The sequence below is a fragment of the Carettochelys insculpta genome, chromosome 25 (assembly GCF_033958435.1).
Source record: "Carettochelys insculpta isolate YL-2023 chromosome 25, ASM3395843v1, whole genome shotgun sequence".
Lineage (NCBI taxonomy): Eukaryota > Metazoa > Chordata > Testudines > Carettochelyidae > Carettochelys > Carettochelys insculpta.
This window is the reverse complement of record NC_134161.1, coordinates 15596982-16089808: the sequence shown is the minus strand read 5'-3', so window position 1 is coordinate 16089808 and position 492827 is coordinate 15596982. Positions and strand designations below refer to the sequence as shown.

Here is a 492827-nt window from a genome sequence, read left to right as displayed (position 1 = left end):
TAGGAGCAACATGCCAAGATTCCTCCTGCACACATGCATGTGTGCGTGTACGCGCGCGCACACACACACACACACGCGCACGCACGTGCGCGCGCGCGCACACACACACGGTTGCCAGGTACCAGCTGGCTGGGACAAGCAACGAGTCTTCCTTAGCAGCACCAGAGACTGCAATCAGTTGGGAGACTTCCCATGCTCGACCCAAGATCTAGCCCGTCCCTGACAGGCGTTTGTTTAAGTTCATCTTAAAACCCTCCAGCCACAGAGATTCCACAGCCTTGCTAGGTGCTTACCCCCGTACCCACCATGTGACGGACCAGGGGTTTTCGTCACCTTGTTACCCTGTCGCACAGTAACCCTGGGGTGTGCCTCAGTTTCCCAGGGCACTGCACCGATAGCAAATGGTGAGGGGAATTCCACGTTGTGGTGGCCTCTCACATGTACACAATGGCCAAGCCCTTCCTAGCCTGAGCCCGGGAGAGGGTATGACCAGGTGACACCTTTTGCCCTCCAAGGCCAGAGGAGGCTGTTGGCTGGGGCCAGGCTGCAGGGAGTGGGGCACTCTGGGTTGACTCAGGGTCCAGGACAAGAGCCAGGCCTACATCAGGGCACCCTCTCCCCGCGAAGGATTGTACTGATGACTGCTGGGTTTTGTGCTGACAATGGGCTCCATGCTGTGTCCCTGGTGAGTCGTAACCCCCTGTTCTCCCTGCTGGGTGCGGCTGGGGCGCAGAGCCCTGTGATTCTCCCACCCTTCGGTGGCACCTGACAAGGAAGAAGTTTTTCTGAAGCCTTTTTTTGATGCCTTTTAAGCCCATTGCTGCTTATTCTGTCCTCGAAGGTTAAAGAGCCTCGCAGGCTGGAGCTGGGCCCTGCGGCTTGGGCTCCCCTCCTCAGCACCCAGCCTGCAGCAGGGTGGGTGCCCCAAGCCCCACAGGCTGGACCAGGCAAACCAGGGCCGGGGGGTGGGGGCAGAAAGCGGCTCCACACAGCACCGCTGCTGTTCCCCCAGCTAGGGAAATGGGAGCCCAGAGGCTTCATCCCACTGCTCTGATTGGCTGACATTCTGGTCAATCAGAGCAACGGAGGCCAGTGCCTGGGAGCAGGTGCTGTGCAGGTAAGCTGCATACCCTGTCACCCAGGCCCTGCACCCCCAGACAGCTCCTACACCCCCTCCTGCCCAAACCTCTGCCCCCTTCCTCCCAGATATCTCACCTGCACCTTTAGCCCTCCCTTCCAGACTCTGCACCCCAAATCTTCTTGCACCTTTCCTCCCCTCAGGCCCCCAGCCCTCCCTCCTGATCAGACCCCCACACCCTCTCCCACCCAGACCTCCTCACCCACACCCTCTTCCTGCACCCCCCTCCCACCAGATCACCCCCACCCTCCTGCTTATTCCTTCCCACTCAGACCCCCCAATTCCCAGCCTGCTCCTGCACCCTCCCTCCTGCCCAGACCCCACACTACAAGCCCAGTTCCTGGAAGCCCCCTCCCACACTGAACCTCTCATTCCCCTCACACACCAGCCCAAGCCTCAAGGGGCCCACAGAAGGTATGAACCATCCCCCCGCCCCCAGGCTCTGGGGCTGGAGTGCATGGGGCACAAGGGGACTGTCTCTTTTTTGTTGTTTTTCAGTTGGGGAGAATACATCATTCCCAAGCTCCCATCGTCACTCTTCGAATACACAGTTCATCTGCTGAGAGACAAAGGTTTTGTGGATCAGATTCACCCCTATGGCCAATGTGACCACTATTAACTAGCTGGCCTCCGGAATCTCAAAGTGGGGGGCCACCCAAAGGCTGCAGGTGCGTGCGAGCAGCATCCTGCACTTCTTGTTGATTGTACAGGAATGCTGGAGGGCGGGTATCTACTTCAGCAGGGATCATGGTTTGGAAGTTGACCACTGTTGATTTAGTTAGACCTCCTCCTAACACAGGCCCCAGAATTGCACCATTAATGCCTGCAGTGGAGGGCCTTGTTCTTCTCTTCTTCACCAATCGCAATGAATTGTCATTGAATGGGAGACTTTAGAAAGACCTTACAAGCTGCATTTGAAAATTACTCCTTTCCCTGTTTTTTTGTGGGTATGTGTAGCAGGAGAGAATGGAATCTAATCTTTTCTGGCCCTCCCTAGGAAGGAAATCCCAGATATCTGAGAGCTTAAAACTGAGTCACTAGCAGATTATTCCAAAGCCTGAGGCTACATGAAATGTTTATTCATAGACATGTTTTTGATGAGTGACACCTGTTGTCAGAACCACACACATTTCTGCTGCAGGCTTTGCTGTAAAATTGTTGTTCCATCACATGAATTTTGTTTATTTTTTTTCAATTGCCTCTGTGCAGACATTCAAGTCAGCGTGTAGGTCTGTCTTCACCCTTCAGTTGCTGAGGAAGGGCCCTGTGTGAGCCCACGGGGAAACCAGGCACCTCTTTCTGATGAGCACAGCTTGCCAGCAGCTGGCTTGCATCTTTTAACGGGCCCCAGCCGCAAAAGGGAGAACTGTGAAAGCCCTGCTTAGCAACATCATTTGCAGCACATTTGATCACTCTACACTGCAAATGATTAAGCTTTGCCCACAGAGGGGACAGGAGGTCAGAACCAGGGGCTGGGCCTGGATCAGTCACAAGATAGGCATTGGTTATGTGTGAAGCTTGTTCATGGCACCTGGAGATGACATCAAGTTTCATGAAAGGAATTGTCCCCAGGGACAGGATTGGGCTACAATGGCAGATTGACATTGGACATGTCTTAAAACAGGGGCAGATGTGGCACCTCTTGCACCATCAGGAGCAGACTCTCCACAGATGGGGGGAACATTGGACAGGACTGGAAGCCAAACCTGGCTGGCTGGTTGGTATTGTGGTGCCAGTTATTATACCCCCAGTTTTGTTAATTCATCAATAGGTCATGAAGCGTGTCACTGCAGGAGAAATCCCCCTGGGAAGCTGGCACAGAAAGCATTCTTCATTCTTAGCACTTAGGCCGTTAGAAATCAGTCCCTGCCTTGAGCTATAGGTAAGGAGCCTCACCTGGACCTTGTTACTTTGAATATTCACAAATCTACAGGAAAGGAGCTGCTCCTATCTCTGTATGGTACTTATATGGCCCCCATGAGCGTAGCACGTGAGCACCTCACTGTTCCCTTGTGAGGTAGGACAGAGCTACTATTCTCATTGCAATGACAAAGGGCAGACACAGATTCTCAAAGCTATTTAAGTGTCTAAGTCCCATTGGTCTCCACACCTGTGTCAACCTGGGCTGGTGTGGACTTGCCCAAGCTCATGCAGGGACAGCTGTGTTGGAGCAGAGAACTGTATCCTGGTCTCCTACTGCTGGCTCATCGCACCTCACCGAGACCTCCAAGAGAACTGGTCCATAGGCGAGCAGGATGGGAGCTCTCAAGCGCAGATGGGAAGGCCCCTTAGCAAATGCCTTTTTGCATTCACCTTGGCTTTGGACAAGGCTTTGCTCCAGTTTCTCCATCTGTACAATGAGGGTACACTCCCTCATTGCTCTTAATGGACTAGGGGGAGGCTGGGAAGTGCCTGGAGATCAGCAGAGCCGCTAGTGAACGTTGGCCTCCTTGTGCCTGGCTTGCCGGCAGACCCTGTCCCTCCTGCTGCTTGGCCCCTCCAGGGGTGCCCTGCAAGCTGCTCAGCGCAGAGCCTGGGTGCTTACTTTAGAGGTGCCATATCTGACGGTGGGAAAAAGAGGACACCCCGAAAGGGGGCTGGGCTCGCTGAACCCGAGGTCCCTTCAGCCCTAGGGCTGGATGAGAGGGGCTGTCCCTGGCTCATAGCTGCCCACTCAGGCGGTATTAATGTAGGACAGGGACGCTCCCTCGCAGGGGGCCCTCTCTTAGCTGGTGACCCTAGTTGCGGGGCGGGCACATGGCTGTGTGGGTCTCCGGCAGACGGGGGTCGTGCGGGGGTGGGGGTAGATGCTTTCTCCTGGGGAGCTGCCCGCTGGCGGGGGGGGCCGGTGCGTGGGCTGCCTCCGGGGGCCCAGGGGGACAAAGGGAGCCGGTTCGTGCCCGGGCCAGCCCCTCCCCCGGAGAACGCCGGCGTGAATGGAGCCCTTGGGAACGGGATCCCGCGATGAATGGGGCCGTTCCGGGCGCCGCCCTTTCCCGCCGCGCCCATTGTTCATTCATGCGGCGGCGGGAGCGCGCGTGCGGGGAGCCCCCGGGATCCCCCCTAGCGGGACCCCTCCCGCTAACACACCGCCGGCCGAGGCGGCTCTATGCGCACGCGTGGCCGGCCCGCCCCCTCCCCGGCCCCCGCCTGCCCGCCCGCCCCCTCCCGGCTCCGGCCAACTTCAGCTAGGGCCGGCGTTGTGCATCCTTCCCCCCGCCGCGGCGCGGCCTCCTGCAGCCCCACCCGGGCGGGCGGCGGATCCGAGCCCTGGGCCCCGGATGGCTGCCTGATGGTGGGTGAGTGAGTGAGTGGAGCAGACCGGGGGGGTCTCTGCACCCGCAGCCCGCCGCAGCTTTGCGGGGGGAAGGGCCAGTTGCAGGGCTCCGGCTGCAGGGCGGGGTGTAACTGACGTGTGGCCCAGGAGCCCCGCGGCTCGTGTTTACTCCTGAGCGGAAAATAACCCTAACGCGGTGTTCAGGGTTGCAGTCGGAAGGCGCCCCCTCGACCGGGCTGCGGGTCCGCGGGCTGCCTCACCTGTGAGGCGCCGCCTCTGGGGCCGGAGATGTCCTGGATGTCTTTGAACTCGGGTCGTTCCCCGCTTTTCCGATGTTTAAGCTAGAAGGAGCCTGCGAGCAACATCCCAGGCCTCTTGGATGGGCTCTTTTGTGGTAGCTGGACTTTGGGGTAGGGTGGGGGGAGCAGAGAGAGAAAATAAACAGCCCCCGCTAAACTTCAGGCTTGGAAAAAATGAGTGGGAAAGGGGGGCGCATTGGCACGAGCTTAATGCGTGCACAACTGGCTTCTTGTGAGCGAGAGAGCTTAATGTGTCATGGGGGAGCCGGTAGCAGGCATGTGGGAACAAATACACGATTGTTGCAGATATCGGAGTAAGTGGGACTTCAGTGCCGAAAGGAAATAACAGGGATGGGCCATTTCTCCACAACAAATGTGCAAAATCCAAATGTCTGTGATGAAGTGAACCGAGGTTTGTTCTTCATTAGAGTCAGGTGCTCAGAAAAGAGGATCTGGCTGGATTAGAATATTGGCAGTCGATTAATATGATTATTTAAGCAGGTCTTGCATGGCTTTTTCTCAATCAGTGTTGATTAGGGGAAAGGTGAGGTTATTCTGGGTGCCTCTGAAGGTGACCTGAAAACGAGGTCTGTGTAGCTTGAAGTGTTCTCTCACCACCAGATCTTCAGTAGAAGACATCACTTTGTCTACCTTATCTTTCTAAATGTATCATAGCTTTTAAGTACATCGCTAGTAGGAGCACTTGGATATTTAGACAGGGGCTTTGCAGATTTGTTTGAAAACAAATAACCCCTCTGCTTTGTGAGGTGCACCTGCAGTTTTGGCTTTGCTTTTGAGCTTCCCCCTGTTTACCTGTTGCTTTGATAGAAGCTGTCTCTGCTGAGCTGTTCAGTTCATCTACATGTTCACCACGGCAGGAACCATTAAAATCCATTGCAGATTCAGAAATCTTGGGCGGTGGATGTAGAAGAAGAAAGTATCCACAGTTGTCCCTTGGGGCCTGGCACATTAGAGATCAGCCCTTGTGGCACAAGGCTTGTGAAGTTTTTGGGTGGACTAGATTAGGCATCGACATACATATGCATGTAGAATTTTATGCAAGGATTAAACCTTGCATAATGGGAACTGGTGACAGGGAATGAATCTCTTGATGATTTCCTGTTCTGTTCATTCTCCCTGGGTCACCAGGCAGTGGCCACTGTCGGAGGACAGGATACTGGGCTAGATGGACCTTTGGTGTGTCTCTGTACAGTTGTTCTTGTGGATGTGTATTAGGCTTCTCTTACACCCTCAATACCAGCCCAGCACTTCAGCTTGCTGATTTGTTGGAGATGCTGGTGTTGGGTGTGTTCTAATATCACAGTAGCAAATGCTGCACATGACTGATTTGTAAATGAAAGCAACTTACTTTACAAACCCCAAACCTTCCCCGAACTTCCTCTGATTGCGACTCCTGAGATGTTTCTTTCCTTAATAAGCCACTATGTTTCTACGTCACCTTTTTGCTTAACACCAAGGCATAAGGCTCCCTTCCCCTGTGGGGAACCTGGGGCAGTGATAAGTGACTTGTGTGAGGCCAAACAGCAAAGCAGTACCAGCTGGGAATGGAACTCGGGTATCTGCTGAGTCTGCACCTGGGAGGATGAGGCCATGGTGGACAAGGTGGAGATAAAGAGAAATGAGAAGTATGCCACCTCCTTGTGAGGTTGGTACCATCCCAGTTCTGGGCCTGTGCTGGGCAAGGTTCTCTGTTTCTAATTTGATCTGGTGACTCTACTTTGTGATGTGGGCAACCCCCACATGGGGCTGATCAATTGTCACTGTTGGGCAATACTGGCCTCCCATCAAAGGCATGTATGTCTTCTGGCATGGGCCGGGAAGGCTTCCATTCAGGCTGTGCAATATGGTTTGTTCCTTCTTAGCAGGTGGTGTGGCCTTGCTGAGACCGGCTTGACCTGCTGTTGTGGCTGACAGGCAAGCAGCCTTTGCTGTTCCAGAAGCTTTTCCTCTAATGCAGGAGTGAGCAAACTTTTCATGTTGGGCCCCACTTTTTGTTAGTGCTCCCCCCACCCCACCCAGTCTAATGCACTCCAAACCGATGGAAATGGCAGTGGTGCTCATACAGTGATTGAGGAGGGACAACTGAAAGAACTGGGCTTGCTTAGTTTAGAAAAGAGAAGGGGCCATGATAGCAGTTTTCAAGCACCTAAAAGAGTGTTACAGGGAGGAGGGAGAAAAAATTGTTCTCCTTGGCCCCTGAGGACAGGACAAGGAGCAATGGGCTTAAACTGCAGTAAGGGATGTTTAGGATGGATATTTGGAAAAACTTCTTGACTGTCAGGGTGGTGAAGCACTGGAATAAATTGTCTAGGGAGGTTGTGGAATCTCCATCAGTGGGTGTATTTAAGAGCAGGTTAGATAGACACCTATCAGGGATGATCTAGATGGTGCTTGGTCCTGCCATGAGGGCCAGGGACTGGGCTCAATGGCCTCTCCAGGTCCTTTCCAGTTCTTGTGTTCTGTGATTCTATGATGCTGGTAGAAATTGGGAGAAACTTACAGGTGAAGTGGTGTAAAATGGATCTAGACCTCGGCTCAGAGCGTGTTCCAGACAGACGTAAGGGTGGTGTTTGCCTGAGTAAAGCTGCCCCTGGAGGTGAGGGAGGATAGGTGTCTTTCTGTCCAGTTTTTTGTTCATCAGAAGTATGAGCTTGTCTTGTATGTTCCTCTTACTCCTGATTGCGCTGATGGAAACTGCTGCATTCGTTCATTTCTGTCTAGCTTTAGCCCTGGTTTTAATGTCTCTTTCAGTGTTTTGTTTTGCTTTCTGCTCTGGGCTCACGGATGCAGCTTTTGCTTGGTGCAGCACGGCTGGCATTCACTGGGCGTTGGATCTGTGATTCCTTTGCCACCAGCAGCACTTCCACCCAAGCCCTCGGCAGCCTGGCCCCTGGAGTGTCACCTCTGCCCCTGCAGCATCTCTGTACTCCCCGTGGGGTTTGCAGCCCCCCGCAGCTCTGGCCCTGGCTCTTGCAGCTGTGTGGTGGAGGGGTGCTCTCCCCTTCCCCCTGCCCCACCGGTGGCGGTTGCCAAGCAGCCATGGACCCTCTGCAGCCCAGGCCCAGGGAGGGATGGGGAGCGGTGAATGCAGCAGCCTCACCTCAGGTCCCCAGTGTTGTTAATGCCGGTTATTTGACAGTACCCGTTGACTGAACACCAGTTAAAAAGAGTTCACTGCACAGCGTCTGCCAGCAGAGACTGTCTGTGATAAGTGGCTTGATCTTGGCTAGATGCCTGTCTGCCAGGGACTGCCTGAGAACTGCCCAGCTCATGTCAGGGAGGCTGCTGCTCCTCTGGGAGGCGGGAAGCATCAGAGGGGTCGCTGTATTAGTCTGTATCCGCACAAACAGTGAGAAGTCCTGTGGCAGCTTATAGGCTAACCGACTTTTGGGAGCATAAGCTTTCGTGGGCAAAGACCCGCTTCATCAGAGGACTGTCAGGAGATCTGCCCTAGGGTGCCTTGAAATTACGTCAGTGTAAGAGCATAAGTCTGTGGAATGTGACGTTATTAATGGCTATAGAACTGTGAGCGAACGCACACGCACACAGAGTAACATAGTTCAACATGTCTAATGAGCTGGATGATCCTGGGGCCCAGCAGCTGATTGGTCTGTGCCCCCTTTATGAAATTTCATGCCCCTGTGAGGAGTCTGCCCCTACTTTGCATGCCCCTGCCTTACCCACAGGAGAGCCTTGCCCTCTGGAATAAATGTGGTGTCATTCGTTAGAGTTTGTGAGCTTTCTGGAGAGACTCAGTAAAAGGTGCTAGAGGAGGACAAGTTGTTTATTTAAGTTTCTTGGCCGAAGTCCCAGGAGGCAGAGTCAGGAATGAAACCCAGGAGGCGCTTTCGCTCGCTGCTACTTTCTGGGCAATTGTGTTTTAAATGAGCTCTGTTAATGACCACTGCTTCACTGCTTGCCAGTTTAACGTGTTACAGTCCTGGAGATGGTTTTGAAAGGAGAAATCCATTTACTTTGGAATTTTTCTCCTAACCTTCTCTTTCCAGGCTAGCCAATTACAATGCATTGCATGCCTACCATTTAAGTCACAGTTGTACGATTAAAGCATCATGCATTCTCCTGAGTGGTTTGGAATCTGCTGTCAAAAGGTTAAACACTTTTATTTCCCCTTCACAAAGCTAACTCCTGTATTTTTCCTCTGGTAAAATATGTTCCCACGAGGGCCTTTGAAGGTGTAAGGGTAAAACCCTGTAAGGGTTTTCAATGATTAAGGGTATAATGTCTCAAAAACGTTTGCTGTTTTTCTTCCCTTTCCTGACAGGCTCTGACTCCTAGGTGAACTGAGCATGGCGTAAAATGCCCCTCGGCCAAGGACTGTACTCTTCTTGGCTGAGGTGTGGAAGCTGGGGGATTTGTTGAATGTCTACTTGCCATGTTAGGCCCTTGCCTGGGGGACAGGACCTGTCTGCTCTACAGATTTGTGGTAGATGAGCTACGTGGTCAAGGTACCCAGTTTGATTTTAGTAAAATAATGCAGATCATGGACTCACTGCACCTCTTCTGCTGTCACAAGGACATACGCGCCAGGCTGCCTAAGCATGGATTGTATTCCAGCTAAATCCGGGCTGCCCTGCGTAGAGCTCCTGTGGGATGTGCACTGGGGAATGATCTACTGCACAGATGTCAGAGAGAGGAGGACCTGCTAAACCATTTTTGCCTTGCGGGTGGGATTCGTATCTGTCACCTGTGTGCTGAAGGCCACCAGGGAGCAGCTTAGCTGTCCTGCTGCAGAACCTTTGTTGTTAAAATGGGGTTTTCTTCTTCACTGACGTTTTGGGGAAAAAGCTGTACTGGGAGACGGAAAATTTGTTTGTAGAAGCTGCTTCAGTGTCTCTTGAGCATTGTAGTTTGGGTGCCCCATTCTCCTCTGTTGGCTTTCCCTGGCTGCGCTACATCTGCTTGGACAGAAAGTGGTCCTTCTTGGCAAGCCACCACAGTGCGTCAGGGGAGCCCATGGTGAGCCACCTCACGGGGAAGGCGGTCAAACTGGGAACAAGAATGGGAGCATGAGGCACCTGAGCTATAAGGCCCTCCACTGGCCCGTGCACCAGGGCAACTTCTTGTTTCTGGTTGGGTGGTGGATGGAGAGCTGAGCTTTGCCTGCATGAAGAACTTTGGGAAAAATTTCTTTGAGTCAAAAACTCTGTTTGCCTTCAGAAACCTGTTGTCCTGGAGAGCTTTTCATCTGGTCCTAGCGTGAGCTGTGTTGTGGTGGAGGCACGCGGTGTTTAGAGCCAGCCAGGCCAGTAACGAATCACAACCTTGGTCGTAGCCTGAACAAGGCCTATCTTGGTGCAGTGGTGTCTGACCACCCAGTCACTTGATAATCAACCCTGAAAAATGGCTCAAGGGAAACTTAATAGCAGATGCTGTAGTCAGGCCTTATATGGAATTCGGCACTGAACATTTGCAACTCCCTGAAGCATCCTAAAATTAAAACCGTTGTCTAGCATTTATAACTCCGTTTATTGGAGTATAACGAGTGCAATATATAAGCTCTTAAATTCAAACAAACTAGTTCTTCTGGCCCAATATTCTTTGCTTAGTACTGCCTGAATGGTACAATATAACAAAACCTAGAGTGCTGTGCAGCAGCTATGAGAAGCAGCCAGGTCCATTGGTAAACTGTGTAAATAAGAAAAGATCTGTGATGTTGCCCCCCGCCAAAAGAGATGACACTTGAAAATATAAGCAATGATAAAATCACTCCCAGATACCCAGTCTGGTGTGCTTGGTGGTTTTCTCTTTGCTTTGTCTGCAATCTGCCTGTGGCAGGGCTTGCTTTCACATGTCAGGATTTTGCCACACTATAAAACAGTGCAAAGGAGTCTGGTCTGACTTGAGGCATTACTTTGTCTTTCTAAATTCTTGTGCACCTGTTCCATGCCCCAGTTTCCCCATCAGAAAAATACGGATAATGCTACTGACCTCCTTGGAAATGCAGTTTGGATATCTAAGGATGAGAGGCTGTAAAAGAACTTGAGATTGGCATTAATATTACTGGCTAGGTCGAAGCGATCCTCACTACAGACTTGGAGAATGAGTGGAGTTCTGCCCTATATCCTTGATGGGTCAAATCTTGTTCCTGCTGCGCTCCAAGACGAACCTCCCCATTTTGGTTGCTCAGAACCTGATTCAGGCCCTAACGCACTGGTGGGGTATAACTCATAAACCTGAATTCCTCCCAGGAGCAGGAGTCCTGAGCTCTTGCCTGGCAATATGGCGTTTTCTCCTTTATCAGGCTGCTTCCTCCCCTTTGAGCCCAGTCTTCCACCCCCAGTCTAACTGTCAGAAAAGTGGCTCCATCTTCCTACTTCCTGTGCATCTGTATCTTGCTTCTTGAAATGAGTAACAAGTGGAAGATGTTCCCCTACTAGCCCTGTGAAATTGATACAGCTACCAGAGGGGAGGGTGAATTCTCTTCTCCCTTGCGCACCAGCTAATGAATTGGCAACACAGCTCTCGTTGTACTGTCTTCATGGCCCACTGGGTTTCCTAGTCTGCTGAAATTTTTATGCTGTGTAGCCAGTTTTTGGTAGTCAGAGTCCTTAGAACTAAAAGTATAGCTCTCTGAAGAAAGCTGCCATTTTGTGTTCGATTCAGTGCAGACTGTTCAGGGAGGAGATGCACACACTCTGTGCTCTCTGAGATCTTCTTTTTTCTCTCTTTATTATTCTAAACAAAAAGGCAATACAGCTGTGTGACTGTAGCCTATTGAGCTCTATGTACGTGAGATGTGTTTAAGCTCATGATGACCACAGAGAGTCACAGAATAACTTCCCCTTCCCCTGTCATATACACAAACTCCCTTTCTGAAAGCCAGAATGGCTTCCCACTACATTTTTACCAGTGAGCTGAGTGCAGGAATTAGTTGTTCCTCTGGTTATCTGAGCAGATCACTCTGTTGTGTGACACCATCAGAGGTGAACATTTTAATCTATACACAAATTCTGAATTTATTCTAGGGGAAGCATTGCACAGGGGATGGAACCCAAGGGCTGGGAGACTGGATATCCTGGCTCTGCCACTGACTAGTTCTATGGACTTGGGGAAACTGAGGCATTTCGGGCCAGTAGCAGAATCTACATCTGTAAAATGGGGGCAGAGCTTTGTTTAATGAAATTTTACTGTTTGAAAACTTATTTCATTTTAGGGCGTTCCCTTCATTTTACAGTTGGGCAAATCACTGACTTTCCTCATGCCTCAGTTTCCCCAGGGTCACACAGGAGGTTGGTGATAGACTAGGAATAGAATCTGGGATTCCTCATGCTGACCACAGCTGTCAGTGGTCTGCAGTACACTCTCTCTCTCTAGTGACAACGCCTTTCCTGGGGCCTTTCTGCTCTTGTCCTTTCTGGTTACGGCGTGAGCGAGCCCGGTATGACATTGTGCTGGAGGGTCGGTCAGAGCCGCTGAGTCTGTAGGAGGGTCTTTGTGCCGACGGGCTGAACGGAGTCTCCTGATGCATTCTGCACCTGTGAGCAGAGTGTTTCTGCTGCTCATGGAGCAGTGGAGAGAGGAATACGTGTCAGTTTGGGTTTAGACTTAGGTCACAGTGTGGTTGGAGGATTAGTTAGGTGATACCTGTAAAGCTCAGCACAACGGAGATGTGGTCTCATTGTTTACCCTACACAGCTGCTCCTAATCCTTGGCATTTAATATCTGGTTTAGACTGTCAACACCCTGGGCCAGAACAGGGCCTTCCTACCGGTTTGTGAGATGTCAGCTACACCTGTGGAGCTAGACACGTTCAGTAAGCCATCAGTCAGTTCAGCCGGATCCTTCAAGATGCAGCATATCCTTGGCTGCCCCTAATACCCACTGGCTAGGGGGATGCTCAGCACCCATGAATCAGCACCAGGTCTCTGCCAAACCTTGCTGCAAGGCAGTGCCACTGGTGAATTCCTTGCTTCCAGATCTCACTGCAGGTGTGTTGGGGAAGCAGTGTAAGAAGCAGCAGTGAAACCTGAGAGGAATCTGTAGATTGGCCTATGAGAGGTTTTGTGAGCCTCCGCCTGAGAGCCTTGTCCCTGGCCATGGGACCATTATGCAGGGGTGTCGCCAGAGCCTTCCAAGTTGCAGCAAGGTTCAAGATCAAAGCCACAATAATGAAAATGAAATGCCGGGAAGAGCCAGCCCCTCCTTTAAGCTTCCTGAGTCACTAGATTATCTCCATCTTCTGGAGCAGTTTTTCTGATAGCAGGGACCTGCTTGCTCTCTTCCTAGACTGTCGGGGAGCTCTCAGGACCCAGCCCCTGGACGGATCCTTCAGAAAAACTGATGCAGAGGGTGATCCCTCCCACACAGAATGGTGGGAACCGTGTCCTCAGTTGGACCAGGGATTAATAGATGTGTGTCTTGCGTGGGAAAGATCCTGGGACATGTGTGGCATTCTCTTAAAGAGACAGGCACCCCACACAGCTTGCACCTAGCAGCCTGAGGGTTGTGGTTTGGGGTGGGCGGGTCCTCGCATCTCGAGGGTAAGAATTCAATTAGTTTGTCTGGTGCAGCTGAGCCCCCTGACATAGGGAGAACTGGCCTGGGCCTCCTGTTCCTCTTGACTCTGGGGTGTGGGGGGCTCTGGAAGGGAGGCCGGCCAGGCTAAGTTTGTGGCTGTTAAAAAGCAGATGGAGAAGAGGCAGGCATCTCCCCCCTCCCTCCCCTGGAGTCCAGAGATGGACCCTTCATTAGCTGATTTGTGAGCATGTCTGAGCTGGGCTGGCTGCACACTGGGACTCTGCAAAGCACGGCCTGGAAGAGAGGCAGGAAGGGGAGGGTGGGGTGCAGCAAGAGGGGCATGAGGTGGGGTCCTAGATCCTCCCTCACAAGGGGGGGAGAGGTTGGGCTGCTGGAGGGGGAGGGGGGAGTAGGTCATTTGGGACAGTCCTTGTTTAGGACTTGAACGTGCCAGTTGTGAAACACCTCCTGCAGGCTGCTGGCTGGGGGACACAACCAGGGACAAAATCAGATCCTTAGTCCCTGGCCCTTTGCAACATGGAGCCTGGGTCAGCTGATATGTCCCCCCTGCCCACATTGTCTGGGAGGGGTGAGCTGCCAGCCCTCCTGGATTGTCCTGGAGTATCTGGGGATTAAAGATAAATCTTTAATTAAAGATCGGCAACTGCAGAAACCTCCAGGAATAGCTCCCACCACAACTGGCAATTCCAACAGGGAGCTTATTTCTTCAGCTGCTGTGGTCCTCTGTGTGTTCCTGCCGGGGGAGAAGAGAGGATGCCTGGTAACTGCGCAAAGCCAGTGCTGGCCCCTGAGGTTGGTCTGACAGGCTGATTGTCCCAGACTGGGGCTGGCCTGCTGCAAATTATGTGCCTTAAACTCAAGCCAGTGAAGAGAGCCAAAGAAGCAATTGTCTGCTTCCTGCAGTCGGGTGCTCCCAGCCATTCCTCAGCCTCACTGGCAGCTCTGACTACCTCTCCATTCTTCCCAGGGTTGTGTAATGCTGTGATTGTGTAACAGTTTGTGTTCTCTCCTGTGACTGGAGAAACATGCACCTCTTTTTTTTCTCTGATCTGGAGCGTGTGATTCCTACCTCCAGGTTTTTCTGGTGGCTCTATGAGCCCTTTGAGACTCAGATTAACATTTGGGGGACATCATTTTCTACAGCTTCTGGAGCTAGGAGTGGAGTTTGGCAAGTCTCAGTCTCGTTCATGAGGGAGAGAAGGATCTTAAGCCACCACAGGCTGAACCCCTCTAGTCCGGCACTCCCTCAGCCAGGAACATCTGTAATCTGGCATGATTTTAGTTGGCCGAATGTTTGCTTGTGGCTGGGGCCAGGTTTCCCGTGGTCCCATAAAGTTTGTTTCCAGCCACCAGTCCTGGTTCTCAGTGTTCTGGGCTATTATTTAGTTGTAATTTACCCCTCAATGTCTTCTAAGAGCCCAGTGAGCAGTGGAAGTGTTGGTAATGTGCTAGACAGTACTGACCTCCTGTCCTCTGGCAAATTCTCTCTTTCGACACCAGTCAGGTCCCGAGTGTGCTGGAACACAAGGGTCCAGCCTATAGTGTGCTTGAGCAGACTTACTGGCTAAGCTCTTTTTGCTGCTTTCAGTTGGTCCCCATGCACCATCAGGCGGCACTGTTCTCTCTGCAAAATTAGCTGCATTTGACCCTTGTTCCAGCAAAGGATGTTACACACCTGGCAGATGGAGAAGTGTCATGTAGAGCTGGTGTTTAAAAAATGCCCTATCCTGTCCATCTCCTGCAGTCTTGAGCAGTGTGTGGTGGGAGATGGACTATGTGTAGTGGAAGGACAGCCATATGACATTGCTTACAGGTGGCCTATCTAGCCTGACTGCTGTTGACTAGCTACCTTTCAGAGATAATTGGCTTTTGGTAACTGGTTATAGGTCCCTTCCCAGCCACTTTGTGTCCATTCATTCTCTGCCAAAGTGATGTCCCCTCTGTCCAGTATACATAGCAGAGGGGCATTGCTGGCATATGATGGCATATATAACATTGGTGGAGGTACAAGAGTATGAGTCCCCATCCTGTAACTGCCGTAGTTAGGTCCGGTGATGGTGTCTCCAGAATAAATACCTGGACAAAGTTGGCAGCGGGGTTTGTTGCAAGGAGAAGTTCCAGGATTAGATTTAGGTTTTGTTTTGTTTTGTTGTGCAGGTAATTCTGCTAAGGATCTAATTACAGGATGTTGTAAGCAACTTTTCCAAGTCTCCTAGGTGTTTTGTTTTTTCTGTCTCCAAAGGAGACTCTGAAATGCTTGAATTATTTGCTTTCAGCCAGATTTCCTAGGTGCTTTCTTAAGTGCTACTTTTTCTACCAGAACAGAGAGTTTTAAGGTGGCGACAGCTTGAACCCAAAGTTCTTGGACTACTATTTTGTATTTGCACAGCATCTTCCACCCAGCAGGATCTCAGCGGGGTGTTGTCTCTGAAATGCTGAGTGAGAACTGGAGGGGAAGGGTTGTTACAAAACTAACTTGCCAATGCTGAGGTCTTTGTCACTTTCAAACTCTCACCTGCTGCCAGCTCAAGTCACATCCGGTGTTCTTACTCAGGGGTGAGCAAACCTTTTATGTCAGGCTGCAGATTTTGTCCCTGTGATTAGCAGGACTCTGCAACCTGGCTAGTGTAATCCGAGCCGATGGAAATGTCGTCTGTATTGAACTTCATCCTTTTTACCTCAGACCATTTCTCCAGATCACATTGAATTGGGACCCTGTCCTCCAAAGCACTTGCAACCCCCTCCCAGCTTGGCCGCCTCTGCAGACTTGTAAGTGTACTCTCTATGCCATTATCCAGACCGTTGATGAAGATAAGATGGAGTGGACAACCCCTGGTTTACAAGGGCAGCGCTCTAACCACTGACCTATTCTCCCTCCCTTTAGCTGGCATATCTACCACGAAGCCCAAGTTAAAAAACCCAGCTCACGGACAGCTGAATAACACTTCAGAATGACCAGCTGTTGTTGCAAACTAGTTCACCCTGACTGAGTCCTGAGCTGGAAGATGGCTGGTGGAAAACTAACCAACCAACCGCTCCTAAGAATCCTGTCTCCCACTCTGAAGAGAGTAGGTCATTGTTATCCAGCATCTCCCATTGGCTGTTCAGGGCTGTCGGGAAGGATTTGCTTGGCCCTTGTTGTTGTTCAGTATTCTGTGTTGTTCAGGTATGCTTGGAACAAGTCTTTGATCCATCCATGTTGTCTGGGTAAAGTCACATCAACACACAATACACCAGTTTCACGTGATGTGTATAAACCAATGCAAATTGCTGTGCAGAGACTTTTAATTTTATTTATACCTGCATTATGCTGGTTAGTTTGTCGATAGAGTGTCTGCTCAGGGCTATCTACTGGATTACATAGAGATTTGCCTAGGGTCGGTGTTCATAGGTATGTTGCTAGCAGTGTTGAATTAGTACTGAAAGAAGGATCAGGTTAAATCAATTGTTTTACTTTCATAACGGATGCAGCAAACCCAGAACTCCGAGGCTAAACTGCCAAGACTAGAGGTGCCGAGGCTCAGTCCTGGCAAGCCCTGGCACAAATTGAGCATTGGTTGTTAGCAATATTCCCTCTCATCCTGTCCGTCTGTATGCAAATTTTTTTCATCCATGTGTGGAATAAACTTTTTTCTGTGCACTGAGACATATACATTGTGCACCACCTATGCAAAGCTGAATCTGTCCTCAGCAGCTGTACAAATACACAACTTACAGCAGACGTGTGCAAAGTGAGGGGAGTGTGCAAAATTTCATTACAAGAGCCCAGCACAATAAGCCTCCCCTCCCCCCCACCCCCCGTGGCCTCTGCTGGCTCCCCCTTTCTCGTCCCTACAGCCTCCACCATCGCTAGGGGAGCGTGGTGCATCAGTTCTGGGAAACTGCCGCTAGCTTCAGGGGCATTAGGCAGACTGGGGTGGGGGGGATGGACTTGCAGGTGCAAAAAGTGTGGGCCCAAGGTAAAAAGCGTGCTTACCCCTGCTCTGGTTGTCCCGTGGACTACGATGGCTTGGTGCATGGCTCCTTCAAGAGCAATCCTCATGTTTCCATTGCTACACAGATGTGTCCTAGATTTACTGTGCTGTTCTCTTGGCTCATGTGAAACCTGAGTGCACTGGGCCGGTCTCCTAAGCTTGTTTTGGCTGTGTCGGAGGCTGGGTTGCTACTGGCCTCCTGCTTCCACTCAGGTGACGTTAGTCGCATGAATGTGCCATTTCTCCATGTGAATTGAGTCTTCCTAATTAGCCCGTCCCTGTCTCTGGCAAGAAGGGCAGTTTTTTGCTAGCGTGTTAAATTAAGCATCCCTTCTCGACACACTTCACTCCTTGTTTAGCTCTGCCTTCGGGCTTTTGTGCCACACACCGATGGGTTGTCAAGAGCACAGTGGCTTGAGGCATGTGTCTGAGGCTCAGTGCGCAGCTTTACGAAGTGACTGGTGACAGCTCCAAGGGCTGACAGCTGTTGTTTGGCCCAAGAGCAGGTCGCGCACTGGCAGGGCAGGCTTTTGCCATGCTGCCCTGCAAATGGGCCTGCTCCCTGCTGGAACAGACTTACCCGGTCAGGGAAGGGGTCTGCAGAGCCTGAGCGACCTTAGCTTGCCTTTTGGTAGCAGTCGTAATACGGATGCACCCACCAGGGACTGGACTGGGGGTGGGCGTCACTTACTCTACCTGCCACATGACGGCCCCAGTTGATCAGATGTAACATGCTCATTCCAATGGTCCATAGACAGATGAGGAAGTGCCCTTGGCTGACATTATTGGGGCCTTTCGGTCTATCTAGTGCCACTCGCTAAAGATTAACTCTGAAAACACACGTGCACCCAGAACGTTACCCTGAAACTCACCCTCCAACTGCCTAGGATGGGCAGGTGCCGTGTCCGAGCTGTTGCAACCCACTGTCGCTTGTTCTGTTGCCAGTCTTGCCTAGTACAGGTGTCTCTGGCCTTGCAGCTTGGTTTCCAATGGAGAAGAAGTGAGTTATGTGGAGTGTATGGATGTGTATAGGTGTCTCAGCTGGCATGGTCAGAATTAGATGCTCCAGAGAAAGGTACAAGAAATCGGGTGATGGGCAATTAATATCCTCTGGGTTGTATAACGGAACAGTCCTACTATGCTGTTGGCCTCAGTAGTATCTTGTGGCAGAGTCTAACAATTTTGCAGTGGTTAAGCACCAGCCGAATGAATGTTAGGAAGATCATGGGGTACATAGTCCCTGTAGTGCATTCAGAAGGTAACTTGAGTGCGAAAGAGCAATGAAAGAAGAGCACTTTTGTTCAATGTAAGAAACTGAAAATTGAGCAGCCTTTGAGGGCCAGGGCTCCCGCTCTTCATGTAACTGTGAAGATATGGAAAACCATCCAGCTTCCCAACACTAAATGTTAATTTATCAAACCCAATGCTAAGGGAGGTTAGAGAGGCTATCAAAATAAAAACTCAATAGTAATGGGGTATTTCATCTCTCTCTCTAATGATTGGGTTCACGTCACCTCAGGACTGGATGCAGAGAGAGAATTTCTTGACACTGTTCTAGTTAGTGCCCTTGCAAGGCGGAGGGCTGGCAAAATCCTGGCCTGTGCCTAGAATGGCAAGAGGGAGAGACGGCCACCCACAGGTTAGGGGTGACTGGGGTGGGGGTGGAACAAGCCTGCCCACTCCACTCTGCCTTGGCCCAGGGCCCTATTAGTGGCAGAGCAGTCTGCCACTGGGCCCAGGAGGCATCCACACTGCAACACGCTGACCCAGCTATCCCTGCGCCCCTTCCAGAATTCCCCTTTGGATCATACCTTGCTGGGTAACTGGCCAAGTCTCTCAGGGTTTGGGAGGAGTGGGGTCTCTGTCTCTGCTGGTAGCTCATTCTCTGTGGGTCTAGCTGTGGGCCCAGCAGTTACACATCTGGGTGGGAAGTTTTGGGACACCCAAAACTCCAAAGCAACGAAGGGTCCTGTGGCACCTTATAGACTAACAGAAAAGGTGCCACAGGACCCTTCGTTGCTCTACAGATCCAGACTAACACGGCTACCCCTCTGATCCAAAACTCCAAGTTTGTCAATGTCAGAATGTCTGTTTGAACTGAAATGTTGTGGTTTGAATCTCCCCTTGGACGTGAAATGTTTTATTTTGTTTCAAAATGCTAACTTGAAAAACTTGATCAAAACTTGATGTGTTTTCTTATGGACAATTTGAGTGAAATAATTTTCTGTGAATTATATTTATTCTGCATGCTGGGCATTGCTTAGCAAGACTCCCTGCTCTGCATCAGAGGGGGCTGCGTTTCTGTGGGGGTAGATGTCCCTACTCTAAAGTGCTTCTGAAATCCTTTGGGAGAAAAAGTGCTCGAAAAATGTAAGTTATATTGAGCTCCTGAGGCAGTTCACATTTCGCTTTGTGGAAAACTCCTACTGGCTAATCAAGGCTGCCTTCCCCCTGGTGCTAGAGGGTTACACAATCAGAAAAGTTTCCCTTTGCATTTTGCCTGCTGCTACAGTGGTTGGGTTCTGGCTGAGGAACCGGGAATTGCTAGGCCTACTGCTTGGTCTCCTGAGAGCTTTTGGGGGAAATCTCCTGTCCTTGCTGTAGCATCAGTGCAGCCCCACTTTGGAGAAGGACAGGTGGAGGGAGCGCTGGAGCAGATAGTCACAGATCACTGGCATCCCAGCCCTTCTGGACTTAGAGCTGCTGGGAGCAGCGTGCAGTGATACAGCGTGATTCTGCTAAAGGGGATGTGGCTTCCAGAGTGGTTTTCTCTCCAGATTTGGCTGCGCTCAGTTTACAAGCGGACGACTTTCCATTATCAGCCCTGAGGAGCCCTCAGGGACCCTCGTGTGACCCTCTTCTTGTTCCCGTCTTCTGTGGATGGCTGTGAGTCTGGTGCTGCTCTCCTTGCCATCTGCGAGTGGTGGGTCGTGACTCTTCTGATGATGCTCAAGACGACCTCATTCTCGCAGCCCAGATCTGAGGGTGCGTTTCGCCACAAGTGTAATTTTTAGCTTAAGCTGACCTATTGGCACGGATGAGCTAAAGATAGCGTGAAGACAGGCTAGCTGCTCTGAGTGCAATCCTGTATGACGCCCCTCTCACCCAAGCACTGCCCTCCCGTATCCATGCTGCTGTAGCTACCCGGCTTACTGACATGCTCGGAGCTAAGCGCCTGAGCTGGACACTAACGGCAGCTCCAGGGCAGAGGCTTTGTCTCCTCTGCCAGGCTAATTGGAACAGGGAAGTTACGTCACTTCAGTGCCTAGTGCACACAGGGGCACCAGTGACAACTTAAAGGGCCTGTAGTTCTGACCGCTGCTGTTGCCGCTGTAGCAGCAGTAGTGGCTGGGAACTGTGGGCCCTTGCAGATCAGCGGGCCCTAGGGCAGCTGCCCCCTCACCCCTCCTCGGCAAACAGCTCTAGTGGAGATGCCTGCAGCTGGCAGAGGCAGAAGAGGGCTTGTGTCTGCATGTCAGAGCAGCTTTCCCAGTGCAATAAGCTATGGAAGGAACAGAGTTAAAAACAGTAGAGGAGTTCAAGAACCTTGGCAGTGTGATAGCCAGTGATGGCTCCGCTGACAAAGAAATCAACGCCAGAATCTGCCAGGCCAGCTGGGCACTAGGACGTCTGAGAGCACGAATGATGAATCAGCACAAATCCACCAGTCCACTAAACTGAAAGTGTACAAGTCTGTAGTCCTGACCAGTCTCCTGTATGGCTGTGAAACCTGGACCTTGTACAGAAAACATATAAAACAGCTGGAGCACTTCCACACATGCAGCCTGAGGTCCATACTGCACATTCGATGGCAGGACAGAATTATGAACCTGGAAGTCCTGGACAGAGCAGGAACCACGAGCATCGAAGCCATGATTCTGAAAGCCCAGCTTCGCTGGACAGGGCACATCATATGAATGGAGGAGTAGAGAATCCCTAAGCAACTACTCTACTGTGAACTCTCCCAGGGCAAAAGGAATCGAGGTCGGCCTCGCAGGAGGTATAAAGAGTGTGTGAAGGCCAACATTGCTCATGCTGGCTTAGAACCAGATCAGCTAGAGCAGCATGCAAAAGACTGAACAGGCTGGCATGCTCTCATATGACACGCGTATGACAACTTTAAAGAGCAGCGACTCGTGTGCCTCATTGATGCTCGTGAGAGGAAGAAAGCAACAGCAGCAGCCACACCAACAGAGCCAGGACGTTTCCCTTGCCCCCACTGTGAACGCCCATGCCGTTCAAAGCCTGGACTCCTCAGCCACATGAGCTTGCACAGGCTCATTGGTTGTGGACTCGCAAGATGTCATAGTCGGACACGACGGACTACCTACAAGCTGTGGTGGCGTTGGCCACCTGCAGGACCTTTGCTAATATAAATATCCCTGTCCCCTCTCCAGCATTATCACAGCGGAAGTGTGAAGGCCTATCTTTGTAGTCAGATAAGGCCCTGTCAATAAGCTGCTCTCTCCCTCTGTTAACATTATTTAACATCTTTGTGAGGGGTGTGAGTAGATCTGAACTCTATCTGCTTAGTCTGTGTTCTGAAGACTCTTTAGGGCTGCAGCTCTGTGTGCTCACAGGGACCACTTGGGTTCAGCAGTCTGCTGTCTGGGATTGGCACCAGTCAGCTGAATTCGAATTAGAGTAAAATATTTCTCCTGTCTGCTTCCTTAAGACTAAGGATCTGAAAAGTGCTTCATAACCATGAGCAAATTAAGCCACTGCATAGATGAGTGTGGAAGGCAAATATCTTTTCTTAGAAAAAAGCAGTTTAAAGACTAACCAAATAAGTTACTAGGTGGTGAGCTTTCGTGGGACAGACCCACTTCTTCAGACCACAGCCAGACCAGAACAGACTCGATATTTAAGGCCCTGAGAACCAAAAACAGTAATCAAGGTGGACAAATCAGAAAAAAAAATGATCAAGGTGAGCAAATCGGAGAGTAGAGAGGCAGAAGGGGAGCAGGGGGTGTCAAGAATTAGATTAAGCCAAGTATGCAAACGAGCCCCTACAGTGACCCAGAAAATTCCAATCTCGGTTCAAACCACTTGAAGTCTTCTTTCGCTGCCTCTGTCTCAAGGAATTCTTCCAGCACACCTATGAACAACAGTCTGACTCTCTCGACACCCCCCCCCCCCCCAACAACAAAAGAAGAAGAATTCTATGTGGATTTCCCCCAATGGTCGGTTGTGGTGAAAGTCTGGATTTCTACGTACAGTGCTTCTGCAGCCGTGCTCATGCTGACATTATATGCAAGCAATGCCAAATGGGACACAATCTCAACTATGCTGAACACTATGCTGTCCTAAGTCTCAAAAACAACTCGGACATTATAATCAAACCAGCTGACGAAGGGGGTGCTGTTGTCATCATGAATAAGTCAGGCTACGAGCAGGAGGCAGCCAGACAACTCTCCAACACCACATTTTACAGACCTCTCTCCTCTGATTCCACTTTGGAATTCCAAAGGAAATTACAACAACTACTCAAGGAACTCCCTGCTGCTGCTCGGGACCTCATTCACTCAGACACACCATCTGAGCCCCAGCCTGGATTATTCTATTTACTTCCCAAAATCCACAAACCTGGGAAGCCCGGACGCCCTATCATTTCGGGTATTGGCACCCTTACCACTGGACTATCCAGTTACGCGGACTCCCTCCTCAAACCCTATACCAACAACACTCCCAGCTATCTCCGAGATACTACTGACTTCCTGAGGAAATCACAAAACATTGGAAAAGTTCCTGAAAACACCATCCTTGCCACAATGGATGTAGAGGCTCTGTACATTAATATTCCACATGAAGATGGATTACAAACTATCAGGAATACCATCCGTGATGTCACCACAGCCAATCTGGTGTCTGATCTCTGTAACTTTTGTTCTCACCCACAATTATTTCTGATTTGGGAACAATTTATACCTCCGGATTAGTGGAACTGCTATGGGCACCCGCATGGCCCCACAACTTGCTAGTATATTTATGGCTGACCTGGAACAACGATTCTTCAGCTCTCGTCCCCTATTACCTCTCTTCTACTTAAGATACATTGATGACATCTTTATGATTTGGACCCATGGTATAGAGACTCTAGAAGAATTCCACAGAGACTTTAACAATCTACACCTCAGCATCAACTTATACCTCGATTACAACATGCAAGAGATGCATTTCCTGGACACTGCAGTACAAACCAAGGATGGCCTGATTGGTACCACACTGTACCGGAAACCCACTGATCGCTATACTTACTTACACCCTTCTATCTTCCATCCTGCACGCATAACTAGATCCGTTGTTTACAGTCAAGCCCTGAAGTACAATCGCATTTGCTCTGATCCTTCTGACAGAGAATGAAAACTACAAGGTCTTTACCAAATATTCATAAACCTCAATTACCCACCAGGAGAAATAAAATAACAAATCGACAGGGTCAGACGAATACCCAGAGACCAGCTACTCCAAGATAGGCCCAAAAAAGCCAAGAACAGAACACCACTGGTCATCAACTACAGCTCCCAACTCAAACCACTGCAACGAATTATTAAAGATCTACAACCTATCCTGAATCAGGATGCCACCCTCTAGAAGGCCCTAGGTGACAGGCCTGTTCTCTCCTACAGACAATCTCCTAACCTTGAGGATTCTCACCAACAGCCTCAGTCTATACCGCAGGAACGCCAATCCTGGGACTCTTTCCTTGCAACAAAGCCCACTGCCAGCTTTGTCCACATATCTATTCTGGCGATACCATCACTGGACCTAACCAGGTTATTCACAGAATCACGGGCACATTCTCCTGTTCCTCAACTAACAACATATATGCCCTCATGTGCCAACAATGCCCAGATGCTTTGTATATTGGACAGACTTCAAACTCTCTCAGACGAAGAGTTAATGGGCACAAAACAGACATAAAAACACTCCTGATCCACAAACCTGTTAGTCAGCATTTTAATGGAGTGGGCCATTCTGTTAATGACTTAAGAGTCTGCGTGTTACTGAAGAGAAATTTTCACAACACCCTTCAAAGAGAGGCTGCTGAACTCTCTTTCATATTTGAATTCAACACAATTAACACGAGGTTTGAACTGAGATTGGAATTTTCTGGGTCACTATAGGGGCTTGTTTGCATACTTGGCTTAATCTAATTCTTGACCCCCCCGCCCTTCTGCCCCTCTGCTCTCTGATTTGCTCACCTTGATCATTTTTTTTTTCCTGATTTGTCCACCTTGATTACTGTTTTTGGTTCTCTGTGCCTTAAATATGGAGTCTGTTCTGGTCTGGCTATGGTCTGAAGAAGTGGGTCTGTCCCACGAAAGCTCATCTAATAAATTATTTTGTTAGCCTTTAAAGCGCTACTTGACCTGCTTTTTTGTTTTGATAGTATATAGACTAGCAAGGCTTTCTCTCTGTTACTGTCTTTTCTTAGAGGTGATAGAGGAAACTTAGGCACTGAGGGAGCTGTGGCCTGTTTTAAGGATGCCTCCAATCTGTTGGCTTGCTCTGCCTGTCTCTCCCAAGTCACACTACTGCTCCTGTCACCATTTCACATGCTGACCTCCCAAGTGGCCTGTGCTAGCATGTTGGCAGACTTACTGTGGTGACATGAAGGAAGCATGCTGTGAAATTGATTTCATTGTGAGAGTGCTCATGCATGTAATCAGCAGGAGCGGTGACCCTCTGTCTCTCCTTCCACAGAAATGAGATTAAGCAATTTAACAGCCGGTGCCAAGATTTGTTTGGTGACTAAGAGGAGCCTGGAGATTGCAACGCAAGATCTCCATCTGTTAATGCCTTGAGCTCCTGTATTTGTTTTATAGAGGTAGGGATGGGTGTTCCCCGGCACCCTGGGGTTCCCTTGGCTACAGGGGATGGACTACCAGCCTGAAATGCCTGCTGTCAGCAGTCTGGGGTCTCCTCCAGAGGGGACATCCGTGCCAGGCCCGGTGGTTACCAGCTGGGTTTTGTTATGCAGGGAATGATAAATCCCCTGTCTGCTCCTTGTCGGAGGGGTGGTGCAGCCTGGCAGAAAACATCGCCTTTCCTCTCGGCCAGCTTTATTTTGCTGGTCTGCAGAAAAGGCCACCAAATCTTAGTTTGTCTGGGGCCTGGGCTACAATTCTCTCCCTTCCTGAGAGCCACATTTCCCATCCTCAGGCCCAGGTAGGGGCTGCTGAGCTGCTCACCAAACAGCTGTTGATTGTGGCGGTGGTAAGGAGAGTGGTAAGCCAGGCTCACTTCAGACAGTCTCACGCCCTGCGTTGGTGTGCCTGCAGCCAGTTTTTCCGGCTCAGGTCCACAGTCCCATCTCTCCCTGGAGAAGTGGCTACTTGATGGTTACTGCTCGAGAGAATTGGGCTTTGATCCAGCCGATGGGCAGTGGGTGATCCCCCGGCTTGGGGGAGGTCAGCACTCCCAGACCCACTCCTTCTGCCCCAGCCTCCCCCAGTGCGGCCACTGGCCTCTGCCCAGCCGCCCCCCAAAACAGGTCCACTGGCCCCCAGCTTGGAGCTCTGGGGAGCAGGCGGGCAGCTCAGCATCAGTCTTCTTCTGGCCCTGGAGCTCTGGGCTGTTGGCAGGTGGCACAGTGTCAACCTCCCTAGGCCCCCTTCCCAGCTGAGCCCCCAGTGACAGTGCTGGTAGGAGCGGGGGTCTGGTGCAGCCCACACCCTGTCTGCTCCAGCCTCTGTCACCATGAGATCAGGCTTGGGGAAGGAGGCTGGAGGCCTCTGGTGGAGTCTGGGCAGCATCCAATCAGGCAATTTGGGAAGGTGCTGCTGTCTCCTGCCTACGCTATCTGCCACCCATGAGCCAGCCGACGACTGAGGGGAGGCAAGACGCCACCGGGGACTATACGTATCATATCTCAGAACTGCAAGGGACCTCGAGAGGTCAGCGAGTCCAGTCCCCTGCCCTCACGACAGGACCAAGCACTAGGTTCTTCGGCGCGAGGCTGGGCTGTTTCTCTGCCTGCAGAGAGTGCCCAGGGTAGAGTCTCTGGATGGCCCCTGGCCAGTCGTGAGCCGGGCATGGTGCAGTTTGACCCGTTGCTCTAAATGGCTGGAGGCGCCAGGTTGTGAAGGGCGCTGCTGGTGGATGTTGCCCACCTCCCAGTTTACCAGGTCTGTCTGTCTCCCTTGGCTCAGTGCCATGGCTGCCAGCAGTGGCTGGTTTGTCTCTGCGGCTTTGTTCGGGTGCCCTGGGCCTGCAGAGGGGATGGTGGGGCCTGAGCTGGAGGTCGAATTCTGGCTTTGTTTCCTATTGCCCATCCATGGCCCCAGCCCCGCACTGCTCTTGGGAGAGGGTTACGTGCTCAGCACACCCAGGACCTGCTCCCTCGGCTGAGGGGAGGGAGTCTGGCGCACAGCGTTCGCTGGGGGTGGCGTCTCTGTGCTCTAAACCTGGTCACTCTGCATTTTTCCCATTCTGTGGTTTTGTTTCCTCCCTCGGCCTGCCCTGCGGAGGGGCAGGGGAGAGGAAGGACTATGCCATGGCGGCACTAGAGACCTGCAGCACATGCCCCTTGCTCCTCTGCAGGTTTCCCTTCCCGCTGAGAGCACACAGGCAGCTGAGGGAGAGCCCAGTTGTGGGGGCATTTAACGCCCAGCTGGGGAAAGCCCTGGCCAAGGTCCAGTCCAGTAAAGAACCATCCAGTCGTGGCTCCTAGGGTGGAGGCTGTCTGCCCGAGTAGGTCTCTGCTCGGTCTCCGGGCTGCCTGGCAGAACTGACCTGTCCCAGCTGGAGCATGGGAACCTGCTCTGCCCCCAGGCAGCCAGAGGGAAGAACCACCTGCTCTGCTGCAGGGGCTCTGCGGGGAGCAGCGCCTGTAGCCAGTGGTGAGTGACCCTTTGTTTGCCTGGTCGCTGAGAGGTGCTAGCAATCAGGCTCGTGTTGCTCCAGTGTCTGTCCCCTCACACACTTTATGGCAAGATGCTGCCAAGTGCTGGAACCCCAAACACCTCATCTTCCTTCCTGCCATCCTGCAGTGCTTCGGCCTACAGCCTCTTTGCTGGCCATGTCGTTTCATCAACGATGGTTTCATGCAGTGGATTGATAGTGGCTCGGGGCAAAGGGGGCAAACTTCTGCTTGTAGGGAACCCAAATGTAAGATAGAATTGGAACTGTGCGTTTCTTATCTCAGAAGAATTTCCACCCCCACCAGTGGTGCATGCTTTTTTCACTACAAATGTTTCTTACCTGGTTTCCTGTGTACTCCCTTCTTCCACATCTCCAGTTTTATTCTTTGTTTTCACAAGGAATTGGTCCATTTTAAACCTCTTCAGTTGTAATCACAAAAATCTAAATGAAAATTGTACTTATGGCAATTTTATCACATACTTCAGATAACCAAGCATAATATTCCAGAGCCAGACACCCCCAGTCCCCTGCTCTAATCCAATCCCATTCCCATTCCCCCTCCCCTCCTGCAGAGCCAGGCACCCCCAGCCGCCCGCCCCCCCCGCCACTGTAATCCAGTGCTGGTGACTCACTGGAGCTGCCACTGCCACCGTCAGTGCTGCCACACACATTTCCCTCCAAGTGCTGGGGCGGGACATGTGCACACAGTGGTGGGTTGGGTGCAGGCATCCCCTGGACTTCTGGCATGTAACCCAGGATCGTGCACCTGCCAGTGGAATGGGGAGGACTCCTCAGGCAAGCTCGGTGGCCAGGCCTTGTCGGGGGGTGTGGTAGAGAGCCACAGAGGAGGCAGTGGTGGTAGAGTCTGGAGCTGCAAGTGACTTCTTACAGTGCGGCATGCTGTAAGGTTGCTGAGCCCTGCCCAGTCCTCTTCTGCAGAACAGCTGCTTAGCCAGTCTGTCCCCAGCCTGTAGCAGTGTTTGGGGGTCTTCGTCCTAAGTGATGGAATCTGCACTTGTCCTTGTTGAACCTCATCACATTTCTCTTGGCTCAATCCTCCAATATATCTAGGTCTCCCTGGACCCTATCCCTACCCTCCAATGTACCAGCCTCTGCCTCTAGCTTAGTGTCATTTGCAAACTTATTGAGGGTGCAGTCCATCCCCTCAACCAAGTCATTAATACAGATGTTGAACAAACCTGGCCCTAGAACCGACCTTCGGGGGACTCTGCTTCATAAAAATCCCTCACCAGACATTGAGCCATTGATCACAGCCCATTGGGCCCAAAGAGCCAACCAGCTTTCTATCCACCCAGCGGTCCATTTATCCAATCCAAACTTCTTTAACTTGCTGTCAAGAATAATGTGAAGAAAGAAGCAACAAACAAAAAAAAAAAAAACCCCAAACCAAACAAAAAACCAAATCATTGAGTATTTCAGCTTTTTTCATATCAGAAGTCACTAGGTCACTCCCTGACCCAGTAACAGCCCCATGTCTTCCTTGACCACCTTGTTATTGCTGACATGCCTGTGGAAGCCTTTCTTGTTGCATTTCACAGGCATTGCTAGCTGCCACTCCGTTTGCCCTTTGGCTTTCCTAATTGCACTCCTGTATGTTAGAGCAATGCATTTATGCTTTTTCCTAGTCATCTGTCCAAGTTTCCACTTCTTGTAAGCTTCTGGTTTGTGTTTAAGCTCCCCAGAGATTTTCTTGGTAAGCCAGGCAGGTCACCTACCATATTTACTATTGTTACTGCATGTTGGGATGGGTTGTTCCTGCACCTTGAATAAGGCTTCTTTAAAACACAGCCAGCCAGGTCTCCTGGACTCCTTTTCCCCTCATGTTAGCATCCCAGGGGCCTCTACCCATCAGTTCCCTGAGGGAGTCAAAGTCTGCTTTTCTGAAGTCTGGGGTTTATATTCTGCTGCTCTCCTTTGGTTAGGATCCTGAACTCAACCATCTCATGATCACTGCTGCTCAGATTGCCACCCACATTTCCTCCTCCTACCAATTCCTCCCTGTTTGTGAGCAGCAGGTACAGCTGAGCATGGCCCCTGGTTGGTTCCATCAGCTCTTGCACCAGGAAGTTCTCCCCAACATTCTCCAGAAACTTCCTGGATTATCTGTGCACAGGTTGAACCTTCTAATCTGGAACTCTTTTGTCTACCAACATCGGTAATCTGGCATGATTTTAGTTAGCTGGACAACCACTTATCGTGGGTTTGGCCAACTTTCCTGTGGCCCCATAAAGTTTGTTTCCAGCCACCAGTCCTGTCTCTGTGTTCTGTGCTGTTGTTTAACTGTAATTTACCCTGAATGTCTTCCTACAGCCCAGTAAGCAGTGGAAGTGCTGGTAATGTGCTAGACAATATTGACCTCCCATCGTCCGTCATATTCTTTCAACTGGCAGTGGTCAGGCCTCAAGGGTGCCAGGTGACTGGTTCAACCTGTACTGCTGTACAAGGAAATGAGTGATACCACAATAAGCAAATGAGCAGGTGGGTGAGTATGGGGGTTAAGTGACTTTCCTGTTCTTGTGTGTCAGCTACAAAAGCCTTGTCTATGTTATAATTATTACATTGAGGAAGCTGCTCGTGCCACGGGAGAGGTTCTCCAGTTGATGTAGGTACTCCACCTCCCTGAGAGGTGTAGCTAGGTCCATGGGAAAACTCCTTTGCTGTCTAAACCGGGGGTGAGGCTGGCTTAACTGCATCGCTTGGGGATGTGAAAAATCCACACCCATGAATGAAGTAGTTCTACTGAGCTAATTTCCTCTGTTTTCATTACTAGGCAGGGCGGAATATATTAACCTAACACTTTCTCTAATAATGATGGTGATACCTAGCCCTTATCCATGGATCTCAGAGGGTTTTACAAAGGAAGAAAACATTATTGTTGCTGAAATACAAAGGGGGAAATTGAGGCACAAGGTGGTGAAGAGACCTGGGCAGGATCACCCAGCAAGACAGTAGACCTGAAAGTCGATCCTAGATACACAAGCTATGACAATTGCGTAGCTGGAATCAATGTATCTAGGATCGACTTATCTGGACATCCTCACAAAGGATGGTCAGCTGGAGAAACTTTCCCGTTAACCTCCCTTTACGCCTCATGAGAATAAGGAGTACAGTGGTCAACAGTTGAGCCCTGATAGATAGATTTCGTGCATCCCTACTAGGTGTGCAAAATCACGCCCTGAAAGATCAACCCTGACTTCAGAGAATCTCCCAGTACTGTGTCCACTAGGCAACATAGCTATTTGTGTCAAACTTTGAGAGGAGTTTTGGCTGTCTTGCTTAGTTTTTGTATGTAATAAAAATACATGTAAGAAGGTTTCCATTGCACAGTCGACCTCTGAAAAGTCACATACCAGAATTAAGGTTGTTGGGGCTGCTTTAACTTGGTTCCCTCCTGTGCTTTGATTCCATGATTGCGCACTGTTTTATTCCTCCCACAGGTCCTCTGTATCCTTAGCTGCACAGGAGGGACAGTGCTTGCTGACTGGGTATCTATTTGTATTTCTTTTTATCCTCTTTCACTTAGTGGCCCTTTGCATTATTTACTGTCTACCTTCCAAACACTGCCTTGAACACAGAATTAATAATGTTCCCACCGTCTTTTTTCTGGAGCTCTCCTTAATGAATTGAAGCCAACTGAATGTCTGTGAGGAACGATCTTCACAATATCCTGGCAAGGGGGAGTGATGTATTCACTGCAAGCCACACTGAAGCCAACGTTGTCCATTGTCATCTAATCTTGGGTGCCCCATGTGAGACCCAGACCCTTTGCCCAGCTCACGCTGGGCTCCCAGCTGAAGAGCACCACACAGTGGTCTATGGAACTTGAGTTCCTGATACTTGCACAGCATCGCTCAGGATTTGTACAGCAGGTACAGGGATAGAATCCAGTTGTCCACGCGTGAGTCACTTTCCTTTGCCATGTGACTGTCCTTTTTCTCTCCTTCCACCTCTCCCCTGCCTAGTCTCATTCATTACACACCTTCAACAAAGGAGGCAAAGGGCCCTGTTGGCAACTGCCTACTTCACTGCACAGTCTTGGTTCATTCCCAGGGCAGAGCCATCATATGCACTGAATGAGGCAGGTGTCCTGTGCGAAAATGGTCTGTGATCATACAGCTAATGGACAGCTTCACTTCTGATCTTTCCTCTCCTTTTGAGCACTTGGCTTTGCAACCCCAAATGTGTTCTTTGAATGTAGGTTTTTGACACTAATATAAGTATATCGATTGTCTTGTAAGAACAGCTGTCAGGGGCACATATCAGCTCTTCTCACCTGCCCCTCAGGGGAGCCGTCATGGACAGAACTGTTTCTCAGAGGCATTTGTGCAGAGTGGGAGCTGAAGGAGCAGCTGAGGTGGCTTTGTGGAACAACTCAGGTGGGTGTTCTGGGAGGGCTGGTGTAGGAGAGTGCGCAAAGTTTTGTGTGAGAGGTGATGAAATGGGTGGCAGGAGGAGAAGGGGGCCAGGTTGTGACAAAAGTTGAAGGTCAGGCAAAGAGCCTGTGAAAGAGGACTGGAGGAAGTGGGTGGGGGACGTTAGGGTGGGGATGAAGTGGTTGGAACCATGGCAAGGGAGACATTAGCAGCTGCCTTTTTTTAAGGCAAAGTAACATTAACATACAACATTGTACATGACTTATTCAGGATTGGGAATATTAATTGAAAGAACCCAGCTGAGATTTAACTTGCTGGCTGGGGAGCATTCCCCCCTGCATACACAGAAACAGATAACCAAACTTCTAAATATGTATTTACAGGTCAAACTTTTCATTTTGAGATCTGGCTCTCGACCTTTTCCCCATATTTAACACAAGGGCAAGCTGGGATAAAATGGAACTTGGGTTCCTGATACTTGCACAGCATCGCTCAGGATTTGTACAGCAGGTACAGGGATAGAATCCATATATTACATGTGTCTTTGTTGTTGGCTGGGGTGAGGGCTCCTTTTTGGGTCAGGGGCCACTGACCCGCAGAAAAATCAGTTGGGGACCGCACAGATGAGAAGCAAAAAGGCCTCACTGATGTAGCCCCACACCCAACTGAGAAGCAGGAAAAAAAAAACCAAACACACACACCTCACTCATCCTCAAGTAGGGCCCTGTGCATCTGTAGGTATCTGTGGTAGCTGCACCACCAGATGCAAGTGTGTCTAACCACAGTTCATTTTTGTGGATACAGATGTGGCCACAGATACAAATTTTGTGCTGTGCAGGGCTTTGCCCTCAAGCATCAGCCCCATGGAGGAGAGGGGACAGGACAAGGCTCTGGGTTTACCTCCAGGGCTAGATGAACTCTTCTTGGGGCCTGGTGCTAGTAAATTTTGGGGGGCTCAGGGGTGGAGCCAAAAGTGGGGGGTTCTGCGTCTGCTGGGGATTGGGCTAGGAGTAGGCATGCGGGGTCTGGGTGGGAGATAGAGACAGGACTGGGCTGAGTAGGGCGTCTGGGCAAGAGGGAGGGTGCGGGAGCAGGCAGGGGGTAAGGGTGTGGGATCTGGGCAGAAAACGGAGTAGGAGTGGGGTCTTCAGCTAGATCTCAACGAACAATTTACTGGGCTGCTCAACAGCTTTGCCTCTTTCAAGAAATGGGTGGTTTTTCCGATAAGTATCTTTCATAATCCTTCGGCTGACAGTTATCACTCACACATGTATTCCCTGGTAGAGTCCCATTGCCATAATGGCACAAAGTGTGATTGCTCAGGTATGGCTACACTCCCGGGAAGATCGAGCTGCTCAAGGTCCGTCTTCTGGAGTTCAATTTCGCATGCATGTGTGAAATCAAACTACCTGGGGTCGTGATCAGCCCCTGTATGCTTCGATATCACAAGGAGTAAGGGAGGTCGATGGGAGAGTTTCACCCATCAGTCTCCCTCGGTATAGACGGCCAGGTAAGTTGATTGCAGATAAGTCAATATTAACTACACAATTGCCATAGCTAGAATTGTGTGTATGCAGTTGACTTACGTGCTTAGTATAGACCAAGCCTCAGAGATCGATGGCACTGCTTAGCATGTTTGCGATTGTAGTTGGCTTGTTCACAGCTCCTTGATCTCTGTTGTTACTCTCTTGTTCCTAGATGGAGCCTGCAGAGTAACTGAGCATGCCATTTAGACATGGTCGCCTGGTTTATTGTCTTGATGGTTATTAATTTTGTGCTAAATCCTAGCATTTGCACTGTCAGCAGCAAGGCAATGTGGCAGGTTTTCTTTCATTTTGTTTGTGGCTGTCTAGTGAAGACTAGCATGCCCAGATTTTTGCCTGTTGAGCCCATGAGAGATTACAGTCCCAGTAAGCAAGCTCCTTAGGATGCAATTACTGAGTTTTACAATTGTAGGGAAAATCTTCAGCCAACCTTTTAACGTATCACATCACTGGTTTTGGTCTGGGCTTTAAAAGAAAACTGACTCAGGGAAGCAGAAGAGGTAAAAATAGTACAAAACAAAGACTGCAACAGCTCCATCCTCTGTGTCTTTAAGCAGAAGTTCCTTGCCTGTTAGGGAGGGACCCCAACAGACTGCTAGCACTGAAGCACAGGTGGCCAACCTGCAGCTCTTTGCTCAATGAAATGAGGCTCCTGCTTGGAGCTGTGTGCCAAGACTGCTCACCAGTGCTCTATGCACGTGCCCCAGTGCCTGGAGGGAGCAGCGCATGGCTCCAGTGAGACCAGGAAGGGTGCGGGGGGTTGGGGGGCATTGAGTTATGTGTTATATATTTATCTTTATCTGTCCATCCACCCATCCAGATAGCTAGATAAATACACACGTATAAATAAACGTAAATACGGGGCTCTTTGCACTTGATCCACAGCTATTTTGGCTCTTAGTCTGCCACTGGTTGGCCGTCCCTGCTCTGAAGTATGAACACAACTGCTGTATAAAAGAGGATGAGCCTGTTGGTCAAACATGGATGTTCCTAAAAGCCCCCACTGGCGATTAACCAGCATGAGACCAAAGGAGCCTTTCTGCTTGGCAGGGGGTGACTGAGCCCATTGCTTGCCTTACTTGCAAAGAACCATGCCAGTGTTCTCTGCCTTCCAGATGTCCCCGGCCCAGCCTGTTTCACTGGCAGCCCAATGGCACCGATGTGACAGGCTGCTTCTGTGCGACACCCAGAAGGAAGTGGCGAGCAGAAGCGTGCCATTCCCGCCTGCACAGCTTTACTGGGATGGACTTGTTCCAAACTCGGTATTGTTTCTTAATTATGGTGTTTCCCAGTGCACTCTTGCTAAAGAGCACGGCTGTTCTCCGAGGTGTTTGATCATGCCTGGTTTTTCTTTTTTCATGACTTAGGGCTTTCCAGCAGGAACTTTTAAACACTAATGAGTCATTGACCTGCAGAGAGGTGATGTAACTATAGGTAAAAACTCCCAAAAACCTGCTTTATCTCCTCCGGCAACATTTGTTGTCCAGCAGAATCGGGTTTCTTGCAGATCCAGAGAGTCCTGGGGCTGGGAGGAGGAGGGGCCAGTCAGACCAATGGCAGGAGCCCGGGAGCTCAGGGCAGGGCTGCCACATCTGGTCTGGCTGCAAGGGGGACGGGGGACCCAGCAGCAGGGAGCAGTGGCCCAGGCTGGTAAGCTGGCAGCTCATCGCCGGGGCTGTGTGGGAAGCCATGGCCCCAGGAAGTGCGGCTGATGAGGGGTGGCTGGGGCCAGGAGCTAGCTTGAGGAGAGAGGGGGTCAGGAAGCCATGGGCGGGGAGCCAGAATTGACCACCCCAGTCCAGCAAACTCCCTGGTCTGGGACCACGCAGGGCCGCACCAGGAAGCTTGAACCTGTAGAATGAACCTTCCGAGGCCAGGTCCCGCCATACCCGTGCTGCTGCTCTCTGCAGCCCAGAACGGGCGCCCCCCTGCCCGCCCAGCAGGGAGAGGGACTGCTTTGCAGAGGCAGAGGGCTGCCAACTTGCCTGGATGCCATTGGCTGCAGTGGCATCCAGCGTGTCCGGTCCCGGAGAGCTGACAGGTCTCCCAGGAGCAGGGCAGGGAGGCAGCTGGGTGGCAGCTGGTGGTGTGAGCATGCACCGGAAGACTCGGGGTGAGCAGGGGTGGGGGAAGGGGAGCTGCGCTGCTGGCTGCAAAGAAGTGGTGCTTTGAAGGGGAACCGCCTCTGCTCTCCTGTCGCCAGCTGCGCCTCCTGCTGCTCCTTAATCCTCTGGGCCGCACGCGTGCTGCTTGCTGCCTGCTGGTGAGTGGGGACGGTGCGCAGCCTGGGGTGGGAGAGGGGGTGTGGGGCTGGTGCTCCACATGGCTGTGTGTTTAATGCCCCGCCTGTAGCATCAGTGTGCGCTCCCTGTTCTTCTTCCAATTTCATCCCAGCCTCCCCTGGCATCCCTGCAATCTGACCTGAAATTCTCCGGGCAGGACTGGAAGCTGTTGCTCTGCTTAGCCCAGGGGTCAGCAACCTTTCCCAGGTGGAGGGCTGAAATTTGACCGTTTGACCTCCATGTACGGTCCGAGGGCCCCTGAGACTTTAAACAAAGTCTCTACTTGCAACAGCTTTGTTAATAAATACGTGGCAATGCAGAGTGTTGCCGTTTAGATGGTGGTTGGTAACGTTCTTTATCCCGTTCAGGCTTTCCAAGAATCTCCTTTTAGTCTTTCAGAAAGTTCTCACTTGTGAATTCATTTTCCAGACCTTTCATCTGTCCCTAATTTAATTATAGTCTCGGCTTGGCTTTTTTAAAATTACTCTGTGCTGCCAGGTCTATTATCCTTCCCCCACAGGGCAGACCCGTGCCTCTTGAAGGGGGAGAATGGAGCAATTCCATACCACTTTGTTAGAGGATTTCAGAGCACTTTCCAAATATGTGACTAAAGCTTTCACCCCTCCCCAGCTGGTAGATGCAAAATGTTTCCATTTTCACTGGTGGGGAAAGGAGGGCATTGAGATCGTTTCTCACCTAGGCTGCAGAAGCTGAAGTGCTCCTGCTGGCTCTTCTGGTTGAACAGGTTCATAGCCAGGGCAGAGTGGACTGAGAAGTGCTTGCATGATAAAGAACTGAGCAGCATTGCTTCAGTGATGGGGACACATTCCAGGGTGGATGGTTGAGGGGCACTGAGGAGGGAAGGGGAATTCCTTTGGGAAGGCAGCCACGGCTGTCCTTTCTAGTGGGTGGAAAGCGGGTGCAGCTTGGTGCACTGAGAGAGGCTGGGAAGCAGGTTAAGGAGATGGGGGAAGTTATTCCTTCTCCCTCTCACGTGCTGACAGGTGCTAGTGGAGGGGAGTTCCAGCTTCCACGTGTGGGGACTACTCCCTGGACCTGGCCTTCTGCTGCTTGGCTGTGGGGACGCATACTCAGGTAAGCTGTGCAAGTCCATGGCACGAGCACAAGAGCCTTCTCCTGCTGCTCACTGGCAGTGTCTCTTGTTAGCCTGCAGGGGTTCGTGCTAAGGGGGTGGGGGTGACACCTTATTTGACATTTGTGTGATGAGTCGGTCACAGGTCAGCAGCAAGGATGGAATTCTGGTCATTCCACAGGCAAACCAGGCTGGTACCTGAGCTAACTCCGCTAGCTGGTAGCCCCGGGAGGCTTGTAGTCTGTGGCGTGCATCAACAGCCGGAGGAAATCATGGCATACTAACCATGACACCCTTGAACATGCTGTTGGACATGCTCAGGAATAATCCTCGCGGCAGGTGAAGAGCAATAACCCTGATGTTCCCTCTTCTTCCTTGCCTCCAAATTTCAAAAGCGTCCAGCTGCACCCTGGGCTGTGCTCTCCTCATGCTCAGTGCATGCGTTCAGGTACAGAGTACCTGTGCTTCCAGGAGAGCATCCTTGGCGGCATTTGCCTTGGAACAGTGAGGAGAAACCCACCCAGTTCTCAGTCTCTGTCTGCCTTGGTGGGTTAAGTGCACATACCATCTGTGCACTAATCTGGGCTTAGGTCGGGCTTAAGGTGTGAAACTGACAGGACAGGGAGACCCTTGTTCTTCTTCGAGTGGTCCCTGTGGGTGCTCCACAATAGGTGTCGGGCTTGCCCGGCGCCGCAGATCGGAAATCTTCCAAGAGTTTCTCCTGGATCGCACATGCACCGGCGCGCGCCGCTCCCCTGCGCGCCCTCGGCCACGTGCGCGATCCGGTCCCCGCCAGTTCCTTCTCAACCGCTATCGGCTGCAGACGGAATCCGCTCAGGCTAAGGCCAGAGTCAGATTACTTAGTGGTTTTTTTCCACGTGTAATTTGTTGTTTTTCAGTTATTAAACGAAAAAAAAAAAAAAAGAGAGAAAGCAAAGACAAAGAGAATACCAGCCAAAAAAAAAAAAAACAGAGCGGACATGAAAGGCCATTAGGCCTCCCACTGCCGCAGGCCAGTGATCACTCTTTGGGGTGGAAAGGCACGGATTAAGTGCTAAGTACCCTCTTAACAATAAAGGACTCACCACAATGGCCTCTTCAGGTTTTACACAGCGTGAGTCATGCTGTGAAGCTATGCGGGCCTCTGTGGGGCATAGCGAAGGCATCCGACGCCTGCGGGAATTGCAGGCTACCCGGCCGCATTCTCACTGTGCTCTGACCCCGCCCCCTCAGTGCAGAAACGGAGGGAACTCTCCCTGGCTCGATCCTTGCCGTGCATCTGCAGCGAGCAGGACGAGCGGAGCACACAGCTACCAGCCCTCTTCCCTCCCTGGCTCGATCCTTGCCGTGCATCTGCAGCGAGCAGGACGAGCGGAGTGCACAGCTACTGGCCGCATACTCAGGCGGCAGCACCGGCACAGACCCCCGCGGCACCAGCAGTGCAGGGGTGCCAGGCACAGAGCCTGCAGGCACCGGAGGGGGATACCCGTGCAGCACCGCAGCTGATGGTGCCGAGCGCGGTGCTAACAGTGGGGCTGAGATTCCCGGCAGGGGAGGGGGCGGTGCCGGCCCCGCAGCGGAGGGGCCAAGGCACCATCAAAAACCCGGCACCGCAGTCCATTTCTGGACAGGGCTGCGCTGCTGTTAGCACCAAGCCATCCCCCTGTGATACACATGCCGCACCGAAGGCCTGCGTCTCCACCGGCCCATCAGGGGAAAAAGAAACAAAAAAAAAAAAAAAAAGCCTTCTCCGTTGCTCCAACCGATGTCACCATGGCTTGGGCCACCTTCACCATTTTCTGGGATTGGATCCCCCTGGAGTACTGTCACAAGCCAGTTTCACCTCTATCGGTGTCGCCGCGGAGGTCTCGCTCTCCCAGACATCGGGGGTACACACCCCGTGAGTGGTCCAGGTCTCCATCTCCGGACCCTTGCCATGCTGCCATGGTCGTCCCTATCAGGCTGGACACAGACAAACCACAGGCCTGCACCCAGGGGCAGGTCCCCACCCCCGGCCGCTCAATACCCCCGTGGGCACTCCCGATTGGGGACGGAAACACAGTTGTCTCAAGGGGAGTTAATTTTAGAACCCCGAGACTTTCCTTCACAATCCTCCAGCGAGCAAGTGTGTCATCACCCGCGGGAACCCGAGGGTTCAAGGGAGGTTTACCTTAGGGGTTCCTCCCCAGACGAGGCCATGGCCCCCGGGGATGTCTCTCCCCGGGATGACCTTAAACAGTTTCAGGAGCTGTTTTAAAGGGTGGCTTTCACGCATGACATTTAAATGGCACAGGTGCAGGAGAAACATCACAAACTCCTGAAAAATCTGAGACCCCTGGCTTCATCCAAAATTGCTATTCCGCTGGACGAAGCCATTCTGGAGTCAGCCATTACTATATGGCAGACTCCGGCCTCTGTTCCGCCTACGAATGGGAGAGCGGATAAGAAATACTTTGTCCTGGCAGAGGGCATGAAGTTCCTCTTCAGTCACCCACAACAAATTCTTTGGTGGTCGGGTCGTCCCAGCAGAGGTCAAAGGCTTCTCAGTGCAAATCGGGGGATCAGATAAAGATGCTAAGAAGCTAGAGCTGTTTGGCAGGAAGGTATATTCCTCTCCTATCCTGCTATTGAGAGTGGCAAATTATGGGCACACCTAGCAAACCATAATTTTGATAATGACTCCAGGCTTACTCCCCTCATGGATTCACTCCCGGAAGACAAAAAGCCGGTGTTAAAGGCGATTGTTCAAGAGGGCTACGCGGCATCGCAGACGGGAGTCCAGATTGCCCTGGATGTGGCGGACACGGTGGCACGCTCAACGGCTACAGCAGTGGTCATGCATAGAGAATCCTGGCCCTAGACGTCGGGTATCTCGAGGGACCTACAGGCGAAGATCGTGGACCTTCCCTTTGATACACAAAAGCTGTTTTGCAGACTCAACCGACTCGGTCCCTCACTCCAGTAAGGACTCGAGAGCTACACTTAGAAGTTCGGGCATTTATACTCCCCCGTACAGGAGGGAAAAATTTTATCCTCAGCAAAGACGCTACGCTTACAACCACAGCGTGCTCAATATCAACGGGGCTATGGCCACGGGCGCTATCAATAGCGGCAACAGTACAGAACCCCTAGGCGACGTTCTCAACAAAGCCGTACGCCTTCGGGTCAGGCCTCAAAGGCAACAAGTTTGATGGGTATGTCGGGGGCTGCACTATCAATACCCTCGCTCAATGCCACTCTCATCTCATGTTCCATCATCGCCTCAGACCGTTCCACTCCCAATGGCAAAAGATCACCACAGACATATGGGTGCTGGAGATCATAGCCACGGTTGCGCGATCCCCTCCCAGTCGCTTCTACTGACGGAGCCTCCCACCAGGCCTCACCTCAGGGGCGCTGCCACGAGGCGAGGCTCAAGCAGAAGGTGACCCATCTTATGTTCATAAGGGCGGTGGAAAGAGTGCCGGAATAATTCCAGGGGAAGGTTTTTATTCACGCAACTTCCTATTGGAGAAGAAAACGGGACACTGGAGGCCCATCTTAGATCTTCGGGGCCTCAACCGTTACTTGCGCAAGCAACAGTTTCGGATGATCACAGTTGCCTTGATACTCACGGCACTGGACGATGGAGACTGGGTTGCAGCGCTCGACTTACGAGATGCTTACTTTCATATAACAATCCACCCGGCACACAGACGCTTCCTCCGCTTCACGGTCGGCCAGGAGCGCTTCCAGCACAGGGTTCTTCCGTTCAGCCTCTCCTTGGCCCCCAGAGTCTTACCAAAACCCTGGCAGTGGTGTCAGTCTACCTGCACAGACAGGGGGTGTTTATTTTTCCCATATCTGGGCGACTGCCTGCTAAAAGGGACCTCGAAGGCAGAGGTCTCACGCATGATACGCGTCACAGCGGACACGTTTCTTCGCTGGGCCTAGTCATCAACCTCGCAAAGTCAAAGTCCGAACCCACACAACATATAGAGTTCATAGGGGCACGCATAAACTCTATCACAGCAAGGGTGTACCTACCCGACGCCCGCTTCCACGCAATCAGTTCGCTGGTGCAAGTCATTACATACAGCCCCACGGTGCCGATCTTACCGTGCCTACAGCTGCTGGGCCATATGGCGGCAGCGACGTTTGTGGTACAGAATGCCAGGTTGCACGTGTCAAGCCCGTAGCATTGGCTGGCGAGCGTTTACAAACCGGCATCCCACACTGTCCACAGGGTGGTGTCGCCCACAACAGAGGTGCGCAGATCCCTGGCGTGGTGGGAAAACCCCGAGAATCTGCTAGTGGGGGTGCCTTTTCACCAACCACAAATTTCTATTTTTCTTACTACCGACGCCTCCCACGTGGGATGGGGAGCGCACAACGGCAACAAGGTAACGCAAGGGCTATGGTCCCCTGCGGAACAGACACTGCACATATCCATACTGGAGCTCAGAGCAGTGTTCAACGCCTGCAAACATTTTCGAGATTACCTGCATGGCAAAGTAGTCGGGATTCAATATCGACACTACCTCCACTATGGTCTACATCAATCGATAAGGAGGAGCACGATCCCGTGCCCTATGTGCGGAAGCACTCCAATTGTGGAATCGCTGCATCGCCAACACCATAACGTTGAAAGCCTCGTACTTGCCGGGCACGCACAACGTGAATGCAAACCAGCTGAGCAGGCGCTTCGCACTCACGCACGAATGGCAGATCCGCTCCGATCTGCTACAGTGCATTTTTCGTACATGGGGGTTTCCCCAGATCGATCTGTTTGCCACCCAGTACAAAAAAAAAGTGTCCCCAGCACTGCTCCAGAGCAGGAGTGGGGCAGGGGTCCCTGGGGGACGCATTCATGTTTTTCATGGAAGGGCTCCCTACTTTACACGTTTCCCCCGCAGTGCTTATCCACAAGGTCTTGCACAAAGCCAGAAGGGAGACAGCTCGCATGATACTCATAGTCCCGCTTGGGATCGGCAGCAATGGTTTCCCTTGCTTCTGCGCATGTCGGACCGTCCACCGCTCCCTCTACCGGTGGCGCCGGACTTACTCTCGCGGGCTCAAGGGTCCATAGTGCACCCGCACCCTTAAGGTCTGCACCTACAAGCATGGCTAATCCATGGCTCAGCTCCTTAGAGAGCACATGTACGGAGGGAGTACAACAAGTCCTGGAATGTAGCCGAAGGACCTCCACCAGGAGGACTTACAAGCACAAATGGACTCGTTTCACAGCCTGGTGTTCCTCCAAGCAGTTAGCTCCCCTTGACGTTCCTATACCTGTAATATTAGAATACTTATTGGACCTCGAGAGGTGGGCTTTCTCTATCCTCACTAAAGGTCCACCTCGCCGCTATATCAGCCTTTTTGGCATACAGAGGAAGGGCCCATGGTATTCGCCCATCCTATCGTTACCAGGTTCTTGAAGGGGCTGGTAAACCTGTACCCCCCCTCGGAAACCGCTTCCACCATCGTGGAATTTGGGCTTGGTGCTCAGCACGCTATCGGGTCCACCTTTTGAACCATTAGCCACAGTTCCCATATGTCTCCTTACGATAAAAACAACCTTGCTCCTTGCAACTATGTCAGCCAGCAGGGTGAGCGAGCTCGCGGCAGTGATGGCAACGCCGCACTGCACAGTATTCTCAAAGGAGGCGGTAACCTTAAGGCTGCACCCAGCCTTTGTTCCAAAAAAAGTCTCTCCGGAGTCCAATCTTAACAAGCCAATAGTTTTACCCAAAGCCTCACAGCTCCGACAAGGAGGCATGCCTGCATCTCCTAAATGTGAGGAGGGCGTTGGCCTTCTACACAGACAGAACTAAGTCCTTCTGGAAAACGGACAGGCTTCTAGTCTCTCTCGCTCCTGGGTCAAAAGGAGAAGGTCTCTCTTCCCGGAGAATCTCAAAGCACATTGTGCCCTGTATAACAATGTGCTTCGAACTTCGAAAGACTCCTTTGCTGGCCCCACCCAGGGCTCACTCCACCAGGGCGGTGGCGGTGTCAACAGCCTTCTTCAAGGGCATCGCATTAACAGACATCTGTAGAGCGGCGACCTGGTCATCCTACGACACCTTCGCCGAGCATTATGCCCTGCCTCGGGTATTCTGAGAGGATACCCGTCTGTCGACAGCAGTCCTCTCGGGCAAGCTGCACATAAACTGATTACCCACCTCCTTACTTGGGTTACTGCTGGGTAGTCACCTATTGTGGAGCACCCACGGGGACCACTCGAAGAAGAAAGAGAAGTTACTCACCTGTAGTAACGATGGTTCTTCGAGATGTGTCCCTGTGGGTGCTCCACCACCCGCCCATCCTCCCCACTTCGAATCTCTGTCTAGTGTTTTTCAGGAGCATCCGAGGCGGTTGGTCAAGGAACTGGCGGGGACCGGACCGTGCACGCGGCCGGGGGCGCACAGGGGGGGCGGCGCGCGCCGGCGCATGCGCGATCCAGGAGAAACTGCTGGAAGACTTCCGATCTGCGGTGCCGGGTGAGCCCGACACCTATTGTGGAGCACCCACGGGGACACATCTTGAAGAACCATTGTTACTACAGGTGAGTAACTTCTCTTTATATATAGCAGCATGTCACTCTTCTGTAGCAAGTCTTGGCTAGTTACTGGTGTTACGGCTGCCGCAGTGCTAGAATCTGCAACTCTATACGCTATAAAATCAGCCTCTCTTCTTGGGAGCCCTGATCTCAGATTCTGCTTCAACCAGGCCAATTCATGCTCTGTGGTCTTTATTCCAGTCAGACTTTCTTCCAGGAAGTTCCTATTGGTGTTTCAGAGAGTTGTTACTTGTGTATTTATTTTCCAGGCTTTTGATCGCTCGTTAATGTTGTTATCCTCTCAGCTGCCTCAATTGTATTTTATTTTATTAGGAGTATCATCCTAATGTCTTCCACATGGCAAACTTGTGCATTCAAATGGGAAAGAAATCCCAAACATTCCCCTTTAGATCACCTTTCGCTTACAGGATCTCAAAGCACTTTGTAAATTTCTAGTTACGTCTCTGTCCTCTCCAGCTAGCAGATGAGTGATGTTCCCATTTTAATTGCTGGGGAAATCGAGGCATTATGTTTGAGCTGCTGGCCGCAAGGCAGTGGCAGAGCCAGGATAGACACAAAATGCTCTGCTCATTTGTCTCTTGTATGCTGTAGATGCCACTGCCTCCGAAAGGAGGACTCCAGATTGTAATCCCTTGATCGCTTCCACTTTCATTGTTGGATTAAATTCTCTGACAGTTCTGTTTTGTTTTTAATCAAAGTCTGGGGAAACACTTGGAATCTAAAGGACCTTCATTTCCTGTCTAGATTGTAACAGTAGTGAGATGGGTTGAATTTTAAGTCTATAATATCCTACTGACTGTCACCTTTAACGAGTTCACCATCGGTGATGACCAGCAGCAGTGTTAATTCCTTGTTGCTTCCTCTTGTGCACCCACTGCAACGTACTCTCTCTTCCTTGTCCTTTTTGGTATTTTGCAGCTTTCCAGAGCTGAATTGCTGAATGACAATGCTTGCTTTCAGTGCTCAGGAAAAACTCCAGAGCAGCTTTGGGGTTAAATGTATCTCCATGTCTAGGTCTTTACTCAAGTGGGCCCTGATTTAGCAAAGCACTTAAGTAAGTGGCTGCTTAAATTCCATTGATTGTGATGAATGCTGAAGTGCTGGTTTGAATGAGAGCCCTGGGTATTTGTACTGATTAGCTGCATGAGGAAATGGTCATGTCCCTGAGTAAGAGTTTTCTTAGCTGTGTAACTTGTTGAACAATGCCACTATTTTACCCCGGCTCAGACAACTAGGAATGTGAAATTCCAATGAAAGTATTGCAGATAAGAAGAATCCCTCCTGCAGTGCTTGCAACACAAACTCTGTGGAGGGCCCTGCTAGTGTATGAGAACTCTCCAGTGTGAAACTCACTTAAACGATAGGGCTGGGAGCAGAAGGGCAGCCAAACAGCTGGGTTTTGTGGTGTGCGTGTAACAAGTAAATGACAGAGACAGCAAAATAAAGCTAGCCTTGGAAATTCTTGTTTCGCATATGAATAGATCTTCTGAAGGGATCCTAAACGCAGAGTGATTATAAGTAAATAAAAAGCATTGATGATCTAATAGCTACCGTAGGGGACCGCCGAAGCAGCACTCATGTTTGTGTGGCCCTGCTTTGCTACAGAGTTTCAGTACAGACTGAACCTCTCTAGTCCAGCACCCTTGGGACCTGATGAAGAAATTTGCCGGACCATGGGAGTCCGTGTTGCCCAGGAGCATTAATAACAGTCTTGCTGCATATTGGGCTCTTAGAAGATATTCAAGGCTCAGAAATTAGAGCTAAATAGCAGCACAGAACACGCTGAGAGCCAGGACTGGTGGCTGTAAACAAATTTTATGGGATCACGGGAAACTTGGACACACCCATGATAAGTGCACGTCTGGCTGACTAAAATCATGCTGGATTATGGATGTTGGCAGCTGAGAGAGTACCGGATTAGAGAGGTTCAACCTGTACTTTTTATCATCATCTGTAGGAGCCCTATTATAGACCCTTTTTATACTGTGTGCTGTACAGACACAAAGGTCTTGGGCAAGTTCCTTGATACAGTTTCTCCATCAGTAAATACCAAGAACTACTCCAGAAGGCTATTGAAGGTTACTTGTCTGTGAAGAGTTTGGGGTGTTGCACGAGAGCCCCCAAATAAATCTCGGTGCTGCTGGTTTGTTGCCCTGGGTAGCCTACCTGTTGTTCTGGTTTCTGTTTGTATGAGGCTGATGTGTGGGAGGGATGATTAATGTTGTCTGGTGCTGGGGGTGGTGTGCATGGTGCTGAGCTGCGCTCTGATCTGTTGAAAAGTCTAATTAAGGGTCATTGTTTGACTCCAGTAGCTTTGGTTATGGCCTTGACGCTGCCTGTTCAAAGGCTGCTGATGAGAGCCCATTAGCAGAGGCTCAGTGTGCTGCTTCCCCTGGCTTTTTGTCACTTGCATCCGTGCATGTTCATCTGCCCATGGCAGGGGCTGGCACCCTCTTGCTCACTGTGTCACTTGGGGCATGGGCGCTTGGGATGCAGAGCCTCGGGCATGGGCCCTTTTTGTAGGGGTTTTTGTCCCCCCCCTTTTCCGAGGTCACTGCAGTCTGAAGGGGAACTGTTTCTGTAGGGCCCTGTGGGGCTTTGATTGTGCCTATGGCCTGTGAGGTGGTGGGGGCATGGGGGGTGCTAGCGTTGCAGTTCCTAGGTCCCTCATTAAAGCCGCCTGTGGAAAAGGCCTGGAAGGGTTTTGCGGGCCTTGGAGGGTGTGCATAGCCATAGACAGCTGGGGCAAGGGAGAGGCCAACCTTTGGCTCTTCTGCTCTGTCTAGTAATTTCTGTCTGCTCTTTCCAGATGTGCAGACTCCTCAGGAGCCCTGCTCCCAGCACTGGGTACATCAGGGGATGGTGAACTGATTGGAGAGCCCACTGCCCCCAGCCTAGAGAGGGCAGCATGCAACACGTGACAGCATCTGATCACCATGCCTGATGTCCGAGGGCCACATCGTCTTGCTGGTGCCTGATCTGTGTAACTCTGGAAGCAGGGATGGTAGGTCTCTGACATGGACCTTCCACCGACAAAGTGTGGGAGGGAGAGCCAATCCTACGGCAGCTGGGTGGCAGAGCACGGGTAGAGAATACATCTCCTGACTCCCAGTCCAGTGCCCTCTGCTGCCTGGTCAAGCCACGACCACCCGGTGGCAATGCTGTTCTCCCAGTCGGGGAGATGCTGGGCTGTCTCTCACACCATATGGCAGCGCTCTCTGACGCAAAGCTTTCTCTGCTGCCTCTTGCGTCCTGTGGAGCTGAGAGCAGAGCTGTTGGGAGAACATTTACTTGGGGCCCCACTGCTGTCAGCTGAGCACCAGGTCTTGGTCTCCTCCGCCTGTGTGACGGCATTAACCACACGCGCTAATCTGCTGAGCTCAGGGAACCAGCTGCCCAGGGCAGCCCAGCTCTTGGAAAGCCAGCGGGAACAAAGACTTTCTTCTGTGTCTGAGCCAGTCAGCAGATGGCAGGAATTAGGAGTGAGACAGCCACAGTTTGGCTGGGAAATCCTTGCGGCAGTGGCAGCGGCAGCGGCAGCTCAGGCTACGCAGCGGTGGGAGGAGTGTGGAGGGGGCTGTAGCTGGGGCAGAGGGCCAGAGGCATTCTGCAAGCCTCCTGAACCAGCCCACGCTGATCTAGCATCCACAAGTGCTGCACAGAGGCTGTCCCGACCCCCCAGGGTGTCATGGCGGGGTGGAGCTGATTGCTCGGATCGTGTGTCCTGCACTCGTCTGTGCGCTCTGGCCCTGCCCCCCCCGCCCCAGGCTACATCCAGGTACTGCTGAGCCAAGGAGAACCACAGCCCTGGCTGCTCTGGGCGTCTGGTGTGAGATGGGATCCAGCAGGGCCTGTGTGATCTCCCATGGCAATTGCAGCCTGATGATTTTGCAGGTTAGGACCCACGTGGCATAGTTGGATGGGCAGACAGACCTGTGGACAGGGATGCACTGAGGGGAGAGAGGTGTTGAGGGCCCGATGGGAGGTGCATAGGCTGGTGTAACCCGCAGACCTCTGGGCGTGGTTCACTATCCTGGCTTAGAGAAGGAAGGAGTCCCCTCTACAGCCTTAGCTGAGAGCCAGCTGGCTTTTAGCTCACGCTGTAGAGGCTCCGGCAGCAAGGTCCCAGGTTCCAGTCTGCTTGTGGGCAGCCACACCAGCAAAGGAAGGCGGTGGGGTGACAGGGCTGCCTGGTGCTGTGTCGCTGCTGGGGACGCCTGCTAGCCTGCACAGCAGGAAGCGCTAGCCTCCAGCCCACTGACCTGGCCTCGTGTTCCCTGTCTGCAGAGTGCTGGGCCCGGTCTGGCGGCGGTGGGCGGTGACGAGATGTTGGACCCTCGCGGTTCTGTTCCTGCTGCTCCCCCTGTGGTTTCTGGGCAGGACGCTGGCCTGGCACTCGGGGTGACCTGTGGCAGACCAGCACCAGTTCTGGGTGCACATCATGCCAGCTTCTCACCAGCCTGCCCCGGGGACTGAACCCCGCTGGTGGGCGGGAGCACTCTGGCAGGGAGTGCGGAGCATCCACTGCCATGGTCAGTGAGGGGCTGGCTCTGTGTGGGGGCGTGTGTGTGTGTGGGGGCGGGGGGTTTGATATGGTGCTTGCCCTCCACCAGTGGGAGTGCAGCTACCTGTGCTGAGTGCCCGTCAGTCTCCAGCAAGGTGGGCACTAGCCGAGTGCTGGTACCAGCGAGGGGAAAGAGGACCTGTGTCCCTTCCCTGATGTCCAGTAAAGCCCCGTTTACACAGCAAGAGCCTGTCCCTGAGTGAGCAGGAGTCTTTCTGCAGTCTCCTGCCCCCTTCCCCTGGCACTGAGCAAGCAGGTGCCTGTCTGTCTCTGCAGCTTCGTTCAGAGCCAGTCGTGGTCTGCTCCTGGCAGCTCTGGGCCAGGAGAGTTGCGAGGGAATCCCTCGGCCTGCTTGATGCCCATTGTGCTCCCTTCCTGGCTCTGCTATCTCCTTGTCTGCGGTTCTGTGCATGAAGGGATTCACAGCGAGTATGTCCGCCCTGATTCCGCACTACCCCTTGGGGCTCCTGCTTCTGCAGGGACTTGTGTGCTCAGACACGTGGCAGGGCTTTTCTCCTTGCCCCTGCCGGGCCGACCTGTCCTAAGGAGGTAGCTGAAGAGAAACCTAGGAGGGCATGGCATTGCCCATGTGTTATTGCTACGGGCCTGGAGGTTCCCGTTGTGAGGAGGTCTGGTAAAAGGGGAAAGGGTCAGGGCCTGGCAGCGATGCAGGGAGCGCGCAGGTCCCTTTGGGCACAGACTTGCTGAGGCTGCTGGGTGGGCAGTGGAGTTGTGCAGTCAGAGGGGTTGTGCACTGGTGGCCCTTTGCTCACTGCTGAGCTCTTGGCCTCTCTCCTAGAGCTCTTTTCCCCTGTCCAGGAGCCTGGGTGTCTCTGGTCTGCAGCAGGAAGCTGATCCTCCCTCCCTGCAGCCAGCCAGGGACAGCCAGGTGTGCTGGCTGTGGCTCACCGAACTGTCCTTTTGCTGGGATTCCCAGAGAGGCCTCAGAAATGCACCAGGGGCGCCTCATGGAGCAGGCCCCAGGCCTCAGACCTGCAGCTCTTGCTGCTCCAGATGTTTCCAGCTTCTCCTGCTCAGGGTTGTGTAAGTCAGCTTGAATCCTTTCCTGCTGGAGGGTGGAGCTGTGGGGCCCACCCTCCAGCTGGGTCTTTCAACCTCTGGCTGGGGGACGTCAGACTTTTGGCAGGAGGGGTGGGCAGGGCAGCTGGGGACAGCCACACTGCCTGTCCAAGATTGTCCCTCTTTGGAAAAAGCTGGTCCAGGAAGTCTGGCTGCACTGGGCAGGGCTGGGATGGGACATGAGCTCCAGGACTGGCTGGGGAAGGAGAACACATTGATCTGTGCAGGAAAAGTACCTGGTTTTCACTGAGCTGCCCAGAGGAAGCGTTGCCTGGTGCTGATGCGGCACGAGGGAGAGGGGATTTTGGGGGATGGATTGGGCAGTGATCCTGGGAGGGGAGGCTGGAATGGGTCCAAAATAACAGGAGAAGGTGCCTGTGCTTTGCGGTTGGGTTGTGTCTGAAGGGAGCGGTGGGACAAAGGGCTTTCTCTTGTGGTGGCTGGGATTTGTCCTGTGCCAAGATGAATGCTCTGCTCTGAATGAAAGCACAGCAGTGCAGACAGAATTCAGTAGTCTTGTGTTCCATAGGGTTCTCCGTGGCTCAGAGAATGGACTTTGCAGCCTGTCTGTCTGTCTGCGTTGATCCAAAACACAGGCGGGGCTTTCTCCTTCCCATTCGGACTCTTTTTTCCTTTGCAGCCCACCGAAGGCTGTGTCAGGCCAGGGGAGATGCCCACAACAGGAGCAGAGTAGGACAGCCATGAGCACGCTTTGCTGGGAGTAGGGCTGTAGTGACCACCACAAAGACAAGTGTGGTGCTGTGCCCTTTGGCAGCCTGGTGTAAGAACAGCCAGACTGGATCTGACTGAAGGTCCATCTCGCACAGGCTCCTGTCTTCTGACAGTGGTGAATGCCAGGTGCCTCAGAGAGGGTGAACAGAATAGGGAATCGTCAAGTGATCCCTTCCCTGTTAGACCCCATTCCTAGCCATCCTGGCTAATAGCCACTGACGGACCTAACCTCCATGAATGTATCTAGTATCTGCCATGGGCTGTCTGGGGGTAGGTTCAGCTGCCGAGCAGTCCGGGTGTTGAGCAAAGCCACCATCCACTGCTTCTAGGATACAGTGGCTGGAAACCAACTTTATGGGGCTGTGGGAAACTTGGCCACACCCGTGATAAGTGGTTATCTAGCTAACTAAAGTCATGCCAGACTATGAATGTTGCCAGATGAGAGAGTTCTGGATTAGAAAGGTTCAGCCTGTAGGACCTTGGTTGCCACTTAACCATGGTCACCAGCAAGTTCTGATTTCCTCCACAGAGCACCATGAAGAGATCTCAGCTTTCAGCTCCTCAAACTCCCATCCTAGCCAGTTGCCTAGAGGGACTGCAGCCAATCAAGGGAACCTACCTACACTGTGTCCAGCCATGGCCAAGTTCTGGATGTCTCCCATTGTGTGTTGGTGGATGGAGCTATTTCCTCCTTCATGTACATTGTAATGAAATGAGCTATTGAAAGAAATGAGAACAACAAGTCCTGTGGCACCTTGTAGACTAACAGATATTTTGGAGCATAAGCTTTCGTGGGCAAAGACCCGCTTCATCAGAAAGGAGTTCGCTGTTTACGGCAGTGTTTGGGACATTGGTCCATTAATAACCCTTCCCTTCGCTTTTCTGATAACCACTTGGCTGCTGATGCAGTGCTTGCTATGAGACAGAAGATTGCAAACAGTCCTTTCAGCATTCTTGTTGCTGCAGTTACAGGGCATGGGTGCCAGAGCATGCACTGGCCTCTAAAAGAAACTTCAGCCCAGCTCCGGAAGGCACAGAGCCAACGTGTGGTACGTGGGTGCACTGATGTCACTAGAGCAGTTGAGGAATTTTTTTTTTCTTTCAAGGAGAATGCGGTTCTGCAAAATTTACGTTTTCTGCAGGAGGGAAAAATATCTATTTTGCCCATATAATTTGTGTCTTTAAAATGGAGTTTTTTGGGTCAGTTAATGGCAAATTAACAATGTCAGCTTGGGCTGCCGGGTACCTCTGTGTTCCCCATTCTTCAAGGTGCATGGAGTCCTGTCTGGACTGTGGTGCACCATGGGCTCCCTGGGAATGAACCGGAGAGGTGCATCAATGGAGTGAGTGCAGTGCACTGTGCCAGGTGTAATCTGGCAGGGTTCTCAGCCAGGTTCTGCAACTGCCTCTGTGTGTGGTCTTCAGCAAGGGTTTGTGCCTCCACTTGCCTACCTGCATCGGGTGGTGCACCTGCTGCAGATGCAGGAGTTTAAGTGTTGAGTAGATTTCTACTCTACAAAGAAGTTCAACAGCCCTAGATGGTCCAGCAAGGCCTAGCCTCCCCTTGTACTCCTGCTACAATGCTTCCCACAGGTTTGTGCTCCAGAGCACAGTTTCTCTCTTGGGGCAGTGGTGGCCCCATGCAAAATGCTGCCAGGATCATGTACACCCAAGGCTCTAGAGAGCAGCCACGCTGCAAAATTAAGTGGCTTTAGCAGCCCATTTGGCTGGCTTGGGGGAATGTGTAGCCTCATTAAGGAAGCGCCTGGCTTTAAATCAAAGCACTGGGTCATGAGACCCTTCAGGGCCAGTGATGGCTCTTACTACACATTGTAGATTAATGAGCATGTTTACACTTCATATTTCTAACTTCACATACAAGATATTCTGTGTAGAAACAGAACATCCAATTTCAGCACATCAGAACTCAAAAATGATGTGTCACATGACTCGTTTTGCCTAAAGCTTCTTCAAGTTATGTATATTCATAAGTCAGTTTTCATAAAGCAGGGAGAGGCTGTGACAATACCTAAGGAGCTAACGGCCATTAAATAATGAGGAGATGGTTCCTTGTTACGGAGACTGAGAGCTGAAAGAGGCCTGTACATGATTCTCATTCACAATAAGGCCCTTTACCTTTCTCTGGTAATTTTAAAATAGTTCGTGTGTGGGTGGAAACAACAGGGCAGACTTACACCCTTACGCTCTGGTGGAGCACAGGTCATCTACGCATCTCCCCGACTTCACTCTGTCTTGGGACAAAACTTCTTGCTGACCCCAGGAGCGCCCCAGTTATTGTTCAGTCTCAGTAATCTTCTGCACGTTGACCGAGGTCTTCCTCGTGGGTCCCATTGGCAAGCTTAACAGACTGTGCTGGATAATGGGTTTCTGAGTGTGGTTTTGCATATTTTAAGAGCATTCAGGGCGTCCTAGGTGTGTTCAGAAGCTTACGTCCCATTCTGGGATGCGCGCATATGTTTAGATTTGTCACCTACATATATATAACCTGGGCTGTGGGATGATCCAGTCTGGACCTCAAGGTTGAACATCTGCGGAAGTGATACACCTTGCCCTGGATTTGCTTTGGGTTGGCCTTGTAGATAAGAAGGGAGCTTACCAGGTCTGAGAGAACTAGTTTTTGTGATGTCAGTTTGACTCACTGACAGTACGACTAGTCTTGCTTCTCGGCACGCTAAGGCTGCAGCGGAGAGGGCTCACGTGCTGTCAGAACAAGTATGTTGATTTTACTGAGACACGTCTGAGAACCCCTTTCATCGGTGTTGGAATTTTCCATAGCACAAAGTCTGACAAACCAACCAGTGAGTGGAAACTTTTTTTTGGGTGTGTGCTACAACCTTTTGACCCTCTTGTGTAGAACCCAGTTGATCATAAACATATTTCACTGGGTCACTTTTGGTGCTGATGTATAAATTTGCTGCTTTTCTTTTAATTTGAGCAAAGAATTTTTCCCCCAAAAGGGAAAACGTGAAGCCTCTGGTGTTTTCTCTGCCCCATGGTGGTCTTACGTGCCCCTGTCACTTTGGTAGGTGTGTATTGTTTCCACGAGCCCAGTGAAGTTGGACAGGCTCCTTATCTGGGTGTATGGAGGAGGAATACAGATTAGGAGCTCTTGGGTGCTGAGTTCTTCTGAAAAAACCTGTCCCGCAGCTGTAGGTTCTGAGCACTTAGAAATCGGTGACTCCCCCGCGCTTCCACAAGGGCTAGCTGAGTGGGCTGTGAAATCAGCCCTGTCCAAACCCTCAGCCACAGACCCCTTTTCCCAGGTGTATACCCCTCCTTGTGGTGAACAGCATGTGTGTAATGCTGGCCCCAGCTCTCCTTCCACCACAGATTCCCTGCAGGATCCAGGAACTTGCTGTCTGAGCACACAATGAGCTCATTCTTGTTTAGGGGCCTGCTTGGCAAATCTCCTTCCTGCATGACCAATCCCAGGATCCTGCCCGGCAGGTAAATCTGATACTTGATGGCCTTCAGATAAAGGAAGGGCCCAGCTGGAAACCTGTTACCAAGGAGCTGGCATGTTGCCTTTGTAACTGGAACAAGTATAATGGGGGTTTAGCATTTCACTCCCTCTCTAGGCTGGGTTCTCTGACTCCTATACAAGCTGGGCGCCTGAACGTCTTTGTGGCTCTGCCATGGGGAAGTTTGGCCGTCAAGTGAGGCTTTCTTCTTGGCAAAGTAACAAACCTGCCAGTGTTCTAAGCTCCCTTGGGAGGGGAGTGGCTGCCCCTTGGCAGCTGACTCTGATCAGCTCCAAATCCGTCTGAATCGAGCCTGCACCTGGAGTGCTCGCCATGGCCGCGCTGCCAGCTCAGAGCCAAAGGGAAGGCAGCCAAGCTCTCGGGGACTTGATGTTAGGCTTCCTCAGGAATGTAGAAAGAGGTTCCCACAGAGCTCTGCCCTTCTACATCACTAATCCCCACAGCCCCCTCTGCCGTCCTACTTCTCTGCTCTTTGGTACAGTCCTGACTCCTGTCCTGAGCTCCCCTCAGCTTGGCCAAAGCCCCTCCGTCGTGCCCTGCAACATGCCTGCTCATCCCCCCCGCAACCCGAGCTCTGCTAAGTGCATCAGTCCAGCCATGTGGTGTCCATGCCAGGTGAGACAGAGCTTACCTGCTTCGTCCCATTTTGTCCTGTACAGATGCGCCGCCCGGGGACTCCCGTACCTCCTCCATTGCTGGCCATTTTAAAATCCCCATCACAGGCTTGGCTAGAAACTTGTAGAAATTGTTTGGGGGGCATTTCCCGGCCCCTGCTGTCTGGGAGGTTGGACTAGATCAGAGATGCCCAACCCAGGGCCTGCAAGGGAAAGGTGAGGGTCTGTGAAAAAAGAAAAGATAAATAAAAATGATCCTAGAAAATAAGTTTTAAATGAATTACAAAGGTACAGTCAATTATTGTGTTTTAATCCCTCCCCATAATGTTACTAATGGCTGTCCAGGAATCTCTGGTGTAATTTTTCTTTTTTTCATTAACTGAAGTGTGCACAGTGGTTAGAATTCGCTTGGGGCGGGGAGTGGGGGTCCCACGAATGGTTTGGGGCATCCCGACTGGTGAAAAGGTTGGGAACCACTGGACTAGATTGTCGCAATGGTCCCTGATGGCCCTGGCATCTTAGAATCTGTTTAAAACGCTGTTGAATGTTTAACGATAGCTGTTGATGCTCATTCTTGTTCAGCAGCCTCCCCTGGCAGATCCCAACTCTTAGGTCTGCAGGGCTGAAACCAGCAGTTCCTTCTTGCCTGTCCCTGAACACGTTAAATACTGAACTTCCTCTCTTTGCCACTCTAGTGTGTTTCGATTCCCCCCTCCCCCCACTTGGACCGTGGGGGAGAGAAATCCTCTCCAGCTTCAGGTTTTAATTCTTCCCCCTGCTCCTTCTGCCCTGTAGCAGCTTTGCAAATAGTTTTCAAAAATCCCAAGCCTTGTTACAGGATGGGGACCGACTAGCTAAGCCGCAGTACAGCAGAAAAGGACCCGGGGATTACAGTGGCTGAGAGAATGGGTATGAGTCAACAGTGTGTCCTTGTAGCCAAGAATGCTAACGACATGTTGGGCTGCATTCGGAGGAGCATTTCCAGCAGATCTAGAGAAGTTGTTATCCCCTTTTATTTGGCACTGGTGAGGCCACATCTGGAGCATTGTGTCCAGTTCTGGGCCCCCCCAGTATAGAAAGGATGTGGACGTGTTGAAGAAGGTCCAGGGAAGGGAACCAAAATAATTAGGGGGCGGGAGCACATGACCTATGAGGAGAGGCTGTGGGATTTGGGCTCATTTAGTTTGCAGAACAGAAGTGAGAAGCAATTTAATAGCAGCCTCCAACCTCATGAAAGGGGCTCTAGAGAAGCTGGCGAGAGGCTGTTCTCAGTGGTGACAGATGGCAGAACGAGGAGCACTGGTCTGAAGTTGCAGTGGGGGAGGTCTAGGTAGGGTATTAGGGAAAGCTCTTTCACTGGGAGGATGTCAGCAGCAGCATCCAGGACTTAGCCGCCAGGGAACCCAGCGCTCGCTGGACCGTGCTGCCATTAGCAAGTGTTGGGCCTGTCTCAGCAGAAGGCTGCTGCTGTGCTGAAAGTGTTGGGGTGAGGGCAGTGTGTGGCTGAAGGGGTAGATGGGCTCTGGTGGGAGCAGTTCTGTCTTGCTCAACCTCAGAGGGCACCAGAGTCTTGCCTGAGAGAAACCTGATTAATGTGACATGCACAGTTCTTGTTCTTTCTAGGCTGTGTCCCATCTGCTTCTGGTGTCCATGCACTGGTCTCAGGATGGCTCGTTTAGGGTATTCCCCTCCCACCTGGGTTCTAGGCAAAAGTGAACTTCTGGGAAGATCTCTGTGCCCTGCAAGAGTCGCCGTACTCAGTCAGTAATGCAGGTGTGACCCTGGGGTCGTTAGCTCTGGGTGTTATGGACTTCCTGAGCTGCCAGCCCCTCTGGCACGGCCTCTGTGCTCCTCAGGGCAAGCCTGCAGGGCCTGCAGGTGCACCATGTGTACTTCCTTGTGGTTTTGAGGGAGAACCTGCCCTACACTGGTATGCACTGCTAATGGCCTTGGTCTCCAGAGTTGAAAGCCCTTGGGTGGGCAGCCAACCAGGCTCTTGTGACACCACTGACGTTGAATTAACAGGACCTTTACACATTGGGTGTAGTCTGGAATTTCCACTTATTGTTGTCTAACTGTATTGGCCTTGCGATCAGTGTTAAGAATCTCTTCTGCAGCCCACAGTCACAAGAAGAGCTTTTCCCCTTGAAAAGGTAAATGTGCTTTATTCAAGCGATCATCTGAAATTAACCAGAATTGATGCAGAGTAAAATGTGCCAGCACTGAGCTGCCTTTACATTTGTGTTATATTCTCTGGAGAACGCTTACCTATTTGTCTTGCCAATGAATATTTTTGCATTTCTTTTTTCACTTGTCTGCTAGAAATGCATGAAACCAAAGGCTTTAGAACAGGGGTTTTCAACCGGGGGTGCAGATACCCCTGGAGGTAGGTACTGAGGTTCTCAGGTACATCAACTCATCTAGATATTTGCCCTGTTTTACAACTGGCTCTATAGAAAGCACTAGCAGGGACAAAAAGAATAATTGTGTCATACCATGTCTTGTTCACACTGCTCTATGTACTATCCACTGAAATGCAAACACAGCATTTGTATTCCAATTGATTTATTTTATAACAATGTGGTAAAAAGGAGAAAGTCAGCAATTTGTCAGTAACCGTGTGCTATGGCACTTAAGTCTTTCCAGGTCTGATTTTTGAAAGCAAGTAGATTTTCAGTGAGGGGAAACTTGTGGGTATGGAAAACAAATCAGATTCCTGGAAGGGGTGCTGACCTCTGCTTTTGAAGATACAGTAATGCCTCCTCCAGAGACAGAGGGGACCCCAGTTTTGTGCTTGCCATGTCTGAAGTAGAAATGCACAAGTGGGAGATTTCTCTTTGGACAGCGATTTTAATTCATGCTTTACAGTAGTGTTTTCCAACCTGAGGCCTGTGGAAAAAAATAAAAGATAAATAAAAATAATCATAGAAAATGTTTTAAATAAATTGCAAAGTTAAAATTAATAATTTTTGAATTAACTGTCCTCCAAAAATGCTATGAATTGCTGTCTGAAAGTCTGTGTTGTGTTTTTCCTTTTTCATTTAATGACGTGTACATAGCAGCTAGAATTGGCTTTGATGGGGGGCTGCAAATGGTTGGAGGGGTTATTGGGGTCCGTGACGATTTGGAGGGTGACTGGAGGTCCACATTAATGAACAAATTGGGAACCACTGCTGTCCAGCATATGCTGCCAGTGCAGTCTGTCTTTCCTGGGTGCGTGCGTGCGTGCAAGCGGGCGAGCGAGAACACTGGTGATTTCTGCCAGCACAGGACAGATTCGTGCTGTTTCTAAGTGCTGGCTCCTTGCAGCTTGCCAAGTCAGCGTGGCTGGTGCTGGGCAGTAGCAATGGGGGCACTGATGAGGTCTGAGCTGGATCTCCGAAGGGAAATCCACTAGGCTAAGCTGATTTCTTTTCTGTGCATCGCGCTGTGCAGGTGCAGCCAGCAGAGAGGCCAGGCCACATTCCACATGCAGCAACTCTTGTACCCTGTCCTGAATTCCCACCAAGGCTGTGCATGTAGCAACTGGAGCAGCATTAACCAGAAGGAGAACGGTGCTTTGGGGCTCTAGTGCCCTCCAGTGGTGTGTCTCAGAATGTGCCAGTGAGTTCTTAGCCAGTGTATGTCATTGCTGGTAACAGCTTTGTGCCTCAGTTTCCCTAAGTGGGCTGCCCAAGGGCACAACATGAGTCTGTGCAGATCGAGGCCTAGGACCCGGAGTTCTGACTCCAGAGCTCTGTTTGACCGTTACACGACTGTGTATGGTGCATGGAGCTCTGGGCTAGTGCACAACAGGCGCAAGCTGCCCTTTGTCAGACGGTAGTTACTCCCGATCCCCCAGCCCAAGGATGGGTTTCAGCTGCTGGGAGACAAGCCCTGCAAGCAGTGGTGGCAGGAAGTGGGCGTGCAGACAGGCTGCAATGGCGGGAGAGCATTAAGTCATCTTCCAGTGCGTAGGGGAGCTAGCTCGGCACCCATGTGAATAGCTTTCCCCCTTTTGGGAGTAATTTGGCACTCAGAGAGCAATCTTTGCTTCAGCTGAGCTGTTAGCGGTCAGCTCTGTGCAGTTATGTACTTGCTAACAGGCCACTGGCAGGACTGAGACCTGCCTGGTGCTGGTGTTGAACAGCTGTCGTATAACGGAATCTTGTAACTTCAGGACTCCAGATGCGTAACCTGCTGGGGGATTGTTTCCCCTGCAGCCCAGTCCAAGAAGTTTTCACAGCTCTGCTCCCAAGGGGAAGGAGGAGGATGGTGGTCTCGTGTGTGCATCCACAGGGAATGTACTGATGGGCTGTATTTATTAATTTCCCACTAGGGTTGTGATTGGAGCCTCACAGAAATCTTATGAGGCTTCCAGAGCAGCTGTAACTCAGCACGCCGGTGGGTCACAATGGGATCTTTCATTGCACCGTGGTCATGAGATATTGCGTAAGAGGACATGCAAGAGAGAGACAGTTTTGAATGCAAAAATTAGCTCCCCTTCGTTTTGTGTGTTCCTCCCAAGGTAAGCAGAGTTCAGCTGGGTCAGTGCTGCAGTGGGATCCTTGAAGAAATGTCTCTAGCCTTCTAGGACGAGCTTGTTGGTGCATGCTACGTGTTTTTTTGCGTCTGAGGCTGGACTGCATGCCAGGAATCGGTGGCATGGGCATGTGCGTGCTGTTCTGTACTGACAGATTGGTAAAATCAAAGGCTGGAGCTAGATTCTGGGAGACTCGAAGGAACAGCTAATGCAGTGTACCAAATCTCCTCAGGGCAGTTACGTGTGCCATTGTGGTGGGGAATAAAAGGCTTTACCTCTTTGACTATGTTGGCTTCACGGCGGTGTAATGCACATCTGTGATTCCTGCCGAGAAAGCCGTTCGGCGGCATGATGATGTGTCCTTCCCCACCGACTGTGAGACAGCATTCTTCACTGCCCAGTGAAACGCAGATGTGCCCAGGAGGGCCCTGTCAACTGGCTGGCTGCTCGTAGCTGCGACCTACAGCAATTTAGAGGGGCATGGCTTCTTGGGCAGGGCTGCAGCTGAGGAGGGCTTGGGTTCTATTCCTGTGCTGGCTGTGAATGGCTGTCACCTTGGCCGCGTTGCTGCTTGTTTGTCTCTAATGTGCAGTCATGCTTGTGCCTCAGGGGCTGTGAGATCTGAGGACGAAAATGTGATTGCAGGTTGCACCTCTCTCGTCCGGCAACATCTGTAATTCGGCATGATTTCAGTGAGCTGGACGTCCGCTCATCGTTGGTGTGGCCAACTTTCCCACAGTCCCATAAAGTTTATTTCCAGCTACCAGCCCTGGCTCTGTGTTCTGTGCTGCTATTTAGCTGTAATTTACCCCTAAATGTAATTTACCCCTAAATTTACCCAAAAGAGCCCAGTAAGCGGTGGAAGTGTTGGTAATCGTACTAGACAATATTGACCTCCTGTGGTTCGGCAAATTCTCTTGTTCGGCGCCAATCAAGTTCTGAGGGTGCCGGATGAGGGAGCTTCAGCCTGTAGTACTGATTCGACCTCATCTTCCTTGTCCTTCACACTTTGCAGCAGCGGAGGGGTCTGGAGTCCTGTCACGTAGCCTACTGCCTCCAGTGTTAGAGAATCCCAGGGCTATGGGGATGAGGCCACAGACTGCATTTTCCTCCCTGGTGCGTGCAGGCTGGCTGTCTTTCTTTGTGCATGACCAGGTTAAGGGCCTCCTTGCCTTTAGCAGATGCTCCTGCGTCAGGGGCTGGATAGAGAAAGTGCGTCTTGTTCCTGGAGTGATGGGCTACAATGCATGCATGCTGCAGCTGAAGGGAACTAGTGTCTGGGCTAACCTGTGATCAGAGTTTATGGAGCAGCATCCAGACGTGAGGGCTTGAATCCTGCTGAGTTCTTTTGCATGGATAAAAAGCAGAGCCCAGTTGGAGTGGAGCTCTCCTCCTCTGCCTGGTTACGGCACCCTGACGCTGTACAAATAACAAGCCGTCCTGGGGCACCTTAGAGACTAGCCAATGTATTATTAGGTCATGAGCTTGTGTGGGTAAAACCCACTTCCTCGGATAAAGAAAAGACAGAATGGAAAAAACCAGGGTTAAAAACCAGGGAAGTGTCTCGTCGCTGCATATGCTGTTAGGTAACGTCACCCATCCTGCACCGAGGACTTGAGCCAAACCTGCCCTGGGCTGCTCTGAGGAAACCGCTGGCATCTGTTTCCTCTGGTTCATCTTTGTCTGCGTGAAGCTGTGGCTGGGTGGGGGGAACGTGTGCCATTCGCTGAAGAGTGTGGAGAGGGGGCCAGCTGAGCGTGCTTTGCACACTTAGTTTGTCTAGAATCCTTGCAGACAGTGCTCTGTCGATAGGCACCTTGTGTGCATTGCACCTCTGAGGTGTTTGCTGTTGAGGCCTGGATGAATGCAAGTTTCCCTGGAGGGCTCACGGATGATCTCACCTCTCTGGTCACCTCCTTATTACAGGTATCTTATTTTTTTGGCTGTTTGGTGCTTGTGAGAAATGAAGTGGGTTTCTCTAGCCTAGTGGCTCAAGTCCATGTCCTCCTTCTCCTCCTTTCGCTCCAGTCCTGGCAGGAAGACTGGCAGGCTTGAGTTGTGTGTTCCAAACCCCTCCGGAAGGGGTTCCTCCTGGGCTGGATTGAGCCATGATCTAGCAGGGCCCTGAGGTGAGGGGAAAGCTCTCTGCCTTTCATATCGCCCTCTCTCCATCCGCAAGGCAATTAACCCCCAGTGATGTCACTCTGAAACATTCCAGCAGCACTAAATAAGCTTCTCTGTCAGGTGACATGCTGCTGTGGCTGAGCAGGTGGAGAGGAGCTAAACTGTGTGCTAATGGCTAGCAGACTTGATACTGAAGTCCAAACCTGTGAAGAGCTTCAAAAGGATCTCTCAAAACTAGGTGACTGGGTGACTAGATGGCAGATGAATTTTCATGTTGATAAATACAAAGTAATGCACATTGGAAGACATAATTCAAACTCTCTATATGTAAAATGATGGGGACTAAGTTAGCGCTTGCTGCTCCAGAGCGAGATCTTGGAGTCGTGGGTAGTTCTCTGAAAACATCCACTCAGTGTGCAGAAGCAGTCAAAAAAGCAAACAGAGTGTTGGGAATCATTCAGAAAGGGATAGACACTAACAGAGAGAATATCTTATTGCCTCCCGATAAATGGAGGGTGACAAATATCAGAGGGGTCGCCGCGTTAGTCTGTATCTGCAGAAACAGCAAGAAGTCCTGTGGCACCGTACAGACTAACAGATTTTTTGGCACAGAAGCTTTTGTGGGCAAAGAGCCATAAATCCAGGATGTGCTCACGTGTTGAATACTGTGTGCGAATGTGGTTGTCTCATCTCAAAATGAGGGGAGATTAATACGATTGGACTTTCCACCTTGGAAAAGAGGAGACTAAGGAGGAATATGATTAAGGTCTATGGGATCATGAGGGGTGAGGAGAAAGTGAGTAAAGAGCTATTTACTCCTTCCCAGAACACAAGAACTCTCAGTAACCAAATGAAATGAATGGGCAGCAGGTTGAAAACAAAGGAAAAGAAGTATCTCTTCACGTAGTGCACAGTCCACCTGTGGAACTCCATGCCAGAGGAGGTTATGAAAGCCAAGGGTATAACAGGGATAAAAAAAGAGCTAAATAGATTGGAGGAGGTTAGGTCCATCAGTGGCTATTAGCCAGGATGGGTAGGAATGGTGTCCTTAGCCTCTGTTTGTCACAGGCTGGGAATGCACAACAGGGAATGAATTTGTTGTGTTCTTTCTCTCTGAGACATCTGGCATAGGACGCTGGGCTACATGGACCTTTGGTCTGACCCAGTCTGGCCATTCTTATGGGCAGGGGGCCCAGTTAACAAGATCATGCTTTCTTTGACCTGCTAAACAATGGGGCAGGTGATGGTGACATGAGAGCTCTTATTCTGATTGTGACCATAGCAAAGGTGCTGGACTGTTGAATATGGGCAGCTTGCTGAGCAACTAGAGGAGTGCTGCCTGGTAGGGTGCCTAAATGGCCGGTTACTAAGGGCTGTTGGTTTGCGAGGAAGTGCTTTGCTGCCAGAATTTGATATTGGGACAGGATTCACCATTCTTGTCTAGTGCCTTTGAAGGCTGTCTCTCTCTCGCCCTGTGTTTGTGGCCCTCTTCGAGGTCAGAGCACAGCACAGCAGTCGCCTGGCTTGTTGGTGTTAGAATGGAAGCTGTCAGGAGGCACAGCAGGAGGGGTGGCTATAGCTGTAGCAGATTAATAGATGCAAATGTCCTCTTGAGAAGACTTGGCTAAACCAGGGGTGCACAAAGCGGGGGGTGGGCCAGCTCGGGGGAGGGTGAAATTTCGATTGGCTGCCAGGTCTCGGGCTCGTCCGGCTCATGAAGAAGGTTGAGCTGTGTTGCTGTTTTTATGTCAGTGTAGTCACGTTTCTACACGGAGTAATAACGGCTTTATGTTCTACAGACTTATTTTCTTACGTGTGCCAGAGGGTTTTTTTTAATGAACATAATCGAAATTTGTCTGTTTGGATTGTGCTAGAGGTTGGGGAGGGGCTGCTAATTGCAGGGATGAAAAGTGGGGCCCAGTGTGAAAAGTTTGCCCACCACTGGGGTTTGCCTGGGCTGGGCTTCTTCTGGGTGTCCTACATCAGCCTGCTGTGCACAGGTGGCTGTGCTGCATCTTGGCAGCAGCACATACGGCTCTGAGTTTGAGTCCCCTGCTGATCTCAGATAGCTGCTTCTGTGTGTGCTTGGGAGCTGGCACCGGTAGCATCTGCCAGGGTGACGTAACCAGCCCTGCCTGGGGGCTCTGATGGGTTGCCCCTAGTTGCACAATACGAGTTCATGGTAGTGGAAGAGGTGGAGGGGTTGCACCTGCAGAGCAGCCTGTGTGTGGTGAGATGCAGGGGGGATTCATGTCTTATAAGTCCCCTCCCCGGCACTGTGGGGTTAGTGGCCCTGAATACAAGAAGAAGTTAAGTGATGCAGAATTCCCTGTATACCACTGCACTAAGTACGCCGCCTGTCTCTTGTCTTCCTTTCCTAGGGGACGAAGGAGTGGGACTGCAGAGCCCCACCCTGCAGAGCTGCTGCCATCTTGGCTTTGGAATGACAGGACGGATGTAAGTAGCCACCACCCCCAGCTGTTCCTTTTCTTCTTTAGCTTTTCTCCAGAGGAAAGGAGGGTGGAGCGGGGCCGACGTTGCTGTGGGCAGCATGAGAATGAAGCACTGAGTGGCAGGGCAGTAATTCCATAAGGGACCCTGCCCCTTCTTAGCACGATGGGAAGGGCCAGGAGGATTCATGACCCCTGATGGTAGTTCATGAACTGCTTGGGTTGAGAGACCCGGCCCTGGGGACTAGCCAGGAGAGAAGAGTGAGGGGTGATTTGATAGCAGCCTTCAATATCCTGAAGGGGGGCTCTAAAGAGGATGGGGAGAGGCTGTTGTCAGTAGTGAGGGATGGCAGAACAAGGAGCAATGGTCTGAAGTTACAGAGGCGGGGAGGTGCACGTTGGATATTAGGAAAAACTATCCCCCCAGGAGGGAGGTGAAGCGCTGGGATGTGTTACTGAGAGAGGTGGTGGAATCTCCATCCCTGGAGGCTTTAGGTCCTGGCTTGACAAAGCCCTGGCTGGAATGACTTAGTTGGAGCTGATAACATGTGGGACATCTTCATGTCACCCTCCTGTTTGAGAGTCCGTTGATGGCTGATCAGCCAGCCTGATTTCTGGAGCCTCAGGTCTCATCACCGAAGAGGCAAGTGCTGGTAGCTGTTGGAGGGGCGCGGGGCAGTTTTTACTGCTCTTTTCTTCTCTGCCTCTCCTCATCTGCACTGCAGCAGGACCTGTAAAATTGTGCCACACCCCCCGCCTACAGATTACCGCTCTTCCACGGGGAAGAGGGGCTTCCAGAAGGGGCGTTTCCTTCTGGAAGATCCCTGCAGGCTGCATGTCTTTATGTGGACTTTGGAGACCAAAAGAAATTCTTTTTCTTCATGTGCCCATATGCTAATGCGGTGTGGGAAATTTACATCCGCGCCTCATTAGCATGTACCGGACGGCTCGTTACCATGCTGCTTCCAGAAGAAGAGGCACATGTAGGCGCAGCCAATCTGTTTTGGGAGGCACGGATCAGACATCTGAGCCACGTGGCCAGTCCAGTGAAGTTGTTGGTGAATGATAATGGCTTCAATGCTGGTCATGTGTGACTCTTCCTGGATGCTAGTGTTTGTGCGCCTGTCCTCCCAAGAGATACTTAGGATTTCCTGGCTCCCTCCTCCCCACAGTACCAGACCAAGGATCCCACATCTCCACCTACACCCACCAGAGCTGGCAAATTGCAGGAAAACGTCGGACAGTTTCTACCATTTTGCGAGCTTTAAAACTCAACATTTCTAATGCTCTAACATCTGAGCAGTTTCTCTGCATGCTTGGAAATCTGCCTCCTGGGGATGCAGAGTAGCACTAGGGGTACAAATTTTGCATCGTTTGATCAAGGGGTCCCTGAGTTACGGGTGGCTCCCCAAACTTGTTCCCTTCTGTTAAACAGAGTGAGGTATGGCTGAATCACAGACAGATTTCATTGAGCTAGATGCTGTGACCTCTCCCCCACCTGTTAACATAACTAAGGATAGGTCAATCACAGCCCCATGCAAAAAAAGGGGTTTTGTAACAGAGGCCTGTTTGCGAGTGGTGGGGGCTGGCAGTTTGATGTTGATAAGAATGTAATCTGTCTTGGCGGTGGGGAGGTGGCAGTAGGCGTGTGAATGACTCTTGGGCAGGGACCAGTACTAGGAGTCGGAGGAGTGGAGAAATTAGAGGCAGAGTGGAGTCGGGTAGAGACTCGTGGGCTGGGAGATGAGAGGGAATGGATGGGAGTTGGGGGGAGAAAGGTTTGGGGTGCAGGTAAGGGAGACATGGCACCACCCAGCTCTTCCAGTGTACCCTGTACTCTGCTGTTCCTCCAGGGTCCAGCACACCAGCTACACCCCCAGCCGGCTTGCAGTGGCTAGCGCTCGCAGGCACAGAGACACGGTGCTATGAGAATTCCTCTCCGAGGGAACAAGTCCTATCCTTCCCGTCCTCCAGTTCTTTAACCCACCCGAGTGCGCCTTCCCAATCACAGCAGCAGCAGGCGGGGTATGACGGACAATCCCAGCCAGGGTAGCCTCAGGGGAGCAAAGCATTTCAAATTTAAAAATGAAGACCTGCCTACAGCCAATGTTCCCCCTAATCTTTTCCATCTGTGTGTGGAATATTTTTTTCTGTGCACTGAGGCATGTGCAAATGTGCACCACCAGGAGAAAGAAGCCCGAGCTGTGGGGCCTCTGCTGATCAGCTGGGTGGCATCGGATCTCTCCTGAGTGGCCATACAAGCACCCAGCTTACAGGGAACCCTGCCTACGGCCAGGTGGGGCTTGAGAGAGGCTGGGTTCACTTGCCTTTCTATCCGCTGAGAGCAAAGTAGTATCAAACCTGGATTCCCATGAGCTGATTGCAGATTCTGCTGCAAGGAAGTCCAGGAAGGTGGATTTCAGCATGTAAGCAGTGTGACTCTGACCATGATCAGTGAGGTTTTTTTAATTATATGAACTTAATTATAAAAAAGAGCTATGCTACACCAACACTATAATTATACAGCTGGGAGTTATCAATGTTTAACCTGCAGGTGCCCTTGAAGTTCACTGTAACCAGATTTCATGTGTATAAAAGATGCCGCATATATGTGACTTGCCATGAGCACTGCATCCCCACCAGGGATGGCCCTGCTTCAACCCATGATACAGCTGTAGGGGCTGGGGTGGAGAACCCTACAGCTATACGGGCTGGAGGAAGCCTGTAATACAGACCCTCCAGCACTGCAACATGGGACCTACCCCAGCAACTCCCATCAAGGTTTGCACTTGTCACCATTAGGGTATAAGCCAACCCAGTGCAGACAGAACTTTCCTGTGTAGATCAGGTGTTTTGCAGGGGCAGGGCGAGTCAGCCACTGATCCATCTGGCTGCTAGCCGATCTCTAGAGCAGGGGTCAGCAACCTTTCCCCGGTGCAGTGCCGACATTTGACCTTGTGACCTCTGTCCTGTCTGAGTGCCCGTGATACTTTTTTAAAGTCCCTCAGGCTGTGTCTACACTTGCATTCCTCTTTCGAAAGAATACGCAAATGAGGTGCAGACTTACATATCTGGTGCCTCATTTGCGTATTCTTTCGAAAGAAGAAAAGCAGTGTAGATGTGGCTCTTTCAAAAGTAAACCCCATCTCGGGAAGAAGGGTCCTTTCGAAGATGGGGTATACTTTTGAAAGAGCCACGTCTGCACTGCTTTTATTCTTTCAAAAAAAGCTCTTCTGAAAGAAGATATGCAGTGGAGGCACCAGGTATGTAAATCTGTGCCTCATTTGCATTTTTGATTTCCTCGTTTGCATGCTTCTTTTGAAAGAGGAATGCAAGTGTAGACACAGCCTAATAGTCCTTCTTACAACAGCTTCACTCATAAATACATTGGGATGCGGAGGTTTCCCGTTTGGATGGTGGTTGGTGGCATTAGCTGGTCTCTTGTTAATCCTCGGGCGGCGTGGCTTTGAGCAAGCTCCCGGCTGCGTGGGGGAGGAGGGGCGGGAGTGAGCTCCTGCCTTGGGCGACGACGACAATCTGCTTGTGTGCTGCTCTTGGCACCCGTGCTGGGGGTTGCGGACCCCTGCTCTAGTGCAAAGAGACCCCTGATTTGCATGTCTCTAGTGAGAAGGAAGGCAAAAAATTAGCTGCAAAGGCGAGGTCCATTCCAGTTTGTAGTGGGAGGATTATTGTGCCAGAGGCAACCAGTGATTTCAGGAGGTGATGATGAGGCTACAGGACCCAGTAAGCCTTTAGCTAAAGAATTTCTTGTCAGACATAGTAGAGACTGAGGGCTTTCTGAGCACTGTCGTTCTGTTAATGACACACTCCCAGGGCTCTTGCCTGACTTTTCCTTCTCCCTGAGATGTCAGGAAGTCTGCATTATGACTCTGATGCTTTTGCCAGCCCTTTTCTTTGCAGTGGGTGGATTTTAGAGGTGCAAATGTGTTTGTTTCCTGGTGACAGCTGAACAGAAACCTGGCCTATTTTTACACACTCCCGCTGCGTTTAACTGTGCAGGCTGGAGCTCTGCTGGGTGTCTCGGCTCTCTGCAGGCAGGCCAAACTGCATGGATGTGAAATGCACCATGTCTGTGGTGGTGCAGTGGTGGTACCTGACACCTGCTCCTCTACCACAGTGTGGTTGGTTTAAAGGACGTTCTCTCTCTCTCTGTGTTTTGGGGAAGCTTGCCTGGGTTTGACAGTGGGTGTGATGCACCAAGAACTGTGAGCAGTGAGTGGAATTTAATGGCTGTCTGGCCGGAGATTAGCTGAGTACGCCACTGTCTCTTTAAAAGCAAATGAATGTGTGAGCTGTGTATATTGGGCTTGAACAGGAGAGATGTTCTCCATCAAGTGTCCCGGCATTTATCTCTGGTGTGGAACGCTGCTAAGGAATACTGTACAATAACTCTCTCTCTCATATATACACGCGCGCACACACACCACATTTTGGACCTGCTCCTATGTGTGGGAAAGCACGTACTGCTTGGGGTTCACTGGGGTTTATTTTCCCATGTTACCATGGCTAGCCCTGAATCTAGGGTGGCCATATTTCCCAAGCCCAAATGTGGGGCACCCTGTTCGGGGAGTGGCTCCCTGGCTGTGGCCCCACAGAGGATATCCCTGGCTGCCCCACACCTTGGGATGCTGGGAATGGGGCAGCAATGGTGCTGGTGCTCCTCCTGAGCTGTGGGGAGCTGGGAACCACATGGGAGCCACACCCCAACATACTGCTATGGCAGGGCCCCCTGCTGGCTCTCTCTTCAGCCAGCAGCTATGCCTGTGCTGGTCGGGGGAGAGGGGGAAGGAAGGTCAGCTCAGCTCAGCAGGGGGCCTGAATACAGGGCAATTAGCCCCTTTATTCAAATAAATAGGGATGCCTTACTGGCATCTGAAATTCAGGGCTGCCCTGGCTAAAAGAGGGCGGGTGGTCACCCTACCTGAATCCTTCCTCGTGCCCTAGAGCTAAAGCTACTCCTTGGGTCTGCTTGTCCTCTGTCTGCTGGGTGTCCACCTAAGTGCTCATTTCTTGGATGGGGTATCTGGGAGAGAATAGCAGTTCCTGCTAGACCTACTACATTTCCCCCCACGCTGTGGCTCCGTCAGCCAAGGGCGGCTGCAGTGAGTGTTGCGAGGTCTCTTTTGTCAGGAGCTTTTACATTTGTTCTCTGCCATCCCATCCCCAGGCCCTTATGTGTACGCTGGTCCCTGTGCAGAGGATTCTTGTGCAGATGTGTGTAATCGTGCTTTGCTATTGGCCTCTCTCCTCCCCTGCTTATTGATTTTTTTTAAATAGCATGTACAAGCCAGGCGGCCCGGGAGACAAAACAGCACAACCTTTTCGTCTTTCACGTGCTACAGACTCAATCAACCTGGCATGAGCGCAGCAAGCGGGAGCTGTGTTTGCATGAACGGAGTCTCTTGTCCTGTGTGTACTAGTAAAGCTATGCCCTGCTCTGAGTGGTCCTTTTCGGTACTGATGTTTACCTGGCAGCAGGACCCGAGTGGCTCCCAGATTGCACAGGCCTCTTCCTGTCGGGTGTATGCCCTTGTCAGGGCTGATCCCCACTCAGACACTCCGACCCTGACCCTGCGGGTAATCGCACCATCACCAAGTGAAAAAGTCCCCTGTGAAACCCAGGAAGACACACTCAGGTATCTTCCTATGAGGTAACCACAAGCTTCACCCCTCCTTTACGAGAGACTTGGAAACAAAGAGAATAAATCAAGCTATAATCCTGATATCTGACCTTTTGGTCTAGGCAGGCCTTTGCACAGACATTTAAAAAAGTCAGTTATTGACAAAACAAAAGATGAAAAAATACCGAGAAAGTAAATAAGTGTACTTGGTTGCTGGGTATAGTAAAAGCAACTCAAAACATCAAGGTTAGGACACAGAGAATTACTTCTCTGGGATTCAGCTCAGAGGTTAGAGAGTACAGGGGAAAAGTCATCAGCCTGAGAAATTCCACACCAAACTCAAAATAAAAAGAACCTGATAGCGTCTAACCAAACATTTCCTTTCTGCTGACACATCCATGTGCTGAATGTGAGGTGGCCAGGATATTTACCGGATTTATTCATCCTGCTTAAGGTTAAGCATCTTGTCTGTGTGTCTCTGCTCCAGCCCAGAACAAAGGCAAAGACACTGTCTCAGCAGGCAATTGTTTTAATTCAAAAGAATCCCTCTTTGTCCCCATTGGCTCACCTGGCTGTTTCACACAGAGACAATCCCATTTCTCCCCACCCCCCTGGCCTTGGGTTTAACTCTTTACAGGCATTTACAGGACTCCTAGATGGTTCAGATGGTAAGCATTCTTGCTTTCCTTGCATGAGAGTGGAGGGGAATCATACTGTTGGAGATACCGGGCCTCATTTCCATTTGCTCTGTGGCCTTCTGCACTTGAAGCCAGCCTCTCAGATGAATTTGCTGGCCACCTTCGGACTTTCTCCATCTTCCTTCCAGCTCCATCACAGACCCAGGGCACTAACTGGCTATCCACTGGTCTCATCTGCTGAAGGAAAGGAAAGGAATTGTATTGCTTTCCAAGACGGCTGGTATCGAATTCACTTGTTTCTCCACAGATGTGCCATTTCCGGTAGCAGAGCCAGTGTTGCTGTCCTTGAATAACTGGGTCACGTTGGCGTGAAAAGTGGATTTGGCCCTTCAGGGTGAGCTAAGCAGGATGGAGCTTTGTGTCTTTGGACAAGGACTGTGCGTCCCTGTGTCCTGAGGGGAGTTGGAATCAGGTGTAAACTACAACTGCTTTGAATGTTTAGAAGAGCGAATAGTCCTGGCAATGTTCAGCCATGCGTTTGTTTCACATAATCAATTCCCTGAAAATTAGCTGTTTATCTTAAATTGGCTCTTTGATCACACTTGTGCTCTGATTGTTTTTGGCTTGTGCGGTTTCCACTTTGGCAGGCAGAATCTACTCTGGGATCAGGGATCCCTCTAATATTTTCCATTCAGGGGTGGAATAAGTTGCGTTATGTGCACTGAGACATGTAGGGGTATGCCCCACCAATAGAAACACATGCTGCTGCCGGCACTGTGCACTCTGCTAATCAGCTGGGGGGCACCTGACTCTCTCCTGGGTGTCTGTCCAAGCACTCAGCATGCAGGGAACGCTGCCTTTGATTGTGGCATTTCCTGGTTTCTGGAGGAGTCCCCTCTCCTGCTGGGTACATCTTGCTCTTGGGCAGTCTGGCTTATGCTAAGTGTAAGATTCTCCTGTGCCCCATTACTCTGTGTCAGGGCTATTTACTGCTTTGGAGCCTGGGGTGTCACTTCTTGTTTCTGTCTGCAATTGAGAGATTAAACAACAAAACCATTTGATTCTTGTCCCAGAGACAAACTGCTAGGTGTGGTTTTGCTGGAGGAGTGCCATCAGAAAGAACTACTAGGCTGGGCTAATAGGAAACAACATGCTGCGATTAAGGACACACCATTAAATTAGTCTGGCTTGTCTTGGGAAAGCTGGGAGATGTGGGAGGGTGTGGCTGAAAAGCAGAAACCTATTGCAGGGAAATCGCTTTCACCTACACCTGTAGCATTCCGTCTCGTCTGCAGAAAATCCGTTGTTTTGACATTGCAAGATGGTAGCTGACATTTCCCTGCTCCCGGCTGTCTCATTTCGACTGATGGAGACTGACAAAAATTGCAGCAAGAGCAGTGAGAAATGATTGTAATTTCTAGCTGCGTATGTTCCTAGTCCTTCCCACAACCAAGCCTTCGTGTGTCCTTTAGGCAACATCAGTGGGACCTGCAAGCGTCCAGATTACTAAACAGCTGCCTAAAAGTTTATTTACATGGCTCACTTTAGACCTTTGGCGGTTGGAAAGGCTTTGCTTGTGGGGGTGGCTAATATACAAATCCGTAGCTAGGATATATTGGCAGAGAGAGGTGCTGCGTTACACCAGCTGGACTGTGAGGAGCTTGTCAGAATTCAGTTTTTATTTGGTATGATATTGACGGATAATACTGATTTTTATTTTAAGCATCTGTTTTTATCAATTTTAAAAGCAAGTATTTGAGATGTACAAAATTATGTTTTTTAAATATTTTTATTGATTTTTAAACTTTCCCATTTGTGGGGAATTAGGACATATCAGACAATGGAAGGGTCAGGTAATAATTAGTTAATAACGGATGCTGAGGTTCAAAAAGTTAAAGCTTTATAACCATTCACACGCAAACTATTAACATCACCTGTCAAAATTTTAGCTGTAAGTCAATTCTAATAAATTCTCAAGCAGCATCTTTCTTTCCTTCACTTCTCTTTAAATTTCTCTTACAACTGATGGAAATATTGATTCACTTGGGCTTTGTGTGTATGGTGAAATCGTTTGCTGATAAAAAGAAATTCATACCCCCTCCTGCCTACCTATGAAGTTTATCGGCATATTTTTAGGTTGTATGATTATATAACTTTTGATTTTTTGCTATGCCCCTGAAACGAGCAGTAAAGTTTGTATCAGGATGTAGAAAAGCACCAGTGTGTGTTCTGTCTCTGTCATAGCTAAGCAGTATTTAAGAATTAAGTCACATGCTCTCAGGCAGGACTGCAGTGATACAAGGGCACTTACTAGGACTTCACTAGAACATTGGTGGAAAAGGGTACGCTACCCTTTTGTTTAGATTTATTTAACAAGTACCTGACTGAGTTATGTACACCCAGGCATGTACTGGCAGGCACTGCCTATGGAATAACGTGCTGCCGGCTGTGGGTGCTCTGCTAATTGGTGGAGTGGCACTTGGCTCTCTCTTGGGCAGCCTCCCAAGCGCAAAGCTTACAATGAACACTGCTCTAAAGGTCTTTTCCAATTTCTTGCAGTTGGGGAACACTCTGTGGATGCCTCCCACTACCCACTTAATGAAAAATATCAGGGGTGGCTTCCCTGAAGAGCGGCCCTGACACTAAAGTTAACTTGAGAGAATGTCCTAGAGTGAAGGCAATCAACATCTGGGGTATTGTGTCCAGTTCTGGGGCTCCAATATAGGTGGAATGTCAACAAATTGGAGAGGGTCTAGCAGAGGGCAATGGAAATGATGAGGGGGCTGGAGCACCTGACCTACGTGAAGAGGCTGAGGGATTTGGGCATATTTAGCCTGCTGAAGAGAAGAGTGAGGGGCGATTTGATAGCAGCCTTCAACTACCTGAAGAGGGGCTCTAAAGAGGATGGAGAGAGGCTGTTCTCGGTAGTGATGGATGGCAGAACAAGGAGGAATGGTTTCAAGTTGGGGTGGAGGAGGTGTAGGTTGGATATTAGGAAAAACGATTCCCCCGGTGGGTGGTGAAGCACTGGAATGCGTTACCTAGAGAGGAGATGGAATCTCTATCCATAGAGGTTTTTAATTCCTGGCTTGACAAAGTCCTGTCTGGAATGATTCAGTTGGGGTTGGTTTTGCTTTAGGCAGGGGGCTGGACTAGATGACCTCCTGAGGTCTCTTCCAGGCCTAGGAGCCTATGATTATAAGGTTGGCTTGTCTGAAACTTCTGCCTTTCCTTCATGATTACTGTAGACTTTACTTGAATTGTCAGTAACACTCATGGTCAACAGAACTGCAAGATTCCACTGAAATCTGTGAGGCAACACGTGAGTGGGATATTACTTAATGTGAACAAGGGTGGCAGAATCACGCCCTTTATGTGAATGTCTGTGTATGGAGGGGTTGGTCCATCAGAGCTCACTTTCACCTTATTCTGCATAATGGTGAAAGTTAGTGCAAGGTAAGGTGTAGCTTTGGGAGCCCCAGGCCTCTTGGGTAGTCTGGTAACATTTCTGGTTCTGCCACAAACTCATTGTATATGATCTTTTAACACACACCCAACTCCAAGCCCCATCCTCAGTGAAGGTGACCTCATGAAACAAAAGGAGGCAAAGAGAACAGTGGCTGAGCTTCTGTTACATTGTGGATGTATGATTGTCGTGGCTCAGGTAGGAATCCTTCAGTGACAAAGCTCTAAATCCATATTGGAAATTGTTTGCTGAGCATTAGCAACAACATCCATTGTGCACTTAAACTTTGTGCACTCTTGTAGCTCCTCAGATCAAGCCCTAGCAGTTCCTCCTTAGCTCGCTGACCAACCTGGGAGGACAGGACCTTTTGACGCAGCTCATCGGAGGAAGGTCGAGCAGAACTGGGAGTACAGGCAAAAGCTTGAAAGAATCCCCATCAGCTAATGCATGGGAAATGGACAGGTAAGTGAAGGCAGAATTAATTCCTTCCCTTGATTTTTTTACTCATGAAGAACAGCTGGAATTCTAAGCAGATCAGGACTCAGACTAAGATCAGGTTATTCAGCTCCAATGTCAAATCAGTCCTACTGTATGAAGCAGAAACTTGGAGAACAACAAAGAGGACTGTCAAAAAAAAATCCAGTTGTTTATCAATAACTGCCTCCATAAAAGCCTCTGGATCCACTGGCCACACACCATCAACAACCAAGACCTGTGACAACTGACTCACCAACTACCTGCTGAAGAAGAAATCAGGAAGAGAAGATGGTGATGGATTGGACATACCCTTAAGAAAACCAATCACCAAAGGCAAGTTGGAATCTATAAGAAAAAGGGGGTGCCCAAGAAATGCCCAGCATGGAGACCTTAAGGCAGACACTAAAAAGACAGGATACACCTGGTCAGAACTGGAAAAGACTGCCCAGGCTAGGGGATGCTGGTGAATGATGTCAATGGCCTATGCTTCAAGATGTAGGAGTGGAAGGGGCTTACTACCTACTGCTACTTGATTTAAAAATTGTTGTCTTTTGCCACAGATGACACTTAAGGGGCAGTGGATGCAAACTACAGCAGAGCAGATGGAGGGTGTCTACACCACATGGTTGTGTTGCGGCATGGCTAAAGTCAGGCAGTGTAAACATTGTTGGCACTTATGCTGATTTAAAAAACAATTCTGACCAGTGGTGTTTGCCTAGTGAGCAGGAGAGCAGTCTGCCAACAAAGCTCTGTTTATACTCGTACTTGCCAAGGCAAAGCTTTCATTTGGCGTGCAAGGGACCAAGCACCTGTGAATAACAGAAGCTGTGTTCCTCAAATGCCAATGTAGACAGAGCTTTAGATTAAACCTAGAGAAAAACTGCCTCACTCTAAGCACAGTAGGACAAAGGAGGCTGGAGAGCCCAGATGCAACAAATCCCACAGCTTGGCAGGCTAGACAAGGTGACCCTTTCTGGCCCTTCCAGCCCTGTGACCATTTCCACAGGACAACTGCGTCTTACTCTGTCTGGCTCTCTGGAGGGTCTGAGCAGTGTTTTTAAGAGCCCTTGTCAGCATGTTGTGGTGGGAGGGGAAATTTGAGGAAGGCTTTAATCAGAGCCACCGTCACACCGGACTGTGCTTTGCCATCCCCCGGCCAACTGCCCCTTTTTGTGATAACTGCCTGCTTGGTTGCCTTGGGTGTGGTGTGCTGAGCCGGTGGGATTCTTCCTGGAGATTGTGGCAGGAGGAACAGCTATTTTCATGCTGTTCTTACCCTGACAGGCACAGAAGGGATTTTTGTTGACAGCTTTGATACTGGAACGGCCCTCTCCTATGGGGCCGTGCTGGGCTGTCACTGGAGGGCAGGGACTCGCTCGGGTGCTCATCTTCCTGGCTGCTGCAGTCTTCCCTGAGGTGCATCTCGGCCCTCATTCCTACAGTATCTGAGTACCTCAGTCCTTGACTGCAGGGTGGTCCTCGTGCCCCTGTGTTCTGATCCTCATTGTACAGATGGGGGAAGCGTAGCCCAAGACAGACTAAGGCTATAGCTATGAGACAGATTTCCGCAGGCAGGGCGGGATGAGGGGTGAGCCCTGATTCCCTAGAACCTAGCAGCGCCAGTTTGGCTTGCTTTGTTGGGGGGGGCGGGGCGGGGGAGGGGGAGGGTTTGTCTTGCTACTGGATCAAGTATCTCTGTCACCCAGTTACCTGTAGTCGTTGCGTTGAGTAGCAATGGATAGTCAGATTGCTGTAAACATCTATTGCCCTATAACTGTGGTGTCCAACATGCCAGCCACTAGTCACAAATAGCTATTTGAGTGGTTGAGTGTGGCTAGTTGGCTTGAACAATAACTCTATTTTCAGAATATTATGGCTAGTTCACTATACTAATGCTAATGCTAATATGCTTATGCTTATGCTAATGCTTATGCTATGCTATACTATACTATACTGGCTACTGCTGCAGAACTGGTTTGAGTCCACAATCCTATAGAATGTCTCTCCTCTGCTCTTGCTTTGCTGCCTTGTGGTGTATTATTTTAATTTTAAAAAGCTGACTGCCTGGGAGTATAAGATGGTCTCTGCCAGGTTCTTGCATGCTGCCGCAGGCTGGGTTGCTGTGAGTGCTGATTGTCACACTATCTCATTGTCCCCTGGTTCCCACCTCTGAGCTGTACTTTTCGAGATTCCTACAAAGAAACTTGAAATTGATGAGGCTCATGATGTGCTGAGACCACTGCTCATGCACTGCCCAGTAGTGCCTCCTGGTTTTGTTGTTCTCTCCCATGTGTTTAGTTCCAGCTTGCTTTACACTTAGACTGTAAGTTTCCTGGGACAGGGACTGTCTTTTTGTTCTCTGTTTGTACATCAACTAGTTTAGGAGGTCTCTGGCCCATATGTAGGGCTTCAGTAATATAACTTTTAAACAATAATGTTAGCCTCTTTTATCAAAGTGTTACCCAAAAATTCAATGTCTGGTTGGCTATAGGTTGTTCCAGCGGTAGAAGAAATTGTTGAGGGCCAAGTAGTTCTTTGATGCAGTTTTGGTGATTTCCAAAGAATCACATCCTGGTCTCCTGATCCCAGTAGGAAACACACAGCAGGGGAGAACTCCTTTGTTCTCTATTAAGAGCTTTCTTCCACTCAGAACAGTGCCCAACGTGCTTTTTCTCTTAACTTTCTTCTAGGGCCACATTATCAGCCTTCAGGTATTCTGTCTGCCTGGCTTGGTCTTGCTTCTTCAGCTCACCCTATCTCTCTCTCTCTCTGGCAGTCTCACAGAATTTGACCACACCTTCCACCCATTTAATTCTAACTCTCAAGTGAACTCATATATGCCTTTGTCTTAGGAGAGAGACTGAGTACACGTCTCCTACCTCTGTTTAAATGAGGCACAGCAGTCACACCTGGCGCTATAAATGTGGTTTAACCCAACCCTCAACCATAACAGCTCCAAAGCATTGGCTTACTGTTCCCTTGAGCTCGGTTTGTCTCTTTCATCATGTATTAAAATTGTAAGTGGTTTGGGGGCAGTGACATCTTTTTTCCTTATATGCATTCATTATATTTTCCTTTTATATGCATGATATTTAATTATGTGCTTTAATAGTGTCTAGTGGGTCTGATCCCTGATGGAGCTGTTCTAGGCTACAATAATGCAAAATTAATAATCCTCAGAGAAATTTAGCTAATACAGATGCATTTACCATATGCCCTGCTTCCCAAGCTCTTGGCAGGTGCCTAATGTGATCTCATAATAAAGAGATATGATGAGGAAAAAAAACGTGGTCACTGGTGAACAGGGAGGAAGGAATGCATGGTTTGAGGACCATGGAGCAGTAATGTTAAAGGTTGGCGTGTGATGTCTCTTGTGTGTCTGAGTACTCTTAATGGAATGACACAGGACACTACAAGGAGACGTTTGTTTCCTGTTACCGTGGAAAATCAATCCCTTGAAATTTCACAACTGAAAACAGAAGTTGACCCATTTCACCCCCAAGGGAGAAATGAGCGAAACAGATGTGGCAGATGAGGTAAAACCCAACAAGGAGCACCTCTTGGTGTTAGTAATAATGAAAAAGCACTCCTTGGCTGCAGTGATTTTATCTAGATTGCTTCCATGTCCTTTGTTGATTGCAGCCTTCAGGTAATTGATTTATATACCTGCAATAGTAGAATTCTGTGCAGTTGCCAACTGGGTTTAGATCATTAAATATGTTTTACTCTGTGGTTTGTATTAAAACCTTTTGTGTAATTGCAGGCTGAATGATCTGAAACAGTGGATGGTGAGCAATATGTGTTACTACAGGTTCGTTCTTTTCTTTTGTCACAAACTCCCTTTGGAAGGAGGTATCAGAGGGATAGTTGTGTTAGTCTGTATCCGCAAAAACAACAAGCAGTCCTGTGGCACCTTACAGACTAAGGGATTTTTTGAAGCATAAGCTTTTGTGGGCAAAGACCAGCTTCCTCAGGTGCATGTCGTCGTGGCCCACGAAAGCTTATGCTGCAAATCCTCTGGAGTCTGATGTAGTGGGTCTAGTAAAGATGTCCAAAATTGACTGTAGATTGTTCTCTTGTCGACTCCAATACCCCGTCTCCCAGAATGAGACGTGTAAGGAGAGTCAACACCCCCCCGCCCCACGCAGTGGACAAACCACTGTAACTCGATTTTAGGATATGGCTATGCTACAAAATGAGGTTGAATTTGTTAAGGTTGACTTTCTAGCACCTGATTTTTGTAAAATTCAAGGTGTATGTCCACACTGGGACATGAAGTTGATGGAGTGCGCCTCTATTAGCCTTGCCAGCTTTGACTTTGTCATCAGTGCACTGTGGGTACCTATCGCACAGACCCTGCTGGCAGTTGCATTGTGGGTTTCTGTCCCAGTGTCTGACATTACAAAAACATGCCACAAGTGGTTGTGGGTGGATGTTGTCAGGCTCCCACAGCGCACTTGTCTCCTCTCCCTCCCGTTGGAAAGCCATGGCAAAAAATGCTTTTGCATCCTTTTTCGTATCTGTACAGATGCCATTGCAAGACTAGCCTGGAACCTCTGCAGCTTAAAACTGTTTTGGCAATTATTATGAGCACCTCATGAATTGTGCTGTGGCATATGCAGAGTTTAGAGTCTTGCAACATAAGAAGTCCCCTGGCACCTTAAAGACTGATATATATTTTGTAGTGTAAGCGTTTGTGGGCAAAGACCTGCTTTGTTAGCTACATGAGTGTGGGGGGGTTCCAGAGGAGGGTTTAAATATATGGGCTTATGAAAAGGAGGGAGTCTCAGTCACGGGGAGGGCCAGAGTTGACAAGGTCTGTTTAGTCACGGAGGATGTGGCCCATTATTAGCAGTTAATGTGGAGTTGTGAACATCAGGAGAGGAGAAATCAGGTCAGTTCAGTCAGGGAAGATGTGGCCCATTATCAGTACCTAATGCGGAGGTGTGAACATCAAGAGCAGAGAAACTGCATTTGTAACTGGCCAGCACTCCCAGTCTCAGTTCAATCCTTGGTCGATGGTGTCAAATTTGCAAATGAATTCTAGCTCTTTGGAGCCTGTTTTTGAAGATTGTTGTTGTTGTAGGATTGCTACATTTAAATCTGTTAGCCGTATGTTTAAACTATCCTCTGGAACTCCCCACTCATGCATCTGATGAAGCGGGTCTTTGCCCATGAAAGCTTGTGCCCCAAAATATCTGTTTAGTCTATAAGGTGCTACAGGACTTCTTGTTGTTTTTGAAGATACAGGCTACCTTGGCTACCCCTCTGATACTTGTCTTCTAACAGTGGCTGGTGCCATTTGCTGCAGAGGGAATGAACAGAACAGAGCAATCATTAGGTGATCCATGCTCTGAGCCTTCCATTCCCAACTGCAGGCACCACAGCAGGTCACATCTCTGCCCAGCCTCCTATCTCTTTTTGAACTCAGTTATGTTTTTGGTCTTCACAACGTCCCCTGGCAACAAGTTCCATGGGTTGCTGATGTGTTGTGGGTCTTTAGGTTTGTTTTCATCTAGCTACCGATTCATTTTAATTGTGTGACCCCTGGTTTGAGTGTTATGGGAAGGGAAATTAACACTCCCCTACTCATTCCTCCACACCATTAGTGATGTTATAGATTTCTATCGTACCTTCTTAGTCATCTCTTTTGCAAGTTGAACAGCCCCAGTCTTATGAATCTCTCCTCATACGGAAGCTGTTCCACCCCTCACCTCTGCATCATGTTGCTTGCTCTTTCCTGTACCTTTTCCAATATCTCTTTGAGATACGGTGGTTGGAACTGCAGCAGGCATTCAAGGTTTGGGCGTACCATGTATTTATACTCTGACATGATGCCAATAAGGTAGTAAATATCTGTCCCTTTTCTGATGCTTCCTCGTTTTCTGTTAGCTGTTTTGTCTCCTCCCTCCTATTGGGTGGATGTCTTCATAGAATTATCCATGATGATTCCAAGACCTCTTTCTTGAGGCTAATTTAGTCCCCAGTGTTTTGTATGCATGAACTGGTATTGTGCTTTCCAGAGTGCATTACTTTCACATACCAAATTCAATTTCATCTGCCACTCTGCCTCCCAGTCACCCAGTTTTGTGAGATCTCTTTGGAACTCTTCACAGTGTTCTTTGGAGTAATTTTGTATTCTCTGCAGCTGTTGTGACTCTTTTGTTATCTCCTTTTCCTGATAATTTATGAGTAGGTTGAAGAGCACAGATCCCACTACAGAATTTTGGGGGAACCCTACTGTTCACCATTTTTCCATTGTGAAGACCTTTCTATTTATTCATTTTTATCTTTTAACTAGTTACTGGGCTATAAGAGGGATTTTCACTCCTATCCCTTGACAGCAAACTTTCCTTCAGAGCCCTTGGTAAGGGACCTTGTCAAATGCTTTCTGGGAGTCCAAGTACACTATGTCTTCTGGATTACATAACTATTGACACCCACAGAGAATTGTAATAGATTGGTGAGGGATGATTTCCCTTTACAAAAGCCATGTTGACTCTTCCCCAACATATGTTCATCTGCATATATGTTAATTCTGTTCATTACTATGGTTTAATCCAATTTGCCTGGTACTGAAATTTGCTTACCAGCCTCTCACTTCCAGGATCACCTCTGGAACCTCTTCTAAAAAATGGCATTACATAGCAATTCTCCAGTCCGGTTAGTAGGTCTGCAATTTCATATTGGAGTTTCTTCCACGCTCTTCAGTAAATACCACCCGGTTCTGATGACTTGTTTCTGTTTACCAGTTTGTTCCAAACCTTACCTCAGTCTGGGGGAGTTTCTCAGATGTGTCGCTTAATGAGAATGGCACAGGCATGGGACTCTCCCTCACTTCCTCTGCAGCAAAGACTGACACCCAGAAGTTGCTTAGTTTCTCAGCAGTGGCCTTGTCTCCAAGTGCTCCTTACGCATCTTGATTGTTCAGTGTGTTCCACTGATTGTCTGGCAGCCTTGCTGCTTCTGAGGCAGGCACTTTTTTTGTGGTGGTGGTTTGTTTTTTGTGCCTTTTCTTCTAATTGCATTGCAAAGTCTTTTTTGTCCTCCTGTGTAATAATACCTTTACATTTGACTTGCCAGAGTTGCTATTTTCTGTTTTCCTCACCAGGATTTGCCTTCCAATTTTTAAAAGATTCCTTTTTGTCTCTGTCTCCTAGAGCTCTGGAGAAGTACTGTTCCCCCAGCAGCCCATCATGCAATGAACCCAGCAGATTCTGGGGCAGAGTCTTGCTTGGCAAGCAGGTTTCTGATGGAACCCTGCCTAGGACTGGACAGACACTCACTTAACCTGGCCCATTCTTGCAAGCCATGTGGAGATCAACACATAGGCATTTGCCAATAAAAAAAGTTGAGGAAAGAAGCTCAGATGTGGGCCTTCTGACAGACAGTAAAGCTGGGCCAGCAGGGATGTGAGTGTTTGCTTGTTACTCTTTGCAGCTGACAAACACAAAACAACCCAAGAGGGAGGAGCAGGTGTATCCTGTGCACACACCCCCATGAAGCTGGTAAGGGCTTCCTCTTGTCTTTTGTTACTTCTCCTGTGTTTTTGTCAAGGGTCTGGGCAGCCCTGCTGGTGATCGGGTTGCAAAAGGCTCAAGAAAGTACCCAGGGAAGGAGGCTTTCCAGGTGAGACACTCTCTGGACTTCCAGGTGAGGCCCACACTAGATGTGACTGTTGCGTTAATGCTGTCTGGTAGCTCTTCCCTGCTATGGCTGGGGCCTTGGGCAGTGGTCGTTTGGCATTTGTTTGCCAGTACTTACGTTCACTTTGTGAAGGAATGAGCCCCAGAGCTGCGTGGATATGAAATGAATTTGTTCCCTCCTGTAATGAGTCATGGCGTAGGCCAGCAGCTCAGAAGGGAATTGCTCTTACCAGGTTCTACACGACTAAAGGTGAGTTTTGTTTGGCTTTCACTGGCCAAGATGGTGACCGTTGAGTTGAGGGTGAAATGAGGATTGTGTGACCATAGAGTGGTGAAGGACGGGTGAATGCACGGCTGCTCATTCCCATTGCCCTGGAAGAGCATCAGACTGCTCAGGAGAGTGAGACCGCTTGAGGCTTGTCTGGGCAACGGCTAAGGACCAGCAAGGCAAATGGGTGGAGCCAAGGTCATTTTAGAAGAATGTCCTGGCCCAGTTTGCTGGCTCCCTTCCCTGCTGCTCCGGAGGCCTGTCTGTCTTCGCAGCAGCCTAAAGATTTCTCGGAAACATGTCTTAGTTAAGGAATTGTTCAGGAACTGAAGTCATACACCAGGTGACTGAGCTGCTGAAAGTCACTCAGCTTGCACACACCTGCTCTGATAGATGTAAATGTACTGTACGTGGGTGGGGAGGGCGTTCTCATTATATTTCCTTAATTAACCACAAGGTGATCATTAGGAAGGTGGTTTCAAACCTTTCCCCTGAGATCTTCCATCAGGGCTGTCGGCTGATGGGTTGGAGGGTCGCTTATTCTGGAGCAAAGGTATTTGGGAGCTCAGGCTGCTGTGGGAACAGAAGTCTTTAGATAATACACAGCACCAGCCAAGGGCTCAGGGCAGAAAGGCAAATCTCGAGCCCTTTGGGGCAGGCAGTTGCCTCCTTCCAAGTGGATCAAAAGAATCTGATTTTTTTCCAAGTATGCAGGATATTATGTACATATCCAAGTAGGCTGGATATTTGGAAAAACTAGGCTGGATATAAGGAACAACTATTTCACCAGAAGGTTGATGAAGCACTGGAATGTGTTGCCTAGAGAGGAGGTGGAATCTCCATCCCTGGAGGTTTTTAAGTCCTGGCTTGACAAAGCCCTGGCTGGGATGATTTAGTTGGGGTTGATCTTGCTTTGGGCGGGGGGCTGGACTCGATGACCTCCTGAGGTCCCTTTCAGCCCTAGGATTCTGTGATTCTATGAATCTGACCTGATGTGCACTGCTGCTGCTTTGATACCTGCCTCTTGTGTCTAATCTACTTGGCTTCTTCCTCATGAGTCAGCCTTGCAGCTGTCCTCTTGGTTCAGGAGCTGCAAAGCACATCTGGTGCTTGGTGCAGCCCAAGAAGCTGTCAGTCTGGGTGGTCACTTTTTGTTACTTTATGTGCCTGCTTGTGCAGAATTTGTTTTGAAAAAAGGGGAATTGAAAATTAAGGTTATTACTAGGCATAGCCCATCCTGCAAAGTTAGGGAAAGGAACAGATGTTCACATCTAATTCATTTTGAGAACAACATGGAGAGAACAATGGGGAAAACTTTCTCCTGTGCAGTCTGAACTTTCAACTTTTCTCGCGTTTAACTCAGAACTTAATGAGTCACCTCTGTTTCGCTGTACTGTACATTGGGGATTCCAGGGGAAGTGAAGCAAAGTTGTTAGTCTCCATCTACAGTACCCTGTGGAATAATATGCAGCTGCATGAACATAATGTTGTGTGAATATGGATTAGAAGCGCATATGTATAGTTAGGCCTTTTTAAAGTACTGTGAAAGTGCTTAACTGTTGCCCCACAGCGTTTTCATGGTGTTTAACATTTGTGAACATACCTGCTTTTTTGGAAATAGAAGCTGATACGAGAGACAGCTGAAGCCCGATTTCTGAAGCTTTCATACATTTAATTCATATGAACAAAACATGTTCGCGGAAACAGAAATTCTAGTGGTTTAGATTTCTTTTCCCTTGCAGAACGGCACATATAATGTAACCACTTACCTTGTCATAGGAATCTTTAAAGTCTCTCTTTGAATAGACTTATGCTCCTAATTCACTGAGGCTCTTTTGAATACCTGAGCGTACGACTAGGTGCCATATATGGTCAGCATCTGCCACTGTGTGGGTATGTGTGATTACTAATACCCAATCTCAACGGCTTGCATCACTGTCATGCAGGCAACACTAATGCAGTTGCTTCTGTGGCCAGTAGGCAGGACTTCTGGTGCCAGGCAGGGTGGAGGGTGACCAGATGTTCTGCCTGGTAGGGACCACTCAAAGCGTGTTTCTTTCTCCTGCTAGGTGACCTGCAGTGGCCGCGATGAGAACAACAGACACCCGGTGGTGCCTTACCTGCTGATAAAAATGATCAACAAGTCCCGTAAGTCCTTGTCACTTGGTGTTCTTTCCCTGACGTGGGTTTTGCAGGGTCATAGTCGTGGGCCTATCATAGAATCATAGAACACTAGGACCGGAAGGGGCCTCGAGAGGCCATCGAGTCCAGTCCCCTGCCCCGACGGCAGGACCGACCACTATCTACACCATCCCTGATAGACATCTATCTAATCTGTTCTTAAATATCTCCAGCGAGGGAGATTCCACAACCTCCCTTGGCAACTTATTCCAGTACTTGACCACCCTGACAGTTAGGAACTTTTTCCTAATGTCCAACCTAAACTTCCCTTGCTGCAGTTTAAGTCCATTGCCTCTTGTTCTCTCCTCAGAGGCCAAGAAGAACAAGTTTTCTCCCTCCTCCTTATGACACCCTTTAAGATATCTGAAAACCGCTGTCATGTCCCCCCTCAATCTTCTTTTTTCCAAGCTAAACAAGCCCAATTCTTTCAGCCTTTCTTCATAAGTCATGTTCTCCAGACCTTTTATCATTCTAGTTGCTCTTCTCTGGACCTTCTCTAATTTCTCCACATCTTTCTTGAATTGGGGTGCCCAGAACCGGACACAATATTCTAGCTGAGGCCTAACCAGCACAGAGTAGAGCGGTAGAATGATTTCTCGTGTCTTGTTCACAACATACCTGCTAATGCATCCCAGAATCATGTTTGCTATTTTTGCAACAGCATCACACTGTTGACTCATATTTAACTTGTGATCTACTAGAACCCCTAGATCCCTTTCTGCTGTACTCCTTCCTAGACAGTCTTTTCCCATTCTGTATGTGTGAAACAGATTATTCCTTCCTAAGTGCAGCACCTTACATTTGTCTTTATTAGACTTCATCCTGTTTACTTCAGACCATTTCTCTAATTTATCATCGTCCCTACAGTGTGTTTTTTTTTAATTTAGCCTGTCCCAGACCTTTGAAAGACCACCCCCCCGCCAGAGACTGAACTTACAACTCTGGGTTTACAAGGTCAATGCTGTAACCACCAAAACTTGTAAGCTTGTAAGGTCCCTGGCTGTGAACCAGAGCCCCTTTCCTGTGCCGTGTGCCTCGCCTGTCTGGAGCACCACCTGTGTTGTTCCTTAACTTTAGGGAGTTGTTCCTCTGTCTGTTCGGAGTGCTTCCCGTAGGTCTGTGCTGCTGCTGCAGAGTGTGATTCCGGAGTCGCGTAGCTGTACCCCAGCTAGCTTTCATCTTGCTGCTGGGGCCCCAGAGTCAGGGAGCCACACAGCACATGCTTTGGCTGAAGCTAACCGCTGGACCAATCACCCGGGTTGGGCTTCTACAGGCCAAGCTGAAGGATGTCTAGTCGAGATGAATCACACCTTGTGGTTACGCTACAAACGGACCCTTGCTGGGGGGCATTCTACAAAACCTCAGATTGTCTCTCTGAAACCCAATTTCCTTCCTTCGTTTACATCCGCAACTAAAACCTAAGAACAGCCATGCTCAGTCAGACCAAAGGCCCATGTAGCCCAGGATCCTGTCTTTTGACAATGGCCAGTGCTAGGGGCTTCAGAGGGAATTAAGAAACCCAGCAGTCACTGAGTGATGATACTTATTTCTACATTATCCCTGGGCATTAATATTCCCAATTGTTCCCAGAAACACGGACATGGAACACTAATTCTAGTTTCCTGCTGGGCGTAGGTGCAGTAGCTGAAATGAATTTCCTTCCCTTACATGGCAGTTGTGCAGTGGCAGCTCTGTGTTCCTAGCATTGCAGCTCGCTTTCTCTCTCTCCCCCAGGTGTAGGATGGAAGGTGTCTGCAGTGCTGGTGTTAGTTCTGGTGGTGGCGTGGTACTACTCTATATCCCGGGAGGAAAAGTACATACACCTGTGAGTGTATTTCTTTACGTCTTAGTGGGAGCAAGAGAATTTCTTTTCCACCCTCTCCAGATGCTTTGGGGCTGTCTTGTTCTGAGACTAAGACATGGTGCATGGAAAGGACATGCTCTGAGTCCCAGGAACAGCATGGAGATGGGGGCTGCAGTAGCGAAATGACTCTGCCTCTGGCCAGGTAAGAGGAACGCCCATCTAGCCTTGCTCACCTGGTGGAATTCACCTTATTAATTCATCCTCCAGGATAAACACAATTCTAACATGGCAGCACAACTGGCGAAGCAAGGGCCATCTTGTTGTAATGACAATGCCTTGGGAGTCCCCTCCAGCATAAAATGACTTTTAGTGGCGGGGATCAGTGCTCCTCCAAGGTGAAGTTGGAATGATCCTAGGGCTTAGATTGTGGTGTGTGAGCATCTGAGCTTTGTCTTATCACCATAGCCAATACCTGGAGAAATCCTTGTGCAGTGTTAAATGGGTGTTAGCAGGTCAAGTTGGACAAGAGGGGAACCTGAGTTTAGTTAGCGGGATGTAAGAACTTTTTCCTCATTGATAACACACCTGAGGGGGTAAAGGAGAAGCACAGAGGAGAAGCAGCTGAAAAAGTTTTTGGCAGTGTGCTTTGGTGCTCGTGCCTAGAGCAGAAGGCATGATGTCTCCAGTCTCTGCATGCCACCCGCTTTCTAGGGTGGGACTTAGGAGCTCAGGTTTTGAGCATATGATAGTTGATAGAAATCAGGGCGTTGTTACCCACTAAGCATTTGCTTAGACTTTGTCTACCTAGGCAGGTAAGTCAATTGCACGTGCGCAGTTCTAGCTGTGGCTATTGCGTAGCTGGAATCAACTCACCTGCAGTTAACTTAAATGGCCGCCTTCACTGTGGCAGGTTGACGAGAGAGTTCCTCCCGTCAATCTCCCTTACTCCTTGCGATAATGAGGAGTACAGGGGTTCGACTGCTGACCTGAGATAGTTGGAGTTCACGCATCTCCACTAGGCATGCGAAATCAAACTCCGGAAGATGGCTCTTGACTGGGTTGAGCTCGTGGTAAGGATGGAGAAGCCCTTAGAAATTCCCTCAGGCTCTGCTGCAGCTCCTCTGGCAGCTTGTCACTAAGATGAGCTGCAATAAGCTTTGCTGGTGGCACATGGCCTGACGGTGACCTGGGCCGAAAGCCCTCACGCTCTGGCAGTGACAGACTTTGCTCCTGCTTGGCCTGGAAAGGAAAGCGCATTGTGCGAGAAGGGCTCGGGCTGGGCAAGTCACCATTTGTGCTGTTTGCCTTACAGCTTTTCTCTCCCTGCGCAAGATGACAGCGTGCTGTGTCTCCGAGGAGAGGTGGAAAAGAAAGCCACGCTGCTCATGGGAAAGTGAGTAACCCTCCCAAGCAGGCATTGCTCCTTTGCAGGGCGGCTCTTGGCTCCCCAGTGGTGGGTGGCCTGTGGGAGCTGGGGCGGGGACGCTAGCCCTGCAGACACTGGGGTGAGGAAAAGGGCAGAGAGGAGATGCCGGTTCGGTTCAGGTTTGTATGTCCCTCTGTCTAATCCTGCTCTGTGTCCCTTGCAGTTACACACGGGATCATCCGCTGTTCTTACAGCTAAACCATTACTTCTGGGCGAAGAACCCCTCGCTGTATGAGCTGCCGTACGGTACTAAGGGAAGTGGTAAGCAGACCTGATTGCTCTGCTTTGTGGCACCCAGCTCTGAGCTGGGTTGACTGCAGCATGGCGCACAATAAAGAAAATGGGTTCTCCTTCACTCCTGCTTCTTCTGTCTATCCAGCTGCCGCCGCCTCCTTACTCGCAGTCTACCCAGCGTGGCTTTTCTTCTCTCAGGCAGCCTCTTGGATCTCCCTAGACTTGCTCAGGGTTTGCATAGTTCTTTTGAGACCATATGGCCAGGGGAAAGATAATTTCTCATCAGCTGACCCCCATTTTCTTTTAGGGTATGTCTACACTACAGAGTGATTCCAGAATAGCTTATTCCTGAGTTATCATTCCAAAATAGGCAGTTCTGGGATAACACGTCCACGCTACAGGAAGGCCCCCAGATAAGCAACGCTTATTCTGAAATAAGCTCTGTTGTGTGTGGACACACTATTGCAGATTAGAGCCCCTGGAAGCACTTCTTCCAAGAGCTCTAACCCAAAATACTATGTCTGCAGAGCAGCTTTATTTCGAAATAAGCCATTCAGAATAGCTTGTTTTGAAATAGCCTCTATTCCCTGTCTACACAGCTCCTATTTCAAAATACCTGCTTTGAAATAGGTGCTATTCCTTGTGGAATGAGGCTTTTCAGTTTCAAAATGCGATTTGCTCTGGATGCTTGCAAAGTTATTTTTAAATACGAGCCATTATTTTGAAGCAATTTTGCTGTAGACACACCCCTGGGGAATTACCCCAAAAAACAGATGAATTCTTACAAAGGCATTTGTGATTGTTTGTGAGAGAAACTTTCAGTCACTTGGGTGTTAACAAATGGTTTTCATCACTTATTTGTTGCCCATGATATGTCAGAGTTAGACGATATTGTTTCTACCCCCTTAACTGGATTACAGAGCCTCTTTTTTAAAAAGGATACTAAAGAATATTGTATCTAGACTAAAAATAGTAAGACGACGCCTATTGCAAGCTGTAGGAGCCTTAACATTGTTCATAACACAGCAGAGACCCGGCATCCTTAATAACAGTGGCTGCTTTTGGTGGTTTGTATACCCCACTGGTTACGATGTACAGCCTACCCCCTTCTGTGCCCAAGCAACACCGATGTGGATCTGGTATCCTCCAGCTACTGCTGCTGGCAGATGGCAGCTCTCCTCCAGCAGGGACAGATAGGAACATAGAAATGTTGGTCTGGAAGGGACCTCAATAGATCATCAAGTCCAGTGCCCTGTGTCATGGCAGGACCACGTAAAGCTAACGGGCTTGTCAAAGGGTATTCCACCACCTTCCTGGGCACCTATTCCAGAGCATAACCGGTCTTGGAATAGAAACTTTTCCTGTTACCTAAACTAAACCTCCTCAGCTGCTGTTTAAGCCCAGTCCCACTTCTCCAAGCCATGCTAGCCATTCCTTATTAACCCCTAGGTGCTAAGAAACTGATTTTTAATACATCCTTACTGTACTTCTCAGCTATTGAAGTTCATCTGTCTGGTCTTTCCCCACCTTTGATATTTGCAGGAATGGCACCCATCCCACTTAACTTAATTTACATCTTCCTCTCATCCTATTAATGACAGGTGGCTCCCCACCTTTTTTTTTTCCTCTTCCTTCCCCCGCCCCCCTCGCCAGCTATATAAACTCTGGATTCTTGTTTCCTACTCAAATCTGATGAAGTGGGTCTTACCCACAAAAACCCATTACCTAATAAATAAATGTGTCCATCTTTAAGTGACTTGCCTGAGATCACTACAAATATTGCTCTGTGACTTGGTCTTAATAGAGATAGCAGTTACTTTAGGCATTACAAAGACAGCTTCCCTGTCTTCAATATTCATAGTGATCCCAGGCAAGTCACTTAATAGACATGTGCAGTAAGTAATTTTCTTTGCCCTTGTCCCCATCCTTGGACCTACGTAGCTGATTTTCAGTTTTCATTTATTTTTTTTCTCTCTCTGTTCTATTTTCATTGTGCCAGTTTATTTTCATCAAAATTTCCAGCTCTGAAGAAGTGGGTCTGTCCCACAAAAGCACATCACCTAATAAATCATTTAGTTAGTCTTTAAAGTGTTACAAGTCTGCTTGCTTGTTTTGTGAAGACACAGACGAACATGGCGACCCCTTTGTGACCAGTCAGCATTTAGACAAGTCAGAGCATCGAGTTAGTTTTAACAGACCCTCATCACACTCTTGTACAATATTTATCTTAAGTGTGAGTTCAACCTCAGGAACAGGTGAACTATTGCAACATTGCCCGAATTAGGCACAACTAAAACAGAGCTGTGCGCTGCAGGGTGGCTGTCGGTGCCTCGAGGAGGGAGCGGAGGCGGGGATGTGACAGTGTCCGTCCATCGGGGAAGACCTGAGTGGAGTGCAGAGCAGCCCTGCTGCTTGCACTGCCCCCTCTCGCTAACCGGTCTCCAGAGCCCCGCCGTTGGCGCCTGGCAAAGGAGATTGGTGGTGGAATGTGCCCAGGCCTTTGGCCAGAGGGAGGGTGAGGTGGAGAAGGGGAAGCTCCCCTGGAGGCAGCCCGCACTGGCTGGTACATGGGGTAGCCTGGGGGCTTAGGCCTGAGATGGGTATCTCGTTGATCCAGGGGGCGGGGGACTGCCTCCACTAACTGCCCCCTCGCCTTTCTTTGCAGAAGACACTCTCCTGCGGGTGCTAGCAATCACCAGCTACTCAGTGCCCAGGAGCCTCCAGAGGTAACTCCCGTGCCTTGCACCTGCGGTTGTTGCCAGGTGGCGGATCATCACAGAGCTGTGTGGCAGGGCACTGGGCTGAGAGCACTGGAGACTCACATCCACCCCCTACCCACCAGCCAGCTGCAGGGCCCAGTGGCAGGGCTAGTTCTGCCTCTGCCACCCCAGCTGTTAGATGTCTAATACCAGTGTGCCCTTGTGCACAGCCCATCCGGCCCGTGGCTTCTCTGCTGGGCCAGTTAGGAGCATCAGTGGGTGGTAGGATTTGGTGCCTGGGGCCTGGATTGAGCGCCCAGAGTCACTTCATGTCGCTCAGCAGCCTTCAGCCAGCATTTGGAACCTGTTTGTTGCCGGGTGCCACAGCAGCACAAGAGGCGACTTGGGTATACGTGCCACACCTTGTTAGGGCGTCCTTCACCAGAGGGTCTGCAGCTGGCTTGGTGGAGGCCAGCAGTGAACGAAGGAAGCAGTAACTTAAACGGCAAGTGATGGTCTGTAGAGCTGTGTACGGGGACCCTGGTTCCAGCCTCAATCTCTGGGCTGAGCAGAACCCCAGAGTGCTGAGGAGCCAGTGTGCACCCCGCTAATGCTACACGCCTGTGGCTTCTGCAGGCGAGGCCGGCAGTGGTGACTGCGGCAGACTGCACAGCAAGAATTCCACGTCAGGAAAACTGGGGTGGGGTTTTTCTTAGAGGGGTGCTACAAACAGTTCATGGCAAAAGCAGAGAGAGAGATCCCATAAGAGCTGTCTAAGCACGCAACCTAGTGGTTAGCGCCCATCCCTGGGATATGGGTGATGCAGGTTCAGTCCTTGTCTCTGCACCCCTGCAAGTGGGGATTTGAACCTGAGCCTTTCCTCTCCCACATGTTTCTGGGGGTCCTGAGGTGAATGTGGCTTTGACTGCGAATTGCATCTTGGCTGGGCTGAGACACCTGCCCAGTGGTGTTTTCATTAGAGTTCAGACACTTCCAAAAGAAGCTGGGTTTTGACACAAATGTGGTATGTGAGCAAGCCCCTGCCCCGTTCTAGCAGAGACGTGCTTCAAAGGTGGACTCCAGGCGTCTGCAGGAGGTGGTGACTGCTGGAGGCACTCTGGGAGGGGCTGGCCTGGTGACTGTCATCTGCATCCATCAGTCAGGCCTGGAGCTGGCAGGGGATCGGGTGCCGTTCAGGTCTGGTTCTCGTTCGCGTTGCAGATGGTTTGGATCCAATCCATGTTCTGGTCCCTTTCCCACAAACTTGCATTTGTACAAACCCCTGATACTTGTCAGACTGAGGAACTGGTTGAGAATCCGAAGCCTAGAACCCTTAGGGCTGGAAGAGACCTCCTCCAGCGCCCCTTTCTCCTTCCATTCCCTTGGTGTGCCGAGGTGGGGGGCTCTCCCCCAGCAGTGTCCCATGTAAGCCCATTCTCAGCTGCTTGTCTGCCCTGTAAGCAGTGAGAGCAGCGCATGGGCTGGATGTGGTCAGGCCCAGCACAGGCCAGTTCCCCTGGCTCTTCCCATCTGCATTGCCCCTGCTTTGCCTCCTTAGGCCCTTCCACAACTGTGCTGATGCCCCCCAGACCAGTCCTGCAGCCCCCCTGCGATTCTGCTCCTTGGCCCTGCTGCTGAGTGCATGCCAGGCTGCCAGCAGCTTGGTGAGGTGCACCGATGCGCAAGGTGACTTGCCTGGGGGAGCTGCCCCCTGCCTGCAGCCTCTGGCAGGCCTGTGTTCCCGAGCCCTTGGCCGACTTGCTGTCTGTGACACGCTCCAGGACGTGAGGTCACGGTGCTGCAGCCCCAGCCAGCAGCTGGGCTCTTTCTTTGCACTCAAGCGAGGTAAATTGCTGGCCTCGGTCTGGGGCCATATGGCAGTGGAGCCGTTGGTTTTTGGCAGGCGGGTGAGGAGCTGCAGCATCAGGCAGCTGGGGCTTGGTGAGCGGCTGCTGTGCCCGCGAGTCTCTCTCGCGGCCGAGCACTGGCGCGCTCTCCAGGCTCTGTTTGTTTGCCTGAGCTAGTCGAGATAGACTGTGCGAGGCAAGGGCCAGAGCTACAGGGCCAGCAGAGCAGAGCTCCAAGCACTGACCCCAGACCTCTTAGAATCAGGTGTGAGACTCTGATCTTGGGAGACCCAGTGAAACTTCAGTGCAGGGCTGGACGATGTAACCAGACCTTTCCTCCTGTTGCTGTCATCTCCAGCAGCTGGGCTAGGGGCAGAGGCTGCTGGCCCTAGGTGAGAAGTAAAGAGGTTATGGAGCATCCCCCAGAGGCAGTTGCTGGGCCACTTCAAGGCCTGTCCCTGGCACAGTGAGGTGCTGTGCTCTGTGCAGAATGGGTTTGTGATTTCAGTTTGGCTCCTAGTGGGCGGTGGCAGGGCAAGGGACAAGGGCCCTACAGATGAGGCCAAGGGGAAGCATCGGGAATTCACACCTGCATCTCCCCGGGATGCACTGGTGGAAATGCAGTGCTTGCAGAGACACGCCGCTTAAAGCAGAAGGGTGTGTGCATGTCTTGTCTGACCACCTGCACCACAAAGCCACAGAATTCCATGCCAAACTTCACCCTAGTGCAGCAAGAGTCCGACCCTGGAGGGTGCCCAGGAGTTCAAGCTGGTTTCATTGCATCTAAACATGTATAAAGAACTAAACTGTTCAGTGTCCGGGGGGGAGAATCCCCCGGAGGTGAAAGGGATGACGAGAGCGTTGGGTTGAGGTTGTCTTTTCTTTTGCAGCATGAAGTGCCGGAGATGTGCCGTGGTGGGGAACGGACACCGGCTCCGGAACAGCTCCTTGGGGGAAGCAATCGACAAGTACGATGTGGTGATCCGGTAAGATGCTTCCTCCCCCCTGGAATGATCAGATCTCTTTGGACCCAGCGGAGTGTGTTTGCAGGTCCCTGGGGACAGCTGAGGGAAACGTTCCGGGATCCAGGAGAGCTCAGTGGGAGGGAGGAAAACGGACTGCATTGAATGGATGCAGCGTGCAAGCCTTGTATCTTTCTTGTTGCTTTTGATTTTGCTGGAGAGCGTGTGGAAGGGGGCGGAGTCGAGCAGCAGGGTTAGTGTGGATCAGAGCTGGCCAAGACGTTTCGCCATGGGATTGAATTCTGAACCAGAATAAGTTTCTTTTCTAGACTCGCTGGTGAGCTAGAAATCCTGCAGAAAAAAAAATGTGTTCATGTTTTAGAAATGTGGCATTCCCCAGAGGTTCATATCCCTTTCACTGCCACTGGTAGCCCCTGGCCTGGGAGTCTGAGAGATCTGGCATCCCTGGCCCTGGAACTGTTCTTTGAGCCCCAGACCCTGGAAATCTGGGGTCCCCGGGGTGGGGGGGGTGGGGCTGGGGCAGATGACTTATGAGGAGAGGCTGCAGCAACTGAGCCTATTTAGACTCCAGAAGAGAAGAACGAGGGGGTGATTTGATAACAGCCTTGAACTATGGAAGGGGGTTCCAAAGAGGCTGTTCTCAGTAGTAACAGATGCAGAACAAGGAGCAATGACCTCAAGTTGCAGTGGGAAAGGTCTAGGTTGGATGTTAGGAAAAGCTGTTTCACTGAGAGGTTGGTGAAGCGCTGGAATGGGTGACCTAGGGATGGTGGGATTCCATGACCTGCCCTTTGCTCCCTCTGACTCTCCTAGGGTGAGGCGTGTGTGCAGGGGGCAGGTTTGGTTCAGAGCCCACGTTGCTCAGGGCTTGTTAGAGAAGGCCGGATGCAAGCAGTGTGCCCGGCACTCAGAGGAGCTGCTGGGGAAGTGTGTCTCCAGTCCCCTGGGAATGGGGCCAGATGCCTATGGGACAGGTTGTGAGACCAGCCAAACAGGTGTGAAACACCCCCTGCCTCACCTTGTGCTCCCCCACCCCCTGCAGGCTGAACAGCGCACCAGTTCATGGGTACGAGACCGACGTGGGCTCCAAGACCACCATGCGCCTGTTCTACCCGGAGTCTGCACACTTCAGCCCCAGAAAGGAGAACAACCCCGATACTCTGCTGGTGCTGGTGCCCTTTAAATCAGTGGATTTCCTATGGCTGGAGTCCATCCTCCATGACAAGAAGCGAGTAAGTGCTGCAGGGCGAGCCGTGGGCTACGGCTCAGCCCTGTCTCCCTATCGCTGCCGACCCCTCCGCACCAGGCGTGTAGCCCTGGGGAGCGAGGAACAGCCCGGATGCTCTTGTTGCCCTTTTCCAGGTGCGCAAGGGGTTCTGGAAGCAGCCCCCTTTAATCTGGGACGCCAGCCCCGAGCAAGTCCGAATTCTGAACCCTTACTTCATGGAAATCACTGCTGCTAAACTGCTTAATCTTCCCATGAAGCAACCGCGGAAGGTTAAACAGGTAAGGCAGCCCATGCTCTGGGCAGGGGAGGGGCACCCACTTGTGCTGTGGGTCGAAATCCGAGGGCAGTCCCAGGCAGAGCTCACTAGCGGGTCATGGCGCCCAGTCCGCTGCACTGCCTGCCATCGTACCTCACCGATTTCCTGAGCAGCCCAGGGCTGGCCAACATGGCTTGGACTATTACTGCCCTTTCCGAGAAAGGGAGGGACCAAGGCACAGGGGGCTTGGGTGATTCTTACGGTGTTTGCTGATAAAATGGTAGGTGGGCTATGCTCCCCAAGGGGAGAGATGCTGGCAAGCCGCTCGCCTCCATTTTGCTGCATCCGTCAGACTATCTTCACACTGCTTTTTTGGGGGGAAGTTGGGATGTGGTTGTGGCTGGAGTCTAAACCAGAGGAGCTGCTCATTCCGGGGGAGAAAGTAGCAGATTGTCTCTGCTCAAGGAGGAGCAGCTCTCTGCACAGAATCCTGTTTGGCCTCTTTTAGTGTCTGTGTCCACTCACCTGGTTTTGAGTTACCAGTTTCTTCTGTCGGGTTTTTGACCCGAGAGGTATTTGGCAGGTGGCCTTTTTCGCGTGCCTCTGTACCTCAAGATACAGCTGAATAGCATCTCCTTGTTGTTCAGTACTTGTGAGAAGCTAGACAGGCCTGTAATGTTTGGAGGAAGTTACGAAGGGCTGCAGCAAATTTCAGTGTGGAATTTTCTTTTCCTTATCTGGTGTGGTGCTATAATACCTTAGCATTTTGCATCTTCACTACACTTGGGAATTACTGTCTAACAAATGCTGCCACCAACCTGCAAGAAATTGGATGGTGTCCTCATTTATTGCTTGAGAAACTGAGGAGCAGAGGGTCAAACTGTTTGGCCAGTGTCAGAGACCTGCCCAGAGTTTGTGCCTTTGTAGGAAAATCTCCAATCTTGATAAATTCTCCCTGGCTCTGGAACCAGCTAGTAGGAAGAGTTGTAGTCACTAAAACGGGAGAAAATTTTTAGGCTGTAACTTTTTGTCACTAAAAAAGGCAAATGGAGTGACCCAAGTGGGTCAGTTTTGCCAAACCTGTTCCATAGTCAGGAGGTGAGGAACCCTGGAAGATCCAGAACTCACCGTGTTTTTGCTGTGACATTTTCTGACTGAAATACTTGATTCTTTTTCTGTTTGAAGTGATTTTTTTCTTGTGACATTTCCTTTAACTTTAGTTTTTTAAAAACGTTTCCAAATTGAACCATTTTCAGTTGACCCCAACCTGTTTTTGGTGTTTAGCACAATCACTGTCTGTCTGGCTGTAATGACCACACATGCTGAGCCCTTCCAGAGAGCTTTTCTGAACTGAACCCAGGACGTATGTTTGTCTATCGCCCTGATCCCCTCCATCTCTCTCGCCCTCTAGAAACCGACGACAGGATTATTAGCCATCACTTTGGCGTTGCACTTCTGTGACCTGGTCCACATTGCAGGCTTTGGGTACCCCGATTCTGCCAATAAGAAGCAGACTATACATTACTACGAGCAAATCACGCTGAAGTCAATGGCTGTAAGTGACTGCGCTGCTTCCCCTCTGGTGGAGATCACGTTTTGCTGCACCTTTCCCATGTGAATCTCTGGGCGTTGCAGATGTCATCAGAAGGGGCTACGTTATGGACAGATTAGCGCCAAGCTGCCTGGCTTAGTTACACTGCCTCTGTGTGAGCTGTGGGCACACAGAGGTTGGGTGCCGTGCTGTGTGACAGGGATGGGCTGGGAGAACTCTTCCTTTGGCACTTGGGGTGTTCCCCAGAGAGAGTACCCAGGCAGAAGCCCAGTCTATATGATGATAGCGTTTAGGAGCAGCAAGCCAAGGGTCCAGTCAGTGGAACAGTTAGATTCTAGGACAAGGACCATCTGTGCCTGTGCAGCAGCTGGCACACCAGGGCCAGGCCTGGAACTCGTAGGTGTCAGTGACGCTGGTCCATCTCTGGGGAGAGGGTGTTACTGTAGCTCTGGTCCAGCCCCCTGCGCTCATGGCCAGACTAAGTATTATCTGACCATCCTGGGCAGGTGTTTGTCCAACCTGCTCTACAAAGCCTCCAGTGCTGGAGATGCGACAGCCTTCCCAGCCAGCACTGGGCCAGCCCAAAGCAGCTGGGGGCCTGCAACTGGGTAACCAGAATGCTTCCGAGGGTCATGTGACACTCCTGCCCCCCAGGGCTGCCATCCCAGTGCCACGGAGGTTTGTCCCACTGCCACACTGACAGAAATCAGGGGGGCCTGGCTCTCGGAGGTGCAGGATGTGGTTGTGCCGGGGTGAAGCAGGTTCTGTTCTACAGCAGGTTTACAGCTTCGGTCAGCAGCTCGCGGCACCACTACTGGGTATAAATCGTTCCGGCCCCCTGGTGGTTCACGAGCCAGGTCAGAGCTCCACTCTCACGCATTTGGACCAAACTTGAGGCACCACAGTCCCAGAGGCTGCAATGCCTGGAGCAGAGAGCCATGCCCAGCCCGTCCTACAGCACAGGAGCTGCCACTGCCTGGGGAGTGGCAGGCAGGACCCCAACCCCTTTCCTCTGGGGGGCAGGACCTGACCGACACCCTCCCAGGCCACCGCTGCAGACTGGTCACTGGCTCATGGCGCATCATAAACATTTACACGCGGGGCCTGTGCCCGGAAGGCTGAGAACCAGCGGTCTAAGGCACAATTGTGATGTGAAGCCAGGCCACAACTCGGCAGTGTGCCGCTGGCCGTGCCAAGCCTACGCAGGGCAGCGAGCACAAGTCGTTCTGCACTCAAACACACATTATGAAAACAGGTCTGTGCAAAAGCCTCTCGGCAGGTGCCTCCACCCAAAGCCGCTGGCTGTGTAGAGTGCAAACTTGCCTCCCTCCTTTGGCTCGCCAAGCACCGCCGTTAGCAATGACCTGCTCCCTGTAAAACATCTCCCCACACTGGGCTGCTGTGAGGGCTTCTCCTTCAGGGCTGCTCAGCCCACCCCCTAGATCCTTCATTCCCAGAGAGCTCCCTTATTACCCTCTCTAGATAGGAGTTATCTGCCTCAGGGCGTCAGCCAAACCCACACCCCCCCAGCCTCTGCAAGCGCTACCAGCCTGGCTGAACGTGTGCGATTGTCAGTTTTGTGGCAAAGATTTCGCCTGCCCAGAGGAGAATTTAGTCTGTGAGCAGCAAAGTAGACAAAGGAGTCATCAGTGGCCTGTTTGGCTGGTGAGTCAATGCAAAATGGACAATCCACTTCCTTGCTGCCCAAGCTTCTGAGCTTTCTGATCCACTCGGTGGCTAAGGAGAATCACAGAAGATTAGGGCAGGAAGAGTTCTCCGGAGGTCCTCTAGTCGAATCCCTGCTCCAAGCAGGGCTGACCCCAGCTCAGTCTAAGTGCTACTGAACCCATTTTCCCAGTGAGGTCAGTGAGGCTGGGTGGCTTATGCCGTGGATTTCTGAGTCGCTGCTTTGGAGCTGTAGGCATTATGTCTGTTAAAACAGCATGGCACATCTGAGCATCATGAACAGGAGCTTTGGGAGGGTGGAGACGGCATTTCCCGTCGAGCTAGGCTTGGGTTAGGCGGGCCGTCGCCCTGGCATCGGGCCTAATGAGCTCGCTCTCTCTCTCTCTCTTCTGTCTTGCAGACTTCGGAGCACAACGTCTCACAGGAGGCGTTAGCAATAAAAAAGATGCTCGACTTAGGCATCATCAAGAACCTGACCTACTTCTGATGGGACATGGACTGAAATTCCTCATGGTTGCCTTGGTGTCTGCCGGGGCTGCCTGGTGCCCAGCGCATCCTGATGCCCACTGGCCTGGTGATGCCTCTACTTTGCTGCAGGGCCCTGACTGGGCTGAGAGCTGGGGACAGCGCCAGCCCTGCAGGAGGCAGGCAGGGGAGAGGGCAGCGGCATTCCCCCGCCCAGGCTGGCTTGGCAGGACCGAGCATCTGAAATCCTTGGTGGTGCGGTGGCTGGATCCCTTTACTGCCCAGCTGGCACTGACTTGCCGGCAGCTCCAAGGGGGACGCTGTGGGCGGAGGGTGCCCCCTGGTGGCCGTTGCTGTCCCTTCTGCTCCCCGGGGGGCCCTTTGCTGACTGTTGAACTCCACCCGGTCCGGCTGAAGGATGGGCTGCTTCTCACTGGATGGGTTTGCCCTTGGACTCCCAGCCTGGGGCGGCGGGAGCTGGCTGTGGGGCGTGGTACCTGGGAATGCTGCTGAAGGCTGAAGTCTTTCGAAAAAAGCAGGGGCAAAGAGGGGAACTCCTGCACTATTTAGCTAGGGGGTGAGGAGGGGGAGTTATCCCAGATCTGCCCCCAGGCCAGCGAGCAGGAGCAGCTAGCGAACAATGCGGCGTGGGAATGTTAAATTATTCCTCCCTGAGAGACGGCCAGTGCCTCCCCACTTCCTCAGGCAGCAAGGGGGAGGGTGACCTGGCTGCAGAGGACGACGGCTCCCCCAGCACGGGGAGCTGAGCGTGGGCTTGGAGGAGGAATGGGGGTGCTCTAGAAAGGGCTGTCCTGGGGACACCTCTTCTTGGGGCGAGATGGGTCCGGGAGTGGCCGCCTCTGGGCTGCACTTTCTGATCGGAAGGAGCAACAAAGGGGGTCGCCTTTCCCTTTCCTGAGCTGTGCCTCAGGTTTCCCTCCCCCCTCAACTCTGAGCGTGTCCTGGAGGGGAAGGGGCTGGGGCTCAGCCACAGAAAGGTACGGCTGCAAGCCGCAGGTCCATGCCCCAGCCCTGCTGCATCTGCTCAGCCCCCTACTGGGTCCCTTTACCACACCCTCACCCACTGGAGCCCCTGAGGCCTCCCCTGCTCTGCAGCTGGAGGAGTCTCAGCCAAGCTGCCCTGGGCGGCTGGTCAGCATATGCTTCTGCCCCGGCCTGAACTGAGCCCTCTCCGGCTTCAGGGAGAGAGGGAGCCTCAGCCCTGAGGTGGAGCGGAGCCTCCTGGGGCTGTCACACCCGCTGCCCAGGGGGACCACCCAGATCGCCAAACTGCTCCCAGCCAGCGTGCCTGGGCCTAGAATCAGCCGGCTGCGGGGGGAGGCCAGTCTCTATTGCCTGCCCGCACTGTCTACTCGGCTACACTTGCCAGCACTCAGCCTCTGGCCCACACTCCCTGGCAGCTGCCCTTTAGGCCCGGAAGTGGGGCCATCCCTTGCTGCTAAAGCCCTGCCTTCCTTGTGGTGGTGGAGGGGAAAGTCCCTCTCCAAGGTACTGATCCCAAGGGGCGCAGAGCAGAAAGGGCTCCCTGCTCGTTATTTTACACACACATTTAACGTGATGATTTATCTCCGCAGTGCTGGTGTCGTGCAGCATGAGCGTAATGCTGTGAGCTGCGGTGGGGCGCGGGGAAGGGCAGTTCTGCTCCCCCGTGCCTGGAACTGGGCCGACGGGGAGCAAATGTTGGGGATACTCTGTGCTAACCTCACTCCAGTGTGGGCAGGCACTCAGCCCCCTGAGGGCGCTGGCTGTGGCCTCAGCATGTCGGTGGGGCTCTGACTTGATCACAAAGCATCTCCCTACACTGATGGGTTCCCCCCGGTGTGGCAAGTGCTGGATAGGGGCTCAGAGCCTCTCCCCCACGGCCCCTTCTCCGGGTACGTGACACGGCTGGGGATGCATGGCTTTGGAACCAGAGCTCGGCCAGGCCACCCCACCTAGGGAGCAGCGCACCCAAGGCCTCTTGCAAATGGGCCTCATGCCCAGTGGCTGGCCTGTGCTGATGGCTGTCTGTCACCCAGGCCACGAGCTATGCTAGCCCTTGCTGTCTGCTCCACTTGGCCCTGAAAGAGCTGGGCAAGAAGCTTGGCTCGGCGCAGTTTGCTCCCGCTCCCCCAGCCTGGCTCCCACTCATGGTGCTCGGGCCGCCGGTGTGTGGCCAAGTCAGAGCTAAATGTCAAGAGGGGCCAAGGTAGCTAAACCCCAACCCCCATGCCACAAACTAGCAGCCCCCCATGTCTGGCCCGGGCTGTGATGCAAGTGGCTCCTTGGGACCATGGCTGCTTCAGCAGCTCAATCTGGGGGCACTCAGAGGGGGGTCCCTCATCCCTGCTGGAGAGTGTGTGTGAAAGATCCCCCAATTCCTGCTGTGGGAGGAGCCCTGCTTCCTGCTGGAGGGGGTGTGGCTGGGAGGGTGTGACCTGTCCCCGCAGGAGGAGTGTGTTCACACCCGCTGCAGGCACAGGAAGCCCCCACTGAGTTCCATGGCAGCCCCCACTGGGGTCTGGTGGAGCTGTTCCTGAACTCCAGCAAGATGGGGCAGCACATGTGGCCAAACCTGCCCCCCGGCGGTGGATCACTGAACTATTACCTGTGCAATGTGTGTCACCTCTAAATGCCACCCTGCTCACTGGTCTTTGGAGCATTCATTAGACCAGAATCCATCTCCTCTGAAGCTGCCTGATGGGTTTCACCATCCTCCTACTGAAAAGGCTTTCTCAAAAAGTTTTTTATAAAAGAATTCTTGCTCCAAAGATGGTAAAAAGGTAAATCTGCCAGATGTACTGATTGTTCCTCCCAGTCCAGATTGTATGTGTTGTAAACCTAGATGGCAGATTTCAAAAGAAAAAGCTGGGGTGAAGAGTGAAAGGTGTGCAGTGGTACGGAGACAGCAAAGAACGTCACTTGTGGATAAAATAGTTTTAAAAAAAGCATTTTGTGGCTGTTTCATTTGTCTTGTAAACTGTGCCTGTGAGCGTGAGAGAGACAGTGGTGTCCGTGCGAGATGCCAACTCATCTGCCTTGCAGTTCTTCAGACATCAACTTTCCAGTCTGGACACATTTAGCACTGCCTGCTGGGTAATAGGAACAGCAGACGCCAGTGGGGCTTAGGAAATCATCAAACCAGTGGGTATTAAAACCAAGGCTTTGTCAATTTCAAAATCCAAATTAAAAAGGACAAACGACGCAACATATGAAGGACAGTAGAGACATATACCAAGCTTCTAATCCTCAGAATGTTTTGCAACTATCAGGTGGCCCCATGGGAGACACGTATTATCTCTCATTGAATACTAAGGCAAACTGAGGCAGAGCAATATGCCAAGCTGGTTGGGAGAATGGCAAAATAGTCATCACTTTTCCCCATAGAGCAAATATAATATTCATGAATCCCACCAGGCTGCCCCCCCCTTTAACAAATTAATGTAAAATTCAAACTACGGGGGCGTTTCCCCTGGGCAGAGTGTTTCATTTAAAAGCCATCACTGTGAATTAGTGCATCATTTTAGCAACCCCCACCCCCCAGAACAATGCAGCAAAGCACCACAAATTCACAACCAGGCTGAGCAACTGGACCCTGTGTGCCTTTCATTGAACTAAGGGTTCGACCAAAGCAATCGCCCCACCCCACAATGAGGGCAGCAGGCAATTGGCCTCCAACCTGCCCCTTCCCAGCCAGACTCTCGGAAGCAGCTGGTGGTGTCATAAGAGGCGGTGGGCTAGACAGACCCTCGAGCTGACGCAGCAAGGCCTGTCTCTTGGCTACTCTGGGCTCACTGCGTGGCGATCAGCAACCTGTGTTGCCCCGGGCTCACGTTCAGCTCAATGTGCTCTGGGACACGTGTCTGACAGGCTTGTGGGGCAAGAAAGCCGCTTGTGGGAGGGTTCCTGTCACTCTCTGGGGTGTGGGGGTAGCTCTTGGCATCTGTGCAGCAGCGTAGTGATGCAGGTTGCCCTAGAGGGATGCGCTGGCTGCCAGCTCACCTCTCACCCATCTGCAGTCTTAGTTTGACCCACTCTCCTCCTCCTCCCAGCGTGGTGGGGGCATTGCTGGTGCAGCTCCATGCCTGTGTATGGGGCTAGCATGGCAGGAGGCTGCAGCTGGTCCTCCCATCAGAGCACTCTGCAGTCTGAGCCAATTCCTGGAGTCACCCCCAGCCCCCTGTATCCCCTGGGGTGAGGTCAAACCTGACCCAACCTCTGAACTTAGTGTGACTGAAGCGTCTCCACCTTCAGTCGTGATGCTTCCCTCGGGCTGGGCAGAGCAGCTCCCTGGAGATCTTTCTCCCCAGCAAGTCCTGCCTAGGTGCTGGGCAGAGCCAGCCCTGCTCACAATCAGCATGGCTGGAGGGCAACAGGCAGGCAGCTGTGGTCTATGGCACCCTCCTCTCTAGGGACCTGGCAGGGACCATGGGGGCTATCCCGGGGGGAGGGGGCAGGGGCTGGCTTGTAGTCCCTGACTTGGGGGGGGGCAGGGGTGGGGGGGGTGGGATAAGGACTGAGGCCTGATTCTGCCTCACTCACATCTCCTGGCTGCAGTTCCTGGCTGTGGCAGGGGGCTGGGCTAAGGCTCCCTTCGGCTGGTCAGGGCGAGGCTGCCGCTATGCCATCCGTAGCACACTGCCTCAGTTAGGGCCACTTGCTGCTCACCCTGGTGTCTGACCAACAGCGTGAGGTACTCAGCTGGCCCCTCCCCACAATGCCCCAGCACTGCACAGGCTTGAATGTGTTTACCCCCCACCCCCACAGCCGCCTAGGGAATCAAGGCAGCACTACCTGCCCCATTGTACAGAGGGGAAAATGAGGCATGGGGCAGCCCAGTGATTTGCCCCAAGACACCTGCGTGAGCTGTGCCTCTTCTTGCGTGGGCCCTGGCGCCATGTCAGCCTGACACAACACACGGGGCGGCCCACAGGGTCGCTAGCCCCCCTCCAGCATTCTGCCAGGGGTCACACCAGCATGTGGCAGGAGGGATGGGCAGGAGCTGCTCCCCGGTGCAGCAGAGGCGGCTGCGGGTGGGAAGGATCACACGGCCTGTGTCTTTGCAGAGCACGTCCCCCTCTCCCATTCCCTCCACCCCAGTGGCTGGAAGCAACTCAGTCCTTCCTGGCTGCACAGTGTCAGACGGCAGCTAATAGCTTCAGCTGCTGCTGGCCACCGACATACCCAGCTACCGCCTGTGCCTCTGGCTGCAGCAAGGATCAGCAGGGCTAAAGGGCCAAGGCTGCACTGTGCACCAGGGTCACTGACTCTGTGTGTGTGTGTGTGTGTACACGCGCGCGTCAGCAAACCTGGCCAGAGTGGAGGGTGCTGAGGAGCCAGGGTCTGCCCAGCCCAGCACAGTGGTGGGAGGGAGGCTGGCTGGGATCAGGCGGTGTAGAGGAGATGCGGGGGGGGGGGGGGGGGGAACAGGGAGACGCCAGTGACAGGGGGTATATGGGGGGTTGCTGGATGAGCATCCAGCCAGGGCCAACTGGACATGGGATGTGGGGTGGGCACTTGAAGGCCAAGAGCTGGCACAGAGCTGGGGCAGAGCTGATGGACCAGTGTGGGAGTAGCCAGCCCCATGTGTGTTACAGCATCACTCTATCCCCAGCCTCACAGCCGCCCCAGCGTCAGCCACTCACCCACCCACTGCTGGTGGGAGAGCAGCACCTGTGTGTGGCGGGGCGGGGGGGGGGGGGCGCATAACATAAGGGACAATTTACTTGTTTTTTAAGAAAAAGTTGGGACACCTGCAGGAGGGTTTACAAATGGGGAGGCCACATCTGGTCACCTTAGCGGTACAGTGAGGTGCCCGTGCTTGGGTGAGGCTGCAGGTAGTGACAGCTCCCAGCCTGCAGGCCTGTGGGTGACATCTTTTGGTGGCCCTGAGCAGTCCCTTTACAGCCTGCGCTGTGCGGTGCCTGGCTGCTCCTGCAGCCCAAACAACCCCCCAGCGTAAAAGCTGCGGTAGCTCCAGGGACCCTTGAGCCTGGCTCGCTGCTGCAGCATGGGCCCAGTGCCTTTCTGGAGTTGGGGGATTGGAGCCGATGGGGTTCCTGGGTGAGCTGCTGCCTCCAACCAGGCCGCAGGTCCCAGCCGCTGAGCGCTGTGCCAGGAGGCGCCGGTTCTTTAGGGTCCTGACGAACTTAAGGTTTAATGAAACAAACAAGCGCTCAAAAGGCAGCTCCCCAAGCAAATTGGTTAATTTGCAGCCAGTTTAATTGCTCATCACTGTTGCTTGTTACATATTAATGAACAGATGGTTGGAAAAGCTCCTGCTATAGACGGCAGCCTTGGCAATGTACTGGCAGGCAGCTGGGCCGCTGAGCAAATCATTAACTGCTCGCGAGGGGCAGTCGGCTGCCAAGTATTTGCATATTAATCAAACTTCATGAATTATGGGGGGCAGGAGAAGAGCTGGGCTGCCCCCCAGGTCACAGCAGTGTGAATGGGAAAGTGGGGGGGACGGCAGTGCCAGCACAGGGCCGGCAGGGGGCAGCAATGGCCTTTCTTGGAAGCGTGCGCCGTGCGGCATGGCTCCCTTTGCCAGGGTCTCCACCTGGAAAAGCAGATCTCCTGCTGGGCATGTTACACCCCAGCTGGAGGCTCGTCCCCTGCTGCAGGAGGGCAGCCTAAGCCCCTGCAAAGCTGTGCCAGGAGGCGCCTGCATTGCCTGCTGGTGGCTGCTTATTTTGCAACCATGGGCTGGCCAATACCTACCTGCCAGCAGCTGGGCTCGGCTCTGCCAGGGTCTCCACCCCCATGGTCTCCTGATGCTGGGCTGGCCTGGCCCCTGGACTAGGCACACCCCTTTCCCAGGGCAGGCCTGGGACCACGATCAGGCTTGTGATCTCCCTTCTGAGTCGGCCCTTTCCCACAACCCCAGTTGATTTCAACCCTCTGGCAGGACAGATGGGGAGCAGGGGTGGGAGCTGAGCCTCGGAATGGTGTTGACCCTCAGGAGGAGGGGGCAGCAGAGCTGGCAGCCTACATAGGCCCTGGGCAATGTGTGCGAGGCCCCTGGCTCCATGCTCCAGGAAGGGGCTGTCTGGAGCACGTCCCCGTCAGGCCCTAGCGCTGACGAGAGTACAGGGGCTGGTGCTCTGCCAGCAACATCAGGGCCCTAGGGCTCCAGCTGTGGCAGGAGCCCTGGGCTCTTTTGAATTATTGGGCCCCGGGGCGCCTGTCCCCTTTGCCCCCCACCGCCACTGGCAGGCCTGGGAGGGGGAGGCGGTGATGTGGAGGGGCGAACTCGAAGGGAGGGTTGTCATTAGGAAAGCGGCTTAAGATGGAAGGTTGTCTTGGGAGCAAAATCCCCTGGGGAGTCCATGGAATGGACGGGGTGGGGGGCATTGCTGGAGGTGCTCTGACTGGACAATCTGCTGCCAACGACCCAGCACTGATCTCGGCGCTGGGCAAGACGGGCCGGGACTCGTCCCCGTCTCCCAGTTGCTTGGTCGGGCTGAGCTCTCAGGAGCCTTTCTCTTCCCCAGCCTGTGAGTGGGCAGCCCCAGCCAGCCTTGGAAAGGCTTGTGCCTCTGGATGGGGTGGAGCTGGTTCAGCGCAATGGCCCAGGTCAATGAGAGGATGGGAGAGAGAGGCAGGACAGGCAAAGCCAGTCTGGCAGGTCCTTGGGCTGAGAGGCTGCTGGGTTGGCTCCTTGCGCCGCAAGGTTTGACACTGGGCAGTGTCTGAAAACCCTTCTGCCATCGTCCCCCTGGCCTCAGCATGTGTGGAGCACCAGGACAAGGGGCACAATGCTTCCGGGACCACAAGATCAGTGGCTTATACCCCCAGCATAAGACTAGGAGAGCTGCCACGTTGGGTGAGACCAAAGGTCCATCTAACGCAAGAACCTGTCTGCTGATGGTGGCTGGTGCTAGATGCCGCAGAGGGAATGAACAGACGAGGGCAATTATTGAGTGATTCATTCCTACTCATCCAGTGCCAGGTTCTGGCAGAGCAGAGGGCTGTGTCCCTGGTTAATGGATCTAAGCGCCATGAACATGTCTAGTTCTCTTCTGAACCCCATTCTAGTTCTGAACATCACAACAGCCTCTAGGAAGGAGTTCCACAGTTGCCTGTGCAAGAGGTCAAGCAATAATCCCTTTGCTTGTTTATAATATGCTGCCTGGTCATTTCATTTGTCACCGCCCCCCCGCCCACCCCCCAAGTTCTTGTGGCATGAGAAGAGGTAAATAACACTTCCTTCTTCACATGCGCCACACCAGTCATGATTTTATTGACCTATATCATATCCCTTCGTAGTCGTCTCGTTTCCAAACGGCACAGCCCCAGACATTTTCAGCTCTCCTCAGCAAAGGCCGGCCCATGTGCCTCATCACTTTTGATTCCCTTCTCTGTCCTTTTCCCAATTTTTTTCTGAGCGGGGGCAACCAGAGCTGCATGCAGTAGTCAAGGTGTGGGCATACCTTGGATTTATACAGGGACTTTAGGGTGCGTTCTGTCTCATCTATCTGTTTCCTCATGCTGCCGACCATCATTAGCCTTTTTGACTACTGCAGTGCATTGAGTGGATGTTTTCAGAGACCCGTGAACTCCGGTGCTTTTTCTTGAGTGGAAACTGTTAATTTGAACCCACCCTTTCAGATGTAGAGTTGTATGTCTTCCAGTACACAGATTTGCATTGATCAACATTGCATGTCACTTCCCATTTTGTTGCCCGTTTTGTGAGAGCCCTTTGAATGCTTCATAGGCAGCTTTGGACAGCCATATCGTCACTGTGTACTCCTTTTCCCAGCTCATTTATGACTATGTTGAACAGTGCTGGTCCCAGTGCAGCGCTTGGGAACCCTACTATTTGCATTGTGAAGACTGACCTACCCTTTGTCTCCTATCTTTTAACTAGCTGTTGATCCATAAACGAGCCTTCCCTCTCATCCCATAGCAGCGTCAGAGCCTCTGGTGAGGCACCGTGTCAAAAGCTTTTTGGTCCATCTACATTATAGCCACTGGATCCCCTTGTCCACAAAATGTTTGACCCTCTCAAAGAACTCCAGTAGATTGGGTGGCGTGATTTCCCTTTACTGAACTCAGGTTCACTCCTCCCTAGCACACTATTATCTCTGGTCTTAACAATTCTGTTCTTGACTCTAATTTCAACCAATTTGCCTGGTACTGAAGTCAGGCTAACTGTTTTATTGGCCTGTAATTGCTGGACTCATGGCTGGAGCCTAGTTTTTTTTGAAACTCATTGTTACATGAGCTACATGCACCCATCTGGTACAAGGGCTAATTTGAGTAATAGGTTACATACCACAGGTGGTAGCTCCGCATGTTCATTGCTGAGTTCTGTCAAACCCTTGGGCGAACCCCTCTGCTCCTGGTGACGTGTACCAGTTTCATTTCGTACTTGGCTGCAAAATGTGTGCCTGGTGCACTTCAGTCTGGGAGCCAGTCCTTGATCTGCCACCTAAACAGACTCCCTCACAGCCTCTGCCATGAAGCCCAATGCCAAGGAGTTAGTGAGTTCTCCACAGTGTCCTGGCCAGCTTTGCGTGATTTGTGGCTCCGTCGTCCAGGGGCACCACTGGTGATTTGGCAACTGCCTGCTCCTGAGGAACATCATTTGCACATTGCCCTGCACATACTTTTGGTCTCTGGCCTAATGAATGTCGGGGGAAGGGTGGGGGTGGAGACTAGGGGTTCCTGGCTCTGGGGGCGGGGTCCATTGTTAGAACAGGGGGGGGCCTGACTTGGGGGTATATGGAGAAAGAGGTAGACCAGGGTAGGCACTGGCAGCTGGTTACTTCTGGCAGCAGGCAGTGTTCCACCCCTGCACAGAACCCTCCCACTGTGGTACTGGAAAACTGTTATGCTGTACTTGCTACAGGAGATGAGTCGCCCAGTGCAGAAGAGGAGAAGCCTCGTACCCCCGAGGCTGAGGTGTCCCCTGCCACCACTGCAAGAAGGAAACGCAGAGTAGTGGTGGTCGGAGACTCTCTTTTGAGGGGGACGGAGGCACCCATCTGTCGCCCTGACATTTCGGCTCGGGAGGTGTGCTGCCTGCCTGGGGCCCGTATCCGAGATGTTACAGAGGCCTTGTCGAGGATTGTCCGGCCCTCAGACTACTATCCCATGCTTCTCATGCATGTGGGCACTAATGATACTGTGAGGTGTAATGCTGAGAAGATCAAGAGTGACTACAGGGCTCTGGGGGAACGAGTGAAGGGGTTTGGGGCGCAGGTGGTATTCTCTTCAATCCTTCCTGTTGCGGGTAGGGGCCTGGGCAGAGACAGGTGCATCCTAGGGGTGAATGCCTGGCTGCGTGGATGGTGTCGCCGGGAAGGCTTCGGTTTCTTCGACCACGGGATGCTATTTCAGGAAGGACTGCTAGGCAGAGATGGCGTTCACCTTTCGAGGAGGGGAAAGACCGTATTCGGACACAGACTTGCTAACCTGGTGAGGAGGGCTTTAAACTAGGTTTGCCGGGGACAGGGGAGCAAAGCCCGCAGGTAAGTGGAGAACATGGAAACCTGGGAGACGGGTCGGAAGTAGGAGGGAGCATGGGCAACAATGTCAGAGTAAAAAGAGGGCCAGGAAAAAACTGGGGGGAAAGTTTAAATCAATATCTAAGATGCCTATATACCAATGCAAGAAGTATGGGTAATAAGCAGGAAGAACTGGAAGTGCTAATAAATAAATACAACTATGATATCATTGGCATCACAGAAACTTGGTGGGATAATACACATGATTGGAATGTTGGTATTGAAGGCTACAGCCTGGTTAGGAAAGATAGACAGGGAAAAAAGCGGGGAGGTGTTGCCTTATTTATAAAAAATGTACACACTTGGACTGAGGTGGAGACAGACATAGGAGATGGACGTGTTAAGAGTCTGTGGATTAGTTTAAGAGGGGTAAAAAACAAGGGTGATGTCCTGTTAGGAGTCTACTACAGGCCACCTAACGAGGTGGATGATGTTTTTTTTAAACAACTAACAAAATCATCCAGAGCCCAGGATTTGGTGGTGATGGGGGACTTTAACTATCCAGATATATGCTGGGACACTAATACAGCGGGGCACAGACTATCCAATAAGTTCTTAGACTGCATTGGAGACAATTTTTTATTCCAAAAAGTTGAAAAAGCCATCAGGGGAGAAACTGTTCTGGATTTGATTTTAACAAATAAGGAGGACTTGGTCGAGAATTTGAATGTGGGAGGCTGCTTGGGTGAAAGTGATCACGAGATCATAGAATTCACAATTTTAAGGACTGGTAGGAGGGAAAACAGCAAACCAGAGATGATGGATTTCAGGAAGGCAGATTTTGGTAAACTCAGAGAGCTGGTAGGTAAGATCCCATGGGAGGAAAAACTGAGGGGAAAAACAACTGAGGAGAGTTGGCAGTTTTTCAAAGAGACATCATTAAGGGCCCAAAAACAAGCTATTCCCCTATGTAGGCAAGAGAGTAAATATGGGCAAAGACCGCCTTGGCTTAACAAGGAGATCCTGCATGATCTCAAACTAAAAAAGGAATCCTATAAAAAATGGAAACTGGGACAAATTACAAAGAATGAACAGAGGCAAATAACACAGGAATGCAGGAGTAAAATTAGAAAGGCTAAGGCACAAAATGAGCTCCAACTAGCTACAGGCATAAAGGGTAACAAGAAGGCCTTTTACAAATATATTAGAAACAAGAGGAAGACCAAGGACAGGGTAGGGCCATTGCTCAGTGAGGAGGAAGAAACAGTAACGGGGAACTTGGAAATGGCAGAGATGCTTAATGACTTCTTTGTTTCGGTCTTCACAGAGAAGTCTGAAGGAATGCCTGACATAATGAATGCTGGTGGAAAAGGGGTAGAGTTAGTTTTTGAAATAAAAAAAGAACAAGTTAAAAATCATTTGGAAAAATTAGATGTCTGCAAGTCACCAGGGCCTGATGAAATGCATCCTAGAATCCTCAAGGAGCTGATAGAAGAGGGAGCTGAGCCGTTAGCTCTCATTTTTGGAAAGTCATGGGAGACAGGAGAGATTCCAGAAGACTGGAAGAGGGCAAATATAGTGCCCATCTACAAAAAGGGGAATAAGAACAACCCAGGAAATTACAGGCCAGTAAGCTTAACTTCTGTGCCAGGAAAGGTAATGGAGCAGGTAGTTAAGGGAGTCATCTGCAAGCACTTGGAAGGTAGTAAAGTGATAGGGAACAGCCAGCATGGTTTTGTAAAAAACAAATAATGTCAAACCAACCTGACAGCTTTTTTTGACATGATAACGAGACTCGTAGATAAGGGAGAAGCAGTGGATGTGGTATACCTAGACTTTAGTAAAGCATTTGATACGGTCTCACATAATATTCTTATCGACAAACTAGGCAAGTCCAACTTATATGGGGCTGCAATAAGGTGGGTGCATAACTGGCTGGCTAATTGTACCCAGCGCGTAGTTGTTAATGGTGCTCAATCCTGCTGGAAAAGCATAACAAGTGGGGTTCCACAGGGGTCTGTTTTGGGACCAGTTCTGTTCAATATCTTCATTAATGATTTGGATATTGGCATAGAAAGTACGCTTATTAAGTTTGCAGATGGTACCAAGCTGGGAGGGGTTGCAACTACCTTGGAGGATAGGGTCATAATTCAGAATGATCTAGATAAATTGGAGAAATGGTCTGAAGTAAACAGGATGAAGTCTAATAAAGATAAATGTAAGGTGCTGCACTTAGGAAGGAATAATCTGTTTCACACATACAGAATGGGAAAAGACTGTCTAGGAAGGAGTACAGCAGAAAGGGATCTAGGGGTTCTAGTAGATCACAAGTTAAATATGAGTCAACAGTGTGATGCTGTTGCAAAAATAGCAAACATGATTCTGGGATGCATTAGCAGGTATGTTGTGAACAAGACACGAGAAATCATTCTACCGCTCTACTCTGTGCTGGTTAGGCCTCAGCTGGAATATTGTGTCCAGTTCTGGTCACCCCAATTCAAGAAAGATGTGGAGAAATTAGAGAAGGTCCAGAGAAGAGCAACTAGAATGATAAAAGGTCTGGAGAACATGACTTATGAAGAAAGGCTGAAAGAATTGGGCTTGTTTAGCTTGGCAAAAAGAAGATTGAGGGGGGACATGATAGCAGTTTTCAGATATCTTAAAGGGTGTCATAAGGAGGAGGGAGAAAACTTGTTCTTCTTGGTCTCTGAGGAGAGAACAAGAGGCAATGGACTTAAGCTGCAGCAAGGGAAGTTTAGGTTGGACATTAGGAAAAAGTTCCTAACTGTCAGGGTGATCAAGTACTGGAATAAGTTGCCAAGGGAGGTTGTGGAATCTCCCTCGCTGGAGATATTTAAGAACAGATTAGATAGATGTCTATCAGGGATGGTGTAGATAGTGGTCGGTCCTGCCGTCGGGGCAGGGGACTGGACTCGATGGCCTCTTGAGGCCCCTTCCAGTCCTAGTGTTCTGTGATTCTATGGCTCTGGTGGAAGGCATTTATTGAGGGCTGGGGGACGGGGTGTCAGGTTCTGCGAGTGCCTGGCTCTGGGGCAGGTGGAGGCCATTGTTAGAGCAGTGGGCAGAATGGGGTGCCTGACTCGGGGGGGGTGGTATATGGCTCTGGGGGAGGCAGTTATGTAGAGCTGCTCGGAGGTGCACTGCTCTGGGGGATGCCTAGCTCTGGGGGGAGGGCAGTTATTTAGAAGGGGGCATGGGTCTCTGGCTCTGGGGGCCGGGGGGCCACAATTAAAGCATGGGGGGGACTAAAGGGAGTGCCTGGCTCTGGGGGTGTCTGGCTGAGGGGGAGGACATATATTTAAAGTGGGGGGAGCTGGGGTGCTTGCCTCTGGGGGAAGGAGAGAAGGGCATTGTTAGAGCCTCAGGGTGCCTGACTTTTGGGGGTCTGGCTCTAGGGGGGAGGCATTTATTTAGTATGGGGGGGTAGGGGTGCTCTGCTATGTGGCAGGGGAGGGCATTGTTAGAGCATCGGAGGCCTGGGGGTGCCTGACTGTCGGAGGGTGTCTGGCTCTATGGAAGGGCATATATTTAGAATGGGGGTGGGAGTACCTGAGTTGGGCCGAGGGGCATTGTAAGAGCATCAGGTGGGAATGGGGGGGTGTCTGGCTCTGAGGGAGGGCATTGGCAAAGGATGCGGGGGCTAAAGGGGATGCCTGGCTCATGGCGGGGGAGGGGGGAGGGGTGCCTGAATCTGAGTGAGGGCATTTATTTAGAATGGGGTGGAGGGGCGAGAGGTGTTTGGTTTTTGTTTTGTTTTTTTGGAGGGGGGGGGGTGCGTTTAGAGCCTGGGCTATGAAGGGTGCAGGACTCTTGGGGGGGGTACCTGGCTCTGGGGAGGGCATTTTTGGGGGGGGGCATTTATTGGGGGGGGCTGGGGTGCCTGGCTGGGGGGGAGGGCATTGCTGGGGGCGGGAGGGAATGAGGGCACCTGACTCAGAGGATATGTGCCTTTGGGGGGAAGGCATTTCTTTAGCGGGGGGGGGGTATGCCAGGCTCAGTGGGTGCCTAGTTCTGGGAGAGGGCATTGAGCATTGGGAGGGCAAATGGGGGGGGGTGCCTGGTTTGGGGGGGTATTGTTACTATATGATGGGGGTGCCTGGCTCTTGGGCACAGCCTTTATTTAGCATGGGGGGGATGGGTGCCTGGCTCCAGGGGGCATTGTTAGTGCATAGTGGGGGCTGGGGGGTTGCTAAGACTCAGGGGGTCTCTGGCTGGGGGGGGCATTTATTTAGAGCGGGGTAGGGCTAGGGCTGCCTGGCCATGGCCTGGCAGGGTGTCTGGTTTGGGGGGACATTTATGTAGACTGGTGGGAGCTGGGGTGCCTGGCTCGGGGGGTGGCATTTATTTAAAGTGGGGGAGGGCTGTGGGTGTCTGGCTCTGGAGGTGCCTGGCTCTGGCTGTGGAGTGGGAGGGCATTGTTGGAACATGGGGAGGGGGATGGAGTGCCTGTCTCTGGGGAGGGCATTTATTTAGAGCAGGCTGGGGGGGGGGCGCTGGCTGAGGGGTGCTGTGCTCTGCGGCGCATGGGAGGACATTGTTAGCACATGTTGGAGGGGGGTGGGGGGGGCGCGGCTGGGGAATCCTGCTAAGCACGAGTGGTGAGCGTGATGAGCACTGCATGCACGTGCGCGTATGTGTGTGTATGTGCACATGTGTGCGTGTGTGCGTTTGTGTGTGCGCATGTGCGTGCAGCTGGTGAGGATTGTGGTGTGGTGCTGTGTGGTGTTGTCTGGTTTTTGAGCTGCTGGGGCCATCTGGGGGTGTATTTTCCAGCTGTTCCCTTTCACCATCCAGCAACACTGGGCAAGCCCAGAGGCTCAGCTACGCATAAGGGGACCACAGTGCCTCGGGGCAAACATGGACCATTGGCTTGCAGGGATGGGGAGGGGCTGCTGTCCCATTGCGGGGGGGGGGCTGTGCCTCAGCGATGGGGGCAGCTGCCCACAGTGAGTCACCAGGGTTGGGGCTCCACAGCTGCCTGAGGAGGGGCGTTGGGGCGGGGGGCCTCCACCAGGGAATGACAAGGCTGCCCTGTGGCAACACTCATCGGCAGTGGGGGCTGTGTCTGTGGGGTGCCAGGGCATGGGGCAGCTGCCCCACAGAGGAGTGCCTTGGCAGTGGGCGGGGGGCTGTCCCCTCGAGACACTGGGTGCTGGGAAACAGGAGCCCCACCACATACAGGACAAAAAGTCGGGATGCCTGCGAGACAGCTTAACTAAGGGGCTGGCCTGGGAGGGATGGGCACCCTAGCTCAGCACACCAGCCGTCAGCGCTTTGCAAGCTACCACACCAAACACACTGGCACCAGCCACCCTGCGTCCCCAGGGCTCCCAAGCGGCAGCACCCGCCAGGGATGTGCCTGGCCACGTGGGCTGTCCAGGGAAATGGCTCAGCAATTCCATGACTGACCCAGCCTGTAGCTGAGCGGCCGTGACTGTGGTGGGCTGCTGCCGTGCTTTGGCCAGCATCAGTACTACAGCCATCGCGTTCCCCTGGCAAACGTCCTGCAGCCACATGTGTTGCATGAATCCCACCAGGCCAGCCCTGCCCCGCGCTCAGCCATACCCCAGGAAAAATGCAGGCTGCTAGCTGGTGCCACAACTGATCTTTGCTAAGTGACGGGCCCTGTTTGGTGTGTTGGCAGGGCCCCCTGCCCCAGGCACGAGCTGGTGGAGGTTGCGGGGGGGGGGGGGGTCCCCTGAGGACTGGGGTTGTGCCATCTCTGGTGGATGACAAGGCAGAACGCTGGACTGGTGTGTGACTGATCCAGGCCAACAAGGACCCAGGAGCAGGAGCCTGGTTTTACAGTGTTAGAGGCTCTTCTCCTCCTCCAGGCCTCCCTACAGCCTTTGCTGAAACTGTGGCCCATTCTCATCTGCCTTTGGCTCACGCCGCCACCCCCCCACCCCCAAGAGGCAGCTGGGCCTTTACCAGCTGTGCCGCCCCCCCAACCTTGAAAGCTCCCTTAGCGCACAGACAAGGGCAGGCTGTGGAAGCACCTTGACCAGAGGGTTTCAAGGCCAGCCAGTGCCCTGGGAGGGTTGAGCCAACAGAAGGCCTGCAGCTGGGCAGGGCACAGCCTAGCTGACCCTTGTGGTCCCCATGAACTGGGTGTGTGGTACTGAGGCGGTGCCTGGGAAGCCTTGTCTCAGTGGGCTGGCTGATGGTAGAGCTGGTGGCCATGCTGAGCAGATGGCCAGGGGGACCACGGTGTGGGGTGGGGTGGGAGCGGGTAGGTGGGAGAAGTGGAGGCCGTTGCAGTGCTCTTAGAAGGAGTCAGGGGTGTAAGGACCCTGCCTCCGCCAGTGAGAAGAATGTGCGTGTCCCCAGTGGTCCCAGAGAGCTGCTGGCTGGGGAGCTGCCAAGAGCCCAGACACACAACAACAGCTGCCAGAAGGCTTGGTCTGCCACAATGACCTCGCACTTGTCTGGGTTGGCAGTGGTGCGCAGCCCCCACTGCCTGCCCTGGTGCTGTTCACGCTGCTTTTGCCGTCGAGGGGTTAGGCTGGCATGGAACTGTACTGCTGAGGGCTAACCAGGACTCACCACCGCAGGGGGCTGGTCACGCTAACCTCACTAGTGCAAATCCACCAGGGAGGTGTGAAATGTTCCAGTTACCACAGGCGAGTGGATTACGGAGGCTCTAGCCCAGCACGTGGCCTGTCAGGTGATGGCCCCGGTCCACTGCAGGCTGGAGGTGCAGTTCCCAGCTCGAGGAGCCTCATCTGCATTAGCTACATGCGAGCAAGCGTACCAGCCAGAGCATAGCCGGGGGCGGGGGGGGGGGCGCAGGAGGGGCTAGCTGTGGCCTCCCGCAGCACTGTGGTGGCCGAGCTCTGTTCGTACACTGCCTAGCATGGGTATTTCCACCTCCAGCTTGGCAGGTGATTGTTCTCATCTGGCACAACCATCTCCCCCCGCCCCCAGCTAGAGCCCCATTTCATGGGGAAAAGGTGTGCGTGCCCGGTGGGGGGCGGGGGGGGCGTTACTACTTCTAGCAGGGTGTCGTAGTTGGAGAAATGGGCTGGAGACCCCCAGACCACCAGCCACCTAATGTTCCCATGGGAAGTCAGTCGCTGTGCCACATTCCATAGCAGGGGGCAGCAGTGCAGAGAGGGTGCAGTGACCCCTTACTTCTGGGAGCTGTTCACTCCAGGAACACTCCTGCCTTCTTGATGCCGGATGGGACCGGCACATAAAGCCACATTCACTCCTGCCTATGGGTCTAAAGCAGGACTATGAAGCCAGGGGAGTTACTCTGGTGGTACACTGGGGTAGTGGAAAGCAGACACAAGGGCAACATTTTTCCATGCTGCCTAAGTGACTTAGGTGCTTAAATTTTAGGTACAGAAGTAAATGAAGCTCTTACTGGCAAATTTTTGAAGGTAATTCAGAGTCCAAAGATTCAGCCAGACCACCAAATGTTTCTGAATAGCTGACAAGGCCCCCTAAGTCCCACTGACTTTCCATAACACACAGGTTCTAAAGTGAGTTAGGGGCTTTGTCCAACTGTACCCTTAGGCTGTTCACAGGGCTGACATATAGGGACAAATAGCTGGTGAAAGGTGAGAAGTTTAACAAGGGAGCTCGTTGTTCAGATGACGTGTGGGTTTCTCACTTGGAACCCATTTTAGTGCAGACAGAGAGCGTTTAGGAGGACAGGGCTGGGCTCAGTCTGGGCCCGGGCGGTGCCCTGGCCATGGGGCTCCTAGACACTGCCATAATACTCATGGCTTAATAGAGTCAGTGGGGCTGCCCCACTCATAACAACATTCTGCCGTTATTCCCTATGGAAGCAAGGCAGCACCCCTGACACGTCTGCCATAGCAAGAGGCTGCCTACCTTTCAGCTGCGCCACCTTCTCCCCCCAGGACTTTACCCGACATCAATGTGCATCCAGAACTCGGGTAGGCTTGAATTTCCTCCCACTCGCCATCCCTTTCGGCCATGGCGCTCGGGTCTGCATAGAAGCTGCTATGTGTTTGTACAGCACCTAGCACTACGGGGCCAAAGCCCAGCAATAGGAAAGTTAAATGAGAACCAGGGGCCACGCCCTCACCCTAGAGCTAAATCAAACTCGCGCTCTGGCCAAATGGCATGAGATTTTCACGCTGACTGCCAGCTTTACCGAGGGAATGACCGTCCCAGATCTGACCCAGCCAGGCTCACCACGGCTGCCCCAAGGAGACACCCATTTTGAAAGCACAGAAGCAGGGTGACATTCCCTCCCAGAATGGACATGTTTATTTCATAGTTTCCAAATAACCCGAAAGGGACCAGATGCAGATGAGCGTGTTACATCTCTTATATTAATCTTCCGGTTGTGCTATTGGGGAAATACACAAGCAGCAGTAAGAGATTGCTCTGTGCTGACCCATGGGGGGGAGGATCCCCTCTGGGACTGTCACACCTGACTCAGATAAAGCCAGTCCCCCCTCGGGCTGTGTCCGACAACAATGCCTGGCTTGCGGAAGAGTCCCTAAGTGTGTGGGGAGCCGCTGGGAGGTGCCCCCTTGCGCTGGGTCACTCCCAAGACACACTATAATATGATGGACACTGAACACCAAGTGAAAGCGAAAACCCGACTGGACGGTGTCCGCGTGCCTGTGTTACACCCAGGCCGGGTCCGTTTCTGCTGCGCTGGCTCACAGGCAGTCACGCCTTCTCGGGGTCAGAAAGCGCAGCTCCACGGCACGGGATTGTGAGCAGCGGGATGGGTGTGGGACATGTGCTTCCGTGGGGCAGGGGGGAGGGGCGGCTGTGGAAACACAGTGGAAGTCGGAGGAAGGATGCTGGATGAAGGCCCCTGAGCCGACTCCTGCGTTGGTTTCCCAGAGGGAAAGAAGCCCCAGAGCGGAGGGCCTGCTGAGGTCTTGGGGGGAACCAATGGGGTATAGCAGGTGTGGTCCTGTCCGTGGGCATGGGGAGGCCTCTGTGCTGTTTGCCCCCAGGACAGTGGGAAGCTACTGCCATGGCCTGACAGGCGCAGCAGGTGCTTGAGAAGTGATGTAGGTGCTGGAAGGCTCACGTGAGGCAGGGAAGGGAGCAGATGGCTCTCACCCCCCACAAGAACCACACTCCAGGCTCAAGGCAGGTGTCTCTCTCTTCTGAAGGGGGCACTGAGGAGAACACCCTGGAAGAGGCTTCCAGTTCCTGGTCGCCAAGGTCACAGCAAGGCCTTCCCTGTCCCCGCCCCACAGCCCTCGTCCCCAGATCCAGCCTCCTTCATGAAAGAACCAGGTTTGTGCTTGAATTGGTTTGGTCTCGGCTGCTGCAGTCTCTCCCCCACAGCGGCCCCACGGCTAGGCAGGAGAGTGCAAGTCTTCGTGGAGGATGAAGCTGCCAATGACACCCCACCCTCCTCCAGGTGCCCCCTGGAGCCAGGGGTGTAGTTTTATTATGGACAAAAGTGCTTTGGAAAATATACTCACTAGGGACAGAATAAAGCTTGGGCCAAGATTGCTTCAGCAGCTCCCAGGCGCTGGGGATCTGCAGCGTCCGATGCCTCAGCCCCCAGCCGTCCGCCACCCCGTCCCGCCAGGCCCCAGCCCCTCACACGTGCGTCTGCATTCTCCTCTGCAGAGGCCGGCTGGGGTCCGAGTTCTGGGAGGAGGACTGGGAGTGATGGGACGAGGAGGCTGAGGCCTTGCTGGCCTTGTCGAACTGGACGTAGCCGTCCTGCTTGCCGCTGCTGCTGACGCTGCTGTCACACTGTGTGTCGAGGAAGGAGCTGCTGTCACTCATGGAGCCCCGCTGGAACTCCCGCTCGCACAGCTCGATGGAGCTGCTGCCCATGCCCAGCACGAAGCGCTGGCTGTAGTCGTAGAGCCGGTTCTGCCCGCTCAGCGTGGTGTAGATGTTGGTGAAGGACATTCCTGTGGGCACCCGCTGCTTGTTGGCAGGCCGCAGGTCTGGCTGGCAGCCCGAGAGCGAGATGGTGGGGGTGGAGTGGTGGTCCTTGAAGGTGTTCACACTGTAGTAGCCATTGGTGGGGTCCTTGAGAGAGAGAGAGAGGGGGAGAGAGAAATTATTGTGTGACACGGTGGCCCTTCGTGGGGGTTCAGGTCAGGCCTGACGTGCTCTCCGCACCTAAATATAACCCAGAAAGGCACATGCAACATAGCACTGGAAAACTAATAATCTGCTGCTCCTTAATAGTCTTGTGTGCTGTCTGGACAGAGGTGTGGCTACAAGCTAGAATCACATCCTTAAAACGTGCTTGGCAAACAAGCTGTTTGCAGTAATAACGAAGGAATGGATGTTTGATTGGCTGACCAGCTTGGCTGCTGAGCACAGACAACAAATAGCTCAGTGGTTAGAGCACTGGCCTTGTAAACACAAGGTTGTAAGTGCAATCCATGGGATGGTGATAGGTCCTGCTGGGAGGGCTGGGGACTAGTCTCGATGACCTCTGGAAGTCCCTTCCAGTTCTATCAGGCGACCTTTATAATAGAGGTAAACAAAGCCAGCAAATAAGGCACTTAGCCTATTAACAATAAGCAGGGGGTCTCCCCCTTCAGGGATAAGTGACTGAATCGGCTGATTGCAGGCAGTATGACTGCACTGGACTAGAGTATTGAGCGAGGCCTTTTAAAATACTGTAACACAACAGTGAGTCTGATCAGTGGCTCTCAACCTTTATAACTGACTGTCCCCTTTCAGGAGTCGGATTTGTCAGGCCTACCCCCAACTGTCCCCTCATTTAACAACTACTTGCTTAGAAAAAATCAGATATAAAAAGACAAATGTCACAGACCCCTGTTACGGCGAAATTGCTGACTCTTTCCTTTTTACCATATACCTCAGCTGGACTATAAACAATGTACTTACCTTTCAGTGCATATTCCGTACAGCTCTATAAGCACACCAGCCTTGGCATGACATTGTAATTTATACTGACTTTGCTAGTGCTTTTTATGATGCCTGTTGTAAAACTGGGTACTGTGCAAATGAGCTGACGTACCCCCCAGGAGAGAGAGAGAGAGAGAGAGAGAGAGAGAGAGAGAGAGAGTGTGTGTACACACACACACACACACACACACACACACACACACACAGAGTTGAGACCAGGGATTGAGATCACTGGGAGGTGACTAGATTAACACAATGTGAGGCACTATACACAAGCTTTGATATTATACTTTCGGTCTGTGACCAAACGCAGGAGAACCAGGTGTTCTCCCAGACAGGAGGGAAGGCAGCTATGTGTCTGTCTTCAAGGTAAATTAAGCAGTGTGGAATCAAGCAATTTATACAGATTGCATCTCCCTGATCTGCAGCCTCTTGGCAGGCCCCTCCGGCTACTCCAGAACCTGCAATCTGTTTTGACAGTGCCACCATCTGTCTGAGCCCTGGCAAACTCATGGCACACCAGCCAGGGACAGCTGGAAGATACCGCTGACCTGGCTCAGTGTAGGGCAGGGAGATGGAGGCAAGAAGTTGCAGCTGACCTGGCCTTGAAGCCTGGCCCCAAATCCATGCAGGTTTGGCTCCTGCTGTTGTGTGACACAATGGTCTTTCCTGAAAGCTCTGCCTGGCTTTTTGCTGCCTCTGTCGTTACCAAGCCATGCTCCCCTTTGGCAGGCGGCTAGACAGAGTGCAGGGAACTGACACGGGCTGAGACAGCCGTGCGCTGGAGAGATGAAGATTTCTCCTCTGTTGCTATGGAAACAGCTCGGCTACATATGATACCCAAGTTAGTTATTTCCCCACTCTCAGAAGACAAGGGCAATAAGCCCCTTCCCCTGAGTGTGTGGACCGGCGTGCCGGAGGAGAGCTCCAGCCAGGCCAAGGGGGTGACAGAATGTGGCGGCCAGGCCAAGCGCTGGGCTTTGAAAGGCCCAAGCTGGTTCCCAGAGGTGTTGTGTCCCTGTGGCTGTAGGAGCCTCTTTGCCTCCAGGAAAGACCAGTATGGGAGGGGGAAGGAGGAACCAGGGAGCGTTATTCCCTTGCACGCCCCCCCAAGAAGCAGTGGGGCCACTGTGCTATGCCTGGGCCTGCTCTGGGGGATGCCGGAATACTTTCCCCTAAGCTCAGCGCACACCGTATCTCTACCTGACACGTCTCTGGCTGCTCCTCCCCACCGGCTAGCCTCTCCTTTGCACTGAGGTGCCTTTAGGCCGCTCTGCCACTGAGCTTGAACACCTGTTGTAAGTCCGCTTCCTGCTGCTGGAGTGGTGCATAGGGAGGCACCTCCAGGTAACTAGGAATGAGCCCCAATGGCCATGCCTCCTGGTCTGGGTCTCTGAGTGTCTCTCTACCTCCTGTGCAAAAGGCCTGGGGGGAAGGGAGGAGGGAGCCCTTGCCCCAGTGTGGTGTGACTCCAGGAGGGCAATGGGAGTAATCTATCTTCTCGCCCCTGGGCAGTTTGTCCTAGCCTGAAGCTGCTGCTGGGGCGAGTTGTTGCCTCTGTTTGGGCGGCCGAGTCAGGTGGCAGGTGAGGTAGGGAGAAAACTCTTCTACTGGTGTTTTCCTGAGGAGAATGGCTGCGACGCCTTCTGCAGAGCACCCGCGGGGGCCAGGGGTGTCCATGCTGGGAGGGAAGGAGTGCTGACATGCAGCAGCTGGGCATGGCTGCAGGCGGATGGTAAGGCCTGGGCATCGTGCTCCCTTCCAACGAGGGCTTGTGCCCAGGCCCACTTGGGCCGGCACTGAGCTTCCCCTGCCAACACAGCCGCTGCCTCACGGGGTGGGAGGTGGGGGCTGGCTCATGTCCGGCCAGCGTGGAGCACACTGAGAAGACGGGCTACCGGAGCACAGTGGCAGCTGTACAGCTGCGCCAGTCGCACTCCTGTTTACAGGCCATTGCCCCAGCTTACAGGGCCAGCTTTGCAAGCGCTCTGCCCCACAGCTAGGGCCAGCTTTCCAAAGCAGAGCTGCTTGCCCTGGGGCGAGCTCTTCGGGAGACCTGAAGGCAGAGGTTTGTTGTGCACAGCCTTTGGCGTGTGCAGACAGACTTGTGCAAAACAGGTGTGTGATACTGCAGCACCTGCCTCCCTGTCCCACTGCAGTCGCTCCCTGGGAGCTGGGCTCTGGGCTGTAGTGTCTCACAGCTGCTGCCTGAGGCGGCGTCACCTAGTGGGCCGGCAATCAGCAACTCTCTGTGCTATTTCTAGCTGTGTCGGGGCCTTGTTTCCTGTCTGTCTTGTCCGTGAGCTTGTCCGGGCTGGAATGGTCTCTGCCGAGGGGGCAGGGCAGCACCTAGCCCAACAGGGCACAGCGCTCATTTGGCATGTCGAAGGACGATTGTAAGGGGTGAGTGCCTGGGGCTGCCCCTCACCTTCAGGTTCTGGAACTCCTTCTCCTCCTCCTTCAGCACCTCCAGCTGCTTGAGGACAGAATCCTGCTGGAACTCCCCTCTGTCCATCTGCAAAGCAAGACCAAGTCCCAGTGAACTCTGCGCTGGGGGCCTGAGTCAGGGCAGCAACCAGATGGCTGGTTGCCCTCCTGCCCACCACTGGATCAAACCTCCCCTGCACCGTGCATGGTCCCGTCTCTCACCCCACGGCTGGTAGGGAGCTCCCCCAGCAGCTGCAGGCCCTCCAGCCACCATTCTTGCTGTACTACCAACGGGGAGCTTGCCTGGCTCAGCCCCTCCCTGGGAAGACACCCATCTAGGCAATTGCTGCCACCGTCCAGCCGGTCTCACCCGGTTGGGTTGGGAAGAGCTGATCCTTCGGTCAAAGTCTCCCAGCGGGGCAAGGACTAGATCCTGACCCTTGGGAGGCCACACTGGCTTCCAGCCTCTTCTGCAGGGGAGGCAGGAGAGTGTCACCCCCGTTACAAGCAGGGAGCTGAGGCACTGGCTCAATGACGTCCCTGTCTGAAGCAGGAACTGAACCCAGGTGTTTGGAGCCAATCCAGCCCTGCTCCATGAGCACATCCCCTGCTCATTGTGGGCTGTAGTGACCCCGATTCCATGCTGCAGAGGGGCCGAGGGCGTCCGCCTTGCAGTGCCATATGCATCAGATCTGCTCGCTGACTTGGGAGAGCAGCACCGTTTGCGGAGAGAGCTGGTGGGACGGTTATACCCTCTTCAGGCTCCTGACAAGCCCGTCTCAGGCACAGGGCAGGTCTAATTCCAGCCTGAATGGGTAGGGCCCGCACACACAAAGGCAGGCGGATTACTACTGACACCAGAACAGCACCGTTGGGTGTCATTAATGGTGGTTCATTAGCCACCTAGCCAGAAAGGTTCTGATTCCATCATGGATGCAGTGACTTTACCAGATCTCTGTGGCTTCAGTCTGCTGCAGTGGTGGGGCTGGAACACCTGTTAGCCCCTGTCCAGAGCAGTGGCCTGCACTGTGTCAGCCCCACAACAGGACCCCTGCCAGGGCTGGAGCAGTGGCTGGTAGTCAGCCCTGGGAGGGCTCCAGCTGTCTTAGGAGCGTCTTACTAAATGAAGGACAGCTGCCATGAACTTCTGTTTATTGCTTGCGACCTGTCCCTGGCTTTCCCCAAAAACACCCACCACAAAAATCCCAACCTGTCACAAGCCTTCATGACTCAGCCTCACCGTTGCTTCAGGCACGGGGGACGGAAGAATTCTCATGACTTTGAACCTCATTAACACTCAAGAGTGGGGTAAACAGCAAACGCCTTTTGCGGAGACCCCTGCAGGCTGATCTTAGAGAGGCGACGTCAGCACCACAGCCTTATTTCGAAATAATCCGTTCTGGAACTGCTTACTTCGAAATAGCACAGTGGGACACAAAATGCGCTTCAAAGTAGCATCCCATTAGTTTGACATAGGATGTCTGGACACATAATACCTATTTGGAAATAGGGCCATTGGACACAAGTATGACTTATTTCGATGCAGCGCTAGTCCACGTCTTAGTGGTGCCTATTTCGAACTCATTTATTTCAAAACAGGTGTTATTTCTCCTGCCATAAGGTTTACAAAATTCAAAATAATGCACCCACCATTTTGAATTTATTTCAAAATTGCATGTACTTCACGTAGATGTTCACAAAATTCTTTCGAAATAATGGCCGTTATTCCAAAATAACTTTGCTGTGTAGCTGTAGCCAAAGTGAGAGAGGTTATGTAGCTGATGCGCCAAGTTATCAGGCAGAGCTTAGGCCCCCGATAGAGCAGACGATTCTGTGAGCTCAAGAAAGGCCACGAAAGAAGCCTCTAAACCAATGTTTTTTAAACTTTTTGAGCCCTCAGAACACCAAACAATAATATTTTTTATGCTTAGCGACACATGAACATTTTCTTCAAAAAAAAACAAAACAGAATACCCAAACAGCAACGCATACAGCCAAAACAGAAGGAAGGAATTCATGCAGGGAGCCTGAAAATGAAGAAGTAACATTGTAGCTGCTTCTAATAACAGACAATATATACATGCACTGCAGGCCATTGCTAGTTGTGAGTAGTTTACAGAACACCAGTGAAACACTGCTCTAAACAGCCCAGGGAGCTCGGCTTTTGATGGGGCGACATGGCTCCTTGCATGCCGCAGTCCAGATCAATGTCAGTCAGATTGCAGTGGTTGACTGCCCTGTCCAGCAAAGCAGCCCAGGTCTGCAGGTCTAAGGGGATCCTGCCAGACTGATGGGCCTGGAATTTGCTCTGCTCCTGTCGGCCCCAGCACTCTGCTTAAGATAGCCCTTCAAAGAAAACAGCCTTCACGCCAACCATTTTGAATGGAGCAAAAGCCCTTGGATCCCCAGTGCTAACACAGCTGTCTGTCTCGCCCGGCAGTAACGAACCATTGGGGTGGCCCTGATGGCGGCACAGAGACGAGTGATTTCTTCAAGGTCAAGTGGCAGGGCAGTGGCAGGGCAGTGGCAGCCAGCGCCTCTCGTGTAAGTTAGCGTCTCCAGGAGTAAGCCATGCTGCTTTCCATGGGTGCCAGGCAAGTGGCGCTCTCCTGGGCACTTTTCCCACCCAGGAACTAAGGGTTAAGCTACTGAGAGAGGCAGGTGGCTGGCTTTGCGCTGACAAAGCTAGGAACTCAGTGTACCACCTCCCTCATCTGAATAGTTCTGCCAACATCGGTTCCGAATCCCAGGTCGGTTCTGGTATTTTCTTAGTGCTGTAATTAACTCCAGAGCCTGCGATTGCTCCGACTCCGGCTCCTCTCAAAGGTTGGAATCCCAGAGGTTTAACCGAACCTGCCTGTGACTGACTTTCCACAGTACCACCAGGGAAGGAAGGTAGATGGGACAGCTCATTAATTTTTAAACCTCCCTTTTGGTGGTTTGAAGATGTCCTCCCGACACCCCTCCCTGCAGACAGGTATCTTTCTGAGCCAGGCAGCTTCATGAGGAATCAGAGTCTATTCTCCCAGCCTCATTAGGTTTTCTTTGAAGGCTGGCTGGGGCAAGGTATGCATTAATTAGAATATGGCTTTAATTACCCTTCTCTCAGCAAGGTGGGTCTGCATAATTATCAGCCAATTTCTCGGCTGCCTTTTATCTTCCCAGATATTGATTTGGGCTCTACAGTCTTCACATTTTCTCTCTGCTGCAGTAGCCCAGACCTGTTGGAATTACTGCCACTCAGTGCCTAATCTAATCTCAATTCTAAATCTACACTAAAGTGCTGATTATTACCTGACTTCTTCTTCTTCTTCTTCTTCTGCTGGTAAGTGGTAGTGGAAATTTACCCTCCAGCACTTTTTGCTGATCTCTGAAAAGCCTTTGATATAGCCATTTAATGCAATAAATTCAGGTACCTAGGTTTTGCTGAAAAAAAAAAGCCTGTAACAGCCATTGATTTACCAGGGTAAATACATGTGTCACCAAGCATTAAATTCAGGGCAGATAAAATACCAAAAGGCGGAATGCTTTCTCTGTTGGCTGCATGTCAGCTTTAGGGCCATCTTAAATTCTAATGTTAAATTGAAGGGCTGTTGAGGTGCCCATGCAGCGTGTTAGTGTGTACAGCTTTATAAACCTGCTCAAAATAGTTCCCGTTTTAATTTGGCGTCAGAAAGTGCAGGGTTTATTTTTCTTTAATGCATGGGCCTCAGCCATTCTCCTGCAGTGCTTGTAACCAAAGACCGTGCTCCTGTCGGGGACAGAAAGAGCAATGAAACGGAACCAGTCGGGTGACACTGGCCTAGCTGCAAAAAGCAAACAAATGGCTCCAGGGGTGAAGTGTAAATGAGCTTTTTTTAAAAAACAACAACCTTTCCCGAGCGAAGAGGCTGACATGGCATTAGCAGCACAGCTTTGGGACTTCTTTTCACTAAAGGGCAGAGCTTCTTACACTGGTTCCTGCACTGTTGCAATTCACTTGTAGTCATGTGTAGTACAGGTTGAACTGCTCTCGTCCAGCACCCTCAGGTCCTGACTGGTGCTGGACGATGGGAGGTCAATATTGCCTAGCAGCATTACCAACACTTCCACTGCTCACTGGGCTCTGAGAAGGCATTTGGGGATAAATAACAGCATAGAACACTGAGAGCCAGGTCCGGTGGCTGGAAACAAACTTTCTGGGATCGCTGGACTACGGAGCATTCTGGATTAGAGAGGTTCACCCTGTAGTAGCGCAGTGACTGTTTGAAGAGCACATAAGAGGCTCTCTAACAATACTCGTTATGGCTGAATTTCATTAGTTCATGCAGCAGGGGAAGAGAAGCGCCTGGGAGTGGCTCTTGCGTGTAGAAGGAAGGTAATAATGCAGCTGACCACATGGTTCCTCATTCCACGCGGCGCCCCGTCATTCTGAGACCTCTCTTCTAACAGAGTGACCCCTTGGAGCTCCTATTATGGAGTAGGTCCCACCGTGTCAGACACTGTACAACCCCAGAGCAAAAACACGGGCCTGTCCCAAAGCTGTACTTCGTGAACACTGATTGGTTAAGCCGCGCCACCCTGGTAGGAGTGGGTAGATAGTATCACCGGGGGTAAACCAAGGTACAGAGGAGCTGAGTGCCTTCCTCAGGTCACTCTGCGTTCATGACAGGGTGGGAGATACAGCCACCCTATTGCCCTGTCCCCTCACTTCCTTCTGATAACACAGTCCCCTTAGTCTTCTTCCAGGGGCTGACGCGGTCCCAGGGCACAAGTCCTAACAGCGATTCTGTTCCACATCCCCAGATTAATTACAAAGAGCAGCAGCTCTTCCCTCCAGTGTGGTAATGTCCTCTTGTTCACAGCAGTGACACCCCAGTGCTGGTAGGGGGCAGTGCACACCCGTTAGCTGAGAGCTGTGAGTGTGCGAGACACAGTGCGAGAGCCCAGTGACAGAGAAGAGCGTAAGAGCCAGAAAGAAGCAGTTCATAAAGCAAATTCGCATCAGTTAATTTATAATTCCTGAATTAAGCCATTCATTAGCGTGACCTTTATTAAGGTTTACGCTGTGGCTCAGTTTAGTACAATCTCACGTCATCATTCACAGCTGGGGGAAATTCATTTGCCTTCCTTCTTCTCTTTAACATCCGACAGTAAATACATGGTTCAGCAATTTCTGATGGGACCCTGATGCCAAGGGATGCTCTGACCCCCTCCCCCCGCAGCCTGGGCTAGAATCACAGATGGGCTAGCTCTAAAGTGAGCAGATGAATTTTCTGTGCTGACAAAAGGTGCTGAATTGAGAGCTCTGGACCCAGAAGTCCTCCATGTGGCCACCAAGCAAACCTGGGGTGGGCAGGGTTGGGGTGTGCTGGCCTGCCAAAGAATGCCTGGCTCATGAGACAGGCCTCCTTCCCTGGATACCTAGACCCTTCCTGGGCAGGGCTGGCACATGTCAGGGAACACGGGAGGGAGGCTTGCCAGGCTGTGCTTTGATGGCAGGAATCAATGACGCTCATCCCCAGGGAGACCTCTTTTAACAGAACCATCCCTGTTCCTTTTCCATCCGCTACAGCACATACTGGAGGACAGAGGATGAGAGAGCTGCAGCGCCGTCAGGAACAGTACCAAGGCTGCTGCGTGCATCTCAACCACCACCCAGGGCTCTGCTATATAAAGAACAATGTAATGAGACGGCACTTACACAGGTGTCAATATCTGGAGCAGGGACGGGAGTCAATTTCACTCCTATGCCCCATGGGATTCCTGCATGTAGGGGCATGGGGTGTGACAAAGGGCAACGAGCGGGAGAGCTGTACAGACTCAGGAGCCAGGAATACCTCAATTCCTGTCTTAGCTTCGGCAATGGGGCCTGGCTGATTTACCAGCTTTTCCTCAGTTTTCCCACCTGAACAATGGTGATCACAGTGCTCACCAACCTGCTTGGCCCAAATGTGCTGGAAGGAGTGAGGCTTATAAAACACTTGGATGTAGTTTGGATTAGTGACAAGAGCACATGACTGAAGGTGCTGTTTTGGGCCTGGCTCTGCCACTGACTAGCTGTGTGACCCTGGCTGAGTCATGTGTCCTTCTCTGTATCCCTGTTTGTCCATCTGTCAGTGAGGGGCTAACACTTCCTATTCTGGGGGGGGGGCGGGGGGGAGTTCACAGACCGACACTTAGAAAGCCCCTGGGATCCTCGGATGAAAGGATCTATCTGAACACAAAGTGGAGCTAGTCTATGAGGCTGGGGAGCACTCGCTTACTTGACTTACTGCGTTGTCAAGGAGAGACTAAATGTGGTCCAGGGACAGAAATATCTGCACTAAGTGCTGGCAAAAGGCATCAGCGGCACCACGCATATTGAAGAAATGTCATGAAAAGCACAGGAAGGAATACCACTGGAGCTGTGCTCATGGGCAGCAGCCTTCCCCTGGCCCGCTAAGGCACCAGCCTCAGCCCAGGTGCATCTCCACTGTGTCTGTGGTGTTATTTCCACTGCGTCTGTGGTGTTACTTCTTGTGAGCACTTAGGTGCAGAGATGTTGTGCTGAATGCAGGTGCACCCAGGGCAGTGGCAACTGGGTTTCCATCATATACATCCAAGAGCGGGCGGAACTCAGGCCTGGCTTGTGCTCCGAGATAGCCCAGAGACATAGCAGGCAAGCTCTTTTCCCCAAAGAGTTACTTGCCAGCTGTGAATTTGAATGATTTGCTCCAGCAATTTTAGCAATCCCCTGGTCCCTTCCATCGCGAAGAGAGGGGACTCAAGCGCACCAGGCTCCCACACCAACCACTGGAGTGTGCAGGCTGGGTGGGGGTGGCAGCGGCCATGCCATGGGCATGTGGATTGCTGCTCTAGCTTACCCGGGGGGGTGACAATGGTAGAGATCAGACACTGAAATCTACATTTTGGAGTGAGTATCATAGACATATAGGGCTGGGAAGGGCCTCAAGGGATCATCTAGTCCAGTCCCCAGTTCTCCTGGCAGGACTACGTATCATCTGCTTTATTCTGGGCCTTGGTCCACCTAGCCATGAATGACAAGATCTTCTCTGCACTCAGACAGCCAATGTGAGAGCTGAGCGCCGCAGTGTCTCCAGAACCAGAAGTTGAGGCCTGGTGAGGCACCCAGGCCGCTGCCAGGAGGTGGGGGGCACAAAGGGGGCAGTTGCCCCTGGGCCTGGCACTGCAAAAGGGCCCAAAGTTCCAGTTTCCAATGCTGCTACTTTGGCAGTGGCAGCTGGTGCCCCAAACCCCTTTGAATGGGCAGGGAGCTGGCGGGAGGGCAGTGCCACAGTCCAGGCAGCACTGTGCTCCAGCTTTCCACCAGCATCAGGCTCCAGGCCGCCATAGGGACTCCAGCACCAAGACGCTTTTGTCCTTTGGGAGTGCTGGTGTCAGGCAGATGGCCAGCGGTAGAGCTGCCTGCAGACTTATCGCCAGGCTTGCCAAGTTCCAGGGCACAGCTGGACCCTGGGAACACACAGACAATCCTCGTTCTGCCTGGCAGGGCCGTCTGCCAGCAGCCCTTGTCTGTTGGCCTCTTTGGCGGCACAGGGAGCTGTCCAGGGTACCAGCACAGCTTGTGCTCCCTCAGCCAAGGGAACCAGTGGCAGCTGGAGGCTGTTGTCAGTTTCCCTGCTCCAGCTGGGAGCCCTCTGCTGTGAATTGGCTGGACAGTAATTTCCAGCTCTTGCCTGGACCAGGCCTAGCACTTTGGGGTGTGGGAGGCCTTGGCTAGGCGCACTGTGGGACAGGTTCTGGACTGGCTGCTGCTGGAAGCCGAACACTCAGCAAACTGGTGGATGGCAGATGCAGCATTGCCCCTGAGGCAGTCACTGAGAGGAGCCAGAGTCAGACCAAACTGAGCCCGGGCACAGGCAGTGGTAAGGGGAAAAAGTACAAAGAGCCGTCACCGCCCATTGGTCCCTGTGCTGGTGGTAGCACAGGCACTGCTCCGGGATGGGGCAGGACAGGGAGATACTCGTTAGCGTGCTGGTTGGGTTAATGCCTGGTGAGCGCTCACCCCAGGAGCTGGCCACTGGCACCCATTTGCAGAGCGCCATCATTCCCAGCTCTGCAGCACCTACCAAACCCAGACGCCGGGCGGTGGATTTTCTCATTTGCTGAGGGGTTCTCTGTTAATTAGCTCTTTACACCTGTCATGCACAAACTGCGGTACAGGGCATTTTATAGGCTGCCCAGTCAAGCGCTCAGAAGTCAGCCATGTCCCTCCTTTGCCTCCCCTGCTTCCAGTCCCAGTCTGTCCCCAGCCCAACTCTCTGGCTGCACCTCCAGCTGCATTCACCCCTCTCCAGGCTCTTTATCCCAACTGGCTCCCCCAGTTTTTACCCCAGGGCCAGCTCTCGTCTCTGCCTCCAAATCAGGCAGCATTCTGAGCTCCACAGGAGGCATCCCTGAACCCACAGGTGGAACAGGCAGCCCATGCTCAGGCTTGGTGTCTGGGCCCAGCCTGTAGCACCTGGAGCTGCTGGTGCATGGAAGGCTCTTCTCAATGCCAGGATGGAGCATGCACGGTGCAAATGGAAACACCAGTGATTTTTAGCTCTGATGCACTAGCAAGTACCTATGGTGCATGTCCCAGCTGCAGTAATTCAAAAACTTGTAACATGGGTGGATCTTCAGAGAGGTCAAACAGCCATCCCTGAAACCAAGACCCCCTCCCTCCTGCCAAATTTCAGGTCCCTGCTCCAAAATCTGAGAGTTTGTTAGAATTCTTTACTCTGGGCCAAACAACCCAAGGCTTGGGGAAGGTCAGACCAAATGACAGCATCTGGCAGAGCTGCACCCCCCTGAAAATAGCATCTCATAATGGGCAGTGCCAGCAACGTTAGTGTTCTCATGCTGGGAGTGCCCTGTTATGTGACTTGCCCAACATCATCCATATAGTGTGGGTTGGAACAGGGAGATGACTCCAGGATCTTCCTGTCTCTTTCCTAGCCTGCCAGAGTGGGGCCAGCTCTTGGATTGCAGCCTGATCCCTGGGCAACGTAATCCTTTGCATGCTGGAGGAGTCCCTCATTTAACGCTGCAAAACGAAGCAGCTTCCATCTGGGGTGGTGAATGCGGCCAACCGGATATTAAATTCTTGGGTTTCATTATTGAAGACAATATGTTTTTAAAAGAGCTGTCCCTCCAGACTGCTGTGTCAGGTCCCTAGCCGATAGGAAGTGACGAATTTGTCCAGATTGGCACATTTGAAGTTGCACACCTGCTGAGACCTGAGATATATTTTTCCTGGAATTTAATTATAATGTTTCCTGCTTGTAATATAATCGGATGACACTTCTTGGCGGCTTTAAACTTGTGCAGGTCATAACCTAACAGAGCTGGCTGGCTGTTGGTTAATAGATTCCAAAGGCTGACACTTGGTTTGGTTCCCTGACGAGGGCTCACTTTGGGCCTGGCAGTGGTAAAAACAAATAAACAAGCAGACAAAAACCCCCAGTGGAGATTTTCAAAGCTGGCCAGAGATTTATCTGGACAGTTGGGTGGATAACAAGGACACTCAATGGTAGAGTAGGAAATAATAAAACCAAGTCTTGGACAGGGTATAAAACCCCCACATTGGCCCTCAAACCAGTTCCTCACTCTTATGGGAAGATTCACATTGGGAAGTGGGTGGGGCGGAGGTGGGACACAAGTTTATTCTGCATCCTTGTACTACATGGCTTGTGGTGTTTTCTATGCTAATTGCAGGAACCTGAGAAAAACATCCAGATCAGACAAATTAAGTCCAACAACAGGTGATTTTTTTAAAAAAAAGACGAGCACTTTTCTTCTGTTGTGGAAACAGGAAACAAAGTTCTTTCTGTAAACAGTTAACTATGCTTTGGGCCAGAGAAAGAGCCAGGCTCACTCTGTAACCCCAGGGTTAGGACTCTCATCAGATGTGAGAGGCCCAAGCTGCATTCCCGCTGCTAGTGGCTACTGAATTTATACCTGGTGAAACTGCTCCAATGAGCATAAGTGAGGGAGGTCAGCTGCAGTCGGGGGGAGGTCTAGGTTGGATTAGCCTGCTAAACCCAGGGCTGTGCGTTCAGTCCTTGAGGAGGCCATTTAGGGATGTGGGGCAAATATATTTAAAAAGAAAGAATTAAAAGGGACGTTGCTTTGCCTTGCCATGAGGGCAGGGGACTGGACTCAATGACCTCCTGAGGTCCCTTCCAGCTCTATGAGATGTATATCTCCATATTATAGGAGCAACTATTTCCCCAGGCGGGTGGTGAAGCACTGGAATGCATTACCTAGAGAGGTGGTGGAATCTCCATCCCTAGAGGTTTTTAAGTCTCAGCTTGACAAAGCCTGGCTGGGCTGATTTAATTAGGGTTGCTCCTGCTTTGGGCAGGGGGCTGGACTTGATGACCTTCTGAGGTCTCCTCCAACCCCAGGATTCTATGAGGCTAATCCCAGAGTCCCCATGCCTAGTGGTTAGGGTGTGTTTTCTAGAGACATTACATGTGAGTTCAAATTCCTCCTCTAAATGTGGTAGAACAGGGACATGAACCTGGATCTCCCACACCTCAGTGTAGCATGATGATCACGTGGCTAAAGTCTCAAAGAGGGCAGCCAATGTCTCTCTATTTGTGGAGCTCAGAAGAAAGTCCGCAGCTGAGATGTTCAAGTTAAGCTGGGTGAGGTATACAGTTACTCCCCTTTGAGGCTACTGGCAGCTCCTACCTCAGCACACTGGCTTTTGTGGATTTCATTCCTGGGTGCTAAAGTTTCCCCAGGCATTGTACAGGGAGTCTGGGTGCCTGACTTGTGGTGCGGATTTGTTTGGGCAACCACCTTAACTGGGTGCTCCTCTGAGCCTGAGTCATCTTGTGGATCTGTCCCTGTGTATTGGTTAACACAGAACCGTGGGCTAGAAGGGACAGTCAGGGTCATCTAGGCTAACTGCCTGCCAAGGTTTCTTGTGTCTAAACCACCTCAGAGAGAAGACTGTCTAGCCAGCCTACTCCTGAAAACCTCCACGGTTCCACAGTCCCCCAGGCATCTGTTCCCTTGTCCTATTGTGCTTACAGGGTGGAATTTTCCCTCTGAGGTTTAAGCTAAATCTGCTGTGCTGTGGTTTGAACCCATTGCCTCTTCTGTCCTCCATAGCTAGAGAGAGCAATTTTTACCCATCCTTTTTATGGCAGCTTTTCAAGTACCTAAACACCACTGTCAAGTTCCCCTAATCGCCCCTCTTCCAAACTAAACAACCCCTAGTTCCTCCAGCCTTTGTCCATCGTTGTTGCTTACCTGTGGACGTTTGCCAGTTTCTCTGCATCCTTTCCATACATGCGTGACCAAAACTTGACACTATACTCCAGCTGAGGCCTAATTAGTACCAAGTAGAGAGGTACGATCACCTCCCATGACTTCAGTGCTATGGCTCGGTTAATGCAAATTAAAATTGCATTGCTCTGCCTTGCTGACTCATGCTGGAGTTGTGATCCCCACAGCCCTCACATCCTCCTCAGCCAGTCATCCTGCATGTTGTACTTCTGCATTTGTTTTTAATCCCCTTAGTGGAGCACCTTTTACATTTGTCTTTGTTGAGTGTCATTTTGCTGTTGGTAGCCAAATTCTCTAATTCACCAAGACACCACTGAATTTAAGCTCTAACCCCCAAAATATTGCCCTTCGCCCACCACCAGCTTTGTGCCATCGGCAAGTCTGATCGGTGTCAGCCACAGCTTTCTTGGTGACAGAAAGGACAATCTCCAAGAGGGAAGAACGGCCGGTATCTGAGATGTGCTGAGCACTGACGAAGCCTGGGCTGGACAAGAGGGGCTGCTGCAATGTAAAATTGCCAAGCAAAGCTGGTAAGGCGAAGTCACAGTGTCACAGAGAGCAGCAGGGCTCCTGGATCACCCCCTGCCTGTTTGGGTCAGGGATCGAGGGGAAAGCGCTCAGCTTGTCCCCCAGCCAGAGGGAGAGGAACGCAGCCACAAGGTGTGCACTTTGCCTCACTCTCTGATAGGAAGGGAAAGGGCAAAGCAGCATTAAGCATCTGCTATGAATTGGGGTGGTGGGAGCTTCAGTCCCCTGTCCTCCCTACCAGGCCCTGGGGGACTTGAGGCTGGGGCACTCCTGGACTGGTGTGTGTGGAGGGTGCCCTGGCTAGCCCCTTCCATCTGCCAGCTGCCTAATACAGCAGCCTGCAGGAAGCTCCAGAGCTGGGCTGGGTGTCTGCCTCCTCCTGCCCCCTTTGGTGGGCCACCCTGTGGAGAGACCCTCTCCACCCACCCACCCCAGAGACCAGCCCTAGTCCAAGTGATGCTATTCAAATGCTCCAAACTTATGACGGCAGGTGCAGCCCCTAGCTGCTAATTCATAATTCTGTCCACAAAACAACCCCCTGTGCCCACACGAGTGGCCCCTCTAGCAACATACGCTCGTAGCTAAAGGCTCCTTTGCCCCCTCAGCGGTTTCGCTGGCTGCCGATTCCCTGCCTGGCTAGCACTTGCCAGGATTATGTTTTTCCTTTGCCTGCAAGTTGGTACCATTTGTTATTCTCCAGCTGTCTGTGACGGCCACAGCTTTTCCTTGGTGTTTCACAACCAATTACTCATGTGTCTGTAAGTTCATTGCCGTCTGAAGAGATACTTCATGCTGCTGGTCTGAGCTGCACACGTGCATTTCGTCTAAGCCCTGCCTCCCCTACTTTGTTCGAGGAGCCATTTTCCAGTGTTGCCTACAACATGCCAGGCCCTGGCAGGCAGAGAGCCCCAAGGTGAAGACAGGCACCACAGGAAGGCTGGCAGAGCAGGATGCATAAGTGTGAAAAACATGCCCATGAATAAGGTAATTTTTACTAGGGGTGCCATTTTGGGAGGGGAGAGGGCAGCAGCTGCCTCTTGTTCTGGTTCCCATTTCCCTGGCTGTCAGGCAGCAAGGGGGAAGTAGGCAGATTTTGCAAATTGCTTCTCTGCACCTGCCCCTCACTGCCCAGGAGTGAGAGCCAGGCACACCAGCTGTGTACTGTCCCCTCGCTCCCTGACAGTCAGGGGAATGGTAAGAAAAGTCAGCAGCGTTCTGGTATGCCAGGCTGCTGGCCCCCCAACCTCCTGAAATGGTGGCCTTGATTTTTACCCTTTGAGGGCAGAGTCCCCAAGAACACTACTACTGTCAGTACTGTCACACATGGTCAAGTGCCCTGGCACCGGGGAAGGACTGGAACAATTTGTGTAAACATGTAACACCCACACTCTCTGTTTTCCTATCCCTATTTACCTTAACCTGCACTATGGTTTAGTTCAAAACAGCCCCTCTTCCCTGTCCACACAGCCCCTCTTTGGAAATAGCTCGCTACTCCTTGTGGAATGAGGATTACAAAATTTGAAATAAGGCATCCACTGTTCTGTAGTTATTTGGAAATGGCGGTTGAGTTGTGTAGCAGCTGGCAACGCTATTTTGAAACAGCGGCCATTATTCCGAAATAATTTTGCTGTGTAGATGCACTTCTAGAGGACTCCACAGCACATCCACACAACTCGCTCCTCCAAGCCCATCCCTTTCTCCCCTCTGCCACCCACAATTACCTCACTAGGTCTGAGCACAGTGGTTGCTTTTCCTCCTATTCCCACCTCATTGCAGCTTGAGCCCCTGCCAGTGGGATGTCATGGCTGCTCCTTAGCCAGGATGAATCTTATCTGTCATTCCACTGACAAACTCGGAGTCTCTCGATACGCACCTCGTTAGCAGCTGGAGACTGGCCAGGCAATTGCCTGAGTTTGGAGCTGCTAGCAGCCAGCTGTTGTAAAGTATATGGGCAGCAAGGAATTCTCACAGTTGAATGAGGGGCTTTTCCCCTGCTGCTCCCATTGGCTGAGATTCTGGCCAATGGAAGCAGTGGGGGGCCATGCCTGGCAGTGGTATGGGATGTGGAGCCATGTGTGCCCCCTGGGGAGCAGCACAGATAAGCGTCTCAGCCTCCTCCTGCGACCCTCTCCTGCCCAGACCCAACACCTCCATCCCCAGCCGCTTCCTGCACCCAACCTCCCACCCAGACCCACAGCCTCAGTCTGATCCTGTACCCCTCTTGCTCTGACCCCGCACCCCCAGCCTGCTCCAGAGCCTGTACCTTCTTACCTCAGTTGTCCCTCTGCCAATAAGCCTGGAGCGTGACGGGGTTGAGGTGTTCAGTTGGGGGCCACACCAGTGAGGGCTGTTGGGCTTTTTTGGCTTCTTGGTTTTCTGTGGCTCAGCCTGGTTTTTGTGGGGGCCAGTGGCCCCTGACCCCAAAGGTTCCTCACCCCAGCCTTAACATCTGGGTCCACTGCTCCACACCCAAATCTTCCAGTGCAGCTTGTACTTCCCAGTGGTGCGACTAGGGCAGTGTGCTCCGGTGTACCACACCAGTGAGCTATTGTAGCCAGGAGTGCGTGCCAGAAAGCCACAGGAGGAGCAGGACATGGGGCCGTGTGGCTAGCGAGAGGCCTCCAGCACGGCTATATTGCTCCCAGCCCTTCCACACAGCTGTGTGCCCGTGTCCTGTCTGGAAATGGTTCAGCTGCTATGCTGGGGGCAGGGATGGGGTGGTGCAGCCGCAGCAGAGGAACTGCCAGTGTGGAGCCATTCAGCAGTCACACGTTCTGCTCCTTTGGCTGCGGCGGTTCCCAGGAGAGCCCCCGACACCTCTGCCAATGTAGGAAGGACCATGGAGGTGGGTGGGGTCACGTGAGGGGTCATGTGGTGAAGTAACACACCCCCTCCCCTTCAGCTGGTGCAGCGTACGGGTAAGAAATGAATTCTGTTTGCACCCCTGGTATTTAATGTGTTTATCTAGCTCCTGGGCTTCTGCACAGGGCAAAGTGTGCTAGCCTCTCGAAGAATCAAGGCCTGCCCATGATGCCCCATTCAGTGAGTGGCTGGGCTAGCACACCAACAGCACCACGAGCATGGTCGGATCTCCGCACACAGCCAGCTTCCTGACTGATTTACAGCTTCCTGGTTGCACTTCCGAACAGTCTCCAATCGATTCTGCCCATCTTGCAAAGGTCTCTCAAGCCGGTGCTGCTGCTGGCAATTCACAGCCTTCTGGGCAGGGGAGGGAATGCACAGGGACAAGCTGGGCTGGGACTTCAAAGTGGTAATCCCTATCCCACCAAACATGCAGCAAGCTGGCTGTTGGTGCCCGGCCGCCCCGCTCCAGTCTCTATGCTTTTAGGGGTGGGTGGGTTCTGGGTCAATATACTTCAGTTATGGCCCCTCTTGGGCAAGAAAGGGAGAGTCATGTCTCTGTAATCAACCCAACACTTTTTGTCTTCCTCAGCTGGACCAAAGGTGCCCAGTCCCACTTCTGATGCCCAGGACATTCATCACACATCACTGAGGCTAGTTTTGACCCAGTGACTTAGGGTGCAAACAAAGCCCATGGCAAAGAGTCTCTGAGACCAGGGCTACTGCCTTGGGCCATCCCTGCTTAGGGTGGAGGTCAGGCTCTGAAACCCGGCTCCCCAGCACCAGCTCTTTTTTTACAGGTCAGACAAACCCTTAGAGGTCAGAGCCCCACCCTTGGTTGAGCCACCCTGTCCACTGGACTAAGATGTGGGCTGTATTAACCCTCACTGGTAAAAGGCCAGCTTCTCCTGGAGGCCAGAGAGTCTTCATTGACCCTGAAAACCCATATTCATGTCCCCAGAATGACAGCACCTCCAGCTTCTTAGCATCATGGAATCCTAGGACTGGAAGGGACCTCAAGAGGCCATCAAGTCCAGGTAGCATCTAGACCATCACCAACAGATACTCACCTAACCTGCTCTTAAATATCTCCCTCGGCAATTTATTCCAGTGTTTAACTGCCCTGACCGTTAGGAAGCTTTTGCTAGTGTTCAACCCGGATCTCCCTTGCTGTGATTTAAGCCCATTGCTTCTTGTCCTGCCCTCAGAGGCCAAGGAGAACAATTTTTCTCCCCCGCCCTTGTAACACCCTTTTTGGTGCTTGAAAACTGCAGTCATGGTGGGGCATTGGGTCCCAATTGTCTGTGAGAGAAGTGTGCCACCTCCTGACTCACCCATGCCACTTCCTGTACTTCTCCCAGGAAATCAGATGGCTCAGCCATAAGAGGTGATACCATGAGGCTACTGCAAGTGCAGGTCATGACGTGGCACCTGGCATGCGGTGTGGTAGGACACTTGCAAAATTAACAAGCTCTACCTGTAAATGACTGCATGCAAATACACTGCTTGTGCACATATAAATCTCCAGGGCTTTTTTTCAGCCTAGCTCAGTTGTTCCCCGCTAATTACTTTATTATTATATATTGTTCAACCTACTGTGCTTCCATTTGCAGTTTGCAGCAATTTCCCTGTCGAGGTAGCAAACTTTCCTTGCAATTAGCCCCGTGGGCTGCTGAGCTGCTCTAATAAACCTCTCCTGGCTCTTCCTCTTCATTAGCAAAGTTGCACTCGAGGAGTTTTTATGGCAGTGAAACTTACAACTCTGAACTGGGTGTGAGATTTTGGCAGAGCAGCCATTGCCTGCAGCAGGCACAAATGCACTGACATGCATGTGCCTGCCCTCGTTATTGTCAAAGGTTACATAGAGTAACACATGAAAGGGAAAGGGAAATAGATCCTTACCATGAGCTGCTTGATAGTCGAGTGTTCCTCCGTCTCTCTGCCCGAGGCAGGCTCCTTATGTACAATCTCCACGCGGATATCGTTCTTGGCTGAAACCACACCTTTCAGATCTAAGCCAGGAGCACGCAAGAGAGAAGATGTTACTTGCATGCTGCTATGACAGCTGACCAGCACTCCCCATGTGACTATTGATAACAACTGTCAACATTAATAGCTCTCCAAGAAAGAAACTGACTGTCTCAGGGAAAAGTTCTTTGTTTGCATTGGCAACTGGGGAACCTTAGTGTGTTTTGCAAACATTATTTGAGGTCTGCCACACTTGACAAGGTACATAAATATTATGCAAAGTTTGATTAGTACAGGTTGCACCTTCCTGGTCTGGTGCCCTTGGGATCTCAGTGGTCCTGAACGAGGGATTTTGCAGGAACACAGGAGGTTAACACTCTGCCACCCCACGCTCTGGCCGCAACTGCTGGGCTTCCAGCTGTGGCTCCCCAGGCTCTCCAGCCACAGCTCACTGCTGAAGCTGACTCCGCGGTCCTGGCCCTGAGCTGCTGCGGGTGCTCAAGTCCTGGAACTAAATGGGATTGCTGGAGGCTGCCACCTTCGGCCCTGCCCCCTCCAAGGCTGCTGGGAGGGGGGGCACTATCTCCAGCCCTGCTGCCCCCTGTGGGGCTGCCAGGAGGGTGGCTTGACTTGCCCTCCTTCCCTGCTCACTAGTCTAGGAACAGGGATGTTGTCAGACCACAGAATGCTGGATTTAGGAGGTGCAACCTGTATCCTACTGAAATGCAGCCACCTCTGAGGAAGAGCACAGCAGTTATTTAACTGTGCATGGATTCTTGACAACAGGAAATGAAAAATTATAGTGTGTCCAGTTGAATGTAATCCTTTAGATCAAATGGTGGAGGCCTGTAGCCTAGAATTAGCAGCTCAGTTTTGGGGGGAGGGGTGTATGCGTGTGGGGGGCGAGAGGGACGTGATATCACAGTACCAGCTTTGAAATGCTGGAAGGTTCACACTGGTAAGTCTGAAAGCGGTAGAGCATGTGGGAGTTAGGCAGTCTGTGGGTGCTTCCATGTTGACTTGAAGGATCAAAATGTGACATCTACAATACCAACAGGATGCAGAATGTAAATGGGTCGCAAAGGGCCCTGATGCTTTCCAGGCTGTGAATGTACTGGTGGAACATGGGCAGGGAGCTAAAGTAATCTCTAGAGGTCACAAAGGGACAAGCCCCTGTTTTTTCTTTTCTCCTGGCCAGTGCTAGAGTGGGCATTAAAACAGACATTCCGGTGATACTTCTGGCACGTCCTCCTTTCCCTGGAGTTGTGTGTTTGGACAAAGGCTCTTAAGTCAACAAGTACCATAACTCTTTTTATAGTGTTAATAGAGTTTACGATGATATTAACCACTAGGGTGTCACAGGAAGCCATAAAATACTTCAGGCGATACACTTTTATTAGCATCGATTCAGCGGCTTATCCCTTGGGTGTTATAACCTCCTCAGGTGTTATAACCTCCGTGGGCATTGTAACCTCCTTGGGTGTTGTAACCCTGATAAACTTTCTGCTCTCTGATGGACACTGTCTCCTCTGCTTCTATTTACCCACTATAGACACATGGACTTTCATTGTCTCTGCCTGCAGAGCGAGCTGGTCAGAGAAGCAAACATTGCTTTGTCCAGGCAGAATGGTTTACCAGCCCTCACTGGCAGGCATAGGTGAAACACACATTAGTCATAACTCCAGCCTACATCCATAATTCTTCATAAAACCATATTACACATACCCTGTAAGAAAATTAACGCTCACCACTTTATGTGATGTGTAATGAGTATATCAGGCCTGACTAGCGTTGAGAGTAGTGACCACAAACGGGTCTCTGCATCCCAGAAATTTAAGAAATTAGTTAAAGTGGTCTCTAAACCAGTAGGTGTACCACTGGAAGCCTAGGGAGGGCCCAGGGGACTGGAGAAAGGGGCTGTGTTTGCCTATCTTCAGAAACAGGGAGTGGGGGCAGACCAGGAGAGCCATAGACCAGTTAGCTTAATTTTACTACCTGGAAAGATATGGAATAAATTATTAAATCATGAGCTTGTTCAGACCTGAAGGGTAAGAGGTTGCATGGAGCAGCCAACATGCATTTAGTCAGAACCCAACTTACCAAAACAACTTATTTCCCTTCTGTGACAGCATACTCATTCGAGGGGATGGGGGATGTGATAGTTCTAGATTTTAAGAAGGCTACAGACACTGTCCCCAAACTAGGGAAATTGGACCTAGATGAAACTATGACACACTGGGTGCAAAACTCATGCAGTAGTTATCATGAGCAAACTGTGTTACCAATTGTTTGCTGTTAAGTTGGGAGGATATCAAGTGAGGTCTCAGCAGGGTCTTAGGTCTGGTAATACTCAATACGTTAACAACTTGGGGTGACGGAGTGGAGAAAAACTTACAAACTTGGCTGACACAGAATTGGGAGAGGTTGCAAACACCCTGAAGGTCCAGATTGGAAATTAGAATTATTCTGCTAAATGAAACCATCCACCTGAAATCAGTGGCTGGGTCTACATTAGAGAGTTTTGTCGACAAAACCCACAGAGCATCCACATTCCCAAGACGTTTTGTCAACAGCCTTATCCCACTTCCCCATGAAGCAGAACGCTGCTGTTGATGCAGGTCCATTGACAGAAAGCCGGTCTGGATGTTCCGGGGGCCTTCTGTCTGGGACAGTGGACAGCCCTGTCTGCTGTGCTTCTGGTTGGCCGTTTTGTTGAGAGCGCGGCCGGGCAGTCCATCCGCGCTCTGTCGAGAGAGCAGATCGACCTTTTGATCCGCTTTGCAGTCTGGACACAATCTGTCGACAGAAGTTTTGTCAGAAGATCGCTCTAGTGTAGACATTGCCAGTGAGATGACAGTCAATAAAGCCAAGTGCAAAGTACTTTATGTAGGAAGACAAAATCAAACACGCATAAGAACATAAGACTGGCCATTACTGGGTCAGACCACAGGTCCATCTAGCCCAGCATCTCGTCTGCCCACAGTGGCCAATGCCAGGTGCCCCAGAGGGGGTGGACCAAAGACAATGATCAAGGTGACTTGTCTCCTGTCATCCATCTCCAGCCTCTGACAAACAGAGGCCAGGGACACCATTCCGACTCCCTGGCTCATAGCCTTTTATGGACCTAACCTCCATGAATTTATGTAGCTCTTCTTTGAACTTTCTTATAGTCCTAGCCTTCACAGCCTCCTCTGGCAAGGAGTTCCACAGGTCGACTGTGAGCTGTGCGAAAAAGAACTTTCTTTGATGAGTTTTAAGCCAGCTACCCATTACTTTCATTTGGTGTCTTCTAGTTCTTATATTTTTCTTACACTTTTCTTTATTCACCTTTTCCACACTGCTCATGATTTTATATACCTCTATCATAACCCCCCTCAGCCTTCTCTGTTCTAGACTGAAAAGTCTTTTTAACCTCTCATCGGATGGGATCTGTTCCAACCCCCAATCATCTCAGCTGCCCTTTTCTGACCCTTTTCTAATGCCAAAATATATATTTCTGAGGTGAGGAGACACAGCTGTATGCAGTGTTCAAGATGTGGGTGTACCATAGTTTTATAAAGGGGCAGTTAGATATTCTTTGTCTAATTTTCTATCCCTTTTTTAATTATTCCTAACATCCCATTTGCTTTTTTGACGGCTGCTGCGCAGTGAGGATGTTTTCAGAGAACCATCTATGATAACCCCAAGATCTCTTTCCTGATTACCTGATGTAGCTCAGTTAGCCCCCATCACACTGAATGTGTACTTGGGGTTATTTTTTCCAAAGCGCATGACTTTACACTTATCCACATTAAATTTCATCTGCCACTTTGCTGCCCAGTCACAGCTACAAAAGGAGGAATAAGCGGTCAGTGTGGAGCACACACTGAATCTGAGTCAACAGCGAGATGCTGTGGTGAAAACGGCGAACAGCATTCTAGTGCTCATGAATAGGACTTCCATATGCAAGTCTCAGGAAGTCACAGTCACGCTGTATTGAGCACTGGCGAGGTCTCAGCTGGAGAACTGCGTCTAGTCTGGCCATCATGCCGAGGAAGAGGTACAGTAAGCTGTACATTAGATGTGTATTTATGCACTGCCTTTTTGACATAACACTGTTTTGCTCTAGTGACACTTTTTCTGCATTGCGCTCATGGGAGGGAGTTTGGGTTAGGGAGGGTGCTCAGGTTAGGGGCTGGGATAGGGCTTGGGGTGCCAGATTTGGGGGAGGCACTCACCTTAGGTGGCTCCTCATGCTGCCTCTCCCTGCAGACACTGTCTCTGCAGTCAGCACTCGTGGGGAGGGACACGGGCCGTGCACAGAGTCACCTAGCCACAACTCCACCAGGCACAGCAAGCCTGGGGAGCAGCCTGAGATGAGCACCCCTGGATCTGGCACCCCAACCACTTGCTCTGAGCACCCTCCCATGCCCAGACCCAGACCTACTCTTGTGCCCCAAACACGTACCGCTTTGTCACGTCTGGAACGAGTTACTAGGGAGGTTAGGTTGTGTAATCCCTCTCTCTGGTGGTTTTTGAGATCCTGGCAGAGATGGTCTAGGCTCTGTCTCAGTGGAGGAGGCTTCTCTGATGACCTCTGACAGCCACTTCCAGCCCGACCTTTCCTGGGGAAGCAAACTTTCTGAAACAGGCCAGTTCCTCCATTTTTCTTCCCTGTTGGTCAATTCCACCACAACAGAACAACCTCGGCTGACAGGCGCGGGAGAGAAATCTTGGGACCACACAACAAATGCAACAACCCTCGGCACTGTCTTGGTAAGGTTTTCACTAGCAGAAGGGCATTTACATCCGTTTGGCTAAGCTCTCCCTTCCGAGACTGCCAAAAGGCAGCTCACCATGAGCACCGCCTTGCTTGCTGGCAGCTGTGACCCACTTTATACGGCGCATGCAACAGTTCTCAGATGTTTTGGCCACTGTGGAATGGGGCAGAATTTGAACCTATAATGGGGCAGGATTTGAACCTATAGCTGAAAGGCTCCTCAGCCCTTCCTGCCACCAATGAGTCACTCTGTCATTCTAATGATGGACTTTCCCTTACCCTCACTTGAGAATCTAACCCTCTGAATCCAGCCTCCACCCTGCTCAGGCTGGTTCACAGGTAAGTCCTTAAAAGCAGCAGCTCGGAGCATTCGAAGCCTTGGGAAGCCAGAAAAATGATTTTACTGTTTTTTTTTTGGGTTGTGGTTTCCTGTAGCTTCCTTTTTGCTGTCGTAGAGGAAGGATAATATTGCTCCTGCCGAAGCCACAGAGTTCAATCACAAGGAAAAGCCAACTACTACCCCACAGAGCCCTTTCTTGGGGGATTTCCCTTACATAACTTGTGGCCTGCTCTGGTCATCAGAGACACCACACCAGATGTGTATTAAATGAAGAGCCGCCCCCGGGTAGCTCTCCACTTCCTGGACCTGTAATTTGTTTGTGATGCATTTTCCTGCTTCAGTGTAAAGCAGTAACCAGAATTGCCTGCCCCAGTCCCTGCTCTCCAGGTCATGAAGGCGTCAGGTCTTTCCCGCTCTCTGGAGAGCAAAAGAGATCTGACAAGCAGATTTCAAGAGCATCTCGGCTCCGCAACAGGGCAATGCTGACGCAGTTGCTGGGTCTCCTAGCACCTTCCGTGGGAAGCAGCATACTCTGCTTTTGTTTTAATGATTCCACCAACGGGCCCTCTGAGAGTCTCCTAGTCTGCACTCAGAAAGGAGGTTGCTGCAGCTATGTCACTCAGGGATGTGAAAAATCAACAGGAGAAACCTTCCGCCAACCTACTTACCACCTTGTGGGGAGGCGGGGTGCCTAAGCCAACAGGAAACCCCCTCCAGTCACTGTAGCGAGTGTCTACAGTGAAGTACTACAGAGACACCAGTGTGTCATGGGGAGCAGGCGGAGTCCCCCTTTGGGGACACTCCACCCCTTCTGTCCACCTTCCTTTGGTGACCAGAGCCCTGAGAACACCCGGCTAGAGGCGGGCCGAGCCATCTGACGTCCCACACCTTCCCCGTTCCCACTGCACCTGCCAGACCCCAGTTTGCCCAGAGAAAAGCGGCGCTCAGACTCTCCTCTGGAAGCTTTTGTTATGTGCCATGCAGGTTCTGGGGCAGCTGGGGATGACGTACTTGCTACTCAGCTTCCTGGGTTCCTCAGTAATCTCCCTGCAGTCCAGGGAAATTACTAATGAACCCAGGAAACTGAATATCGCACACCAGCTGCTCTGGAACCTGCATGGGGCACAATAAATCTGCAACCTGGGGTCCAGTGTTTGCCGCAGTGCCAGGGAGCTGAGTCTGGCCTGGCCTGTTATACCCATTGCCCATGCACTGCATCATTTCAAGCCCTTATTGTTAGGAGATTACTGTTGCTATTCAGCCTGAACCTGTGTGTCCAGCCCCTGGTATCTTTGCAAATTTCATCCCATTGTCTGTAGCTCTAACCCCTCGGATCACCCTTCGTCCACTCCCATCTTTCTGTGCTTCCTTTCCAGCTACTTACGAATGGTTATAGAATATACCACCTACGCAGAGATACAGCCCCACAGAGGCAAATGCCCTCAACCAGGCATCTGCAAAGAACACAGAAGATTTGGTTAAATGGCTATGGCTCACTCGCAGAGCAGTTTTGCCCTGTAAAAATGACATATGACGCAGAGGGGAATTCCACTAGTGTCGCTTACTGACTCCAGTCCAGCTGTGCCCTGTTTACAGGCTTAAGTGTTGCCAGCCCCACCAATTGTCCCTGGGATCTGAAAGTCATGTTGGGCTTCACCAGCACTAAAGATTCTGCAGGCCAACTTCTACCTGCAGTGACCGCCATGAGACCCTAGACCAGGGGTCAGCAACCTTTCCAAGGTGGGGTGCTGAAATTTGACTTTTCAATCTCTGCGTAAGGTCCAAGTGCCAGTGATACTTTTTTAAAGTCACTAACAGTCCTACTTACAACAGCTTCATTCATACACACATGAAGCTGCAGAGCTTTAGGTGGTGGTTGGGAGCACTAACTGGTCTTTTGTAAAGTCACAGGCTTTAAGAAAGCTCCCGACTGCATGCGGGTAGAGGGGGCTGAGCTCCTGCCTCATGTTTTGGCTTCTGTTCACTTGAAACCATCTCTGCCTTTATTTCTGACACTTGGCATCACTAAACCTATGTCCTGCTGTGAATGAACCTTCATCTAAACCAGGGCTGGGCAACCATTTTTGAGGGGGGACACTCCAAGATTTCAGTAAGTGGTCAAGGGCCGCACTGTTCTAGAGGGAGTGCAGGGCCTGGGACGGAGGTTGGGTGAAGAAGAGGGGTCAGGCTAGGGGGCTGGGATGCAGGAGAGAGCGAGGGACCTGAGAGGGCGTTTGGATGAAGGAGGGATTGTCAGCTGGACAGTGGGTTGGGGTGTGGGGTTGGGGAGGTAGTATGGCTGCAGCAGAGGACTCTGGCCTTGGGGAGGGGCACAGGAAGGTGTGCAGGGCCTTGGAGAGAGCTGGAACATGGGGAAGGAGGGTGCAGAGGGTCTGTGTGGTGACCTGGGCGGGAGGGAGGGCTTGGGTGCCAGAGGCAGGATTTGGCTGGCAGGCGCTTACGTAGCTGACCCTCTTCAACACCCTGATCCTCCCAGGGGCAGGCCTTTCTCCCCATTAAACAGACAGGGCGCTGAGACACAGAGGCGATGGCCCACGTCTCCAGCAATGCCACCAAGCGAATAGGCGAAAGGCACCTACCGCCTCTGAGGATGTGGGGAACAGCAAAGCTATTCCTCTGGTGAAGGTCATGGGGAATCTTTGAGAGCCGAGCCGACCAGAGAGCCATACAGCGACAACCTCTGAATTCTGCCCCAGAGAGAGCAGGCAGTGGCATGCAAGCTGTTGTTCCAGCTGCCCTAGCCTTTGAGTCACTGACACTTGCACTCTCTGGCTTGGCTCCTTGCTCCAAGTCTGGGCTTCTCTGAGCTCTCATCCTTGCGTTAGGGTTAGGGTGTGCGTCCTATAAAGAACCCAGCACCATCTGGTTACATCAGACAGGAAGTCTATAATAAGCCAGATGCGCTGCCCGCCTCTGAGAGAGACAGTGCGCGCATGTCTGTCTAACAGCAATGGGCAAAACAGGGCTGATTCTGTTTGATCACTGGCATCATAACAAGGGTTTGGCTCATTTTCTCCCAGGTGGCTTGGATCACGTGGTGTCACTGAACAACATGAGCAACACTGAACGGGCTTGTGTCTGGTCAGCTGGTCCATCAGACATGCTTACCAAAATGCAGGAGGAATGATTGTCCAAGACTTAATTTGCTCTAGCTGTAAAGAGCTGCTAATGGGGCTTGGAAGAGTTCAAAACTAGACACCGTTATTGCTCTTAATACTCCATGCGTTTCTGTTGTATGAGGCCAGCCATTTGGTACCCAAATCCAGGAGGAGTCGGGGCTCTTTGATTCCTTTGCAAACAATCCAAAAGGAAAACCATTTGTGCTTTGTTGGCAAATAAACAAAGAGCTTGTGAACAGCTTTGGCTTGGTTGTTTCTACTGCAGAGCCCCTCTCGCTGGGAGTGCTGCTGAAGACTGCTTGTTCTCTAACGCTGTCTTAGATGCTCAAAGCAATCGCGCTCCATTCCCTCATGATCCTTTTCCATTTAGCCAACAATCATACTTTAATTTCTCTGTGCTTTTTTAATGAGGCAACATGAGCTCGACCTGTTTACCCGCTCCTTCCTTTACCTGCGCCTTTCATGTTGTTTTAATTTATATTCCCACAGCAGCAGAGCTTATCACACCCCAGGCCCTCCCAAAACACTAGAGACTGGCATTTCTTATTACGAGCTTGCATATTTTATACTGATAAAGGGAACTAAATATAACATTTGGAACACGTGTTGCACGAGCTCCTAGTTCAAAGGCCGAAACAGCTTCAATATTTTGTCCTGGTTGTATGGCATAATTTTACCATAAGGTCCAGTGGTTAGAAAGGAGCTGTGCATGCTGGGGCTCTGGCATTCCATTCCCGTCTCTGCCACTGATTTGTTGAACAATGTCTCAGTTTCCCTGGCACTACAGGTTGAACCTCTCTAATCCGACACCCTTGGGACCTGACAGGTGCCACATGAGAGAATCTGCTGGACCACAGGAAGTCATATTAGGGGCATTACCAACACTTCCACTGCTTACTGGGCTCTTAGATGGCATGTAGGGGTAAATTACAGCGAAATAACAGCACAGAACACTGAGACCAGAACTGGTGGCTGGAAACAAACTTTATGGGGCCACGGGAAACTTGGCCACACCTATGATAAGTGGTCGTCCAGCTTACTAAAATCATGCTGGTTTACGGCGTTTGCTGGACAAGAGAGTTCCAGATTAGAGAGGTTCAACCTTTACTGCAAAGGGGTTGTCTCACTTAACAAATGACTCTCAGAGCAACTCTGTAGTTAAAATCAACACAAGGGAGATTAGAATTTGGCCCGTTTGGCTTTTAAAATGCACTCAGATCCTCTCCTGGCAGGTGCCCAAGTGTTCAACTTTCTGTGGTCACGTGACACGCTGCCTTGGTGTCAGGCTGGTGAGTGCAAAATGGAATTCCTTTGAGAACTCTCCTGCTTGCCACCTACGCAGCATCAGCCTTCCCTCCACCTGTGCTTTAATCTCTCCTGCTACCACAGCCCTGGGAGATATTGCAGGCGTGTCCCCCGCAGTGCAGACCAGCCGTGGGTCCCCAAATTCCAGCAGCTTGCAGAGCCCTTGCTGGACAAAGGCACCACCAGTGTTGGGCCGTGTCCGGACTGGCCAGCTGCTAGGGCCCTGTGGGCTGGGATGCCACCACCTCTGCATGGCATCGCCACAAGAGAAGGGTGTAGCACAGCCTGTGAGCTCAGGGGGCCAGCCTGCTATGAACCTGCTCCAGACTCACCTCAGAACAGAGGGTCCCAGAGATTTCATTACCACCCATTAGTTATTCGGCTTGGCTGGTCTCCGACAGGTCAGCTGGCACACAGCCTGCTGACAAACACCTGGCTGGGCTGTGGATCTGCACTTCCCTTTCCGCCTAAGACCCAGGCAGGGGGCAGCACCTGGAAGCTCCTGCTGCTACCCCCTGTGCTCTCATCTCACTGCTCTGCGTATACAGACACAGGTGACCTCGGTTTCTGCGGCTAGCAGTGCTTAAACCGAGCGCAAGGGAAGGCACTTACTTCTCTGTGAGCGCGCGCAGCAGAAGGCGACAATGGTGGCCATCAGCACCAGGAACGCCACGCCAGCCCCCACAGCGACGCCTATGATCACGGCCATCGGCACCGACTCTGCAAGAGGAGCAAGGGAGCAAATGAAGTGCAGAAGGGTTTGAGAGTCACCTTCCCTTGCCCTCTGGCTTACCTGTCTTGGCTGCCACTACCTTCCTCCTGTGAGCATCAGTCTGGGCCCTGGCTTCTTAGCCTCCTGCCCAGCCCCACTCCAGGGCCATGCTGGCCTTTGGGTGATGCCCAGTTCACACAAATTAGCTTGACTCTAACTGGACTGTCCTTGACAGGACACACAGAGTATGGCTTGTTCGCTGGCACCCGGGGAGCCCTGCTGCCCGGCCCTGAATGGGTAAGAGGTTGGATTCCAAAGATTCCCCTGAAATGTACAGGCCAAAGACTTGGAGGCAGGAAAACTCAAGCCTCAAGGAGGAGCAAGTAGAAGTTAAAGCACTTAGGAGTCCTAGCCCCAGCTCTGCCACTGACTCCTGACAAAACCTCGCACAAGGCCTGTCTGCTCTCGGTGACTCAGTTTCCCTGTCTATCAGCTGAGGGATAACACTTATCTACCTCCAAAAAGTGACACAGCTTAATGAATGAACTAAAGGGCTCAGGCTGAAAACTGCTGGAGATGGGCAGAGTAGTCACATGCTTGAGAAAGACAGATGGAATTGGAGTTGGCCACGAAAAAGATCATAGGGCCAGGCTGGGTGATACGCAGGAGAGAACTGGAACGACAATACTGGGCCATACAAAGGTAACAGCTCAGCTGCCTAGGTGTGTGCTGGAGAAGGTGGGGTAAAGTACCCATCATCCACAGCCTGCACCCAGATGCTCCCATTCCTGCTGTCTTCCCCTGCTTCTTTCACCAGGCACCTTCCGGAGAGCCCTGGAGGCATGGGCAGAAATTCCATACAAGTCCAAGGAAGGAGTGCAGAGGGAGGGGAAGGGGCAAGACCGTGAGTACTGGGCAAGAGAGAGGATAAACGCACATTCTCATGCGGGGCCTGCGTTCCTGAGCAGGGCCTGAACTAGCTGAGGGTGCAAGTTGGGCTCCAGCAGCATTGGCGGAGGGGTGTTGGGAAGCCAAGACTGAAGAGTGGGGAGCTGCTGCTCAAGCTGAAGGGGCCTCAGCTGGGCTCCGGACTGGGACAGCGGGTGGGCTGGGCGATCAGGAAGAGGGATTTCTGTTCGCACATCTTTAGGCCCATGATGAATTTGTTGTTTAGCTCCCCGTGGGGATTTTCAGCCTACAGAGCTGAGTTTTGGAAGTAACACCAGAACATGCGTCTTGCAACTGACTAAAAATCACTTATAGGCTGAAAATATTTTACTTTGGCCCCAACACTGTTGTGATCCCATCAAATCATAGAATCAAAGAATGTGAGGGCTGGAAGGGATCTCAGGAGGTCACTGAGTCCAGCCCCCTGCCCAAAGCAGAACCAACCCCAACTAAATCATCCCAGCCAGGACTATGCCAAGTAGGGACTCAAAAACCTCTAGGGATGGAGATCCCAATTCCTCTCTAGGTAACACATTCCAGTGCTTCACCACCCTAGTGGGGAAAGAGTTTTCCTAATATCCAACCTGGACTTCTCCCACTACTTAACAAGATCCTCACCCCACCACTTCCACTGCGCAGCCTGTGTTAACATCCTGAGTCTGTAACATACCGATGTCTAGTCGTCTACCCTTAATGCCGCCCAGGCCTGAGCCAAACCCAACTGAAGGCAGAGGCAAGACCCCCACTGACTTCAAAGGGCTTTTGGGTAAGAGCTTGTCCAAAGAATGGGTAAATGACACATTGCAGAGCCCATGGCCTTGCAGCGAGAGTAACTTCCCTAGGCTCTGTGTCCTGCGGCACCATTCAAGCTCCCTCCTCAGTGACTATTACTAGGGCTGCTCCAGTCTGTTCTGGAGATCCCACTCTACCTTCATAGTAAAGACGCTGTGCGTGCTGCTATCTTAAAGGGCTTTGCTCCATTGTCGACACTAGCTCCTCGGTACTGCCAAGGACCTCAGAAGGCAGCAGAGGCACTACGATGAGGAAGGCAGCTCGGAAATTATCACAAGAAACAACCAAGCTGGTATCAGATTTATGGTCATCTCTGTCTGCTAGTTTGAGAGCCCAGAAAAGCTGTGGGTTCAGCTCCCCCTGCTCCACGCACCTCTAAGCTAGGGGAGGGCTGGCTCCAATGCTGGCACCCTGCGAAAGGCTGATGACTTGAGACAGGCATTCAAACCCCACGGATGGCGTCCTTGGGGTCTCTGTGTTGTGCCGGCAGTGACGGGCAACAGGCACCGACATCTGGTGACTGGGGAAAAGCAGGGCCATGTTTCCACACGCATCCATTGTAAGAAGCTCCTGGCAGCTGGAGACCCAGTTCCCAGGAGTGCCCATTCTTCTAGGGACTCACAGAGCACCTCCTACTGGGTAGCTGGGCTGCTGTCCTTCACCTTGCTGCAGCCCAGGAAGGCAGGACTGTGCTGTCATCCCCACCCCTACAGATAGGTGCTGGTGCTCAGGGATGCTAAGGAACTTACCCAAGGAGACAAGAAGTCTGCAGCCAAGCAGGGCCTTTTCACCCCACCTCCCCCCGATTGGCTGGCCCAGGGGCACTTGGGAGCAGGTGACATTAAGACTAACCCTTCCTACTCTGTGTAGCTGCTCCCAGGACATGCCCAAGCTGCCTGTACTAGCACAGACACAGTCCCCTTTGCTAACTCCCCAGGAGACAATTCAGCTCTGGGGCAGTGAGCTGGGTTCTCGTCTGCCGTGGGCGTTACCAGCTGAATGCTCGGCTCCCCTCCCCCTGCGGGGCTGGAGCTCCTTGCGGCTGAGGTGAGGAGCGGTTCGGGAAACTAGACAGATCAGCCCGTTTGCTCTGGAATCATGGAGAGAGGATGAATATATGAACTGCCAGGGCGCCCCCGGGTCGCCTCCTTCTCGCTGTGTTTGAGACTTGTGCTCATGCCCTCTTGGGGGCTTTTCCCAGTCACTGGATCATGGTGATGATCACCCACTGGAAATTCCTAGTGCTCCCCATGTAAACCAGCTGCTGCGTCGAGGCGGAGGCTTTGTGGCACTTGCAGGTGACGTTAGGGTTTGGACTCACAAAGCACCTTCCCTAATTTAAACCTGGCACTTTCTTTGCCACCGAAGCAAGGCAAGCTGCAGTGAAGGGGAGGGCTGAGCTCTGTGTCAGGGCCGGCCAACCCTCTGCAAGCTCAGGCTGGTGACATGAGTTATAGGAGACAGAGCAGCATGATAAGTTTAGCCAGGGTAGCCCCATCTGCAGCAGCATCACGGCATTCACTGTGATGTCAAGGCCACACCCTCACTGCTGCTGCATACGTCCATGCCAGGCAATGCAGCTGCCTGGGCACATATCCCCGTGGGTCATAGGGCCACCACTCGCTGGGGGCTCCTCTTTGCAGTGTGTTGCCTGCCCAGTGTGTTTCTATGGCAGTTTGCTTGCCAGTGGCCCTGTTCTACCGCCTCAAGCGCATGAGACGAGGGAGCCTGGAGGAACAGCATGCAGGATGCTGAGGAGGGCCATACTGATAGGCCACTGCAGCCCTGGGATCTGCCCTATAGCTCAGGGCGGCTTCACCCCATGGCAATGACAGAGGCGTGCGGATGTCCGAACAGGGAGCATGGCAAGGGGAATGCTGATATCCTTAGGGTCTAGTCCCCCCACCCCAAATCCTTTGCTCAAGCCAGATCTACACTACGGTCCAGCTTTGGCAGAACTCCATTGCTCACTGTGACAGCAACCCTAAGGACCTGTGTAGATGGCACTGTCAGTGTGGCCGTTGCACCCATCAACACAGCTCCGCCTCCCATGTAGGGGCATCAACTCAGCTGACAGGAGCAGCTCTCCCATCAGTGTGGGGTGTCTTCACAAAAGTGCAACAGTTGCACCAGTGCAGCCTTTTAAGTGTAGACCTGCCCTCAGGTTTGTCCAATGGCTCAGTGGCTGAACTTTCAGGCTCACAGCATTTGAGGAGGCTCAGAGTGAGGCAAAAAGATCTCGGCACAGCCCTAGCTCACCTTGAATTTCTGACCCTGGCACAGACTGGAAGCTAATCCCCATAGACCTGCCTTCGCAAGAAGTGGAGGGATTGGTCAGGGAAAATAAGCAGCTTGCTAGATTCAGACGTGTTTGGCTCCTGCAGGTCTGCCTTGGAAAAGAATCATTTTCTAGGGAGTCTAGAGAACAAATGCCCCATGCTTTGCTCTGTTGTGCAAATGGAGATTGTTAATGGTGTTGGACACAGTTCTGGAGGTTATGAAACCAGAACTGACCACTGTGATCCCCTCCCCCTCCTCTTTTGAGTAACAGAGGCCAGAGAACTTCCCAGAGTTAACACCTCTTTAGACTAGAGCTGGTCATTTAAGGAAGACACCCAGGCTTGATGCCAACATTGATTTGCACATTGAGGGCCTGAGATCCAACAACAGACCTTTCTAGAAACACAGGGGAGGTGACTTCAGCCAAGAGTGAGCATCTGCCTAGAGTGTCAGAGGGGTCACCTCTGATCATGGTGAAAGGTCAAATTCAAAAGTTCAGAGGCTGGGCAAAGAACTTACAGCAACTTTAGCAGGGAAATGATCTTTCAAATGGTACATGGTGCAACCTGCAGTTAGTGGTGGCCAAGGAGGGGACCAGACCCCAGTCTCCATCTGTTCAGAACCTTTGCACACTTTTGTATATTTTACTCTCCTCCCTGAAAAAGTAAAGAGGGCAGAAGGGGACGTCCAGGTGGGGTTGTCCTGTCTCACCGAGGTATATCACCTTGTGTTTACTGGCTGCTGCAGGCATCTGTGGTAGTTGTCAGGCCACAGTAGATTGACGGTTCCCTCCAACTTCCAGCTTAGGCTGACCTTGGTAGGACCATGGTGGTGCATAATACAAGAGGCCATCCAGGGCAGCCAAGGAACTAGGGGACTCAGGTGTACTATGCACCATGAACAGTGGTTTCCATAGATGGCTCCTGCATGACTTTGGGCACTAAGGCAGTAGGACCACAAATGTTATGGAAAGTCCCATGAGAAAAAACCTAGCAGTCGTTGACCCCACCAACATCTCTAAGGTGAATGAGTACTGGGCTATTTCAAGAAGACCCATATGGGGCCATTCCTTTTTTGGGTTATTTGGGGCAAGTTATGCCCTGGGTGGCAAATCCAACCCTGGTTTTGAAGTCCAGCGACAGCGAGCATGGTTAATATAATCACTATGAGAATCCCATGAGACAGGAGGGGTGGATAGATTGAAGAAGATATAATAGGATGTATGTAGAGACACATCAGATGAGGGAAAGGACCTCACGGCATGATGGTCTTCAAATCCCCCCTGAGCAGCAATGTCAGAGACTGAGCTGTTCTTGTTCAAGGTCCAGAGATTCCTGGTCATCCAGCCCCTTCTTTCAGACAGCGACTGCCACCTCCGGATCTGGAGTCACTTTGGGTCCGGCGTGTGTCTGTGGCCATCCACAGAGAGTGACTGAGAGTGCAACATGCCCACTTCTGTTTCCGGGTGCATGAAGTAACGAGAAGTAGGCCAGTCCTCATGCCTGCTTCAAGCCAGTGTTCGTATCCAGGCATTCATTGCAGGCCTGATCTGGAGTGAACAAATGAGTTGGTGTAGATGGTTGCTTATGAGAATCCCCGGCCTTCTCCATGTAAAGAAGGGTGGTTTCACTGCAAACCCAGAGGCTTGGCTGTACTCGTTTTCCAACTCCAAAGCATCGGCTTCTGCAACAAGATGTTTGTTCGCCCAGCCTCCATGTGGGACGGGAACATTCTTTTTTGTTGTGGCTGCAACAGTCAGAGTATAAGACTGAGCAACTCAGTGAATAATGCAGGGACAATCTTGGCCAGGAGTAGTATCTTAGAGGAGCATGGGTGTCCTGTTGTTGGCTCCATAAGAGAGTCAGAGCTCAACGGCTTAACACTCAGCTGGTTCTCAAAGGTGTTTTCCCTGTTTGCTTTCACCCTCAGTAGAGCTGGTGGGGGGATTTAGCCTGTGTGTGGATTATCTGCAAACAGACTTTTTCTTCACCTCTTCAGGGGTTGCCTGAAATGAGCCAGTGCCTGGCTTCTGACAATGCATTTCAGCCCCCTGGCTTGCTCAAAAGGTGTCTGCTTTGAGTGTTGATTCGCAACTATGTAATTTGCAGGTCGAGCTGCAAGGCAGGTCACTTTGTTCACATGGCACTGTTCCTGTTCCTTGCCTGGATGACTGCCAAACCTACAAAGAGCTTCCCAAGGACTGTGTAAATGTCTCCAGCCTGACACCTCACGCAGGTGCACATTCATGAGAGCACCCGGGACACTTCTGGCAGACACATTTGCCTATAAAACCTTGCTCAGAGCTCACTCAAGGACTACAAAGCGGTTGCAAGGAGCAACCACGAGTGCATATTTACTGTCACTCTATACCACAGAATTTTATCGGAGATCATCTCAGAGGCTTTGGGTGAGTACATGCTAAGAGCTGGTCATCAACAAGACCACCCTGCCTGGACAACCCCTTCTGCCTTCTTCACTTCTGCAGGGAGGAGTGTGAAATAGGCAAGGGTGTTCTTCTGAACAGGTGGAGACTTGGGCTTGGTCCCCTACAAGACCAGTAGTGGTAAAGTCCAGGACTAGCAACTTTACTGAATGTTTCCAGGCTGGCTCATTGAATGCAGCCATCCCCTTGCATGCATCAGTGATATAGGGCCCTTCAGCACCACTGCACAGTCCTCTACCATTCAAGCTGAAACAGAAGAACTCCTTTTGTCAGTAGCAGTAGTAGGCTGCCATCTTCTTGTGGACTGGCCACAAGAGACAGACATGATACTCTCTGCCAGGAGAGAACACTCCCCAGTCCTGTATCCCAGCACACATCAGAATTTGGTGAACAACTTCCCTGCCAGTGGTTTTAACATCCTGCCCAACAACGTTGAACAGGACCTGCCCTGGAGAACACCCAGCCTTGCCACACCTTCAGCAGAAGCTTACCGTGACTTGGGTGAGTTATTTTTACTCCCAGACTATCGAGTCTTCCAGACATGGAGCCAAGAGACAAATACCTTTCTTAACTCTCATCGGCCTATGGCATAGCTAAGATGCCCATTGGTTCAATGCCAATGCCAGCAAATCTCCCCACTTCGCTGAAGACTGCCTTCTGAGTCAAGGGTTCCAGATTGCTCCCAGTACAGCCACTGGTGGGACTCTACCCACTCCTATCTCTCCAGGGTAGGGTAGTTACTTTAACTGATTGTAGCTGGCTTAATGGGTAGGCAGCTCTGTTTTCCTGTCCCCCAGCCCTGCTCCCTTGTTTCCAGTGAGACCCTATATATGGTTACTAAAGCCGCCACTTTCTCTATTTCCACTTTCTTAGCATTCTGCTCCCTGACCCCTCTGCCTGCTGGTGGCCAGCACACAGATAACCTACTGCCCAGGCCTCTGTAGGTCACCAGATCGGCAAGGCACACAGCCTGCATTTTGCTGCCCCAAATATGCCTCCTGCAGCCTCGTGTTCTGTGTGCAGCTGTTTCACCTAAAGTGCCTTCCCCATGGGCAAACTCTTTCTGTGTTACGACAAATACGCCTCCCTGAAGCCAGTCTTTTCATATTGCACCCAACTGCCCTTGAATGGATCCTGTCGATACCACTGGTGTCTTGCCATGCTCTGTGTCCACCTTTGCATCTTCATTGATGAGGCTCAAGCCTTTGTTCAGATGGACAGTGGCCACCAGAGCTGGTGGGTGGGGTGGTATCAGCAACAATGCATGGGAAGGGAATTAGAAACAGGAGGGGTTACAGGATGAGCCAGGGACATCCAGGAAGACTCAGAAGAGATGTTTGGTCACCTACTTCTTTCAGCAACCTGAATGGGAACATCCTGCGCTAGGCACAGCTAATGCAGAGGATGAAAACTCATCTTGAAGAGCAGACATCCCAGGGCTTCTTCAATGACTTGTTCCTCCTAGAGAAACAAGGAATGCCAGGGGAGTGGAGAGATGGGAGCCCAGAGATATGGTTAGTGCTGGCTAGCTCAGCATCAAGGGAGCAGGGAGTGAGATCGAGAAGCGAGAGAGGGGCTCGTAATGAAGGGGGGTGGTCCTAGCGCGGTAATGTGGCCAACAGCTGATGGAGCAGCAGACAGGGAATGCGAAAAGCTGGCTCCTGGGAGAGCCAGAGCTGGAGGCTCTCCTGGGATGGAAGACACAGTCACTGACAATGAAAAGGCACAATGAGATGGTCAGATGGCCTGGGATGGTCATGGGTGGGCCAGCAGACACCACTGAAGAGAGCTAACAGAGCCCAGTGCTGTAATTTGCTGACTCTGGGAGAGCAGCGTCTAAGCTCATCAGCTCCAGTCCTGCGTGAACCTTAAGCCTGGCTCTACGGAGTGTGCCTGGCTGGGGGGAGAGGAGAAACACAGCTTGGGACAAAGTCAACACCTCCCGCAACTCTTTGCCCTGCTTCCTCCCCCCCAGTACCGACAGTACCTCACTCCCTCCAACTAAGGTGAAGGCTGGGAGTTCCCTGTCTTTCTCGAAATTCACTGGTTTGCCTCTTGCGTTTCCCCCATAACAATGCTTAGCATTTATACAGTGTTTCGTCTGTAAATCTTACAGCACTTTACAAAAGCATCTAAGTATTAACAGACAGGGAAACCAAGGCACCACAGGCAGAGCTGGGACTAGAACCCAGGGCTCCTGACTCCTAATCTGTGCCTGGTTTACTGAGGCACATGGCCTCTGAAAGAGCTCTCCCTGCCCTCAGGCTGTCTGTCTCAGGAAGAGAAACCTATGAGGAGGCTGCCGAATGCCCAGGTGTGAGAACACAGCTGGGGGCAAGTCACATATTCACCTTCAGCTCATGATTCCATACCTGCTTCCATACCAGCTCCTGACTTCATTTCCGTACCTGTTTGAAAATAAAGCAAGCGTCTACAGCCTTGCCGAGCCCAAGTGCGCCCGTCAGTATCCCCGAGCGTTCAGCTCTGCTGCCTTGGGGCACACTGGAGCACGGAAGGTCCCTTGGAATAGGTTTCCTCTGCCACCCTAGTTGGAGGTTGCACTGCATGAGGACTGGGAGCTACCAGCTGGCACTGCATTGCAGACTGCTGCCTAGGTATCACTTCTGCAGAGCGCAGAGACACCGCATGGATTCTGCACCACTGTCTGGTAGGGACAACCCCTAGGATTCACCTCTGCTTTTCTGTCCATTCAGCCATTGAAATCACCTCCTGGGCTGGGATCTAACACCATGGCCATGTCACCGGCTAGGACCTCTCCATCCCCAGCAGGCATCAGTGCCCTGGTGAGACCCAACGAAAGCATCCTGCATGGCAGCCCCCACCCATGGGAGTCCAGCTCCCCACCATACAGTGCTGTGGAACCCTCACCCATTACCATGAAGAGCTGCCCACTGGGACCCAGTGTGCTGATTCACAGAGGCTGTGACTGGCAGGGGGCTGGAAAATACAAGACCTGTTTGCATCGGAAGGAGCACGAGGTCAGTTTAGAGGGACTCGTTTAGCTCTGATTTTATCTGGGTGACAGCCTTGCCCATATAAATCAGAGCCGAATGAGCGATCCACCTGCCTGCCTGGGCATTCAATAGGATGTCTAGAGCTGGAGTCTCTCCAGGAGCAAGGCACTGTCGGTAAGGGTAGAGCCCCAGCATGGAAGCCCCGCACTGCCCCAGAATTACTCAGAATGCTGCTTCACTCTTTCTAGCAGCTGCCCTTCCCTCCCACTCTGGCTGCACTAGGTTCCATCCCTCTAACCCTCCCAGGCCAGCCCAGGGGCACTTTGCTTGAAGCTCCAAACCTCATGCTGGCCTGGCTGGGTCTGCATCCTGCTTCGCGGTGTGGGCACAGAACAATGAGCTACAACGGCAGACCCAGAACTGCTGTCGCTCGCAACACATGGACCCCGCCAGAACTGCTGACCAGCTTTCATCAGCTGGTTCTTTCGCCACAACAAATTTGTGCTTTGGAGGCTTCTTTTACGTGGCTGGTTCTGGGATCGCGTAGCCTCCTCCAGCCAGTGCTGCAGTGCGCAGGGGAGCTGGGGTGTCTGAGCAGTGCTCATGCCAATTAACTCCCAAAGCCCTTTACTCAACACTTCTGCATCACACGAGAGGCTGCAACACTGAGCCAGTGCCCCTTGACTTCAGTGAGTGGGACAGGCACTTACAGACTCGGACTCAGAGTGAGCCACACCAAAAGCCACTGACACCTCCCAGCTCCCACGCTGGGCAGCCGGCATCAGCTCTGCGGAGCATTTCTCATCTCCTGGGGATCGGGGCTGCCTACAACATTCCAGTCTCCCAGCAATCAGCACACCCCTCCTCCCAGTCTTCTGGAGCAGTCGACTGCTAGTTCCCACCACCCAAGAGACCCTCCTGGTTTCTAAGTTCCATCTGTGGCTCCCACCTTGTTCCTTCAGCCGGATGATCTCTGTGTCCGAGCCAAAGCTGTTCCAGGCAGTGCAGTTGTAAATGGTCTGGAAGTCTGCTCGGACAATGTTGCTGATGGTCAGCGTTGAGATGACACCTTCCTCTGTGCTGACCGTCTCCACTGTGTAGCGCCCTGAGGTCCCTGACTCCAGTACATTCTCCTTCCAGGACCAGGCCTGCAAATCAACAAGAGGGGTTAGTTTGGTTCTTTGGGGGACTGATTGTTTTAGAAGGGCCTTGACTTGGCACTGAGTGTGCACGCCTCAGTAACTGTGGGCATGGGCAGTCACCCGCAGATGTCTAATGTGCAAAAGAGAGAGAGAGAGAGAGACCATGGGATGCAGGTAGAGGTGGAAAAAGTACCAAAAAAGTTACTTGAGTAAAAGTGAAGCTACTTGGGGGGGGGGTGTGTACTTAAGTACGAGTCACCAGTGTCCCTCTGGAAAACTACTTGAGTAAAAGCACAAACACACACGCGTGTCACATCTTTATTGTGCGCAAGTACCCAAACATGAAAGCAGCTGCGTTTTTACTCCAGTAACTTTTTTGGGTACTTCTCCACCTCTGAGTGCAGGGCTCAGCCAGAGCCTTTTCCATATGCAGCCATTAGCTTTTTCATCCTCTGGTTGCAGAACATGCTGTTGTTTGGCTTTGCAAACCTTGTGAATTTCCCAGCAAGTCAAAGTGCAGAGTCATTGCCTGGGGCTCTGGAGCGGTTTGCTTATTACCAAGGTGATTAAATGCCACCAGGATTTCTCCTTTAATGAACTCACCCAGGGTTAGAGTGTGGCCCACAAGCCTCACCTCTTCATCTAGCACAGGGACAGGGAGGGGCAGCTGCGGCAGTAGGGAGCTGGGGAAGGGCCTACTCACGATTCTGTCTGGCGGAGGGGTGCTGCGGATGAAACACTTGATCTGTCCCTTCTCCCCATGCAGGGCGTGCTGCGTCTGTGTGCTGGAAATGATGGGGGGCCCTGCAAGAGAGAAGGAGGCGTGAAACCCTGCTGACTGCCCCCTACCTCCTTCTGTGTCCGAGGACCCCCAGCAGGAAGTAGCCTGTAATGCTAGGGAACAGCCAACAGCCCTACATCCCCTCCAGGGAGGGGGTGATCAGAGAGGCCGTGTTCCACAGCTGCCTTTTCCTGAGAGATCTGAGACTGGACCTTCAGAGGTGCAGGGCAGACTGAAGCTCTGCTTTCAGGCCAGCCTGCTCCCTTTCAGCTGGGCTCACAGACATGACAGGGAGCTGCATGAGGACTGTGCTGCCTTTGCTGGGCGGGGTGACACAGAGCCTGGGGAGCTGCGCTGCGGCTCCCCAGCTCTCCGAGCCCACAGTGGAGTCTCGGACACAAACCAAAGGTCCCTCACGTGCCCTGTCAGCCGTTCCCACTTGCAAGGTGCTGACCTGTACTTCCCCTTGGGTCTGAATTCTCTCCAGTCTCACGCACCCTGTGGGCGGCCAGCAGAGGTAGCTCTTGCCCAATGCAAGAGGCACCCTGTCTCTTGCCAGCCCCATAGGTGAAAGCCCCCCAGGCTGTTCCGAGTCCCTTATTATTTCTCCCTCTCAGACAGGCGTCCCCACTGCTCGCACCTGCCTGGAATAAAGCCCTGAGGTGGGGTCGCTCAGAGACTGCAGCTGGTGCCTTGCCTGAGCAGCTGGATTCATTAGGGGCCAAGTACGCTAACTCCTCCCTGTCAGCTTGCGTGGTAGAGACGGAAGGAGCCACATGCGGGGAAAGCTGCTAGTGCCGTGGGCGAGGGGTGTGAGCGCCATGGGCGAGGGGTGTCAGACTGCCCATATGTGGCACTCTGTGCCTGCCTCACAAGCCTCTAGCAAGCGTCCCCCTCACACTGAGTGACTGTGCCACATGTGCCGTTCGGGTCCCAGGCACTGAGGAGCAGACGCTATCCCCAGGACAGGCCTCCTGTGCCATGTGACAGCACAGGGCTCACTGACAAAGGGCTTTAGGTGCCAAGCGGTGCGTTCAGAATGTCCAAGCAGGTTACGAGCCCAACTCCCATGGTCAGGCTGGTCAATGGGAATTAGGCACATGCCCTGCTTTGGAAACCCACTAGAGGCCTCTTGGCACCTTTAGGCACCTGAACACCTCTGTAAATCCGGCCCCTAGTCTAGGGCCGATCAGGCTCCTGCCTAGGCCTCTGTTACAGAGACTTTTACCTCAGGGTCTAGATCCTGCCTGAATGTGTTAGTTGAAAGCCACTTGACTGGGATACGTTCCCCACCACTAAAGGGAGGGAGAGCAGGCAGGGCCTGGTGCTGAGGGCGGCAGACCAGGCCTATGCTATCAGGACTGGGGTGGCATAGCTACGACACAGCAGCTCTCCTGGCCTAACCCCAGAGCCTACAGCACAGTCATTTCACGTCACCTGCCTCAGGTGCCAGGCGCCAGGTCAATGGAAGAATGTATCTACGCCAGGGGTTAGGTCGGCACACCAAGCACATGGGAACCCAGCAGTGCTTGGTCTGCGGGCTGGCATGAGGCTGTGGGAAGCTAACCTTCCTGCCACTCTCACCGCGCACCCATGGCAGGGCAGGGGAAGCTGATGCAAATGAGGGAAGCGCTAAGCAGTTCTGCTCTGGAGCCGGCACTGCATAATTAAGTTTCCGCGGAGGAGATATTTGTTGCGGATCAGAAAGGAGGGGGCTTGCCCTTTGGTGGCGTGTGGTTTGCCTTTGAGCGTTTAGCCTGCAGGGTGGGAGAGGTCAGGGCACTAGCTCGGCCACCCGCATTGACGAAGGCACCTGGTGGAGCTGGGAATGAATGGGGAAGGAGGAGGAATGAGTCCAGGGGACCAGAAAGAAAGAGCTGGCATCACAATTACTGTTTATTAGCCCCTAATTAAAATAGATTTACATTTCTGTGAGCAGCTGCGGGCAGAAGGGAAAATGGCAACAAGCCAGGATCCAGGCATGGTCATGCGTCAGGGTGAAGGCAATTAGCTCCTGCGATGAAGGGATGAGGCAGAGGGACTGTGGCTGGCAGGCTGCAGGCTGCCTCCAAACCAAATGTTCTGCACACTTGCTTCTTGCTCAGCTGAGCTGGAACATGCTCTGAAAGCCCCTGGCATGGCAGGGCCATTCTGCCATGCACAGCAAGCTGGGCAAAATGGACTGGCAGAGGCATGAGCGGCAGGTCACACTTTGAGCTCCTACTGGAATTCCGCGCTTTGTTTTGCATTCACATCTGTGGATTATACTGGAAGATGTCTCCCCCCCCAAAACACACACACACAGATGCACAGATTCATACATGTAATATACATAAGCATCCTTTCATGTCTACTCACACAACACAAATAACCGTGTACATTCACACTTCTTCATGCATAACCACACATGCGTAAGCCTGCTCAACCCATGCAGAAAAGGCACCTACACTCATACATATTTGCAGACATATACACACATGCACATACATCCTTATTCTCCCTCTGTCTCTCTCAGACGTTCACCACACAGAAATCTGCGCGCCCACAACATGCTTTTAAACATGTTGCATTCAGGGAAGAAAAGTCTCTGTGTGGATTTGGAATTTCAGAAGCAAGTGCTTTGGCTGAATTACCATGATTTTAGGAGGTAACAAATGAGTTTACAGGAAGGAAGCATTGTTGAAAAGGAGACTTGGAAGCAAATGCTGCAGAATGTTTGCAGAAGGCAGACTTTCAATTGCAAAAGTTGGAAAGTTCCTGCAGGATTTAACAAAAAATGCTCAATTTTATAGAACAGTGAATTGTACCCCATTATTGAATGTTACGGAAGTTTAAAAAAGCCATTTAGAAAGATGCTGTTTCACTATAGTCTTCAACAGCAATTTCGATAGAACCTTACAGATTTCACTCTTGTTATATTCTGTCAGAGGTTTCCACAAGAGTTGCACTGAAAGCATATTGTGAGAGTTACACACAACCAGAGAACAGGAATGTATCGTGTGACTCTGTTGTTCAATTAAAACAGCTTGCCTGTTCAAGACTCATAACAAATTGCATGCAAGCAAGCCCCAGCCTAAGAATTATTCACAGAAATTATTTGATGAATAAATCTGAATACAGAATACATGGGAGAAAGCCGAGATTTGTTGATGGCTAATTCCCAAGCAGAGGTGAAAGTCACAGAGTGATTCATAAGAGAAAATAGAAAACATAATTTTGCAACACTTGCCAGAAAAGTAATTTTCACTGACATCTGCCCAGGTCTAGTTCTAAATTATTCTCCCAGCACTGCTCTTACACAAGCAGCCCCTTGCATTCACCTATGTACCTATGCAGTTGCACCTATGTACACATTCACACTCACTCTCAAGGTACGGTGACCAGACAACAAGTGTGAAAAATCAGGACAGGGGATGGGGTGCAAAAGGTGCCTATCTGAGACAAAGCCCCAAATATTGGGACTGTTCCTATAAAATTGGGACATCAGGGCCATGTCAAGACCAGAGGAATTTGTTGGCAGAAGTTTTTGTTGGAAGATATCTTCCCATAAAACTTCTGTCGACAGATTGCGCCCAGACCACAGGGCGTACCCAAAAAGCAATCTGTTTGGTTGACAGAGAGTGGCTGGACTGCCCGGCCACTCTATTGGTAAAATGGCCAGGCAGAAGCACAGCAGATAGGGCTGCCTGGTGTCCTGGAGGCCTTTTTTGTCAACACAAGGCCCCCTGAAATGTCCAGACTGGCATTTTGTCACAGATCTCTGTCGACAGCAGTGTTCTTCCTTGTGACGAGTGGAATATGGTTATCTACAAATGTGCTGTGTTCTGTCAACTTACTGCCAACAGAATGCCCTTGGGAATCTGGATGCTCCGTTGGTTTTGTCAACAAAACAGCTGTTTTGCCGACAAATCCCTCTTGTCTAGACATAGTCCCGGTCATCCTACCCTAAGGACCCGTGCTTTCGAAGGCTACCCTAAGGACCCGTGCTTTCGAAGGCTACCCTAAGGACCCATGCTTTCGAAGGCTACCCTAAGGACCCGTGCTTTCGAAGATACATACTCACTGCTTATAAGCAGGCAAAGGGTAATCTTTTCTCTGCACTCACCTGAGCCTCTGCCACAAGCATAGGTGAACATTTTCTAAAACAGTGACTAGTGGTTTGGGATCTCTCCATTTTTACACATCAAGCAACATCCACCCTAGGGGTCGAGGCTCCTGAAAAGTGTCTGGAGTTGGGTACGCAAACATCACTGGTCACTTTTGAAGAAATTTGTCATTCATCTCTTCCAGTTTCCCCATGAATAAAAGGGTGAAAAAATAGGCTGGCATAGGGGCTGTGAGGATAAATTCCTCAGCCTCCGTTAGGTGCTCACACTCTATAGGAATGTTAATACATCAGCTCGATGTGATTAGAACACAAAGAAACCCGGGTTTATTCAGAAATTATGACTCTGAGGGACCCAGTGATAATAGGGCTTTGTCACTTCTAAGCAGAACACAGCTTTATCCAAATGGAGCAGCCATCTCTAACAGAGACTTTGGTTGAAAAAGAAAGGCTGTGAGTGGCAATGTTTGTAAAGATCTCTATCATATTGTGTTGCTGGTATAGTGTAGAGGGTTTCTATAGCAGCTGGCTGATACCAGGCGCTGGCTTACTGCCTTTCTATACTGTGTCAGGGAGAAAAGGTCCTGCATAAGGCCCAGGCCTGCACACTGAGTGCAATTTGACTCATGAAGAATGCCATTTTGGTGCCTCCCCAGCAGGACAGAGTGGAGATGCTCTGGCCTTGGCTGCAGCATGTGAGAGTTTGACAGTCATGTCAGCGTGTTCCTGGACGTGCTCTGTGGGCATTGATCTCCAGGCTTGTGCAGCTGTCATATTCCATGAGCTATCATCCACACACACGCATTCACAAAAAAACAAACCCAAGTTTAACAGGGGCGAGGAGAGGTCATTTCAGCCTCTGAAAGAAGGGGGGGGTGGGATTTTCAGTGGGACTTCTAAAAATGTCCCCTACTGGAGGTACGCAAAGAGCTTCTGAGGCTCCCTTCCACACACGGCATGAGCGGAGAGCATGCAGCACCTCTGAAAATCAGGTCCCAGGCATCTTCAGTTTGGATCCAACGCAGGGAGACAGCTAACTCAGGGGCCACTTTTGCCCAACATAATGCGATGAGTGGAACTGGAGACAGAGGCTCAGCTCTGAGGGATGCAGCTGGATGCAGCAGCGAGGCTTTTGAAATGCAAGGGCTCGACAGCTTTGCTCATGGAGCCTCAGCACGTCACACTGGGCACCCGGCATAGCCTCCTTCCTGCAGCACCGGTTGCCTGCCTAATTCACTCCTTGCCCATGAGACCCCCAAGGTCAACCAGCAGCTGCAAGAATAGAGCCCAGATTTTCAGGCTGGACTTCCAGTACAAGATTTAGCCTGCCCACGCAGGCCTGCAGTTGACTGCTAGTTCCAAGTTCTGGGAGCACTTCAAGGCTGGGTGAGTCCAAAGAAAGAAAAAGGCCTAAGCTGAGAAAAACGGTGGTAATAAATAATAAATAATAAATAATAATAATAATAATAATGGTCATTTTCCCCATGGAGAGTGACACATAAAAGGCACCAATGCCAGCAGCTTTGGACACGCTTATTGCTTCAGAAGTTTGGAGCCAGAGGCTTAAGCATCGTGCTAACAGCTTATGACTAAAGAATGAGCATGCACAGAAATTACAGGGTGAAGCTGGAACCTCTTCTCACCCGAGACTGGAGTCTGAGCTCCAGCCGGCAGCGGCTGCTCATGAAGGCTGCCAATCTCCTGGCTTGGGATTCAGCGCTAAGTGTTAGACAGCCCACAGGCAGTAAAAGGCTTTAAATGGGGTTGCTATGGATATAAATGGTGGCGCTATCGGTTGCGGTTATTTTTAGCATTGCCGTGCCAATTTACTTGTGCAGCCCCAGAGGCTCACACAAAGGGAAGGCAGATTGCTGACGCTGAAGCCTTGAAGGAATCAAAGGAAGGTCCAAACTTCCCTGGGGCACCTGAGTCAATATCAGCATTTCCTTTGAGGTCTTTGCAGCAGGAAAATGTCTTGGTGGGGGGAGATTTCACTTTAACTCCTTAAGCTCAGCAGAAATGCGAGACAATGAACAAACAGCAGGTCCTAGTCTAGTTGGTGGGACTGCTCACCGGCAATGTTCCTGCTAACATTTTCCCGCCCCTTCCATGCGTTGAATGAAATGTATGGGCACTGAGGTGTGCGTGAATGTGTTCCACAGCTGAACCAAAAACCTAGCTGCGGAGCTCTGCTGATCAGCTGGGCGGCATTTGACTCATGCTGGCGAGGCCGCACCAGCACCCAGCTTACAGGGAATGCTGGTCACCAGGATGCTCAGCAATAAGCACAAGGCTCATTCTGGTGCAGTAAGGCTGGTCGACAGACCATTTGGTCCACCTGTGCTACTACACAGGCCCATTACCAGAATACTGAGCGCCTGGCCATTGTTAACGAGCTTCTCCTCACGACTTGCCCACAAGATGGGGAGTGCTAACACTCCTGCTTCACCAATGGAAAACTCAGGCAAAGAAAGATCCGATTCTGCACCCTTTGAGGTCAGAAGCAATCCACTCCCCCTTGGCTTGAATAGTGCCAGAGTACAAGGGGAGTTTGCCAAGGTCAGACAGGAAGTCTGTGGCAGTGCAGGGAATCGAGTTGGCAGTTTCCAAACCACTGGAACCATCAGCCTCCATCAGCTGCTCCATTGTCAATACGGTTGTGTTGACTGAGGAATAACCATGCATTACAGCCAACAGAGAGCGCCCACCAGGTCCCTCTGCTATGTCGAGCATCCCAGATGTACTTTGCAAGAAACTGAGGCACAGAGTGATGCCCCTGCCCCAAGGCCACCAATCAATCAGTACAGCATGATTCAGAGAAATTCTGGCTCCTGTTTCCACCACCAGTCTCTCAGCATGCAACCTAAGGAGACCTTGAACCCAGGCCTCTGCAATGAAAAAGCAGAGAAACTACAAAGGGTACATTTATACAGCAGCTTTATTCCGAAAAAGCCTATTTTGAAATAACGCTGCTACACACAAAACTGCATTTCGAAATAGCGCTGAGCGATTGTGAAACACAGTGTCTACACAGGGATCCTATTTCAAAATAGAGTCATTGGAAGCATTGTGGCTAACTTTGAAATACGTGTTATTCTCTGTCTACACAGCCCTTTTTTCAAAATGGGTGCTATTCTTCGTAGGCTGTGGCTACACTAGCCCCCACCTTTCAGAAGGGGCATGGTAATGAGCCCCTTTGGCAGATGCTAATGAGGTGCTGTCATGAATATGCAGTGCCTCATTAGCATAATGGCAGCCACGGGCATTTCGGAAGTGCCGCTTTTGAAACACCCACCTACTGTGTAGACGGGGGCATTTCGAAAGGACCCCTGAACTTCAAAAGCCCCTTCTTCCCAAAACTTCAAAAGGCCCCAATCTACATGGGCGGCGTGTGTTTCGACAGCGGCACTTTCAAAACACACGCGTCTGCCATTATGCTAATGAGGTGCTGCATACTCAAGGTAGCGCCTCATTAGCATCTGCCGAAGTGGCTCATTATTATGCCCTTTCCGAAAGGCAGGGGCTTGTGTAGCCATGGCCTCAGAATGAGGGTTACCAATTCTGAAATAAGTCAACTGCTATTCAGAATTTATTTTGAACCAGCAGTTGCGTCGTGTAGACACTAAGATAGTTTTATTTTGAAATAACAGTCGTTATTTCAAAATAACTTTGCTGTGTAAACCTACCCAAAGTGAGTTTTCAAGTTATAACGCAGCCCCTCTTCCAATCACTGGCGCTCTAGTGTCCATCCAGCCATTCCAGGCTTACAGGGTTTTTGTGGTTCTGCCCCAGAGTGCCTGGGATAGAGAGGGGAACCCTCAGAACCTCAGGTGCTGTGTCCTGCTGCTCCCCAGCGTGAGCTGAGGTGAAACAGGCTTCAAGTTTTGCCACATGGCCAGACGTGGAGGTTTTTGTTCTGGGGGCTCAGCCAGCTCAGACTGGCTGATGAATCAATTGCTCCCCGGCTGCTCCACAAGGAGATTTCGTCTCCTGTTTACGCCACAGGGCAGTCACAGAACCTTGCGTTAATATTGCTATCTGGTGCCTGCAGCGTAACAAAGAGAAGAAGCGATCTAGACAGACAGGGAGGCTTGGTCAGGTTGCCAGACAGTCGCCCCTGCTGCAGATTGGTTTGTGCTGTATCTCGCCTTCCAGGCGATTGCTCATTTATCCTTATTATTACTATGGCAAGGGCCCATTCCCTGATAAGGCTGCCCCATCAGGAGGCAGGAGGTGTGCTCTGTCGGGGGCTGGGAGCACAAATTGTTGTCAGAGCTGTGAATTGTTTTTCCGAGAGGGAAGATTTATTACATGTGCTTCCTCCCGGGGAGGCGCAGGTTTGTTCTGAGTAGCTTGGACATTGCCCCTGTTCCCGGCCATTCATACGGCTGCCCCCACTCAGCAAAGCATATTATTCTTTATTGCCTGGGTCACCGTAGCACCTGAGGCGCCCTCCCGTGTCAGGTTCTGTACGAACACGGAGCAGAACCATGGCCCCGGCCCAAAGAGCGGCTCTCCATCTCCAGCACCGCTTGGTCTGTGCCGACTAGGCTGAATATGGTGGCATCAGATGATGCCCACTAGCCCGTTCCAGCAGGGTTGGCTTAACCACATGGGAGCCAGCTGAGCTAGAGCTTAGCAGGGTGTCAGCAGCACTTTGGCCCAAGTTTAAAGTTGAGCACATGGCTAACATGTCTCGGCAGAACAACGCCTTCCTAAGTTGGGGCCACTGAGCTTTACAATTAGAGGCTCCATTTTGGAACACCACTGGGGGGCAGGTGGGCTTTCCATTTTACAGATGGGGAAACTGATGTGTGGAGTGACTGGGGACCTACCCCAGGCCACCCAACCAGCCCTGACTTGGGCTCCATGATTAGAGTTTTCCCACATTGCTGTACTGTCTTCTAACTTGTTTTTAACACAGACAGGTCACAGCCATTACTCTCTCTAATCTTTTCCAGTAATCTGGGGATTTTTCTGTCTGGGGTAGAATAAATTCTATACGTGCACTGAGGCATGTGCACCACCAGTATACAACCTAGCTGTGGGCACTCTGCTCATCAGCTGGACAGCATGAATCTCCCCTGTGCAGCCGCACAAGCGCCCAGCTTCCAGGGAACACTGGCCATAGCCCATTAAGAGGCAAGCGCAGGCAAAGCCAACCTGATTACAGCCAGGAAAGGAGGAAAGAGGAGACGTGTGTGGTGGCAGCACAGCCATTAATTGTGGTCAGACAGCTCAAGGGACGTTTGGATGGGACTAGTTGCAGCTGATTCATTACGGCACTGCAAATTCCTGGCATCCTTTTAGCCTCCACACCTTTTGCTCTGCTAAATGCTGCAATCTGCATAATTCCACCTCCCGTTAGCACAGACACTGAACCCTGTCTTTGGTCTGTGACTCTGGCTTCTGGGGGAGGCCATGCTGGTCTCCAAACTCAATGAACTGCTGAGCAGGCCGGGGCCCCAGGAAAGCGACAGAGGGAGGAGGTGTAGGAAGGTGGATAATACAAAGGCAGGGTGCATAGCAGGGATCCCCATCACCCCTCAAAGAGATGTTTAGCAGACATGGGAGCAGTTTAGCAGACATGGGAGCCAGGAGACCTGGACTGGCCATTGACTGCTGGATAACTTCCCCTCCCTGTGCCTTTCCCCATATGAAGAATGAGAAAATAAGCCTGACTTCCTGAAAGAGAGCTCTAAAGAGGATGGCGAGAAGGTGTTCTCAGTGGTGACATACGGCAGAACAAGGAGCAATGGTCTCAAGTTACAGAGGAGGAGGTGTAGGTTGGATATTAGGAAAAACTATTTCCCCCAGGAGGGTGGTGAAGCACTGGAATGTGTTACCTAGAGAGGTGGTGGAAGCTCCATCTGTAGAGGTGTTTATGTCCTGGCTTGACAAAGCCCTGGCTGGGATGATTTAGTTGGGGTTGATCCTGCTTTGGGAAGGGGGATGCACTCAATGACCTCCTGAGATCCCTTCCAGCCCCAGGGTTCTGTGATTCCTTTGCAAAGCGCTTTGAGGGCTTCATGTTCATTATTATTGTGAGAGCTCCTAGAAGCCCCATATCCCCTCAGCCAACAAAGAGACCAGGCGAGATCCACAAAGCAGGTTATGTGTCTTAACTCCCATTTGAGACAGCTAAGTCCGTAAGTCAGACCCTCAAAACACCTACTCAGCTGCTGCCTCCATACCCCAGATGCTGAGATTTCCACCCCTCCCACCTGCCCAACCTTCCCTGAACATCTGCCGGTGCTCAAATCTGCCAAGCTTCTGCGCACACCCCAGCAGGAGCCCCACATATTCAGGCTGCATTGGCCTTCACAGAACTCCCTCTCAGCTGCTGAGAGTCCTGGGAGCAGCACATGGAGATACCCTCCCTCTGCCCCTGTGGCCACAGGGATGTGCCAGCAGCCATTTGGAGTGAGTGTCAAGATGTCACTCTGGCCCTGCTGCACTGCTGAGGGTGACAGCAAAGGTACCCGGGCATTTTAAACCCCCTCTCAAGTCCATGCTTCACCACCACTGAATTCCCATTATAGCTGTTGCTGCATTTTGAAAGGTCAGCGACTGGACAAGCACCACTGACTGCTCTGGGCTGGAAAAAGAACCAGGTTTCTTGCGTGATAGCCTCTTAAAAAATCATTTGAGCTCAGAGCACATGTCAAGGCTGGGGGTTATCTTGCTTGGACTGGATCAACCCATCACTAGTCCAGAAATCAACGTTTCCATAATGTCATCAATCAATTTCCCCCTATAAGGAACAACCAACACAGGGTCCATAAGAAGTGGAGCAAAGGGAACATGTATGACTAGGAACTCTGCAGGCCCATCTCAGGGCTGGGGTCTGCCCTCAGAGTGAATGGACTGACCAAACCCACACACCATAAGGAGTTAACAGAGACAAACCAGAGAAGGTCTCTCATCACTTCCAGGCAGAATGAGGAGAAAGAGATGTCATGTACCGTTGACAGTCAGAGACACTTCCCGTTCACCAGCGCCCACCCGTGGAACCACGGCTCGGCAGACATATTTCCCAGCATCCTCCTGGCGGACGCTTCTCAATGTTAATGTGTTCTCATTGCTCAGGACCTGAAAGGGAAGAAAAGCCTGTTTTAAACAAGGGCAGTGCAAAGTTATCCAGAAACATGAACATGTTCTGAAAAATGGAGATATATTTACATTCCCGTGCTCAGGGACCAGACCCCATACTACAGGTTTGCTACAAATGTAACTCTATTCATTAGAGCTGGGTGGGAAATGGCTCTCTCACCTGTGCATTTAAAAGCTCAAAATTTGTTCTTAGCCTAAAACAGGACAAAATGTTGAAGTCTCCAAAAACTCTTCATGAACCAAAGCACCACATTTTTCTTCACTTCAAGTCAATCATAACGTTTCCTGTTGATGTATACCTTTTCTCTTCTTCTCCATTTAATCAGTGTAAATTTTGAAATAAAAAAGCCATTTCCCGACTGAAAAGCTCAAATTTTTTGTTCAGAAAATGTCAAAACCAATGTTTTGAAAATTTTGAAACCCTCTTTTCAAAAACGTTTTGTCAGGAGCTTTGTTGAAATTGAACCTGTTTCACAGCTTTGGTTTCAAAGTGCTGCAATATTTCAATGAACAAATATTTTGTTGAAGGTTTTGGATCAGCACTCATGCTAACATGGTACCCTCTAGTGACTGGACCAGACACAGACAAGTCCCCGACTGTGCTACTGCGTCTCCAAAAAGAGACCAGTTATTGGCTCTGTTGAAGAATAAATCTAAAAAGCATGGTAGTTTTCAAAAGTCTTCAAGATCAAAGGCTTGGTGTTGCATACAAATAATAACCAGTTGGAAAAAAAAAAAAGAGAGAAGAGACAAATAACCCAAGCACACACAATTTATTAATGGTTTTGGAAATATTTTCCGATTTTCCAAAATGTGAATTTTTTCGAATTTTAAAATGTCAAAGTTTGAACTAGCTCTGGAGTTGGTGAAGACACAGAGGGGGAAATTTTGCATATATTTTGTTTAATCCATTCTTCTTTTTAGCCTATAATTTAATCATTCAAAACTTTTCACCATTTTCATTGAAGCTTCATCTGAAACATTTCCATTCATTTGAAGAATATCAAACTCTAGGAAAAATGTGCAAAGAGCTAATCACCCAATAATTAGTCTGAGATACAGAAAGTTTTCCAGCCCACCCACCCAACCGCAACAAGCGGGCCCTGTAAAACACAGACTGACAGAGGAATCCAAAAGCTTGGCAATGCTGACTAGAAAGATGCCACGTGTGAACTTTGGGGAGAACTAGAGGGAGTACATTCCTGCGTGGCAGGCCCTTGACTATGAATAGCCAAGCTTCCATCCCCTTGAGATGAAAGTAGCCTGTTACCGTCAAGTCAGAGTTTTTCAGCTCGTGCTTTTAGATCTTGCACTCAGATGTTCCAGCCCATGAATGACCTGGGGGCGGGCACCACCACTTAAAGATAACTTCGCTGATCTAGCTGAGGCCTGTTCATACACACTTACCCTGCTGTTTTCTTGCTGGCAGTGGCTGACCGACAGGCACGTGTGACTAGGCAGGTACAGCCTCAGGGAGCTCCCTCAAAGGCCGTGCCTTCTAATGGTGGACTGACTGCACTGGAGTTCCAAGAAGAGCCACCAGATATAATGGATGGCTTAGCTGGAGAAGGCCTGTGTCAGAGTCATGCCAGCAGGAGGACTTCATGCCACCCCTGTATGCTTGGCCAGCGGCAAGGAGGCACACAATGCAAGCAGCACCACTCCTCAATGCCTGTCCAAATTGGAGCGGGTGGGAGCAGCACGTATGGCACAGGTAGGCACTGAGAATCTGCTCCCTCCATGCTTGGCCGGAAACACTGCTGGAGGCGGAAATGCTATTGCATGAACTGCACTCTTGGGAAGAGGCATCCCACGTTTGGAGAGGGAGCTGTTCCCCAGGGCATGTGGTTTGTATTCTCAGTGTGATCTGTAACTTCTCTTAGTGCCAATGCAAGCGAGGGCAGTGGGCAGAGGAGAGAGCAGACCCCCGTGTGAGCTGTGCATGCTTTGCTGCTCAAGCGCATAACCTTTGGCTAGGGAGGGGCAATAGTAAAGTGGCAGCTCGCCAGCGTTAGTCTGCATGTATTGGGCGACCACAGCTCTCACTGGCTGTGGATCACGGTTTGAGGCCAATGGGAGCTACAGGAAGCAGTGCCCTGGTCTGTGACATTTTCTGCTACTCCCAGTGGTCATGAACGGCAATCTGTGGCCAATAAGAGCTGCAATTGTCTGATACCTGAGAAGGTGCAGATAAAGAGAGTGGTGGGAGCCTGCCAGGGACTAAGCCTGGTGGCCCAGATCTAGCCTGTAGGACAGTATTTGTCTGTCCCTGCCTTCGCATATGATCCTGAACGTAACATCATAGGGACCGTTAAATACTCTGGAAGGGAAGGGAAGGGAAGGGAAGGGAAATGAGTACATAGCTGCATTTGCAGAGATGCAGTCACAGAGCTTCTCACCCAAGGATTTCCAAGCCCTGACTCAGCCTCAGTTAGGCATGAGGGATTTTATCCCTGTTTTGCAAGTTGTGGAACTGAAATGCTGCAGGAGAACAATGACAATGGCAAAGCTGGGAAACAACCCAGGAGCCTTGATTCTCAGGCCCTGGTCAAAGCATTATCTCATACTCTCTCCCTAACTAGAGAGGGCTGTGCTCTCAGGTGTTGGGGCTGCCAATGAGCCACCCACAGGTTGAATATCTCTAATTCGGCGGTCTCTCATCCAGCACATCCGTAATCCATTATGATTTTAGTTCGCTGGGTGATCACTTACCATGGGTGTGGCCAAGATCCCTATGGTCCCATAAAGCTTTTTTCCAGCCACCAGTCCTGGCTCTCAGTGTTCTGTGCTGTTATTCAGCTGTAATTTACCCCTAAATATCTTCTAAGAGTCCAGTAAGCAGTGGAAGTGTTGGTAATGTGCTAGAAAATATTGACCTCCTGTGGTCTGGAAAATTCTCTCATCTGGCACTGGTCTGATCTCAACGGTGCCGGATTAGAGAGGTTCAACCTGCAGTCCAAACCACAGGGTCAGTGGGAGAGCAGAAGTGTGTGCTATCAGCTTTGCGCAAGCTGTCATTGTGAGATCATCTTTCCTAGCAACTTAGGGTTTGCATCAGTGTGGCTTCTTTGACCCTTTCCCAGCAACGTGTTGCAATCAGGAAGGCCTGACACACTGCCCTACTGCCCTGTCAGTGCAATTAGCATCTTCATTAAGGCTTGAAAAGTGCTGAAACAAAGTGGTCTGAAGTAGGCAGTCAGCAAAATCCAGCGCCGGCAGCATTGAGAAATGTGATGAGTCTAGACCCAATTGTGGCTTTTGGAGTCAAGTATTTCTAATTACCTGTGGTGGCTGCTTGTGCCAGTGGTTAATTTCCCACCTGTACCATTGTATCTGTCAGTCGGAGGGCTGCCAAGCGGGACGGGTGACACTTTCCTTGGGAGCTGGGTGGGACCGTTGCACAGGGGCTGGAGGGGGCAGCGCTGATCCTGCACACCTCTCGGCAGCCTGTGTTGGCTTCTTCGGGCTGTTCTGGGCTGTGTTTGCCTCACGGGCATACCCAGCATGTCGGTTATGGCCACTGCTGTGGGCTGCACTTGCAGCCAGTTGCTCCAGTTGTTCTGGGGGCTTACACTGGTGCTCAGCAGACCCCTGAATGCCCCTAGCAGCAGTTACACATGCAGTGAAGGGTGTCACCACAGATGGCTGTGCTGGGGGGAGCTGCCCAGATCAGACTGGACTAAAACTCCCCTGCTGCCTGTCTCACAGATCCTCTTTGACAAATCCATCTGCCCATCCTGCTCCTGTCCAAACCCACCAGCTCCTCCAAGCTTGCCCTGTGAACTCCTCTATCCAGCTTTCCCCTCTCCACAGAACAGAAGAACTGGATGGGACGTCAGGAGGTCACTGAGCCCCTTCCCCTCTCCTGTCCTCTCCCTCCAGCACCTGTCCCCCAGCGCTCTGGGAGAAACTGTGGATCTCCTTCCTTCTGGTCCGCAGGCGCTGGGAGCCCAAGGGGAGATTCCCTCACCGACCTTGGCCTTGCTGCAGGTGAGCAGCCCTTCCCCTGCTGCACCTGCCGCTGGCTTGTTCCGTGTGGCTGAGTGGCTGTACTGGCGGTGGGGTGGGATGGGGAGAGACGGCTGCTGCTCTCCTCTCCTGCCTCCTACAGGGCTGGGAGTTTGCACATGTGGGCAAGAGACACTGTTGCTCCTCTGACTGAAGTCGGGGGTCGGGGTGGGGGGATGCTACCTCATCCCAGCTCTCCCCCATTTGCCCCCCATGGTCGTAAGTCAAGCTGTAGGAAAAGATGTTTGACTGGAAACTCTGGAGTCCTCCATCCACGCATGCTGGAGAGGGGCAGGGCAGTCGCTTAGACACAGGAGCAGGAGCAGGGGCCGCTGCCGCTGAGCCCAGTTCCCATCCTGTGGGCAGGGCTGAGGGCAACGCTACCACTGGTTCCCATTCTGCAGCAGCCTGACATGCTCCTGCTTTGGCCACTGCCGGTCCTGGCAGAGGCCTGTAGCTCGGTGGGTATCTGGGTTCTGCCTGTAGACAAACATTTTGTACCCATGCAGACCTCTGCCTGTGTGACCACCACATAAAACATGACTAACAATGGTAATTTGAGCTGGATGCCATAGTGATCACTTCTGAAAAATGGCTTTTAAGTTGGAAGAAGAAGCCTTACCACCCCTCTGGTCTGGGTCAGCTGGGAGTGGAATTCAGGCAGCACGGTAAGCTTTTTGCACAGAGGCAGATCCTGACCTGTAGACCTTCGCAGGACAAAGCAAGTCTAGATGGAGTCAGGACTTCAGTGTTTGATCCTTGATCTTAAAGCTTTCTATCCTTGATTTTGAGAAATTCAGACATCCCAAGGTCAGAAGGGACCATTGTGATCGCTTACTACTCCCTGCATAACATAGGCCAAAGCACGGCCCCAGAATATTTCCTGTTTCCACTAGAGCAGACCTTTTAGGGAAGAAACTTCTAATTCTAGTGCAAAAATTGCTAGAGATGGCAAATCCAGCACAGCCCTTGGTGTCTTGCTGGAGGGATTGAGTGGAGGAGTCCTCAGAACTACATGGAGATGGAGACAGATCATGTGCGCCACAGGTTGCTTCACTGACATTTTGCAGAGCATGCACCTCACTCTTCACACTGCTCAGGAAGAACATGTGGGAAAGCAGCCAGAGAGCTGCAAGGACATGTATTCAGACTAGGGTTTACCATATAAAAAAGGAGTGTATCTGTATCCATCTCTACCAGCTCACATTGCATTAAAGTGTTATAGTATGTATAGTACATGAATACAATGTGAGCTCATAGAGATGGATACAGCTACACTCCCTCTTGGGGGTGTCCCCTTTTTGAAAGCTCAAGTATGGTAACCCTAATTCAGACACATGTAAACAACCCCCTTCCAAACCACCTGCTCCATGTCACACACAGAGATAAGGGAAAGACTGAACCATCTGTAACAGGTGTTAATGCACGGCCGGAGGCTGCTCAGATACCCTGGGGACGAGGGCAGTATAAAGGCCTTCAGTAAAAGCTTTCTTAGTCATGCCGTTCGTGGCAGGGAGAGGCTGGCTACTCATATCTTCTGGTTAACGAAGAATTTGGGGCCTGGGAGGGAGCTGTGGGCAGAGTTAGGGGGCTGGGGTATTGGAGAGGGCATGTGCTGGGGATGAGGGGTTCAGAGTGCAGAAGTTGTGCAGGGTTTGGGCTTAGGGAAGGGTTCTGGGTGCTGTATCCAGGCACTCACCTCAGGGGCTCCCTGCAAGTGGAGACATGTCTCTGCTGCTCCAAGGTGAAGGCCCGGCTAGGTGGCTCTGAACGCTGTCTCACTCACAGGCACCACCCTCAGAGCTCCCATTGGTGCAGGTCCCAGAGAGGTCAGTGGGAACAACCTGTGGGACTGGGCTATTGTGGGTCTGTCCCGCCTGATGAGCACCCACCACTCTCCCTGACATTGGGCTCCTCACCTTAGAACTGTGGTTTGTCATTTGTAGGCACCGATCTCGGCTGGGACCCCAGGGCTGGAGCTGGCACTTGGCAAGGGACAGTCCATCCCCCAAAGAGGTTATGAGGGAAACAGGCTCTGGGAGGGATGTGATTTGCTCAGGGTGGTGCACTAGGTGAGTGGCAGAGACGGGCACAGCCCCCAGCCTTCCTGAATCCCAGTCCGAGGACATGTCCACATGGTGAGCCTGACCCCCTGGGGCTCACCCCAGATTTGTAACGCTGTGCAGCATGTCCCAGGTGAGTGAGATTCTTACCACGCCAGAGCCCCGCTTCATCCAGACAATGGTCAGCGAAGGGTTCCCAGTCCAGGCGCAGCTGAACACGGCGTCTGACCCCAGGTCGACAAGGAGGGACTGCGGTTCCGTTGCCATCCTGGGGCCAACTGTGCACAGGAGACAAAGAAAGGGGACTGTGTGGTGAAACAGATGGTCAGCACCATCCCCAGCCTGGTCGGTGACAGGCCAAAGGTCCAATCAGTCAGAAGCTCCTGGGCCAGAGGGTGAGGCAGGCCCTGAGCTCCATCATCTCTCCCCTCCTTGGAGCATGCTCTGTTTTCATAGGCTGTACATAATTTGAGAGGTCCCTGGTCAGCCCTGTGCAGAAGGAGGATCAAGGAAAACTAGACTGCCCTATGCAACCTGTTCTTAAAACTCTCCAGTGATAGAGATTCCACAACCTGCCTTGGAAGCCTGTTTCAGACTTTACTTACAGGTATAACTAGAAAGTTTTCCCTTGTATCTCACCTAATCTTCTTTGCTGCACCTTAAGCTGCTTTCTTCTTTTCCCACCTTCAGCAGACCCGAGGAACAGCTGATCCCTGTCCTCTGTATAATGGCCCTTAAAGCTGAAGACTGTCTGCCCCTCACTCTTTTCTCAAACATACCCACAGGTTTTCACCTCTACTCATAGAACAGGTTTTCCAATCCCCTGGATCGTTTCTCTTGCTCTGCTTTGGATTCCCTCCAATTTATTCACATAGTACGTAACGTGTGGCACCCAGAACTGGACACAGCACTCCAGCTGAGGCTTGACCAGTGCTGAACAGAGGAAGAACATTACCTCCTATGTCTCACATACAGCCACCTTGAATAGTAACAGAGAGGAAGCTGTGCTAGTCTATACACTATCAAAACAAAAAGCAGTCAAGTAGCACTTTAAAGACTAGCAAAATAGTTTATTAGGTGAGCTTTTGTGGGACAGACCCACTTCTTGACTTGGAGTCTGTTCTGGTCTGGCTATGGTCTGAAGAAGTGGGTCTGTCCCACGAAAGCTCACCTAATAAACTATTTTGCTAGTCTTTAAAGTGCTACTTGACTGCTTTTTGTTTTGATACAGCCACCTTGTTAATAGTATGAGCCTTTTTACAACTGTATCGCATCGGGGACTGACATTCAGTTCATGAGTTCCCAGCCCCTTTCCAGCAATACTGCCACCTCCACAGTTACTCCCTATTTTGCAGCTGTACATTTGCTTTTTCCTTCCTAAGTCAAGCACTCTGGGGCTGCAGTTACATGTCTTTATTGTATTTCCTCTTGTTGATTTCAGACCAGCTCTCCAATTTGCCATTATCATTTTGAATTCTCATCCTGTCCTCCAGAATGCTTGCCCTACCTCCCAGCTTGGTGTCATCTGCATGTTTTATAAGCATGCTCTCCACCCAATTAACCAAGTCATTTAGGAAAATATTAAATAGTTCTGGACTCACAACTGATCCCTGTGGGACCTCTCTAGGTTCACACTGCTGGTTTGGCAGCACAACTATTTTCAACCCAGTTTGCATGCATATTATTGTAATTTCATCTCCTAGACCACACTTCCCTAGTTTGCTTATAAGAAGCAAAGCTTTAGTAAAATGAAGTGTCCTCTTCATCTTATACTTTTTATACTTTATATATTTTATCCATTTTATACTCATTTTATGAAGCATAAAAATAAAATCTACTGCTTCCCTGCTATTCAGCAGGCCAGTGACCCTGTCAAAGAATGAAGTTAGGTTAGTTTGGCATGATTAGTTCTTGACCAATCCATGCTGGCTATTCCTTATAACCCTATTGTCCTCAAGGTACTTAGGAACTCATTGGTAATAATTTGTCTTATACTTTGTCTTCACTAGATACCTCATGATGGCACAGCTGTACAGATGCACCCACTCCACTGTGAGTTCTCTTGTGTAGCTGCTCTATGCCAATGGGAAAGAGCTCTCTCATCAACCTAATTAAACCAGCCCCAAAGAGAAGCTCTCCTGCCAACACACTGAGGTGCATGTTATCAGTTATACTGGTGACATTTATGCCACTCCGGGGTGTGTTTTTTCCACATTCCTGAGTGAGGTAAGTTTGCCGACATAAATGCTCATGCAGCTGTGGCTTCAGTGGCCTTCAGATATCAAAATTAAGCTAATTGGGTTAAAATTCCCAGATTCCTCTTTGTTACCCTGCTTAAAGACAGGCACCGTATGTGCCCTTCTCTAGGCTTCTCCTGGAGCTCTCAAAAGTCATTGCTAGTAGTTCCAAGACTGCTTCAGGTAGCTCCTTAAGCAACTAGGATGAATTTCATCATATCTTGTGGGCTTCCAAGTATGTAACTTACCTAAATATTCTTTAACTTCTTTTGTTATTTCAGCTCACGTTCCTTCCCCTTGTTAACTTCAATTGTGTCGAGCGTCTGCTCACCGTTCACTTTTAAGTGAAGACTCACAAAATAGGCGTTAAACACTGCAGCTTTCTCGATGTCATTGGTTGTTAACTGTTTCCCCTCTAAGGATAGGACCTGCACTTTCTTTTGTTTTTTGTTTGCTCCTATTGTATTTAAAGCACCTCCTCTTATTACCTTTCATGTTCCTTGCTTGGTGTAACTCATTTTATGTTTTAAGCTTTCTGATTTTGTCTCCTTGGCTGTGTCTACCAGACAGCCTAAACTCAAAATAGGCTATTTTGGCATTTGGCAATGTCTAAACAGCACCAATGTCAAAATAATATGCTATTCCGAGGCATCTCGCACTCCTCCTGCAACGGGGTGTACAAAGACACCAAAAGAGTGCACCTGTTTTTTTGGAAAAATATTTCAGAACAATGGGCAGGTTTCAAAGCCACAGAGCTCTGTAGACACAGGCTTGTGTTCATGTTATTCTTTTCTATTTGGCATGAACAAATTTGCCCACATTTCCCTTTCATAGGACGCTACAGAGCTCTTCAGCCAGCCGTATTGTCCTCTTCCTGTTCTTCCTATTGTGGCGGAGTTTGCAGTTGTGTTTTTTATTACTGTCACCTCAAAAAACTTCCCAAATTCCTTTTCCCCTCAGATCTTTCTTCCTATGATTCGCTCAAGATCCCAGTGAGCTTTAATCCACCTCTGAATGGCACAGGTGAGCTGCTCAGAGGTGCATGACATCTGCTTGGTGCACTGGGAGAGGAGGATGAGCATAGGGAGCTAGGAACCAGCAGCTGCTGTACCTTGTGCTAGTAAGAACAGATCCTAGAGGTTGTTCAGCTGGCCCAGGGCTGAAGAAGCATAGCGCATTCCAGCCACAGCCTTTCCTGCCTGCCAATAAGCTCCTTACACCAAGAGGTGCACCAGCAGACCATGTAGCTAGCTGTGCCACTGGGTGTTGTATTGTGTTGATGATGAGGGCTGCAGCCAACTGGCATCTCTCTGACAAATCAGGAGAGCCAGGACTAGAAAACTGGTTCTCTCGCTCTAGAAAAAGTGGCGTCTGCCAGTACTTCATGTAACAGCAGCCACTGGGTCCATTCATTTAGATGTAAGGAAATAATGTGTACTGCCAACAATTCAGTGCAGTGTTAACAAACCCCTTACTAGTGAAATCACCCAGGAAGCCCTCTTTTCTCTGACCCCAGGCTGCAGTTGCCAAGGGCTTCTAGCACACGGGGATTTCCAATTCGTTACTTTTAGGAGCTGGTTGCAAAATTAACCAATGGGTGTGTGTAGAAGAGGTGATTCTAAGCTGTTCCTTTGGGAGTGCTCTGTGTTCCTGAGGATGTAGAAGCACAGGGGAACTTACAGTAGACATCCACCGTCCTGCTGATGTTGGTACTGCCCAAAGCATTGGTCACCTCACAGGATACTGGCTCAAAGAAGAAAGTGTGGTCCACAATGGTTTCGTAGGAGTCACCCGATGCTTCCTTTATAAGTTGGCCTTTTTTTGCCCACCTGTGGAATAAAACATAGTAGGGCTGTCTTATTCTGGAAGATTTCATAGACATACATGGGTGAGGTGAGATCTTTCATTTAACCAACATCTGTTGGTGAGAGAGACAAGCTTTGGAGTCACACAGAGCTCTTGCCCAGGCCTCCTGAGTTCCGTGTAGCTCATAAGCTTGTCTATTTCAGCCACAGAAGCTAGTTCAATAAAAGGTCTTACCTCACTCACCTTGTCTCTCATATTAAGAGACCAACATGGCAACAAGAACCCTGCAAACAACACTGGAAAATCTCACCAATAACAATTCTTCTCTCCAAGTCACGCTGTCACAAGATTCCCAAACCTGGTACCAAAGCATGCTTCTCTAAGCACTTAAATGCACCTGTCCCAAAGACAGCAGCAGTGGTAAAATAACATTATGCAGCAATTTAGTAGAGGAAGGTTTGAAAAATTCTGTATCCCGTATCTAATTTGAATGGCTGAAGGGATTTTAGGTAGGAGAATATGCTGTACTTTTTGTGGTAAGAGCCTGTGGAATGACACCAGGGTTGGAACTGGGATTCTAATTTCCTGAGTCAGGCTATCAGGGCTAACACACATATATGTCCACGGAAGCCTGAATGCTCACAAATGGCCAGGAGATTGGTTGCATTCAGTGGCACAGGAATAACTTTTAGGGTGACAGTGCTGAGCTGTGCCCCTGCCTTACCCTGTTTGTGTCCCTCACTTTCCTAGGCTGGTGCCACAGCTGGTAGTGGCTGCAGAGCTCTGGGTACAGAGCCCAGGGATGGGGCCCCATGGCCTGCAGTGGAGACACTGGGACCTTGGGGCCAACAGCAGAGCCTGCAGGACCAGTAGCCAGGACCATGTGGAGCTGGTGGCATTGCAGTGCCTCCTGCATCCCCACTTCCATGTGTATGGCTGTATTTAGGTGTGAAGGATTTGATCTCTTCTCAGTAAATGCTGGTGAACATACATTGTGCCTCACGCACACAAAAAATGGAGAAATATTTCCATCGATAATAATCCAAATGTACAGCTAGGCAAACTCGAAACGTGCTGTGTGAGAATCTAGAGGAGTTTTATTTGAGACTGTTTGTTTTGAACATGTTGACATGTGTGATTAACAGTTGTGTTTTAATAGCTATAAAGCTTTAACTTTTTGAACCTTAATGTCTACTGCTAAATAATTAGTTGCATCTTTACTGTTCTTGATCACAATGGACTGGATCGTGAGCAGGACAACACATGGCCATCAGCAGGGCATTCAGTGGACACTTCTCAAACAGCTAGAGGACATTGATTTTCCCGACAATGTCGCCCTTCTTTCACAACAACATGAAAGCGTGCAAGAAAAGGTTGCAACGGTAGACAAAACTGCCTCAGTGACTGGACTGAGCATGAACAAGGGAAAGACCAAGACCACAAGGATCAACCAGACCAGCAACAGCACCATCACACTGGGAGGGGAGGACCTGGAAGACGTGGAGCAGTTCACCTGCTTGGGGTGTATTACGGGCAGAGACGGAGGAACAGATAAGGATATCAGTGCCAGGATAGGGAAAGCAACAGCTGCATTCAAGACTCTCCACCCCCTATGGAGTTCACAAATAATATCTGCACAGACAAAACTGCAGATTGTCAACACAAATGTGAAGACTGTGCTCTTGTATGGATGCGAGACCTGATGTACCAAAAAATCTTCAAATCACAAGCTACTGACATTCATAAACAGATGCCTGAGGTACATCCTTCACATCAAACAGCAAGACTTGGTCACAGATGAGGAGCTTTGGAACAGAGCAAGACAAGAACCACTTCATGTCCAAATCAAGAACACACTCTCAGAAAACCATCATCCAGCATAGTCTGTCAAGCTCTCTTCTAGAGTCATGGAAGAGTTGAACATAGATAGAGCCATAGAACACTAGGACTGGAAGGGACCTCAAGAGATCATTGAGTCCAGTCCCCTTTTCTCATGGCAGGACCAAGCACTGTCTAGACCATCCCCAATCCACGTCTACCTAACCTGCTCTTTAATATCTCCATTGAGGGAGATTCCACAGCCTACCTAGGCAGTTCATTCCAAGGTTTAACCACCCTGACAGGAAGTTTTTCATAATGTCCAACCTAAACCTCCCTTGCTGCAGTTTAAGCCCATTGCTTCTTGGCCTATCCTCACAGGCCAAGTAGAACAATTTTTCTCCCTTCCCCTTGTAACACTCTTTTAGGTAGTTGTAAACAGCTATGATGTCCCTTCTCAGTCTTCTCTTTTCTAAACTAAACAAGCCCAGTTCTTTCAGTCTTCCCTCCTATCTCATGTTCTCTAGACCTTTAATCATTCTTGTTGCTCTTCTCTGGGCCTTCTGCAATTTCTCCACATCTTTCTTGAAATGTGGTGCCCAAAACTGGACACAATACTCCAACTGAGGCCTAATCAGCGCAGCATGGAAAAATAACTTCTTGTGTCTTACTTAACAACATTCCTATTAAGTCCTGTTAATGTAATCCCAGAATCATGTTTGCTTTTTTTGCAACAGTGTCACACTGTTGATGCATATTGAGTTTGTGGTCCACTATGACCCCCAGATCCCTTTCTGCAGTACTCCGTCCTAGGGATTTGCTTCCCATTTTGTATGTGTGAGACTGATTGTTCTTCCCTCTGTGTTGCAGAGCAGGACTGGGGGCACTGGAAGAGGTTTCATGCCAGAGCTGGCACAGCAAAGGCTGTTATGTAGGTCAGAAGCAAAATGCACTGGCGGGGCTGGGGTGGGGGATGTTTGTGCACTGCCTGCCAATCAATGCCGTCCGACTCAATATCAAAAACACTACTCCCTCCCCCATTAGCTCCCCTGCCTTTTTTTAATCAAAGGGAGCATTTTCCCTTGAAGGCAGTTGAAATAACACCCCACTGGAAAGCCAAGCTGGCATTTGCAACGCTGCAACCTACAAATTGTCTTTGAGGACAAGCTGTCAACTCAGCACTTGAACGAAGCTGCTGTTTGCCAAACAATGAGCGAGTGTGACCTAATAGGGCACCATCTGGCAATCTGCCACTGGTGGGGGGTATGGGAGGGGGACTGTTGGGAAAGTGAGTGGGGGAAGGGGGCAGGGGAGCCTGCCAGGGTGGTGAAACTCCAGCAGCTTGTCAGCGGAAGGGAAAGTAAGAAATAGCCAGCACGAAAAAGTGAAACCAAAGGTGATGAGATCCTCCCCGTGAGTCTCAACTCTCATTATCTCAGGGAGACCCACGTTGGATCCCTTCCGACACGTAGGCAGGATCAAGAATAGCTGTCCATGGTGAGGACAAAAGATGCCTTTTCCCAGAGTCCTAACCAAAAGCCAGGAGCACTGGCACGGCCCTAGGGGGTCACGGATGGGTTCCATCTGTGTGCGTGTGGGCAGGGCCCGGAGATGGCATTGTGACAGGCCCTGCTTCAGCTATGGTTGGGAAAGGGACCTTGTATATAGAGAAGGAAGCCGAGTCCCATTTGAACGATAAACAGTAACAATTACTAGCAATATTACCTTCAGTGCCAGGAAGAGTGATGGAGCACATAATTAAGGAATCTATCTGCAAACATCTGGAAGATAAGATGCTAGGTAACAGTGAGCATGGACTTGTCAAGAACAAATCACGTCAAACCAGCCTGACAGCTTTATTTGATAGGATGACAAACCTTATGGATAAAGAGGAAGCAGTGGATGTGGTCTACCTAGACTTTTGTAAAGCATTTAATATAGTATTGCAGGACCTTGTCATCAGTAAATTAGGGAAATGCAACCTTGAAGGGGCTACTATCAGGTGGGTGTGTAACTGCTTGAATAACCATTAGAGTGGTTATTAATAGTTCACAGTCATGCTGAAAGGGAATAACAAGTGGGGTTCCACAGGGAATGGCTTGGGGGATAGTTCTGTTCAATATCTTCATCAATGATTTAGAGAACGGCATAAAGAGTGTGCTTAATAAATTTGCAGATGATACCAAGCTGGGAGGGGCGGCAACTGCTTTGGAGGACAGGGTCAGAATTCAAAATGATCTGGAGAAACGGTCTGAGGTAAATAGGGAGGCAGTTCAGGAAGGAGAAATGCTAAGTGCTCCACTTGGGGAGTTTCACACATACAGAACGGGAAGCGACTCCCTGGGCAGGAGTACTGCAGAAAGGGATCTAGGGGTCATGGGGGACCCCAAGCTGAGTATGAGCCAACCGTGTGACAGTGTCACAAAAAAGGCAAACATGGTTCTGTGATGCACTAACAGGTGTATTGTGAGCAAGACACGAGAAGTAATTCTTGCACCCTGTGCTGATTAGGCTTCAGCTGGAGAACTGTGTCCAGTTCTGGGCCCCACATTTCAAGAAAGATGTGGAGAAACTGGAGCAGTGTGCCGCTGCTGAGGAGCCAGCCCTTGTTTGAGAGCCTTGGCAACTGGGCCGGGCTCCACTGCCAAGAGCAGCACCCCAGGGCTCTGCACCTGGGGACCCACAGCCAACGCTTAAAGCCTGCCCAAGCCAAGACCCTCTAGGACCCAGCACCTGAGTGCAGCCTAGCATTTCAGTCCATGGGGTGACGGGTGGAGTGCTGGCCAGAGATGGCAGTGCACCATCTGAATGCTCACAAGGGCCTGAATCCTCAAGTTCTGTCTCAGGCAGAGCCCTCTGGAGCCGCCGGTGGCTGTGCCCACAATTCCAGTAGAAGCGAGTGGGAGCCACCGGGTATCTCGCCAGCACAGCTCCTGAGATGAATTTCTGAAAGCTACAGCCCTGAAGGAGCTCGGTTCCAGGACCCTCCCCAGGAAACTTGGCCACATCTACGGTAAGTGGTCACCAGGCTAACTAAAATCATGTCAGATTACAGAAGTTGTTGGCTGAGAGAGTTCTGGATTAGAGAGGTTCAACATGTATTAAGCAATCAATATCCATCCAGGGAGTCTCCAATGTCTTAATGGGGCAATATCCTTCAACTACTAATGTCTGTCCCATCCAGGGCTACACATCCGGGGGCGTAACCCTGAAGACAAGATGTCTGATGCAAGGTGACGTTAGATGACAACCATGAGAGCGTGAACGCACAGAGTTCATGCAATCCGGGTGGAATTCACAAAGTTCACATGGCTGGATCCTGGAGCATCACATCAGCCTCACTGGCCACTCGCTCAGCAGAGAAGGGGTCGCGGGGACTTCACTTCAGTGGGGGCCTCTATTGGCTGGGGAAGAAGATGTTTTGGCAGAACTTCTGCAGGAGCATCCTCTGACCACCTGGGAAGGTTAAGTGAATCAGGGTGGATGACCTGGGGAGTTTCACACACTATCTGATGACACAAGCATTCTGCAAGAGATATTAGCACTACAGATGTGAGCCTATTTGTATGCACTGACTTGTTCCCTTACCTCATTTATCTTCATGTCTCTAACAGATGCTGACTGGCCACTTGAGTTTCTCTGCCCTGCTGGGTTAGGGGTTTTTCTGATCAACTTCCCCCCTCCCTACTTCACTAATTAATCAAGGGACTTTGCTTTGATTTCTGTGGCTGTGTGTAGGGTGTTAATGAGCCAGGTCCCTCATCTCTTGAGGATGAAATCAGCTCCTTGCTAGATAAGGAAGAAGGATTCCAGCACTTTGCCTTGCGAGAGCTCACCATCTTCCTCAATGTTGCAATGTGCTGGATAATAGTTAATTAATTAACACAGGTCACCATTATCCTTGGGGCTCTGCAAATGGGGAAACTGCAGCTGGAAAAGACTAGTGACTTGCCAAAAATCAGACAGCAAATCACTGCCAGCACTGGGACTAGAACCTATAACCTCAGCTTCTTATCCCCTGAGCTACATCTGTTTGAGGCCAGCTAGGTGTTCAGAGGAGTCCCACTCAGGGGTCCCTGCCTCCCCTTTCTCCAGGTGTTGCTCATCTCTCTCTTCCCATTCTTGTCCAAGCTACTGGAGACCACATCCATTCTTGTTGCCTTGATTCCTTTTTCATTCTCCTGGACTTTCTGCCTGCTCTTTCCGAGGTCACTAAAGTCATTGTCCTCTTTAGCCTCTGTGTCACGTTCAGAATAGTGAGTTACCTCATCCTCCCCGAGACTCCACCTCCTCGCTAGCTATATCCCTGTGCAGGGCAGCATCTGCACCTGCTCTTCAGTGGTCTCTGGTCCATGTCCCATGGGACACGATATTTTCTGTCTTGCGCAGGGGAAATGGCAGAGATGCGTGGGGGAAGTGGCAAGACACGTATCCAGTGATGCACATTCTGGTGGGTAAAGCTGAGGCAGATCCTTGCAACCCACTCAACAAGCTAAGCTGCTCTGGAAAGCTTACCACTTATTTTCATGCCAGATGGGAGCTGAGCTCTTCTGCTAATCTGCTCTACAGCTTCCTTCTATCCTGCTGTCCTCTTACACACTCATCCTGCTTTTCCTCTGTTACACACTCCTCCCCACCTGGCCTCCAACCTGGGGAAGGAGGTAATAGGTGAACAGCTGGAAGCCACACAATGAGATCCCTAGATTAATTAATTCCTCTCCATGTAATTATGAAGCTGAAGTGGCTGAATGCCTAATTGTGCAAGAAGTCCCAGGTTTGATTATGAAGTTAGATGAAAATGTTTCATGAGGATGGAGTTACCAGCAGGCACGGAAGTTCATTGCTATGTGAAATTGAATGATCTGGGGTCAGCAGTCAAACCCTGTATTTGATATCGTGAGAAATAAGGGAGGTCAACGGGACAGTTTTTCATGTCAACCTCCCTCTGCATGGACAGCCAGGCAAGCTGATTGCAGATAAGTCAATTCTAGAAACATAGCTAGAATTGCATATCTGAAATGAACTTAACTCCCTAGTTTAGACCAAGTCTCAGTCCTTCACCTATTTTTGTCCCTGGCCACTCCAGAGCTGGAATTTTTCCTTGGTTACCAAGCAGTGATGTTCCTCTACATGTGGCATTATCCATTTCCCAAGCTTTCAAATCAGGTTGCGTGGGGGGCAGGAAAGAAACAGAGAGCTAGGAGATACAAAGCATTTGCAGACAGATGCACCTTAGACTTGCCCTGCTATAAATAAAAGGGGGAGAGCAACAAGCCTGAGTTACAGGATACTGATGTTGCAGTAGTAAAGCTAAAGAAGTCCACACCGAGCTGCCCAGCTCAAAGATCACCTTGCAGTTCAGAGTCCCAGAAAGAGATGTCACTTGTCCCAGCCTGGCCTTCCTGTTCGCCCAAATTCCTCCTCCACCCCCCCACAGATCTGTGTGTGGGACCCTTACCCAGGCAGAGCCTCAGGGAGATCAATCTACTTCTCGATCAACTGGCTTGATACTGCTGCCCATCACTGCAGTGGCCAAGGACCTTTTATGTGAAACCAGCAGCAACAGTCTCCAGTGGACTGCTCACCTGGATCAGCTTGTGGGACTGAGGCCTTAGTCCCCACCCAAACCCCAGCTCAGGCAGACTCACATTCTTTTCCTGCCCCCAGACACGTACTTCCTTGGCACATGTTCTTGGATTCCGCTGAGGCCAGCCTTTGTTGGCATGGTCTTCCCAGCATTACACCATATCTGTCCGCACATGTCATGTCGATCACCCATTTCCTGGACGTTCTCCTGCAGCTACACAAGAACTTATTCTGGGGACATCCTTGACCTTGGAGTTTTCACAAGCACAGCATGTCTTGGGGCTGCAGACCACACAAGTCCAGGCCATTTCAGCTAAGCATCTGAGCTATATGGCACATGTGAACAAAAGTGAGTCACCAAACTTCTTGAGGTTGTTCCATCTCTGATCTCCTGCCCCACATTCATTTTGGGCTCCTTGTGTCATCAATACTGCTCAATTCCTTTTAACTCTTCTGCTTGCTTAACAGTGTCCCCTGCAGAGCAGTCAGAATAATTCTTCCCTTGTCTGCTGAATGCTGTCTCTCTCTTGCTATAACTACTGGTTCATCATGGTCCATAAAGAACAACATCTACTGGGACTCCCTCTGCAGCTGTCTTCTTAGGGCTCTTCTTTCTCCAGAAACTGCTCCAAGAGAGGCTGGTGCATATCTGGGACATCTTCTCTGATGTTAATTTACCAAAGCTTTCTACCTATAGGACTATAAGAGAGTTCAAAGAAGAGCTAGATAAATTCATGGAGGTTGGGTCCATAAAAGGTTATTAGCCGGGGGTAGGAATGGTGTCCTGTCCCTGGCCTCTGTTTGTCAGAGTCTGGAGATGGATGGCATAAGACAAGTCGCTTGATCCTTGTCTTCGGTGCACCCCCTCTGGGGCACCTGGCACTGGCTGTCAGCAGACGGGATGCTGGGCTAGATGGACCTTTGGTTTGACCCAGGAATGGCCATTCTTATGTACCTAGCTTGCTGTGTTCTGGTGATGTAAGTCCTTATCTCCCTCCCATTTGTCCTGCTGTTCAAAGCCCTCAAATCCTCACCACAGCAGCACGCACACAGACTCAGACACACACACACAATATCAATGTTGGGAAACTGGAAATATTCTGTACTTTTGCCTTCCATGTTTCTGTTCTATTCTGGTTCTTTTCAGGCCCTCATCACCAGACCATCTCACAAACATTGATGGATTTTTAACCAGATGAAATTCAATGCTGGCAAATATAAAGTAATGCACAATGGAAAACATAATTCCAACTACACATATAAAATAATTGGGTCTAAATGAGCTGTTACCACTCAAGAATGGGCAACATTGTGGATAGTTCTCTGAAAGCATCTGCTCAATGTGCAGCAGCAGTCAAAAAAGCAAACAGAATTTTTGGCATCATTAAGAAAGGGATAGATAAGACAGAAAATATCATATCACCTCTCTATAAATCCATGGCATGCCTGCTTCTTGAATATTGCCTGCAGATGTGGTCACCTCATCTCAAGAAAGATATATTGGAATTGCAGGAGGTTCAGAAAAGGGCAAGAAAAATGATTAGGGGTGTGTGAAACAGCTTCCACATGAGGAGAGATTAATAAGATGGGGAATTTTCAGATAGGAAAAGAGATGACTACGAGGGATATGACTGAGGTCTACATAAGCATGACTGGTGCGGAGAAAGTAGATAAGGAATTGGCATTTATTCCATCCCATAACACAAGAACTAGGGGTCACCAAAGGAAATTCATAGGCAGCAGGTTTAAAATAAAAAAAAGGAAGTATTTATTTACACACTGCAGGGACAACCCATGGAACTCCTCACTAGAGGATGTTGTGAAGGCCAAGACTGTAACAGGATCCACATAAAGCCAGATAAATTCCTATAGGATAGTTCCATTAATAGAAGTTAGCCAGATGGACAGGGATGATGTTCACAGACTATTTCCCAGAAGCTTGGAATGGGCAATGGGGGATAGATCACTTGATGACCTCCTGTTCTGTTGATTTTCTCTGGAGCATCTGGCATCGGGTACTGTTGGAAGTCAGGATCCCGGACGGATGGACCATTAGTCTGACCTAGCATGGCTGTTCTTAGGTTCTATGTTCTTACATCACTGCTGTGAGGGAGTCAAATATTTTCCCGACTTATTAGGTGCAGGCGGAAGCACAGGTCAATGAAGTCAATTTGCTCATGTTCCTACAGAAAGTCTGCCACCAAATCCAATCTCTTGCAGCCTTGTTTAGTGTCTCCTTCCGTCTTCTTCCCACCTTTTCTCCAGCCATTTTCACCAGAGATGAGAGGTGGGTTTCTTTCACTCAGATTAAAACCAAACCGTTATCCTCCTGTAACCACCCACAAGCGGACTTGGACCCCTGGGGCCTTTGGAGCTATGCACAGGGGCCGCTACGCTTTGAACTAAAAGCCAGCTGGCACTCATCTAAGGCTGTAGAGAAGACTCATTCCTTCATGGGACTGTGAACCACACGTAGGTGCGCAGAAACAATGTGAAGTCTAGTGGCACCTTATAGACTAACAGATTTATGGGACCATCAGCTTTTGCGGGCCAAGACCCACTTTGCCAGATGCAGTAGAAGATGCAGTAGGTGTGCATCTTACACCACGTAACGACCCCTTCTTTTTGCTAGAGCAAAAAGCTGCTTTCATTGGCAAGAACAGAAAGGAGGCATTCATTTACACCAGGCCTAACCCCAAACCCACCACAATCAATTCCTGTGCGCTGGACTCTCAATTTGCCTCCTTGTCTCTTTGACAAAAGGTAAAATTTATGTTTTGCCTCTGGGGAAATTGTGAAAACTAATGCTAAATTAATCCCAAACGTGTGAACACTCATGGGCATCACATGTTTTGTATCAAGACACAGAAACACATTCTTTTAGCTATGTCTGTCCATCTTCCAGATACAATCTTCTTTTCAGAGATTGTCTATAATTCTTCCATTCCCAGGCTTTGGTCCTGAATGACACATTATCAGTCATGTTAGCCATCTCCCCTGGGAGTCTACTCCACTGCCACAACTCCACAACTGCTCTTAGGAACTTCTCATTATTTCCTCCCTTGGCTTCAGGCCATTACTTCTTGTCCGACCATCTTCAGCGATTACAGACAGTCCCTACCTTTCATTTCTAGTGGTATGTTGAAGATGTTTATAGATTGCGATCACATCACCCGGGGTATTTTCTGAACTATATAAATTTACCTCCCTTAGTCTCTCCTCATATGATTTATCCCTTAATCTGTGTGTTGTGTCTGCTGCTAGTTCTCCTATATGCTTCTGAAATCAGGCAACATTCCAGGTTCTGCCGCAACAGGGGCACTCGTCTCTCTGATTTTGTGCGCACAGTGCAGAGGTTGGGAGGGGGAGTGGGTTGTACTCCTGTAAGGGACAGAACAGGAGGAATGGGCCACCCATGCCCAGAACCGGCACAGGAACCTGTCCTGTGTACGGTGGCCGGTAACATCCAGAGCTCTGTCCCCATCTGACTCCTCTCTTCCTGGTGTGTCAGTGCATGGTGCCCTGGCTTACCCTTCCCTTTGGGAGACAGTGCATATGCAACCCCTCGCAGGTGGGCTCAAACCTGGGATCTTTGGAGGCTCCTGCCCTGATCCCCACCGCCTGAGCTGAATGCCAGCTGGCTCTCAGCTAAGGTTGCGGAGGAGACTCATCTTTCTCTGTGTGAGTGGTCTAGGTGCCACTACCTGGGTCAGTGAACCACACCCAATAGGTCTGAGGGTTACATGTAGCCTTAAGGTCCTGTCATACTCGCAGCTAGTGGCAGCACTCCCCCATGCCTTCCATCATGTCTGGGGCTAGGAGGCAGGGTCTCTTCCTTTGTAACACAGAGCTCAGCAAAATTCTCTCATGCCTCACGCAGACAGACACGCCCTCTCCACATGCAAACATCTGCCTGGTTCTGAAGCATGGGTCCCTCCCCCCGTTTTCTTTTAGCTTTTACATCCCACTGCAAACACAATGCTAATTTCCTATCTGCCACTCTCCTCTCTGGGAATCATTGCTTTACAAGCATTTCCCTCTCTCTACTACCTCTGCTTTGGTTTACGTTTCCCCAGACGTACATTCTTCCCCTTCCAGGTTAAATTTCATTTTGTTATTTTCCTACCCATAGTTCGAACCCTCGGTGCCTCCACAGTTATTTCCTCTGTCCTCCCAGGGGCATGTCACCTCTCCCAATTCAGTATCTTCTGCAGATTTAATTGGCGTGCATGATGGCACAAAACAGGTCCCAGACAGGAAACAGTTTTTCAGTTCAAAGCTTCAAAAGGGTTATTACAGACAGCGAGGAGAAAACAATGATTAAAAAAATATGAAAAATGCCTTGGCCGGGTCCTTTTAAGTACTAAATGCTTATAAATAAGGAGAAGAAAAAAGAACTCTTACAAGCTGATATTCTCCAGAGGAGCTGCATTTTTCTGGGTGAGCTGATTGCTTTCCAGCTGAAAGTGCAAATAAACAACGCCTCCACTCCCTCCGTTCTGGGAGATGTTGGCTTGCGAATAAAGACTTTTTAAAACATGTCACTGCTGTTTCTGCAGCCTGGCCTGATATTTAAAGGGAATGGAACATGACATCCCAAAGCCCTGAACTCTGGGCTCACAGGGAGAGTGCCTCTCAAATCCAGCACGAGGCATTTTTGCTTGATCTCGTGCTAAGATCTTTGGACACCCAAGAGGTCTGCATGAACAGAACTGGCACAGCCTGGCCAGAAACAATGGACACCTGTCAATAAAATAGAAACTAATAGAACCTGTCAGTGTGCCTCAAGCTTAGGGTGACCGGATGTGCCAATTTGACTGGGGCAATCCCTAAGTTCTAACCCTCCACCTTCTATATTCAGGGCTTTGTCTTACCACCCCGCACTGATTTTTCACATTGGCTCTCTGGCCATCCTGACCTGGAATGCAGAGTAGAAGGGGAACCTGATCTCCATCACCCAACAAGACCTCAGCCTCTCCAGCCATAAAGGGAGCAATCAACATGATTACTGTGCTGGTTTTCTTGTTGTCGAGGGTCAGTGCCCACAGTGAGAGCCAACAAGTGATTTCAACAAGTGAGCCCCCAAACAGCTGCTGAAAGGTTCCAGCTGTGGGCTAGGAGAATCTTCAGCAGGACTCAAACCGGGGTGCTAAAGGCAAGCATGTGCTATGACCAAGTGCCCAGGGCACAGCCACGAGACGTACTAGGGCCGGTGCTCAGTGGGAACATCTGTGCAGTGCAGTGACAAATGCATAGAGGGAAAATGTGGGATGGAATCCGGGATCTTCTCCTCCCAAGGCACACGTGCAATCCCGTGTGCTGGGCTTTACCCTCCCCTAGCAGAGAGCAGTGAAACAAACATCAGCCCTCCCCCCGATTGGTGTGCGATGCCGCACTGTCCTGGCAGCACTGAACTCTGCCGAGAGTTTGCATCTGCCACAGGGTGGCAGGACTTCTGCAGTCCCTAGTGACACTTTACTGCTAACAGTGGGCAGGGGAGCAACTGGGCTTGTGGACTGGTGGAAAACAACCTGCTGTGTCCGTCTGTCTGCCTGGACAAGGTTCTGTCATGTTCCCTTCCCCACACTGGCCAGGGAGGGAAACGTGGTAGAACCTTGCTTGGACAGACAGACGGACGCAGCAGGCTGTTTTCCAATCCCTACCTGTGCTACTGAACCTCAGCTTCTGTCCAACTTCCTCCCAGTTCCTCCTCCAGGGGGCGGTCCCTAAATGAAGATGAGTTCTAACGAGTACAGTTCTGTAATTGCTCCTTCCAGAGGCACCTACTCCATCAGCTACTAGCAGGCAAGTGCATCAATTACATTGATTTCAGTTTCTCATCACCAATAGTCACACAGAGGTAGCCCTGTGAGTCTGTCTCTTCACAGAACAAACCAGCAGTCCTGCAGCACTTTGAAGGCCAACCAAATAACTGACTAGGCCATGAGCTTTCGCGGGGCAGACCCACCTCTTTCCAGAAATCATTTTGTTAGTCTTTAAAGTGCTGCAGGATGGCTTGTTTGTTTGGTCACCAACACTGCACCGCAGATGAATGCCAAACCAGTCCAGGCTTGTCTCTTGGACTGACTGACATTGCTTAAGCTGCATCTGAAGTCACTTTAAAGCTGTCTCCTTGCGCAGGCTGAAAAGGTTAGTTCTGGAGTGTGAGGCTGGGCAGACTCAGCAATAATTGATCAATGTACAATTTCTGAAACCAGAATAAAGGGCAGCCTTCACTCCTGTAAGCATACAAAGACTAAAATCGCTTTGGGCCTCATTCGAAGCTCAGATTTTAAGGCCACAGAATCTCACCACCAACTCCAGTAACAGACTCCTAACCTCTGGCTGAGTTACTGACAGATTCAAAGCCTGGTTTGAAGACTTCATGTTTCAGAGTATGCACCATTTACTCTACCTCAAACCACCAAGAGACCTATGCCCTACACGGCAAAGGATTTTAGAGGCACTCACCTATGCCCACCCCTCCCCTGCCCCCTGCTTCCCGACCTGGGGAAAATTCCATCCCAACCACCAGCGGGGTGGTCAGTAGACCTTAGCATGTGGGCAAAGCCCACCAGTCAGAAATGGAAGAACGAATTCCACGTAATAATCCAGAGCCTTCTCAATCTAGTGATCCCTCTCCAGCAGCCTGAGATTCTGCTTAGCAGCAGCTGTGGATGGGCCATGTGCCACTCTAGGCAACCTCATCAGACCTCCCCCTCCAGGAATTTATGAAGATTAGTCTCAAAACAAAAGGGAGTCAGTTGGAAATTTGCTAATGTAGAGACAGTCAGTGTGCGCTTACCATCACTTGCCTGAGCCAGGACTGCAGCAGAGGACTGGGTTCTAGCCTCAGCTCTTCCCTCTCTCACTCTGGGTGACATTCGCCAGTGTTCACCCAGATAGCTCAGCTGGGGCAACGTCACAGAATGCCTCTCTGCCTCAGTGTACTCTTCCATAAAATGGGGCAACAGGGCTTCCAAGCTTGGACGATTTACACTTGTGAGGCACTGCAGCCATTGGGTGAGAGGGGAGCCTTTATTAACACTAATTACCTTTATTGGAAGAATGCCCATCAGCTGCATAGTGCAACATGCTATGTATACACACTATTGCTGTCCTACGCTCTCAGCGTACACCTAGGCTACAAGGAAGATCGACGTGGTCAGGGTTGATCTGCCAGAATTTGATTCCGTGCGCTGGTAGAGAGGTGCAAAAATCAAACTATCAGGAGTCAGCAGTCGACCCCTGTGCCCTCAATATCGCAAGGAGTAAGGAAGGTCAAAGGGAGAGTTGCTCCCATCAACCTCCCTCTGTGAGGACAGCCAGGTAAGTCAATGGCAGATATGTCGATTCTAGCTACGCAACCGCTGTAGTTAGAATTGCACATCTACAATCGACTTTAATGTCTAGAGTAGACCAAGCTTCACAGGCACATTTGCTGGGTGATGGCTGGGTAGCTCGACCAGTCCTGCGAGGACTGAAGCAGAAACATCCAGAGCTAACCACAGACATGGCTAGACCTTGAGATAACCCTCCACAGCTTGGGGGCTGCAGCTCAAACCCTCCGTGGCTCAGGTGCACCTGTAACACACATGCACCAGCAGACAGTATGCTTCCTGCGCATAAAGATTGCTCCTTCCAAGCCTTTGAATCCCCCAGAAGATCCTGTCCCAGATGAGCAGCACGTACATCGCCGCTGCCCCTTTTGATCAATGTACCCAAGACAAAGAGCCCGCCAGAGTGGCCGCTCTGATGGTGCATTTTCCAGCAAAGTGCAATGCACTGAGACTCGGAATTAACAATTCAGAATGAACCCAGTTGCTTGGTGCATAAACTGTGTTTACTGACGAGGACTTAAAACAAATAAATATTTTGCCTGGCCCCATTTTAATTGCCTAATGAAAGTACAGCGACCACCCCCATATACCTTAAATAAATGCACGACTGAGGAAATGAATTAATTAGCCTCTAATTCCTGGGAATGGCTGTTGATTGCTACAAATTGCAAGCAGAATGGATTTGTTGGTTTATTACCAGCAATAATTTCAATTACTAGCATTAGGGAGCGAGAGCCCTTCCTCCCCCATGAAGAGGTGAGTGCTTGGTCTAAACATCATAGCTCATGTTCAAGAGGACTCCAACATGGGACAGCTTGTGCCACAGTGTAGCCCTCCAACACTGCGGGGGAAAGGGGACGAGAGGTGCAAAGAGACATCGGCACTGTGACGTCTGAAGACTTGGTGGAATTCACAGCTCTGAGGCAGATGTTCATCCTCCCAGCGTGCTGCCCGGGGAGAGTCATGCAAGGGATCTTCTGGAGCCACAAAGCAGAGCAGCGAGCCACGGCTGCTAACCGGGAGCGAGGTGCAGAGACAAGGCACGGTGCTGAGCGCTCAGAGCCACAAGGTTCCTTGCCTCCGAATTCCCTGTTTCCCAGCTTTTGGGGACAGACTGATGGGTCAGAGGGAGAGATGCATTTGTGGCTCTAGCTCTAACGCTTTATGCCGACAGTAACAGGAAGCTATCATCCTCTGTGTCCATACTCCTGGGAGGGAGACAGGGCCCACACTTGCTCACTTTACAAGCCTGTGGTGCAGGCCTGGCTTCTAAAAGGCCTAAGCTTGCTAGATAGAGGGGCAGGATCTCAGCCACATGGAAGAGTTCAACCCTGCAGCCTCCCGAGGGTCCCCCAAGGACCATGCAGTTATATCACTGTGGTCTTCCATTTTTGGCTTCAGAAATCTCACCAGGCAAGAAATAGAGACGGGCTGGATTTGAAGCAGCCTCACAACCCCATGCCTGCAGCTCAGCTCTTTGAACTAAAGGCCTAACATTATTAATCATCCAGAGCAGAACTCTCTATCGGCAATGACCTGAACCACAGGGTATGGGCTGTGTTTGGAGCCCAGCACTGAAAGGCACTGATCCCTCTCATTTGAGCAAAAGGAGCAACTTCAGTGCTTCGCAGTGTTAGGCAGCTATCTTCTGTGTGGACTGGACACTAGAGGGGGACCTAACACACATACTACAAGAGTGTTACATTGGGCACTGCAGGGCAAGACCGTGTCTGCTGCTGGCTGCAACGAGAAGTGATCAGTTACCAGAGACTGTGAATTGGGTCTAAATGGTAATAATGATCACCCAAATACTTCAATACAGAAGTAAATCCCTCATCAACCGCACATCCCCACCTGTCACTACCCCCCTCCCACACACACAATAGTACCCATGCAGGGAGTCATCAAAAACCTGCGCAACAACATGGCAGATGAAATTCAGTGTTGATCAATGCAAAGCCATGCACACTGAAAAACATAATCCTAACTACATCTAAGATGATGGGGGCTAAATGAGCTGTTACACTCAAGAGAGATCTTGGAGTCATTGTGAATAATCTCTGAAAACATCCAGTCAATGTGCAGAAGCAGTAAAAACAAACAAACAAACAAAAATAAATGAAAACACACCCCAAAAACAAAAGCAAACGAAACAAAACAACCCCCAGAGCCAAACAAGGTTGGGAATCATCAATAAAGGGACTGAGAATATCTTGTTGCCTCTTTATAAATCCCTGGCAGGCCCACCCCTTGAATACTGTGTGCAGAGGTGGTCGCCTCTTGGCTTTGGAAGAAGTTCAGAAAAAGGCAACTGAACGATGAGGGGTAGGGCACAGCTGCCATGTGATGAGAGATTAACAAGACTGGGACTTTCAGCTCGGAAAAGAAATGACTAAGGGGAGATACGACAGAACTGTAAAATCAGGACTAGTGTGGAGAAAATAAATAAGAGTCACCCAGTCCTTCCCAGAACACAAGAACTAGGGTCACCAAATAAATGAACAGGCAGCAGGTTTAAAACAAAAGGAAGTTTTTCTTCATGCAATGCACAGTTAACCTGTGGAACTCCTTGACAGAGGATATTATGAAGGCCAAGGCTATAAACAGGGCTAAATAAAGAGCTAGATACATTCTTGGAGGTTAGGTTCATCAATGGCTATTAGCCAGGATGGGTAGGAATGGTGTCAGAAGCTGGGAGTGAATGACAGGGTATGGATGAAGGTTCCCCACAGACCAGGACACAGCAACTCACAGTGGCACTAGAGTCTGCCAGAACAGCAGATGAGACACTCGTAAGCTTAGCTCCACTTCTGAAGTGATCAACAGCCCCCACAACAAATCTTTTGAGACCCATGGAGTCTGCACACGCCGATCGCCTCACACGGTGTGCTAAATGTCCCAACAGCTACGCGAGTGAAACCAGATTGCCCTCTCCAACAAACTCACCCAGGAAAATGACAAAATACCAAAGCCACCACGTCACCTGGGGTGAACGCTTTTTCCAAAGGTCTAGATCTGACCTCTCAGCCCTCCTCCTCTAAGGGAACCTGCACGACGCTTTAAAAAGATGAGCTGAAATTAATTTCTCTGCTCGACGCTAAAAATCACAGACTGGACACAGACACTGGATTGATGGCTTATTTTGCACCCATCTGTAACACAGTGATTCTTGACCGGGGTACATGTGTCACATAAACAACAGATCCTCATCAGGAGCATCAAGGGCTGAGATGAGCTAACCGGGATTCCGACCTGGAGTTCGGCTGTATCCTTAGTTGGTATTCTCAGGTGCCCTGGTCCTCAGCTCACCTCTTCACTCAGTGTGCAGTGGGTGCAACACGCTTCCCCAGTAGACGTTTTCACTCACGCACTCACTTTGCACTTGGGCAAATGTCAACACCAGTGGGGGATCAGCCCCAGTGAGGAGAGGGCAGCAGAGTATTCTGGCAGCTAGTTGAGGGATAGTTTGCCTGCTTGTCGGGACTGCCCTGGCAGAGGACGTCACTGGCTGCAAACACAGTGCAGCCAAAGGAGAGGTCTGGGACATGGCTTGGGTGCCAGCTTTCTGCCCACCCAGGGCGGTATGGCCAGGGGGTGTTTCATGTGAGATTCACAAAGCTACTGCTGCATTGGAGCTGGAATTGTCAGCTCACTAGCCCCTTTCTCCTCCAATCGCTCCTCCCTTCCACGCCTGTGCTCGGAGCCTCACTTACCCAATGCCTGTGACAGCAGGCTCCCGGAGAGCTAAGCCAGGTGGGTACGCTCTTGCTGGGTGCCTCCGGTGAGTGACAGGTTATCGGAGACGACTGATGAGGCGTCTGGGGCCAGGAGCGTGCTGCACTTCCCCGAGTAGATCTGGGCTGATGCATTGTCCAAATTATTTCTTTATTAAGTGTAAATTTCCATAATGGTGATGTATTGTGTTACTCCTCCTGCCTGGCTCCCTCCTAATGAAGACGTGTGGGCCCCGCAAAGCCCTCAATGGTTCCTTAGCCATATGTTAGACTTGTTCCCTCAGTGCTGGCACAGACGGGCTCATTCATCAGCTGGAAGAGGTGTTAAGTCATCTCCAGGCCAGCTAAATTACATGGCTGGGCCTTCCAGATTGGCTCATCGGAGCATTAATCAAGTTCAGGAAGGTGAGACCCAGCGCAAAGCAAGCGCCACTTGAATGAGGACTCTGGTGGGCACAGAAGTACCGAGAAGGAGATTCAGTGGGCGAGGGGCAGGGGCTTTCAGAGCTTAGTTTTTGTGAATAGAGCGGAGCAGCATTGTAGCTGCATTTACCTGCTTGCAGTCGGTGTGGCTCAGTAGAGACACTTCTGGCCTCTGATAGAAGGATTTGGATGGATGTCGGTGGATCTTGTCCTCCCTGTCTTCAGTCTGGGCTGGGGGTTCAGAAGTGCTCAGCCCTGGCTGAACTTTACCCTCAGTGAAGCCAATGAAGCAATGGCCCTACTCAGCCGCCACTGAAATCGTTACTCAGCTCTGTTCCCATTCAGGTCAATGCTGACACCTCTGTAGACATCAGTGGGAGCAGGCAGGCCAACGTTAAGGACTTTTCTGAGTCCTGCATTTTCTGTAGGATGGCAGAAGCATGGCAGGGGCTTGTGAAGGACCTACCTGGCTGCCCCACTGTGGGACATCCACTAAGCTCCTCCTCCGAAGACAAATTGATGGGAGTTAAAGGAGGCAATTTTGCGCTACTCAAAGGGCAGCTTGTGCCCAGGTCTCAGAGGTTTAGGTGGCCTAAATAACAAACACTTAGTTCTGTCATGAGTGCAGGCAACAGTAATAAAGGGCCTCTTGGGGCCCCTTCCAGTCCTACAATTCTAAGATTTTATGTGGCTGCTTACAGAGCTGCATTGCATATGGGTTCTGGTTCTTCCCAGCTACTGTTTTTCACATCCCAGTCTTAATTTCCTCCATGCATCATCCAGCCCAGTTAATCAATACAGGAACATCTCAATAATGAGAGGTTTTAATGAACTCATGGGAATAGAGGTTTTGATGATTACTTACAAGGCTGCTGTGTGCCAGTGTACTGCCAACAGGCACAATCGAAGCTGGGACCTCTGGAGCTTAGTTCATGAGCCTCCAGCATGTGAGCTAAAACCCAGCTGGCTCTCAGCTAGGCCTATAGAGGAGACTCATTCTCTCTCTCTCTGCAAGTGGTTTAGGCATCACTACAGGGGACAGCAAACCACACCCAGTAGGTGTGTGGGTTAAACTGGGAAGGTGTCTACAGCCATGAATCCATCCGGTCTGTCACTGTTATCATCCTCCCCTTTTCCACCCATGGTTGGTTGTCATACTTATTGCTTTTTGCTTTTAATTAGCCTGTTAATTCTGCCAGGCAGGCATTGTGTCTTCCCATATGTTTGTACAGGATCAACCTCTCTAACCCAGGACCCTCAGGCCTTGACCGGTGCTGGACAAGAGACTTTGCCAGACCACAGGAGGTCATATTGTGTAGCAGCAGTACCAAACACTTCCACTGCTTACTGGGCTCTTAGGAGACATTTAGGTCTTAGAAGACATTTAGCTAAATAACAGCACAGAACACTGACAGCCAGGACTGGTGGCTGGAAACAAACTTTATGGTATCCTGGGAAACTTGGCCAGACCCCTGGTAACTGGTTGTCCAGCTAACCAAAGTCATGCTGGATTACAGATATTGCCAGATGAGAAAGTTCTGGATTAGAGAGGTTCAACCTGTATAATGCCTTGCAGGATGGTGACCTCTTCCTAATCCTATTATGGAGGACACATGACTGAAAAATTCCCCAACGACTGATACCACAGTGTCATTAAGATTCTCTTTCCTTCTACGCCCAGCACTGGTGAGTGGAAGATCTCCAGGGAAAGCCCTCTGCTAAGTTCAGAGGCAGACTTTTGTTGTGGATGAATTCCTAATGAATGAAAACACACAAGGCCTGAAGCTAGAGTTGCCAATTTTGGTTGGACATATTCCTGGAGGTTTCATGGCATGACACTTTCTTTAATGAAAAATTAATTCCTAGACACCCCAGGACAATCCTGGAGGGTTGGCAACCCTACCAAAGCTTTCTACCTGCTGCACGTTTCCTCACACAGACATCTTGCCATCTCATAAGCAACTCTTTGGTAATGCAGCCGCTTCACTTCCTCACATCTCTTCTTTTATAAGAATGGTTGGCAAGAAATGTCTCTAAATGAGCACCGTGAGAGTGTCTGGTCCAATTTTGCAAAGATGCTGAGGTCCCACTAACTCCTAGGACAGTTGTGGGTGCTCAGGAGCTCTGAAATCCAGGCCATTTGTCTCCCTCTGTGCACCTCTTGTACACTGATCAGCCTAGGAATCTTGCTGAGGTTTTCAAGCCAACTGAGGTTCTGCATTCTGCCAGAGTCTAGTGAACCAGCTGCATCCCAGGGCTGATTAGCAATTAGCACCTTTGATAAAGGGCCACACAGATCTATTTCTGAGGTTTAATTAAGAACCGGTAGGAGTGAAGCTCCTCAGCTTTCAGCACTTTGCTGGGGAAATGCTATCTTGCTTGTTAGCACCAGCTGTGGGGAATTTTTGCACTTATTTTATAACTTCACAGTCTACAATCTGGAGTAATTGGATTATTATTGTCAATGGCTAGAACCGGAATCTCACATCCTGATTCAACAGTTCAAAGAAAACTGACTCCATGGAGACCTAGGGCGTGTTTTCACTTCCCCAAACTTAGGCTTTTACGCTGAAATCACCAGCTCTAGAGAGCTCTCATGCTGTAAAGCCTCAGTGGAGACAAGGCCCTCTTGTTTTTATCCTGACGTAGCTAGTCAAAGAGAATCCCATAGACTCATAGGGTTGGAAGAGACCTTAGGCAATCGAGTCCAACCCCCTGCTGAAAGGAGGACCAACCCCAACTAAATCATCCCAGCCAGGCTTTGGCAAGCCAGGATTTAGAGACCTCTAGGGAAGGAGATTCTACCACCTGCCCAGGTAACCCATTCCAGTGCTTCACCTCTCTGCTAATGAAATAGTTTTTTTTCTTAATATTCAACCTCCACTGTAACTTGAGACCATTGCTCCTTGTTCTGCCACCTACCATCACTGAGAACAGACTTTCTCCATTCTCTTTGGAACCTCTCTTCAGGAAGTTGAAGGCTGCTATCAAATCCCCTCTCACTCTTCTCTGTAAATTAAGCAAGCCCAACCCCCTCAGCCTCTCCTCATAAGTCATGAGCTACAGCCCCCCTAATCACCTTCCACTGGACTCTTTCCAGTGCACCTACATCCGTCCCGTAATGGGTGGGGGCAGAACTGGACACAATACTTCACATGCCACCTCTCCAGTGCTGAATAAAAGGGAATAATCACTTCCCTAGATCTGCTGGCAGTGCTCCTACTGATGCACCCCAGTGCGCCCTTAGCCTTCCTGGCTACAAGGGCACACTGTTGGCTCATCTCCAGCTTCTCATTCACCATTATCCCCAGGTCCTTTTCTGCAGAACCACTGTCACTTCCTAGTACGTGGGATTCCTCCAAGGACTCTGCATTTGTCCTTGTTGAACCTCATTGGACTTTTCACCTAATCCTCCAATTTGTCTTGCTCTCCCTTTACCCTATCCCTACTCTCTCGCGTTTCAACCTCTTCCCCTGGTTCAGTGTCATCCACAAGTCTGCTGAGGGTGGAATCCATCCCCTCACCAGGTCACTGATAAGGATGTTGAACAAAACTGCCCCCAGAATAGACCCTTGGGACACTCCGCTTGATACTGGCCACCAGCCAGGCATAGAGCTGAAGACCACTACTCATTTGAGCCCAGCGATCCAGACAGCTTTTTATCCGCCTTGCAGTCCATTAACCCAAGCCATACGTCTTTAAACATGCTGGCAAGAACGTTTAAAGATATCAAAAGCTTTGCTAAAAGTCCAGGTGTATTACTTCCAGTCCCTTCCCCAGATTTGGAGGGGAGAGAACCAGCCTGATCTTGATGCTGTACTACTTATGCCTTCTCAACATTACAAGCCACAGGCTCACTTCCATTGTGAAGCACTTTGAGAGCTCAGGATGAGAGGTGCGAGCACATAACTGGCTTTGGGTTCTCCCTCATGGCTGTTCAGAGGATGCATCTGCAGCTGTTCTCATTAACGCCAGCAGAGCTTGTATTTAATCACCTATTCTATTTTTGTGTCGCATGTTGGCAGAATCCACACAAGCCAGCGCTGGGTCTTAGCTGTAATCCATAGCTCCGGGAGCAGTCATGGGGTTCTGTGGTCCAATGGAGCCTGCTGCAGCTCATCCCTGCATCCTTTTGCAACAACAAGGCTGGGGCAAGGGACAGAGAATGTTGCAAATTACGATGCAGGCCCAGGGGGACGCCACATGTTGGGCCTGAGACCCGTTGGTAAAATTGCAAAGGGGAGCTCAGAGGCGCTGCTCCCTCTGACTGCATTCACACAGGTGGAGCTGCATGCTAGGAAGTTTGCCTTGCAGCTGGCTGGAGCCAGCCCTGTCATTCAATCTTTCCAAGTTCCCTGCAGTGGAAAACAAAGAAAAATGCCAATATTTCCAAAGTTTCTGGAGGTGGGAGAATTGCAGACACGTCTGGGGTTTGATGGGCTGCTGCGCAACTTGCCAGCTCCCTCCAGTGCTCGATTGTTTTTAAACATGCTCAGGCTCTGATGATAATAATAATAATAATAGCTCCTTGCTGTACAGAAGAGTCCTCTGTCTTGATTTCCCATGCAATCTGCACTTGATAATTCCTCCTCCCATGAGTCCAGGAGAGCGTGCCTGGGCCTGATTGCTCATCAGCTGGCAAAGTCTTAAAGGGGCAAATGCATAAGGTGCATCAGCCCTGACTCATTTCCGCACCATCCTCTTAGCGCTTGCAGGCTTGTGTGTGTGTGTGTGTGTGTGTGTGTGTGTGTGTGTGTGTGTGTGTGTGCGTGCGTGCATGTGCGCGCACGCGTGCACGCACATGCGTGTTGGAGGATGGCGACGGTGGGGTTGGGGGGGGAAGACTGCGAGCTATGAAGTAGAGCTGGTGGACAATTTCCTGATGGAAACATTGGTTTGTTCACGATTGGCTGAACCCAGAGCATTCTCTGTAAACATCAGGTTCAGCAAACTTTCAATGATCCACAAGGAGGATGTAATGGAAACCCACCGAGTTTCTTGCCAGGTCACCAAGCAGGCTGCTGAGCATCCTGGAGTTCACTGGCACATGGCTCTGGGCCAGCCCCACCAGTTCTGGGGAAGCATATTCATGATCCAATGTTTCCAAGTCAAACATCTGACAGAACTTCAAGTTCATAGAAATGCAACAAATTTCTGCAAACTGGAATGTCTGAGTTTCAGCAAGCTACATTCTCCAACTCTCCCACTGTAATTTGGAGCAGTGTAGCATCAGCTGTGGCTTAAACATGCAGTCCCCCAAGGGGCCCTCTGAGTTCTGACAGAGCACAAATGTCCTCTGCTCTGTTACTGGCATGTGTGTGTGGGGTGAGACAGCTTGTGTAGGAGACATTTCCTAGATGTGGTTGGGAAGTGATACTCTCCCTTGTGAAAAACTTCAAAGACAATGAAAAAAACCCATCGTTGACTTTGATTTTTTTTTGCCCCATGAAACAAGATCTTTTTGTTTGGTAGAAACATACATTGCATCACATGGTTATTTTTATTAAAAATGTTTTGATGGGAATTTTCAATCCATGTGCTACTTTACACCAGTTGTGAGCCACTAGGCCAGCAGATGTTTTCAGCAGGCCAGATAGGACCAAGAACTGCTGCTTTGCATCATCTGTGTGGCTGGAACAGAGAGAAAGAAGCTGGTCTGGTGTGTGTACATTTTTGTAGAGGCAACGTCCTACTAACTCACTAGAGAGGGCACCTTGCCACCTTAAACTGTGGTCCAGCACATCTCACAAGCTATACATCCAGTTAGATGGGAGACTTCCAAGGACAACTCCACTACAGCAACTCCATTTAGACCACAAATTCAGTGTGAAACAGTGCAAACATGTACAAGAAGCTGAGAGTCTCTGATGGTTTCAGGGACAAGCCACGAGTCCTGCTGGGTTTGCTCCAAACTGTGCACCTAGCACAAAAGGCAAAGGGCCCATGAGATCCCTGGCATGGCTCTGAGGACAGGGCTGCCTTTAGATCACCCCTCTGCCTACTGTGACTACATTTGCTGGCATCAGTACAACAGAGGGAGCAGCAACACCAGACAAAGCTGTGAATCTGAAACAGTCTCACCTTTTAGGATGCACTTTCCCACGAGAGCTGTCTGGGAAATGATTTTAGATTCACATATTCATAGATTTCCCGTGGGGGGGCCCCCCCCCATGAAAAGCCGCGATGAAAATGACACCTTTTTCATTTTCATTAAACATTAGCGTCCGACGGTTTTTTTACTGCTTGGGGGGTTGTAATGATGTTACGTACGGAGCAGCCCATCCCAACTAAAAACTGTTTCTTGAACCAACCCGTCATTTGCCGTGGTCCAGCGACTGCGTCTCTTAAAACCTGGTTTGTGCTATCACCCTGCCTTGGGGTGAATTTCAACCACAGACAACTATGTTGCAGGCCTTTTCACTGCACAGAACAGGGAAGTAGGCCCCGAGATGGGATTTCATTCTTCCTGCCTGCGTCATATCACCTTAACATGTCATACAACAGACTTCTTTAATAGGGCTCATTTTTTGCTAAGCAGAGTGCATAATCCAATTTAATTACATGGTGCATATGTTTTAAAATCCTGTAAGAGGATTACTCCTTAGTTAGTTTGCCCCACCCACTACTCCTACCCCTAACTGAATTTGTTTAGTCTGATTTATTGTGACTGGCACGTAAGTCGACTAATTTGTCTAAGATGTTTATTCTAGTGCTTAGTGTGTAGTTAAGTGACCTTCCCTGGGCTGGATATCTGCTTCAGTGCACTTAAAGGGATTAAAGCAGATGGGAGGCTCTCAGGTGCCTTTGGAGAGCAGAAGTAGCCTTAGGCCATGTCTACATTACCCAGAAGATAGATCCACTGAGGGTCGATCTTCTGGGGTTCGATTGTGTGTCTCTGGTAGTGAGTTGTGAAATCGACCAATCGGGGTCACATCAACTCCCGTATTCCTTGCTGTCATGAGGAAGGTCCTGTCAACCTCCCTCAGTGAGGATGGCCAAGTAAGTCGATTTTAGCTGTTGATTCTAATTACATAATTACTGTAGCTAGAATTGCATATATGCAATCAACTTATTTTCCTAGTGTAGACCTGGCCTCAGTGTTTTCAGCTGCTTCCCTCCTCCATTTCCAGAAACCTAAGAACTGACCTAGTGGTTCAATCCCACAATTTGTATCCCCCAGTATCCTGCCTCCAACAATGGGCACTGCACCAGTTTTATAGGTGCATAGATTCCAAGGCCAAACGGGAGCACTGGGATCATCTAGTCTGATCTCTTGTACAGCGCAGGCTGGAAACCTGCCCCACAAGAATTCCTGGAGCAGAGCTTTAAGGAAATCATCCAACCTTGACCTGAAACTTGCCAGGAGGTGGAAAACCTATCATGACAGTCACTAAATTATCCCATGGCTAATTACTCTCACCATGCGAAATGTAGGTCTTAGTTCCAGTCTCAATTTGCCTAGCTTCAACCTCTTGTTGCTGGATTGCATTAGACCATTCTCAGCTCGACTGAAGGGCCCCTAATTAAATCATTGTTCCGAATGTGGATACTTCTAGACTGTGATCAAGTTGCCTCTTAGCCTTCCCTTTGCTGAGCTAAACAGACGCAGTTCTCCGAACGCATCTCAGTAAGACAGACTCTTCTGAGCCCTCTGCAACTGATCAACATCCCTCTGGAATTATGGGCACAGGATTCCAGCAGAGGTCACACCAGTGCCAAAACACAGAAGCAAATAACTTCTCTCTTGGTGCTCCCCGTATGCGTATCTTACGATCGCATTAGCTGTCTTTGCCACAGCGTCAGACAGGGAGCAACTGATAGTAGTATATAACTGATATCTACCTACATCAAAGTATGTAACTACTTTAAATCAGCACCGGAGTGCCACATGGCACGCTCTAGGAAGCTCTCCATGCAGGCTGGGGGTGGGAAGGAGCAGCGCAGTGTGCTGTGGATGGTGCTCAGGGCCGGCCACCCCTTCTGGGAGTATGGCACCAGCCCCCTTGCAGCTCACCTAAGGGCCCAGCACGGCAGTCGGCCCCCCTGCATTTAGCTCTTTTAAAGCACATGTTGCTTGCTTGCACCCAGTTTAGTAAGCGATCCAAACCGCTCTCAAGTCAGTGGTCTGTCCTATTCATTTATTTACCACTGCTCCAGTTTTTGTGCTCGCCGCAAACTTTAGCGGTGATGCTTTTAGATGAAAAATCACAGGGCCAAGAACCAACCCCTGCAGGACCCCCCGAAAAACACACTTACACAATACAATCCCCTGCACATGGTTACATGGTGAGACCTACCAGTTAGCCAGATTTTAATCCAGTCCATATGGGTCATCATTCCTGCCTTCTGATTTGTATTCATTACTATCAGCTTTCCCTACTTCCCTCTGCAATATATTAATTTAATAGTTATTTTCAATCTAGATTTCCAATCTAAAAAGATTTTTCTCAACCAGAGCATACTTCTTCCTGGACTGCAGCATTTGGGGCATGTATTTTTTCTGATTAAACCCTCCCTCTCAGATGATTCAGCTCATAATCGCTTACAGCTTTGTGAAATTGGCCCAGCTTAAGCACTACCTGGATATTTACCTTCCGACCTATCTGGTGTGCACTTAATTTCGTTTGCACATTACAAATGTGAGGAGCGCATGATCACTCATAAGCTAAGCTACCATTAATTTTTAGTTCTACGATTGGTTCCTCATTAGTGTCAGATAAGTTCAAATAACGCATCGCCCACGTTGGCTGCAACACTTTTTGAGCTAGGAAATTTACATTGATATGGTTGAAAACAGAAAGAACTTGGGGAGGGGGGTCACATTAAATATTAAGGGCACACACATAAATTCTTTATAAAGGGTTAACAAATGAGCAATAGAGCTTACAACCCATAAACAATCTGTTATAGAAGATCATAAGAACATTAGAAAGCATCTGAGATAGTTACAAGCCAAGCAAACTAAGTAAAAGACCTGTTGGACTCTCCAACAATCTATAACAATTGATTAACAATTTATTACAGCATCTATTAATCATTTATTAACACTTTATAAAATATTTATGAATTGATCTTTACAGAGAAGTACGATGGGAATTGGAAATGAAGAATACCAAAGTTTTATTTTATTTCTCTTATTCAGCTTGCCTGACTAACACAGACCCTGGGGTTCTCTGTGGCTCTCTGGCTCCCAGCTACAGGTGGGGCTGCTGTTGATAAGGAATAGTATCTTTGCTGAGCCCCTTAACCCTCCATTATGTCCTCCATTTGTGTTGCCTGAACTTTGGCTAGTCGCCACTTGGATGAGACACAGCTTCTTCTTTGGCAGAACATCAGTCAAGCCCTTCAAGAACAGGAATTTATCAGTGTAATTTTGCCTAGATCACGTATCAGAGAGGTAGCCATGTTAGTCTGTTTCTTTGAGAACAACAAGAAGTCCTGTGGCACCTTATAGACTAACAGATATTTTGGAGCGTAAGCTTTCGTGGGCAAAGACCTGCTTCATCAGATGCATGAGTGGTGCAGCGGGGCGGGTGTGTGGTTTCAGAGGGGTATTTAAAGAGTGGGGTCCCAGTAAAAGGGAGGGCCAGAGCTGACAAGGTCTATTCAGTCAAGGTGGAAAAGGCCCATTATTAGTTGTATGTATGAAGGGAGGAAAAAACAGGCCAGATAAGACAGGGGGTGGGGGAGGAAATATGGCCCATTGTCAGTCTAATGTGGAGATGTTAACACCTAGGGCAGAGAAGCTCCTTTTGTAAGGTGCGAGACACTCCCAGTCTCCCTTTCATCCTTGTTTAATCCTTCCATTAAGCAAGGATTAAACAGAGACTGGGAGTGGCTCGCACCTTACAAAAGGAGCTTCTCTGCCCTAGGTGTTAACATCTCCACATTACACTGACAATGGGCCATATTCCCTCCCGGGCCTCCATCTGACCTGTTTTTCCTCTCTTCGTATATACTACTTATAATGGGCCTTTTCCACCATGACCGAACAGACCTTGTCAGCTCTGGCTCTCCCTTTTACTGGGACCCCACTCTTTAAATACCCCTCCGAAACCACCCCCCCACCACCACCACTCATGCATCTGATGAAGCGGGTCTTTGCTCACAAAAGCTTATGTTCCAGAGTATCTGTTAGTCTATAAGGTGTCACAGGACTTCTTGTTGCCTAGATCAAGTTACTGAAGCTATGGTTCTCAGAGGCTATGTCTACACGTGCACGCTACATCGAAATAGCTTATTTCGATGTAGCGACATCAAAATAAGCTATTTCGATGAATAATGTCTACACGTCCTCCAGGGCTGGCAACGTCGACGTTCAACTTCGACGTTGGGCAGCACCACATCGAAATAGGTGCTGCGAGGGAACGTCTACACACCAAAGTAGCACACATCGAAATAAGGGTGCCAGGAACAGCTGCAGACAGGGTCACAGGGCGGACTCAACAGCAAGCCGCTCCCTTAAAGGGCCCCTCCCAGACACAGTTGCACTAAACAACACAAGATCCACAGAGCCGACAACTGGTTGCAGACCCTGTGCATGCAGCATAGATCCCCAGCTGCCGCAGCAGCAGCCAGAAGCCCTGGGCTAAGGGCTGCTGCACACGGTGACCATAGAGCCCCGCAGGGGCTGGAGAGAGAGAGAGAGAGTCTCTCCACCCCTCAGCTGATGGCCGCCATGGCAGACCCCGCTATTTCGATGTTGCGGGACGCGGATCGGCTACATGTGCCCTACTTCGACATTCAACTTCGAAGTAGGGCGCTATTCCCATCCCCTCATGGGGTTAGCGACTTCGACGTCTCGCCGCCTAACGTCGATTTCAACTTCGAAATAGCGCCCAACACGTGTAGCCGTGACGGGCGCTATTTCGCAGTTGGCGCCGCTACTTCGAAGTAGCGTGCACGTGTAGACACGGCCAGAATGTTACAAAGCCCTCTTCCCAGCAGGGAAAACTGGCCACTACTAATTATCAGGGAATCTGCTTTAAGCTAATGCCAAGAGCAGAGATTTATGAGTAACCCAAGATGTCATCCTGTTTGTTGAGTAGGTAGCAACTTTGGGGAGTCCTGGCAGCTCATGGGCTGTAGGTATGAACTTATTTCAAACAATAGCTTCCCTAGCACAAAATGAATGTGTGTGCATGTGGAGGAAAATATAAGTTCACTGCCTGCTGTTTTCACTGAAAAATCCTCAGTAAATTTTAAACCATTGCACTTAAAATATCAACATCTCCCTTTTCACAGACATGTCCCAGTGCTGCCTTCTGGCATTGCATCCTTGCAAACCAGCTTGCATGGGATGCGTGGCACGTCCCTTCCTTCTGTAACAGAGAGATAGCTGTGCTAGTCTACAGAATATCAAAACCAAAAAGCAGTCCCGTAGCACTTTAAAGACTAACAAAATAATTTATTAGGAGATGAGCTTTCGTGGGACAGACCCACTTCCTCATATAGGCACACCAGAACAGACTCAATATTTAAGGCACAGAGAACCAAAAATAGTATTCCTTCCTTCTGTATTTGCAGCCTTGGAAACGGCCTGCAGCTGGGCCCTTTCTTCTAAAGGGTGTTGCTAATAATCAGCAGGTCATTTCCAATATTTATAGCCCATTAAACTCAATGGGAAGGGATCAGTTCTGGCTAATTGTCTCTAGCACCCCACATACTGACAGCTGTCAGATAAACATTCAGTGGCAGCTACTGTATTTCTTGTTTTTGTAGGGGAGCCTGATGCTTTGCAGCAGAATGCAGTGCCCATGCCCAGATGTCCTTGTAATCCAAGGCCAAAATCTTGAGTTTATGGCTTGCTTTTCTGACTGGTCATGAATTCTCTAGGAGTTTGTCTGAGTACTAATGAGGTTGGAAGGCAGTTGAGTTTCGGTGTGCTCAGAATCTGTCCCACTGACTTTTCAAGGATCAGGGCAGCAGGGCCAAAACCCTGTTGCATGTAAATTGACGTAGTGGAGTTATGCTGTTTATACTAACTGAACATCTGGCTCAGTACATTCTTCTTTCTTTGTCAAAGACGCATCCCCAAGGGAAGCTACCTCCTGCCCCGGCTCCTGACATCCTTTAAATCCCAGCTGGTGCAGCGATGCCCTGGCTGTTTGCAAACCACAGGGCCATCTGCCTCTTTCCATTTTTTCCCCCAGATTCGTTATTTACAAAGAGCTCCCAGGCTGACCCCAACAGACAAACCAGTTACAATGCATCTGGACGATATTTGCCCAGGCAGAGACCGGCAGCCACAAGTCAACAGCGGGCATATGGCAAACTGAACCCAGCCTTCTGCCTTTGGCCAACACCAGTCACACGCAGAGAGAAAATTATCATTCCTCATGTGTTCTGCCTTGCACCCAGGCCATGTGAACTCTGAATTCTGCTCAGAGCACTTGCTCTGTAGAACTCTGCAGCAGTCTGCAGCGTCGCAGGAATTCCTTCAGCTTACATGGCACCCTGCCTGGAGAGGTGGGCTGGAGCACAGTTGTGCAGAAACTTGTTGAGAAGCATGGACAAGATCAATGTTTGGTTTTAATTTTTTGCTTTATCAATTTAAATGTTCTTAGGTGCAGGAAATTATGTATGTGTAGGAGGAACGGTCTACACTAGAAAATTAGACCGGCCGAGCTGCACTGCTCAGGGACGTAAAAAAATCCACACCCCTGGCTGAGTAGTTAAGCTAACCTTAGTCCTTGTGTAGGTCAATGAAAGAATTCTTCTGTTGAAACAGCCCTCAGGGAGGTGGATCTGCTACAGTGACCTCCCTGCGCTGAAGTGTAGGTAAAGCCCCGGACGACGAGGGGTTAAGACAGTAATTATTTAATGATAGCAGAGGACGAGATTCCAAAATAAAGCGCTATAGCCACTGAAGTACAAATCCTCTACATCACATGCCAAAACGTGCAAAGTAAATACCCTCCAATCAAGTAGCAAGCTGAATTTTTCTTACTTTGTTTTCTGCAAATTTCCACCAACACTGATTGAAATATTTTGTGCGTCTGGTAATGCCGACATTTACTGACAGCAACTGACCCTCCCAAGCCAACTCACAGCTCTGTGATGCATGTTTTGCATCTGGCTGGGTCTGGGGAGAGGCTCACTAATAATATCTTCTCCCTGGTCACTCTGATCCTCAGATATCTCCCTCTCCTCCTCCTTCCTCCATGCTCCCAGACAGCGACCCCCTCCCATGGGCAGAAAAAAGACTGGCATTGAAGCCATACCAAATCAATGTCATTTCAGCTCAGCAGCTGTAAGAGGATTAATTATTTATATGGCAGTAACAAAAAGCTTAGCATATTTTGCACTGTCTGAAATGACTTCAATGCAACCTGGTTCGTTCTTTTGTACAAAACAGGCAGAGGCGTCTCAGAGAGCGGGAAGCAGGAAGTCATTCAGAAATGACACACAAAAATGGACTGAATGAGCAAAAGAGAGAAAAGTGTATCAAGTGCAGGGTTTTACACAGCAGCCCAGGATGATGGTATCTGGACACCTGCCATGTGAAATCTGTGGCCACTTCACTCCTTCCCACTTTGCTTGGCAAATCAGTCCCTATTTTTTCCATCTCTTGTACCTCCACTCTGACCCGCAGCACCAGATCGCAGGACGCTGCTAATCCTCTACTGCCTAGATTTTGAGACATCACCCTGGCACTTCCACAGGGGCAGTACCCACACCTGGACTGTGCAGTGGAAAGGTGAAGGCCGTAGCAGTGATATGGCAAGGGGAGGCGTGCAAATAGCTATGGTGTCAGCGATGGCTGGAGGTCAATCAGTCCATGTTACCATGGACTCACTGTCTGTCCTGAGAATTACAGGGTGGCCCTGGTTTGAAGGTGCTGTTCCTGCATGACAATGCCTCCCAAATGCCCTAGGGATGCTGTGGAGCAACCCCAGTGATCACTGCATCATGATGGTGTTGTGACTGCAGCGTTCAGCCCTCTTGGTGCAACTGTTGTGATGTTATGGCTTTGTCTCACAGCAGGAACTTCCAGGCAAATGAGGTTTGACCTCACACTTAGGATGAGCACTTGCTACTCCTAGGAATAATTCCACTGAGCTTGATGGGAGAGAGCACTTGCAGTTCTACGGGCCCCACATGATTCTGCTATTTCACACGGACTCATCCTGCACATCTTCACAGACTCCCAGCAAGCAGGGCGGGAGAGAACAGCTATTAACAATGCAGATGCTGTACCCTTCTGTTGAGTACGTTCTTGTGCCAGGGCTGCAGATGGCCTTGGACTTGTTTCGGAAGGTGCTCTTTAAGATAGTTCCTACAAACCCCAAGTGCTCTCTCAGGTGCTGGAGAAGCACAACTGAAGAGACGGATCCCGCTCTGAAGAAGACGACTGTAAAAAGACAGGACGGATGAAAGGTGAATTTGCACAGAGTGAGGCAGCAAGTCAGTGGCCAAGCTAAGAATAGAACCCAGGCGTCCTGGGGGTCCACGCAGAGCGCGAGCCAATGCATCTCACTGCTTCTTCTACTGACACCAGTGGAAGTTTGTGCAGAACTCTGGACTCAAACTGCTCTGAAATTTGGGGATGGTGCCTGGCCCTGATGTGTCGGCATATGCCAGCAGGACAGATGAAAGAGCCAAATGTCACACTCTGCATGTACGAAGGTACAAGGCTGCCTCCTGCAGAGACAGGCAGGCGAGAGGAGTGGAAGCTGTCAATGGTGGGTGCTTTTTCTGTTCCATTTTCCATTTAGCCACAGCAGCTCTAATTCTGTAGATCTAAGGACGCCCCGTGAGACTGTGAGGAAGTGATATAGAAGAAAGATGAGGGGGGGAAAAAAGCCGGTAATCTTGTAAAAGTCAGTTTTGAAAAATCAATTTGCTTGTGTGACAAGATTTGCTTAAGGCTCTTCCTTCTGTGAAATGAGCCCATCATCCTTCGGGAGCACATGAAGGAAGTGGCAAGTGCGGCTTGGAATAATTTAGATTAAAGGCTGCTAAATTAGGCTTTAGAACCCCCATGGCCTCCTTCATACAGAAAGAAAAACCATAAAGACGATGGAGAGCTCTTCCCTTCAACCACCTACCGAGGACAGATGAGGACTGCCTCGACCATGTGATGTGTCCCTTTCCCAAAGGAGATGGTGACTGAAGGGCCTGAGAGCAGAAAGGACCATTATCCTCCTCCAGGCTGGTCTTCTACAGAGCACAGACCAGAGGACCCCCCCGCCAATCTCTACACCCAGCCTGTAACCTGGGATGAGCTAGGGCCGGTCTTTCAGGGAGCTAGGAGACAACTCAGGGGGGTGGCAACTGAGAACTGGTGGAGGGCCGCCCCTTTGTTGCTGGTGCCACACTAGAGGTGGGGGGCTAAGGGGAAGCCTGTTGCCCCTTCCACATGGGGATCGCAAAGTGCTGCCCAAATAACGGGGAGATCTCTGGCCGCATGAGGCCCATGCAGCACTTGAAGCAGGGCTTACATGGTGCCTGTGCCTTGCACTGCTCCCCTGCATGGGGAGGGAGGGAATTTTGCCCACGAACAAATTAAACCTGGAAACCACTCGTGAGAGTCATTCCCTTCAACCCACACTTCAGGGTGCAAGGAGCCTGGCTCTGGAGGAGGGATGGGGGATTGGGTTACAGTGGGGAGCTGGGGGTGGGCATTGAGCCATGTATTATCTATCTATAAATATAGAAGTGACCTTTGCACTCTCTTCATGGCTCTTAGCCCAGCACTGGTTGGCCACTCCCCGCACTAGGCTCCCAAGTGGGTGTGGGAGCAGAGGCGGGAACGGTGCCTAGGACTGCGGCTTGCGCAGCACAGAGTGCGCGTGGTGGACGCTGTGGGTTTGGGGCTCACAGAAAGGCAGGAGGGGCACTGGCATGGCAGCCGCAAGGCTGTTTGCCCCATTACTCTGATTGTTCCCCACACACTGGTTGGGGCAAGGACTCCGGGTGCAGCTGGGCTCTGCTGCTGTGTCCGGCGTGCTCCGTGCCTCCCAGCTGCGGGAGGGACTCCGGCGTGCTCTTGGCTCATTTGACAGCAGGTTCGTTTTGTGCAGCTAATCAGTTCTGCAGCAGGAAATGATGATCACAAGAAGAAAGTGCTCTGCCTGCTTCAGTCTCTCCCCGGGAACCAGACTGGCTCTCCTGTACGCTCTCTCCTAATTAGCTTGAGCCACCTCTGAATGCCTCCTGCACGCTTGTTCCCATTACCCTGACAAGCTGGGCCAGGGGAGACGAGTCCCTGACACTCATCTCCAAGCACCGCTCTTCCAGTTCCTACCTCCCATTCGGCAGCTGGAGGCTGAGGCGCTGGCCTTTCCCAGGCGCAGCCTGTCCTTGGTTCCCAGCGTGGCAAAAAGCCTCACTGCTTTTGCTTATTTTTAATAGCTCATCTCAACCTCACTCCTGCCACCCACTCACTATTCCAGGGAACTGGCAGATGGGGCTTACACAGTACAAAGAAATCAGAAGAATTCTGTGCCACTTCTTTTTCATTTTCCCAGCTCTCATTTTCACTTCAGAGCAAAGGTCCAGTTGCCTGGCATGAAGCTACGAAGACAAGCCTGGGCTGGGAAATAGCAAGGCAGCCATCGAAACGATGCCATGCCTGTAACTGGAGACAGAGTCATCATCATCAATAACCGTGGGCTCAGCGCCCGGTGGTGTCTGATGCTTCTCTCTCACTATTTGCTTCCATCTTTCCCTGTCCAGGGTGGAGTGGCTTAGTTTCTGTAGACTGGCTCTACACCAACCTACTATGTCAGCTACCCACTCTGTGTGGGGTCTGCCTCTCCTAATCCAACCGGTCACTATGCCCAATGCCAGGGTCTTGATTTTTCTCTCGTTGTTCATTCTGCAAATATGCCCATATAGTTGTAGCTTCCATTTTATGACCTTCTGCAGCAGGTTCTCTTTTGGTTGTACCTTCCTATACAAATTTCTCATTGGTGACCTTCTGCATTCATCCTATTCTCAGGATCTTTCTATAACAACTCCTTTCTAACGCCAATATTCTTCTTTTTGAATCTTTCGTTATCACCCATGTCTCACATCCCTACAACATGCTGCTGATTACACACATTTTCAAGACATTCATCTTTGTTCTTAAGCTAATTGCTTTGCTTTTCCAGATCTTATCCATCACCTTCAAACTCTCTCTTGCTTTCGCTATTCTAGTCGCTATTTCCTTCTTACAGTCTGGATCATACGTTATGTTGCTCCCCAGATATGTGAGCTTCTCTACATTTTCTAGTTCAATACCAGAGACGCTGATCTTCCTTCCTGTTTCCTCATCTCCAAATACCATTGTTTTTGTTTTACCGATGTTCATAATCGGTCCATGCTGCCTCCCTTCTTTGTTTAACACCTGCACCATTTTCGCTAGCTCAGAGTGGTTTACATTTATTTTAACTCCTGCTTTAGGCCTGTGTCAATAAATTAGATTTCTTCTGAGGCTGCTGGGAAACGCCTGGGGGTTGCTTCTCTGTTACTGGCTCTCTTGGTGGCTGGCCAGCAACGTGGCAGGAAAGGCGACAGCCATGCAGGCGAAGTGCCAGAAATGGTATCTGAGCATCATGGCACCACGTGGAAGGCAGACTTAGGTCTGGCATACACTAGGCAGGTATGCAACTCTAGGTATGGCAATTGAGTAGTTAGAATCAATTTACATGGCCATCCTCACCGTGGGAGGCCCAAGGGCAACCTTCCTGATAGCAACACATGAAATTGACCTATCGTGTGTGTGAACTCAAACCCTGAGCGGGGTTGATCTTCTGGGTATCGCGGACATGGCCTTAGCCTCCCGCGGCAGTGGAGCCAGATGGGACCACTGCCGTCCTGGGGGACTGGGAAGGAAGTCAGGCTGGGGTTCGGAGGGGCGAGGTCTAAGCTCTAGCATGCAGGTGGAAGCTGGAGAAGCTGTGCTGGTTCACACTGGGGTCTCGCTCTGGCTGCCCCTCAGGAAAGGCACAGCAAAAGCGGCTGAACACCACCCCTCTGCCTGAGCGCTGTCCCTTCAGACTGCTGGGGAGGAGGGACTTGTGCTCCTGCCGTGTGTCACTCCAGGGAAACCCAGCAGACAATGCTCAGCGCTGGCTTTCTGGGTACTTCTGAGCAATATGTCAGCTAGTTTTTTCCATCTCTAGGCAGAAAAAAAAATTTTATGTGCACCGGGGCATGTGTGGATGCCCACCACCAGTAGAAACACATGCAGCCGGCTGGAGAGGCAGCATGCACTCGGCTAATCAGCTGGGCAATATTGGAATCTCTCCTGGGTAGCCATCCAATCACCCAGCTTCCAGAGAACACCACTGCTGGGCAACACCACATGGGGCATGTGATGCCACCACACACAGGGTGTGACTCCCCTCCCTGCACAGCCACTTCCAGGAACATCCTGCTCTACACACCACCCAGGCGAGGCAAAGGGCCCAGGGCAGACGCTAGCAAACATCTGTGAAAGAGGACTGGAGACAGACAGTCAGAGACAATCCACCCGCATGCCCCAAAGCTTCTGCTTCTCTGCCCAGGCCTTTCTCCTGATGTAACAGGGTTGAGTCTGGTTTACCCAGGTGCCCCCACTCGCTGCTCTGGCAATGTAAAAAGCTCTTCAAGTGATGTAAGCTACAAGTGCAGTAGGGAGGCAGCAGGGCCTAGTGGCTGGTCACTTAGGAGACCTGGTGCTGTGCAACCCTGGACAAGGGGCTATGCCTCAGTTCTCCCATCTGTAAAATGGGGCATGCAATGACCTCACTTTCTAAAATATTTTATGGCTCTAACTGAAAATAACCTGGCAGCCGCTCTTTCCTCTGAGCAATGCCCATGCCAGGGCATTTTCTAACTTCTCACCTGGAGCGGTAGCTAAGGAATTTCCAATCTGGGCCTCCCTGACTAGCTGGCTGGGTACACACGTCCAAACTCCCTGGCCAAGTTGGGCACAGCAGGGAAAACTTCTGAGGAGCTGTGGAGGAAGGGAAACCGGCAGCCTTTCCCTTTGGAATTGCTCCCCTCGCTCCATTCTCTTGGGGGTGGCTGTGAAGCCCTCCTCTACCTCACTGGTGCCAGCACGCTGTACTTCGGGCGTTCAGCACGATGTACTTCGGGCGTTCAGCACGATGGAGGTGCTGGGCTCTCTGCCTCCGCGTATGGCTCTGCTGCCGTTGGAGGGTGGGAGACCTGAGCTAGTGTGGCTAAGCAGAGTAGTGAAGATCCAGCAGCACCAGTGGGGGCCTGGCTCCATGTCCCAGAAGCAGGAGGGGCAGGGCTAATGGCAGTCAGCCCTTAGTGGTGCTGGACTGCAGCGCCACCCCTCACCGCAGAAGCATGGAGCGGCACCAAGGGTCCAGAGCTCAGGCCAGCATCTCTGCTGAAGTAGCTGTGGGGCAGCTGGAGCCCCAGGCCCCAACAGAATGAGGGGGGGGGGGGGGGCTATGCAGCTGCCCACCTCCCCCCTCCGTTGGCAGGCCTGAGCAGCTCAGAAGCTGGTGACGTACACGTATTCAGCAGCCTTGTGTCATCCGAGAGCAGAGATGCCCTCAGCCTTGCCCTCTTCAAAAGAAACGAGCTACCGCTACATCCAGGGGGTCCAGCTTCCCGCTTATGCTGGCGTGAACCAGGAATAACTCCTGCAACAGCACTGATAGCACCCAGCACGTGCCGCCTGCCAAGCCTTCTCCACATAGAGCTGCACAACAGGCCTGTACGCAGGCACTTCTGGGGGGGGGGGGGGGGGGCAGGGGTGGGGGTCTGCTTTCTTGTAAATGTGGACCACAATTTTTTTGAATATAAAGGAGCTCAAAATAGTCATGCAGGTCTTGGGCTGCTCCTGTTTTCCCAGCAGGGAAACCCTCCAGGGGAAGGGTCAGGGGAGCCCAGGCCTGCCCACTACTCTGGGCTCCAGCCCAGGGACCCTGGGAGAGAGGCAGCTGGTGGGGCTTTTACCTCTTCCCTAATGCAGCAACCTTTCCCTGGGCCACTTCACCCACCACTTCCCTCTGGCTCCTTTCCCCCATACCTTGCTCTGCTCCACTTTCAAACCTCCAGCCTTTTCTCCTTGTGCACCTCTCAGCTCCTCCCCTGTAGTGCCTGGGGAGAAGCCTTTTACAGGGAGTCTGGAGGCCTTAACTGGTCACAGCTGCTTGATTAGGCTCTGTTGCTAGCTGACTCCTAACAAGCCTCAGTTGCTTAACCAGTCTGCAGGCCTGTACCCTCTGTAAGCCTTGGAGGAGAACAAAAGGGTATTCAGCCAACTCCCAAAATATTTGCCCTCCAGCAGGCTCTTGCTGTATGCAGCCTGTGATCTGCCACAATACTGTATACAGTAATAAAGGTTTTACAGAAATTACCTTCTGGGATCTTGCTGTAATATCATAAGTGAAAAACATTATTCTCTTGTCCCCCTCTCTTTCCTGTTGCTAGCAGCCAAAGGCATGCTGCAAAATTTAGTCCTTTCCCTGTTCCAGGCCCAGCACTCTAGGCCGGGAGCTCGCCAAGGAACGACAGCTCCTGGGGTGTGTTTTGATTTCCCCCCATCATGCCCTGCACAGCACAGCACGGAGGAAGGGAGAGAAACTGGACATAGGGGGTGGAGAGGTCATCCCCTAAATGGCCTCTTTAAGGACTGAACTCACAACCCTGGGTTTACAAGGCCAGTGCTCAGGGCCCTCAGACTACATCAGTTAGACAGGGTAGCTCCGGGACTGGAATCTGCAGCCCTGGCAGTGGTAGCTGGTGCTGCCTTCCCCTCATTTCCACATGGCTAGGTTTGGATATTTTCTCTTTGTGTCTCATGCAGATGCCCTGATCTGCAGAGCCAGCTGTTCTGGTGATTACATTTTAATGTCTCAAGCTGCGAGTTTGCATTTCGGCTACACGCTCAAATGTGTTAGCAGTTAAATAGGTACAACCAGCTTTGAAATTAACACACAACTAAGACAAATGGGTGTGTGTGTGTGTAGTTTATAGCTCTCCCGGTGCTGTTGCCTCAGCCTTGTTTGCTCCATGATCCAGACCTCTGATAGCCCCTTTTCAACACTGACACAGATATGATCGTTATTAAATAAGAGCCTAGTAGAACAGGTCCCTCTTAACCGGCAGAGCCTGGTGGGGAAACAAACAAAAAAACCCTGTGTGCATTAAGCAATGGTCCCAGCAATCAGAGGAATGGGGCAACACAAATGTTTTCTCCTGATTCTAGTCCCTGCTACCCTCATGAACAGAAGCCAAATGCCCCCAGTCTGGGACTTAGCCACAATAAACATCAATCACAAACAACATGACCCCAGCTATAGCCTGAGGAAGAGCTCAGTGTAAGTGTGAAGCTTCTCTCACATGAACAGAAGTTGGTCCAGTAAATCACCTCACCCACCTTGTCTCTCATGTACCACACCAAAGCCATTCACCCAGCCAGAACTCATAAATAGCCTTACAATAAGAAGATAAGCACTGCTCCAAAATTGACCTCTAATATTGGCTGCCCAAGATGACACCTTTGGGACTGGCTTTCAGAGATGCCGAGCACCTGCCTTTGCACCAAAGTCATTGGCAGAGCCGTGTCATTGGTAGGGCTCTCAGGAAGTCATCGAGTCCAACCCCCTGCCCAAAGCAGGACCAACCCCAACTAAGTCATCCCAGCCAGGGATTTGTCAAGCTGGAACTTAAAAACCTCTAGGGATGGAGATGGCTCCACCTCTCTCGGCAATACATTCCAGTACTTCACCACCCTCCTAGTGAAATAGTTTTCCCTAATATTCATCCTAGATTTCTCCCACTGTAACTGCAGACCCTTGCTCCTTGTTCTGCCATCCCTCACTGCTGAGAACAGCCTCTCTCCATCCTCTTTAGAACACCCTGCAGGTATTTGAAGGCTGCTATCAAATCCCATCTGACTCTTATCTTCTGTAGACTAAATAAGCCTAAATCCCTCAGCCTCTCCTCACAAGTCATGTGCTACAGCCCCCTCATCATTTTTGTTGCCTCCCGCTGGACTCTCTCCATGTTCCACATTCCTTCTGTAGTGGAGGCCCAGAATTGGATGCAATACTGCAGACGTGACCTCACCAGTCCCACATAATTTTTTGAAAACTGGGACCCAAAAGCTGGCTATCCAGAGGATTTCCTGAGACCCCAGAGCTGCCACTGACTTCGTCTGAGGTTCCTGGGCTTTTCACGTGATGAAGGTCAGGCAAAACATACCCAGAAATGACATCTGGTTACAATGTGTCCAGCCGCTCACACATGAGCACCTGTATCACAGCAGGACAAATGGGCTAACTAATGGATACAGGAAAGGAGGAGAAACTCTGGTGAGGAACAACAGTCCAGCTCCAAACAATGGTTTTTATTTTAAATGAACAGTGTAAGAGAAGCATTAAATCAACAACAAACTACTCGGCGGTTAGCAATGCCGCTGGCTGGGGAGTCTACAAGGGCTGAATCCAGGAGCTCTAGCTTGAGTGCAAGGAACCATTAGAGCCACTAACTTAGAGGCCATGACAGACTCATAAACCTCCTACTTTGTCTCACCACTGAAGGGGAAGACCAAAATGCTCTGTAATAGTGTGAACTAAACCACAGCTATTTAGCCTGGTAGAGAGAATTTTAGGGAGATGGAGGTCAGGGTTACACCCACATTCTCCCAGTTCTCTCCCCTTTTTTCTGCTTAGAAACTCAGCTGCATGTAGTGGGAATATGGAGAGCGTCTCCCAAGTAGCTTGTTTGGCAGAGCTTCTCCCCAACAGATTCTTCAGAGGTGCCCATCCCAACCCACCTGAGAGGAAAGCACTGTTTAGTGAGAACATCCCTGAGATGAAGATGTCTTCGGTGCCCTTTGCTTTGGAATGCTTTGTCCCAGACAACTTCCTTCAGAGGCAGCTGGGGCATGTCTGCCAGTTCCCCCTCCTCAGACAAAGCAGCAGAGGTGGCCTCCCTGCACCGTGCCTGTTCCTTTTGCTAACAACCACAAGTGTGTCTTTTTGGATTTTCCACTGAGGACGCTGGAAGAGGAGGGAAGCAGGGATGCTGTCCCCTGCCACAGGCATATTCAAGCTCCACAAACTTGAAAGGACACCTCTTAAGAAGAGGCTGAGTTTTTATTAATATTTGATGCGCCAACCGTTTTGTTGGTTCAGAGAGAAGACAGTGTTTTCTAGCCAGTGTCCTGCAAGAAGGCGCTACACAGAATGGAGCTTCCAAAGCAAACAAGCAACGGGAACCCCTTGCCGTCCTCGCTGCTAGCTGTGAAGTGCAACAACTCAAGGACACAGGATGTCGTGGGGCATTGTGTGGATGAAGAGAGGGCTTTGTGTCTATGGCCCATTCCTCAGTGGTTCAGTCTGGTTGTCCTCTTGGACGCCATCTGAGTCTGGTGAGACCCATCAGTGGAGTTTTCTTGTTGGAGACAAACCCAGCTGGTGGATTGTGTGGGAGTAGCTCTGCTGTCTCCCTGATGGGCAGTTGCATGACGTGAAAGGAAAACTTATTCTTTGCCAGCTGAGGAAGCTGGGTTCCAACTCAGGGAGGGTTCCGCCTGAGCTCACCCCACTGAGGGTCCTGTGGTGCTGCATTTGGCAATTTTTATCAGACTCCAGGGAATGTGCCAGGCCCTAGCAGTCATGGATGGGCTGCAGCCTTATGGCTTAGGCTTTGATTGGACAAACTAAGCGAGGCTGGTAGAGAAGACCTTCAAAGACCCTAGGTGCTGCAGGGAGTGATGCTAATGATACATTAGGGACATCCATCCCTGTGAGCCAGTAATGAACTAGTGCCTTGCTAGTTGCTGAAGGCAGAAGAGGGAGAATTGTCTAATGGGCTCATGTCCTGTCCCCAGTGGCCATCAAAGAACCCTTTCTGCTTTCTGGGTCCTTCCAGTTTTGGTTATGTCATTCTGCTGACCTAACTTCCTGCTGTAGTTTCAATGGGATTGTCTTCATCACTTCTTGTCCTAAATTGTTATCTAGTGTTGCAGTGTGCTCCTGGGAAATTGCTGCTCCCCAGTGATGAGCCAGATGCTTGTCAGCAGCCAGTGAAATCTCTCTCCAGCCAGTGCCTTCTGCTCTGAGATGCTAAGCACCCAGAACTCTGGCTGAAATAGGTGGGTGGAGAGGGTGACACTTGTTCCCCACCGGAGACAGAGAGAATGTCATTTGAAAGGGCTCAGGTAGCTTGGAGGAAGAACAGCACTATGTCAGTGTGCGAGAGCAAGATGTTTATTATTGCTCTGTCGGTACCAACTCCCCAAACCTTCACAAAAATCTCAATAATCATACCAAGCCAAAAGGCTGAGGGACTCTGCCTCTTGCAATATTAAACCTGCCCATTTCACTCTGCCACTTAAAAGATTCTCTTTCTTACCACAAGTGATAAATAACAACAACAAAAAAACACTCTCAGACACACCACTGACATCAAAAGCCAAGCGAAGATTGGTAAACAGAAAGATCTGAAGAGTGCAAAGAGGCAGCTCATTTGAGAGTCAGTTCACGTAGCTCTGACTTCTGTTGCTTCCCATTAATTTTACCCGCTCTCACAGGTGGTGGAACAACAGCAGCAGCTAATTACTCTCCCTCTTCTCTTGTTTGCTTGGAGCAAAAGACACTAGCTATGTTCCAAGCCCTCCCCTGCCTCGCAATCCCCGAACTGTCCATGGAGGTAATGCGGCATGTGGGGAGAATACTGGAGGATGCATCCATGTGCTTCCTGCATGGATTGACCAGAATAACCATTCCTCAGGGCTTCTCCATGCTGATCCTCCTGCAGCTTCTCACCATTGAATCCAGACTGCTTCCACCCTGCGTCCTCCTGGGACTTTATCCTAAAATATGTCAGCTTAGAAGGAAGCCATGGGACTCAATGCTGGAGGCAAAGGGAAGAGAACTAGAAGGCCCCATGCCACCAAAGCAATGCAGCCCATTGGGCCATAATACTTTCAACTTCCCAATTCATCTTCCTCAGGGATGAGCGGAAAGACTCCTGTGGATTTCGGTGGGAGCTGGGTTGTTCCTGAAATGGCGCAGTGCTAACGCTGGTGGAAGGCTGATTGTGCATTAGCTGGTTATTCACGGGCACCCAAAGGAGTCATGGCTTGGGCGCCATCTGAAAAAAGGATGCCTTGGAGAATGAGCGGGGGTGGGGAAGACAGTGAAATTAGGGGCAGTGGGTCTGGGAGGGAGTTGGAAGTGGAGTCACAATTTGTTGGGACTGTGAGAGTCAGTCAGAACCCCAGCTCCCTGCAGCTCATTCTATCTCGCTGTGGGTCTTTCATGACTCCTCCCAAATCTTACATGTCCCCTTCAGGCCAGGTCTATTCTTCCTTGGGGAGACTGAATTACACAGACCACAAGGCCATGGGGACTCTGAGATTTCACTCAAGCACTTATTTCATATTCCTCCATTTTCCGATGCCACCTTGGGCTCCGTCTGCTTCCCCAGGCTTTGCGTATGTTCTGCTTCTTAATATGGTTTCTCTTCAGGGGTGGCAGCAAGGTTCAGAAGCTGGTTTGTTTGTACTTTCCAGGCTCACAGCTGTGAGTGCATGAACTGCTCTGATGAAATCTGCTTATTTTTGTAATAAGAAAATATCACTCTCTCTCTCCTCTTACTGAGAACCCTGAGGATCATGTGACTCATCCCCATTTGAATGCCTGCAGATGATGTCTAGAACTGTGCAAAGGGGAATTCTGAGATTTGGATGAGATAGAAAGTCAAAGTCCTGATCAGTAATGATCCCACAATGCCATCAACCCCAGGATTCAGGTCATAGCCCAATTTGGGTAAGTACTTCTTGCTTGCCTACCTTTCCCTGTATATCAAAGGATGTAGTTTTATTCTTCATATCCTGTCCTACCTTTCTGTGTCCTGCGTTGACAGCTGCCATGTTCCACTACAAAGATAGCTGCATTTCAGCAGTGGGGAGAACAGACCCTTTTGCATAGTGAGTCAAGTACTTTTGGATTCTTCAGCACAAAACCAAAAGGCCCTAAATCAATCATAGCTGGGAGATGCAGGGAAATCCTGGAATGGTGGCAAAATCTCCTCAGCTTGTTATTGTGGTCAGAAAAAAGCATTAAGTGATGTCAAACAATGAAGGGAGCTTTGGAAACTCAAATGAAGTGAGCACATCTTTCAGGCTCATTTAAAAAAATAACAAAAACAGTTTTCTTGGGAAAAACATAACACAGGAAATGAGCAATTCTTAGTGAAAGTCCATCATGCAATCACAGTGTGTGTGTGAGAGAGAGAGAAAGGGTGGGTCCACATAGCACAGTTATTTCAGAATAATGGCTGCTAATGGCCAGGCAATACCAGAGCCTGGGACCATTGGGAGATGATGTAAATTAGAGCAGCTCCCAGGCTGCTCTAACATGAACCAGTGGGAAATTGAATTTAGCCCAGCACAGCCTGTCCTTGGGCCACTTGGATGCTAAGGCATCATGAAGCCATTTCAGCACCTCCTTGTTAGCCACAGTAACCTGGAGCATAAGTAAAGGTTAGATTGAGCAGCCTTGACCGCTGGGGTTATAGCAGGTGGTGGCAGGTTTTGTCACTCATCTAAGGTGGGTTGTTTTCCTTTGACTGTGCAAGTGAATCCGTCATGGTATAACAGGTACTGGGAAAGTTTGCCAAAACTTTTTTATTACCACACATATGAAAACAGCAATTTGTATCTTTGATATTAACTGACTTCTCAAATTAATAACTCTTCTTTGTCACTAGGAATGCAATTATTGCTTTATGCCATGGATGGCCAGATTTCCAGCCAGCAGAAATAGCTTCTATCAGTGCACTCAATTGTGCTAAGTAAGCCGTAAAAGTCTTACAGGAGGTAGGTCATGATAACCTGTCCATGGACGTGGTGCTCTGTTAATACGAACTGGTTTGGTTAGAAAAGTACAAAGATTGTGCGGCTGTGTGTAACGCACCCAGTGAGGAGTGAGGAGCGGCTGATTACAGCTATGAGTATGAAAACCACGGCCATGCTTCAGGAGGGCCCGTGGGAGAAGTGACAGTGGTTCTCAACATTTTTGTCATTTGTGGACACTTTAAAATCAATTGTCTATATCACAGTTGAATTCTCTACAGAAGCTTGCAGATTCACAGACCATAGGTTGAGAACTAGGGTTGTGGTGGGTAAGGCAATGGAATGGAATTGGGAGACCTGGGTTTTGCTCCTTGTCCTGCTGGGTGACTTTGTCACCTCCTCTCTGTGTGGCTCTGCTTCTACACCCACCCAATGTGTACTGAGGCCAGATCTACACAAACGGGGAAGGTTGAATTAGGACACAGAACTCCAGCTACGTTAATTACATCTGGAGTCGACATACCTTAATTTGAGCTTCTGCGCTCTCTCCGCTGTAGGAGCTCAATGGGAGCAACTGCTCTTGTCGACTTGCCTTGCTCCTCACAAGTAGCAGAGTTCTGGTGCTGATGGAACACCCTGTGAGTTCAACTTAGCACAGCCCTACCAGACGAGCTCAATCGAACTCCGGAAGATCGACCACAGCAATGTTGATCTTCCCTGTGGTGAAGACATATCCTCAGATGGTAAACTCTGGGTAAACTCTATTTCCTAGCAGAACAGAGCACTTCTCTCAAGTCAGATCTATACTAGACCTTTAAGTCGATTGTAGATATGCAATTCCAGGTATGACAACTGCATAGCTGGGATCAACGTATCTACTACGATTGACTTACCTGGCTGTCCTCACTGAGCGAGGTCGACAGGGGAAACTCTCCCATCGACTTCCCTTACTCCTCTCCAGATTGAGGCATACAGGGGCTGATCATTGACTCCTGATAGTTTGATTCTGTGAGTCCCCACAAGGTGCACGAAATCAAACCCCAAAAGATCAATCCTGGGTGGTGCAGATGTACCCTCAGTCTGAGTGATTCACAGATTATGAGGGAACCCGGTGGATCATATAGCCTCGCCTGAGGCCTCCTGGAAAAGGAGCCCAAGGACCTCCCTGAATTAACACTTCGCTTCAATTAGAGCATATTTGTCAGAAAAAAATCCAGTCTTGATTTAAAAGTGGCCAGGGCTGAGGAATCCTCCAGAACCCCAGGTAATTTGTTCCACTGGTTAATTTCCCCCATTGAAAGTCTCTGCCTTATTTCCTCTCTGAACTTGTCCAGCTTCAACTTCCAGCCACTGGACCATGTTAGACTTTTGTCGGGCAGACTCAGACTGCTTTCCAGATAGGTATCTGTAACCTGTAAACAAATCTCGCTATAACCTTCCTCTGGCCAACTAAATGGGTCAAGTTCCTGCAGCCGCTCACTGTTGGCAAGTTTTATAACCCTTGAATCATCCCCCTGGCTCTTCTCTAAACCTCCTCCAATTTATCAATGTCTTTCTTTAACTGTAGAGCCCAGACCCAGCTGCCATGCTTCTGTACTACAAATAAATAGTGCTCCTAGAGCAGCAGGTTGTCCAGGTGGTTAGAGCAGCAGCCTAGACTGTCAGTTCAAGCCATTCTTTGCCCCAAATATGGCCAGAAACAAAGGCAATACAGTAAAGTCTGGTGTCAAACACAAACCACTAAATATAAAGGGACGGCAGCATACTGTTATGTTCAGAGTACAAACAACTTCCATTTCTGAGGCGTCTGTAACTCTGAGGTTCTACCTTGTACACTGGGAAAACTCTGTACTGTAACTAGTCAGTGGCTAATTAATTCCCACACCACTGCGAGTGGCAGGCAGGGAAGCACAATCCTACAAAAGAGGCAAGTGGAATGACTTGTTTGGTATCACCCTGGTGAGGCTGGGTTAGCACTCAGAACCCCTGATCGCCCAACTGGTGCAGGTACCACAAGTTTTGCTGCCCCACACTGGCCATTTCAATCGGTGCCTTTGGGATACAGCGTTAATTCTTGGCAGGGGTAAGGGGTAACGTGTGGGACACCAGTCAAGTGACTGCTTCCCCAAACTCAGAGAGGCCAGGACCACCCCTCTCCATCCCAGGCTCTGCCTCTCCCTGCCCTTGCTCCATTCCCACCCGGCCTCTCGGGCTGGGAGTCGGGTGCTGGCAGTGGAGGGGTGGGGTCTAGGCCCCTCTCATTCATGGGCAACGATGGGGGAAGCAGACCAACATGGCCCCAGCATGCTCTGCTGCCTGGGTTGCTTTGCTCCAGTTCCCTCTGGTGATGGTGCGGGAGGTCCCGCCCCCTTCGCGGAGCAATGCGCCGGGGAGCAGATTGAATTGAGGCCTTGGTGCACTGGATCCCCTGCTGCTGCCAATATGTGCTGGGGGGCTTGGCCCCTGCCGTGGCTGCCAGGCCTCCACTAATCTCTGGGCCACCCAGAGACTTTGGCTGGCCCCTTACCTCTCCTTCCCAGTCACTGCCCCCGGTTCTGCTTACATCTCTTTCAGAGTTGCTGTTGCAGGCTGGCTGCATATTCAGGCAAACAGCACTGCACCCCTATGCATTCAGTCATATGATGAGCCTTTTCTACCCACTAGGCATTTTTACCTTTATTACTCAAAATCTTATGTTCCGGTGCATAGATAGACTCCTTGCAAGAAACAGCCCGTGCTGCTGAACCAGTCTGACCCTGAGATTTGCAAACATTAATTCATTTGCCACTAACAGCCACCCTAGAAAGAGGATATTATTTCTGAGGCACAGATTCAGTGACTTTCCCAATGTCAATGGCAAATTCAAGACTGGAACATACAGGTCCTGGGTCCCAGTCATTCTAGCCAGGAATCTGTGACCTTTTCTGGACTGTGAAGCTACACTCTGCAACTTGCTACATCTGGCTAATCCTCCTCACATTAGGAGCGGGGCAGTTGTGGGTTGTGCTGGCAGAGAAATTTATGATAACATTATTATTGTACCAAAAAAAAAAAAAAGCCAATTTGTCTAAAACTGGTCATGGAACAGGATCAGATCTGACAAATCTCCTGAAATGAACATTTTGTGGAAAAGTTTGGAAACTCATTTCAACATTTTTGGTTGGTTGAACTGAAATGACTAATTCTAAATTTTAGTACATATACATTTTAAAAAGGTTTTAACACAGCAAAATGATCAAAACAAAAGGTTTCACCTGACCTGAAACCTTTTCTTCAGGTTTTTGGTTTGTGAAAATATTTGAGATTTTTGATTTTTTGTCCCAATTTAGGACGTAAAAATAAATATTGCAATCTCAATTTTTTTTTCAGCAGAGGAAAATCTTCCTCTGCCCAGCTCCAGTCTTGAGTAACCCCATGACCCTGTTCTTGACCCCCCACCCCAGTTTGAGCCCCCCGCCCCCACAATAGTGGCTCTCAACTTTTCCATGCTACTATACCCAGTTCAGGAGTCTGATTTGTCTTGCTTACCTCCAAGTTTCATCAAACTTAAAAAACTACTTGCTTACAAAGTCAGACATCAAAATATAACAGCGTCACAGTATGCTATGACTGAAAAAATTGCTTATTTTCTAATTTTTACCATATAATTATAAATCAATTGGAATGTAATTATTGCACTTGCTTTTCAGTGTATAACACAGAAAGCAGTATAAACAAGTAATTGTATGGAATTTTAGTTTAGCTTTCAGTTCTTTTTACATAGCCTGTTGTAAAACTGGGCAAATACCTAGCTCAGTCGTCGTACCCCCAAAAGACCACTGCATATCCCCAAGAATGTGTGTGCCCCACGTGAGAACCACTGCTCTATGCTATGGGACTGCCAGTGACCCTGTGCTTCACCTTACACTGTTCAGATGAGAAAGCCGCTGCCAGGTGTACAGGGGTACAATCGTTAGGAGAAGCACAGAAATGCTAATGCAGTTTTATCTGTCAAAATGTACAAGACCGTGTAAAAATACAACCCCCAAACTCGCCCATCACAGACTGGTTTTTATTCAGCATGCGTTTTTCAAGTTATGTCCTCAAACAAAGGGCTCTGCCACTGCGCTGTCAGAGCTCTAGCCCCTCTAAAGCACCAGGGAACCTCTGCCCAAGGAGTTGGTGTGGATAGTAACCATCTGGGGCGGAGGCAGAGATGGAGTCTGTTATGACAGGGCTGAGCAAACCTTTTATGTCGGGCCAGACTTTTTGTCCCTGAAATTGGCAGGCCCCTCCCCTCCCAAACCTTTCTAAAGTAATCCAAACCAATGGAAATTTCGGTTACGTTCCTTTTTGGCACGTGTAAGAAAATAAGCCCGTGAAATGTGAGACCTTATCTAATTGGTACAGAAGTGTGAACACACAGACATGAAAACAGTAACATAGTTCAACTCTTTTAATGAGCTGGAGACCCAGCAGCCAATCATACTGCGCCGCCTTACGAAATTTGGTGCTTCTCGCAAGGCGGCCCGCCCCCGGTTTGCTCACCCCTGTGTTAAGATATAAACAAGGAGAAGTCTGTTCTACCCGCAGCAAATCCACTGCACGGCTAGTGCAGCTGGGGCAAAGCCCAGCCTGGAGATGACAGCAGAAACTCTCCCATCCATACGAGCAGGTGCCAGTCTGTAGCACCCATGGTAATAAACACACCAAATACAGCAACAGCTTCAAAACTACTGGCTGTGCTCAAGCCACTACAGGGAGCTGGTCCATGTGGCTGGGCAGTAGATTGCACATGAACATAACTCCAGCACAGGGTGCAGTGTTAAACATCCACCACAGTGAACAGAAGCCAGATGCTTGCAGGCAGTCTTACCTGTACTGGGTGGCCGCTGGGTTAGCCTTGGCAGAGCAGTGAAACTTCACCGTGTTGTCCTCAAGGACTGGCTGGGGCTCTACAGACAGGTTGACAAGAGGAGGGTCTGCAAGGAGACATTGACATCCATCAGGTGTTGTGTGGATAACTGTATTTCACTGCTGCAGAATGCACAGTGCCACGATAGCCAGGCCTTCTGTGGGAGGGGGTGAACCTCATCTGGCAGGCACATGATGCAAGTGATCGATTTAACTCTTTCCCGTCGGAAGCCACGCGCTCTTTGGGACACAGCAGAGACTGGGGAGCTGGAGCTCATGGGCTGTTCCCCCCACTTCTACTTATTTGCTGCACAAGTCTCAGGGTCTCTCCCAAATCTATGCAGGAGTTTACACACACAGCGTGGCTCATGGGGTTTCCTTCCTTTGCTCCAAGAGAGAGAAGGGTCTTGTCAGCTCTGGCCCTCCCTCTCACTGGGACCTCACTCTTTAAATACCCCTCTGAAACCACGCCCCCCCTGCACTCATGCATCTGATGAAGCGGGTCTTTGCCCACAAAAGCTTATGCTCCAAAATATCTGTTAGTCTATAAGGAGCCACAAGACTTCTTGTTGTTCTCCTACTAGTTAGATGGCTCTCCTCTGACAGTGACCTCACTTTGCACATCTTTAGCACCTTTCCTCCCCAAGGCACCAGAAGCACTTTCCAAACCACAGTCCTATGCTGCCTGGTACCCAGTAACATTCCCGTGCGAGGTGGGAGCTCTTCAGTCTGCCACAATCTAATGCACACACACGCTCAAACATCGACATTTCACATAAAAAATCAAGGGAGGTTTGTGACTCCCATTTACGGGAATAAACTTTCTTGCTTTGAAATATTCCTGTCTCATACTGCACTTTGAAATGATGATTTTTTGTGCATCTATTACTTTGAAAGTGGCATTTACTCTCTTTCATGAGCCTAATCATCCCTGCCAAGTCCTATCTGCTGCCACGGACCTTTCTGCTCTTCAGACTGATGCTCACTGTATTTTGCCTTTTACACCATACACATCAAAAAACTTCCTGCCCAAGAGAAGTCAGAAGAATGAAAGAAAGTTAGTTTCACCAAGGGTTTGGACAGGTCTACGGCTGTGAAGACTATCCAGAGTTATCATAATTCATGAGGGATATAAAACCGTAAACTTCAGGTTTTAATCTAATCTCTAACTGTCAGAGACCAGGAAGAAGGGGATCCCGTAACGCGTGAGGTCTTTTGGGCGATGAGTTTGACAGCTGCCCCTCCTTAATGCTAACTGGCAGAGTGGCAGAACTAGAGGTGGTGGGCTGGGGTGTCAGTCCCTAAAGAAGTAGCAGGAGGTGGGAGCTGAGTCCCATTGCTTGGAGCTCCCCAGCTTGCGATCCAAAGAGATAAGATACATTCCTTGCTTGCAAAGAGAAAAGGAGAAAGCCCCTTTAGAGGGGTGCAGAAGGGGGTTGATTTGCATGGTGTGTTCTGCAGCAGGCTGCTGTGCTGATAGTGCTTTGTGCTGCCATCTGGAACGGTACCTGCTTGCAAGGCCGCCAGGCCGCCTGCACTCTTTGCTGAGCAACATGGAGATGACAAGAACTCACATGGAAAATTAATGACACCATGTGGGACTAAAATAAATCAGGCCACATTTGAGCCACCAAAAAAGGAATGAATGAAAAACGCAGACTGGTGTGTCTCAAAACAGTGCCACTGCAGGACCCTACTTGGCTGAGCTCAATGAGGAGCAAAACAAGGGAGCAGCAGAGTGAGCTTGGCAGGGCTCACAGCCATGGGCGGTCATGCAGAGACAGGCTGTCTCAGGGGACCAGAGTGGAGGAAGACAGAAGAATAAGTACCTGGAGAGCAAAGCAGGAGGCTGAGCTATCTCCTCCTTTGCCAGGCTCCTACCTCCTTGGAGTGGGCAGCACTTACGCTGCCAGCTCCCTGCTTGGTTCTGAGCCCAGCCACCTGCCTTCCTGATGGGAAGCGATGACGGGAAATTACAGGTATTTTCAATTTACCCTAATCTCATTTAAAAATGTGCAATTCAAATGACAATAAAGGCAGCGCAGTGGGGAATATAAATGAGATGTGCTAACACAACAGCCCAGAGATATATAGCGCACTCCTAATTCATTTGCAGGCGTCCTGACACTTCCCCATTGTTATACAACAACAGCTAATCACCTTCCTTTGTTAAGTATGAATCACACTTCTCTTTAGTAGCTTCCCCATTGTTTGATGGTTTAGTAGCTATGTTTAGGATTTATAGAGGAGCCTTTTTATATTAAAAGGAGCAGGGCTTCCTTCTGCACTTAAAAAATGGAGATAAATAGAAGAAGGAGAAAATGAATTAAAAAGCTTTTGATCTTTCCAGTCACAAATGGGACTGGGCTCTCCAATGCTCTGGTAACGTTCCCCAGATTCCCCAAGACACAGAGACACAATCACAAGTGTGTTTTTAAAAAGACATTTGCATAAATGATAACTCATCATAATGTAATTCTGCTCAGTTACAATTATAATTCCTTCCTGGCTGCTTGTCATTCATTCGAATGATTGAACTGACTCCCCCCAGCTGGCAGCCAACAGGGAGGAGCGTATAACCACAGGGACACACACATTCATACTGCAGAGTCTCGCTTGCTGAATGTTATTCGTCACAATCAGGATGAAGAGGACTGCCCTGGGCCCAATTCGGCAAAGCAAATTTCTAGTGCTGAGCCCGAGTACCTCGTGGGCTTCAGCGACTTAGGGTGTGTGTCCCTGCAGAGCTAGCCAGGGTTCTTTCCCAGGGGTCGTCCCTGGCTCCCTTCCTGTCCACACACAAAGCCTTCCCACCCGGGAGATGGCAGTGCTCCAAACCCAGGCCAGCCGCCTGCTGAGGGCTTTTGGCTCAAGCACAGGTGCTGCTTCCTCTCGGAGAGCACAGCCTCCTTCCCTTGCACGCCTGGTCCTCCACGTACCCCCTTGTGCCCAACGGACGGACACATTCTCTCACAATCCCATGGGAAATAACCTGAGCTGCTCAGCTGAGGGCAGCGCTAAGAACCACGGGATATGTCCGCAGATGCCCCTGTGAGGCACAGGGGGAGGGCAGCACCAATGAGGAGGCAGTTGCTCACGTAGGGCTTTGATCCCACTTGGGCTGGGCTCACCTAGGCGCCAATCACCAGGAAAACGCTGCAGTGCAGGCAGACCCTTGAAGTTGGACACATGCTGAAGGACTTTGCTGGATGGCCATAGGCTCCAGTACTCTGCTGGGGAGGGGCGATCAAAGCTGACAAAAGCAGGGCATGCTCAGAGCTGGGCGCAGGGGAGAAGATCGCTCTGCTGCCCTTGGGTACCCACGGAGCTGGGCCAATGCAAGCAGCAGGACAGACTTTCACGTTCTTGTCCCTGGGTCCTGTAGCTCCGCCTAGTGGGCAGAGGGAGGGGCCTTAGTAGAAAGCCTGCCCACTTCCCAGAATCCAAATAGCGCCCCCGCTGGCCAGTACCCAGTGAGGTGCAATCAAACAGAAGGGTGTCAGAGTTCTCCTCAGTGACATGCAACTGGCCCACCTGCAGCAGAAGACTGGTGTGCGACCTTGCTCTGAGCAGCCAAGCCAGGGCAGGGACGCTCTGGCTACGTCTACACGTGCAGCCAACATCGAAATAGTCTATTTCGATGAATAACGTCTACACGTCCTCCAGGGCCAGCAACGTCGATGTTCAACTTCGACGTTGCTCAGCCCAACATCGAAATAGGCGCTGCGAGGGAACGTCTACACGCCACAGTAGCACACATCGAAATAAGGGAGCCAGGCACAGCTGCAGACAGGGTCACAGGGCGGACTCAACAGCCAGCCGCTCCCTTAAAGGGCCCCTCCCAGACACACTTGCACTAAACAGCACAAGATACACAGAGCCGACAACGAGTTGCAGACCCTGTGCATGCAGCATGAATCCCCCGCTGCAGCAGCAGCAGCCAGAAGCCCTGGGCTAAGGGCTGCTGCACACGGTGACCATAGAGCCCTGCACGGGCTGGACAGACAGCATCTCTCAACCCCCCAGCTGATGGCCGCCATGGAGGACCCCACAATTTCGACGTTGCGGGACGCGGATCGTCTACACGGTCCCTACTTCGACGTTGAACGTCGAAGTAGGGCGCTATTCCGATCCCCTCATGAGGTTAGCGACTTCGACGTCTCGCCGCCTAACGTCGAAGTTAACTTCGAAATAGCGCCCGACGCGTGTAGCCGCGACGGGCGCTATTTCGAAGTTAGTGCCGCTACTTCGAAGTAGCGTGCACGTGTAGACACAGCCTCTCAGTCCCATCTGTCTGTGGAGTACGGACGGAGGTTCCCAGCTCTCCATAGGAAGAAGGAATCTGTGCTGTGCCTCAGCATAGGCTGAGGAGCAAAGGAAACCATGATGATTCCCTAGGGGCTAGGCGGTTTCACCAGAAAGCACGGTGCAGCTCCTAGTCCATCCCACTGCAGCACGGGCCTCTTCACGTGTTTTGCTGGGGGCGAGGCCCCTCCATGGCTGCAGGGGTGGCAGCATCATTTGAAAGAGAGGTGCCTCTAACACCGGCACCGAGCGGAGGGGAGGGTGAGTAGCCAGCAGCTCTTCTGCCCATCCAGGGGAGAAGCCACCACGCTGCATGGGAGATGCCAGCACAGGCAGTACCTGCTCGCTCTGTTACAGCACCCTGCAATGCTGCAGCGTACGTGGGGAAGCAGCAATAAGCAGCAAAATGGGAGCAGAGACGAAGCTAAGGCACGGAGTGGGCTCTTGCACGAGTGTCCATGAAACCCTTTCCAGCCCCACCATGAAAGGTGGCTCACAGCTATTAATCTTCTCCACTCCCGTTGCCACCTTGAAGCCCACCGTCATCCCACCTAGAGCAACTCTGCTCTCTGCCCACTCTCACCTAGAGAGGCAGGCAGCCCAGGTGCTACTATGGGAACACTTGACCTTGGCCGAGTCACTTAGCCTCCCTTGCACCAGGTCCCCCATTATGCTACGGGGAACGGAGCCCAAGCCTGCCTCGCAGGCATGTTGCTACTATACATATGGTATCAAGTCATCTGATATTGTGGTACCAGGGCCCGTGCTGCTCCTGCTTAGAATCCGACATGCTGACCATACTGTCACTGACTTCCCCTGGATTCCTATTCCCTGTACCCTCCATCTTGCTTAAAGGAAAGCACAGTCCTCCAGCCCTTAAAGACATGCAAAGGAGTAACCACACATGGTGTGCAGAGGACGCGGTTGGACTTCCACGGACGTGTCAGGAGAAGCAGCAAGTCGGCCTGTCTCCCATCCTGGCACACACGATGTGATTTTCCACACAGCCACTGGGCTCTGGCAGTATAAATAGTTTATGGCATATCAAACTATTCAACATGATTTTAATCCCGCTGGTGATGTTCTGCGCAAAACTCACAGGAGGCTGCCTGTGATGTGGCTGGTGGAATGGCAATCACATGGAACAGCTGTTCCAGCTGGAGTCACTTAGTGTCTCCATTACAAGCCCTGGTGGGGTTTTGGCTGGACTGTATTTTGGTTTTTTGGACAGGAGAAGGGGGATTATGACTCAGCTATTTTAGAGCAGATTGGGCTAAAATTTAGCAGGCACATCCTGGGTCCAGATGTGTTTTATTTATAGCAAACTTTCTCTCCCCTCAGACAGAGGAGGCATTTTGCCCACATCAAGTAATGGGTGAGCAGCTTTGTTAGGGCGTCAACAGTTTTCAATGCCCTTTTATGTGAACAAATACTCAGTTGCTTTTCTATTAAGTGCTTTGTCGGGAGGTTGGTTCATGGAATGGAATCGGTCCTTGGAGTGCTTCATGCTAAAGGCCTCATCTTTCAAACTAGGAGAGTAGTACAGGGCAGCTGTACCAAAGCTAACCGTCCATGCGGCATTTGCAGTGACAATGGAACTAGGCAGACCCCAGGCCTGACCCTCTGGGGGAGGCACAGGCTGAGGAAGGCCTGGGTGTCAGTAGAATTGCTGTAACTTTGTCTCAGAGGAGGGACACTGGCAATGCTAAAGTCCTGTGTGCTGTGGGAGGTGCTCTCCACTTGCTATAACCTGCATGGAGCGGTTAGGAGTGGGGTGGGGGATCTGCAGCTCTGGGGATGGATTGGTTCTATCCACTGTGTCAGGGATGTGCAGCTGGGAGAGGTGCTTGGCCACCTGCAAGCAGGCTCTGAGCCCCCATGCTGCCACCCATCTCTCTCTACGCCAACCATGACAGCACGGCGCCTTCTGAAGCTGTGATGCCAGTGGTGGGCTCTAGCAGGCAGAGGGGAAAGTCAGGGTATTAATGCCCTGGCACTTTCGGGGGAAGCAGGAAGGCTGCTGCGCTCTCACCTCAAGCCCCATAGGCCTCCAATGCAGGCTTTTGTGGGGTCCCTGGGGAACGTTCCAGCACTGGAGACAGAACAACCCCTCCCCACTGCTCTGGCAAGTGGTATCCAGTTGTCAGCACCTCCACCCACGGAGTGTTTAGGTTTTAACGCTGTGAGCACTGCCTGTTTTTAAAAGCAATTCTGACCGGACTAGCAGCCCTCCAATCTGTGACGAGTGGTTACTGTGGAGTAATACTGGTCTATTACACAAACAAGAAAGCAGTTCTATGCAGGCCATTTCCTGGGTGCACAAGCTAGCCCCCTTAAGAGAAAGACAAGGGCCAGTGGCTCCAGTCTTCCTGCCTTCTTCAGATGCTAGGACTTGGCATAGTCTGCTTTCTCCTAGGTCTCCTCTCGCCATTCAGGTGTCAGGAAGCACGGACAGATATGTAAAGCCGGGTGGACAATGGACTTTCCAGGGTGTCGGAAATTCCAATTTTTAAATATTTTTCAATTCCGAAACCATAATGCAAGCAAAGCAAATACAAAATTCACCATGAAGGAGAATTTCAGAGGAAAAAATAATCTCCCCGAGATCTAAATGTTTTGTTACAATTTTGTTGTCTTAGAACATAATTTTATATTATTGGCTGCAGGAACAGCATCACCAGGAGAGCTTTGGCTTTCTCAACCACAGGATGCTGCTCCGAGGAGGGCTGCTGAGCAGAGATGGGGACTGGCAATGACGCAAGAGGAAAAGCATCTTTTGATGCATCAAGGCTGACTTGACAAAACAGGTCTCAAATTATTCAGGGGCAGGAGATGCAAGTTCCCGGGTGAGTCCCAAACATGGAATTTGGGGGGACCATGGAGTATCACAGCAGGGACAAAGGAGAGACAGGTACTAAAGAGCAGAAATCTAAGATACATTGTAGATGTCTGAATGTTCCTGAGTAATAATCACCATTGTGACATAAATGACATCACAGAGATGAGGTGGGATAACCCACATGACTAAAAAATTGATACCAAAGGGTACAGCTTGCTCAGGAAGGACAGAAAGAGAGAAAGCAGGACGAGATGTTGTCTTGAGCAGCAAAGATGTCCATACTTTGGTCAAGATAGAAGTTGGTGTGATACCTCTTGAGGGTCTCAGGGTAAAGATAAAAGGGGAAAAATAAGGGTGATGTCATGGAGCGGTCTGTGTAGACCATCTAACCAGGAAGAAGAGATGTATGAGGCTGCTTTTAAACAACTAAAAAAATCACTGAAAGCACAGGACTTGATGATATGGGGGACTTCGGTTACCCAGATATCTGCTGGGAAAATAATACAGCAGGGCTCAGCTTATCCAAAAAAGTTACTGGAATACACTGCAGACAGCCTTTTATTAGAGAAGCTGGAGAAAATGACTATGGGGGAGGCTGTTCTAGTATTGATTCTGACACACAGGGAGGAACTGGTTGAGAATTTGAAGGAGGAAGGCAGTGTGGGTGAATGCGATCTTGAAATGATAGAGTTCATTATTCTAAGGAATGGCAGGAAGGAAAACAGCAGCATAAAAGCAATGGACTTAAAGTAGGCAGACTTCAGCAAACTCAGAGGCTTGGTCTACACTAGGCAGGTAAGTTGATTGTAGATATGCAATTCAATTGTAGCTATGGCAATGGCGTATTTAGAACTGACTTATGTGCAATCAACATACCTGGCCCTCTTCACAGAGGGAGGTCAATGGGAGAAACTCTCGAATCAATTTCCCTTACTCCTCACAATATTGATGAGCACCGGGGTCAACTGCCAACCCCAGATAGTTCGATTTTGCATGTCTTCTACCAGGTGCACCAAATCGAACTCCAGAGGATTGACCCTGCCCGAGTCAATGTTCCAAGTAATGTAGACAGGGCCAGAGAAAGACCCAGGTCAGAGCCCATGGGAAGCAAGTCTAAGGATCGGTCTACACAGCAAAGTTATTTTGAAATAACAGCTGTTTTTCTGTGGGGTAGGAGGCTGAAATCTTTCTGAGGCAGGGCACAACCTTTTCAAAGGTACAGGTCAATGCCCTTTATATCAGACAGAAGGGATCAGCTTCTGGATCTACTCTGGTGCTTCAGCGCAGTACTCACAGTAGGGCAGAAGATTCTACCTTGCTCATTGTGCCATGCATGCCTGGGTCTCAGAGCACTGGTTAAAAGAGCTACAGGCTGCTTCCCGTCACATGAAAGCCCCTTTAGGTTGCTAGGGCTGCCCAGGGGCTCAGCTGGGAAGCTGCACATCTCACCCACATTAAAGAGCCTTTACAATGGTGGTGTGTGTGTAAAAGAGCCTTGCTGGGTTTTAGAATTAGGCCCGCAATGCAAACTGCGTAGGAAATCTGATTTCCCAGTCCTTGCAAATCAAGTCCAAGATTCCCAGCAACACTCTTCTACAGCGTGGGCCATCTCCAAGCCCGTTCCATCTCTCAGGCCCTGGACATTTTGCTGCTGGAGCAGATAAAGTGATCCAAGCATTCTTCGTTTCTGTAACGGGGCCTGGGAATGTTGCTTTCTGGCTTCTTGTTTTGCTCAAAATGCCAGCAGAGGGGAATAAAAAAAGATTCTGTCAGAGACGCCTGGAAAGCTTCAGCCTGGGAGACGAAAGGGTTGGAACACTGGGTATGATTGAGAACAAGGAGTTAAATGGAAACACTTACACTACTTTAGCTGTCCCTAGCACACCAGCTGCAGTGCAGACATCCACACACATCAGATAAAACTGACCAAGAACACCATCCACATCCTTGTTCTGTGCACAGGGGGAGTTCACACTCACAGAGACTCGTCCAAAACCTTATGCGCCAGGTCTCCACCCATGTTAACCTTAGGGGTTGTCTATACTATGGAGAGGATCGAACTGTTTAGGGTCAATTTTCTGGAGTTCGATTTTGTGCATCTAGTAGACGTGTGAAATCGAACTATCTGGGGTGGGCAGTTGACCCCTGTACTCCTCAATATTGCAAGGAGTAAGGGAGGTTGATGGGAGAGGTTCTACCATCAATCTCCCTCCGCATGGATGGCCACATAAGTTGATTTCAGATAAGTCACAAAATCATGGAATCCCAGGGCTGGACGGGACCTTAGGAGGTCATCTAGCTAGAACTGCATCTCTGCAATGGACTTACCTGCCTAGTGTGGACCAAGCCTCTGGGCTTGATTCTGTACTGACACGGACTGGGGAGCACTCCAAGAAGGGGTGGGGCCTCTGGTGGAAGGGACAGGGACAGGGACGGGGCAGCCAGCTCTCAGCGCTGCCCGGCGCATGCCACACAGGGCTCTGGCAATGATTTAATGGGCCTGTCAGTGGGCTTGCCCACACCCTGGGCAAAGTCACTGACAGTCAGGGCCAAAAGGTGTGTGCAGTGCTACAGTTCTAACTGGGCAGCAGTCCACATCCCTGCCGCACAAGCACCACGCTGGTGAGGACGCTGTACATGGCTGCACAGCTCGCTGGCCGGAGAGAAGGAAAAGGGAGCTTGCAGGAGGTTGTACACATGCAGGTAGCTTGACAGCTAGATGGGTGCAAACGATGTCACAGGCCCTGCTATGTTTGAGTGGCCAGTGGTGGATGCAGGTCACCAGAGGTAGGTTCCTGATCCCAATTGACCCTGGTAGACACGGGAGCCAGTGGAGTCACTGGCACAGCGGAGTGTGGAGCTGCCATTCCCCACCCATCTCACCCCCGCGTTGACGGATGGCCCATGCTCCCTCCACCTCTTACACCACGCAGGCACTGGTGTCGGAGGATGTTATGCTGTCTCCATCACCTACATAGAGACAATTCCCCAGGGGGTTCTCCAGCCAATTTAAGTTCAGTGAAAAGTGAATCTAGCCAGGTGGAAAATCCCTCTCACCGAGTGCCAGACAGCGCATGCTGAAGGGATGCAGGCGGGTCGGAGTACGTTCTGTCCTCCGGGGTAACATTCATCCCAGTGCAGCCTGATTAATCCATCTTGCTGTTGTTATACCCCTCCATCTTCCATCCAGCGCTGTTAAATTGATGTCCTCATTAGAACCCATTAAAAGCAGCATTCTTTTAATAGCTCGATGGGATATTATTATGATTACTTTCGCAGCAGGATGTATTTAACGGTTTGGAGTGAAAATTGGCCTTTATTGGGTCTCTCCCTTTTGAAATGGATTCCACCATGCTCAGGCATTGAGCTCACAGTTCAGCCTAATGATGTCGCTGGCTTTCTGTTGTTATTATTGTGTGCATGTGTTGTGTGTACATGTGTGGCTGTTGTAGCCGATTGGTATCTGTGCAATAACCCAAGCTGTTGCCTCCTCTGCTCTTACTGATTCTGTCAGGACATACTACAGAGTGACCCAAGAACTTGTTAATTTCACGGCAGAAAAGCTTAAAGGGAGAGTTTGCCGCTGCACTTGACTTTGCTTAGCTAGTTTTAATTGGACTCTGGAAAGCAGCTGGCAGCCTAATGTTTAACACTCTGCATTTGCACATTGTTGCGAAAATTAATGGCAAAAATTGTATGTGCAGATGAAGCGGGGCTGGGGGAGATGTCAACCTGATTCTGACAGCAGCAGATATTGAAAGAGAATTAGGGTAGGTGCTTTGCGGATAGCTGGATTCTCCCAGACAGAAATCTTTTCTTAGGGGTCTGTATAAAGTCTGGCCAGTCTTGCGCCTGTCTGCATCAGCTTGACTTTTAAACTAGCCATATTAGACTGGGAGTCTGGGACCAAGTGAGACTGGGATATCTTTGCAAGCCTTCTAAAAGCTGTACATGGGTGGATCACAAACACAGCAACAGAAGCTCTTTGTTGTGGGCTAGGTCACTCCATGGTGGGAACAGGTATTAAATGTATTTAAAAAAGCTATCCCAGACCTGAATTTTAAATTTCTTCCAGATTCTAAGCCACAAGAGGCCACTCTGACCATCTAGTCTCATCTGTATCACACAAGCCAGACAACTCCCCCAAAATAATTCCCGGAACAGATCTTTTAGGAAAATCTCAACGTTTGTCAGCGATGAAGAATCTGTCATGAATCCTGGTAAGCTGTCCCACGGCTGATTCTCCTCACCATTAAATATTTACACCTTATTTCCAGCTTGAATTTATTTAGCTTCAACTTCCAGCCACTGGACCATTCTTTGCTAGACTGACGAGCCCATTATTAAACACTAGTTCCCCATGTTGGCACTTACAGACTGTAATCAAGTCGAGCCTTACCCTTCTCTTTGTTAAGTAAGTAGACTCGAGGAGCTCAACCTATCACAGTAAGCCAGGTTTTCTAATCCTGTAAAAGCAAAAGAAATGATGGACCTGACGCTTCTCTGACACCTTTTAAAATCCAATTACAAAGCTCTCAGTCAGCGGTTTGAATCCAGAACATGCAGTGCCACTGGAGAATGAACCTACTTCTGTCACCTGTGCTTTATATGCAATGGGCTGATGGTCTTACACAGGTGCCCTGTCAACAGAACCACCTCATAACTGGCCTGCTTGCTTAGGGTGACCATATCTCTCTATCCCAAATATAGGACAGAGAAATACAGGGGGACGAGGGGTGCAGCTCCTCCTGGCTTAACTGAGGCACAGGGAGCTGGGAACTGGGCAGCAGCTACGCGGGGGGCGGGGGGTGGCCAGCTCCCTGCACCTCGGAGAGCTTCCCTGAGCCTCATTAAGCCAGGAAGGAGGCAACAGCCACTGGAGCTCCTCCCAGTTCCCCCTAGGCGTTGGGAGCCACACAGGTGAGCTCCTGGCTCTCCAAATTTTGGGGAGCTGGGAGCCAGGCAGCCACACCTGTCTGGCTCCTGGCTTCCCCTGTGGGTCCCACTCCTGGCTTTCCTGAGCCATGGGGAGCTGAGAACAGGGTGGCATCCAGGCTTGTGCATGGCAGGAGCAGGGCAGCAGCCAATCCCACTGCAAATATGGGGCAATTAGCCCCATTTCGAAAATAAACTGGGATACCTTCCTGGTGCCCGCAATACGGGGCTGTCGCACCAGAAGCAGGACAGATGGTTACCCTATGCTTGCTGCAGCACCACTAGCACAGACTATGGAGGGTGCAAACATGGAACCCTGGATACTCCCACAGTGAGGGATAGCTGAGCAGTTTGGGTCAAATCAGAATCTTGGCTCTGAGGCTGAACCTCAGCCAATCAAGGTACTTCCTCCCCTCTCCTCGACAAATGGTAGTTTTCTCACTGCTTCTGCAGTTGTTAGTTCTCTGGAAATCTTAGGCTTGGTCTGCACTAGGCATGTAAGTCAACTGCAGATTGCAACTCTAGATACATTGCTAGAATTGACTTCTGTGAAATCAACTTACTTGACCGTCCTCACTGAGGAAGATCAACAGGAAAGTTTCTCCCATCAACCTCCCTTACTCCCTGCAATAGATACGGGCCAACTGCTGACCCATCGTTGGTCAACTTCACGCATCCATCCATTCTAGGTGTGCAAAATTGAACCCGGGAAGCTTGACCTGGAGCTCTAAGGTATGAGTGGGTCAATCTTCCAGGTAATGTAGATATGGCCTTAGAACCTGCAAAGTGCTTTTCTGGTGGTATCTGGCCTGGGATCCCTGCTTTCAAGGGACAGCCCGTCTCCTTTGCAGCCCCAAGGGTTTTCAAGAGACTGGCGAAGTTCTGAGGAGATGTCCCAGCCTCTGAGTGCTATGTCAGAGGAGCACTCTGCAAACTGGAAGCAAACTCCAGCCTCAGAGCCTGCTCCAGACTGGACCTTTGTGCTTAGGGACCAGTGAACCAGGAACCAGTGAACCCCAGGGCAGCAGGGCCTTAGAAGCCCACACAGCTGGCTTGGCCAGTCGCACACTCACGCTGTATGTCGATGGTGACGGCCGTCTCTTTCCCACTGGGAATGGCTTTGTTGGTGGCCCGGCAGATGATGCTCTGTCCGTTCTCGATGTCAGAAGGGGCGATGAAAAGGGTGCTCACGATGCTCTCCCTCTTGCCGTCCCGGAGGAGTGTCTGCAGGGGAAGAACCAGGGATGGAAGTCGGTCACTGCTGAAAGGGGCATTATGTTCTTTACTCTTAGCTGTCTTTGCTATGTTAGAGCTTAGGGACCATCTAAGCCTGAGGCTTGGTTGCTGTAATCACAGGACAGAGTGGTGGACAGCCCCTGTACAAAGACCTTAGAACCTGAATGATAGGGGTTGTTGGGGTTTGCAAAGGAGCTGATGGGAGTTAGGTGCCCAGCTGCCAATTAACTTTCATGGGACTCCCAAGGGCTCCTTTGAACCCATCAGCGCCTTGCAGCTGAGGATGACCACTCTGGTGAGATTCATCTCACTCATCATCCCAGGCAGGAAGACATTTCTAGTGGCCACTGAGCGGACTGTGTAGCCATCTGGGGAGTTTCACAACCAGTGGCTTGCTTCTTGCACCGTGGGTCATTTTACACACTGGTACCAAGAAAGTGTGAAATGCTGCCATGCCAATCCAGTAGCATTTCACGCTTACCTTGCACAATAGGAAATGGGCACATATGCTGCTGGGACGTGCGGGATCAGACCCCGAACGCTACAAGGCCCTGTAAGTTTCCTAGAGAAGCTGAATAAAGTCACCAACTTCTGCAAACAATTGCACTATGCAAACGGCACTTCTGCTCCAGTGAAGGAAAGAGGACGGCGGCATGACCTAGTACTGGAGCAGAAGCTGAGCTCCAGCACCCAGATCCATCCCACGCACAGCATCACTCCAGTCAGAATCAGGCCAAGGACTCCTGGGTTCTATTTTTGGATCTCCATGGACTCCCTCCGTAGACTTTGGAGAACCAGCCCTGTGTGACTCCATCTCTGAATTTCACCAGTGGGAGTCACAGCACGCCCCCAGCCATGCAGAGAACTAATGCTTCCTTTAATTAATTATTACTTATTGAGGTTGTTTTCCCTCTGAACCTCTAATGTAGGCTAATCAGAGAGGTGATGCATGCCAGGAGAGAGAACATTAAAAAGCCATTAACAAGTGGCACTGTGAGCTCTACGGTGGACGATGCATTTGGGAAGCGTTCCAGGCACCCACAGCTGTGACCTTCCATGCCATGCCCTGGAGACAAGCCATGACCATTCTGATTTTCTAGTGTTACGCACCCACTTTGCACTGGTATAAACAGTGCCCTGAGCTGCAAGGCACAGGAAGAGCAAGCCCTGTGTCTAGTACTAAGCTCCTTCTGCTTTCTCTGCTCCTGGCATTCCTTTGGCACTCAGTGAGGAGTGATAATGTACAGCCCTCATGCGGCGGACGCCCAAGAAGGAGATGAAGCCATCAGAGCTGCTGCTGAGACAGCAGATGATAATGTAGGTATCCACGTGATACCCCATCCCAGACTCTGCCTTTGCTGGCTGGTGGCCAGGGAGCAAAGCCTTTGTGAAAGGAGGTTCTGAACTTGGGATGGTGAGTTGAATCTCCTGCTTGGGGGGGGGATCCGATTTGGGTTGGCTGCTGTTGGAGAGCCAGGAATGTTCAAAAACCAGGTGTCAGATCTCCAGAAAATCACGAGATTGGTGTAAAAATCAGGAGTTGTTGTAAAAAAATATAGACCATTCAGCTCTTGTATTTGTCTGCTGGGTTCTGTACACCATACACTCACGTCACGGTTTCAAGCCTCTCTCTGCAACTGGGGAACCTAGAAGCCTGAGGTCAGGAGCTGGGGCTTTAAGAAAAACCCCCAATATTGCAAGACTTAAAATAAAATCAAGAGCTGAGGCATTGCTGTAGGGTTGTGGGCACCACCCCTCCCCATCTGGGATGGAAAGAGTCTTGTGTGATGCCCCCCAACTGGGACAGCATTCTTCCTCCAAGCCCGTCCATGCCAACTGCTTAAGATGCACTGGGAGGCTCGGCATCTCAGCTGAGACTGGGCCTCACTTCTCATGCAGCAGGACTGCTTGGGCCATGGGATTAATACCAACACAAGCACAGATTGCTTTGAGAAGCCGTGTCTACACGTGCACGCTACTTCGAAGTAGCGGCACTAACTTCGAAATAGCGCCCGTCACGGCTACACGCGCCGGGCGCTATTTCGAAGTTAACTTCGACGTTAGGCGGCGAGACGTTGAAGTCGCTAACCCCATGAGGGGATAGGAATAGCGCCCTACTTCGACGTTCAACGTCGAAGTAGGGACCGTGTAGTCGTTGCATGTCCCGCAACTTCGAAATAGCGGGGTCCGCCATGGCGACCATCAGCTGAGGGGTTGAGAGACGCTCTCTCTCCAGCCCCTGCAGGGCTCTATGGTCACCGTGGGCAGCAGCCCTTAGCCCAGGGCTTCTGGCTGCTGCTGCGGCAGCTGGGGATCCATGATGCAGGCACAGGGTCTGCAACCAGTTGTCAGCTCTGTGTGTCTTGTGTTGTTTAGTGCAACTGTGTCTGGGAGGGGCCCTTTAAGGGAGCGGCTTGCTGTTGAGTCCGCCCTGTGACCCTGTCTGCAGCTGTGCCTGGCACCCTTATTTCGATGTGTGCTACTTTGGCGTGTAGACGTTCCCTCGCAGCACCTATTTCGATGTGGTGCCGCGCAATGTCGAAGTTGAACATTGACGTTGCCAGCCCTGGAGGACGTGTAGACGTTACTCATCGAAATTGCCTATTTCGATGTTGCTACATCGAAATAAGCTATTTCGATGTAGGCTTCACGTGTAGACGTAGCCAGAAAGGGCTGGTATTCCTAGTGCTGGGAGTGACCCAGCCCCCGGAAGAGAAGCAAGTTTGGAGAGACTGCAGTTAGTTACAAACGATTAAATATGAATGGCCTAGATTTTAATTAATTTCACCCCAACAGGCACAGAGAGAAGTCAGTTCTTTCAGGTTTTAATTAGCACCAGCTGCCACAGGGCACCCTGGGAAGCAGGGGCAGGAAGGCAGCTGTGGGTTTGGTTTAGGGGTTGTTGCTCGGTGTGTGTGGCTTGTTGCAAGAGGCAGACTGAGGCAGTGCTAATTGGGGAGTCATACTATAGTGGAGGCTGGACAAGCAGGGTGTGTAGGAGGTCTTGGGGTCATGCCTTTGGTTTTGCTCAGAGGCTCATGCTGGTGGCTGTGTTGCTCAGAAGCCTGCTTGTGCCTGGCTTGCTGCCAGCAGGGGAAGTTAAACTGCAATACAGCAGGCATCCTTCTGTGACACTGCAGGCAACTCTGATGGTGGCTAGGAACAGAAAGGTCACGACGCCTATGCTGCCCTCTTCTGTAGCCGCCAGAAAGCCTGTGGGGCCAGGCTGGCTCATCTGGGGGGAGCTTTGGGGGCGAGATAGAGGTATTGAAAAAAATCTGCAAATTCAGGTTGAATTTGGCAAATTGTTTTGGACAAAAACAATTTTTCCCCCCAAGGAAAAGTCATAACAGTTCATCTCAACCACTTTGAAACAAACTCCTCTGGCTTTCCATTTAAAAATGTAGCTATTTTTATTTTTCACATTGGATTTGCTGCAACCAACCAAAAAGACATTGGTGTCTGCCTACTCCCTCAACAAGATGGGGGAAGACTACACGAAGGTCATCGGCCAGTCAGCCTGCAGCTCCTCTTTCCATAGAAAAGATAGCCAGACTGTGGGATCTTCTCATGACCTCATCTTTTATAAAACTGCGAACACCCTCTTGTAGATTTAAAATCATTGACGGGATTCCTTGATTCCAGAACTGACTTTGGCTGACTCTAATGGCCATGCAAATTCCAAGTAGAAGTGGCCTCCAGAAACCTTGAAGATGAGATCTGTTCTGACTTGATATTTGGAACAGCATTAGTGTCATTTCCCAAGCTTTCTGCCTTACAGCTCTGGCCACTGCAAAATTAAAAAAAAAACAACAAAACCTTTACCCTAGGGATTTCACCAACAGTTCATTCCTGGATGGTCATCTGATGCAATTAGACTGCGCTAGGGGTTTAAATCCACCAAGAATTATCAGGTTATTGAGAAAGGAGAAAACTTGTAGATCAAATCAGGCAAGAGTGATGGAAACAAACAGATCACAGATTATCGTTCACACATTCCAGTCTCAAAGCCTAGTGAACTATTACAGGACTGAGGGGAGATTCCAGTGGGAGCAAGAGACTGCTCAGCTATAACAAGCTCTATTGCTTCCCAACTGGTGGCCAACCACAGAGCTTGAAGTCAAGGCGAAGTCTGCGGCTGTGCAGTTGAAACAGTGGCTGCTTTGAGACGGCAAGTTCTGAGCATGGGCGTGAGCATGACGACTTCTTTTGCTGATCAAGAGCATCATGACTCCAAGGAGGACCCCACTGAAATCAATGGACGGGGCCCAAAACCCAGCCTTGGACTTCCACTCACTCACACCACTTGCGTGCGAGAGCTTTCTCCTAGAGAACCTGCACGAGAAAGTTCAACTGGAAGTAAGTTTTGCCCAGGGAGATAAAAGGACTTTAAAAAACATGCTTATAATGGCATAACCCCACTCTTTTGTAGGCTTAATGATGGAGCCATTCCTGCAGCTTCACAATGAAGTGAAGGTAGAAATAAAGAGTAAAAGCATTTGGCTGTGGCAGAAGAGATACATATAGGTATAGGCTGCACTGTAACCTGGGTGGTGAGTCCTGAATGAATCAGGAATAAATTTAGCGGCACCTTTCGAGCAAAGAGGCAAGATAAGATCCACAGGAAGCCAATTTGGCTCCAGAAGGAGCTTTTAGTGATCTAAAAGCCATGAGGGTTACACACAGTGAATGGAAGGAGGAGTGTGTCACCATGGAGGTAAACATGGGAACAATATGAATGTACTGGACAAAAGCCAGGAAAGCCAAGACAAAGAATGGGTTACAGCTGCACACCAAGGGGTGTGAGAGATACACGGAGGGGCTCTACATGTGTCAGACAAAAGGGAAGCTCAAAGATAGTGCGGGCCCATTACTCAGTGGGGTGGTGAGCTGGGAATGGAAGACAACAGGATCACAGCCCGGCTCGGTGCCTACTTTGCCCCAGTCCTCTCACAAAAAATAACGAGAGGAGACAACTACTGAAATTACCACAGACAGTAAAGGGGAAGGGCAGCAGGTTGGGATAAGGAAAGCACACATCAGAGATCTCTTGGCCCATTTGAATGAATTCAGGCCAGCAGGGCTGGATGCTATTTGCCCAAGGTACTGAATGAATGAATGAATGAATGGGTGAAATCTCAGAGCTCCTGGCTATAACATTTACAAACTCATGGCTGGAAGAGGAGTTCCCTGAAGACTGGAGAAGAGCTAACAACATACTCCTGTGGGAATTCTGTGCTCAATATTAAAAATTCTGCATGCAATATATTAAAATTCTGCATATTCTATTTATTAAAAGAGCGCCAGGTAATCATGCCAGTTTCAATTGTTTTGATTATTCATTTCAAAAGATCTGTCAGCAAGTACATCTGTAACACTGCCAAAAAAAAAAGATTCTGGTAATTTTCTGGACAAATAGATTCTGTCCTAGGCACAGCGGTACAAGACTTGCAGTAATTCATTTCAATTGCAACACCGAACTGTATTCCTGCACCCTTCCAAAGCAGTGCAAAGGCTCAGGGGAGTCAGGGGAACACAGGACCTGAGGGAGAGGGAAGGAGCCTGGCAGGCTGCTGGTGAGGGTGGGACAAGCATGGAACAGTTTTTAGCTGGGGGAAAGGCAGGACCGTTATGGAAGCAGAGACCCTTCCCTGTGCAGATCCTGATGGCTCATTGTCTTCTCCCATTCGGCCAGGCACATCTGCCCTGTGCCTGCACCTCCCAAACTCCTGTGTTGCTGTATCACCCTGCCCTGTCACCATGTGGCCATGCACCCCCACCTCCATTCACCATGGCTCTTTGTTGTCACCCCCTGCAGCTCCTGAGTCCACAGCCCAGTTTACTCCCACACTAGTCATTCTGAACCCCAGCCTATAATCCCCTTCCCCTGCCGCCCTGTGACACCAGCCCATCTCTCCTGGTCTGACTCCATAAGCTGGGTGCTGTGATGAAGCCTGAGAGAAGTCTTTGCTACTGCATATGGGCAGGGGGCTGGACTCAATGACCTCCCGAGGTGCCTTCCAGCCCTGGGAGTCTATGAATCCCCTCCTGCCTGAAAGTGCTGCAGTTCCACCTTTTGCCTACCAGAGACCGCTGTGGCACCCGACCCGCCTGCTGTGTTCGTGCCGTTGGCAGCTCTGATGCCACAATGGCCTGTGGCATTTGAGAGGCTGAACAGCAGCAATTCTCAGGCAGAATGTAGTATCTGCAGAAAAACAAAACACGGTTCTGAGGGCCACACGTCGGTGGCAGGTACAAGAGACAAGGGGAGGCAATGTTCAACTTCTCCCCTCTTCCTACTCCTATTCTGTCCATCCCCGAAGGCGGTTGCAGCTTGCAGACTGGTGACCCTTCCCCAGAAGTGGACCTGTTAATTTAAAAGTAAAAAGCCTTCCAGCTTGCCAGATCTGTTAGCATAATTCTGTACCTGCGAAAAAGCCAGTCAGTGGTAATGAAACCATTGAACAGGCATGTGCCAATCCTAGTTACTGACACAAACAGTTGTGCATTAGTCTGTCTACAGGACCTTCGTTTAAAATTTACTTTAAATATATCATTAGTTTGTGGCTGGAGATTATAAAATCACATCTCTACAAAAATCTTTGCATAGATCTTCAGCTGCACAATCTGAGTATTTGGCTTTTGCCTTAAATGTTTGTCTCTTCATAAGTATAGCTTTCTAAATAAATTCTTCAAAAGATCACCTTTATCTAAGACACACATTTTAATTTTAATTACTATAGCACAGAAAACGGCTTCCAAAGTGTTCCTGACAGTTCTATTCATGCCTACTCTCTTTCCACTCCGTTGTTGAAGAAAGCCCTTAAAACAACATTCTTTTGCTTCCAGTTAGCTGGACAAATTAGTTTCTCTTTTTGACTATTTGATGAACAAGTTTTAAGAGAACCTTCCATCAAAATCTGTATCTTACTAAGCTATAAAATCCTTTCTTATGCCTAAAGTCTTTGGAAACATTTTAGTACAGACTTACAGTGAAATTGATATGGAAATCACACAAAAGAAATTAGTGTTCTCTTTTTCTAAAAGCAATGAACTTTGTTATGAACACACTAAGCAGCTCTAATTAATTTAAAATAACGTCTTTGTTTCAGTGAGTTTAAATATGTGGTGTAATCGGGAATGATTACTTTATGAAGAGTATATTTAAAACATAAAATCAGCTTAGCCATACTAATTAAGAAAATCTAAAACAGAGAAGAGCTGCTTCATGTGTTCCATATAATATTTAAGATTGCATTTGTCATGACAACTGACTTGCCCTTACTACAAATTTTTTGCAGTTAAGTCTCTGGCAAATTGCAGGGTGTATAAAAAAAACTTGGGTCATTTTTAATTCCCATATTCAGTGCTTTTAATGAAATAGCTTGTGCATGTCCAATCTTCACAATCTGGCACGCACTGGAAAACATGCTCCATTAGAAAGAAATCTTAGAAGAGCGCCTTTTTTTTTCCCCAAATGTCATTTGCTACATTTGTGTTCAGGAATTGGGTGGGTGAGCAGACAGAAGAGGGAGACAGTGCAGAGGCAGTGGGGTAGTGAGGAGGGGTCTGGGTCTGGGCAGAGCAGGGCTGGTGTATGAATGGGATCACAGGCTGGGAAGTTGCCTTCCCAAACAGCAGCTTTATCCCACTAACCCTTGGGAGACATGAATTCTGAGCATTCACAGTGGTGCAGAATTCCACCCAGGAGTAATAATGCCCATCTTTGAAAAAGGGGAAAAGGAGTAGCTGGGGAAATATAGACCAGCCTGCCTGACATGGAAGCTTGGGAAGCTACTAGATCAATATATAAAACATGCAATCTGCAAATACCTGGAAGATGAAGCAGTTAACATGGATTTAGCAAGAACATATCATATCAGAACAGCTTGATTTCCTTCTTTGATGGGATAACTGGTTTAGTAGATATGAGGGAATGTGGCAACCATAATATACCCAGACTTCAGCAAGGCTTTTGACACAGTCCTGAATGACTTTCTGATAACTAAGCTGAAAAAATGTAGGCCCAACAGAGCTACTATTATGTGAATACATAGTTGGTTAAACAATTTAAAAACAAAGAGTAACTATTAATGGAATGATGTTGGACTAGAAGGAGGTCTCAGGTGGGATTCCATGGGGATCTGTTCTGGATCTGGAGTTGTTTAAGATCTTTATTAAGTATCTGGATGTAGGAATAGAGAGCATGCCAAGCAAGTCTAGAGATGACACACAGCTGGAGAGAGCTAAACTCAGAGGGATCTTGCTAAACTGCATAACTGGGCTATAGACAATAAGATGAAATTCAACAGAGATAAAGGTAAGGTGCTGCATTCAGGGAAGAGAAACTAAATGCACAGTACAGAATGGGGGAAAACTACCTTGGCAGTAGCTTTGCTGGGAAGGATCTGGGAATTGTGGTGAATCACAACCTCAGCATGAGTCAGGAATGTGGTGGTGTTGCAAAAAGAAGAAATCCAATTTTAAGTCGCATTAACAGATGTATAGAGCATGCAAGTCATGGGAGGTGACAGTATTACTCTGCTCGGTGCGGGTTGGGCCTCAGCTGGGGTACTGTATCCAGTTTTGGTAAGCAATATATACAGAAAGTATGTAGAGAAACTGAAAAGGATCCAGAGGTGAGTGACAAAGATAATCAGAGGGATGGAATGTGAGACATATGAGGCTGAATTAACTATTTATTTTGGAAGGAGGAAATTAAGGGGTGGGGTGATAATGGTCATCAGATACTTGAACATGTGCCATTAAAAACACGGAGAAAAGTTGTTCTCTTTTGCCACAGAGGGTAGGACAAAGGGCAATGAGTTCAAATTACAGGCTAATGGATTTAGATGACACTGTGGGAAAAAATGCCTACTTGTAAGAACAGGAGAATGGAGAAGATGCCTAGGGAGGTCAGGGACTGAGGTTTTCAAAACAAGGCTGGATGGCCATCTGCCTCGAGTAGTTTAAACATGACAAATCCTGCAGTGCTTGGCAAGGGTTAGACTAGATGACTCTTGTGGTCCCTTCTTACCCTGTAATTCTATATTAGTGCAGTACAAGATGTACAAGTGCATGAGCTGTGTTTCAGAACCACCTTGCGCTATCACTGAGCACTTTCCTACATCTTCGGATCATTTTAAGTAGTGTAACATAGGTGCCAACTTCTCCTCCAGACTGGGAGTTCTTGAACTCCCCACCCCCAAACCCAGGCCCTGCTCCTACTTCACGTCTTCCCCCAAGCCCTCGCCTCTTCCACCAAGTCCTTAACCCTTACCTGCCTGCTCCCCAAAGAGCACCCCATGCTCACACCTCCTCCACCCTCCCAGCACTTCTGGAATGCTTCAGATCAGCTGTTCCCAGCACTCTGAAAGGGCTGGGAAGGAGGGGAGGGGCAGGCTCTTTGGGGAGGAGGAAGAGAAGAGTCATTGGAGGGGATCTTGGTTGTCACTGGGTGCTCCACACCCACTAATTTTTCTCCATGGATGTTTCAGCCCCGGAGCACCCACAGACTCCGTGCCTCTGAACAGACCCCATACGTCACCCTATCTCAGGAACCTGGGGCTAGGTGCCAAAAACTACCCAGAGGCACAAAGGACAGAACGGAAACTAGAACTCCACCCATTCCTCTTGGTTCCCCGAGTTGCATTCAGCCACCAGGATCCACCTTCTCTGTTTCATTTCTTATGGTAGGTCTACACAGCAAAATTATTTTGAAATAACAGCCATTATTTCAATATGGCCAGGCTAGTGTTTACAGGATGCAACCACTATTTCGATATAAATTCAAAATAGCGGTTGGCTTATTTTGAAATTGATAAACCTCATTCTACAAGGAATAGTGCCGGTTTTGAAATAGCTGCTAAGACAGGGAATAGAGCCTATTTTGGAATAAGTCATAGTGCATCCAATGGCTCTATTTCAAAATAGGCTCTGTGTGTGTAGACACTGTGTTTCAAAACAGCTGAATGCTATTTCAAGATGCAGTTTTGTGTGGCAACGTTATTGCAAAATAAGGTCTTCTGGAGTAAGGCTGCTGTGTAGACACACCCTTAGAAAAATCTTGTCACTCCAAAGCTGCGTCTACACGTGCACGCTACTTCGAAGTAGCGGCAGTAACTTCGAAATAGCGCCCGTCACGTCTACACGTGTTGGGCGCTATATCGAAGTTGAAATCGACGTTAGGCGGCGAGACGTCGAAGTCGCTAACCCCATGAGGGGATGGGAATAGCGCCCTACTTCAACGTTCAACATCGAAGTAGGGACGTGTAGACGATCCGCGTCCCGCAACATCGAAATAGCGGGGTCCTCCATGGCGGCCATCAGCTGGGGGGTTGAGAGATACTCTCTCTCCAGCCCTTGCGGGGCTCTGTGGTCACCATGGGCAGCAGCCCTTAGCCCAGGGCTTCTGGCTGCTGCTGCTGCAGCTGGGGGTCCGTGCTGCATATACAGGGTCTGCAACTAGTTGTTGGCTCTGTGTATCTTGCACTGTTTAATGAAAGTGTGTCTGGGAGGGGCCCTTTAAGGGAGCGACTTGCTGTTGAGTCCGCCCCGTGACCCTGTCTGCAGCTGTGCCTGGCTCCCTTATTTCGATGTGTGCTACTTTGGCGTGTAGACGTTCCCTCGCTGTGCCTATTTCGATGTTGGGCTGAGCAACGTCGAAGTTGAACATCGACGTTGCCAGCCCTGGAGGACGTGTAGACGTTATTCATCGAAATAGCCTATTTCGATGTCGCAACATCGAAATAAGCTATTTCGAAGTTGGGTGCACGTGTAGACGTAGCCCAAGCCTGCAGTAATTCCAACACAACAGCTCATCCCATGGCTTACAGAGCCACCAGAATAATTGGGATGGAAATGGCTAAGGCAGGACCATTTTGTTCTCTGCTTGCCAAAGATTGCTGCTGAACTTGTCCAATTTGATGTGCTCTTCAGGAAGGGAGAAAATGCTCTGCTCTGGACCCAAATAATATCATTGTGGGGGCCTGCTCTGGTCCAGGGCTGCGCCAGCGAGAGCTTGGATTGAATTCAATGTGTGGCACCTTTGCACTGGTGCACCTGCATTTCCCCAAGGACAATTCAGCGTGAACTCAAAGGGAATTAGGTTACCATATACCTTTGAGTATTGGACCACTGTGTTTTTAGACACGCTGTGAGGAGCACATTGGACTCTGCTGACAGGCAGAGTGCTGGAACTGTCCAGGCTGGAAGTAGCCAGAGTTTTAAATTCAGAGCTGAGACCACACACAGCTGTAACTCACATCTTCTCACACTCTTCTGGCAGCTGCTATTGTGACCCTACTTAACCCTGCTGGCCCCCTGGATGGCCAGGTGCATTGACTCCAACAGGCCATATCATGTAAGTGGGGTAATCACTCACTGAAGGGCTCGGAGAAGCTTTGAGTCCCCTCCGAATTTGCCTTTCCAGTTCCCCAGTACCCTCTGCTGTCCCAGCAGCCCAGGGCATAGAAACCGAGCAGCACAGAGAAGTGTGGGGCCTGAGCACAGTGCCCCTGAATCAATGGGTTTATGCCAGCTGACAGCTGGCTCCAGATGCATAGGAAGAGCTACAGTTCTGCTGCAACGGGAGCTGGTCAAAGGACAGCTCCACGAGGCGAGCAGCCACATTCCTGGCTTTGTCCCAGACTCCAGCCCCACTGACCTTGGAGTAGGTGGCTCCGTTTATCACTTCTCCATTCCGCATCCAGATGATGGAGGCTGCTGGTTTGGCATTGTCAGCATGGCAGGTGAGGTTCAGGGGATCCCCAGCTCTCAGGCTAATCACTGGGCCCCCAGTAATTACTGGGTCATCTGGAGGAACTGCAGAGAAACAGATGAGAGAAAGAATGTAGTTTACAAGTGTAAGCCAAGCTAGGGCTGTGCCTGCAGTGGTACTCTGCAGGGCACGTAGTGACAATGGCAACTCTGGACCATGTGCTCAGGTATACCCAGGCAAACCCATGGCACTTGGCTTCAGTCGGGCTGTGACTGATGGCAGAATCCAACCTTAGCACCGTCCAACTTTCATTTTGTTTTGTTGCTTGCGTATTAGCTGTGCCCCAAAGTTAAAACACAGCAGCACAAGCAAGTTGATAGTGAGGAGACAAGGGACACATTCTCAGCAGAGATTTGGAATGAGCTGAAAAACTGTTTGAACGGTGAGCTGCAGGAAAGCGTGAGCTAGCAGAGAAGGCTGTCACACAAAACAGGGGCCAGAAGGAAAGAGGCTGGGATGAGAGCAGCACAGAAAAGAGGGAAACCCAGGTTAAACAAGAAAGGATGACAAAGGTCTGTGATGTTGCTTGGATATGTCCATGACCTTATGCTGCAAAACAAAAGAGCAGCATATGCCCTTTCAGCCTAACAGGGAGTGAAAGGTTATGGAAAGCAATGAGAAAGCACTAGGTTCCCAGGGAGAGCACTGTGTGAACCCCTTCTGTGATAGCATCAACTCTGAAAACACAGGGGCTGCTAACCTCCACATGCAGGAAGAGTCCTTTGTAAAGGCAGCACTCAGCAGCCACCACTTCCAGAACTGGACAAACCATGCTCAGGTGACCTCTAAACACACGAATGTGAGTTTAGCACAACCTAGAAAGAACAAGACAGGAAACCCAAAGGACTGACCCCTGAAAACTCAGCACTGCGCTGGCAAATATGGAACTTTTTTCTCCTTCACTTACCTTTAAAGGCCTGATTAATCCCCAGCCTGCAGTGGGTGGGGGATTTTTGCAGAACACCAGATGCTGTGAAGATCTGGGGCTTGGTAAGTTATGTGGCAACAGTTGCTATCTGGTTTTTATATAAATAAATATTTCAACTTCTCAGAGAGTCGAATCCTGGAAGCTTGAGGTCTCAGCTGTGTGTACTGTCAAACCATTGCAAGAAATGGTTAAAATGTCAAACATTAAAGCTTTATGGAAATTCACCCACTTCAATTTTGGAGTAACAATGGTGTGATCTCAGGGCCGCGATGGCTATTTACACCTGCCATTTGTTGGCGAGATCACAGTGGGTCTGGGGTAACGACAGAAGTTTAAGCAGTGGCGAGGGGGTCTGTGTTGAAACTTTATTAAAAACTGTGACTGAAATGGCTCGAAATGCTGGAACCAGCACCAACATGTTTCTCCCATTTATTTATTTATAATGTTGCAGGCGCCACTCACCTCGTGAGATACACACCGCTCATTTTGTGAGGGCCCCAGGGAGAGAATTGTCATGCAGTCTAGAGCACTCCATACCCAGTGAGATGAGAGAAGCAATGCGAGGCGCTCGCTCTAATAGACCAGGCAAGAGCAGCCAGCAGACACAATTTCAGTCTGTTTTATGCTCTGACAAGGAGAAGTGACTTCTTATAATCAAACTATGGGCCAAATTCATCCCTGGCTGCAAAGTCACTGGAGTCAGTGGAGACACACCAGAACCTCATCTGACCCACTTTGGTCTGGTTTGGTGTGACGAGGGACAAAAGCCTCAGCTGATAGGATATGAATCAATGTTACCCTGGCAAAGTCAACAAAGAACCCGTTGAGGATCAGGGGTTTATACCAGCTGCCTGAGACTGTGCCCACAGTGCTAGCTTCACTCCTCACCTTTCTGAGTATTTATACTTCTCTCGACACCACGGATCCATGGGTCTGATATGGAGTGGAATGTGAGCACAGTGAAACACATGGTGAGTGGTCAGAACTGGTGTTTTGGGTCAGTCCATTAGTGGGACGGAGGGAGATCAGGAAAATTCACCTTGGCACTCTGATTTCAAAAAACCCAATGACCAGGAGGGCTGGGATAGAGCAGAGGGTGGGATATAAACTGCTTCCAGCAGAAGAGGGTGTTTTATCTGCAGCACGTGGTTGGCCTCCATTAACCTAATATCTTGCAGTCTTCAAGGTATTTCTCTTCTCCTGACGTGTGAGACACGGAAATGCTGTTTATTCTACTTTACAGAAGAGAAACTAGGCACATAAGTGACTTGATTAATATCACACAGGAAGTTTGCCACACAGCAAGAACAGGGTCCCAAGATCTAAGCCGCTGCTTTAACTCTTGGGTCATCCGTCTGCTCTGGAAATTAACATTCTGCATTGAGGTGGGGGCCGCTGGGGGGGCACATAAAGCCATTTATATTGACTCCTCCTCAGCTAGAAACTTCCTAGATAACCTCTGTGCAAACTGCTAGACATTATGGTCCCAATCTGGCAGTGGCATGAGCGGGTGTAATTCCCACAGATGTCAATGAGGGGCACACCCATTTGTGTCAGGGGTGAGGTGGGACCTGAGTCCACCTAACAGCTTTCCCCTCTGTGCAGAGAGTTGCTAGGAGAGAAGGATTATTGTGTAAGCAGCTGGAGCTCTTACAGCATAGCTGGACTAGTCAAAACATTTGCATCATGCTGCAATGAATTTGAGGAGGGGAACTGGATGCAGGCAGCCATGAGCAGCTACCAATCACGTGGAAAGGCAGAGATGTTGTATTCATAGTTTCTCTGTAGCTTCAATGTGGAGAAGCTACTGCAGCCTCTTCTCCTCTCGTGACGTAGGGTTGCCAGGTCCCTCGCAGCTGGAAGGAGATGCCCCCATTCTGCAGTCGTTTAAAGGTGTTTTCGAGCATCTCCCTCCAAGGAAAGATATGGCTGCGGGTGCGGAGGAGACACTGCAGAGCTCAGCCTTCCTTTGAAACCGCCATCACTCAAGCTGTCACAGCCTGACAGGCTGCTACAAGGGACACCTCTCATTAGAGACCCCAGCTAGCTCTGTCTCACACCCAGCTGGGATTCAGCCTTTTCTGGAGCTGGGAACCCTTCCCGGGCAGAGACACGGAGTGACGGAAGCTGGGCAGAGGCAGGCTGAGGGCAGCCAGAGGCTCTTCTTACCCGCTGGCTGCAGTGACACCAGCGTCGCGGAACTCAGCCCAGCTCATGGTGAACACGGTTCTGCCTCTCCAGACAACACTGGCACTAACTGGAGATGGGGCTGTTCCTACTCTGAATGGCACGCAGCTGGTCCTCAGACAGACCCCAGCGATGGGAGCAGTTAGAGACAGCTGGACGGGGCAGGAGCCATACAGGGACTTGGGCAAAGTTACGCTGGGTGTCACAGTGCCTGACCTGAGAGACAGGGAACTGCAGGAATAATTCCCTCTCCGCTCACTGGGCCAGGGGGAGTGAGGGAGAGAGCAGCGTCGGGGTCGGCCCAACCTGCTCTCCGATCCAATGACAATCACTGGGCCATGAGAGCGAGAATGGGCTAGAGCGACCCTGTGGACCACTTGTTCCCCCCTCGGGAGGTGGGAAGCCTGGGCCCACTCCGCGGCTCCAGCCACCCCTGTATTTATCCACAGTGGAACAGCTTCTGCAGGAGCAACTGAGGGAACCCCACTCCGTCCCACAGCCCAGTGCTCAGCGCCTCTGCCTGAGAGGTGGGAGACCCTGGGCCACCCACAGCCCAGGCGAGTGCTCTAGCCACTTGGCTGGGTGTCATGAGAGGAAGGCACTGCCCCCTCCTCCTCCAGCCAGATGTCCAATGGGAGCTGATCCACCAGGTGTGCTTGGAGGCTGCCCATTGGGCTGGGCGTCCTCTGAAACACAGGTGGCCAAAGGCCAGTCTTCCCCAGCTGGGGCTTAGCTGGCAGACAGGCATCTAAGCTGGAGCTACAGCAGGCAGAAGGGTGGATGGCTGAACACAAGCAGTGAGGGAATGTTTGCAGTGGAAAGGTGGGTGCCAAGGGAGTTTGGGCACCTGAAGGGTTAGCCATAGGAGTTCTGTGGAACTCCTCCCCTGTACAGGTCATGGGCTGCCCACTATCTAGCTTCATGTCTGAAGAGCTTTTCTGTGGCTCCCATTATTCTGAAAAAATCTGGGCTGGGAAAGTGATAGCGCAGGCGTTTTTAAGCAGGGAGGTTCTCCCTAGTCTGCTCTCAAGCAGAAGAAAACTCTTCTTCCCCACACAGAAAACCTGCAGGGCAAGATGGAGGACCTGTCACATGCAGGCTACGTCTACACGTGCACGCTACATCGAAATAGGCTATTTCGATGAATAACGTCTACACATCCTCCAGGGCCGGCAACGTCGACGTTCAACATCGATGTTGCGCAGCACCACATCGAAATAGGCGCTGCGAGGGAACGTCTACACGCCACAGTAGCACACATCGAAATAAGGGTGCCAGGCACAGCTGCAGACAGGGTCACAGGGCGGACTCAACAGCCAGCCGCTCCCTTAAAGGGCCCCTCCCAGACACAGTTGCACTGAACAACACAAGATCCACAGAGCCGACAACTGGTTGCAGACCCTGTGCATGCAGCATGGATCCCCAGCTGCAGCAGCAGCAGCCAGAAGCCCTGGGCTAAGGGCTGCTGCCCACGGTGACCATAGAGCCCCGCAGGGGCTGGAGAGAGAGCGTCTCTCAACCCCTCAGCTGATGGCCGCCATGGAGGACCCCGCAATTTCGATGTTGCGGGATGCACAACGACTACACGGTCCCTACTTCGACGTTCAACGTCGAAGTAGGGTGCTATTCCTATCCCCTCATGGGGTTAGCGGCTTCGACGTCTCGCCGCTTAACGTCGATGTTAACATCGAAATAGCGCCCAACATGTGTAGCCGTGACGAGCGCTATTTCGAAGTTAGTGCCGCTACTTCGAAGTAGCATGCACGTGTAGACACGGCTACAGACACTTAAAATTCCCCATTGATTATAGAATCACAGAATCTTGGAGCTGGAACGGACCTCAGCAGGTCATTGAGTCCAGCCCCCTGCCTAAAGCAGGATCAGGACTGATATCTGTACACAGCCAATCCTGGGAAATTGAAAGTAAATTGGAAACTTTTTAGTAGCCATTGTTCTAATAATATTCTTTCCTTTTGGTCCACCCTTTCTCTGCATGGACTGCAGCAAGGACCTAGGTCATTGGGGGAAAAAACACACTCAGCTAAGCAGGGAATTGCTTTTCTCCCACATACTATCCTGTAAGTGCCTTGTTTTCTATTGTTCTTACCTATTGTTCTGCTCCTGCTTCAGTCTATTGGATTAGCCCTGAGTCAGAGAGAGCTGATAAAGAGGTATGCAGCACAGTGAAAGAAAGAGACCAGGAAAGACAATGGTTCCTGATTACATCTTCCCAAATAAGTAGTTATCCTCCCCTGGTTATTCATGTAGCCGTGAATTATTGATTGGCTCCGGGCTCATTAACCAGGAGATCTGGCTGGGGAGGGGTGGACCTGATGAATAGAAATCAGCCGTGGCTCTCAACATCTGTAACTTTTATGAAATGAGGATGGACTCATTACTTTGCCATTCAAACTCCAGCGCAAAAAAGAGAGCGAGAAGCCTTTAAGACAGAGCCGTGATCCATTATTCATCTACTGCGCTCCCAAGATTTGGTTATTATAAGACATCACTATAGAATTTGGTCTCCTAATTTTTAATCGCGGAGAGGGTGGGCACATGAGCCTTTTGTGATTAACTCAGAGATAAAAATAGAAGCTGTTGTGAGAGGGAGGGCAGCGAAGGGAACAGGATTAACTACTAAGAGCCTGAGAAAATTAAAAACAAAAATTAAAACAAGGCTCATCACAGGGTGACTGTGGGACTCGTGGCTGACTGAGCAGGAATACACTGCTTCAGCTGTAAGGTGGGTGTTTATGTTTACACGAGCACTCGCATGCATCCACAGACATACATATGCACAAATACACAAGCCTGGGGCACAACTGTGCACACGCACAAGTATGTGCTCCTGCATACAAAGACGCACACACACCTCCAAACCCATATGCACTCAGAAACACACAGTCACGGCCAGCCACTGAATAGCATCAAGCTCCGGCAAAGACACGCTTGCATGGTGCAGGAAGCATGGCCTTTGTGGACTTTAGGAATTTAAAAAGCCCAGCCCTGTGGGGCCTTGTCCTTTACTCCAGAGGTTAGCCTCACCTCTGCCCCCAGGCTGCAGTTACATTGAGCTGATTCTCATGCTAGCACTCATCTAGCTGCAGTGACATTCAGTCAGGTGTATCCCCACATGCTGCCAGCACACATCCTGAATAGGTCCTTAGAGCCTGTAGGTCTTGCTCAGTGTTATCCCCTTTTGGTGCACAGGTGGCAACTGTGCAGACAGACATCATGACTACTGCTGCTCTGGGTAGCTTGAAGGCTGGGTTGGGCATACCTCAGTGTGAACTATTACCCTGGGGAACAATATGCCGCTGCCTGAAAGGGGCATGGCAACTTGTGAAAGCAGCCAAGGGCCACCCTGGTGTCTGTAGAGCCAGGGAGAAGTAAGAAGGTGCACTGGAGAGGCACATTTTAAGACCCATCTGAAGCAATGCACAGTGTACCCCTGTGGGACATGCTTCTGCAACATCATAAATTAACTGACTAGAGTGAGAAGTTTTCCTGTGCAGACCCCAGCCCTGCAAACTCTCCCACATGTGAGTAGCCAGTGGCATTACAGGCATGCATGCAGTCATTTACACGTACAAATATTTGCCAGATCAGGACTGAATTACTAGCCCACACGCAACAGGGCTGGCTGCCACCCAAGCACCTGCTAGTGGCCCAGGGCGCATCTTCACCAAACTCTGCAGACCCCCTTTCAGTCACAGGCCGCCTTTGGGGGCTGGCTTCGTATTAAATTAACAAAGTTCTCAGGCAAACACAAACAATCTTTTGCCCAGTTTCAACCAGACGTAATCCCTCCTACCTGAGGAACTATTCAGGGTCAGGGTGGCTGAGTGCTCTAAGCATCTGTGTTCTGGTTACAGTCACTTAGGACAAGAAGCAATGGGCTTAAATTGCAGCAGGGAAGGTTTAGGATGGACATTAGGAAAAATTTCCTAACCATCGGGGTGATTGAGCACTGGAATAAATTGCCTAGGGAGGTTGTGGAATCTCCATCACTGGAGATATTTAAGAACAGGCTACCTAAAGATCTATCAGGGATGGTCTCGATGGTGCTTGGTCCTGCTGTGAGGGCGGGGAACAGGACTCGATGACCTCGAGGTCCCTTCCAGTTCTAGTGTTGTATCCTATGATTCCTTTCTCCTATAGGTCCATTCCCTTCACTGCCCCAGCCCCCAGCTTCCTGCTGTCGTCTGGGATCACCTTAGTCAACGCAGGTGCAGCTAACCCTCTGCTCCAGGCTCTCCCCTCCTGTGTGGTGACACCCATCAGAGTGTTTGAACACAGGGCTGCCGGGAAGACCAGCTTTTGGACAAGGCATAAAACAGATATCCCTGAACAGCCTTGGCCACTAAATAGCCAGTCAGCTATACGCTGCTGCTGCAATCAGAGATGGCCTTAATTATTATCAATATTTCTCTGAATAGCAGAGTCCCCTGGGGAGAAGCCAGCTCCTGAAAGTGGAGAGAGAAAAACAGCCACTACTTCCCTCTAATTAATTCTGATTGCTTTTTTTTTTTGCATCACATTATTTATCAATTTGTGCAACATGCCTTTTCTTTTGAAAAAAAGTATTAATGGAATCATCCCAGATGCTCATTAATGGGAAATGGCCGCATGGCTGCTGGAGTGGAAATGTACACATCCATCAGCCTCTGTGGATTTCAAGGAGTAAACATCTATATCTAAAGAGATGAAGTGAGACGTTGAACAAACAGCTCCAAAGGCCCTGTTGACATGGAGAGGGCTGAAGATGTGCCCCCAGGGCCAAGATTCCTTGGTGGGTGGGGTGGTTCTGGAGCACCAGTGAGGGGTGGTCCGTATCATGAGACTTATGAATTCAGAGTGTTTTAAATGTGTGGAAATCACTTTTAGCACAATGACAACAGCACCTAGAAAACTCAACGGAAATCAGAGTCCTGGCGTACTGGGTGATGTACAGACACTGATAAGAGACAGCTCCTGGCCCATAGAGCTTGGGTCCCAGACCTTCAAAGTGTCTAAGCAGCCAAGAGGTGGAGGGGGAAACAGAGGCACTGCCCTCCAGACCCACCGCGCAATGAATCTTGCCTCTGGTCCCACTAGACAACACTGCATATATCTCAGAGCGGAAGAAACCTTGGGAGGTCATAAAGTCCAGTCCTCTGCCGTCACAGCAGGACCAAGCACCAACCCTCTCAGATGTTTTGTTTTAAGTCTAACCTGCCCCTGAACCCTGAAAGACCCCTCCAGGGCTGAGCTCACCACCCTTGGTTTACCAGGCCAATGCTCTAGCCAGTGAGCTATCCCTCCCCCGAACAGTCTAGTCTGCCTCTGGCACCACCCAGTTGGTCTCCGGCTACACAATGAAAACTCCACAAGCCCCAGTGCAACTCTGCTCTTTAGCACAAATGATTCTCTGGCCAAAAAAATGCCTGGGGAAAGGGGCTGCCAAGTCTTGTTTACACACCGCAGTGCCGGTGCACTGAGGGAACAGACACCTTTGAATGGGGTGCTCGTCACACACCAGGAGCAGGGGAAAGCAAACAGTCCAGGCCAGAGTCCTGTACAATCCATATACTGGCAACTGCTCAGCTAAACTCTCCTGAAAACTTTATGAGCAACACACAGACCAGGATGGGTCAGTAAACTAGGGCTGTGCTTCGCTTGTCAGGTCCTCGTGGCAGGAACCATCCCCGTGTGGGGTAGCTGTACTGTGCCAGCATCATGGGTCCTGGTCCACGCCAGGGCTCCCACGTGCTACCACAACAGAGAGTGCAATAACAACATTCCCCTGTGGCACAACACCTTACTGATTCATTGCTCTGGCCCTGCTTGTGCAGGGCATATGAACTTTCCCTCCCGCGCCTTAGCCATTGCCAGTGAGACAGACCCAGGTCCTGTCTCCAAGGGGGTCAGTCCCAGCTGCTTCAGAGGAAGCGCGCAAACCCACACAATGCTAGCTGAAGGAACGCTAGCTTGGAATGAAGCCTGCCAGCTCAGCCTGCTCTCCCCATGCATTGTTAGGCAGAGGGTCAGGGTTTGGGCACTCTGCTGTGGCCCCAGCAGTGTGCTTGTGTAGCCATGCCGCACACCACTTGCTTGTCAATGAGGAAACTCTGTCTCCCTGAGACAAGTCACGTTTATGTGGACACTCTAGAGCCCTGGATCTGCATGACTCTCTTCACATTCCCACTGTCCTCGATCTGCTTGTTGCTTGGTGTGTGAAAGTCTTTGTCAGGCAGGGTACATCTACGCTACCCGGTAGATCGACCTGGTCAGGGTTGACCTTCCGGGGTTTGGTTTCGTGCACCCAGTGGAGAATGCATCAAATGGAACTATCAGGGGTCCTCAATCTTACAAGGAATAAGGGTGGCCAGCGGGAAAGTGAGGACAGCCAGATAAGTCAATCATAGATACATCGATTCCAGCTATGCAATTCCCTCGCTGGAATTGCACATCTATGATCGACTTTAAGGACTAGTGCAGACCCACCCACAGTCTCTGCAAAGAACATTCTCCCACATGAACCTATCTAATCTTCTCTATGTACCTCCTGGTGCATTTTTGGACCATGTTTGTCTGAGGTCAAATTACCTTAGAGGAGCTGAGATTTTAAACCGCCGGCTACACTGTCTCCTCCTCCTCTCGCTTGGAAGATGCTGTCTAGCTTGGAAGGAAGCAGCCACTTGTTTTCTGCTTGGATCAAGTGTAAACATGACCCATTGGGGTGAATTCAACAATAAGCTCAGGGTTAATGACAACGTTAATGGAACAAAGAATTAATTAGCTACTGTACCTTCTTTTCTGTGATGCACACATATGCACAGCATGGGGTTGGCACATTCTATTCACTGCCTAGCAATTGAACAGGTCTGACTTTGCTTTGAGGCTAATAGCTGTTACTGCCATTAGCATAATGGGAGGCTAGACAAGAGCATTAAAGGAGGAGGGTGGGGTGCACATGTAGAGCCATTCCTGGAAATCACAACTCCAGCATCCAGAGGTTATGGTTACGGGTGGCCTAAAGAAACCGAAGTCCTTGAGCTGAATTCTGAAATCTTCCAAACAGTGCAAAATTGGGAAAGTGGAGCACAAACAGGGACCTGCCAGAGACAGGATCAGCGTGTCTGCCATCAGTGCCAACAGGAGACAGTGCCCTTTGGACTCCACCCGGCAGAGCTGATCTCCATCGATTTTGAGGCTCGGGTTTGAAACTCGCAGCCCCAGCATTCAAAACGCAAGCATTAGAACACCTGAAGGGATGAGAATGTAAAAACGTGGCACTTGGGATTCTGTTGGACATCAGTGGTTTTTGTGCCTTTCAGGTTCCTGGCTCCCAGCATGTCTCCGGAACGGCAACAAACAGATGCTTCCTTTTCTCTGCAGCAAAATCTGAGATTCTAGTGTGGCATCAGTGTCCAAATGATGTCAGGGCCAAGAGCTTTATGAACAGTGCAAAGTTCTGCAAGGCGCACAGTAAAACTGAGAGAGTTCGCAGTGATTTCCTGGCTGTGGCTAACAATGGGTGGCATTTCTACAGAACCTTTTGTCTGAATATGGCAATAGTCAGACAGTCCCACCCCGCCCCACCTCTGTGGAAGATATTTTGTTCATATTGTAGGTGAGGAATCCAGGACAACAGGGAGGGTGGATGTATCACCAGAGGCCTGCCGTTACACCCCCCCTCCCAATTTCCAGGGCTCTGCTCATGTCAGATGGCAGGTTTGGTGCTGTACGGGGGAAATTTTGCTCATTAGGCAGGTCTGCTCCAGGATCTGGCTCTGTGTCTGCAGACACCGTACGAAGCAGCAGATGCTCTGCAGATGCTCACGACAGAGGTGTCGTAAGGTCAAGTGATCCCATGCATGTGCTGAAGTTAACCCTCCTTAGCTCAGCAGGAAGAGACCCATCACACCAACGTATCAGAATGGCCCACAGAAAACAGAGAGGAAGCCCCTTTTCCACAGCTCCCGCTCTCCCGGCTTTCATCGGACTGTCTCCTTTGCACCCACACAACATTCTGTCCTTCTTCAAGCAGCTCCTGTCCCACGGGGCTGGTTAGCCTCAGCTCCCCGCCTGTGGCACTGCAACCTGGCCCTGGGCAAATAGGCTTACTGTGCCACTCATGCAAATTTGATCTGACTGCCCGCGCATCAGGCAGTGCGGAGTGGAGCCCAGCCAGCCTCGTGGGACAGAAGCTGCAGGAGCTGGTGATGCAGAGAGAACGAGGGGTAGGCTTGAGTTGCTTGAAATGTTGGAAAGTGTGCCCCCCTCTCAAGCACAGGCTCCTACAGCTCGCGATAGAGGAGAAAGGTCAATGAGCCCTGGAAGGCCTGATACCTCACTAGGTAGTCTCTGTTCCTGCCAGCAGAGGGCAGCAGCACACAGGTGATAGCTGCACCTGGGTCCAGTAGCAGCCCAGGCCAGTGAGCGGCAGCTCAAACACGCCAGGCTGATTTGCATCTGCAGCCCCTCCTGGTGAACCATCGTTTGGGTGCAGCTCTTCAGAATTCAGAAGATGAACTTAAGCAGCCCCCTCCGCCCTGCCCCAATGTGTAATGGGGATGGTAGCAAACGCCAGCCCACCCATTGGCTGCTGTGATTTCCAGGCAAGCGCTGACACCACTTAACTCTCTGTGGCTGCAACCACTTCCAGGCGGACTCAAACCCGAGACCTCTGGAGCTTCTCAGTTTGAGGTAAAAGCCAGCTGGCTCTCAGCTCAGGCTGCACAGGAGATTCCTTCCCTCTCTCTGTAAGTGGTCTAGGTGCCACTAATGGGACAGTGATCCCCACCAAGGTCTATGTGACTTTGCATTGCAAACTGCTCCCAGCCCTCCCCAAGCAAGTGTCAGCCTCACTGCTGCACAGGGGAGCACCACGTGACACCTGCCTTGCAGGTCATCCATTTGGAAGATCTGCATGATTATAAAACAATGTATTATTCTGCTCCCAGCTCTCCATGGAGCAACCGGTCCTGGCCTTTGTGCCAAATCCCCTGGCAATGCCACCTTATGTAAATGAAAACCTGGGCTTGCCAAAGAATTAGACCAGCTGTATTGCCTTTGTCCTGTTTCTTAATGCCAAGGGCTACATGGGGACAGCTCTGAGTTTTATATACTTAGCAATATGGTGAAGTACGAAAGGACAACAGGTTATTTTGCAGAACATAAGTAGTATGGGAGCATTCTATGTTTCCATGGAAAGTCCCTGGGATTCCTGTGGAACTGCACAAGAGCCGCATGATCCTTGCAGCCTACATAGTAATAACAGGTAAAAAAGTTGGATTGTCACTTGGGTCTCTTGTTGATAAGTAGTGCAGACCATGGGCTTGTCAGTCAAAGCATTTTTGCTGAATAAGGGCTGCAGTACTGGATCTAACCCAGCCCCCTGTCATCACAGGGCATTCCCATTGCCAGAAACATCTGAGTCTCCTCTGCATGAAGAGACATTGCAGCTGGATGCTCCACAGACTGCTGCAACTTCCCCCAAAGGAACGGGTTGAGGTTGGACACAGCCTGAGATGCGCAGGGCAGCTGCTGATGCCCTCGGAAAGCCATTCAGCTGCTGTCGATGGGAGAAGAAACAGACATGAGCAAACAGAACAGCCTGGGGGAAAGATGCTAAAAAATAAATCACAAAGAACGAGGAGCAAGCAGAAAAAATAGCGCTGGCAGTTTACATCATGCATCTCTTTCTTAGCCCTCTTTGCAGTTTTTCTGTGTCGGAGCCTGAGTGTGTGCGCGCGTGTAGGTGGGTAAATAAGAGTGATGTCTCACTCGCATCACTAGAGGGAGCAAGGAAAGGCTGCAGAGCCCAAAGAAACGGCTCACAGAGATGCTGCTGGAAAGAGAATTCTTTCCTGCCTGCCTGTCGGAAAAGGGCCAGCACCAGAGCAACGCAGAACCTGCCATGGAAATCTCCTTTCACCTATACATCTGGCTGGAGAGAGAGAGAGAGAGAGAGAGAGGGAGAAGAGCTGGTTTGGTACTGATACCACCCCCCTCCGCCGCTCCCCAAAAATGTGAATAAAAACTACATTTTTTATCCTTCTCAAAAGATTTCTTCCCTTTATTGTTTTAATCACAAAACTAGACTGAAGCCACCTGATTTTTGGGTGGGGGGTAGGTGTTTGTTCTTGTTTTATGAACATTTCCGTTGAATTGAAAAGCCAGTTATTACTGCAACACAGATTTAGGAAAAAATAAGAAAAAAGGTCCAGTGTTCCCAAAGATAGATGGCACACGTGTGGGTAGCAACCCAACGAGTTCTTACTTGGAATATTACCCCTGCAAACAAAAAGAACAAGAAACTCAACCCCAGAACATTTCTGGGGCTGCCAGATACCGGCTCAGTCAAGTCCTGAGCTGATCTCTGCTGGGTGAAGCAGTAAAAAGAGTTACCCCAACCTGTCTTAAGTCCTGCGAGAGCCTTCTGAAGGAGTCCTGTGTTTGTAGCATGAAGCTTTGTGCCTGGCCAGGTTCGGTTTTGTTTGCGAATGAGGTGCCCTCGGACTGGGTCTCTAAACTTCAGGCCATCGGCAACTATCTGACTCTGGGCAACTGTAACTGACGGCTCCAGTTTGGGCTGTCAAGAAGCGAAGGAAGGTCAGGTGAGAACGAAGCAGATCTGGCAGGGATGGAGAGGGAGCGAACGAGACTTAGCCGTGGGTTTGGTCCCTCTGTGTACGTAGGCCGTTCAGGCCTACTGACGGGGCTGGGGGTAATGCTATGGGGGGCGGTTGCCCCAGGCCTGGCTTCTCAAAGGGTCAGGAGCAGCTGGAGCCCTGGGCCGCTTTGAAGTGCCAGGGCAGCACTGCTGTAGCTACGCAGAGCAGTGAGGGTGAGGGGAGCAGCGTGCAGGCAGTGCTGAGAGCTGACTGCTCTGGGCCCTACCTCTTCAGCTCTTGGCTCCACCCCTTCTGGGGTGCTGAGCTGTCCCCCACCAACCTTGCCCCGGGACCCGCAGTGCCTGTTGGTGCCCCTGATTCAGTCCTGTTACCACAGCCACTGACATGAATGACAACCACCCTGCGAAGTAAGGAAGCATTAACAGCCCCATTTTACAGAGGAGAAACTGAGGCACTCAGAAATTAGGGGTAGCCCAAGGTCACACAGGGAGACCGTGACAGACTGGGAGTTGAATGGAAGTCCAGCTCCATGCCTTGACTGCAGGATCACATATCTCTCAGAGCTGCACTGTTCTGACTGTTGAGCCACGACCCATGAACCTTTGTGTGCACCTGCCCCAGGGGAGCGGGATTCACATCACACTGATGTGTTCAGGGCTGTGAGACAGAAACAGCATGGCATTCACACCCAGCGCTGGCCTCTTACAGTGCCAGTATAGGTGTAGCAGTCTGCCCCCAGTCTCCAGAATAGGCTTGGTTTCAAGGGAGCCCTCTGGTTTGATGCTGACAGAAGACAATGTGGCATACTAATATTAGGCAGGCTGGCAGCTATCAGTCATTACAGGCTGCATGCATTCAGCTGTCTCTGGACAGAATCCCTGATGCATTCATCAGAAATCCTGTCTCTCCTCAGCTACAGGAGCGCTAGGGGGCTTGAATGCTGACTTACAGCTTGGGCCCATCCAGGCTCCACATGGTTAGACTTCAGCCAATAGCCGAGCAGGGAAAAATGCCCCTGTGGCTGGTGAAGTGATCAACACCTGGAGCCACCCACTCTCAGAGTGGGTGAGCTGGGGGGAACAATTTGGGATAGCAGCACTATCTGTCTAATCCAGGATGACAGCCCCTCCGGTAAGCAGGGCTCCTGGGTGCAGACTGACAGATCAGAGAGTGCAAAAGGAAAAGAAAAATGGAATTCATTATTTTTTCCATATGTCAAACATTTTCAAACTGTTCAAAACCGAGAAAAGAAAACGGGGGAAAGGGGGATCTTATTTTTCACTGCAACAAAGAGGAAGATCTCAGCTGAGTCCTGCTTTCCAGGCCACTGCTTGGGGGACTGGCTTTTAGATCTCCTCTCTGGCTGGCAGGCCGGGAGTGCATCTGCATATTCTAATGAGACTCAAAGGACAAAGAGCCCCATCTCTGCCACTTTGCCCATCCCTCCCGGCTCACATACTGTAGCTTCAAGGTCTCATTTGCAGCATGACAGGATGCAGTTAATTAGCGTTCGCACTTACAGAATGAAATAATGTGGGAAATAAAGGCACACATGCAATCAGGTTTTCATGCACTTAGGGCAGAGTTGATGTCACTGCTGTGGGGCTTGGCTTGATAGACCAATGATCAGTCTCCTGTTTGCCCTGCAGGGAGCTGCTGCCTCTCTCAGGCCCTGGTTGCTACACAGGCATGAGGCAGAAGCAGTAGTGTGGTTTAGTGCACAGGGTGGGCTTAGCAGACAGCTAGAATTAAGCTCCAAAACTGATTCGTATATTGTTGCATTGAATGACTTGTCCAAGTCATTCACGCTCGGTGCCTCAGTTTCCCTATCTGTCAAAGGATGGTGATGACTGTCACATGCCTTCATAAAGGGCTTGGTGGGCTGCAGATTGGAATTTCATTGGTGTCTGCAAGGTGCCTTGATACTACAGCACAGAGGCCACCTAACTACAGAGGTTAGACAGAAGTGTCACTGATCTGACAAAACCCAGGATCTACAGATTCTTAAGTGCCATTTACTAACCCTTTAGAAGCAACTACTTCCATATGCCCACACACACAGAGTGCCTGTACAGCAGGTACTGCACCTCGTGAGAGACAGGGGATTGGGCCAGATTCTGGCCTAGTGTCACTTATATTCCTGATGGGGCTTCCCATGATAAACTCCCCCTGTAAGAGAGGGGGCAGAGATCTCCTGGCTGGAGATGAACTTCACCATGATCCTGGCCATGCTTCATTTAAAGTCAGTTGGCAAGACTCTTCCCTCCTCTGTGGACACCGTTGTAAGGAGGGAACACATGGATCCTTGAGCAGCTGCTAGGGCCAAGGTGCCTGGAAACACTTTCCCTTGTACCTCCTGAAAAGATGGAGGAAGAGGCAGGATGGAAGCTCCCACTGCACAATGCAGCACTGACTAACCATCTGTCTTCATGCACCGGCACATGTCCAGTGGAGCTGCCTCGCTCTGCCCCACCTCCCTGGCTACTCCCTCCAAGCCCACAGGAAGAGGCACTGGCAGGGGAAAAGGGCCACCAGTGCTTTTGCAGTGTTATGCTTGCTGAGCCTCTACGTATCCTCTGGCCTCATTCTGCAGAGTTGCTTCTACTTCATTTTGCAGAGCAGAAGGCAACCAAATGGCTCTAAATGTGCAGATATCCTTCCGGTGTTATTGTCCCAGTTCCATGCCCTGCATGCAACCTGTGCTGATGCATTGACACAGTACTGTACTTGATTCATTGGCTCTCGCTCTCTCTCTCTCTCTCTCCAGTGTCCCCTTCTCCTTCTCTGGAATTTGTGGCCAGCTGACCTGGCATGAGAGTGGGAGAAAGGGCCCCAGCATGCACTGGGTACTCTGTAACTTTCTGAGACTGAGAAATTACAGGCATACTGTGTCAAGCCCAGACTTTAATTCCCAGGTAAGTTTCTCCTATTCGGAGTCTGGAAGGATTGATTTTTTCAAAAGGTGAAAGGAGGTTTTTCTCTTTCTCTCCTCTCTTTCTTAAAGGCCAAACCTTTACCTGAAAAACAAGCATAGGAACTGCATGCTCGCCTCTAAATCACCCTCATCCCACTGGAGCAGCTAGTTATTATTGATCTTCTCTCTCAGCTCCATCCTGGAAAAGTCAGAGAATCGGGACCTGGCTGTAGGGACTCAGAAGAGGCAGAGGGCCCTGGGAAGAGGCTTGTTCAAGCCAGGCTGGGGAATGATTCACCAGTTCAGTGCTCATGGTAAGAATTTGGGCTCTTTGTCCCCAAAGAAAACTCAATTTTCTAAAAATTAATCTTTATAAAAGATTATGTGATGAATCATCTCTCATTGACCCATACTCCGAGCTTCCCCCACCTTCCCCAGTTTCTCCTGCTCCAGGGCAATTTAGTGGGGTCACCCACTTGCGAGCACCCGTCTGTGGCCAAGGGTCACCTGGAGAGATTCTGTGGCTAGGATATGACTAGCTCTGTCCACAGTGCTGTCAGCTCTTGGGTCAGGCTTGTGGGTCAGTCTTCGGCCACTGGGCCTGAGCCTTGCCCAGGCCTAAGTTCAGCTTGCACTCGGAGCTGTCCAAAGTGCTGCTGGTCTCCCAGACCGTATGGAGATCTGCCTGGGTCGAGCACCTGACAGGAATTGCCAGACCTTAGCCCAGCAGCTTCTTTTATATTGGACTGCTGGGCCTTGATTGGCTGCAGCTGAGACAGACACTCCCTCCTGCTTGGAGGACCTCTTGTCTGCTCCTCTCACTAGGGTGGGGTGTGGCAAGGCCTTTGTAGGAGGAGTCAGGCTTAGTCCACCCCATCATTGACACCTAAAATGAAAGTACATGGCAAGCTTTGGAGGTTAAGTCTTCTACTGCGGTTCTGGCATGCCCCACACATTCATGGGGGAACAGCCCCAGTAGAGGCTGGTAGATTCCCATCCCTCAAGGAGGCTGTTTTTCATGGGTGGTAAAGCATTCAGGTTTTTGTCCAGGAATGGGACTGGGCTGCAACCCTAGCATTCCTTGCTCACTATAGATATATGCAGTGAGCCAGTCAAAATACTCACGGAACGTTGAGGAAGTTTCCAATCTGAGCTTTAGAGCTCGGCTTCACCTCTATGTCCAGAAGAATCACAGTAGCATTGGTCTGAAGTCCCATGGATTTATGCAGCTGCTTTCAATATGGCCTCTGCCGTGCAAAGTGCCCTTGTCTTTCAGTAATTTCAGGGCAATCAAACAGCAGTAGATGAGAAAGTTCAGCACCCAGCACCAGCCAGCCCCTGGTGTCTGTAGATGTGATAGGCTTGTGCCATAATATCTGGAATCAGAGCAGGACAGCTGTGCAATTGTGGGGCATTTGGGTTAGGGTTTGTGTGCGGCTCAGTGTTACTTTACAGCCACTGGATGCTGGATATATAAACTTCAGATCTGCCGTGAGGTAATGAGGTGAGGTAATATCTTTTGCTGAACCAAATTCTGTTGGTGAGAGAGACATGATTCTGAGATACACAGAGCTCTTCTGGTTTGGAAGGTGTTGGGGTATCACAGCTAAATACACAGTGAAACTGGTTGTTTAGCATAAGTAGTTAACAGATATTCTAAGGGCACATTCAAGATGAAGTTGCCCATTAAGAACATTGCAGTCATAGGACAAAAAGGGGGTTAGTGGTTACAGATTGTAGTAATAAACCCATGTCTTTATTAAGACCATGATTTTTAGTGTCTAGCAAAGTTATGAATTTAAACTCCCAGGCTCATCTTTTGAAGGTGTTGCGTGGGTTTCCTTTGAGGATGAGGACTGAGGGGGTCAGATATTGAATGATTATTTTATGAAAAATGTTCTCTGAATACTCTTCACAGAACCTGAAGAAGAGCTCAGTGTAGTCTCTTTCATCTACAAAAGTTGATCCAACAAAATATATTATCTCCTCCACCTTAGCTCTCTAAAATGAAAATGTGTCACTTTGTGATTATCTACTAGCTGCACTGAGAAAATGCGCACAAGGCAGGTTGGAAGGGAAATGCATTGATCTTGACTCCAGCTGCGCCCTCACCGGTTAATATGCGATGACAATAACATGCAGGCCCCCCCGCTGGGGTTAGCTACTATCTGGGCACAGTGGCACCTTATAGACTAGCAGAAAAGTTTAGAGCATGAGCTTTCGTGAGTTAACTCACAAAAGCTCATGCTCTAAACTTTTCTGTTAGTCTATAAGGTGCCACAGGACCCTTCGTTGCTGCTACAGATCCAGACTAACACGGCTACCCCTCTGATATCTGGGCACAGTGCAAGTACTTGGAAACACAGGTCTACGCTAGACTTTGGAGTTGCTTATAGATACATGACTCTAGCTACCACAGTTGTGCAGCTAGAATTGACTTACCTACGATCAACTCACCTGGCCATCCTCACAGAGGCATGTCAATAGGAGAAACTCTCCCATCAACCTCCCTTCCTCCTCTCGATATTGAGGAGTACAGGGGTCAACTGCTGACCTCAGAGAGTTCAATTTCATGGGTCCCTACTGGGCGTGTGAAACTGAAGCCCAGAAGATGGACACCTGACTGAGGAGCACAGACACACATTGAGAGATGGGAAGAGGGACAGGGTGTGAGTGCAAAAGCAATAAAGCGAACAAGAGAGATAAAGCAACCCCAGGAGAGACAGTGGTTGCGCTAATTGCAGATGCTGAGCAGCACACAATCTCTCAGCAGATCACTGCCAGACAGACCCTGATGCTCACAGAAGAAAATAGGATGTTGTGGTTTCCTATCAACCTCTGATAAATAGATTCTGAAAGGTGCTTTCTTTACAAGTGCTTTACAGCTCAGCAACTGGTAATAGTAAAATATCAAGATGCTAAAGGTGCTCCTAGTCTCACTGAGGCAAGATCTATAATTCATTAACCACAGGAGTTCCTCTGCCAGCCGAAGGAGATGACATTTCTATTGGCTGCAATTACACTTCGAGTGGTTTGAATGTACATGCCTGTTCCACAGGCTTTGCCCATCTGGCCACTCTCAGGTGCCAGCTGACTGTGGTTAGCATCTTCTCTGCAAAACTTTCGCTCACCAAAGGACTACCTAGGGCAGGTCAAAATTTTTCAGCTGAACCTGGTTTTTGTTATGTAATTGGTTTTGACCAAACTAAAGTTTTACTGAAATCTGTTTGTTTACTGTGGAAAAACCTTGGATTTCTAATATAAAATCCAGACAACTAAGCACCAAAATATTTTGTTTTGGAAACAGCAAGTCTAAGAATTCCCTTGATGCAACATCTCTCCTCTGAAAGAAGGGAGACCATGATGCATAATGGGAGATGTAGTCTGACTAGGCTGCATGGGCACATTGAGAAGAACAGAAACTTGAGGCAGCCAAACTACAATTCCCTTGAGGCACCAAGAGGCATTTCAGAATCAAAATCATTCAATTTTCACCTGAAATTTTTCAGTATTCACATTGAAATTTTTCATTAACAGATCCCTTTTGACTGGCTGCAGCACTATCTCCCTGAATCCTGTGCTCCAAAGCAACATCTCCCAAAATCACATCACCTGCTGGAACATAGGGATTGTCTGGCCCTGTAAGAGCACTGCTTGTTCTGCTGTACCAGCTTTCACAAACCGTGCCCCCTCCACAACTGTAAAATGAACTGCTCTCTCTCCTGTCACACCCACAAGCTCTGGGGGTGGGATATTCTGAAGTGCTAGGGATTCGATCACCAGCTCCTCTCCAGCCCTGGACCACATACGAGGGAGGCTGCAGGGCCTGGACATTAAGGTTTCACAGGAAGCAGAACGAGCTTGAATATGATGCTATTTGTGCCTCCCGTTTATTGGCTTTCAGGTCCCTGTGGGAAGTCATTTTGGAGGCCAAAACACGGCCAGAGCTGATCTTTTCACACCATTCCCAGCACTGAGAAACAGAAAGTGCATGAGAAGAGCAGCTCTGAATTAGTATGGTCTACCACTGGTTCCCTAAGGCATGAAAACTTGAACAGAGAAATAAAGACAAATACACGATCCCCAGCCCCTTGCCTGAGTCCTTACAGCCTGGAGGTGACACATCTGGAATGCTGAGATGCTCAGGGAGCCTGTGGCAGCCAGGTTTGCTCTGAACATTTCCTCATCATCCCCAAGTGTCTTCAGGGCATTTTCCACTGCGGCAGAACACAATAATGGACCACTGTGGGTGCTGCCTGGGGAATCCACAGGTAGTTCATTTGTTCTGCCAGTGACATGGTGAATGAGGGCTGGTGGTTAGTGGTGAGGGATGCTAGCTGGAACCTTCAGATTCCTTGGAAATTCCCACCAAGGCCTCTGTTTTCAGAAGCATCCTTTGAAGCACCTTGAGCCCGCTGCTCAGAGGTGCCTGCAAACCAGTTGGACTTGGTGGAGGCCGCAGGTGCTCAGTGGCTTACAGTGGGCATCCAAAACTGAAGACACTAACAATCAGGGGCTACCCCAGACAGAGAGCTATGAGACATGTGGGACTCCGAGGTTACGTCAACACTGCAGAGGTATTTCGAAATAACAGCCATTATTTTAAAATAACTTTGCTAGCACCTAGATGATGCACACGCTATTTCTAAATAACATGGAAAAAGCAGGTGTGTTATTTTGAAATTGGTAACCCTCAGTGCAGGAGGAATGATGCCTATTTCAAAATTTCTATTTTGAAATAGGTGTTAAGACACAGAACAGTGCAATTTTGAAATAAGCCATAACGGGCTCCAGTGGAACTATTTTGAAATAGCGCTATGTGTGTGGAAATGCTAATTCAAAATAGCTGGTTAGTTAAATTTCAATAACATGATTGGGTAAGGTACACCTGAAAATATTACTATACACATTGGGGGCAGACAGGAAGTAGGTGGAAAAAATAAGAGAATGAGGGTTAAAAAAGAAACGAAAGAGGATTCATGCTTTGTGGAAGCTAACCCCAATAAACATCACATTGTTTGCATCTCTGGGGTTTGGGCTCCGCTGTTCTCTGTTCATGTGCGAAGGACCAGGGAACTGGGAAGGTGAAATGTGCCCTCTGACAGCCTGGAAAAAGAATGAGCACACAGGAGAAAGTGCCAGCAGGACAACGCAGATGCACCAGAATGTAATCAACCCTGGTTGACCTTCAGGTATAAAAACACCTGACTCCTCATCCAGTGCAGTTCTTAAAGAACTCCATGGTAGGTCTCTGTACTATCCAACATGTCCCATGGTGTCATGGCCTGCATTCTTACTCCCTACCATTCCATGGCAGGAGACAGTAAGGAAAACCACAGCTTCACATACACTGACCCAGGAGAGCCACAGCTGGTGTACATATAGTCACAAGGGTCTACAGTCATGCACGCAAGCAGAAGAAACTATTTGCTGCCTTTCCAATTGTAAAGCTCCTTTCCCTTAACCTATATTAGAGGTTTGTATTGTGTTGCCTGTTGGTTTTGCGCATTGTTTCTCTGCACTGTTTTTCCTGTTCCATAGATTTCTACATTTTGAAAATAAAATTATCTTTATTACTTCACTACACATACTACAGAATGAACAACATCGCTCAAAGCATGCAGTCGTTGTAAATATATAGCACTACGGAACTGAGACGGTCAGGAAAACACCTGCTCATATATATAAATGTACAGCAAGTACTGCGCAATTCGTATCTTCACCAAAACAGCTATATTTATAAATGTACGGAAAGCACCACATAGAACTTCAGCAATGCAGATCTGGAAGGGACCTTCAGAAGTCATTGAGTCCTCCCCACTGTGTTGAGGCAGGACCAAGCAAATATTCTATCTAGACCATCTCTGACAGGTTTTTGCCCAACCTGTTCTTAAAAATCTCCAGTGATGGAGATTCCACAACCTCCCTGGAAGCCTATTCCACTGTTTAAGTGACATTACAGTTAATTCCCACCCCCCCATATCTAACCTAAGTCACCCATGTGGCAGATTAAGCCCCTGTATCTTGTTCTACCTTCGACAGACACAGGCTACGTCTACACGTGAAGCCTACATCGAAGTAGCCTATTTCGATGTGGCGACATCGAAATAGGCTATTTCAATGAATAACGTCTACACATCCTCCAGGGCTGGCAACGTCGATGTTCAACATCGACGTTGCGCAGCACCACATCGAAATAGGCGCAGCGAGGGAACGTCTACACGCCACAGTAGCACACATCGAAATAAGGGTGCCAGGCACAGCTGCAGACAGGGTCACAGGGCGGACTCAACAGCCAGCCGCTCCCTTAAAGGGCCCCTCCCAGACACACTTGCACTAAACAGCACAAGATACACAGAGCCGACAACGAGTTGCAGACCCTGTGCATGCAGCATGAATCCCCCGCTGCAGCAGCAGCAGCCAGAAGCCCTGGGCTAAGGGCTGCTGCACACGGTGACCATAGAGCCCCGCACAGGCTGGAGAGGCAGCGTCTCTCAACCCGCCAGCTGATGGCTGCCATGGAAGACCCCACAATTTCGACGTTGCGGGACGCGGATCGTCTACACGGTCCCTACTTCGACGTTGAACGTCGAAGTAGGGCGCTATTCCGATCCCCTCATGAGGTTAGCGAGTTCGACGTCTCGCTGCCTAACGTCGAAGTTAACTTCGAAATAGCGCCCAACGCGTGTAGCCGCGACGGGCGCTATTTCGAAGTTAGTGCCGCTACTTCGAAGTAGCGTGCACGTGTAGACACAGCTACAGAGAACAACTGATCCTCTTTCTAACAGCCCTTAATACACTGAAGACTGTTATCAAGTCCTTCCTGGAACTCCTTTTCTCAAGGCTAAAACATTCACAGATTTTTCTAACCTTTCCTGAGAAGTCAGGTTTTTCTATCCCCTTTATCAGTTTTGTTACACTCACCTGTATTTTCTCCAATTGGTCCACATTTTTCCTCAAATATGGCACCTAGAATGGGACACAGTACTGCAACTGAGGCCTCAACTTAGGAGAGCAGAACAAGCGTCTTACCTCTGACACTCCTGCTAAAGCATCCCCATTGCATCATGTTATTGACACAGGTTCAATTTATGATCTTCTATAACCTCCAGATCCTTTCCAGCAGCACTACCAGGTACCCAGCTAGTTAATTAATTGGTTATTAATTGTGCATTTGATTCTTTTATTAATTGTGCATTTGATTCTTCCTTCCTAAATAACATATTTTGGGGTTAGGGATGCATCCCTGACCATCTTAGCAAAGAGCCTTTGATGGACCTATCCTCCATGAAACTATCTAGTTCTTTTTCAAACCCACGTATACTTTTGGCTTTGCAACTTCCCCCAACAACGAATTCCACAGGTTGATTGTGCTTTGTGTGAAGAGGTCCTTTCTTTTATTTGCTTTAACCTACTGCCTATGGATCTTCTCCGGTGATGCCCGGCTTTTCCATTATGTGAAGGGGTAAACAAAATTTCCCTATCCACTTTCTCTACAGCATTCATGATTTTACGGACATCTAGCGTATCTGCCTTTACTCATCTCTTTATTAAGCTGAAAAATCTGAGTCTTTCCTCATGTGGCAGCTGTTCCATGCCCTTAATAATGTTTGTTGCTCTCCTCTGTGCTTTTTCTTATTCTCATATAGCTTTTTTTGAGATGGAGTGGTCATAACTGCATGCAGTATTCCAGGTGTGGGTGTAGTATGACATTGTATAGAGGCCTTGTGATACTTTCTCTCTCATTAGCTATCCATTTTCAAATGCTTACTAACAGTTTGTTAGATTTTTGACTGCCAATGCACATTGAGAAGATGTTTCCAGAGAAGTATCCTGATGATTTCAAGATCTTTCTTGAGTCGTTACAGATAATATAGGCTCCAGCATTCTGTATGTATTTGGGGGAATTATGTTTTCCAACGTGCATTGCTTTGCATTCATCAACACTGAATTTCATGTGCCATTTTCGCACCCAGTCACCCTGTTTTGTGAGATCCCTTTGTAGCTTTTCACAGGTAACTTTGGACTTCACCATCTTGAACAACTTCTATTATCTGCAAATTTTGCCACCTTGCCGTTTGCCCCCTTTTCCAGATAATTTATGACTAAACAGCACTGATACTGGTTCTGATCTCTGGGGGACCCTGATAATTACTTTTCTCCACTGTGAAAACTGGCCATTTATTCCTATCTTTTAACCAGACACTATCCATGACAGGACCTCCCCTCTTATCCCCTGACAGCTTACTTTGCTTAAGAGCCTTTGGTGATGGAACTTGTCAAAGGCCTTCCAAAAGTTCAGGTACATTATATGCATTGGCTCACTTTTGTCCGCCAGCTTGACTCCTTCAAAGACTTAGGTGGTGGTGAGGCATGATTTCCCTTTGCAAAAGCCATGTGGACTCTTCCCCAACACGTTGTGTAGATCTGTGTGTCTGATCATTTTTTCCTTACAGCAGGTTCACACAACTTGCCTGGTACTGAAAGTGGGTCTGCCAGACTGTAATTGCTAACACTGCCTCTTGTGTCTTTTGTGAAATTTGGCATTGCCATGACCACCAGTGGGGGATGAGGAGGGGCAAAGAGGACAACTGTGCCGGGTGTGCATAGGTGGGATGTGTGTTTGTCAGGTGGGCCAAATGCCCTAGGCCCTGCCCCTCCCACCCTTGGCCACACCTCTTCTGCAACATGGACCTGGGTCCCTCTCCTACCTTGTCCCGGGGCTTGCAGTACCTCTCGGTGCCTCTGAGCATTAGCTATTTATCAGTCATCTGGTACAGAGACTGATTTAGATGATAGGTTCCATATTACAGTTAGCTGTTCTGCAATGCCACATGTGAATTCCTTCAGGATGTTTAGGGGAATGCCATCTGGTCCTGATGACTCATTCCTATTTAATGTATCAATTTAATCCAAAAGCTCCCCAATGGAAATCTGAATCTGGGTTAGTTTTTTCAGATCTGCCACCTAAAAAGCATGGCTCAGATGTGGGACTCTCCCTGAGTTGTGCAGCGAAGATGGATGCATCAAATTAATTTCACTTCTCCCTAACTGCCTTGCTTTCCCTGAGCACTCCTTTAACATTTCAATCATCCAGTGGCCCCACTGAATATTCGGCAGGTTTCTGAGATGTTTAGGTTTTTTTGTGTGCTATTAATTTTTGTGTGTTTTGCAAGTTGCTCTGCAAATTCTGCCTTCTTACTTGCAGAGTTTATGCTCCTTTCTATTTTCCTCAGTAAGCTTTAACTTCCAATTTTTAAAGTATGTCTTTTTGCCTCTAAGCCCTTCTTTTATTCTTTTCTTTAGCCATGGAAGCATTTTTTGGTCCTCTTAACTTTTTAAATTTAATTTAATTAACACCTCTATTACAGCATTTTTTAAAAGTGTCTATGCAACTGCAGGCACTTCACTTTCATGGATGTTCCTTTTAATTTCTATGTAACAAGTCTCTTTGTTTTTCGGAGTTCTCCTTTTTGAAGTTAAATGCTACCCTGGTGGGTTTCTTTGGTATCTTCTCCCACTACAAGATGTTAAAGTTTATTACATTATCATAGAATCCTAGGGCTGCAAGGAACCCAAGGAGGTGATCGAGTCCAGCCCCTTGCTTAAAGCAGAATCAACCCAAACATAATCATCCCAGCCAGGATTTTGTCAAGCCTGGACTTACAAACCTCTAAGGATGGAAATTCCACCACCTCTCTAGGTAACACATTGCAGTGCTTCACCACCCTCCCGGGGAAATAGTTTGTCCTACTATCCAACCTACACCTCCCCTTCTGTAACTTGAGACCATCGCTCCTTGTTCTGCCATCTGTCACTACTGAAAACAGCCTCTCTACATCTTCTCTGGAGTGTCCCTTCAGGAAGCTGAAGGCTGCTATCAAATCACCCCTAACTTTTCTCTTCTGCAAACTAAATAAACCCAGATCCCTCAGCCTCTCCTCATAGGTCTTGTGCTCCAATCTCCTAATCATTTTGTTGCCCTCCGCTGGACCTGCTCCAGTATATCCACATCCTTTCCATACTGGGGTGGAGGGGACTCAGAACTGGACACAATACTCCAGATGTGGCCTCACCAATGCTGAAAAAAGGGGAATAATAACTTCTCTAGATCCTCTGGAAATGTACCTCCTAATGCTCCCCAATATGCCATTAGCCTTCTTGGCTACAAGGGCACACTGTTGACTCATATCCAGCCTCTCATCCACTTTAATCCCCAGGTCCTTTTCTGCTGCACTGCTCCTCAGCCAGTCAGTATTAGGGTCACTATTACCAGGCAGTTCAGCTATGTTCACTTCTTGGACCAGCCCCCATGTGTCACTTCTTGCTCGGTCAAGAACTGCATCTTTCCTTCTAGGTTCCTGGAAAGCTGCTCCAAGAAACACTCATTAGTGCTGTCTTGAGGTGACATGAGCCCAGTCAATATGGGGGATAGTTGATATCTCTCCGTTATTATTGGATTTTCTATTTTTGCAGCCTCTTTAATCTCCTTGAGCATTTCACAGTCACGGTCACCACCCTGGTCTGAGGGCCAACAGCACGTTCCTATTGCTGTACTCTTATTATTCAAGTATGGGATTTCTGTCATATGGTTTGAGTCCCTTACGAATTTTACTATATTTGATTCCATGCTCTCTTTCACATGGAGTGCTATTTCCCTAAAAGGGTATCCTGCTCTGTCAATCTGATAGCAATGATCCTATTATATTATCCTATAATGATGCTTATTATATCAATAGCCTCATTTAATACCAGACACTAGACTCATCCATCTTAGTATTTAGACTTCTTGTATTTGCCCACAAGCACTTAGAAAATTTGTCAATATTTAGTTCTCTGCCTTCACATGATGTAACTGACTGGGACTCATGTGACTCTCTCTCTCTTCAGTTTCTACCTGTATTGTACCAACTTCTATCTTCTCCTCTTTACCAGGATATATACCATCCCCTGCTAATAAATCCTCCTCCAAGGGATACGTCCATCTAAACTCTGTGCATCTTTGCACCTGTTGACTTTCCCGCACTTAGTTTAAATACTCCCAACAGAACAGCCATACTCAATCATTCCAAAGGTCCAACTGGTGCAGAATTCTGCACGAATATTGGCCAATGCCAGGTGTCCCAGAGGAACGAACAGAACAGATTCTCATCAAGTGATCCCCTCACACCCCGTCACCCATGCCCAGTTTCTGACAAACAAGAGGTTCGGACTTCCCCTACCCCACCTTTTTAATTCCACTAGTTCTGGTTTGGTTTAGGTGAAGTCCATCCTTCTTACAAAGGCTCTTCCTTTCCTAAAAAGTTCCCCACTTCCTAATAATCCTAATGATCATTCTGACACCATCATCTTATCCACCCATTGAGACCTTGCAGCTCTTTCTGTCTTGTTCCAAAGTGCCCTGAGGTTATATTTACACTAGAAAATAAAATCATATTTATTAGTTGACTTTTTACCACTAGATTTTATAAAGTCAATGGTGAGTGCCCACACATGTTCAGTTTTGAAGGAGGAGCATTTGAGAGCATGCTACCGTGGAGGTCCTGGACTTTAATCTCTTGCTTGGTAGCCTCAGTTTGGCCTCCAGGACCACTCTCCTACTTTTCCCTAAGTCATTTGTTCCTACCTATACCACAACAATCAGCTCCTTCCCAGTAATGCACATACATTTGTCTAGATGTCTATGAGACCTGCAACTTTTGCTCTTTTAATGCAATTCACCATGCGGGTCTCCTGGTCAGAACAAACTCAACTATTTAAATTTCTAATAGTAGAATCTCCCCTTATTATTGCCCCTCTCTTCCTAATAACTGGGGTTCCTTCCTCTGTTGGAGTAGCTTCAGTGCAAGAGGAAAATCATGACATCATTTAGAAGGAGGGTCCCAACTGTGGGATTCTTTCTCTCTGCTCCAGCTATGCACTTATCCTTATTGAATTTAGACCAATTCTTCAATTTGTCAAGATCATTTTGAATTCCAATCCTCTCCTCCAAAGTGATGAAACCCAACCCAATTTTGTTTCATCTGCAAATTTTATAAGTATGCTCTCCACTCTATTAGCCAAGGCATTACTGAAAACATTGGTCAAGGACTGAGCTCTGTGGGACTCGATTAAATGCACCTCCCACTTTGACAACAAACCACTGATAATCACTTGTTGAGTATGCTCTTTAAACCAGTTGTGTACCCATGTTGTAGTAATTTCATCTAGATCAAATTTCCCTAGTTTGCTTACAAGAAGGCCATGTGGGACTGAGTCAAAAGCCCTCAGAAATCTGTCCTTCTAGTAACCAGTTTGACCCCCCACTGGTTTGGTACGTCCTTCAGGTCTGCAAATACAGGTGAAATGGGTTCCAGTATTTGCAGCACTCATGAGAACAGTGCAGAATTCTGTGGGCTCTATACTTCTGTTGGGTGCATGGGTTTGTCAGATTTTTGAAAAAAGGTGAAGAAATTATGGGCTATGGGCAGCATTGTGGGAACAAGAAAGTTGCATTGTGGGAACTTAACTGCCCAAATCTGTGAGAGAGTCCATTCTATCTAACAAGACACTGTGAAAATTTCCCAAAGGCATTATCCTGGATGCTGGTTCACGATACACTGAAACATAGACATTGACTTCCCCTGTAGCTGGAGTGGCGGAGCTCAACCCCCTCTCATCTTGGCTGAGGTCCCACCTCCATTCCACTTTTTCCCCCGAGCTCCATCCCTTCTCTGCCATGTCCCTTTCATTCCTTCCCCCAATCACTGTCTCCACTCAGAGACAATCGATACCTGCTCCCCCTCCTCCTTCCTGGAGCTTCCTTGAATGCTGCAAATCAGTTGCTTGCTGCACTTGGGAAGCACTGAAAAGGTGCGCGGGAGGAGTTGGTCAGTGGGGCCACCAGCAGGAGGTGTGGGGGGAAGGCAGCAGAGGCAAGGACACCATTTATGGGAGGCTAGGGAGTCTGTATCCCCCTTAAAGTCTGAACCCTCAAATTACATACGCGAGGTCTGCTTAAAATGCACGCCCTAGCTCCAGGAGCAGCTCTTAACTGCAATAGAGTTTGTGCTACTCCCCACCTTGTCTTTGGGGCAGGGAGTTTGTTTATAAATAGAGGGAGACAGGTCATTAAGATAAGAAAAGGCTGGTCATTCCAGTCACCAAAGACTGTTGGATGATCATGAAAACATTGACAAGTGCTCCACTTAAAAATGCAGAAAGAAGAGTAGGAATTAATAGTGGTGTGCTCCAGCGGTCTGCATTTCGACCACTGATGTGCAATTTACTCAAAAATGTTCTTGGAAAAGGGGTCAGCAGCGAGGTGGCAAACTTTGCAGATGACAAAAATTACTCAAAGTAGTTACATGCAAAGCTGACTGCGAAGAGTCACAAAGGGACCTCACAAAACTGAGTGACTGGGCAACACAAGGGCAGACTGAATTCAGGGCTGATAAAGGCAAAGTAATGCACAAGGAAAAATATAATCTTACCTGTACGTGTAAAAATGATGGGGTGTAAAATAGCTGTTATCATTCAAGAGAGAGAGATCTTGGAATCATTGTGGGTAGCTCCCTAAAAACATCTGATCAACATGCACTGGTAAATCTAAAAAGCTAATAGGATATTGGGAATGATTAGAAAAGGAATAAGAAATAAGAGACAAAATATTATAATCGACATTATATAAAGTCATGGCGTCCCCACATCTGGAATACTGCATGCAGATCTGGTCGCCCCAGCTTAAAAAAAAAAAGATATATTGGATTTGGAAAAGGCACAGAAAGGGCAACAGAATTCTTAGGGGTAAGGAACAGCTTCCATATGAGGACAGATTAACAAGTCTGGGACTTTTCAGCTTGGAAAAGAAATGACTACAGGGTGATGGGATATATTAAGGGTCTAGAAAATCATGAATGGATGTGGAAAAATAGAATAAAGAAATGTTATTCACTCCTTCACTAACATAACACGAGAAGCTCAGTAAACAAAATTGATAGGCAGCAAACTTAAAACAGACAAAATAAATTATTTTTTCTTGGTCAAGGTGTGGAACTCTTTGCCAGCAGATGATGGAAACATCCAAACTACAACAGGATTCCAATAAGAACAAAATAAGGTTTACTAGCCAGGCTGGTGTCCTTAGCTTCTGTTTGTTGGGAACGGGCAACTAGGGATGGATCATGATGATTGCCTCTTCTCTTCATTCCTTCTGAAGCACCTGACTTTGGCCTCTGTTCAAGACAGGATATTGGGCTAGATTGACCAGTGGTTTGACGCAGTCTGACCATTCTGATATTCTTATGCAGAGCCCAAATGTAGCTGCTCTTGATGTAACCTACTAGGTCCCACTCCCCTCCCCAAGCTGAGATAGAGACCAGGAGTCCTGACAAGAGCTCTCTCTCTTTCTGCAGAGTTGGAATAAAAATAAGAACATATATTGACATTTTCGGATAACCAGTGTCCACAAGCGACATGCCACAAGATGTCACAATATGTTTGTATCAGAGCTGAGTTAGCTAGGATTTATTTAATTTCATTGCTTTTATATAGGAATTAGATTGGAGACAGTGCTCCTGTCAGCTAATTGCTGTTTTGTGCAAAAAACTACTTTCGAAGGCCTTAGTAGCCCCTGAAAAGAGATGCTGTGTGAGTATGTGGAGGGCGTTCCCCCACCTCCATTTGCTCCTTGACTTAGACTGAGCATGCTCAGTAATGCTGCTGAAGCCGCTGTCCTCAGTCTGTACCCCTATGCTCTTATTCTCCCCTATCCACATCACAGTCATGACCTTCACATTTGTCTGAAATGGAGCCTGTGGGCAGATCAAGGCAACAGCCGAACACACACCTGTCCAGGTGACACACTGCTAACGTTAGCAGCTGTATGTTGACGTAACTTAGGTAAACCACAGGGGTTTACCCTGTTAGCCTCCGAGTCACACTCATTCTCAGCCTACTTCTTTGGAAAGTTTTCTCCCTTCTCTCTCTTTCAAAGGCTTGGCGGATAAGATAGCACTGCAGCGTGACTCTCATAGTCTGCCAATCGTGGCTGAGCTATGCTGGCTAATTATTTTTATTCTTAGCAAGCCGTACAGCACGCAGGAGGTGCAGAAAATGGAACATTTTCCTTCTGCCTCTCGCGTGGGCTAATGATGCCTGTAAATTACAGCTGCATGTCAGGGGATCAGCATCACTAATGAGGCTGTATGTCAGAGACACTATGATTTCTGATGGGAGGTACAAATTTTAGTATTCTTCCTGTTCCTTCCAGGCCCCCTGCCCCGCTTGGGGATTTGGGAATATTTTCCCAGTGAATTATCATTTCCGCCACCCCATTATTTTCATGCCAAGGAAAATGAAGTAGCGGCTGGGTGGCAAGTGGGACGTGAGAAAGGAACAGAGCTCTTGAACGGATGTTGGAGGCATGGCCCGACTGTCCCTGAAAGCAGTAGCGTATTGATTGCAGCAGAGGTCTGGCAAGAAGATTAGGGAACGGTCTAGATGGTTTGGAGCAGAAGGGAAAGCTGTGAAAGCAGCGAAGACGGTTTACGACCTCATACTCTGTGCTCCCCAGCTGGAGCAGCAATGGTTCAGAGGTCTGGTGATGGACTATAGAACCTTCCCCTTGCTGCCAACTCAAACCTGGCCCAGTCGGGTTGGCAGCATTTACTTCTGATGACCATTCAGTGGCCTGTGTGAAACCATGTTCTTTTGGATCTGTGTCTACTATGTAACCCAGGCTAAGACAGGCTGCTTTAATGGCCAGACCTTGTCTAGAGACTGATGAGTTGACTACCTTCTCTGAATTAATAGATGTGCTCCTTTAGTCTAAATTGAAGAGGTACTAAATCTGTGAACCTTGCTGCTTGGTCTAACCATGAGAAGGACAGAGACACCATGGGAGTGTGGCTTGCAATGTTGGGCTCATCCCCCTGAGAGATGAGCACCTTCTCAAACAATGTAAATCCAACTAATACACTTGGAATGGAGTGATTGCTGCAAAGAGGCTGGAGAGCCATTCCAGGGATGCAATGAGAAAGCCATCCCTGCCTTGTCCAACTCTCGTAAACGAAACATCGCAGTGCCATTTCTGAATATCTGCCATCCACTGAGAGAGGGTCGGGCCGGAGAGCCAGAAGAGAGTGTTAGAAGGGAGGTATATTAGCCCTAGATTAAATAGCTTCCTTTTCCCAGAGTAAACTAACAAGGACTAATACGGAGCCACCAGGAACTACCTAGAATCAGTTAGGGCAATCAGTTAAGGTATGTGGAGTCAATTAGGAGGTCTCCAGAATCAAGGGACACAAACTAACCGAGACACCTGGAGCCAGTGAAAAACCAGTTGAGACTGGTGAAAAGGGGCTCCCCTTCTCTCAGCTGTCCACGTGTGAGCAGCTGGGGAGACAAGGTACTGAAACAGGCATGAGCAGGTTCCAGGAGGCAGAGCCTGTGGGTAAGACAGCTGCTGGGGAGGGCAGGGGGAAGTGGCCCAATGAATCACATCGCTGATGATGGCAACATGGGAGGCAGCTGCTGTCACAGGGTTCCTGGGCTAGAACCCAGAGCAGAGGGTGGGCCTGGGTCCCCCACCAACTCCCTATCCAGCACAGGAGAAAGATTAGTTTTGGTGAAGGGGTCTGTCCTGCCCTGAATCACTTGAAGGGTCAGCAGAGACTATGGAATTCAGTTTCCTCTCCTTTCGACGTCCTGGCCAATGATGAGAGTGGCTGAGAAAAAGGCAAGCTGGTGCCCTAGAGAAAGTATCTAATCTGACAGCTGCTGTGAGCCTCTGAGGTGAGCTCTCCACTTCAATGTGCAGCGGCCACCCAGGCAGCGTGTGTGTGGGGTGGGGTGAGGTGGGGGGGTGGTTCACCACACCACTCAGAGCAAAGGATGTCCTTAGTGTTTTTTTAAATCTATTCAAATGAATAAGGTAAGAGAATTGAAGTTGGTTCACTGTTGCGTTACAGGCAAAAATGAAGCTAAATCTGCCAGACACATTACTGATTGCTAAATTGTTCACTTGTTCAATAATTAGTCCTTCCTGCTCAAACTGAAACATTTTAAAATTTTTAGGCAGTTCAAAAAATTACATCATAGAAACAGACCCATAAACTGCTCAGGGCCTTTTTCTCCATCACCTTCCAACTTCCCAGACCCAGGCAGGATTATCTGCAGAAATATTTACATTTACTTTCTCTGAGCTAGTTTTAAAGTAAAGGCGCCTCTACCACTCCCCTTAGGAGACCATCCCACAGCCTGCCTGCAATGCTTGCTCCACTGGTGAACCTCCAAGCACTTTAGAAACACCGAGTCACTAGCTCTGTTCTGGGTTTACCAGAAAAGAAAAGGCAGTCACAAAGAGGTGGAGGAACTCATCCAAGGTGACCCCCCGACCGTTAACAGCAACACTGGGAAGAGCATATAGGATCCTGGACTTGCAATCCCACCCTCTGTGCATTGCAGCCATGTAAGATCTCCACATTAGGAAATTCTTCCCAATACTCATCATCCAGTTCCCTTTGCTTAGTCTTGTACTATTACTCCACATTTCCTCTTCCCTCTGACTTTTTACACACTTTGGCGCTCTGCCAGTGGTTCTCCCAGTCCCGGATACTTGGAAGCTCACTTTCAGGAAGGGAGGAGCTCAGGAGGAGGACAGCTAGACTGGTCATGTGTTCAGAGCCAGGCTGTCAGCCATGCTGAGGACTTCAGAGCAGTGCAGTAACCTGGTTTCACCTACACTCAGCTGCTCACTGCTGAAACTCTCTCAGTATTCCAGAGAAGCTGGAGAGACTGGGGCAATATTCCACCCCAGGGCCATCTCCTACACTCTACTGCAGCCGTGCATGTGTTCGACAGCATTTGCCTCAGCACAGCTGGATGCAAAATGCAATTTGCATTAGGTTAAAATCTTAAGTAAACTGAAATCAAAGGAACAGCTGCTGCTTTTTCATTAAGCTCCTGCAGACCAGAGGTGTGTGGCTGGGTGAGGAAGGGTGATGGACGGGAAAGGGCTGGGGAAAGGAGAGCTGGATTACAGCTGCATGAGACTTCAACACAACCTTGCTGGTTCTCCCTTTGTTTGCTAGCCATTGTGACTGGAAGCTGGGAACTCCCAGAGCTTGGCACTGTGGCTCTACAGAAGCAGCCTGATGTTGGGCTCTTGTCAATGAGCAGCAATCAGTCTGACCAGCCTCTCTGAGCTGGGTTCTGCTTTCCAGGACCCAAGGTGTGGGTAAGCGCCAGGGCTATCGGTGCGTTTTGCTTACTTCTCAAGAGCACTGGGGTAGCCAGCCTTTTCCTTACTATGGAAGGCTCGGCCAGGAAAGCCCAGCTCTCATCTTTGGTTGTCAGGCCTACAGCCATCTATCTAGGTTATACTCCACCTTCTAAGCAATTCATCCTAGATATCATAGGACCTCTCTGATCAGTGGCATGTGTTCCCCCAGGGCCCAGAGACCGTGGCAGAGCAAAACCGTCTGGTTTTCATTCAGGGCCCCATCACTCTGCAGTGAGCCTCCTGCAGCTGGGACTCTCATGGTCCTTAGGAAGCAGCATATCCAGGGAACCCAAATTCTGCTTCTCTCTGCTGAAGTTGTGCTGAGATGACTCCTTTGGCTGAGTTTGCAGGAGCTACCCTCAGTTTGTCTCGGTGTCCCCTTGCCGCGCCAGTAAAAGCTGGAGTATAGCAGCTTTAGACTGTCTCAGTTGGAGGAAACATCTATCACTAGGCCACTGGGTCATGCACATGGCCAGGCCGAGATGTTATGCACAGGAGTGTGGTGTAAATTCTCAGACAGTCAGGTGAAGAGATTGCACAGCGGCAGCTTTTGCAACAAGTATTGCTTTTCTGACAGCCTTAGATCCTGAATTCAGTGGCTAAGCTGCTGTCTTAGTTTCCATTTGAAACACAAAGGAAATTTCTGACCTTCAGGGCTGTGCAGAAAAGCTTGAGAAAGTGACCTCATAAAACTTCAACACTGGTAGAAAAATGGTAAGAACCTTAAAGCTGCTATTTCGCCTGAGTAATACAGGAGGCCAGACAAAATGACAACGGTGGTCCTTTCTGGCCTCAGAATCAATGGATTATTTTAGTAAATGTCATGATATTTAAAACAATTTCATGGTTTTGGTGGCCTGACTCATGATTTTTGTTGGCAGTGTCATAGCTGTGCTGGTCCCAGGGTATTACAGAGACAAGGTGGGTGAGGTAATGCCTGTTATTGGATCAACTTTTCTTGGCCCAATTACCTCATGATTTTTTAACACTTCAGGCTGCCATTTTCACTGTTAGACATCTTTTCACTGAGCTCATTATCGCTGTGTCTCATAAGCTGCTGCTCTAAACTGCTCTGAGCTGGAAGCTGGAAAGCCAGCGCAAAGATTCGTACTGGATATATGTGGGCGGTCATCTTAGAATTCTTTGTGCTTCCCTCCAATTGTTTATACAAGCCTCCATCTTCCAGTCAGGGACCAGGAACAACGCAAGACCTGGGTCTCTCACTGGGTGAAGGGCCTATGAGTTATTTAAGTCCCAAGTCTTAAGAAACACAGATGTTAAGACAGCCAGGGAATAAAGTGAATTTCACTCTAGACGGTTAGGTCGTGAATGAGCCCTACGCTGAACAATTCCACGCATGCCCAGAACTAGAGTCTGTTCCTGGACAGGCTGCACATAGGAAAACACAGCAGAGTCACTGTGGAGAATTTGTCCTGCTCTTCCCTGGTGCTCTCTCTCTACTTACAAATGGCATATCTAGGCAGACATGCTGCATATTAGCTGAGGGCTGTACTGTACATATGCAACCACAGATTCATTACATCAGCTCACCCTTGTCCCCACTTCCTGTCATCTCTGTCACTGGATGATTCACAATAAGCAGGTTATTCTGACACCACTGCCTGAGCTGCAGCTTTATTCATATATAGTTAGGTCTAGGGCGGGTAAAAGAACAACTCAGTGAGTCAAACAAATAACTGGGAAAAATCATGCCTCCAGGGAGGAAAATTCCTAGAAAAAGTCTTCTAGGCTTTTACTTTTTTCACCACACACACACACACTCTCTCTCTCTTACTTCCTTTAAGCAATCTTCTTCAACCTGCCAAAGCCCCAAAACAATATGGAAGCTGTCACAAAACAGATTTCCTGTAAAGGGAAATCATGCCTTACTAATCTGCTAGAATTCTTTGAGGCGGTCCACAAGCATGTGGACATGGGGGATAGGGTGTACTTAGATTTCCAGAAAGCGTTTGACAAGGTCCCTCACCAACGGCTCCTAAGTACAGTAAGTTGTCATAGGATAAGAGGGAAGGTCTTCTCATGGACTGATAACCACTTAAAAGAGCAAAGGGTAGGAACAAATGGCAAGTTTTCAGAATGGAGAGTGGTAACTACTGGTGTCTCCCAATGGTTTGTACTGGGACTAATCCTGTTCAACCTATTTACAAATGATCTGGAGAAAGGGGTAAGCCATGCAAGTAGTAGTAGTAGTAGTAGTAGTAGTAGTAGTAAACAGCCTCTTCCACTCCTACCTCTTGGAGCACAGGCCATTGACAACCATTCGCCAGCACCCCCTGTTCTTCAACCATCCCAGTTCTGCTGAAGAACTTTCCTGGCACGGACAGAAGTGTGACTCCTCTATAATTCTTGCAGATACTTAAGCTGCCATTCTTTGGGATCTTGATGAGGTAGCCTTCCTTCCAGCCTGCTGGTATATCCTCTTCTTCCCAGATCTTCACAAACAGGGGAAACCCACCTCGTCACACTTTTCTTCACCTCCCTGTTGACTTTTGCATATTCTTCCTGTGCCACTGCCTTTGCTGCTCTGGTGCGGTTGGTGTTAACTGCCTTTTTTTTTGAGTTTCCTCTCTTGTATCTTGAGTATTGTTTCTGCTGAGATCCATTCCTTTTGTTGGGGTTTTTGTGGTCTGACTACTTCTTGGCAGGATGCTGTTATTGTTTCCTTCACTTTTTGCCACCAAGTGTGTAGATCTGTGTCTTCATTGTACAGATCTTGTAGAAACTGGAACTTGCTGGTTAACATAAATTGATACTGTTCCTGCGTCTTTATATCTTTGAAGAGGCTGATGTTGTACCTTTGTCTTCTGGTTGCTGTTTCTGGCATGTTCTTGAGCTTCAGCTTCAGTTTGGAAAGCAGTAGATGGTGGCCCAATGCTACATTGGCTCCTCTCTTCTCTCGTACACCAGGTAGTGATCTTCTCAATGTTTTTGATACACTAAGGTGGTCGATCTGGTTCTCTGTAAAGTGATCTGGAGAGACCCATGTTGCTTTGTGAATTCTTCTGTGAGGGAACACACTGCCTCCAAGGACAAGGATATTAAGGGCACAGATATCTGCAAGCCTTATTCCACTTTCGTTCATCTCTCCCAATCCATGAAGGCCCATCACCTCTTCATAGCCGGTGTTGTCCACTCCAATTTTAGTATTGAAGTCTCCTATCACGATGTTCACTTCTCTGCCATGCAGCTTGTCAAGTGCATTGTGCAGTCTATCGTAGAAGTCATCTTTTGGTTCTTCACTGTGATAATTTGATGGTGCGTAGCAGTGGATGATATTCATCTTGATCTTCTTTTTAGTTCTGAATGAGGCTGTTATCACTCTTGGTCCATGGGCTCCCCATCCAATCAATGCCTTCTGCACTTCTTTTGAAAACTTAAGTGCCACGCCTTCTGTGTGTGGAGCATTGTCGGCTTCATGCCCTGAGTGCAGTAGCATCTCTCCTGTTGGCAGTCTCAGTTGTCCTGACTATAGCCATCTGGTCTCACTGAGACCAAGCACTGAAAGCTTATAGCGTCGCATTTCTGCAGCCACTTGTGCCGTCTTTCCTGTTTCATACATAGTTCTGATGTGCCATGTTCCGATGATGAGGGTTTTGCTGGTTGATAAAAGGGTGGTCGGCATTGCAGCTTCCTTTCAGCTTTCATTACAGCACGTCATACTCCCTCGAGATGAGGGCCCTTGTTCTCCCAGGAGCGGAATCTGCTGAACTGTCATCAATGTTTCCATAGCTGGGATTGTTTTACAGGGTGGGGGTGCTAGTCCTATGCCCAACCCTCCTCCTCTCTCTTCCAGGCTTGGGACTGGCCATAGCAGAGTTCCCATAAACAATAAACAGCAAGGTGGCAAACAGTAAAGTGAACAGTGAGGTGGCAAAATTTGCAGATGATACTAAACTGCTCAAGATACTTAAGAACAAAGCAGACAGCGAAGAGTTTCAAAAAGATCTCACAAAGCTAAGTAATTGGGCAACAAAATGGCAAATGAAATTTAATGTTGAAAAATGTAAAGTAATGCACATTGGAAAAAATAATCCCAACTATACATACAAAAATGACGGGGACTAATTTAGCTATAAGCCCTCAAGAGAGATCTTGAAGTAGCTGATGATAGTTCTCTGAAAACGCCCACTCAATGCTCAGCAGCCGTCAAAAAAGGCAAAGAGAATGTTAGAATCATTAAAAAAGGGGTAGAGAACTAGACAGAGATTATCCTATATTAGATAAATTTATTAAATTTTAAATTACATTAATATTAAATAAGACCGTGTATTGTTTCTATATAAATCTCCAGTACACCCACATCTTGAATACCATGTACAGATGTGGTCACCTCATCTCAAAAAAGATATTGGCATTGGAAAGGTTCTGAAAAAGAACAACAAAAATGATTAGGGGTTGGAAACAGATGCCATGTAAAAAGAGATTAAAAAGATTGTGACTTTTCAATTTAAAAAAGAGGGGACTAAGTACGGTATGATAGAGGTCTATAAAATCATGACTGCTGTGGAAAAAGAGAACAAGAAAAAGTTATTTACTTGTTCTCATAACCTAAGAACTAGGGGGCACCAAATGAAATTAATGGGTAGCAGGTTTAAAAACAAACAAAAGGAATTTTTTTCTTCATGAAGCATATGGCAGGCCTGCAAAATGCCTGGCCAGAGGATGTTATGAAGACCAGAACTTTAACATCACTCAAAAAAGAACTAGATAAATTCATGGTGGATGGGTCCATCAACGGCTATTAGCTGGGATGAGTGAGAATGGAATCTGGAAATGGGTAACAGAAGAGGGATCACTTGATGATTACTTGTTCTATTCACTCCTTCTAGGGCATCTGGCACTGGTCACTGTTGGAAGACAGGATACTGTCTAGATGGACCTCTGCTCTGACCCGTTATGGCTATTTTTACGTTCTTATACGAGGGATGACAATGAGGCCAAATGAGGGTCACAACAAAATTATTCCCAAAGGAACCTTAAAAATCCCCAGGACTCATTCCTTTAGTGTAAATGGCTCTTTTGGTGGCATCAGCGTCATTCCTCATTATTGCTGATGGGGATAATTGTCAACAGTGAAAGTGAGGAGACACTGGAACTGAGAGTAGTGATGTCCCTGGACCTGAGTGATATTAAAGATAGGTGTATTCTTCTCAAACCTGTGCAGGATTATTTTGTCATCTTGGATGTCATCTCTGGAGCTGGCCCATTGGTGCGGATGAATGGCTTGTTCAGAGTGTCACTTCTATCTAGCCTTATGAACTGATCTACCTAGCACCTAGATTCTACAGTGACTGGTGCCATAGGAAGATGACATGTGACACCTTCCATTTTGGCCAGCACACCAGGGACGTAAGTATGAGTCTCAACCAGTGGTCCCCAAAAGCTGAGTGCTTGGGCAGCTGCCCAGGAGCGATTCAGGAGCTGCACAGCTGATTAACAAAGTGCCCACAGAATCCACATGTGACAACCTGTGTTTCTACTGGTGGTGCACATCCACATATGTATTGGTGCACATAGCAAAATTTATTCCACACATTGATGGAAAAAATAGAAGGACCCCGGTCTCTACAGCTTGCATGTGCACAGCGGAGACTGAGCTCCTCCGCGGATCAGAAACCGGGGGCAATGTTAACACAAACTGACGAATATTTTACACGTGAAAACAGCTTAATCTCCAAATGCCTCGAGTGGTGGTAGAATCTTCATCATTGGAGATATTTAAGACAGGTTAGATAAATATCTAACAGGGACGAGCTAGACGGCGCTTGGTCCTGCCGTGCGGGCCGGGGACTGGACTTGATGTCTCCTGGAGGTCCCTTCCTGTTCTAGTGTTCTATGATTCTGTGATTCTATGTTCATGTCCAAACTCAACCCAGGATGGGTTTTGGAATTATTGGTTACTCAACAGCAAAACATTCCCCTCAGCCTACACTTCCTTCACCACTCCTGCCTTCTTCAGTCCCAAAGCACCTCCTGCATCACAGCTCTGTGGCATCTCCCTACTTTCCTTGCCATCTACTTTGCTTCCAGGTTGCACTGAGTCTCAGCTCTCAGGGTCATATCAGCATCCCTCTCTACACCCACAGAGAGTCTCTGCTCAGAATGGGCAGAAATCCCTTGACTGTGAGTTGCCCCCTCCGTACAAGTCACGAGTTGGCTAAGAATGATTTCTTTCCTCTGTCCACTCAGCTCCTTACTGGGAAAGGCCCAGCACAACCATTGGGCACTCAGCATCTCCTCCATTCTGGCTGTCAACCCATTCTGTAGGGAAACAGCTAAATGTCAGTGAAATCTGTTGGAGGCTGGGCACTGGGTGCATCATAAAGAGACCAGGATTAACACACTGATATCTCTGCCCTTTTGTTCTCTACTCACCCTGCCTTGCTGAGCCATACACCTTATAGAGCAATGCAGAAAGCAATTAAGACTGATCATGTGCCATGAAGGCCTGCTGGGGACCCTAACTGGGAGCAGAGCGTTGAGCAATATGGAGAGTTCCGAGCAATGGCAGCAGAAACAGGAAAGCATGATGAAAACATGTGACTCGTTGCAGTGGCAAAAGGATCATGCTGTCTCCAAATTGTGCTTATTTCCTCTAGCTCCGTTAACTCTTTAATGCTGGCCAAGTGCAATGTGCTAATGCAAGAGCTGGCTGAAACATGAGAAACTGGCTTAATGAAAATATTGGACGCTACTACTGTTAACAGACTCCACAATGGCCCTGTTTCCCACCCACTTTCCACTCATTTTCAAAATGATCAGAATTGTTTGAGAACTTCAGATTGAAACAGCTTTCGTTCACTAAGGATATGTCGGCATTACACAGACTGACCCGCTCATGGGCGAGCTTCCAAGGTTTAGTTTCATGTGTTTGGTAGGGAAGCGCAAGACTGGACTATCTGGGGACATAAGTCAAACCCGGTACTACCCAATATCAGAAGGAGTAAGGGAGGTCGACGGGAGAATAGATAAGATGATTCTAGCTACACAATTGCTGTAGCTAGAATTGCGTATCTACAGTTGACTTCAATGCCTAGTGTAGACCTGGCCTAAGAGTTACATTTATAGATAGAAAACTGATTTGATAAATGTAAAATCCTGACTAAGAATTCTATAAAATAATCAATGAAAAAGATGGCCAAACCAGAACACAGTGACAATTTGACATTGATTTTTAAGAGACTACTTGAGCGGTGAGCTACTACTCAGTGTGAGTAAAGACAGAACAACTTGGCTTTATCTAAGTGCAGTGTATTTCTACTATTACTCAACGTCAGTTTCAATATGTCCTTTTTCCACACCTGATCTATTTGTCTCTGAGGGGCAGCTTGGTACATGCCAGGGCCTGGTTCTGGAATTGCCAGCTGCCTTCACGAACTGGTACGCAGGATAAGCCATTTTGTTGGAAGATGATTAACTTCTTTTCAGTGTTGGGATTTTGGCCCCCTAGTCTTTTAAGTTATGCCACATTAGTCAGACAAAAGCTGCACAAGGGAGAAGGGAATGATAGACAGTCAGTCAGTCAGTCAGTCAATCAGATAGGAAGCCAGCTAGCTAGCTAGATGAGCTCCTATGGCAGCTGACAGAAGGATGTGTGTAGCAACAGACAATTAGATGCAGCCAGGGAAAAGAGAAGTCAAGGGATCCCCTCTAAAGGTGAAAGGGAAAAAAGGAGGGGAGAACAAATTAGGAAAGAAAATATCAGCAAGGAAGAGTGGGGAATACAAAATGCAAAAGGCAAGAAGGATTAAAGGCAGACACTCAAGAAGAGGTTTCCCTGATTCAGGCAACTCAGCTAGCATGGGAATCTGGCTACTTCTAGCTACACAAGTGGGACAAATTCTACAATTCTGAGGGGCGGGGAGGGAGACACCTTCCTCTGCAAGTCCTGGGGCACTCTGGTGTGGCTGTGAAAGGCTGGCAGATGTAATCGTATGAGGAAAGGAAAGCTGCCAACCAGGATTGGCAGCCCTCTTGGAGACCTGACTTATTAATTGGTCCTACCCAGGGTCTGTTTAATTGCACCATGAAGCCACTGCTAGCTCCATGCCAGCCCCAAGCCTGGATGAAGGAGGAGGGTTGGTCAGATGTGTGTCGATGCACTGACTGTCAAACAACAATACAAATGAAATCTGATGCCAGTACAACTAAACGTTAAAAGATGCTGGCTTGGACGCCACCCAGATAAACAAGGTCCGCGATACCAATTGAGCAATCGGGGTTGGGTCGATAAGTTGGCCACTGAAAGAAAATTACAGCTAACACATATGCTATCCATTGGAACATGGAACATCTGAACACTGTGGGCAACTGCAAAATTAGAGCTGCTTCAGAAGGAGATGGAGAAATGCCAATGTGATATACTTGGATTGGCAGAGATGCGTTGGATGGGATCAGGAGAGATATGTGGTTGCAAAGTCATTTGGTCAGGAAACGAAGTGAAGCAGGAGTTGGATTCCTTCTTAGCAAAACAGCTAGAAGAGCATTATTAGGGTACAAACCAGTGAGAGCAAGAAAGATGGCAGTGAGATTCGAAGCAAAGCCCTTCAACATCTCAGTCATTCAGGTGTATGCACCCACGTCGGACAGTATGGAGGAAGAGATTGAGCTAGTCTATAAAGACTTGACAAAGACAGTGGAGGAGATACCAAAGAAAGGAGGATGAGGAGGAGGAGATTGGAATGCGAAGGTTGGAACAGATAATGAAGGTTGGGAGAGTGTCATGGGAAGGTTTGGATATGGAGAAAGAAATGAACGAGGTGAGAAACTGCTAGAGTTTGCTACAGCGCATGAGATGGTGATCTGCAACATGAGATTCCAACAAAAGGACTGTAGGAAGTGGACGTGGCAATCAAATGATGAGAAGTCCAAGAACATGATAGATATGATTTTGATAAGAAGAAGATGGATAACATCAGTGCTGAACTTTCCAAGGAGCAGATATACAGACCACAGTCTAGTGATTGCAAACATCAAGATAAAACTCAAAAGAAAATGTAAGGACACAGCTTAAGAAAAGAAGAGATGTGGTGAAGCCATGTGAGGTAGAAACAGGGAATGCATACAGAGCAGTGCTCGAAGAGAAGATTAAGAATATCGTCACAGAGAAAGACTTAGATAAGACAGACGCAGGGATAGCCATCGCTATAGAAGAAGCAATTGAGCAGACTGTTCCAGAATAAGAAAAGATCAATAAGTGGATTACCCAAGAGACACTGAAGTTGGTTCAAGAGAAGAGAGCTTTGAAGATCATAAGAGATGTTTCTGAGATGGCAGAACAGCAATATAGGATGAAATGCAATAAGGTAAGGAAAGCAGCCAGAAAGGATAAGGAGAAATGGTTAGAGGAGCAATGAAGATAGAGAGAGGTATTATGGTGAAGGTAAGACCAGGGAGGTGTATAAAACAATTAGGAATATTAATAGGAAATGGCAACCGAAGCAGATGGCAATCAAAGATGAGAATGAAGAAGTGCTCATGAACAGGGAGAAGATTGTGCAGCGATGGATGAGATATTGCACTGATCTATACAAAGCACAGTTAGATCTGAGTGTCTCAGCAAGACTGACTGAAGCATTGAAAGAGAACTTCCCCGAGCATTGAGAGCGAGACTGATATTTCGAAGGAGGAAGTAGAAAAAGCAGTGAAAAGACTAAAGAACAAGAGCTCTGGAAATGATAAGGTAGTGGGAGAGATGATCAAATACAGCATAGAAAACATGATTCAGGAAATACACCGACTATGTAATATAGCATGGAAAGAAGGGAAGGTGCCTAAGGAATGGACAAGATCTGTGCTAGTGATAATACCCAAGACAGGGAGTACATTGGCGTGCAAGAACTACAGAACAATTGCCCTAATGAGTCATCTAGGCAAGGTACTGCTGATGATACTGACTGAGAGATTAAGATCGCAGCTAGAAGAACATACAGCAGACAAGCAAGCACGGTTCAGAAAACATAGAAGTATCATTCAGCAGATATTGGCACTAAGACTGATAGCAGAGAAAGCTCGACAAAAGAACAAGAACGTACACACTTGCTTCGTCGATTTTCAAAAGGCATTTGGCAGTATAGATCAGAAAGTGACTTGGGCGGTGTTGGAGTCATACGGAGTGGATATCAGACTGATAGAGTTGTTGAAGGATATCAATGACAATGCGGAGGCAGCGGTGAGAACATACGGGGAATTGGGAAGTTGTTTTAAAACAAGTAGAGGTACGAGACAAGGAGATCCAATAACGCCAAGTATCTTCATTGCACATCTGGAGAGAGTGATGGACAAGATCCAGGACGAGGTAGAAGGGATATCTGTGCACAGGAAAAGAACTAACAGCTTGAGGTTCACGGATGACATAGTTATCTCTGAGGAAGATGAGGGGAAGCTAGCGAAAATGGGGCAGGTGTTAAATGAAGAAGGGAGGTGGTACGGACTGATTATGAACATCGATAAAACAAAAACAATGGTATTTGGAGATAAGGAAACAGGAAGGAAGATCAGTGTCTCTGGTATTGAACTAGAAAATGTAGAGAAGTTCACACATGTGGAGAGCAACATAACGTATGATCCAGACTGTAAGAAGGAAATAGCGACTAAAGTAGCGAAAGCAAGAGAGAGTTTGAAGGCGATGGATAAGATCTGGAAAAGCAAAGCAATTAGCGTAAGAATGAAGCTGAGTGTCTTGAAAATGCCTGTATTCAGCAGCAGCATGTTGTAGGGATGTGAGACATGGGTGATAAAGAAAGATTTGAAAAGAAGAATATTGGCATTCGAAAGGAGTTGTTATAGAAAGATTCTGGGAATAGGATGGAAGCAGAAGGTCACCAATGAGGAATTATATAGGAAAATACAGACGAAAGAGAACCTGCTGCAGAAGGTTATAAAGCGGAAGCTACAACTATTTGGACATATTTGCAGAATGCATGACAAATGAAAAATCAAGACCCTGGTACTCGGCATAATGGACGGTTCGAATGGGAGAGGCAGACTCCCCAGAGAATGGATAGATGATGTAGTAGATTGGTGCGGAGCTCGTCTACAGAAACTAAGCCACTCTGCACTGGACAGGGAAAGATGGAAGGAAACAGAGAGAGAGAAGCATCAGACACCAACGGGTGCTGAGCCCACGGTTATTGATGATGATGAGGGTCTGTTTGCTAAGAAGGAAACCGGGATGTGGGATACAGGGCATGGTGCCTTAGGTCACCTCACTGTTACACTGACCCTTTTGATGTCACCATAAGTATATTTATTCCAAGAGGTTCATACCCGTAGCAGGGATTCAGTCAGGCATTTGGTATGGGTCGTTATTAAACCACTTAGCTGTTCCTTTGTATAGGTTCCACTCTAATTCACTCAGAGTTACAAAGAGTGTAATTCTTGCCCCACTGAAGCCAATACAGAGATTTGTCATGGACTTCAGTGGGGCCAGTGCATACAGCTGACTGCGTGTAACAACAGCAGCTTCACAGAACCCTGTCCAGACTTTCGCTCTGGGATGCTCAGCCCTTAAAGGCACAGTCCCCAGTATCAACTTCAACTTGGCAGTGGTAGTGGGGTCTGTGCCTTTAAGGAGTCAATATCTCAGAGGAAGGGAGAGCCTGGATGGAGTACTCTGACTCTCAGCCCTAAATGGTACAGTCCTGATAACCCAAGTTCTGCTAACGTTAGACTCATGTAAGTCCAACCTGACTATTGTGGAATCACTTAAAGCACCAGTTCAGAAGACCTGGACAAAAGAATACTCTATATTTTCCATCCGAGATATTTACATTAACAAAACAAAACAAACACAAAAAACAAATCAAAACAAAAGAAACAAACAAAAAACCCAAACAAAAAAACAAAACAAGAAAAGTTCCCACATTTTCTCGGAATTTTTGTACTTTGATTAAGCAGAAACTTTAAGTGTGGAGGCTTTTATTTATTCTTTTCTCCCCCTCCATTTCTATAATCCACCCTTTTTCCCTCCACTGGAAAGATGAACTGAAAAGTTTTTAAAATAAAGTTTACAAATGTTCATCCAAAAGAAAAAACATAATTTTTTGACCAAAATGAACATTTTCCGCACAAATTTCATTTAAGTCAAAAAGTTTTTCCCCTCAGCTCCAAAAACGTCTGGGCAAAAAATGGCGTACAAGACAGCCAGATAAAAGCCATTACCTGTTCACCTGGCATAAAGTATTGGTGACGTCTAGTGGCCGTTTAGTCCAGTCCGATAGGATGACTGCCACCAACCCTGGATGCCATAGAACCTTGTTCAGTAGTTTGGAAGTAAAAACTGTTTTGTTAGTTTGCTCTCCAGGCACTCTGGATACTAAATGCAGGGTGGCTGAGGAAGTGTGGACTTCAGCAAAACAAACTTAAAAGACTGTGTGTCAAACTGCATGTTTGTCTAGTTGACACATCGTGTAGTGAGCTGCTTGTAGAGCTACTAATAAACCCCAGATCTCACTGCCAGTATGCTCTCACTGTTAGACAGTACCTCCTTCCCTTAAATCTCTTTGCAAAACATTGCATCAGATACCTAAAAAGCCCCTTCTCTCCTTGGAAGGTGATGTTCTCTGAGCATCAAGAAGTGGAAGCTGGTATGGATATGAGAGACTTCTCCATTGTACCTCCTCAACTCAATTCCAGATCCAGAGTGGGAAATTTCTTCCTGGCCCTGCACTAGTGACCAATTTGTACCCGGACTCATGAAGATTGAGGGCCATTCTGAGTGCTATCCTAAATTGCTGTGTTTGTAGGTATTATTGGGTGAAATTGCCCTTGTGCGGTGTGCAAACACAGGACCCCTGCACTTAGTGGTAGGTAGGAATTAAATGTTGCATGAGCCTCAAGCTTGCCCTTTGCACAGGGATAAACTGCAGCTGGAGGCTTTGAGAGGCTAATTAAAGCTGAGGATCAACAGAATGACGGGGTTTATGAAGGCTCGGGACAGAATGAGGGTGTACATGTTGGCTATTGTCCTATAGTTTTGTGACTCTGGACCTTGACAACTAGGGAGTGAGCTGAGGAAAGCCAGTGAGAGAGCTGACTAGAAGTGAAAGGTGAATGTTGATTCATCTAGCTAAACAGAGGTGAATCAAACCATTTCTTCCACAGCTCCTGTCCAGCAATCCAAAGCAACACCAGAAAGTATTCAGAATAAACCCAAGACAATGCCATCAGAGAAAAGACAGAGAAATAGGTGGGGGAAAATGCTATTCATAATTTACTCTAGTTAATTTTTGCCTAATTGGATCACAACTTTCTTCTGTAAATATCAGCTCTTCTTTAATAAGTCACAATTTTCCACAGAGGCTGCAACTGCAATATAATCACCAAGTGTATCATAAAAGACTTTTGCTGTTAATTGTTAGGAGGAACCAGAACTATTGTGTGTGTCAGGTACAGGATGGCAAAGAGAGATAATTATAATCAAATGTAATTAGTAATTATAAACCAATCTCGCCTAGAAATTGTTTTTAGTCAAATATTCCCATAGTTCTTCTAATCGCCTTTTCCTGCCATTGCCATGAGTGGGCTACATTGTGTACTGGGGCCATGATGCATCTCATTAAGGGGCCTGTGTTGCCCAGGCTACAGCTCGCTTCTTTAAGTATCACTCATACAAGTCTGAGTTACTACTGCTATGTTTGCAGGCTTCAGTTGCACTCAAGGCCTGATACTAAAGCCCTGAAGATAATGGAACTACTTCTGCTGACTTCAGTGGGCTTTGGCTTGGATTTATACCAATCTGTAAGGCAGCGTGACACAAGGGAGACCCTCCCAACACAAGCTGAGTAAGAGCTGTGTGGAGTAGAGCAGGGATGTCAAACCATGTCCAGGGTTGGGTGGAGGAGGGCATGGTGGGCTTTGTGGGAAAAGGTCAAGAATCACTGAGCATCCTCGCTAAGGGATCTTCTGCTGCGCTTGAAATTCTCAGGGTATGTCTTCACTGTGCAGAAGATCCACCCAGTCAGGGCCAATCTTCCAGAGTTCAATTTGCATGCATAGTAGGGATACAGGAAATCAAATTATCTGGGGTCAGCAGTCGACCCCTGTACCCCTCAATATCGTGAGGCGTAAGGGAGGCTGACAGAAGGGTCTCTCCCATCGACCTCTGTAATGGGGTCCACCCACTCTTGAGCACCACTCTGCAGCCAAGGATACCGTGTAAGGAGTTTTTTGTTGTCTTTTGGATTCAGAGGGTGGGATCTGACTAGCTCTGTCCAGGGTGCTGTCAGCTTGTGGCCAGTCTCTGGCCATGGGGCCTGGGTCTTGCCCAGGTGTAAGTTCCATTTACGCTCAGCGCTGTCCAAAGAGGGGCTGGTCTCCCAGGCAGTAGAGGGATCTGCCTGGGTGGAGCTCCTGAAAGGAGCTGCCTGGCCTTAGCCCAGCATCATTTTTTATATCATCCTGCTTGGTTCCGAGGCTGCCATAGAGACAGCCACTCAGTCCTGCTGGGAGGACCTCTCTTCTGCACCTCTCACTGGGACGGGGTGCAGCAAGGCCCCTGACATCCTGTTGGGCTCTGGGGCTTAATCCACCTCATCAACCTCCCTCTGGGAGACTCAAGCTACATAACTGCTGCAGTTGGAATTGTGTTGCTACAATCGATTTTAATGACAAGTCTAGACCTGGCCTCAGTGATGGCAGTGGAAGCTCAGGCCAGAATAGGGACTTAAATGTTAAGGCATCTGGAAGAAGGAATTTGGACAGATGGCTCAGTCTTCATTGCTCATGTAAGCCTGATATCTTAGTTGGACAGGGCAGGTCAGCTGGCCTATTGCTCTGCACAGACTTTCTTTAGCTGGTTAGCTTCAGAGACAGCGCAAGATATTGACAAATACAGGAGAGTTCAGACAAGAGCGAGCAAATATTATCAGAGGGCTGCAGAAATTGACTGATGGGGAAAGATGAAGAACAGCCAAACACAGCTAGCTTGGCTAAGGGAGGTTTAGGAGCACGAGATAGTATCTGCAGACAGCTGAAGGATGGCAGCACCACAGCAGATGGACTGATTAGCATCGAAGAGAGGGTCAGACAAAGTGAGGAATGGGCTATCATTAAGAAAAGGAGAGAATTTAAGAGGAGCATCTGGGAAAACTGGCTGACTGAGATGGATCATGCCACGGAATCATCTCTCCAGAGAAATGGTGCAGTCCTGATCCCTGACCAGGATAGGGATATGATGGAATAATCTGGCCCATCCTCCAGCTGGTACATGCTGTCTAAAAGCTCTGTTCCCTCCCTGATTTCTAGGATCTGCCTCACTAGGTCTATAGAGCTTTCAGCTGGATAGCCCCATCATCTTCTTTCATCTAAACTTCCGCTGTCTCTTATTACATTCACATTACTTCCCTGAAGAGAGCTCCCACGAGGCTCACAGGGGTATCACAGACACCTCTTAGTTGGCTACTGTCTAGCCAGGCAGTTGGTGCAGGTCATAGTATCATCCTGCACAGGGAGCATCAGTAGAGGGTGGATCGGGAGATGGATGGAGAGGGTATAAAGAGGAGCAGAACGAATGAGCACAGGGAAAGTGGGAGGGAATACTCTGTTAGAGAGAAGGGAGGAGTCATGAAGCCAAGGCTGCTGCCAACTTCATGTATCTTCATCATGGCCCACAGGGCAGTTTGGCATGGCCTCAGCTCCAATGATGGCCAAAGCATGCACAGGGTGGCAGGAGTGAAAAGGCTCATGAACTGGAAGAATGGAAAGTGACTGTCTAAGCAGGAGTACTGCAGCAGGGGATCTAGGGGACATGGTGGACCACAAGGTAAAGATGAGTCAACAGTGTGACACTGTTGCAAAAAAAGCAAACATGATTCTGGGATGCATTAACAGGAGTGTTGTGATCAGGACATGAGAAGTCATTCTTTCACTCTGCTCTCCAATGATTAGGCCTCAGTTGGAGTAATGTGTCCAGTTTTGGTCATCAAATTTCAAGGAAGATATGGAGAAATTGGAGAAGGTCCAGAGAAGAGCAACAAGAATATTGAAAGGGTGTTACAAGGAGGTGAGAGAAAAATTGTTCTTCTTGGCCTCTGAAGATAAGACAAGAAGCAAAGGGCTTAAACTGCAGTAAGGGAGGTTTAGATTGGAAATTAGGAAAACATCCTAGCTGTTAGGGTGATTAAACACTGGGATAAATTGCCTGGGGAGGTTGTGCAATCTCCAGCACTGGAGATATTTAAGAGCAGGTTAGACACACACCTACCAGGGATGGTCTAGATGGTGCTTGGCCCTGCTGTGAGGGCAGGGGACTGGACTCGATGACCTTTCAAGGCCCCTTCCAGTTCTAGTATTCCATGATCCTATGATTCACTGGGAGGGAGCAGGGAGATGGCTGTACTGTGGAGTGCAGTAGAGGGGAGGGTGACTAGCCACAAACTCAGATGATAACTGCTTTGAAAAATGTACAACTGGAGCATTTCACCTACCAAAGTACTCACCTCAGGGGGGGTGTGTGTGTGTGTGTGTGTGTGCGCGCGCGCATGCATGCGCGGGCGGGGGAAGGTAAATAAACAGCTGTTTATCAGCACCGGGCAACACCATTCAACAGTTTAGGAACAGGAAGCGAAGTAGCTCGGTGAGACATTTCTAATGGATAAAAGCAATTAGTTGCTGTGGATTATGCCCAGAGTGTGGGTTTCACATGAGGGCTGTTTTGGAAAGTCAAATATGGTCTTTGGAGAACACAAGGGGTCAGGAGCAGCATTGCCTGTAAGCTGAGCACATGGGTGGCTGCCCAGGAGAGAGTCTAATAAAGCCCAGCTGATTAGCGGAGAACCCACAGCTGCCCACAGCCGGCACTGTGTGTTTTGACTGGTGGGTGCACATGCCTTGATGCATAATAAAATTTATTCTGCACATGGATAGAAAACTTAGAGGGAACTTTGGTCAGCACCTCAACTTGTATTACTGATTTGAAAGATGCCGCCTCTAGCAGTGTAGCACCCATTCATGCCTGGCTGCTGCCTACTCAGGAAGAGCACCCTTGACTGACACAACACCATTGCTCTCTGCAGCATTGTGGAGGTCTTCTATCCAAGTAGGAACCTAGCCTTGTGTGACCATCTACCTGTCTTGTGACAGGAACTAAGCAGCAGTATCTGATGGCACAGAAGCAGGATCATTTCAGTCCTGATCCATCAGCTGATGGGAATAAGGGGACTTCGACGTAGGCAGGGTCCTTTCAAAAAGGAGCCCCATCTGGACGAGATGCACGGCGGCGAGGCGTGTCAATTTCGAAGTGTCGCGGCCGCCCGCATGCTAATGAAGCGCTGAATATGCATTTCAGCGCTTCATTAGTAAACTTTGAAATGGCCATTTGCGTGGCCATTTTGAAGTTTGGGGCTTGTGTAGACACGGCCTTTGTCCCCCCTGTGGCAGTGAGACTCTGTATAAAGTCTTAGGAGTCTGCTGCGGCCAACCAACAGGGTCAAAGTCTTTCATCTCGAGCAATAAAGACCGGATTCTTTTTCTCAGAAGTCCAGGGTCAGTTTTCAGAGAGTAGCATATCCCTTTATAACTGGAGAGAGAGGTTTAACTGCACAGGCCACTCAGTGAAATAGGGTCTGCATACAAACAAGCAAGCTGAGGTCCTTCAAATTCATTCAGATGTGGCCGAGGTTTAAACACTTTCTCAAGGTGAAACCATTCCCTGTACATTATCACTGCAACTCCCCGCTCTCCGAGAAGGGCCTCCATCGCTTAGAGGCAGCCATCTTTAACACCCTCCAGTCTGAGGCTCCACCAAGGTAAAATGATTCAATTAAACCCTGGTTCACACAGAGTGCTAAAAACCAGGGGAGAAAAATAAAATCCTCTTGAGGACAATTTTCTTCTATAGATTTTTACGACCAGCGAATGGAGAATCACTTTCTGGTTTTTGTGCTGTCTCTCCAGTCAATAAATAAGAGGGAAATAAAGGATTTTAGAGAAAATAGAATGCAGTCAAAAGGTAAATTGTGGTCTTAAAAGCCCCTAAGAGACTGTCGCTGACTTTGAAATGTTTCCTAGTCTGAGCCTATTTCTTCCTGACGACATGGTTTCCGTTTCCCAATTTGCATCTCTGGGAGGTAATCTTTAAAAATGATTTCCCCCCAGCTGCATTTCATTGGTGGAGAAACTAAACAGGCTGTTGCCTTACAGTAATAACATCAACATTTCAGCCACCTTTACCTTAATTATTTCTCTGTCTTGCCAATGGAACCAGTTACACAAGATTTATTTTGGGGAGATGAAAAGACTCAGGTTTGTGTGTGCATGTGGAAGATAATCTGGAAAAACTGATTTCCTTCTCGTTATGTGTCACCAGCACTAAAAAATAAAAAAGGTTCAGGACATTTAAGTAATAATAATGTCAGCATTTCACTTGGCTCTTCCTTAATTAATTCTCTTTCATAGCTTAGCCACCTAAGCCTGTTTAAATAAGATTTCAGCCTGGATAAGGAGCAGTGGCCTCTATTTCCAGAAGCAGATAATCAGCTTTTGCCAACGTAACAGAGGAGAATATGAGAAGATATCTACTCTGGATGTGCCCACAGCATCTCAGCAGCTGGCCTGGGACTTCAGAACTTGTGAAGTTTTGCAAAATACTAACGAACAAGAAAACAAAACAATTTAAAAAAATTGGCAGCGCAATTTGTGTCCAAAGCAATTAGACAAATGCTGTGCGCAGTAGCATTTGGCCCAGGTCTTCTCATTTCACTGCCAACAAGTACTGCGAATGGGAAATTGGGACTTTGCCTTATTTTTTCAAATACATACTACAGCAGCAGCAAGAGACCCCCAGCCGGGCCCTGGGCTCCATTGTGTTTGGCAGCTGATTCCTTTTTTGACTTACGCAATGCGGGATATGAGAGAGAGGAAGCGGGTGAGGTAATAGCTGTCACTGGACCAACTTCTGTTGGTGAGAGAGAGACAAGCTCTGGAGCTACACTGAGCTCTTCTTCAGGCCAGGGAAAGGTCGTCTAAGCATCCCAGCTAAGTGCCAGGTGGAACAGATTGCTTAGCATAAGGAGCAAGCATATTTTTACGGGGCCATTCTCTGCTTTAAGAGATATTACCTCACCCACTCGGTCTCTCTAACACCCTAGGTCTGAGATAGCTACAGCACCACTGCATACATTGCTAAGGCAGTCCTAAACCAATTTACATCTGTCCACAAGAGAGGGTTCCAATCATTTAATTCATTGGATTTCCAAAAGTGACGCAACAACTATGCGCAGAAACCCAAAGGCAGATGGTGTGAGTGTGAGACAGACACACAGCATGTGCGAGTGACAGAGATTTGCACTGCTCCTTTGAGTATGCTGAGTATGGTTAGACGCAGGAGCAGCTGCCAGCAAAATCCCTCCATCCTGAGCCCTGTCATTTCCCTGTCCCCCGCTTTGTGGTGGGAGGAAGGGGACACCCTGACATCAGGACCAGCCCCTCTCCCTCCCCTGCTCTGCACGTGGGGCTCCCAGAGGGCAGCTCCAAGGCAGAGGACTGGAGACGCATGGCAGTGGGGGGGTTGGAGAGCTGACCTGCTGGCATTTGATAGCCTCTGGGCCAAACCAGTCAGGATCACCTGACAGAGGTGCCAGGATCTACCGGCAGATTCCCATTCACTAGGTGGTGACCTCTCTGGCCTAGCAGTGTGAGTCCCACCAGGGCTGAGGTGTGCATCTAGTACTGAGCTGCTGGCCAGCCACTGTCAAGACTGAAGTGGCTGAGTGCAAGCCCAGATGCTAGAACATAGGTCTCTTGGGGACTGGGGTACCAATGGGTTAGGTGACACCAGATTAGGTGGCAGTGAGCAAAGGCATTGTGAATTCCAGTGGCCTCTACGCGTGGGATTTACTCCCCTGGAGCAGCAGCTAGGCACCTAAAATCCCTCTTGGGCATCCCACCTTGGCCTGTTTCTCTTTCCCTTGGAGGCAATGAAACTGCTAGTGCAGTCAGCAGAAGGGCCCTGCAGCACCACTCAGTGCTCTTGGGTTTGACCACAGACCCATTTCCAAAGGCCAGGATGGGCTGCAGAATTCCAGTCCCACCTTCCTCACAGGTGACTGAAGCAGAAGGAGGAGGTTTGAATTTTGGGGTGCGGTTAGTGATCTGTTAAAGATAAGTCGTCATTTGTAGCATTGATAACCAGGCGCAGATGTTGACAGAGGCCAGGCATGCCTTGATCTGGGGCCCTGGTTGCTGCCCCAATGCCTGTTGAGCCCCTGCCAAGCAGCATGCTCTCAGCTGCCCACACACGGCACGCATGCCTGCGTATGGGAACCCTGCTTGTGTACAAACATTTGCAAACACCTATGTCAATTTGTGAACAAGCGACAGGTTTTCAGAAGCCAGCTGGGCTGGGGGCTGACTTCTGTATTTGTTCCTTTTTTGCTTCCAAGTGTTCCCCGTTAAAAACACAAATCAATTCAGCCAGAATAACGCACCAAGCCCACAACGGATGAGAGTAAAACAAAGGGATAACGAGGTGCAATGGGATGGAAAATGGATCTGTTTCAGCTGGAGACGCTGGCGTGAGTTGGGGCAGAAAAGTAGTGCAGCTGCTACTGGACTGGCAGGTGCCTTGCAACCCTGACTTGTGTAGTACAATGCAGTCTATAGACATATTTTAAAAGCAAATGGGGAAGTGGTTCTTCTCTCTCTCTCTCAATGGATGTGTGGGATAGAGTATTTGTGCAATAATATTTTCCTCCTTTGTTTGGCAACAGGATGAACCATGATGGTATTTAGGCACCTAACTCCAGTTTTGTGGGCCCACTGCGATCCACAAAACTCCCTCCTGGCTCTTGACGAATCCCACACCCTCAGCCAAACTCACTTGGTTACATCTGTGCTGTAACACTCCCCTCAGGGTCTATGTTTCTGCCTCTGGATGTGTGCACACCTGCCTCTCTCTAGGCACCGGGATGCATCTCTCTTGCCCCCGCGTGAGTCGCAAGCCAGGAAAGACAGCCACTCAGCTATCTAAGTCACGTCTGGGGATCGATCTGGCAGGTGTGCTCAGAGGCTTCCTTCTGGATTGGTCCCTCTGGTGAGTCCACCTAAAATAGCTGGAGGGGATAAGGCAAACCTCACTCTTAACTCAGCAGTTATGTTGCCTACCCCAGCTGTGTGAGACCCGAAGGCGTGCCCTGGTGTGGCGCACAGGTAAAAGACTGTCCTGGGGATCTAGTAATTGGCAGCACAGCCACTGCCAACCCACCAGCCCCAGGGATCTGGCAGGTGGGAAGAATTGTCCCTGCTGCCCTGGGGAAGCCGGTGACCGGGCTGCATGGTGACCACACTCCCAGCCTCAAGCTCCCCATCTAGACCCCAACACTCTTCCCTTGCCTTTTACTCATTCAGGATGGCAGGAGAAATCCCTCCTCCCTCCCTCCCTGATGTGACAAGGTGTAGGAGGATAATGGCAATGTGTTTCAAGGCATTGTCTGGAACGTGTGTGATGGGGCGAGGGGTACATGAACCTGTGTGTGAAGGAAGATGATGCGGTTGCGTGTGTTAGGAGGAGACACGTGTAGTTGTGTGAAGGGAGACAAGTGTGCATGCTGGCTCATGTGCCCATGGCATAACTGCTCATATTCTTGTGCATAAGGAGATTTGGGGGCAGAGCTCTCCTGAGAGCGTGAAAAAGGGGAAACCAAGGCACACGGTTTGCCTCCCCAGATAACACTTCTCCTGATGGCTGCAGAGGAGACGCAGTCTGCCTAGGTGCCACTACGTGAGACAGTGAACCACACCCCTGAGCATGCGGATTACAGCACTCAACTCAGTCACCCCTCTGGTGTCTCTGCCTTCCGCCCAGGCCTGTTAGCTGTACAGCCTGAGGAGAGCTAACAAGAGGAGCCAGCTGTGACTGTTAAGAATGGTGCTGGACTCTTCAGTCAGAGCCAGCCTGGCAAGTCCTTTCACTTGCTGGTGCCACTTCAGCTCTCGCTTTCCAAGGCCTCCCCCGCTTGCTTCAGAACAAGTCTGGTTGTGCTGGGGCTGCCTGTGTAAGAACAGCCTCCTGCAAGCCTAATCATCTAAAGTGGCTCTTTGAATAACAGTTCTCAGGGACGGTAGTTTCCTGTAATTTCCAAAAGGAAACAAATCCATGCAGACTGCAATTTTGTGCCTATGAATTTTGAATGACTATCGTTAAGTGCCTTCAGGGAAGACTCCATTTCCTTCGCTCTTCCTTCCTCGCCCCTCTTCTCAAGCCTGGCAGATCCCAGTTGGGCGGGGGGAGAGAGAGAAAAAGGCATTGACCAATTCAGGGCCCAGCAAGAAACATCATTCTGCCAGGTCAGTTGGACACTGGATTTAGAATAGGATGTGATGGGCCACTACACATGGCCACTGGTAAGTGGTCAAGGGCCACGCTTTTCTATCAGGGGATATGGGGTCTGGGATGGAAGTTGGGTGCAGAAGGGAGCTGGGGGTAGGGGATGGGGAACAGGAGAGAGTGTGGGGTCTGAGAGGTAGTTCGGGTGAAAGAGAGGGTTCTGACCTGGGCTAGGACAGGTGGGGGTATAGTCCATGACGGGCTATGGGTGTAGGAAAGGATTCTGGCCTGGGGGAGGAAGAAAGGAGTGGGTGCAGGTTCTGGGAGGGAGGTGTGACCTGGGGCTGGGGGGAGGAGGGTAGTGATCTAGGGCAGGAGAACCCATGGTCTGCAGGTGGTGCCAGCTTTGTGGTGCAGTGCCTGGTCATTTCAGCACCTGTGCAGAGTGCCCCAAACATGCACCTCCTGGGGGTACCAGAATGGGACTGCAAAGGCAGGATTAGTGGGCTTAGCAAGGAGAAAGTGCTTGTTGGATCGACACGTCCCACTGGGGAGCCTGTTGAAATTGGAGCAGGATAAGAAGAAGCCATAGGAGCCATGGCTCCATCTCACCAGGCTGGGCCATGAAGTTCAGTGTGCTGCCCTTGGCTCTGCTCAGTACTCAGCATGCCACAGAAATGCGATGAAACTAACCTGACCCAAAATGCATCGCCCCCGCTGTGCAATGCTGGTGGGGAGAGGGCTGGAAGCCAGGCCTGAAGACCTCCTTCATGGGCTTTGTCCTACAGGGCATTTAGGTCCTGATCCCACATGCCTTTTAGGGACCTCACCATTGACCCTTAAGTTGGCTTTCTGGTGATGGATCTATGCTGTGGAGCTGTCTCTTTTGCCATCCAGCTTATTCCCTCCCTCCTCCTAAATAACACAAGCTAAAGGACTTCCATCATCCAATGTTGTTTTTCTGTAACTACTTCCCCCTTACACTTAACACCTTCCTTTCAACTCCCTCCCCCACCCCACGCTGTGTGGTTTTACCACCATGCAGTTATCTTCAAGACAGTGTTATTTTTAAAGTGTTTTTACCGTCTGATTTTATGACAAAAATTACCGTACAACACCCAAAGTGCCCCAGCAGCGAGGAGAAAAAGGTACTTTATAAATGCAGTTATGATGTACCCTTGAACATCTTGCTATCTGGCTTGAGAGGTGGCTGCTATTCTGCAGCGGTTGCTACACAATACAGTATATTTTTATCTATAGATATACAAAGCACTTTGTGATCCTGCTGGATAAAAGGCGCTATGTAAATTTAAATCGTTATCATTATCATTAAATACCTTCTGCATCTTTATAATCTACGAGTTGGAATGAAATGCAAGTGGGGCAGCTGGTATCCAGTATTTAGTCGCTGAACCAAATTAAGGAGGTGGGATTTGTTCTTTTCTTTTTTTTTTAAGCAAGTAAATGTAACAGCATAAACTACTTTATTTTCCCTCTGAAATTTTTTTCTGCTGCTGTGGATTTGAATGCTATTCTGTGCCCACCATCAGAAGTCCTGGCAGAGCTCCCTGAGGGCAAATTAAGCTGGTAGATACAAGAAGCATGTACATATGATACCAGGGTAGCTGAATGCTTCACAACAACCAACATAAGAACATAGGAATGGACATACAGGGTCAGACCAAAGGTCCACCTAGCCCAGTTTCCTGTCTTCTGACAGTGGCCGCTACCAGGTGCTCCAGAGGGAGTGAACAGAACAGAACAGAACAGTCATTGAGTGATCCCTCGGTCACCCATTTTCCAGCTTCTGACAAACAGAGGCTAGGGACACCGTTCCTACCCATCCTGGCTCATAGTGGTTGATGGACACAACTCCCATGAATTTATCGATATATCCTATATATAGAATGCTTCCGCCAACGTGCACAGGCAGAAATTGTGGAGAGACAGCATCGTTTGCCTCACAACCTCAGTCGTGTGGAACGCAATGCCATCCACAGCTTCAGAAACAACCCTGACATTATAATTAAACAGGCAGATAAAGGAGGAGCTACTGTCATCATGAACAGGTCTGATGACCAGAAGGAGTCTTCCAGACAACTCTCCAATACCAAATTTTACAGGCTACTTTCCTCAGATCCCACTGAGAAATACACTAAGAAACTACACCATCTGCTCAGGACACTTCCTACACAAGCACAAGAACAGATTTATACCATCACACCTCTAGAGCCCCGTCCGGGGCTATTCTACCTACTACCCAAGATCCACAAACCTGGAAATCCTGGACGCCCCATCATCTCGGGCATTGGCACTCTTACTGAAGGACTGTCTGGTTATGTGGACTCTCTCCACAGACCCTATGCCACCAGCACTCCCAGCTATCTCCGAGACACCACTGACTTCCTGAGAAAACTGCAATGCATTGATGACCTACCAGAGAACACTATCCTAGCCACCATGGATGTAGAGGCTCTCTATACCAACATCCCACACAAAGATGGAATAAATGCTGTCCGGAACAGTATCCCCGATGATGCTACAGCACATCTGATGGCTGAGCTCTGTAACTTTATCCTCACACACAACTATGTCAGATTTGGCGACGATATATACCTTCAAATCAGCGGCACAGCTATGGGTACACGCATGGCCCCTCAATATGCCAATATTTTCATGGCTGACCTGGAACAGCACTTCCTTAGCTCTCGTCCACTAACACCTCATCTCTACTTATGCTACGTTGATGACATCTTCATCATCTGGACCCATGGGAAGGAGACTCTGGAGGAATTCCACCGGCACTTCAACAACTTTCACCCCAACATCAACCTCAGCCTGGAACAGTCCACACAGGAGATCCACCTCCTGGACACCACGGTGCTACTACACGATGGCCACATCCATACCACCCTGTACCGTAAACCCACTGACCGCTACGCCTACCTTCATGCCTCCAGCTTCCATCCCAGACACACCACACGATCCATTGTCTACAGCCAAGCACTAAGATATAACTGCATTTGCTCCAACCCCTCCAACAGAGACAAACACCTACAGGATCTCTACCAAGCATTCTTGAAACTGCAATACCCACCTGAGGAAGTGAAAAAACAGATCAACAGAGCCAGACGTGTGCCACAAAGCCTCTTACTACAGGACAAGCCCAAGAGAGAAACCAACAGAACACCACTAGCCATCACCTACAGTCCTCAGCTAAAACCTCTACAGCGCATCATCAGGGATTTACAACCCACCCTGGACAATGATCCCCCACTTTCACAGGCCTTGGGAGGCCGACCAGTCCTTGCCCACAGACAACCTGCCAACCTGAAGCAAATCCTAACCAGCAACTATACACCGCACCACAGTCACTCTAACTCAGGGACCCATCCATGCAACAAACCTTGTTGCCAGCTCTGCCCACATATCTACACCAGCAACACCATTACAGGACCTAACCAGATCAGCCACACCATCGTGGGTTCATTCAGCTGCACATCTGCCAATATAATTTATGCCATCATGTGCCAGCAATGCCCCTCTGCTATATACATCGGACAAACTGGACAGTCTCTACGTAAAAGAATAAATACACACAAATCAGACATCAGAAATGGCAATATACAAAAACCCGTAGGAGAGCACTTCAATCTCCCAGACCACACAGTAGCAGACTTAAAAGTAGCTATCCTACAGCAAAGAAATTTCAGGACCAGACTCCAAAGAGAAATTTCTGAGCTACAATTCATCTGCAAATTCGATGCCCTCAGCTCAGGTTTAAACAAAGACTGCGAATAGCTGGCTAAATACAGAAGCAGCTTCCCCTCCCTTGGTGTTCACACCTCCAGATCAACTGCTGGTAGTAAGCCTCACCCTTGCTGACTGAGCTAACCTTGTTATCCCCACCCTTGCTCTGGCTTATTTATACCTGGCCCTGCAGATTTCCAAGACCAGCATCTGATGAAGTGATTCTGTGCTCACGAAAGCTCATGCTCAAAACTTTTCTGTTAGTCTATAAGGTGCCACAGGACCCTTCGTTGCTGTTACAGATCCAGACTAACACGGCTACCCCTCCAATACATTAATTTATCTAGTTCTTTTTCTAACCCCTGTTAAAGTCCTGGTCTTCTCGACCTCCTCTGGCAAGGAGTTCCCCAGGCTGACCATGCCCTGTGTGAAGAAAAACTTCCTTTGGTTAGTTTTAAACCTGTTGCCCATTGATTTCATTTGGTGACCCCTAGTTCTTATGCTAGCGGAACAAGTAAATAACTTTTCCTTACTCACTTTCCCCACACCAATCATAATTTTATAGATTTCTATCATATCCCCTTAGTCTCCCCTTTTCTAACGTGAAAAGTCCCAGTCTTTTTAATCTCTCATCACATGACACCAGTTCCAAACCCCTCATCACTGTTGCCTTTTTCTGAACCTTTTCTAGTGCCAAGATACCTTCTTTTAGATGAGGCAACCACCACTGTATACAGTGTTCAAGATGTAGGCGTACCATGGACTTATCCAGAGGCAATACGATGTTCTTGGTCTTATTCTCTACCCCCTTTTTAAAGACTCCTAACATTTCGTTTGCTTTTCTGATTGCTGCTGCACATTGAGTGACCCTGCGAGGGGGAAGTGCTGTTATCCCCACAGAAGCTAAGTCACTTGGCCAAAGTCACCCAAGAAGCCTGTAGAAGAGCAGGGAATGAAACCCAGCTCTTCCAAGCAGGGGATGCTGAGTGTACAAAATGCATGGCCAAGCTTCCAGCTTTTCCTTTTCACATGCAAACCTTGTTTAACTGGTAAATCTGATTCCCCCTTTTAACCTGCAGGCAGGTGGCTTTTGCCAGCACAGGCTTTACTGTTCGCAGTGCTTGACGTTGGCATTTTGTCTCCAGTGAGGCCCAAACTGCAGGCCACAACACACCAAGCGTGAGGCTTTTGCTTGGGATGCTGCTTCCCTGTCCAGTGTATGGCTCAATCGGAGCCATAGAAATATCAACCTGCTCTCAAGTCACCACCTGGGAGCCCATTGCATTGACCAGCTGCAAACAGAATTAACCTCATGGGAAGCTGAACCTTTCCAGCCACCAAGCCAGGACAAGCATGCAGAAGCTGGTGAGTGGAAGAATCAGAGGACTGGCGCCTTTTACCAGAGTCACTCTGTCCAATCCAGAGTAGCTTCTAGAAGGCACTGTTAGCCTCAGCTGCTGGTGCAGTAGCCTGTGTGAAATGAGTTAGGTTTGGAAATCCCACTCAGTTTGTTGCACACCTTAGTCCCTTGTGCGCAGATTAAACAGGGTCTCTCCTGGCTGCATGTCCCAAATGCCCCCTTTAGATCCACCCACCTGAGCCTGGTAAACTGGCAACTAAACCTGATGAGTTTCATGCAGCTCCACACACCTGTCAGCAAACCTAAACTGTGCCAGCTAATGCTTCTGATCCCAGGTAGCAACTGCCTGGCATTCCCATGGAACCTGGATAGCCAGGAAGTGACACACAAACAGCTCAACCTCAGAGCTCCGGCTGCTGGGGACAGCCCAGGAGGTTCAGAGCAGCTCAAAACTTTCTAACTAACCATATTCTATTTCTCTTCACTCATAGGAGGGTCCCTGCAGGTCCTTGGGGTATGCTCCAGCAGAGGGTAACAGAACATGTCTCTTCAATCTGCATTGCTGTTAACATGAGCAGCAGACCCTGCCTGGCCCTGCTAAACAGTGGCAACATTTACTTAAACAAAACAACCCTCTTCCTTTCTCTTCCCCCAGACTCTGGGAAGATGCAGCCTCCTGTTGTCCCAGGGGAGGTCTTCCATTTAGCTGCATTTGCCTTTCTCATTTCATGCTGTAATGGAGATTCATTGCAGCTTTTAAATCCATAATTTGCCATGAATCACTTGTCTTTTTCTCTCTCTGCGGAGGTCAGAGTTGAGTGTGCTAAGGAAGTCTGATTTTTCTATAGGAAATATTCTGGCTTTCCAGTTCAAAACCATTCATTTCGAAATTCAAGCTAATTAATTTTTTTTTTTTTAAATTTTAAACAGAGGAAAAAGATCTATTACAGGAGTGGGTGAGTGCAGTCCTATAGCCTGCAACGCACCAGTCAGACGCAGGTCTTACAGGCTATATGGTAGCAATCAAAACAAAACAGTTCCAAATAAGCGAAACGAAACATCTGGGTTTTTCAGGTTGGAAACATTCTGGAGGTTTCAAAGTTCTCGTCCCATTTCAAACAGAGAATAATGTCAGGCTCTCACAAATAGTTGCATGATGACTTAAAATGTTTCCTGCTCTGTTCTACTGCCCACCTCAACTTTTGCAGACTGGAGAGTCTGAGCCTGCTTCTGGGGGCCAGCTTGTTCCCATGGACACAGCAATGGCTTGGGAGGCAATCTGTTCCTTGCGCTGCTGGTGGTGAATTATTTCCCTCCTTGGCTCCCCTTCACCCTTGGTTTGTCAGGTATATAAAGCTTGCACACTCTGAGAGCAGCTGCTTTGATTAGTTGTGTGCGTGCACAGTATCTTGCACAAAGGGGTCTTAACTTCCCTTGGACCTTCGTTGTAGTGTTGCCAACTTCATATATTTAAAATGAGACACTCCAGCAGAGCCTCCCCCCCACTCTCTCTCTCCCTGAGGCCCCCAAAGCCCCACCCCACTCATTCTTCTTTCCCCCATCCTCTCCCCTCAGCCTGGGAAAGGAAGGACTTGCCTGCAGAGCTGTAGCCACACAACACTGGCAGAAGGCAGCCCTGGGAGAGGTACTCAGTAGGGATTGACTCAGTATCTCCCCGCCTGCAGTAACCAGGCTGTGGGTGGCCGGTCAGTAGATCTGACTGGCCACACCCCTCTTTGACCAGACTTTCTGGTTAAAGGCCAGCTAGCTGGCCACCCTACTTCTGGGTTACGTGTACACCTCCCATGGCAGCGAGCCCTTCCAACCCCGGTCAGGAGCCTTGGGTGTGTGGAACTTACACTAATACTCTGAAAACAGCCGTGACTGAGGCTGGACCTCAGATCCTGAAGGGGGTCCCCTTTAATGAGGAGTGGGCTTCAGAGCCCATACTCCAGTGGAAGCCCAACTTCAGACCTCTATCAGCCTAGGCTGGGAGGCTCTGTGCTCCAGGCCGTGTACCTTGATCCCTAGGTGCTACTTATTACTAAGTAGGGCAGGCCTGCATAGAAAAGATTAGCCAGTACAGCTGTACCAGAAACCTCTCCTAGGCTAGTTGTAGCTTGACTGGGCAAAAGAATGTATTTGCTGGTACAGGGTGAACTACTGTAATCCAGCACCCCCGGGACCTGACCAGTGCCGGGCGAGAGAATTCACCGGATCATGGGAAGTCAATATTGTCTAGTACATTACCAACACTTCCATCGCTTACCGGGCTCTGAGAAGACATTTGGGGTAAATTACAACTGAATAACAGCACAGAACATGGAGAGCCAGGACTGGTGGCTGGAAACAAACTTTACAGGACCACAGGAAAGTTGGCCAAACCCATGATAAGTGGCTGTCCAGCTAACTAAAATCAGGCTGGATTATGGATGTTGCCAGACAAGAGAGTTCTGGATTAAAGAGGTTCAACCTGTATATCTTATATTGGTTCCCTGAGTGAAGTAAATTATATAGGTATGACTTCACCTCTAGTAAGGTGTTTGCTGTATAAAGAAATGGAAAAAAAAAACACATTCCTAAATGACATCACTACACAGCTGGAAGTCTGGAATTCAGAGCTGGCTTCAGGCATAGGCAAGCAGGTTTTAATATGCACATGTGCACACACACCAAGAGTGAATCTGATTCTCTACTGCCTTGTACCTGGAGTTGCCATTTAGACTCTGCAATATGTTTCCAGATCAGAACAGTCATGTTCCACTTGCATGCCGCCCCGACTTTGCACAGAGTGCCGGGCAGTAGGGAGATCTGAGCAGTGAATCTTATCCCTCCAGGCCTAACTTGTGAAAGCTCTTGGAGTCTGAGACTCTCTTGAGATTTGTGCTTTGTATAATGCAGATTCCAGGTGACATCAAGGACAATGACTACAGAACGCTGTAGCAGCTTTTGCATGGGTAGGAACGCAAAGGAACCAGGGCTGACCTGCACTGGCAGAGCCATGGCTGGAGGAGTGACGAGTGCGACAGAATTAGGAGGCGATAACTCAGGGGCACTGCTGGAGGTGGGTGCGTATGTGGAGCTCCGGACTGGACTAGCAAGCAGATTACAAGTCAGAACAGCTCTGAATGGGAGCCCAGGGCTATGGGGCCCACTGAGGGACACTGGAAGGGCTGGCAGCGCAGCGTCTGCCCAAAGCTCACCCTCACTGTGTCGGACTGAAACGAGTTTGCTGTTAGTTTCATAGACACTAGATTCACCCCCCCGCCCCCGCCAGAAGGCCAAGAGCTGAGATGAGGAACAAGGCAGCCCTGCAAAGAGGCTTCCAGCGAGAAAACCTCTGAGCGATGGCTTCCCCTAGTGCCTTTCCTTCCCTTCTGCTTTTCTCCTTCCACAGCTGCTCCTGCCCCTTTCAGGCCTTTGTTTCACTTCCCATGAGGTGAGATCAATAGGAAGGCAGGGGCTGTCGCTCAGCTGAGGTCATGCTTCAAGGGCTTCATTCTTTTCTGTCCCTGACACGAGACGAGGGAGTCAATACTTCTGTCAGGTCACTAACAACCCGCCCGATTCTTAACAGTGACTGATTCCCAGCTATGGCCTCCAGAGAGCTCAGGGATGTGTACGTGCTATGCCTTAAGCCACAGCAAAAAGGGGAGGGTCACCCGGGGGGAGCATGTACAGGTGGCAATATGGAAGGAATTTGGGGATTTCCACAGACAGCTAGAAGCTCCCCCTGCCTTGCCTCTTGCTTGTCTGTGCAAGATGGTAAATGAGTCTCTTGCTAAAGCTGTATGAAATTGGAAGTGCGGGAGACTTCCTGTATGTTTGCAATTGTTCCCCCATCTGAGCCATCAGCGCTCTCCCTTCTAACCATGCAGCACAGCTGGGCCCAGGCTTTTGGAAGGGCCAGCATTGGTCATAGGTATTAAAAAAGTCCCCATTGAAGATTTGCCAATCCCCTTGACAGCCAAGTGGATAATAGGGGACCAGGGTTCCTGCCGCCACTCACAGGTAGTGCATCTGCCTCTGGTGCATGAATCCTGATCTAATTGCCCCCCCCCCCCGACCCCCACCACAGAAGGCACTCAACTCCTCCCATTCAACAAGGGCCAGCAAGGCTGTGTCTAGATCCATACTCTCCGCACAGGGTGATGCAAGCTAATTGTAACGCTACTGCATTGTTTCATGACAGCTCCACAGCCATCACGGCCAGGAATAATTCCTCAGCAGCCCTTGAGTGATACCAGGGTGTACATGGGAGCTCAAGGCCCGTCACTGGGCAGATGGGTGAATAGGAGGTACTGAAGAGGCTGATGAGATACAAGCTGTCGCTCCCACTGTGCCATAAGGCATTATTTAAATAAGAACCAGAAACAGACTGTTTTCTCCTTCTCACTCTTGGCCATCAGTCGATAATGAGTAGAGCGTCTTCATGTCACCCTCCTATTTGTATGTCATCACATGACTCCAGGGGCTGGGGCTTTAAATGTCCAGTACCACAAGACTTGCAATGAAACCACAGGAGTTGACAACAATGTCTCTGAGTTCCAGGACTCCAGCAGTTTGGCACCTATGTATTTTCCAGCCCCAGTGCATTCAAGATATCAACCTCTGGTGGTGTAGCTCTTGGCAGGCTAAGCTGCTGAGTGCATGCTAGTTACGGCCCTGGCAGCCTTGCAGGGAATTTATTATTTTTAAAATATGCTCAGTAAAGATCGTGGGATCCATATTTTTCAGTTGAGAGTCACAATGTGGCAGATTAACTGTGGCTGTTGCACTCAGTCAGATGAGGATGATCTTTGTCCCCCATCATGGTGCTGTAGGAAGCAACCCGTCAGCTGGTCGGTAGCTGTAATGGCTCCAGAGTTCCCTGCCTCATGCTGGAGAACCCCAGAGGGGCTTTTCCAAGTAAGTGCTTTTTGCATTCTCATGCCAACCGGACACACCCTGCCAGTTGCTGCTGCCTCTACGCTCTGCAACTGCCCATGCAGTAGGTAAAACGGTGCAGGAGCAGACCCAGCAATGAAAGGCGGGTTTTTAATATTAAGCAAAAAGAGCAGGAGCAGCAGCAGCGCTGGAAAATGGCCAGTCTTTGCTGTTTAGTCCTTGCACCTTTTACATCCTGCCGTTCCCGTTTACTTGCTGCACGCTCCTTGAGTAAAGTGTTATTACACAGTAATGAATTTGGCAGGGAACAGGGCCACCGGATAAATGAAACACGGCACTTCGTACTTGGACTGTGTAGCTGGCTAAGATGCACTTAATAGGGAAATAAGTAAATCAATTCCATCTCTCTCCTCCGAAGGAAGAAAAGCAGAGCCCATGCATTGCTGGCTCCACTTCTCAGCCTAGTCTCAGGAGCAAGCCTCTGAAGCATAGCGCCATAGGACTGGAAGCGTCCTCAAGAGGTCACCTTGCACCAGTGCCCTGCACTCTTAGCAGGACCAAGCACCTCCTCGAGCAGGGGCAGGCAAGGTACAGCCTGCCAACTCTGGATCTGTCAGGGCCCTTGGACAGGCTCCCTGCCTGCTGCAGCCCCAGGCTGCTAAAGCATCTGGCTGCTGGGCCTCTATGTGCTCTGTGGCACTTGTGGGGGTGGGAGGGAGAGACCTCATGTGCTGCCCCCACTGCCAGCATAATCCTCACTGCTCCCGTGAGTGGGAAACTGGCCAATGGGAGTGCTGGGGATGGTGTGGGTGTGGGTGTGGGTGGGTGTGGGGCGGGGGAGCGCACAAAGTCTGTCACCCTCCCCCCCACCCCCCCGCAAAGCTCATATAACACCCTGCCCCTTCCCACACTGCAACTCCCAGGTCACTGCCCAAATCCTCTGCACACACACACACACACACACACACACCCCACCTCCGTCCCTCTGACACACACACACACACACACACACACACACACACACACACACACACACACACACACAGAGGGCAGGCAAACTGGCCATGTGCATCACACGGCGTTCAGGAAATGACTGGATATTCCTCCGCTACTGCTGGGTGGATTGGTGGGAAGAGTTCTGCTTCTGGGGCAGCCCACTGTGTAATTTCTAAGGACACCCTCGGCCCCGTGGGTGGCCCCCTACAAGGGGCCCCGATGCTGGAAGAAAAGGGCGGGTATCCCAGGCAATTCCCTGAGGAAGGAAACAGAGCCCATGAGTGCTGGGATTCGGCACGCCCATCTGACCCAGTGTCCTGCCTCTGCTGCTGGCTACCTTGTTGTAGCCCTCATGTGTTTGGAGCCCTGCTTCACTCCCCGGCCCTCCCTTTGCCACTGAGGGCCTCAGGAGAGCACCAGGCAGGGAGACTGCTGCCTTGGTCTAGGCACTCCCTGGAACAGATGTTTTGCTCGCCTGTGATGCCCCAGTGAGAGGTCATCTGCAGGCTGGCTGCTGTACGCTGGCTGTTTGCAGGCCCTCAGAATGACGCCTGGTGTTTGGGATCTCCAGCCATCATACAAGCGGTGCCAATTCCTGTCCCCTCCAGGCTAGAGAAAGAAGGGGCAGGCTGCGTCGCAGAAGTAGCTGAACGCAGGATATCAGCCCTAGATTCTATTCCTGTTTGGTGCCCGTCCTGCCCCAATGGGCTGTGTGTATGTAGTGCGCGTGCAGGTTGTAAGGACTAGGAAGGGGCAGGAGATCTGTATTTGCAGATGGCAGTAGGGGAGGAGAGAGGCGCAAGGGGACTGTGATGCTCATTTGGAGGAGAAAAGCCACCTCTGGATCCCTCTGCCAGCCAGCAGTGCAGGGGCTGAGCATCTGGCTCCCAGCAGCCCATGTTCAGCTGCAGCACTATAACTGATGGCGGCCACGGGCATGGAGTCATGTCTAACGCACCACTCCCTGGGGTCTCCCGCCGGCAGCTCCCCTTCCTAACTGGGACCAGGAGGCAACAAGTGACACTACATCCCTCTCAGTAGCTCAGAGAGCACATGTGAGACCCACAGAAGCACTAGAGGTTCCACACTTTCAGGGATGGAAAGCCAGGGAGCCAAGCACGGGGAGTTGGTACCTCCAGCTCAGCAGGAGGCATGGTGCTCTTTGCAATGCAGCTGCTGCAGCTTGCAACAGGAGAGACTTCTGCTGGGTGAGAGGTTGCTAAGGCACTTGGCTAAGACCAAGGCAGAGGCTGGGGCAGGAGCTAAAGAGATCTGTTGAGGAGGAGAATGAGTCAGTTTCAGAAACGTAGTCTTAATAATTAATACACAATTAATTTTTACATTCACCTTTTCTCATCCATTTCCCTGCCTCCCACTCCAAGGTCTCTTCTAATATTAACTCAGCCTTTCTTGCAAGTCCCACTAGAAATAAAGCTTTTCTAAATCAACATGAATTATTTAACGCGACAGATTAAGTCAATTCAAACAGAGCTGCTGTCTTTTAATAGGACAGTGAACCAGAAGCAGGCAAAGAAAGAGAGCTGCATGGGTGGTCAAGTGCTTTGAAGTTCAACTGCAGTGTTGGAATGTAGCCTTTTATCGAAGTCCTAACAATCTGCCATGCACAAAGTAGGATATTACTCAGCATTATTAGATTGATCATAACTACGTATGAGATCATTAGACTTCTGCCTTTTTAAACACACCCAATTCCTATATATTGATGTATAATCTATCTGGGACAATTTGGGAGCAGATCCCACAAGACTGGAAACATGGCTACCTTATCCAGCTTCCAAAGAAAAGCAACCTGAAGAAATGCAAGAACTGGAGGGACATCACGTTACCGTCTGTTCCAGGAAAAGTGTTCAATAGGATTCTCTTGGAGAGAAGGAAGGAAGACAGAAATTGATAGACAGCTCAGGGAAGAACAGGCTGGCTTCCAAAGCTAGAGGTCCTATACTGACCAAATAGCAACTCTCAGAGTGAGCGTAGAACAGTCGCTGGAGTGGAACGCCCCCCGTACAGAACCTTCATAGACTTCGAAAAATCCTTTGACAGCGTTGATACACTTGGTAGAAACCGCTGCAATACTGTGGCATCCCACCCAACATTATCATCCTGATCTGTTCAACAAACGAACAAACCCTCAACATGCCAAGTTGTTCAGAAAGGTGTCTTCACAGAATCCTTCAGCTTACTCCCGGGAGTGCGACAAGGGGGACTTATAGTCACCTTTCCTGTTCTTAATTACAATGGACTGGATCATGAGAAGGACAACAGATGGCCATCAATGGGGCATTCAGTGGACACTTTTCCAACAGCTAGAGGACATTGATTTTGCTGATGTCCCCCTCCTTTCACGCCAACATGAAAGCGTGGAAGGAAAGGTCGTAACACTAGACAAAACTGCCTCATTGACTGGACTGAGCATTCACAACAGAAAGACCAAGACAGTGAGGATCAACCAGTCCAACACCACCACCATCACACTGGGAAGGGATGACCTGGAAAATATGGAGAAGTTCATCTACTTGGGGAGAATTATGGGCAGAGATGGAGGAACAAGCAAAGATATCAATGCCAGGATAGAGAAAGCAACAGCTGCAGTCGAGACTCATTGTCCCATATGGCGTTCACAAATAATATCTCCAGCAGCCTCTGACAGGCTCCCTGCCTGCCTCAGCCACAGGCTACCAAAGCAGCTGGGGCCATGTACCTCTCAGCACCATGGGTGCCTTGTGGCGGCGGGTGGGGGAAAGACTTTGTGTGCTGCCCCTGCCCCTGTACAAAGATTATCACACACATTGACTGCTTTTTGGCCAATGGGAGCGTCAAGGATTGTGCTAGGAGTGGGGGCCGCAAGCGAGGTGTCCCCCGCCCAACCCTTGCAAGTGTCACTGAGGCACAGGGTCCGAGCAGCCTGGTGCTGTGACAGGCTTGCCTGACAGTCCCAGTGTGCCATGGGCCAGATCTAAGGACTTGGTGGGCTGGATGTGGCCTGTGGGCCGTATCTTGCCTGCCTCTAGCTTAGGCGTGCTTAGTCCTCCTATGAGTGCAGGCGGCTGGAGCTGATGACCTCTCGAGGTTCTTCCCAATTCTGCCATTCTGCAATTGCTAGTGTTTTGGCAGTTACATTTTCCCCACTGGCCCCTAAATTAGAGTCAGATAGGGCAGCAGAGTGCCTGGGTACAGGGGCCCATGGACCCAGGAAAAAAAGTCAGCACATCTACTTTCAAGGCCTACCAGTCTCGGTGGGTGCCCCCCCAGAGCCCAGGACAATGCAGAGAAGCTGAGCCACGCTCACTGCTGCAGCCGCTCTAGTTCAGCGTGATCTGGCTGTTACCACCTGAGACTGTCAAACATCATCTGCTGCCAGAAGGAAACAAAAGGTGTTGCCTGGGGCAGCAGGAATCTCCTGATTTTGGCCAGAGCAGAGGGGATCTGTCACTGTCTCTCAATCTATGCCTCAGTTTACCTCTCTGTAAAACAAGGGTGCTAAACCCCATTATGAGGGGGCTCCTGAAGGGAATGGGCACCAGGGGATTACGGCTGTTACCATGGATTCTGTGCTTCCTTTTCTGATGGCCTCCTTGAGGGCCTCCCTGGTTCTCTCATGCCATGAAGGGCTGAGAGGAGACGCCTGGGTGTGTCATGGGAAGGGCCTCTGATTTGTGTAAGCAGGGATAGTACAAACCCCTCCTGGCCATGTCCCTTTGATGAGACCAGCAAAGGATGTCAGGCAGCAGCATTAACACCAGGGTTTCCCACGGTCTCATCTCATTTGGAAACATGACTTGCCTGACCTGGATTCCTCTTGCCACAGGCTCTGCATATGCCTCTGGACAGCCTGGGCTAGTGCTTCACAACTCCTTTGCCAGCTCAGTGGAGCAAGCTGGGGTTTGCCTCTTCCACCCTCCCTCCTCTCCTCCTGGGGCAGCCACTGCTCTGCTCAAACTTTCTCCTTGCTTGGTTGCTTTTGTGAGCTGGAAACTCAACTCTAATTAATGTGTCTGCAAATCCCAGTTGGGCTGGCAGGGACTGGAATTCATTTGAGGTCCCCCGAGTGCCACCAGAGCTGCAAGTGAGGCCTCTGGCTCCTGGAACCGCACGGCTGGCAGATGCATATTTTAACACCACACATCTGTTGGCTATATAATCTCTTGTATTTGCCCTCCCTACTTTGTGCTTTGATGGAAGACCGGAGGGAACTCTCCAGCGATTACAGTCAAAGTGTTTGCTTTGCAGTTTTGCCTGGTTGCTGTCTGATTTTATTTTTAAATTTCTCCAAGTCTTATTCAGGCTCTTATTTTATGTAATTAATACCCTAGCTTAGTTAAATAGATCATAAATTAGGAAGCTCTTACATTAAAAGATGTGCCAGGTAGCAAATGGCCCTCTGGTGGCTTGTAGAAGTCTGCTTTGCTTGGTGCTCTTACCCCATGCACAGATATTTACAAGCAGGATGCAGGGATGTTTTAGAAGGACCGAAGTCAGATGCCTTTTGCCCTCATTTAGTGCCACCTGTGCTATCCGCCTGTTCCAGTCTGTGTTAGATGTAGGGCACAGGACATTGAGGCTCAAAGTGAAGAGTGGGGGAGAGCAGTCTTGTTCTCAAGCAGATGGATGGGCTGAGATTCTGGGGATGCACAGGACAGGAGGAAGGGGGAACTAAAACCATTGTAAGCTGCCTGTGAACTTCTGCAGGGTGGGGTGTGGACACCGGCATAAATTACTGCAGCTAAGAGTTGATCTCCTATGGGACAGGGTCCAGCAGAACTCCCACTAGTGCCACCCCATGGGCCGACCCTATCCCAGCATGTCCCTTGGTCACAGAATCATAGAACACTAGAACTGGCAGGGACCTCGAGAGGTCATCGAGTCCAGTCCCCTGCCCTCTTGGCAGGGCCAAGCACCAGCTAGACTATCGCTGACAGGTGTCTGTCTAATCTGCTCTTAAATATCTCCAGTGACGGAGATTCCACAACCTCCCCAGGCAATTTATTCCAGTGCTTCACCACCCTGACAGTTAGGAAGTTTCTGGTATTATCCAACCTAAACCTCCCTTGCTGCAGTTTAAGCTCATTGTTTCTTGTCCTGTCCTCAGAGGCCAAGGGGCAAAATTTTTCTCCCTCTTCCTTGTAACCCTCTTTTAGGTACCTGTAAACCACTATCATTGTCCCCTCTCAGTCTTCTCTTTTCTAGAGCAGCCTGCTCAGGTGACTTAGCCACAATCAAACAGGACATTGTGTTAAAGCTGGGAACTGAACCTAGCTCTTCTAAGTACCAGTGCAGTGATTTGACTACAAGACCATCCAGCCTAGCTCAGCTGCCCTGTGTTCTTTCTGTGCCAGGACAATTCACCCCAGCCCCTATACACATTCCAGTTGCACACAGGGCCCAGAATCAGCACCATGTGTTCTAAGTGCAATCTTCTGGGTTGGATCTGACCTTTTGTACAGAACAGGCCATTAAATTTCATCCTGGTACATCTGTCTTAAGCCCCAAGACTCTTGTTAGACTAAGGTGTATCATTCCTCAGGGGACTCCACTGCAAGCCACAGCCAGAGACAAGGAAAGACTAAGATGTGTCCATGAGTCTCTGCAATGATCCAGCAGGGTCCTGGGAAGAGGACTGGTCTGAACTAGTGAGGTCACACCTGTAGCGTTGCACCCAATTGTGGAGACCCCCATTACTGAAAGGATGTGGACACACTGGAAAGAGTCCAGCGGATGGCAACAAATGTGATTAAGGGGCTAGAGCACATGACTTATGAGGAGAGGCTGAGGGATTTGGGCTTATTTAATCTGTAGAAGAGAAGAGTAAGGGGCAGTGGGGGGATTTGACAGCAGCCTTCAACTACCTGACAGGGGCTCTAAAGAGGATGGAGAGAGGCTGTTCTCAGTGGTGACAGATGGCAGAACAAGGTCTCAAGTTGCAGTGGGAGCGGTCTAGGTTGGATATTTAAAAAAACGCTATCTCACTAGGAGGGAAGTGAAGCACTAGAATGGGTTACCCAGGGAGGTCATGGAATCTCCATCCCTAGAGGTCTTGGCTTGATGAAGCCCTGGCTGGGATGATTTAGTTGGGATTGGTCTTGCTTTTAGCAGGGGGTTGGAATTGATGACTGCATGAGGTCTGTCCCAACTCTCTGATTCTAAGAGCAAGACCATGTGATTTGTCTGATCTATTGCAATTTCTTGACACAGCTCAAGCAGCACAGAACTGGTCACGAGCAATTTATAAATTAATAAAAGAAAATGCCAAAAGGTTTGAGTCACTCTGATCAAATCAAGCTGCAGAAATAATGACCCACTCATGGCGAGTCCAAAAGAAGAAAATAAAAGAGGCTGCAGCTGTTGGCTAACTTGGTAATTGGTGACTCACAGGGCATTTTGCAGCGTTTCAAAAGTCATCTCTCTGACTGTGTTCCTGGAGGTTAGGATGCAGCCCCTGCCTGTTTCTTGTTGGCTTGGTAGCACTTGGGGGCGGGGGGGCGCATTACGCCAGTGAAAGATATCCTGGCAGCAGTATCTGCTTTTGCCTGCAGGAGGCACTCTTCTAGGTTGCCTGTACAGATCCCGTGATCCAGCATGGCTTGTGGAGGACTGTGCAGGGGAGGTGGATACCTTCAGATGAGAACCAAAACAAGTCATAACCCCGTGGAATCTGAGGCATCTCTTGCACAGCTGTTGTCCTGGCCAGGGTCCTATTAGGGCTTATGTCCTACCACCACGAAGTCCACCATGTGGCTTCTGCTGGATAGGAGAGACTCATGTGTGCTATGAATGTGTACTAGCAGCTGCTGTGTTCCCCTGCAGAGGTGGCTGCATTTCAGTGTGATGGGGTGTGTGAAGCCCCCAGTGGAACAGAAGGAGCGAGAGAGCAGCTCCCCCTCCTAACTGCAGAATTTGACATTTCAGGAGGATGCAGACAAGAGAGGAGAGATTTACTCTCAGAGCTTCTGCACATGGATGCTGCAGCCTTTGCTACCAGCAAGGGGCAGGCAGCTCAGCCCTGCCAGGCTGGAGGTTGAGTTGCTTTTATTTGCTACCTTATATTGGCCTTGGAGAGTCTGGGGGACACAGATGCTAGGAAGTGGCCCAAGGAAGCAGTTTTCAAGCACAAGGTGCTTGATACTGTTGCCTTTCATGGGGAGCTGGGTTGCAGCCTGGTGGCATGCAAAGGTCCAGGTTCCCCTTCCAACCTTCCTTGTTGCAGAGGGGGCATAAATCTGAGAAGTAAGAAGAGGGGAGAGATGCTGGAAGCCCTGGGGTTGGGTGAGCCATTGATATGAACCAGGAAGTGGACTAATGGCCCTGTTGTAAGGACATGGGGTTTACGTATTTCCTTGGAGTTTGTTACTCTGCAAGGGCACAAATTAAATTGGTAACATGGCAGGAGGACCAAGTCACCACTCACCACAAGTCAGGCTGTACTGGTGGAGGAGCACTTGCTGGCAAGACGCACACCAGGGATGTGGGGAAAGCAGAGGCCCACTGAACTAACCAGCCCCTACCCCATCATTATGAACAATGTGACTCCTGTGTGTGCAAAGTTTGCAATGAGCTACTGGGAGCCAAAAGGGTGAAATGTTACAGTAAAAGTGCTCCCTACCCTTCCAGGTCAGGCTGCAGAACCCTGTGCTAGGCATCCATCACGAACGCCGGCCTACACTGGAGTTTGTGCATCAGGAATGGATGCAGCTGTGGGAATAGCTTTCCTTTTCCTACACAGGGAGCAAAAATCTCTTCCCAGAAGCAAACGGCGGTAACTGATACTAAATGGTTCATCTGTTTGCGTGTTTGGACATCCCAGGCTTATGGAATGATCTGTTCCACTACATTTAACAGTGTAGATTTGAAAACAATGTGACAAAATCTTAAATATTTAATTAAAATATGGTGTAAGCTCATCAGCAGAGCTAGGAAGTAGGAGGCACCAGACCCGTAAAGCTGTTGTCAGATATGAGTGACGGCAGTTCAAAAATGAGTTAGACATCATTCAGGGATTTCCTGGTAGCAACCGCACAAACAATTAAAGCTTCTAAGGCTCTAATTTACACTTACTGGGAGATCGACCTGGTCAAGGTGGATCTTCTAGAGTCCTTTTTCACGTCTAGTGAAGATGGGCGAAATCGAACTATCAGGGGTAAACTGTTGACCCTTGTACTCCTCTTTCTCACAAGGAGTAAGGGAGGTCGACAGTGAGGACAGCCAGATAAGTCGACTGTAGATAGCTGACTCCAGCTAAGCAATTGGCATAGCTGTAATTGCATATGTTGGATCCGCTTTAAGATCCAGTGTACACCTACCCTTAACAGGGAAATAGACAGCCCGGACTCATTCGAAGAGGAACGACAAGACTGAGCTATGGGAGAGGGTGCACAGGGGCATTTGCAGGGAGCAGCATGGCTCACGAGGCAGAAGATGGAGGAAGACTGGAGCTTAGAAAAGTCAGATGAAGATGCAAGTGATAAACAGATGACAATGTTTGCAAACCTCATCCCCAATCCACGAGCACCTAGAGAGGCAACAGTAAGGTTTTCAAGTAAACCCAAGTACTATGGGACACATGCCCAAGTCAGTAGCGCCTCAGAGCCCAGATGGCGCTCTGACAAACCATCTCCTCATCTCCTACACAAGTCTGAGGAGGACTTATGATTCTGCCTCCAAGCTGTGAAGAACCTGCCATCTCAGCACGAACCCAGGTGAAACTGGGAGGGTTGGGCTGAGCATCCCCCTGGAGTTTGGGCTTTGTCTGAACTTCAGAGCTCATCCCATGATTAATGGAGGCCAGAGAAAATGTTACAACAGACCAGCCTCCTGCCATAAAGCGAGAGATCCCAGGAGCTCGGGGGCTGGGGCAGGGGGCAAAACATCTTGGAAAAGGTCCTTCCCTTCCTTCTCTTAGTTGGGATGTTATTGATTTCCATTGATGCGTGTAGCAAGGGGCATAGAGTACCTCACATCAAGCTTTAGGCATAAGCCTCAGGGCCACATGGTAGCATCTTTGCCAAAGACAAGTCTTCATTAGCTGTCAGCAGTATGGGGCCTATGACACACAGTTTCAGCAGCTCAGATTCTATCCCACGGAGGACATGCATTAGCTACAGACATGCATTAGTCAGTTGAGTACAATATAATGATCCAGCTCCTCCACTTGCAAAAGTTAGCGCAGTGGAGCTATGCCAGTTTCTACCAGCTGAGAATACGACCCACTATCTTGCATCCTGAACAACTGCTGATGGGACGCAGCAATGCCACACTCCCAGGTTGGAAGGAAGAGGAAGCACTTTTTGGTTCAGTACCACGAGTTGTAGAATAGCCAGCAGCATGTGGAAACCCACCTCCTGTAAGCATAATGGAGCAGCCCTCTCGGAGTAGATACACCTGTGTAAAAACCAAGGGCGATGAGGCATTTTAACAGGGTCAACTCACCGCCACGGTGCCTCCGGCTGGTTGACCTGGGAATTAGCTTGCTTTTGAGCCCAGTGCTTCTTTCTGGCCGGTGCGTTGTCTGCCACCGCTCCCTTTGCACAATCTGTCCTGGACCCACGTCGCTCTTTAGATCTCAGTGTCCTCAGGGCACTGCCCTTTGGCAGGGACCACTCTACCAGCCCCTTGCCCCCTTCCAAAGCACCCACCACTGTAGCCCAATGCAGTCTTTGTCTTGCCCCTCACATCAGGGGCAGACTACAGTCTATTAGAGTCACTCTTGTGCATGGGAAGGTGCGGTATGAGGGGGAAGAGGAGGGACTCAGGCACACCCACTAATCTCAGTCCTGGCCCCTGGACCCTCTGGTGGCAGCTTGGTTCTTCCCTCCTCTTCTCCTCACTGCCTTGCTCCCTCGGCCTCTTGCACTGTGGCCGCCTTGCACCACTTGGGCCTCTATTGCAGGCGTAGCAGTCTGGCAGGAGTCAGGCTAGAGCCTCTCTTTACCTCCCCTTAGCCTGCTCAGCCTTTCTCGACTGCGCGCTTGCTTTGCCTAGCAGCTGGCCCTTCCCCTTCCCCTTCCCCTTCCCCTTCCCTGGTTAGGGCCTAACTGCCTTCTCCCTGATGAAGCAGCTCCAGAAAGCTGCTCTGTGATTGGCTCCCTTCAGAAGTCCTTCACTCATTGGCTGGGGAAGCTGCTTATGACCCTCCCAGCCTGCCTTAGCCCTTCCTTTGCAGGAGTGGGCACTTGTCTCACTGCAGGTACCCGCACCCCAAGGAAGGGTTACCATAGTATAGAGAAACCATGTAGAAGAGCTTTAAAGCTGGCTGCAAGTCCCTTGTCTTTGTACCAAGCCATAGATAGTTTGTGGACACAGAGCTGCAGGTTATTTGTACAGTGGTATAGTTTTACAGTGCCTGTGTACACAGTTTTGTTGGATTTGCAAGCCTAAAAATAGCCTACAAAAATATCAGTGCCTCCTCAGTACATGCAGCAAGTGCCCCTGTAAATAAAGAGAAATCACTGCCACTGAGGGGAACGGCTGCTCTCATTACAAGTCCCTGCGTGGTGCCTGGGCCGGTAGCACCACCACCAGCAGAGAGAAAGACAATTAGTTCTAGAGCATTGCTGTCTCTGCTCTCAAAGCTCCACCAGCGGCGCCCCTCCCATGCACTGCTGCTTTAATGTGACTGTGTTACTGGCTCTTTCCTTGGGCAAGCCTGAGCAATAAAGCTCTCGGAGTGTGCCACGGGCTCTGAAGCAAATTGTATGGTAGTAAAACTGCTGAGACAACCAGCTCCCGGAACCCTCAGGGTAACTTTCTTCCAACTTTTAGAGATTTCCTGCTTAATACACTTGAAAGACTCCCTCCCACTTCCGGATTTTATAAACCCATTACACTCGTGCCTTTCTTGGATCACTGAGAAAGAAGTTGGAAGGCAAATCCACTCCTGAAAGCCAGTGGGGTGGTTCTGCAGGATCAGCAGTGGGTGGGGGAAGGGGAGAGAATAGATAGGCTTTTGCAGAATTGAAGGTTTTTTCCAAAAATAATTTTGACATACATCAGTGTTTATTTTCAAACATTTTTTTCTATTTATATTCATTTGAATTTTCAAAACTGTATGCAAATGCGGGGAAGGGGGAAAGTCAAGCAATGGAGAGGGTCAGACAATTTTAGATGACTATAGTAGATACTGAAATTTAAAATGTCAAAACTTTACAACTGTTAAAACATAAATTGCAACATCACATGTCAAAATAGACAAAATAAATATCCTTAAATCAACCCCCCTGCAAGCTCTCATGCAGCATTTTTCTGAGTGTGTGTCTGAGTACATTTGTATTATTATTGATGGAAATATTTTGTGGTTATTTTGTATATGTACACAGTGAAATCAATGTTGGTAAATGTTGATTCAACTGTACGCACACACACACACAACTGCAAAAGATTTCCATTAATAATAATAGAAATGTACTGACAAGCACAATAAGAAAAATACTGCTTGAAAACTTACTGGAGTTTGATTTAAGGACCTCTATTACACATATTTTGGCATGTGATGTTGCGTTTTGGGAAGTACAGAGAAGGAACAACCCACCTCAAATGAAGATCTTCTTGTCCTGAAATGTCTAGCTTTTGGGAATGTACGTGTCATCTACCACAGCAGAAGCACCAAATTTGCCCCTCTGTAAACTGTAACTGCTGTGTTACTTGGTATGGAGTCACAAATCTTCTTAAATCAAAGGCATTTATTAAACAAAACAACTTAAATTAATAGACAGCAACAAACATGCTTCAACACAGCTCAAGTCCCAACTGTGCTTTACTTGTTTACCAGAGACCATGCCCTGTCTGGTATGCTGTCTAGCATATAGAGACATCTAGTGATTGAATAATACACTGCAAGTAAACGTACTGTAACACAAGGATGTCAGCAGTATTGTCATCCCCACCACATGTCTAGTAGGGAGTTCTGAGTACAATAGGGTGGGATGCATGTGCTGTAGATGCTCCATGGACCTCTGGACCTTGCCCTTGGTGGGTTCCAGCCACACTTACAGACTCTGAGGGTAGGAATTCACTACTTGGAAAAGCAACCTGGGATTCCGGGGTTTGATTTCCTACTAGGGGTGCACAAAATTGAACTATCTGGGGTCCACAGTCGACCCCTGTACTCCCCAATATTGTGAGAAGTAAGGGAAGTCGATGGGAGAGTTTCTCTGATCGACTTCTCTCTGTAAGGATGGCCAGGTAAGCTGATTGTAGATAAGTTGATTCTAGCTACGCAACTGATGTCTAATATAGACCTGGAGTATTGAAAATGTGTATATTTAGCAGCATGTTGTATGGATGTGAGACATAGGTGATAATGAAAGATTTGAAGAGATGGATATTGGCATTCGAGAGGAGTTGCTATAGAAAGATCCTGAGAATAGGATGGATGCAGAAGATCACCAATGGGGAATTATATAGGAAGATACAGCCAAAAGATAGCCTACTGCAGAAGTTATACAACAGAAGTTACAGGTATTTGGGCATATTTGCAGAATCAGTGACAAACAAAAAATCAAGACCCTGGTATTTGGCATAATGGACAGTTTGAATGGGAGAGGCAGACCCCCCCCAGAGAATGGGTAGATTATATAGTAGATTGGTGTGGAGCCAGTCTACAGAAACTAAGCCACTCCACCCTGGACAGGGAAAGATGGAAGGAAATAGTGAGAGAAGCATCAGACACCAATGGGTGCTGAGCCCATGGTAGTTGTTGATGATGATAGACCTGGTCTTAGTGTAATATATTTCTTTATAAACAGTCAGAAACTAAAAGGTGCAAATACCTCATGCCATAATTTATTTCAGTTACAAATAACTAGAGCTCATCAAAAAAAATCTGAATATTTTTCAACCATATAGGACTTTTCAATTTTCATGGAAAAAATTCATTTTGGTAGAAGTGTCTCAGTCCTTTGATTTAAAAAATAGAAAGTTTGTTAACTTTAAAAAATGTGAAGAGAAGGCGGGGGGGGGGGGAACAAAATGGGAAAAAAAGGTTTTAATTTAACTGAAAAAAAAACCCCAGAAAACTGAATGATTTTTTTTTGCCTGTCCATTGGAATTTTTCTGTGGTAAAATAAAGAACATTTCCCATTTAGTTCTACCAAAACCAACCAAGCAGCAGTTCCCAACCTAAGCCCTCAGAGCAGCACACTACAACGCATATGGTAACATGAGAGAATTGTCAGCTTTCTACTCACACAAAACTGAACACTTTTGCTCTGCCCCTTCTTTATGGCCCTACACACTGTTTCCACTCACAGATTCTTCACCAATGGGAGCTGCCGAGCTGGCGCACAGGGTAGGGGCAATATGGCCACTGTCGATGGACAGGATGCTGGGCAGATGAACCTTTGGGCTGAGCCAGTATGGCCATTCGTGTGTGGCTGCTGCACTCCCCTCACTCAGAGTACCTGTAATTGAGGGAATCTCTACTCAGCTCACCATGGAGATGCCTGTGGAGCTTAGTTAACTTGGAAATAAACAGAAATATCTGCACTGCTGGTAACTACCTAAAATTTCTCTCCATTTTCCTGTATAAATATGCCCTTTGCTTCCCTCATGTACAGTATAGTGTACCTGCCGCTCAATGCACGAAATGTTGTCAACTAATTGTTTGCCACCAGACTTCTCTCTCAATACACAGGGCTCCCAGAAGCATCTGCTCATTACATACCCACTGAGTTTCCCTATTGAGGGCTGGCCAGAGCGTAGCCTCCGGAATCACTACATGTAGCCTGTGGCTCCCTTCATCTGTGTTCCTGGTAATGACAGGTAGATGGACAGGTTGTTCTAATGCAACTGTTGACCATGGACAAATAATGATTCCTCAGAATAACCACAGACACCTCCTTTGTAACCCTTCCATTTCCTCTGACCGCTGGCATATATACATTTAAAGTTAAGAGGAATATGTTGCCGGGGGTTGCACATCCCGTATTCCAATGTGCTGTAATTTTACTGGGGTAAAAAAAAATAGACACTCCAAATGTGAGCGGCAGAACAGCCTAGGTAAATGTACCAATTAGCTAGTACCATGTATATTCACATCAACATTGCTCCAACACATTCCATAACCCCACAGATAATAATGATTTCCCTTTGATCCACAAAGAAACATCTTACAACTCAATCAGCACATCTCAGTTCTGACGCACGCTTATGCACCTGGGATGAAACTCATTTTGGAATCTTTAGTTCTAATTAAATAACATATTAGTTCTTTTGTATGTCTTTTGTAACATGTTATTATTATAAAACACAAGAAGGAGAGGGAGATTGGGGAGGATGCAGAGATGTAGCTAGCGTGGGGGTGAAAGTAAGTGGAGAAGGAATATAGGGCATGAATAATAGGACTGTTAGCTTCCTGTTCATTTCCAGATTTCTTTCATGCTGTAGAGACTTTTGGAGTTCACAGAATTATTCTCTGGAAATTATAATTTATAAATTAGAACTAATTTTCTCTGGTAGATGTACTCCATTGATTCATGCTTTCTAATGCTACTAATGAAGTGGCTTTTTGTTTCTTTTGGTTTTGTTTTTGCCCACTAATAATTAGACCTGATCAAAAAATGTAAGCAAAGCAGTTTATTTAAAAAATTATCTTTTTTCCCCCATAAAACTAAAGGAAAATTTCCACAGGAATGCCACTTAAATCCCAAAAGTTTTTTTTGAAAACTGAAAATTTTAACCAAAAAAAGGGGAATGTTTTGGTTTTTCATTGGGAAAACAATCAGAAAAATTCAGGGCTTCTTTGTAAAGTAAAACAATCACTTCTTTTGAAAATTTTCAGGCAAAATACTTACATTTCCTCAGTAGCTTCTCTAAGGCCTGGTTTGCACTGGAAAGTTTTATTAGCAACCTCCTGCCAATGCATCCACGATTAATCTTGTGTCCTGTCAATAACACCCTCCACTTTTACCATCTGTAGTGAGTCAGTATGGCCTCCTGCCGAACCGGAGGCAGGGGAAGCTATGCAGAGGCCCTGGTGGGCGGGGCCGGAGTCAGGAGACCAGAGGCCCGCCCCTCAGAGGGCGGGGCCAAGGGCTAGAAGAGCCAAAGGCGGGACACAGGAACTATTCGGGCCTGGGCCTCCGGGCAGGGAGGACGTGCCTGCACGAGCTCCTCGGGGCCAAAGGGAGAGGGCCTGCAGCCGCCCGGCCAGGCCGGAGGAGCAGGCCCCCAGAGGCTCCACGCAATCCCGGGTCCATATGCCCCAAGGAGACTACCCGGACTTCCCGGACCTACCAGGACCTTCCCACCGGCGGAGACCCCCTGCCTTGGAAGAGGCCCCAGGAGCGGGCTGCCCCAGAGTCCCGGCGGATCCTTACAGCACTCAGACCCAGGACCGCCTTGCGTCTCCTGTATTGCCGCCGCCTGACTACCCTAACGACATTGTTATGGACGATTGGCCGGAGCCCCCGAAGGTGGATGACCCGGAGGAGACCGACCTAGGAGGACCCCTCGACCAGATGGACTGGGACCTGCCGCCAACAGAGTGTGAGGTAGGAAGTGGCCCGGGGAACAACGCTCACGAACCAATGGCAGTGTGTTGCGGTCGGGATCCCCACTGCCGGGGTTGCATGTGAGCGACCCCCAGGGCCCCGGGCCGGGTCGCAGTGGAGTGGGAGGGCTTGCGACCCCCCTACCCCCTCCTTGACAGGGCCAGCCCCCGCTGAGCCTGTCTGTTTAACCCTTGTGTTGCTGCCCCGCCCCAAACTGAGGGCTGGGCCGGTGCTTAACCCTGGTGAACTGCTGCCCCGCCCCAAACTGAGGGCCGGGCCCAGAACTGTATTATTACTTGGGACTGCTGCCCTGCCCTGGACTGAGGGCTGGGCCCAGAACTGTATTATTACTTGGGACTGCTGCCCTGCCCTGGACTGAGGGCTGGGCCCAGAACTATACAACTCTTGTGAACTGCTGCCCCGCCCTAGATTGAGGGCTGGGGCCTGTATGGTGGTAGCGGTGAGCCGCTGACTGCCCGAACTGAGTACGGGCTGGTGCCCTAACCCCCGTTTTGTTGCCGCCCACCCTAGGCCAAGGGGCTGGGCGTCTTTGGACGTGTTACACCATCGTAGTTATTCCCCACCTCTGAGCACCACAAGCCCTTCGCCAGTACAGCATATTGGCACAGTGTCTGCAAACCAATACAGAAAGTCCTTCCTTTACACACCCCCAATACACACTCCCTTCAGTGGGCTGTCCATAGGCAGAGAGAGATGAACCTCTTGTGAATGGCCCAAGAACCTACTGCTACCCGCAGCCTTGAGAAAGCTTTTGCCTCCAGTGGTAGTCTTATGGCTCAGGCCAGCTAAGCAAGTAAGCATGATGTACTGAACTTTAACCAGGTGACTGATCCCTGTGACAAGGTGGTGGGAAACAACAGCGCAGCCAGCACTCTGATCACTTAAACAGCAAAGCAGCAATGAATTCCTCTCAGGGTGGGACATAACTAGTGGGTTAGAATGGGCTGCAGAGGACTAAAGAGCTAATCAGCACATTAAAGCAGAAGAGAGAAGGCAGAGCATAAAGGATGGGCTGAGGAGAGAGGCAGGTAGGGAAGCCAGAACCAAGAAGGATCTCAGGCTGCGTCTACACTAGCAAGTTGTGTTGACAAAACCGATATACCTGGTGGGCCCTGGGACCAGGTGGGATAGAAGTTGTCCCACCACGGTTCCTCACGCTATCAGGGTGGCAGGGAGTCAGGGAGTCAGGGTAGGCCTTGAGAGGGAGGAGGTGGAGTGCAAGGAACATGGGCGTGCACAGGGCCCGAGGCCTGAGAGTGAAGAAGCACACTGGCTGATCGCTGAGGGCTGTAAGCAGGCATGGGTGCTGTGGGGAGCAGAATGGACTTGCCAGGTACCAGAGGAAAGGTGCTGGGAAAGAGTGTTTGGGGAAGAGGCCTAGGGAAGAAGCTGCCAGACTGGGCGGAGGGAAAATCCTGTCTGTTGCAGCTGCCTTATGGTCCCTGGACCATTCATTACCTTGGAGTACAGGGTGGTTCTGGAATTCCCCCCATCCTCCCCAGGCCACCACAGGGTCTCCCTCCTGAGAAGGGAAACCAGGACTATGGAGGGGTTTTCACCCAAAACTGTGGACTAGCCTACGGTGAGGACGGCTCCGCAGGCTGTGACCCTAGCCTCCAATAAAGGGAAAGAGGCTGTGTGGAGGGTCACAGGAAGCCTCTCAGGCAAACACTGTCTGCTAGAGGCGTGGGACTCTTGGGAGATGGCCAGAGCTTTGCCACAGCATAGAGGAGTGTATGGATCAGTATAGGTGGTGGGAAGAGCAATGTAAAGAAATGCGTGTGTAGTTTAACAATGGAGGGTCTGTGTGCAGCCAGAGCAGAGGTCACAGAATGCTTGTGGGCTTCATGTTGTGCATCTGCTTCATGCTTTGCTGAACTGGCACCTCTAGTGCACCGCTGGAGTGCCAGGGAATCTAGCTGTCTAAGTGCAGTTTGTCCTGCTGTTACTTCTGCTGTGTATGACTCATGGGTCCTGATACATCCCCACAGGTAGCTCACACAACGTACTCTTTTCTGCACCAGCTGGTTTACCAGAGAAATACATTTCAAAAAAGGGCAATCCCAAGCAAGAGACCCTGCCAGGGGGAGGCAGAACTTACCTAGAACAGTCAGCCGGGCTGGTCTGGACCGGATGGCCGCCTGAATGGCCTGGCACTCATAAACAGCATCATCTTGGAGATCTGCCCTCAGGATTTTTAGGTGATGTTCTCCCGACAAATGGTCGCCCACAACCAAATAGCGTGGATAGCCTGCGGAGTGCAAAACACAGGTCAGGCGGTAGCCAGGCAGTCATGGCTAGAGACTGAGGAGTTTGTAATGTAAATCAGGGTTCCCCCACTTCCCTCAGCAAAGGCCTGCGACAAGCTTGTGGGTTAGCAGGGGTGCAGAGCCATTCTGCAGACTCATCGTGGTATCTAGGTCACGTGGGTGTCCTTGTAGAACAGGGGTGGGCAGTATTTTTGATGGGGGACCACTCCAAGAATTTCGTGCAAGAGGTGCTGTGGAGCCCGGGGTGGGGGTGTGGAGTTTGGGTGAAGGGGAAAGTTGTGACCTGAGATGAACAACAAGCAGTCCTGTAGTGCCTTAAAGACTAACAAATTTATTTATTAGGTAATGAGCTTTTGTGGGTAAGGCCCACTTCCTTGAATTCCCCAGATCTGAGGAAGTGAGTCTTACCCATGAAAGCTCATTAGCTAATAAATAAACCTGTTTGTTTTTAAGGTGCTCAGGGACTGCTTGTTATTGGTGAAGCTACAGCCTAACACTGCTATGTCTCTGAATTAGTATAGGCAGTATCTGAAACTGCCATGTGGATATCATGAACGACAGCCTGTTTTGCAATATTTGCTTATGCATTTCCTAAACACTATGCGCCACAGGCAACACCTGGATAAACATTTATTTTTCTTCAGCTGCAGCTTGTAAAGATGCAGTGGCTTGCATCTGCCTCTCGGACATACTGTTCCTTCCCATGCCCCAGCCAGATGAATTTGGTTGGAGGAGGTGAGCTGAATGGAAGGAGAAAAGTTGTCAGCACTGTCTATAGGGGTAGGTCCAAAACTCGCAAAGCATTTTAGCACATGCTTAACTACAAGCTCTTGCATAATTTCTATCTAAGCCACTGGGACTTAAACCCAATGACACTTAGGGGCTCTCCACAATTCAATTAGACACTCTCGGCTTGTCTGTGCCAGCTGTCTCTGGCTCAGGGCTGTTAAATTGTGTTGCAGATCTGACTGCAAGGGGGGAGGGTCCCAGTGCTGAGGCTGCACCTAAACTCAAATATCTGCACCACAGTTAAACACCCATTTAGCCCAAGAGCTGGGAGCCTGAGTCACCTGGCATGGACCTTCTGTGCGGGTCTAACTGCAGTGCAGCCATATCCTTCAGCTCTTAGTCCCGTTCCTCAAAAGGAGTCTTACCTGGGGGATGAATGGCTGGACATCGTTGGCACTCCAGGCCACACAAACAACGATTCTTTTGAAAATGGTGCACAGGAACTTTTGACGTTTTGACCCCTTCTCTGAGCAGTGCTCATTTCCCCCTCGCATCAGCCACAGGCTGCCTTGCAGAGCTGCCCTCGGCTACCATCCTAGCTGCTGAGTGGAAGAGGACTAAGGAATCGTGGAAGGCTTACTTGAGAGATCCCGGCCCACTCCCAGGGCGAGGCCGTCTTTAATCCACAGCACAATGCCATTGTACTCAGGGATGGCACACAGCAGCGTCACGGGCTGTCCAGCTATCACCACCTGGTCCTGAGGCTGCTGTGTAAAGGAAGAGGCTTGGCCTGGAGAAAGAAAGAGCAAGATGGTCACACAGGGCACCTGGAAGCCACAGGGATGTACGGTGTTTAAAACGCACTTTCTCCTTGTCGGTTTTACTCTGTGTTTGCACACTGCCTGGGCACTTTCAGCAGAGCCGGCAAACCCCGCAGCAGAGTACCTCAGGTAACTGTGTTCGCTGACCCCAGCCACGACGCCTGTGACCCAGGGCGAGGAAGGGCTGCACAATTACCAAACAACTGACCCAGATTCAGTCTGTGGGGAACCTGCCCCTTGCAGGCCAGATCAGGCCCGCAGCTTGCCTGGACCTAAACTGTGAGGCTTATGGCTCAGGCCCCTCCTGCAGCAGGGAGCCCACGATGGAGCTCCAGCCCCATGGCCTGCCTGCAAGCTGTGAGCACCAGTGCCGACTGCCCACTCTGTGCGTGTGCGTGTGCGCGTGCGCGTGCACGCGCACATGCTGGGGTTGCAGGGGGCTTGCTCTGAACCCTGCAGGCTGGATCCGGCCCGTGGGCTCTGCCTGGTGGTGGGGGAAGTGGCTCTTTGTGCTGCCACTCCCTCTCCTCCCTGGCTGGAGGAACAGCAGCACAGGGGAGTGAGGGCCTGGAGGCCTTTCCCCTCTGCTCCCTTTGTCCACAATCATGGCCAGCAGGAGCAGCAGCAGGTTTGTGTGCCTGCGAGGCATGGGGGGCATGGAGCCATGTGTGTCCTGGGGAGCTGCACAGGTAACCCCCCACATTACCCTCACGCACCCACCTGCTGGCAAGACTCCCACCGCAGCCCACTCTTGCACCCGCCTCTGGTCCAAACCCTGCACATCACCCCACTCCAGTAGCTCCCTCCATTCCAGACCCCACCACCTCCGGCCCATTCCTGCACCCCCAGCCTGCTCTGGCACCCTCCTCCGTTCCAGCCCCTGCACCACCACCTCTGGCCCATTCCTGCACCCCCAACTCCCTCCCACACCTGCACCCCCCGGCTGCTCCTGCACTCCCCCTTGCACCCAGACCCTCACCTCCACCATCCTCCAGCACCATCCTCCATCCCAAACCCCTGCACTCCCACCCCTTCAGCTCTTTCTGCATTAAACATTTGCTTTTTTTGCATTAAATTTATGCTTTTTTGGCGGTGGGGGGTGGGGGACGACCCACACAAATACCATTTTTCAACTTCAAAGCCAAACCTCTGACTTTTTAATTTCTGCTCCAACAGCCTAATGAAAACCAGCTGCCTAGCTCTCCCCATGTCACTAGTGCTCCTGGCGAGACAACCCCACAGGTGCAGCGTGTGTGGGTGGAGCGGGACGCACAGAGAGACAGACAGAATAATTACCAATTCCAAAGTTAAAAGCAATCAGAACATTTCCTGGGAACGCGCTCTGTTGGCATCTGCTAAGACTTCAGCAGCCTAATGAGGCCACACCCCATTCTGTGGCATCACCGGGGGGCACAGAAAACAGTGCTCATTCTCCATGCTTAGTCCGACAGGCACTGGGACTGCTGGGATAATATGCACGAGGAGACTGTAAGTGCCTCATTAACAACTAGACAGCCTCCCTTTGTATACAGAGATAAATGCAGAACCTGTTCAATTATCACAGAGGCAGCTACCTTGATACCTAATATTAGAGGACCCTGCTTGTCTTTGCCGCTGCCACCAGCTCCTTCTTCTCTCTTGCTCTCTAATTCAGGATGCACAATTGAGAATTACTGTGGAATAAAGCTACTGAGAGCCCTAATTTACCGCTATTGTTTAAGCAATGATCCTCTCCTTTCTGCTGGATTCAGATTGGAAGCTATCGAGCAGCTGCTGGAGTCTGCACACACCGGAAACCAGACAGACATAATGGTCCCCATTCAACAAAGCAGTTAAGCAAGTGCTTAAAGTTGTGAGCCCTCCTCTGCCTGTTTGGCAAAGCACTTTAGCGCATGGGACTGCCACCGTGTGGAATGGGGCACCCCCCAGAGCTACTAGCCCACTGCTTGAGTTTAAGTGAAGTGCTAAAGCTGGGTCTGCGACAGACTCATATCCTCTGTGGAAGGGCACGGGGGAGACATTAACACACACACTCACCAGTGTTTTACATACGTGTTCAGCTTCAGGTGCTTTGATTTCAACAGAACTTAAGCATATGCTAAAGCTTGAATGCTTTGCTGAATCAGGGGTATCGATATAACACTGAGTCCTAGTAGCAAAACTTCTTTTAATACTAGAGATTTGCAGAAGATTATTATTGAAATGGCCCTTTGGCTCTCTACTCCAGTCCAGATTAGTACAACCGCTTGGGATCAGACCACATCTCACTTCCAAATATGGGACAGAAAAACACGTATTACAAAAGTGAAAAGAAAAACAAGTTCTAACGAAGCAGACCTTGAGTAAGGAGCGGTTGAGAGATTTGGGCTTATTTACTTTGCAGAAGAGAAGAGTGAGGGGCAATTTGACAGCAGCTTCCAACTTCCTGAAGGGGGCTCTAAAGAGGATGGAGAGAGGCTGTTCTCAGTAGTGAGGGATGGCAGAACAAGGAGAAATGGTCTCAAGTTACAGAGTGGGAGGTGTAGGCTGGATATGAGGAAAAGCTATTTCATCAGGAGGGTGGTGAAGCACTGGAATGTGTTACATACAGTGGTCGTGACATCTCCACCCCTTGAGGGTTTTAAGTCCTGGTGTGACAAAGCCCTGGTTGGGATGACTGAGTTGGAGCTGGTCTTGCTTTGGGCAGGGGGCTACACTCAATGACCTCCTGAGGTCTCTTCTTATATGGTGCTGTCTGCAACATGTGCAATCATTTGCACCTATGCAAAATGTGTTTGGGGTGTGTATAAATTGTTACCAGATCAGAAAACAGTCTTTAAATGCCTATACAAGGTAGAAGACTGGGGGAACCAGGTTCCCTTATGACTGTAGCAGCCCAATTATGGACTGCCATGTGATGGCTGGACCATATTCTTGAGAAACCTATATGCTTGAGGATCAGCTTGGCTGTTCATTATGATGCTTGCTTTAGTTACAAAAGTTGGCCAGGTGCTTTACAGATGGGCAAGTGCAGGATCTGTCCTCTGAGCAGTTTACAAATCACAGCAGACAACAGGTTAGGGGTGACAGACAGAGTCAAAGCATTGAAAATATTTGTTAACAGTGCCTAGACAGTTGCTACTTGTCATTTGAGAAATCTAACCCGATAGCTATGAAGCAACGGAGAGGGGTGATGTTCAGCAAACAGTTTCTTAGTGTCACAGTTTCAGTCAAGAGCACTTTTCCCCTCCAACAGACCTACCTTTGCCACCATCTGGCATTCATTGACTAGTTTCTGCCAGCTGATTCCAATGCACCCCTCTCTGCTGCTACCTTGGCCTGCCATTCTCCACGCCTCTTGGTTGCCTATTTATTCACCGAACCTGGCCAATGGGAAGGAGAGGGACATTCTGGTCTTTCTCCTCTAGTGATATTTGTCTTTTGTGATATGTACGTGTACCACAAGAAGGGCCCTCGCCCCCATGTGGGGCCCCGCAGCACCGCAATATTACAACCCCCCTGGAATAATAACCATTATTATTCATGCGGGTTTGCTTGGTAAAGAGAAGTAGCCTGGCTAACCTGAAGGAACATCGATTGGAACCAAGGGAGATGAGGTTAGGAACTGGATTGTGTATCTATTTGGACTTTATATGGAGCAGGACTAGAGGGAGTATACAACACTGCCCTCTTTGGACCAGAGCCCACAGGGAAAAGCACACACAAATCCTAATTGTAGGCCAGGGTAACAAAACTGATTTAGGTTAAACCAGAGTAAACGTCTTTATGGACATTTTAAAATCAGAATTAATTTATATCCATTTAGCTTAATTCAGTTAGCAATTAAGATAAATCAGACTTAAGTGGGATGATACCAGGGTTTTGCAGCAAAACTGGTTTTCAAACCAATTTTAGGCTTGTCTCTAAAATTGTCTCTAGCTTGTCTCTAGGGGAAAGCTGCATCAAGTGAATTAGAATCAGTTTTTAAACAGATATAGTTAAACCAGTGGCTGCTCATATTTCCGTTTAGAAACAGCTTATTTTAGATAAACTTTAATTTGGTCACAAAGGACTCAAGCTAAATAGGGAAATTATAGCCACCATCAAGACAAAAATCAGACCATGCACACAGGAGTTTATACCACTGTAATACAGTTGATTTATTTTCACACCTTAGATTATACTGGTGCAGTTTTTCTCGGTAGACAAGGCTTTAGCTACTCCACTACAACTTTGTGTGTAGACAAGAGCCAGGTAACATCACTTCCAAGGTATTTCTAGGGCAGGCATCACCTTGGTACGGGCACACCAATGGACACTTTTATTTCACTGGTGCTGTAGGAGCTTGTGTTTTTAAAGGCAAAGCTCCTAACCTTGGCATGGCAGTGCATGTGTTCGGGCTGCTGATGTCTGTGTAGGTATCTAGAGGTTCCTCACAGTCTTGGGTACATCTATGCTACCCAACAGATCAACCCAGTCAGGGTCGATTTTCCAGGGTTTGACTTTGTGCATCTAATAGGATGTGCAAAATCGAGCTATCTGGGGTCAGCAGTTGACCCCTGTACTCCTCAATCTTGTGAGGAGTAAGGGAGGTCGACAGGAGAGTTTCTCCCATTGACCTCCCCGAGTGAGAACAGCTGGGTAAGTTGATCATCGACAAGTCAATTCCAGCTACACAACTGCCATGGCTGGAACTGCTTATCTACAATCGACTTTAAGGTCTAAGTATAGACCTGGCCTCACTTTCAAATGACTCTGCTGTAGATGAGATTTTTTCCCCTAGGCATCCATGAGCTGGTTTGTCTTCTTTACAAGAGAAAGCCAGACTCTCTAAGGGACAGAGAAACTTGGCTGCTCTGTAGTGCTGGCAGCACGGGGACAAGGGAATTCTTTAATCTAAGCATATCTTAGAGCACATGGATGAGATGTGGAGCCTTGGAAACAAACTTCTTTGACTACTTCTGAGCCTCCCATGATACGAAGTGGAAGATTTGTTGCACAACAGTATCGCATTTCCCTGACCTGATGAGATTTCAGATCATTCTCTGAGGAGTCTCATTAACAATCAGATTGGCCTTGAATCCTGCTAGTCACACTTTTTATTCTGATTTAAGTTTTGCAAATTTGATTTCATAGGAAATGTTAATCAGCTCTGGGGTTTGTATTTCCACCCCCGCTTCATCTCTGGGTTTGAGAGTCAATGGAAAAAGCACTGTTGGCACCTAATGGGGGGAAAAGGGGGTAAATGAGGAAACAAGAGGGAGGAGGGAAGTGATAATTTTGTCATTTTTTTCTTCTCTCCCCACTGCTAACTGTGATTTCATGGCTTGTCCTTAATCTCAACAATTCTCCAGGCAACTTGGTGGAGCAGGGATAGGCTGGCGCACGGCAATAACCAAAGAAGATTGTTTTATCGGCAAGAATTATCAAGTTGTCAGCTGGGAGCTGCCAGAATTGTAATGAGAAGGCAGAAACACAAAGTGGTGTTCATGCCCTCTGAAAATGTCCATTAAGCAGAGACTTCGTTTAGTAATTGCTATCGGAAATGAAGCACGATTTTTCCCTTTGTTTCTTGATTTGCTTCAGAGCGTGCCTGGCGTCCGTGGAAAATTAGAGAGAAAATTCAGCATATGGCTCCTGCCTTTTCCCTCCTTCTGTTTTGTTCAATGCAGATAACTGTTCCATGAAACCAAACTTCATGCAAGGTCCCATCCACCCTACTAACGTCATCAACATAGGCATTCAGTGACAGCGTGAAGGGGACTTACTTGTATCTCTCTAAACAGACTAAAGTGTAGGGGTCACTCCACAGGTTATGAGCATAGAGCCAGTCAATGCAACAGCTTTTAATTGACCCGTAACGAGGTCAATGGGACAAGTGTTCTGTAAATTAATTTCCTGTTTCTGAGTCCTTCAGTGGATGGAGCCTAAGCTAAGGCTGCCTTCAGCACAGCCAATGCACAAATGTGCCAGCAGACTTCTCAGACAAGGTGCAACACCAGTTAGTGCAGCAAAGGGTAGGGCTGATTCTTTTCCTTACTAGTGAACGCCAGGATCAGACACAGGCAATGTGTGATGGGTGTGTAAGGAAGAGACAAGTTCTCATTCTCCCCAGTCTCCAGGATCTCAGTTCAGCAGAATGTTTCTGTTCAAGCCACCAGAAGTGGAAGAAGTTTAATGGTGTTGCCATTTATACTGTGATCACTAAGCTCCAGAGTTAAGACCCCACCCTGAAATGAACAGGGAAGCTCACACCTCTCTGAGCTAGTTCTTCAGGCTGGCTGCATGTAGACTTACAGGCCTGGGCCACACTGCACCAGTGGTAGCAACTCTAGAGGCTATAGGGTGGACAAAGTTCTGGGAGCACAGAGAAAACAGAGAGGCCAGCAGGTTCTAAAAACATCGAAAAAAGTGTCCTCATGTTTGGAAGCTCCTCTTTTTGTTAAGTCTGTCATGGAGCACAGCCTAACCCTGCCTAGGAAATAGAGGACCGAGGACTCCCGGGGATCAGAATGCTTTGCATAGCTACCATTCAGGCTTGTGCAGAGTGGGTACACCAGCAGGATCTACTCAGGACAGTTAAAATGTAACCTGGAGACAAGCCCTAAAACCTGATACTCTAGGCAGCCCCGAGCTATCAAGGGAGTTTGTCGAGGGGTACAAAGGACAGTTGGAGTCCAACAGCGCTTTAAAAATCCGTGGGTTGTTAAACAACAACACTTCAAAGTAAAATCCCACTTTCAAACTGATGCTTTCAAAGCTCCTTATGTTGAGAGAGCTTCTAAACAGTGTCAGAGTCTCCTTTGCTTGGGGGCAGGATATCAACTGGTGCAAATCAGGGTAGCTCCTCTGCAGTCAGTTCAGACACTTACACTCTTTCTATATTGAAGATGATGGAGCTAACCAAATTTACGCCTACAGAGGACCCAGGCCCAAGTCTTTCAGGATGGACAATCAATCTTGCAGACCACACTGCCATTTCTAAAGCATTCTGCTTCTTTATACAGGGGCTTTATGTCCAAGAGTCCTTCTCTGCACCCATGGATGCAACCAAGGAAGAGGTATTGCCGATGGGATGTGGGCACTTTTACCACTGATGTCTGGAAAGGGGGTTTCATAGTGTCATAGTTTGTCACAAGAAAGCAGCAGATCATGTGGTATGACCTCCTGTTTATCACAGGGCATATATGTTTCTCCCAGATACTCCTACATATACTGAGCCCCGAAACTGCAGCAGACTACAGTATTTCAGTCCCCAAGAGATTAAACAGATGTGTGCCACAGGCAGAGGGTAGGAGAGAGGGAGCTATAAAAGCCTCTGGAATGGCAGAAAACTAATTAGCAGTTCTGCTCCAATTCCACATTAAGAAGATTTTATTCACAGCCAAAACGGCTGGGAAACTTTTAAATAAATAAACGAAAGCTTAAATTTGGCCAGCACAGTTGGGAGCCAATCTGACTCCAGAGAAAATTTGAACAACCATCCATTTCTATTCATCTAGCTGGAAAGATGCAAGCAGAAGCCAATATTAGGATTTTGTGCATTTGTTTATTATTAAAAATATGCAAATCAACATGCAAATACAATGCTAACTATGCTGCTTGGCAAGTTTCCAGCATTAAGCCTGCGTGGTATCTGCATTCACAAGCTGCCCTTCTGCTGAATACAGTTGTCAGAATGGGTCAACTTGCTATTGTGGGAAGAGTTTTGGTCTCAAAGTGTTGGAGAGGCTCTTGATCTAAGAGTTTCATCTTATCCCACCTGTAGGCATTGCACACTTCTCAGCAGAGCTATTTATATAGTAATGTCATTCTAAGAACTGCTTCCTGTGTTGGTGTTCTTCCATCTGCTTAAGGAAAATAATTCCTATAAAACAAAACCAGCAGAACTTTCTACTACTGTTGAAATTCCAAGTGCCTGAAGCAAATGGAAGAATAAAGTCTTCTACCAACAGGAGCAAGTGCATCATTAAATTCTTTCTAGTTCCTAGAATGCAGTTCAAAATTCAGCTTAGTGAAAAAAATGCCTCAACCCTTTCAGAAAAAGATCTATAAATTCTTCAGACTGGGTGAATGGAAGGAACAATTATTCATGAACCTATCAGCGAATGACAGCCTGAATTCTGATTCTCCATCTTCATTGTTCCCTTTTGCACTAGCTTTTCACAAATGCTTGTATAAAGCCGACCAACTCTATGACATGAGCTAAAACACAACTGGCTCTCAGCTAAGGCTTGGTTGTCAGTGGTCTCAGGGCCTACGGGTTACACTTGCACGAGGCAGACTTGATTTGTGCAGATGCTTGTGGACAATGACTTATAAGCTCACAAGTATTGGAGGGGTAGCTGTGTTAGTCTGGATCTGTAACAGCAACGAAGGGTCCTGCGGCACCTTATAGACTAACAGAAAAGTTTTGAGCATGAGCTTTCGTGAGCACAGACTCACTTCATCATATGCATCTGATGAAGTGAGTCTGTGCTCACGAAAGCTCATGCTCAAAACTTTTCTGTTAGTCTATAAGGTGCTGCAGGACCCTTCGTTGCTGTTATAAGCTCACAGTGGCCTTCACTTTGTGAAAAACCAAACCAAACCATAAGCTGCATTTGAGCCAAGGTGGAAGTGGTCTAGCAGCCATCTTGGGAGGAGGCAGAGCAGTAAAACGGTAGGAGGAAGAAGCAGGGTGAGAGAGGACCCAGGGTGCTACCCTCCAACACCTGCTTTAGATCCAGCTTTGCTTTTGATCTGTTGTGTCACCTTCAGCAAGTCCCTTCACCTACTTTCCTCCTCCCGCTGTTTGGGATGGTGACCACCTCCTGCCACGTACTGACCCAGTGCCTAGCACAACAGGCTTCTGATTGGAGGAGAGGGGGAACTTTTAGGTACACCTATTTTACTCCATCACTTCATGACAGAGATTTGATCCTAGGTTGCTTGAGATTTAGATGGGTGCCGGAATCACGGGACCATACTTCCTCTCTGCAGGTTGAGAGCTTAAGGGAAAATGTGAACAGCCACACTTGTTAAACACCACAAAGCAAAACACCTTGAATGCAGATAAATGAGCAAAGAGAAAGAAGGCGGAAGTGACTGACTGTCGTGCATTAGAGGAGCTTGCCTGGCTTCAGTCAGTGACAGGGAGCCAACAGCCACAGCAGATTTTCATTACTCCAGAGGAGCAGGGACAGCAATAAGGAGCAAGTGACTTACAGAGGGAATGCCGTTTCTTTAGAAACAGAGACAACAGGGTTCCTTTTATGGGAGTGGAGCGTGGAATTGTCATTGTGATTTGAAAAGCATCAGTCTTCCGGTGGGAGTAAGAGCGGAGGTGGAGATTAAGGGGCAGGAAGATGGCATTTCTGTTTCAATCATTATTGTTTAGAAAGACGCAATTAAATGACATGTGGGCGTTATCGGTCACTGTCCCACCCAACAGCTTTTGACACCCTGACTTGTGAACAGAACTGCCTACTGCACAAGGCGCCCCAGCTGCACAGACCAGCAGTGGTGCTGTGAGGGATGGCCTGTCTCCCAGATGCCTGACCGAGAAGTGAAAGGAGCAACAGGCTTCCCCACCATGCACAGGTGGGTTGGCTGGAAATCACCTCCCTGCCCCCTGCCGCCAGTGGTACTCCAACTGGAGGGTGGAGAGGCAAGGGCAGGGACTGCATGGCTTGCAGAAGGAAGCATGTGCCACGGCAAGGCCACAGGTCCTGCAGAGTCTGAGCTCTAGGCTGGGCTGCGGAGCCCTTGTGAGACCCCACAACACTTTAGGACGAGCCAGAGCCTGGAGAGAAAGAGGCCCCTGAGCAGAGATGAAGGACTGGGGCTGGGAGCATGGCGCTTGCTCCACAGGGCCACTGCTGCCACCAAAGTGGCTCGCGTGTGATGAGAACACTGGTGGAGCGACTTCTGGGTGAACTTCTGCCTCTGCAAAGGCTGTCACCCACACGGAAGGGTTGGAGTTTGAACCAGCCCCCACCATGCTGGACCTCTTCCTTCTGGCAGGCAGGAGGAGTTGCATTACTGGGGACCAGTATGAGCTGTTGGCTTCTACTGGGCAGCTTTTAACATTGGCGGTGCATGACCACCAAGGGCCCCTGCCCATAGTCCCCAGGAACTAAGTTGAGCCCGTCAGTGGTAACTTATCTATCAACTCCTCAAAGGCTACGTCTCCTGGACACATGCTGTTGTGGGGAGGGGGCATGGGGAACACGTATCCTACATGCCGCACCCTGCCCCAGCACAGGGTTGTGAGGCACTGTTAGATGAGCACAGACCTGCCAGAGCCCCCCGTGTACGTACCCTACATGGCTCTCTACATGCCCAAGCAGCACCTCAGCCAGCTCCACCCCAGGGGAATGCTCTGACAGTGGGAAAAGAGACGAGGCTCCTGCCTGGGAGCTGCCACAGCCTCTTGCTGCTGTGGGAGCACACAACTACATGCTACCACCTGGCTGTGGCCTGCAGCTCGCTGTGGTGCATGGGTATACCTACCCGCAGGCTGCCATCAAGAGTGTGCAGCATCGATGTACAACCCTTCCAGACTCTGAATATGCCTGCCTACAGCTGGGGCGCACCGGCTGAACGGCAGCAACCCACAGCAGGAACACAAATGCCCTCCAGTGGCATCTCTGTGACCCCCTGGCTGCTTTGTAAGGGCTAGGTCTGGCAGGCCACTGGATGGACCTTTGGTGTCTGTAGGTGGTGGGGCTGGTAGTCCCCAGTCCTTCCTCGCTTCTTCTGGGTTCTCATTCAGGGGCCAGTTGCTCCCCCTGCTGCTTGGGTAACCCCAGTGACTCAGACAGGAGCGACTCGGCAGAAGCAGGAGCAGCAGAATCTGACCTTACATGAGAAGAGGTGATGGTCGGAATGAAACGCCCTGACTGGGGAGCAGCCCAGCCCAGCCCAGCAATGCTTTGTCCATGGGACGTGCTGGCGGGTGCAAGGACGGATAGCTCCATGTGCTCTGAGCCAGCTGCACAGCAGGCAAAAGCAAGCCTGATGTCCCTCAGGCCACTGTCTGAATGAGCTGCCTGAAGGGGAGGGGGATCCGAAACACCAGGCCCTGGAGCAACACTGGCAGCTGCGTGAGGCTCTGCATGCTCTGTGCACTTCTTACCACCTTTCTCCTCTGGCAGAGGCTATGGACCCACCGAGTTTCAGCTGCTCTGCGTCACCCCACGTCAGATCCCATCAGGCAGACCGAGGGTGGAAAGAGTTCACTACTAAACCCCTCTCCTCTAGCAATCGTACTTGGGATAGAAGGACCTCGTGGCTGGGTTTCCAGGTGTGGCTTCATTTATGGACCCAATAATGACTGGGCCCCCCTACAGCCAACCAGATGAGCCCATTTCTTAGAGCCCCAAATAAGGCCTGGTGCACTTTCAAACATACGCCTGCATCAATATTTCAGATAACCCAGAAAAGAGAAGCAGACTGAAACACTGTTATTTACAGCACTCCATGGAACTGGCAGTCATGGGAAAGAGTGGTGCAAACAGGGAGAGAACAGACCAGAGTAGGTAATAGCTGGGTGGTTGGCAATAGCACACACCCTCTCTCATTATCCTCCTGTCTGCCTCTGTGTCTTTCAATTACCTCGCCTGAGAGCCAGATGCCACCTAGTGCAACTTTGATTGTGCACTACATTGTAAGCAGCAGCAGCAGCTGCTGCCACTGTGCACGGTTATCTCAGATACCCAGGACACGTTACACCATAGGAGCAGAGTGCTGGGGGAGCGGGGAGTGCCAGTAGGCTCGGAAAACCTTCTAATAAACCGAGTATTAACACTACAAATGCTGGGAGGGAAAGGTTTCTAACACCTCACGAAAGGAGAAGCAAGAACGCTAACCTGGCAAGAGCATGAGAGTCGCAGAGGTGAAGCTGGGAGTGCACAGCAAGCAGATGATTGAGGCTGGTGAGTGAAAACAATGAACTAAGAGCTGAGAAGTCAAGCTGGCTGGAAAATTTTGCTCCCTTCCTGCTAAACATTTCGAACAAAAGGATCTCGTTTGCTCCCAGGTCGCTCTCTGCTGTACTCCTTGCTAGGCAGTCATTTCCCATTTTGTATGTGTGCAAAGGGTTGTTCTTTCCCAAGTCGAGTCCTTTGCATTTCTCCTTACTGAATTTCATCCCATTTATTTCAGAGCATTTTTCCAATCTGTCCAGATCACTTTCAGTTCCCTCTCTGTCCTCTAAAGGGCTTGCAATCCTTCCCAGCTTGGCATCCTCTGCTAACTTTATACGTATACTTTCCAGGTGATTATCTGAAACAGGGCTGGGTCAAATTTGGTCTGTGGCCCAAATCCAGCCTGCCAAGCTGCTGGATCCAGCCCACAGGCACAGCAGGAGCTTCAGTCAGGCTTTCTGCTTGTTCTGCCATGGAACACTACTCCGAAAAGCTGGCTGCAAGCTCCTGTTTGCTGGTGAACAAGCTGTGAACCTGAGGGAAGAAGGGAGAGGCTTCCTGCACTGCCCCACCCCCAGCAAAATCTTGCAGGTCCCATTGGCTGGTTTCCAGCCAATGGGAACAGCCTGTCTGAATAACAGGCCGTGCTGGAAGTACCCCTCTCCCCCACTGTCCGCAGGCTCAGAGCTGTTCACAGATGCAAATGGCTCCATAGCCAGGTGCTCTGAGCAGCCTGCTTGGGCATAGACAGCAGGGACCCTGCTGGTCTGCCGCCCTGGAGCTGCTCAGATAAGGGTCCCAGCCAGATCATGCCTCTGGCACTCCAGCTCTTCCCACCCCTCGCTCCTGCACTCATGCCCCCTACCAGACCCTGCCCCCAACCCCCACCCCAGGCCACAACCCAAACCTCTGCATCCCCTCCAGCACCCAAGTCCCCTGCCCAGGTCACACCCTCATCCTTTACTCAAACTCCCTCCTAGATCCCACCCCCCCTTGCACCCCAGTCCCTTGCCTCAAGCTCCCATCTGCAGCCAACCTCCATCCCCAGACCCTGCACCTCCTCCCCTAGTATCATGAAAGAGTGTGGCCCTTGACTACATATCAAACTTGTGGATTGGCCCCCCCCCATCAGAAATATTGCCCACCCCGATCTAAATCATTGATGAAGATACTTAACACCACTGGCCCCAGACAGCTTCATGCAGAGCCACACTCCCCATGCCCTCCTACTCTGACTGACAGCTACTTTGGGTATGCTTTCCCAGTCACTTGTGCTGCCACCTTATAACAGGTCCATCTCAGGTACATTTCTCTAGTCTGTCTAGGAGAAGGTCAAGCTAGCAATACCAAAAGCCTTGTGGAGATCAAGGTATATCACATCTACTGCAACCCCCTGCCTACCAGGCTTGTTTCCCTGGCAAAGAAGGATGTTATGTTCTTTTGACATGGTTTGTTCTTGACAGATCCATGTTGACTATTACTTATCACCTTATTTTCTTCTAGATACTTACAAACTGATCGTTTGATCCTTTATCTTTCTGGATATCAAAATTAAGCTGATCTAATCCAACAGACAGGACTCCTCAGCTTTGACACTAATGCAGGGGAAGGCCCCACGTTACATGTCTTTGCTCTGTCATCTAAGCGTTGGCCTATTTAAGCCTTACTTGGCTTGAAAGATGGCAGCTATTTGCATAACAGTGCTTACAGTAGCAACATCAGTATCCAACTGGGTCTGCTAAGTCGCTTCAAAGAGGAGAAAGGGAAATTTTGAATTAGATATTAGACCTTTTAGAAATATTTTTGTCTATTAGTCACGCAGGCAAGAGATCTGAACTTCCGAGTCTTCCACTTGCTTTGATACCTGCATGGAATCCCAGCACTGCTTTCCAAGTCACTGTGAGTAATTTGATCAGCCATGCAAAAAGGGCTTAAATGTCACCATCTGCTCTGTTTTAAGCTACCAGTTGGGAAAGGTGTATGAGTACACTTACCGTAGGATATTTATTGCCTGCCTCCTTGCAGCACAGGCCTGGAGTATTACCTCTTGTGAAATTAAATGCCTAGGCCTCTGGTGCTTCCCAGATAGAAAACAAGCTAATGTGCTGCACAGGAGGAAAAATAAAACAGTCCCTCAAGAGATATGTTAAAGTAACCTTAGGCACGGCACAAAGAGAAAATAAAACAAACAAACAAAAAAAAACATTACCACATTGGAAATTCAGAGAGTGACAGTCAGAAAAGCCTGTGACGGAATAACCATCTTGCCCTGCTGTCTAAGCCCGTGCTTATTGTCTATGCATTGGGTGGCAGTCTGCTCTCAGAGGAGCTGCCCTGGACCAGTACCCTAGCCCTAGTTTTAGGTCTGCTGATCACTGTCCTGCCACAGCTTTGCAGTCCCAAGCTCTGTTGTATGTTGGATGCCCTGAATGTGCCTACATTTTAACTGGAGGAAAAGGTGGGCTGTTGCATAGGTTTTACATCACCAGGCTGAGATTCTCTGGTCTGGCAGGACCATGCATGTTCCTGGATCAGAGAGCCCTAGGCTGGGAGGCTAGTGGGAGGAAGACCAGCAGTGGTAAAGAAGCTGTTGGGACTGGAGTTAGCGGGGTCTGGGGGCATGGGACCAGTGTGGGTGGAAGCAGAGCCAGTGGCAGGGAGGAAAGGCAGGCTGAGGACCTCCCCTGGTCTGGCAAATTTCCTCCTTCAGGACTGGTCAGGGTGGTGCTGGACCAGGGTGGTGCAACCTGTAGTAAAGTTAGGAGCGAGGCAGAAGGACATGGAGGGCAGTTTTGTGGTGGAATGGGGTTCTGAAGAAACATTTCCTGGTTCTCTTGTGTCAGTTACTTAACCTGTGTCTCATTTCTGAAAAGGGGATAATACACCTTCTGTTCTGACTTGGCTGTTTAGACTCCAGGCAATCTGGAACAGGACCTATTTATGGATTGGGCACTGATCTCACTTCACAGTCCTCCAGGGGCTCTGATAATACAGATGCTGTGGGAGTGGAAGATACAGAGGGATAGAGAAAGGGAGAGGCTGCACCTGCAAAGAACAAGCTTTCACGGCCGGTTTCACTTTGACTCATCTCTATGCTAGGGCTTGCATCTAACGTGGGCTTTCAAAGATGAAGCACCACCAGGAGGAACTTACAAACTGCGATGACCCCAGCAAGGCTCTGGGGTCATCACAGGAAGGCTGTGAGATGTTTTCCAGAGACAGACAAACATCTCTGAGTGCTGCATGACTGTGATCCTTCTTCCAAGGTTGCCTGGAGAACATGGGTCACACCTGCTGTCCCAATAATGAAAAGCAATGGTGTTGTGAGTACCCAGGGTGACTTCAAAGGCACTATATATCCTGTTCATCATGCTGATCAGCATCCCTTACCAGAGAGAGGAGATGCTTCTGTCTCATTAGCACAAGGGAAGAAATTTCTCCCATCGATTCAGTCAACAGCCCAATCTCCAGCTGGAAATTGACGATGAATGTAAAAAATATTTTGCCATCAGCGCTCATAAGAAACCTCTCCTGGATTAATACATTATCATTTGCTATTCTGTCACTGTGCAGTCTTTCTGGCAGGATGCCACAGTGTCTAGGCTGTAGGCTCACCCGGGAGCTAGGGTTAGAACAGATGCCATTTCCATAACTCTAATTAAGTTGGTCTCTGCATTTCTGCTACAGTTCCTGATCTTAAGGGTTTCTGGCTTATGGGTCAGTGTCTGGAAGCTCTGGGCAATGCCTTCTCAGTGAAAGGACATTCATAGACATCTGGGAGTGGAAACATACATATGGTGCCCCCTTTTCTCCTACAGACGATAACAGCCAGAGGTTTATAAAATGCACGGGTAAAATGGGCATGCTCAACGTTCACAAGAACAGCTGTGGTGAAAGCTTCCCAGAGAACAATTTCCTAGGACTGCCCAGCCACTATGCCTCCATCCTGACCTGTGGTACCCATCTCTGGCTGACTTTTCTGAGCACCTCTATCTTCAGACAGCTTTCACTGCCTCTGCTGAGCCTGAAACAAAGGCCCAAATGAGGGCCATGCAAACAGTTCACCAGAAATTGGGCTGAGACCCCTTCCTAACTCATTGCACACAGCTGTCCATCAGCTGGGGCTGCATTTTAAAGGGAGATCTCCAGGGTCACTGAACCATTCCCAGTCCCTTGAGCAGCAGTGCACATCTAAAAGATTTTAGTTCTGAGACTCTCAGACACCTTGGCTTTAAGACAAGTCAGTCGGTCAATGCTACAGGCAGCCCCACGTCCACCTGACTATGGTTGTGACAATACAGGAATGGCGACACTGGTTCAGACCAAAGATCTGTCAGTCTGAGAAAACGATAAAGCCTTTAATAGGAAATGATTGTAATTCACCTTTTCTGCTTGTCTCCTATTCTGATTCACCCTGGGAATTGTTCCCTGGGCTGAGGAGCCAGGTGTTCCAATCGGCATCTGGGCTGGAGGCTGAGTCTACTGGGTTGCAAAAGCAAATGCATCAAATTCTTGTGAGGCAGAAATCCACCGTGGAAAGCCTAAAGACACGGTGGCAATCAGTTCCCCACTTTGGCCCATCACTAGTTATGAGTAGCATTTTCAGATGGTGCTGCCATTGCTTTTGGCTTCAGCAAAGGTTTGCTCCCTTCAGCAAGGGGCTAACCTCATGGCGTTTGGCCTCAGAAGAAGACAAAATCGTCATCATCATAATTTTTAAAAAAGCAATGTGCACTATTTTTGCCTTATGCAATCCTATAAATTACTTGGCACCTGGCTGCCAGCTCAGACTAAGCTCAATTTTGCCTACAGTAATTATTTCACTCAAATGCAGTTTATCTGCTTCATATTTGTTTCTGGGCTCTCTGGTAACTTATAAATGTCACTGCAGTGTTTATTTGTTATAATGAAACTTAATGGCATTTGAAACCAATGACTGTGCTTGCAGGCTGCAGGTTTGAAGTGATCTCTTCATCTCAGGAGTAGGATGCCTGAAGACAACATTAAATGAGCCTGTAGGAATGGAAGATGTATGCACTGAGCTATTCCTATCTGTGTATTATTCATTGGAGGGAGGACTAGCAATAAGCTCCAGAGCCTACGGCTCTGAGCTCAAAGCATTGTCACACACTGGAGGCAAATATTCCCAGCCAAGGGGAGCTAGTTGTCAAGCCATAAGCCCCAATTCCATCTTATCTGTGTTATTAAACCTTCTGAGGAATTCTGGGTCTGTTTCAGACCAAAGGCCTGCCTGGAACAAGTTGGTGGGGCAGAACCAGGAGGTGAAATGAAGCCTGGATGCAAGCTGTTAGGAGGAAAGAGAGGACTTGGTGCAGTTCAGGAAAGGGGGCCAGTTAAATGTGCCAAGCAAACTATGAAGGATGTTGCTGTTATTTACATTACGTTAGCACAAACGAGGGCCAGAGCCCCATTGTGTTAGGGGCCATGTATATATAGGTAAGAGCCCATCCCTGCCCCAAAGATTATACCAGGGTCAGCAACCCTCAGCATGAGTGCCAAGAGTGGCACATGAGAGGATTTTCATCAGCACATGAGGCATGAGGTCAGCCTCGCCCTCCTTTCCCCATGTAGCCAGGAGTTTGCTCAAAGCCAGGCTGCTTGTGAATTAACACAAGACCAGCTAATGCCACCAACCAGCACCTAAACGGGAAAGCTCTGCATCTTCATGTATTCATGAATGAAGCTGTTGTAGGCAGGAGTATTAGTGACTTTAAAAAGCCTCACTGGCACTCAGACCATGCACAGAAGTCAAGAGGTCAAATTCCAGAACTCCGCCTCGGAAGGGTTGCTGACCCCTGGACCGTACAGTCTAAATAGACTAGGCGGAGGAGAAACACTTATCCAAGATTATATAACCTCTGCGGGAGAGTTCGTCATCTCCCCTTCCCCAACGTAACACACCCACCACACAGTTGTCTCTCCTCCAAACCACAGCCTGGCTCCTTCCATACTGCCTCAGCCCTTTAACCACATGCCTAAGCACCTGAATCTTTTGGACCTTCCCCACAGAGCCTGACACCTTCACGCCCCTTTTTCCTGCCCAGACTTTACTCCACCCCCACCCCTGCTGCCTGAAACCCTATTCCTAGCCATCTAGCCTTGTGACTGCCCTGGCCTCGAGGCAGGTTGGGAACCCAAAGAGAGGAGAATTGGGTCACATCTAGGCAGTTGGCATGGGTGACAGTGGGGGCCTGAGGCAGCCTGGGATATATTTCTCCCACATAGACCTGTACTGCCCAGCCTTCCATGGCCACCAACCCTCTGCCACAGTGGGCCACGTCTACTGCAGGCTAGCACATGGCATCCTGGGATCATCTAACTTCCTAGGGTTTATATTATCTCAACCAGCTTCAGAAGGCAGGTGGAATTTCCACAGTCTCCCAGCATGACATTTCATCGTGACACCGTGCAGGGCATCTGCCAGCTACAGACTGTCCTGCATGACAACACAACCCTCAGTTCCCAAACCCTGCCAGAACAGAATCCCCTGGGAGCTTACACGAATGGAAGGTGACTGCCAGAGCAGGTCAAAAAGTGAAACCAAATGTTTGTCAATAACGTGTTCCCTAACCAATGGGGTAAGGGGTTGGTGAATAACTGAACAAAAAGTGAAGAACCGTAATTGGCAGATATAACAGACATGGGTTAATTAGTCTTTCGTTCTTTGTGATTCTTTTGACCGGTTCTAAGACGTGTACCATACTAGGGCATGCGCTTAGTGCTGAATAAGATGGACGAGCATCTCATGTTAAAATACCAGTACAGGTTGAACCTCTCTAATCCGGCACTCTCTTGTCTGGTAACGTTTCTAATCCAGCATGATAGATGGAAGACCACTTACCATGGGTGTGGCCAAGTTTCCTGTGGTCCCATAAAGTTTGTTTACAGATGCCAGTCCTGGCTCTCAGTGTTCTGTGCTAAGAGCCCAGTAAGCAGTGGAAGTGTTGGTAATGTGCTAAACAATATGAGCCACCCAGGGTCCAGCAAATTCTCTCATCTGTCACCATTCCAGTTCTGAGGGTGCCAGACTAGAGACGTTCAGCCTGTACCTGAGCTTCCCTTGGAGGTCTCCCGCCCAACATCTGGTCAGCTCTAGTCTTGCTCTACCAGCTGGGACCTCAATTAATGACATAGAAAAGACAAGTCACGTTGCGTCTGGTTTGCATTCCCTGTGTGGGCTGTTCAGATGGCAAAATATTTGGTGGTAGGGGAGCTGTGTGTTTGGACAGTGTCCAGCACAATGGGGGTTGGGGAAACCAGGCACCACTGTAACTGGACACCAATCTGCCCAACCACTCCAGAAGAAACACTCCTAGCTCTACAAGGACACCCATCCCTACAGAATTTCAAACTCTGCTCCGGCTCTTTCAAAGTTTCTCTGCATGTCCTGTTCTGAACTGAAGGTGAGGAAGAGCAGGGACATTTATTCCCAGTTCACCCTCAATATTTCATTTAGCATTTGCTTCTAAAAATGTCAATTTCTTTCTCTTTCTTTAAAGCTGGAGGCTCATGTGCCAGGCAGTTCACATCCTTTATGAATATTGATGAGAATTATTAGTCATGGAATATTTCACTTCCCTTTACCTCCCCCGATCTATATAAAACCCAGATCTTTGCAAAGGGAAAAGTCATCACAAGTTATGAATCTAGATATGCTTCAGGATTTGATCCATTAATATATTTATAGAATTATTATATACCTACATGATCAAATACTGTGCACAGAAGCACCCTACACATCGGGTATAGCAGGGTTGCTATACTATAGTAAAATGCTACTCTCTGTGGCTTAATTTTGCCTGTATGCTCAGGACTTGACCACTGAACAAGCCATGTATGGATCCTCTGAACAGAGGGTAAAATTCACGCTGTATATCCTCATATGTACCATCTCCCTCTCTTTTCACCGACCCCATTCTAGGGGGTGCTACCTCTGCACGGCACCCTAAGTCTGAAATAAGATACACAATTTGCACTGTGCAATTCCTGGGACCTACTGGGGCCTGAAAACTGGTGAAATTGGCAAGTCCTTTCCCAGTGTCTCATGGAGTACATGCACCTGCTCACACATAAGAAGTCTTGTGGCACCTTATAGACTAACAGATATTTTGGAGCATAAGCTTTCGTGGGCAAGGACCCACTTCATCAGATGCATGAGTGGGGGGGTGGTTTCAGAGGGGTATTTAAAGAGTGGGGTCCCAGTAAAAGGGAGGGCCAGAGCTGACAAGGTCTATTCAGTCAGGGGGGAAAAGGCCCATTATCAGTAGTATGTATGAAGAGAGGAAAAAACAGGTCAGATAAGACGGGGGGATATGGCCCATTGTCAGTCTAATGTGGAGATGTTAACACCTAGGGCAGAGAAGCTCCTTTTGTAAGTAGTAACAGAGAGAAAGCCGTGCTAGTCTATATACTATGAACACAAAAAAGCAGTCAAGTAGCACTTTAAAGACTAACAAACATAGCTATGGTCTGAAGAAGTGGGTCCGTCCCAGGAAAGCTCACCTAATAAATTATTTTGTTAGTCTTTAGAGTGCTACTTGACTGCTTTTTTGTTTTTCCTTTTGTAAGGTGCGAGCCACTCCCAGTCTCTGTTTAATCCTTGGTTACAAAAGGAGCTTCTCTGCCCTAGGTGTTAACATTTTCCCATTAGACTGACAATGGGCCATATCCCTCCTGTCTTATCTGACCTGTTTTTAATTCTCTTCATACATACTACTGATAATGGGCCTTTTCAACCTTGACTGAATAGACCTTGTCAGCTCTGGCCCTCTCTGTCACTGGAACCCCACTCTTTAAATACCCCTCTGAAACCAACCCCCGCCCCCACTCATGCATCTGATGAAGCACGTCTGTGATGGGGTTCAGGGGTCCCCCTGCACTGCACCCCGTCCGCTGGCAGGAGTGACTCTCACTCAGCAGGTACAACAGAAGGTTTATTAGGCAACAGATGCCCAGTTTCTCACAGAAGCAACAGCATAGCAGCCAGAGACAGTCCTTCCAACCTGTCCTGGGGAGAAGACCTCGAGGGGTGCCCCTCTGCGGTGTAGCTTCCCCCTCCTCAGGCTGGCTGCCTTCCAGCTCTCCCTTTTCCTCGCCTTTAACTGCCACCCCCGATTTAAAACCCAGTTTAGCTCCTCCCTCCTCTTTGTTTAGGCAGAGGTGTTACCTGCCAGTTGGAGCCCCAGGGTCATCCTTAGCCACTGGGAGCTGCTGCTTGCCTTAGACATCCAGCCTGACTCACACATGCACTCCCCCCACTCCATCACAGCGTCTTTGCCCACAAAAGCTTACGCTCCAAAATATCTGTTAGTCTATAAGGTGCCACAGGACTTCTTGTTCTCGAAGATACAGACTAACATGACTACCTCTCTGATACTGCTCACATGCGCCAATATCAGCTTTATGAGCCAGATTCTGGAGTAGGAAGCTGAAGTGGGAGCTTGAGCACAGTGATTTTCTATCATGGATGCTGGGAGGAATTGCTAGAGGATTTATGGCATCATTTGAAGCTGGCTTAATGGTATAAACAAACCAGAATGTCCAGGTTCTGGTCTAGTGGAGACTGTGTCAATGAAGTGACCCACATTGCTTATGCTGTCTGAGCGGCTGGCAAAGGTTTTGTCATGAGACACAGAACACCGAAGGGAGAGTAGAGTCCAGCCACTTGTCAAAAGGATGCTCAGGACTATAGCAACAGCTCTCTTCAGGGACAGGAGCAATCTTTAAATGTGATCTTGGGTACAATTCTGAGTGTAAGTTGGGAGCAGCATATTGGTGATAAACCTATGGTGCCAACAGCAGCTGTCCTGTTGCAGGGCTCATGGTTTTTTCACCTTCCCAAACATTTTTTTCAAACTAGGAAATTAAATGCCCAAAGCTACAAGGAAATCATAAGGACCAACACTCAAAAGTCAGGAGGTATCAATGTTAAGATAGAACACACAACCTTAACCCTGCCCCCTTTCTATATGCACTATGATATAGGGTAAAGTTTTCAAAATAACCAATGTGACTCAGGACTCTAACTCCCATTTTCAGAAATGACTAGGTGCCATATTTAAAAGGTGTTTAAGAACCTCAAGATGCAGATGGGCATGAAGGGAGGTTCATTCTTCAACACTTTGAAGACACCACTTGAAAATCTGGCCTGAAGCAATTTAGATGCCCAAGTCCCATTACAGCAAACAGCACGTAACTTTCTAAGTCACTTGTAAAATTGTTACCTGCAGACTTTAACTACATGATCACAGATGATTTTATCTTAACCTGTGGATCTACGCTTACAGAAAAACAGTCAGATTCTATTACCTTATTTGAGGGATAGTTCACAGGGTTTTTTTCTGTAATTGTGGGAGGACCCTAAGCTCAAATCAACATATAACAAGTCGTAAGTATTGTAAGAATTCTGTAGCCCTCCCCCAATGACTTCACAGATGTCCTTATAGGGCATGCCAGGTTCACTCTTCAGAAGTGTCAGGGAAAAAAGTCAGATCTTTCTGTTCCGAGAAGCACAGTCTGCTTTAGCTGCCTCGCTAATAACCACGAAGGCGTTATGAAACAAAATGGAGCAGTTCCAGTTCCATCCACTAGATGCAGTGCTGCACGCGCGCATTCCCTCCCACGCCAGTGCATTCACTGCAAGTGCCCATGCGTAAGTTGTACGTGTACTTGGTTTAAACTCAGCTCAGAAGCAGCATCTGTTTCTTCAGTGCGGTGCTGGCTTTTTACCCAGCTGTCCAGCTGGCCTGACAGAGGCAAATGTCTGCCTGATACTTTACAAACACAGCACTGTTTGTTTGTTCTCAGGTTTAACTTCCATCACTGCCTTCTTGGCTCAACCTGGAAGAGTCCCGTCAGTGAGGTCTCTGCTGATGAAGATGCATCTTAAACAATTTCTACAGGGCTTGCTCTTTCCTCTTCCCTTGCAAAGGCTTTTGCTGGTGAAAGAACAACAGGCTCAGCACTGTTAATACAGGAGATACGTTTCCTAATCACTTGCAATTGTATCCTTGTGGAAAGAATCAAGCTCCCCCAGCACACAGCTGCCAAACAGCAGAGAAGGCAGACCGATTATGGCTGATGGGAATGGCAAGGTCAGGATATTCGGAAAAACTATTTCACCAGGAAGGTGGTGAAGCACTGGAATTCGTTACCTGGAGATGTAGTGGAATTTCCATCCCTAGACGTTTATAAGTCCTGGCTTGACAAAGCCCTGGCTGGGCTGATTTAGTTGGGGTTGATCCTGCTTTGGGTACGGGGCTGCACTCGATGACCTCCTGAGGTCTCTTCCAGCCCTAGGGTTCTATGATTCCATCTATGAATGTTTATAGAGAAAGCTCACATTGCGTCCTGTTGCTGACTTTGGAGATGTGCTAATGAAGGGATTGGGAGCAGACCATTAGGAAATGCCATTCCCCAGAAGGAGCCTGAGTGCCACGGGTCCTGCTCCGTCACAAACCAATGAAGAACATTCTGAGGGATTAACCTACTGAGGCATGAGACCAGACCAGCTCCTGGGGTCCTTCCTTTTGGGGCATGGTAGGTTTCATTCGATCTAAAGGCAGGCCAAGCACAGAGGGTCCTGGTAGATCTTAATGCAGAGGATGCCCTAAAGCTCTGGTTCCTTGAACAAGCAGATTATTATTAAAAAAAAAAAAAGGCAATTTCTCCCTGATGTGCACAATGTCTGCACTGAGCTAAAGTTCCATCAGCCCAACACTTACAGCCTCTCTCTCACCAATAGTGTGAGTTCCTTTCCCAGCTCCTCAGAATCCCAGGGTCATGGGACGGACCGACAGGATGTGGCGGAGAGCTGTGAGACTAGAGAGCTGTGAGACTAGAGACAGACATTAAGCCACAGAAGAGAGCAAGCCACTGTGATGAGAATTCCTCAACCTCTTCTTTGCTGCCAGGAGTTGGGGGTAGGTGGCACTAACAAGGGAAACAGAATGAGATGGTCTTGAACACTGGGAAACACTGATCGTAAATATTGTATTGGGCAAGTCTGAGCTGTAACACTCATTCCAGACAACTGATGAAGGGCTGAATCCAACTCTGGATGAAAGTGTTCTTAGAACCCAAAGGCAGATACCGACTTTCCTGGTTCCTTTGTAACAAGGGGCCAAACCGAATTCCTTTGGAATGAGGTTTGTTGGATTCTGGATGAGAATCTCGTCACTTAATCTCACCTCTCCTTTCTGCCCTTCGTGGAGCACCTCAGCTCTGGACTGGCACGAACCTGCCCCTTCTTGCACAGCGTGGAGCCGCAAAGCTATCTTCAACCTTCATTCCTGCAAGAGCTGCAGATTCTGTTTGAGAAGCTGTTAAGCGCCAGTCCAATAGAGCAACCTTTCATTGACAAGCCACTTGGCCCTTTAATTGATCTCTGAATAGTGTTTTCCTTTTATTGCTTTGTGCAGTTGAGCAGCCTTGATTTCAGGTTATTTTTGCTTATGATAAATTCTGGAGCTATAAAGCTTCTGTTCACTTTGCCCTCTCTTTTGGTCTGTCTTGTGCTCTTGCTTCCTTTACAAGTTTTTATTCAAGAAAATAGTAGAGAACAAAAAAATACGACATTATCAGGGAAACAAATGAAAACCAGTAAACTGTATCTCTCTTTGATGACAGCCTCTGTATTAGCTGCTCTTAAGCAGGACAGATAATCTGCTCAGCAGCACAAGTGGGCTTTTATATTTATTCTAAATTAGAAACACAATGACGGCAGCCTCAAATGGAAGCATCAGCTAATTACACTAATATCTCACTAATTCCAGCAACAGGAAGGGGGAATAATGACTTTTTTACTATTTTACCAATTGTGCAATTTAGCCCAAGGTGCATTATGAGTTTTCTTTCCGTTCTGTGATCTATCGTGCAGGCTGAGATTTCAGTTCAATTATTAATATGCGGGAGTTATAATTATTCTGACAACTGGCATAATTATAAACCATAAAAACAGTTTTCAGCCACGTGCACAATTCAGAGTGTTTTTTCCTTCTTTCTGCTCTGGATCTGAGTCTTATTTGTAACTGGAGACATGCAGGAGTTCTCAATGAGGCATTAAAAAAAAAGGCAGCAAACCTGGACACGTGTGGATTTGCTGCTCATGGGAGCATGGAGCTGATCAACGGAGAATCAGGGGCAACTGCACAGCTCTGCCAAGCAATCTCGGTTCTCATCTGTTATCGCTTGGCTCTTCCTAGGCATTTGAACATCTGTGTCCATGCAGGTCTGTCTTGAACTGGAGCAGCCCTCTTAGTCCTCCTTGAGCAGACTGGTCAAAGTTCCTTTCATTCTGCACATCCTGTCCCTGGGTATCTGTGAGTGCACCTCAGTCCTGTCCTACCATCCTCACTGCTATTTCCAGTCCGGAGTGCTCACAGCTCTGCCCGACGTATCTTACACCTGACCTGCCATCCCCCTGGCTATTCCAGTTCTGGACCAGCATGCAGTGGTGCGAAGGGACCACAGTCCTGATCTGCAGCCCCTTTGCATTCCTGTCCCAGCCCTCCCTCAGCTCGGACAGCGTACGTCAATCCTGCCCTGTAGCCCATCTGCTATTTGTGCCCTGCTCTTACCCTGACACCAGAAAGCCAAAGGCTAGTCCCCTGTATTAGCAGGGGTGGAAATTCACCTTATGTAGAGCATTACATTGGGGCACCCTTGGAACCCAAGTGTACCCAGTGTCTAAGGATTTGCATCTCTTTTATTTTTTCCTATTCACTGTCCTTTTTTTGGGAGCGTCCAGCGGGAATGTCCGAATGATGACGTGTGATCTTCTCATAGCATATCATCCTGGCACTGAAAGGCCAGGAATGAGGTTATCTCCAGAAGAGCTCCTGGAGGCATTTAACTGATTTATTTCCATGGCATTCCCTGGCCTCATGATCTGAGCCCTTTACAAAAGCTCCCAGAAAACATCTGAGACAGACTGAGAAGACATACATGTCAGTATCAGATCTGCTTCCCACCATTCGCTGCTTTTTCCTCAGTGAGCAGAGGGCAAGAGATTGTTTTTTAAAGGAATGTCATTCAGCTCTCAGAGCCTGACACTAGACTGTCAGTGTACATTCAGTCACAGGGCAGGGAGACTACAAGCTGGGGAGGGATCAGAGGATTAATAAACAAAAAAACTCACATAAAATAAGATCCTTCCGACCCCATCAAAGCTTCACCCAAAACTCTAGCTGAGCCTGAAGTTGCCCTTTCTCCCATGTCAAATCACATGCTCTGCATTCTGCTGTTTCCCCTTTTACACTTTCACTCTAGTAGAAATCCCTGTAGATGCCATTACAACTTTTCAGTCGGTTTGTACCAGTTTCTCTGTAGCTCCTAATGGGTTGCACAATTGGCGTACCTTATGCCGAGAATTCTTGGAAATCTAGACACAGCCTCAGAAAAGCATCAGCCAGCACAGTCTGCCAAACTCTCAAGTGGAACCGGCAAGGAAAACGCAAGAGGAAGACCTTGGACAATGTGGAGAAGATCTCCTGAGATTGAAGGACAACAACTAGGGTACTCCTGGAGTCAGTTAGAAGTTTTGTCCCAAGACAGAGTGAAGTCAGGGGGGCTTGTAGATGACCTATGCTCCACCCACTGTATAAGGGTTTAAAGTCAGTAAGTAGCGTTGCTACTCACGTCAGTATACAATGGCTGCCTCTGGCTACAGTGCCAGCATTTAACTCAGCACCCTGTATGTGCACGGAGATACCTGAAGTTAGAAGATGCTACATAAGACAAGTTCTTTGGTAAGGCTCTTGATACTGTCTCACATGACCTCGTAACCAAACTAGGGAAATACAACCCAGATGGAGCTACTATGAGGAGGATGTACAACTGTTTGGAAAACCATTCCCAGTGGTTCATGCTCAAACTGGAAGGGCATATCAAGTGGAATCCTGGAGGGATCAGTTCTGATTCTGGATCCATTCAATATATTCATCAATGATTTAGAAAATGGCATACAGTGCACACTTACAAAGTCTGAAGACAATACGCAGTTGGGAGGGTTTGCAAAACTTTGGAGGATAGCATTGAAATTCAAAACAATCTGGATAAACAGGAGAAATGGTCTGAGATAAACAGGATGAAACTCAACAAGGGCAAATGCAAAGCAGTATACTTAGAAAGGATCAATTGATTGCGCGCGCACACACACACCCACAGAGAGAGAGAGAGAGAGAGAGAGTGGGAAATGACTGCCAAGGAGGAGGACGGCAAAAAGCGATCAAGTGATTGTAAGGGATCGCAGGTTAAACTGGAGACAACAGTGTAACAACGAGAAGTCCTGTGGCACCTTACAGACAAGCAGATTTATTGGTGCATAAGCTTTCGTGGGCAAAGACCTACAAAAGTTTATGCTCCAATAAATCTGTTAGTCTATAAGATGCCACAGGTCTTCTTGTTGTTTTTGTGGCTAACCACCTGAACAGGGTAACGCTACTGCAAAAAAAGCAAACATCATTCTGGGTTGTACTGGCAGGAGTTGTGTAAGTAAGGCAGAAGAAGTAATTCTTCTACTCTAGTCCACAGGGATTAGGCCTCAGCAGGAGGACTGTGTCCAGTTCTGGTTTCTGCTTTTCAGGAAATTGGACAAATTGGAGGAAGCCCCTAGCAGTGCAACAAAAATGATTTAAGCTCAAGAAAAAGTGAGTGATGAGGGAAGACTGAAAGAACTGGGTTTGTTTAACCTGGAGAGGAGAAGACTGAGGGGAAAGCATAACTCTTCAAGAATCTAAAAGGTTGTTACAAAGAGAAGGAAGAAAAATTGTTGTTCTTAAACTCTGAGGACTGGATAAGAAGCAATGGGCTTAGACTGCAACAGGGGCAATTTAATCTGGACATTAGGAAAAATTTCCTGTCAGGGTCACTAAGCACTGGAATAAATTACCTAGAGAGGCTGTGCAATTTCTGTCACTGGAGATTTTTACGAGCAGGTCAAATAAACATCTGTCATGGATGGTCTAGCTAATACTCAGTCCTGCCACGAGTTCAGGGGGCTGGATTAGATGACCTCTCAAGGTCCCTCCTAGTCCTACGATTCTATGAATCTGTGATTCTACATGGCTACCATCAGCAGGGCTGACAGCCACCGTGGGACCAGAAGGGGTGGGCCCAAGGGTGGAAGGGGCAGGGCCTAGGGCAGTCAGCTGGACTGTGGCGCTATGCTCCTCACAGCTGCGTGGAGCGGTGAAGCAGTGCTGCTACAGCACTTCAAAGGCCAAACGCCAGTCCCCGCCCTATTTTTTCTCTCCCCATGTTGGCGGGTCTGGCTGTCATGGAGGACAAAAGCCTGATACCCATGGACCTAATGTACACATCTCTGCTGTGGGAGCATCATTCATGTGCAGGTGGATATTCATAACTAGAAGTACTGGAGTCATAGGGATTAGCACAGCAACTTGGCAAAGCCTTGGCATGGGATCAAGAGACCTCAACTAGTCTGGGTTTTGCCCCGACCTGCTGCATGACTCATTTTGCTTGACTAGGTATGGGGCTAGCAAGGCATGGAGGCAGAGGGTTTCTTATCCTGCTCTGCCTGCACCTTTGGTTCATGGAACTCCATCTGCACAGGATGGGGATCCAGCCGCATGGACCAGCTTTCCCTTGATTTGCCAGCTTCTCTCTTGAGGTATGACTCCTTTCATTGCCAAGGGGGTGCTGGCAGCTTCACGACATGGGGGGCTTTCCCACAGCTGCTGTACACCTCTGCTGAGCCTGGCCCTTCCTTTCTGCTGCTGTGTACCCCTCCCCACCACAGAGGGGAGCGTACAGGCCTCCCTCTGCAGATGGCTTGAACAGAACAGGAGCATGGAAAATGGGACAGCGAGCATGGCATACGCTTTCTCCTACAAAGGGGAAGCAGTCATGAGCACCGTCTAGCACTGTTTAGCTGTCGGCTGTGGCTTGCCGGAACAGGTGGCGAAGGAATAGGCTGACACCTCCTCGTGCTTAACAGCTCCCTCTAGTCCCTTTATGAGTGGCAGCCAAAAATGCCATCATTGCTGCTGTGAAGCCTGCTAATGACGTGGTATAGATCTGGCAAGAAGACAAAGGCAGTAGAAGAGACAGCGGGAGCAGGGAAGGCTCCGGAATTGCTGCCTTTGTCTGGTGAGGCGGGACTGAAAGGGAAGCACAGTTGGATATAATGACAGACTGAGGTGGGGGTGAGCTGATGGCATTATGACAGAGCGTCTCCTGGATTGAAGGGATCTCCCATTACCGGGGATTTACTTGTAGACCTTTGGCTTGGGAGGAGGGTTGCTCTGTCGGGGACTTATTATCTAAGCCAATGACAACTCCAGGCTGTTGCTGGCTACCACCATAGCACAGCTGCCTCTCCTCCTCGCAGGTGCCTGGCTTTATGTGCTGCCCCTCGCCCGTGCTCTGGCAGAACTTCGCAGCCAGGAGTTCTGCTGGAGAAGGGATCTGGCCCTTAATGACTAAATGGCACATTCCTCTTGATTATGTATCTGTTTCTGAATGTTAACAAACAGTCTGCAGCGTTTGATTGAGTGGGTTATTAGCAGAAAGAAGACAGATGGTAGAGGATTAACTCTAACGCTTCTTTATTGCAAGGCCGTCACTTACAGACAGCTCAGCACTCTCCCCCTGACTGCAGCCGTCAGCAGCTTAATTACCCACTACAACTCAGAGCCACGCGCCACCTAGTGATCCAGGCGCAAAGAACAGCTGATCATTAACCAGAGTACGGGGACGATCAGAAGGAGACTGTGTAAGAATGACATGGTCTCACACTCCCTGTGTGCCTTTGATTTGTATCCTACAGCTTTTACAGCCACAAGCTTGGCAGGGCCCACAAATCCAGAGGCAGAAGAGCTGGATTATCTTCTGCCCAGATAGGCTGGGTTTGAGTCCTCCATGTGCATCCACACCAGGGTTTGAAGCACTGAAACTTGATTCTGTGATGCCAGAGGTTGGCTTGCGGCTCCCAGCTTTTCCTGAGGGACAATAAGGCCTTTTGTGAAATGTAACAACTGATTGCCGGTTAATTCACGCTAACACAACTGGAATACTAATGTAGACATTCCGCACAGATGCTCTGGAGTGTCCGACTGGAACAACCTTCTCAGAAGCATCTATACTGGTATTTTACAACCATGTTAATTAATCTGTGTTAGCTGGCAATCAATTAACAAGAGCTACAACACTATAAATACTGTAGCTTAGATAAGCTCATAGAATACTTATTGGGGGGAGAGAGTAAGACCTGATTTACCTACAGATTTTGTACTGTCTATAGCAAGGCTGTAATTTTTTACTGATCTAGTTGCATCAGTACAATTCCTAGTGTAAACACAGGTTTTCCAATATAAAAGTATCTATACCAGTAGCACACAGAATCATAGACAATTAGGGTTAGAAGAGACTTTAGGAGATCTTCGACCCAACCTCCTGCTCGAAGCACGACCAACCCCATCCTGCTCATCTCCAGCTACACTAGTACACTGGTGAAACTGTGGCCACACTAGGGGGCATTACACCCTCTGAGTATAGTTAATGCCTACAACTCTTGTGTGTTGACAAGGCCTCAACCCAAGATCGCGACATTTTTGGACTACAACTGCTCTTTACGCACATTATCATTAGGAGCCAGTATGGTTCTAATGATGGGTGTAATTACCCATTTCTACAACAGTGGAGCACACCAGGCCATATAATTAGCAGGACACACCATGGCCTGCAAATGTTTTTAATTCCTTTGGACACCTGGTAGTTATTGATAGGACTATGTGACAGAGAGGAAAGTGGGGCGCAGTCTCCCTACTAGTTGTACTATGATATCAGAAAACAAATCCTGAACCAGTAGAACCAGTCGAAGCTCTGTCCTTATCAGCACAGAATCAGGCCCTTGATGGATTTAAAGCACATATACGACCAGGGAACGGCTAAAGATTGTCACAGTCTGAGTTTCAGAAGACACAGTGTAAGGAGGCCTGACACCAGTGTGTAGCCAGATCTCTGGGATTTGGCCAAAGCAAGCATCCATGAGCATTTCCCCACATTTGGCTGTGCATCTAGAACCAGGCAACATTTTTGGGCCAAAAATATTTAATGAAGAATGCAGCTTCAGCAACACCAAAACATGTCACTAATTCATGTTGGTTGTTTTAGTTGGGATCCATGCTCCCCCACCCCCATCCCAAAAAGCCAAAACATTTTGTTTCAACCTAGTCATAAAACCACCCTTTCATTTTTCCATTCCAAGTCACTCTTGTTAAGGCATCCTTTCATTTGACTTGGAAAAAGAATGTAAAATGGTATAAAGTGGTCAAAACTGAAATGAAATGTTTCATTTACCCAGAAAAAATATTTTATTTTACATTTTGTTGCCCAAAGAAAATTGTTTTCAAGTCCGTGTAAAATAATTCACTCCTCCCACAATATTCTTGCCCATAAGTTAAGGAAGAATGGATTAGGTAAATGGACTGTGAAGTGGATAGAAAGCTGGAGAGACGGTTGGGCCCAATGGGTAGTGATCAAAGGCTCGATGTCTGGCTCAAGTGCCCCGAGGATTGGTTCTAGGGCTGGTATTATTCAACGTTTTTTTATTAACGATCTGGAGGAGGGGATGGATTGCATCCTCAGCAAATTTGCAGAGGACACTAAGCTAGTGGGAGAGGTAGATACATTGGAGGATAGGGATAGGGCCCAGAGGATTGGGCCAAATGTTGGAGGATTGGGACAAAAAAGTTTGATGAGGTTCACCAAGGACAAGTGCAGAGTCCTGAATGAAGTGAGGGGCGGTGGGGCAGGCCCATGGCATGTGGGCGCTCACTGACCTTCAGTCATTCTCCGATACTTCTCCTTGTACATGAACCCCAGAACCAGGCAGCATCCTCTTCTTGGGAGACCCAGTTCTAAAAGAGAAAGAGCAACAACTACATCAGCCAGCAGGCCACCTGGAAGAGAGTCAAAGGTGCCCCCGGTGGGCAGGACAGGGCGAAGGAGCTGGCTCCTGCCAACTCGCCCGTCAGTGCAATGGGAAGGGGCTGTGGTGGGAGAGCATTCCCATGCAAGAAGTGAGCGGCCTGGGAAAGCAGACAGGACATTTACTCCAGAGAAGGGTCTGAGCATCCCATCCCCCATGGGAAGGCCATTCCCTCTGCATCATGTCTCTCAGGTGTTTGCCTCTCATCCTGCTCCTACACCAGCTGCAATTCACTGGAAGTCTCTCCCTTCAGAAACAGGCGGCGGTGATCATGTCCTGGCCTCTTTATCCTCCCACTCCACAGACAGTGTGATAAAATGCACGCTGGGGCCTTGAAGGAGAGATAAACCTGCTTTGAGGCTTCCTGCCCTCTAGAACTGAAGAGCCAACCCACCCCACACAGCAGCACAATGCCAACGCCCTCAGAAGCCTGGTGCTTTGATCCCTCAGTTTTTCACAAGGGATCATACGCTATCAGTGGAAAGCAGAGGAGCAGATCTGAGCATGGATTTCCCAGACATGCACTGGATGCTTGTTTGTTTCTCCCCAGGTCTCTATCTCGCCACACAGTAAAAAGCCCTTGTCCTTCAAAGGAATTCTCCTGTGCCATGGTGAGAAAATTAAAGTGCCATGTCCTAGATGCAGCCTGCCTTTGGGGCTCCCCCATACTACAAAGCCAAGCTGATAAAAGGCCCTTTGATGTTTACTTAGTGGCTCTGTGCTCCCTTTATACAGGTCCCATTTGTCACCAGAACTGCATTTCCCATGTCCCAAAGAGGAACAGGGGAAGAGAAAGTGGAAAACAGCAAAGCACGAGGGCTTTAGGTGCTGTGTGCCTACGACACCTGCGCTTCTGGAGCACCTCAGAATCATTAGAGCACTACGGCCACATCAGCCCCTGAGGCCAGGAAGTGAAAATAGCCCCTGCTTCACCGCCAGCCCTCGCTTTTGCTGAGCAGCCCCTGTGTGCATTTGTAACCACCCCCACATGGACTCAGACTGGGGATCTCTGAAGCTTAATGCAAGAGCCGCTGTGGTCTGAGCTAGAAGCCAGCCGCCTCTCAGCCACGGCTGTGAGGGAGACTCATGCTTTCTCTTTGTACGTGGTCCAAGCGCCACTACGTGGGCCAGTGAACCACACTCATTCGGGCCACGTTGAGATTTGACATCAGAAGTTTGTGTTGGCAGATATCTTGTGACAAAACTTCTGGCGACAGATCACATTCGGACCTCAGGGCAGATCGAAAGAGCCATCCACCCTGTCGATAGAGAGCAGTCAGACTGCCCTGCGGTTCTATCGGCAAAAGAGCCATGCGGAGCCACAGCAGACAGGGTTGCATGACATCCCAAAGGGCTTTTCTGTCAACAGAAGGCTCCCCCAGATCATGCAGACCAGCGTTCTGGTGGCAGATCTCTGCTGACAGCAGCATTATTCCTTGTGGTTAGTGAGGTATGGCCATTGACAAAAGTGCTGTGTTCACGCTTGCCAAGCTGGATGCTCCTGGCTTTTCCTTCAGGTGGTGGAGGCTCATGTAGTAACCTCCAGAGGTTCCCAGTTTGAGTCCACCTGTTGGCAGTACATTAATTGCAATTTTTCAAATAGACTTTCATATGAGAATACACTATGTCCGGGCACGCACATGCACACAAAAGATCAAACACTGTTTAAATATATAAAACCAATAGAAGTAAGCAGCATGCATTTAAGCCCTTATTGATAAGAAAGCAAAATACTATTAATCCCAGTTGAGCCTGCAATGAACACCATGCTGTCGAAGTGTAATTAACGTAACATAATTAGTTTAACTTCACACAAAGTAGCGAGTTCTACTGTGTAGTCAAACAGTCCAGAGTTTTTGTGTTATTGAGCCTGAATTAAATAAATGGGGAGAAAGAGTACATAAAAATATGGACTCGCAAGTCAATATTTTTGGTGCAAACTCTCCCCCGTTCATTGCTGTTGACAACTGTATTTTCACTAGCAGTAGGTGAATTTCAGGAGAGGTCAGAAAGGTGGATGAGCTTCTAGCAGTCCAAAGATTCACATGGTGCACCCTCCAACCAGCAGTGTTCTGTGAGGACTGCAACAATCGATGCCAACGCTGGAAGTACAGGTTTCTATCACTTGAATGAAGGTGGGAGTAGACTAGGTAGGACCTCATGTACTCACACACACCAGACTCTCATTCTTTCTGGGGATCAGTGCAACAACCTCCTCCAATGGCTTGTTAACAGGTTCTCTCCCAAAATACAGATCCCGTGCTAGTTAAGCTTGAGCAGTAACAACCTTGACCAGTGGTGGTAGTAGGCTCTTATCTTTCACAAGGCCCCTAGCCCTGCAAACTTGGCCTGTGTAGCTAGCTTGGTAAACAATGGGTTTTTAGGAATGTACCAAACCCTTTATAATGACGACAGGAGGAGAAAGAACAGAGTGCATTGGTGGACATTACACTATGAGGGCAGTGCAGCTGTAGCCCTGTTGTATGGTCTTGGGCAACTTCCTTAGCTTATCTAAACCCTCATTTCTCCCGCCCTTAAAGAGGGATCATACGTGGGGATGCTTCCAGCCTGGGAGGTGTAAGTCTGGACCAGAGTTTGAATCAGCTTGTTCCAGTATGGGCTCCATTTCCAGCAGAGCCTGGAACAGTGGGGTTGTAATAATGAAGGCTTATTAAACTATCTGACAGCCTATAATGAAAGTACACCAGTGCACAGCATTATAACAAATCATGCTGGCCATTTTTGAGACCTTGCTTGAACTCTTGTAGCTAATGGCACCTTTAAATACGTAAGAGCACCTTTTATGATCAAGTGTGTCAGATGTCTCTGTGTAGCCTCTACAGCCTTAAGCTGAGCTGCCTAACACCGCTTTACCACTTCATGCTCTTCAAGGTATGTCTACACTGCACTCTTAAGTCCTGGCTCTGTCTCAGACTTGAGCCCATGCCCCACTTATGTCCATGCACACCTGTCTGACTCAGGCCAGCGAGCACGCGGGATCTGGATTCTGGCACGCTGGTGGGGGTGGGTCAGAGCCAGAGCCCACTGTGACTCCAATTCAGTGTGGATGTGGACGCAGGAGAAGCCCCAGGCCTGAGTTAGAAGGTCTGTTTAATGCAGTATGGAAGCATTATCACAACTGTGAGATCTGAGTCTCACCATTACACTGGATGGTCAAGTTCCAGCTCAGAAGGACCATGTCCACAAGCCAGGGTCCTGCCGATCCCGGGTTACAAAGCAGCATAAATGTGCTCCTAGCTGGCTAAGGGCAACACAAAGCTAAGACGGTTAAGGACACATCCAGCCTTTGAAAAGCTTTGGCATCAGGACACTGCAAAACAATCCCACTGGAAAAAGTCTGTAATCAAGGTGCGTCCACATCTCAGAACCTTGAAACTCTCCAATGATCCACATTTTCTTCCAACGTGACAGGAGATAACACATGACTTATAAGAGAGCTGTCACCTTGCTGTGCCAAATTACGCTCATGCTTTTCCTCATCAGTTTTCCTCCTCACTTTCATTGACAATTTAATTACCTGCTTTCAAAGCAATTACAATACCCATAAGTCATGCAGAGAGCAATGTTTCTGATCAACCATTAAAGGCCATAGCAAAGGAGTAGTAAAGGTTTATTAGCATGATCACACTTTGTACTATTGTATAGCTGTGTCCCACCAGGAATGATAACAAATGTTTAATAGCCCAATAATACCTGTTTAATAATTTTTTCAGCTCATCCTGCCTAATTGCAAGTTTATTAAAGAACGATAAACTTTATAATTAGTGTAAAGGCATAACTGCAATTCCATTGCTTATTTAATATTGAGTTAATTATATTACAATGAAGTTATTTTTCCCATACATATTAAATATCAATTAGTTGTTTTAAACTATTGATTTGTATTTAATTAACTATGCTATTATATACCAATTAAGGTCTTATAAGAGAAGCTGAAACAGCTGGTCTCTTAAATTAAACTTTAAAAAACAATGGTATTAAAACAAATATCACGTTTTCATTTTCTCGCGTTTTCATTCTGCGGAGGTGATAATTTATTCTTTGTCAATGTTTTCGCATTGTTGGGTTGCGTGGATGCGTTTCATTCATGGGCTTCATCTTCCATTCATTGGGAAAGAGAGCCAGCCATCGCTGGGATCGTGAAGTCCTAGTCCTGGTACCTGTGACAGTGTAATATGGCAGCTGGGTCCACCCACAAGCCTGGAATAGGTCTCCCTACAGTCTTGCTTTGTGAGGTTGGATGCAAAACATGGTAACATCCAGTCAGTACTTGAATGGGGAAATACCAAAGGACATGAAGATCTTAGATGAAATGGAGGTGCTATGTCACTGGATCACGTTCTTCCTTCCCAGCCAATGCCCCTGCATGCTTCTGGGGGCACAAGCATTACTGGGAAGCTATATTTTTGGCTACTGTTGATGATTTTATTTTTTCCCAGGTAACTGACAAAAAGATTAAATAGCATAGGGCCAGGAAGTAATCCCAGCATAATGCTACTAGAAATACACCCTCTCAATGATAATTCCCCACTTGCAATTCCATTGAGCCTCTCAGTTAGCCAGCCTTTAATACATTTAATGTGTACTGTGCTGAATTTTTATCATCTTCCTTTTTTAATCAAAATGGCACATGGCGCCAAGTCAAACACTATGCAGAAGTCTAGGGACGGTACAGCACGGCAACACTATTACTTTTATTAACCAAACTTGTAATCTCATAAAAAATATATGAAGCTAGAATGGCAGGATTTATTTTCCATAAAACCGTGTTCATTGGCATTAATTATATTGTCCTCCTTTAATTCTTTATTAATCCCTATTATTTATTTCCTTTTATCAGTATTACATTGGCTGCTTTTCAATTGCATTGAACTTTGCTTTTTGCTCATCTGGAGTTAAATAAATATCCCACTGCATGTTTTTTGTGAGGAATTAGCCCAGCAGACCTGGCTGAATTCCAAAGTAGTTAAGTACGTTCTTCCTCTCCAAGTTCTCCCTGTACTTTCTGTGAACTCACTATAGCGTGCTTCATGTCCTGTCCTTAGCACCCCAGCAAATTTTGCCACATGATTCTTAAACAGCTGCTCCCTTTCAAAGGCAGGTGAATGGATCTTTCCACGTGTTTGTTTCTTGCTTTGCTTAATCTGCAAAGCAACAGGAGCTCCTCGGAGAGGAAAAGACGCTGTGCTCATGTGTGAGTTATTATTAAATCTGTTCCTGCTTAATTTATAATAATGTATTTTTTTTAAAAAGCCTCCCAGATGAGAAAATGGGCACATTACAATTTGCAATACAAATGAGATGGCGACAGGCATTAAAATGCTTTCAAGATACTGTATTTTGCTCTATAGTGCACTGAAGAAAGATTGCGTTTACAAACCTATTTATTGCATTATCTGCTTGCAAACGTCTTTGTCATCCATTTATCGCACAAATAAAATCTTAAAGGCAGAGGTTCAGTTCAGCGTGTCCCTATAGGACCACAATCTGACTTTTAAGAATCCATCGCTAGAGGTAAACAGGCGGTGCAAAGATTCTTGCCAGCTGATTGCCCTGTGTCCTAAATGCCGCTGAGGGGGAGGGATTATTCTTTAGCTGTCCAAAGATGTGGAAATCCTGTTCATGTTAATAAGGGTTGATGCAGATCTACCCTGGGCAGAGGTGTATGTATGCATTAAAAGTCCTATTTTGACAATGTCCCTAGAGTAGCCCTCTGCACAGGGGTGAGTTTCACCTGACGATGGCACAGCTGAACTTGTATTCTGAAGGGGCATTTTTAAGGAGGGGCACTTCAGAGGGCTCTGCCCCACGATCCAAACTTCTCTTAACTCCAGGAGTGTGTGGACCTGGCATTTCAATTTGGTCCCATCTTGGGTTCCTCGCACCCCCCTGGTTGGTCCAGTCTTTTTGGCGCTGAAGGGTGGAAACTTTGGGACTAACCAATGGACAGATTTCTTTAAGGGTTCCAGGTCAGGGAACAAAGTTGAGGGTGAGTGCCAGAGTCAGCTACCAGGTACCAGAGCTAGGGGTCAAGCCAGAGCCAGAGCTGTGATCAAAGCTGCCCCTGCTACCCCCGCTATCTGTAACATAGCTAGTGTGGGTAATAGCTATTCCTATACAAGGTCACTGGTGCCTTTAATATGTACTCTCCTTCCTGGGCCACAGCAGGTCTGTGCTGCTGCAACTTCACCGATATTTTAGCCATACTGCCTCCCTTAAAACTAGTGCTAACCTGCCCACCCATGCTACACCTCAGTTTGAGGTGCAGATGGATGACCCACACAGGGTTACTATGTAAAAAAGTGGACAACCTGGAGAGGGAGCATATCTGTATTACTGTCGACCAAGCCATGTTGTATTCATGTGTTATAGCCTATCTAGTACATTAATGCAGCGTGAGTGCATAGATACTGATACACATACACTCCATCTCAGGGGTATCCACTTTTTGGGAAGGTCAAAAATGGTAATCATAATCTAACCCACGACAGCCTCGTTGGGACTATGCTATGAGTTGGAGCACCTGCAGCACTGCATTGTAGCTCTGCCCTGATGTGCCCCTCCCACCCATAGCAGGGCACGTATGCCAGGGAGCTCTGGAAAGACGGACTTATTGCTGGCTGTCTGCAATGCCAGCACCGGGGGAATCCTGCCTGGCCAGAACTGGTGCCTTCCAGGCATGTTGGTGTCACTCAGCCCTTCTAAGCTATGGAGAGGGGAGACAGAACCTCACCCCACACCCTTCTGGGAGCTCTGCTTTCAGAAGTCTCTCCACTTCTCAAAAAAATTTCATTGCTTCTCCCTGGACTCCTTCCGGTTCTGCTGCCTCTTTTCCCAGATGCTTTCTCAGAACTGCAATCAGTGTTCAAGCTGATGGCCTGCCCCTGATTTCCATAATGAGATGATATCTCAGTGGTATTATTTTCTATCCTGTTTATCCTTTCTCACATTTTTGTTTGGATTTTTGCCGACTATGCTGAGGGAAGCTTTCACTCAGCTGTGCCCCGTGATGCTCACATCTTTTCCTGAGTGGGCAAAATTCACACCCAACCTTGCAATATGGAGGAATAATCCAAATTATTCCTCCCAAGCAGCATTATTTTCATAGATTTTTTCAACACTGAATCTTGGTTCCCGCTGTGTTGTCCTTTCATCAAGCTAAGTTTCCTCCTGGTCTTCCTGGGTCCAACACAGGCCCAGATCTTCATCGAATGCCAAGCGAGGTAGCTCCGTTGACTTCCATAAAGCTGTGTCTTTTTAACTCGAGCAGATGATTTGACTGAAAGCCTCTTGGATTTGTTTCTACAGTCATGCCCCAAATAAAGCCTCTTGCTTCTTGGCATTGGCTCACGGCATGGAGGACAGGAGAAGGCCTCTGGCTCTGAAGCCCAGGATAAAACACCGAATATTAAGCACTGGTCTTCTTCAGTGACCTCTTGACTCTTCCAGTCCATGATCAACAGCAATTTGGGACAATACACGAGCCTTCCTTACACCCCACCTGCCCTTCACTGGCTCCTTGCAAGAGGTGAATGCTGGTTGCTGAGTGTTCCCTGTCTCTTCAGAGAGGAACCGCTGTCAGCTCAGACAGGGTAAGCCAAGGGGGACCAGGTGACAGTCACATCTGTCTCCTTCACACTTCAGTAGAGGTACTTTGCCAGCCAGCAGGGGCTGTTGCCATCCTAAGAGCCTTTTAGACTCCTCCCAGGCAGAAAGAATGAGGAGTTTGCTTGGCGCCTCTTTGCTCCGTCCATCTGCTGTCTCCTCTGGGCATTCGTCTCGTGTGTCCAGAGTCTCACATGCCCCGGAGCTGTCTGTCTCCTGCCTCCTCATCTGCTTGGCAGCTCTGTCCTGAACTCCTGCTTGCTGGGGGTGGGGGTAGCCTGACAAGGGTTGCGTGCAGTACTGATGGGTCCCTGGCTGCTCTCCTCCCTTCCTTGGCTTGTGACATAGGGGACCAAGAGCTTCCACTTTGTATGTCACCTGAGAAAGAGGTGGGGAATCAGGAAACTGGTGTTATCCTACTGGAGAAGGCTACAAAACAGAGTGTGCATCAAGCACATTGAGCCTATCAAATGGTAGCATGAATTTCTCCAGTGATCTCTCACCTGAAGGATCCCAGAGCACTTCATAAATCATGTTCCTGTCACAGTCAATGGACAAATCTGTGTTATCAGGTTCTGTGCACTGGGAAAACCTCACCCATCCCTTGAAATGCAGCCACCTCTGGGGCGCAGAATTGTAGCTGTTTAACAAAATCAAAAGCACTTTTTAGCACCAGGGTCAGCAACCCCCAGCACAGGTACCAAGAGCAGCACATGAGCCAACAGTCATCAGCCTTGGAGCCAGGAGCTCAGTCCTGCTCCTCCTTCCCCATGCAGCCGGGAGCTTGCTCAAAGCCAGGCTGTCTGGGGATTAACAAAAGACCAACTAATGCTACCAACCACCACCTAAACAGGAAAGCTCCGCAACTTCATTTATTAATTAACGCACCTGTTGTAAGTAGGACTATTAGCGACTTTAAGAAGTATCACTGGCACTCAGACTGTAGATAGAGGCCAAAACCCAGTGCAAAAATCAGAAAGGAGGGAAAACTATTTTGGGAAAAAAAAGATTTGACATGAATCTAGGTGTAAAATCAGGCAGTGGCGTGGAGGGAGGACTCATCACCTTCATCATCACGCTCTCTATTCTAGGGTCAGTTGCAGCCACCCTAAATATTCTACTCTCACTGAATTTGTGCCATCAGCAATGCAAACTGCACCCTATTACCAACAGCCCCAGTGAGTGCGCCTAGCATCCAGGGATTGCAGCGTCATTTATTTATTCATTTATTTCTGTGGGTAAGAAAATGTGCCCCAATGCAGCTCTAAACAGCTGTACAAAGACAGGAGTCACCCCCATTATGTTCCTCCCAGACCATGAGCCTGAAACTTCTCCCCACCCTGACTACCACCTCCCCACGAGGAAAAGCCTGGTTGACAGCGAGACTTTGCAGCAGATTCAGATCAAGCTGGACCAAAGTGGACAGAGGCCCAGCTCCAGAGTCCCAGAGCCCTCAGTGAAAACCTGTGAAGGACTGTGAAATATGCTCTTTGCTTGGCCCTTTTGGCTAACTGCCCTGATTATTGGTCTCTTCAAGCCCAGAAGTCCTGAAGCCATCAAACTCCATTGCTCGGAGTCCTCCCAACCCAGCTGCCCCGAGTACTTCAAACCCAAATGCTGCGGGCTCGTTAAACCCATCCCAAAGTGGAGAAAGCGCTGAAGTGCATTCAGCCTATCGTTTGAAGATGACATGGCACAGCAGTCTGAGGAGGGGAACCCTGTGGTCCTTCTATTATGGAGAAATCATGCCCCAGCCTTGCAAATGACATTACGGCTCTGTATCTTATAATTAAATTGTATTTGCCGGTTACTGCACAGCACGGCTGCAATTTTTGTTCATCTGAGGCTTTATTTTTTCCAGTCTTCATCTTCTATTTTTTTTTCCCTCAGATTTTTTCCTCCCTTCCCAACTCTCAGCAATTTCACAGGATACCTTAAGTCGCCTTTCTCTCTGAGAGATAAAAGAGACACACACAGTGAGCACGTGTGCTCTGAAAAATTGAAGGAAGGAACTTGCATAGCTCTGGTTTTTCTCTTGGGTTTTATGAGATGTGGAGTCTGGAGGGTTTTAGATAGGACTTTGGTTGTCCTGATGAAATGAAAGCTGGAGGCAGTGCACTGGTAACATTTATTAGCCTTTAAATTTGCTGATCTGGTCTTGAAATGAATGTGATGGCATAAACCCAGCCACCCACAACCACTGGAAAAGTATCACAGATCATGGTCCCGTTTAGCAAGGGTAGAGATTGTTGGTGGCAAGAGACCAATCACTGGAGTAGCAGTGGGTGTGGTGGATCAGGACTGAGGTGCTTCTAGTGAGCTGTGTTGGGGGACATTGGACTGAAGAGCAGGTGCTGAAGAAAGGAGACACACCCAGAGCTATACTGGTGGGGCATAGCCGTTTGAGAAGCGAAGCTGCTACAGGTCAGGGTTGGCACAGAGTAGCTTAGCTGCATTGGCAAACTATGAGGAGATGCTGCAGGACCGGGCTGAGCAGAGGCTGGGGAGGGAGGATGCACACTTTTGGCTTAGTAACTGCAGTCTGCATTCTTACTCTTTGGCTTCCACTAAAATTCACTCCAACTGAAGAACCAAATTGCAAAGGGCCACTGGAAATACAGCCCCACCCACCGGGAATGAATAAGGCACTTTCATGGATCGGGAATTGGTTAAAAGACAGAAAACAAAGGGTGGGAATAAATGGTAAATTTTCACAATGGAGGAGGGTAACTAGTGGTGTTCCCCAGGGGTCAGTCCTGGGACCGATCCTGTTCAACTTGTTCATCAATGATCTAGAAAATGAGGTAAGCAGTGAGGTGGCAAAGTTTGCAGATGACACCAAGTTGTTCAGGACAGTCAAAACCAAAAGGGATTGTGAAGAACTACAAAAAGATCTCAGCAAACTGAGTGATTGGGCAGCAAAATGGCAAATGAAATTTAATGTGGGTAAGTGTAAGGTAATGCATGTTGGAAAAAATAACCCAAATTACACGTACTACATGATGGGGTCAAATTTAGCTACAACAGATCAGGAAAGGGATCTTGGAGTTATAGTGGATAGTTCTCTGAAGACATCCACGCAGTGTGCAGCGGCAGTTAGTAAGGCAAATAGGATGTTAGGAATTATTAAAAAAGGGATCGATAATAAGACAAAAGATATCATACTTCCCCTATATAAAACTATGGTACGCCCACATCTTGAGTACTGCGTGCAGATGTGGTCTCCTCACCTCAAAAAAGATATATTGGCATTAGAAAACGTTCAGAAAAGGGTGACTAAGATGATTAGGGGCTTGGAAAGGGTCCCATATGGGGAGAGGCTAGAGAGACTGGGACTTTTCAGTTTGGAAAAGAGGCGATTGAGGGGCGATATGATAGAGGTATATAAAATCATGAATGGTGTGGAGAAAGTGAATATAGAAAAATTATTTACCTTTTCCCATAATACAAGAACTAGGGGACACCAAATGAAATTGATGGGTAGTAGGTTCAAAACTAATAAAAGGAAATTTTTCTTCACACAGTGCACAGTCAACCTGTGGAACTCCTTGCCCGAGGAGGCTGTGAAGGCCAGGACTCTATTAGGGTTTAAAAAAGAGCTTGATAAATTTTTGCAGGTTAGGTCCATAAATGGCTATTAGCCAGGGATAAAGTATGGTGCCCTAGCCTTCAGAACAAGGGCAGGAGATGGATGGCAGGAGATAAATCACTTGATCATTGTCTTCTGTTCTCCTTCTCTGGGGCACCTGGCATTGGCCACTGTCGGCAGATGGGATGCTGGGCTGGATGGACCTTTGGTCTGACCCAGTATGGCCATTCTTATGTTCTTATGTTCACTGATTACGCAGAAGAGGTGAAATCTGCAGGGATGAAGAGTTTTTCTGCTCATTCCAGCTCCATCCCTTTCCTGCGGAAATGCTGCTGTGTCTGAGGCACTGAAGCTTTGCAGTGTACCAGCAGGGGAGTCAGTCTGCTGTCAGGCACTGGCAGAACAGGAAAGTGAATGCTGGGTGATCACTTAAGGGCTGCGCTGCTGGAGGCTGATTGCTGAGACGCACAGCATGAGTTCTCCAAACAGCTGACAGTGGAAGACCCCGTCCAGCCAAAGGAAATGACCCAATCGTAATGATGACCAGACCACAGTTATTCTGCTACCATACGGGACGAGAGGCTACAGCTGGTGATAGATTTTGCTGCTTCAGATCAGATAAGCACTCAGAAAACCCCACGCTTGATTTGCAAAAGTGCTGAGCATCTGCAAGGCCAGGTGAAAATGGTGGTGGCTGACGTGGGAATCAGGCTCGAAGTGTGTGAGTGAACTCTGCGAAATCTTGGAAACCTAAACATTTCAGCTTTTCCCTTTGGAGCAAAGCATTTTCAGCTTCTGTATGGACCTAACATTTCCCAAGAGCAGACGTTCTGCAGGAGCTTTGGTCCAGCTCCTCAGCAGTATTTTGGTGTCCAGCTTTCAATGGAAGTTTGGTGCCCAAAATCTTTGAGGAGTTGCCGCTTCTCCACTTCTGCTTTCAGACCCCCAAGCACCATATTTTTCCAGACATCAGAAGGGCTTAAGGATTAGCACCAGGGAGGGATGGTGATTGGAATTACTCATTCTTTCAAAATTTGTTTGGCCAGTCTTCACTAGGACATGAGCAAGCACAATGTTATCCCAGCTGTGTACGGCCCACTCTGCTACTGGCCAATAGCAGGCCTGCTTCTACTCCCATCACAGTCGATAGCTAAGTGCCAGGTCAAAGCCCAGCGATGGGTTCTCCAGTGGGAGCTAGGATACAACACCAGGGCTACGTCTACACTAGCCCAAAACTTCGAAATGGCCATGTAAATGGCCATTTCGAAGTTTGCTAATGAAGCGCTGAAATACATATTCAGTGCCTCATTAGCATGCGGGCGGCCGTGGCACTTTGAAATTGGCGCGGCTCGCCACCGTGCAGCTCATCCAGACAGGGCTCCTTTTCGAAAGGACCCCGCCTACCTCAAAGTCCCCTTACTCCCATCTGCTCATAGGAATAAGGGTACTTTGAAGTAGGCGGGGTCCTTTCGAAAAGAAGCCCCATCTGGATGAGCCGCACGGCGGCGACCGCGTCAATTTCGAAGTGCCACGGCCGCCCACATGCTAATGAGGCACTGAATATGTATTTCAGCACTTCATTAGCAAACTTCTTTCGAAGTTTTTGGCTAGTGTAGCCACGCCCCAGGGCTTTGTTGAGCTCTTTGCTTGGCTAGCTGCAGAATTATGGACAAGTTGCTGAGCCTCGTTTTCTCTCTCTCCAAAATGTAGCTGATGACACTCGCCACCATTCACCCTAAAAGCTGGGCCCTATCAGGCATTCTCCTGCTGCTCACGAACAGGTCGTCTGGTTGGGGAATAGAGATGAGTGATGGACAAATTGCTAGTGGTGCAGAGGTTCCCTTTGGTAAAGCAACCCAGCCGAGAAGCTCTTTATTGCCATGCTGGCTGGGGAAATGAGACTAAGTGGCTGGACAGGGGTCATCTCTCACTGCTGGGTCTCACATGCTCCACTGAAGAACAGTGGGATTTCATAGTTTCTGCTCCTTCAGGCTGAGGGTGTCACCACCTGCAGGCTATGCTCTTGTTGGCTGGGTCCAGACTTGGCAAGGAGGCCTCCAAGGAGATTCAAGTGCTGCAGGGAGTGATGTGGAACTAGGAAGTCCACCTGGGCTCTCAGCCTTGGAAAGGCATCCAAATGCCGTTCACTGGATGAGACGTGCCACTGGGTCCTGACCTGGCAGTCAGCCTGTGGTACTTTTCACAAGTTGGGTGTTAGTCCCATTGTCTTAACCAACCTTCTGCTGGGTAATTTCATTCCACTTTCTTGCAACTGCTGGTGGAGACAGGACTCCTCTCTCCTAAGCTGCAGTGTAGCACTGCCGATAAGCAGCTGCCACATCACATCCCAGAGGTGGCAGCACTTCAGTAGCAGGCCGCAGTGATTCCCACAGACACAAAGAGCCAGATCTTACTGGAGCTATGTGGATTTACACCAGCTGTGGGTCTGACATGATGCTTGCAAAGCAACGTGGGCTGAAAGGAGGCTCACGACATGGCATGGGTCTGCCATACATCACTGCAGTGACCAGACTGAGGAAGACAAGTGAAAAAGTATCCTGAGAATCTCAAAATGAGCACAAGGGCTGGGAGAAAAATTGATCATCACCCTCCTGGATGGCCGCAGTGCAGACCGAGGCATATGACACAGAGGAGGAGCAGGGAGCAGTGGAGGGGTCTCTTAGACTACAACTGTCTCAGCATGTTACTGGCCTTGACTAAGTTAAACTCCCAGCTTGGTGCCGATGCCTTTATGTTCCTTTCAATCGCATCCACCTCACATCTGCTGCCAGCCCCTGTTACTTATTGCAAGTTCTTGGGCTCCCGTTGCTGGGGGGGCTTTCTCCCAGCGTTGGCTGTAATGTGACACCAGCCGATCTGCTTCCGCCCCTGTGAGCGCACTGCTACTGAGCACACACAGTCGCAGTCCCATTAAAAGTAATGGAGTGAGACTGTCCAGGCCATTACTTTCAATGGCTTTGTTTCAGCCAGACAGCCTAAAGCACCTGTATCCTCAAAATAGCACATGGGGTGGCTCCAACCTCCCCTGCTTCATTGTCACATCCCTGTACTCCAAAGCGCCAGAGCTTTATTGGAAAGCCAGCCGGGGTGGTGTCGACTGATGTCGTTGCTACTGGAAAGGCACAAACCTGCCTGGCACCTTTGACGCACAGCTCTTCGCTCGGCCATGGGTTTTTCCGCATTAAAAGAAATGTCAGAGTAAGGGTATTTTTGAAAACAACTGAAGCCCTTTAATGAGAGCAAGAGGAAAACACACGCACAGCCTGAAAGAAATGCTGTGTGAGACTATTATCTGCTCTGAAGATGATGGCCCGACTTAGAGATTAAGAACACAAGAACAGTCACACTGGTCAGATCAATGGTCCATCTAGCCCAGGATCTTGTCTTCCATGGGTGGCCCATGCCAGATGCTTGGGAGGGAATGACCAGAACAGGTGGTCCATTCCTTCCTCCATTCCCAGCATCTGGAACTCAGAGAATCAGGGCTTGTCTACCCTGCTGGCTGTTGTTTTTGCAGAAAACCCCCTTTTAGTGGGAAACTAAAATTGGGTCCACACCTCAAAGCTCGTTATTCTGGAACAACAGGGCATTGAACTTGACATAGTAACTCCCCCAAAATGAACAACTGTCTTTAACCCCTCCCCCTTTCAGTTTTCAAATTGGCTCAGTGGGTATTAAGCAGAGGCAATTATGACTCAATTAGCTGCCAGGGAGACGTCCCATCATTGCTCTTATTTCAAAATTGGGCACTCTAGTGTGCCTGCTGCTGTCTCTTTTCAAAAATACCCTATTTCAACATTAGAATGTCAAAATAAGTTATTTCTGAAAAGCTCTGTAGTGTAGACAATAGCCTGAGGGACACTCAGGGCATGGGGCTGTGACCCTGACCATCTTGGCTAGTAACAATTGATGGACCTGTCCAACCTGAACTCATCTAACTAATTTGTGAACCAGTTGTACTTTTGGCCTTTGCAACACCCCTGGACAAAGAGAACCACAACATGACTGTAGGCTGTGTGAAGGAGTACTTCTCTACGATTGTTCCAAAGCATCTGAATCTTAATTTCATTGGATGAGCCCTGGTTCTTGAGTTATGTGAAAGGGTAAATAACCCCATCCCATTCACTTTCTTAACACCAGTCATGTTGTTATGGATCTCTATCGTACCCCCACCCAATCATCTCTTTTTCTAAGCAGAACAGTCCTGTTCTTCTCCATATTTCCTCACATGGAAGCTGTTCCATGTCCTGCCTAATTTTTGTTGCCCTTCTCTGTACATTTTGTTAATGTATCTTTTCAGCTGGCCTTGATGCTAATTAGATGCAAATATAGTTCCTGACTGAGTCAGTCAGGAATTTTTCATTACAAATTCATTAGAGAGAAAATTTAGTTCACACAATATTAATTTTAGGCAAAGCAGCAGTGTGTCTGGAATAGGGTATCATGGGAAATGTAGTCTGGAGGCACCAGGACTGTAAAGCCCATCAGACACTATTGCTGATGCTGTTTAACTAATTGCAAACAAACTATATCAACATTTCTGTATCAACAGTTTTCATAACTTTTCATTCCACCAAAAATTGGTATTTTATATTGTCTACCTTTGGGGGAAAACCTATCACTGGTTCCTGCAGGACATACATTCCAAATCTGCTGACTTCCACAGCTGGAGTCACCATCCATGTCAAGCACACACCCACATGCAGCCTAGGTGGCCCTCTGCTGCAGCATTACATTGCAGGTGATCTGTGGTGTATTCATAGGGTGGCCAGGCGTCCAATTTGCAAGTGGAAAGTCTAGATTAAGATAAGACCCGACAATGTCCAGTCAGACCTACCGACTGGACACTCTGAGTCCTGTTACTGAGGATGGCAGAGGCAGGGAGGTGCCAGGTCTCTGCCCATGCCAGCCCCTGCTCAGCCAGGTCCACGTCGTACTGGCGTCAGCTGGCTGCAGCTCCCAGCTTCGGTTCTGCAGCCAAGTCCCTTCAGATCTGTTGGGGCTAAGGGGTGGAGGAGAAAATAGGGGTGTCTGAGTGGGTGCACATCTGGGTAGCCTGCACTGGTGTGTGCATTAGGGTTACTGTATTTGACGTTTCAAATAAGAAGGCACCCCTGCGAGGGAGCGTCTCGGCATTCATATCTATCAACTCCCATGGCATTACTGTACTGTATAAACTGTAACACATGAATACAAGGTGCGCTGGTAGACACGGACACAGATCCACGCCCTCTCAGGGGAGTCCTCTTTTTATATGGTGACCCTGGCTGTGTATCTCTGTATGAGCCTGTCTCTGAGCGTGGGCATGAACGTGTGGGAGAGTCAGTGTGCTTGTATCTGGGGTGCACTGGTGAAGGCATATGGAGGTCTCTGCTGAGCTCAAAGGCTGGCTGAAGGGAGCAATGGTCCCTAGAGGACTCAGCTTTACTCACCCTGACGTTCACAAGGCATCAGAGCAACCAGCCACCACCTCAGCCCAGCCCACAGTGCTGAGGGACAGTGGGGTGTCCTGACCTGCTAAGTAACACAGGCAGGAGAACAGCTGCCCCTGCCACCTGCACACACGAGCCGATTCCACACCAACTGCACAGCAATACCGCAGAAGTGACTTTGTGAACGGCTGCTGCTGACTTCCCTTTGACCCAGGCTTCACAATAAAGCAGCAACTGTCTGCTGCAGCAGCCCAGGGAGACTGCACAACCCTGGTGTACCTGTCACTCAGGCAAGTACTGCTGCAGCTTGTCCTCATCACAATGCTCAGTTTACCCACAGACACCAAGGTCTTGAGGCTCTGACCTCTGTCCAGCACAGGCAGGAAGTAATACATTTTGCAGCGGCTGGAGCAGAGTGCAGTAACTGTATGATTAGCAACTTTTTCTCCAGTGCACATTTCATCAGTAAACTAAGATTCAATACATACAGGGAAAAGCTGCAGGAATGGGGAACTTTAATATTTTTCACTGCCGAGTTCACACGAATGAACAAACAGCTCAGATCTAAAGTCACAGGTCAGAGGCAGCTTGTGGAAAGAGTTCTCCCGCTATGCCAGTTCAAGGGACCTGACTTGGAAAAGCTATCCTCCTGCATTGCCAGTCGATGCACCTTCAGCCTCTCACATTCCTTATGGCTGGTGTCTTCATTCCGGAAGGACACATCCACCATCCCTGCTGAAGGGAGACCAGGCAGAAGGAAGTGGCAACACCAGGTGGAGCAGAGTTGTGCTGATGAATCAGACCATTGCCTTGCCTGCTCTTGGATCCTGCCTGTCTCTGTTGCAAACACCTTCAGAGGAAGTTGGAGCTTCTCCAGAAAGCACCTGCAGTACACAATGTTGGTTCTACATATGAAAAGGTCAAGGCATCCTGACAGCTGTGGGAGATACTCTTATGCCCTGAAATGGGTGGCTTGATTGACCATATTCTGGCATGAAAACCTGTCTGTGTTCATGAAATTATCCCTCTCATTTAAATATCCAGATGCTCCACTGGGCCACTATGTGCCACACAGGGAAATGCTCACACATGCCCTGGGCCATCTTTCACAGCTCCTGGGCTCAGGCACATTATGACCTAAATGGCTGAGATGAGAACTCTGCTCTGTTCTCTGTTGCATTTGAGACATGCCGGTCACTTTACAGTTCTAGGAACCATCCACGAAGTAGATGAGAGTGCATCCTATTGGCCGCGGTGTCCATTGCTGCAAATCACATTCCTGTCTCCTCTTACTGAGAAGTACCTGTGATGCCGACAGCTGTAGAGCTTGTCTAAAGGACAGCATTGACTAAGCTAGTTGTTATAGTGACTGTCTTGCTTTATCATCCGTCCATCCCTCCATCCATCCACCCCCATGTCATCCATCTATCCAACTCCATGCCATCCATCCATCCCCACCCACCCACCCATCCCTCCATCCATCCACCCCCATGTCATCCATCTGTCCAACTCCATGCCATCCATCCATCCATCCCCACCCACCCATCCATCCATCCCCACCCACCCACCCATCCATTCCTACTGCACCACTGACCATTATAATTTCATCATGTAAAAATAGGTGGTGGATAGCTAGGACTGCTGAGGGTTCAGACCCTCCCACGGCTTTGCAATTTACCCGCTCACCCTCTTTCCTCCAATTTTGGCTGTGCCACTCCAATGACACTAGGACCAGAAAGGAAGTGAGACACCACAGGGGGCATGGCATTCCTCCGTTCACATACCTGCTGGAGTTTAACAGCACAATAGCTACTCAGCTTCACTCAACCTTCCCGAAGAATATTGCCATCCACTGCCTACGCACATAAACATTAAAGCATGTCCATTCTGGGTCATGGTGCGTGAACACCTCATTAAAAATCACACCCAACGGAGACTAAATCAATGGTAGCCAAACTGCTAGTTCTTCCTCTGCACAAAAGCAGCTGATTAGCAGGAATGTCCCCTGGCTAGCCTGAAAACACTCATCACTACCTAACGGTGCCAAGTAAGTCAATGCCGTAGGGTCACCAGCCACTGCTCGTCCACGGAATAGTCAGCCTGCTCCCATAAGCCAAATGGAATTTGCAGAGGAGTTACTGCAGCAGAGACCAGTCCTGAGCAGCTGATGCCACAGTATTATATTCACCATGTCACATCACTGGTCTGCGCACAGGCTGAGCATGCCTGGAAAAACTGGCGTGTTTTCACCTCCATTGCAGATGGGAGAATAACATATGTCCCGTCCACACTTAGCAATGAAAGAGAGTGAGCAGAAACTGTTTCAGAGATTTTCTGCACCTCGTTCTTTAAAAAATAACAGCTTCCCAGAATACAAAGGGCTATGGAGACCTTGGGCCTCCTTTGTTTGTAAATCTCCTACCTGCAATAAACTTAAAAGAAAAGAAAGGAGCGTATCATACAAGCAAAAACCAAGCTCTTAAAAGTTTAGTTTGAAAGCGTGTTTGAGCTGTCACATGGCTCCAGCGCAGTATGCTAGGACTAAGAACAGAGTCAGGTGGCCCTCAAGGGATAGTGATGTTTATGGTAAGACCGAGGAAGCTGGATTTAGGAAGCTGGAAATGAGTGACAGGGGAAGGATTGCTTGATGATTGCCTGTTCTGCCCATTCTCTCTGGGACACCTGGCATTGGCCACTGTTGGAAAACTATGATCCTGGGCTAGATGGACATTTGGCCAACCCATAATAGCCGTTCTTATATTCTTACGTTCTTAGGACCTTTCCCTGAGCTATCTTCATAAGAACACACACACAAACTCCTGTGTGAGAACTGTGACTATCTGGCTAGAGCCACACCACTTTCCAAGCAGGTGAGAAGATCTGAGGCAAAACGGGAGTCCCAAAGAACTAGCAGAGAATGTGGCTCTGCAGAGTCTAGAGTTTAGCATTCAGGAGCTCCACTGAGCCATCTGGAGCTCTTGACTCTGCAATAAGCAGCCCACAATAAGTTTCCCTAGTTGCATTTCAGCATGTCTAGTCTGGCTGGAGCCCCAGAACTGACTGAGCAGGTGAAAACTCTCCAAAAAGGAATCGATCTGGAGAGTCCTGCATGTCTTTGCTTCTAAAAGTAAGCAAAATGCTGGGACACAGGATGATGTGTATTGTTCAGAACTCGTGCACCCATTCCTCCTCTGCACCCAATGGGAAAGCCTTAGGGGAAGGCTAGATCAATGCCCAGCAGATGGAAGGCTTAGCAGAATGCAATTTTAATTTTTTTTGCCATTTTGATGATTAATATTTATATTTATTGTAATTTCTCCCTAATTTTTAAGAATTTGAATTATTACAGTTGCAGGAATTTAAGAGATGGGGCATTAGGGTTTGGGGGAAGGTGGGACTGACAGCAGGGCTGCAGGGGACTCCCCTGCCTGTCCAGGGGAGCAAACACATCTTGGCCCAAGGTGCATGGGGGGCTGTGAGTCTGACATGGAAAGCCCCCTGGCCAAGGATGAAAGAAGGAGTATGAGTCTTTGGCCGTGGGGATGAAAGAGCACCACATCCGACTCCTGCAAGCACAAGTCCTGGGGGTGAGAGGGGAGGAAGGAGGCTGTGCTACCCTCCACGGTTACCAAAGGAAGTTGATTTTGTCAATTTCAGTCAGCAGAAATTGATGTATGCCAACCTCTGTTGAAGGAAGTCAAACCCTGCCAAGGCTACGCATAACTATTTTGCTGCTCCAGCCTCTTCCAAGCACATGAGAGGCTAGGATTTTTTGTCACCACTCAACAACAGTCCCCACATATCGGTGCTTTCAGAAATAAGGGGGAGCTCCTTCCCCATGCACTCTGGCCAATGGGCCAGCCCCTTGCTAACTTCTCTGCAAGTTGTCATGGAGGGCGGAGCGGGAGTTTGTCCATGTGAACATGACTGAGAAAGACCTGAATGAGGCAGGAAGCACTGAGACTATAGCAGAGTCTGTATCCACAAAAAAAATGAAAATATTTCCAAAATATCTGGTAGTTTATAGGGTGCCACAGGACTTCTTGCTCTTATTGAGACCATAGTTACTGAAAACTGCTGCTAACTATTTCATTGAAATGAGATGGTCAATAATACTTAGCTCTGAGGTAGACCACAAAGTGCACTGCAGAGAAGGGTCAGTATCATTATCATCACTTTATAGATGGAGGAACTGAGAAGAATTGAGTTGGCTAAGAGCACACAGCAGGGAATAGAGCTCATGTTTGGGCGCACACTATTCTATTCTATTCTATTCTGAAGTTCTTAAACCGCACTTATTGAACTTCTCTCTCTCTGTAATATTTCTTTCTGGAAACTTCATGACACATTTTAAAACAAATCACCCCTCCCAATGCCTAGGCCTGGATCTGAGTGCAGGACCTCACTTATTTTCTCAGCCCATCACACACATCTCAAGCAGCATAATGGACTGAATCGCACAGGCTGTATTAGGGGCTGGTCATGCTGAGAGAGAAAACCAAAGTTTCCAAGCTGTGGTCCTGGAGGGTGAATGCAAGTCTCTCTGCTCACTTTTAGAACGTATTTATTTGTCACTTTTGGGTTGACGTCTGTATTGTGCTGAGCTGGTAGCTCAAATGTTCTAGTTTAAAACTAACTAATCAGTGCTTGGTTTAAAAGTAAACATTTCAAATCGTCTTTAATAAAATAAACACAGGATTTTCCATTCTGGATCATATGCTGTATTTACCCATGTACCTGGTACAGCTTTATGTTCTGTGAACTGCACCTTTAAATCACTAAGGACTCATCTGTCTGCAGAGTCAGGGTATGCCTACACAGCAGTGTTATTCTGAAATAAGCTATTCTGGAAGAGATTTTCTGGAATAACTTATTCTGAAGTAACACTGCTACACACAAAATGAATTTCGAAATAGCGCTCAGCTCTTTCAAAATACAGCGTCTACACACAATGGAGCCTATTTTGAAAGAGGATGCACTAGGACTTATTTTAAAATAGGCGCTATCCCCTATCGACATGGCCCCTATTTTGGAATAGGCGCTATTCCTTGTACAATGAGGTTTACCAATTTCAAAATAAGCCAACTGCAGTTTCAAAATTATTTCAAAATAATGGTTGCATTGTGTAAATGTCAGTGAAATTATTTTGAAATAATGGCTGTTATTTCAAAATAACTGTGCTATGTATACCTACCCTCTGAGAGCTATTTGTGCTCACTTCAGTGCAGACTGCTGCAAAGGGAACACACACATCACGCTCTCTCTCTCTTCCTCTCTCTTGCTCTCTGTTCATTTACTTTTGTTCTTTCTCAAGCATCTGAACTAAGGGTCAGGGGGGCAGGTGGCTGGCTGAGTGCTAAGAGAACAAATAAGGTTAGATATCCAAGAGCACAAAGAGCAGTTCAGGGCCAGCACTGAACATCAGTGGGAATTGAGTGCCTCATTCCCATTGGTGGGCTGTATCTTCCCCAAAGTCTCTGGCTGCTTAAGGGAAAAAAAACACCCAAACAGAACAGACTGGACCAGAGGAGGCAACCTGGAGCCTGCAGCTCACTGAGTCACCATCTGCAGCCTGTGGACCACCTATCTGTTCCCTCCCGCTGTGTGACTCTCACACTCTGGGGCACTGCCCACTTCCTACTTCACCCTCTCCTTCCCAGAGCCCCATGAATCGCGTGATTTGCACTCAGTCCCTTCTCCTCCCCTCCCAGAGCTGGACCATGGCAAATCAGGAGATGGAGTATTGCCACCATGTAACCCATCTCCCACCAGATAATTAGGACTCTCCTTTCTCCTGTTGGCCTGAAACACACCTACAGAAAGAAAGGGGTTTCCGTTCCATTTCTGAGGCGCAAAGGAACACACCCTGGGAAAGCTGAGCTCCCCTCCCCTGGTGGGTGCTGTGTGCCTTTCCAAAGGAGTTTGTATGCTCTTTTTAAATCAATAATGCATTATGCCTGCCACGTTTTATACCCTCCTGTTCCTCATGTGTGAACAGGGATTTTGTGGGATCTGAATGTGTTTGTTAAATGTAGCTGACTTGCGGCATGTGAAAGCTGGCCGGCCCCGCCGGGCCTTTGGGAGAGGGAGCTGATGCTTCTTTCACAAAGACATTATCATGAGCAAATGCGGAAAGGGAAAGGCAAGGCGAGCACATGGCGGCACGGAGGTCACAGCACAGAAAACGGGGTGTGGCTAATGCTGGGAGCTCGTGGACATCACTGTGAAGGGAACATTAGAGATCTGTTCTAACCTTATGTGGAACCGCTGCTCACGCCGAATGGAGGAGGGAGCTCCTGCCTCTCCTTTGAAAGGCCTTTGTGGACCGCTCTGCTTTATCTCGCAGGCAGGACGGGGAAAGATGAAAGTCCATAGGTCTCATTGATCTCAAAGCACGTACAAAGACAGGGACGGAGCCTCCGCCCCCCGTGGGGTAAGTGAGGCAGGGATGTGCCTTGTTAAGACAGCAGAGGGCCTGAGGACAGCACACAGAGCTCCCAGTCCCTGTAAACATGGGTTCTGCTGACACTGCTGTCCCAGGGCGTGAGTGCAGCTTGTGTAGACACACCTGAGCTGGCTTTAATCTAGCTAGCTTGGGCAGCATGGCAGGGAAGCCCTGGCAGCTCAAGCCCTTGGTTACGACTCAGGCGGCTAGCCCATGCCCCAGCCTGTGCCTGGAGGCTTTGGTACCTGAGTGAGTTAGACTGAAGCTAGCTGGGGTATGGCCTTGTGACTGCAGCACAGCCAGGCCCCAGGGGCTTTACAGTGCCACCTACAACAAGAGGAGCTACAGTGGCCCTTGGAGCTGGGCTGGACCAGACACAGCTGTGCTAGTGCTCACCGTGCGTGCATGCAGCAGCTGGGCCATGGCCGGTCTTGCCTGAGTACAAACCACCCAGGCACCATGGAGGGGGGCATGGGGCAGCTGGTCCCTAATGCCTCTCAACACTGCCCAGACTACCCCGGCCCCACTCCTGTTTTCAGCATGCTACCTCGGGGACCTGAGCTTTTCTATCGAGCTACAACTGCCTCTTTCCACACCCGGGGGCAAGTACCCTCCCTCTCCATGCTGCAGGCTCCCTATCCGGGAGCAGGTGCAACACACTCCATCTCCTCTCAGAGGGGCCCAGGGGTTCCATTCGAAATGATATTGAGGTACAAAGGATTGCAATTCCTCACCCCTTAGCTGCTGTGCAGCGTTATCTCGCTGCGTCAAACAGCTGCTGCCTTCCAGTTTGGAGCTGCCTGCTCCTGAGCCAGGAATTGAGTCCTCAGCCCAATGTGGAAAAGTATCTCAATAAATAAGGCAGACAGACAGCCGCGTCGACATAATCATTGGGTAATGCTGGGGAAGTGCTTGGAAGTCTTCTGTGGGCAAGGCACTGGATTACTGTAAATGGTGGTGATAACCATTACACGCCTTCTGCATCTTCAAAAGCTACTGATGGAACATTACACAAACCGGGCATCTGCTTTTCAGTCTTTATAGGCTGAAAAAAATAATGGGGATGGGGTGCTGGCAAAAAACAGATCTCATAGAGCCTGGCTCAGTTCCAACTTGCCCGGCAGCATTTCTCCTCTCTAAACTCCCTCCGTTATTCAAGTGCAGAGTCCCTTTCCACAACAGCACGCTGGGCCTTGCTGCATTATCACTCTCTGGGGTGCATGGGGCTCTTTGGGAGGCAGCCTGGCCTAGCAGATGCTCTCCTGAACTGGGAGTCAGGGGAGCTTTGTTCCATCCCCAGCCCTGCCACCAATTCACTGTGTGACCTTGCCCAAGTCATCTTCTCTCTCTGCACAACGGTCTGCACACTGCCCCTCTGGTGTGTGGTACTTGGCAAGCAGAGAGCTAAGACTTGCTGTACAGAGAGTGCTGTGGCAACTTTCTGGCTATGCAGCTGTTAGAGCGCAAAGGGCGCAGATCGCATCTTTCCTGGATGATGCACTGCTGATTTGCCATTGCCTGGGAGTGGGAGCAAGACACTTTGCAATGGTGAGTTTTCATTTTCTTAAAGAAAGTCAACAGGGAGGGATGTGTCATCTGCCCCGTTGAAGACAGGAGGGAAAGTGAGCCAGGAAGGGAGTTATAATTTGCTCAGATCACCAACTGCATCAGGCCAGGCCTGCCCTTCCCAGATAGGTGCATGTAGCTACAGTGCAAAGAAGTCACCCCTTGGGCACCACACGATAGGAAGGTGGCCCTCACCCCGTGTGTAGCTGCAGGTAGATCAATGGAAGAATTCTTCTGCCATCAGCCTAGCTGCAGCCACTCAGGGAGGTAAATGAAATAAGTCCAGTGCTTTGTCATTAAAAAAGAGGTTCTGGTACTCAGCTGGCCTCCCCGCTCTCCACACCAGCTAATCCTGTGGCTGGGAGTGCTGAGGTGCTGGCGCTCAGTATGGCAAGTACCGGCATGAAAATACCGAGTACATCCCTGGAAATCCCTCTTTCTTTGCAGTGGGAAGCACCACCCTACGCCTACAGCCTCAGGGCCCTCAGCATAAACATGGCCACAGCTGCAGAACTCCAAAGCCCTGGTGTCCAGATTTCCAGGGCTCCACTCGAAACCAACCGATAGAGGAATCAAATATCATTCTGCCACGCGACAGACGGGGATACTTACCACTATACTAACGAGGAAGATCCCAACAAACAAGGTGAGCAGCAAATAGGGGGCAGCAGCTAAAAGGGAAGGGAGTTTGCCTCTGGGCAAAGTGTCCTAGAGGAGCTTGGATGAGTGTGGGATATGGGGAGATGTGTGGTGAGCTGGTGGGTGAATGTCTGTTTGTCTGACTGAGCTTGTGCTGTGCAGAGAAGAGCAGTTTGAAAGGTGTGTGAATTGGGGGAGATGCCTGCCAGGTGAGTGTTCAAGGGCTGATGAGACTGGAGGCAAGGCTTTGAGCCAGGCCTGACCAGCTAGCAGCTCTCTGTGTAAGAAGGGAGCTCCCAGCAAACAAGCTGAGCAGCTAACAGGGAAGGGAGTTTGCCTCTGGGAAAAGTGTCCTAGAGGAGCTTGGGCTGTGTGGTGAGTGCATGTCTATGGGTCTGTCTGCAGCTTGATCATCTGCCTGGGTGCCTGAGCTTGTGCTGTGCAGAGAAGAGCAGTTTGAAAGGTGTGTGAACTGGGGGAGTTCCCTGCCAGGTGAGCCTTCAAGGGCTGATGTGATGGGAGGTAAAGCTTTGAGCCAGGCTTCACCAGCTAGTAACTCTCCCTAAAAGAAGGGAGCTCCCAGGAAACAAGGTGAGTAGAGAACAAAGAAGGGACTTTGCCTCTGGGCAAAGTGTCCTGGAGGAGCTTGCGGGAGTGGGAGTTTTGGGGGGCTGTGTGGTGAGGTGGTGGGTGCATGTCTGTCTGTCTGCCTGAGCTTGTGCTGTGCAGAGAAGAGCAGTTTGCAAGGTGTGTGAATTGGGGGAGTTCCCTGCCAGGTGAGCCTTCAAGAGCTGATTAGACTGGAGCCAAGGCTTGGAGCCAGGCCTGACCAGCTAGCATCTCTATCTGTAAGAAGGGAATTTGCAGAGAACAAGGTGCAGCAGCTAACAGGGAAGGGAGTTTGCCTCTGGGACAAGTGTCCTTGAGGAGTTTGGGTGACTGGGTTTTTGGGGGATGTGTGGTGAGCTGGTGGGAGAATGTCTGTCTGTCTGCAGCTTGTTCGTCTGCCTGGGTGCCTGAGCTTGTCCTGTGCAGAGAAGAGCAGTTTGCAAGGTGTGTGATTTGGGCAAGTTCCCTGCCAGGTGAGCCTTCAAGGGCTGAGGAGATGGGAGGCAAGGCTTTGAGCCAGGCCTCATCAGCTAGTAGCTCTCTGTGTAAGAAGGGAGCTCCCAGCCAACAAGGTGAGTGGACAACAGGGAAGGCAGTTTGCCTCTGAGCAAAGTGTCCTAGAGGAGTTTGGTTGAGTGGGGTTTTGGGGGGGCTGTGTGGTGAGGTGGTGGGTGAATGTCTCTGTCTGACTGAGCTTGTGCTGTGCAGAGAAGAGCAGTTTGCAAGGTGTGTAAATTGGGGGAGTTCCCTGCCAGGTGAGCCTTGAAGGGCTGATGAGATGAGAGGTAAAGCTTTGAGCCAGGCCTCATCAGCTAGTAGCTCTCTCTGTAAGATGGAAGCTCCCAGTGAAAAAGGTGAGCAGAGAAAAGGGAAGGGAGTTTGCCTCTGGGCAAAGTGTCCTAGAGGAGCTTGGGGGAGTGGGGGTTTTGGGGGGCTTGGTGGTGAGTGAATGTCTCTGTCTGTCTGACTGAGCTATTGCTGTGCAGAGAAGAGCAGTTGGCAAGGTGTGTGAATTGGTGGAGTTCCCTGCCAGGTGAGCCTTCAAGAGCTGATTAGACTGGAGGCAAGGCTTTGAGCCAGGCCTGACCAGCAAGCAGATCTCTGTGTAAGAAGGGAGCTCCCAGCAAACAAGGTGAGTGGAGAAAAGGGAAGGCAGTTTGCCTTTGAGCAAAGTGTCCTGGAGGAGCTTGGGTGAGTGGGGGTTTTGGAGGGCTGGGTGGTGAGCTGGTGGGTGAATGCCTGGGTGCCTGAGCTTATGCTGTGCAGAGAAGAGCAGTTTGCAAGGTGTGTGAATTGGGGGAATTCCCTGTCAGGTGAGTCTTCAAGGGCTGATGACACTGGAGGTAAAGCTTTGAGCCAGGCCTTGCTAGCTATTAGCTGTCCCTGTAAGAAGGGAGCTCCCAGCAAACAAGGAGTGGAGAACAGGGAAGGTCATTTGCCTCTGGGCCAAGTGTCCTAGAGTAGCTTGGGTGATTGGGGAGATTTGGGGGGCTGTGTGGTGAGGTGGTGGGTGAATGTCTGTCTGTCTGTCTGCCTGAGCTTGTGCTGTGCAGAGAAGAGCAGTTTGCAAGGTGTGTGAATTGGAGGAGATGCCTGCCAGGTGAGTGTTCAAGGGCTGATGAGACTGGAGGCAAGGCTCTGAGCCAGGCCTGAGCCAGGCCTGATCAGCTAGCAGCTCTCTGTGTAAAAAGAGAGCTCCCAGAAAAGAAGATGAGCAGCTAACAGGGAAGGGAGTTTGCCTCTGGGTCAAGTGTCCTAGAGGAGTTTGGGTGACAGGGGTGATTTGGGGGGCTATGTGGTGAGAGGGAGGGTAAATGTCTGCCCTTCTGTTGGCAGGTTGATAATCTGCCTGGGTGCCTGAGATTGTGCTGTGCAGAGAAGAGCAGTTTGCAAGGTGTGTGAATTGGGGGAGTTCCCTGCCAGGTGAGCCTTCAAAAGCTGATGTGATGGGAGGTAAAGCTTTGAGCCAGGCTTCATCAGCTAGTAACTCTCCCGAAAAGAAGGGAGCTCCCAGGAAACAAGGTGAGTAGAGAACAAAGAAGGGAGTTTGCCTCTGGGCCAAGTGTCCTGGAGGAGCTTGGGTGAGTGTGGGTTTTGGAGGGCTGGGTGGGGAGCTGGGGGGTGAATGCCTGGGTGCCTGAGCTTGTGGTGTGCAGAGAAGAACAGTTTGCAAGGTGTGTGAATTGGGGCAGTTCCCTGCCAGGTGAGCCTTGAAGAGCTGATTAGACTGGAAGCAAGGCTTTGAGCCAGTCCACACCAGCTAGCAGCTCTCTGTGTAAGAAGGGAGCCCCCAGTGAACAAGGTGAGCAGCTAACAGGGAAGGGAGTTTGCCTCTGGGTCAAGTGTCCTAGAGGAGTTTGGGTGACTGGGGTTTTGGGGGATGTGTGGTGAGCTGGTAGGTGAATGTCTGTCTGCAGTGTATTGGTCTGTCTGGGTGCCTGAGCTTGTCCTGTGCAGAGAAGAGCAGTTTGAAAGGTGTGTGAATTAGGGGTGTTCCCTGCCAGGTGAGCCTTCAAGTGCTGATGTGATGGGAGGTAAAGCTTTGAGCCAGGCTTCATCAGCTAGTAACTCTCCCTAAAAGAAGGGAGCTCCCAGGAAACAAGGTGAGTAGAGAACAAAGAAGGGAGTTCATCTCTGGGCAAAGTGTCCTGGAGGAGCTTGGGGGAGTGGGGTTTTGGTGGGGCTGGTTGGTGAGCTGGTAGGTGAATGTCTGTCTACCTGCCTGAGCTTATGCTGTGCAGAGAAGAGCAGTTTGCAGGGTGTGTGAATTGGGGTAATTCCCTGTCAGGTGAGTCTTCAAGGGCTGATGAGACTGGAGGTAAAGCTTTGAGCCAGGCCTCACCAGTGAGTAGCTGTCCCTGTAATAAGGGAGGTCCCAGCAAACAAGGAGTGGAGAACAGGGAAGGTAGTTTGCCTCTGGGCCAAGTGTCCTAGAGGAGTTTGGGTGAGTGGGGTTCTGGGGGGCTGTGTGGTGAGCTGGTGGGTGAAGGTCTGTCTGACTGAGCTTGTGCTGTGCAGAGAAGAACAGTTTGCAAGGTGTGTGAATTGGGCAAGTTGCCAGCCAGGTGAGCCTTCCAGGGCTGATGAGACTGGAGGCCAGGCCAGACCAGCTAGCAGCTCTGTGTAAGAAGGGAGCTCCCAGCAAAGAAGGTGAGCAGCTAATAGGGAGGGGAGTTTGCCTCTGGGTCAAGTGTCCTTGAGGAGTTTGGGTGACTGGGGTTTTGGGGGATGTGTGGTGAGCTGGTGGGTGAATGTCTGTCTGTCTACAGCTTGTTCGTCTGGGTGGGTGCCTGAGCTTGTGCTGTGCAGAGAAGAGTAGTTTGCAAGGTGTATGAATTGGGCAAGTTCCTTGCCAGGTGAGCCTTCAAGGGCTGATGAGACTGGAGGCAAGGCTTTGAGAGAGGCCAGGCCAGCTAGCAGCTCCCTTTGTGAGAAGGGAGGTCCCATGGAACAAGGTGAGCAGCTAACAAGGAAGGGAGTTTGCCTCTGGGCCAAATGTCCTCGGGGAGGTTGGGTGAGGGGAGGTTTTGGGGGGCTCTGGTGAGCTGGTGGGTGAATGTCTGTCAGTTTGTCTGCAGCTTGATCATAGGCCTGGGTGCCTGAGCTTGTGCTGTGCAGAGAAGAGCAGTTTGCAAGGTGTGTGAATTTGGGCAGTTCCCTGCCAGGTGAGCCTTGAAGAGTTGATTAGACTGGAGACAAGCCTTTGAGCCAGGCCTGATGAGCTAGCAGCTCTCTGTAAGAAGGGAGCTCCCAGTGAACAAGGAGAGCAGCTAACAGGGAAGGGAGTTTGCCTCTGGGCCAAGTGTCCTAGAGTAGCTTGGGTGACTGGGGAGATTTGAGGTGGTGGGCGCATGTCTGTCTGTCTGTCTGTCTCTGCCTGAGCTTGTGCTGTGCAGAGAAGAGGAGTTTGCAAGGTGTGTGAATTGGGGGAGTTCCCTGCCAGGTGAGCCTTCAAGAGCTGATTAGAGTGGAGCCAAGGCTGTGACCCAGGCCTGACCAGCTAGCATCTCCATCTTTAGGAAGGGAGTTTGTAGTGAACAAGGTGCAGCAGTGAACAGTGAAGGGAGTTTGCCTCTGGGCCAAATCTCCTCGGAGTTGCGTTGAGTGGGGGCTTTGGGGTGCTGTGTGGTGAGGTGGTGGGTGAATGTCTGTCTGTCTACAGCTTGTTCGTCTGCGTGGGTGCCTGAGCTTGTGCTGTGCAGAGAAGAGCAGTTTGCAAGGTGTGTGAATTGGGCAAGTTCCCTGCCACGTGAGCCTTCAAGGGGTGATGAGACTAGAGGCAAGGCTTTGAGAGAGGCCAGACCAGCTAGCAGCTCCCTTTGTGAGAAGGGAGGTCCCATGGAACAAGGTGAGCAGCTAACAAGGAACGGAGTTTGCCTCTGGGCCAAATGTCCTCGGGGAGGTTGGGTGAGGGGAGGTTTTGGGCGGCTCTGGTGAGCTGGTGGGTGAATGTCTGTCAGTTTGTCTGCAGCTTGATCATAGGCGTGGGTGCCTGAGTTTGTGCTGTGCAGAGAAGAGCAGTTTGCAAGATGTGTGAATTGGGGGAGTTCCCTGCCAGGTGAGCCTTCAAGGGCTGATGAGATGGGAGGTAAGGCTTTGAGCCAGGCCTGACCAGCTAGCAGCTCTGTGTAATAAGGGAGTTCCCAGCAAAGAAGGTGAGTGGAGAACAGGGAAGGCACTTTGCCTCTGAGCAAAGTGTCCTAGAGGAGTTTGGGTGAGTGGGGTTCTGGAGGGCTGTGTGGTGAGCTGGTGGGTGAATGCCTGGGTGCCTGACCTTGTGCTGTGCAGAGAAGAACAGTTTGCAAGGTGTGTGAATTGGGCGAGTTCCCTGTCAGGTAAGCCTTCAAGGGCTGATGAGACTGGAGGCAAGGCTTTGAGCTAGGCCAGGCCAGGTAGCAGCTCTCCATAAGAAGGGAGCTCCCAGAGAATGGGGAAGGGAGTTTCCTGAGGGAGGAGCCCTGTGTTTGTCTGTTTCAGGTATGGTGTTCCTCCTGTGCCCTGCAAGGTAGCACTGTCAGGAAAAGGAGTCTCTGAAGGGAAGGGTCTGAAGAGCGGTGGTGGAAGATGGATGTGGGGGCACTGAGCAGCTGGGGGGAGAGGGGACTGTGCAGTGAGGAGGGCGGACATGGGAGCAGATGGTAATAGTGGGTTGGGGAGGGTCCTATGGTGATGGTTGCTGGGGGAATGGGCGGCAAAAGGTGGGGAGGAGGGTCTTGTGGATATGAGGTCATTGCTCTGTAGGGCGCTATGATTTGTGGTGACAGAGGTATGTAGTGGTGGGATCCTTCACCACATTCTCCACACCCCACTGCCTTTTGGGTTATCCTGGGAACTAGAGAGGCTAAGGGAGTAAACCCTGACAGAAAATCCAGAGTGGAGTCCAAAGGCAGTTCCGTGTCAACTTCTGGCACTGTCCTGGCAACTTCTGCAGCTGAGCTGGTACCAGATGTGTGGGTTATCCTCTCCTTTGGACTATGTCAGTAAAGCTGAGAGGGGGACACTGGTGTCTGGGTAGCCCAGTGTCTCCATAATAAGTGCCCAGGCTCGTTCCCAGAGAGGTACTCTGGCATCGCTGAACAGCGTTGCATCAACATGGGAGGCAACAGATACCGGTCTTAGCTCTTGCTCAATTTTCGTAGAGAACGAGTGCCAGTGCTTGCCTTCCATGGTGGGAGAGATCCTCGCATCTCACTTGACAGTCACAGCTGGCCTCAAGCTGGGCAGCCCCCAGCCAATAGGGTACTGTCCTGCCACAGTTCACCTGCCTTGCTGGGGGTGTGAAGCTTAAGGTTCCTGAACCTGACAAGTGACTGAAATTTTGGGCACCAGGCAAACCAATAAGAAAATCAACAAGAAATGAGGAACATGAACAATTTAAGCTTGCTTGTTGGAATGTGTGGACCATGCTGACCGGCTTGACTAAAGATCTTCAGGCCATCAGTGACACCGGAAAGACCGTTGTCATCAACGAGGAACTGAAGAGGCTGCACTGCAAGAGATGTGACTCACAGATTCGGGATCTCTAAAGGAAAAGGACTACACCTTTTTCTGGCAGGGTAAAGCCCAAGAACAACCCAGACAGCATGGTGTTGCCTTTGCTGTCAGAAACACCCTTCTACAAATGGTGGATTTAGTCATGGGTGGATCAGAGACTTCTTCGGATCATGCTTCAAACTTGCGCCAGTACTGTCCACCTGATCAGCGCTTATGCTCCAACCCTGTACGCCACACCACAAGTAAAAGACAAGTTCTATGACATGCTTAGTGCTGCTGTAGTGCAAATACCTGCGCGTCAACTGTACATCTTGGGTGACTTCAATGCAAGAGTTGGAGCTGACTGGGCCTCATGGCCTTCCTGCTTAGGACACTTTGGTGTGGGGAAAAATGAGTGACAATGGACAGCATCTCCTTGAACTGTGCATGTACCACAATCTGTGCATCACAAACATTCTTCTGAATGAAGCCCCAGCACAGTGTCGTGGAGACACCGATGCTCGAAGCACTGGCATCAACTAGATGTGGTCATCACGAGGCGTAATAACCTCAAACGTCCTTCTGCCACGCAGCTATCGTAGTGCTGACTGTGATACAGATCACTCGTTAGTTTGCTCCAAGCTTAAGCTGAGACCCAAGAAGCTGTACCGCTCTAAACCTGTTGGAAGGCCCCGCATTGATGCCAGAAAGATGGCAAACTCCAAGAAAGCTGAAAAGTTCAGAGAGCCTCCAGGAAAATCTGCGCAGCGGCCCTCGGGGTGCTGATGTGACATCCACATGGCAACATCTGAGGGATACAGTTTACAACATGGCCTTGTTGGTGTTTGGAAGAAGAGCTAGAAACACCAATGACTGGTTCGAAGCTAACTCCGATGAAATGATTCCAGTCATTGAAAAGAAGCGTGCTGCACTCCTGGAGTACAAATGCTCACCGAGCCAGAGTACCCAGCAAGCACTTAGAGAGGCCAGAAGAACAGTACAGCAGACAGCCAGGTGCTGTGCCAACAACCACTGGCTCCAGCTATGCAGCAGCATCCAGACCTGTGCTGACTTTGGTAATCTCGGAGGAATGTACGAGGGTATGAAGAAGGCATTAGGACCCACCCAGAACAAGATGGCACCTGAAATCCAAACCTGGTGAAGTCATTGCTGACAAAGCCAAACAGATGGAGTGCTGGGTTGAACACTACTCTGAGCTGTAGTCACGCAAGAACATTGTGGTTGATGCAGCCCTCGATGCTGTCGAGCTTCTGCCAGTAATGGACGAACTGGATCAGGAACAGACTGTGGATGAACTGAAGAGAGCCATCGACAGCATTGCAGCAGGAAAGGCCCCGGACACACTTCTGGAACCCTTACATGAGCTGCTGTGCCTGTGCTGGAAAGGGGGTGAGGTTCCACAGGATATGCGTGACGCTAACATTGTATAAGAACAAAGGAGACAGAAGCAACTGCAACAACTACCATGGAATCTCCCTCCTAAGTGTCACTGGTAAACTGTTCGCTCGCATCATCCTTGGCAGACTCCAGGAGATTGCTGAGAGGGTGTACCCCAAATCACAGTGCAGATTCCGTGCAGAGGTGTACTGTCGACATAGACAGCTGCAGGAGAAGTGCAGGGAGCAGAGGAAGCCACTCTACATCGCCTTCATCGACCTGACCAAGGCCTTCGACTTGGTCAGCAGGGATGGACTGTTCAAACTGCTCCAAAAGAGAGGCTGTTCTCCATGGTTACTCAAGATGATCCAGTTGTTCCACGAAGACATGAGAGGAACCATCCAATATGACGGCGCATTATCGGATGCTTTCAGAATCAGGAGCGGCGACAAACAAGGATGCGTGCTTGCTCCGACATTGTTCGGGATCTTCTTCGCACTCCTCCTGACGCATGCCTTTGGATCTTCAACAGAGGGCATCTTGCTGCACACAGTATCTGATGGGAAACTGTTTAACCTTGCAAGGCTGAAAGCTAAGTCTAAGGTGCGGCAAGTCCACAGAGACATGCTGTTGGCAGATGATGCTGCTGTAGTGTCTCTCACAGAAGACCAGCTTCAAAAACTGCTGGATCGGTTCTCCAAAGCATGCAAGGACTTTGGGCTTACCATCAGCCTAAAGAAGACAAACATACTTGGTCAGGATGTTGCTGAATCCCCCTCAATCAGCATTGACAACTATGTTAGAGGTCATCCACGAGTTCGTTTTCCGTGGGTCCACCATCACTGACACCGTTGTTGGACACTGAGCTAAATAGGAGGATCAGAAAAGCGGCCACAACTTTGTCCAGACTCAGCAAGACCGTGTGGAATAACAAGCTGTACACTCGCACCAAAATGCAAGTCTACAGAGCCTGCATGCTCAGCACCCTCCTTTATGGCAGCGAGACTTGGACCCTGTATGCCCGTCAGCAAAAGAGGCTGAACGTCTTCCACTTGCACTGCCTCAGGCACATCCTTGGAATATCATGAAAGGACAGAGTGACCAACACAGCCGTCCTCGAGCAAGCTGGAATCCCAACCATGCACAGCCGCCTCAGGCAGCATTGACTCCGCTGGCTTGGCCACGTCCACAGGATGATTGATGGAAGGATTCCAAAAGACATCCTGTACGGTGAGCTAGCCTCTGGCAAAAGACCTCCCGGACACCCCCAGTTGCGCTACAAAGATGTCTGCAAGAGAGACCTCAGAGAGGTAGACATCGAGCTGGACAACTGGGAAGAACTAGCAGACGACCGCAGCAGATGGAGGCAGGGGTTACACAAGGGCCTTCAGAAGGGTGAGTTGAAGATCAGACAGCTAGCAGAGGAGAAGCGAGCGCACAAAGCACAATAAGGACTTGCCAGACACCCGCTACATCTGCAAGAGATGCAGCAAGGACTGTCACTCTCGTGTGGGTCTTCATAGTCACAATAGACGCTGTAAATGAAGTCCTCAATTGAAACTTTAAAGGGCGCGACCCATAGTCTATGCAGACTGAAGGATGCCTACTACTCTAAACCCCAGGGTTCAGAGTGCTCTGTGTCTTGCCTCCCAGGGAGTGCCAAGCAATGTCTGCTGTGCATGCACCCCAGGGTTTGCGGTGGAACCCACCACACCTGCTCTGTGCTCAACCGCCCATCAGCCCTGTACCAGTGTGTGGAACAGAGCAGCTCCAGCAGCCTTCCGTTCCTGGGGGAAAGCCCTTGATGCGGGGATGTTCTGCTGCATTCACAGCCCCTGCCTGGGAGACTCAGACCTCAATGCTATTCTTCTACAGTCAGTCCTGTTAGCTATTCACTTCTGGTCCTCCCTCTATTGCTGACTTTACAGCAACAGGATGGGGGAACATCACCCCAATGGGAGCTGCTGGCACATGCCCCTGATTTGAATACAGTGGTGCTGCTTTAGCTGTCTGGAGGGGCTGTCTAGGAGATATTCATTTAGCTTCTGAATGGCTTTTCTCTTCCGGAAATTGAAAGCCCAGAACAATATACATGACTGATTAGGCTGCGTAATACAGTCCCTGCAAATTTAGATTAGGCATGATTATAATTTAAAGAAGATAGTTTGAACACAGTTCTTACAGCCATCCATTTTTCTGCCCCTTCACACTGCACGATGGAAAGTGAATGGGAGGAACAGTGGGCTTTGTTGGCAGAACCGGCCTGGAGGGAGACCATAGGCATGAGGCGTTGGCTTGCACACTGCAGGACATGCAACCAGAGAGAACCAGGTCATCCTGTCCAGCCCCTCCATGGAGGCAGGACCAAGCAAACCGAGAGTAGCCCTGACAGACATCTGTCCAACTTGTTCTTACAACTCCAGTGAAAGGGACTTCACAAGCTCCCTCAGTAACTCATCCACTATTTAACTATCCTTACAGTTAGAAACATCTTTCTAGTGTCTAAACAAACCCTCCCTTGCTGCCAACTAAGGCAGTTATGACTTTCTTACCTTCAGTGGACATGAAGAACAGCTAATTGTCATATCCTTTTGGACTGCCCTTAAGATATTACAAGAATCTTATCGGGTTTGCACCTCGGCCTCCTCTTAAGACTAGATGTGCTCAGGTTTTATTAACCTTTCCTCAGAGGTCAGCTTTTCTCATCCATCTCTCTTTGCTGTTCTCCTCTGGAGTCTTTTATTTACCCACATGCTTCCTGAAGTGTGGCACCCACAACTGGACAGAGCGCTCCAGACCACCAGTGCTGAGTAGATTGGAACAATGGCCCTCCTGTGTCTTACATGTGATACAACTGGCTGTGCCCTTTTTGCCACTGCACCACATATATGGTTCATATTCAGTTTGTGATGGACTGTAGCCCTGAGATACTAGTGCCTTCCCCTTATTCCTCAATTTGATTTCCTAACAATTCTCCAACATTTCAAGGTCACTTTAATCCTGCCTGCCTGAAAGTGCTTGCAGTCCCCCCCTGCCTGGTATTATCTGCACATTTTCTAAGTATATTCTCTACTTCATTAGCTAAGTCATTAGAGTATTGGATGGTAGCAGGCCCTTGTGGTATCCCTCTGCATATGACCAGCCAATCTGGCAGTGAGTTGTTAGCCACTTTTTTGAGTATGGGTTTTCACCAGTGTGGGGAGCCCTTCTTGAGATGCTCATCATGAACAATTCTCATAAGGAGAACAGTGCCTCTGTAAAGCAGGAAAGGACTTGTACATGGAATAGAAATGCTTCTTTCACCTCTGCTGCCTTTGGAAATAGATGGTGCCAGCCAGTTCCCTTGATACAGCCATGGATCACGGCATTAAGATTTTACCAACTTTTGCAAGCTAAGATTCCAGTCAGCACCTAGATAGGTGACCTACAGTAAAAGTCTATGGGTTCTGCAAAGAGTCTAGATTTGCAATAAACTTTTTACAACACAGGCTGAGCTTTACTGAGATGACAAACCCTGAACCCAGTCAGAAATAACTTTTCTACTTTGTTCAGTAGAAATAAGTTATTCCAGAAAAACCCTGCAGTGCAGACGCAGCCTAAGGGCCTGTGGGTGAGAGAAACGGAGGCAGACCCATAGAGGTTGCTTCAGGGGGATCCTCTTAAACTACAGACTAAAAAATGCTCGGGACCCATTTGCAAAAGCTCTTTCTTGCCAGGACAAAGGCCGATGAGTGGATCCAAGCAGACTCAGAGCCATCACATTTCAAGGTCTCCCGTTGTGTCCAAGGATTTTTATAACAGCATCTCCTACTCAGTTCACCGGGTAATTCCCTGCTTCATCAGCCACCAGCTGCCTCATTCAACTGCTGTGAACTGGAGACTCAAACTGTCTGAGGTCTGTTATCAGGGCTTCAGACCCTTTCTGCTTTCCACTCCAGTTGCTCTCAGCCCAGCTGTGGGATGCAGGCACATCATAACAGTCAGCGACACTGACAAACCCCCACATGCCTCCTGAGAGCCCCCAGGGATGTTGCAAGAATTTACCAACACTCAAGGGCAGCGCACACAGCCAGCTGAGCATGCAAATGCTTACTTTAGAACATGCACCTTACTACAGGTTTGCATCAACAGCAAGCGCTTGCCTCAGTCTAGTCCAGAGGTTACATAGCCAAGGTTTCCTTGATCCACAGTTGGTGCAAACCAATGTCATTGGTGGAGCTCCACTCACTGATTTACATCTGCCTCAGCAGCTGGCCCGTGGATGTAAGGACCTGAACACATTACATGGCTTGTACGTTGCAGTCTGACTCTCCCTCTCCAGAGACTAATTCTGTTCTTCATGAACTATTAATGACTAATTCAGCCCCAGGAGCTGCAGGACCAGCTGAGGGTCATAACGGTAACAGTGTGACTAGTGCCAGAGGGGCAGCTGTGGATGGTCTGGTATAGACCAGACTGGTAAGTTGACTGCAGATACACAGTGCTAGATATGGCAACTGCCTAGCTAGAATTTACTTACCTGCAATCAACTGCCCTGGCCATCCTTGCACAAGGAGGTCGACAGGAGATCTCCCTTACTCCTCGTGATATTGAGGAGTACAGTGGTTGATTTGCTGACCCCCAGAAAGTTTGGTTTTGTGCATCCAAATCAAACTTTACAAGATGGACTCTAACCGGGTCAATCTTCCCTATAGTATCGACAAGCCCTGAGACAGCAGATTCACAAACAACAAGCAGTCCTGTGGAACCAAAGAGATTAACACATTTTTAGGTTGAGCTTTTGTCGGCAAACCCCACCTCCTCAGATGAGGGGGGGAAAAAAAACAGGCACTGTGACAAGTTGACATTGCACAGAACTGACCAGTCACGCCGCATGTCCCCCTCACAACATGTGTGCAGTGCCAATCATGGTGTCTACTCCCTTGGACTCACTGAGTCCTATCTGCAACACAACCTAACATAACTGGGTTTGCAATGCAAGGGAAATATACAGAGCACAACCTGCTTGTCGTGCCTCTGAATCAGAGGAGAATACAAACCAGCAGAGCCCTTATCCTCAGCAGACCCTGCAGTTCCTGCTTCAGTGCCTACACACAATCTCGCCTCCTCCAGCAGCTGCCTGGAACTAACTGGACCCAACTACCATAAAACTCAGCAGTTATTAGCTGGGATTGTAGCACAGGCTGTTCACAGCAGGGGCTCGGATGACTCAGCAAGCACGGACCATGCTGGTGTCTGAGTTTAGATGAGCCATTGGAGTTCCAGGCTCCCAGTCCCAGCCCAAGAGTGAGTCTGAAACATCCCATCAAGTGGTGTCAGTGCAGCTGACTCTCCTCTCTGCCTAACATTCCTGCCCCTGTTCCAGCTTTGGACCCCCACAGGCACCTCTCTACAAGCAAGGAGGGCTGTGAAGGAAGCCTTGAAACGAGCAGACCTGGGTCCTCTCCATTTCTGCCGCTTACTCTGGGCAAGCCACATTCCCTGCCTGCAGGGTAGTTGCCTCAGCTCTGCAATGGAGATGACAACTCCCATCTGCCCACATAAAGGGCTTTACCTGAGAGCTGCAGACGAGATGCACCCTTGTGGTGTTAAATATTATTTCTAACCTGTCTCTGATCAGTGCCTGGATACCGTGGAGATGGGCCCAGTATAAAAACCTACCCACACCTACCACCCTGGCATCAGAGCCACGAAGTGAAACAATGCCAGTCCCTCCCCAGAGCCCCTGCATCAGGGGCCCAGCTGCCCTCCCATCCCCGGCCTGCATGGCCCAGGTTAGTAGATTGGGGCTTTCAGGGTTGGGGCTGCAGGGCCAAAATAGCACTGTTGGCCTGTGCCACTTGGGCTGGAGCCAGGCTCCAAGATGCTCCCTTTCTCTCGCTGGGCTTTGGAGCCAGGGTTACCCTGCTATTCTTAGCCCCACAGTCCAAGCCCTGTGAGCCTGTCAGCTGATGTGGGCTCTGAGTCACAGTACTGTTTTTTTTTTTTTTTTGTTTTTGTTTTTTTTTTTCCTGCAGCATAGCTGTATGCTGAGCAGCCAGCAATCAGCTGCAGGTCCAGGGAGCGTAACAGACTTGATGGGCACCTGCGCAAAGTCATAGGCGGAAGATGGCTCTGCGCTTCCAGAGGGTGCAGGAATAGGGGTAGTCAGCCCTCAGCACTGCTCAGTGCACACCGTGCAAAATGGACACACAGTTCCTCAGCCAGCCCTGAGAGCCACCTGAAGCACAGCACTCTGACGGCAATTTAAAGAGCCTGAAGCTCTGGCTTCCAGGAGCCCCTGACCCTTTTTGGATTGCTAAACCCCAGGACAACATGCCCCTCCATCCCCACCTCTAGGGGTCTGCTTGGGTCTTCTGGGTGGCACCGTGTAACTGCCCACAGGCAGACTTGCACCTAGGTCCTCGAGAGCAGGAGCCCCTACAGCTTGAACTAAAGCCCAGCTGGCTCTCAGATTAGGCTGGAAAGAAGACTCATCTTCTAAGTGATCTAGGTGCCACTACATGGGACAGCAAACCCCACCTAGGTGTGTAGGTTATAAGTGCAGGTAGCACTAAGCTACTCATGCACGAACAGAATTTATTAATTTATCAAATTAATGTTGATGTAATGCAGATAATTCCCACACGCATCCCTTGCCCAAGTAACGTTTGTCAAGCCACAGGCCAATGCAACTTCTTCCTCTAATCTCCCCTGCCTCAGCCAGCAGTGACATTGTGCAAACCCTGGTATTGTCAGGCTCATGTTAACATTTGCATTCAGAAGCCGGCTGACAAATGAGCTTGGATGAAACCAGCTTTCCAGGCTTGGTTTACAGTGCACATTTGCAGAGTGCTTACTGGTTAAGGAATGAGATGCTTGCAAACAAGCAGAAAACCACTAGATTAAGGGCACAGTGCAGAATTTCTAATGTCCTCTGAGCCTGTGTATTAGGCTTCCACCATTACAGTATTACTCAAATGGACTGACAGCTTATCCAGAAATGAAACTTCCAACAACCTTTCATCTCACAGCACAGACACAACCCATTCTATCTGTTATGTTTACGACAGAACCGTTTGTAATGGCAGCTGTCTTTCTGAGTTTGCAGAGAGGACACACCCTAGCTGTGAATTATTCCACTCGTGTCATGTGTATGCTGAAGACTAACCGGGACAAAAAAAAATCAAAATCTCTACTTTTTCATGAATAGGAATGTCTGCAAAAAAAACTGGTTCAGGTGAGTCAAAATATTTCACTACCAAATTTTTACTTTTTTCAATTTCTACCATTTTTAAAATTGTAATTTTAAAATATCACCAGCTGAAATTTTGGAAAGAGAAATCATTTCAAACAAGAAATCTGCAAGTTTGTGTTTAAAAAATGTCAAAGTAACAGGTAGATCATTTCACAACTTTTTTCCAAGTTATTTCCAAGCCAAAAAGTATGTGACTTTTTCCCATGAAAAGTTCAGTGATGATGAGCTGGCATTTTCTGATCCAAAAAGTATCAACCAAAAAATTCCAACTTGGTCTAGTTGTGTGAGTGATTAAAGATTGTGAGGTGCCCACATGACATGGTGAGGCAGGGGGGTTGCGTAAGTCCCTTAAGGTAGGTCTACACAGCAAAGTTATTTTGAAATAACGTTCCATTGTCTACACAACGCAACTGCTATTTTGAAACAGGCAAACCTCATTTCATGAGGAATAGCACCTATTTCAAAACTGCTATTTCAAAATAGAGGTTTTTTAGACAGGGAAAAGAGCCTATTCTGAAATAAGTCATAGTGGGTCGATTTGAAAATAGGCTCTATCATGCACAGATGCTATTTTGTTTCAGGAAGAAGGGTTCTTTTGAAAACGGGGCTTGTTTTTGAAGGAACCCCATCAACACAGCTGTTTTTCCTTTCAGAAAAGGGTCTTCCAGAAGTGAGATCGTGTGAGAATGCGTGAGGCACAATATATGTAAATCTGCACCTCATTTGCATTCTGCTTCTGAAAGCAGAATGTAGTGTAGCCACAGTCTTCCAGAATAGTTTATTTCAGAATAACGCTGCTGTGCACACATACCCTTAGAGTCATACTGCTAAAAGCCTTGGTCATGTGGAAAAGTTTAGCACTGCCTGGGGATTTGGTTAGCCCTCAATTTTGGTGTGGGCTGTAACTGAGATAGGAGAGAGCAGTCTGGTAACCTGACCCCTCAGCAGAGCTGAACATGTATGGCAAACAGACACTGAACTCACATGGGCATTTTTCTGTTGCTGTCCATCTACCAATCATAGTAGTAGGCATCCTTCAGTCTGCATAGACTATGGATCGTGCCCTTAAAGTTTCAATTGAGGACTTCATTTACAGCGTCTATTGTGACTATGAAGACCCACACGAGAGTGACAGTCCTTGCTGCATCTCTTGCAGATGTAGCGGGTGTCTGGCAAGTCCTTATTGTGCTTTCTGTGCGCTCGCTTCTTCTCTGCTAGCTGTTTGATCTTCAACTCGCCCTTCTGAAGGCCCTTGTGTAACCCTTGCCTCCATCTGCTGCGGTCGTCTGCTAGATCTTCCCAGTTGTCCAGCTCGATGTCTACCTCTCTGAGGTCTCTCTTGCAGACATCTTTGTAACGCAACTGGGGGCGTCCGGGAGGTCTTTTGCCAGAGGCTAGCTCACCATACAGGATGTCTTTCGGAATCCTTCCATCATTCATCCTGTGGATGTGGCCAAGCCAGTGGAGTCAATGCTGCCTGAGGAGGCTGTGCATGGTTGGGATTCCAGCTTGCTCGAGGACGGCTGTGTTGGTCACTCTGTCCTTCCATGATATTCCAAGGATGTGCCTGAGGCAGTGCAAGTGGAAGACGTTCAGCCTCTTTTGCTGACGGGCATACAGGGTCCAAGTCTCGCTGCCATAAAGGAGGGTGCTGAGGATGCAGGCTCTGTAGACTTGCATTTTGGTGTGAGTGTACACACTCTTGCTGAGTCTGGGCAGAGTTGTGGCTGCTTTTCCAATCCTCCTATTCAGCTCAGTGTCCAATGACAGGGTGTCAGTGATGGTGGACCTAAGGTAAACGAACTCGTGGACAATCTCTAACGTATAGTTGTCAATGCTGATTGATGGGAATTCAGCAACATCCTGACCGAGTACGCTGCTGTGCACACATACCCTTCTTTAGGCTGATGGTAAGCCCCAAGTCCTTGCACGCTTTGGAGAACTGATCCAGCAGTTTTTGAAGCTGGTCTTCTGTGTGTGACACTACAGCAGCATCGTCTGCCAACAGCATGTCTGAGGACTTCCTGCACCTTAGACTTAGCTTTCAGCCTTGCAAGGTGAAACAGTTTCCCCTCAGATCTTGTGTACAGCAAGATGCCCTCTGTTGAAGATCCAAAGGCACGCTTCAGGAGGAGTGCGAAGAAGATCCTGAACAATGTCAGAGCAAGCACGCATCCTTGTTTGATGCCGCTCCTGATTCTGAAAGCATCCGTTAATGTGCTGTCATATTGGATGGTTCCTCTCATGGCTTTGTGGAATGACTGGATCATCTTGAGTAACCATGGAGCACAGCCTATCTTGTGGAGCAGTTTGAACAATACCAATCATAAGATGGTATGAAAGAGACCTAAAGCCAGCAGATCCAGGTTGCCAACACCAGGGATAGAACCTGCAAGCATAGGGTCTAAAGCCCTGCACTCTACCACATGAGCTAAAGGCCAGCTGGCTCTCAGCTGAGGCTGTAGAGCAGAGACTTCACTCGCCTCCGATGAGGTCTTAGTACCTCTGGGTACTACACAGGGAAGGGAGCAGGGGGCATTTTATTCTAAATACATATTGTAAAAGCACCTTGTGAGATCCAGATGTGCCTATCAATCACCCAGCTTTTACAGCCCAGGGCTGGGAATGTCAGACTGGAGAAGGGATAGAGGGGGACTTAAGGAAAACAAACTGTGAGGCAGTAGCAGCAGGGACTGTGTGAACAGAGGAGACGGCCCACTGGGCTAGGGCCTGGAGGAAAATACATGCATAATGCAGGAGGTGATTAAAGGCCTTACCCAGGAAGGGCTGGAATAAGGGGAATGCACAGTGCTCTTGTTGTTTTGCACACTTGGACTGTCAGGACCTGCTCATGGCCCCTCAGTGCCAGGCGAGTAGACAAAACTCTCAAGTAAAGCAGGGAAAGGACCCCCACTCTGGCATACACGGCACGTCTCCCATCTGCACATCAGTTTGGCACGGTCTCACAGGATAGAAGCAACAGCTTTCTGTTCTAGAACTCCCTGGTTTGGTTCTCATCACCTCAGGAACTGCACTTCAGGTCTAATAAGAGCCACATAGTACAAGAGACAAATCCCACCACAGTCCACGGGATCACTTCAATGGGCTCTGGGTCAGGTCTGTCACAAGCTGACCTCAGAGGTGCTCATGGTTGGACAGAAATATTTTCTGGGTCTCCCCCTGCTTTCTGGTTCCCCTCAACGCTCCCTGCAGCAACACGCACCCTGAAATGCTCCCTAAGATTTGTCTTGGCCCTCTCCACCTCATGGTGATGGGGTGAGTTCAGGTGGGCTTGTTCTTCAAACACAGGGCCTGCTATCCCCTAGAGGCAGGATGCAAACCCCACTCTCTGGTGTGGATTCAATGAAATGACCAAAATTCCCCCCATCCCCCAGAAAAAACGAAAAATTATAAAAAGTCCAAAGGGTTCGGCCAATCAGGCTTGAGAGCCTGGTCAGGGCCTCTTCCCACTACCACCTACCTATGTCTTCAGACCTCACCCCGCTCTGTGTGACCTGAGAACATGTCTCTGGTGCTGGGTGTGCCCCCATCCTGAGGGTGAATTTAATGCCAGCCATAGAGTGGCAATGAAACTTCTCCCACACTGAGCCTTGCCACTTATCTAACCCTGAGCTCTCTAGAGATCCATCCATCAATGGCCTCTCTCATCCATGGCATCTCTGTTGAGACTGTCCTCCAGAGTGATCTGTCTCTTGATGTGGCCAATGGTCCAAGACAAACCTGGGCTGAAGCTGCCATCACTGACCACCAAGCAGCCACCAGATGCTCTCCATTAAGCTCCGGGGAGAGATCTGAACAGTGACCTGGGCTCTGGAGGAAGAGGCCATAGATGGATGGACCTCACAACTTCTTTGTAGTTATGCCAGGAGCTTGTGGCAACCCCAGGAACTGAATGCCGCTCTACGGAGCCCTCTCCATTGCCCAGGCTAACCAGTGGGGATGACAGCCTCACCAGGTCCCTGAGCAAGATGGGAAGGCCCTGTTCCATGCCCTTGAAAGGGGTGGGGCTGGGGCAGCCAGATCTCAGTGCTGCCCAGACTGTGGTGCACATCTCCTGCATCTCTTAGCGCTGCCCAGAGTGCGCCAGCAGTGACTTGAAGGGCCTGGGGGTCCAGGCCCTTTTTTATCACTTGGCTTTGGGGGCAACTGTCTCCTTTCCCACCGTCGGTGGGCACAACTCTGACACAATGTCACCTGAGTCCCACAACACCACTGGACATCAGTGTTTCTGTCCGCCCATCCTCGGAAGCAATCCGATTCTCCCCATGCCATGTCTGATGGTGGCTGATACCTCATCAAAGGAGCCTGTTGCTGGACACCCAGGTCAAAGAGAACTTGGAGAAACACCTGCCTGGCATGTCAGTGACAATTGAGACAGAAAGAAGAGCTTGGGGGTCATTGTTCTAAGTCTCCTTAACCAATACAGCAGGGCTCACCTGCGCTTTCAGCGGAGACCCAGCCTCCCCTGCTCCCAAGAAGGGTTCTCCTTTCCTCTGCCTTGTGTGAAAAGACAGGGAGGGATAAAGTGAGGTTCATGGGATGCTAAGAGAGCTGCCTTTTTTGTGCCAGAGCTTGATGATTTTTTTTCACAGCAACCATTTGTAGTGTTAAGCACCGTGGGCAGAGGAGCCCAGAGACCTGACCTCCCTTGGTCTGGCAAATTCCCTTGTTGGAGACCACTCAGGCCCTGAGGGTGCTGGACCAGGGAGGTACAACCTGGGGTTAATAAACTGCAAAACAGCAAGGTAAGAACACACTGAACTCTTCCCCGGTGCTACTCTCCATGCCACAGTTGCCGTAATTGATTGCCGGTAAAATGTTCTCTGGTGGGAAATGGGAGCGGCGCCTAGGCATGTGGTCGGAAGGGCAGGGGGAGGTTGGTTCAGGCAACGGCCCAGGATGGGGAGATGAGGACTGCGTGATGAGGACTAGGCTGGAAAGATGCCCATGGGACATATAGAGCATCTCTTGTTTACTGGGTGCTCTGCACTGGGAAGAGCTGCAGAACCCCCGCACTGTAGCCAACGAACGTGATTTCTGAGGGCCGCGTCCCAGATACTGCTATGGGAGCGGTGCCTGCATCATGGCTGCCCAATAATTCTCTCCGTCTGCTTCACACCCCAGCCAATGTGTACTGGTGGTCTCACTGGAACTGCTGCAAGTGGCAGATCAGCTCTCGACTACCCAACCCTGCAGGCTCCCAGTGGGCCACTCAAGAGGGAGCAGCTCTAACCCTCATCCTGACTCCAAATGACCTGCCATTCTCCTCTAACACACTGCCTTGCCAGAGACGGTGACCCCAGCTGACGCTCTGTGGGCCCTTCCAGTCCTAATTAATTCTAGACCAGGTTTGTCACCTCTGGGTCTGCCCACATCAGAGGAGATTTCTCACAAGCCCTTTCCAACTTTCTTCCTTCCAGACACCCTTATCAGCGACAGTTCCAGCCCACGGTGCTACCCAGGTGCCTACATGCTGCAGAGAGAGGGCAGGGATAAAGGGAGGGCCAAGCTGGGCTGGGGTGACAGGCCGGCCTGCTTCCCCACTGGCTGGGAGAAAACAGAACGTCTGTCTCAGAAATGCTGTCAGAGAACAAAAGCAGCTCTGGGCCAGGAGCTTCGCTGCATAAAACTCACAGCCTCTTCAAAGGGAAAATTGAAGCTGTCTCTCGCTTCCTCTCTGCCTCGCCCCTCTCTTCCCTTCCTGTATGCTTTGGTCTTACTTGCCTCACTCCCGTGCCTCGAGCCAGCCTTATGTGTCTTTGTCTTGTGCCTGGCTCTCCTGCCTCACCCCACTTCTGGGCTCTCCTTGAGGACGAAGACTCTCTCTCAAGGGATTTTAGCTCTCCAGCTCCCCTCCCTCCCGCCAACAGACTAAATTTAACTGCTTCTTGGCACTTGGTGCAGCAACTCCTCCTGACCCTGCCACAGACACACACAGACACACACACACACACTCCATCTCCTCCTTTCTGTGAGAAGGACCAAGCCCTGCAAAGCTCAGCTCTATTTCAAGCAGTGCTGAGAGTCCAATGCTCCTTCACCACCCTTGTGGATGTCCAGGGAGCATGGAGCCATCGCCTTCTATCTGCTCTGGCTGTGACCAGTCAATCTAGACAGGGGGAGTGATTTGTGTATTTACTCGTCTCTTCTTCACCAGGCTGCAGATCCAGAATAACTCCTTGGCCTCTCTGAGGGTCTCCAGCTTGAGCGGCAGGCATGACAAATGTATGTGAATGCTGCAAGGTCAGGAAAGAGGAGTTCAGGGCACTGACAAAGCACTTACCTGCTGGCAGGCCAGTGTTATGGCTAGACAGCCCTGGTGCAAACAGGGACTGACCTGAGGCAACGTTCAGAAACCAGAGCAGAGACCACTCTCCCTCTTCTACACAGCCTGCCCAAAAGGGAAGCAACAGCACTGCAAACTGATGGCTGTATTTAAAAGACAATGGCCACATCCTGCTCCTGTGCAGGTCAGGACAAGACTCAGAGTGGGACTTATCTGGCACCTAGGCTTCATTCTGGGCACCTGCGTGGGGTGAATTCCTCCCTTGGGTGTCTTGGATGTTCTGCAGCTGAGGACACCAGGCGACCATCCGGTGAGGCTGCTGAGAAATGCTCTTTCACAAGGCAGCACCTCCTCTGCTCCTCAGAGTCACTGCCCCCTCAGCCCATGCTGCAGAAGTAGGCATGCATAAGCATAAACACAACCAACATGTCACGTGTTTGCGCACATACCCTCACCTCATAGCTGAACACACACACAAATGCACACAGCCATCCCTCCTTGTACACAAATGTAATCAGCATCATACCATAAAACTGGACAGTACCTTGAGAGATCATCAAATCTGGTCCCCTGCACTCACAGCAGGACCTACCACCATCCCTGACCGTTGTTTTTGTTTCTGACTTGCCCCAGACTCTTGAAAGGCCCCCTCAAGCATTGAACTCACAACTCTGGGCTGACATGGCCAAGGTGTAAGCAATATACACATAATCTCAGGCACCATGTGCATACACACACACTCGCATACAGTAAAACCTCATGCGCGAGTCAGATGTCCATCCTCACAATGTGTGCCCATTATACATGCCACACAGATACTCATACATGTACCTTAACATAGAGATCACACAAATGCACACTCATAGGCTCCATTTTCCAGTTCCTGTTTCCACGTCAGCTGGGAGTCATAAGCTGTTTCTAAATTAAGCTCCTGCATCCTGTGAGTTGACTTTGACCCTTGCCCTCTTTCAACTCCATCTCCTGATTTGTAACAGAGAGAAAGCCGTGCTAGTCTATATACCATCAAAACAAAAAAAGCAGTCAAGTAGCACTTTAAAGACTAACAAAATAATTTATCTATCTCCTGATTTGGGTGACCATCATGGATGCATCCCAGTTTGAGGGTGAGGGGCAGTCCTTGTACCTATCGCCTCTGAATCTCAAGTTGGGGGAGGCAGGGATGGGTATTTAACTGTCTGCTTCAGAACTCAGGAATGTTCACACTGACTTGACAGCAGGGAACTTCTAACCAAAGCAACTTGATTAGCAAATGCAGATTTCTCTCTCCCCGAGCTGTGAGCTGTTACAGGCAGGTCCATGTCACCTCCACAAACCTGCTCTGTCAAGCAGCTGTCTTCTATGCTAGCTTTAATGAAGCCCCATTGATTGATTGCTCTCTGTCCTTGCAGCAGTGTACCTGTCACCCTCACCTGCCCTCCCATGCCTGGAGCATTATCTCTGGGGTCTCAGCTTGCACTGGCCCAAGGCTTAGGTCTCAGCAGCAGATACTTTGGCAGCAGCAAGGAACAGCAGAAGCACCTTCCAGCTGACAAGCCTGGGTTCCCATCAGTGCCGGGGATCTGACTGTCTCATCTGAATTAAGTGCCCATGTTTAGTTTTTAATTAAGCCCAACAAGCCTTTTTGAAAGGTCACCAATGGCACAGTCCTCTGCACACTGCTGTGCGGAGTTATTCTGAGTCAAGAGTGCCACGATGGGAGGCTTGTCACTCAAACGTTCATGGGACTGGGGCACTCAGAAGAGATGGGCGCATAAGGACAGCGAGGCTGGACTTGTATGAGTCCAAAACAATAGGTGCAGCAGTGAGGGCCCCATTCAGCTTTATCAAATGCCATTTTGGCACCCAGCCAGAGCCAGGTGGTAGGCAGAGTTTGCTGTTCGTTTGATATTCTCTTTCCCATACTGGGCTCTGTTATCCCTTCCGGGCTAGATACCAGAGCGATGGGCTTAAGCTGAGACTGGTGCTTACTCCATGTGTTTCCAATTGGCATAGAGCTGCTGACCCAGGAAAAAACTAACCACCCACAGGCAGTCTCTGGTCTGGGACCTCCACTGCTTAGTGCAGGAGCCTCTGCAGTCTGAGCTAACAGCCAGCAGGTTCTCAGCTAAGGCTGCAGAGCAGACTCATTCTGTCTCTGTGTAAGTTGTCTAGGTGCCACTCCATGGGACAGTGAACCACAGCCCCAAGTGTGGGGGTGACACAGTATCTTACCAAGGGCTTGAAAATTTAATTTGCCTGGGATTATGATATGCACCCTACATACGCCTTTTCCAGTCCACTTTAAGGACAGTATAGGACCCATCACTGACAGGTATCCTGAACAGTAATATCGGTACCATTGCATAGTTATATAACTGTTACAATGCGTGACACACCCAGTCACAGTCCCCCATGTGTTATGAAAATTGGCTTAGGAATATGAATATGCATAACTCAAACATACTTTCGACAAAATACCTCATGTAAGATCAATTTTAATGTTACAGTCTGCTGAATGGCTACGTCTACATTAGAGCGATCTGTCAGCAGAAACTGCTGTTGGAAGATATCTTCAGACAAAACTCCTGTTGACAGATTGCAGCCAGACTGCCAAGCAGATTGAAAGAGCGATCCACTCTGTTGACAGAGAGCTGCCCGACTGCCCAGCTGCTCTCTCAACACAACAGCCAACCAGAAGCTCAGCAGACAGAGCTGCCTGGTGTCCTGCAAGCCCTGTCAACAGAGGGCCCCCTGAAATGTCCAAACCAGCTTTCTGTCGACAGAATCTGTCAACAGAGGCATTCTGCCTCATGGGGGAGCAGCAAAATGCTGTCGGCAGAAGTGCCACTTTCTGTCAATTTACTGTCCACAGAACGCCTTGGGAATGTGGATGCTCAGTGGGTTTTGTCGACAAAACCCTCTAGTGTAGACACAGGCAATGTGTATATCCTATTTTTTGTGCATGTATCATTATTGTATGTGAAGTTGGAAATATGTATTCGTATAGGTGAAGTTGGATCTGTTCATAATTCCAAATGTGATAAGAAGGGCCATTACTGATGCTCCAGACATGAGTCAGTACTCAAAACAATGATTTGTGAATGGTTGTTTTTGTCCTGTAAGTCCAAACTGTGGTTGGTCCGAGGAAGATATGTGACCATGCCACCTGGTACTGGAATCCACCTTGAACCTGGTATTTTTCCATGGGGATGGGGTATGGGTATGAACAACAGGTTCTCAGTCTGGGGGAGAGTCTATTTAAGCAATGGGAAGCAATCACATTTTATCTTTAGCTGGTCTTTGAATATGCCTGGCACATGCTAAGAGGATGCCTGACAACAAAGGACTCTGAAAAAGCTACAGATCCAGGCCACAGTGAAGATCATCTCTCTGACTTTAAACATTTTACCTGAGATAAGAACAGCTGTTTAGGGCAAGAATTTGCATGTAACAGATTTCTTAGTGGATAGAACTAGATGGTGATCTTGTTTATTTTAATTTAGTACCTTGTTTTGATCTGTTTTCACTTGCAACCACTTAAAGTTTGTTATTTCTATGTAATAAAAATAGTTTTGTTTATTATGAAATCCAGTGTAAATAATTGTTACTTGTGGGGGTGGGGGAGACCAACCACTGTGCATATCTCTCTTTCATTGATAAAGAGGGGGGACTTTATAAGTTTCCTCTGTGCAATACTTATACCCAGAGTAAGGTTGGTGAGGAGCCCCACAGAGCAGAAAGACAGGCATCAGCGGCACAATCAGCACACCAGGTGACAACCCCCAGGGGATTTCTGTGATTCAACCTGTCACATAGTCAAACTGCCTTCATTCCACACAACTTGCCTCAGAAAAGTCCCTTGTATGTTCCAATGAAGAACAATTTCCAATCGAGATCTTTCACACAGCACAGCCAAGAAGACATGTGCACCACCACTACTGCCAGGAGGTGTTGGAGATAGATTGGCCATGTGCTTCAGATGGAAACTGATTCCACCCCCAGAAGACCACTAAAATGGACACCTGAAGGCAAGCAAAAATGAGGCTGCCCAAAGCAATATGGTGGAGAGCTGTGGAATTGAAAACCCCGTGACACAGCTGGGGAACCACTGAAAGACTTACGAGAAACAGAAATGGAGAAGCTTCGTCACTGCCCGAAGCGTAAGAGGAATAGGGGCAACAAGAGACACTGACAGACACACAGCTTTGCCCCCAAACAATTTAAAAGTGAATGAAAAAATAATCATCAGAAATTTACTGCAACAAAACTGGCCTTTCAAACTGTGGATTTCTATGGGAAAATGTTCATCTGGTCAAAACATTCAAAAGAGATGATGCACAACGCAAAATTTTCATTTCCATTCAAATCACCTGTTCTTCCATAGTTTCCCTCCAACGTTCCTCAGCTAAGCACTCAAAAGGGAGTTGTGAGCAGAGTGGCCCAACCTTTGTGCATATTCTATTTCCTCAAACTTTACATGTATGTTTGTACCACTGTTTTGCTGACTTTTGCTGCCGAACCTTTTCTCTCTCTGGAGGATGCTAGAGGGAGTGAGCCGATATTTCGAGATCACATATTGTTTGCTATTTAGACATTCACTGTTTATCAAACATAATCAGGAGGAGGTGTTTTTTTTTTTTAACTTTGCAATTATAGCATTGGGAGCCACAAAGAAGTCCTTAAAGAGGTGCAAATTCTTCAGGGGCTTCAGGTTGCAGACCCCTGCCCTAGACACTGCTCAGCTCCTACTTCAGCCCTTGAGGCATGCCCTAGCCCCTGGGATGTGGCCTATTTTTCAGTCATAATGGTGTTATGTACCCTTTCCTGGGTGACCTAGTCCAGAAAGTGTGAATGCAACTCAGACAGGCTTTAATCTAGCCAGCTGTGATACCAACAACAGTGCAGGCTGCACAAGTCTGCCTGGGATCCTGGATACTTACACACATTCCAGTCCAACACTGGAGCGTGGGCCACCGTGTCTCTGCTGCTATTTTTAGCTGGGCTGGTGAGGTGAAAGCTGGCAGGAGGTTGCCTAGGTGAGCTGCCATCACTACCTGCAGGTGGGGCACAGACGTGCTCCCAAGCTGCTCTGAAGAGCCTTGACAACCTGACAGAGCCCCTGTGGAGAGGGAACTGACACTTGACAATATTTCTAGAGCTTCCCAAGCACTTCTCTGTCTCGCTAGTGCCCTCCACTCCGTTGCTATTTCTCACCTCTGAAGAGAGCGCTTTACTTACTACAGAGATTCTGAGCAAGCATTCTCCCTTTGCTTCTCTCCCCTTCCTCCGCAGGAGCAGCCTGGGGCTCTTCTCTTTTCTCTCAGTCTTTCCTGCAGATCCCTGGGGATCCTGTACCCTTGTCTTCAGAGTGCCATAAGAGAACACCGGGGGCGAACTCACCATTGCCCTGTGCTTCGGACAGTCATTACCAACTCCAAACATTCAAAAATCAGGATTCAGGCCCAGCGGCACCAACAGCCACTGGGGGCCCCAGGGCAAGGTAGGAGGGAGGACCAGCTCCGTGACCCAGAGCAGGCAGGGACAAGAGTAGAAGGGGTGGGGTCATGAGCAGTCAGTTGCCCCCCCTGCCCCATTCCCTTCCATTTGCATGCAGCTGGAGCAGCTCTGCTACTTTGGCAGCAGAGGTGGCCAGAGCTATGGGCTCCTTTGAAACCCCAGACCGGGTCAACTGCCCTCTTGGCCCTGCCCTGCCTGTCGGGCCTGCTCAGGCCGCCTGAAGTCATAAGACAAATTTAAAAATCTATAAGAACATTTTTTAAAAAAAGTCATAGTTTGCCTGTCATTGTCCTTGCAGAATTTAAGGCTCTAAATCTTTTGCTTTTCTCTGCAACCACAGGCGTAGAAACATTTTGTTCTTAACTAGAAGCTGAGAGCCTTGCCTGGTCACGTGATTCCAGGAGCTTGGGCATGGGGGGGGAAAGCACCGACTATTGAGAGACTGGCGATAAAGTCTCAAGAGGAGGCATTGGCAAGGCGAATATTCAACTCCACAGAGCGCACTCTCATGTACATTGTGGCTCGTGGATAGAAAGATACATAAGTAGGTTTGTTCGCATGTTAAAATAAGAAGCCAGACCCCAGCTGACGTAAACTGGCATTGCTTCACTGAGGTCAAGGGATCTCTATGGATGTATGGCAGTTGAGGCTGAGGCCCAAGGTTTGCTGTATTCTACACAGGAGATGCCAAACACAGAAGCATCACTATGGTAACTCCATGATGTTTGGAACAATTACTGTAGAAAACTGCCATGCTTTTTATGCGGGGGCTCTCCCAGTTTTGCATATCCCGGAGAGTTCAGATAAGCTCCCAATGGGCGGCCAAAGGGATGACAGCCCCCGTCACTAAGACAGCCCTTCAAGGCTGCCAGTCAGCACCTTTGCAACCACACTGAGCTCTTACCAATCACAAAGCCATTTCATTTCTTTTGTCCACTGTCTTCTCTCTATTCCACTGCATCAAAACATAAGAACAGCCATCTTAGGTCAGGCCAATGGCCCACCTAGCCACGTGCTCTGTCAGGCCAATGCCAAGTACTTCTGAGGGAATAAACAGACCAGGCAATTATGAGGTGACTCATTCCCTGTTGCCCATTGTCAGCTTCTGGTAACAGAGGCTGGGGACACCATCCCTTCCCTTTGCCAGGCAGAGATTTAGTTTCCTTTCCCATGTTTAGTAACATCCATTATGACACTGGATTCACAAGGGAGCAGTCAATAACCACTACTACACCGGACTCTGCCTTGTAACATCGTAGCTGTTAGCCCAGGAGCTGAGATATACATGTCTGCCTTCAACTCATCTAAAACTGTATCAAATGGCTTTTAACCTTGCCCAAGTGAATTCAATTTGGCTACCAGGTGAGGATCCAATTCCTTGGGCTGGAACAGAAAAACCACTTACGAAAGCGACTCTCCCAGGGGACTAGCTGCTGAAAGAAAACTCAGAAAAGATTTCCGGCCCACTAATCCTGTGATGGCTCACGCAAGGCAACTCTGGCGTGATGAGGCCTCTCCGTAAAACACAAGCGCGCCCAAGGAAACACGGGAGTAGCATCACAAGTGCTTTGGAAGGGTTTTCATTAGGATGGCTCAGGAGACAGGCAATTCTGAGGGGAGTATGGTCTCAGGAGGAAGGTATAAGCTCTGAGCATCTTTGTGTGTTTCATAAAGTTTGACAAGGAAAGTAGGTCTATAAAAAGAGAATTACAAGTGCTGACGACAGAGATGGACAACACGATCAGAGCCTAAGAGTGCAGATGACTGGGGAGTTCAGTAATGGGAGATGCAGAATTTTCCCTAACTTGCCTATTCCAATCAAGTCCAAATTGGTGCCTTCCACCCTCCCCCATATAGTCCTTCCTTCCATGCATACGGCCTCTCGAGCTATGGTTGGGAATTCACTGGCCCTTCTGAGTTTAGATCAATAAGCCCAGGAAAGGTATTATCATGGTGTACAGCACCCTCCTGCCCTGAACAAGCTTGGCCGCCTCTTGTGAAAACTCTCCTTCTGTCACAAGGCAGCTCTGTCAAGTGGGCTGCAGGAAAAAGGGGTTTTGACACCCTTTCCCGCCACCCCCATTAGCAGAGTCACTACCTAATTACACAGCTTAGTGGAGTCAGTAGAGCGACAGAGCTGACTCGCAGAAAGGAACCCCAGACCACCTCATCTGACCTCTTGCATATCACGGGCCACCAGCACTGACATGCTCAGCCTAAGGACTGAAATGAGGCCAAAGTTTTAAGGCCCAGAGCAGACTAGATGACTAAGAGCCACCAGCAGAGCACCTCTTCCAGCTGAGGCCAGGGAAGTCCAGCTTGTGAGGCAGCCCGGCAGCTAGAAAACTGGCCAGATCCACAGCATGCTCTGTAAAGAAGCCCCTTGTTTTTCTACTGCCATGTCCTTCTCTATCACACGGGACACTGCACTGGGCTTTGTCCCTTGATGCTGCTCTTGGCAGACAGCCTTGTCTGGGGGGTGCTGATGGAACCTTGACCAGTGGTGGTAGTAGGCTCTTATCTTTCACAAAGTTAGTTTGAAATAGTGGCTATTGCTCTGCACTGGCCACATATGGAACCCCTGGGAACTTTCAGTGACCCCCTAATTGGTCTCCGTCTCCTCATTTTCCCCTCTCCATTCCAACTGATCACAATTTGTCTCTCTCCAAAAGTCCAGAAACCTTGTTCTCTGTTACATTGTGCGAACACTCTGGCCTCAAACTGAACCCCTGTGCAGTTTCAGTGACCCCATAATTGGTCGCTATGTCCTCATTTGACCCAATTCTCCCTCAATCCGACGCCTTTCCCTTAGAGTGAGGCCCTAACTGACTTGCTCTCTGAGACCTCTTTTGAAATCTCTGGCCTCAATTTCAACCGCAGAGAACTTTCAGCGACCCCATAATTGGGCTCTGTGCCCTCATTTGACCCCGTTCTGGCTCAATCCTGCCCCTTTCCCTTCGAGTGAGGCCCCAAACTGACTTGCTCTGTGTGCTCCGTGACCTCGTTTGAACTCTCCGGCCTCAATTTGAACCCTGGGGAACTTTCAGTGACCCCATAATTCAGTTGCCTTTCCCTGCGCTCCAGAGCAGGGATCTGACTGGCTCTGTGTGATCGCCAAGGCCTTAGCCTTGATGCTGAAGTAACGGCCAGCTCAGGGAGGCTGAGTGCCCGTCAACAACCAACGGGCACTGGGTCACTACCCCCCCACCAGCCCTTCCACCATCAAGCCTTGAGTAGTCCAGTGGCTTGGCTGGCTGCTTGGCAGGTGGCCGATGGGAGTTTGACTCCCTCCTCTGCGGCTTCAGGCGGGTGCCACTGTGCCCATTTCTCTGCGGTGAGAGACCTGTAGAGCCCTTGGAGGGATGAGGGGGGCTTGTCAGGAACCCAAGAAGCTGCTGCGCTGGCTTGCTTTTTGCTGCCCAAGCAGCCCTGTGGAGTTGAGTGGTGGGAGTGGGTGAGAGCTGAGGGTTCAAAACCCCTTGCCGGGGTGGGATTTGAGCCTTTTTGGCCTGTCTCTCAGGTGAACGACCTAAACGCGGGACATGGAGGCAGCCCTGGGGGGCTGCGCACGGTCTCTTTTCGCTGTTGCCGGAGAACCCCTTTCCCCTCCCGTTGGCCTCCTCGCTGAGTCATGCCTGGTTGAGTGGCTCAAGCGCTGCCTTGTGTGCTGGAAGTCAAGGGTTCAAATCCCACTTTTTCTCAAAGCGGAGGGAATTGATCCTGGGTCACTTCTCTCTCTCGACCAAATGCCCCAAGGGCTGGGTGGCAGGGAAAGTCAGAGGCAGAGACTTCTTCTGTCCAAGAGGAGCCGCTTTCAGCAAGTATGAGAGGAGAAGTGGGCAGGGCAGGCCTGCGTGACTTCTGCTCTAGGGCTGTGGCTCTGGCTGTACCCTGGAGCCAGTGGGGTGTTGGTTCAAGTCTCCTCTCTGCTTGGTGAGTGTCAAGCAGTGCTCTGTTTTCTCAGCGCTCAAGGGCTCCACTTTCAGTACATATTAACTGGAGCAGAGGTTCCACTCAGTGCCCTGTGTGGAGTAGGGGCTGAGGGCCTCTCCTAAGGATCTGAGGGCCCCTGGTTCAAGTCCCTGCTCTGCCTGCTGGGTGCCCCTGAGGGGTGGAAACCAGCCCTGCGTTGCTGAGGGGTTGGCTGTTCACAAGGCTTCTTGCTGCTTTTTGGAAAAGAAGTTTTGCTGCTGAGCAGTAAAACCCCCTCTCTCTAGTCCACCGTGATTGGGATACAAGCCCAGGCTGCAGCCTACCCCAGGGCACTCCCCTGCTCTTTTGAGGGGTGTGAACTGGGGTGGCCACCTCCTGGGAGAGAGTCTGGGGAGCGATCCTTGTCCAAGCCCCCTCCCTTTCCCAAGAAGACAATGGCCTCTGGGGAAAGAGAGGGGGCTCAGGCAAGGATGGCCCCCCACAAAGGACAGTCGCCTAGGAGGCAGGGGATCCTAGTGCAAGCCCCGGCGCTGAACAGGCAGCTGGGGGGCTTGAACCAGGATCTCCCGCAACCCAGGCGAGTACCCAAACCACTGGACTAGAGAGTGGAGCTAGCAATAGGGCCAGCCCCAGGCGTATTTATCGCCAGCGGAGCAGCTTCCACGGTAAAAAGACACTGGCAACGCAGGGGCGATTACGAAGGAAGGAAGATTCAAAGCAGCGTCTCTCTCCCATAGAAAGGGCAGAGCCTGAGGACTGGCCAACCTCAGAGCACGCGGCGGGAGTCTGACCCAACTCACGCGGCCTTCGCTTGAGAGAGAAGTGGGCCGAGACGCAGTCCCTCCTTTTTAAGGAAAAGGGAGGATTAGAACCCCTGGCTCCCCAGAGACGGAGCAAGCACACAAGCCACTCGACTAACCCGACCGCGGCAGGTGAGCTCACGGGAAGGGAAAGTGGCCCACCATCGACGGCGAAAACAGCGCCCACACCCGCCTTGGGCTCAAGAATTAGACCCAGACGTGTGGCCAAGCCAGCGCCCCAGAGAAGAAGCAAGGCCTCCTTGTTTGCCCAAAGCAGAGCTAATTAACAGGGCACAGACTTGCTCCCTGCTCTCTCTGACCTCACTGGAACTCTCTGGCCTCAAATTGAACCCCTGGGAACTTTCAGTGACCCCAGAGTTGAACTCTCTGGCCTCAATTTGATCCTTGGTGAACTTTCAGCGACCCCCATAATTGGTCTCAGTACCCTCTTTTGACCCCGTTCTGGCTGAATCCTTCTCATTTTCCTAACAGTGAGGCCCTGGCAGACTCGCTCCCTGCGCTCTCTCACCTCGGCTGACCTCGCCGGCCTCAAATTGAACCCCCGTGCACGTTCTGTGACCCCCCACCCCCCCCCACCTCCCAATTGGTCTCTATGTCCTCAGTTGACCCCTCGTGTATCATTTGAGCCGTCCATATCCCCACCAGGCTCCCAGCCCTGCGCTCAGTGCAACAGGACTGGTGAGTGGCACGGGAGCAGAGGAGTGGGACTTCTTTGAGAGGCAAGGAAGAGAAGAGAGCAAGTCGGTAAGCCCGGCCTTGCCGCTCACCCTCAGCATCTTAAGCACGGGCAAAGCACAGGGCCGCGCCCCGCACCAGCTTGGCTCAGAGTCCTTCGTGGACTCCATTCCTTCCCCCTTTCATCTTGTCTCTCTGAGCCCCTCTTTCAGCATTGTCCTTGGGCACCTCTGCTGGCAGCCCCTTCCCCAGGCTGGCCGGCTGCCTGTCTGCCTCTTGCATGACGAAACGCTGCCTGGCGTTTGTTACACAGCCACTGATTTCAGCAGGGGCCCATGATTCTCGCGTCAGGAGAAGGTGGTAACGCTCCGGTCCTTGCGTCACTCGGGAGGGACCCAACCACCAAGTGAAAAGCTCCCAAGGACCCCGCTACCACCTCTCCCTCGGCTGATTTGCGGCAGGGGCATCTCACAGGTCCCTCGGAGGCTGATGCTAAACCGTCTGGGTAGGTGGCTGAGTTGCCGGCGGGATTCCTAGGCAGAGAGCCCATGCAGAGGTGGGGACCTGTCAAGAGAAGAGGCTGGTTCAGCTGCCTTTCCCTGCGCTCCAGAGCAGGGATCTGACTGGCTCTGTGCGATCGCCAAGGCCTTAGCCCTGATGCTGAAGTAACGGCCAGCCCAGGGAGGCTGAGTGCCCGTCAACAACCAATGGGCACTGGGTCACTACCCCCCGCCGCCAGCTCCGCCCCTGCCAAGCCTCCAGTAGTCCAGTGGTTTGGCTGGCTGCTCGGCAGGTGGCCGATGGGAGTTTGACTCCTTCCTCTGCCGCTTCAGGTGGGTGCCCCTGTGCCCATTTCTCTGCGGTGAGAGGCCTGTAGAGCCCTTGGAGGGATGAGGGGGGGGCTTGTCAGGAGTCCACGAAGCTGCTGCGTTGGCTTGCTTTTTGCTGCCCAAGCAGCCCTGTGGAGTTGAGTGGTGGGAGTGGGTGAGAGCTGAGGGTTCAAAACCCCTTGCCGGGATGGGATTTGAGCCTTTCTGGCCTGTCTCTCAGGTGAACGGCCTAAATGCGGGACATGGAGGCAGCCCTGGGGGGCTGCGCACGGTCTCTTTTCGCTGTTGCCGGAGAACCCCTTTCCCCTCCCGTTGGCTTCCTCGCTGAGTCATGCCTGGTTGAGTGGCTCAAGCGCTGCCTTGTGTGCTGGAAGTCAAGGGTTCAAATCCCACTTTTTCTCAAAGCGGAGGGAATTGATCCTGGGTCACTTCTCTCTCTCGACCAAATGCCCCAAGGGCTGGGTGGCAGGGAAAGTCAGAGGCAGAGACTTCTTCTGTCCAAGAGGAGCCGCTTTCAGCAAGTATGAGAGGAGAAGTGGGCAGGGCAGGCCTGCGTGACTTCTGCTCTAGGGCTGTGGCTCTGGCTGTACCCTGGAGCCAGTGGGGTGTTGGTTCAAGTCTCCTCTCTGCTTGGTGAGTGTCAAGCAGTGCTCTGTTTTCTCAGCGCTCAAGGGCTCCACTTTCAGTACATATTAACTGGAGCAGAGGTTCCACTCAGTGCCCTGTGTGGAGTAGGGGCTGAGGGCCTCTCCTAAGGATCTGAGGGCCCCTGGTTCAAGTCCCTGCTCTGCCTGCTGGGTGCCCCTGAGGGGTGGAAACCAGCCCTGCGTTGCTGAGGGGTTGGCTGTTCACAAGGCCTCTTGCTGCTTTTTGGAAAAGAAGTTTTGCTGCTGAGCAGTAAAACCCCCTCTCTCTAGTCCACCGTGATTGGGATACAAGCCCAGGCTGCAGCCTACCCCAGGGCACTCCCCTGCTCTTTTGAGGGGTGTGAACTGGGGTGGCCACCTCCTGGGAGAGAGTCTGGGGAGCGATCCTTGTCCAAGCCCCCTCCCTTTCCCAAGAAGACAATGGCCTCTGGGGAAAGAGAGGGGGCTCAGACAAGGATGGCCCCCCACAAAGGACAGTCGCCTAGGAGGCAGGGGATCCTAGTGCAAGCCCCGGCGCTGAACAGGCAGCTGGGGGGCTTGAACCAGGATCTCCCGCAACCCAGGCGAGTACCCAAACCACTGGACTAGAGAGTGGAGCTAGCAATAGGGCCAGCCCCAGGCGTATTTATCGCCAGCGGAGCAGCTTCCATGGTAAAAAGACACTGGCAACGCAGGGGCGATTACGAAGGAAGGAAGATTCAAAGCAGCGTCTCTCTCCCATAGAAAGGGCAGAGCCTGAGGACTGGCCAACCTCAGAGCACGCGGCGGGAGTCTGACCCAACTCACGCGGCCTTCGCTTGAGAGAGAAGTGGGCCGAGACGCAGTCCCTCCTTTTTAAGGAAAAGGGAGGATTAGAACCCCTGGCTCCCCAGAGATGGGGCAAGCACACAAGCCACTCGACTAACCCGACCGCGGCAGGTGAGCTCACGGGAAGGGAAAGTGGCCCACCATCGACGGCGAAAACAGCGCCCACACCCGCCTTGGGCTCAAGAATTAGACCCAGACGTGTGGCCAAGCCAGCGCCCCAGAGAAGAAGCAAGGCCTCCTTGTTTGCCCAAAGCAGAGCTAATTAACAGGGCACAGACTTGCTCCCTGCTCTCTCTGACCTCACTGGAACTCTCTGGCAAGGTGATTGCACTGAGACAAAGTGGGCCTTGCCACTGCTGTTCCCTCTGCCTGCCCCACTGCGAGTCAGTGTACAGCGGGCGCAAAGCCTGGGGCCCTGCACCATGCCTGAATGACGGAGCCAGGTCTGCCTTGCAGAGAGACCTGGCTTGTCTTTATATGGCAGGCTCATTATTACAAGCAACTAACGGACAGATGCTGACAGACGTGGGGAGAAGGTTGGCTTGGCGCATTGTGCACGCGTTGCTCGTCTGGATCGCCCTGCAAATGTTACCAGGGGTTGTGTGAGCTGGATGCAGCATGAGCTTAGAAAGACAGAGGGAAAGAAATGAAGCGAGGCAGACAGAGGGAAAGAAAAAATGACCGCTAAGAGCGAGAGAGAGAATGCAAAGGAAAGCAAATGAGACAGCTGGACAGAGAGTGAGAAAGAAAGGAAAGGAGACAGCAGGAGAGGACAGACAGACGGAGGCGGGAAAAGAGAGCTGGACAGAGAGCATTGAAAAAGAAGCATGAGGCATACCAGCAGACAGAGGGAAAGAAGCAGCAATGCAGACAGAGAGAGACAAAGAAAGCCAGCCGCAGAGCGCAACAACTTCGTTTTGCAAACGAGCCTGAGCTGGGCCTGCAGGCCACTCCCCTCCCCTGAGCTGTGTTGTTGCTGTGCAGCAGCCTGGCTAACGAGGCATCTGCTCTGTTTGACAGCCCGCATCTGCTGCCACTCGCCTGCTTCTGCCAACCTCCCAGCAGCCCCCACTGCACCAGGCCCAGCTGCAAGCTCAGAGCAGCTCTCCCTTCCCACCAGGTGTGTACCCCGTGCAGCCACCTGGCCCCTCCCAGGGAACCTCCGGTGGCCTTGTTCCAGGTGAAGGACAAATGCTGAAGTCATGTGGGAGGGGAGGGGAGGGGAGGGGAGGGGAATGAAGGGATGAGGGGAGAAAAATGTGGCTACATGTGGCAGATCCCTCCCAAGACACCTTGAAACTGAAACAGCCCCTTTAAGAAGAGAAAGGCACGGAGCATGGTGCTCCCAAACATGCCTGATCTGTCTCTAATGGTCAGTATCACCATAAAAATTTATGTTTCCCATCTTCTCCCTGCTGTCGTTTTGTATTTAATGTAATCCTCTCTATTCTACAATGCGATGCCAGGCCTGGCATTAAAATGCAATATTCAATTAATGCCGAACCACATGAAAGGGCAGCGCAGGGACAAGAGAGGGGAACCACACTGCTCTCTCTCTCTCAGCAGGGAGAAGGGAAATAGATTGGTTGGACGAAGCTCTAAAATGGTAAAACTGCACAGTAAAATCAGGGATGGAGCTGATGCAAAATCACTGATTGGGACAAGTTGGGTCCACGTGCGGACAAACTGTAGCCAAAGGGATGCTTTGCCTGGTGAGAAGCAGAGGTTCCCTTCTGCTCTGCTTAACAGATGTGTCTTTGAGCTAGGCTAGATTTCACGAGCCACACTGGTGATCCATTTTGGATGGCTGGAAAGGGTGTTAAATTCACTTACAGCTGCTCTTCCCTTTGAGGCAGGGCTGAATTGGGGTGGGTGCTCTGTTCCTGAAAGGACTTGGTTTTGGAGGTAGAATCACAGTATGCTGTTATGCAGATGACGTGCTCCCCCCCAGAGATGGCTGCATTTCAGCAATGGAAAAGCACATATTTAAAAGACTGTTGTAAAATCAGTGTACGATGCTTGTGACACACTGAGTGATTCATCAAAAATGACTAATGAATGTGCTAAATAAACGACACAAAATCTGACAGCAATTTGTACATTTCGTCCAAATTGAAATGGCTCGTGGTTCGTTTTTGCCATCTTTAATATCAGATGATGAAAAAAGTGCTAAAGGGAGATACTGACATGCTATCATTAGTGATAAACTGCATTACATTGAAGTAACTGGCTCAGACAAGCAACGGTTGCAAATCAAAGACTGAGCTTAGCTTTGTGACTAACCTCAAGGTAGGGACTCAGGACACTTAGGTTCTAGTCCTAACTCTAGTATAGACTCATGTAACCTTGGGCAAGTCACGTTCCTTGCTCTGTGCCTCTGTTTCCCTAGTAGTAAAATGGGAATTATAATGCATCCCTACAACACAGTTTGGTTCCTTCATTCTGGCAAAGCACTCTCTGAGGGAAGGAGCTACATCACAATCCTTACCGCTCCCACAGTGTGCGTCATTCACACATCTCAGTAGCTGTTTGTAAAAAGAAAACCGTTATCACAGCCCCCATTGCATAGCTAGAGAGAATGAGATAGGCAGAGGGGAGTGACATAGACAAGGGCACCTGGTCACATGCAGCAGAAAAGGTCTCATGAAAGCCAGGCCTATCCCATAAGTCTACCGGCATGGTAGTGTCTTGGCAGCCACCAAGATTTGGATCCAATTGTGATGGGAATGGTTAACAGACCTCTTCCAGCAATGGCTAATATCATTGCACATACCTAGTGTGATCATTACCAATGTACATGAGCCCTGATCTCTATCTTGTTAGATCCAGTCCCGCTCTCCTGCTTTTCCCATAGCCCTATACAGATTCCCCTTTATCCTGGCCCCATGGGACTCTCCTCAGTTCACTTTTCTTCCAGCCACATCTCCTTAGCTCTCCCAGGCCTTGCTCAATGATACTCATATCTATCAAGGTCTCTCAGTAGGGTCTGAAAGAGATTTAAATCCTCCCTAGGTATCTCCGTATTACGAAGGTTTAACATGACCCACTTGGAAGCTAGAAGGAAATGTAATTTTCCGGCATGGGGAATGTGAGCAGCGAAGCTCCCTTGTCCCTCATGTCTCAATCCACAGAATCATAGAACACCAGAACTGGCAGGGACCTCAAGAGGTCATCGAGTTCAGTCCCCTGCCCTCATGGCAGGACCAAGCACCATCTAGACCATCTCTTATAGGTGTTTCTCTAACCTGCTCTTAAATACCCCCAGTGATGGAGATTCTACAACCTCCACAGGCAATTTATCCCAGTCTATAACCACCCTGACTGGTAGGAAGTTTTTCCTAATGTCCAACCGAAACCTCCCTGGCTGCAGGTTAAGCCCATTGCTCCTTGTCCTGTCCTCAGAGGACAAGGAGAACAATTTTATTTCCTCCTCCGTGTAACACTCTTTTAGGCACTTGTAAATCGCTATCATGGCCCCCTCAGCTGTCTCTTTTCCAAACTAAACAAGCCCAATTCTTTCAGTCTTCCCTCATAGCTCATGTTCTCTAGACTTTTAATTGTTCTTGTTGCTCTTCTCTGGACCCTCTCCAATTTCTCCACATCTTTCTTGAAATGCGAGGCCCAAAAGTGGACACCATACGCCGAGTCTCTGGAGGAATGTTCCCTTTAATTTTTTCCATCTGGGGCAGAATAAATTTTGCTATGTGCACCGAGGCATGTGCGGATGTGCAGCACCCATAGAAACACGTGCTGCCAGCTGTGGGAGGCTGTGGGTGCTCTTCTAGTCAGCTGTGGGGCACCTGATTCTCCCCGGGTGGCTGCTCAAGCGCTCAGCTTACAGGGAGCACTGCCTTGGAACCAAATTGAACACGTGAGAGAAAGAGAGCAGGGCACGGTCCAAGTGAAATTCACCAGCTGGGGGATGACAGCCAGAAAAACAAAGAGCTCACTGTGATGGGGTTCTGGGGTCCCCCAAGCTCTGCACCCTGTCCGCAGGCAGGAGAGTCTCTCACTCAGCAGGAAAACAGCAGGTTTATTAGCCGACAGGACACAGCATCGTACAGAGGAGTCAGTACAGCAGGCAGAGACAGCCAGTCCCATCCATGTTGAGGAGAGGAGGCCCCGAGGGGCCCCCAGAGCTGGGGCCTTGCCCCCTCCTTTGTCTCTCTCTCCCTTAGCCCAGACTAACTGCTTCCAACTCCCAGTTCCAATTCAAACCCCTCAGGCTCCACCTCCTCCTTTGTCTGCAGTACAAAGGTGTTACCTGGTCATCAGGGTTACCCTCAGCAGGAGCCCCACACCTTCTGTGAGCCACACACACACACAGGTATCCCCCACCCCATCACATCTCTCCCCCCTTCCAGACCGAACTGAGCGGGATCACTCAGCCAGTGCCCTGGGGAAGTTCGGGGCCCTCCCCTCGTGATCGGGCATCGGCTGTACCCTCAGTGCTCCCCTTGATGTGCACCACCTCCATGTCATAATCCTGCTGGGGGAGGCTCCAACTCAGGAGCTTGGTATTGGCCCTTTTCACGTGATGCAGCCGGACAAGTCCCTTTAGTTCCCTCAGGTTGGTCGGTCTCCCTGCTTTTGTCTCTGGTCCATCAGCCACGTTCTCAAGTCGGGCAGGCAGAGCCCATACAGATGCTGCAGCACCAACAGATCAAATTGTTCTTTTCTGGTCTGGGCCCTGCCCTGTCTGACCACCAGCCCATACAGCTGCTCTGGCCAATGTTTGGAATTTAGTTACAGTCCAGTAAAGGAAGGTACAAATGCTTTCCACCCTTGGCATTTAGCCAGACCACCAGAATGGTTGTGTGCCTCAGTTTCCCCTTCCATGCCACACAATAGGTTTGGAATGTTCCTCCTCATGTGAGAGGTTGCAAGACTAGTTACAGGGAACAATGGTGACATTTTAGAGTTACAGACTTCTTTAACATACAACTTATGCTTTTACATTAATGTTATTATGTTAAATGGCTTTTTTTAAACATTTAGTACATGGTACAATTTTACAGCTTTTGGTAGCAGCACCCCTTGGTTACAGCAGTTAGCGTGAGTAACAGAACAAACCCATTGCAACTGTACATTTACGTTGCTCTTTGGTAGACAACAACCTTTGTGCAACATCCTTGAGAATTTGGTATGTTGGGGATAAATGGCTGAGGCTTTTCTTAGCACCATTAAGTTCTAATCTTCTCCCTTGCCCCCTGGGGTGGAAATTTGATCTCTCTGGCTGTGCCCTCCCTTCTAACAAGAGCTGGGCCATTGATGATCTCAGGGAGACTTCCCCCTCCCAGCCAGCCTGGAAATTTGCAAACCAAACTGGTTTCTAAAAGTTGTTTTGTGAGTCCCAGATGCAGAATCCACATGGAGGAATCCCTGTTTATCCCTTATCGGCCCACCAGGCCCAAAGCTCCTTTGTCCTTCCACCTCCAACTACCGCCTCCCCATGGAATCAGAATTGGAGTCCAGTGTGAGAATATAAGTGTTTCTAGCATCTGGAGATGGGGAATTGCTGAACCTCTCCTGCATCCTACAGAGATTGACTGTGCAGCAGTTTTACTTGGTTCTCACAGGGCTGCTCACACTACCTGATAGTTTTCACTTTACTTGCACCAACTTCCAATTCCTGAGAAACTTTTACCCTGCCTGCTTTGGACCCTTGCAGAGCACAGCCAGTGGTTTCACACTCAGGCAGGTCCTGGCCATCAGGAGCTGAAACAAACTTCTCCCCAGGCAAAGGGCTGCTCTGGCTCTTACAGACAAGCACCTTTCCTGTTTACTTTCCTTTACCTTACTTCCATTTTCTGCAGTCCCCACAGATGGGTCAGGAAAAGTTTTAGGGAAATTCTCTTCCTTAAGAGCTTCCCCAAACAATAACTCACCCCTGTCTGCCTCCATGGGGGCACTGCTCCCTTGAGCCACAGCCAGCTCCTGGGTTTCACCTACACCCAGGATTACTTCTGGCCCATTAGGCAGATTCCCACGTAATCCCCCTCCAGGCAGACAGCCAGTACCACCGGACAGAAGGTTAGGATCCCTTTCCTCCCTTCTGCTACCAGCTCCTTTATTTTCATCACTCAGCATAACTCCATTGCCCGTCTGTTCTTATGTCCTGGCGAGAGGATGACTCTGGTAGGACAGAGTCCTCTCACCCCCTCCCAATAACACCTCAGCATCAGGCAAAGAACAAGTACCAGAATCGTTTGGTTTCTGGGATTTCCTGATGATCCTAACTGGATTAGACCAAGTTAAAGCATCATCCCCCCTGAGAGACACAGAGGCAGGCCCACTTCCCATCTGGGCTTCAGCTGCCCTCAGATCCAGCTCTGGGATCTTGGCTCCATTTTGAGCCCCCACAGGCTCAGGCAAAGGATTCACTTCCCCAGAAGCAGAAGCACTTTTCTTGCACCAAGGACCAGTGTCCTTAGCAGGGATACCACTGCCCATTCCAGAGCCATTCCCTCTGCTCCAGCCCCATGGCTGGATTCAGAGACACACCTGGAATGCTCTTTTTTGGTGGATCCTTTTCCAGCCACCCCAGGCTGGGGAAGTTTTCCTCAGACAATGGGCTAGTTTCCTTATTGGCACCTTTTCCAAACGCAGGCTCTGCTCTCTCCCCAGGCTGCTGCTGCTGCTGTTCAACACAGACAGACAATGGGAGACACTCTCTCCTTTGTCCCAGCCCCCCGGCTGGTCTCCACACACACACAGAAGGTGAAGCAGCTTCTCTCACAGACAACTTGCCATTCCCAGTGGATCAGCTGCTTTCCTGCACAGACACACAGGCACCTTCCTTGGCCCAGGCCTGGAAAACTCTTCGCAGGTCTGTCTTGGCCACTAGTAGATGATGGGTTGGAATCGCTCGTTCCCTCCTTGAGCTGTGGCAGGCCACTCGGTTCAGAACTCCATGCAGTCCAGGGTTCCCTGCCCCGATCCGGGCTCACCCCTGCAGGATTCTCCCCAGCCCTTAGCTCCGCCACTGCACATCCACGCTGCCTTGTCCAGCTTCTTTAATCTCGATTCGGTTTCCAGGTGCTGCCACTTCACAGTGGAGTTGCTCAGCGTGGTTGCAGGCTCTCAGGCTGATGCCCTCTGCACCCCACGATTCCTGGAAGAATCCCTTCAGTGTGCCAGGCTCCTTGCGGGTCACAAGCTCCCTGGGGGTTAGGCCGTAGGCCCCTCTGCCCTCTGGGACTGACTCCAACAGACTCTCAGAGGAACCCCTTCTTCAGTATGACACCCGCTCTCAAGGGCCATGAGCACACCGTCTCGGGAAGAACTCATTCAGCGTGTCAGCCTCCTCAGGGGTCACTTGTTCCTGGGGGTTGGGCTCTCGGCCCCTCCACCTTCTGGGACCGACTCCAACAGATTCCCCGGAGTAACCCCTCCTCAGGTGTGACACCCCCTCTCAAGGACCACGACCGCAGTTGCTTGGGTTCGGCCACAGGCCCCTCTGCCTTGGGAAACTGCACCTCACTGCCCGTCAGCACACCTGGGTCTCACAGGCCCCTCTTCTTCTTCCGTGGCGCCCGTCACTTACTACTGGATGCTCCATCCTCGGGATGCAGAACATCCCACTCCTGACACCAGTGTGATGGGGTTCTGGGGTCCCCCAAGCTCTGCACCCTGTCCGCAGGCAGGAGAGTCTCTCACTCAGCAGGAAAACAGCAGGTTTATTAGCCGACAGGACACAGCATCGTACAGAGGAGTCAGTACAGCAGGCAGAGACAGCCAGTCCCATCCATGTTGGGGAGAGGAGGCCCCGAGGGGCCCCCAGAGCTGGGGCCTTGCCCCCTCCTTTGTCTCTCTCTCCCTTAGCCCAGACTAACTGCTTCCAACTCCCAGTTCCAATTCAAACCCCTCAGGCTCCACCTCCTCCTTTGTCTGCAGTACAAAGGTGTTACCTGGTCGTCAGGGTTACCCTCAGCAGGAGCCCCACACCCTCTGTGAGCCACACACAGGTATCCCCCACTCCATCACACTCACGTGAGCCCAGGGCTGATGGATGGAATTTGGGAGTCCCTGTCCAAGCTAAGGGAGGTGTACTGTGCTAAACACACATTCGGCACTGGGCACTTCATCTCCAGCAGACAACTCAGCAGCTTTAATAGTGTTGACTCATGTTAATGAAAATGGTCTGTTTCACTTAATACAATGCCTTCTCAAGCCATCAATCTCACTTTCCTTCTTCAGGCAGCACCAGACAGGCCTTGCCAAGAGCCTTAAAGACAAGGGCGCTTGTAAGTGTGATGGTAACAAGGCTGCAGGTGGAGTTAGGTCTGGCAACAGCTCCTCCTAATTTACTGGGGTGTCCTGGGGCTAGCTCGTTGGGCATTACTTTGATCATGAGCCCCAGCATCTAAGAAGTATTCATTACATTCAACCTAAACAACTGTGGTTATTTTATTGGTTTGCCAATTGCTTTTTGTTCATGTTGGTTGCCCACATATGCTGGAGACATCCAGAGAGTAGCACCCTGGTGCCTGATTTTTGTGGTACATGTGCTCATGGAGGAGGGCAAAAAGGAAGTGAAAGGAAATTTGGCAGGCCCGAGGTGTGTACTTGAAAGAAATGACATGAAAACTAGCAGAAATAGAACAGAGTATGCAAAGCTGTAGATTCAAGGAGCCTGTGCAGGAACACAATGAGATTAAAGTGTACGGGGGCCAATCACTACCAAAGGTACAGAGGCTCAAAAATGTAGCTTCTGAGAGTACTGGATAATAGTAAACATAGCAATGAACTTATAAGCAGAAGGGGAAAGGCATGGGCTGAATGGAGAGAGGTGACCTTAGCCAGACAAGTGCCTATTGAATGGAAAAGTCAGAGCTACAGGAGTTGTTGGTTTCCTTGGTTTATTCAGTCCCTCATACAACAAAGGGGCTAATTTGAGGCAGACACCAAAGGAGCCAAGATTACTAACAACAGTTCAGTGCAGGCACCAGTGAGTAGTGGAAAGCAACCGTGGCCCGTGAGCAGAGACGGAGCCTCAGACACTCCATTCCTGGTGGCAGCAACAAGGCAAGAGGCCTTGTACAGTGCAGGTTTTTGCTCAGTCGAACTGTAAACTGCTGAGAGACGCGGGATGAAAGGAGAAGAGGTGGCACAGAATCAGTGCTGGAGGGCAGAGGCTGGAGACAGGGAGCATCTTTTGGTCTGTTTTTAGACGGCATCTGGCACAGGGAGCCCAGGGCTATGCCTGAGGCTTCTACACCTTATCCCGATAGCAGTAAGAATATATGTAATAAACAAGGCAAACAATTAGTACAGGTTGAACCTCTCTGATCTGGCACCCTTGGGACTTGACCAGTGCTGGATGAGAGAATTTGCCAGACCACGAGACGCCCTATTGTCTAGCAGCATTACCAACACTTCCAATGTTTACTGGGGCTCTTAGAAGACATGTAGGGGTAAATTACAGCTAAGTAACAGCACAGAACACCGAGAGCCAGGACTGGCAGCTGGAATCAAACTTTATGGGACCATGGGAAACTTGGCCACACCCACGGTAACTGGTCACCCGGCTGACTAAAATCATGCTGGATTATGGATGTTGCCAGACAAGAGAGTTTCGGATTAGAGAGGTGCAACCTGTATTCTAAAATGCCTGCTTACGCCAGGAGCTTACAAGGCAGGCCCATCCGGAGCAAGATGTGGGCTAGCAAAACCTTATGCAAGACACGTGTAGCTTTAACTCTAAACCTGCACGTTCTTTGTGCCACGTCCTTAGCTCCTCCCACACGCCTCTGGCCATCAACAGGCAAACGAGCTCATTAAAATCAGCCAGGCCTGCTGCAGCTTTGAGCTCAGCGTAGCCGTTTGCACCTCTGCCTGATAATGAGAAGGAGTCAGCTGCAAGCAGGTGCAAGCACCGTTCCACTGTCACCACAGCATTGTTAATTACTGCATCCCTTCACGAGGTGTTGTCTCTGATGCCCGGTAATTACAGCATTATGTTGGTGCTGTGATGGCACACCACTACAGCTAAAGGCCCATTGGCATTTTCCACTAGAAAGCCTCTTTCTTCAGGGGATTCATTATCATTCAGCTATTTCAAGATGCCGAGAGACATAAGCAAACAAGTTCTGTCTGCCCAGATGGGGTTTTGTTGTTGTGTTGGGTAATTTGGAATGATTACAAAGGAGGGGTTGGAGCACCTGGGGAAAAGGATACGCCATCCCTCCCACCCCCCGCTAAATCACAAGTTCAAATGGGAGGCTGGAGGCACCAACTGACTGCCAGTGCTTAGAGCAACACAGCTCATATGAAGAGTTTGGGGGCTTATCATGGGGAAACATCTAGAATGTATGCATTGAAACTGTACCTGCAGTTGTGCCTCTGGTAGTCAGCAGTCAGGCCGAGGACTGAGCCAGCCTGCTTGCTGTGGCTGTCCAGCTCAGGACTGGTGCACAAAGCAGGCTGCGGTATGATGGAGGGAGGGGGGAATTTTAACCTGCCACTGACCAGCTGGTATGTGACTGTGTCTGAGTGGAAGAGCAGATGTTCAGGCAATATTAAGCATTTCAGGATGCTCTGAGACAACTTAGCTAGCAACAGACAGGATAGTTTATTAGGTAGGGCACATGCCCGAGACTTGAGAGGTATGGTTCAGTCACCTGCTTTGCAATAGACTTGTGCAGGGCCATCCCTAGGCAGGTGCAGGGCCTGGGGCAACACCACCTACTGCCTATCCTGGGGCAGCTCCCTGAAACATCCAATGGCTTGGGACTTGTGTGTGACGGTACATAAATCCGTGCCTCAACTGTAAGACACACAACACCTTCCTCCTCCCTCACAGGAGTGCTGAAAGGACAAACACGCTGTGTGTTTTCAGGCACGGAGACGCTGCAGTGATGAGGGCAGAGGTATAAAAACAGTAACAGATTTCAACATTTTTAATACGATAAATAAGCCTGATGCCCAGCAGCTGACCATGCTGCACCACTGCTAGGCAATGTCAGGCTCCCTGAGAGGGCCTGCCCCCTGACTTTGTACACCCCTGGTCTACACTAGCAGTGCTGCACAGATGCCAGCGCCCAGGAGAACATTCTACTTGGGCGGAAGCCCTCAAAACCTCTTCTCGGTGTTCATTCCCATTGAGTCGAGCATGTGCTGTATGACAGACGGAAGCCTGCTGAATTTGGCTGAGTGCTTTGATCCTCCAAATCGGAGGACAGAGCACTCATCAGACAGACAATCAGCCCTCTTAATTTTTTCCACACACTTCACAATCATCCAATTGATGTGCAATTATCTCCAAAATACTTTGCTGTCCATTACTCCTCTCTTGTAATTTCAAATTTTCTTTTGCTGTTCCCTGCCAGATAACCTCAGTTCCCCCACATTTATTTCAACAGATAGTTGTTTGCAATCATCTGCCATTACGCAGAAGAATGCTGAAAAGAAACAAGCAAACAAACATGCAAACCTCTGCCCCCTGTCTCATATTGTGCTCTTGACAAGTCACCATACATTATCTGGTCAAATAAGCCTCACTGCTATCTGAGAAGTTATATTATTCCCTTCAAAAATATGCACTTATTAAAATGTAAAACACTCTGATCACACTGAGGAAATACATATTCCATATAAAGGTTTTCTTTCATTATCCTGGCCTGTAAAATATACCACGTATTTACTTCAGATTACTTTTTAAAGGAGTGTATTGAGAGCTTTAATTTTGTTTCAGCAATAGCTTTTTGGCTCTTGATTTACGATGCTGTTCCTTTTTGCAGAATAATTTCCTGGTAGCAAAGAGAGCTTATCTTTCCATTGGAAATAGAACTCTGACACTGGGGGTGGGGGAAAATAAGGGAGGGAGGGAGTTTGTTAATTAATATCATAGAACTAGAAGGGACCTCAAGAGGTCATCAAGTCCACTCCCCTGCACTCTCAGCAGGACTTACCACCATCCTTGATAGTCATTTTTTTTTCCAACTCTAACCTGCTCTAGACCCTCAAAAGGCCCCTTCCAGGACTGAATGCACAGCCCTAGGCTTATACAAAGCCAATGCTCTAACTATCCAACTATTCCCTCCCGACAAAAAAACAAAAAATGTTCCACGTCTCTGTCTGTGAAGAGGTGCCAGTGGCCCCTTAAGAAATGGCTGGGCTGCCAGGGGTGGGAGAGAGGTAGAAAATGATGAGCACTTCAGCCTTACATGTGATACTTGGATATTGAATGTGGCAGGTCCATTGTACTAGGCTGGGAAGTCAATTTTAACCTGGTTTGAAACATACAACTCTTTTCAGGTATGAGGAGAAAGTGGTAAGCCCAAGTGGTAAAAGAGCATGAGTTTGCCATGCCCCTCCAAAATTGTAAGACTAGCTTAAAAATCATAAGGGGTCTTTTAAAAGTAAATGTGGAGGTTCTCTTTATTTGGGAGTTCTGAGTTTTGAGCTTTTATGGATCGTGTTTTCAAGCTTTTTTTCTGGATCATGAGGGATCAGAACTGACTTTTAAAAAGGAAAGAAAGCTCAGTTAATCACATAGCTTCAGGACCTGGGGCTTTGAGAAAACCACCAACTATTGCAGAGCTCTGACTAAAATCACATGAGCTGTCAACACCATAGAAGAGAGGTAATAAGTGTGGATAAGAGTTATACTAGCTATCTTAGTGCAACTATATGGTGATATATATTACTGTGGTATCTTAACACTCTACAGTTAGGGCTGGGCAGCAAAATGTTTTCTGAGTCCAAAAGAATTTTTGAGATTTCAAGAATTTTTCCCTTCCAAAATTGAGATAAAAACTTAGAATCTCAAAATTTTTCAGGAACCTACAGATTGAGGCTATGTCTACCCTAAGCAAAGTGAGTCAGTTGCAGATATGCAATTTAAACTAAGACAATTGAGTAGGCAGAATAGATGGAGCGGCTCTCGGTTTACTTGGCCATCCATACTGAAGAAGATTGACGGGAGAGTTTCCCCCATCAGCCTCCCTTATTCCTTGCATCTCCTGAGGAGTACAAGGGCCAACTGTGACCCATAAGAGGTTGAAGTGGTGCCTCCCTACCTTATGCCCGAAATCAAACCTCTATCTTCTGGTCTAGTGTAGACATAGCCTCAATAAAAGTTCAGTTTGGGTTAATCATGTTTCATTTTGAACTGTTTCAATTTTAGCTGTTAAAAATCTTTTAAAAGTGTAAATGAAGTGAAATCTGGAAGAAAAAAGTCATTATGAAACCACCCCTCCCAAATTTGTCCTTTAGGAAATGTTGAAATGGGACACCTGGATGCTTACTTTCCCCCACATTTTTTGGTTAATTGGGAGATTTGTCTGAAAGGACCTTGGCTCTAGAACAGGCTTGTTTTGACATACTGAAAATTTTCCTCTAAAAAAATGTTTTGTCCAAAAATTCCCAACAAGCTCTGCTCAAAATGAAGATACAGAGAGGCCAAGTGATCGGTCCAATAACACAACTGAAATCTGCTCTCGTGAAATCCTGCCGACGGGGGCAGGCACATGACTTACTGGTTAACACTAAATAATAATTCTTCATCGAGTCTCCTGGGAATTTGAAGGCACGGGGGCTGACTTTCTAGTTGATTTATTGACGTCTGTTCTCCCCTCCAAGAGCTCCCCTACCGGATTCTCCATTATTGCTAATGGTAGTTGTGTGCGAGAGTTGAAAGGACATTTTCATTGTCGGGCGGAGGGAATTAAAAGCACCAGAAAGGAGCCTACTTATACGAGGTGTTAAATGAGGAAAAGGGAGTAAAAGGGATGGCTGGTCTTAGTGGAGGAACATGGCTTTTATGTGTCCCCACCCCTTATTTATTGCGTTACCAGTGATGTTTAGTGAAGGCGGCATGGGGAGCATTTGATCAAAACCTTTCTTACAGCAGTGAAATATCGCAGGGACTGTGAAAAATGCGAATCTTGGAGGAGGGAGAGGACACCATCCAGTGCGCATGGGCCCTGCACAAGGTCGATGTTTCACTTACGCCCCCAAAACGGGGTTTAGACAGTGCTGAGATTTTGGGCTGGTCCCTTGTACTAAGGGGAATTAACATTCCCCCTCTGGCACTGGGGATGCGAGCCAAAGAGAGTGACCTACTCCATTGGAGGTTGTGGCTGCAAAGGCCCTAGTGTAACTGCCCCTGCGAAAGGTCTGGGAGATACTCTGGGCACCGCAGGTGGGGAGGCCTGGTTTGTAGATGCTCTGCATGCTTGCCTCTGTGGGCGCTCAGCACCCCGATTCCTGTAAGGGTTACAGGTCAACCGCACACTTCCAAAGCCAGTCCCTCTGGGGCCCAGTTCAGGGCATAAGGGTAGTTGTAAGGTCACTATCCTGTTTCTGGCAGGGCATGTCTCTGTATCCTACTGCAGCCGCCTGCCAATAAGCAGATGTGTCTCTGCCCTGCTCCCACCCTTCCAATCCCAGCTGCCTGGCTATGGTGCTCCCCCTCTGCAGCCAGCTCATACAGCTGCATCTAGTGAGGCAGATAAGACACCCCCAGACAACCCAGCGGATTCTCTACAGCAGGACTGGGGAACCTTTTTCAGTCGGGGGCCACTGACCCACAGGAAAACCAATCAGGGGGCCACACACAAGTGAGAAAGAAACCAAAAACCCCCACAACAACATAACCCCCCCAATTCCATGACTATCATGGATGTCCCCCAAGTGAGGAGGAAAAAAACCCGCATTGATGTGGCCCCCCGCCTGAGAAGCAGGAAAAAAATACACCCTCCTCACTCCAGCTCCATGTGTGGGAAGGTGCTGAGGCTCAGGCTTTATGATTGTGGCTCATGGATTTTGTGCTCCCCCAGGCTCAGACGTGGGGCCTAAAATGAAGGGTTCAGTGTGCAGGAGAGGGGTGAGGGGAGGGGATGGGGGTCCAGGGTCTGGGAAGGAGGGAGGGTGCAGGAGCAGTCTGGGGCAGGGTGGGGGGTGGGCAGGAGAGGACTAGTCCATACTGTACTTGGAGTTGTGCCAGACATATGAATCCCACTAATGTGTACACCACCTCCTTAAAAATTAAATCCACATTCATATCGTATTCAGCTGCACACGATCAATTCAGAATGAGGAACTGTTTATTAAATTAAGACCTTTTATCTTCACACGCATCTCATGGTAACGTGCCCCCTCGTTTTCAAGGCAACCTCCTGCTTTCGATCCGAGCTATTCAGTAGGTGAGGAGATGGCCACGCAATGTTCGCTCCTACTTCCCAAAGCACCCTTCTAAACTCTTGCTTTCAGGCTCCAAGCCCACGAGAAAATCATTAGTAACAAGACGACCCCTCAGGAGTAGCGCTAAGTGTTTGCTTTTTGATGCAGTGGGGAAGATTGCAAGGAATATCATTTGGTGCGTTCAAAGACTCAAGGGTGCACTGAGTGGGGAAAGCGTGGGGGGGCGGGCGCAGGGGAGGGGACGGCTAATGGTTAGCGATATCTTAAAAGCGCAGGAGAGGCTGAAAATGTGAATCTACGAAGAAAATCACACACTTTTATTTAAAAGAGTAAATTGCCAAAATGACACTATTTTGCAATTCTGTCTCTACCAGGCTCATCCCAGCCGAATCCCTGATGTGCAAGGTGGGTTTGTTTTTTTAAAAAAACACTTATAGTGATACTATTAAATCTACAGAAATACCCTAGTTATTTACCAAGTGATTAAACCACAGTCATTTATTATCGTTTTACTAGAACATTGTTTTCTTGGGTCTCCAGGGTTTTATTGCTGCCAGTACAGCTCTCACCCCTTCTTCAATAATAATCTCCTTTGGTTTGACTCTATTGCCTTGTATTTTTAGATGTCTTTTAATGTTTTGCATAAAATTCAATCTCTAATGGGCTTTATGAGCTGCATTGTCATGGATCCAAACCCCTTATGAAGATAATTATCTTGTTCATTTGTGTTTTCATTACACTGAGAAATACTCCCCCCCATACACCTCCACATTTTCTTCCAAAACCAAATTGCTGAGGTCTTAATTTATTGTTTTTCCTTTTCTAGTGAAAGAACAGTGCACAGACTAGCAGTGTCCTCCTCTTTTGCTTAAGACAAGATGGTTAATTAATCGGCTAGGGTAGGAGGCAAGCAAAGAGGACATTACATTTTCGGTATGGGTGCAACAAAGCTAACTGAAAAACCTGGGGGAGAGTTCAGCTAACTGGGAGTTGCTGAGTTCTCTGGGAGGAAGAGAAGAATCAACCTCTGTGTCACCAGCAGCCAATCCAGGGCAAATGGTTCAAAATGACCTTTGCTTTAAAGCAAAATGTGGTAATGTCCCAGCATGACCTCAGGGCTGAGAAAAGGGGTGGGCCTTGCTAAGTCGTGGATGGGTGGGCAGAGCCCAGAAGCCCAGCCACAGGCCACACCCCTTCTGAAGAGGGAGTGGCCACCGAACCTGGCTTGGGGAGCAAGAATGGAAAAAAGAGATGGAAGTGCAGGTTCCTGGATTCAAAAGAGGGACCCAGATGGGAAACACTGAGTGAAGAGTCCCAGACAACACCAACTGCTCCAAAGAGTCCCTGGTCCTGGTGGGCCCACCCAGAGAAACTGCCCAGATGTGTGAATGGAAGAAGGCCTTGCAAAAGTTCCCTCAGCTACAGAGACCCTTTGTCCTGCTTCTTTCTCCCAGCCTGGATTAGAGAACGTGGGGGCCACGTGCACCATGGAATAAGGTGACCAGGTGTCTACTTTTCAGCCACAACACCCAGTCAAGAGGGGCCCTGGTGGCTGCGATCAGCACCGCTGACAGGGCCGCCGTCTGGTTGGTGGCACTGTACAGCGGGGATGGCAGGCTCCTTGCTGGCCTCCGCACCACAAGCTGTTTAGGGAACAGCCAGAACGTTTAGACAATCTGTCACAGTGTGAATTGGCAGCTTTCCCAGCCACGGGGAGCCTCAGAGACGTAGGCCCTGCGCAAGAGCACTTAATGCATACTGGTCAACCGGGGCACATGGTGGCTGTTTTGGCCAGTGCAGGGTGAGCAATGGCAGAACAAAGATTACTCACAGTGGCCCTGCAGGGTGCCTCAACCTCGACACAGAAGAAGCCCCTCTCATGAGTGAGTTGAGCTTCCATCCAGTTGTTGTCCTCTCTTCTGCACGGGCCAAGAAAGAAGCTACTTGTGGTTCAGGTGAGGAGTAAGTTGCACTATGGCCATAACATACTGGTTTATGTGCATTGTTGCCCTCTAGGGGCTGGTCCAAAGAAAGGCTCAGGAACTTCAGTATATGAACCTATAGTATACTCTGTTATCCAGGCACACTGGGGAAGGGGGGATTCTGGTGAATCAATTTTCTGGTTAACAGAAAGGTGCACCTACTGGTCAGAAATGTTCACACATTACACGTAGTTGGCAACACAATTTGTTTTAGTCTCTTATGGTTTTGTGTATCAGGGGATGGAATAATTACAGGATGAACAAGATAAATCACAACAAAAGTCACACAAATTAAATGTAACATAACATAACCAACATAACAACAATGGCTCCGAGAACCTTTTGTAACATGTGAAACCGAACAGGTGGGATACTTAACGCTAACTACATGTGCATGTAACTTTATTCTGCTTTCACACACACAGTATCAATGACCAATCCCAGATATACAAAGTCTCCTTTAATCTCCCTACTCTGACCTCTATATGAGCTATCCACAACATTCTCTCTTGCAGCTAGTTAAACGTGCTGTATATCACCCCCATAAGCTTACCTTTATACACTAAACTCTATAACTGGAAATGCGTTCGAGGCAATTTTTGTATTTTTTTTCCAGTTGGTAAAGAAACAAAAGTATACTGCCACTCATGAAACCTTCTGGTTAACTGAGCACTCCAGGTAGCAAAGATCTGGATGACAAACAGTTTACTGTACTACAAACCTTCATGAGCACAAGGGATAGCAGCCTATCATTTGGAACAGCATGCACAGGGCTCTTGTCCCACCTCCCTGTGTGCATGGCAATAGCTACTCTATTGACACCTTCCCACTGGTCCCTGGGCCAATAGAGGTAACTCCATTGATACTGGAAAGCTGTGAGAAGGGAACTGTTCATTCCCAATCACACACCCAGGAGATGACCTTACCCTCCCTTGAAACAAATTCACTGGTTTCATCACTATATGCCTGTGTGAGCTGGTGGAAATGGTGATATTTGACCAGCTTTTGAATTTTTTTCTGTGCTCGTGAGAAGTAGGCAAGCACTAGCACAGCCAAAATAAGCTGTCTGCACTCGGGGTGATGTTGCCGGCAGCTTGTATCGTAGGGCTAACTGTTAGCACTGAAGGTGTAGTAGATGTGTGGCTACTTGTCCAAGGTAGTGGCACTTAGACCACTTACAGAGAGACAGAATCAGTCTTGCCTAGAGCCTCAGCTGAGAGCCAACTGGCTTTTAGCTCAAACTGTAGTGTCTCCTGCTCAAAGCTCCAGCAGCCTCAGATTCTAGTTGGCTTGTGGGCAGTTAAACAGAGAAACGCTGTCTTTAGTTGCTGGGTTTCGAGTGTACCTTCTCCAAAAGATAAGAAGACAACACCAGAGGAGAAACAGCCAGGAGGTCAGATAGGCTTGTGCTACAGCCTGAGGGAAGCCATGAACGATTAGGATGAAAGGAAGTGAGTATAACAAACAGGGTATGGAGTCGGCATCCAGGCGTTTGCTTTCCTGTATTGTTACAGATAGCAGAAAGGGGAAGCCAGTTTGGGCAGCATCCGGTGGACTGTGATGCATACGTTTGACTAGCGATGGAGCTGGACCAAAACCCAGGCTCTCAGAGGATGCAAAGCCAGAGCTAGTTCTGAAGTTCACAGCTGTGCCCTCCAATGCCCTGGCTGCTCTTTCAGTCCAGTAAGTGAGATCTGGCAGCATGCTGTACTATGATATTCACCGAACATGCACTTCATGGGTATCCGCCAAACACTGACTAAATTCTACACTTCCATGTATTGGGGTCAGTGTAAAACCTGGGATGGACCCTTTTCTAGGGGGATCCTCTCCTTAGTTTCTTCCAAAACTCTGGCCTGGTATTCAAAGCATATTCCAGGTCCCAGACATAATTCCCCCTCACTCACACCCAGGAAATCCCATCAAAGTTGATGGAATTGTATGGAGTTAACTGAGGAGAATTCAGTTGCTTATGCATATAAAAGGGCTGAGTCCTGAACAGCACCTGTCTGAAAACTATCCTCCAGACCAGGGTTAGAATCTAAACTTTGCACTCTGCACCCAGAGGATGATTGGTCTTGTGGAAAAAGCACGGGATCAAAACCCAAAACAGTTGGCTTTATTTCCTGCCTGTACCGCTACCTACTTGTTTGATCTTGGACGAGTCATTTAGTATCTGTGCATCTATTCCTCTTTGGTAAAATGGGGGCACAGGCACTGTTTTTCACTCCCAGTCTGTCTTGTCTGTTTTGGCGATTCACGCTTTTGGGCTGGGATTATTTTGATGATGTTTGTGTACAGAACCTAGCACACTGTCATATTAAGTTCAGCCAGCCTCCAGGGACATCTACAACAGAAATAATAAACAAAGCACTGAACTAGTTGCCTGGTATCTTTTGGCCAAATTCTTCCCAAGTAGCTAGGAGTTTGGGGGGGTCCAATCTGAGAGACCTTAAAGAGGCCTGATTTTCACAAGGTACATGTCACCTGCACAGTGAAAACGAGGGCTCTTTAAAGGGTATCAGGCACCCAGAATGAGCGGCTCTGCCCTCCTACTTTTCACAGATCATAAGGGTGAGCAAGTGGAGAGGAGCACGCAGGGGGCAGGTCTTGGGGGATGATGTAGCATGAGGACAAAGCCTTGATGGAAAAGGGGGGTGGGGGTGGCCCATGGTTTGGGCATAGGTGGCCCTTCAAGGAGCTTCTGCAGCCTGTGCCCAGGTTCATGAGTTCCTCTTGAAAATCTTGCATGGTGACACGTATCAGAGAGGTAGCCATGTTAGTCTGTATCTTTGAGAACAGCAAGTCCTGTGGCATTTTATAGACTAACAGATATTTTGGAGCATAAGCTTTTGTGGGCAAAGACCCGCTGCATCTGATGAAGCGGGTCTTTGCCCCACGAAAGCTTGTGCTCCAAAATATCTGTTAATCTATAAAGTGCCATAGTACTACTTGTTCTTGAAAATCTTGCCCCTTCTTTCTCCCTTTCTTTCCTTTCCAAGAGCAACAATCCCCATATCTTTCTCAGAACCATAAATATGCATCATCCGCTCAGGAACTGTGCCCCTGGAAACTGATGGAATAATTACGTACCTGGTAGGTGGAGAAAGCAGTTCCTCCGTGGATAAAAATACAAATGGACACATTTATAAAAGCCATAAAGGAGGCATATTATTTTGACCGGTTGTACACACAGAATTCCTTGTAGAACAAGGGCAGTTACAGGCATAGACCAACAGCCTGCATCCTGTTACACTCACCTCCCTACCTGAGCCCCTGTGGTCTAGTACATTGGTAAATAAATCTCCTATTGATTCATAGGATGGCAGCAGGAGACAAACACTATGTCTGGATTAGAAAACAGGTGGGGGAAATGACAAACATTAATCAAATTTCAGAACGCTCCAGATGAAGGGCCAAATCCTTCCCCGTCTTCCCTGGTTGCAGTTGTGTTCAACTCAGTGGGGTAGCACTGATGTCACTTTGCTCAGAATTTGGTCAGAAGACTATAAGGGTAATTGAAACTTATGCTTCAGTGTACCAGCTGATTGCCTGAAAAGGTTAGAGGCACTCCCTCACACACACTGCACAACACTGTGTGCATGTGTGATATTCACTAACTTTCCCAGTGTTTGAGATTGTCGCACTTGTGCAAGAGTAGCTCTCCATCCCACAAAAATCGCTTGCACGATGCCCACAGCTCCCTCACTCTGTTCTGAGGCTTTCCGAATGCCTTGCATTGCAATGCAACGCTACCTGAGACAGCATAATGCTTTTTCAACCCAGCGCGATGCTGTTGGCATGGAACTGGGTGAGGTGTGGATGCAGCAAGATTGGGCTGCCACAGATAAAACTCCATAACTGGAAGTGCCCGTGAGAGGTCATTAAGTCCAGTCCCCTGGCCTCTCGGCAGCACCAAGTGCCATCTAGACCATCTCTGATAAATTTCTATATAACCTGCTCTTAAATATCTTCAGCAATGGAGTTTCCACAACCTCCCGAGGCAATTTATTCCAGTACTTAACCAGTTAGGAAGGTTTTGCTTATGTCCAACCTAAACCTCTCTTGCTGAAGTTTAAGCCCATTGATTCTTGTCCTATCCTCAGAGGACAAGGAGAACATTTTTTCTTCCTCCTCCTTGTAACACTCTTCGAGGCGCTTGTAAACCGCTATCATATGCCATCTCCATCTTTTCTTTTCTAAACTAAACAAGCCCAGTTCTCCTAGTCTTCCCTCCTTGCTCATGTTCTCTAGACCTTTCATCATTCTTGTTGCTCTCCTCTGGACCTTCTCCAATTTCTCCACATCTTTCTTGAAATGCGGTGCCCAGAACTGGACACTATACTCCAACTGAGGCCTAACCAGCGCAGAGTAGAGCGGAAGAATGACTTCTCGTGCCTTACTCATGACACTCCTGTTAATGCATCCCAGAACCATGTGAGCTTTCTTTGCAACAGCGTCACACTGTTGACTCATATTTAGCCTGTAGTCCACTATAACCCCTAGATCCCTTTCTGTAGTACTCCTTCCTAGACAGTCACTTTCCATTCTGTATGGGTGGGCTTTTTTTCCGGCGGAACGCATCAGAGTGGAGCACCTCTTTGCCAAGCGCTCTCAACTCCTCCTAGCTTGAGAGGGAGTCATGGGTGCTTGACATGTTGTAGGATCAGATCCATACATGCCACATGCCGTCATGGTTAATGAAGCCAGTGGTACCGCAGACATCAGCTGGCAGAGTGCGTGGCCCACGTCTGCCTTGATGAATCATGGGCTCTCCCGGCTGCATGGAGCCCAAAGGCAGTGTGAGCAAACAGGAACAAACAAACAAAAAGGTTTCATGACTCAGAGGCTGTGCTCACTGTGCAAGTGTCTAGATTCCAGCCTGCAGGTGCCCTGTTCTGATCTTGGGAACACAACACTCCTTACGAACAGTAATTGCGTCATTCTGGGCATGGCCGATATGTCTCCTTACCCCCATTTTGTAGATGGGGACACAGAAGTACTGGGGAACAGAATGACTTGTCCAAGGTGACAGGATGCATCACAGACAGAGCTAAGAACAGAACCTAGCAGGCCTCATTACAGCATCACCTGTCTAACCACTAAACCACTCTTCCTGCATCAATGCAGCATTAACATCTGGGCTAGGGCTGGGTGGATATGGGGGGGCTAGATCTTCAACTGGTGCAAACTCCTGCAGCTTCATGGAAGTTGATGGAGCTCTACTGATTTATACCAGCTGAGGATCTGGCCCACACCCCTACACTAATTTCCATCCCCTCCCCTCCCATCCATGAGTGCATGATTAAGCATGTCTAGTTTGCAACGTATTAGACAAGGTCCCTAGCTGTAGCATTACGAGGAAGGGAATGAGGAAAACACCCTGACCAGCAATGAATGACTTTGGGTCAGACATCCTGAGCCTGCAACCTTGGGGAACCTCTTCCAGTGCAAGGAGCACTTCAGAGTGAACTGCTGACTGCCAGAAGGGGAGATAGGCTGCTCCCAGAAGGCAGCATCCTGTCTTTGTCCTTCCTTTGGGGGAGACAGAAGGCAGAAACCTCATGTCAGGATTTGCCCCCAGGCAGCAAAAGCCGATTTAGACCAACTTGGGGACATCAGAAACAGACCTTGAGCTGCTCAAAGAAGGGGAGCAGCGATGCTGGCACCGACACCTCTCTGTCAAAACAGTCTTCTCTTTAATTACAAATGTCATGTGTGCCCGTCTCCCTGTGCTGTGACTGACATTGCCAATTCTGCTGTGCTTTAGATGTGTCATATCGTGGTACATCACAACCTAATTAACACATCTTGTCAGGTCCAGCAGTTGGCTTCACTAACATGTTTATAGCAGCTGTCACTGGGACCCAGCGCAGGAGCTGAGGCTGCCTTGCTCGGCAACGAGGAGCTATGGTGATGAATTTATTTAAGGGAAGAGGGCTGGAACATTGTCAGAATAAGGGGAAACCAAGGCAGCCGCTGTGCTCACCCCAGAGGTCATGTGCACGTCTAGCGTGAGGACACAGTGACAGAACAAAGCGCGCTTCAATGTCTCCTACAATGGCGTGATAAGAGGCACTCTCTGTTCTGGGCTCAGTGGGGTTTCATAACAACACTTTGCACTTGCACAAAGAAAAATGAATTTACTTCCCCATCATCCCAGAGCTGCTGCAGACAAAGGAAGGGAAGCAGAGAAAGCAAGGGGCTGGAAGCCAGAATCCAGGCTCCTGCCCCAGCAGGGACATCCAGACTTCTAGCTGTAGCCCTGTATTGCAGGGCTTGTAAGCCTGGATCAGCTGACCTGGGCTCTGACTTGCTTCTGTGGCTTCTCTTGTCACCCTTCAGCTGTGGAAATTCCCAGAGCTGTTAAGTAACTAGCCCAAGGTCACACAAACACTAGGTGTCTTTTGGTTCTCACTATTACATAGAATGGCCTGACAAATTCAGGAATAGAATCTGTCCACCCTGACTCGTAGCCGGCTGCTAATTGTCAGACACCACCACCTGCCAAATTTAGACAGAGAACCCATGCATCCTGGCTCCTGATCTTGCATTTGCATTATTAAACAACTCTGTTTGCCTGGGACTGTGGAATAGGAGTCAGGCATCCTGGTTGCTGGCCCTCTGCTCTGTGAGATAACACTGATTCTCACAGCTAGGCATGCAACCCAGAACTGAGACTTCCTAGTTGCTGTTCCAGCGATCAGGCAATGCGACCGCTAGACATGTATCAAATATTCATAACCACGAGAGAGATATGTGGCTCACGCCATTGATGCCACAAGTACAGCCATCTCTGGCAGGGAATGCAGAAGCTTTATAACAGCGCACAGCAACACTAGCCAGTAGTTCAAGTCTGCATTTGGGTACCACGGTGACGATAATTATAGGAGAGGTAGTGAGGAATGTCAAACCCCACTGCAAATGCATGAGGAGTCAATGGATGCAGAATGGAATAATCAGAACTACTCCGGAAATGGCCACAAAAACTGTGGATTTTTTGATGAAATATTCAAAATGTTTCAACTAAAAATGGAAATACTTTAGCTTTGGAATGCTGCCACGATGCCTTCTGGGAGAGGTAGGTTCAGGTGCCTCATGCTCTCATAGAGGCCAGGCTGGACTAAATCTCCCAGGATACACCTGGTGCCCTTCTTGGTGAGAGAGGGCCTAACATCATGGCAGTAGCATGGCCATAGTGCATCACGGGAGACAACCTCTGGCTTAGGAGTCTGACCCAGAAAGGAGGCAGTTTTCAGCGGAGAGAGTCAGAGAGTTTTGCTGAGATTTCCACAGAAAGCCAGCATAAAAAACCAAAAACAACAAATTGCCAAACTCCCAAATTTGCGATCACAGAAATAATACAGATGGAAAATTTTCAGTCAGCCCTAGCCAGTGGGGTGACAGCCATCTTGCACCCCGGGGTAAGATGGATGAGGGCCCAGCTCTGCACCCCTGAAAGGGTGGGGCAAAAGGGCAGTCAGCCCTTAGCACTACTCAGACCAGGGCTCTGCAACTCAGGCAGTGAGAAGAACCATTTTTTCTGAATTCAGTAAAAAAATCCATACTTCAGGGAGTGCAACGCATGTGAATAAGAGACGGTCCTTAATAAATAACTTCAAATGACTGCGTGATGGCTCCCACTGAGGATACAGTGGGGGTACTTAAACCCCACCTGCCATCAAAACCTTGGTTTTCTATTTCCTTGGAAAGAGCTCATTTCCAGCAGCACGGGACCTTTCTTAGCACCATGCTAAGGCATAAGCACAGTGGCCCCTTTGGTGAGACACGCTTTACTCAGACTTGGCACAGATCTTTCAGTTTTCCCACCCTGGGTTTGCCATTTCTGTGTACACTGGGGGCAGTCCAGGGCACACGCTTTCTGCTACCACACACATCATAATCTTTAGAACAAGGGGATCCCAATCTACTGGAGATGGATTAGCTCTAATCTCTTAAGGGGCTGTCTGCGAGCTGTAAACTCAGAAATCATTTATTGTGACTATTCCCCACTTTGCCTTTCCAATTCTCTCTTGACTGAACAGGGTTTCTTGACATATTGGAAAACAATCAAATGAACAGCAACTGAAGTGGAGACTTTTCAAGTGATCACATGTGCCAAAATCAGTGGAATTTGTAACACTTTGATAATGAACATTGAAGAGTGAAATCTAATGAAGTGTTCTGGAATGGAGATGCGTATGAAGGCAAGACATGCTTTTAATTAAAACTCCAATCTTTCTTTTATCTTCCTGCTTCTATGTCTTCTCCCACCTCTTGTGGAATGGGGGTTTCTCACTCTGAGATCTGAGCTGTCCAGCTGTAATACTCCCTTTGAATACTACCCCTGTAACCTTTGTTTAAGATCTAGAGTAGGTGACTCTTATCCGTAGTTAAGCTGTGTGTGCAGGGGGCCAGATGGAATCCATAGCTTCAGAAGTGATGGTTGGAAAACCAAAAGCACCTGAATTTCATGTTCCAGCACTGAGCTTTCCTTGAATTAGAACCAATTAGGAGAGGCAAAGGAAGAATATAGCCTCTAGTGATGGCTTCTGTTTCCTTCACTGTGTGCCTGTCATATTAGCTATCAGGATCCTAAACCCTTAGCTCAAGGGGTTACAAGGATGGTACAAGGCACAGATTAAGACTCATTCAAAGGGATAGGGAGAAGATATAACTCAACTGATATTTAATGAAGAAATGGCATTTCCCATTTGCTGTTCCTGTACTTTCAATTATCCAATGCTTGTGGCAATTATATTTTAGTCCCGTTAATTATTTTTACAACAAAGAAGTCCTACCACTTTCAGAGCAAAAGAGGGCACAGGATGGCTTCATTTTAGGAATTTGGCCCAGAATAGACTTCCACCTCTCACTTGAAATCTAGAGCTGGTTGGGAAACAATTTTTTTCCATTATGATGAAAAAAAATTGGTCAGGAAGTGAGCTATGACAAATTTGGTAGAATAATTTTTTTTCAATCTAAACATTTTGTTTTGCTCAGTTTGAAATATTTTATTTAGATTTTAACCATTGCAATTTTTAACTTTTGCTTAAAATAAAATGATTATAAAATTAAAAATCAAAATTGTCCATTCCAAAAAGCAAAAATGGTCTGTAGTTCAATTTTTTTGGGAATGAAATGTGGAAATTGTTACGAGTTTTTAAAAAATGAGTTTGGTTGGTATGGAATTCTACAATGGAAAACCAGTCAGACAGCAACATTTTGACTAATTTTAGTTAAAGCTGCTGCCCATGCACTCTCCAGCTCTGGCCTCTTCTGTCAATGGAGTGCAGAGTGGGGTAGCCAGATGCAGGATGGGCTTCTTTGCTTTGTTCTGGTCTCTCTGCCCCACCTGGAGACAGATCCAAAGCCCCTGAAATCAATGGTAGACTTTCCACTGACTTGAACTTCATGGGGAAAATTGACCTTACTGTCCTATGGGTTGAAGATCAAATGACCCCTCCCCACATGCACAGTGGTTCCATCTTCAGTGGTCCTCAACCAATGCTAACTCCAGATCTACAGCAACTTGTGACTGCAGTTGTAGCTGCTACAAAGGCACAAGGGTAAAATATCTTTTTAAATAAAAACAACAACAACCAAAAACTGTATGAAACAGATTATTAATTGATTGGGTAAGTAAATCAAAATCTCCAGAACGATGACAATGTTTGGCATGGAATGACTCGGAACAAGCAAGGCATTAACAATGTCGCGTTGTATTTTCTGCATGGGGAGTTACTGGGACAGATGTGTTGGCACTTGTACAACTTGTATTTCTGTCTCTTCCTTTCCCCTGTTATAGCTAAATGTTCCCTTTATTTCCTCCCCACGTGCTTTTCTTTGGTGTGTTTATCCATGTTTTCACCTTTCTGCTGAAGGGTTTCTAAAGCTCTGCCCCTGTTTCAGAAGAAATGGACCACTTTTAGTTGGGGGTGGTGGGCGGAGGGGATCTCAAACTATTCAGAAGATTGCTTCAGAGAAATAAGGATTCAAAGCCCTCTTGAAGCCACTGGGAAGACTCCCACTGAATTCATTGGTCTTTAACTTAAGCTCCCTAGTCCATCTTAACTTCATGAGCTGGAGATCAGCAAGGTCATGTCTATTCTCTGCCCATAACACACAGTAGTTCAATCTCCTGAGGACTGAAATGCCTCAGTTTGTCTTAAGTCATTGAGCTTGGTATACAGGAATTCGAGTGAAACTGACTGAAGGTCAGACAATAGTTTAATGCTCTCTTAGCATTAAACTTTATGAATGATCAGGGTTTCCCATGAACATTGTCATCTAAGCTTCTCATGGGAATTTGTGGTCATTAGCTGGTTAATCAAACTCCTGTGCTAGTCTACTCTGGTTCTTATATCATAACTTTCAACCTCTCTAGTCTGGCACTCTTGTCTTGCAACATCGGTAATCCAGCATGATTTTAGTTATCTGGATGACCACTTGTGTGTGTGGCCAAGTTTCCTGTGTTCCCATAAAGTTTATTTCCAGCCACCAGTCCTGGCTCTCAGTGTTCTGTGCTGTTATTTAGCTGTAATTTACCCCTAAATGGCTTCTAAGAGCCCAGTAAGCAGTGGAAGTGTTGGTAATGCAACTAGACAATATTGACTTCCAGTGGTCCAGCAAATTCTCTCGTCTGGCACCAGTCAGGACTTAAGGGTGCCATGTTAGAGAGGTTCAACCTGTATTGGATTTCAGTGGGTGATGCAATTGGGAAAACAACATCTTTAAAGTTCAGACCATGCATGTTTACTGTCCTCCTCGCAACTCCATAAGGGGAAACTGGATTCAGAACAGAATCACAGGGTAGGGTGTTCTCCTTCCTGTAAGCCCCTCCACCAATACCCTCCACTCCTTGGGTCTCCTGTTCAGCTGCTGACCACTCCCCATTCTATTCTGTTCAGCAAGGAGAGCTGAATCCAAGGTGAAAGTAGAGCCAGAGCCATTTCCCTGCAGCCCTCAACGGTGATATCTGGCTTACCAATATAGCTTAAATGTGTTATGAATGCAAGAACTGAATAGCACCCTCCCCCACTTACCTGCAGACACACAGTAAATATGGCCTTAGCTGCCTCCACATCTTAGGTGCCTTCCTATGTATTTCCGCCAGCTGCCTTGCATTTGAGCATGTGATGCTGCCAGACCAAATATGTGCAGCATTCAGGCTCTTGCATGATTCATTGGCTGCCGCCTGACAGATGGCTGTCACTTCCTCAGTGTACAACAGCAGCCTTTTCTCTCCCTCTCTTCCACACCAAGAGCAATCTCCTTTTATTAGAATACTGGAAGGCCACCACAAGGATCTTCCTTGAAAGTGATGGGAGTTGGAACATCCCAAGGCAATTTTAGGACTGCCCTTTAAGGTTAGGAAGATAGTGAATGCTGCAGACTTGGTACATCTAGCAAACAATACACCCCCCACGGAATCAATTTATTGTGGGTCTGCATTGCTGTTTTAATCAATGGCTTTCAGCTCGCACAATAAAAGTGTTCCAATGCCACTGCATGAGATTAGAAGCCAACAGCACTAACCTTCTAATCTCAGCTCTGCCAAGGAGCCACCATGTGTCCTCAGGCAATCACTGAACAGCTCCATGCCTCGGTTAACAGAAGCCATAGAGGACAGTCACCTATCCCCTCCCCCCCCATGCAACAACTCCATTAGGCTTGCTGCTTTTATGTGGCACAACAAAAGGAACAAGCATTTGCAGAGGGCAGCTCTCCAGATGCACCATAGGATGTGCCAATCAGACAGTCCGGACCCAGGGATTCTACTTGGCTCTCCCCTTGGGTCTGTGAGTCATCCACCCCACAAGTCTGGAAGAGTTGCTTCAGGCCTGTTTGTCATAAACAAGCCAGTCACATCTCTAAACTCTCTAGCCCCTCTGGGGAGCCTGTCTTGACTGTGGCGTTAAGCTGAACTGCCCCTTGAGTTAGCCCAGCTTGAGTAAACACAGCTACACTTCAAAACAACACCAGAGCAGCTGTGCCCACAGCACTGTCCCTGCTTGTTTGGGTCACCGAGATGCCCATGGCCGCCTCCCACTGTGTTTTGTGCTGCAGAAAGCTGAGCTGCTCTAAACATCGTCTTCCAGGGAGTCGTGGGAGAACTTGGCTGTCCTTCCTGTGCACATGAGAGTGGGGAATTGTGGGAAGACATGGGAGCACTATCAGCCTCCAAGCGCCAATAGCATGTCTCCCTATTGCAGAGTGAGCATGTTAGTAGCAGAAGCACCGTGCACACTCGAGAGTTAGTCCGTTCCCCTGCAGGGCCAACTGACTTCAGCTAAAGCACCAGCAAAGGGGTTGTGTGTGTGGATAGGAATTGCGTTAGGAGCAGCACTTGTCCTAACTGGTGTTCACCTTGCAGTGAAGACAAGCCCTGTGCTAAATGCAGATCACAGGGATCACTGTGATTTTCACCTAACTGTCTGGAAAGTGCTTTCAGATCTGGAGATGAAACAGGCTTTGGAGGTGCAGCGGGTCACTATTATTATGGCTTTCCATTGGCGTTGCCAGGACTTTCTCTGCTGGAGCATAATCTATTCTGTCAATTATAAGAAAGTGGTGCTAAGCTGAATGGGACTCTGATAATGAGGGCTCCTTTCATTTCTGTGCACCCATGCACAGGCCGGTTCAGAGGCTGATAAATGAAGGTCTCTCATTCCACCGATGGCATTTGAGAATTCTTTAAGCAGAATAATTTTATGGCTCTTGACTCAGAAAGTCGGTTTGAACTTTGGTTTCTGAGATAAAAGGGCTGACCAAGCACCACACCCCCCGGGGACACCCAACCTCATTTGCATTCATGAGTGTGCAGCAACCCACTTCCTCACACTAGGAATTACCTCTGCTCAAAGGCTTTGTTATAGTCACTTAACATCTCACGAGCAGCAAAAGAAACATCATTTCAAGAGGAGAGGAAAGAGAGAAAAGTTCCCCACTCGGTGCCTGCCTCTGGATGAGATTCTGTTTCTGTGGCTTTTTAATGCCAAGGTGCTGAACAGTAAAAAGCATAAGAGCAAAGGCCTGAGGGCTACACCTCACCCTTTGTTGGGTGGGGATAAGCGTGGAGCAGCTGCAAACTGCATGACATGTCAGGGGGGTGGCACGGGCAGGGAGAACTTAGATAGAGCCAGCGAGGGGACAGGAGACTGGAATGGCCACCTGTATCCATAATGGTAATTATCCCTGGGAAAGGTCAGCTTCCCTTCTAGCCAAAAAGGCCAGCCCATTTCAGGTGGAAAAGGGTCTGAGATAGCTGCATAATCAACAGACCACCTGGAAGTTTAATAACAATAATAAATGACTCCTCCCTGTGTCCAGTGAAGAGCCTGACTAATTAGGTCTTTTCCCTTGCCTTGCAGGTAAGACCCAATACACCTGTACAGTCAACCAGCCCCGCTCCTGTTCCAATAGGGCTTTTACCACTGACTCCAATGGGAACAGGACCAGTTTCCCTGATTGTTTGTGTGAGTTTTTCAGAGGACAATGCAGAACGAAGGAAAAAGAATGATTGAAAAACCACAGAAGTTTCATGTTAGCCTAGATTCCAACTTGTCACCATTTCTTTATACGCAGAACAGGCTTGGGCTAAAACCAGGGTTCTATCTGGTGCTGGTTAACAGACTTGTGTGTGTGTCATAAGAACCAGCATTTTGCAGATCTCAAATTGAACTATACTCTCTACATGTGTTACCTTTCTAGGAACTCAGATGTCCCTCACTTAGCTCTACATGTCCTCGTTGTGTTCCAAATCAGCTAAGGAGAGTTTACCCCTTTCAAAGCAGTGCACAGGATGTAGTCACGCTCATTAATTTGAATGGGAGCTGAGTAGTTAAATTCCCTGAACTGTTTGAAAATCTTTGCCCATACTCTAGAATCTGCCACTTATTAATAGAAGACAAATGAAATGCGCTCTCCACAGAAGGCAGGAGACCACAAATGAAAATGCAAGGTTGTGCAGAGTGTGTGGCTGATGAGCCAGAAGGGGGCACTTTTGCTCTCTATTCATGTTTGAAATAATATTCCTGCAATAAACTGGTCCACAAAAATGTTCATCTGTTTTTAGCTGGAAAAAAAGCCACTTTGATTAAACTGAGAAACAAAACAAAACAAAACACAACCCTGTCAACCCATATTGATTTTAACCAAATTTTGTTTTGGAAAAAATATTGGAAAAATGTTGTGAAAATGTCAATGTGAAACTCATTACAACATTTTCAGTGCAGAAAGTTTCCTTTTCTTTAACTTTTCATTTTGAAATGTATTTTGTATTTAAAAAATTGAAATCTAGGCAAATGTTTAAAATTTATCAAATTAAAATTTGGGTTATTTTGTTTACTTGTTTCATGAAAAATTTGAAACTTCAGCTTTACAAGAAGCTATCTCCTGTTTGGGACAATTTTCACAGCATACAAAAATAAATTTTCTGACCACTTGTCCCCAGCAGGCTGATAGAGAATTGTAATACTAGACATGCTGTGTTTTAGATGACTTAGTAATAATAGAATCACAGGGTTGGAAGAGACCTCAGGAAGTCATTGACCAAACCCAACTAAATCATCTGAGCCAGGGCTTTGTCAAGCTGGGACTTAAAGACCTCTAGGGAAGGAGATTCCACCACCTCCCTAGGTAACCCATTCCAGTGATACACCAACTTCCTAATGAATCAGATTTTCTTAATAGCCAATCTCGACCTCCTTCCCAAGTGCAGGACTTTTCAATTGTCCTTGTTGAACCTCAGATTTCTTTTGGCTCAACCATCTAATTCGTCTAGGTCTTCCTGGACCCTGTCACTATCCTCCAGGGTACCAACCTCTTCCCCCTAGTTCTGTGTCATCTGCATATTTGCTGAGGGTTCAACCCATCCTCTCATTCGGGTCATTAAGGAAGATGTTGAACAAAACTGGCCCCAGAACTGACCCCTGGGGCACTCCGTTGATCACTACCCACTGAGCCTGGCAACTCAGCCAGCTATCCACCTTGCCGTCCATGTATCCAATCCATGCTTCTCTAACTTGCTGGCAAGAATACTGTGGGAGACCACATTAAATGCTTTGCTAAAGTCAAGGTACATCGTGTCCACTGCTTTCCCCAGAGGCAGTTACCTTCTCATAGAAGGCAGTCAGGTTAGTCAATCATGACCTGCTCTTCGTGAATCTATGTTGACTATTCCTGATCAATTTTGTCTCCTCCAAGTGCTTCAAAATGGATTCTTTGAGGATCCCATCCATGATATTTCTGGGGACTGAGGTGAGGCTGATCAGTCTGTAGGATTCTCCTCCTTCCTTTTCTTTTCACTTTTTTTCCCCAATGGGCACTACCATCGCTACTGCTAATGCCCACTCCCAGTCTTTAAAGATCTCCTGATATTTTTCACAACATTAAGGGATTAATTCTGGTTTCTTGGCCAAATGTCTGCCCTTGCATTTACACTCAGAGCTGCATAAATTGCACCAGCAAATTCATCTTGAACCCAGACCACACATATTCATAGTGTACATTAGGTAATACAAGATTGAAAGTTCAACCATCTGAAATTTCATGGGAGCACCTCTGTTTTCAACAAGCCAGGCCTACACCTTTCGCTGACCTGTTAAGGAGAAATGTTATGTGCCAAAGCAGCATCATGGCAGTGAAGCTAGATCTGTATTAGGGAACAAAGTCAATCTCAGATACAGAATTCTAGCTACAGCATTGGCGTAGCTAGAGTTGACGTATCAGACTCAGCTGTCTGCCCTAGTATAAATTGGGTCACTTCAGGTCTAGCGCTGACAGCCCATACACCATGTGATAGGTGGAGTACCAGGGTCGAAGGCTGAGCCCAGAGAGACTGATTTTGCCGCTTCTTAAAACACATGGCAAAACCAAACTCCAGAAGATCGACTGAGACACGGCGAACTTATGACAAATATAGATCAGCCCTGGGATGCTGCATTTTGATTTGACAGCACAACACCCAGACGATGGTGTTTTGTTGGGACATTGTTGCAATTTGATGATGTTCGGCCACATCCTCAATGGACTGCCCATGAGATTTTGGTGCATGCTCATCAAGTTGTGGCTCAACCACATTTTATTCTGTAGGGTGAACACCTGTTGGATGCACTCCTAGAAGCTCTGCTTCTTTTAGCCAGACCTTTAGTGAACTCAGCCTCTACAGCCAGATCAGGACAGAAGCTGCATAACTGCATGACACACACACATCTCTCTGAGGACATTATCTGCTGGAGCAGTGAATTACCCTGAACTAAAATGACCTTAGTTTGTTAGCATGCACACAGAGTGTATCATTAATCTAATTATCGAGTGCTTCTCTAGGTGAAGAGCCACCCACACTGTTATTGCAGCAAAGCAACAAAAACACAGTTTTGTCAGAGGTACGATCAAGGTCGTAGAAAGTGCAGGAATAGCGAGACATGGAGTTTCCCATTTATCCATTCGATGGATCTCAGTCACCCCCACTCCCAGACTCGAAACTGTTCAAGGAGATGGGTTCACTGACCTAGTTTGATTTATTTTGACACTTTTCGAGCCTGGAGTGGATGCTACAGTCCAGGACCCCCACCAAGAGTCACACTTCACTGATAATAGAATGAGAGGCTTAGGATCTGCGGTTTAGATGCTGCAGATAGTGCTCCAGTAGGATGTCACTTCAATATCAGATAGTTACTGCGCAGAATCTCACTTTATATGGTGCATTGGCAACCTGTCTTCTGCTACTGACAACGACTTAGGTGATAACCCTGGGGTTTATAGCTCCATCATTTAAAGGAGTGGCTTAAAAAGATGTTCGCTCGACAAAACACATTGACAGCTGTTTACTTTTAAAAACGCAGCTAAATATCTTAATCTGCTAGGCCCCAGCTCAGCAAAGATGTTACACCTGTGCTTAACTTTAGGCCTGTCTTCACTTCTGCGAAGATTGACCCAGTCAGGGTCAATCGTCCAGAGTTCGATTTTGTACCTCTGATAGACACACACAAAATGAATCTCTCTAGGGTTGGCAGCTGACCCCTGTAGTCCATGCTATCGCGAGGAGTAAGGGAGGTTGATGGGAGAAATGCTCCCATCGACTTTCCTTCGTAAAGACAGTCAAATAAGTCAATTTCCGATACATCATATCTAGCTATGCAATTGGCTTAGATAGAATTGTGTATATGAAATCAACTTATTTTCCTAATATAGACGAAGCTTTTCACTGCGTACGTCCCCCCACTATTCAGCAATGCACTTATACAAATGTCTATTATTACACATCTTATTAGTTCTGTTAACTTCAAAGGCTATGTCTACACAGCAGCGATTTTACAGAACAGCTTAGTTTGCAATAGTGTGTTTATACACAAAAGGCATATCCACACTGACTGGCCAGCAGGATGCCCTGGGTGGGGCTGGAGACTCCCTATTTTGAAATAGCTAGTATTCCCTGTCTATACAGACCCTATTCTGAAATATCTATTTTGGAATAGGCGCTATTCCTGGTAGAAATAGGCTTACAGAATTCAAAATAAGCCATCCGCTATCTCAAAATTATTTCAAAATAGAGGTTTTGCTGTGTAGACCCTCACAAAGGTATTTTGAGTAGTGGATGTTATTCCGAAATAACTTTGCTGCGTTGATGTACCCCACGAGATCACTTTGTCTTAAAGTTAAGCTCGTATATTGGTGTTTTGATGAGTCATGGCCTTAAAAAGAGATCTCAGCTCATCTCCAATGTACAACTCTGCAACTTCTGAGCCTGCAGTGCTACAGAAAACACTAAGAAGTATAAATCTAGAGCAATATTTTGAATATATCAGGAGCTTGGAAACTAGAGATGTGATCTACTAATCCAAGGTATACTTTAGCAATAGTTCAGTCAGCTGAAGTGGCTTGTGTAATTAGTGTTCTGGCCAGCATTGATTCTGTTCAAATATATTGCAGACATCAATCACCCACTTCTTCGAGTCATCTGCCTAGATCAGTCAATTACAAACTTATTTTCCAGTCATGAGGATTCTTGCAAAACAGACACAAGGAAGTAGCTAAACAAATCTGGGGCTTTGACCACTCTGGTTAGCCATTTAGCTGAATAGTTTACTTAATTTTCATGGCTATCCATTCAAATCCGACCCATAGAATTGAAAGACTACTTCTTTAATTGAAAATGGTTTAATATAGGTGTCCGTTAACTTATGTTAAATTACAGCAAACATCCATGGTGGGAAAATGATGTGACATCTACATGAAAACAAAATATTCATTGTGATCACCACTACAAAAACAAATCTAAAACTAATTCATAATGATAAAAGAATTAATCTTCTACTTTTCTCTGCCTTTAGATTATACACTACATGATCTTATTTCTTCACAATGCCATGTAAAATAAATACAGGGTTTTTTCATTCAGTCAGACAGTTCCAATTCTTTTAAAGAAGTTGATTAATACAACCAGTGGTTCATGTACAGCTTCTCAATCAATCAGTCAGTCAGTCATAATCAGAACTTATCAAATATTAATTGATCTCATTACAGGAGACAAACTGGACAGTTTTAGATTTGGACCTTTGATGGGGCATCCCTTAAAAGGCCATGAGAGACATCTTTTGAAAATATTATTTCTTACACATGCTACCCATATGAACTCCGTAAATTCAAAGATTTTAAGGTTTGAAAGGAATGTTATGATCATCTTGTCTGACACATAACAGACTTTCAGCCAGTGAAGTTAACTTAATAAAACAAAGATTTTTAAAATAGAAACTGACTTTGCACAATCCTTTGCTGTACAATTCATCAAAGACTTCGTCTATACTGAAGAAAACTGCAGTAGTCAAAGAGGCATTAGCCTACATAACATTAATTGTGAGTTTTCCCTTTGTATGGACAAGGAGAAATTGGGTTTATCTGGTTGTGGTTGTTCCTGGAGAGTGCCCTCAGTTCAACTCTAACCACCTAGCATGTTTTGAAACTCAACTTGTCTTTGTTGACACTAGATGCTAAGAGTGAACTCTCAGGCACACTGAAGTCAATGAGAGTTTCCTGAAATTTCCTTGCAATTAAAAGAGAGAACAAAATGGAAATATTTCTGTTACTATGGCTGTATGTCCTTGGACGCTGGGAATAACTGTGAATAGTCAGACAGATATTTTGGAGCATAAGCTTTTGTGGGCAAAGACCCGCTTAGTCCTAAGTATATGCTCCAAAATATCTGTTAGTCTATAAGGTGCCACAGGACTACTTGTTGTCCTCGAAGATGCAGACTAACACCACTACCCCTCTGCATAGTCAGAGCACCAGCTTATGATAGACAACACCAGCCTACATGGCCACCTAATCAACACAGTATGCAAAACAAGTGCTGGAACAAGACTTGTCCACACTAGTGTTTTTCCAGTGTTGTTTTTACTGGTGCAGCTAAACCAGAGTTAGCCACAATGAGAAAATGAAAAACAGATGACACAGAGAAGACACCTCTACCAGCCAGCAATAAGGACTACGTAAACTAAGTGGGGTGACCATCCGTCCTGCTTTTGATGGGAGTCACTTCCCTGTGCCTTGGGGAAGTGTGGGGAGCGTGGGTGGCTGCTGCTTTCCTGTGCCGGGCCGCTGACTGCTGCTTCCCTGGGCTCCTGGGGAGGGCCAGCAGCTGTCGCCCCTTTCCCTGCTACCTGGGCCTTGGTGGAGCCAGAAGAGCTGCCCCTCCTCCCCATATCTCCCTGTCCCCTATTTGGGACAGGGAGATATTGTCACCCTAAAACTAAGCCCTTTGGCCTCAGCAAAAAAGGGCAGTGCTCTGAGGTGAAGCATCCAGGGCTCACCTCAGAAGAAACAAAGAAATGAAGGCTTGTTTTGTGGTGATGTTGGTTGGTTTTCTGAGGGTATTGGCTCAGTAGGACTCATGTCTATCAGTGAGCGCTCTTAGCCCTGTTGAGTCGTCTGGCGTGGAGGAAAACAGAACAAACCTCTTTTGCTCTCTACAGTTCTACTCCTGTGGAGTTGCTCTAAAGATTCAGCTTCTCAGAGCGCAAGGACTCTACAAGTTGAGGGTCCACCCCTGCAAGGCTAAGGAGATGCAGCAGTACCAGTGCTATCCAGGGTACGCACGTTTAAATGACAGTACATTTGGGGACTAACAGGTGCTTGGTGCATCAAGGCTGCACTGTAGGGGGTCTGTGGAACTCAGCAGTACATGATTGTACCGAATCAGATAATTCAGGACCCCATGCTGCACTTTCAGCTCCAACTGATTCCAGGTGACTGGCAGGTGATTGTCTTAAACAAGCAGACAAGGTACTGTACTGGCTAAGGGAAAAGAAATCATAATGCATTAGAGGTCAGGTCTAAAGATTATGCATGGGGATACAGGTTGAATTATCCTTCCCTGTAGTAGCAGAATTGCACAGTAAAATGGAAAGAGCAAGGCAGGAAATAAAATCTAGACTTTTCTCATATGGGAGTTCTAATGCATGTGTATGTGTATACAGTAATTAGGACATTCTGAATGTCTGAAGGGTGAAGCGTGAATTCTTTCTAGTCTAGCAGGAATTGAAGGTCATGCCCATTGCTACTGGACAGGCAATTCACCCTAGATTTGTAATAAGGTCTCACATTTGACCTATGAGCTGAGTGTTACATGACGTTAATAATCTTTCCATAGATAATATAGAGAAAAACAAAAGTAGAGTATGGAGGCTGATCTTCTAGCAGTGAATTCATTTGCAAAGATGTACTCTATTGGAAAAGTTCTAATTTTTAAAGTAAAAGTGACTATATTTAAACTGAATGTTCTGATGGATGGGTGAAGATGTGTCTGTGTGTATGCATGCACATTCACATGGAATAAGGGTCAACTACATTTTTCATTTCACATGTAATTTGCGACAAATTTAGTCCTTTCTTCAATTAAAGAACTAAGCCAAAGGTTCTCAAAAAGTGGTAACTATTCATCAGTATTCACTGAGCAGTTTAGGTGAAGAATTCCCAGAGGTTGTCTTGTTCCCCGGTTTGTTTCAGAGATCATTCACATAACACTACTTGCAGTGTGTAGTTGTTCCTAAGTCCCATAGTACTGGAACTTTTTAACACAGAACAATAGCCAATAATTAATCATGTGCTTCCTGGTATGAATTACAAAACAAATAATCATGTTAGAATTCGTAACACTTACGGATTCAGTGATACTTGCGTGTGAACCTAGTGGTAGCCTCTAGGCATACAAATAATGAATTATATGACTTTAATTCCGGCAAAATCAGCCCCTTTCTTTATATATTATGGTTATGTGTCTTCCCTATTTAGCCAGCTGTTGGGGCAAGGTTTTCACAGGCAGGGATGACAGGACCTAAGGGAACTGTAGGATAAATTCCAAATCAAGGAGATGTACCTGCACTAGCCCTAACCCACGCTTTGATATATTCTGATCTTGTGTCATTAAAGGCTCTGGGGTGTTCAGATCTGTGACAGTCCCACTCACATCTTCTACTAAGCTACCGCATGGTACTGAAACTCAGTCTGATGAGAGAGAACATGTTCCCATTTTCGTAGTGCATTTTATTTCATTCCTCACTGGGAAATGTCAGTTTTGTTTTGAAGGGACATTTGCAGCTGAAACATGGAAGAAAAATTCCAACACCAATGATGGAAAAAAAAAAACCTCTGAACTTTTCTGTGCTTTTTTTCCAGCAAAAATAAAGGAAAGCAATAATTTTTATGTGATGGATGACAACGGCCTTGTTGGCTAATGCCCATTTTCTGCATTAGAAAGCATGCTTGCTGGCTGGCCTTCCTCCTCTATAACAAAGGCAAAGACTGGATGACTTTTGAGGCATTTCCTTAGGAGGGGTGATGGCACTGATGATAACTGCATAAGAGTTCCTCCCATGAGGAGACTATTTTTGGCCCTGCTGTGGGATTTGTAGATGAATTTGGGTAAGTCACTTCACCTTCCCAGGCCAAAATCATGAGAGGTATGTTAGAGACAAGTCCATTTAGGGCCTATCAGCCCCTCCCAACTGTGATTTTACCCTTACAGTGGTCTGTCAGCTAGGGCTGTCCTTACCCTTATTTTACAGATGGGTTGCTTAATCTCCTGGCTTCTGCTCCCAAGTCCCCAGTTAGTGTGTAAGTATTTTACGGAAGAGACTGGCCTAGTTACAGGTGTGTATATTGTTCAGAACAGAGGGAGCCTGACTCTTGACTAGCGGCTTGAGGGGTTCCCACAATACACATAACAAGTCTCGTGGAACGGCCCAGAACTGGCCCTGACTTTCCAAAGTCATGAAACAATTCTAAGCAGGTGGTTCTCAGTGGTTCATTTCATCACGTATGCAACTTCTAGAGCTGGGATAGCTACTCCTACCAGCTCCAAGGGCTAAAGAATGAAGAACTGGGAGTTACACTTCTTAAAAAACAAATCAATCCTTTTCAAATGCCAGCTCGAAGGAGGTGAAGGATCATGCTATCACCCTGGTTGGAAATTAAGGCCTGTAAGGGTCACAATCAACCAGCCAGAGTTTCAGGTCTCCCAATGCCTATGTGGCAATCAGCAGTGAGGTGTTGTTGGGATATACATTAGTTTTTAATGAAGCAGTAGTAGGTGACTCCAGCCACCGCTACCCACAATAACATACAGTGTCATGATTCTTTCTTGTGCCCTGGCCATGACTGGCACTGCCTGTGCCCACTTCCAGCTCTGAGTTAGGGTTTTGCTCTGTGTAGATAACAGTCAGCCCCAAAGCCCAAAGCAAAAGTCATCGTCTCTGTGTGCTCTTTGCCCAGATCTAGTTAATTGTGCTTGAAGAAAACCTAACGGACTATAAAGTGGATAATGCTTTCGATTCAGTATAATAAAGCTAAGCAGGTGAGATGGGGTCAGGCCAGGGGCCTTTCTTTCTATTTGTAACTATGCTGTGTGTTCTCAGCCGGTGCAAAACAACTGCAGAACTCCCAAGAAAGCACCTCTTACATGCCTGTGAATACAAATTCAATTCATCCCCATCACTCCCACTTTCATACACAGCAGATTTAATTCACAGTGATAGGACATGTCATTGTCACTGAGAAGGGTCTCACTCCAGATCGGGGTAATGAAAGTGGAAAATGCTAGAGAGGTGAATGAATCTTGGTGTGCATGGTTTGGGCTAGGGATTCAGTGGGTTTTAGCCTCTTGGGGACCACCTAACTTTTCCTTTTTAAAGAATCCCTGAGCTCCCCTATATTTCCCTGGAGACACAAGTGAATGGATGTCCTAGGAACATTTAGCCCCCACAAGCCATGTACATTCTACCATGACTAGCAGGTGTTTTCTGCCCACACAGGCATGTGTCATGTAGCAATAAAGTAGCAAATGCACCATGCCTCACTGCACAATCAATGTTTTTGATATCTATACATTCCCTGATCATTGCAACAGGAGATGCAGCAGAAGGGCAGGCTGGTGGTGCTTAAGAGCAGAAGTAATTTTCTTTCATATGAGATTTGGAAATCTAGGATTTTGGCTGGCTTAAAGCAACTCTTCCACAACAATCCCCTCAGTTACAACTACCGCAGTTAGGAATGCAATAAACTCGCCGGTCATGACTCATCCAAAGAGAGGAGGCCATGAATTAGAAATAAACAAACTGTGGTTGCATCCTTTAAGAATACAACAGAACCATAAAATACAATGTGTCCTTTTTTTCTGAGCTCTGGCAGGGGCAGGAGGGCTTGTTTGCAAGGCAAGGAGAGAGAATCTACTGAAAATGCATGGAAGCCCCATAAAGGGGCATCTGATGGCTGGGGCTGTGAGGACTTCTAACGAGCTTTTATGAGTCACTGAGCAAAGGACATTTACATGAAACTGAGAACTGTAATAAAATAAGGGCATTACTAATTTTTCCCCAGGTCAAAACATATTCCTCTCACTGGGACGCTATCACAATTGTTTTGCAGAAACTAGAGATGGAAAAGTTCTGTTCTCAGTCATCTGCTTATCTACAAGGTTGCTGCTGGCTTCTTCCATACAGTGGGCCTCATTCTTCTCTGACAAAGGTGTAAATCAGAGCGATGCCAGGGAACCCCTGGAGCACAGCTACTAAGAAGAGAGTCAGGCCCATTCTCCTGCCTATTCCTTCATTCTGTTTAGGGTTAGATGCCTTATCCCCTGGATGGGGGGGATTTCTATGCCCTGGGCAAAGCATCCCATAATGTAACCGAGCTCACCCAAGGGAATCAATTCCACTTTACCTCCAGCTTTTCACTTAATTCCATTGCACCCTAGAAAACATACAAGGACTGTTCCATGGCTGGGATAATAGACTGTGGTTACTGGCCTTGAACTCAGGTGTGCTGGGAGCGGGCCAAATATAGATTGCTACAGCCCATGCTTTAAATCCAGGAGGCCCATCCACAGAAGAATTCCCCCTGTGAAGAAGAATCTCCAACTGGCTTAGAGCTGTGGTAGCAGCTGCTCTGCTGTTTGTGGAAAAAAAGAGCTGGGCTGTCCAGATCCAGGCGTGACAGATCAGCAGCCAGACAGCTGATAGCCAGAAGCATGCAAACCAACCCTTACTCCCCACCTTCAGCTGTGCTGAGCTCTCCCTCAGGGTCCACCCCTCTGCCTAGCAGCACAAGGAATCTCTCCAAGTAAAGGCCCATAGAAAATGGGGCAGGATATGAAAAATAGACTTTAAAAATATAAAAGCCTAGCGCCAGTCGCAGCCAGAGACTGTCACCTGGACGCATGGACACAAAGCTACTGAAAACAATTTTTTGATTTCTTTTCAAATGACAAATACATGTCTTAATACCAACAAAGAAGAACTAGCTCTTTCTCCAGTGTGACCAGATAATGTGACTTCAATGGAGCTGGGCCACATAACTGTGGCAGAGAATGTGGCCTTACATTTCCCCTCAGAAACATCTACAAATTTTCTGATACAATTCGGAGACTGAAATTTTGGGGGTCCCCTGTGGGCAAGGGGTGATAGGACACTGATAGGACACTGAGAAGTGTGGATTCCCCCCACCTGTCTTTGGAAGATACCTGTCTACAAAAAGAGAATACCAAATGGAAGGCTAATCTGGGTGTCAGCATGGAAGAGCACAAGGTAATGGAAGGAAACTCTATTGCTTCAGATAATCTAGAAAAGCTCCTGATTTTTTGAAAGTTTTTCTGAACCAACTCCTTCGTTTTGCAGTGCTGGGGTGGGTATGAATTGCTGCAGGCACATTTCCAATATAGAGTCTGTTTTATTATTTTTTTGTATGAGCATTGGTACGTGTTAGGTAACTTCATGATGTTATTTCCATTGGAACTATGAAGGCAGAGGTCGACCTCTTTTCCTTCTTTTATTCCTCTTGTATAAGCACAATTTAAAGGGCAAAAGCGGAGACTGATTTGAGTTTGAAAGTAAAAAATAAGCAAAGGAAACTGGGAAATTGTAAAATGTTGCCTGTTCTTACAGGCCTTGAATCCAGAACCACTGGGGCTTGACTCATCTCTACTGTAACAAATATCATTTGAATGTTAATAATACCCTTTCAGGGATATCTGCCTAAATGCCCTACTCCGCAACTCACTTAGTCTGCTAAAACTGCCCATTTCCCCCCACCTTTAATGTTGCATTGTTGTATTTTGTAACAGCATATTGATTAGGCAGTTATTCCAAATTTTAGTACTATGCCTACAAGATAATTTAATTGTCTCCCTTTTTTTATAATTTCATTTACCTTGCACTCTGCTTCATAAAATTCTACAGGCGCGCAGCATGTTCTGTTTCCTATTAATGCTTTAACTCATGCTAATTTTCAATACTCCATCTTCACCAAATATTAAGTAACAGCTGCTGTTTGCTCTTCGTTGGTCAGTGTACTGTAGAGGCAGTATTGTATTTTCATTACAGACAATGCATCAGATGTAAACACAGCATGTCAAGAGCTTAGAGATCCTGACCCTGGAGCTGGAGGGACCCATGCGGGCAAAGGTGTAAGGCTGGGGCCTAAGACAGAAGAGTACATGCTGTGAGCACTTTGTTTTATTTGCTATCCCATCACGTGTTCTGACACAAGGGAAGATCAGGCTGTTACGCACACAGTACAGACTCTTGTACACCATAGGTCTCACATGTATTTGTGGGCCTGATGCAAAGTCCCTTGAAGTTGATGGTGATACCCTCAGAGATCTTTGGATTAAGCATTATGGTGACTCCATCCACAGTATGGGAGGGAGCACCGGTGGGCCAGAAGCCCTGCACCCACATATCTCTTCCTCTCCCTCCTCAGCTGTGTGTGCAGAGGGCGGTAGGAGAACACATACTGCCTGGGGTGGGGAAGGGGGGCACTCCAAGAATTTGGGAAGTGGACAAGGGCTGCACTCTTCCGTGATGTTAAGGGAGCAGGTGCGAGGTCTGGGATGGAGGTTGGGTGCAAAAGGGAGGTTGGAGCAAGGGACTGAAGTGCAGGAGGGGATGGGGGGTCTGGGAGGGTACTTGGGTGCAGGAGGCAGTTGTGACCTGTGGAAGGCAACAGGGGATACATGATTTGGGTTCTGACCTAGAGTAGGAGGTGTCTGTGACCTGGGGCAGGGGACTGAGGTGCAGGGTCTGGGGGAGGGTATGTGTACAGGAGGGGGCAGAGGGCTGGGTTATGTGGCGTATGGGTACAGGAGGTGAGCACAGGATTGGAAGAAGGGAGGGGCTGGGGTGCCAGAGGCAGGCTCGGGTTGGGAGGCTTATCTGTGTGACTTCCAGCCTGCAGCCCAGCAGGTTTCTTAGGCAGGGGCCACGTGCTCTCTAAATAGTCAGGAGCCTGTGGGGAGAAGGCTTTGTGCGCTACCTGTCCTTCTAATAGGAAACTCCCATCTGCCAGAAACCAGCCAGTAGGGTGTGCTGGGGTGGGCAGGGGCAGCATGTGAACTTTCTCCTCCCTCGGCTCACAACTGCTGCAAGGCAGACAGGGCCCCACAGCCCCTTTTCTGGGCATGGGAGGCAGGGATTCTGCTTGAGGCTCACCACTGACTCCCTTGGCCATATCTGGAGCTTAGGCAGGCTGGATCTGGCCCTGACCTAGAGGCTGTATCCCTTCGGCTGATCTCCACCGACCCGGTAACTTAGCTCAGTGCCCAGCAGTTTGAGGCCAGCTCTTGGGTTTCGATTTGCCTCATCATGAAGCAGAATGAAAGCCCCACATGGAACCATTGCCTGACAACACCAGAATCACAACCGTGTCACAAACAAACTTCTTCTGCAAGCTGTGTGGGCCACTGAAATCCTGTAATGTCTTTACGAGAAGGTTTCTATGGGCATAAAACATCAGGCATGGAAATAAATACAAAATGCTGCATCCTCTGGGGCTCAGTTATGAAACCTTGATTCCAGAGCTGTTCGCTTCCATGCTTCTAGTGAATGCCTTTAATTACTATTTACTTCTTAATGATTTCATCCAGGGGACTTCTTTGGTGCACAAGCTGCGTACTGGCTTCTTGCACCAGAGGAGACATAACAACTGGACAACTGAACTCCACACGTTTGACTTTTCTGCTTTAAAACTTTGTTACATTAAGTTAGCTGTGATTAGTTAAGGATAAGAATGGCCTATGCCAGTGGGGCCTTTAACTCCTGCCAGTCAAAGGGAAAGTGACATAAACAAGGGAGTCATTCTGGCACACAGCACAATACTCAGGGAGGCAGAGCCATGTTTGTGTGCAAAGTGGCATCTCACAGAGCAGGAAGGATTCAGAGTCAGATAGATTTTGCACGGAAGGCATTCAGATATGACAGTGATGAGAAGCTGCACAAAAGCCAGAAGACAATTTTCATAGATATTGATTGATCTATACCTAGTCAAAAAAGGAAAGACTAAGTTAAAAGATACAGAGTAACTAAAGGATGGTGAAAAGCAAAGTAATTCCGGACTCCACTGTGGAAAATGTACTCGTGAGGGTGAGCATTTAGATGAGACACCTCCATTTGAACTTCATGTGAGCACCTTACAGGTGTGAGTAGGTTTCCACAACCAACTGTTCCAAGAAGGACATCACCCAACATATCACAGCACTGGTCAGCCACACTGGAGCATGTTTGGAGACTGGAAATGGGATTGGGCACAGTCACAAATCACAGAGGCTCTTCTTAAAAGCATCCAGAGCTGAGGTGAACAGTGGCCGTTTTTACAAGACACACTGTAGTGCTTCCTGCAGCCTTGGAGATCATAATTGAGTCTTTTGGGCAAACTCTACTGCTATGGTCACCCTTTAGAAATGAGCGTTGGTAGCTCATGCCTAATTACTCCTGAATTAGCTAGGTAATTCATCAGGTCTGATTATAGACACATAATGAATTTGCCAAATCCATGTGTATTAGAGAGATATTAATTCCATACGAAATCCCACAATTCATTCATGTTCCATTTGTTTTCATTCCCCCTCCTGATTTTTTTTTAAATAAGCTAATTAGTTCAAATTATTTGTACTTGACTAAAGACTCGAAACACATATATGGAATCATTAGCTTATAACTCAATAGCCGGGAAAGTGCAGCGCCGACATTAATTGTGACGGAAGGTTCATAAAGAATTAATAGCTCTCAACTATCTCCGTTTTCAGCAATAATAATAAGTCTAATCGTGATGAGTGGATGAGCAATGTGAAGCTCCTAACTAGCGCAGCTGCACATTACTAACTAAACTGAATTTCTTACAGGCTCAGCACTTGGCTTTGCAGTTGAACACGGCAGACAAAGTTCTGCCTTCCTCCTGTGGAATATCAAATCTTTTCTTTGAGATTTCAGCAACTTTTCCTTCATAGACAATCTCCCCTTCACCTCCAAAAAGGAAGGATTGAAGAGATGTGGATTATATAGGTAAGAATAGAAGAAAAATAAATTTAGGCTTTATTCTTTGATAGAAGTATACGATGGACCATTGTGGTCTTGTCGTCTATTATGACATTTGATTGGGATACACTTGGCCACATGATGTACTAGATAAAACCAGTAGTCCACCAAGTGTTTATCCTTCCCCCAGTGCTCAATACTTCAGCGAGAGATGAGCCTCCTCCTTTTATAGGGCACCCAGAGAACTGGGCAATACTGTGAGTCAGGGATAAAATCCTTCTCACTACCTGATGGCCTCAGACTTGAACTCTGCCTCCCCTGTCCTTGAATTTAATTCACTCGGGGTACAAGTCACCTTGCTCAGAGGCACAGCATGAGGACTAGCCAAGACACAAACTGGGAATCAGGGCATCAGGAGGTAGGCTGGGTCATGTTACCAGGAGATCAGGGTAAAGCAGCAGAAACAGGTATGGGTTGAACCTCTCTAATCCAGCACTCTCTCCTCCAGAAATATCCAAATAACTTCTCAGGTCCTGATCACAACACTCCCGTTAATGCATCCAGAATCACATTTGCTTTTTTTGCAATACTGTCACACTGTTGACTCATATTTAGCTTGTGGTCCACCATGACCCCTAGATGCCCTTCTGCAGTTCTCCTTCCCTGAGAGTCACTTCCCATTTTTTATGCGTAAAATATGGAGCACTTGATTCTATGCTGAGTATCTGATTGAGCGACATCCAGTACTTAACCTATTGATCCCTCCCACTTTACCAGCCTCTTTCTCTCTTCACCCTCAGAGTTAACTTTAATTACCAGGCAATGCATTTCCTAACAGGCATTTACATCTTGTTTGGTTTGCTGATTCCTGAGGTATTTGCATTGACAGAGCAGGGAGCTCATTTCACAGCCTCTCTCATGATCAGCTGAGTGTGTACCTGTGTGAATTTTGCACAAATACACAGTGTTAGGCATAGAAATCTGGATAGCATATCCTCATACAGGAGATCAGGGTCTGCTCCAAAACCCATTGAAGACAATGGAAAGACTCCAGTTGACTTCAGTGGAGTCTGGATAAGACTTATATTGTCTGGTTGTACAGATACAGAAAGGCACATACAGTTTATTCCTCTACTCAGTCCTTCAATTTATTCCAAGGGTGTAAATGGGATTTGGTGCCTGGCTCTTTTTAAAACAGCTCTGTAATTCCATCCCATAATCTCCTAGAATGATAGAACTGGAAGGAACCTTGTGAGGTCATCAAGCCGAGTCCCCTGCCCTCACAGAAGGAACTAGCACCTTCCCTGAGAGATGTATATCTAATCTGCCCTAGATCCTTGAAAGCTGTTATCAGGCAATTCATCAGAGGCCCCCAGAAAGAACTGAATTTACAATGTCTGGTTTACGAGGCCAATACTTTAACCACTAAGATTTTCCCTCAAAAGTCCACTCTATTTCTGCTTGGCTATCTACAGCTGGTGTGCTTCATTCTCAAACACATCTCAGAATGCCTCACACCCATTGCATCAGTGCTTCCAAAGAGGTGCTGTAGCAGCAGATGCAAAAAGATGATGGGGTAGACCAAAGATCTAAAGGGCCGGCTGAACAGGAAATAGGGGATGGGAACGTTTTGCAGGAAAGGCAGAACTTCCACCTCCAGAGAAGGGTCCATGTGGAGAGCAGTATGCTGCCTGAGTGACCTCAAAGGCCTATTCTGTTAAGGACCCCATAGGTGGAAAGCCCAAAGCAACATAGATGGGAAGCCTCAGATGTGTACCTGCTCAGCCTAAGACTTCCCCCATAAGCTGGATATCTAGAATATGCCCAGCTCTGCCAGGAGAGACAGGAAATGTTTGGCTATGTTGGTGTTTAAAAGGCAACTAATCCCAATCTTCCACCTGGCCAGGAAAGGGCCTTCAGCTCTGTGACTTTGCAGTGACAAAATGAGATTTTTAACCCAGTTCTGAGGGGCAAGGCGCATCTCTCCCCCACACCTGTGTTCAGGAACAGGCTCCGTGAAGTGCAGACAGCTCTAGAAGCGGGCCTGCAGAATGTGCAAAATCCCAGCAACCCTGTCTCACAGCCCAAGCAGTGGGCGGCTGTGCTTGGAATTGTGGAGGGAATTAAAGGCTCAGAGCAAAAGTGAAACGGGAAGGAGGCAGCAGCCCCAGCACTGAGTGCAGCCTGGTTGAAAAGATGAGCAATGCTGCCTGCAAAGCACAAATCACCAGCCATGCAGGCCACTCACTGAGCCTGATTCTCCTCCCACAGCTGTGCAAATCAGGAGCTAGTCAAGGGAGTTACACCGGTGTAGAAGCAGAGGGAGACCACCACTGGCTTCATTCATTTCTGTGCACTTGCTCCTCATTTACACCAGCATGAGCGCAAAAAGAATTGGGGCCGTGGAATCTCACAGTTCACGTACTGGGGCATGAGACGGGTATCATCTGAACGACCAGCCTGTCCACTAGCACTCCTGCGACTAGTCAGCCGTGAGCACAGCTCAGAACTGGGCCTTCCACTCCCAGCACAGTCAGCGGGATCCTTTCCACTGGGAGTTGGATCCTATCCTTAGGACAGCACATAGGCTCAGGGATGAAATCCTATCCCCACTGAAGTCACTGGCAAAACTCCTTCTGCCTTAATGGGGGCTAGGATTTCACCTGTCCCTAGAACTGGCAACCGATTTGGGGGAAATCTAAGCACGCTCAGAAAAGGACAGCTCCAGAACTCGCCTCAGATCCAGCCCAGATTCCACATGCATTGAAAAGGAACTTGTCACATGTGCAGCACAAAAAGAAAAGGTGCAGTAAACAAGCCAAAACTGCGTGTGTGTATGTGAGTGAGACAGACAGACAGACAGACGCCCTTTGGCTTCGACACTCTGAGGCTGTCTCTACACGAGTGAGTTCTTGCTAAAGATTGTTGAAGAGAAGGGGGCTCTTTCGATAGATCCTATGGAGCATGTACACACACAAAGTGCTCTTTTGAAAGTAAATCGCAAGAATGCAGTGCTCCTTTCGCAATCGCTCCTCCTTTCCCATTTCAGAAAAAAAACACCCCCTTTCAAAAGCTGCTTTTGAAAGAAAACATGTAGACATTCCACGTGCCCTTTTTTCAAAAGAACAGTCCTCATGGGGCCTGATATTTTGACCCCTGGCCCATTCTTTTGAAGGAGTTGGACTATGTGGATGCTTTCTTTTGCAAGAGCAGATCGCTCTTCCAGTCTGCTTTTTTTGTGTGTGGACATGATCTTTTGAAAGAAGTTCTTTCCGAAGTTATCTTCCAGCAGGGCTTCTTTTGAAAGATCTCTGTAGTGTAGATGTAGCCTAAAGGAAAGCGTGTATAGCTTCACCCCAGGCTGCGGTCTCTCCAGGCCTCTCACCCATGCCAAATTGGAAATAACAGCTGTTCTTGAAAATACAGATGTTAAGGGCTGGATTTTCTCATCAGTCCACACATGGCACAGCCACCACAGCTGTTCAAAAAGAATTTAGGATGCTATCAGATTAGAATGACTGCATTTCAGACACTTAGCATACGTGTTGTAGGCGGCAATGAGGAGCTAAGCTCTGAGGTTCTGGATTGTTGATGACTCCACTCATTTGCCTTTAGATGCAGGTTGATGGTGTCTCTCTCTTCTTTTGTGATTCGTCCTAGGCTTAGTTTGCTTGTGTAGATCATGTGACATGCAACTGTCTCTCTCCTGGCTGACATCCTTTCAACTTATATGAAATAAAATGTTTTGGAACTAAAAATGCATATTTTATTCATTTACACTATAAACCCAGAACCCAAAGCCTTGGAAGAGGAGAGAATGAAAGAGAAATGTATGTGGGGAAAGAGTGATTGATTGACTTTCCCGATACTTTGTTCTATCGCTCCTGGAGGTGAAAGCTTCATTCAGACTCAAAGCCATCGATTTTCTCTTAGAATTGCTTACCGATGTGATGCACATAAATAAAGAATACCAGGAGTGATGAAAGATGTACATCATAAAATGATCAAAAAGAACATGTCTGTCTATGGCATGCGGAAAATATTAAGTCAAAGGAGGGGGGCAAGTGATGGGTGGTTCACATAGGGAAAGCTTACTGTATAACAGGAAAGAGACTTTAAACAAGGACAGAACCCCTTCTCCACCAGAAGGCAGGAGGTACATGCGTGTCTGCAAGCTAAGAAGGAAAACAAAGATGGGATCTGAGAGATCCTTGAAGACTACCAGCTCTGACAAGAATAAGAATAGACCCCAAATCCAGAAACAAACTTTGGCACTTCTGAGGGACTAGAATTCCCAAAATACCAGGAAAAGGGTCTTCCTGGTACTTTTCCAGCTCTGCTGGAAGAAAGAACCCTGCTCTCTTCCCAGCCTAACTTAGCAGAGTCAAGAAGTTGGAATTAGCACCTGAATATTTAGACGCTTATACAAACAAATGCTTGTTGAACTCTGAAGATGGTATTTGATAGGCCATAATGGGATCATTACAGCATAGTGTCAGTGGATAACACTACAGGTAAATCCTAACATGAGATACAACATACAGTTTGCAAATATATAACATGTAAGTGTAACTGCTGACTGGCAAAGTCAAACCTGGAGCCACTGGAGCATCTACAGTTTGAGCTAAATGCCAGCTGGCTCGCAGCTAAGGCTATAGAGGAGAATCATTCTTTCTCTGTGTGAGTGGTCAAGGTGCCACCACCTAGGGCAGGGAATCATACTCAATAGGTGTGTTGGTTACATAAACTTATATGAAAAGCTTTACAGATTTATTATTTGATAAGCTATTCATTTCTAGAAAAGGGTTAAGAGGCATATCTGAGGCTTAATAAATAATCATCATCATAAAAATATTGCAGGTACATGTTGGTGCTCGCTTTCGCTTTCACTTCAAATCTTAGCTAAGCACGGAAAGACACAAAGCAAGATTTTCAGGAGCTTGGAACCCCGCCAGGGTCAAGCTTTCATTAGAATTCATCCTCTAGGTTTTCAACAGTGCTCAACACCCATGTGCCTTCGTTACAACACTTCTAGACAGATTCTTCTAAAGAATTCAGCCCCCAGGATGCCTTACAAGAAGTCAGTGGCTAAACAGTGAACGTATGTCTAAGTATTTAAAAGAGAACAGGTGCAGAAGTAATATCTTCGAGTGGACCAACTTCCCTTGGTGAGAAAGAAAGCTTTTGAGGTACACAGAGCACTTCTTCATGGCTAGGGAAGGCTCTCCCAGCATCCCAGCAAAATACAAGTGCCTTATGTGTGACTCTTACCCACCTTGTGTCTCTGATACCTGGGAATCAGCCCGGCCACAACTTTAGTGCATACATCAGTAGCTAATGGACATTAGTGTGGAAGAGGTGAGGATTAAGTGGAAGACCACGTGCAGCAATGGACGACACAAAGGGTTGGAACACATGTCTTTTATACCTCCTGGCACTGAGCCCTAGACGAGAGAGGCCTTGTGATGGCAAGTGAGGCAGGGAATCGGGGATTTCAGCTCAAAGCCTCTATGAAAATGCCATTTGTAAATGGGTGTGTGAGACCAGGTAATGGGGGGATAGTGAGGGAATTCCAGAGGCAGCCTGCAGAGAAATCAAATGACAGCTTAATTTCTTTGCTACATTTTCCATTAATATTCAAGATGTTTTGGGCCATTTAGCTCACCACAACACACAGACTTTGCCGGAGAGCCACCACGTCACTGCTCTGCTCTTTCACAACCTGTGGCAATTTCAGGGTTGATTGGAACCTCAGCAATGGCTGATGCAACTTCGGCCCAATTAATTCCTTTCTTAGGCCTTTTCACGGCAGCGAAGCAGAATGCGAGAGGTCATGTGAGATTAAAGGATCTCTCAGCATTCAATGAGACAAGCTTCAGAGCCAATATCACAGACTGAGGCACTGACAATGGTGTGATATGTGATCCATCACGGCAAGGAGTCCACATTAGCTGGAAGCCACACCCAGGGGGTCATGTAGGTTGCCTCAGCTTTCAGGCACTGCTCTGGGTCACAGGCAACATAAGACTGAGTGTGTGACACACCAACCTGACTTACCCAGGTGCAGAGGGAATATTAGCTCTTGGGTGAAGAGGGAGACCCAGGTATGGAGGTGAACATTGTAGTGAAGATGGAACACCACCAAGTTCACTGCCATGCCACAGACTACTGCACTGGGTAGGGCCTGACTCCTCTGAGGCTATGAGAGGAAGCAGTCCCTCTACAGATCTCTTCTCTGGGGTACAAATGGGGAAAGTTACTGGTACTCCCAACAGTCTATTTCTCACAGCTGCATTGGTCTCTGTTATCTGAACCACTCACAGGCCCACCAACAGGGACAAAGTGGAACAACTGCGTAGAGGCCCAGCATTTCAAAGAGGCCCAGAGCTCCTGGCTGCCGCAGTAGCAGCATTGTTGTCTGGTTGCTCCTGGCCCCTTTGAATTGCCATAGAAGCATCACTCTGCTGCTCTGCGTGGCTTCTGAGGGTGGGCCAGAACCATGTTACAGGTGGTGCTAAGGGCTGTCTGCCCTTGGCTCCACCCCTTCTGCTTGAGGCCCCGCCCCTTCTGAGGTGTGGATCCAGCACCTCGCACACCTTTCCCCGGAGCCCATGGTGGCTGCTGGTCCCACTGGCCGCTTGCTCACACTCTCCACCACTATCCCCATGAGGGAGGGACGTTTTGGCACCCCCACATTATAGAGGCAGAGCTAAGGCACAGAGTGGTTAAGTGACTTATGCAAGATTACACCAGGTGTCTGCAGCACAACTAGCACTTGACCCTAGTTGTAGGCTAGCACCTGACCATCCTTAGCATCAGCCAGCCATCCCCACTGGACCCTTCGGAGATGGGCAACTGCACACAGCCTGGGGGATACACTTTGACCATCCAAAAAAAATTTTTTAAGGTCTAAATTTTCTGGTGAACAAGGACTGAGGTACACACACCATGCTGCCAAGCCTTACAGCCTTCGCTGCCTTTGCTATGCCTCGATGGACAGCATTAACACCACAATAGCTAACTGGCTGCTCCGGTATCACGTTTCATTGCATTTTACAGCACAGCCTTGGAACGGGTGAATAAAGGCGGGATAGATGGCATTTAATGTGAGAAACACTCCAAGAAAAGCTGTTTTCAGAGAGCTTTTTCTCTGCCTCATGTAAATAGCAACGAAGTGACTCCTTAAAGTTCTGGTTCTCTCAACAAAAGGCATGATTGACAGCCCTCGGGTACCACATTTCAAAACATACATGACTCACAACCTTTAGGTGGATACTGGGGTGTATGAACAACCAGAGGATAATGGTTTTTCTATGAACATTCAGAGCAGACTCAGAGGAGACAAACAAGATAATTTAATTTGTCAATAGCATCTCCTTTTATCCTTTCCCCCATTCTTATTCAAACAAAAACAGCACGTGCGGTATAAAAAGCTTCAACAGGGCAAGATTCTTGATTTCAGGCATGCTGATGTAATTCTGCTTGCTCCCAACAGAAACAGCACCTGATTTACACTAAAGTAATGGAGAGCAGAATCAACCCCAATGCACAACACTGGCAGCCAAGCAAATGAAACAGAGAACAGAAAGTTGAAGGCAATAAAAGCAATCAGGTAGTTTGCCAGTAATGAATTCAACAGCAGTAAAGCCCATTCACTTCTGCTGTTTTTTCTATAAACAATTTACAGCACAAATGTGTTTTCAGGGGATACAAATTGTCCTGTATTAAGATTCTTGACAAACAGCTCCTAGATAAAGATGGGCTATGAAGTCCCCAAGCAGTTACTGAGATCACAGAACCCTAGAGTTGGAGGAGACCCACGCAGGTCATCAAGTCCAGCCCCCTGCCCAAAGCAGGACCAACCCCAACTAAATCATCCCAACCAGGGCTTGGTCAAACCAGGACTTAAAAACCTCTAGGGATGGAGACTCCACCACCTCTCTAGGTAACATATTCCAGTGCTTCACTGCTCATTGCATGTGTGTGTACATGATTATGTGTGCTTGTGTTTGTATGTTTGATTTCAAGAAAATGAACAGTGTGTGTGTGAATGGGTAAAACTCCTACATGAGGTTTGCAGGAGGGAATTAAAATGTAGTGAGAACAAATCTAAAAAGACTGTCCATAATTGAAAGCACAGCTGTCAAAAGAAAGTGGAATGGTACCTTATATTTGCTGCATATAAATATTATTGAGAGCTAAGATATTTCACAAAGGGTGAGGTAGTTGGATGAGATGCTCAGCTGGTGTAAACTGGCTATGTACCATCAGTTTCGCTGGAGCAATGCCAGTTTTAATTAGTTGAGTATCTGACACAGCAGTTTAACTATGCTTTGTATTACAGGCTCAGTCATGGACCTAATGTGTGCTTATGCATGAGAATTGTGGAGTACAGCAGAGCTTGCATGGAGAGAACAATTTCTCCCACGCGGTTAGGTGGGGAGCAGGAAGCCTAGATTTCATCCCCTGCCCTACAAGCCAGAGCCAATGCAGAGAAGAAAGCTATCTGTGACAGCACAAGGGTGGGGACAGAATCCACCCATGGAACAAGAACTGGACTGTGATTCTCAGCCATCCTCTGGTTCCAGTCATTCTACTGGGACAGCACAGCTACACCTTGCTCCTTACTGAGGCTCCAGGGCCGAGCTGGTTGCGAACTCTGCAACAAGCATTTTCTTGCTGAAAAATGACAGTTGTCAAAACTGACACTACTGGAAAAACAGGCTCAGTTTTGATGAATCTTTCCGGAAATGTTTTTGAACTGGCACATTCAGGTTTTTGAGTCAAAATGACTTATTGTTTTGAGATTTTAGTAAACGGAGACTGAAAAAAGACCAGCATCTGATGAAGTGAGTCTGTGCTCACGAAAGCTCATGCTCAAAACTTTTCTGTTAGTCTATTAGGTGCCACAGGACCCTTCGTTGCTGTTACAGATCCAGACTAACACGACTACCCCTCCGATACTTGAAAAAAGGTTGACAATTAAAAGAAACTTTTAGAAATGATTGAAATGAGAGTATCCCATTGACAGAGATTTTGGCTTTTCCTTCTGATTTGGGCGAGGACACATTTTGAGTCTATTACATGAGAAATTGCTCGCTCGTTCTAAGTTCTTGTCCTTTCCACCGGGCGTTTTATAGAAGGCTAGAACCCAGAACATGGCAGTTCAAATAGTCCATGCACATAATCAAATTCTAATATTAATAAAAGATATACAGTGGTAAGAGCAAAGGAAGTGGCTTAATGGCAGATGCACCTGCTGCATCAGCACCTTTCAGGCTGCCACCACCTACTGTGTGGCTTACAACAGCGATTTTTGTTGAAAGGCATCATTGACGACCGATGCAAATCACAGTTGCAACGAAGATGGGAAAAAAAGTTGCACAGCTCTTTGGCATTTTGTAATATATGAATCTGTCAGCTCTGAAAGTTAGCCATAGACTGATCATGTTTTGATAACTCCCCGAGAGCTGCTAGATATTATGCTAATTCAGAGGGCCTGCTGTGAAGAATGGGGATGAGGCAACAAAGGCAAGGAGTTCATAATTGCTTTTTAATATATTTCTAAAATTCATTCTGAATGTGCTGTCTAGCCCAGAGGCGGAGCTAGCAGAAGGGACAGTGTCGGGTGGAAGAAATAGGACCACATAACTTTACTCCTCATGTATTAAATTCTATTGAGCAGCACAACAAACACCAAGACTGAGAAGCACCTGCAATAAGGTAATAATTCAGGCTCTTGATTGCAAATCTTCCTTTCTCCAAGCATGCTCATGAATCACCACCATGCTTATTCATACACGTAAAGAAGTTATAAACAAAGGCAGAAATGGTTCTCTCATTACTATTCTTTTATTGACTTAACTTCCGGAATACTTTATAACAATCATCTTAGCTGGTGGTGGAGTCTCCTGCTCTAACTTGATCATAAACTTTTTCCTGTCCTTCTGGAAACAGGATGTCATTACAATGAGGACAGGAAATCTGTCTGGTAGAATAGGGAATAGGGTGACAGGTCTACCACTGTATAAAACCTGATGGTGGAAACTTTGTAATGAGATTCAGGCAAACATTTTGTGTGCTTTCAATCTGTGCCCTTTGCACCTTTGAACATATGTGGGATTCGTTTTGTATTAGCCACAAACTGTGAAAGCAAAGAAAGCTTTCACATGGGTCTCTCCGGCATTTGTGGAGCCTATTCTTGTCTCAGCCAGTATCTCGATGTATGAACTTGGCTAAGTTATTCCACTTGTCTTGGTCTCTGCTACATCCTCTGGAAAATTTTATGGTCCAAATTGTCCATTAAAAAAAACAAGAAGGGAAAAAATGGAAAGAAAGAACAAAAAGCTTAACAATTTCCAGGAGAAAAAGCTGTTTTTTTTCTTTTTTGTCAGTAACTTGACAAATTTGGAGAAAAAATATTTCAGCTGGCACACTGAACTTTTTGTTTTGAATTTTTTCCCCAGAAAATGTGCAGCATTTTTCAAACAGCTGTACCCTCCTCTGATTGCTTGGGCCAGTTATGTTGCTGGCAGACCAGGTGTCAACTCCTGCGAGGGTCCCACTACCTCAACTGAACTCTGACAGTCTAGCTCACCTGTATTAGTATTATTAAAATACATCTAAGAATTATAAGACTGCACATAGACTTATTGATTGATTGCGAACTGCCGTGAGTATTGACCTCACCTGTAACACCTCCATCCAGCACTGTAAGGGGACAGTTAAGCACCTAGGTTGGGAGACCTCTGTATCTTACCAGACAGAAGATAAATATTACCTGGTGTAAAGTGATGGTCATAACTGAAGGGGTTAAACCCTGGCCAACAAGGAAGGTCCACTGACACTAGAAGGATCACTGAACATTAAAGGGGACAAAAGACATGGGTGCTGCCCATGAATATGAACCCTACAAGTAAATTTCTCCCATCACTTGAGTTTGCAACTCAAAAAATATGAAGGGGAGGACATAAAGACTACTAACAAGGTGGCACTGGATCTGTGTGCTGCTTGGGCTCTGGAAGCAATGTTTAAGCATTAGAAAGGGCTTCCCAGCTGCTTCGCGTGGGGCAACTTTACCAAACATATAGAGTTTGCTTCTCACAGAAGCTTCTATGACTTTGGAAACTTAAGATGGACACTTACATGTATGCATATTTTTGTGTGTCAACCTTGTGAAAATGCTCGTATTTCCTTGCCCTAACAATAAATGTGTAGGGAGTTTGTTATAGACCTGACTATAAGCATTGCCTTTAGTGGCAGATCTAAGATGTAATTGTCTTGGGGTTAGTGACTGGTCCTTTGGGATGGAAGTAACCTGAACATTATTCTGATTCCTGGCATAAGCGACCAGCTATCACCAGGGGGGACAAGACAGACTGGCATCTCCACGGGGAC

The 492827-nt window shown here is 49.3% G+C and overlaps 2 protein-coding genes across 12 annotated transcripts; one reads left to right on the top strand and one right to left on the bottom strand.

Moving 5' to 3' along the window:
• The first annotated feature begins 4282 nt into the window (after nucleotides 1-4282).
• Nucleotides 4283-99985, top strand: ST3GAL4 (ST3 beta-galactoside alpha-2,3-sialyltransferase 4). 9 transcript variants are annotated; one of them, XM_074976747.1, is made up of 13 exons: nucleotides 4327-4437; nucleotides 45757-45951; nucleotides 62468-62543; nucleotides 82743-82821; nucleotides 84740-84860; nucleotides 85971-86051; nucleotides 86248-86345; nucleotides 88984-89044; nucleotides 91755-91850; nucleotides 92890-93079; nucleotides 93210-93353; nucleotides 94743-94886; nucleotides 96970-99985. In XM_074976747.1, exons 4-13 carry the CDS (start codon nucleotides 82806-82808, stop codon nucleotides 97054-97056), a joined length of 1038 nt encoding a protein of 345 aa, XP_074832848.1. In that variant the 5' UTR covers nucleotides 4327-4437; nucleotides 45757-45951; nucleotides 62468-62543; nucleotides 82743-82805; the 3' UTR covers nucleotides 97057-99985. The 9 variants fall into 9 exon arrangements, with proteins under 9 accessions (XP_074832847.1, XP_074832850.1, XP_074832848.1 ...); XM_074976748.1 differs by having other exon boundaries at nucleotides 4354-4433; XM_074976746.1 differs by lacking the exon at nucleotides 45757-45951 and having other exon boundaries at nucleotides 4283-4433.
• A 17076-nt stretch (nucleotides 99986-117061) lies between these two features.
• Nucleotides 117062-375309, bottom strand: KIRREL3 (kirre like nephrin family adhesion molecule 3). Of its 3 annotated transcripts, XM_074976739.1 has the most exons (16): nucleotides 375276-375309; nucleotides 343384-343533; nucleotides 341846-341995; nucleotides 255919-256076; nucleotides 244091-244241; nucleotides 230901-231006; nucleotides 180255-180403; nucleotides 176488-176615; nucleotides 170119-170245; nucleotides 158971-159071; nucleotides 158075-158273; nucleotides 156523-156558; nucleotides 147588-147695; nucleotides 137366-137475; nucleotides 120789-120875; nucleotides 117062-117505 (listed from the first exon to the last, which is right to left on the bottom strand). In XM_074976739.1, exons 1-16 carry the CDS (start codon nucleotides 375307-375309, stop codon nucleotides 117062-117064), a joined length of 2238 nt encoding a protein of 745 aa, XP_074832840.1. The 3 variants fall into 3 exon arrangements, with proteins under 3 accessions (XP_074832840.1, XP_074832841.1, XP_074832842.1); XM_074976740.1 differs by lacking the exons at nucleotides 117062-117505; nucleotides 120789-120875; nucleotides 137366-137475 and adding an exon at nucleotides 146102-146127; XM_074976741.1 differs by lacking the exons at nucleotides 117062-117505; nucleotides 120789-120875; nucleotides 137366-137475; nucleotides 156523-156558 and adding an exon at nucleotides 146102-146127.
• Between the last annotated feature and the right edge of the window lie 117518 nt (nucleotides 375310-492827).

What these genes read in the sequence shown, in the direction of transcription:
- KIRREL3 (XM_074976739.1), bottom strand. Translation starts at nt 375,309, where the DNA reads ATGTACAAGGAGAAGTATCGGAGAATGACTGAAG. An exon ending in AGTGGGCCGGGATCTCTCAA is followed by an intron (nt 341,996 to 343,383) that starts GTAAGCCTTCCA and finishes TGCACTCCGCAG; the next exon opens with GCTATCCACGCTATTTGGTT. An exon ending in CAGGACGGTGGATGTCTACT is followed by an intron (nt 176,616 to 180,254) that starts GTAAGTTCCCCT and finishes TCCTGTGCACAG; the next exon opens with TTGGCCCCAGGATGGCAACG.
- ST3GAL4 (XM_074976742.1), top strand. Translation starts at nt 36,260, where the DNA reads ATGGGGGAAGTTATTCCTTCTCCCTCTCACGTGCTGACAGGTGCTAGT. An exon ending in TTTGGAATGACAGGACGGAT is followed by an intron (nt 62,544 to 82,742) that starts GTAAGTAGCCAC and finishes TTCTCCTGCTAG; the next exon opens with GTGACCTGCAGTGGCCGCGA. An exon ending in TCACGCTGAAGTCAATGGCT is followed by an intron (nt 94,887 to 96,969) that starts GTAAGTGACTGC and finishes TCTGTCTTGCAG; the next exon opens with ACTTCGGAGCACAACGTCTC.